Here is a 569,413-nt window from a genome sequence, read left to right as displayed (position 1 = left end):
TCAAAGTGTCCCAATTTGGCAGAGCTCTTCCCAGTTAATCATCTCTCATCCCACTTTCTCAACTGCTTTCAAAGGGTCCCAGTTGCAGGCTCTTCTCACTACAAAAGCAAGCAGCTCCCAACTATTCTTCCTTTGGGCATCTTGACCACACTCCAATGTTGTTCTGCAACATGTGCCCCAGTTTTTAATCTGTGAAATGTTGGAAGGCGTGTCTATGTGTGCGTACAAATAAGTATAGTTCTGTGCTCATAGTGGGTTGGCTAACTATAATGAAAAGCCTCCTTTTCATGCAGTCTTATTATCCTTACCGAATAATGGCGGTGGGACTACCCGCATTTGGTATTAGGGGGAGTCATCATCAGGGTGACAAGGAGTGGCTGCCTCTCAAACATCTCCCCAGCTGAGAGAAAGAAATCCAAAAGCAAAAATGGACTTGATCTGGGCAATGGCAAAGTCAAGATATTCCTGACAGGACTGTTATCTCCTGACTATACAAGTTTGCCATGCCACCTCTTTGACATATGTCAAGAAAAATGGGAAGGAAACCAGTACAAACCGCAGAAGTGGAAATGTGTCACCGAAGGAAAGATTGGGCTCCAAATATGAGACCAAATACGCGCAATAAAGGAATCCTGGGGGACTGGCACTTTCAAAAGTAGAACATAAGCATCCATGGACCAGAGGCCACTTCATAAGATGCATCAGACACCATCTCAAGTTGAGGCAGTCGTTATGTACATAAATCTAGGGAGCAGAGAGAGATTCGCTGCAAGATCAGAAAACAAAATGCAAGAAATGCCAACATTGGAAGTTGTATGACAGCTCCCTTGTCAAATAATTACAATAATCATTTACCAGGTAGTGATGAATGATTAACATCCTGGCACTGGTCAGCTAGACTTTGGTGAGGCTGGACACCCCAAATTGGCCTCCTCAACACACCTTCCAAAGAGCACCCATGCCACCATAGCATTCATGTATTTATGCGAACTCCTCCAACATTTTAGCCATTCTCCCAAGACACTCGCTCTGACTTAGAACACAGAATCAAATTCTAGTTAGAGAGGTGCATATCCTGGCCAATTTAGCATCCAGCAAGAGGAGGTCTTTGGTCCTCCAGATGTTTTGGCCTACAGCTTCTACCAGCCTGGCCGATGGAAGGGGGTGGGGACTTATAGTCCAAAACATCTGAGTTTCAGTCAATAAATGTAGTAGATCAAAAAATCAGAGCTGACCAGGGCAGCTTAGATCACCTGAAAGTTGAGAGTACCTCCAGTGAGCATGAGTACTCTTCCACTAGTTTGGAGATGGGAGGAACCTTTCTCCACTCCAAGCAGTTCACTTAAGGTGAGGAGACAATTAAGGAAGAAAGAAAAAAAGAAGGAAAGAAAGGACTAACATAATAATTAAAAAACAATGGTTGGGTGTCCTCCCCCAAATGTGAGATTTTTCTTGAAAACCTGGGAGAAGACATGTTCTGATGCCACTGTCAGTGAAGTCTAGCTAGTTTAGACTTTTGGACGCTTGGGTTGAAGATGGGCAGATGTGTAGACCTTCATTTGAGGATCAAAAAGGGACAGAACAGAGGAGGCTGAACTGAAGGCCTATGGGACATACTACTTTCTCCCTGCCCCCTGCTTTCAAGAGGACAAGTTCAATACACTTCCTAGTACTTCGAAATGGGCAGCTACTCATGTGGTATACACTGGGGCTCTTACCTTCCAATGGAAAATGCCTCTCTGACAATCTTCCATTTCTTAGCAAAGAGGGGAAGAAGCCATTAGCAGGCTCTTCAGCTTGAGAGTGCTTACAAGTGGTGTGGAGGGGGAAGGCAGGCTTCACCAAGCCAAGCTGCCCTGGTAAAGATGTCTGCATCATAGCCAGGTACTCAGCCCCTACGTGGTTAGACTGGATAGACTCCACACCACTCTAGAAGATGGACATTGGTTCTGTGTTGTCGCTTGTCAATCTTGGATCCCTGAATTGTTTTTTTGGTCCAAGGACAGGAAGCAAGTGTCAAGATGTTCAGGTGCCAAAAATCTTTTTCTCACCTGTTTGGAGTGCCTTTGTGAAGACCTAGAAACCTTTATTTCTCTTCAAAACTGGGGATTTAAAAATATCTATTACACTATCTCCATGTTTGAAAAAAAATGTTAAGAACAGAACACTAACAAGGGACTGTGAAAGGCAACAGTAGGCAGGGCAAGAAAAGGGTGGCCTAAGCCAAGAGAAAGAGATGTTATCCCGAGTCTTGAGGTTACAGAAATTAGCATGGAGGAGGATAAGTAGGAATGAAGGGTCAACCTGGTTGATGGACAAGTTACTTCACTGAAGATGAGTAGAAAGGTGTAGACTAGTGGCATCAAACTTGTAGCCCTCCATGTGTTTTGGACTTCAGCTCCCAGAATTCCTGGACATTGGACAATCTGGCTAGGGCTTCTGGTGGTTGGAGGGTCAAACATCTGGAGGGCCACTGTTTGACACCTCTGGTCTAGACAATGTATCTCCATGCTCACCTGTGTTTACTAAGACAGGCTCTCTATTAGGTGGAACGCTTATGATGAGGTGGCTGTTGGACCAAAATCATAGTTCTCAAAGTGGGCATAGCAAGTTACAAGACAAGCTGGTCCTTTCCGCCTCCCAAACCATGCTTTCGGTGCGGTGGCAAATGAAGGCCTCCTCCTTACACGTGACTATGAGCTCAGGTGGCCAGAGCTGACAGAAATGGAGCCCAAACTGAAAAGCAAAAAGAGATCATTCTCAAGAGAGCCAGGGTATGCGAAAACAGACAATATGGGAAACCCATCAGCACCCAGTGAGGCCTAAGCATGCTCAATGGCCTCCAGAAGCCAAGGAACGCTGGGGATGGTGTAGAGCAGTAGTTTTCAACCTGCGGGTCCCCACATGTTTTGGCCTTCAACTTCCAGAAATCCTAACAGATGGTGAACTGGCTGGGATTTCTGGGAGTTGGAAGCCAAAACGCCCGGGGACCCACAGGTTGAGAACCACTGGTGTAGAGATGCTTAGTGTGAACTCTGTGCAGCTCATAGTATCCTGGAAGTTAGAAAGGGTGGCCAAAATCCTAACCAGGAAGTGGACAGTCCACTTTGACATTTGGTAGTAGTATTTTATGTATATCATTGAAAACCATGAGGGAGAAGCTTAGGCAGAATATCTTTTTTCAATAGACCCGCCTATACTTCCAAGCATTAAATAGAGAGAGTTGCACATCCACATGGCACTCAGCAGCAAGATTACCTGTAATGTTAGCTGGAGATAATAGTTGCAGATATGGAAGGAGCCAGCGCTAGAGATAATACACCAGTGGGCAGCTGGCTATTTCATTCTCTGGCAGATAAGTATCTTGGGTCAGGGTAACCTCTTCAAGCATCATGATACTTCAAACTGCTGCCCAGTCAGTAATATGATATTTAATAGCAAATGTGCTCCAGCAGACATTACAAATTTGAAGATTGCTCCTGAATGCTGACAATTGGGTGTAAGTGAGTGTTCCAAATTGAGATATAAACACACATATACACACACATCCTACTTCTAGGATACACTCTGCCTGTGGATGAAACTGGGATGGTCAGTATCCATGTGTAAATGCTGGTGTTCATTAGAATTTGGATCAAGAAGAGGCTGACAAGGATGGTGCTATAGCACCAGGGTTAAAATCTGCACGCTGCCCCTTCCCCCTTTAGAGAGGCCTACGTTAGGGCTGACTGGCATTTTCAACCAAGAGCTCAATCATGGCTGGACAGCTCCACCAGCTCCCACTGAATTGGGCCCATTTGGAAGGCAGGAAAGGTCTCTCCGGGTGCCATGGGGTTCACTAGCAGAGGAGAGAAAACAGAGGCCTCTGCTCAAAGGCGGTGTGAGGCATGCTGCTTTGAAGGCTGTTCTTCCACGCCCATGCATCCAGGTCAACCTGCAAGTTCCAGAGGGAGCTCTTCCCGATGCCAGAGGAAACTATATCACACACAGACACACATACACACCCCTCCCAGGATCCATGCCAGCAAAGCATGAGACTCGATGAAGGGTGGGGGGACACATTCCCTCCTCTCCTCAGCCCACCTTTGTCTGGGGCTCAGGAGACCTTCTGCTGTGCTTCTGAAAATGGGAGTGGGGTTCAGGGAGAGCCATGGAAGGGGAAAATGGCAAAAGGAGAAAAATCATTCAGAGAGAAGGCAAGACAAAAAAAAGGGGGGGGGGGACGATCCATTGTAATTTCTGGGCTGGCTCAGGATGATGTCATAATGGCAGGCAGCAAATGCAATGGCCAAATGCTGGGCACCCTGTAAATCTCTCTGCCCATGTGACCTCTAATACTGATTTGGCCGAAATACCCAAAGATTTCGATGGTTTTCCTATGGAGGAGAGCCTTTCTGGGTTGCGAGGTGCCCCACAAACCCCCTCCTCCACCCACGGGTGGGATGCTGCTGCCAATTGCCAGCCCTGTGTGTGTGTGTGTGTGTGCGCGAGAGAGAGAGGGAGGCGAGTGTGTGGTGTGTGAAGAGGAAAGGCTGGGGGAGGCGGCACAGACCTCACTCTCTCCCAGCACACACCCCTTTCGCTACTACAAAGACATCACTAGCAATCACATTTGCAATAGTACAAATGCTGCCTGAACCGCCGCCGTGGCCGCCACCATCACTGCTGCCACCGCCGTCCCCTCCTCTGCTGGCTTTCCTCGGCGCCTCCCTTCAAAACAAACAACTCCCCTCCCCAAAATTAAAACATTAAAAATAAAATGGACCCCCTCCCTGCATGAAACCCAACGAAAAATTCCCTCCTCTGATGGTTTTCTGGTCCAGCTCGGTGTCAAAATGGGAACAATGCAGTCCGCCGTAAAATGAATGAATGAGAATGAATGAAAGCAAACAGCCTTTTCGCCATGGGAGGCAACCACTGTTCCTTCCGCTGGTCAAATCCATCAGCCCTCATTAAAATTACAATCATCAATAGCTCAGACTCAGTCAGCTCTGACCCCCGCTCTCCCCCTCCCTGACTCCCAGCCCAGACAGACAGAAATGATATTCCACCAAGAAAAAAACCAGAAAAAGAAAATGGATGCATTCGCCACAACCCCATCCAAAAAGGCTCGTAGAGACACATAGGCACACATGTGTGCATGGATGTGCATGCATGTCTCCCTCTTGGTGTTGTATATGTGTGTGTATGTGTGTGTGTGTGTGTGTGTGTGTATGTATGTGTGTGTGTGTATATATATATATATATATCCTCATCCAGCCTTCTCCCCCCTCCCCCCTCCCCAAAGCCATGTTGAAATTTCCAAAGGCTGCAAATAATTCTGACAGCTAAGCGATATTTCCACAATATCCCAGAAAGACAAAAACATCGCTTGTGCAATATCGAGTTGCTATGCCAACACAAAAAGGAGAAAAAAAATAAAGGGGGGGGGGGAGGAGAGGATTCCTGACCCCTTCCCCAGACTGACACAGTCACATCGGAACAAGGAAGGGAGGGAAGGAAGGAAGGAAGGAAGGAAGGAAGGAAGGAAGGAAAGGGGGGGGGGGGGGGACGACAGAAAGGGAGGCTAGTGGGGCAAGGGGTGTGGTGGCTGCTTACCAAAGATGCTGATTTGATTGTGGCAAAGCGTTCTCGGTTCCGGTAGTGGAGGGCCTGATTCTGGACTGAGTGGGTAGGCCGCAGCTCAGGCCTGCGCTCCCCGTGGCCCACCTCATCCCTTATGAATACATGATCCTGCAGAAATGGATAAAAACAAGGAGAAAGTCCGGTTGTGCTCTTTCTTCGCCGGCTGCCTCGCTCTCGCCCCTCTTTTTGCACAAGCCCCGCTGTTTGAAATGCATAGTTTGGCTCTCTCCTAGTCCCTGCAGCTCTCACAGTACAAAATGAATAAGCAACACATTGCAGCCTTCAGTTAGGAATGTCAGCTGATCGCTAGTGGGATGCCTTCTGAATCCCTGGCAGAAGAAAATCTCGCTTGCTTGCTTTCTTGCTGGCTTGCTGGCTGGCTGGCTGGCTTTTTTTTAACCTCCAAGAATTACATATGTGCAAAAAAGAGAATCAGAAACACAAAGCACCACCGCAGAGCAGGCAGAGTCCTCAGAAGAAGAGCTTGCTTAAAACACTGCACCCAAATAATCCCTTTAAAAACATGGTTTCCATGGCTAGCAAAGATGCTGCTGCTGCTGCTCCTGCTGCTGCTCCTTCTCCCTGTGAACACAGAAGCAAAGATCTGCCACATTCCCTTCTTTCCAGCCTGGATTTGTCCTCCTGCTCCTCCTCCTCCTCGGCGCTTGCTATCTTTCCCGGAGAAGAAGCATTTCTGCCTCCAAAAGCAGAGAGAGATGCGGCTTGGCGGAGAGCAGCCTTTCCCTCTCCCGCGCGGTGGGCTTGTGCTGAAAAGACTCTGTGACCACTCAGGGATCCTGCTTTCTAGTCATGATCGTGCACGGTTCTAGCATTTTCTCTCCATAGCCTTGGAAAGGAGGGTTTTTTTTTACATTTAAAGAGACAGAACACCCTTTTGTAGAAAGAGTTTGGGTCTCCTCTCTTATGGCCAGGGGTTCAGACAACACCAAAAAGGCACAGCCCAGTGCCCTGATGCTCTGCAGACCCACAAACATCTCCTTCAATGGCTACATGTGTCAATGAAGACCTGGGATGCTTCCAGGGCATCCTGAATCTCCAAAGCAGCACTTCCTTCTCCAGCTCCTCCATGGGCACGGCTGTGGGCGCCATAAGCCCCTCGGCCTCAGTTGCTCATCTGCACAATGGGACTATGGCAGTCATCTACACCAAGGTGGACCATTTCCAGCTCACATCACCCATTTTTATTTTTACAAAATGCACTAAGCAGAGTCAGCTTCACTAGGCATACACTGAGAATTAAAACCTCCAAAAATAAGAGAAGGAATTCATTTTCAAGATCAAGACTGAATTCAGCTCACGGTCCTTTCTCATAAAATTAGCTCTGGTTATCCCAAGTCTTCCTCATTTCAGTAGCCCAATTTTGAATGGTTACTATGGTTAATAACCAGATTTGGCCAAGATATTATAAATTACCTCCCAATCTTGCTTTATTATGTTGTCTATTTATACCCTGCTTTTTCTCTCCACAAAGAGAGAAACATGAACAAGAGAAACATGGCCCAACATGACCTAGAACCACTCAAGGGTTTCAGACCAATAATGGCATAGACATGATTGCTCCTGATCTATTATTATACATGCTCAGGTTACAACAGGCCACTCCAAAGACTTTTGTGTTCCACGCTTAGTGGCAAGTCTCTAACTCAAAAATGTATTCTTCATTTCCCAAAGCAATAGAGTATTCGTTGTGTGTATTTAAACAAAAGAGCACAACCTGACAGAGCTCCAAACGGTATTAGTGAACGTGGCAGAAGAAACCATCTAGTCCAATGGCCCATCACCAACTTAAATGATACCTTCAGGAGGTACCTAAAAAAAGCTACAGACTTTCAGAAGACCCAGGGTCAAGTGCTATCATATCAGTCACAAACAGAGAAGACAACATTTGGAAACAGTACAGACGGCTAGAACATAGGTAAGAAAATAATACATGATGGGCGCAACCAAACATAAGTTAGGAAACTGCCAAGAAACTGTTCTTGTCCTATGACATTGCACCTTCCAAGTGTTGTTTCACAGAGCTTTTCTGCTACTGTTGTGGCCCAAGATGTATTTTCAGACATTACTTCTTTAATGGAAAAATTGGTACCCAAAACAAAAATAACATGGCGACAACAGGCATAGGTTCCCATACCACCAGAAAAGAAGTTCAACCACATGTTTCCTTGATTTTTTAATTTAAAACAAGCAATACACACATCAGGTCAGCTAGCCTTGGCTAAAGAAACAAAAACACGTCAAACTTTCTAGAGACGACTTGATGACATCTTCCAAAATGCAATGACTTTTTGTTTCACCGGCTTCTGATTTTCTTACAATGTTCATGTTGGTGGCCAAAAGTATAGATGGATGCTTTTGCAACATGCTGAGGTTATCTGGTGAGGCAGGCGTATTTGTACACTTCTCTCTGTTTTGTTGTCCATGAATGTTCCTTCAGACATGCTGGAGATAGCTGTTGCTTATCTTGCTTGTTGTAGCCAAACATATTCAACTACAGAAGAATTGGCTAGAGTAGAATCCCAGTTTTTCCCTGCTTAAGCTTTTCTGCACTGGTCTGCATTTCTTCCGACGTCTTCCATTATCCTCCCCATGCAGATGCTGCTAAAAACTTCAAGACAGACTTTGTTCAAAAGAGTACTTTTGTCAGAGGCATGTCTGTAGAGAAGTAGTTGATCCAATGGTAGAACTCTGTAACATAGTTTCAATGCTCTTCAAGGGTAATGTTGTATCTGTCATGATCTGGACTCCATAGACAAAGTAGTTGGGAGAGATGCCTCCAGTGTACTATGTGTTATTCATTTTGTTGAATATATTCACCCACTGGAGCTTCAGAATGTGGACACATTGTTTGAACATAGAGAGGCATGGCTGAACTCCGTCAATCATTGCTCTTTGCAACCTAATGAATCTAGCAAGGATGGGATGTCCAACTGGCTCCATGAGTGTGTAAATGTTCTCTGAAAAACAGTGTTCCAAGTTTCTTTAGAAGACCGTGTACTTCTGCTCCTTCAGAGGTCCTATTCTGAGTGCCCTCACAAAGTGAAAATAAATGTGACGATCACATTTGGATAGTGGTATCCCAGTTATGGAACAACTTTCTCCAAGATTTTCATTCAAGAGGTTTCATTCCAGCAAAGGCCTTTCTGTTGACCCACTGTTCACAGTTCTACATGATAACGTAGTCTGGGACTTTTAATTTTTAATTGGTGAGATTAGTTCTGAGGGCTGATGACTCTCCATTTTATTGGCTGGTAAAATATTTTTGCTTTTGCCCATTGACACCAAATTAATGTTATGTTACAGGAGGGCACACGAACATATATATGAATGTATATGAAATATGTTCTGGTACACACAGGAGACAGTTGACACCCAATGAGGACTTTGAGTAGTGACTAACTTTGAACACTGTGTATAAAACCAATGGACAAGATATTAATCTGAACATTGATACATGATCTTGTTGACTATTATAGGTGGTCCATAGGTCACGGTGCTTCCCTATAGAGCAGTGAATGCTCCCCAAGCAAGATATATAATTCTCCTGTTGAATATATGAGATTGGAGACTCTCCAGTTAAGGCAAACAGACCACAGATGAATAACAGACCTGGTATAAAACCCTGAATCCCTTCTCTCCAGGACCTCCTGATCCTTTCGACTCATTGCAACTTCCATTATCCTGTTGGATGCGTAAATGGTTCAGGAGACAAAAGCCAGTCACTTTTCTTGAGACACATTACTGACATTCGACAAAACAAATCCATTAAATTGGAGGCTACTGTTGAGAAGGTGCTGTGGCAAGTTAGTGGGTTATATAAATCTAATGACAGAGTCTCTGGGTCACTGTGACCAGAACACCTTGCTCCTCTAAAAACTTATCTTAAAATGAGAAATGGCACAGGCACAGCTCATTCTTGTTACCTAGCAGTCCTAAAGACAGCAACTGCATTATTATCGCTAACTGCTAATGGGTTATCTTGTGTACTTTTTGATTCAAACAGGCTTTGGTAAAAAGCTCCAAAAGCTGCCCTCCCGCAATTCCTTTCATCTCTTACCAGTACATCTCTTTGCAGGTCCAGCTGGATCCCATTGCTAACGGTTATTTTAAATGCAATCTCTCCTCTATTAGCTGCAAGTTAAATGCAATCTAATATAACCAGATGTGTCCTTCCATGTCTAAGAACTTGAAAAGAACACTAAGCTCACATTGAAAGAATTCTATTGTAACATTGAGTTCCAGCTTAATAGGAAATTTGGGTACAAACATAATGTCAAGTTGCTTACAGGGAGGACCACGTGTTCAGTCCTCCTAAGCCCACACACACTTTGGTCAGCCAGCCACTATTTGTGTGGGACCTTTTCTGCTCATTCAGGTAAGTACTGTTAAGTGTAAGGAACAACAGATGAGGATGCCGATGAGTATAAAGAAGCATCATCACTAGGGATCATATATGGACAAGCCTCATAACCAAGACTATAGTCAGGATGGCTGTTCAAACACATCCAAGTGTGTTAGTTAGTGGAGATGACCAAGCCCAGTTCTAACCAAAAGAAGAAACTTAAGGCAGGATGGTCGTTTCTAGCAATGGACTAAACCTATCCCCTAGGATATCTAACACCAACATTTCAATTTTATTTTCCTAAGGCAGAAGAAGACACAGTTCTTTTTGGGAAACGTCAACAGAGATCCTACTTGACAATTAGAAGTGACAACGTGTATCTTTCAGACCAACAACACGAATCTACAAGGTAATTTAAATTCCAACTAGAAAAATATCTAAAGACCCCTGACTCCAACTAAATATGGCTGTGTTCCAAACAATATGATATATGTATGTGTGTGAGGTTATCTATGAACGTTCAGGATAAAAGGAGCTTGGAAAAACATCTCACCCTATTTGGAAGCTGGACAGGAGACCCAGTACGTGTTATGGATAGAGGAAAATCGTAATTTGGCCAGCATTTCAAAGAAGCCAAGTATTCAATGACACTTAAACTATGTGGTTATACATAGGAAGGGGTCTAGCTACCACATACATTTCAATGAAGCTAGCTTTTAATCAAGTATCAAGACTACATATTTAATTTCAAGAAAATATGGCTGGGATGCCAGTGGAGAGAATCTCTCAGGAATCTATATTTAGATGGACATAGGATCACTAATAGCATTGAAAGAACCATGTCAGGGGCTGGAGATTAAAGCTCCTTCTTTACTTTGAGACTCTAACCCTGATGCACTACTCCTGGGGCACATGAGCAGGACATCGTATTGCACATCTCCCAACGTAATGAAGATCCCTCTCCTTTTGCAGAGCTCCATGCCAGAGCCTTCTAGAATTTTGGATGAAGCTGATTAATTATGTATTTTATCAGCCTTCATTTTTGTCCCTCACCGCCCTTCCATTAATGTGAAAAGATAACTCAACACACTTTAGCATTTTGATCCTGCCTTTCCAATGAGGTGTAACTCCATACTGTCTATGTCCCAAGCTGGTTCTACCGAGAGCCCAGAGTATGCCAAAAAAAGGCCAACATGGAAGTGGAATAGAGATAGAGAGGTATTCTGCAGACAAGATTACAGGGAATGTTCTGGAGAACCTAGCAAAGAAGCTAGTGTTAAAGCCATCCTTGCAAGGCATGCCTGAATGGGTCAAAAAGGCATTATTCTCCTCAGTCATTTGTAATGTTGTGAGCATCCTTGAGTGTTTTTTTTCATGAACTAAGGCAATTGGTTGCCATCACGTGGATGAAGGAAAAGGAACATTCTTGGGGTCAAATCTGGGAAGAGTTTGGCTGAGGAACTATGATCAGTTACTGAACAGACTTCTTGATCAACTCTTGCCTTCCATTTCCTCGAGATCCTCATACTTTCCTTGAGAACCAGAATCCTTGAGGCTTCTTTCTCCTTGGTCCCCTTGGTGATCAGTTATTTCCAATTCCTTGTGGCCTTTAATATCCTTCAGTTCTTCCAGCTTCTTCTTTACATGTTCTCCACATGGGCTTTCTTTTTAGCCCAAAGGATTTTCTCAGCATTTTATCCTGTCTTTTAAGCTGCAGTATCCAGAATTCACAACTGCGTCAAAGGACGGGTTGAACAGTCATAACATAATGCTACTTGTTGATGTTTCTTTAAGGTTTCCCTTTACACCATTATCTTATCTAGGCATACATTTGTGATGTACACTTTTGAGTCGTTAGATTTCGAATGTTTCTCACCCAGGAATATAAATGCCAGGAGAGAGAAAAATGAGTACCTGGGTTACCAGGCAGAAGGGCCACTCAGGGTTTCATCCAGCCTGCCTTGATATCCTTCATGTGGGCTCCAGGAAATCAGCACAAGTCCGTGGATGCTGGAGCAATGACACAGAGACCATTGTTTTTTTGTTCCCAATAGAGAAAATCCGAACTGCGATAACCTTCTTCATTTGAGGCAGACTTACCTGTCTTCAGTGTGCGATTTGGGTATAGACACTGTAGGCCCAGGAAACCTTGGTACTACTACGATTTTCACAATGCATGTTCTTGGAAGGCAGATTAGAGTACTGGAGGACAAGAAGTGCATAACCTTCTGGCGCATGTGTACACCGTTTACTTTACATTTTGGCAGAAATCTAAAACTAGACATTTTCTGTGGTGTACCAGTATACAGGTATACAGAGGTGCTACTACAAAGCTGCCCTCCAATTAAGATGCAGCAAGAAACGGAACAAGGCTGAAGATGCTTGATTTTCTCTTAACTGAGCAGGAATTGGGTTTGATGTCAGGTCACAAATAATTAGGCCCACGACAAAATATATGTCTCATGTCTAGAACCTGGAAAGGTGTTTGTTTGACTCCAGTTGTCCCACACGTAAGTGTTCTGGATGATATGAAAATACACAACCATTTTGAACCATACTTGGAAGTCCCTCTGTTCGAGGAAAACAGACTATATATCTTAAAAACGAACCCCTGCACCCAATGTCTATGAAATTTTCAGCTTTTGGAGGAGAAATAACCAAGATGTATTGCGCTGTTCATGTCGAAGGTTATAATTTAAAAAAAAACCCCGAGCACCCCATGGGTTCCATGAATCTTGACATGCATGACATTATTCCAAAAAATCAAAGCCATGTCATCACATTCCTCCACCCAATCATGAGAGATCGATGAAGGCGACAAGCAACCATCCACTTTTTGTAGCCTGTTTGGAAACTTCACAGAGTGGCCACCTTCGAGTACGAATGGCTTCATTTTAGGAGGAGAAAAAAAGAGCCGAAGCATGGATACCTAATAAAGATTCTGCTGTTTGTGTGATCAGGGCTTTCGCTGCGATGGCTAACAATTTATGGCAGAACAAGAGATGAGTCAGCTTTTTAGAAGGCCCATCCTTCCGACAGTAGCATATTCTATCAACAGATGGCGAAATTGTTTTAAATCAAAGGATTCTCCAAATGATCTCCTCTGCTATAGTTCTCCCGGTTTTAGATTAGACTCCGAAGAGAGCACTGCTAAAGCAATTGGTGGGGGAATCTAGCCCAGCAATCCATTTCCAGACATGGCCTGGAATATGTCCCTCGAGGAAACATTAAGCCAACAGGTCTCCCCCTTTCTTGAAGTGGACTTACACTGAACCTGTACGATCCACTTAGCTGCAAGTGTGCTTGTTATTTTGGGCAACTAAACCAGTGGCTATCGTATAGCAGGACATCCCAAATTTTAATTTTGTACAGAATAAATTTTGTACAGTCCTGCACAATATGTGGAAAATATGTGAGTTCTAGGGCTGTGCGAAGTGACAGAAAATATCCGTGTCCATTATCCCTATGGTAAGCCCTAACTTTATCTTTCTATCCTACTGCAGGATCACGAAAATGTCACCAATGTTTTAACACAAGGGTTATGCAATATGGTGGAAGTACAACTTCCAATGGCCAGACAATGGCATCCCTAGCATCCAGGTTGCACCGGGTTGACTACTCCTGTTTTGGACTTCCACCATAAGGAAAATGCTCCACCACTTTATTTCTTCAGTTACCCCTTGGTAACCTCAGCCAGTTAGCATCACAAAAGAATGTGGTGTATCAGATTTTATAAAACCTGTCTCATGTTTGTAAAAGTCCTGCTCCTTATAATCTGTGCCATGCAAATAACCTCTTAACTCACCTTGCATGCTGAAATTGACATTTCCCAACAGCGGATATAAATATTAGGATTATTTCCCCAAAAGGGCATTGCTTTCTGCAGGCTTACTTATACTGAACTTCCTTTGCCACTGTGTAGCCCCAATGGCTCGCTTCTGATAGAAACATGCCGTTCTTCCCAATTCATGTCTTTTTCATGTTCCTCTCCAAGCGTGAGTATCTCAACGTTTGCATTTCACTCAAGGTCACCTGTAATTACTCCGCTCTAGCCACAATATCAAACCTTGGGCAGACTGTTAAACGCACCCCTCCAAACCTCTACTTCTGGTTATGTTACTGTCATCTACTCCTAAAAACCAACGTCCCTTTATTCCATGTCTATTGAGCTTTTGGTGGGAGAGTTTTTTCTTTAGCTGTCAGACTTTCATCTTAGCAACCCTTTCTCTCTGCTCAGTGAAATTATCAAGAGAACTGGGCTACTGTACCCAAGATCAGGATGAAAACCACCTCGAAACTCTCACCAGAGACGAAAATGTGGCACATTGCCTTACATTAGACCTCTCTCCTGCCACAAAGGACCTCGAGATAGTCTAAACCAGGCCTCTTCAACCTGGGGCACTTCAGGTGTTTGGGACTTGAACTCCCAGAAGCCCTAACCAGCTTGTTCAATGGTCAGAAATTTTGGGTCACCTGGAAGTTTGCAGGTTGACGAGGCTGGGTCTAAACGTATTCTTCCAATGGAAGCCCCAACACTAATATCGTGCTTTGCATCACTCCCAACGGACAAAGTAGAAAAAGAGAGAAACGCCAAACTGATATTGACCCATAAAAACATACCTTCAGGAGGGTGGTCCAGTACACTGTTAACTTGTCAAGAGGGAAAGCCAGGGGCATGTCAGGATTAGATGTTGGAAGCTGCTGAGATTATTGTATTAGCTTGATGGATATGACTGTTTCAACCAATGTGACAACCAGTTGGGGGGAAAGACAGATGTTCAGAAGACAAGGTGGTGTTACAGGCAAGGATAAAAGGTGGACATGCAGTGCCGGGGTGCAAAACAGGAGTAAAAACTGGAGAAGACTCTCTGAAAGGGCAATCTTTCCTTGTCTCCGTTGACCTGGCTCTTATACACATACACCTCACTGTCTCAACACCACTAAAGGTGTGCCTCTTGATCCTCTTCCTGGCACACCAGGAAACCCTAGATGCAGCGCTAAACCTGGCCCTACTTCCCTTCAACTCGCTTCCCCGGTGAACTGAGCGTGCCTCGAGAGACCAGAAGGAGAAAGCGCGACAAAGCAGAGATCGCCTGAGGCTGGGGAGAGAGCACCAGCAAACATACCTTCTTGTGCACAACAGAGGAAGTGGAATTAAGGGTGCTCTCGTCGTCATGCATCATGACCAGCTCAGAGCTGCTCTCATCCAGGACCTCCTGAATGCTGTTGACACTGCTGCTCTGGCTGCCTGTGCTGACAGACATGCTGGGGATAGAATGGTTGCTGCCCAGACTGTCCATCGTCCTACTCAGGTTTGTCCCATGCTCACTGTCCTACAAAACAAGGGGCAGGAGGGTTAAACAAGACACCACAGAAGGCACACGGCCAAACACAGACTTCTGCAGCGGCCAGCATCCGGTTAAAGGCAACCCTGCAGAAAGGAACGCACTGGTTTTGGTCAATTTCACATTGATGGAGGCAAGGTGGGTTGAAGCAAGGAGGCGCGCCTCCCAATGCATTGTCTAAACATTGTCCACTATGTATAGTGTAAAACTTTTAAAATAGTCAGCCGCATTTTTTCCTGCCTTGGAGGTACGGCAAAATTACAGTGAAATTCTCACAATTTCCATAAAGGCTGGACAGGGAAAATTAGGACAGAAATGTCCAAGCCTGAAGTAAGCTTTCCTTACTTAGGATAGTTACTCTTCATCTCCCAAAGATAAACCTGGGAAAATAAAATTTAAAAATGGAGGAGCTTCCTGGCTAACTCTGGCCCCCAGTGATATTCTTGTGGGTCTTTTCATTCTAACAGGGCAGTTGTCCCAATGTAAAGCTCTGGCCACACTGCCACTTGGTTCACATCAACCTTTTTCTTCCTTTGGCACACACGGCTACATTTCTGGGTAGGTTTTAAAAAGGGATCCTTCTTTAAGGAGACTATAGGAGTCAAAAAATAAAATAAAATAAATGGGAAGGAGGTCTTCTGGATATTAGTGGGAATGTTATTTTTTGAAAAACTCTCACAAAAAATGGAAAAGGAGGAGAGGGGGGTAAAGGATGGGAGTGGAATGAGATGGAAAACAATGGTCTAAACAATCACAGCTCATTAGTAAGGAGACCGGGGTAGCCTCTCTTTTGGAAAATGGGGACATTCCACAAAGGCACCAAATTCACTATAGGTTTGAAATACATACTGGTCCCCGTTTTTTCCATCGGCCATTTGAAAAATCCAGCAGTGCCGCCTGGTCTTCATTGACTTTGGATATAAGGGGTCCTGAGCAAAAAGGGAACCACTGGCAGAAACCTGCCCTTGATTCCCCACCTCGATAATCCTGACTTCTATGGGTCTATGAAAAAGACCCTGTCCTCCCAAAGGCAGCCTCCTTACTGGGACAACTGGTGGCTAGTTAGCTAGGATGTCTACTTTATCCTTTAAGATCCCAGTCAGGCTTCTCCAGACTGAAGAGGTCCAAACAGGGCTGCTACTTCTTCCAACTTTAAGCCCTTTGTGCAAAACTGCTTACTTATTCATCTAAGGATGGGCAACCCTATCCTACAAAATAGCATATGTATGTGGAAATAGCTTACCCCAATGTGGACTACACTTTGGGAGGATGTGATCAGTCATGTTTTCATTTGTGGAGTTCTGTTCGACTTTAAGACCTCTACAGGCTCTTTAAAAAAAAAACTACCCACAGAGGAGTAAAAAAATGAGGGAAAGCCTCACCCTGTATTACTATATTTATATGGGACACATGGAACCTTTAGGGGCACAAAAAGGCCACATGGTCTACAGCCTGTACTTTTAAATTTCCCCCACTTACCTTCATTTTCAATTAACTCCAGCAGCACTATAACAAAGACGTTAATGGATAGCTTTTATTTCCTAAGGACTTCCAATACCATTCCATAAAAAACTGGGATGCCACCCTAAATTCCTGGGACCAATCCAGAGTTTGAAAGGAGAAAATAGGACTCAGAAGGAGTCCATTCCACTGAAATTGCCCGCTCCAATCCCAGCACTGAAACTCACTTAATATTTAAGAGGTTAATATTTAAGGTTGAAATGAAAAGGAGGGTGTGGTTTTTAAGAGCGAGCATGTCAAAGCCTACAACAGACACAGGAGTGGCACACACACAAATGAAAAGGCGACATGTCATTCTTTGTGAGTTGTCTTGGTGGAAAGGTGGCATATCAATGTAATGGAGAAATTAAATTTTAAAGACAGAGCACATCACAAGTTGTTTTTCTCATGAGACATTGTACAGTGCTCTCTCTCAATTCTGCAAACTTTAGAAAGTTGAGTTTTGTCTCAATGCCCCCAAGATGATTTACATCGTGCCTCAGAGGGTCACAGGCAGCCTCATGTTTTGGTTATACTTTAATAGAGGCTTGGAGACCTTGATCCCATCACTGAAGACCATCAAGAATGTTGGTTTGCTACGCAGTCTTGGCAATGTCTCATGGGTGCCACTAAGAGCCAGACACATGCAACGATTCCAGGATGGATGCTTTGACATGCTTGCAAATGCTCAACGCCACATGCAAATAATATTTCAGGAACTAAGAGCAAGTTTGTCTGGACCACTCCAAAAGTATGTCTCAGAGAGGGCAACTGGTTTTTGAAGCCTCTCTATCATGCTTGATTTAAAACTTGGATAACTATCTAACCTGTCATAAAAGTCTGAACTTTTCTTCGGACTTTCCCAAAATAAAAAAACCCCCAAGTATATAAAAACTTAACATAACACACAGATCGCTTTCCAATGACCCCGAGTTCCATGCAGAAAAATACCTCTTTCCAATGGGAAACAAAAAATAAGGAAAATGCTGATTGAACAGAGATGGAAAACATTGACACACACATATCACCAGGAATCGGCCCATTAGCTGGTAGCATGGGGAACCATGGATCTGTGGGAACTGGAAAACTCAAGGCAAGAGTAGAGGGTCTTTGGCTTGTCCTATTGACCAGATTTCACCGGACTTTGGAATGGGGCACATTGATTCTATAGACGCAAGTCTCTTTGAGATTAGAAAGCAAAGCCCAAAAATTAGGACACAATTCCCTGCTGCTTTAGAAGATGATGGAACCCCATACTACTGGAAATTAGGCCATTACTCAGGTGTCTCTGCTGCTGCTCATCCATGATAGTATCAGAAGCAGGACATGGACCAATAGTTACGCAGCTATATTCTACCATTACTTAGGGGTTTTATGGAACCAATAGTTCCAATGACTGCTTTCTGGACCCAGTCAAGTTCACCTATTCACACCCAGCTGATATGCACCCAACATACTCTTGGAGCACTATATATAAACAGATGGGAAACCATCAACTGAAGAACGTCATTCTATCGGGTCCAATTAAATTATTTCCCAGGGGACCCCCCCAATGATTGACAGCAAGCTCCAATAATGTCAGATCCTTCAATCTGTTCTGTTCCAAGTAATGAAGGGAGATAGTTCATGGGTCTGGAATAAGACACAAGCATTCCCATTCATGACAAACTTTCACAAATCATGCTGGAACCCACTGGGAAAGAGAACGGGAAAGACCGCATGCAGAATGGGGCTCATTATTACCCATCACTGGTATAGATAAACTTGATACCTCCTCCTCTTCCTGAGATTCGTTCAGAGGGCCGTTGTGGGCCTCTTGGAAGAGGATCTTCTTCATTTTCCGGTACTGAAGGTTATCCAGTTCTCGCACCGCATCCTTCGTCCTTTGAATCAAATCTATTAGGACCCGGGGAGGCCGCTCACACCGCACAAACTCATGCTGGGTTCAGGAGAGACACAAAAGCATTGGGGTCAGAAAAGAAGGTATATGGGGATGAACATCACATTTCTGCACCTTTAAAAAGGCGCTGTTTTCAGTTTTGAAGATTGAAATGGTTGCAAAGTAACATCTTAACGAAAACTACTGAAGACATTCCGCTACTGTGCAGTGTACATTTACACTAAATAAAATCTACCACAAAATAAATAAATATAATATGTAAATACAAATATTATATACTAAATATAATAGCAGTGAGGTGGTAAGATAGAAACTGAGATTGAGAAGCATAATTGCGAGATGACAGTTATATTTCCGCTTCAGTGTCCTTGGGTTGGAAGGTGGAATGTAAGTGTGTGTGTGTGTGTGTGTGTGTGTGTGTGTGTGTGTGTGTGTGTATATATATATATATATATATATACTTATATTGCAATGGTAAAATGATATTTTTTCAAGACAATTACCCGCAATAGTTCTGCCGACGATGGCCTTTCCTGAGGTATTTTCTGCAAGCAGTAATCAACAAATCCCCGAAAAGAGTTGGTCCTGAGCAGAAGATCAGAGCAAACATGAAAATAACATTTACATAAATGGGACCAGCAAAACACAACAGGAAATTCTTCATTAGTCAGGAAGTTTCATAACTTAGACTAATTTGATCTGATAAGGGCACCCTGTTTTTTTTAGTACTTGGATAGTAACATAAAAATGCCAAAAAGATAGAAAAGCTAAATCTAATTTATTTTAAGAGAGTGGACTTCACTGTAAGGATCTGAAAAAAAAACATGATCATGTGGATGAGGGGCTAACCCAGGCATGGGCAAAGTTTGGCCTTCCCTCCAGGTGTTTTGGAGGTAGGCTGTTAGGAATTGTGGAAGTCCAAAATACCTGGAGGGCCGAAGTTTGCCCATGCTTGGGCTAACCACTCTTACAGCAGTCATGGAGAATGAGCACCATGAGAAAGTTGTCAAGATTGTGGTTTAGCTTTGGCTCTGAGATGCCATTATTTGACTTCCTTTATGCTGTAGGTAGACCGAGGCACTTACCATTCGTTCGACTGTAGCATTGGGGAGTCGTTCTGGGCTATGTGATATAAGGCACTCATCGCATTCATATTGAAGAGGGGAGGCTTCCGTTCCGCTGCAGGGAGAGGGAAAAGGAGGCGTCAAAAGATACAGAGGAACCGCTTGGCACAGCTCCATCCAAGAACACAAGGACCACTCTCTGACAGTCTGCTTTCACTTGTTTTTACACTGTTTCACATGACTGATTCTGTATCGTGTCTGTATTGATGTGTTTGGTTCTACCTCTGTAAACTGCCCCAACTTTTGTTTTGCATTAAGAAAAAAATAGAGTAGCCTTTAAAAAAATAAACACATTCATCTGAAGATGTACGTAAATAATGCTTTTGTGTTTGTTTTGAAGGAAAACAGGAACTCTGCAAAAACAACAAAGTATCTTGTAGCACCTTAGAAACCAGCACACACTGTTTGGCATAGGCTTTCACCCATAACAGAATATAAACATGGCCCTTGCCTGAATATAATAATAAATGCAACAGATGGTGGTTTGCAGAAAGTGGTCTTTTACTCACCTAACTCGATGCACGTGATCCCAAGAGACCAAACATCGACCTTTCCATCATACTGTCCTTCATCCATAGCCAGGATTACCTCGGGAGCCATCCTGCCAAGATACAAAGAGAGCAGGTTAGGCAATGCAAAAGTTTATGTTGTTATTATATTTATTTATCTCCCACAAAGGAGAGAAAAGGGGATACCGTTCCCCACCTCACTATCACAACCACCCCAGAAAAGACTGGAATCAAATTACGAAGGAAAAATAATATGTGTCCACTTAGCAAAGAATCCTCCTGGACATAATGGGAAAAGATAATCTAAAAAATGGAGTATGAGGGGAAAGAGACACCCCAGTCTCACTGGCATCATACCTGGAGTCAGCCAGCAGGGGGGAGAAAGAAAAAAATATATACTTTTGGCTACTGAAATCTGTGCATAGTCCAAGAGAGAAGGGAAAACCAAGCTGTAGAGGAAAAAATGCTCATCTCTCTTGGTGCTACATCATAATAAAAATGTAGAATGGTAGCCAAGACAGAAGTGGGCAACCTTTGAGTCCCTGCAACCCATTTTGCCCTCTCCCATTCCTCAGCACACACACTTGACACACTAAGAGAATAAGCTAGGAATAGGATCAGAGAGAAAAAGCTAATCATAAAGTTTGGCACTATATATACAGGCTGGATAAAGTCTTTGTGTTTTTAAAAGCATCTGATAAAGAATGAACATTTCACTTACCAGTAAGGGGTCCCCACGAAGGAGTTGGCAGGAGAGGCTATAGATGCAGACCCAAAATCAGCCAGCTTGACCTGGCCTGGCTCTGTCAGAAGAATATTTCCCGCTTTGATATCCCTTTGGGACAGAAAGAAGAAAACCACAAACATGGTTAGAAAAGGAATCCCTGCATAATCTCAACTAAGCACCCTATGGCTTTAAACTAGCCTCACTATTCATGCAAAAACTAGAAAACATTAGCAGGGCAAGGAGGAGAATACAATTTTGAGGGTCTTCAATATTGACCCCAGTCCCAAGTAGACCCTCCTTCTCACTGTGCAATGGAGACAAAGAACAGCATTCAGTATATGAAACAGTTAAACCTAGCAGGCTTGAAAATTCAGAAGGGGAAAACTCATGTTCAAACATTTCTACTAATCTAGAAGTTCAGTTTCCAGTTAGTATTCCGATGCCTTCAGGCAAGATTACATGCAAGCTGCAGGTCCTCCATAAATATCCACCAGAATGAAATCAGCAGCTCATCATGAATTTCCTGGCTGGGTTTTCTTCCTCTACACACCACATCATAGCTCTATGTTTTGCAGTGAATCGGGCTACACAGCATTTAAATGCACACAACTCTCAGCATATGAATAAGGCCACATCTTTTGTTTCGGCAAATGTCAGGATGGCAAATTGCTCTGTTAGGTCAAGCTTCCCCAACATGCTTCATTTATAACGCATTCAAATTTGGATGGCTTACATTCCTTTCTCAATCGGTTTCTGGTCATCTACTTTGACTATCATTATGGCACATTTTATTAAAGTCCTCTTATTGAAAATATGTCAGATCCCTTTTTTTTAAATAGAAGGATTGATCAAACAAGCTGCAAGAAGCCAGTCCCAACCAATGAATCCGGTACATTGGGGACCAATTCAAGATCGCAAGGCACAAATAACGCAGGTGGGAAGTTACCAGGGAATGGATCCCAGCAAACCCACCGTCATCTGTTAGACAACAAAGATCTGGAGACAGTTTAAATCCAAACTAGATCTAATTCAGTCCAAAGACTGAATCTAATCCTCGAGGAGGAGTCATTACAAATAGATGTAGTCAGAGGAATCAATGCATTCATGAAAGAAGTGAATGCTCTTACCTATGTATCTTACAATGAGAATGCAGGTAGGCCAGCCCCTGCAAGGCACCATCGGTAATGGCAGCTATCTCAACTTCCTGAAGCGGCTTCTTGTGAACTGAATTAGAAAAGGGAAGGAAGAGATAGAAAAAGGGGCATGGCTTGATGCAATGCTACCAACACATTGCCTCAAACCTCAATGATAAACATTTGCAAAGACAGGAACGCCTTCCTGTCCGTAAGGATAAAGACCATGTGGTTGCTTTAAAGTTACAGCTTTGAAGGTGAGTCAAGAACAGACTTCATGCATCTTTCTGATTTTTGATACTCTCATAAGGAAAGATATATCCACACTGCTCCTCTAACAAAAGGTTTGAGACAGGCAGGATAATAATAATAATAATAGTAATAATAATAATAATAATAATAATAATAATAATAATAATAATAATTTTATTTTTATACCCCGCCTCCATCTCCCCGGAAGGACTCGGGGCGGCTTACAAATACAACACGAACATACAATAACATCAACTACCGAATAATGCGCAAATGAAAATTAAAAAGGCATAAAATAAAGTCACAATCATTAATTGAACACAAGTTAAAACAGAGCAATGAAATCATAAAATGAACTGGGCAAAAGTGCGCTAAGTGAAACTTGTAAACATGGAGGAAGTTAAAAGTGCTAAAAGTGCTAAGGATGCAGCAATGAGAGTGTCAAGGCAACCTAAGTTTCTTCAGACATCATTGTTTAGGGCAGGGGTCCCCAAACTAAGGTCCGTGGGCCGGATGCGGCCCTCCAAGATCATTTACATGGCCCCTGTCCTAAACTTTAGACTAAGTCTTAAATGACTTGAAGGCACACAACAACAAAAATCCTAATTTTGGACTATTTTCTCATAGTCCATCCCCTAACAGTCTGAGGGACCGTGAAGCAACCCTCCACTTAAAAAGTTTGAGGACCCCTGGTTTAGTGTATCTGACAAGAAAAGCAAACAAGGAAAATACACAAGGAAATCTCATAAGACTGGAGTGAGGAAATGGAGGCCCCTGGATCAAATCTGGCCTTTTCAGCAATGTAGTGCCATTTGCCCGCCTCCACCCGAATGCTGCCAACCTCAGAAATGAAGCCTGTTCCATGCCTGTGCCAATAAAGGGGAAGATCTACGTTTTACTAAAACCATAGATCTAAATGAGGCAAGGCTACAGGCTGTCTGTTGAGATGAATGAGCTGAAGCCAACTGCTGCAGACACTTTGGAAATGCCGAAACTATATCGCCAGCCAGATGTGAATGCACATTGAAAGATAGAAATCACCCATATACTAATGAGAAAGAATCATATTGCATCCACACCAAATTACAAATCACCAACAAACATACTTAGCACCTTCCTCTAAACCACAAAGAGACATTTATTTATTATTTCTTTATTTATTTCAATTATTTATACCCCGCCCTTCTCACCCGAGGGGACTCAGGGCGGCTTACAAGTGGCAATTGATGCCGTTACACTGATATACAATAAACTAAAACGATTAAAACAGTTAAAACAGACATGAAAGTGTTTGAGGCTTACCTTCCAACAAATCCGAAGCGGACCCTAAACAGTACTCCATCACTAACTGCAAAGGATAGAAAGAAACACCGTCATTAAAGAGGTGGGGTGCAGGTGGCTAAAAGATGGAGCATATTTAAATAACATATCGATGCAAAATAATTCAATACAAAGACTTTAAAGCTCAAAACTACAATTCCCAAGACTGCTTGAAAAGACAGCCGTGATTTTAAGTAATTCACATCCAAGAAGGTTAGCAACTCAGTTCATCAAGAGCTTGCAGAGATACAAAAAATGGGAATTGTGGTTTCTGGTCAGTACCTCTCGCATCCACATGAGGGGAGGCATGTTTAGTAATATTTAGAGCTGTTCTGACTTTTCCATGGCAATTTCCATTTCAGATCTGTCCTTCACAAATAGCACCACGCAATTGAATGTGAATCATCGCTCAGAATCATTACTGCGGCTCGTTTTAGCCTTGACGCTGCTTAACTTGAATAGTTTTAACAAGAAGGAGCAGCACCTGATTTTGGTTCAGCTCTAACATCTCAAAAGACAAAAATGACAAGACATTGAATTCTGCTCAAAACTCACCCAGGCAGTATGTTCTTTTAAGTAACAACCCTTGTATTCTATGGTGTTGGGGTGCTTCAACTGTCGTAGAAACTTGACTTCCTTGATAATATCCTGCCATTTCTGTTTTTAAAAAAGGCAAAGGAATGCAGTTTACTATCCCACCATGCATTGTCTAGATTTCCACATAGGAACACAAGGAAAATACAGTGTTTCTAGAGCAGGATAAGATCAGAACCATTTTTCTTTCTGTCATCGCACACAGAGTATTCCATCTGGACAAACCTAGATTTGAGAACCCAGGAAGCCAGCGCACTACTAAATCACTCAGTAAATAGTAACACCCGTATCTCAAGGCAGTAGCAAGCTTTGGTGACAGTGCTATTATTCATTATTAACATTGCTATTCCACCTTTCTGCTAAAAAGAACACTCAAGTGGGCTAACTATCATTAAAACAGACTGGGGGCTAATTAAAAAGAGGCAAGACAAATTAAAACAGATTATTCTATAATCTGGAATGGATGGAGATGCTCTAAGAGCAAAAATGTGACTATATGGCCCGTTACATTCACGGAATTAGGAGCAGAAAATCAACTCTTATTTGAAAACATCAAGCTGGGGAAGAGTATAAATCAAAAGGAAAAATAATATAATACTGTCTAATCTCTGGGAGTATTAAAGAATGCTCACAAATCTTCCTGCTTCTGAAGAAGAGGGTTAAATAGCAGGATGCAGAAGATCATAGCAGTTTCCCATACAAGGCTGTGCAGAAAGCAGTCACACACAAACTAGGACTGGAGCAATAGGACTAAAAAGGGACAAGACCATTCTGGTTTAGTAACCAGAAAAATCCATACTGGATGAGCTTGTTCCCACTAGCATATCTCCAGCTAACCTATCCAAAGCATAGGAGCATAAGGATGAAGGCAAAAAGAGAACCCTGTTAATGCTCAGTGCGCATTAAAGGAATTGTTGGGTGAGGGTTTAGTAATAGCAATGGTGTGTTTGTATGTGTGGGAGGAAATATACAGGGCCTGAGGAAAGTGGGGGATTAACTGCTAGGATGTTTGGAAAGGTTAAAAAATGTGGATTTCGAATGTTGTTACCAGCGTCCACTTCTGGGTCTCATGGGGGTTTTTGTTGAGCACTTTGCAGCATATAAAAATCACTCATACACTCATGCAGCCAGTAATTCCGTGTCTATATTTTCATTTTGCTCCACAAACGAGCAAATGCTGCATCAGTTGTACATTGTTAAAAGCAGGGATTACAGAACTGAACGCCCTGCCTTGATGCTTCAACGCAAAGGAAACAATGGCTGGGCCAGTGGAGGTTCACAAGTGTGCCATGTTTGGTCCTCCTTACCTCATTTGTTTGCTTGCCGCTGTAGGACATCTTCTTGATTGCCACCACTTCATTGGTGCGGGCGTTGGTGGCCTGGGAAGTGGAGGAGAAAGGACATTTAACAGATTTTCTCAGCAAACAAGCCACACCATTTGGGAGAAATGGTTCCTTAGAAACAGTAATTAGGCCCCACGTTGAATTTCATACCATCGACACAAGTCCTGCCATTAATCTAGCCCAAATACTGCCTGTGTCTGCTAAACACTCTGGCCCCTTAATGCTAATCCCTCACAATGCGGGAGTTAAGCGTGAAGAGCAACAATACTTGTCCAAGCCTGAAATGTATGATTTTGGAGTCAAATATTAAGCTTGAAATCAACAGCCCCAAAATGAGGATGGGAAGATACGGCTCCTGAGAAGCTGCTGCATTACAACTCCAATCTCCCCAAATTATTGACTGCACCCGATCGGAAAAACAGTCTGATAATGTCTGGAGAGCCACGTGTCCTGCAATGGTAGTATCTCATAAATGGGGTAAATGTCCCCCCAAAGTCAACAGTTGGACCTCAGTGCCCATTCGGACACCACATCTTACACAATGCTCCAGTAATATCCTCACCATTCAGCCTGGAGCTCCAGGCTTTACAGGACCAAATGAAATCTTGCCAACCTACGAAAGGTGCAATCTCTTTCTGTCCTCATAACAACCTAGGCATGGATGCTAAACCACTGTCATCGCTTGGAAAGCTTTCGTTGTGCCACAGAGAGTAAAATGCCTGAATCTTATTGTCAACCTCCTAACAATATTCTGCCCCTGCTGTTTGGTCTCCCCTCCCCGCTAGCACTGGTTATGTTTAATATGATTTGGATGTGTTGTAACCTTTCCCCCCCTTGTTATGATTCCCGCTGACACCCAACCTAACACTTCGGGTGGGAATGTAATGAAATTTGTACCTCTTTCTTAAAAGTGCTATTTATAGGCTGCAGTGACTCACTGGTTTTGTATTATTCTATTAATAAAAACCAAGGCCTCCCAGTGCACTTTCGAAGGTGCCAGTAAAATCTGGTGATCTTTTTCCACCCCGTGGGCCGAACATGAGTGATGTACCCGAAAGCTGGCCCAAGGTGTGGCGAGAGCCCGCTCAGTGCGCTCTCCACCAAGAGCGCTGGGAGGAGAACCATTTCCCCGCAGAAAGCTTTTCCATGGGGCTGTCTGGTGGAGCTTTAAATGATTAAAGCAGCAGGGCTCTACTTTCCTTGAAGGACTAATCCACAGCCTGAGACACCGCACGGTTAAATAACATGCTCATCAAACAGACTGTAAGTAATGCTGTGCAGCAGGCTGCTTTCAGCGGCCCTGCCTCTTTTTCGAGGAGGACTACATCATTTCTGCAAAGCAGAGGAACTAATAAGTTCAATCTACTTCATTGCTAAAACTGGGTCACCTCCTTTAGTTAGCACACAAGCAGCCATCTTTGGCAGCCAATCGCATCCCAAACAGTGACATGAAATACTCTTTAAACTGTCAATGTTTATTAATTTAATGAGGAGTCACAGGGGGTCCCTGATCCAAGACTTGTCTTGGCCCCAGACTCACTCTGGAGCCTTGGGCAAGGTATACTTTCCCAGACAGAGCACCCCCATAACCAGCAGCCTCCATCCTCAGTTGTTACTCAGCTTTAAGGCGGAGGATATCGCTAAGACATGACACATGCAGAGTAGAAGAGTGGTGTGGATGCTAGTCAGAAGGAGATGGTTTCAGCCCTTTTTGGTGGGCATTTGGAATAAAAGATAGAATACAAATTTAGCAGTTAGTATGGGTCTGGGGACTTGCTTCTCTCTTGTCAAATTACAAAAGAAAAGTCATTTAAGGAGTAAGCATACCCAGGAAAAAGTGAAAGAGGGACATTTTTTAATCTATATCTGTCTATATACTTCCACCCACTATTTTCCCCAAAGAGATCAAATCTGTCACTTTGCAGCAGAGAAACCCTGGCTGGAAATCCCAGATTGCGTTTGATGCCAATTCTTTGCCCTCTAACCTTCTGGTGTTGTTTCCCAAATCAGCGACAACAATAATTCAGAAACGACATGCATTTTCTTTACGCATATAACGATGCCATATTGGAATGGTGGGAGGAAAGAGGGGGAAAGGGTCAAACTGCTTTCAGGAACAATGGCAAGTGTTTTTCTCAAGATTATTATGACAAAGATGTCTTCTGACTCCCTCCTTCAGAGTAGAATTTGAAAGCAGAAAGGACTTACAAAGTAAACGGCTCCAAAGCTCCCATGTCCAATTTCATGTAAACCCACAAACAGTTCCTGAGGATCATCTTTGTAGAACAGGTCGGCTATATCCGGGTCCTTTGGCACCCCTTTGCGCATGGTGAACAGTATTAGGACCTTGTTCCCACCTCAAATTCCCAAGCGGCTTCTTCCTTCATTGACAATGGGATTTGCAGGTAACAAATCAAAACCTTTACAGAGAAAGAAGGAAAGAAGTGGACAATTAACTAATTAAGTTTTTCTGTCACTGACAATCATTCTTATATAGAGAGATTCAAACAAATAACTTGAGGCTTTCCGTTTTCTTAAAGAGTGCTATTTAACAGCTACGTAAATAAAGTTGTTCCCAGGACTTTGGTTCAATTTAATTTGAAATATTTCTGTTCTGCCTTTCTCTTTGGCAAGAGGCACTGAGGATGAGTTGAAATAAAAAGATATTAAAGGCACAAAGGGTAAAAACAAATAAGCAGGAAGAATGATATGAAAAAGGTACTGTGCTGCAACTGCCATTCTTTTAAAATCCCGCATAGCGACCCCATGGGAAAAGAGCTCATCTCCCCATTTCATCCACTGGGTTGGAACATTTACTGGGCAGCTGGAGAGAGCTGTGGGGACTGAAGCTGTAGAGACAGCAATGATGTTACCTGCACACTCCCCAAGGGCTAACATGCCTCAGTTGTGGCTCCAACTGCTGCTCTTCCTATGGCCTCAATTAGTGAGGAGTAATACTGCGTAAAGGCCCTTCAAGAAGCAAAGGCTTCACAGCTACGAGGCACAGGTATACCCCAGTTAACAAAGCAGGTTGCTCCTTTAACAGAGGCAGAAACGTCAGGGAAAGAATGGGAAACAGAAATGGGGACAGCAGGCTTTGTAATGATGTATTTTTATGGTCCCTATCACTGTAAAGTTGGGAAAGTGGCATTTGAGCATACCTTGGTAACTGCGACATTAACCATATTCTATGGCTCAAACTCATTTCGACAGAAACAATGGGGATTCCTCTTCGTTGTGTCCCCAAGCTTCTAAAGACGGTTATCTTCTGACCTATGGAGATGGACAGAGTAGCAAGAATTAAACAAAGCAACAGATTATACAAATGAGTAGTTAGTTGACGCACTTTGTGGCCATGGATGACTTCTGACCCAACAACGGACACCACCACTAATCTAGCTGTCTTCACTTGCCCTCCACCCAATACAGCAGAGCTTGATATGTCTACAAGCAGAAGTCCTCCAGTTCAAAACCTTTCCAACAATGAGCTCTCTCTCAACTACTTCAGTCAAGCTGCCATCTTCTCAGCTCCATTTCCCATCTACTTGCTGTAAAGACAACTGAGCAAATGTTCACCCAGATTGGAACAGGTGAGTGTGTGAAGCATCATCAGCCTTATCCCTACATACACCTCTCGTTCACGGCTACTGACTCAAATCTTTCCCACAGCAAGGCCAATATTTAAAGATCCCGTTATGCATGAAGGCTTCTCTGGGTTGGTTTTGTAATGTCTAATTTGCTGGCCCACAATCAACCTGACCAAGCATCTGTTCCTATGTATAGGCTTCCCTCTGCCAAAGCGTGCCTCTGTTGCAAGTCTATTTACAAGGCAATTGTTTGGAGACTTCAAATCATCTGACAGGATGACTAAGGAGGCATCCAGATGGCATCTGCCCACACTGCTGGCTCAATGCTGAAGAGCATCCTAGGAAGCCGGAAGCCGTCCCTCCAGCCCTCTCCCTGCCCTCACTGAAGGACAGCCATCCACAACGTCCTCCTCTCATTGACACTTTTCAGAGGCAAGTTTCAACACCATTTCGAGACACGCTAAAGAACACAAATATGTCATGTAAATGGTGTGCGCGCATTAAAGACAGCATATCCAAACACTTTCAATAAGGCAAGACAGTGTTCTTGACTGGACAGCTTGTGACAACCAAGTTAGGAGAGAAAGCTTTCTCAGGTTGTGGAACATCTCACTCCATGAGATCTGTTCCTCACCCACTCACACTTTACTATTTTTTTTTTAAACAATGTGTCAAAACTGTCATGTTTTGGGATGCATTAGTCTTCCCAGGCAGATTTCCTGTTTCAATATACCATTGTTTTAAAATATTTTCACCTGCTGAGCCTACCTCCATCTGAGTCAGTTTTATGTTTTTGCATGGCACTGTGGGTTTTTTAAATTATTACAAGCCCTACTTAGCAATGTAGATCTATAGGCAGTCCCTGACTTACAAATGACTCATAGTTACAAATAGGGGTGAGACAACAGGAAGTGAGAGAAATCTACCTCCCAGAAAGGAAATTCACTCCTGAAAGGGTTGTCATGGGGTAATGATGTCTCAACTCAAGCTTCATTTTCGCAGCAAGCCACATTTTTCAAAATTCAATGATCACAGGGACGTAAAGTGAGATGAAATATTCTGAACAGGGGCACAGACACCAAAACAAACACCTCAGGGATGTTACCCCTTCCCTATGCCAGCCAAAGCCCCTCCTCAATGTTTAATCCTGGGTTTTCCTTAAGAAATCCCAGTGCGGTTTAATGGTTAGACTAGGACTGGCAAGGCCCAGAGTCAAAATCTCCAACCAAAGATGAAAACCTGAAGTCAGTCACCATCTTTGAAGTTAACCCACTTCACCAAATTGCTGCGGGAATAAAATGGATCATGCAAGTTGCATATTGCTCTCTGAAGGAAAGACAGGAATTATTATTTAACACAAGTGCTTCTCCTTCTATAACTGAAAGTGCATTTAGTATGTGTGTGTGTACTTTGTAAGAATCACATTGCTTATATATCCCACAGAACTCAGGGTGATTGTTTTCCTGTACAGACCTTAACACACTTATTTTCCCCACACAAAGAACAGCATACATTGCAAAATGAAAAGTGAGTGTATCATTAAACACATTGCAGTGAGCTATGTAAAAACAGGAATCAATGGCCAAAGGAGGAAACTGCAAAATTCACTCTCCCTAGTGGGCAACCACCTATTTGCTCAGGGACTAACAAGCATTCCTGTAAGACCATAAATAGGAGGAGAAGGAACAAGTGACGGGGCCTGTTACACAGTGGAATCCGAGAGGAGATCTAATGCCACTCACACACCAAAACATCACAGGAACAGCCATATTTGTAAGGACTTACTAGAAAGAAGCCTAAAACCTCCCCAAAAAAATCTACCAGAAAGTAAGGGGAGATGGCTAGCCACATCTGGAAGAGGTTTTCGCGTGCTGTTAAAAGCAGCTACACAAGAAACTACGTGATTAAAATTTCAACCTAATTTGAGCCTGAAATGAACAGGCCCTGTAAAAGCGCATAGTTCTGCCCATGACCCACTAGGCTCTTCCTACTTCTAATCAGAATCTACTGAGAGAATGGTTATGTCTGAAATGAAAATATGGAACTTGGCACAAACCCCAGTAGCATTAGGAACCCAATAATCAGCCATGATGGAAGAGTAACTCATCCACTTTCTTAAGAACCAGGCTGAAAGGTGATCTAAGCAGTCAAAGCTAACCGTGCCAATGTGAACAGTGTAGGCAACTGCAACTCATGTCCAGGTGGCATCACAATTCACTGCACTGACATGGCATGCCCTGAAACCCCCCAAATGGGTGGTGCCTACCACTCTGGTTGACCTGTGAAGTCTTACATGGTTCCCAGTGGGCAGAAGCACAGACTGCCAGTTCCTGCAGTGCAAGAGGGCTGTACTGGGGACTCCAGCAACTGATGGCAGTTCACTACAAGGACTGGTGACGTCAGCAGAAAGCCGTTCCAGGCTGCTCTCAGGAACTAGTGCATGCAGCTGGCCAGAAAGCAGCACTGCAGCTCGCTTCCTGACACACCCAGGTTGACTCAGGCGTCTGCCAAGGGATGCAAGGGGCCAAAGCAAGGTTTCACCTTGCCCTATCAAGCTGGGACAGTTCTTGAGGGACTGAGCTGCTACTCAACTATGTTCCTTACTTTGCCTTGGAAACATATTTAATCATATCCACTTGTCTTCCATTCTGCGCCCTGTCCAACCCTTTGACCTGCCAACACTGAGATTTCATAAACCTATCTTTTGAGTCTAAAATTCATCCCCCAAAGCAGGTCAGCCTATCCACAGTCAACGCAGTGGTGTACCTCAACTCTTATCCAAAAACCTCAAACCCATTTTTTTCCCTCCATGGAATGACCCTCACGTTATCCATGGATCATATAAAAATCCATAGTTTTTGCTCCAAAGCCTGTCCTCGACTTATAGGTGTTTGATTTATCCAGCAAATTCAATTCAACTCAGTTTTGTTACAATATAATGCTATGTTTTGGTAATTTTCATTAGTAATTTATATTGTTCTTCCGCTCCTAAGGAGGAACATTTTGAAAATGTATGTTAGTTGGAACAGGGACATTGTTAAACTGTCAAATATCGTCAAAAGAATCCTGACATCCATTTCCAAAGCCTCCTTGTCCTCCAAGATCCTTTACTTCCTGCTACTTACAATCCTTCTGCGCATGCTCCTGAGGGAGCATTTCTACAGCTGTTAAGTGACGTGGTGGTTAAAGCAACTGAACTGAAAATCAGAGTCAAAATGAATTAATGCACAGAAGGAGAGCCTTAGCAGTGAGTCAAGTGTGAAAAAGTTACGCCCTGCAGAAGAGAAGCAATCTCCCGAACAGCCCCATTTCGTTGGAATGTTTTAGCAATTTCCATTATTTTATATTAGCTGTTTTTTATATCCAACCTTTTGCTCCACAACTTAGATTTAAGGTAGCATACGAATTAAAATGAGTACAATGCAGCTAAAACACATACAAACGATTAATACCGAAGCAGAGTGACAATATTAAAAACAACCACAACAACAACAATAATAATTTTATTACCCGCCTCTCCCTATGACTAGAACACATTTAGAATAATCCAAAACCACTTCCTTTTCTAAATGTCTTAAGGCACTGACTCTTATACCGTCCACGCTGCCCACAATATTAAAGCAAAGAGATAGAAGGCATTTATACAGCCATGAAGACTTATGACAAAAGTTACCTGGCCATTATTTGCTCTCCAGGGGAATTTATCTACAGATTTTACACCTTCATATCTCAGCTAACGTTAAGCACTACCCCCATTCCATTGATTTCAGTAGATGAATATGTAAGTTTCCCATTAAATCCAAGTGGACAGAACTGCTTCACGTTAGCTGGACTGCACACATACAAATTATAATTCCACAATCCATATTAGCATAATGCCTTTATTAGGTCAAACAAACAGCAACAAAAATCTGGGCACATTTTAAAGATATTCAGATGTTTTCATCAGGGAGGCATGTTAGAAAACATCTTGAGACAGAAGAATGGTTGGAAGATAATATAGTTATTTTAATGACGTTCTAAGCATCAGCCCCATGGCAGCCCCCTGATTCCCCCAATTCCTATCCTTAAGACTGTGTGCTATGGACCATTTCAGAAAACTAAAGGCCTTTTTCAGGAGAGGGGGATTTAAGCTTTTAGGCCTAGGTGGCTCATTTCTTTCAGTCAGGGAGGGGGCATGATATTCCAGGTTGGAAAGTAGGGGCCGCAGGAAGCTGAAGCCAGCTGGCTTTTTGGTGGATCTACAGTTGAAAATGGCTGGAAACCACACAATTCAGACACAGAAATCTTCATATGGAGCCTTATCATGCTATTTCCCATCAGTCACCACTTCACATTGCCTTAATATTACTGAAAGAGGTCCTCCTTTTAGAAGTAGAGGATCTGCTTTTATGGGGGGAACCCTCCGCTACATTAACTACCACCCTTGCAGCTGCTCCTATCCTTGCACACAAAATATCAGGTAAGTGTTCGGCATTGTGTTCCTGCTTGTCGGCAGCTGGAAACAAAAGAGCCTGAGTCCCGGGTGAGGAGCTAACTCTTCACGCTCCACAGACCCAGTGCGGAAGAGTTTCCTTGTCGTTGCCCCATTCTGTGCCGACATATTTTACTCATAAATAAAAGGTTCATTAGATATTCAGCATAACAATTAGTACACGGAGGCATGCACACATCTCAAAAAGCAGGCAGCTAAGGTGGCCTTCCCAAACCTATGTCAAATGTCCTTGCAAATTAGTCAGACCTGTGAGATCCCTGGAGAAGATGACCAGCACACCAAGGGCCAAGCACTATAGTCTCCTTATCATCTCTTTTCTATCGTTATGCCTCACTTCTTCACACAAGCAACAAGAGAACGGAAAATAAGCCAAGAAAATCCCTTCCTGCTCCCTGGCTAACCAAAAGGAGCCGGGATGCCAAGCAAGCCCTACTTCTTTAATACGGAAAGTGTGTATTAGGACCGACAAGAACCTCACTGCTTTTGAAAGCTAATTCCAATCCCCACTGGGCTTGGAACAGAACGCGGAATGACACACGGCACAAGCAGAGAGGAATGTAAGCTGGAAAGCACATCGTCGTAACAGGCAATTTATTCCTGCGTCTTCTCCCAGAGCCTGCATTCCTTGGCTAAACCCAAAGGGTGTGGCTGCTAAACAGTATTATCAGTGCAGAGGAAAGTGTCGCATATTATGACCCCGTCCATTATAATTTTGGTAGGTTTATCCTGGGATTCCTGCAATTATCTGGACACAGAGGTCCCCTAGAAGAAGCCCAGGTGACCTTTGATCTTCACGAAGGGAACAGAAACCCAACAGGGAACACTCGGAAAGAAAGTCACACCTCCTAGCATTTCACACTACCCACTGTTACCATAACCATTACCTTTTTATGCTTATTCTTCTCCAAGAAGCTCAGAATGGCTTACACAAAACAAGATTTCAAGCCAAATACAATGCATGTACCTAGTTGTACCTGGACTCCAAACATGAGAATTCATAAAGTTACAGGTAACTTATACAACAAATGGACGTTGTGTAATGTGGGGCTGAGTCCAACTGTTAGTCCAAGCCAGTGCAGATCAATGAAATTAGATGCGGGGACCTTTGCTTAATCAGCCAATGTTGGAATGAACTCCCAACATTTTTCACCATTAACTGGCTTTTAATTCATGACTGCTTTAAATCAATGGGAGCATAAGTCAACAAAACCCATTAATAAAACGGGTCTATGCCAGTTGATGCCAAAATCTCATTTATAGGCGTTAGTGTTTTGTACAGTAGCAGCCAGGAAACCAGAAGCTTCAAGAGTATATTCAAAACATTGTAACATAAGTTTACATACATTTTAATAGCATATATGTAAGTATAATAACTGCAGACAGAATTAGGCATTTTTGATATAACTGCTGCTTGCACCATTTAGAAATGACAAGCCTAGCAGTTCTTTGCTTGACCAAGCCACGTCATTGTACAGAGGAGCCACACCTTCTAGTTTTTTTTCCAAATATTTTTAAGCAGGGACCTCTGAACTTTGCTTGAGGAAATATTTGCTATCAACCCAGTGAATTTCAAGGAATGCCAGCAATGGTTTCAGATATCAGCTTTCAGTCTTTCAGATTTTTTGTACCAAGCCAAGATCTTGATGATGCAGTAATAAGAACTATGTGCATTTAGGATTTTAACATCCCAAGGGAGAGAAAAACAAACAGCCAGGAGAGACAATAAATACAGATCTTTTAATAGGGTCATCCTATTCCATAGTCCATAATTCAGAAATTCTGTTTTGGAAACCATACATTGCAGATCAAACATGATACTTAAAAAGTCCATTAAATTATCAGCAACAAGTGAGAGTAATCAAATCATGAACCTTTAAAGATAATGTGCATATCATGTGAATAAAAACATTATATTGCATTTTACTCTATTCTGTAGGCTCATCACTGTATTCTAACATACTTAATAAAATATTTATCCCATGATTTAGTGTTTTATTTATCTTGGATGCTAAATTGTCAACTCATGTTATATTTACCCACCGAAAAGGCAGTATATATTGAAAAGCAATTACGTTTCTCCATACCCATTGTATCCTCCTGAATGAATATACACAAAACAAACAGAAAAATGCAAAGAGAAACATTTTATCATATATTGTGAGGTTTACAAACAGTTGTATTCAGCAAGCATTCTCTCTAAGCAAAAGGAATGGTCTATTTTGCTCTCCATATTGTGATAGGTCTTCAGTTTTCTATCAGCACCAGCCAGCATTACAAATACAGAAGGATGATACAGTCTAACACTATCTGGAGGGGTTTACATTCCCCAGCCTGACTCTCAAAGAATCTACTAATCTAGTTAAGCAATCACAAAATGAATTGATTTAAACCATAGTGGGAATCATGAGGTTCTCCAGATCTTGCTGGATTGCACTGTCTATCAGATCTTTTGGCATAGTCCATGCTAGATAGAATGCTATGAGTTGAGGTTCAACAACATCCAAAGGCCTGTATTATTTCCCTCCCTGATATAAACCATAGCCATGCTGAGTGTGTCATCTGAAGAGAAACGCACATAACATATGTGCCCTTTATGGGGCATAAAATGGTCCACTACCACAGTTACTGGCCACATTCATCCCACAGACTTTAGTTTAACAGCCATGCCCTCTCTGACAAAGAACTGCGAACTGTAGCTGCATAAAAGGATAGCAAAGGGTCTCTTTAAAGAATGTTTGCCAATGTTTGCAGCCCAGTAAGACATCAATACAGATGCATCGTACAGGTGCTCCCTTGACAGGTCAAGACAGCAGGGCTTTCCAACTTGATACTATCCACACCTCAGGGATAGATCCCATGTGCGTAACAAGAGCAAGATGTGACTGAAGGTAGCCCGTTTATGAAAACGCAGGGCAAACAAAAGAAAGCACCACAGACAGTGGGAAGAACTGGGAGCACAATACTGGAAATTCCTTCTTGACAACTGGAAGGCAGTGTATAACAGGAGAATTAATGTGAGTTACTCATGCACACAGTTGAACTTTACAATTCACTATAACTGCGGAAGAAAAAAGACCTGGGGTCAATGCAGTCAGCTCTCTGGAAGCATCTGGGCTCAGGAAAAAAATCACAGAGCGAATACAGTATTCAGCCTCTAGTCTAAGAGGAATATGCCATTCCATGATGCCCTTGACCAGAGCCAGTCCAGTAGTTTACCTTAGGCGAGGTAGAGGGCAAAACGAAGACCACGGACACCACAAATCCATTAACTTATAAGCTCATCATGAAGCCATGAAAGGAGCCACTATTTTCTTCTAAAAGCTATAAAACACCCAGAATTCAAGGAACTATAACAAGTTGTTCCCTCCCTTCTCAAGCTTGTTCTTTTCCTGTCCCTGCTCATTTACTATGTTCTGCTTACCACCCTATTTAAGCATTGGATTTAGAAAATAAACTCAGCTTGCCTTGCTGAAGTTCAGCACGAGCTCAGCCTCTCAGATCTCTCTCAACCCAAATGTGTGAAAGTCCAATCTAACCTTTCCCTCCCAATCTCAAAAAGCTTGCTGCATCTACTGTACCCCCACTGCAACAACCAAATCAAAAGCAAACCAATCACCCTATACACTCGTGTATAAATTGAGAAATTTTATTCAAAAAGCAACTTTAAAATCCTGGGTCAACTTATATATGGGTCAATGTGGGTATTGTACCTCAATTTTTATCAACTGTACCTCAAAAAAGGAACCATCCCCTTCTCTGAGTACAGTGGCAAAAGGCAAGAGCATATGGTGTATATGTGAGATGGAACCAAAGCATCCTGTTCCATGCATGTCTATGGCAATTGACTTCTTAGAGATGGCAACCACAAAAAATTCAGTGCTTTAGAGTATTGGCCACAATTAAGGATTTGGTGAAAACCAATTTGGACGTACTTTTGAAAACGGCTGCCATAGATGTGAACAGATGGCAATCCCTACAGCTATCATTGTCAGACTGAGCAAATGTGATCAAAATGAAAGCATCCTCTTTCCTGGTATATTTTTACAAAAACTCAATATTTTGCCCACAGACTCTTGAGGAGATTCCTACGCAGTCTAAAAACTGTATATAGTCTACCCCAATTTGACAACTGTATGTTCATGAAGAAGCTTCTGTTTTTCTCTTTATCATCTAGATTCTCTCCTTCCCTTAAACTCTATGTTGATCCCAAAGAAACAATTCCAGTTCAGGTTTATTTCAACTTTTATTGACAGATCTTCCTGGGGAAATTACTACTCTGACAGCCATGTGTTGTATGTACAACATGTTCAATCTGGGGGCAAACAGAATTGCCTTATCTGCTTTCATAATCCGAGACATAACTGTCTTATAGAGAGAAGTAAAATGCCAGAGAAGAAAAGCAACAACTCTAACATTTATAGATTCAGGTATTCGTTCAGTCTTAACCTTCCCTGCTCCCAGATGCATTAAGCTTTTGAAAGAACTAAAAATTAACTATTGTGTTACACAGAATCTTTCCAGAAAGATGTATGCGCCAAAACGAGATCGATGTCGAGGCTCTTGGAACAAACAGGAAAGCTATTAGTTGCCTAGAAGACTGCTTTTAAAGTAAATAAAAATCACCACAAGGCATCAGAATCAGATTTACTAAAGGAAAAGTTCACTCATATCCTCACTTTGGCCCTGTTTGACGATTACCCCATTCTGGAATATGATATTTCAAGACACCAAGTTAATGTAAGTTGCATTTACTGGTCCAGGGCAGTCCTTTTTGAGTAGCAAAGAGTAATGTCCTTCCCAAATTGCCTAACAATTGCCATTACACAAACAGTTGCTAAACATTTGCACGTGTAAAACTATGCTTCATATCACTAATATCTTCTGGAGACAAGAGGAAAACGCAAGACAAAATTATACTGTAAGTTTTAAGACTGAAACTTTCCATGATGACAACCCTAAAAACCATGACAAAAACAGTCTTTCTGGCCAATGGTTTCAACCCACAGAGAAAGATAGTAAATTACCTAGGCCAGTCAAAGTCTGAGAAAGCGGCATGCAGAGATACAGAGCATGTGCTGTTTGTGGTGGGATCAGCTCTAGACAGACATGAAGAAAAGAAAGTGAAACAGCTGGGCCTGTCTATGTGGTACACAGAAGCGCAATACAGCTTTGGAGGAAGGCAAACTAGTGAACCCATGGAGGAAGAGTCAGTACTGCAGCTAATGCAGTGTGACTCATATATGGATATAAACAGAAGAGCTCTTCTCAATCAAACCAAAGGCCTACCTAGTTCAGCATGCTGTTCTCACCAGAGCCAAACAAATGTGTGTGTGCATGCATTCCATTTATGAACTGCTTGATACTTAAAAAAAACATTCCCAATACAAACCTCAGAAATATCCATCTATTTATATTCTTAATTTTCCTAGCAAGGTAAAGCTAACAGGTTCAGAATTATCTGCACTCTTTCCCACCTGACCTTTTTCATATACAGTAGAGTCTCACTTATCCAACATAAACGGGCCGGCAGAACGTTGGATAAGCAAATATGTTGGATAATAAGGAGAGATTAAAGAGAAGCCTATTAAACATCAAATTAAGTTATGATTTTACAAATTAAGCATCAAAACATCATGTAATACAACAAATCTGGCAGAAAAAGTAGTTCAATAGGCAGTAATGCTACGTAGTAATTACCGTATTTACGAATTTCGCACCAAAATATCATGATATATTGAAAACATTGGCTACAAAAATGCGTTGGATAATCCAGAACGTTGGATAAGCAAGTGTTGGATAAGTGAGACTCTACTGTACTGGCATTACACCGAACATTCTTCAGTCTTCCCATACAGAGAAAATCGGAGGGACAACTGCATATTTTTGTTCCGCAACTGAGCAGCCACATAGTGTCCAACTATTCAAGTGAAAACTTCTACTAGAACCCACTAGCCAGCAACATACATACAGAGAGCTCATACATAGAGCAACGGCCCTTATCCACTGGTTGTGTGCACACTCTGGTCTTCACAGATACAACGCCTCAGAGACAAAAGGCCAAAACAAGGGTTCATCTGGGAAAATTCATACAATTTATAAAAACTTGGTTTCAAACTGGAGTAAACAACAAGCAACAACAAGCAAGATTACGATTTGGGAAAGAAATGGGACAAGCAGTACCACAAGATACAGAAGGGACATCCACCTTAAAGTTACAGAATTAAAAACTGTGATCAGAATCCCCAAGAAGCCTTAAAAATCATGGGGACTAGAAACTTGTCCGACCTCTTTAACAGGAGTAAAACAAACAAACTAATGTGTTGTCGAACAAACTAATCTTGTTAAAGTCAAGAAACCCTGATAGAGATCCTGTGTACAAAGAAAGCTCCCTCAGTGTGATCCTCCTAGGCAAGAAAACTGAACAGGTAGAAGGCCAGGTCATGTGTCAAAGCAGGAGCGGAAACACAGGAGTGGATGCAGAGACCTTGTCTTTCAGAGCCAGGAAGTAAGCAGTAGCTACACTCACATCACACTTCTCGGCCCATGGGCAAAGATCCAAAGGAAACCGACATCATAACCACAATCTCATTCTGTACAAGTCTTACCTGTTCTTAGAAGACAATTTCCTTTGATAAGCAAGAAAATGAAAGGAAACGAAAAGTGACATAGAAAGTCCATGGCATCAAACAGAGGAAGGTGAGCCCCTCACTCCTGCTCAGTCATCTTTGCGCGATCTCTCCGCTTTATAACATCTGGGTGGCTCAAAGTGAACCAGCAAGGGGGGGGGGGGAGAGAAACTAACAGCCACCCCCATGCACTCCCAGCATCTGCAACCACAAAGACTCATGCTTGCAGTGAGATAACTCCAGATGCTAAAAATAACCAGCTGACTGCAATTCCCACTGTATGTAGCTGGGCAGAAAGGCTTCATTTTCCCCAAGCATGCTTCTTTCTCCATTGCAATGTTGAAAGTCAAACTTCGGGCAAACATGTCCACAAAGGCCTGCATGGTAACCTCTCCTACAAAATACGAAGGAAAAACTTTTGCGAGAACACAGCCCCAATTGATTTTTCACATATGATTTCATCAGAGCCCTCAATACAAGAGAAACGGCTAGATGAGATGTGGGAGATTTGTGCCTGGCATTTGCCTCAATGTCAACCTCACTATTCCTGAATGCTCTTGCAGGCGATAATAAGCAGGGCTACTCAAACTACAAGAGGGATAGGAGAGAAAAACAATGCATAGGGTTACTAGTGAAGATCAAAATAAGCACAACATCAAATATGTCCTCTTACATGCAATGAAGGAACAACTGCAGAACCTGGACTAGTGAACAATGTTATCCATTTCTTTTTGAAAGCTATCTTTTTAAACAGCAGAGAAAGCAGCCAGATCAAGTGTTGCACAAGTGAAGAACTACCGATTACCTTACCAAACCCTGTGCCTACAAAACTGTCTGTTAAAATAACAGTAATGTCAGGATAAAGAGTTAGGGGCGAACTTGCAGCTGGACTGTGTGTACATAACTCTTGGTATGCCTGCCGTTTGCAACAGCATAATATTCCTTCACCTCACTGGGGGAAGTGGCTTGATGACTCCTCCTCCAAGAAGTTTTCAGAGAGATAGCTGTGCTAGTCTGAAGCAGCATGAAAAGGAAAAGGGAAGCTGACTGAAAGAAGGCATCTAGCAGCACGCTTAAACCTGTTTTATTTTAGCAGGAGCTTTTGTGGATTTTCATCCACTTCTTCAGATGAACTGATGGAACTAACTCCTCCAAGAAGTACCTGGCAGCACAGATAGTTCTTCCTTCTGCACCAATCTATGGTCCAATGTGGTCCATAGCTCACTTCAAGATGCTGATCTTGATGGGTTAAGGAAGGAACAGAAATAACTGCTTATACTGGATTCTTGACCTTGATCTTTCCAGCTCAATACAATGAACTCTGACCTGAAGGATCATTCCAGACCTGAGATGAGGAGATAGATTTTCCAGTCCTATTACCTTAGGAGGGAGAATTTTAACAGGAGATCACACTCGGGTCTTACTTCTTTCATATCTCCATGATCTCCCTAACACAACCATAGCAACAGCAAGAATTGCAAACCTCATATTCAGTATAAGCCCATCATGTCTTCAGCAAATGAGAACAATCACTCATCCCAGATAAAAAGGAGTTGTTACAAAATCTACAGGTATAAGGAATTGGGGAAGGGGTGATTCTTCACAGATTCTTCACTGGTTGAGTATCCCTTAGACAGAATTCACACATTTTAAATACTTCAAATCCAAAACTGTCCACATCTGTCAAAGGTACTTTGATTGTGCTTTTATTACATGGCAGGAGGTTGGACTAGATGGCCCACATGGTCCCTTCCAACTCTATTATTCTATGAATGGCTGACAAAGTGACATCTTTGTTTTCTGATGGTTCGGTGTACACCAACATGCAGAAAATTATTCTAAAATATTGTATACAATTCCCATCAGGCTATGTGTAATAAGGTGTCTACAAAACATACATGCTGTTTGTGCTTAGATTTGAGTCCTTGCTCCAAAATACCTCATCATGTACGTATATGAAAATGCAGGTATTCCAAAATCCAAACCCCCAAATACCTCTAGTAACAAGCAATTCAGATAAGGGATGCTCAACTTGGATTGCCGCTTTGCTTGATGAAAATCGGGAATTGCTACATGTTTTTCTTTAACCGCATTAAAAAGTATATACAAGCTACAACACAAATTCTTTGTCATGACATAAAATCAAAAAAGGATTGTGTGCTGATTTTTCCCCTTCTTCAGTACTATAGTCTACTCACTCACTGCCCTACATTTCTTTACAGAGAATTAATTTCCTCGGGGTGATTCAGCTCTGACTATACTACCATGAATCTGGCAGAGCACACTGAAAACCTCTATCAGCGACACCCCCTTCCTACTTTTGCTTATTGAGAGACAAAGAACACAACTTGAATTTGTAAAAGAATAGATTCAAATCAATAGGTGGTATGGTGTTTGCATCTCTTTTGAAAGCAGGACAACACTAGAACACAGGTATAAATGTTTCATCTGAAACACTCTGAGAGCCAAGGGCAGATGGTTGACCCACCAAAACAGACCAAGGATTCACTAACATCTTCCTTCCAACACAAGACACCAAGATGAAAAGAAGAAATGTAACTTCCTTTAGATGCAGAGTGGATTTAAATCAGAATTTTTTATGGTAAAGAAACAAACTGAATAAGCGTAGTGATGGAAATTCACAGCAGATATTTCCCACAGAAGGCAAAAAGATATTGTGTGATAACCTAGGAAAACCCAGATGATCCGAATAAAACACAAAGGTTTTGCAGGACATCTGTGCCTTTTTCATCTTGGGAGTCCCATATGAGGCAGCTGCTTTGACTGCAATAAAAGGACCTATCCTCATGAGTTAACGTGCCAAAGAATAACATTTAAGCGGTAGATCTGGGTGCTTCCACACTAACAGATCAACTGGCAAGACGAACCCACCTTGAACTAGAGTTCTCCTTAATCAAAAGAACTGCTCAAAGCTTTCATGAAAAGCACATCTAGGAGCTAGAATGGGCTTCTTTGAAAGCACTGTGCTAGAGCTGTGACAAAAAAGCTATTGCGGAGTTAACAACCCAGCCTGCTGATTCACATATGTGGCTGGGGCACTTTCACAAATAGTTTATCCTTTGTGTTGTCGAAGGCTTTCATGGCCAGAATCACAGGGTTGTTGTATGTCTTTCGGGCTGTGTGGCCATGTTCCAGAAGCATTCTCTCCTGACGTTTCGCCCACATCTATGGCAGGCATCCTCAGAGGTTGTGAGGTATGGATACCTCACAACCTCTGAGGATGCCTGCCATAGATGTGGGCGAAACGTCAGGAGAGAATGCTTCTGGAACATGGCCACACAGCCCGAAAGACATACAACAACCCAGTTTATCCTTTGCTCTTAATGCATGCAACAAAAGTTATTTCTGTGGAAGGTTTTCTAAGAAAATGAAGTATTCAGATCAGCGATTGCATCTAAACATTAGCTTCAAAGTACTATATGCAGTATTAAAAATTGGCCCACAAATGTTGTCTGTAATAAAATGGAATTTCATCGTACTTTATGGGTTATATAGAAATTATTTATAAATGCAAACTGCCCACCCAGAAAACCAATAACAGAATGTTCTGGGGAGAGGAGAAGGAAGCGGGCAGCTAAACACTGTGACTTTCCTTTTCCTGGAAAGATCCTGAGTGGTATGAACCTCTAAGGCAGAAGTCTCCCAAAAGATGTCCACCTTCTCCAAAATCCAAATGAGATGACTTGTTGAAAAAGCACTGGGATCCTGCCCCTATGAACACCGCACATGGCTGCAAGCCATCATAGTTTCCTGATGATCTTGCCAGGGAACACATTCTTAAAACTATCAGGTTAAAATGGGACATGTATTAAAACTGCGTTTTATTGGTTTGAAAGCATTCCATTATGACTCTGCCAAAAGTGTTCTGTAAGCTCTTTACATTAAATCTGACATTTTCCTACCACTACAAGTTGAGTAATGAATTCCTCATATACACAGCATGAACTCACCCTGCTACAGAGAGAAGCACACAAACACTGTACCCATGAGTAGAGGAAGCAAACCTAATCCCAAGCGTCGGTGGCAGTGCTCAGACTCTCTCATAAAACCTGTCACCATCACAAATCAATCCTCTGGGAGTACGCCATTTCAATAATGGGGGTGGGAATCTGGTTTTCTTTACAAAGCATCATTACAGCATCTTGAAAGTAGAATTGTTCTAAACACATAAATATGTTCAGGCATGGCACAAAAGAATGGCACATGTTACAAATGTTCCCTGGTGAGTCGGAACATGACTCTGGAGAAGGTGCTCACTTCTGGTTTGATGACTATTCTCTCCTTTGACCATAGCTGGGAGGATAAGAACTGTAAGGAAGCCAGCCAGATCTCCAAAGATGTTTCCTTTGAGATGGCTTAGGCATACCTACCTATCCCTATAAAAGCTACTGGCCTAATCTACAAGATTTCTGCAATAATCAGGCATCCTTTGCTTTTGCTATGCCTTTCATAACCAGGACTACGGCCTGACAGACCAAGTTGCAAAGTTTAGAGATGGGTCCCAAAACAAAGGTTGACAACTTACAAAAAACAAGGACAACAAGAAAACACCACCACATATATATGACAAAAATATGCCATAATAAGTTTTATTTTATACATCTGCAAGGGCCAGGAAGTAAACAAACATAGCCCTTGCCCACCACTCAACTTTCATTTTCAGTGGATACTTAAATGACAACAATGAAGAAGACAATTGCAGCTCCCCTAAGAAAAAAGCAAGAACCAAAGTGCAAAGAAAGTGGCTGCCCTACTAGCAGCATGTATTTGGGCACTATGCAGCCAAGTTTAAAACCAGAGATGAAAAAGGGTGAGCACATAAAATGAATCATTAATATGTTAAAAAATTTAATCCAATTATGTTTAGGCAGAAAAGAGCACATTTCACTATTAAGTTATTTTTAAACAAGCATTTATAATTTATGTTAACCGTACTGCAGTAAAAACCTTACCAGAAGCAGGACAAAAAATCCCAATCAAGACTGTATTCCTCTCCCATCCGCACTCTTTGCCCATGTTGAGAGCTTCACAAGTAATGAAACAGACAGCATTTTTGAAAACCCAATTTCTCATCCACTCCACCCAAAACCTAGCTATTGTTTCCCATTCCCCACTTCCTTCCCTACCTTCACTTTCTGATTCCCACCCAGGACTCAACAAAAGCCCCAGAATGAAAGAGTTTCAAAACTTAAAGGTAAAATAAATAATCAGACACACATGCAAATATGAACTCTTAACTGGATTTGTAATCTCCACTTGGATGGAGTCGGATATGTTTGCAATTACTGCACTGAAATCCTTCTATCCCACATATTTGTGGGAACATAATACATACAGGTTGAGTCTCTCTGCTCTGAAGCGCTGTGGACCAGAAGTGTTTGGGGCTTTTGTTTACACACAGAATTCACTAACACCTTATTACATATGTAGCTGGAATACCACTTTTATGCACAGCATTTACAGTAATGTTGTGCCTGAAACAAAGTTTGCATCATTGAAACATCAGAAAGCAAGGGGATCACTACCTCAGCTATCCCATATGGAGAATGTCAGATTTCTGTAGAAGGGATACTAGACCCGTATTTATAAATAAAGTCTCTCCTGAACTCTGCTCTACCACCACCACCCACTTCGTTTATTTATTTGCTACATTTATATCCCGCCCTTCTCACCTCGAAGGGGACTCATCATCCCCTCTTCTTCCCACTTAGGACCCCATAAGATCCCTAGAGATGCCCTCCCCTGACATTACTATCATTACCATCATCCCCTCTTCTTCCCACTTAGGACCCCATGAGATCCCTAGAGAGGCTCTCCCCTGACATAACTATCATTACCATCATCCCCTCTTCTTCCCACTTAGGACCCCATGAGATCCCTAGAGAGGCTCTCCCCTGACATAACTATCATTACCATCATCCCCTCTTCTTCCCACTTAGGACCCCATGAGATCCCTAGAGAGGCTCTCCCCTGACATAACTATCATTACCATCATCCCCTCTTCTTCCCACTTAGGACCCCATGAGATCCCTAGAGAGGCTCTCCCCTGACATAACTATCATTACCATCATCCCCTCTTCTTCCCACTTAGGACCCCATGAGATCCCTAGAGAGGCTCTCCCCTGACATGAGTATCACCATCATCATCATCAACCCTTTCTTCCCACTAAGGACCCCATCCCACTCACTCAGGTGGGTTTAAGACACATCCTTAGAGTGTCTTCACTGACATGAGTATCATCATCATCATCACCCCCTTCTTCCCACTCACTCAGGGGGGGTTCAAGACCCAAAGAAGCTCTCTCCCAAACTCTGCCTGCCCCCTTTCCCCCTTGACCTCACTTCCTCCCCAGTCTTGGAGGGGACACTCTCCTTCCCCCCCCCCCCCCCCCCAATCACAGGCATGCTGTACTCCTATTCCTTACTGAACTGTCCCGCAAAGAGTGCTCCCCTCTCTTGCCTTGGAGGGAGGTCACTTGAGGGGCTCCAGTGCCTCTCCCTGCAGGGAATTCAAGACATCTCCCATCTCCTTCCCTGAGAGGAGGCAATGCCGGCGCCTCCTGAAGCCACCAAAGCAACTCTCTTCCTTCCTGGCTGCCTTTGCCACCTGGCAGTTCCCTTCCCCGCCGCGAGGGGGGGCCCGCCTGCCTCTTTTCCCGCCTCCCCCTTTTCTTATTTGCCTTCCTCCTCCTCCTTCTCTCTTCACCTTCTTCCCATCCGCTCGACTGTTCTTCATATACCTGAGTTGTGAGGAGGGGGCGGCGAAGACCTCTCTCCGTCCCAGCCGGGCCGGACTTCTTCCCCCTCAGTTTCTTTTCCGCTGCTTTTCCTTCCCTTCAGGGCTCTTTGCTGTGGTGTTTTGGTCAGGACCCCCCTCCTCCCCTCGCCGCGCATGCGCACACCTCCCTCGCCTCTTCTTCCCTCAGCAAAAACACTCAAGGGGGAGGGGGGCAGAGAGGGAGAGGGAGAGAGACAGTTTCCTCACAGCGCCCAACTACCTCTCGGCTTCCTCCTCCTTCATCGGACGCGGGAAAAGTTCTCCTCCGCCGCCGTCCAGGCCCCGGCGACGGTCCGGGCAAAGCCAAGCGGCGACGAGGCGTCCGACCCGCACTAAGACCCACCCCGCTTCTCCTTCGCCCTGAGGTGCGGTTCCTGCTTCTTTCCCAGGCGCGGCCAGCGAAACCGCGCTCGACGGCCTCGGCGCTCGACTCGCCCGCCTTCGAGGTCGGCCTCAAGGAGTTTGACGGCACTTGGCCCCGCCCCCATCTAGCCGTATTAGGAGAAAAGGGGGCGGGGTTAATCTCGCGGGGGCGGGCCAATGAAGCAACAAGCTCGACTCCCGCCTTCAAGACCAAGCTGAGGAGATCGACGCTTCCTGGCCACGCCCCTGCCGAACCTAATAAGGAGAAAAGGGGCGGGGGCGGGCCTAGGTGGGCGGGCCAATGACTCCCGCTTTCCAATGGGAGGCGGGGAAGCTTCGGCCCCGCCCCCGCGAAGGCGGAAGTGATCGAGGTCAAGGGACTGATTGCACAATCTCGGCTGAGTTTCTCATTGATGCTGGGACCTTTGGGTTGCTGTGAGGGCCCTTCCCCACAGCCCTAGATCCCAGAAGATCAAGGCAGAAAATCCCACAAGATTTGCTTGGAACTGGGTTATCTGAGTCCACACTGCCATATATCCCAGTTCAAATCAGATAATGTGGGGTTTTCTGCCTTGATGTTCTGGGTTATATGACTGTGTGGAAGGCCCTTAGTCTTTCGGGCTGTCTGGCCTTGTTCCAGAAGCATTCTCTCCTGACGTTTCACTTACATCTATGGCAGGCATCCTCAGAGGCTGTGAGGTCTGTTGGAAACGAGGTCAGTGGAGTTAATATATCTGTGGAATAATGTCCAAGGTGGGAGAAAGAAATAACTTTCCTCTGTTGGAAGCAAGTGTGAATGTTGCAATTAATCACCTTGATTAGCATTGAATGGCCTTGCAGCCTGAAAGTCTGGCTGTTTTCCTAATTGCCTAATGATGTCCTAATTGCTGTATGATTTTAACTTGTATGTTTCTGTTGTATTGGAAACCGCCCCGAGTCCATTGAGAAGATAGGGCGGTATATAAATAAAGTTTTATTATTATATTATTATTATATTTCCAACAGACCTCACAATCTCTGAGGATGCCTGCCACAGATGTGGGCGAGACATCAGGAGAGAAAGCTTCTAGAACATGGCCATACAACCCGAAAGACTCACAGCAACCCAGGGCCCTTCCACACAGCCCTGTATCCCAGAATATCAAGGCAGAAAATCCCACAATTTTAACTGCTTTTAACTGGGTTATCTGAGTCCACATTCAGATAATGTGGAATTTTGGTTAAGATCGCCCATCCCCATCATAATCATAATTATATTCCTTGACCTTTTATATTGGTCGCACTTCTCCTGGTTACTTGACATTGGCTCAGGGCTCCTCTCATCCCAGATTGACTTCAAACGAACTTGTAGCACTTTATCTATGTTTTGAATTCGCAACTTATAGTGTGCATTTTGCTGATCTACTATTACAGCCTCACTGCTTTTAATTCTATGTTTTTAATAAGTGTTTTTTTAAATGTTCTGGTTAATGTGTAAATGCTACTACTGGTGCATGTTATTGTTTGTTGATGTATTGTATATTGTTATTGTTTTGTATCTGATATTTCTGTGAGCCGCCCCGAGTCCCCTTTCGGGGGAGATGGAGGCGGGATACAAATAAACTTATTATTATTGTATGACAGCAAACAAGATAGATATGCTGGATTTCGTATCACAAAATCACAAGTTGAACACTTCCCAAGTGTCTAGGACACTTATTATTATTATTATTTTCTGCCATGATATTCTGAGATATAGGGCTGTGTGGGTTATCTGAGTCCACATTGCCATTTATTCCAGTTCAAAGTAGAAAATGTGGGATTTTATTCAGCTGTGTGGAAAGGGCCCAAAACTGAACGCGGAAACACTTTACGAAGCGTGTGGGTCTAATATTGAAGAGTCTATGTTCAAGGCGCTAGGAGAGGGGCGGCACTTGTGCTTTCCGCCTACGGGAGGCGCTGCTGTCCAAAACTAGTGGTGAAAACGAGCGCGGGTAAAGGAGCGCGAAGGCTTCCCGGAGCGCATGCGCATGACGAGGAGGGGGGGGGAGAGAGATCCGGAAGCGCCTCGTGCGCCTGCGCGAGGGAGCTGAGGCGCTTCTGGGCTCGCTGTGAGGCGAAGGAGAAAAAGAGCGGGTCGAGGAGGAGGCGGAGGAGGAGGAGGGCTCGGCTCTTGTTTTCCCTCGCTGCGGCCATGAGCGTCGCGGCCTTGGTTTCCCCCGCCTTGCCCTCGCCTGGGCCGCCGCCTCCTCCGACCGCAACCGTTGCTACGACCACGGCGCTTCCCGCCGGGACAGGCCCGGCCGCCGCCGAGAGCTATGAGGAGGAAGACCTGGACAGCCCCCTCGACGAAGAGGATGGCGAACGGAGCGGACGGGCGCGGGACTCCGACGAGGGTGAGTCTGGAGCGGCTTCTCAGCCGGCTTGCTCAGGGCGCATCCACACTCGAGACCTAACGCGGTTTCGTGCCGCTCCAAGTCCACGCTGCCATATATCCCAGCGTCGATCATGTGGGATTTTATTCAACTGTCTGGAAAGGGCCTAAAACAGACCCCCCCTTCTACACTGCCATATAATCCAGATGCTCAAAGCAAATACAATAGAGTCTCACTTATCCAACGTTCTGGATTATCCAACGCATTTTTGTTGTCGATGTTTTCAATACATCGTGATATTTTGTTGCTAAATTCGTAAATACAGTAATTACTACATAGCATTACTGTGTATTGAACTACTTTTTCTGTCAAATTTGTTGTATAACATGATGTTTTGGTGCTTAACTTGTAAAATCATAACCTAATAGGCTTTTCCTTAATCTCTCCTTATTATCCAACATATTCGCTTATCCAACATTCTGCCGGCCAGTTTATGCTGGCTAAGTGAGACTCTACTGTAATTCCCATTATCTGCTTTGAACTGGGTTATATGAGGCCCCTTCTATACTGCCCTATATGCCAGGATCTGATCCCAGACTTGCTGTTTTTCCCAAATTTTCTGGCATTGCGGACTCATATAATCGAGTTAAAAAACAGAAAAGCTGGGATCACATCCCACGATATAGGGCGGTGTGGAAGGGCCCTAAGTCTACACTGCCATATAATCCAGTTCAAAGCAGAGAATCTGGATTTTCTACGGCAGTGTAGATGGGGCCTCAAAGTGCCTCTCAGTTAAACCAATACAGTTGAAAACCTAAAAATATATACAGTAGGGTCTCACTTATCCAAGCTAAACGGACCGGCAGAACCTTGGATAAGCGATAGCTTGGATATCTTGGAAAATAAGGAGGGATTAAGGAAAAGCCTATTAAACATCAAATTAGGTTATAATTTTACAAATTAAGCACCAAAACATCATGTTATACAACAAATTTGACAGAAAAGTAGTTCAATACGCAGTCATGTTATCTTGTAATTACTGTATTTACGAATTTAGCACCAAAATATCACAATATATTGAAAATATTGACTACAAAAATGCATTGGATAATCCAGAACCTTGGATAAGCGAGACTCTACTGTACTAACATTAAAATGGAATTGAATGTGAACAAGATTAAAAATAAACAGTTCAAACTATGTTGTTGTTGTAGTAGTAGATGTCGCATAACTGCCACCTCTGGTTGCTTGAGAGTTTTTTTTTCCGCTCTTAGTTGACGGTTGCTCGAGGGTTCTGGTTGCTTGAGTTCCGTTAACTGAAAAGCTATTACTATTTTTTGTAAAATCTTAACCGAAGCAACGAGGGATAGGTTCGTGGGAGTAATCCTGGGATTTGTGGTTTGAGAAGGCACCAGCAGTCGCAAGGCCTTGCCAAACTACATCTCCCATTCTTCCCTGGCAGTGAGCTTTAAAACAGTATTTATTTGACAGTGTGAGGGAGAGTATCCCTCCTGCCGCCCACACTGCCATTCCCTTTTTCCTTTGTGCCATGTCTTCCTTGGATTGGAAGCCTCAGGGCAAGAAACTGTCGGGTTCTTGTTTTTGCAAAGCCTGGCACCATGGAAACAGATGGAGGAGATCAGGATGCTACAGGCTGAGCTTCTCTTCACCCCAAAAATGCTCCAAAATTGTCTGCTTGAGTGGCTGAGATAGCAATCCTTTTGCTTTTGGGTGGCTTGATATACACAACCTGTGCTTCATGTCCAGTGTTATTTTTTTTAAAAAAAACATTGTGCATGTGAAACATAAATGGATATTAGACTCAAAATATCTCACAAAATATGTGCAAATATTCCCAAACACCTCTGTTCCCAAACATTTCAAATAAAGGATTCTTGAGCGATTACTATAATAAATGTGACATTTCTATTGATCTGTCTCTAGGGTTTGAGTATGGAAAGAAATAGAAATCAGGACCTGGTGGTGGGTTTCAGACCAGCCTTCCCTTTATAACACTATGTAACACAATTTTTGTTCCTGGGTTATAAAGGTCATTCCTAATCGGTTCTGTCATAAAAACTTGGGAAAAGTTTATTGGGAAAAGTTTACTTTGTTTATTGGGAAAAGTTTACTTTGTTTTCACTGTACATCTTGCAGCACATTTTGCTATAGTCTTTCAATGAATATCTCATAGAGTCTCAATCAATTCAACATAATTTGTGGCAGCCACAAACACGAAGTTTCTGGAGTATAGCAGCTCCTTTCAAAATAAGTACCGCACAATTAAACAGGAATAACACTTTCAGACCAGGAACAGAACATTTTTCAAAATTTGCTGCAAATAGATTTAGTTTCTTTACAATGGTAAAACAGGTTCCCAGATCTGTTGTCATTCAAGTAGGTGTATGGACAAAAGTCTACTGGTTGCTTGTACTCTGATACAATTGTGATGCTCCTGTTGTTCAGATACAGAAGATGCGAGTGAAACAGATCTGGCAAAGCACGATGAGGAGGATTATGTCGAAATGAAGGAACAGTAAGTATTATTTCCCCTTTTGTGCATTTACTGTATTTCTTAGTAATTGAGCATATTAATTGGAACTGAATGTAAATTGAATATTTTTGAGTCTCTTCCTTTAATACCTGTTCTTTTTGTAGGATGTATCAGGATAAATTGGCATCTCTCAAGAGGCAGCTACAGCAACTACAAGAAGGTATTGTTATGGTTATTTAGTAATGCGCTCATATTCTGCCTTATTTCTAGTACTGAGAGTCAAGGTGGCTCACAAGATATTAAATCAAATGCAAATTAAACTAGAAGACATAAGTAGAAACACATTGATGTTATTTTAAGATATACGTTTATAGAATTAAAATAATTGCGGGTCTCTTAATTAGGGTTTAACACCCGTAGTATGATTGTGCAGACATTGTGGGCGAACGAGGAAAGGATATGAAGTTTTGTCATTTGTCTTTACTAGGTACTTTGCAGGAATATCAGAAAAGATTGAAGAAGCTGGACCAGCAGTACAAAGAGAGGATACGCAATGCAGGTTAGTGAGGTGCATTTCTGATGGCTTGGTTGAGAGGGATTTTTTTAAACGTAGTTCAATAAGGGAAGTCATACATGTGTGAGCCTTTTTCAGCCCCAGGTTGTTTTGGTTTTTTGTGTGACATTCTTGTCCTAATCAGGTTTAAACAGTTCTCCAGTTGTTGAACTACAAATCCCAGCAGCCCTAGCTAGTTGTGAAGGATGCCACAAGTTGGCCCTCCAACATCTCGAAAGCTGCAGCATTCTTTTCTAGTTGAGAGAGTACCACAGGGCCCTACGGCATCTTAATACTAATTCTATATAGTGCCATGGTCTATTTATTGTGATCCTAATTACATTGCCTATGCAAGTAAAAGTCTGCAGCTATCAATACATTCCTTCTAAGGTAGTTACTCTGGGGTTTTAGTGAACTGTTTACATATTCCTTTGAATGAATGTTACTTGGTCTCTTTTCTTTCAGAGCTTTTTCTCCAGTTGGAAGTAAGTGTGTGTCTTTTTTCCTTTTCTATTTCTGTTTTATTTTTGTTCTTATTGGCAAAGTCTGTGCATTGGGTTGGATCCACACTTAGTGCTCCTTAAGATTAGACTAATGGATTTCTGCAGAATCAATCTTAGATGTGACTAAGTCTGGATTCATCCCTCTGTTGCAGAAATTTTGAATGGGTTTGCTGTTCTTAAGATCGCTGTCATTGCCTTTGTGGATCACTCCATATTTTCTTTTGGGCCCGTATCAGACAGAGCAGGTGGAACGGAACTACATCAAGGAAAAGAAGGCAGCCGTGAAAGAGTTTGAAGATAAAAAAATTGAGCTGAAGGAAAACCTGATTGCCGAATTGGAAGAGAAGAAAAAAATGATCGAAAGTGAGAAGTTAACCATGGAGCTCACAGGAGGTGAGTAAAAAGGCAAGCCCGTTTTGTCTACATCAGTGGTAGAGTGCAACCTTTTGCATCTCGAAGATCCTGTGTCCCTAATTATGTTTATTAAGATGTGAATCATGGATTTTGATAGACCAACGCCCCCCAATGTGATAAGGTGGTGATTGTGACTGTCCTTGATCCTGTTCTCATTCTGAACCTTTAGTTATAGTCCATAGAGTCTATTTGAGACTATTTATTAAACTTTAGCACATACCTGACTCTCAGGGTGCATCTAATGCTCTTTGACAGCCTTTCTCTCCTGTCTGCCTTCACTCAGATTCCATGGAAGTGAAGCCTATTATGACAAGGAAATTGAGACGGCGGCCCAACGATCCTGTTCCCATCCCCGACAAAAGGAGAAAGCCTGCCCCTGATATCCTTTGAGCAGCAACTTGTTGTGCTGGAGTTTTGGGGATGCTTAAGCGGCTGAAGGGGAAAAGGAAGGGGCCTGAGGCCAGGAATGGTGGGAGTTGAAGTCCAAAACACCTGGAGGGAAGGACCAGGTTTGTCCATGCCTGAGCTTAAAGCTCTTTAGCACTTGTCCTGCTTACTGTAAGGCAGCAGTGCTTTGAAGGGCTTCACCTCTGGATCTTTATTATATTATTATTATTATTATTATTATTATTATTATTATTATTATTATTATTATTAGGGCTGCTCGCAGTGCTTAGTAAAACAGTCGTAGCAAGATTGCACAGAACAATGTTAAAGCCTTAAAATGTACCAAATACAAGCATTGAAGTAAGCCTGGCGGAGAAGAGGTTGTGGAGTCACGTATTTTATTTCAAAGCTATGGGCCCTTAATTTGTATTACCTCAGCTGAATTATTTATTAACAGATGAGCAGATAATGGAGGATTTGAGGACCCTTAATAAGGTAAGTGTATTAAGCATAAATGCTTTAGGGTAGGGGCTCCCAGGTGTTGGACTGCAGCTCCCATTAGCCTAACTAGTATTGAGGGATCATTGGAGCTGCAGTTTAATAACACCTGCGGAACTACAACTTGCCAGCCTCTGATTTACTATGGCAGGAAAAAAGACAGATGAACTCCCTTCTCTGACCACATGGTGGTACTAACCAACCAACCAACTTTTGTCTTGCTGGGTGGATGGAGAAAAGCTTCCAGAGGACAGCCTGACTAGCTTGAGAACATTCAGGGGCCCCACTGCTTTTTCATTCCCATCCCAAGAATAGTGCAAAAGAGCCACATTTGGAGAGAACCTCTTGCATACTTCTCTTTTCCTGTTCCCCAAGGAAAGCATCTATTAAAAACTGTAGGAACACATGTCTGGTGGTGGTGATGAAAAATCCTGAAAGCTGTTGCTTAAGCTAGTAGACTGACTAACTTAGTATAACTATGAAATTAATATATCTAAATACTTGTAGCTACAAGTGAATTTTCTCTTAGTTTGCCACAGTATATTTTATTATATACATGGTCACTCAAGTCAGTTTTCTGGTTCTTTTTTTTGTAGCTCAAATCACCTAAAAGACCAGGTAAGTGTCTGTTGACACAGTTTTTTTTTTTACATCTGTAGCATTCAGAAGAACTTAGGGCCCTTCCAGATAAGGCCCTATATCCCAGGGTCTGATCCTAGGTTTTCTGTTTATCCCAGATTATCTGGCAGTGTGGACTCATATAATCAAGTTTAAAGCAGAAAACCTGGGATCAGTTCCTGGGACATAGGGTCTGTCTGGAAGGATCCATAGATAAAACCATAGCTGATTTGATAGGTTACCAGCATTGCTTGCCAGTGGTCCCAGGTTATCCCTGGCTGCTCTAGTTTTTGTTTTTAATTTGTATCTCATCCTCATTTTATTTTAGCTGTGAGGAACCTAGAGGCATGCCATTGTGTGGGAAGGACTTTCTCTCTGAATTCTAGAGAGGCGCTACTAGTTGAAGCAACGTGCGTGTGAGTGTGTTGAAGGCAGCTCACACCATAAATTCCAACATTAAGACAAACCTATCATATTAAACCATCAACCAGATTATGAATTCAGTTTGTAAAAATAGGCACTTTGGGCTAGATAAGACAAATAGCCTTAAGCTGGTGCGATGCAGCTTCTCTGTTTCTAAATCCACAGGTTGTATTAGACAAGGATTTATAGTCTTTAAGAGGTAATAGCAACTGAAAGCGCTGTTGAAGAAAGAATTAAACTGTTCAGATCATAACTATCGGATCGCCATTTCAGAGTAGATTGCTTCAAATGCTTGCAAAACGACTCCCATGTATATAAACCATGGAAGGCAATAGTTTAGAACCCATGCTTTGCATTGGAGGGGTCCTGCTTTCAATCCCGGCGAGCTTCCGTCAGTTGGTAGGCAATATAGGACTAAAGGGCCTAATGTCCTGACTGCACAGGTCTGTGCCACTTGGACCAAAGTTTAGCAGAGGTTCTCTGCTTACAAAGCTGCCTGCTCTGTCCTCGGCTGGAGAAGAAGCCACAGTCCCTGGGTTTAGCCCACGTTGAAGGTGGCTGTGTAGGTGTTAAGCTGTGTATAGAGATCACTCTTCTATTCCAGCATCTCCTTCGTCACCAGAACACCTGCCGGCAACCCCTGCGGAGTCCCCGGCCCAGCGCTTTGAGGCAAGGATAGAAGATGGCAAACTGTACTATGACAAAAGATGGTAAGGCCAGAGGGAATAATATTCTGAGATGATCTGTGTGCCTGTCCAAAGGCTGTTAATGCCTTAAAAGAACCACAGTCCAAATTGGAGACAAGAGATGGTGGGTTTTCACTCAGATGCAGTCTATAAATCATCTATAGGTCCACGGCAAAGTGCTTATTTTGCACACCACAACATATTTCCACTTCTTGAGGCGCTAGAGAGCCACTGCCACAGTTTCTCCCCCTTTAGACGTCTGTTTGTGTTGTACTTCAACTCCCAGAAGCCTCTGCCAGTTTGGAATGAGGCATTCTGGGAGCTGAAGTCCAAAGCATCTGAAAGACTTAAGGACTGAGAACCATTGCTGGCATGTCATTTTTAGTTTTCTGCCACAAGATGGCAGAATGCAATCATATGTTATTTTTCTAGCAAGAAAAAGCTGCTTCTCTAGCCTGTGAAACCCACCCTGGCAGTGGAAGGGGCTTCAAAGCCTTGTGATGTCCTGCCACCCCCCACTGGAGAACGAAACTCTTAATGGGATACCTCCCATTGCAACTGTTGGGTGGATTTAATGCAGTGTCTCTGCCTTGGTCCTTTCGCTTCATCTTTCCTCCCTCTCCCATCCTTTTCGGTCAACGCTTCCCTCGAGATTCCTATTTTTCTTATCACTCCTGAAAATGCCTCCGCAAAGTAGTTAATATTTTAAAATAACTCAGGAGCGTGGGAGGACAACGTTTAAGTGCCTAATAAGATCTCTGCACTATGAGGTACCAAAAATGAAACCTTGCTGAGGGTTGAACACTTTTCTTCCCCTCAGCTCCTCCTGAAGGGAAGCACATCAAGGGCTATTATTCTCAAAGTACAAATGTAAAGTTTCATAACAGGAACCCTCTGTCTCTTTAATCGCATTTGACAGAGCTTGTCCTGGCAGGAAGACATAACGTCAGTTGTTATTATTATTATTATTATTATTATTATTATTAAACTTTATTTGTACCCTGCTAGCATCTCCCGAAGGACTCGATGCGGCTTACAAAGGCCAAGGCCTCAGCACACAATATAACAATACAAAACAAAGGCAAATTAAAAGGAAATAAAACAGTATAAACCACAAGCAATAACAATACGCTAAAACACAATAGAACTGGGCCGGGCCAGAGTAATGGGTACAAGATTAAAAGTGCTGATGGTGACAGGTGATATATAAGGCTTATAGGGCAAGTGCAGATGATGATCCGATGATCAGTTGAGGTGGCTTCTCTGTCAGTCCATTTATAAAATAACACCTTGTTTGATACCCAACAATTTTGCTTACAACATTTGGGCAAGGAGAGAATGAGTAATAGATAGAAGATGTAGTACATGTACAGTCCTTCTGCATGTGCCATTTTTACATCTGTGGGTATGATTATTCAAGGATTTGGTTAAATTGTTCTCTCTAGCAATCTCTAGATCTAGGCACAATTAATAATAATAACAATAATAATAACAATAATATCTTTATTTTTGTACCCCGTCTCCATCTCCCCGAAGGGATGCGGGGCGGCTTACATGGGGACAAGATCAATTGAACACATCACAGCCATAAAATCAAGAATGTTTCAGTTTAAACAACTTTGATAGCTAGCTTCACCAAAAATTTGAAAAATCTTGGCATACTGGTAGAAGAAGAGAGCTGAGGACGACCAGAGTCTGCTAAAGTTACTTATTTTGGACTTTCAGATCCAGTACATTTTGGCTAATTGGTTGGGGATTCTGGGAGCGGCAATCCAAATAAGTCTATTTCCTAAGTTCTGGGCACAATTTTGCATCGTACACAAAAGATAATACAAAGCAGAGCCATGGCAGGAATTCTGTTCTCTGGAGGCTAGCCTACGTTCCACCTGTCTCCCTTTGTTCGCTTCCAGGTATCACAAGAGCCAGGCGATTTATCTGGAGTCCAAGGAGAACACCAAAATCAGCTGTGTCATCAGCTCTGTGGGAGCCAATGAGGTAAAGACACTCCTCCCTTTTTCTCAAAGGGTTAGAATTAGCCAAATTGGTTGTTTGTGGGCTTCGTTGGCAGATCTGAACCCCTCCAGAGCGTGGCATTGACACAGTCATGAGAAATGACCGTGGTAACACAATACCTGGGTAGAAATAACCAGAAATGATGGCAGGAGAAACACCTGCCTTCCGTCTGCACCGCAACAAGTAAAGACATTGCAAAGTTGCGCGTGGGAAAAGCAACATCGCTACTGGCAAAAATAGCAGAGAACAAGAGGGCAATTGAAAGGAAAATATTTTGCGTTGCTTGCTCAGCCTCTGAATTATGGCTGCGATACAACGTGTCTTTTCCCATTAATAACGCGACTAGTCACAGCAATGTCATTATGTGCAGTGGGGCGATTATTCAAATGAGCATGCCGGCATGTACTGAGAGATGCGTTAGAACATAACCTTAAATCAAATTTAGCAATTTCACTCTGATTAACATTAACAATAAGGGAGATAATGCGGTTAGGTGGCCGCATAATTGAAATTAAGTCCCGGCTCGTCCTTCTTGCCAGGAAGGCGCCTGAACTTGGGGCGGAGGCTTCCTTTGGAGTCAATTAGTTGACGCAGCCTGGCTTCGGAAGTTGGCTTGCCAGGAATAAGGTGCTGTGTCGTCTTCAAGATTCTTGGTTCAACCTCGGATGGTGGTGTGGAAGGAGACATTCCAATCTGCCAAAGACTGTGCCCCACATTGCATTTACACCCACATAAAACAGATCCCATATGCACAATATTATTTGTCCCTAGATGCCCATGGGTCATTCTTTATCCACCCAGAGTCTTTAAGTCCAAAGAAGAGGCAAGGACTATTTGTTCTTTCCCTTTCTGCTCCCAAAGTCTTTCCTTTTGTCTCTTTGTATTTGTTTTTTTGTGCAGATCTGGGTGCGGAAGACCAGCGACAGCACCAAGATGAGGATCTACCTTGGCCAGCTCCAGCGGGGCGCGTTTGTGATCCGCAGGCGATCGGCCGCATGACTTTTTGCCCAGGCCTCCCTCTTTTGTCAAAGACAATCAGCTCTCCTGAGGACTCCCCCGGCCCCTTCGGAGGCAGCCGTTCTGCTGCCAGCGTTATTCCAACCTGCCAGGAAGCCCACACTATGTCCTAGGACTTGGCCTGAGGCTTTAGCTGAGCCTTTCTTGCTTCCAAAGACTATTTAATAAGAGTGTATGCCTGAGTTCTCCTTCGTTTACATGGTGAAACAGGTATCCTTTTGTATCCCCAAGCCCCGTTGCTTTATGGAGATAAGACCCAATAGGCTGTTGAATAAGTGGTGGATGACTGAATGCATCACTTGTCCAATAGCCAGTGTTTTGGCATATTGAGGCCTTTGGGGACGTTGTTGGGAGGGTTTGTAAGCTCCTGCGTCATCCTGGACTCCCTCTTGATTCTGTACATGGTGAACTCAAAGAATGCCGTTTGACTGCTCTGAAGCAGGGAGCACTCCTGAGTTTTCTTGGTAGCCCTTTTTATCAGTAATGAACATGGCAGGAGTGTTTTTTCCCCTTTGACTGAGGCTTCCTGTGAAGGGCAAATCAAGGGCATATCCAGATTCTGGGCAAAGGCTTCCTTTGTTGGCATTGCACAAATGGTGGGTGTCTGTCACTTTTCCTGGGTGACAGCAGACCTCCTTGGAAAGGGCTTTTCTGTTGCCAAACAACGCATGCCTCGAGAGGCCTCCTTTTTGTGTGCCGGCCCTTAAAAACTCACCGCGTGCTAGCGAGTGAGACTCGTTCTTGATCCCAGGATTGTGCAGTGCCCAACTTTGAAGTCTTGTGCTGTTCCTGTAACCAGACGGCAGCAGTGAAGTTGCTTCCGAAATATTCTGCATCTCCCAAACTTAGCTTGTGGTGTTTTCTTGATCCCCAGCTTCAGAACAGGCCATCTTCCTGGTGGCTTCCGTTCTCCTCCCAGCCTAGTCTTCACACCGTCTCTCCTAGAACCAGATTGCTGAAGGGCTTCTGTCTGCTTGTAGGGATTATGAGGAGCCTGCCTTCCTGCTCCTTCCTTATTCAGCCTCCACCGAATGTTTCCGCCATCCTTTCATTTCCTGTTTCTTGCAGCCAGGTGGCAGCCAAGTTTCAGCATTTTGGGGTCCAGCTTCCAACCACCAAGCCAGGCTTTGGGTCTAGATGTGGCCGTTCAAACAGCCAACCTGTTTGACTCCTTTGCTTCTTCCCCACCTGTCTGTTCAAGATTCAGAAGTCAGTGACAGCTGTCCTGAAAAGGCCACTTTCGGCCCCTCCCATCAAAGTTTTGCTTGCAGGATGGGGAACCTTTGGTGCCCCAAACAATTTGGCCTACTATCATACTACTACCTATGATAATCATAATATAATGTACTATCTCCATGATTCCTTGATGTTGACCATGCTAGCGGAGACTTTTGGTAACTGAGGTTCAACATTCCCTCACAGCACCATTTCCAAGGGTTATCTGTGTGCACTTGATGTGCGGCAAAGTTATGGAGATAATTTGAAGGAAACTGGAACATGGGATGGGGAGCATTGATCTGTGTAGCTCAGTGAAGCCAAGGGCCTCATAGACATTCAGAAGCAACCCACAATAACTCATTTTCCGTGGTTTTGCTGGCACTGGAGGCAGGTGCTGAGAAAATGACAAGCTTTTGTACCGTCAAATTCCAATATGCTAGGAGGACGCAAAAAAAAAAAAGTATTGGGAGATGTGCAGCACAAACACCTTTCCCGCCATTTACTTTGTTCCAATCAGGATTGTGGAAACAGTTGCAGAGTTGGCAGGGTTTTGTGCCGTGTGGAGTAGCGGGGTTGTGTGTGCAGCATATCGACAATAGCAGCATTCGAAGCTCTCATTTGGCGGTGAGGGCCCAAACCTAACAACCTGTAAATCTGCTTCTGTTTCCGTTTTCTAGCGTGCCTGGTTTGTCTTGTTCTCCCCCCCCCCCCTTTTCAAGAAGCCTGAAATTGCATATGCTGTTATTTTTCATTTGTTTGGTTTTGTTAGCGACCTTGCGAGGTAGGTCAGGTTAAGAGAGGGCAGGCAGCTCAAAGCTACTTGTTGGGCCCTCAGGGTTGAGGGAAGATATTTAATCGTTACACTGTTTTTTTTTATGTCAGGGCTCTGTGTTTTACAGTTGGGAGAGGGGCACTGAATGTGCAATTGCCTTGTAAAATCCAGCTTCCAACAACACTTTGGTCTTTGTTTAAAAATAAAACTCGAATTTGTAGCATTCCCTGGTTGCACACTTAATGCTTGAAAGTTTATATGACTGCTGCAGAAATCTTGAATCACACAACTTTCAATGGAAAATTTTCAATACCCTTTAAAACTCTCACCTCTATATGTGGACGTGGATTATTTTATGGATTTCTGTGCCTGTGCTAATGCATTAAACTACACAGAAATATGCATTGCCTCTCTGATTGCACAGTAGACTCAGCCATGCAATTTGTACATTGCGCTGAAGCGATATTTGGTTATATTCGGTAATATAACTCAATGGATATTTACACCACGGCAAAGCAGTGTGCAATCCCGTCCCCCGTGTGTATGTTTACTCTTGTAACCCATACATAACCCATACATGAATTGTGCCTTTGCCTGTAACCCACGAGGTTTTGGGGCCGGGATTAAAAGGGCCCCTGTCCCAAGAAGCTTACAAAACAAAGGGGTAGTTAATCTGTTCATTACAGGGGATGAGCCGACGTGTGCGATGGGCCTATCTGGCATCTAACCTTGCCCAAATGGATTGATCCTGTGTCTCAAAAGAACCAGTGGGGACCTGACTTAACACTTGCTTTGGTTATTTATTAGATTTTAAACGCTTGATTCCAAAGTGAGGGAGGGAAATCGGCACAAAATAGAGTGAAAAGAAGGGAAAAGTGTAGGATGTGGACAAGAGCTCGGCACGTACATTGATAAAAGCTGACTGTTATTTCCAAAAATACATGGATGTCTACAAAATACGCAGTCATGCATAGCTGTTGCTCTCACGGTTCTGACTATTAGTGCTGCCGTCTCCCACCTTGGACTTCCTACCCTTCGCTTTGCATTATTCAGAGGACGTGGTAGCCCCCACTAGTACCACATCTAGAGGTGCAGAAGGAGCTCCACGGACAAAATGGTTGAGACGCCAGGAATGGTTAGGATGGTGAGCTTTGGCATAATGGGGGATGAGATGGCATGGATGTAAGGTTTCTAGCTGTCCCTTCTTATAAGGGATGTCTCTCATTTAAGGGCTGGAAAGTACTCATTATGTGAGATGCTCACTGTCTGCGAGTTGGAAAGTTAAGAGAGGTGTCCCTTCAAAGGAATGTCCTCGATTGGAGGGTTGGATGGAACAAGATGCTAAAAGTGCCGTATTTGTTGATGTGGATCTTTCACAAAGAAATGAGAGCATCTTGAAATTGATGGATGTGGACAATGTGTTGATTTTACAGAGGAATACACCGCTCGGCAGCCTGCCATCCATATTTTCATTTGGCAGTTCCGTCAAATGCAACTTTGTCATCAGTGGTTGCAAATCTCCAAGTGTTCCTGACTCCTCTTTGGTAAACCTGATCATGTTACATGGATGGGAAGCTGCTGTGGCACCATGTCACTTTGGGGAGCTCTGAACCTGTATCTATTGCAGGATTTCCTCACTCTCTGCTTGAGGTTTGAACCAGAAGGGCTATAATGTGAGACCTCACTGCGGATGGGGAACAGGATCAGAAAAAGAATGAAGAAGGGGATGTTAAGTTGTGGAAAGGACCCTTCCCTTACCCCAACTGGCATAGCCAATGTTCATGGACTTTGGAAGTTGGAAGGCCCAGGTTATCTCCAAGCTAAAAGTTCTCCAAAATAAGGCTGAGATGGAGAGAAGCAGCCATTGGAAAGGCTGGAAACGGTTGCTTTCAAGGCCATCATCCCAAACTGAATTTGGATGCCAGGCATCACAAAGTGGAGAGAACCGTGGCTCCAAAATGGGCACAAGCAAAACAGGCGAGACTTCTTTTGGCCCAAACTGCTGAACTTTGGAAATCCCAGTCTGGAGAACTATGGCTAAACCCTGCCTTGCGCGTGTGTACACTGAGATCAAGTCTCTTTCTAAATCCATGATTTCCTGCGGTCCTTGGTTCAGAATTGGGAGCCGAACACAGGACTGTCTAGGTTTGGTTTCTCCCCTCCTTCTCCTAATAGGATAATCCTTGGCAGCTTATCGCCGCAAAGCCCCAAACAACCTTGCCAAATTGACATGGAACTTTCCCAGCCCCGGCGCAATCTATTCCGTTCCTGCTCACCGCAAGGACAGGGAGGGAGGGAGATGGAGAAAGCTAATTTAATCATCCAGCCATTACGAGAACTTTATCACAGGGCCCAGGGTTTACGTGTCGGGAACGAAACACAAAAGGGAACATCACCTCCAAAGATGGTTACTTTGCCCTAACCTGCTGCCCTCTGGATATGTCGGAGTGCAGCTCCCATCATCCCCAGCCAGCAAGGCCATTGGGAAAGATTTGGAGGCTGCTGTGTTAGCTCTTCTGCACTGAATGAGTGGATTCATTCCCCTTCCTGGGAACAGATTTGCATATATATCTTTTTTCACCCTGTTTTCATATTCTGTTTTTTTTATCTGCCAGCAAAGCAGTGCCTGCCAAGTAAAGCAAGAGCACTCTTGAGGACGCCTTTTTATTTGGATCTCAAGTTTTGTGGAAGGAACGGGGTTAATGGGGTCAGAATGGCAGCAGATTTTATGTATTTCTTCCCTACGTTTCTGCCTTACCTTTCTCCTCCGGAATGGAACTCGAGGCAATGCATTGAAAGAAGGAAAGGAAACAACGACAACCAAGTTAGAAGACAAAGTCGCTGAAATGCAAGGGTTCAGATTCCGGGGGTGTCTCCTGCACGCTCCCCAACAGAAGTGAACATCTGTGGGAGCATCGACACTCACATTAACGCAATTTGACCCCACTTGGACTGCCGTGGCTCAATGTGACGGAATCTATGGGGTTGTAGTTTGACAAGGTCTTTGGCTTATTTTGCCCAAGAGGGTCAGTGCCTCGCCAAACCTTTGCATCTCTTCTTTCCACTTATTTGTCCTTTGAAGCAATTGAAGGCAGCTGTAGACAAAGGTGGGAGAGTGAGAGAAACTGGGACCTTTTCAAAGCAGCTGAAAAAGTGGGAAGGAGGAGGATTTCTTGGGACTCTTCCTGCCAGTTCACGACGGTTGGAGACTATGGATTAAAAAGCATGGAATGGTAGTTCACTGAAGCCAGGCCCTAGTGTGGACCCCAAATGGAGAGTTTGAGATTTTGTTTATTAATCAAAGTGTAGAGGTCAGGAGGACAATTACCGACCTAGATGCCAGCAAAAGCAATTTTCTTGTCTTGAGCTTTGATGGGCTGCTTATTATGCCAGTGTCGTTCTGCTCTTGATCTCAGCTGCCTCCTTAAGCACTTCATATTTTATCCCGTTATTGTTTTAATCCGTTGTAAGGCCGCCTTGGAAATCACTCCATCAAAAGATGGGGGTACAAATCTTCCCAAGAGACAGAGCAATTGAAATTGGCAGTCCTGCACTCACACCCCGGCTTTGGCTTCTGTGTCATTTCCATCATCGACAGCAAGGGAAGTCACTGGTACGAAGCAAAAGCCGACTCATCTTGACAGCAGAAATAGTCCTGATTAATCCTCTATCTTCCCACTTTAGAAATGTCCTGGTTCCTCTCCTTTCCTCCCACTTTCTCCCTTAGTCCTCTGCTTATTTTGGTTGCTGCAAATGGACTTCAGAGTGCAAAAGGAGTTGGTACTCAAGTGAGTAGGAGGGAGAGAGGAAAAATGAGGAAAGTTTGGGGCAACTTTTCTTACATGATCTTACTCAAGAATGCTGGTGCCTCATTAAATATAACACCCAGGATTCCATAGCATTGAGCCATGACAGTTCAAATGGGGTCCAACCATGCATTCTACAGTCTCGTCCAGACCACACTCACACCTCGGCTGGTCTAGGGTTTCCTTACCAATGTTTGAGGGAGAGTGACTGCTCAAGGTCGACAGCAGGTTTCCAGGATCGACTATGAATTTGAATCCTGGTTTCTCAACATCCAAGGCCAAACTTAAGCCACTGGCTCCGAAGACTCCGGTGCCTCAACACAAGATTTCTTCTCTTTAAAGGAGAAGTGGGCCCATGCCATGGCGGGCGAGAAGCCAGATACTCAAGGCAAGCCACAGATCTTGGCACAGAACTAGGAGCGGACGGTAGGAGAGGAGCAGACGGGCAAAGCACACCCCTTTGGCTGGAGTGCCTTTCCTTGCTTTAAACAGGATCGGCGTGAAAATGATGTTTGTGCTGGAACTGAAACCATGTCAGTGTGAAATTGGAAACACGGCACCCGAGCAGATGCCTTCCCTTTGCAATTGGGAACGAAAGGGGAATGGAACGGAAACGGCCGCACGATACGCATGAAGGCAATCTGGCCTGTCGCCAAACACCTCTTAGCAAGGTGTGTTGGGACTCGAAAAGTCCCAAAAGGTTTACATCAGGAGGTGAGGAATGGCACATCAATGCATGTCGAAGAAAAGACCATTGGGAGGCCATAGCCGTATGGAAAGCTCCATCCAAAGACGTCGTTGCCTTCCTCTGAGGCTGAGAGAGAGTAACTTGTCCAAGGTCACCCAGAGGGTTGCATGGCTGAGTGTGGATTTGGACCCAGTGTCCAGTGTGCCCCCCAAATTCTAATATTGACTTGTTTACATTCCTCTCTGTGCTGAGGTTTGAATCCAATCGACGCCGTCAGCGCTCCGTGAAATTCTGGGTCTGCAAATTCCAGATATGCAAATTGCTGAAACGCCGTCTTCGCAAGATCATTTAGAGGGCAAGCGGGATTGGCAGAAAATTGAATTAGTCATTGCAATTTCTGGAGCCCTGATGGCAAGGCCAAGGCGTTTCGGAACAAAGCAAGGCGAGGGAAAATGTCAGAGCATGGCACTTGTCTTGTAAGCGCCAGAAGGATGAGGAAGGGCACCAGAAATGGCCAGCCAGCTTGAGAAGAAACCCAAATGCCAAACAAGGGGCATGGCACCAAGATTTCATGGACAACTGAGTCTGGCATCCTCTCCCTGGCACGAACAGCACAGAGGCAGTGAGGATGTAAATAAGAATTCAGAGCCTTGTCGAAAGCTATTTCACCATCTGCCCAGTGGCTGGCACCCCATGAAACTCTGCATGAGATTTACCTACAGTGGCCTCTTGGCACCCCTGAAGCTGGCTTCTTATGGATACCCAAATCCTTGCTAAAAGGTTTGGAAAATCACCATTAGATCTGAAGCCTTGAATGGATCAGATCTTCAGGTGAACAACGTGAAATGTGGGGTCAAGATACAGGCTGCAATGCTCATTTCGAGACTAGAGCTGAGATGGCAACATGGAGCCCTGGATAGTAAGCCCATGATGCCAAACCAGGGATGGGTCTTCCCATACTAAGACACTAGAGTTCCCAGTATTCCTCACCCTTGGTTGTGTTGACTTGGTCAACTAGGAGCTGAAGTCCAATACCATCTGGAGAGCTACAGGACTCTCACCTCTGACACAGGATGATGAGATTTGTTGTCCATCAACAAATGGATGGTCACACATCCTAAACCAGAGATGGGTCTTCCCATACTATAGAACTAGAGTTCCCAGTATTCCCGACCCTTGGTTGTGTTGACCTGGTCAACTAGGAGATGAAGTCCAATACCATCTGGAGAGCTACAAGACTCTCAGCTCTGACACAGAAGGATGGGATTTGTAGTCCACTAACAAGTGGGTGGTCGCACATCCTAGACCAGAGATGGGTCTTCCCGTGCTATGAGACGAGAGTTCCCAGGCCAACTCCATTTGTAGAGCTGCAGGACTCTCACTCCTGACGCAGGCTGATGGGATCTGTCATCTAGCAACCAGTGGAAGGCCATATTTGATCCTGTTTTTCCCTCCGTAACATGGGAAGGTGCTGACACACGGTGTGCTTGGTTTCTTGCCGGTGCCGCCGGTGCCTTTGGGACACGACTTTCCTCTCACCCTGCTGGGGCTTAGTAGCCGATATCTATATTTCCATATCCCTCTTGGAGCCTTGTTGGGACGGATTAGCGCGCTTGATGATTTAATCGGCGTAATCTTCAGACAAATCCAGCCTCATTGGGAAATGTTAATGTATTCTCCAATGGCAAAAAAATAGCAACAATTTGCAGGGGGGGGACCGGGGTGTGTGTGTTTGCATAACCAGTCGTGCCTTCAAAGCAGGAGATGGCAAACAATCTCGTCTGGCAGCAATATTTTGGTGGTAGGAACACACGGAGCTGTGGAACATCTCAACATTACTATCCAGTCCTCTCTCAGCCTTTAGTCTTCTCTGCCCAAGAATCTTGGTACCTCACCTCACCAAACTACACAATCCATAGTATTGAGCCAGGGAAATTAAAGCAGGGCCAAACTGTGTTAACTCTACCGTATGGATCCCTCCCCCCCAGAGAGTGAGGCCACATCTGTCCTTTTCAATGGCACAGCATCTTTCCTAACCGTCTCCATTTCCTTCCCCTTTCCTGATGAAGCGGCGTTGAAATGACCTTTGAATTAGGGATTAACTTGAACACATTAACCTCTGATTAATGCTAATGTGTGAAGTTGGCTCATTATTCTGACTCAGGAGAGGAGACGGGTTTCGGGAAGATTGCCGATGGGAAATAAAATTAATATGAGGGCCACTTTGGTGGGAAAGGTTTCTTTCCTTGGAGCCAGTGCAGGGGCAGAAATGTGCCAAATAACTTATTATTACTATTATTATTACTATAATTATTATTATTATTATTATTATTATTATTATTATTTGTAAGCTAGGGACCTCCGGTGGCGCAGTGTGTTAAAGTGCTGAGCTGCCAAACTTGCAGACTGAAAAGTCACATCTTCGAATCTGGGGAGCAGAGGGAGCGCCTGCTGTTAGCTCCAGCTCCTGCCAGCCTAGCAGTTCAAAAACATGCAAATGTGAGTAGATCAATAGGTACCGCTCCGGCGGGAAGGTAACAGTGCTCCATGCAGTCATGCCAGTGGCCACATGACCTTGGAGGTGTCTACGGACAACGCCGGCTCTTTGGCCTAGAAATGGAGATGAGCTCCAACCCCCAGAGTCAGACATGACTGGACCTAACGTCAGAGGAAACCTATACCTTTACCTTATTATTATTATTATTATTATTATTATTATTATTATTATTATTATTATTATTGTCGACACAAAGACACAGCATGGCACAGCAAACGAGATCTACTTGCTGGATTTTGGATCACAAAATCACATTATTATTATTATTATTATTGTTGTTGTTGTCGACACAAAGACACAGCATGGCACAGCAAACGAGATCTACTTGCTGGATTTTGGATCACAAAATCACATTATTATTATTATTATTATTATTATTATTATTATTATTATTATTATTATTATTATTATCTATTTGTAACCCGCCTCTCCCCAAGGCAGGACACAGCACAGTTAAAATACATAGACCATTAAAGCACAGACATAAGATTAAAATGGACTTTCCGCCCACCAGTCGAAGGCGTCTATAAAGCCCTGCCATCAACTTCTCATTCCTACTTAACTAAGATTTAAACTTCTGCCAAACCCCCCCCCCCCCAAAACAGTGCAACTCTGTCTCCGAATCCCCCGAGTGTTGTTCTTCTGTCTTTCTTTCTTTCTTGATGTCGGATAAAAACGCTTCCCGGTCTTTTCAGGGAAATTGTCCAAAGATTTTTCTCTTTGATCAAAGGAGACCATTTGTCCCTCTCCGCTGTTTCAAACCCCTTTTAAAAAACCCATTCTTCTTTTGTTGGGAGGTCGGTAGCCTCCCGTGCATATGAAGAGATCCTCAAATGTCAGGAAATTGTTTGGCGACGGACAATTGGCATTTTCTCCCAATCTGTGCCACTTAAATGCAATAGGAAATGCTGTCCCCGGCAGGGAGGAAAACCATTTGGAGATGCTTGCTATGTACAGGAGGGTGTCCACCACGTTCCCTTGGGTTGGGGAGCCCATCCAAGGGCAACTGATCTTACTTCTTGGAAGGGAAGCCCTCGGTCCTCCATCCTGCCCCACCTAGGACTTCTCCTTCTCAACCCTTAACCCCAAGAAAAGAATTCTTTACTAGAATTTCCCTGGTTTCACCTTATAAGCAGAATGGGTAATAATTACCTTCCAACACTCTTAGATTGAACCAAAAACTCCAGTGGTGAAGTGTCCATTGATTTTCACCAAAACAGAAGGAAAACGACAATGTGGGGTCTGTTGGGGAGATTTCCGAAAAGCACCTCTAAGGCTCAAGTTTTCCGTTCCCCGAGCGAAACGGTGCCCTTTTTCATTGGGATCGGTTCGTTCTCTACACAGAACTCATTTCCAAAGATGAAAGCTCCCTTGTGCGCAGGTAACGAGATTCTTGTCGCTGAAGGGGTCCGTGCTTGTCACGGTGTCGGGGTGCTCGGCTGCCTCGGAGGCAGTTGAAAGGCCTTTTGAAGCTGGAATACAAAGCAGCTGAAAAGGAACACTTAGAGGAGGGAAAAGGAGATCTCAGCGGGAGTTGGAGTTGGCTTTGAATCCGTTCCTGTTCACCAGAACTGGTCCTGTTCCTTCCCATTGCTGGGAAGACGTTGGGACAGAAGGAAGGGTGAGTGCCAACAAGTTTGCCGGAGTCTCTATTGGCTGCTCCTTGGAATCCCCAGGTCCTTTTTGGCCCATTCCCACACCATCCCATCTTGGGCGATCGCCTTGTTAAGAGACTCATTTCAACCCTGAATGAAAAGTAATGCTCCACCTTCGTAACTCCTCAAGAGATGGAAGTCCTGGTCTGCAACAGGTCCTGGCTTGTTCAGTAGACTCTCCTCTACAGTTCCATTTGGAGGGAAGCCTTAGCATTGAACAGTTGTGTTGTTAAAGTGCAAAGTATGGAGCCCTGCACAGACGGGGAAGCCTTAGCATTGAACGGTTGTGTTGTTAAAGTGCAAAGTATGGAACCCTGCGCAGACGGAGAAGCCTTAGCATTGAATGGTTGTGTTGTTAAAGTGCGAAGTATAGAACCCTGCGCAGACGGAGAAGCCTTAGCATTGAATGGTTGTGTTGTTAAAGTGCAAAGTATGGAACCCTGCGCAGACGGGGAAGCCTTAGCATTGAACGGTTGTGTTGTTAAAGTGCAAAGTATGGAACCCTGCGCAGACGGAGAAGCCTTAGCATTGAATGGTTGTGTTGTTAAAGTGCGAAGTATAGAACCCTGCGCAGACGGAGAAGCCTTAGCATTGAATGGTTGTGTTGTTAAAGTGCAAAGTATGGAACCCTGCGCAGACGGGGAAGCCTTAGCATTGAACGGTTGTGTTGTTAAAGTGCGAAGTATGGAACCCTGCGCAGACGGGGAAGCCTTAGCATTGAACGGTTGTGTTGTTAAAGTGCAAAGTATGGAACCCTGTGCAGACGGTCGGTCAATATGACTTAAGCAACATGCAGCCACTGAATTCTTGACAGCAGAAGGTGTTACCCCAAAGGAGATTCCTCAGAGAATGCAACTGTTTATGGTGATTGTGTTGATGTGAGTCCTGTGCATTATTGGGCAAGAAGGTTTAAAGATGTTGAGGTGGGAACATCCGACTTGCATGACAAACAAAGAGTTGGACGTCCTGTGACAACAACCACCAAGTTACACAAGCAAAAGGTGGACAGATTGATTCAGGACGATTGTCGTATCCCTCAAAGAGAAATTTCAAGCATCATCGGCATTTCACAAGAACATGTGGGTCACATTATTGCTTTGTTTGGCTATCGGAAGATCTGCGCACGCTGGGTACGGTGAGACACCGGTTGCAGAAACAGAGTGTCAACTTCTTCCGGGACGGCTTCAGAAAACTTGTTCATCTTTGGCAGAAATGTATCCAGTTGTCTGGTGATGATGTGGAAAAGTGAATAGTGGTAATTAAAGAGCACATTCTAAGGATTATTTCTGCATTTGATTTATTAAAATATTCCCGTCCAAACCCAAGTAACGAAGGTGGAGGCATTACTTTTCATTCAACTTTAGTACATTATGATAATCAATCTGTTGGCACACGCAAGCCCCCTTTCCAAAGGCAGTGGAGTTCTCCAAGGTCCTGAAGCTTCAAATTCTCTCTATTCTGAATGGTGTCGGCTTGTAGATGCTGTTAGTAGCTGCAGATGAGAAAAATGATGGACATAGGAACCCAATGCCAGGAGAGTGTGGCAACTGTGTTAATGGTCTAGGATTTGGAAGATCCAGCTTCAAATCTTCACTTAGCCTTAATACTTAGGCCTTTTTTTCTCATCACGTGCCTCCCGCTCCTACCGCAAAGAGTTGTGAGGAAGGAGAGGCACATGTTGAGCTCGCTGAGCCAAAACAGGAACCGACAGATCAGTATCCAACGTCTCTTTCTCTTTTGTCACCATTGGGGCAAAACGATCCAACGCCATGCCACCCGTTTGCAGGGCTCTGCTCCGAAGGGCGTTCTCCCATCCTGAACGGCTTAGGCTGCCTCCAAACCCCTCCATTTTGGAAAAAATCCCGTCTTTCCGACCAGTCTTCCGTCGACTCGGTTGGCGGAGGGCCTGATTATCTTGCTCCCCACTTAATTGGCTTCAATTCAAGTTGCAGTCAAGGATAAACTGGTTGATATCTCGCCAGTGCGATAGCATCTCTCCGCCAGCCCGGCTTTAATAAGAGGCCTGCTGGAGGAGCTTGATTCCCTTATCTCCTCTCCACACCCCACTCTGATCTGTTTGCTAGCTTTCCCCCCCCCCCTCCTTTTTCAAAAAGAAGTCGACAGGAATACGGTTTCCGGATCCCCTCTGCTCGTCGGGAAAAAGGGCAAGCCGATGCCAAGCTTGACACTTGGGCACGAAATATAGTGCATTACTGCCCAAAAAGACTCCTTTTTATTGCACACTCGCATGTGTGTAGGTGGCAAGGTAGTTCAGGTGATGTGAAACAGAAGCGAGCATTTTGACCCGTGTTTCAAAACATCTTGACATTCTCTGCTGAGAAGAGAACAGCGATTGTGCTGGAAGAAGAGACAAAGGACGTGTGAGGCTTAAATGCAATCTTACATGGTTCGGTGTCACGCAGTAGTTGGGCATGTGGAAGTAGACTGTGTTGAGCCATTTGCTCCTTCCTGCCCATGGTGAAACTGTGGATTATTGCAAATCTGACTGAAATGAAGGGCTCTCATCCTGCAGATGCTATGGACGTGTGCTGGAGGACCTAGAAAATGCCTAGAGGGGATCTCTTTGTCCGATGTGGATAAACAAAACTGTCTTGGTGGATACATCCATAGTATTGTTTTCTTGGGTTGAGTATGAAATGCTTCTTATACTTGTGTCCCACACAGTGTAATAATAATAATAATAATAATAATAATAATAATAATAATAATAATAATAATAATAATAAAGAAACCAGTGCAGGTGGTCCCGGTGGTGATGGGCACACTGGGTTCCGTGCCAAAAGATCTCAGCCGGCATTTGGAAACAATAGACATTGACAAAATCACGATCTGCCAACTGCAAAAGGCCACCCTGCTGGGATCTGAACGCATCATCCGAAAATACATCACACAGTCCTAGACACTTGGGAAGTGTTCGACTTGTGATTTTGTGATACGAAATCCAGCATATCTATCTTGTTTGCTGTGGCATACAATAATAATAATAATAATAATAATAATAATAATAATAATAATAATAATAATAAATCACACAGTCCTAGACACTTGGGAAGTGTTCGACTTGTGATTTTGTGAAATGAAATCCAGCATATCTATCTTGTTTGCTGTGTCATACAACGTTGTTGTGTCAATAATAATAATAATAATAATAATAATAATAATAATACATCACACAGTCCTAGACATTTGGGAAGTGTTCGACTTGTGGTTTTGTGATACGAAATCCAGCATATCTATCTTGTTTGCTGTGTCATACAACGTCGTTGTGTCAATAATAATAATAATAATAATAATAATAATAATAATAATCACACAGTCCTAGACACTTGGGAAGTGTTCGACTTGTGGTTTTGTGATACGAAATCCAGCATATCTATTTTGTTTGCTGTGTCATACAACGTCGTTGTGTCAATAATAATAATTATTAAATCATTAAACTATTAAAGTTTGATTTATTTATTAAATAATAATAATAATAATAATTAATATTATTTAATAAATAAATCAAACTTTATTTCTAGATCGCCCTGTCTCCCCAGAGAGACTCAGGGCGGTTAACATACATATAAACGGCAAACATTCAATGCCACAATTTCTATTGTTTTATCTATTTCCTTGCAACCTGTAAGACACATATTGGGAGAAAGCTGAAATATAAATCCAGTAAATAGACACAACTCTTCCTCCCTCCTCGTCACTTTTTCCTTTGGTGTCATGCCTTTCTAGAGGGCCTGCCTTTCTATATTGATCGCAGTTATGCTTCACTTTTTCCACTAAAGAATGAGCAACAAAACATATATATGTAAATAAACGATAAGCCACTTGTCTACCAGATGAGCTCATGTCGGAGCTGGGTTTGTTTGTTCCCAACGCATGGGAGATGCTTTGGAAGTATGACGCCCTCGAAAGCCCACCTCGCTTGCATCTCGTTCCGGTGAAGAGGCGGAAAGGCTTCCCCCCCCCTCACCGCAATCTGTGGAGCGGAATCTGTTGCGTTCCCCTTTCATCCGTGAGAGGTTTTTCATCTCCTCCAGAGCGGTCCAGACTTTGGGAAGGGCCATCTGCCTGTGTGATTAATGACCGCTCTCCCCCAAAACAGCAGAGACAAATCTCCTCGGGAGTCCCGCGCAGAGAACGGAAGAAACAGGCCGCCTCATTTTCTGCCATTATTGCAAAGCCCCCGTCTGCCTTTTTTCCCCCTCCCTGGCATCCATTTAGCTATTATTTTGAAAACTAATTAATCTTCAGTCAGGCAGCTCCGAGGGACCCGTGTTTAGATAATTAACAGCCCGTGGATCATGAAAAGGCAAAACTTTCCGCCGGCTGTGGTTCTTGGCTTTGAAAAACTTGGTGCGGTATTGCGCCGATCCCTTTCATCCATCCGCCTCTTTTCCGTCGACCAGTAAAAGCAAATGATTCATTTGGAGGGATCCTAGTTGCTTTTGGGATGATTCTGGGACCTAGTTTGTGATGTGCTTCCCAAGATAATGGTCACCATCGGGCAAATTTTTCATGCCGTTGCAACAAAATCGCGAATTTTCAGTGCCCAGTACAGTCATTTGAGAAAGTGATACTGGACTTCAGGTTCCTTGTGGTTGATGTAGCTCCAAATATGCCAATTAGTTTATTTATTTATTTATTTACATCATTTTTACCCCTCCCGTCTCACCCGGAGGGACTCAGGGCGGCTTACAAAAGTCGGCAAATTACATTGCCCAAAATATATTCAATAAAACAACAACATATTAATAAACAATAAAACAGTGCCACATCAATTAAAACTTTAATTAGACTCTATTAAACCATGAATTATAAAATTTAAAATGCATGTATAGTTAAATTCATCCCTTAGTTCACCAAAGATGTCTCAAGTGAAGCAAGGGAAAGTGGGGCCCACCGAGGACTTTATCGCACGATAGTTTTGATCCACGATTATGCTGGATTATGCTGTTTCTCGTGGTTCGTGAATTCCAACGTGCCTTTTGGGCCAGCTAGTTTGCCAAAGATGTCTCAAGCGGAGTGGGGGAAAGTGTGCCCCACTGAGGACTTTATTACACAACTGTTGCAATCCACAATAGCATTGGATTCATGCCTTGCTTGATCATTGCTTCTGACATGACATTGTGTGACAACATTGCCCTGCATTTCCATCCCCATTGAATAGCCTCTTTTGTTTCCGGTGTGACCATTTCATTGGTAGGCGATTCCAATATTCTCTTTGGAGGGCTAGAACATTGCCTGCCTCAACAGACTTTCCTGACTGTGCAATACATTGGAAGGCACACCGAAGGAGTCTTGTGCTATATATAAACACTTCTGCCTTTCTACCAGCTGGGAAGATATCTGTAGGCCCGCTTACCCCAATCCCCAACGCCTCTGACTTTTCCGGTTTATCGCTTTCCAATTAAATCTGTACCGATAGGGCCTGTTTGAGAGAGAGAGAGAAATGAGAGGAAGAAAGAGAGGGGGCTGTATATGAAATGATTGCATTTCCAATATGTCAAGAATTATGAACTAGCCCGAGGAGCGGGGGGCCATTTCGAGGCCGACGGAGGCTCTAATTAGCACCTCTTGTGTTGGCATCGTGGTTGCCCACCTCCGCGTGTCCCTCCGCTAATTGGGCCCTCTGCCCAACGTGGCGCTGTCTGGTTGTCTTTGTTAATTTGCAGATCTCGCTTGGCACGGAGGGTTGCCACCCCTACGGTTTATTAAATGAAAACCTTATCTGTCTGCGCCGATTATCCCAGAAATAATTAGCACGTGTTGAGGTTTGTCCGCATCCCTGAGCTCCCTTCTCCTGTTTGTCTCCTCCGCCTGACTGTGCTCCGCCCCATGCCACCCAGCTGACCTCATGACACCCACCTGCTCCCATAGTTGGAGAGGCAGTGGGATATAGATCATCTACACTGTGGTTGCGTGGATGGGAGACCACCAATGGACACCAGGTCCTGCAGGTGTCATTCCAGAGGCAGGACCTGTCTGAACCATCTCTGAGTGTTCCTTGTCGAAGAAAACCCTATGAAAATTAATGGGGTCATCATAAATCAACAGGTGGCTTAAAGGCACACACATATAACACCTGGCCTTCAACCTTTTCTGAAACGCTGTAGGTTAGAACTTCCAAAACATAGAGAAAGGTATTTTTTTGCACTGTGATAGATTGAGGATTAAAAAAGAAAAGCCATCCTCAAGTCCAGAAAGACTTGATGTGTTTTCAGCTCAATTTCAGAGGTCGCTGAGGACTCTTTGACAAAGAAGTTCCTCTGAAATTCATGGGGTCACCCTAAGTCCATAGGAGACCTGAAGGCAAATTCAGGGAGATGAATAGGAATTGCCTCAATACCCTAAAGGCACCAGATCCTGTCTCTTCTTGGAATCTAAGCCCAGTCAGCCCGGCTTAGTACAGGGCTGGAAGACCACCAACTAATACCAAATGCTGGAAGGAATGGATAAAGCTACCTTTGAGGATTGCTTGCCTAAGAAAACCCTGTGAAGTCCATGGGGTCACCATAAGTTAAGTGGTGGCTTGGAGGCACATATACACACTGAAGTTCTGCAAGAACGGAAAGACCTCAAAAGCAGAATCATGGCAAGGAAGCCCTCTTGGTGATATTTTAATAATCTTTGTGTTCAAATCTGTGCCGCCTCGCCTTTCAGCACTTTTCCTTTCCCCGAGACAGCGCCTGCCACCCTTGTTCTGCAACTCCGCAAACTTTCCGCTCCTGACTCTGCCGACAATGTCGGAGGGAATGCCGTCGAAGGGGGCGGCGGGAAGGAGGACGGGGAAATGCCGGGATAATTGAAAATAAATGGTGCATTATATGAAATCAACATCCCTGGTGCAGCTTGCGTGCCGGGTGTGATCTATTTATTTGTTTTGATGGTTAACATCTTGTGGAGATAAGATGGGGCTGCCCACGAGAGACGAGACTGGGAATCGTGGTGTGCCAAAACAGACGGCGCGCTGAAGATGACGCCGTCTTGCTTGAGGGCTTTCCTCGCACGTCCGTTCCTCCCCTCGAGCAGACGGCGACGCAAGGAAGACTTTGCGTGGGCTGTGTGAGCCGCAGAGGCAGCTTGGGCAAAATGGAGAAAAAATACATATTTTTCCAATCCCTTAATAACGGCAGGGTGATAGTGTCACACTGAAAAGTAGGCTTTTCCTACAAGCTTGAATTCAGAAAGTGTTTGGGAATCCTAGGAGATTATTGCACGACACTGTTAAAGCATTGCTATTCCACTTGAAATCTTACAGCCGCCACCTGTGGTTTGTAGTTTAGTGAGGCCCAAGACCTCTCTGGCTGAGAATTTTGTAAATCCCAAGATTTCACAGGAGGCAGCCACAGGTAGCAGTGCTTTAACAGCATTGTGAGATAATCTCCCCAAAGTGTTGTTCCACGTTGCACCATTTTGTGATGGGTCTCCTTCATTCTTACGTAAATCTTGCCTCACTCACGGAACAGCCACCCTTTCGGCCCCATTCTCCCAATCCCGGCCACCTCAACCCGCCCTGGAAAGACCCTGTCTCGAGAGATTTCCCGGGGCTTAATTGGCCCGAAAAACGCAGCTCAGCGTGACTTATGAAAATGGCACCTCATCTGTCCAGATTAGTTCTGCTTACTGGAGCAACTGACACATCAAACTCCATCGCTGGCAGAAAAAAAGTGGTACATTTTACAGCGCTGTTCAAAAAGGAGAGAGGGAGAGAGATCTGTAGTACATTGCAATGGGGCAAAGGAGGAGAAACCAATACTCCTGAACATCTTGTGGAATGGATGGAACCCCAAATGCACTCCTGAGAGAGAGAGAGAGAGAGAGAGAGAGAGAGAGAGAGAGAGAGAGAGAGAGAGAGAACATCTATCAGTCACATATTTCTTTAGACCGAAGATCTAACCAGGAATGGAAACTCCCCACTGCATTAAGTTAAGCATTTGATCCATGTGACGCCCACAGTTAGGGAACATAAGTGTATCTTGATGCCAAGCTGAGAATGACGTGCCTATGGATGCAAGTATAATGTTGTTCAGTGTTATCTTCGAATGATAGAAAAGTGCTCAATGTATCAGTAAATGTATAGGACTCGGGCCCATTCTTCGTCCAAACAAGCAATCCCATGGAATCAATTGAATTTCTAGAAACGGCCATTGCATTTGATACTGAAAGAAAGAGGCCAGGCGGGCCTTTTTGGGAAGGGCATTTCCTAAGGCTTTACATTTGGTACCAAAGGCATCTCGAGTTATGAAGACATTGCATTGCTGAATGTGGTTGAACTGGACGGCCCTTGAGGTCTCTTCCAACTCTATGATTGACACCTTCAGAAACAGTTGGCCAGTTGGAGCATCTTCATTCCGCCCAAGGTGTGGAAGCAGAGTAGTTGGTCCCAGAAGTCCATCAAGTCGCTCTGGTCTGGGTCTTCTCAATGTTGCATCTCAGCCCATGCTTTCCAGTGAAAATTGTTGAGCGTCATCCCCATGAAGCTTGTTTTCTTTCCGGAGATCTGCCTACCCATGTTTGAGAGCAAGTGAGGGAGTCGACCACGCACCCTTGTTTCAGAACAGTGACAGTTCGGGTCCTCTTCTATATGATGAACGTTGGAAATTGTACTGCTTTTGCACCAAGTTGCAGAGCCTCCCTTGTGTCTTTGGGGCGCGAATCGGAGTCCTAAGCAGCGCCGTTCCCCCCGACTTCCCAAAGACGAAATGGGATCAATCATCTCCAACCAGCACCGATGGGGATCTCGAAGGCCGGAGGAAACCTTGTATTTTTCATTCTGACAGCATCCTCCGCCAGCCGGCATCTGTTGCTTTTGGAAAGAGGAAAAGCTATCGATTTAAACTCAGGGCTTTTTAAAATAAATACATTTCAAAGTTTTCCACGGAACGCAGCCAGCAACTATGCAAAGCATTGACGGAATCCTGGACTGGTGAGGCACTCACTATGTATCCCATACCTGGACTACAAATCCCAGGAGGGAACCATCACGATGGAAGTGGAAGCTGGTGCCATGACTATATAGTCCTATGCATTTGAATGTATGTAATTAGATGGTATTGTGTTTTATCCAGCTGTTTAACTGCATCGTATTCCTGCCTTGAGCCGCACGGTGAGAAGGGTACCAAATAAAATTAGTGTTAGTACAGTGTTCCCTCACTATTTTGCGGTTCACTTTTCACAGATTCGCTGTTTCATTGTTTTTCAATAAACACTAAAATAATATCATAAACCATACAAAACTATGATTTTTCCTTCCTTCCTCTCTCTTTCTCCTTTCCTAAGGAGAAGCCCAAGGAAGGAAGGAATTAGAAGCCGAAGGGAGAGAAAAGGAGGCTGAAGCAGCTTCGTGAGATTGTAAATGACACAGTCGGACAGCATCAGTGAGATTGTAAACAACACAAAATATAGTGTCCCTACTTTGCGGATTTTCACTTTTCACAGGTGGTCCTGGAACGTAACCCTCGCAATAAGTGAGGGAACTCTGTATTATGACGACTATTATTATATGAGTGTGAACGGGCCAGTGTATCATTCCAAAGACCAGCCAGATGTGGTCTCCGTTTGGATGATTTGTGGGGGCGTCTTCATATCGGGTATCTCATACGTGTTTCCCTATGTCAAAAGACACATTCAGGGTGGGGGCGTTCCCAAAAGCCCCTGCCAATCTGCCAAGGACTCTGTTCCCCCGCTGAGAACGCCTGGCACCGAAAGAGCCCTGGCATTAATTGCCAATCAGGCACGGCAATCAGCATGGCACCTCGGCTTGCCTCCCCTCCCCTCCCCTCGCGGAGCGTTGACTTTGGAGAGCTCAAGGTGACTCCCCCAGGAATTGTCAGCCTTTTGAAACCAACATGATAATCAGACGGAATTCATTAGGCAAGCGGCGAGGACTGATTTGCAAATTGGCGAGCAGCGGAGGGTGGCTTTCTTGACGGAAGTCCCTTTTAGTGTCATTGCCGGGAAAAGTTTCTTCAACAGTTTGGTGGGGGGGGGGGGGGTACGTGCCTTGAATGGCCATGGTTCTGTTCTACAGCCTGGGATTTGTAGTTCGGGATGGGACGTTGGAGTCGAAGAGTGCATCGGCATTGTCAAATAATAATAATAATAATAATAATAATAATAATAATAATAATAATAATAATAATAATAATTTATTATGAAATCCAGCATATCTATCTTGTTTGCTGTGTCATAATATAATAATAATAATAATAATAATAATAATAATAATAATAATAATAATAATAATAATACAACAGGAAAAACTCAGCTGCTATCAGGACCTCAAGATTGAACTTCAAAGACTCTGGCAGAAACCAGTGCAGGTGGTCCCGGTGGTGATGGGCACATTGGGTGCTGTGCCAAAAGATCTCAGCCAGCATTTGGAAACAATAGACATTGACAAAATCACGATCTGCCAGCTGCAAAAGGCCACCCTGCTGGTATCTGCGTGCATCATCCAAAAATACATCACACAGTCCTAGACACTTGGGAAGTGTTCGACTTGTGATTTTGTGATATGAAATCCAGCATATCTATTTTGTTTGCTATGTCATACAATAATAATAATAATAATAATAATAATAATAATAATAGTAATAAACCAAAATCAAGTATTAATAAAATATGGATCTGTGATGTTGCAATCCCAAGTGACAGCAGAAATGACAAGAAGCAACTGCAAAAGCTGATGCGATATGAGGATCTGAAGATCAAACTGCAAAGACTCTGGCACAAGCCAGTAAAGGTGGTCCCCGTGGTGATCGGCACACTCTGGGTGCCATGCCTCAAGATCTTGGCCAGCACTTGAAAACAATCAGCGCTGACAAAATTAACACCTGTCAGCAGCAAAAGGCCACCCAACCCAGATCTGCATGCATTATTCACCGATGCATCACATAGCCCTAGACACTTGGGAAGGATCCGACGTGTGATGCAATACAGAAGCCAGCAGAGTGATCTTGTTTGCTGTGTACTCATCATGTTGTGTATCTGATAATAATAATAATAATAATAATAATAATAATAATAACAACAACAACAACAACAACAACAACAACTTTATTTATAGGCCACCCTATCTCTCTGATGGGATGAATACAGTTGGGACTGCTGTGGCTCAATGCAATGGAATCCTGAGATTTGTAATTTGAGAAGGCACCTGCCCTCTTTGAGAGGTCTCATGTAGATTTTCTCCATCATGGCTCAGTTGCGAACCGAAATGGACACTACAGTCAAGAAATCAGACAACGCTAAAGGCTTTTAAGGGCAGCCACGAAGAAACTAGATAAGTGTAAAGATACATTCTTCAATAAAGTCTGGATCATTAAGGTCACGACATTTCTGGTCGAGAAAGAGGGACGGCAAAGAAAAGCGACAGGGAGGAAGAAAGGTGGGTTCATTCGGAACATGACACTGGCCAAGGGTTTTATGAATCCTGTGACCTGGTAAAAGGACCAAGAAATGGGATTTAGAGAAAACCAGGACTGAGTTTTCACTCGGAGCCAAAATGACGAAGTTAAGATTCTTGTGCTGCGGACGCATCACGAGAAAATGTGACCCACTGGGAAAGCCAATAATGCCGGGGAAAGTGGAAGGCAGCCGGAAAGACGAAAGATGGATGGGTTCAATAAAGGAAGCGGAGTTTCCAAGACCTCGGAAGGAGGGCAGGCAAGGAGAGATGTTAGAGAGTGCTGATTCCAGCAGCACAATGAAATGCATGGGCAGCTCAGTCCTCAAGGCCAACGATACCCGAAGAACGTCTCGGACACGTCCCGCTGCGGCTCCCTAATGCTCTTGGTTTCGAACACAAGGCTGAAGTCTTGAACTCCATTGGCAGAGACTGATGCAGCTTGAAAGGCATGGTTGATCTTTGAAATCGAACGATGCTGTGTTCCCTTGCTGGGCCAACCGGCAGCAAAATCAAGAAGTAAGGCAGCCTCAGGATACCTGAAGATCTGTCTCTATTGCCTGGCATGAGCAAAGGTCTTGGTGAGTTCTTCCTCTCCTTCTTTAAATAGGTTTCGTCTGACTTGGGGAACCTGAAAGAAGCACCAAACCCCTCTAGTGTCTGCTACGGTGCCATAATGATGGCCCCCAAACCTGCCCTTGACTTATACATTAGGTAGACTTATACACAAGTATACACCTGCAAATGGCAGAAATGAGCCACATTGATTTCCGTTAACATTGTCAAAATGGCTTTTCTTTGCTCAGCTTAGCATGTTAACCATCCACACAGGTGAGGCATCGTGGGGGCCCCTCCAAATGATTCAAAGACTGTGCATGCTTTGCGTGGTTGGCAAAAAGACCCCTGGATGGGCCAGGGAAGGTGCTCCAGAGACTCCTTTGGTCCACAATTTATGCCGTCCTCCCCCCCAATCTGTGCTGAGAATCGCGAGCGAGAAGGCCGTGAATTACGAAAAAGATGCAGGCCTTTAAATCACTGTCTCACTTGGTTACGGCGCTGCCGGGAACAATGTTCCGTTTTGCATTTTGTAATTAACGGGGAGAGGCAGATGGTGGCTGCCATAACCCAAAGTGATGAGTCTATTAAAATAATACTTTGCCCCTCTCCCGTGGTTTTGGGATGCCAGGAGCGCTTTGTCACTCGCGAGGGGGGATCCGCTGCCGACAACAACAACTGGGTTGCGATCGCGCGGCTTTTATTTACGAGGCGGAGCTGCGGAGGGACGGGAGAAATGGCAGGACGATAAAGGAACAGATCTCAGAGTCTGGCCTTTTGTTTCCAGACCGGAGGAAGGAATCTCGGGTTGAGAGTGCTGCCTTGAAAATGCTATTGATGATTGTCCACAGTTCCAGGAGCTCCTCAACAACACACATCTTTGAGGCCCAGTCTCCCCTTCAACTATTTCCTATAGGAATCCTTCCAGACATCAGGAACCGTTTCTGGAAGGTACAAGCTGTTCGGCAGCAGAACGTACTGTTTCCGAAGGTGGTGGGCTTTCGAGCAATCCATCCAGATGGAGAGACGGTTGCAAAACCCAGACATCTGGTAGTAGGAGTCGTTTTTTGGACGAGAGGAACCTCTTTCAAGAGCAGCATCCTCTGTTGCGTGGGACAGCGAGATCCATGAAAAAGCACTAAGTAGGAAACAAGACAGTGGATCAGAACCTGACCAAAAAACAAGGGAATACCATGAAAGATGGAAGAGAGGTTTGGGACAGCTTCCCTCTTTTAGGAAGGCAGAGAGATTTACCGGGAAATTTGGCACTTGCCTTCCCTGAAGAAGGAGTTTCCCAGGGAGCCAGAAGATCCCATTCTTCCCATTTTCCTCCTTTTTCCAGAAGACAACATCCGCTCGTCTCTGTTGACATTTCCAGCAATTGAGCAGTATTACACAGCCCCGGGCAATCTCCCCAGACCTCCGTGAGGCTTACTAAATAATAGATATCCTGAGACCCAGCAATATTTCTCAAGTGTCCAGAGATTAGATTTTTGCCAAATGATCTGTGGAGTCCAGCCGAGCCGAGGCGATAATGCAAAACAGCCTTTGCTCGGCTGTCGAATAAAACCGCAGGAACTTGTAAGCAGGCTCGGCGGGCGCGGGTGGCACCGTTCAGCCCAACGGAGCGTGCTTCGAAGAATGGGGAAAGAAATGCAGCGTGTCCCCTGATTGTTAAATATTGGCAAGGATTCGCAAGCAGGGAACGATGGGCAGGATGGATGGCTTCTCTCCAAGAGACTTTGAAAGATTGGGAGATGTCTCAACCAGCAGAAAAGCTGATCCTGGGAGAAGGCAGGGCAAGGTCACGACTGAGTGATGGAGAGCGGAGGGGGAAGTCCATAGAATCTTAGAGCTGGAAGAGACCCTCAAGAGCCATCCAATCCAGCCTTTTTCTTCCATAAAAGCGTTCCTGACAGATAGCCGTCCAGCCTCTACCTCCAGAAAAGGAGACTCCACCAGACTCCAAGGCCCAACATCTCTTAATATCAGGAAGTTCTTCCTAATGTTTAGGTGTAATCTCTTTTCCTCCCATTTTCATCCTAGTCTCCAGCAGAAAACAAGTTTACTCTTTTCTCCTCAATGTGACGTCCTTTCAAATACTTAAAACACGGTCCTTCTCCACCTTCTCTTCTCTGAAGACGCCCAGCTCTCTAAGCTGCTTCGCAGAAAGTTGAGCTTCCAGACCTTTGACCATTTTGGTGGCCCTTCTCTGGACACCTTCCATCTTGACCATCTCCTCCTTGAATTGGCCAGAAATGGGCATAATATTATTCCTGCCGAGGTCTGACCAAAGCAGAAGAGAATGGGACTGTGACTTCCCTTCATCTGGACCCTAGACTCCTCTTGATGCAGCCTAGAATCACATTGGCTTTTTAAGCCAGTGCATCGCAGTGTTGACTCGTGTTGACTCGTGTTGACTCACAGGAGTGAGGTTCTTGATAGGAGAGCATCATCTAGGTTGAGTATGCCAAGAGATCTTGGGGCACTTTAGAGACTAACCAAAAGAGCAAGGACTGAGGACACATCTACATACTGAGTGATGGCACCATGGAGTTGTAGTCCATAACATATACTTTTGAAGTATAGCCAAAATGCATTTCCCAAGCAACGTGCTCCAGAACCAAAGAGCAATGGGCATTTCTATTGATGAAACTGTTGGAAGGCAAACCCCATTGTCCACCTCACTACTCTTTGGTTCTTGGGGCACGACAGCACATAGGGGTGAACAACGGCATGCCAAAACCCACACCGGTCCATCCCAGGAAGGTTAAAAATAGCCAAGACTGTATAAAAGAGAGTGTCAGGATACAAGAAGTCTCAGCCCAGGATTGCCCTCTTGGGTGATTTATTTCTTGCCGTTAAAAAAAGGAGGAGAAGACTCTTTGTTTTAATCCCAGACACAATTACGAGTCAGGTCTTTCAACGCTTCGGCATTTCACAGTCCGAGAGCCGGAGAAGCAATGATTTCTGCATTTAAACTTTACGACCGACACCACATGTTATGGCATTTATATTGGCCACCAAGGGGGAAGGGGGATTTAAGTCTTTTCTGTGTCATATTTCTTCTGGCAAAATACTACTTGGTGGGGGGGGGACACTAAAGTCATATCCTATAGATCCTTGTACCAGAGGCAATAGGAATTCTGAGCTGGATAGCCTACACTGTTTGGAAAATAGGGTCGTTTTGGTGACTTTATGGGCTCCCGCTTTGGAGACAATCTGCATTTTGGGAGAGAAAGTCACAAACTGATCCATGGCCTGAGTTGCATCCTCGGCCCCAATCTGCTTTGGTGCAACTCATCTCAAGGATCAATTGGTGTTTTCTTGTCCGTACTTGAGTCTGTCTCAGACATGGGCAAACTTTGTTGCCTTGGGGTTGCACATTTGGTGGGTGTGGGCCTATGAAAAATAGGGCCCGGGAGAGGGCAGGGCCAGGAGAGGGCAGGGCAGGGCTTGGCTCACCCTCGGGTTGTCCTCACAGCATGTCGGGAGGAAGGTGGGACACGTGGAGACTGCCCCGACCCTCAGGCTATCATCTAGGCATTATGGCAGGAGGAAGGCAGGACAGGTGTGGCTGAGAGTGCTCCTGAGGAACCATGTGCCTTCCTTGAGCAGTCCTCCCGGCATAAGGATGGGGCCACTCGGACCGTCCTTATGTCGGGAGGAGGGCGAGGCACGCTGTGGCTGAGAGCACTCCAGATAGCTCTCAGCTGCTGTGGGCCTCCGTGTCCTTATGCCAAGAAGACAGGGTAAATGAGGAGGGCCTGAGGTGAGCACCCCAGGGACTGCATCCGGGATTGTACAAGGAATTGCACAAGGAGGTACTGGATGCCTGTTTTCGCAATGCCGCCAAAAAAAATATTCATTCTGGTAGAACCAGGGTGTGTGCCGCCATAAACCACATATAACATTCTGGTTAGAAATCACTAAGTTCTTTAGGGAGGTCCCATCTTTCTGCAGGACTGGTGAGCCCCCTGCGTTTGGCTCCTTTGCTCCATCCGCCGCACCTCTCCAAGTTGCTTGGTTACTTCCTCCATTGACAGACAAGCCGCAAGTACCGAAGAAGTGGTGGCAAGCAGCTCTGTTATTCACCGTCCTTTTGTCCCAACTTATTTACTTGCCGCCGCTCCGGCAGCTTCCCACATAGATTCTCCTATTATTAGAATTTCCTTTTGCTGCTACAACCCTGATGCTTTCACAGCCCATTTCTCTGCCTTGCAGCACAATAGCCTTTTGTGCAATCTTTTCTTCATAATGGAAGCAGCTCAAGGACAGGCAGAATTCTCATCAGCTTCCCTCCCTCTTCCTTGGTGCAGAGGATCTAAGAGAAACATATGGGTTAGCTGCCGAGAACATCACACTAGGCATTCTTCTGGGTTCTTTGAGCAAAATCCTTGGACTCGCCTAAGTTTCAGGAGCCCTTTGTTGCAGAAACAACACCATTTGGGGGTCAACTTGGGACCCTCATTTATGAAGTTGCTCTTTGACATTGTGACCCTCCTCTTCTTCTTCCATGCAGAAGCATCCAAAAGTCATGGCAGATGAGAGATGGGCAAGTTAGTAGAAAAACATCCATGCATTTAGTTAATCGCGAATAAGCTTTTCAAAATCTAATTCAATTACATTAGAAGGGGGGAAATGTTAACGGCGACATTAACTTTTAATGGTTCCTTAAAGCTTGAAGTGATGCAGAAAGGCTCATCAGAAGGAAGCTGAAAAATGTCATCGGTGGCTACTCAAATCAGGCTTAAGCAAATCTTGAGCTTGAGAGAGGATGGAGCAAGATGTGTGGCTTTTTGAAAAACCCATTTCTCATCCACCCAACCCTTTCGTTCGCTTTCCCTTCTGCGCCTCTTATAACCTCATACCCTTAATCTCTCCTTTTCTTTAGATCACTGATACCAACCTATGTCACGGAGATCAACGCATGGGCATTCAGCTCCCTCTCCCAAGTCGTGAGGAATGTCTGAACCCCAGAATGGCACTTTCTGGAGACAATGAAGACCAGCTCTTTTCCAAGTCACCTCATGGCTGATTGATCTTGGACTTGGTCAAAATATAATACTCTGACCATAGATTTTAATTAATTGGTTCCTCCAACTGCACCACCTCCGACCTGTCAATTGGGTCCTCCAAACATTAATAAAGCAGAAGAGAGCTGGTAATATTTCTTGACACTTATAGGGGCACCAAGCACCAGCATTCTCAACAAGGGGGGATTGGTGCTATTGTCATTCCATATTGCCAGTGTAGAAGAACCTAGAACCCCACTTCTCAGCAAGTGGAGATGAGTGGTATCATTCCTGGCCAATGTAGAAGAACCAAGAATCCATCTTCTCAACAAGTTGAGATGTGCAGTATTGCTCCTGGCCAGTGTAGAGGAACCTAGAAGCCCACTTGGATATGGTGCTATCATCATTCTTAGCCAACGTAGTAGAACCTAGAACCCCGCTTCTCAGAAAGTGGAGATGAGTAGTATCATTCCTGGCCAATGTAGAAGAACCAAGAATCCATCTTCTCAACAAGTTGAGATGTGCAGTATTGCTCCTGGCCAGTGTAGAGGAACCTAGAAGCCCACTTGGATATGGTGCTATCATCATTCTTAGCCAACGTAGTAGAACCTAGAACCCCGCTTCTCAGAAAGTGGAGATGAGTAGTATCATTCCTGGCCAATGTAGAAGAACAAAGAACCCATCTTCTCAACAAGTTGAGATGTGCAGTATTGCTCCTGGCCAATGCAGAGGAACCTAGAACCTCACTTGGAGATGGTGCTATTATCATTACTGGCCAATGCAGAAGAACCTAGAACCCCACTTCTCAACAAGTTCCAATGGGTGCTATTATCAGTTCTAAGCAATAAAGACAGAAGCACCTTAACTTCCTTCTTGTTTACAAGTTCCACTCAGTGCACTTTGCCCAGCTCATTTTATGTTTTTATTGCTGTGTTTCTCAAGTGTTTTATAATGATTGTGATTTTTAATGCCTTTTACATTTATTTGTGTGTTTTTGTATTTGATATTATTGTATGTTGGTTTTATATCTGTAAGCCGCCCCGAGTCCCTCTGGGGAGATGGTGGCGGGGTACAAAAATAAAATAATAATAATAATAATAATAATTATTATTATTATTATTATTATTATTATTAAGGAGCTGGAACCCCACTTTGCGTCCCTGACATACATGCCTGGGAAAGTGGTGGGACGAAGAGAACGCCACTCTTCTGAGGATTTGAAGTTCCAGGTAGATACATTGCTCTGACTCGACCTGCAGCCATGCCAATCTTCCTGACAAAGAGTAAACACCGTGGTGCTCAGATGAATAGATGCAAGACTGAGGAGGGTGGGAGTGAAAGGAGATGAGTTTGATGGCCCCCTTTTTGAATCAAGAATCAGAATGCCGATTATGGGGACCATTCACTGTTCCGACTGCCAAGGCCAACGCCAAGTGTAGGGCATAAACAGATGCGTGTCGTCCCTCAATACTCATTAAGGCAGAGAAAGGATTCCTGCCCTCTGCCTGATTAACTCCTGCCAGCCAATGTTTCGCAAAGCAGATGATCAGAAGGGAATTAATTATTCCACAAATAGGACTTCTGAGATCTTGCCAGTTGGTGTTCCCTCGGGAACGCTCTCCCTGCCTGGCTCTGCTCTCCCTCTCTCAATGGGCTAATTTGGGATTTCTAGATCTTGGAGTCGACAAGGTCCTTCTGGAGGGACGGGACTGATACATTAACAAGTTAAATAAAGTTGTTGTTGTTTTTTTTAACTGCCGATCTGACTTCCGTGACGCAGCTTGCGGCTTTTAAAAAAAAGACAAAATGTGCATAGAAAGTGTTTATTTGAGTCTACAATGTGTATCCAAATGAATATTTTTAAGGTACAATGAGTATAAAAATCTCTATCTTCAGACACAATGAGACTAAATGCCGAGAGGAGAATGACAGAACTGAAACGGAGGCAAACTTTGTATTTAAATGTGCATTTAAATGCAAATTGTCACGAGGATTATTTTTTAAAGTGCACCTTGATGTGGGAATGGAATGGGTTGGCGAACGATTGCCGGCAAAAGTGACATGGAGCCGAAACAAATGGATCGACCCACTCCTTCTGAAGGTGGGATTGCCAACTCCATTAGGCAAAGTGGATGATGGTGGTCCGGATCCTACGCGTTCTCAGGGCAAGACTCTGTGTTCTGGAGGGCTTCCATCCAATTGTTATCTTCCATGCATTTGAAATGTCACCAGAAAAGGCTAAAGCACAAGGCCTTTTAGTTTGGGGGGGGGATTGGGATGAGGGTGGGAAGAGGAACGGAGGATGGGGGCTTATGAAACGAAGGATGCATGGCGGACGGAGAAAACAGGTGGAAATAAGAACGAAATGTCATGGGGCTTGACGCCGCTACTAGGCTGGTCATGGAAACAGGTCTCCCACAATAATGTAGAGCAGTAGGGTCATAGAACTCAAAGTATACACAGCCTGACCCCTTGACCAAGGACAGATTCCAGTTAAGCAGTCCTGAGATCTTCCTCATGCTTCATCAAAGTCTCCTTACTTGTTATCCGAACCCCTTGGTTTGGGTCTTCCAACAAATGAGACTCCTGCACCTTCTTGAGATGTTGCTTCTTGGGTCAATTGAGACCCTAGATCCCTTTGACGTAGACCACTGTCAAGCCATGGGTCCCCGTTCTTATATTTGCACAGTTTTACTCAATGACGGTTTCGGACACAGTAGACCCACTTCAACGTCAAGGTCCCACAAGACTCTGCTTGATTTTCATTCAAGTCAATGAAAACACTATTGGTCCTCCACATCTGTTGGTTCTGCATATACAGGTTCGACCAACCACTACAACCAGAGCTAGAAAAATGTTTAGAAAAAAATGGTGAAAAGCAGAACTTTTGCCCAACGCTGAGCTGTTGTGTTGCCATGCTGTCTTCGCCTCTCGACATTTCCCAGACTGGCTGTCTTCGGTTGTTTGCCATTTTATATAGGGATGTCCAAGGGCTCACTGTATCTCTTTTGGGAAGGGAATTGAGCACCTAACGGTGATATAGTTCTCTCTCTCTCTTTCTTTCTCCCTCCGTCTCTCCCTGCATCCCTCAGATTTCCAAAATGGTCACAGCGAGGATGCCGCTGGAAAGCCGCCAGCGTGTCCAATCCCACCCCCGCACCTTGTCAAGTGTTAAAACAGAGACGTAGCATTGAGCTGACATTTTGAACAGAACAAACTGATGGAGTTAACTGGGACTCAAAACCAAAGCGACAGGAAGATGGATGCTCGGGTTGCGTGGGAGGGAGCGCCGGAGTCCGACCCAGCCGCAAGGAAGCGCCAGGCTCGGACTTGGCCTTGGATCCCTCCTCGAACAAGGGCCAAGGAGGTCCATACCCTGCCCCAAGTTAGGCCTTTGTAAGTCACCATGGTAAAATATTGTTGGGAAGGAACGAGAGAAAAATGGGAGAGGAACCATCCGTCTTCCATGCACAATGTAGGTAGAAGATGCCCTTCAGATATTGTGACGAGATGGAGGCATATTCCCAAAGCTGACAGCCCTTCACTTGTAGTTCTGCTTAAAGGCTGAGATCCTTCACTGGGACTGGGAACATTTCCGTGCATGGAGTGACCCGCTGGTTGTGCGTCTTGTCTTGAATGACTATGCAACCGAATGCCCCATCAAATGCAATGTGAAAGGCCCATCGGGTACCACGTAAGACTTCGTATCCACAAGATTAACCAATGCAGGCTTCTTCTCATCAAGGTTTCCCAAGATTCGAGAAGTACCTTTCCTGATGGCCCTCCAAGTATTTTCAAGCAGGCTTTCCGTTCCTCCAGCAGCAAAAGCTGAAAGCCTACATACATTCAAGGGAAAGTGCCCCCCCCCCCCCCCCGTCAAGAGCATTGCCACACTCCGAAAAACAATGACAAACCCAACTTCTTCTTGGAGGGGTTGGGGAGAGGGCGTCCATTGGCTTCCGATTGCAAAGGCACCTTGCATCCTCCATGTGAATGTATGCTTTCCGTCAACTGCTGCGGATGGATTGAATCTGAAAGATAAACTCGCCCAGAGCTCTCTTGGTAAGAAAGGGAGGGAAGAGGCAGCCGGCAGATTCCATGTTAATTGAGACATTTGCTTTAAACCAGCCAAGGGCCGGGAGTGTTTGCTTGCATTATGATTAGCGCTTGTTATCTGCCCGGCTTAGTCCGTGTTCTCCTTGTTCTTCTATTAGCAGAGCTCCGGCACTCCATCAAGGAGGAAACATGGGCCCTGAGGCCAGAAATCACCACAGGCTTGGTTTGCTAACATCTTGCATGAGTTGGAATGAGGCATACAAGGAAGCTTCACCCCGTCAGGTTTTTTTTCATGGCCAAAGCAGTTTGGGAAATGCCCTGAGAGGCTTCTTCTGGCCTCCTCCGGCTCTATAGTTACTCCTAGATTTCAACGCAAAACCATTGACCTCCTACCCATCGCTTATGTCCCCTTTGTCCCCAATGGGTGCTTGGTATCTGCTGGGGTTCGGTTCCAGAGCCACCAAAGCTGTGGTTGCTCGTGACCCAACAGCTGTATCCCTTATATAAAAGGTTGGCTTTGGGCGATGTATTTTGAATATTTGCAAGCCACAGATGGTTGAATCCGTGAGTGCAGAATTCATGGATGCGGAGGGCCGGTTGCACTTCATAAGTTGACTGGGATCAGCCAACGTCCATCAAGCGGGATCGTCTCATGAATGGAACGACCTCCGCCTCTTCATTTTGTCCTCAAAACAATCCAGAGAAAGAAAGAGAGACGGAGAGAAGACTAGCTTACGTTTGCCAATACATTTCATGGCTTGGGAGAGTTAGATTTCTGAAGTCTAACCCTTCCCGTTGCACCATGTGAGTTCTTGAATGGACATGTCGTAACCCTAATAGTACAAGCTGTCTCGTTCCTCCTACCTCTGCACTGTTTCTCAAGCATCCTGCCTTCCCAGGAGTCGTCTAGTGAGTCAAGAGAGCTGTCCAACAAGCTGGCTTGACTGTCGCTTCAGCACCCTTCCGGCTATCTCTGGACAGCGTGGTGGTGGGTGTTTTTTGGAAAGAGATGGAGCTTCCTTCTACTAAATCAGACTACTGGCTACTACCCACCATTGCCAGTTCGGACTCACATAATTCCTTCAAGGATCCTTCCTTGTCCTACTTGGAGAGCCCTGGTTTTCCTTGCCGGTGGCTTTCCATCCAAGTCGCTACCAGCTTTCGTCCCACATTAGGCATGTTTACTCCTCCAGAACTATACAATAAGCTAATTGTATTTCTTCGGGGAGCCTCAACGACGGACTTGTGGCCATCCATAATTTCTGGGCCACTTCCCGACATGTTTGCTTGTATGTGTCGGCATTTCTGTTTCTGACTGCTAGCCATCTCCCATTCCCTTGCCATCTTTTTCTTCCTACCCATAGCTTTTCTCCCAGAATGCACTCAGGTTTCTTCAAACAGTCTCTTTCATTGTGATGTTGCCCCGCGGTAGGGTGCGTGCCTGTATCACAAAGGAAGCATTTCAGAGATAATTGCGTGGAGGGCCTTCGGAGCAGTTGGCATTTCGAGCAGTGCCATTTGCAAGGGGTTGGAGAAGCACTCTTTCTCCGACGGTGCCGAAATCGCGCCCAATGCCGAGAGACGGCCTGCGCAGGCGAAGATTCTCCCTCTTTGGAGAAATGCTTCCTTCCCGCTTCCCTGCACGCTCTAAGTGGGGAGAAAGGGGCCACGGATCTAAGAGCATCTCAAGCAAATTGTCTTCCGTGGCATTGTTCTAAGCCATCGAACGAAGTAATAATAAAGCACTGAACACGGCAAAGCGGCCACCTCTATTTTTGGCAGCAACCCAATCTTCAGCAGGGATAGGGAAAGCAACTCTCTTCCAAACAAATGGTTCTGTTAGGAAAGAAATTGGCAACGGTGCAAATAGAGCTGAGATTGGGTGTGATCATTTACAAATTTGATCAAAATGTCCTCTCTAGATTTTCCAATGCAACCCTACGTCTACTTCCACCAGAAGCTGACCATAGGGTCATGCTGGAGAGGTGTTCTGTTGGGCTAAAAGAATAGTGTTTTTATTTGTCTTTTTCCCCACTTTCGGAGGGTTCTCCACCCCAAACTTCAGCAAATATAGAGTTCTGGCTGTATATTTCAACAGACAATGGCCAACAGCATCTCTCATTCTTCTGAAGGCCTCGCATCCAAATCCGAGTAGGTTTTTCAGGACTGTTTTGAAACGGTTTCTCAAAGGGCTTTTGCACAAAATGTATTATCACAAGACAGGTTATGACATAGTTTAATAGATAGAGATAGATAGATAGTTGTCACATCAGACAATGGCCCAAGGAGTCCCCTTCTCTCTTTTGAAGACCTCAACATCTCCAACCTGTTTTAACATTTTATCTTGTAAGATTGTCCTTTTCGATTGTTTTACCGATATTGTTGATTTATTGTTGTAAATTTGTGTTTTTGTTTTGATTTTATATTGTGATGTTGGGCAAGGCCCCATGTGAACCGCCCCGAGTCCCTTCGGGGAGATGGGGCGGGGTACAAGAATAAATTATTATTATTATTATTATTATTATTATTAACAGCCAAGTCCAACTTGGACTCATCTCCAGAACAGGACAATTTAGTGAAGCTTCCAATGCTGTTTTTTCCAGTCATCCAATCTTTCTGCTGTTCCTTATTCAGAGGATCAAAATAGGAAGGCCGGCTTCGACTCCTGTCCTGTTCCCAATCTATTCCTGACCCCTCTGCAACCTCGTATTCATTGCTAATGCTGCCTGATGGGAACATGTCTCTGTGTTTGCCTTTCCAGCAATTGCTTTCTGATGTAGAGATCACCGGAACAGAATCCATTCTTCAAGGTGGGAAGACCAGAAAGGTCTATTTCTGACTCGCCCGAAGCCTCGCCTTCGCAGCACAGGACAGGAAATGCCTTTGCAAATCCACCATGACACCTGCAGATGTTTGCATGAAGCTTTTGGCCCAGGGATGGTTGCATCTCTTCAGGCGTGCGCGAAACGCCTGTCACTGTGATGGATAGGATGCATATGCGCAACGGGACTTGGGGAGAGGCTCCGAGGTTGGCAGAATTGTCTTGCTTATCGTTTTATTTGGGGTAGATGGAGACTCGATGGATATGTGGTCGGTAGAAGTCTTGGGTTGGGACTGTGTACTATAAATCCCAGAATGCTCCGCTTTACAGCAAGTCTTACACCAAGTGGGCTGTAGCTTCTTTGCTTCTTTTCCATCCATCATTTATTCCATTGAATGAAAAACATTTCCCTGCACTGGGTGATATTATGAGAGTTTAAATTTATTGTTTTTTTAATGCGGAATTTTTATTATAATGTGTATGTTATTGTAATTTTATACTTTTGATACTAGTGATGAAATTGTGGCATCGAATGTTTGCCGTTTATATGTATGTTAACCGGCCTGAGTCCCTCTGGGGAGAGAGGGCGGTATAAAAATAAAGTTTTTATTATTATTATTATTATTATTATTATTATTATTATTATTATTATTATTATTTCCGTTTAAGGACCATTTTGAAAATGTTTCTCAAAGGCTTTTTACACAAAATGCACTTACAACGTTTGTGGATTGAGCTGCTGAACTTGCTGATTGTAAGATTGGCAGTTTAAATTCACGGGACAGGGTGAGCTCCCACTGTTAGCCCCAGCTCCTGCCAACCTGGCAGGTCAAAAACATGCTAATGTGAGTAGATCAATAGGTACCACCTCGGCCCATGGCCACATAACGTTGTGGGTGTATAAAAACAACAACAACAACAACAACAACAACAACAACAAGTAGCTAGCTGTGCTTTTTCAAGGAAACTGGGACATACTTACCCCCTCGCCCCCCATCACTGGTTTCTTTCTCCAGGGCAACAGCATCATTACAGTTTGGTTGGGTTTAATGGGTGTTTCAATGAGCCACCAATAGCAACGCATGGTGGCTATGAAAGCATGCAAACAGACATACAATTATGGCCTAGTAAAACATTTTCACATTTCATTAGTGCTTCTTAATGGGAAGTGAAACCCTCTATTTGTTCTGCGGAGCCAAAAAAGTTTCGCCATTAGCGCTGGTGCTGACGATTAATAAGGCCAAGCGGTTCTCGGACGCCTCACTTCTTTCTTCGGTCCGTCCACGCAAAGAAAACGAACACAAACAGATGCCAGCAACGCAAGCACCTAATGAGTCCAGACAATCCTTCGGCCCCTTTGTCTTGGAACCTGGGAGAGAAGCAGGATCGGCATCCTTTTCAGTCTGCTTTCCATCATCTTTGTAACCTAGGACCACATCTGAGCCCCAATGGAATTTGGAAATGCAAGTGTTGCAGTTAGATTCGTGCACCAAAATGTATCTTTTCAGTGCAAAAACATGGATCTCAATGCACAGTTGGCCCCTGGATTCTGCATCTATGGATTCAAACATCCACTGAAAAATATTCCATAATGCAACCCTTGAATTTGCCATTTCACTCCCGCATTGTATACAACGGGACTTGAGTATCCGTGGGTTTTGGATGATGACGGTGACGGCAATGCCTGGTCCATCCCTGAATGATAAAAGATGCCAGCTGAATAAGTGAGCCAAACTATAAGGAAAGCAGAGGCTTGGATCTCACGGATTAATCGCAATGTTTGAGGACCTAAACTCTTACTTTGAAAGGTTCAAGGGATGCTCGAAATTTGGGGACTGAAGGGAAATTGCATCGCAAAGGGAAATCCGGATTGGAGCAGCAGCCATCTCAATGGGCACCCCAGCACGACAAACTTATCCAAACTTAAAGGCTTTGGATAAATCGATTCTTCTTTCAGATGCCGCAGGACATCTTCTTCTTAAACATTTCCTCCTTTTTACCCTCTTGATGGATCCAGAGCCTTGGAACACACACGAGAGTCCTTTGACCTGATCGCCAAACAGCAAAGGGGTCTCGCGGGCGAGGGCGGGCATCCGCCACCTCCTCGGTATTTATTTGCTCAATTTCGCAAAGCCGGCAAAGCCCCGGGTCCTGCTTCTCTCCCTCTTCCCAGCATCCGTCCGCTCTGGAGCCTCGTGGCTATGTTTGACCTTTAATAAAGCAGTACTTTGGTTTTTGAAAAAATGGGAGAGAGGAAAGGAAGAGAAGAAAGAAAGGGCTACATGTTTATTGCTGGGGACCCCTTGGGGGAACTCTACCTCCCACGCTGAGTAGAAGGGGAAATTGTAGTTTGATTTACATTCCTCCTACATTGCTTGCATCAGGGCCGGCGAACATTAAGGCAGGTGGAAACCATTCTTTCTCTTCCTTGCTGTCCGATCTTACTTATACTTACTTATTTATTTACTCATTTATTTATTTACAGTATTTATATTTTGCCCTTCTCAGCTTGAAGGGGACTCAGGGCAGATCACAGAACACACATACAGCAAATATTCAATGCCATTATACACAGGCAAGACAGACAACTATGCAGACAGAGATATATAGGCATTTTTCATCTTCGGCGTCCTAGAGGTTGTGTTCGATTCCAGCCACTGGGCGGTGCTGTCATTCCATCCTCCATGTCAAAGGGCCCTGTTCACAGACTTCCTCCTTTTTTGATTGCCGGCATTTTTCTGGTATTATTATTATTATTATTATTAATAATAATAATAATAATAATAATAATAATAATAATCTTTATTCTTATACCCCACCTCCATCTTCCTGAAGGGACGGGGTGGCTTACATGGGGCGAAAGCCCAAACAAATACGATAAAGATCATAAAATACATCAAACAGCAAAAACCGTGCGCAAAAGGAATAAACATTAACATAGAAATAGCAAAAACATTGGTAAAAACGTATTAAAATACAGCGATAAAATCATAAAAACGAACTGGGCGAAAGTGCACTAGCTGTGTTTTGTAAACATGAGGTAGTTAATAAATTGCTACAAAGTTGTGGAAGATTTGGGGTGGGGTGGACCCTGTGATTATATCAGAAAATTGGCAAAGCAAGGTGCAAGGTATTTCCTTATGGTGCCGTTAAAATACCTCTCCGCTTAAGCGGTACCTATTTATCTACACACAACTGTTTTCGATCTGCTAGCTGGGCAGTGAGCTGGGCTGAAGGTCGGGTGCTCACCCCGACCCGGGTTTTGAACTTCTGCAGGAGGAGTTACGAATGTGCAGGATCCCGGCCTTTCTGGTGGGCTTCTCTGGGGAAGGGAACATCTGCCCTTCCTTCTCTCCATCCCAGCATTTATCCGCTTCCCTGCCAAGATGGGCTGATGAAGGCAAATCTGGCCACATTCCTCCCTGGGTTTTGACAGATTGGGGCACTTCTTGCCCGGTGATGTATGCGCTGAGGCCGACGATGTCCATGAAAGGCCGCTCTTCCGAACAGGACGCTTGTCAGTGTCACTTATTGATCGACAGGCTGGTGGAGAAGACTCAGCACCTTCTCTCTCTTCCGGGCATTTGTCCTTGAGGCCACTCACTAAAGATGGGGAAGAGAGAGAAAGACTTGCACGAGACTGAACTAATCCTTCACTGGCATCCCGGAACAGCCACCAGACCTGCAATATATATATATATATATATATATAGAGAGAGAGAGAGAGAGAGAGAGAGAGAGAGAGAGAGAGAGCTTCTTGCTGCTGTCAGCTTTACATTCCCCGCTCGTTGGCACATCACTTTCCTCGCTGTCACTTGCTGCTCGGTGTGAAAAAGAAGCAACAAACTTCTGGGTTGGCAGGTCTTCTGCATTAAGAAGAAATATTTCATTCATTTCTGCATTTAAAATAATTTCAGGATGCAAGCCTATCGCTGCCCAGTGATGGATGCCTTCAACATCCTGTCGCAATTCTGTTTTGAACACGTGTAGTTTGGTGAGGCATCAACGCTCTTTGGCAGGGAAGCTTAAAGATCTTGCAAAACTACAACTCCCAGAATTCTATAGCATTGAGCTCGGGCAGTTAAAGTGGTGTCAAACTACACTAATTCTACCATGTAGATGCACCCTGAGAAGGTTCTGTTTACCAGCCTTTCCTAGAAATGAAGGCAGTTTGTTTAACCAATCGAATCTTGACCTGTTGCCAATTGAAGCAAGCTTCTGCCTTCCGCAGAGTTGGCTCCCTGACAAGAGGCATCCGGAAACACCAATGGCTCTCCTTTTCCTGAACTGCAGAGCAAGTCCATCTTTCCACCTGGAGTCTCCATGGGAGGTCCATCCCAATCCTCCCAACTAGTTGATGGCTACAGCTCCAGGCTGACAAAGTGACAGACGCTCAAGTGCCCAGGTGGCATTCATGGAGTCAACGTTGTTGTTTGTTTCCTCCCTCGATCAGGATCTCATTGCTGGGCAGGTGAAATGCCAGGCTTAATGAAGTCTTCTGTGTTGTGTAATCGTCTGGCAGAAGGCATCGCCGCTGGTGAAAAGAACAATTCCCACCCTCCTTCCAAACCCAGGAACGCCAGTGCAGAGGAATGCCTAATCTCATCAATGTCTTTCATCCATCCCAATATAATTCTGTTGCCTTCCGAGACACATTATTGGCAGGAAAACCCAGGCAGTGGAAAGAGTGAGAGGGGTTTTTGGCGGCAACCTGAGGCACATTTTAAGCCTTTTTGGGCATTGGAAGGGCATACTCTGGCTGACATCTCATCTTTTTTTTGGTGGATATAGAGGTTCCTTTTCTTCTCCTGGAAAGCCTGTAGAGTTACTGTGGACTCTCCCCAACCAATCTGTGGCTGGTGGAAAGCAATGGAGAATTGGAGACGGGTTTGACAATGTCCCAGAAGCCTGGCATAAAATGCCAATATCATTTGCTAAGACTTCCAGAGGATATCAATAGAGGATGTAACCATTTTGCACCTGGCTACGGTGACATAGCCAGACATGTCTCTGATAGCCATCCACTCTCCAGGGAACCCCAGCAGAAAGCAATGGAGGATATAGCCATTTTGCACCTGGTTACGGTGACATAACAAGACATGTCTCTGATACCCATTCACTTTTCAGAGGGCCTCCAGCAGAACTCACTAAAGGGTTTAACCATTTTGCACCTGGCTACAGTGACATAGCCAGTTTCCCTTACATATCTAGGAGAGGAGAAGACATGGATCACAAGTAGAACAGGACTATCCTAAGGGAGATGTACCTTCCATCACTCTTGACTGTGGCCTACAGACCATAGAAACCCTCTAAGACATGTTCAGAAGTGCCCAGCCCAAACGAAGCCACTCCACCGAAATAAAAGTGGGTTGGAACCTGCCAATCCTTCAAAATCTCAAGAATTGCTCTGAAGCAATTATTCTCGCTGGCTGCTCTGCTGGAGCGAGCTGATTAGCTCCCCAACATTGCCGGCGCCTCGCTGAGATTTCTTGCTCTCCAGGTCAACACTTAGCGGTCAAATCAAACAAGCCTCCAAGATCCCCCTTGGACCCGGAATCGGAGATGGTTGGAAACTGTTTTGAATGTCAGTGGGGCTGTTGGTGGTCCAACGTTATTTTGCTGCTTGCAACCCATCCTGAAACATTTGCATGGGGGAGAGAGACAAAGGAGGATCCTGTTCATGAGTTACAGTGATGCTTAACCCATTGCAACTCATTTTTTCTGGTCATTATGGAGGTTGGAGTGCTGTTTTCATGGTGCAAAAATCAAAATACTCCCAAAGCACCTTTCCATTGTGGCAGCCCCTCCAGATGGACAATTCTATAGGGCCACATGGAGTGCTTGAACCCCATCAATGTTCCAGCGCCTCCACTTTCCCCCCTACCATTTGAGGGGCTATTTTCTACCCAACGAGAGCCCAGTGGGAGGAGAGTGCACGTTGTCCAGCTGGTGCTGTGGAACCGAGCAGGGATGGGTGGGTGTTTATAGACTCAATCTGAAAAGAAGTTAAATAAATAAGTGGTTCTCTGGAGAAATCGGCACGCTGGAGAAGAAATACCCCCAGGCTTGTGTTTGTGCAGCGCATGTCGATTTGTAAATAAAGCACAGATTACAAAAAAGATCCCCGCTGGGGGTCCAGCGTGCCAAGGAAAAGGCGCCCCCAGAAACGATGTGCAACCGAGGGAGAGAATCTGATTCATCCTTTGGCCTTAAGCACAACCATGTGCTTCTTGCCCAGCCTTACTGCTCATATAGGATTATTCACAACCAGGAGAGCGAAAACAACTACACCAGAGTGAGATGGAGCTAGAGCGATCCGTATTTTATGTATCTGCTATGTGAAGGTGCATCTACGCTGTTGAATTAATGCAGTTTGACACCACTTGACCTGCCATGGCTCAATGCAATGGAATCATGGGAACTGTCGTTTGACGAGGCCAAAGAGAGCAGGAGCCTCCCCAAACTACCAATCCTTTTACTCCATAGCATTAAGCCATAAAGTTTTGAACGGCATTGATTTTTGTGGTGCAGATGCATCCTGAAAGGGAACAGCCAATAGGAGAAAAAAACCCCATGGAAGGCGTAAGTGGTACAAAAACATGAGCATAAAACCTGGCATGGATTCACTGCCCCACGAGAGGCACTTCACAAGACAGCCCCCGTTTTGGTGGAACAACACCTTTCAAGCTGACGTCTGCTTGGAGAGGGATTTGGCCGGCATCCTGATTCTATTAGTCAGAGATTTCATATGCCAAGCCGTCACTGACAACTCTGGGCACTCTCTGCACACCGCATCGATATTAGTATGGCAGCCAGGTCTCATGATCGCAATTGATGAGCACTTTGCGGCTGTCGCAATGCCTTTCTGGCGGCTGGCAGGATAGTGGTTACCAGTATTGCTCATTCCACGCAAGGCCCTTTCTGCATAAAAGCCTCCTGTCCCGCTTGATGCCTCCATCAAGGCCAATCTTGGGCTCTGGGGGTGATTTACAATTGCACTGCTGAGAAACAGCTGTAGCTTTTGTCAGCTTTGTCAAAACTCATTGGGGCTCTTTGGACAACTCTGTTTTCAGTCCAAAGCAGATGAGATTGGGACAGAAGAGCTTTCCTCTCCCATGCAATGCTGGTGTTGATGCCCAACCATTTAAGACCCACAAATAACACTATATTACCCCCCAAAGACATGGAAGTGAGACCAAAGGAAGTCAAAGATGAAAGTGTCAAAGCATGGTTGCAGTCGAATGTTAAGAAGACAATGCAGGTTGAACATTAGAGTTGTGCACAAAATTCTTGTCTCCCGTTTCATTCATTTTTTCGTTACTTTCGTTACCTTTCGGAGCACATAATGTCTTCGGCTCCCTCTCCGCTTTTGTGAGCACATGGCACTCCGCGCCTCCTTGCCTTGTAGTTTTCAAGACCTTGATAACAGGGGTTCTTCCAGATCTTTATGCATAGGGCTTCCATCCAGAGAAGCCGATATAATGGCAACGAATAGCAAAATCCTTGTGTTGAATTGGACGTGACAATACACCGAAGATAGCAAAAGCAAGCATTTAATTCAGAGCCATTCTTATTGTGTGCATTTGTTTGTTCCTGCATCTTTTGTCCCGATGCCAACACATCTCTTTAAAAAAAAAAACCAACTCAATAGCTCACCCATCTTCCAAGAGGCTATGAAAGCCTCCCAACAAATAGAAATACACCAGAATGCCAGGGAACTGGGGACGGCTATCACACTTTTGGGCTGGGGTTGGTAGAAGGCCTCATGACTTCCGTGTAGAAGAACGGCACTCATCGAAGGGAGCCGCTGGATCCTTGCTGCCTCTGGTTCTCCTTTGGCAGCAGTAAGATAAGGCTTTGCCCGTCCTCTTCCTCCAAGCTTTGGAGCAGTTCTTTGCGAGGAAAAGAGGAAACACAGCGCTCGGGGCCCTCAGTGCTGCTGGGAGGGGAAGGGCCATGAAGAATAAAATCAAGCAAAATGACTTGGCATCTGTTTTGCATAATTTATTCTGAAATGTTTACTGTTTTGCATATTGCTTGTGCTTGTTGAGAAGAAGGGAGCAGGGAGTCCTCAGCAAAATCCTCTTGAATGATTCAGAGAGTTCAGACAACGTTGGCAGCAGACCTTGGAGCCATGGTTAGATCCTGTCATGGGTACAATTCAAAGGGCTGGTTATGACCAAGAAAACCCCTTATGGTTGAAGTCCAGGCAATCTGATGGGCTGCTTCTTCCCAAATCAACCAGCTTGGACTTTGAGATCTTCAGGAGAGGCTCTTCTCTCAGTCCCATCACCTTCAAAGGTACGGTTGGTGGAAACATGAGAAGGGACCTTCTTGGCGGATGTCCCAAGTGATGGAAATCACTTCCTAGGGGACAAAAAGAACACCCTCCTTGCTTACCACATCTAGGCATCCATTGTAAACACTAACAGAATCACATTTTGAATGGACTCATTGCTCCAAGCCCACCAGCCTATGTTTAAATATGTGGTCAATGGAATCAGGCAGTCTCCATCTAAACCCAGAAAAATACTGGCCAATTTGAAAGTCCCAAGCCATGGAGATCTCACCACTGAAATGAGACTTTCAACATTGACAGTATCCATTGGTTTGGACCTTGGGAACCTCCCTGGCTCTTGAAGCTCTCAAATGTTACTTCTTAAAAATAGCAATGCGCAGACGCATGGCACACGCTGGACGGTGCTATTAATCATTGGTGTGCGCTTGGTGCATGAAGAACTTCAGGTGGGATTCCTTGCTTGAGTGATGATGCAGCAATGCCTCCAATAACATTTTGCTCCCTTGCAAAGATTGCTCTCCCAGAGTTGCACCTGCTCACGGATTATCTTCTGGCTGGAGGCAGATAAGATGGGCCAAAAAGGACATTCTTGGCTGGGTTTTTTTTCCTTCTAAATTCCCCCGTTGGAGACAGAAATGGATTTGTGCCAGTGACAAGAAACTGAGCTGTAGAGATCCATGACATGTTCAGGAAGGTGTGCCTGCCCTTCACTAGGGTGGTGGCAAGGATTTGTAAGATTCATATTTTGTGGTGGATGAAGCTGAAGTGAATAGAATGGATCTGATTTCAGAAGGTGGACAAGCTGCAGAAATGTGTATAAATCTTATGAAAATGCGCAAGTCTTAGGAATGTGTCCTAAGCCTCAGAAAGGTGTTCACGTTGTAGAGATGTGTCCGAGTCTTACAATGGTGTCCAAGTCTCCCGATGCCATGGCTAGTGATGGATTGTATCCCAAAGCCCATGTCCTCTTGGCTGATCTACAACTGGAGCAGACCCATGGGATCAATTGTATGGTGAGAATGCATGAGTACTATCCATTGATTTCATGGATTGACTTTAGGCTAACTATTGAATCCAGACCAAGACATCTGGGCAAAACAGGCCTCTCCAAGACACAAGTCCAATTGCTAGCCCCAACTATAGTAGCCCTATAGAATCAATCAATTAACTAGAATCTAGTTAAGAGTAACCAACAGAATCCAAACCCAAATGTGGTTGGACTGTGGGTCCCGTCAGCCCTGGCTTACACCACCAATGGTGAGGAATGCTAAGGGTTGGAGTCCAAGAATTGCCACACATCCACTTTATCTAGGAAAATTGGTCCTGATTCTGTCTTGACGCATGGATCTCCTCCTCCAGTTCTTACCTATAGGCTGGCCTGGCCTTTGTGCTGCCCATAAATGATGAAGATTTGGAATCAATCCATGGATGCTGAGCTAACTTTCCCAAGGGAAGTGCCAGGGCATGCCCAAGACCAGACGAAACAAGCCTGGCTCCTCTGCTTGCTATGCCAACGTCTCCAACAGCAAATGGGTATCATTTGATTTTGTATCAGCCCATTAATTCTCATTGCACTCCTGTCTCAACATTTCTCTGCACAAAGATAAGATTCCGGAGTTGCTGGTGATTTCTGCATTTGAGATCAGATCCAATTTAGCTAGTGAAATATGAACCGCAGGGTTTTTTTTTTATTTTTCCTCTTCTTTTTGAATCTTTTGTTATTTCTCTCTCCCCTTTTCTCTGCTTGCCTCCCAGGATCATCTCCTCTTTATTTCTCCTGCTTTACATGGTTCCAAATATCGAGATAATGCAGTTCTAATGGTACTGAGCAGGCGATGTCTTTTGACAGCTGTTTAATTCCGTTTTAACTGCCCATTAAACCAGGCATGGCAGGCTCTGTAGTTAACATTTGGTGATGCAAACAAGAAAGGGGGGGCTCATTTGTTGACTTGAAGTGCCAACATCCCCCCAAAATGGGGGTCTGCTTTGGATCCCCATTCATGAAGGGATGTGTGTTTATAGGCCTTCAAATTATGGTGACCCCCATGAGTGGCCTTGGGGTTTCTTAGGCAAGGAACCATCCAAAGTGGTTTTGGCAGTCTCTTCCTCTGAAGTATGGCCTCCACAACCTCCACAGCCCACTACGAACCATAGCAGACCCCACTTAGCTTCCAAGATCAGATAGGTTCTGATCTTGGAAGCTAAGTAGGGTCTGCTATGGTTAGAGATACGTGTGTAGATGTGTCTTCAAGTAGGGTCTGCTATGGTTACAGATACGTATGTAGATGTGCCTTCAAGTAGGGTCTGCTAGGGTTACAGATACGTGTGTAGATGTGCCTTCAGGTAGGGTCTGCTATGGTTAGAGATATGTGTGTAGATGTGTCTTCAAGTAGGGTCTGCTATGGTTACAGATATGTGTGTAGATGTGTCTTCAAGTAGGGTCTGCTATGGTTACAGATACGTGTGTAGATGTGTCTTCAAGTAGGGTCTGCTATGGTTAGAGATATGTGTGTAGATGTGTCTTCAAGTAGGGTCTGCTATGGTTACAGATACGTGTGTAGATGTGTCTTCAAGTAGGGTCTGCTATGGTTAGAGATACATGTATAGATGTGTCTTCAAGTAGGATCTGCTATGGTTAGAGATACGTGTGTAGATGTGTCTTCAAGTAGGGTCTGCTATGGTTAGAGATACATGTGTAGATGTGTCTTCAAGTAGGATCTGCTATGGTTAGAGATACGTGTGTAGATGTGTCTTCAAGTAGGGTCTGCTATGGTTACAGATACGTGTGTAGATGTGCCTTCAAGTAGAGTCTGCTATGGTTAGAGATATGTGTATAGATGTGCCTTCAAGTTGCTTCCCAACTTATGAGGACCCCATGATCTTCATCCGATGTTCTTCAGCAAGGGAGACCCAGAGGCCCTTCCTCTAAAATAGACCTACAACACTTGGGATTCATTCATCTCCCAACCCTCAGTGATCAGGGCTAACTCTACTTCGCTTCCAAGATCCAGCTCTGTGCCTTTAGTTTGCTCCGTCATGTGTGTAGATGGGCCTTCAAATTGCTTCCAGAGAGGCAGAGAAGGCTAAAGGCCTTGTGAAATTAGAACTCTTCTAGAATCCGAGTCCAGCATTCCAACCAATGGGATTGACCCAATCTCCACTTTCCTTTTTTATTCCAATTGGTTCAGGGCATGTTGTTGAGGTGCCACCACATCAGGGATGAGCAAAGTGTGGCCCCATGTGTGGACAATGTTCAATTGTAAACCCAGCCTCTGATTGGTTGAATATCTGCTTTGTTTTGATTCAGTAAGCTGGCTTCGACCCCATCCTTGATTCCTCTGAATCCAGATTCACTCCCCTTTCCATGTTGCCAGGAATCAATGAAGAAAGTGCATCAACGGAAGAGACGACCTTGGTTCTTGGGAGTCACTCGGGGTAGTTCTAGATGGCATCCGTTGTCCCTCTTGTTGTGGCCCATCCTTTCCGGAGATGCATCCCTCTCTTTCCTCCCTCTTTCTTCCCTGCTCTCTCTCCCCCTCTCTTTCTCTTTGGAGCGTGTTTGTTTTCCATTTGCAAGGCTGATACAAGAAAAGCCTCCGTCACAACACAGCACGCTCCACTGACTTTGCAGAAAGGAGAACACAATGAGCGCACTCACACCGATCTGGGCCGAGAGTAGGCCACAGGGAGGGGAAAAGCAAGCGCCTTTTGTCTGACGATTTGTCTTAAATGGGATTTGAAAAGAGAGGAGGGGGCGGGGAATCCACTAAACCTCACCCAAACAAAACCTTGATTCCTGTCTTTGTTCTCTCCAGAAAAGAGTTCCTGCTGGAACGCAGTCCATTAGCTAGAACGGTATTTATTTTGCTCAAAGGGAATCCAGGGCCAAGCAAGGCAAGGGGGCGGCCGAGAGAGGCTGACCCATTGCTTTCAATAGCAGAGCGGTTGAGCTGTGCTCCATCAGTCAGAGAAGACGGAGCGGCATCCATTGGAACATGCAGCGGGTATGGGGGCAAATTGGCAAGGGAGCTGTCCAATGTGGCCAAGAGAGATGGGGCAAACAGAGACAACCTTCAACCCTCTACACTTGCTGGTTTACCTTGGCGGCTTTGAACATGCCTGGCTTGCTTCCATATGAGCTCTCAGGGGATCAATCTCGAGGTGCTCAATGCAAAATCACACCAAACATGGACATTTTTGCCCAATGTGGAACAGTCATCTTGAGCTGTGGAGCCCCCAGTGGCGCAGTGGATTAAACCTTTATGCCGGCAGGACTGATGACTTGAAGGTTGGGTTGCTGACCTGAAGGTTGCCGGTTCAAATCCAGCCAAGGGAGAGTGCGGATGAGCTCCCTCTATGAGCTCCAGCTCCATACAGGGACATGAGAGAAACCTCCCACAAGGATGGTGAAAAAACATCAAAACATCTGGGTGTCCCCTGGTCAATGTCCTTGCAGATGGCCAATTCTCTCACACCAGAAGTGAACTGCAGTTTCTCAAGTTGCTCCTGATTATGTTGTTGAACACGAAACCCGACCCCCGCAGTGATTTATAGTTTCTCTAAGGGCACAAGAATAAAATATATAGATTTTTAATTTATTTTTAAATTCTTCTCTGGACGTCCGCAATTGTGGAGAAGGATATCGAAGTTGAGCCAAGTACTCCACAGAGACTTCAAGATATGTACATTTGTGGGCTATTGTACCTACAGAAGTATAGACCCATCCCTCCTGCTCCCAGCTCCTACAAGGACTACATCTTGGCTAAGACTCTACATGGATTAGAAGGAGTGGCCCGTTCACCAATATAGGCCTCATCATTGGAGGAAACAATGGAAATGGGAAGAGGGCTAGTGGATGATCTCACCATCCTTGCTAAGCAAACAGTCCCAGCGCTTCTGCCCTATGAGCCCTAGTCCCTCTACTCTGCTGAGAAGCTGATCCAAAGCCCAGTCTGTCAGCAGGAAGAAGCACCGGGTCCCGTGGTGTCCTTCTGATTTCCCTCCCTTCTGTTGTATGTACAAGCAACGCCAACCGCTCACCTGTGCTGCTCTGCGTGGATCTAATTAAAAAGAAACCCCAGATGGAGAAGCTCCGCAGAGCTCCGGAAAGAGTGTCAGTTGGGAGAATTCCGCTCCGGATCCTGATTTTGTCTATTTCTTTCTTCTGTTGGCTTTTTATTGTGGTCTTTTCTTGATCTGAAATGCTAGACAAGAAAGTCAAGAGATTAGAGGTCCTCCCAATAAGGCTAAGACCACAACAAGCATTCATTTCTGCCATCTTCCAAGAAAGCTAGGAAAGAAGCCTGCCTGAAATCTGCAAGTCGGTGGTGATGACGCCAAGCTAGATGGACCATGAGTTCAACTCAATAGAGATTGGCCACAGCGCAGCAGTAAAACATTCTGAAGATCCCAATGGAGGATTAGAGACGGATTTGACTATGTCCCAGAAGGCCAGTGTAAAATGCCAGTATCATCTGCTGAAACTTCCAGAGGAAATCTATGGAGAATATCACCATTTTGCACCTGGCTACAGTCACATAGCCAGGCATATTCTGAAGATCCCAATGGAGGATTAGAGATGGATTTGACTATGTCCCAGAAGGCCAGTGTAAAATGCCAGTATCATCTGCTGAAACTTCCAGAGGAAATCTATGGAGAATATCACCATTTTGCACCTGGCTACAGTCACATAGCCAGGCACATTCTGAAGATCCCAATGGAGGATTAGAGATGGATTTGACTATGTCCCAGAAGCCCAATGTAAAATGCCAGTATCCTCTGCTGAAACTCCCAGAGGATATCAATGGAGGATATCACCATTTTGCACCTGACTACGGTGACATAGCCAGGCACATTCTGAAGATCCCAATGGAGGATTAGAGATGGATTTGACTATGTCCCAGAAGCCCAATGTAAAATGCCAGCATCCTCTGCTGAAACTCCCAGAGGAAATCAATGGAGGATATCACCATTTTGCACCTGGCTATGGTGACATAGCCAGGCACATTCTGAAGATGCCAAGCCCAGTTCTTGTCATCTGATTCAAGATAACAGCAGAAGGTTTGATTTGGGAGCTGGGATTGAGATGCCGTAAAGGTCACTAAAATGGGTGAGTTTCTAAAGGCAGTCCATGAGTTACAAACATCTCATAGTTAAGAATGGGGGTGAGACAACAGAAACGTTGTTTATACGGAGAAGATTGTATAAAACTTATATATATTATCCATTTTGTGTGTTGTATGAAACTCTTATAATGGGTTGGCTCAACCCCGGTTTGCCTGTAAAACCGAATTACTGTGTTGTGAAAAGATGCGTATTGAAAAAGTATGTCACCAACATGAAACGTTTGGAAAGCTCTGGTCTAGGGTATGAAATGCAGCAGGACTGAAATGTCTCAAACATAGGGGGCAACCCAGTGGCCACACTGGCTGAAGGATTCTGGGTGTTGTAATCCCACAAAGGGATGCCTCCAGGTTCATGGAGACCCACTGGACACGGCGTCTGTCTGTGAAACCTTTTGGGTCCAGGCCTGAATCCCGGGCCTCCCGCCGCCCGCACGGCTGGCAGCTCTTCAATAGCCATTGATCCACGGCAAGGAAATAACAGCTTTTAGCTGCAGCCATTAGACTTGAAGACGGTAATCAAACCCCGAGCCATTTCCAGAGGTGCCCCTCAAAAATCCTGGAGAGTGACGTGCTTCCCATCCCAATGCATTGCTGTCGTCAGGAGGCTCCCAAAGAGCAGAAAAGGGAGGAGAGAGAGGAGAGAAGGAGAGAGGTGACCTCCATCTCTTCCACCCAGATGGCATCACAGAGGCCATGATGGGCCCATTGAACGGAAAGGGAGCTGGTCAAGGCAAAGCAGGTTCTACTTGGAAGGTGTAAGGAAAGTAGTCCTCCCTCCCTCCCTCATGTCTCCGAGCCCTGGTCCCAAATGGGTCCGGGTTCTTTAAAATCTCGACTAAAACGGAAAGCCGATCAATAGCACTCTAAAGATAGACGCCACCGGAGCATCACTCTCTTCCGGAACATCTTCCGGATCCCAGGGATTCTCTCTTTCCCTCTCGGACTGCGGACTTAATGCTGATCCATGCCACTTGAACTGGCCTGGCTCAAGGCTATGGAATCCCGGGAGTTGTCGTTTGACCTGTTCTTGAGCCTTCTCTGCCAAAAAGGGCTACTGAACTACACATCCCAGGATCCCATTGCATTGAGGAGATGGTGGGGGTCAAATAATGCAAGCCAAGTTATCGGGGAGGGCGCGTGTGAGCACTGATGACGATGTGTTTTGGTTTTATTTTATTTGTCAGCTCTTTTATTGCCTTTCAAATCGCAGCCCCCAACCCAAACGCCTGTAATCGTACAAATAAACACGTAACAGACAAGCTGTGAAGCAAAGCCAGAGAATGGCAATATAAACAGAAACAGCGAGCCTACCCAAGTAGCAATTTGGAGATAAAATTAATCTGCATTGTCGAGCCTGAAAAGAAGCTTAACACATCTTGTTCACCCTCCCAATTCCCTTCTTAATAACTCCGAATGTCGGGTTTGCCTTCCGTGGGCCCAGTACATTCATCATCTCGGAGAGGAGGAGAGGTCGCGTCCGTTATCGGAGGAAAACCTAGACCTCCACAAAGGAAATGTCGGACAGACCGGGTACTGAAATAGTATTATTATTATTATTATTGAATTTTTATTAGACCTCCCCAAAGTAAATATGATATCGATGAGGTCCTGAAATAATATTTATTATTATTTAATTATTATTATTATTATTATTATTATTATTATTATTATTATTATTGAAGAATTATTATTAGACCTCCCCAAAATGAATATGATATAGATGAGGTCCTGAAATAATATTGATTATTATTGAATTATTATTATTACTATTATTATTGAAAAATTATTATTAGACCTCCCCAAAGTAAATATGATATAGACGAGGTCCTGAAATAATAATAATAATAATAATAATAATTATTATTATTATTATTATTATTATTATTATTGAAGAATTATTATTAGACCTCCCCAAAATAAATATGATATAGACGAGGCCCTGAAATAATAATATTTATTATTATTATTATTATTATTATTATTATTATTATTATTGAAGAATTATTATTAGACCTTCCCAAAATAAATATGATATAGACGAGGCCCTGAAATAATAATATTTATTATTATTATTATTATTATTATTATTATTATTATTATTATTATTGAAAAATTATTATTAGACTTCCCCAAAGTAAATATGATATAGACGAGGCCCTGAAATAATAATATCTATTATTCTTATTCTTATTATTATTATTGAAGAATTATTATTAGACCTCCCCAAAGTAAATATGATATAGACGAGGCCCTGAAACACTATTATTATTGTTGTTGTTGTTGTTGAAGAACTATTATTATTGAAATAGTAGTAGTAGTGTTCAAGTTTTGTTGTTACTGTATTATTATCAGCATTAGCATTATTAGTATTAGCATTGCCATGATTACTATCATTGATTTTGGGCTACGGCATCCTGCTTGGAAGATGATGGGGCTTATTGTCCAAATACATCTCTTTTTCAGACCCTATAGAATATGAGGCCTGGCATAGCAAATAGCAGCGCACGATGGGATATAGAGTCCAGAGTAAGGAAGACTGTGAGGTCCAAAAGCAGAACTGCAATGGGAAAACAAAGTGGAGACAAACATCCAATTGAAGATTGCCCAAGAATTCAAGTCACTCTTGGGAAAAGCCCCCTCTGCCACTCCTCCACAGCCCCACCAGAGGGCAGTCTTATCCACTCATCTCTCAAGGTCTCTCTATCGCTTCAACACAGCCTAGTCTTTGTTTCCTTTCTTGCTAGGGCAAAAGCAATGGGTGCTAAGATGCGGAAACAAAGGAGGGCTTTGTGATCCTTGAGCAGGATCATCATGATGGAATAAGACGGGCCTTGGAAACTAGTTCATTCATTTCTCCGCATCCCACCGTTCTTCCAATGTCACCTAGGACTTAGACCTCAACTGGACCAAAGTCAACTAGCCCTTTGAGAGAGGAATGGGGTCCATTGTAAGGCTGGAATGAGCAAATGTGGGGAATCTTGAGCTACCTGGAGGGGGGTTGGACTAGATGGTCTTTGGGCTCCCCTCCAAACCCACCCTTCCCTGAGGCCTTCATCTCTTGCCGTTTTGTGAACCGGCCTTAAAGAATTATTGTTGTCATTACGGATGTTATTACCAAAGCCGTTTTACAAGGGGCGCTCCTCTTTTACAGCCGGTTTTTTTCACAGCGCTGATTTTTTTTTTTTGCCTGTCTTTTATTCTTAGCAGGCTTTGGAAACTTATATTAAAAATGGGATATAAATAACTTAAAGACAGTCTGCAGAGGAGTTTGCCAGCCTGAATAATGTGGTGTCACACACATTGAAGATCTTCTGGGGGGGGGGGGAGAGAGAATGTTGCCTACCGGGCTTCATGAGCCCCCATGAGCAGCAAAAAATACTGGAGGTATAGATTTGATTTAAGGGAGTTGTAGTTCACCTCCATCCAGAGAGCACTGTGAACCCAAACACCGATTCATCTGGACCAAACTTGGCACACAGACCTGATTTGCTGAAATTTGATGGAGTTTCTTGGGGTCAACCTGGCATGGTGTCTGTGACTTTTTCAAATAACCCAGGCAATGCTGGGTACACAAGCTAGTAAATAACAACAACAACAACAAGAACAACAAGAACAACAAGAACAACAACAACAACAACGATGATGTCATAGGTGCTATCTTGCTGTGTCTGTTGAGATTGCGTTTTGTACAACCTTGCAGTGTTGCAGACCCAATTTCTTCGGTTCCGGTTTTATTGGTTTGGGTTATATATGGTTTTAAGAACCCTATATTTCATTCCATTTTAATGTATGTATGCTTTAGGTTTCAATTGGCATGTGTTTTTGCATCGAGTCTTCTTTGGGAGAGAAATAGCAGAATAGAAATACATATACAGTAGAGTCTCACTTATCCAAGACTCACTTATCCAACATTCTGGATTATCCAACACATTTTTGTAGTCAATGTTTTCAATTTATCGTGATATTTTGGTGCTAAATTCGTAAATACAGTAATTACTACATGCATTGCTGTGAATTGAACTACTTTTCTGTCAAATTTGTTGTATAACATGATGTTTTGGTGCTTAATTTGTAAAATCATAACTTGATTTGATGTTTAATAGGCTTTTCCTTAATCCCTCCTTATTATCCAACATATTCGCTTATCCAATGTTCTGCCGGCCCGTTTACGTTGGATAAGCGAGACTCTACTGTAATAGTAATTTTTAAAAGTGGGGTGCATCTTAGAATCACAGGTGCATATACATATATGTGTGTGCATGTGTGTGTGTGTGTGTGTGTGTGTGTGTGTGTGTTATTTCTTACCCGCTTCTCATCGTAGCTCAAGGCAAGTTACAACATACAGTAGAGTCTCACTTATCCAAGACTCGCTTATCCAATGTTCTGGATTATCCAATGTATTTTTGTAGTCAATGTTTTCAATACATCGTGATATTTTGGTGCTAAATTCGTAAATACAGTAATTACAACATAACATGACTGCGTATTGAACTACTTTTTCTGTCAAATTTGTTGTCTAACATGATGTTTTGGTGCTTCATTTGTAAAATCATAACCTAATGTTATGATTTTACAATGTTTAAATATTATTACTGGTGCATGTTATTGTTTGTAGATGTATTCTACATGGTTATTGTTTTGTATTTGATATTTCTGTGAGCCGCCTCGAGTCCCCTTTGGGGGAGATGGTGGCGGGATACAAATAAACTTATTATTATTATTATTATTATTATTATTATTATTATTATTATTATTATTATTAGTATTAATTTGATGTTTAATAGACTTTTCCTTAATCCCTCCTTATTATCCAAGATATTTGCTTATCCAAGGTTCTGCCGGCCTGTTTAGCTTGGATAAGTAAGACTCTACTGTATATGTATATGTTGATATGTATTTTTCTGTTGGTGTCACCAAAATAAGCGTATGTCTTACAATTGATGCCGCCTTAGAATCAAAGAAGTTCTGTATTACAAAACCTGCTTTCTTTGTCTAGCCTTTGTTCTTCTTTTTTGGATGAATGGCGATGAAAAGACTCCCCTGGCCAAGCAGCCCCTTGACCTTGAGGGTCTCGACTTGGCCTTGGCCTTGCTTTGCCTGACTTTGCGACCCAACGGGGAGTCTCGATAGCGAGAGCCCCAACTCTGAGAAGCTTGGCTTCCATGGAGTCCCCTTTCTATGAGTCCCTGACTGTGGAGCATCTCAACCGGGTGTTGGGATGCTGGGCCAAGTGCAAGCAGCTGGGCTGCTGTCCTGGGTTGTGGGGGCCTCCTTTCTGCCCCATTGAATCCCTTCTCGGCACCCCCTCTCTGACCTTTGCCCGCCTCCGGGGCATCTTCATTGCCTGGCACACGCTGCCCTTTGTGATGCTAAGCGAGGCCTTTTGTGCCTGGTTTGGGGAGGCAGACGGAGAGAGAAAAGAGGGGGGGGATCTCCTGGAATCGACCAGCCCCTTGTACAACGTCACTGTGGAGCTGAGACAAAACCGAGTCTGCCTTGGCACAGAGAGACAGAGAGAGAGAGGCAGAGCCAGCACCCGGCATCGTCCTCGCTTGCCTCTGGGCCCCATCTCCGTCGCCCCCCACCCTGGCCGGTGCCTTCCCCTCCCAGAGGAAGCCTGTCCCGGACTGAACCCCAGAGACAAGGGGGTGCTGAAGGGACTGCGGCTGCCTGGCCTTGGAGAGCGCCGTTCAGCACCGCGGAGAGCTCCCGAGGCAGCCGCATCCAGCAGCACCGCCACGCATGGCGAGCGTCCAAGGGGGCGAGAAGCAGCTCTTTGAGAAGTTCTGGCAAGGGACCTTCAAAGCCGTGGCCACCCCGAGGCCCGGCAGCGTCATCGTGGCCAGCATCACCGCCCGCAAGCCCCTGGCCAGGTAAGCTTGGAAGCGCTGGCATTGGGTACCTGGCATTGGGAGGGATGGAGCCAGCAAAGGCTCTTGGGGCACCAACTCCGCTCCGGGTTCCAATCCGAACCTGGAAAGGAAGACTTCCAAGCCGAGCATCGTCCAATCCTAGAATCAGAAGAGAGCCAAAGGCCACCCAGTCCAACCCCATTGTTCCAGGCAGGGAAATACGAACCAAGCCCTCCCAACAGATGGCCATCCAGCCTCTTCTTAAGGAGACTCCAAGGCAGTATATTCCAATGTTGAGCAGCTCTTACTCCCAGGAAGTTATTATTATTGTTGTTATTATGATTATCATAGAATCCTAGAGTTGGAAGAGACTCCAAGGGCCATCCAGTCCAACCCCCTTCTGCCAGGCAGGAAAATACAATCAAAGCACTCCTGACAGATGGCCATCCAGCCTCTGCTTCAGAGGCTTCCATTGGACATATCCCACTGTCATGTCGTTATTATTACAGTAGAGTCTCACTTATCCAAGCTAAACGGGCCGGCAGAAGCTTGGATAAGCGAATATCTTGGATAATAAGGAGGGATTAAGGAAAAGCCTATTAAACATCAAATTAGGTTATGATTTTACAAATTAAGCACCAAAACTTCATGTTATACAACAAATTTGACAGAAAAAGTAGTTCAATACGCAGTAATGTTATGTTGTGATTACTGTATTTACGAATTTAGCACCAAAATATCATGATATATTGAAAACACTGACGACAAAAATGCATTGGATTATCCAGAGGCTTGGATAAGCGAGGCTTGGATAAGTCAGACTCTACTGTATTTCTATTATTGTTGTCATAGATTTGAATGAGACCCCAAGTGCCATCCAGTCCAACCCCATTCTATCTTGCATGGAGACACAATCGAAGCTCTCCTGACAGATAGCCATTTGGCCTTGCTTAAGGAGTCTCCACTGGATTCCAAAGCAGCATATTCTACTGTTGAACAAGTCAAGGAGTTATGTTTAATGTTGGGATGGAACCTCTTTCCCGGACATTTGAGGAGGAAGGCAATCGGGAACCTTGAAGGGGGCTTTCAAGTTCAGACTAGATGCCTGGAGTGGATACAACATGGGACGGAGGGAAGGAGTCCCTTTGGACATGACCAGGAGCATGGGGAAACTCCAATTGTGGGCCGAGGGATGGTTCCCAAAGGAGTCTGGAATCTTGGAAACTTCTAAACCTGCTGAGCATTTGGGAGACAACCCTAAAGAGTAGATTTTCTGGGAATGGATTAAAAAAAATCAAAGTATGTGCTGTTGTGACTATGTTGGGAAGGGGCAGAGGTTGGCTGTTGTGTCTTGGAGGCCTGGGCTCTTGGCTATGATGTGATGTGAATTTCCTTGCCATCCCTGACGGGACCGGAGGTTTGGAGACTTGGCCCAAAGTTTGGAGCCCAAGGAGACTCTGTCCTCGTGTCACTTTGGGAAACGCTCGGTGTGTGTTTGAAAAGCGTGAAAGCATTCTTGGCGTGACCTTTACAAGGGGCAAGACCCGGACTTGGCAGCGATGGGGCGCCATATGGAGCATCGATACTGGCAACGCTGAGCCTGAAAGTTGGATCGAAATGGGGTCTCTCTTGGAACGGAATGGCCTTTCCCCCTCTTTCCTTCCAAGCGTCGAAGCTTGTCTTGCTCTGGAGCGCCAAGGTGCCAAGGGCAAACAAGCCACACGACTTGTCCAATGGAACAGGGAGAATAAGTGTGCCAACGTGCACGCCGGGCAGCTCACTTCTTTGATTTCTTCCCCGCTTGGGATAAATAAATACCATTCCAAATCGGATCTCTTGCTCTCGGTTGTGTCCCTTGGGGAGAATTGTTGTGCCGGAGGCTCGGTATAATCCAAGGTGCCACCTGTGCGCATGAAATAGAAGAGGCGCACATGGCACCTGGGTATGGCAGGCAGCTTCCAAGTCAAAAGTGTTGGTTTCATGTCACGGAAACACTCTCAAGGGCTCCACAGGGCATCCACACTGTCGATTGGAATGCAGTTTGAAACAACTTTGAACTGCCATGGTATGCAATCCTCGGAGTTGCAGTTTGGGGAGGTGCCAGCACGCTTTGGCAGAATGCCCTTATGAAACTACAACTCCCAGGTCTCCATGTTCCATAGCGAGGAAGCAATATCAACAGTCTCGTGCATTTATGGGCATCATGGGCTTGGCTCCAGGTCTGGGTTCGAGAACTTGTGGTTGCACCTGAGAATACGAACATTAATAATCTCTTTCCATTCCAACGAGACCGTCCCGCAATGCCTATAACAGTGCAAGAAAGTAATACCAACTTTCTTGCACTGTTATAGGTATTGTGGGACATTAATAATGGGGCATTAATAATAACAATAATCAATATTTATTATTATTAATAATAAATAATATTACAGTAGAGTCTCACTTATCCAAGCTAAACGGGCCGGCAGAAGCTTGGATAAGCGAATTTCTTGGATAATAAAGAGAGATTAAGGAAAAGCCTATTAAACATCAAATTAGGTTATGATTTTACAAATTAAGCACCAAAACATCATGTTTAACAACAAATTGGACAGCAAAAGTAGTTAAATACGCAGTCATATTATGTTGTAATTACTGTATTTATGAATTTAGCACCAAAATATCACAATATATTGAAAACATTGACTGCAAAAATGGCTTGGATAATCCAGAGGCTTGGATAAGCGAGGCTTGGATTTGTGAGACTCTACTGTATTGATAATAATGATATCAACTTTCTTGCACTTATAGGAGTTGTGGGACATCAATAATAAGGCATGAATAATATTAAATATTATTAATTGTTATTATCATTAATGGTAATATTAATAATATCATCTTTTTGCACTGGTGGGACATTAATAATAAGGCAATAATAATAATAATAATAATAATAATAATAATAATAATAATTATTATTATTATTATTATTATTATTATTATTATTATTATTTTATTCTTGTACCCTGCCTCCATCTCCCCGCAGGGACCTCAGGGCAGCTTACAAATTCAAAACAAGCATACATACAATAACATCAAATACAGAAACGCACGAATGAAAATTAAAACATACGATAAAATCATAACCATTAATATTAAATATCAATTATTGATATTATTATTTATTATTAATATGGACTTTCTTATACTTATAAGCATTGTGGGACATTAATAATAAGGCATTAACAATACATATTATTAATAATAATAATGAATAATATTATAAATAATAACATCAATAACTTTGAGGGTGGGTGCTCGCAATTGCTTCTTTCTTCTTTCCCTATTCTTGCATGATGTGTCTATAATTATTATTATTAGTAGTAGTAGTTGTTGTTGTTTAGCCATCTTTAGACAGGGATCTAAAGATGGCTAAACTATCATGTCGCAAGTTGGTTCAAGCCTCTTTGGATGCATCCAGACTCAAGACACGTTGACACCACTTGCATTGCGATGGCTTCTGGGGAGTTATAGTTTGACAGGGTCTTCCAGGATCCCATAGTACTGAGCCATGGCAGTTCAAGCAGGAGACGCACCTACATGTGCCTTGCAACACTGGGCTTATAGAGCGCAATCGCTGCCGAATCCGCACATAAAGAATTATGCTATGCATCCCACAGGTAGGATGCCAGTCAACATTTCCGTCTTCCGTGCAGAACATAAAAGTTGAGTGGGTACATCTTGGCACCCTTTGTTTCCTAGACTGTGTTGCGTAGAGTTCTCACAGGGGTGTCCTTCCAAACAGCGAAAGACTTCTCTCTGTCACCGCTTGTGTATTTCCTCACCGACTCGCTTGGCGTTTTCAAGTGCTTTGTTTGTGATTTGTAAACCCGGGCTTAATTTACCAGTCTGGTTCCTGCGGCACGCGTCTCTAAGCCAGGAGGGGAAATAGATTGATTATAAGGAGTATGGATTCTCCTTCAAGTCTAGTTGAGAACCTATGAGACCTGAGTGGATGACGGAGGAGGAGCATCACATGGTTCCGATGCCGGCGCATGCCCTATAGTGGCATTAATCCAGATTGACGCCACTTGAACTGCTATGGAATCCTGAGAGTTGGTAGTTTCACTAGGTCGTTCTCCTTCTTTGCCTCAATAAACTACAACTCCCAGATTTGTGAATGTTATGAATGGCAACATATCTGGTGGCAAAAGTTGCTCCATTTGCAGTATGCCCACCAGACCCTGGCAGGCATTGACCTCTTGGTCCATAGCCTTACCTGGGTACCAAAAGCAGTTTCACATTGTCCGTATTTGCCTATGATCATCCTTTGTATACTGGTAGATCGGGTGCCATGGATCACTGGGCACCGATGTGCATTGGGATGTTCCCCGATGCACATTTGGATATTGGCTAAGAGTTGCCAGAGCACAACAGGGGTGTTGGGTGTCTATCAGAAATGCCCAATGTCTATCGGAAGAGCCCGATGTCTATCGGAAATGTGCAATGTCTATCGGAAGTGTTTAAGGTCTATTGGAAGTGTCCAATGTCTATCAGAAATTAGCAATGTCTATCGGAAGTGTCCAATGTCTATCAGGTGCCCAATGCCTTTTGGAAGTGCTTAATGTCTATCAGAAATGTCCAGTGTCTATCACAGCTGTCCAATGTCTATCGGAAGTGTCCAAGGTCTATTGGAAGTGTCCGATGTCTATTGAAAATGCTCAATGTCTATCGGAAGTGCCCAATGTCTATTGGAGGTACCCAATATCTATCAGAAGTGCCCAATGTCTATCAGAGGTGTCCAATGTCTATCAGAAGTGTTCAGTGTCTATCGGAAGTGTCCAATGTCTATCATAAATGCCACCCACCCTAGTTCTTCCCATGGGCAAAACTTAGCAATGACTCTACTCTGGTTGTCCATTCCAACCTTGATGCCACAATTTGGCCTGATGGTGCAAGTGCCCATCCACGAAACCAACCCTGGGCCTATTGTTGGGCAGAGTGAGGCAGCCAGGGCTGTGGGAAAAGAGTATGACTAGAATCCTAGAGTTGGAAGAGACCCCAAGGTCCATCCAGTCTAAGCTAGTATATGTACGTATTTGGCTGGAGTTACACTTAACATCTAACTTCTGTTTCCGGCTACACCGCTGGAGTTGTCTTCAGTTCCAACTATCTGTCAAGTTGACTTTTATGCATAGTTGGGAATTCCTAATCAATCTACACATGCAAGCATTTGTGGTGCCTCACAATCCTGGTGTTGAATGACAATGGTTGGCAACAAAATGGGCGACAGAATAGCAGAACCAAGAACCCAATGTGTAGTTCTGCCATGACCTTGAACTGAATGCGTTGGACCCATAAGTCCTAATGCATGAGCACAAGGAAGCGGGTTTCGGCCTGCAACGTACACCTCGGGCCACAATATCATATGGTCGGCCTGTGTTTTGTTGAGCGCTTTTCCGACACCCCTCGTCCCTCCATTCCCCGCCTGCTGAGACAAAACATAAAAGCCTTCTGAACAACAGCACTCTTGAGGAAATTGCACCGATTCCAGTAAAATGACTCCAACAAGCCTTCCCGCTCTTATTTCTCCTGATTTCAGTCGGACAAGGAGGGCTGGGGTGCGCTTTAGAGGCAACTGCGAATACCATCATCTCAGGGAAAACAGCCGAGTGATTGTCATATTGACAGAATGGTGCCTTCTCTCATTTATTTCCTCCTCTGCCCATTTGGCTCCATCAGAAACGTGCCACTGAACGCCCCAAAGAACCATTCACAATCCCGAGCTCCATTTGTGCGGAATGTATTCCACCGGCCCCCTTCAACTTTCGTCTGTGTTGACAGCCTATGGTTACAATGTGTTCTCGGCCGTCTTGAGAGCGCCGTAATGGATGGCCTGATCACCAGGAACCGAGGGATGTGGTGCTCTTAGCCGTAATGGTTGTCATTGTTGGCTCTCCTGGGAAGGGCCCGCGCGGGCTGCCCTCCTCCGCTCCCCTTCCCCCAGCTTGAAAGCACAACCTTTCAGTCATAAATATGGGCGATCAAAGCGCAGAAATAAATAATGGCTATTTCTGCACATCTACCAAAGTGGGTTTGCGGCTGAGGACGTGGTACAATGTCGCGACCAATCTAGCTGGAACAATCTTGCCCTGCGGAGCTTCGAAAAGTTCCTTTCGTGGACTGAAACAACCATAATCCCCCAGCCTACGTGGGAATTCTGGGAATGGCAATCCCCTTAGATAGGAGCGGATGATTGCTTGCTGCTCATTGCTTCATCCTCTGGATTTCTAAGCTTGGAAGTGAAATACTACTCATCAGAAATGCTTAGGGGATTATCACGCAACGCTGTTAAAGCGCCATTACTCCACTTTAAATCCTATGGCTGCCTCATGTAGAATTCTAGGGTTTGTTGTTTTGAAAGGAGAGAACTTCTCTGGTTGAGATATTTCAAGGCCATTCCCTAAACTGCAAAGCTCAGGATGCCACAGGAGGCATTTAAAGTGGGATCGCAGCGTTTTAACAGCATCGTGTGATAATCTCCAAAGTATTTCTGATGCTCATCAGGTACATCTAATGCATAGTAGGTACTTTTGATGGATACTAAGCCATTCTGGTGTGCTTTGGCAAGCCTTTCTGCAAATCCTATGAAGGTAGCCATAGATTTCAAGTGACCTTGCTTTGGCTCTTGGAGCCTTGGTGGCAAAGCCGGGCTCTAAGGCTCCCAGGGAAGCTGTTGTGATAGATTCTGTCGAGAAAGGAGAGGCCATGCGAGCGTTCCAGTGGTGGAGGGGAGGAGACCATTTGTGCATTGGTGTGAAAGGCCTGGAATGGGGAACTGTCAGATGCAAAGCCACCTTTGAAGGATGTGCGGGAGCCTTCCTTTGACAGGGAGGGAGCAAGCAAAGAGGTGTGCGCCTTCTGCATGAGGTGCATTAGAGATTTCATATATTTGTGTGCCTCTCAGACACACGATTTTCCATAGAAGCATCTAGCCAAACGTCACCAAATGGTTCCTCATAGCTGCGTGGGGATTCGAACCCTTGTCCCTGGAGCCTTAGTCCAACACTCAAACCACACCATTACTATGGGGCAAACCGGCCATAAACTGGATCCAATCCAAGTAACTTTCTGACCAGGAGGCTTTGACCAAATGGTTCATGAAGCCATGCCAGCTGACCTTCCTTGAACGGGAGGAGATATTATCTCATATCTCGTCCACAATGGTGAGGTTCAACACCTTAACAATTTGATCCAGCTCATCCATAGTTGTGAATGAATGCTTTAAATGTTTTGATGGTTTCGTGCATCATTCTACTTTACATTTTCTCCCATTTGATAAGAAGTTGCCCAATGCTCTCATGATTGGAAGCAAGGCGTTATTTTGGGTGAAAAACAAAATGTATCATCCCAAATCCTGTGATGGACTTGCATCTTTGTAAGAGAGCTTACGCAAGCAGGGATTAACATTGAGCCCTCCCATAAGCTTGGTCTCCAGCCCAGGGCGGTCGTGATGCTACTACGTGGAGACAAAGCGACCGAGGGACTCCGTATCCAGAGATGTTGGTATCTGTGTGGGATCCGGGAACCAACCCGCAGTGGATACCGAGGGCTCACGTGTTCCTCGATGGGGGAAACGTGCCAAAATTGGGAAATTAAGGGGGGAAATATGCACAAAGCATGTACCTTGGGGGAAGGGCATACCAAAATATTCACAAATTTATGCGCGGAACTCAGATGGCATGAGATTGCCCGGGTCGGAGAGACGTAACGCAAATGAAAGAGACAGCTTTTCACATCCGTAAGGCTGGGATGTGTGATTGCCCGATCAATGTCGCCCAAGCCACCGCAGGGGACAGGGAAGGAGGAGGTGACCCAATTGGAGCAGCGAGGGCTCCAAAGAGTTTGGTGGCTGGGTGAAATATAGATCTCGCATCCCAGTGGGCACTATTCATGGGGGGAAGTTGGTGCATGCGAGACCAAAGTCAATTGAAAAGGAGATGCTGTCCTTGGCATCAGCACCCATCTTGCTGCCATGGACTTTGCACCCAGGGCCGGTCCTGTCATGAGGCAGAGAGCTGACACTGGTTCTAATGCTGGGCGACGGCCTTCAGGTTTGGAATAAGTTGTGTTAGAAGCCTTCAAGTTCTCCTTGGAAGGTTGTATCCTCCATCCCTCCCTTCCTTCCTTCCTTCCTTCCTTCCTTCCTTCCTTCCTTCCTTCCTTCCATTTTTCTGCTCTTCCAATCTTTGTCCCCCTTTCCGTTTCCTTCCTCCAAGCCACGTTGCTCCACCAATCCCCGCCGCTCCTTTCTTATTTATCTCTCCAGACATTATATCTGGCATGTGATAATCTATCGCTCGGCGACTATTGACTGGTGTGTCCACGCACTTGCCAGCATCACATTTTCTCAGTCCGGGCCGTGCACGTATTTGGGACTGAGAGGAAACACGGCACGGTTGACGCGTCCTTTGCGAGCGGCGCGGAGGGCAGGCAAGGCCTCGTTTCCGAATCGCGCCGAGAAACTGGGTCATGAGCTCGAAAACCCCTCGGGGATAAAACCCTCTTTAACCTAGTTATAAACCAGGGAGTACCGATAGAGAGGAAATTCCCAATCGATACACTTTTCTTTTCATATATATATATATATATATATATATATATATATATATATATATGCACTGCCAACACAGCCTGCATTCGACGAGTCCATGTTGGCAAGGCAACGCTCTTGGCATGCTCTTGGGAGCTTTTCAGAGGTGGTTTGTTCTTACAGGGCAGGCCAAGCTGGGGAAAACTTTGAGGTTGAATGCATAGTTTGCAGGCTCAGGATGGTAAGAAAGGTTGTTGGCTTCAGAACTTTAAAGGAGCTATCCAGTGTGCTGAAACCATGAGTCTGGAACCTTGGACAGCTCCTCTAAAGCAGCCACGGGCCACAGTTTGCCCAGGTGTCAAAGGGATGACTTCATGAGTTCTTGATCGGGCCCAAGGGGGGAAAGCAAAGGGCCTGAGGCTGTTAGGAATGGTAAGAGTTGAAGTTCAAAACACCTGGCAGGAGGCCCACAGTTTGCCCAGGTGTCAAAGAGTTCTTGATCGGGCCCAAGGGGGGAAAGGAAAGGGCCTGAGGCTAGGAATGGTGGGGGGTGAAATCCAAAATACCTGTAGAAAGGGCCCGAGGATTTTATTTTTTGTCCTGACTGCTTTTTTTTGCAAAGTCAGTCTCTCACACCGTCCAAGAAAATTGGTGCCGAAACCTTCCCGAGGCCAAAGAGGCTTTTTGTTGGGAATGATCCCAAAGTGATATCGAAGGGGTCCAGCTGAAGGGGAGGCCTCCATACAGGCCTCCCTTCCCCCTCCGGATGGAGGCCAAGAGAGGCAGATGGCAGATGGCCTGTTCGGGGAGTCACTTGAGGCTAGATCTCCGGAGAGATTTGTACGTTAACCCTTCCTCGCCCGATCAATATGATCCCGGGACAGAGAGGATGGGTGATAGAGGGAGGAGAGAGAGATTGGATGGCTTGTTTGGATGGAAGCGAGCCAGATTTCTTTTCAAAGGGATGATTTTGTGCTGTCGGTGGTTAATCCATGGGATGAGCGTTCCAGCTGGTTGGGCGGCATTGCAAGACCGGGACTGTCCCTTGCTCGGTGTTAGTTCGCTGCTCAAGCGAGTCAATGACGAGAAAGGCTCTTGGGGCGCATATTAAACAGAGGCCCATTTGCACTATTATCTATCTTCCAGGATGGGAGTTCGGTCTCCGTAAAACTGACTAAAATGTCTGGAGTTCTTGGTAATGTGCTAGGAAGGCTTTCTGACCCTCGAAGCACCGATTTTTTCCAAAGATTCTTTTTCTGACATATGGCACCAGGACATTGTGGCATCAAACCCAGCAATACATGTGTAGCATAGACAGATGGCATCCTTTTTCTAGGTCTTGGGTGAGCATCTCTCTTCCCAACGGCAGCAGAGGGCGGGGATCTCCAGAGTGAATCCTCTCTGAGTTTCAGCCCAAACTTTAGAGGAACTTTCCTATCCCAACCTGCCCAGAACAGGTTGGAATAGCACCTGGGCTATTGGTGCGTGCCTATACTGTCAAGTCACCTGCGGACTTACAGCAACTCTGTGAATTTCGGCTTTTCTTAGTCAAGGAATCCTCATGAGGTGCTTTGGCCAGTTCCTTTTCCGAAAGGTAACCTCCAGCACCTGGGATTCCTTGTGAGTCTTTCAGGGCTTCGTTTTGGACTGCCGTTCCCAAAATTCCCCAGACCTATGCCCGAAAGGTCCTTTTCCTTATGCTCTGGAAGATCTCACCTGTAGTGTTTGGAGAAAAGAGACCAAGGCCAAGTCTTGTGTGAGCCCCTGCCTTCGAAGTTGCCCTTGGAGGACCCCATGAATTTTGCAGGATTTTCTTTGGCCTGGAAGTCTCAGCGTTGGCTTTGGCATTGTCCTTCCTTTGAAATATCACTGACCGTCACTGACCACACCTGGGATTCATTGGATCCCATTTCAATTGCAACCAGATGGGCTTTCACGGTGCCACATTCTCTCGTCTTCTAACGTTCGGACTCCAAGCCGAAGTGGCTCCACTGCTTGATGCCGTAGGAGCCCATGTTGTCCGTGCCACGGGGTCTCCGCTCCCCCCTCCCTGACCTTTGATGCTAATTGATACGGAGCCGGCTTTAATCCTCTCCCTGGGCTCTCTTGTTCGGTGGGCATCTGCTCCTGAAGAGAGGAGGGGGCAGTGGGGCTCCTCCAAGCCTCCGCCTGCCCGCCATCTGCTTTGCCCGGGAGGCCCCCTCCACTCCCTCCCCATCATCCCCGGCAGTGGGCTCCATAATGAGAGAGAGGGAGGCAGGAAGAACAAGTGCGGAGGGGCAAAGCCGGGCGACGTGTCTTGATGCAATTAGGAGCCCAGCTTTTGTGTGCTCCTTGACCCCGGGGCTCTGGTGGTACAGCTGCCCTCCGAGGAGGAGCTGCTGCCGGGGATTTACACATTCTAATTACCAGGCCGCAAGGCAACGGCTGGCAGCCTCTGAAGGGGATTTGGAGATGGGGAGGAAAGGGGCTCCCGGTTAGGGAGGCAGAAGAGGGAGAGCTTTGGCTCTCTCTCCAGACAAGAGAAATCTTGGGAAGCCCTCTGGTCGCGGCCTCATTACCGCCATCTGCCTCGCTCATTAGCCCACTTGGGTGTTCTGGGAGGGAAACCAAGCCAGAGACGGCGTCGGCAAAGCTTATGCTTCCTGCAAAGGAGAAAGGAGCCAATATGGCACCATGGATGGCATGACCCAGGTCTCTGCCGGTATGCAGGCCGAGCTGAACCAAGAACAACACTCCGCTTGTGTCCCAAACTATTTTGTAGGGACCATAAGCCAGAAAATAGTAAACCTTTGCCAACATAGCTTTGCCTCTGCATGTATCATATATCATTGAGCCCCGGTGGCAAAGTGCGTTAAAGTTCTGAGCTGCTAAACTTGCAGACCGAAAGGTCCCAGGTTCAAACCCCGGGAGCGGCAGGAGCGGCTGCTGTTAGCTCCAGCTCCTGCCAACCTAGCAGTTCGAAAACATGCCAATGTGAGTAGATCAATAGGTACCGCTCCGGCAGGAAGGTAACACTGGCACTCCATGCAGTCATGTCAATGGCCACATGACCTTGGAGGTGTCTACGGACAATGCCGGCTCTTCGGCTTAGAAATGGAGATGAGCACCAACCCCCAGAGTCAGACATGACTGGACCTAACGTCAGGGGAAACCTTTACCTTTACCTATATCATGTAGCCTTTATATAGACAATATAAGCACTTTGTATGAACCAAAGTAGTATGTGCAACACAGGGCCTGTGTCCCTCCCTTCCTGTGAGCTGGTGCCTTTCTCCAGGAAGTTCCAGAGAGAGAAGAAAGCTCAGAGTAAACAAGTTAGGTCATTGGTATCACTTGTGCCAAAGTAGGTGTGGAAGGTGGGGAAGATCCTCAGCCATTGGTCAATTCTAGATAAGCCAAGAGGTATAAAATTCTTTGTTTGCTACGCACATGTGGCGACGGCCATTTGCATAGTATGGACCCACAAAAATGGGTACTTACGGCTCTTTTGCCTTATCATCAGCTGTGATAATAATAAAAGGCTTGTTTCATTGCTCTCCTGGAATTCTCTCCTTTACTTCCCCTCCGGGCTAGTCTCCAACAATTTCACTTTAAAACACATACATACATTACCTGACTGTTTTCAAGGTTCAAGTTCAAACATAAAGAGAGCTGACGCCACTCTTTGTGTGCGAGAGAAGCAGAGAGAAAGAAAGATTCATCCTGGGCCTCCCTGAAGTCAAAGATGAACATCCTACCTGTGCCAGGAGGAGACTGTTTCTATGGCAACCCTCTTAGACTGAGCCCAAGGTGCGGTATCAACCTACCTGAGATCATATCAGATCATCCTCGGAGGGATAATCCCGGCACATTGTGCCTGATAACATTTCGGCCCCGGCAACGTGTTTCCGGAATGACAATAAGGTTGTGTCTGGCTGGGTCTGGTCAGGACACCTGAGGTGGAACAAACCCATGGCCCGTCTGCATGGATATGAGTCTCTCTTTGGCAATGTGTTCTCCTAATCTGCATTGGCCCGGCGGTGACCCTGTGAACACGTCACGTGTGTTGCGCTGAGATCACACATTTCCTCTTAATGACCTCACCTAGCCTTTGTGGGGTGCCACGTTTCCAGTCTTTGCATTATTTCCAGACAGCCTCTCCGTTGCCAAACTACAACTCCCAGGGTTCCACAGCCTTGAGCCATGGCAGCTCAAGTGGGGTCAAAGTGCATTAATTCCACAGTGTAGATGCACCCTTGCTTGTGAGATGAGTTTAGGCTTTGTTTATTTTGTTTAATTATGCTGTTTGGGCCTCTGCCCCATGTAAGCCGCTCCAAGTCCCCATGGAGAAATGGTGGCAGGGTATAAATAAAGTTTTATTATTATTATTATTATTATTATTATTATTATTATTATTATCAACACAACGACGTTGTATGGCACAGCAAACAAGATAGATATGCTGGATTTCATTTCACAAAATCACAAGTCGAACACTTCCCAAGTGTCTAGGACTGTGTGATGTATTTTCGGATGATGTGCGCAGATCCCAGTAGGGTGGCCTTTTGCAGCTGGCAGATCGTAATTTTGTCAATGCCTATTGTTTCCAAATGCCGGCTGAGATCTTTTGGCACGGCACCCAGTGTGCCCATCACCACCGGGACCACCTGCACTGGTTTCTGCCAGAGTTTTTGAAGTTCAATCTTGAGGTCCTGATTATTATTATTATTATTATTATTATTATTATTATTATTATTATTTCCTGCTTTGTGTGCCAACCCAATATGGCTGCCTTTGTGTCCCTTCGATCTTGACTCTGATGAATGGAGAGTGCCGTGTGCTCCTTGGAGATGGAGTGGAACTAGGCTGATGTGTTTTGCCACTGTAATGGGGGATTCTGGGAGTTGTAGTGAAGGAACCATAAGCCAGAAAATAGTAAACTTTTGCCTATGTGGCTTTGCCTTTGCATATGCCCCTCCCTTCCTGTGAGCTGGTGCCTTTCTCCAGAAAGTTCCAAGACCAAAAGTTAGCTTGAAATCAACAAGTGAGGTCACAGGTATGACTTATGCCAAGTGGGTGTGGAAGGTGAGGAAGACCCTCAGCCACTGGTCAATTTTAGATAAGCCAAAGGTATATATTCTTTGTTTGCTACAACATGCTTTGGCGGTGGCCATTTGGGGTATGTACGACTGTTTGCGTTATCATTAGCTGTGATAACAATAAAAAGCTTGTTTTATTTCTCTCTTGGAATTCTCTCCTTTACTTCCCTTCTGGGCCAGTCCCCAACAGTAGTTTCATTCCTCAGTTCTGTCCGCTGCAGATCTCTGGCTGTGAGACCTGTGAGCCAAATCAACCTTGGCTGAGCTTTGGAGTCCCTTCCAGGCGTCGCTGTACCCGCTTGGAGCATCTTCATCTGTCGTCTAGTCCAGGGCATGTTTGTTTGTCTCTCTTGGGCATCGGAAATCGAAGCAGATGGCCAAAGGGGAGGACAGGCCCAAAGGAAGGACGACATGGCTTGAAAATAAACCTCTTCGCCTAGGAGAATCGCCTCCAAATAAACCAAGGGAGGAGGGTATTTTAGAACCCCCCAAACTCTCAGAGCCGTGCCCCCAAGTGACCTTCCTTGACGGAATTGGAAGAAGAACAACATCCATGTGCCGTAGACGCACCCAAAGTCAGCTGCAGGATTGGAAGAGAAGAGGCACAGAGATCTTTGCTTCTCTCTTGCATCCGTTGTTTTGTTTGCTTGGGGGTCGTAAGTGCAGTCGCAGCTTCGGGGCTCACCCCGTAATTTATTAACGTATGCATTAATCCACTAATTAAAGCCCTGGATTCCGCCGTGACAAAATGCTTCGCGGATGGCAACGCCGCCAATTAAATCAAGACCATAAAAGCGCGCATAAATAAACGGTGAAATATTTTTTGAAATATATACACTTATATCAGGCCCCGGTGGCGGAATGGGTTAAACCCTTGTGCCAGCAGAACTGCTGAGTGAAAGGTTGCCAGTTCGAATCTGGGAGCGGGATGAGCTCCCGTCTGTCAGCTCCAGCTTCCCATGTGGAGACATGAGAGAAAACACCCACAGAAACATCCTGCTGTCTCCTGGGCAACATCCTTGCAGATAGCCACACTTGCAGTTTCTCAAGTCTCTCCTGACATGGGAAAAAAGTGCACTGAAGGGGAATGATCGCACAGGACTAGGAACTTGACTCATTTGGTTTGGTTTCCCTTTGAATGGACAGCAATGGAGGCATGGATTCAAACTGCATAACACGCAATTCCCCCTAAACATTAGGAAGAACTTCTAGATGGAAAGAGCTGTTCAACGGTGGAATATGCTCCAATGGACTCATCCAGGCTCTGTTTTGAAGCAGGGGCTGGGTGGCCATCTGTCAGGAGGGCTTGGATGGTGTCTTCATGCCTGGCATAATGGATTCGGACTTGATGGCCTTTGGGGTTCTCTTCCAACTCTAGATTTGCCCCGCCGCCCCGAAACGTCCCCCCGCCTGAGCAAGAAGCCCCTTTCCCGGTTGACATTATCGCTCCGAGCAAGACCTCTGGGGAGACTGTTTCAGGCTAATTGCTTCATTTAAGAAATCACTTTAACATTTCGTCGAGGACGTGCGGCTCTTAATAAACAAAAGTTGGAGGGAATAATTACCGCCTCGCTCGTTGTTCCCCGCGGGTTGCGACGAGGGGGACCTGATCGGAATACTTGAAGTATGTACACAAATGATTAGCTCCAATAGAATCATGGAAGTGTTGGAAGAGACCCCCCGGGGCCATCCAGTCCAACCCCTTTCTGCCAGGCAGGAAGACACCATCCAAGACACTGGCTTGTGTTGGCTTTTTGAGCTCTTGCACCACAATATCACCAAGGAACTCCATTGCTGGATGTGAGTCCAGCTTTTCTTACTGCCCAGCTCACATGTTGCTGCCGATAGTATCTTTCCACGTGCCAGCTTCAGAACTGCCAGGCGCAAACGCACCCAGTTTACAGGGTTAAAGAGCTTCCTGAACCCAAGACCGGTTGCGAGAGGCTTTCAACCCTGCTCCTTTCCCGCCTAATCCCCAAATCCCGACAGGGAAGCCAGAGAGCGCGGGTCAAATGGGCCAGGAGGCCACCCGCCCGGCGCACCGACGTAAATTGCTGCCAAGTGCTCCGGAGACTCAGGGCCGTGCGCTTGAAAATTGATTTTTTGTGCATGCAAACACCAAGCGCGTCTGACAGTTCGGGGAGGGGAGGTAAGGAGCGTGCCAAGGTGCCAAGGCAGGGCCTTCGAGACACAATTGGATTTTTATTGGATTTTCAAAACATGCAGGGCTCCCCGTGACATTACAGTCTGGATAACAACGCTGCTCGAGAAAATAGATTTGTCTTTGGGGAGGTTTGGCGCTGAAGCAGAGAGTGGCTCGAAAAGGGCAGCAAACAGTACTTTATTTCATTTCACTGGTTGAACGCCGACATCCCAGGGTGTGTTTACATGGGAAAGGAAACCCAGATTCACCCTGACTCGATTCCTGGATGTCTCCAAAAGTTCCTGGGTTAACCCAGGGGGTGGGTGCTGTGAGGTTTGGTGCCAACGAGAGAATATCATATGGCTTTGGGACCGTCTGGATAGCTGGATGGGGTCATTTGGAAAAGTGGGATGGGATTCTTTCTTTCTTTCTTTATAGTATTTATATTCCGCCCTTCTTTATCACCCCGAAGGAGACTCAGGGCAGATCACAATGCACATATAGATAGCAGACATTCAATGCCATTAGACATATGACATATAGACGGACACAGAGGCAATTTTAACATTTTCCAGCTTCCGGCTTCATGAGGGTATGCTCGATTCGGGCCACAGTGGGAGCTGCCGCTTCACCGTCCACTGATGGAATGCTTCCTCATTCTTGGTATCGTATGGTATCGTAAATTAGTTAAATTAGCCTCCTCACATAAAGCGGTACCTAAATTTTCTACTCGACAGATGCAGCTGTCTTTTGAGTTGCTTAGGTCAACAACGAGCTAGGCTATTAATGGTCAGGAGCTCAATCCAACCCGGGCTGGCTTCGAACTCATGACCTCTCGGTCAGTAGTGATATATTGCAGCTGGCTACTAACCAGCTGTGCCACAGCCTGGCCCTTTGGGACTCTCCGTGTCAAATCAGGATGCATTGAGAGTACGACATCCCTACAATGGAACCCATGGGAGCCATGGTGCAATGGGACTCATATGGCAACGAGACCCATGGTTCTGTGGTGGCTCCACCAGTCGTGGAGATGACGTCTGAGTATATGAACATGGTGCAGTGATGTGATTCAACTGTATACCATTCTCAGTTGGTTTACGATGATGTAACCCGATGCCAACCTATGCCCTTTTTTGGGGAACGTGAACCTATTTGTCCTACCCTCTAGAGCAGCCTCAAACATGCTCACTCCATCATGCGTGTGACAGCCCTTCGGGGCAGGAGAGTCCAAGAAGGCTTGTCTCTGGATTTGCCTTGAGCAAAAACGTCTCTCGATGGCAGAGGACCGAAGGCAGGAGAGGTCAGGACAGAGGAAGGGTTGCCGGAATCAAGATACGGCAAGGTTCAAGAGGTGACCTGGCACTTTAGCATCATCGCTGGAAAGGGAACTGTCCTGTTCTAAGAAGAGACATCTGTATTTGTATGTTTTTTGCTGCAGCCAAATCCAATGGTGACAGCAAAAAAAACCTTCTGAAATTAAAAAAAAATGGTGAAAAAGAGAATTGTCTCTGTTTGCTTGCTCCCGGCCTGTGTGATGCCGCCAGAGGCTGAAGGCTGTGTGACTGATGCAAAGCGACAGGCGTAATGCTCGAACCCCGCGTGGTCTCTGGGTCTCCCTCCGGGGAAGCGGCGTCCTGTCCTCTCTTTCCCCCTGGAACTCGCTCTCTTTCTCTCACTCTTTCCCTTGCTTCTCCGACGAAGCCGAGAGAGGCGATGCTGGCTTTGCATTTTCGACAGTGAGCGCAGGACGGGCAGATCAGCGTTAATCTCTCGAAACGGACGACTTCACCAGAAGTGAAGGGATGCGGATGCGACTTGACAGTGGGCCAATTATCGAGGGCTCCCAGCCAATCCGTCTTCCCACACCCTTTCCAGTTGAATCGAGGTCGGCCCCGTCCTGAGCGCGTGATGGAAATTTCGAGAAAGCCCCTCCCAGGCCTGGCTCACGTCTCACAGTTGACCCAATGTGTTTGAATTAGTCACCATCCAAGATTGGCAGAGTCCGGCCTTACCGTTGTCTGATCAACGGTGCCATCACGATAATGGCTAAAAAAGGTATTGCCCCAAGAAGACACACCCAAAGCCCCAAGAAGACACACACAGAGTGAATTGTCTCTTCCAGAAGTTGCCAGGATTGAAAGCTTACCTTTCAAATAGGTTGCAGGGTCCCTCGGTGCTTGATCGGAAATAGAAATGGGTTCTCGTTTGTTTTGTTTTAGGCATTTGGAGGCATGTTGCGAAACCCATCCTAGGTGAGCCGAGCCTTACTGGGCCTCAACAAGGAGGACACGAAGCCACCTCTCCAGCACTAGGTCCACATGGAACAACGTTTCCTAGGAGAAACTGACACAGAGCAGACCAATTGCACAAAACAAGCATGTGCCCATCCCTCCCTACCGCTATCTCGGGACTCATCTAAGGATACAAGAGGTCCCAGAGTGTTGGACAGGAGTAAGCAAATGTCCAAAAATCCATTTGGCCCCAGGTGGTCAGTGCTATCTCTCTAGGAGGCATTGGGGCTGAGATTCGACATCACATATTGTTTTTCATAACTGTGGAGATTATCACACGATGCTGTGAAAGCATTGCTATCCCACTTTAAATCATATGGCTCTCTCCTTTGAAATTCTGGGAGTTGTAATCCAAGACCTCTCTGGATGAGGATTGTAAAGGCAAACTGCAAATGCCAGGATTCCACCAAGGATTACCATAGGGTTTTAAAGTGGGATAGCAGCACTTGAACACCCTCGTGTGATAATCTCCAAAGTACTTCCAATACACGTCAAGTACGTCTAATGCATTGTGGGTGCTTCTGATGGATACTAGGCACTTCTGATGTGCAATAGGCCCTTGTGTTGTGCTCCAGCCCTCCCTAGTTACTGTCTAGATGTGCTTTGGTGAGCATTTCTATGTGCGTCAGTGCCTACATCAGTCATTCCGCCATTGCGCACCAGACACCCATACTTTCCAGCATTACAGCTATCCTCTATTCAATCTCTATTCAACCTTTTTACGCACCTCAGGCCTGTTCTGAAGATGCAAGCCCCAAATGTATGCCAGCTGATGGAGAAAAACGGGGAGAAAAAATATCACCACCCTCCATGCCAAAGCCAAGCTAAGCCGCTCTTTCCTCTTGCGGCGTCATCAAAGGTCTTACGGATGCCCCCCATGATTTCTTCTGGACTTAGGCTGCAAAGCAGAGCCGAGACGTAATCCCTGGGCTTTGTCCCCTGTCGCAATTACCCATGCTAAACGGATGCAGATGACGGTAATAGGAAGCTAACACGGGCGGCACAGAAAGCTGATTCCAAGGGTCTAATTTTCATCAGCGCGGCTTGACTTTTTATAGCAACTGGAAAACGGGAGAGTGGCTAATGAGCTATAATTCTGAAGAGCTTCTGCCTTGATTGAGACTAATTATTTTTTATAAAGAAGAAATAATTAAAAATGGGAGCCGGGGAGGCAAGAAAACATGTGGCTTTCCATAATTCATGGGCATTTTATCTCTGCCTTTCCCCCCAAATTGCTGACAAATACGCAAGGGGGGAGGCTGTCGAAACAGAACGGCAAGGGCATTTGGATGTCCAAAAGTCACAGGAGAGGACCAGAGTTTGAGAAATGGTCCAGTTGGTATTCCTTAGCCGCCTCCCATCTAAGTCCAAGCCATGTCTGACCCTGCTTGGCTTCTGAGATCAGATGGGATCATTGCGAACGTTGAGTCTTGAACTGAGAAAAAGTTGGGATGCTCAAAGTTCACAACAAATCAAAACAATAGTTGAAAGCAAACTTTCGTCACCCAAATATGTGGGGTGTTGGTTCGCCTTCTGGGAGTTGAAGTTGTGAGATGAACCATATAAATTCATGTATACGCCGACCTCATGTATAAGTCGAGGCTAAAATGATGGCTTTTGATGGCAGAAAGAATAGAGGGCTTCGGTGCTTCTTTGAGGTCCTCCTGGGATGGACTAAGCGGTTGCGTTTTGCCATTCTACTCAGAGATGGGGATGGTTCATTTTTTCAAGAAGAATCAAGTTAGTGGATAAGTCGACTCTGGTTTTTCTAGACTTATACATGAGCACATAGGATCCTCCTTTGTAAGAATGCCAATTAATGCAGAGATGGGATGAAATGGGACCTGACCACCGCCGGGAATCCAAAGTAGACTGCTGCAACCATCTCCAAGCAGAGAGGCCTGTGCTTAGCCTCTGAGCATGCAGGGTCACAAAGGGCAAGAAAGGGGCCTTTCCGTCCCCTCTCCGCAGACATGGCCTTGCATGTCCCTTTCCTCCCTTGTCACTGACACCGCCGTCCTTTTGCCCCGAACGAAGGGCTTCCATCTCCCAGAGGTAGCGCATGGATTTAAAAGGCTGTGACACTTAGAGCCACAGGGATGCCTCGGATCGCGGCTCGGATTAAAGGGCTCTGACAGTCGTTGTGGTCCAGCAGGGAAGACGTCGCCTTCTCTCGCAAGGACAAAATGGAAACGCACAACATAAAGCAATGCGTCGTTCAGCCATTGTGACTTTCTTGTCTTGCTTTGGTACTACGGGAATTGGGGCACCTACCTGGAAGCGTTGGGTGCATCTACACTGTAGAATGAATGCAATTTGACATCTAGGGAACACTTCTCTGGGAATCTCTGGGCTGTGGCGCAGGCTGGAGAGCAAGCCAGCTGCAACCAGCTGCAATGAATCACTCTGACCAGGAGGTCATGAGTTCGAGGCCCGCTCGGAGCCTATGTTTGTCTTGTCTTTGTTCTATGTTAAAAGGCATTGAATGTTTGCCTATATGTGTAATGTGATCCACCCTGAGTCCCCTTCGGGGTGAGAAAGAAGGGCGGAATATAAATGCTGTAAATAAATAAATAAATTCTCTGACAAAATTTGACCATGGACAACCTCAGGATCCCTAGAGAATTAAAAAAAAAATTGGGACCATTGTGAATAAGAGCACTATCCCTCCTTTCTTCCCTCATCGCAATAAAAGATACTGTTATGGTCACCAACAGGATGTCAGCCCATGCAATTCCAATGTCATATATTTTTAAAGCCCACATCTGTGATCTCCTTTCCCCTCCACCTGCTCAATCTTTTTTCCCCTTTTTCGGTTTATCTCTTCTCCACCGCCAGTCTTCAGCACAATAATCCCCACCAGGCCCCCTTTTGAAGTCTCACAATTCCTTGATATCACCGCTCCACAAGAAGGGTCGCCATAGAGTTCTGCGGCAATGCACAGCCGCGCTCGGAAACAACCGATGCTTTTCAAATGCCCGGCGATAATAGGTGCCTGTTAAAAGTTAATTGATCCTAAAAGGAGAGGGACGCTTAGAAGTCAGATTGCCAAGCGGAATATAATGGCCGGATCAAAATCCCCCAACAGTGTCAGGGGCGCTGATATAAAAGACTTACAATGGTCATTTGACTTGATTTCTTTGAATGCGCCGGATGGGCGATGGATTTCCGTCATGGTTCCATGCGTTGGCTCTTGTTTTTCCCTTTGCTTGTCTTCAGACAATTACATTAATCCTTTTCAAGACTCTGACTAGAATCCTGTGGGTGACTCACGCATGTGTGAGCCCATGTGGACATTTTGACCATAAAGGAAAAGCCATATTCAGTGCAAAACTGGGCAAAACTAAAAATTGTGCATTTAGTTCTGGTGCATGTACGGATTGCATTGGGTTGCCCACGCAGGTATGCAGCAGTGCCATTCAGCTCAAAGGATGCATAGCACAACCAAGCTTTTATACATGTGAGTGTATGAGTCCACCTTATAGTTGCATCTTTTGTGGTGTTACAGATTGGTATTCCTTTCCAAATTGACCAAAGTCTCTTCTTCAAGATGAATGGGTTTGCTATGACAATCCCTTCCCTCATTCTGTTGTGTGGCGGATGGAGAGCTGAGAGGGAATTGGAAAACCGCCTGGCTATGATCCTGTAGCCAGATGCAAAATGATTCCTGTTTACGTCTAGAAATCTGAGTCAAAACGTCGAACCAACAAACGTAGCTTGACTTATCCATAGGTCACTGTGAATACTATCTCTTCATCTGAGGTTGAGACTGTCCAGGGAGAACCCAAAAGAAGCACCAACCCTTTTATTGCCCGTTTGAATGCCTGAGCAGGGAAATCTTGAAGGTGGCCAGTGGCCCCCCAAGTCACATTAGCACTTTCCCCTTCTCTATGGAATCACCTTCAAATCACACCAAAAATCCATAATTGTGGCCCCTAAACCTGCCCTTGGCTTATACACAAGGTCATCTTCTACGTAGGCTATTGGCCTTCATGCGCAGTGCCACTTGTGGAGTGCCACGTGCCAAAATGGATCTTAGCCATACCATAAATATGAGCAATAATACAAAGGCAAGGAGGCAACGTGAGACAACAGTCTCACACTCTCGGCCCCGTGATAGGGTCACCTCAAGGTCACCATAGTTCAGAAAAGACTCCAAGGTGTGCGGCAACAATAACCCATTCCATTTTTCAGAGTATTTGTTCTTCTTCCTCCCATCTTATTTTGGGTAGTTGTTACAGGATAGAAAGGACACGTGGAAAGAGCTTTCCCCTCCTTTTTTCCTTTCTTAAATTTACAACACCTCCGCTGTGCGGGATGAGAGCGAGGGAGGCAGACCCGGCGATTGCATGATTGATACGGTGCTGAGGGATCCATAGTCTCTGATGTAATTACACTTATGGGTTTCATGTGATAAGAAGATTAATCAGTCCATTACGCTGGAGCTGTTTACCCACCGACGAAAGTAATTGAAGAGAGTGCCCATGCCTTCCCGCCAGCACTTTGCGCAGCTACCTGGGAGCCAAACGGAGCCGCCTTTGCCAGCTCTGGTGTACTTCGAAGGAGAGGGAAAGGTGCCAAGCTTATATCTGGCAACCTTCCGAGCATCGAGGCATCGTGCCCAAGGCTGGGTCAAGTCTGACACTCTGTGCCCATTGAGCCCTTGTGAATCTCCCAAGAGTGCATGAGAATCTAAGCAGAGCCATGTTCCCTCTCAAGTCGGGCATTTCTTATCAGGACTGATTGTTGTAATCACGCTTATCATCGATGTCATTGGCGTCTGGCTTTTCTGCATGTGGTCTAGGGAAGGTGGTCTCAGGCCCCGAGTCCCCAGTTTTATGAGGGTGCAAATTTCCCTGTTTTGGGGGGTTCCGATCTTGGCAGGGAGCACTATCCTTGTGCATGTCTCCACATCAGTGGCATGCTGCAATCCACAACATTTTGTGGATTGGTTGCTGCAATTTGCGATGGGGAAGATCCCTTAGGGGAGATGATGGCAGGATAGAAATAAAGTATTATTATTGTAGGGACCATAAGCCAGAAAAATAGTAAAAAATAGAAAGGATGGGAGGAAGGTCATGCAGTAGCCGAGAGCACTCTAGAGTGCTCTCAGCCGCAGCATGTCTCACCCTCCTCCAGGCATAAGGACGGTGTGAGCAGCCCTATCCTTGAGAAGATGGCCTGAGGAAGGCACACAACGGATAAGAGCCTTCCGGAGCATTCTTGGCTGTCGCCTGTCTCGCCCTCCTCCCCGTAGAGGAATTTTACAGTCATGGCAATATCCCGTAGTCGCGCTACATCGCCTTACAACAGAATTGCACTGTTACACACAACGTTGCAATCCATGCACCAATGCACATGGGAACAATTTCCCCCAAAAAGCCTACACTGAATGTGTCTGACTCCACTTTCATCAAAAACAGATCTGAGGCAGTGGCCAAAAAGTACAACCACCTTCACAAGGGAAGATATGTCTGCCTAAGACGCCGATGGGATGCCAACCGATTGCCTTGTATTATGTCCTACAGATGGCATGGGAGGTAGTGAAGTATTAAATTCTGCCTCTGTTGAATGGGGAAAGGGAGGGAGGAGGAGAGAGAGGCAACGCAGCGCAGGAAAAGAGAACAATGACTGAGGAGGATCCCATTCCAAGTAATTTATATCTTGGGTAGGTTGACACTGATTGCAATTCGAGCTATTTTCTTTGGAGCTTTATGTTCTCGCAGTAACCTAATTCCAGCAGCCTGCAAAGGAGACTAGATTAGGCATTTCATCATGTTTTGTCCATAAACCTGAGGTGTTTTTTGGTGGGTTTTCTTCCTTTCTCTCTCTCTCTCATCTCCGCACAATAAACCCACCGTCCGGGGGAAAGCGATAAGTAAGAGACGCTTCCTTCTTTCTTGATGGTTTTGGGGAGCCGAGCCATCGCAAACACGGAGCGATTAGGCCTGGTTTCCAGATGCAAGAGACATCTCTTTCCAAGCCGCCAATCTTTATACAGAGGAAATGAGTTTGCCTACCCACCTTCAGTCATTAGGTGCTATATTTAACACAAGCGTTGTGCCTGCTTTCTAATACATTTTTGAACGTAATTGATTTCCCTTCTGAGGAATGAGTCTATAAAAGGTCCAGGATTTTCAGCTGCTAATAAAGTCCCCTCCCCAGAAGCGACACATTTGGGAAAGACCAGAAGTTTGCTTTTGCCTGAGTCTACTGGGAAGGGCAAGATTTTACCCTTTCCTCTCCCTCTGTTCATTGAGTTCAAAAGCACTCCAAAATACATTCCACCCCGGCTGTCTTGTTCAAGTGAATGCATGCGTGACCTTCTGTGATAGCTTCATTTTAAAGGAAAAACCCTTCCGAGACCTGGCCTTTGCGAATCAATTTCGGCAACGTTTTCCTGAACCGGCGATCTGTGCTAATGCCCAATTAGGATGCATTCATTAAATCTGAGGCACAGGCAAAATCGGGGTCACACTAAACCTGGCAAACCATGGGATTGCAAGGTTGGTCCAAGTCACAATGTTCTGCCGAGGTTTCCAAATTCCTCCCCCTTCCTCCAAGAAGGATAGATTTCAAAGATGCTGTGTGTATCTATCCACCAATCAATCCATCGATCCATCCATCCATCTTTATTGTGGCTTATGACCAGCTCTGTATGACAAGTTAATTAAAGTAAGTGGACAAAGCAAAGGATAAAGTTACATACAAGGATTCCCATCTATTTGGGACTGTCAGAAAGTGGAACTGGTTGAAATGTGGAACCCAGTTATTATGAGCACAAATACTGTGTCGCAAGCATGAATATCAATATGAATACAGTCCTATCAGCGCAATACAGTATTGTATAAGAGATGCATTGCACACAATTTCCAACAGCTCTTATATTGTAGGTAAAGGTAAAGGTTTTCGCCTGACATTAAGCCTAGTTGTGTCCGACTCTGCAGGTTGGTGCTCATCTCCATTTCTACGCCGAAGAACTGGCGTTGTTCATAGTTTGGCAGAAGCTGGGCCCAACAGCGGGAGGGGAAAATAGTTGACAAAGTGTCATCCAAACATGACAAAATAGTGACCCACACATCAAACATATGAGTTCTGGGTATAACTGAAAATGGTGGAAAATCAAAAATCAACCCATTGAAAAACAGGGGACTCTTGTGTGACTAATTTTAGCAGTTTCTTCCTGCTACAAAAAGTCTTTGAAAACCACACAGTTTATAAAGGCTGTTGGCAATTCGAGACTAATTCTGCGTAAAATTTCCCCAGAATTGTTTAGCTCAGAAAATAGTATTTTGATGCAGAAATAGACTTCCCTGTGCAGAATAGATCGGTCTCTCAGGCCCACCTTTTGGAGCAGCTGGTGACACATAGAGTCCAAAGGAAGTACAGCCAGACTGTAATAAATGAAAATTGATTAATCTGATTTTCTATCAGTTTTGAAGTGCAGACTCCCGGGCGAGGGGGAGGGGCTTCACATCTGCCTCCAGTTTCTAGCAAGCTCAGTTTCTCAGGCTTAGAGCTTGACACTCCCATACACACATTTGCTTTTATTGCCATAGATAGATGATGGTTATGGTTTGTTTGCTCTTTGTCTTGAAAGATAAGGTTAAAGGTATAACCGGCTTTGGAAGATGATGAAGCCTATCGCTTCCGATCTAATTAGTCGGCAAAGTGCTTCTCTCATTACTGTTTTAAGACCAGAGCAGATTGCAAAGTTGGCTTCCAATGTTTGCTAGAATAGCGGTCTCGTTCCTCCCTCGTTTGTTCTTTTTTCAGCTTCTGATGTGAAGTTAAATTATGGCATCCAATGTTGTGTAAAAGTTGGATGGTGCTCAAAGAGACTTTGGGTTTGGGGCTACCATTTTCCCTGCTTGTTTTTCATTGGGTTTTCGTTTCCAGGGTTAACTGGGACAACGCTGTGCAAAAGCTCAGGAACATGCTCTGAACTAGTCCTTCAGGGCCAAAAGCAATTATTGATGCCAATAATTGTCCTTCAATCCCATCAAAGCCTGCTTTGCCTTCAACCCAATATCCTTTTCCATTGATTTCTGAAGCTTCCCGGAGCTTAAGCCGGGGGTGGGGACCCGCGGTGATCCGTTCGGATTGAGTTCCTGGGACGTCACTGGCACGGGGGCTGGATGCGTTGCGTTTTTTTCCTCCCTTCCTTTGCGGACTTTCATGTTTGGGATGGAATTGCATGCGGGCAATTTCATAGAAACGATTATTCTAATCTGAAAGGAACGGATTATCCCAAAGCTCCCCGCAGGAAACATAATCAAGGAGAAATGCCCCCAAATGGTCCCGACGCTCAGGTGTCATAGAAGGCCCACAGGAGGCTTTTGATGGAAAATGGGGAAATGGAAACCAGGGGCAAGATTTTGGTGCAGTGCGGAAGGTACCGGGACTCCGCTCAAGGTTGCGGAAGCAAAGCTGTACGTGTTATGCCCTTGCACATGAAGATGAACATGCAGTTGTGCATCCGGTTGCAAATCCCCGGTCTTGGTTCATATGATGGGTGTAGTGCAATGACGGCATACCCATATATGTGGGAAGGCCTATGCTACACAACACAAAAGTAAGTGGTAGACCTGGAATGGTATTGATCCATTTGTGGCCCTTTCAGACTTGGGTGGTGAATAACTAAGCTAGCCTTTCAGTCATTTGTACCTTGACTTGCAAAATGCCTCGGGTTGACCCAACAGATGGGCACCTTTTCATTTTCCGTATCTTTCTCTGCCTTTGTGTTACAGTGTCGAAGCGCCCAGCTGCCTGTCGCTTTCTGCTGGGGAGAAATCCTCCAAGGAACCTCATCTGGTTCAAGAGACTTCAAGCACCAACGGCTGTGTGAGGCACAGATCACGTAGGTAAGACTTGGGGCCTACAGCCAGGCCCGGGTTGGTGGCAGAATTTGGGCATGTTACTCTATGGGCCCAAACCCTTGCATAGGGACTGCTATGGTATATCATTTACGGCCAGGATAAGTAGGCCTACCAAGTATCTTTTGTATGGGGACTCAAATGCAGGTGTCTTGGAGGTGTGTTTACCTGGATGATAACCCCAGAACAGTACAGGATCTGCACCACACAATGAGTGCAGTTTGATGCCACTTTAACCATCACCGTTCCATCCTGGGACCTGTCATTCATTGAGAGATCTCGATATTTCTACCAGAGAGCAATAGCGCCACAGTTCTGCACGACCCAAAGACCAGACTTTGGAGCTGGCATGTCTCACTTGATAGTAACACCTGACAAAACAACATTTGCTCAAGAGATCCTTTATTTGGCACTTCCCCTCTGGGACATTTTCAGCTTGATAGTCTTATTTCAAAAATATACCTGGACCATTCTGCTGAGGCTCATATTGGCCCCAAGTAAACCTGAGCCCCTTACCTCCCTGCGGTGCATCTTTGCTTTTCACATCCCCCCCACCCCCCCCCCCCCCAAAAAACACAGCGTGCTTTTTGAAAGATTCTGCCTTTGAGCGGAATTGCCTGCCTCGCTGTTAGAAAAAGGCTAGGGAAGCGCAATTATGAAATAGTCTGTGACAGCGTGTTAAGGCACTGCGTAGGCTTGGACTGAGGATTTTTTTTTACACCCAGGCAAGCATTATTGAAAAGCAAAGGAGGGGCGCCTTTGCGGGTTTAGCATGGATTATTCACGGGTTTGATTAATCCAAATGTTGCCGTTTTATATAAGGCATGCTGTTTTATGATGGAGATTATCGCACTGTTAAAGCGCTGTTATTCCGCATTACCTGCTCTGGAATTCTGAGTTTGTTATTTAGCGAGGCTCAGGATCTCTCTGACTGATGATTTGAACGGCCCCTCCCTGAACTACAAATCCCAGGATTCCACAATGTAACCGCGCTTTAACAACGTCGTGTGATAATCTCCTTAATCATACACAGATTTGGGCATCTATATGATAAAGTGAATACACTTTGACACCACTTGAACTGCCATGGCAACAATGCTCTGGAATCCTGGGAGTGGTTGTTATACATGGTGCTGGTGCCTCGCTAGACCACAACTCCCAGGATTCCAGAGCATGGAGCCACAGCAGTTGACAAGCAGTCAAACTGCCTTCCTCCTACAGTGTAGCTCAGGCACGGGCAAATTTCGGCCTCCAGGTGTTTCGGACACAATTCCTACTGGCTGTTAGGAATTGTGGGAGTTGAAGTCCAAAACACTTGGAGGGACTCAAGCCTAGTGTAGATGCACCCAATAACCAAGGAAACTCATGTGGTCTCAAGCCAGTGAGATCTCCCGAATGACCTTACAACATTCTCAGAAACTGAGTTTACACCGTTCAGAAGAAAAGGCATGCGCATCGCTGTGACCGACCTCTAAAAATAGAGGGGAGGGAGTGATTTCGAGAAAGACATCTGGGTCCTTTGTAACCCGTGTCCTTGAGTCTCGATGCAGATAAAGGCAGAGAAGGCGCTTTGCGGCCCTTTCTGAAGAAGCCCGCAGCAGGTGCTGTTTGGATCACCGAAAAGGCCTCCCTCAGCATCTTTGAAAACCTCTTTGGAAGAGAAAAGAAATAAGCACGGCGTCAAACAAAGGGACAATACGACCCTGATGAAGAAGACTGTGCCCACTGAACAAAGGGACAAAAATGTGGCTCTCGGTAGCCGCTCCGAATTTACGCTCTTTCATGGGGAGCATGGCTCCCACCTCTTCGCCCTTCCGGGTTTATTTTTCTTAACTATGTGACCCTTGTGGCACCTCGAATTGGCATAATGCCCATATAGGAATGGTCCACATCAGTTTGCGTGGTGCCAAACTGCATTCATTCCACAGTCTAGATTAGGCATGGGCAACTTTTTCTTGCCTTGGGGCTGCACTGGCCAGGAGGACTGGGTCTAGATCAACTCCTAAATCCAGTTGCCCGTTCCCAAGGTCTTTAATGCTGCTGACTCACCAAACTACAAATCCCATTTTGAAATTGCAGGTCACTCGAAACCTTCAAATAGGATGCGATGAACTTTTCAAATTGCCAACCAACAAACTTTTATTTGGCTTTTTCTTTCTTCTCCACTTGGCCCAATTACATCCCTTTGCTTTAAATTGTCACGGGCCTCTTGCTGGTCAATTGCGATTTAATACACCATTTAAATAATCAATGGCAATGTCAGATACATGCTAATTCATAGATATTTTAAAGACATCAGTGGGGTGCTTGCACTTGCCCTGCGAATTAAACTCTGATTAATTTATTTTAATATATATTTACGCAAGGAAGCCAAATGTATAAATCTATTATGGAAGCAGTTAACCTCGATAAATATGTCTTAAATAACTCGGCGCCAAGTGAGTTAACATACAGTAACTCTCTCATTAGATCGGCAATAAATCCTTCGAGGAGACAGTTAATTTCAAGCATGACTAAATTAGCCGGAACGTGACAATTAAACATTCACCCTGCGTTGCGCGTTTGCCACAAAACACCATCCGTCACAGACAACCGTACTTTGGGGATCCGACCTGTCAAGACGTTGATTGACACGGGCAAATGTAATGTATTTGATTGTATTTTCTCCCTTCTTCTTTCATCTCCCGAAGCCCATCTTGCAACGAGGAATTTTCACCGCCGCCTCCAAAGGGGAAGAAGAAGAAGAAGAAATCTACACGGAAGAAGAGACGGAGGTGAGCAGAAGATGGTTGACTTTGGGGCCCATTGACACTGTTGAATTCATGCAGTTTGGCCCTACTAGAATTTGCTATGGAATCCTGGGATTTGTAGTTTGGTGAGGCACTAGCACTCTTTGACAGAGAAGGTGAAAGGCCTTGACTCATTGTGACACAGCACAATTCAAGAAGGCAATCGACAGGATGGAAAGGAACTGGAGAAGAGAGTGGCTATCGGTGCATCTACGCTGTATGATTAATGCAGTTTGGTACCACTTTAACTGCCATTGCTGAATGCTATGGAGTCCTGGGAGTCCTTAGTCTCCTCTACCAAAGTGTACCTGTGCCTCATCAAACTAGAAATCCCACATGGAGACCTTGTCCTGTGAATATAGCACTGTATTCCACTTTGGCATGGCAACCTCTCATGGAACCCCACGATTTGCAGTTTGGAAAGGTAGACCAGTGGTTCCCAAACACATGGACTTCACCTCCCAGAACCCTCAGCTGCCTTGGCTTATGATCAGGGATTCTGGGAGCTGGGGTCCAGAACTCTTGGGAGAGCAGAGTTTGGTAAACACTGAACTAAAGCATTCTAGAGGTGCATCTAGACTCCGGAATTAGTGCAGTTTGACTCCATAACTCAATGCTATGGAATCCTGAGAGTTATAGTTGCAGTTTTCATTCAGCCATAGCAGTTAAAGTGACGCCAAACTTCATTAATCTTACAGTGTAGATGCATCCATAACCACCCTCTTTGGTTCCATTCCATCCTGTCAATAGCCTTCTTGAATTGCTTGACTTGTTAGTCTTTTCTGCCAAAGAGGGCTGGTGCCTAAACAAACTTCAACTCCCAGGATCCCATAGTATTCAGCCATGGCATTTAAAGTGGGGTTAAACTACACTACAGTGTGGATGCACCTTCCCTAAACTGCCAATCAGGGTGTTGCCATGCCAGCTAAAGTGGAGTCATAGCAGGATCACTCAAGTTCTCCATGCCTTCTCTCTAGGTCTCCATCCTGCAGCCTCTCTCCTCTGAAGAAGAAGAAGAAAAAGAAGAATTCCAAGAAGAGGAAAAGAAGCAGGTATGCCATTCTATGCTTTTTCTCTGCACAGCTTTCCAAAAATGAGAATTTTTGCAATTTGGGAGTCATTGCGTACAAAACCCGCACTTGGTTATTCTGCAACGGAAACAGTATTTTCTGCACAGGAAGCAAATCAACTGTGTGTGAATTTTGCACAGAATAATATCCCAATGTCAACATTTTCCATGTAGGAAATACTATTTTGGCATAGAAATGTTCTTTCCTGTACAGCGAGAGCTGGGTTTTATACCAAACAATGACATGCACATTTTTCACAGAACCTGCCCCAAATTGCAAAAATTCACATTTGTCCTGTATTCTCAAAAAATGTATTTTTTTAACCATTTTTCAAATGCTGAATTTTTTTCCACACCTCAAACATGGATTTAAAACAATTCTGTATATTATTTTGTAGGTTGTCGTCAAAGAAGAGAAGGCACAGGTAAGGATAATATGGGCTCTGGAACTTGAGTAGGGCTAGAATAGTCAATAGGAGAAACTGGCCCAGGTCCCTTGCAAAGTGGCCACATGTGTTGGACTACAAATCCCATCAGCCCCACCCAACTTGGCGGGGGCTGGATGTTGATGGACATCATTATTTATAGTGACGTTGTAACCCGCCTCAAGCCATAAGGAGAGGCGGGTAAGAAATAAAATTATTATTATTATTATTATTATTATTATTATTATTATTATTATCCAAACCCCGGCAAGACGTGAAGGCTCTCCCTTAGATCTGCTTGCAGTGTTTGCCTTCAACAAACAGAACAGCTATTAACAGATTGATTGCTTCTCTCTTGTTTAGTTCCTCGAGCCCCAAAAGCAAACGGAAAGAAGAGAAAAAACACAAAAAACAGTAAGTAGAGCTGGTTGCTTTCGATGTGTATCATTGCCCTTATGTTTCTGGATGGACAACTGAGATTCATCGTCCCACATCTTGATACAACCCCTCTATGAATTTAACATAACTATCGACCACATGTGGCAAAGGTCTGATTGCCCTTCACCATTCATCAGCCTGATTTCTAAATCCCTCGTCCCATCATCCACGGGCCTTTAGGACATCTGCATATTATTGACAGATGCATGTATCTCTGTGCTTTCCTTTTTTTCTTCCCTTCTCTCCCAAAGCTCCCACGGCCGCTCTCAAAAATCCCACCGCCCCCACCATCGGCACCGCAGCTCGGGCTCGGAAAGCACTAATTCCCTCTCGGAAAGTTGCGGAAGCAGGTAAGCATGTCCTTGTCTGAAACGTAGGAAATATAGTACAACACCAAGCTTGGAGCTGGCATGGCCTCAATGGGAAAAATATAAGATGCAGGCAGGGGAAGAGCTGAAAGCAAATATGGGGTTGCATTCCTCTGTCCTGCAGGCCTCGCACCCGACCTCACGAAGAAGGCCACAAAACGCGATGGAAGCACGCCGGGCGCTCTTCGAAGAGTGCCCGAAAGTCATCCGGCTCTGCAGAGGTGACCGTGGCCACCCCGTCCCCGGGCAGCCCCCTCCCGAACAACCGCCCCCTCCCTGCCGCCAAAGTGGTAAGTATTCTCCCATCCGCTCCCTTGGCAATGCAATTTTTATGAAGCCATTTACCGCTCGTATTAGAGGAGCGTCCTTTTTTTGAAAGCTCACATTCATTATTGATGGGGGTCTCTATATATATCCCTCTCTCGGTGCGATGTTGGAAAATGTGCCCTTTCGTGGGCAGGAAAGGGTGGGGAAAGTGGGCCAGAAAGATGGCTTGAACTTGAACCCATGAATAATCAAGAAAAGGCGGGCAGGAACACAGCGGCCTCCAGTTGTGACATTTTCCCGGGGTGGGTTTTTAAGATCCTTTTTCTGCTCAGCGGATGAGTTCTCTCGCCAAGGCCTCCTGCGCCCCTTTTTCTTATTTCGTTTTGTTTTTCCCCTTTCGAAAGATTAAGCCTATCTCAGAAAAAACGTTTGTGCCTCACAGGGTGTGAGTGTCCTTGCAAAAGGAAGGTGGCATGAAGGGAAGGGTTCTTTTTTTTTTAACTGTCTCCAAACCAACAAGCCTAGTTGGGGGTAATGCCGACTGGCTGTTGCCGACGGATGCTAATCGATGCATCCAAGGAGAAAATGCACAAGCGCATCCCCGAGGGCATTTTTCTCTTTCAAGGGAAGATAACAGCTCTGGCGAGGCTCACTAGTTCCCGTCAGCTGGGCTAAAGTTAGGGGTCATTGGCATTCAAGGCGGGCCTGACCATGATGCATGCCAAACCATTGCTTGTGCCAATGGAAAGAGAGATGCCCAATGTTTGCCTATCGAGTGAGGCAGAGACATTCTCCTTTCTGCAAAAGGCCCGCTTACGCACATGCATGTTCCACAGTGAGCTTGGGAAACATGTTCTTAGAGAGTCCTTGTATGCACTTGGACTTGAGCTTTCGCAGATTTGACTATCCATAGAGAGTCCTGGAACCAGAACCAGCAGATACCAAGGGGCTCTTGTATACCTTACGTGGAGTAACACAACTTCCTTTTTACTTGTTGTCTTTGCCAGCATTGTTTCATGGCGATAAAGCCCAGCTTTCTGTTTGATGAGATGGGGCTCATTGCTCTTTACGATGCTACGGTAAACTTCCGCCTGCCACCATCTTCTTTGTGGCAGGGGTGGGGGTTACTTGATTAACCTCCGCAACACCCTGATTTATTGGTGAGACAGGTCCTCTCACCTTCTCCTCTCCAGTCAGACCGCTTAAGCATCCAGCAAAAGCAGCACCGACAAACCGACACCACAGTCGTAATTCTGCTGATCCCAGCGGCTCTAAGGCTTTATTATATACAACTATATACAGTTACAAAGTCCATCGCTCATAGGACTCATGCTTTCCCCAGAAAGGGGAAAGCATGCCCTCTCTCTTTGCCACAACAACCCTACCCAACACTGAGAGTCTCTCCTGACCTTTGGTTCAAAACTAGTTTCTTCTTTCAGACGGTTCCCTGTTTCACCATTTTTCACCATCGCCGTTTTGAGCCTTAAAGATCGACAGAGTTTATAGAATCAAGTCCAAACTTTCACAAGTCACCTTATTTCAATGTTCATGTCGGGGTGAAGATTTGGCCATGGTTTGGAGGACCTTGGGAAGGAAATCCGACCGACCAACCTCTTGGTTTGCCCTAAAAAGGTCCAAGAGGAATTCTGTCACCCAGGAATGCTACTGCATTGGCCTCACGGCAAGCGTTTTCCAAGCTTGGCCTCACCAAGGGAAGTCAAGCAGAAGGGTTTTTGGGTGGGGGGTGGGGAGGTGGCCTTTTCAATGGGGGCCCAGCAGTTGAGCGAGGTCGCTTGCGGAGAGGCCTGCCGATCACTTACTTTCGCAGCGTCTTGCCGCCTTTTAAAAAATTCTGCCAGCCTCCTGAAATTCAGCAACGAGGAAGTTTTGAACTGCAACCTACCGTTTGCAAATGGTGTATTTTTAGCCATGCTGAGAAGCTGGCTTTTATCTCTGCATCGACTGGCTTTTTTTCTTTCTCTCGGTTGCAATTTCTGCTTCTGTAAGCCAGTATTTTCCAATTTTGCGTTTCCTAGTCCCTCCGCGGACAGTGGTGTCAGGTGGCCTAGAATAACAGAGGCAGGTCAGGTGGGACAAGGTCTGAGAGTCACCCCAAGGTGGTGACACTGCAGCTCCCATCATCCCTCACCAGCTGAGCTGGGAGCTACAGTCCAGCAACGTCTGAAGGGCCACAAGTCCTCCACTCTAATTTAAATGAGTACGTTGGCTATGAAATATCTGACGGAGGGGATAAATGTGGCGGTGGGCAAGAACATATATTCCATACTACGCAACATCCCATCATACCCACTTGTGCAACTGCCCAACCGAGTTTAGGTTCCCTGTACAGGCCATGGGGGTCGTCTCACGATGCCCTTTGTGGGTATTACTAGACATTTATGGTCCTCGAGGTCAAAACAATGGGGGAAATGGTCCAAGCAGAGCCTTCAAATGTGGTGGAAGTGCCATCCTTATTCCCAAATGGTTCCTGGAAGTAAGCCCACCATAGTGTTGTTGAACATCTTGTGTGATGAGGCCTTCATTTGTCATGCGCCCAGCTTCTATGTCCTGTATCAACATACCTACAAGGCTAAAACCCAATGTGAATATAATTTTTGATCCTTCTAAATGTTTGTGCGCTACAGTCAGAGGTGGCTGTATTACCCAGTTAGAAGCATGCCTCAAATCTTGTGATTTCACCTGCACGCACAAGCTGGGTTTTTCTAGTTGCGGATCCTGTCCGTTTGTCTGGTATTTTAGCTCCAATATTAGGGCCTGGTCTGGTCTGGGAAGAAGTCCATAGGGATGACATCATAGACTTCCTGCACCAACAGTAGTGACTATAGCACAATGCTATGGAGTCCTGAGAGTTGGTCATTGAGGAGGCACCAACACTCCTTAACAGTGAAAATGAAAGTCGTTGTACATCAATACCTCTCAAGATCCCGTAGCATTGAGCCTGTCTAGAAAGGACATTCCAGATCCTGGGAGCAGCCACCAAGAAGGTCCTATCTCCCATGTTCCTATCAGATAGATCCATGGTGGGGTGGAGAAGGCCTCCTCAGAAGATCGGAGAAGATAGGCAGGCTCATCGGAGGAGACGTAGTCTCTCAGATACCCAGGATCTTAGTTGTATGGAGCATTAGACATCATAACCAGCATGTTGAATTGGCTTTGAAGGAGCCTTGCGTTCCTGCCAACCGGGTCCCTCCCGACAGGTTGGATTGCATTTCCTATCATGGGACCTATCGAGTTGAGAGAAGTCAGCCATCCATGGGGCTGTGATAAAAGCCACAAAGCAAGGAAGCCAAAAGGGAAGCATCCGTATCCGAAATCCACTGCTTTGGGTCGATCTCCCCTTGTCATGCTGCCCGGCACCTCCCTCCAAGGAGAGGAAATCTTAACTTTGAAGCTGGAGCTTAAGATGCACAAAAGACACACACACACCCTCCCCTTCTCCCGACAGAGAGCAAAATTGCTGGTTCCATACGTTTTGGAAAATTGATAGCCAGCCACTTCTCTCCGAGGGGCCGTTGGAAACACCGTGAAACTTGTTCAGTTTAATTGGAAAACTTGCTGCGATTAGACTTTGGTAACCTATGCGGGTGCGCTGCCTCTCGAGCGGAGGAGCGCTCCGTGGAAATTGAAGCCCGGGGTGTAAGTAAAAGACCTTTCATTCCCCCTTCGTCTTTCTCGTCGTTGTTTCATTTCCCCCTTTTCCTCCTCTTCAGTGGCCCAACCGGGATTTCGTAAACCCACTTGCTGTCCTCACATTTTAAATCAGATTGCGGGTCCCGCTGAGTTTGTCGGGGACCCCTTTTTGGGGAAGCACAAATATAGGGATAGAGAAATGGCCCCATCAAAGCACTCCAGCAGATAGCCATCCAAGTCCTTCTTTAAGAACCTCCAGAGAAGGACTTCAGGGCAGCATGTTCTATGGTCGAACCTAGCAGTTCGAAAACGTGCAAATGTGAGTAGATCAATAGGTACTGCTGTAACAACGCTCCGTGCAGTCATGACCTTGGTGGTGTCTATGGACAACGCCAGCTCTTGGGCTTAGAAATGCAGATGAGCACCAACCCCCAGAGTCATTGGACACGACTGGACTTAACGTCAAGGGGAAAACCTTTACCTTGATTTGTGTTTGTTGTTTCTTGGCACTGAATGTTTGCCTTGCGTTTGTGTTTGCTGGAATCCGCCCTGAGTCCCCTTGGGGAGATAGGGCAGAATACAAATAAATTATTATTATTATTATTATTATTATTATTATTATTATTATTATTATTATTCAAGTTAAAGGGAGACACCCCAGCTCCCTAAGATGCTCCTCATCAAGCTTGGTTTCCAGGCATATGACTGTTTTAGTGGACCCGTTCTAGCTTATCCATATCCTTGAATAGCTTTGCCTGGAAAGAGACACAGGGTTATTTCAGGTGAGGCCCAACAGAAAAGAGTGGGATTCTAGCTTTCTTTCTACTGCTACTGATGCAGACTAGCATCACATTGGCCTTTGAGCTGCCGCATCACAATGTTGACTCAGGTTCAGCTTGTGCTCCACGGAGACGCCAAGATCCCTTTCAAATGGACTGCTTCCAAGTCACGTGTCACCCGTTTTATTTCTTCTCTTGGAGTAAAGGTAGATGAGTGGGATTCAGCTCAGCGAAGTGGACCGAGACGTCTTGAGTCCATCTGTGCCAACACTGGCACCACTGGACTTCAACCGCCAATAGAACCCAGGATTGCTTTTTTTTTTTCCATGATGATATTGGGAAACATAACCGTTGGAGGCCCAAATATCTGATGACCATGTCCTTCCTCATGATAATTTTTTTTTCTGTGTTGTCGAAGGCTTTCATGGCCGGAATCACTGGGTTGCTGTGAGTTTTCCGTGCTGTCTGGCCATGCTCCGGAAGCATTCTCTCCTGACGTTTCGCCCACATCTATGGCAGGCCTCCTCAGAGGTTGTGAGGTCTGCTGGAAATTAAGCCATATACCTATGGAATAATGTCCAGGGTGGGAGAAATAATAATAATAATAATAATAATAATAATAATAATAATAATAATAATAATAACAACAACAACAACATTTTATGTACAGTAGAGTTACACTTATCCAAGCCTCGCTTATCCAAGCCTCTGGATAATCCAAGCCATTTTTGTAGTCCATGTTTTCAATATATCATGATATTTTGGTGCTAAATTTGTAAATACAGTAATTACAACATAACATTACTGCGTATTGAACTACTTTTTCTGTCAAATTTGTTGTATAACATGATGTTTTGGTGCTTAATTTGTAAAATCATAACCTAATTGGATGTTTAATAGGCTTTTCCTTAATCCCTCCTTATTTTCCAAGATATTTGCTTATCCAAGCTTCTGCCAGCCCGTTTAGCTTGGATAAGTGAGACTCTACTGTACCTATGGAACAATGTCCAGGGTGGGAGAAATAATAATAATAATAATAATAATAATAATAATAATAATAATAACAACAACAACAACAACAACAACAACAACATTTTATGTATATACCACCCTATTTCTTCCTGAGGACTCAGAATGAACTCTTGTCTGAGGCAAGCCTGAATGTTGCAATTGGCCACCTTGATTCGCACTGAATGGCCTTGCAATTTCAAAGCCTGGCTGCTTTCCAACAGACCTCAACAACCTCTGAGGATGCCTGCCATAGATGTGGGAGAAACGTCGGGAGAGGATGCTCCTGGAACATGGCCAGACAGAAAGGAAAACTCTCAGCAACCCCAATTTTTTTTTCTATTTCTTTCTCGCTTCCATGTCGTCTGTGCTGAAAGGTGATGATGGTTTGAGCCGCTTGCTTTGCAAAAAACCAACCGGCCCAAAGGCATTGACCAATGTGACTTGAAGGCGATGGATGTTGGAAAACGGTTTGCCAAGCCTTTAAGGTCGGGCGTCAACCCACGCTTTGGTTGTCCCCGTGGATGGCAGAGAGGGGTGATGGCTTTTGGTTTCTTTTTCTTTTTCTTCTCTTGTCGTTTGAGACTCTAAATGTTGGACTTACGTTGCCCGCTCTTCCCTTTTTCTTACACCTTACCCTACTAAAGGAGGAAATCTTGATTGGTAAGTGGATGCTAACCGCAAGGCGAGAGGGGCTTTCTTACTAGCGGTCACTCGAAAAAATGAAATATTTTTAAAAACCTATTAGCTATACCTTCTCCGAGGGGAAAACACACACAAAGCAATACGTCTGCCTTTTTTCTCCAGAGAGCCTTTTGCTTTTTCATTAGGTTTTTGTTTCGGTTTTTTTTTCTCTTTTATTTCTTGTTGTCGTTTTCCTTGATTTTCTCCTTTTTTCCCCTCTCTCCCCTTTGGTTATTTTGTTTACCAAGGTTCGTTGGCTTGTTTCTTTGGTTTTTAATTTACGTCATTCCTAAATATTGGTTTGGAATGGATGTGGTCGTCTTCCTATCTCCTCCTTCACAAGGACACCTTTTGATACAGAGATAAACATCTATAATGGAGATAACGGTACCTCGAGCACCATCCAGCCAATGTGAACCCCAGACGTGGTTGGATTCGCCATGTGCCCCGTCGTCAGGAATGATGGGCGCTGTCGTCCGACCTCATCTCGCTCTGTATGTTTACTCAAAAGTCAATCAGATTGACTCAGTTCAATGGAACAAAAGCCGACATCCAATCCAGTCGGATGCAAACTGGAAGTATGTCCCATGGTCTTCACTGGGATTTAATTCCCGTATTAATGTAAGATGATAAATGCTTAAATAAGAATATTGGATTGCAGCTTTCGGATCACATAGCCTTAAATGCTGTGTGGATTCGCATGGAGAGGAATGTCAACGTCTGATCAGCCACTTCATCACATTGAACATTGAGAAGGATGTGGACCTTGGGAAACTGTAGGTCCTAGGACTGCATTGTATGGAGCTACGGTATTTAAAGTAAGGTCCAGCTGCACTCATTCCGCAGTGTAGATGTACCCAGAGAAGGGTATGGAACTTGGGAAACTATAACTCCCAGGAAGAGTTATAGTTTGGGAAACTATAACTCCCAGGAGGAGCTATAACTCCCATGGAGCCATGGCATTCAAATGTACCAAGAGAAGACTATGACTCCCAGGACTGCACAGCATGGACACATAGCATCATAATAATAATAATAATAATAATAATAATAATAATAATAATAATGGCATTAAAGGGGGTCCTGGCTGCATTTATCCTCCAGTGCAGCTGCACCCAGAGAAGGGTGTGGTCCTTGGAAAACTATAACTTCCAAGACCACATAGTATGGAGCTATGGTATTGAAAGTGGGGTTGAAGAGCATTCATTCCATAGTGTAAATGCACCCAGAGAAGGATATGGATCTTGGGAAACTATAACTCCCAGGACTGCATAGCATGGAAACATGGTATACTACTACTACTACTAATAATAATAATAATAATAATAATAATAATGGCATTTAAAGTGGGTCCCGGCTGCATTTATTCTCCAGTGCAGATGTACCCAGAGAAGGGTATGGACTTCGGGAAACTATAAATCCCAGGAACGCATAGTATGGAGCGATGATATTTAAAGTGGGGTTCCCAGATTTGAAATGTGGGACTCGATGGAACGTAAATGTGATGAAGTGGTGAAACTCTCCCACTGAAACCAATGGGATGCAGAAGCGCTTCACTTTAGCTGGATTGTGCTCGTAGGATTTTTTGTTCTGGTTTCTTTTGATTTCCAAAACATGTGTCTTTTTCCCCTTATTTTTGAAATAAAAATTATCTTTCTTTTCCTTTTTTTTCCTCTTTCTCTCTCTCTCTCTCTATATTTTTTGTTCTAATGAAGAAAAGGTTTTGGCTTTGGTTGACGACCTTTAATTCAAGACAGAGAGCATGCTTATCACTTCTTTGCATGATGCCTTTTTGAACACACACAAAAAGAAAGAAACTTCCAATTCTATCCAACGGGGAAAAGAAAAAGGCATTTTCTTCTTTCTTTTCAGGGAGATGTGGGTCTTCTTTTTTTTTTTCCTTTTGTCGTTCTGGCCTTTCTTTCTTGGTTTCCTTTCTTCCTTCCTCTGTTCTTCTTTCCTTCCTTTCTTTCTGCCTTTCTTTCTTTCCTTTGATTACAGACTGTGCATCGTGATGGTTTTAAACAAATAATAAGACTAAAAACTGGTTTGTTTGTCAAATGAAGTAGACATAAATAGCTAAGGACAGGCAATGCTAACACGCACTCCCTTAATGCTGACTAGATATAGACGTAGATATAGATGTGTGTCTGTGTGTGTGTGTGTGTGTGTGGCATACATCTTCCTCTATTTTAAATGCCGGCCAAATGGCTCTTTTGCTTGCAGATTTCAAAGGCTGGGGTTTCTCTTGACCTTTCTCAAAAAGCAGAGGGTCAACATGGCCAGTTAGCCAAAGGCAACCGAGAGCCCCGTGAATACGACTCGGGGAATGACACCGCCTCCCCTCCATCCGCTCGGACGAGTACTTCCAGGTCAAAGGCCGGCGAAGAAGCCAACTGCCCGGTCCCCGATGGCTTTGACCGGACCTTCTCTCCTGGGAAGGCCAACGGTGGGAGCAGCTCCGATTCGGGCAATTCCTTCACCAGCTGCCTCTCCCAAACCAAGGCAGCAGCCTTGGGCGACCCAGACCCATCTCCACAGATCCAAGAGACAACTCAAAGGTGAGCCCAGAACCAGTCCAAGGTAATTCTAAGTAGTAGGCAAACCTAATTCTGGCACCCCCTCCCCCGAATTTTGGCGCCCACCCCCCACAAACCAGAGGCCACTGCTGCAGCGGCGACTGCGGAGGCTGCAGCTGTGGCGGAGGAGGAGCGGAGGTGGCAGCGGCAGCACACGGCAGCACACAGGGCGGGCGGGTGCATGCTGGCACACAGAGCAAGCGGGTGAACGCCGACGTGAGCCTGCCTTCCGAGCGGCATGCGCACTCTCCAGCCGCTTCAGCTGGCACGCAGGGAGGGCAGGCGGACACCGGCACGCAGGGCGAGCAGGCGCATGTGGGCGTGGGCCTGCCCGCCCTGCATTCCAGCATGCGCCACAGCCTCACCCACAGCTGCAGCCGCCACCACAGGGTTGATGTACAGACAGTGCAAGGTTGATGGGTTGAGAAGGCCTGCGCGGACAGGTGGCTGGCGGGCCTTCAACCCATCAACCTTGCACATCAACCCCACAGCAGTGCCGGAACCCTGGAACGATTGCACCACAGGTGACCGCCTAATTGGTCTTGCCTGTGGACCGCCTCTGGGTGAGCCCGTGCTGTTTGCGTGGATCTTCATTGCAGAATTCTGTTGCACTCTAGCCTTGAGACACCTTTTCACCCAGCACCACCCCAGAGTCCAGTAGTACTAACTACAGCGGTACAAAAGCATGTACAAAGGGGGGGAAAGGGAAATTTCCAAAGGAGCAATAGAAACAGAGCTAGAAAATAGCAGTAGTCCATACACAAAAGAACAATAGTCCATAAATGGCATGAAATCAAGGAAGTCAAGATCACAGGCATAAATCCTTAAGCATGAAAGCAGGAACTTTTCCCAAGGAAAACTCTTCCAGGAACAAAGGCAAGCACAGGAAACTTGCATCATGAACCTGATTGCTAAAATAGGAACCTGAAGCTTTAGGCAACATTGTCTGCTCTGAGAGACACCAGTAAACAGCACTTAATTTAAGCCCAAGCCCGGCCAAGAAGCCATGAGATCATGCCTCACACACCTGGGTTTCAATCATTTATCATGGAGTCTCTCTGAAAGCTTAATTAATCTATCCTTCACTCCCTCCATCCGGAGACCTAATCTGATATCACGGGAAAACTCCCCATCAGCTGAAGGCCGATTCTCAAGAGAAATGGACCTTCTACAAGTTTCTCTTTCCCGTGTTGCTAAGGAACGAACATTGGAATCCAAAACATCATCTCATCCTCAACTGCCTGCACTGTTTTTTGATCTAAAGCCTGCAATTCAACCTGATCACACACAGACTCCTCAGTTTGAAACCCATCATCCCCCTCATCTTCTGAGAAATCCCCAGCACCTTACTGAGCGCCAACAAATTAATGCAATTTGACACCCCACAAACTGCCATGGCTACATGCATTGGAATCCTGGGAGTTGTAGTTTGACAAGGCCGCTCACCTTCTCTGTTCAAGAGTGCAAGTAATGCCACCTTAGGGGATATGGGATTCAGACCATAAACATCCAAGCTTTATCTTTAAGGTGGTTTTGGTGACAATGAGGGAGGAAAGGAGTTAGAAAAAATTATTGACCACCAACCAGGGTCGTGAATAACATTCCTGGACATGCCTTGTACCTTTCCAGAGAAACACCATTGCAATCGCTCGGCCATTCCAAGAGGAAGAAAGCCAGCCTCGTCTCGGCCCCTTTCAGTCGCTCTCCGCTTAGTCCGTGTGTCCGGAACACGTCCTCTTCAAGCCGGTCATCTCCAGAGTCCAGCCGCTCCCATTCGCCATACCACAAGGCCAGTCCGAGGTCATCCCATAGCAGATCCTGTTCATCGGATACAAGGTGAGTTCATGACCCAGTGAAAACAGGAAGGACATCCCTTTCCAAAGTAAACACCCCATAGAACAGGCAGTCCGAAAAACAGACATAAACGATGAGGTGGAACAGAGTTCAGAATGTGGCGTGCTGTACTTTTATGGGTTTTTTTCATTGGCTTTTGAATGTGTCATGAACTAGGAAACTCTATCCTTCTTCTCCTGTTTCCAGGTCTTATTCTCGTTCTCCCAGCTACTCCCCGAAGTCATACAAGCGGGGTGCCGAAAACAGGGGTTCGAGGCAACGGCGTAGCCCCAGCTATTCCCGATACAGCAGGTATGGATACGGCACACCCCTCGAAGGTTTGGGGTCGGAATGAAGAAAGAGTGATCCAGGGAGCTGGACCCAACCTTGCTTTTTTCTGTAGATCGAGATCAGTGTGAGGTCAAGCGATATGCAGTGTGCCATCAGGCTTGCAAAGGCAACTTTTGGCCTACAGGGGGCAGTGTGGTACAGCTAGGTAGCTAAGATTCCCTGCTATGTTCTGCCATTGTTTGGTACCTTGACCAGGTACATCCCATAGCTGGTACTTGGGATCTTTCAAGGGCAAATATATTTTAATATTTTTGGACACGGCGACTACAAATAGGCCCTTGGAAGCTGATGTAGGTCATTAGCCATCAGTTCCCCACTGTACAGAACAGAGGCTTAGATACCCTACACAGGAACCAGATTCCCATCTGATCTGTAAGCTAAGCAGGGTCAGCCCTGGTTGGGATTTGGATGGGAGACCAATGGGCTAAAACCGTGCCGTGTTGACCCGCCATGGGATTCTCTTTTTCGCAGAGATCGCGAACCAGATCACAAGTATGGTTCCACCGGGAAGGACCCCCACAGGCACCGTGGACACCGGCATCGCAAATCATCTTACTCCCCTCTGAGGAAGCGCCGGAGAGATTCGCCCAGCCACCTGGAGGCCCGTCGCATCACAAGGTGTGCTCTCTGGCATGATTCATCGGCCGTCTGGGCTGCATTGAGAGAAGCCCAGGATGCATCTACTCTGTGAAATGAATACAACTCGACATCACTTTCATCGCCATGGCTCAATGCGATGGAATCTTGGGAGTTGTAGCTTTGCAAGTTCAAAGAAGTTGGGTGCCTTACCAAACTACAATGCCCATGATCCCATACCATGGAACAGTTGCCATTCCAGTAGAGTCAGATGGCATCAATTCTACAGTGTAGTACAGTGGTCCCCAAACTACGGCCCACGGGCCACATGCGGCCCCTTGAAACCATTTATCCGGGCCTGTGGTGGCGGCACCCAGTATGCGTCTTCCAATGCTTTGCTTGTGGTTTTTATCATGGTATTTTAATTATTATTTATTTATTTGTTTATTTAATTATTAAGGGGTGCTTTGCTTGCGCTTTGGGTGCACAAAGGCAGAAGGGAGTTGGGCTAAATGTCCCAAGGGGTCTCTTCCAGCCCAATTTATTATGATTAATATGATTATTATGATTATTAACATTGAGCCTGAGTGGCCATCTGTCAGGGGTGCTTTGCTTGTACTTCTGGTGCACAGAGGCAGATGGCCATTGGACTAAATGGCCCAAGGGGTCTCTTCTAAACCTCCTTTTTATTATTATTGTTGTTGCTGTTGTTGTTGTTGTTGTTGCTCAGTGGCCAACTATAGTCCGGCCCTCCAAAGGTCTGAGGGACAGTGAACTGGCCCCCTGTTTAAAAAGTTTGGGGACCATTTACCAAAGAAAGAAACCAACTGGGACCTGGTAGAGGATTATTTAAAACAAATGAAATTGGACCCTATCTGTTGAATTAGACACAATCTTTGAGACTTTGGAGGGCGAAGGGGGTATGGTGATTTATTTTTACGAACATTTAGTTATATATATATATATATACTAGCTGTGCCCGGCCACGCGTTGCTGTGGCAAAGTGGTGGTGGTATTGGTTAAAAATTGTTGTGGAATTTTTATTTGACGTTATTTGTATTTTTAAATTATTTTTACTGTAAGATATCTTTTTATTTATTATATTTTACTATTTTCTTGTATTATTTTTAGTTATTTTCTGTTATTATAGTATTTCATTGTATTAATTTTTTAGTGTTTTTAATTATTTTTAGTGTTTTTATTATTTTTATTGGGTTGCTAGGAGACCAAGTGGGCGGAGCTTAGCCTTCTAACTGGCAGCAATTGGATAAAAGCAATTATTCCTCTCCCTCTAATTAGGACTTTATTTTTCTTTTCTTTTTGTTGTATCAACCTAGAGGCGTGGATGATGGGTTGTGTTGTCAAATTTCGAGGTTGGGGGGCCTGTAGTTTTGTTGTTTTGTGGGTCGCCGTGATGCCATCACTCATATATATATATATATATATATATATATATATATATATATATATATATATATATATTCTTTTTCTTTATGATGAACCAGTTAAAGTTAGATAGAAGTCAGTTTTTTATTTTTTTTATTTTTTTCCTTTTATTTTTTTTCTGTTTTTCTCTTCTTTATATGATTCTATGATTTATATCTCATTTCCTACTTTCCTATAAACAATCAGTGTTCCCCCACTTTCGATGTGAAAATTTTATTACTTGCTAATCTATACTCTCATTCTAACCCTAAATACAAAATTTTCAATAAAAATGTTTTTTTTTTTAAGTAGTTTGGGGACCCCTAGTGTAGTAGATGCACTTTTAGACTGATGTCAGGCTATTTAAAGCTATGAGACCATTGGCGCTCTTAACGTTCTCTCTTGTCCTCTCTTTCGCAGTGCCCGGAAGCGCCCGATCCCGTACTACAGGCCCAGCCCGTCTTCGTCGTCCTCTCCCAGCAGCTTCAGCAGCTATTCCTCTTGGTACAGCGGCTTGAGTCCCTCTCCCGGCCGGAGCAGCCGGAGCTACTCCAACAGCAGGACCAGCCGGAGCCGGAGCTGGAGCAGCGACAGTAGCTCGGGGGCACGGCACAGTCGCCGGAGCTGCAGCCGGAGCTCTGGCTCCACCGGCAGCTATGCCAGCATGCGGCGCTAAGGGATCCCCCGGCAGCTGTGGTGGCACGGGCTCCTTTCCGTTTGGTGTTTGAAGACTATGAGTGGCTCGGGAATTATGAGAGCTGTTGTCCAAACAATGGAATTTTCCCCCAAGCGCTGGTTCCTGCGTTGTTTTTAGAACTACACCACATCCCAGGGCATTTCGAAGGAATTACATGAAAATACTGACAAAAAAATCCCGACGTGAAAGGCTGATTCCGAATTGTGCAACGATCTCGGGTCAAGAGGACGATGATGTGTATTACGCCCCTTGAGCTGTAAACTATTAGATTTACTCTCTGGTTTTGACAAAGGGAAACTCTTCTCGATCCACAGGCTTTCCCCCCACTTTTGAGCCATTGTAAAACCTGTATCCATAGAAGCCAAAGGCCTAATGTTGTCTCTTTCTTGGAAAGGATCTCGGAACAATGTCCCCTCCATATATTCGTCCCCGAAACCCAACCCGACCATGTGGATCTATGGACTCCAATGGGGCCGACCTTCTCCGCAGCCACATGAATCCACGGCAGCGAAAACTCCATGAGCGTCTCCGCATCCCTACATGCCTCTTGGGTTATTTATTAATTGCAGTATTTATTATCCTTGGAATTCTGCGTCAAAAGGAAGCTCTTTGCTTTCACAATCAATATTTAATTTATGGCCATTTGGGGTGGGTTAAGTTATTGTTATATTTGGGGTTGTTTTGTGTCTTCTGCAAAAGTGGCTCAAGAATGGCCTGCTGCTATTTTATTTTTATTTGGGGGGGCGAGGCTCCCTTCAGTCTCGCCACGCCATGCCGTTTTCCTCACCTTTATGCCAAACTTGGCCGGGACCAAAAGATGAACACGGGATTGTTTGTGTTTCTTTGTTTCCAGACTACCAAAGGGATTCTGGGAGTTGTAATCCAAATATTTAAGTTTTGCTTCTAGGATAGTTGGGTCACTTTAGCGTCACAGGTGAATGCCGACATCACGGAACGGTGCCGTTCCGTTTGCTTCAGACCTAAGTCCCCGACAAGATGCCGACAAGATTATTATTATTATTATTATTATTATTATTATTATTATTATTATTATTATTTCGTGTCTGAAGTGAGAGAATTGGCCGTCTGCAAGGACGTTGCCCAAGGGACGGACGGATTTTTTTTGTTTTGTTTTGTTTTTTATGTTTTTATCATCCATGTCCCCGCATGGAGCTGGAGCTGATAGAGGGAGCTCATCCGTGCTCTCCCCAGGTGAGATTTGAACCTGGCAGCCTTCAGGTCAGCAACCCAACCTTCAAGTAGCAAGGCTTTAATCCACTGTGCCACTGGAGGCTCCGACAAGATTATTATTATTGCTATTATTATTATTATCATCGCTATACATTGTTTGTCTGACGAGAGGCGGAGAACATGTCCGCCGTCGTTTCGTATTTATTTCTGCTCTTGATCAGGGATCGCTTTGAGAACCACGCTGCCATGAATGAGGTGGATTTGTAGCAAAGAGAGGCCATATTACTAAGCGTCGTGAAACACATCTGTTTGATTTCTCTAATAAACAGTTGAGCAAGATAAAGGGAAGCCCAAAATGACATGAGACAAGTAGAACGGGACACCGCGTCCAAATCTAGCACTCCTTCGACAAATGCCAAAGCTGCCCAGATGATTACAAAGGACAACTTGGTTCTACAGTATATGAAGCAGCCATGGCAAGTTCCTATTTCGAGATGAATGCCAAAATCGGGGTGGAACATTGGGTGGCGGTGGGAGGAAAAGGCACCGTGTATAGGAAGCCACGGAGCCAAAAGAGTGGCGTGCCCCATTTCGGACGGTGACACTGCTCTTTGATCTGACTGTATTCTTTAGTCTTCCTGAAGAATCGTCGCATCCACACTCGCCCGACACAAAGGCCAATAAAACTGACAATCCGGCTGTGTTTCATTCTCAAAAAGTGCGTGTTTGGGTTGGTTTCTTTTTTGCCAAAAGCATTTTAGAAACAATGAGGATGAGCTTCCCACTTGACTATTAGGACAAACCTCCTAATAGTCAGTGTTTCTAATAATTATTAATTATTAATTTATTAATAATAATTACTGTATATACTCGAGTATAAGCCTAGTTTTCCAGCCCTCTTTTAGGGCTGAAAAAGCTCCCCTTTGTTGTTGCTTTTATTGTTGTTTTTATTGTTTTTATTGTTATTTTAAAGCCAAGTGTATTGTTTTAATCTATTTTTGTAAACCGCTCCGAGCCAAACCGGGAGTAGCGGTATATAAGTTTAATAATAATAATAATAATAATAATAATAATAATAATAATAATACTCGAGTGAGGGTCCTGGCCGGCTTCTATTCAGGTCGGCTTATACTTGAGTATAAAGGTATTCAAAGTTGGATAGTCCTATCTTATTAAAGTCTTATTATTATCTTAAATTACAGTTTTATATAAATACTAGCTGTGCCCGGCCACGCGTTGCTGTGGCGAAGTCTGGTGGTCTGGGAAATAAACGTATTGAGGAATTGGTGGTAGTTAAGGTAAAGGGTAGTTTTACCTTACATTAAGTCCATTATAAATGGGTAATATAGCTGTGTGGAAGGGCCTTGAGTCTACACTGTCATATAATCCAATTAAAATCAGATAATCTGTATTTTATAGGCAGTGTGGAAGAGGCCTAAGTGAGGCCTAACTCTGCCTGTCCCCTGGGTGAGTGGGTTGCTAGGAGACCAAGTGGGCAGAGCTTAGTCTTCTAACTGACAGCAATTGGATAAAAACAATTCTTCCTCTCCCTCTAATTAGGACTTTATTTTTCTTTTCTTTTTGTTGTATGAATGTAGAGGCATGGATGAGGGGTTGTGCTGCCAAGTTTAGCGTTTCTGGGATGTGTAGTTTTATTGTTTTGTCCTAGGCCGAAATTTCATTACTCTTTTATATATATAGATTCAAAAACATTTAACCTACTGATGCCTCAAATGATGCAATTTTATTAATATCTATTTTTATTTTTGAATGTGACCCATAGCTGCTGCATTTCCCACCCTCATCTTATACTCGAGTCAATCAGTTTTCCCAGTTTTTGTGGTAAAATTAGCTGCTTCGGCTTATATTCGGGTCGGCTTATACTTGAGTATATACAGTATATCCCACTCTGGTGGCCTTTTGACTTATAGTAACCCCATAAGTGTCATACCGACAGGGAGCTCTGGCGTGGGCTCATCCATGAGGTCACGAAGAGTCGGAAGCGTCTGAATGGATCAACAACAAGTGTTCTCAGGTTTTCTTAGGCAAGGAATAGTCACGGGGGTTTGTGCCATTGCCTTCCTCTGAAATAATTCTTACGGCGCTTGGGATTTCTTGGTGGTCCCTCGTCCAAGTACTCTGCTCAGCTTCTGAGATCTGATGGGATTTGGTGGACAAGGTGCTGGGGATGAAAATCTAGGTGTCTCTAGGTGCTGGGGGGAAAATCACATAGCTAACTGTTCCCACTAAAGAGCAGCCCAGGACACTGCTCAGCATCTGGCAACCTTCCCTCCTTTGAGATGGAGACTCTTTTTCCCATCCAACAAACATCTGGATCTGTCGGATGGGGGGTTCTGGAACGTGCCGTGACCAAACAGCAGCCAGGTAGGTAAGCACTGGCACCCATGGGCCCAAGGGAGGGTTCTTCTGTGTCTGTCTCTTTCTCCCACATCAAGAGAGGGCAAGGGACGGCTTGAGGCTGGGATGGAGTTAACGGCAGCGCCAGGGTCATTGGCGCCGGAAGATGAGAACTGGCCGAGAGCCAGCCCATCATGGCTCCGGGGCCCCAAGTGAGCTGCAGGCTGGCACCGTGCCCGGCTCCACCTCTGCCCAGAACTGGCCGTGGCTGCCTGCCCAGGAGAAAGCTGAGGACACTCTGCAAACTCGGTGCTTCTCTCCCCCTTCTCTGCATTGCCGAGCGGACAGAGAAGCGGGAGCTTTGTGCCCGTCCGAAGCTGGCCCAAGCCCATGCCCCTCGCGACAACCTCGGCGACCCAGCACTGAGTGGGCACCACCCGGGCATCTCCTCTCGATCCCATAACGCTGTGGGTAAGCAACTCCTAACTCGTTTCGTTCCGAGTTGAAAGAGAGGACTTGCTAGACCTGGTTTTGGAGGGCAATGTTCAATGTAGCAATGTTGACAGATTGTTGTGGTGTCAAAGGAGTGCGGAGGGGTTTTTTGGAAATTCAGTAGGGTCTTGGGAATGCAAGTCACTGACTAATATGCTCGGGGAAAGTCTCTCTCTCTCTTTGGATGCATCTACACTGCATTATTAGATGCATTGCACTGCACGATGTGAGTCAGCAGTGTAGATCTGGCCTTTGTTAGATCCACCTCACAGGGTTGTTGTTCAGATCAAATGGAGAAGCAGAGTCTATACATCACCTCAAATTCATGGGAGGAAGGATGGCTTATCAATCATAGTATGAGAGAAAAAGAATGTGAGCTATTTGGTTGTGGGCCTGTGAGTAAGGGATTGCAAAACAACTCTGCTCCAGAAAGAACCGAAACACTGCAAAGAGCAAACAGGAAAAGCCGGCTTCGTACTGCATTCCTGCCAAGGCGTGAGTTGGATTTTTCTAGGCTGAGAAATTCCAAAAAGGTGCCTTTTAACCCAGCTTAAGGGACAGACAACCAGTGGAGGAGCCTTGCGAAGCAAAGAGCGAGCCCTGACTCAGCACGGTCTGCGTCGGCAAGCTATCAAATCGTTCCTTAGAGAACATCCTAGGATTCTTCTTCTTCTTAGAATTATTATATTACTAGCTTGGGTCTCTGGTGTTGCCCAGGTTATTTGAAAAAGTCATTTTTAAAATTGTACAACATGCATAAGTTTGTGGGTGAACTACAACTGACATCCTGCCCGGATAATAATAATAATAATAATAATAATAATAATAATAATAATAATAATAATAATAATAAACTTTATTTATACCCCGCCACCATCTCCCCAACGGGGACTCAGGTTAACCCCCAGTACTTGACGAAAAACAACAGGAAAAACTCGGCCGCTCTCAGGACCTCAAGATTGAACTGCAAAGACTCTGGCAGAAACCAATGCAGGTGGTCCCGGTGGTGATCGGCACACTGGATGCCGTGCCAAAAGATCTCAGCCGGCATTTGGAAACAATAGGCATTGACAAAATTACGATCTGTCAACTGCAAAAGGCCACCCTACTAGGATCTGCACGCATCATCCAAAAAAATATCACACAGTCCTAGACACTTGGAAAGTGTTCGACTTGTGATACTGTGAAACGAAAACCAGCATGTCTATCCTGTTTGCTGTGTCATACAATAATAATAATAATAATAATAATAATAATAATAATAATAATAATTACATCACACAGTCCTAGACACTTGGGAAGGGTTCGACTTGTGATTCTGTGAAACAAAATCCAGCACGTCTATCTTGTTTGCTGTGTCATACAATAATAATAATAATAATAATAATAATAATAATAATAATTACATCACACAGTCCTAGACACTTGGGAAGGGTTCGACTTGTGATTTTGTGAAAGGAAATCCAGCATATCTATCTTGTTTGCTGTGTCATAATATAATAATAATAATAATAATAATAATAATAATAATAATAATAATAATAATAATAATAATAAATACATCACACAGTCCTAGACACTTGGGAAGGGTTCGACTTGTGATTCTGTGAAACAAAAACCAGCATGTCTATCTTGTTTGCTGTGTCATAATAAAATAATTAATAATAATAATAATAGGAATGGGAGGTATTGAAAAGTCAGGGACTGGAGTGGGATATGCCTCCTGGTTGCTGTAAAGGAAAGAAAACTTTGGGAAGCTCTAATTACAGACTTCCCACATCACATTCGTTCCAACCCTCAGCTCTTCCCAGTTGTTTTGTTGATCCGGACAACACTGGCCGTTGCCTAGCAAAGCCCATGAGAAGTTCCTCCCAGCCTCCTGATGGCCTAGGGCTGCCTCTACACTGTGGAATTAATGCGGTTTGACCCCACTTGAACTGCCCTGGCTCCATGCTATGTTACCTTGGGTGGAGTTGTTAGCTTCCCAAGGCCTTCCCTGCCCAAGCGTGCTGGTGCCTCCCCAAACTACAGCTTCTAGGATCCCATAACATGGAGCCATGGCCGTTCCAGTGGGGTCAAATCGCATTCATATTGCAGTGTAGATGCACCCAAAGCGATGTCAATGGAGCTCAGGGCTCTCCGGGACTGGGTGCTGCTCTTGTTTGGCAGCGGTGTCTTCCAGTTTGGGAGTGCCTCATTCTTGACTACAAACAGCAATTATCTCATCGGAATGATGTAAGTCCAACTGAATGTTGGACTGGAAAGACGGGGCGTGACACAGCCTTCAGGGTATCCTAGTCAGCAAAGGCAGTTGGACTCAAAGGATTGAGTCAAGAATGGTATTTTTTTTGTGCTTCAAATGCCTCTTATCTTCTGAGACCTCTCCATCTCCGATGGCAATTGAATAGCCTTGCAGCTTCAAAGCCTGGCTGCTCGATACTCATCAAGCTGGCCAATTGCAACATTCACACTTGCTTCAAGCAGATAAGAGTGTATGTGTATGTATGTGTATGTATATATATATATATATATATATATATATATATATATATATATACACACTAGCTGTGCCCGGCTACGCGTTGCTGTGGCCAAGTGGTGGTGGTATTGGTTAAAAATTGTTGTGTAATTTTTATTTGACGTTATTTGCATTTTTTTATTAATTTTATTGTAAGTTATATTTTTATTTATTATATTTTATTATTTTCTTGTATTATTTTTAGTTATTTTCTGTTATTATAGTATTTTATTGTATTAATTTTTAGTGTTTTTTATTATTTTTTATTGGGTTGCTAGGAGACCAAGTTGGAGGAGCTTAGCCTTCTAACTGGCAACAATTGGATAAAAGCAATTATTCCTCTCTCTCAAATTAGGACTTTATTTTTCTTTTCTTTTTGTTGTATCAACCTAGAGGCGTGGATGATGGGTTGTGTTGTCAAATTTCGAGGTTGGGGGGCCTGTCGTTTTGTTGTTTTGTGGGTCGCCGTGATGCCATCACTCTTTTATATATATAGATATACACACCCCACTTTCCAACAGACCTCACAACCTCTGAGGATGCCTACCATAGATGTGGGCGAAACGTCAGGAGAGAATGCTTCTGGAACATGGCCAGACATCCCGGAAAATTCACAACAGCCCAGTGAGTCTGGCCATGAAAGCCTGTAACAACATATTATTCTTATGTTTATTATTTTTATTTACACCCCACTTTTTCTCTCCACTTTGGATCAAGTCTATGGAGTCCTGGGATTTGTAGTTTGGCGAGGCGCCAGCACTCTTGGGCAGAGAAGACTGAAGACCTTGTGGAACTACAACTCTCAGGATTCCGCAGGACGGAGCCATGGCCATTCAGGGGAACGGCATTTGTTCGACAGGGTCAAACCAAACAGGAACACGGCTCATCACTACGGCTGCCTATTAAACTATGGTTAGCTCAGAAAATCCCGCCATCAGTCCAAGTGAGATGAAGGCACCTGACAACATCATGACCTGGTCCACTTCGCAGGGCTGTTGTGAGGCTTTAAAAAGGGACCAGCAAGCTGCGGATGTCAGCAGTTCAGGTTTCTTAGCCAAAAGGCAGGGTATAAATATAAATGATGATGGCTGCCGACGTCATCATCTGCTGCTGCCACAACCGTTTTAGAGCAATGTCTAAGATGCCGTGATACGATGAGAGAGGGTTGACACCTTTTTTTTTTTAGCACTCCCTACCTGCTGTGCTTCGAAAGCTGGCTGTCGCTCTGCGCCATAAATAGACCCTTCAATGGGATCGACGTTTGTTCCTCCGTCAGCTCTTTCCCAGACCCCGTGATGGCATAGGGCATCTTAGAAACCCATCATGGACTATTCCCAGAAACGGGTGACGACACCACAAGCTCAGATAGACTGCACCTACGTAGCCATGGTCAACACTATCCCTGTTTGGTCTTCTGAATTTTATTCCACCATTAAAAGGAGTGTATTGTGCAGAGTGAAGCTCGCAGTGCCGGTGATAAAGTGGACCAATGGCCCACTAAAGCAGACAAGTCTGCAAGAAACAGGGCCTTTTCAGTGGCTGCTGTCCATAGAATGCAAAAGAGCTAGTAAAACTACATGGTAACACATATTTTCAATTAACCATGGTTTACCGTTATGGTCAGACGCTAAACCATAGTTCGTATGAATGCTGGTTTGTTAAAACAAACCACTATTGTAAGTCTGGTTTCAAATGGACTATAAGGATTCTCTGCAGCTTAATCCCAATATCAGCAAGGGGTGCATCGCCATCTACACTGTTGAATGAATGCTGTTTGATATCCCTTGAACTGCCCTGGCTCAAGGCTTTCAAATCCTGGGAGTTGTCGTTTGGTGAGGCTCCAGCTCAAGACCTTTGAAAACTGCCATGGCTCAATGCTGTAAAATGATTGGAGTTGACAAGGTCTTTAGTTGGATGAGTTGGGACCATTGTAGGGTATAGGGACGCTTGATCTGGAAGAGGTCCCCCACTCCCCAAATTATCCCTAGCGGCAGGGGATTCTGGAGGCTGCAGTCATTTTGGAAAATCCCAGAAGGCGGTCGTAAGCAAAGCCATGAGCTCAAGAACCCAAAGTTCAAGATAACCCACCTGCCGCATGTCCCTTTGGTGCCAAGAAGAGAGGCGGGCGCAAGGCCTGCATGAGCCAGGCAGTCTAAACTTGGCTCTCGATGGCGCACGCCTATCCCACTGGGATGAAGTCAGCTGTCACGGCCCAGATTCTCCGGGGCTGTTTCATCGCCTCCAAAAATACTCCCGCTCCTGCCCTGGAGCGCTTGAGGCGCATGTATAAATAGAAGCCAGGCAGGAACTTGCAAGAAGTTTCTCGGCTCGTCGGGGAGAGGTTTATTTAAGCTCCTGTATGAGGAGAGGCGGAGCAGACCTTTCCACCAGGAGACAGGAGCTATAAAGTCTATTGATTTCCTCAATCCGGCTAGCACAGGGATTTCTCTCTGGCACCGAAGCCAAGGCTTTGGCTCTCTCAAGCTGTGCACCTTGGGAACAAGGCATTCCTTCTTCTTTTTTCAGAGGACTTTACAGAAACAAGGATCTTAAACATAAGACACGATTTTCTGGCAAAGTAGGCACATTGGAGCATCCTTTGTGCCACCGTTGGGTGTCCGGCACCGCATTGGTTGGATCTTTCTGTCTTTTGTCCCTTCTTTTGTAGCTCGCCGATCCCTGGTTCAAAGCAGAGCATGGCGGACAGCCAGCTGCCCTTCTCGTGCCACTACCCCGGGCGGCATCGCAGCCTTCGCGACCCTTTCCGGGAGCCCAGCCTCTCCTCTCGCCTTTTGGATGAAGACTTTGGCATGTCCCCCTTTTCGGGGGATCTGACCGCGGACTGGCCGGACTGGGCCCGCTCACGCCTGACCTCGCCGTGGTCGGGCCCCATTCGATCCGGGATGGTCCGAACCGCCGGCCTTTCCCCGCCGGGCTACACCCGGTTCGGCGGGTACGCCGAAGGAGCGCCCTTTGGAGGCCCACCCATGCCCTTCACCGGGGAGCCCTGGAAAGTCTGCGTCAACGTGCAAAGCTTCAAGCCCGAGGAGCTGACGGTGAAGACCAAGGACGGTTACGTGGAAGTTTCAGGTGAGCGGTGCGGGTGGCGTTTCGGTTTCCACAGTGGCCTTTCTTGCCCGCTTTATCAAATGAACATTTAAGCAGTTCTAAACTAGGGGTCTCCAAATGACAGACCATGGTCCAGATGCAGCCCTTTGAGATCATTTCCCTCCCCTCTGCCCTAAACTTTAAACTTAGGGTTGCCTTAAGTCTGAGACACCTTGAAGGCAAACAACAACAACCAGAGGCGGTCCAACAATGAGGTGAATTAGGCAGTCACCTGTGGCGCAAAACATACAGGGGCACAGTCGAGTCTGCTTTTTCTGTTGATTTGTTGTAAAACATGATGTTTTGGTGCTTAGTTTGTAAAATCTTAATGTAATTTGATGTTTAATAGGCTTTCCCTTAATCCCTCCTTATTATCCAACATTTTCGCTTATCCAATGCTTTTATTTTTCAGTGATTGCTTTGGGGGGGGGGGGGGGCGAAATTTTGTTCGCCTACACTTGAAAAATACCTAGGGCCGGCTCTGACAACAACAACAACAATCCTGATTTACCTTTTATGTGTTTCTAATGTAATTTTTTATCCTGTATTGCTTTAATTGATATATTGCATTCCTGCTTTATCTGTTTTATATTGTGATTGTATTATGCTGCCTATTTTTTGTCCTTATGTTGTTTGGGCCTCTGACCCATATAAGCCGCCCCGAGTCCCCACGGGGAGATGGTGGCGGGGTATAAATAAAGTTTCATTATTATTTATTATTATTATTATTAAGTCTCTCATCAGCCAAAAATGTACCCATACTTTCCATTGAAAGACTGGTACGTTTGTGTTATTTATGTTGGCCTCCCAACACCTGTATATCTGTATTTTATTTTAAGTGAACTAGATGTATGTTGTATGTTGTGTTTGTACTGTCTGTTCTGGCTAATCAACAAATGGTTGTTGTTGCTGTTGACCTCCCGACAGTCTGAACCAGCCCTCTGTTTAAAAACTTGGAGGACCCTTAGTCTAAACCAGGCATGGGCAAACTTGCGCCGTCCGGATGTTTTGGATTTCAACTCCCACAATTCCTAACAGACTACCGGTTGTTAGGAATTCTAGGAGTTGACGTTCAAAACATCCAGACGAGCCAAGTTTGATCATGCCTGGTCTAAGCCGTTCACGATATTGCAGTCGATCTGGAGAGCCCGTCAACCTTTTTCCCTTGGGTGCCTTTACAGGGCTCTCCTCCCAGTTTCTTATGAGGCTGAAGTCCTTCTCTGCGGTTCTTTGTATAGCTCTCCTCCTGGTTTGATCTGTCCATCCAGCCAGCAGCCCGGTTTGGGAAGGAGAGGAATAAGCACTCCAGGCCTCTGCCGCCCAAGCGTTCTGTCTTTGACGGACCTGGCATTATTGCTCAAAGGCCAAGCAAGTCCGGGCTCTGGGCCAGAGAAAGAAAACAGAGGCAGAAGGAAGGGAGGGGAATGGCTTTCCAAACCGAAAGGCACAAGCAGAACTTTCAATACGGAACGCGGGCCAAACATTTGCTCTTCTAGATGGAAGGCAGATGGGTGGACCCGATACACTGAAGGACAAGAGGCACACATTTGGCACAGGGAAGGTTTTGTCCATTGGAGGGAGGATTGGGAAAAGATTGCACCAATAATAATAATAATAACTTTATTTTTATACCCCGCCCCATCTCCCTGAAGGGACTCGGAGCGGCTTACATGGGGCCATGCCCGACACAACAATACAATAACAGTAGTAAGACAATAAAACAAAATCGCATCAATAAAACTTCAACATCAGTAAAACAGTCACAAAAGTCAGCAAACAATTTAAAATGTTAAAAACGGGAGGCTAAAACATGGATCGGGGCCAAAATGCAGAAAACTTCACATGGGAGAGGTAGTTTACCTATAATAATAATATAGGTAAAGGTTTTCTCCCGACAATAAGTCTAGTTCTGTTCGACTCTGGGGGTTGGTGCTCATCTCCCTTTCTAAGCTCAAGAGCCAGCTTGGCCCCATGTGAGCCGCCTCGGGTCCCTTCGCAGAGATGGAGGCAGGATACAAAAATAAAGTTATTATTATTATTATTATTATTATTATTATTATTATTATTATTATTATTATTGTCTGTAGTCGCCTCCAAGGCCATGTGGCCATAGGCATGACTGCATGGAGCGCCGTTACCTTCCCACCAGAGTGGTATCTGTTGATCTACTCACATTGGCATGTTTTCGAACTGCTAGATTGGCAGAAGCTGGGGCTAACAGCAGGAGCTCACCCTGCTCCCCGGATTCTGCTCTATCTGCTCTCGCAGGTACATATGTATGGCAAACATTCAATGCCATTAAACAATTGACAGAGACAGACAATACATAAACAGAGGCAAGGCTTTCCTCTTTCATTTCCGGCATCTGGAGGCCGTGCTCGACTTGGCCATGGGGAGGTGCTGTTGTTCCATTCTTCCACCCCAAGGAGCTTGGCATGTTTTTCAGAGGCACCTTTTTCCTCCCTGCTAATGCAGTACCTATTTATCTACTCACGTCGCTGTTTTCGAACTGCTAGGTAGGCAGAAGCTAGGCTGACGGCGGGAGCTCGCTCTCCCCGCAGCTTGAACTGTCAACCTTCCGGTTGGCAAGATCTTCTGTAGCTGGCGGTTAACCCGCTGTGCTAGCCACGGCCCCTTGGACAACTGTCGCGGATGAGTTTAGACCACGTCACAGAATCTATGCCGGAGTAAACCTTGTCCCACATAGCTGTGGATTTTTCAATGAATATCTCGTAGAGTCTCAACCAACTCATTGTGTTCCCGGCAGGTAAACATGAAGAGCAACAAGTGGAAGGCGGGATCGTATCGAAGAACTTCACCAAGAAAATCCAGTAAGTATTTCAACCAGTCAAGAAAAGGCCAACGATTCACTCGAGGGGAGCATTTTGCTACAACCGTATCTCCCGATAAGATCCTCGACTGTAGACAGACACAGGTTTTAATGTTGCTGTCCCCGAAGAACAGTCAGTGCAGAAGCAGCTGCTTGACGTTTTCTCGGCAGAGCTGGGCTTCAAGGAAACGGGATTCCTACCTGGAACCCAAACCTGTGACCCGGATGCCAAGCATAGTCTCAAGCGGGGATGCATTACAGAGGCAGTCTTCCAGGAAAGCAAATGGAAAGAAATGCCCGCAGGATTCCCAGATTGCCCTTGCTGCCCTGGGACGGTGCCGTGCGGGGCTGTTTAATGGGTCCTGAGCCAGAATTGGTGCCGATCTTTCACACTTAGGAAGCTTTCTGGTTAAGTAGCAATGTTGCTGGTGTCTTTCATACCCTCCGAAAAGCAAGGATAGTCCTGATGAATCCTCCGCCTTCCCAATATGTCGCTACTTTTCAAACGTCCCGGCTTTTCTCTTCCTTCACTTCCCCCTTTGTCCTCAGCTTACTTCAGTTGCTGCAAACTGAATTGAAAATACAAATGTAATAGCCTGGTTGGCCTTTTTGGTTGTGTTTGGCTCCCAGTTGTCTGAAACCACCCATGGGAGAAGATTACATTTCCCATCAGCCCCAGCCAGCTTATTATTATTATTATTATTATTATTATTATTATTATTATTATTATTTTATTATTATGACACAGCAAACAAGATAGATATGCTGGATTTCATTTCACAAAATCACAAGTCGAACACTTCCCAAGTGTCTGGGACTGTGTGATGTATTTTCGAATGATGCATGCAGATCCCAGTAGGGTGGCCTTTTGCAGTTGGCAGATCGTGATTTTGTCAATGTCTATTGTTTCCAAATGCTGGCTGAGATCTTTTGGAACGGCACCCAATTATTATTATTATTATTATACAATTAGTATAATACAATATTATACTAATAATAATACAATATACAGTAGAGTCTCGCTTATCCAACATAAACGGGCTGGCAGAATGTTGGATAAGCGAGTGTTGGATGAGACTCTACTGTAATAATATTAATTATATATTATATATTAAATGTAATATTACTAATAATATTACCATATAAGGATATAGTACAATATAGTAATTTAATACTTATATTGCGCTATGCTAATAATATTTTGTATGTACATTCGATTTGTAAGCCGCTCTGTGTCCCCTTTGGGGTGAGAAAGAAGAGCAGGATATAAATGTAGTAAATAAATAAATAAATACATATTATTGTATTTAATAATAATAATAATTTTATTATTGTACCCCGCCTCTATCTCCCCGCAGGGACTCAGGGCGGCTTACAAATACAAAACAAGTATACATACATAAAACTTCAAATATCGAAAACGCACGAATGAAAAATTAAAACATACAATTAAAATCAACCATTAATAAGACAAAGTTAAAACATAGCAATAAAACATAAGGATTTATTATTATTATTATTATTATTATTATTATTATTATTATTATTATTATCACTATTATATTTTATATGATATTATTATATTTATATTTACTATTAGTATATTTATTATTATATTTACATCCCACTTCACTCTCTGAAATGAGACTCAAAGCAACTAATTAAGAAAATCCATTGTTATTTTAGGAATTAACTGATGACTTGGCCACTTTTTGTGACTGGAAGCGCTCCTGACGTGCTTCAAGTTTCACTAAGGAAGGAGAAATGGAATGGCGTGGGAAGGGCAGATTTAGGGTGGATATTATGCATGCTGATTGTTTGTTTTTTTTCTCAACGCACTCCCTATATTGTAATGCAGGCTTTGTGTGAAATCTGCGTAATTGCTTTGGCAAGCGGGTTGAGCCGGATGCCTTTCTGTCCTTCAAGGCGAAGACATCCAAGGAAGTGTTTGCCTTTCCAACATGCCCAAAGAAGGAGTTCTTTGGAGACGGCAGAGACAGGCCAAAACAGGCATTCGCTCTCTGCACACAGGCCTAGAAACAGTGGTTCAAATGGTGGCAAACGTGGGAAAGGAAGGAGAGCGAAACCAGGGAGACGCCGCTGCCGCGGTTTGCTTTGGCCTGATCCGCTTGGGAAGAGCAATGTTCGGTTCCCTCTCGGCCTCTCCTTTGCGCCAAAGAGACCCAGTGCCAACTGCTTTTACAAAAGAGACGGAAAGAGAAAGTTTGGGAGGAGGACCCGTCACCTGTCCAAAGCGATCAGGATGACACATGGGCTCCGAAATAGATTTTTTAATTGCCGGAGGATGAGTCAGCCTCTCGAAGGGTAATTTGAGGGCTGAGGATGAAGTTGGCAACGTCTCTTATTCGCTTGTTTTCCTTCCTTCGTGGGCAAAGTCTCCACTGCCTTGTGCAAGCTGTGAGTCCTCTGGATGGTTTGGACTCCAACCCCCCTAATCCCCAGTATGGGTCGAGGGTAAGGGATTCTGGGAGTCTGAAATATCTGGCAAACCAAAACCTGGGAGCCATACCTCCGTTTCAGTCTTCTGCTTATAACGCAGAGGTTTATTGCCCACTGACGTGTCAACTGCAACTCCCATAATCCCCTACCGTAAGCCTGTGGCATTCTCTCCCTGCTAAAATCCACAAAAGTCAACCTCACAAAGTTGGAGGGCTGATTGAAATAGTAAACAGGCATGAAAACCAACCCAAAAAGCTTTCCCAGAAAAGGGTCCCTGTTTGGCTACTGCACTGGGCTCTCGATGGGGCAGCCCTTGGAGATTGTTCAGAAGAGCCCACTATTGTTCAATGCAATGACCAAGCTAGAAGAGACATATCTCATTCAAATGCCCGCTTTGTTGTTGTCTGCCCTAGGCTTCCCGGAGAGGTGGATCCCACCACGGTGTTTGCCTCCTTGTCCCCGGAGGGTCTGCTGATCATCGAGGCGCCGCAGATCCCGCCCTACTGCCAATACGGAGACCTGAGCTACGGCGACGACATCCCCGTCGACAACCAAGAAGCCACCTGTGCCTAAAGCAAGCCCCCCAGGGCCGTCCCGTTCCCCTCCGACCGCCACCGCCGCCTCTGCCCCGCTGCCCAGGATCGCCTTCCCCGGCCGCCAAATTGACGTTGTACATTTCCTTATCAAAGCCCATTCCTGACCCGTCCTCTGCTGGCTTCCTGCAATGGCTTGACTGGATCCGCGTGGCAAGAGTACACAACTGCCCGACTGCTAGTCCCAACCAGAGTTGACCCATTGAATCTGTGGAAGAGGCCTATGTGTGGACTTTATTGAAAGTCGTCCAATGTTTTGCAGCAGATTGCTTTGGTCGGAGCCAACTGGGAAGGGCAACATCACCCCACTTCCTCTCTCCTCTACCCAATAGACTCCCTTTGAACTCCAGAGGACAAATTGGGGTCGCTGTCCACGAATCACACGTCTCCAATAAGGACTAAGAATCGGATGTTGGCTTGATCTTTGAGGCTTCCATATCTCATCATCTGGCCTACAAGGTCACCGTCGCACTGGGAGCAATCTTCAGCTGGAAAGCACCCACCAAACGCATACTTCTGGAAAGGAATTTCTGGAGGAATTTGAGGAGAAGAGGCGGAGGTTGAGATCTTCTGAACCCCTGCCACGTCCTTGAGGCATCTCAAAGTCGAAATCCAACTCTGGCTCACAGCAAGCCCAGAATGAGTCCATATGGTGGTCCCTTCCTGAAGATCTGACCGTGGCCGAAGGAGAGTTGTGTGCCTTCAAGTCATTCAGTTTGAAGGATCGTGGGTTTTTCTGAAGCGGAGAGTATATGACTTGCTTAAGGTCACGCAAAGGGCTTGCATGGCTGAGTGGAGAAGCAAACCCTGGTCTCCAGAGACACAATCCAACACTCAAACCAGGAGGCTGGCTCTCTGATGGATATTGCAAACTTTATGTCAAAGCCTGGCTCCAATGTGTCCATAGCTGTCCAAGGTGAGGAGGCCCAACCATTCTTCAGTCCACATCCCAGCGCTCTGCCATTGTTCCTCCTATAAGGGCTCACTAAGCCTTCAGTGAAGCAACATTCAGATCCTGGTCCTGCAGCCTTTGGTTCTAGCTGAAGCTCCCTGGGACTCAAATAGTTTTGTCACTTGGTTATGTGTTGCCTTCTTCCTCCGACGCAACAGAGAAGTGCTCTAAGAACACAAGAAAAGTTTAAGGTTTTCGCAAAGGCGTCGATGGCGTATGTCATTTCTCCGCGTTCATGCTGGAGAGCCTCTCTCGATCCTCTTGGAGCATCTAACCCACTATTCTTGATCATTTGGGGTCACTGAACATCCAGAGCTCACCAAAGCGACTATTCTATTTTTATTTTGCACCGACGTCTTTTTTCCCCCCCCACAAGTTGGGACGATCCATCCGCGTTTACATGTGCTCCCAGAGTGTGGAAGCCACGCTGGCAGTGAAACTGTGAGATGTCTTTGGGGCCCTTTTCTGGACCGCTTCTCCTCTGCGTGGGATTTCGACCGCATGTGTGCTTCTATCAAACACACCCTTGGCCAACGGATTCCCTGGGAGGGCCCGTGCTTTTCTCAAGGTCTTACCTGCTTTATTGTCTCCGTCTTTCGCCGACTTCGGGTGTGTGCGTGTTTATATTTATGACAATAGGAAGATGTAGGTGAAATGTGGAGTTTTCCCAACCTGACCAAGCTTTGCTTCTCTTTCTTTCTTTAAGCTCATGTGCATAACAAGCCTAGATCTGTATTGGAGGGGTTGACATTGCAGCGTGAAAACCACAACATGAATGACATAGTTGAGTCTGGAATATTTTCTTCTTTCTCCCCAAGAGCCCTGTCCTCTCCTGTGACAAATAAACCCGTGCTGACGTTTTTAACTCTGTGTGTTTAACTCTTTGCATCTAAGAGTGTATTTTTAAAAAACTCTACAATCAGGATAGTAAATAAAGAACTATTATTATTGTTGTTGTTGTTGTTGTTGTTGTTGTTCTTTATTTACTGTCCTGATTATTATTATTATTATTTTATTGTATGACACAGCAAACAAGATAGACATGCTGGATTTCGTTTCACAAAATCACAAGTCGAACACTTCCCAAGTGTCTGTGTGATGTATTTTCAGATGATGCACGCAGATCCCAGCAGGGTGGCCTTTTGCAGCTGGCAGATCGTGATTTTGTCAATGTCTATTGTTTCCAAATGCCGGCTGAGATCTTGTGGCACGGCACCCAATGTGCCCATCACCACCGGGACCACCTGCACTGGTTTCTGCCTGAGTCTTTGAAGTTCAATCTTGAGGCTCAATGCAATATTTTTAGTATTATTATTATTATTATTATTATTATTATTATTATTATTATTTTATTATGACACAGCAAACAAGATAGATATGCTGGATTTCATATCATAAAATCACAAGCTGAACACTTCCCAAGTGTCTAGGACTGTGTGATGTATTTTCGGATGATGCATGCAGATCCCAGCAGGGTGGCCTTTTGCAGCTGGCATTATTATTATTATTATTATTATTATTATTATTATTATTATTATTATTTCCAATATTTCTATCCCGCCCTTCTCACCCGAAGGGACTCAGGGCGGCGTACAATTGGCAACAATTCGATGCCGACACATCATTAAAAACAAACAGCATATAAAATCTATTACAAACAGTTAAATACAGTATAAAATATAAAACATATGCTTAAAATCCGTTCATCCAATATCCTCATACTTTATCCATACATCAGTCTGGGTCGTCTTTATTTACTTTATTTACCTTATTTATATCCTGCCACCATCTCCCCATGGGGATCCGGGGCAGCTCACATGGGGCAAGGCCCGACCAGCATAATTTACAAAAACAACAGCATAAATACATTGCACAATATACAAAAAATAAAGCACAGTAAGACAATAAAACAGGAGTTAATACAGCAGTAATAATGTCAATCAACCACCAAGTACAATTCAGTCAACTTCATTGGTGGTGGGGGGGGGGAACTGCAGCAGCAGTTTCAAAAATAAAAATAGATATTAATAAAATTGCATTATTTGAGGCATCAGTAGGTTAAATGTTTTTTAATATTTATATAAACCTGTAATTTAAGATAATAATAAGACTTCAATAAGGTAAGACTGTCCAACTCTGAATACCTATATACTCAAGTATAAGCCGGCCTGAATAGAAGCCAGCCAGGACCCTCACTTGAGTATAAACCGAGGGGAGCTTTTTCAGCCCTAAAAAAGGGCTGGAAAACTAGGCTTATACTCAAGTATATACAGTATATAGAACTAATAATAATAATAATAATAATAATAATAATAATAATAATACAGTAGAGTCTCACTTACCGGAAACATTAAGGAAAAGCTTATTAAACATCCAATTAGGTTATGATTTTACAAATTAAGCACCAAAACATCATGTTAGACAACAAATTTGACAGAAAAAGTAGCTCAATACGCAGTAATGCTATGTAGTAATTACTGTATTTATGAATTTAGCACCAAAATATCACAATATATTGAAAACATTGACTACAAAAATGCGTTGGATAATCCAGAATGTTGGATAAACGAGTGTTGGATAAGTGAGACTCTACTGTAATAATAATAATAATAATAATAATAATAATAATAATAATAATAATATAGTATCCTAGAGGTGGAAGAGACCCACAAAGACTATCCAATCCAACCCCTTCCTGCCATGGAAGAAGACACAATCTAAGCCCACCAGATAGATAGCCATCCAGCCCCTCCAGTTTTGGATCCTGAGTGATGGAGTTGTCCAAGGTGCTGAACCCTCTCTTTGGGGATCTTGGCAGTCATTGTCATTTATATATTGACAAACATACTTGCACTTTGGCTGCCTGTCCCAAAGAAAGAGCCTGGAACTTCTCCAGGAGTCTGGAGACTAGGAGAGGGCACCTGAGGTCATTTCTCCTTGCCTCCCCGTCTGCGGCACCCAAAAGAGCTTTTCCCGCAACATTCCCGCTTGCCCTCGCTGTTCGATATCGCTTCCGAGCCATTAGAGGAGAGAAGATAATGGCCACCGAGCCAACTGCATTACATTTTATGGTTTGGTGGCAATTACGCGGCATTTTATGGCGCCATAACGTATTACGTTTTACGGCTTAATATCTGCTTGAATATGGAGATGGCAACGTGGCGCAGAATTCCAACAAAGGGAGACACTCCGGTTCGCATCAATGGCACCGGAGATGGCAACCGAAGCAGGCGTTTATGCTTTTAGAACAGAATCATAGAGCTGGAAGAGACCACATGGGCCATCTAGTCCAACTCAAAAGCACAATCATAAAATCATAAAATTGGAAGCGACCTCACGGGCCATCCGGCCCAACCCCCAATCCAAGCCAATCCAATCAAAGCACCCCCAACATTTTATTTTATTATTATTTATTATTTATTATTTAATTTATTTATTTATTTATTTATTTGCAGGTGTTTTTTTTACCCCGCCTTCCTCACCCGAAGGGACTCGAGGTGGCTTACAAAGGTCGGCAAAAATTTAATGCCCAAAACACAAGCAATAAAATCAGAACAATAAATACAAATCTATTTATTTATTTATTGACTACATTTCTATCCCGCTCTTCTCACCCCAGAGGGGACTCAGAGCGGCTTACAAATCAAATGTACATACAATAGATTATTAGCATAGCACAATATAAGCATTAAATTACTATATTGTACTATATCATTATATGGTAACATTATTAGTCATATTACATTTAATATATAACATATAATTAATATTATTATATTATATTATTAGTATAATATTGTATAACATTTTAATATTATTATCAATTATTATAATCAGTTAATAATACTATTAAAACACATTCTAAAATTTAAAAACATATATATATGGCCATTCAGTCTATATTTAAAAGTTTCCAAGGAAGGCGTTTCCACCAGACTCCACAGCAGAGAGTTCCACTGCTGAACAGCTCTCTCTCCCAGTCAGGAAGGTCAAGAGTTACAAAATGAATTATTGTACAGTTCAGGGAGGAAATGACAAGGGGTGATAACTGGCTTGGAAACACTCAATGGGAAAGGGATCTAGACCACACACCAAACATGAGTCAACAGTGTGATGCAGCAGCTCAAAAAGCCAATGTGATTCTAGGCTGCATCAATAGGAGTGTAGTGTCGTGATCGAAAGAAGTAATATCAAATATGAACGAGTGATACCTGCCTCGAAAACAGTCCATGGGAAATGGATCCAGGTTTCTTAGGAGACCACAAGCTGAGCATGAGCCAAGAGTGTGATGCGGTAGCGAAAAAGGCCAACACCATTCTAGACTAAGAGGACTATAGCGTCGAGATGGAGGGAAGTCATAGTCCTGCCATAATCGGCTTTGGTTGGGCCTTGTTTGGAATAATAACCTGGTGTCCACTTTCTGGGCAAAACAATTCAAGAAGGAGACGGACAAGATGGAAAGTGACCAACATGGCCCAAGGCTTGGAAGCCATGAATGCGTATAAGAAGCAGCTTTGAGAGAGACTCTCTCCTGAGTCTCTCCTTGCTCCCTGCTTCCTTCCCTTCCTTTCTTCTCTACCTTTTCACCTCCTTTCCTTCCTTTTCCTGCCTGCCATTTGATTAATCCACGAGGATTAACCTCTCTTTAACTCCTTGATTAGCTGGGTTTTGAAAACTCCATTTGTTTTCCTTGTTCATCAAGACAAGGCTCATTTGCATCCGTATCGGCGGGCGGGAGGGCGGGCGGCAATCGTTCCAAAATCAGCACCAGGCATGACTGGAATCTCGATGCCCTTTCATCACAACGGCAACAACGATCCCAATAAGAATCGTCAGGAAAAATGCCTGTCCTTGGTTAGATTGATTGGGTGCGTCTAGACCAGGGGTCCCCAAACTAAGGCCCGGGGGCCGGATGTGGCCCATCGAAGCCATTTATCCGGCCCCCACGGCACAAGGGCAGAAGGGGGTTGGGCTAAATGACCCAAGGGGTCTCTTCTCTTAAAACCCTTTATTATTATTATTATTATTATTATTATTATTATTATTATTATTATTATTATTGGAAACACAACAAGATGAGTCCACAGCAGACACTCTGCTGGCTGTTGTATTGGATCATACATAGGACTGTGTGATGTATCGGCGAATAATGTGTGCAGATCTGCAGCTGGCAGATGGTAATTTTGTTAGCGCCGATTGTGTTTAAGTACAGGCCAAGGTCTTTAGGCACTGCACCCAGTGTGCCAATCACCACTGGGACCACCTTGACTGGCTTGTGCCAGAGTCTTTGTAATTCGATCTTTGAATCCTCATATCGTGTCAGCTTTTCCAGTTGTTTCTCCTCAATCCTTCTGTCACCTGGGATTGCAACATCAGCAATCCATACTTGGTTTTTAACACAATTGTGAGGTCAGGAGTATTGTGTTCCAAAACCCTGTATTATTATTATTATTATTATTATTATTATTATTATTATTATTATTATTATTAACAACATTGAGGCTGGGTGGCCATCTGTCAGGGCTGCTGTGCTTGTGCTTTCGGTGCACAAAGGCAAAAGGGGATTGGACTAAATGGCCCAAAGGGTCTCTGCCAACCCTCTTTTTATTATTGTTATTATTATTATTAATTATTATTGCTCAGTGGCCAACTATAGTCTGGCCCTCCAATAGTCCGAAGGATTGTGAACTGGCCCCCTGTTTAAAATGTTTGGGGACCCCTGGTCTACACTGTAGATTGGATGCAGTTTGACCTCATTTGAACTGCCACAGCTCATTGATATGACATCATGGGATTTGTTGTTTGGGCAGAGAAGGAGAAAGACCTTGGTAAACTACAGCTCCCAGGATCCCATCGCACTGAGCCATGGCAGGTCAAATGGTGTCCAATGGATTGGATTCAACCATGGAAATACACCCTAAGGGCAGTTAGGAGATAATCCCAAATCAATCCAGAAAGTATACAACCCAATCCAACCCATCGAAAAGAAATACATCGAGTCTGTGATGATGATGAGGATGATGATGAGGATTTATTTATCGTGTCAGTCTTCTAAGTCAATGAGTCCTCTGTGTGCCCAGGAGGGAGTCTCTCACCTGGTCTCAGCCACTAATTGAGTTTCCGGGTTTTAGCCTGCCACTTTTGGACTCTTGCTTGCTGAGGTGTTCCTCTGTATCTCTGTAGATAACACATCCAGGCATCTCTTGGGCAACATCTTTGTAGATGGCTGACCCTCTCACACCAGAAGCGACTTGCAGTGTGCATGCAAATCTTTTCGGGACCAACTATGACAATAATCTCAATCTGTGCCCTGCCTCAAGCACAAAAGAACTGCTTAAAACTGCAGACTATGCAGTCGCTGTTGCCCGTTTTTGGTCTAAAATTATTCAGCTGCCTGTGACTCCTTCATTTTATCAGTTTTATACTTACAGTAGAGTCTCACGTATCCAAGTCTGGCTTATCCAAGGTTCTGGATTATCCAAGGCATTTTTGTAGTCAATGTTTTCAATGCATTGTGATATTTTGGTGCTAAATTCATAAATACGGTAATTACAACATAACATTACTGCGCATTGAACAACTATTTCTGTCAAATTTGTTGTATAACATGATGTTTGGGTGCTTAATTTGCTTGGATAAGGGAGACTTGACTGTATTTGTTTAGGCAATGCTTTTGGCAGGAAATAAATAAAATAAATCTCAATCAACATCATTCAGATGCTGAGATGATGAGGATGATGGAAAAGGAGGAAAAGATATCCAGTCTAGGATGATGATGAGGATGATGGAGGCGGAGGAGACATCTAGTCTAGGATGATGCGGATGATTATGGAGGAGGAGGAGGAGACATTCAGTCTTGGATGATGATGATGAGGATGATGGAGGAGAAGGAAGAAGAGACATCTAGTCTATGATGATGAGGATGATGAGGATGATTATGGAGGAGGAGACATTCAGTCTTGGATGATGATGAGGATGATGAGGATGGAGAAGGAGAAGATGGGATGATGATGGTGAGGATGATGGAAGAGGAGAAGACATCCAGTCTGTCTAAAGCAAGAAATGAATGTCCCTGAGTTAAGCTGCATCACGCATGCGCTTTTGAAAGGAGAGGGCGCCAAGGGCGGGCGGAAGCGGCTTCGCGTGCGTCGCCGGAAGTGCTCCGCCGCCTGCCAGCCGCGCGCGTTTTGAAAGCGGTCGCTAAGGCGACGCCAGGCTCGGTCTTTGGCGCTGGGCAGCTGGGAGCCGGGCCCTGAGGCGCCTGAGGGGCGGAACCGGAAGGAAGGTAGGGGCAGCCTGGATGAAGGCCCGAGGCCCAGGCGGGAGGCCGGCATGCCGCTCAACCCCAGGGACTTCGTGGAGATCCGGCCCCTGCCTTCCCCGGGGGGCCTGGAGCCTCGGGGCCTGCCCGAAGGGGCCACCCGGCGGCAGGTGGTCTTGGAAGGCTACCGGCGGAGGGTCAGGCAGCTCACCGGGCAGGGCTACTTCAGCCCCAGCGGGAAGCCCTACCAGGAGTTCGCCGGGCCCCTCTGCCTCGACCCGAAGAGGCTCACCCTCCAAGGCCTTGGACAGCTCCCTGCGGTAGGCCTCCGGAGGCTCCCTCCCGCGCCCGGCCTCGCACCGCCTTAGCAAGGGCTCTTCCTCAGGGCCTCTCTCTCACCAACAACACACCGGGAAGGCTGGAAGAATAATTAATAATAATAATAATAATAATAATAATAACAACAACAGAAGGGACTCGGGGCGGCTTACAACAAAATAAATGAAAACAATACATAATTATTATCCATAAAAACAAAAGAGCACAGGAGTGTCAACATAAATCTACAAACAGCTTAAAAGACTATGAAGCCCTCCTAAAACAGTACAGTAGAGTCTCGTTTATCCAAGCTAATGGGCCGGCAGAACCTTGGATAAACGAGTATCATGGATAATAAGGAGGGATTAAGGAAAAGCCTATTAAACATCAAATTAATAATAATAATAATAATAACAACAGAAGGGACTCGGGGTGGCTTACAACAAAATAAATGAAAACAATACATAATATCAATAAAAACAAAAGAGCACAGGAGTGTCAACATAAACAAACAAACAGCTTAAAAGACTATGAAGCCCTCCTAAAACAGTACAGTAGAGTCTCACTTATCCAAGCTAATGGGCCAGCAGAACCTTGGATAAGAGAATATCATGGATAATAAGGACGGATTAAGGAAAAGCCTATTAAACATCCAATTAGGTGATGATTTTACAAATTAAGCACCAAAACATCATGTTAGACAACAGATTTGACAGAAAAAGTAATTCAGTACTCAGTAATGTTATGTTGTAATTACTGTATTTACGAATTTAGCACCAAAATATCACAATATATTGAAAACATTGACTACAAAAATGCCTTGGATAATCCAGAACCTTGGATAAGCAAGTCTTGGATAAGTGAGACTCTACTGTACTTATATAAACACGAAAACCAGCCAATTCCTATGATCAGGGTATCCAGCATTATAAATTATAGTTCTAATAATCAACCATTTAAAGTCCTGTCTGACTGGGTGCTATTGTCAAAAGCCTACTTAAACAGCCAGGTTTTCAAGTCCTCCCTAAAAGTATGAGGGTAGGTGCCTGTCTGGCCATGTTCCAGAAGCAATCTCTCCTGACATTTTGCCCACATCTATGGAAGACATCCTCAGAGGTTGTGAGGTCTATTGAAAACTAGGCAAGTTGGGTTTATATGCCTGTGGGATAATGTCCAGGGTGGGAGAAAGAACTCTTGCCTGTTGGAGGCAAGTGTGAATGTTGCCATTGGTATTCAAATTTGGGCATGTTGAGAATGTGTGCCAAGTTTGGTTCATATCCGCCATTGGTGGGGTACACAGTTTTCTCTGGATATTGCTGTCCCGCTTCCCATAAAACAAACTTCAACAAAAATTGTAATGCAAAATACTGAGGTTTGGTCTCAAATGGACAATTGAGACCCATTAGTTTTACAAAAGATCTGCTTCTGGTGTACCTGAAAGTTGTCAGGAGTGGTTTGGTGATATGGATCAGGACAGTTGTCTGTATGGACACTCCTTGGAGGTATGGGAGTGGGGATTGCACTGCTCGCACCTCAACATTTGCCACTACGTTGTTGAATATATGCTCCTTAGATGTGACGTTGGTCCAGTTCTAAACAGCTCTCTTGTTCACAGCTGTGTTGTATAGTAGGTCCTCTGTATCCACTGATTGTGCATCCACGGATTCAACCAACTGCGGCTCAAAAATATTTGTTGTTCACCATTTTATATAAGGGATGCCATTTAACTGTGACAGTGTTTATAATGGGACATCAGCATCCATGGAGTTTGGTCTTCATGGGGGATTCTGAAAGCAAACAGCAATGGATATCAAGGGCCTACTCTAGTGTATTAAAATAAATTTGTTACCCCTAATGTGTTGACATTTTTGCCAACAGCTTTACCTTGTGAGGGCTTTGCCATTAAATGCCAACATTTTCCTTCCTTGAACACAGTATTGGTCATTTTAGAAAGCATTGATCACACAATGAATTTTCTGGCTTTTCCCAAATGTTTAAATGTCAATGAATTAATTTTCCTTTGGTGATTTGATACGATTGCCTTGACACTCGTGTATATCAGCTGTTCTCCTGCCGTTTCAAATCGGAAAAGCGAGGACAGTCTTGAAAGCATAGCGTTTCTCTTGAAGTCATCTCTGGGGTGGTAACTTTTGCCAGTGGCCCAAATGACCCCTTTCAGCATCACATAAGGACTGTCAAATGATCTGGTTTTATCTCAAAATCCGAACTTCATCCCTCTGGAGATGGGCCTGCTTTGAGCAGGCAGCTCTGATTCATTGACAACCGAGGGACGTTGCTCTCCCGACAGCCTTTTTGATTACCTGAGTGTTCCAAGCTTCATGTTAAAAGGTCTGGTCTGTTTCCTTCGCTGGCCCTGGAGGAATGCGAGCCCTCCTTTTATCTGTTCAGAGAGTGGATTGCTGTGGCAAACTCATCCGGTGATCCCCGTGGGGCGGCTTGTTGACTCGGTAAAGTAAAGAAAGGTGACTGCATTGTCGTCTTTTCTTTTTCTTTTTGGACGCCCTCCGAACACTTCTGTTCTTTTCAATTTGCGGCGACGCTGATGCCCCGGCCCTTTCCTGTCCTTGTAATAAGATTCCGTTGGGTAATTGTGTGCTCGCACGCAAAGAAGATTTGTAATGAGATGGGGAAAGCGGCGTCTCTCTGCAAACACACAGGCAAATGGAGCCCTTTGTGTTGACAAAAACTGCATTAGTGTTGTTCCTGTTCCTGTAATGGAAGATACACTAATCTTGCTATTAGTGGTTGCATGAAACCCTACCCTATAGTGGTTTTTATCCTGTTACACTGGATTTTACTTCTGAGAGACATGCTTAGAATTGAGCTATGCTTCTCTGGAAAATATCCATATTGGGAAGTGCTGGAGCATTGTTGGGGAAGTCCTGTAGGAACGTAGCACCCTGCTGGGTTAGGCCTTCAACCACTGATCCACCTAACTCAATATCATCTACACTGATGAAGAATCAGTCTTATTTGGAAATACTGAAGATTCAACCTTGGCCTTCTGCGTGCAGAACATATGCTCTGTCTCTCGGATGAGTGTTCTCTCTGGAAATGAATAGATAGGAGGAATTTGTGGTGGGGTTTTGCTTTGTCTTTCCTTATCTCTTCCCCTCCTGGTGCCTCAAGAGGAATGGACAGACATCGCTTTTTATACCCAGCCAGAATCCTAGGGTTAGGCTAAATTACAAGACACTGTTATTCCAATCACAGATAGTGGAGTCTTCCCAAGGGTTTAAATTCCCCAGTTGTGCCCAAAGCTGTGGGGTATGAAAAAGTGTGTCGCCGAGCTCAGTTCATCAGCATTTGGCTGAATCTTGAGATCAAGCCATTATATCAGTGGTGGAAAAATACTCCAGTGTTACATTGCCGTTGTCAGTGTCCTGGGAATTGCGATTACTCCACATCCAAAGTGCTATATTCGTGCCGATGCGTACGACAGCTCCCAAACTCCCTGATAGATGACACTGATGATTAAACCAATGTAAACCTGCAGTGTCAAAATCCCCAAAGGGCTGTTCTTGGCACTTGTAGGATTGTTATAAGCTGGTATATTTCTCTATTCATCACGCCGACAGCTTTGCGTTCTGTCTCCTGAACTGGAAGGCATGCCACGAGGAGAATAATGTTTGGAGCGGATGACAACTGAACTCTCGACTGGATCAGGGCTGTTTCAGTTGCTCATTGCAACGGAGCCTGGGCAACCTCCCTGACACTTTTGATCACTTGCGCCCTATAATTAAAGGCTGCCGACGGACGTCTGTTGCCGGAGCTTCGAACCGGACGGGAAGAATGAGCTCATTTTTAAACCATCTCCAGAGCTATTTCTAGTGCATGGCTTTGTCCTCCAATATGATCAAACAACAAGCCACAGCTGTTGGCAGTGGCAGTTATGTATGAAAAATGAGAAATTGGGGCATCTTTGTTGGAGTGTATGAAATCCATGCCTGGGTTTGGCTGCTTGCCCAACCATGTTCAACTGCTCCCCTCAAACGTTCAACCAAAGAACCTGCAGTCACAGTTGGCACACATTTTGTCCTTTTAAAATAGACTTCTGACCACGAAAGGTCATGGCTGGAACCATCTCTCCAACAGCGGCCCCAAACCTGGCACACTTCAGATGTGTTGGAATATAACTGCCACAATGCCCAGCCAGGACGGCCCTGGTGCACCTGTTCGCTTGCAACGAGACGGAGAGGCTCCAGGCCTGGAATAGGATGCGTGACAGGCCAAATGGGTGCCATTTTACTCCAGCAAAGGCAGGATTGTGGTATTTCTTGTGTGGATGCCAAGCAGAGAGTTGTAATTCCCATAAAATGACATGTTGGCAGCAGCGGCAAGTAACCATCATGCCACAACCGGTCCTGCCTCCCAGTGGCATGCAGTGGCTATGAATAGTTGCTTCAGCATAAATCCTCTACAGACTTGGCATGTTTAAGACTGTGAGAGGGACAGTGGGAGCCCTGAAGAGCAGCTGCCTCTCTTATTTCTCTCCTTTGGCATCTTCTCCCAGTGTGCCCTGAGAGTCGCACATAGTGCAACCAGCTTTGCAGGCAGACGATCCCAGGCCTACTCTTAGACGTGTATGAAATCATTGAGCTCTGGACAGACCAATGATCTGGCATGATGTCTGGAGGCAGGTTGGACAGTTCCTTGTCTTATGACTTGCTCAAAGCCATCCATTGAAATTCAGGTCTGAGCAGGGATTCAGCTCCATCCAACGTCTGGCATCCTCTCTCTTTGTGTTGTCTGCTCCATCACCTCCATTTCCCTGTTGCGATACCTGTGCCTCTCGTTTCCTTGGCAACCCATCAGGGAGCTTGGCATGTTGTGTCTTTGGGGGGCCTTCAAGCAACCCTCTCGCTGCAGGGGTTTGGCCCGTCACTCTCATCCTGCAATGAACCCAGGCTGCTGATGTATGCCCAGCGTTCGGATGATGCGGTGGGCCCCGGCTGCTTTGAGTGGCCAATTGCCCTTGCTGTGAATGTTCAGAAACAATCTAATCCACCCCCACCTCCCAACGATGGCACTGTCAAGTGAAAACAATGATTTAATGGCTGTATAACACGCCAACCCGGGGACTAATGGAACACAACCTCGAAATCGAAGCTGAGTGAATGTTTAAGGCTTCCCGACATTGCAATTATGAGACAGCCTCTGCCTGCAGCTGTCATTACAATCGCCAAATGTCAGGAGCGATTAGTTCTCTCTCGGAAGGTCAAATAACAATGGCGAGGACGCCGGTGCGCTGACAGCGAGCCACACCAGTGGGCAAAGCATGGGCCGCATGCCGCGTTCCCCTGACACCCTGCAATTTCACCGCCGCAATGTCTTCCATTGCGACTGTCAGCAGAACTTCTCCAGGGCTCCCTTTTGAGACAGTGCTGATGTTCCCATGTAATATATAATTTCGGGGAAAGAACACGCTGTCGTGCTCTCTGCCAAGCGATGAGAAGTTCCGGGGGCAGCCTTTCCCTGGCTTTTTTTCTTCTTCAGAAAGCCAGATGACTTGAGACGTGTCTGTAATGCCTGATGTGGTTGACAAGGCGAGCAAAGGTAAAGCCAGATCCCACTCCCTTGGGCTTTGAGCTACAATTTCTCCACCCCACAATATGCTCCTGTCCTTTCATCCCTTTTTTGCTTGTACAAATGGAAATGCAATGGAAGTGTTGTAGGTAGTGTTGGATTCCACCTTTGGAGACCAGGGTTCAAATTTCCACTTGGGCACGAAACCCATTGGGCAAGTCACACTCTCTCAGCCTCAGAAGAACAAATGTGGTCAAGAAGCGCCTGTGGTAGGTTTGCCGTGGGGTCACCATAAGCCATAAAAGAGGGCACACAAGAACTACAATTTATTAAAATGTTTTTATCCTAGGATCTCAGCACAGCCTGCACTGAAATCGGTTTCAGGCACTGAATTGCAAGAGCTTCAAAAGACTAAAAATATACTAAAAGACTTCCCAAGTTTGCAGTTTCCTTCACGAAAGGTTTTGCTGGCAATTTGGCGGCTGATCACTAAAGGGAAGGCATTTTCGAGCCAACCTTTTCCAGCCTGGAGGGCTCCAGATATATTTGACTGTGACCCCCATCCCCAGCCAGCTGGTTGGGGACAGTGGGAGTTGTACTGCAGCACGAACCATCTGGAGCACGTCAGGTGGGGAAAGCGGAGCTACGCAGCCGTTCTGGTCCCTTTCACCTTTTCCTGTCCAAGGCCCAGGCTGCTTTGCGCCAATCCAATCGCAAACGGGATGTGGTCCTTTCTTTATAAGCATCCCAGAAAGTGAAAATCTCAAGGGGGGATTTAGCACGCACAGCATTGGCTGCTCCCAAGCTATAACGGATGCAAAAGCAGTGGGAAGCAGAGGGCATCTGATGTGGCTCATAGTTTTTGACTTGCAGAATGGGGCACATCTCTAATCCTGCCTATTCTTACTCTGCTGTTCCATATGTTTGTCGCATCTTGCTTTAAAAAGGCATCCAAGATATTGGGAGCTTCCACATCTCAGGGCCAGCTCTTTCTCAGTTGTGTTTCATGCTAACCAGTTCACATCTCCAGGTGATCGCTCTCTTTTTCGCTTCCCATTCAGTCTTCCTGACATTCCTGGGCTTCCTACTCAACGCGCTATCAAGCTCAATTGGAATTTGTCATGTGCCATGTCTCATATTAAGGGTTTGAGGGTCTTGTCCCCATGAAAGGCTTGTTGGAAACATTGCATTAATTGCCTCCTGGAGTGTGTCCTAAATATCGGTTCCCCCCCCTTGGGGCTGCCTCCTGCGAAGTCTTGCCAACATTGGCTTTTTGTGTGTTTGTGTGTGTGTGTGGGGGGGGGGGGGTGTTATTTTCCAGATATTCCCTGCCGTTGTTGTGCCCATCTTTGTGCCCGCTTGTATGGCGGCATAAAGTGACTTGCGTGGTCGGCCTGATTATGTGTGACATTAAAACAAAAACAAAAAGGAGCACAGGCAACGCAGCCAATGTTTTCATTCTTCCGAAGCTAGACCAGCTGCTGTGTGAGGAAGTGGTGCCAGGAGCCCTGTCATGCCGCATTCTTCATCTTGTCAAGATTTGCGGCGTGTTTATTTCCTGCGCTGGGCACTGGTCTGACAGTTGGGCATCTAGGTTCCGAAAGCACCGTGTCCGGCCACTTTGTGGTGAAGTGCGACAAGGGCTGGGCGCATGTGTTTATGACCAATGCTTTGCCAGGGCTTCATGTGATCAAGGGCTCACCTGAGGAAGGCTTTTTTTCAAATCCCGTAATGCCAGAGGCTCTCGCTGAGTGGAAATAACATCTGTGTTATGTGCAGAAGGTCCCCGCGTTTCTAGGTGGCATAGGGGAAATTGCAGGAGTCACTCCCTTTTAACGTAGACAGTCCGGAGCTAGATCAAAGATAATTTCCCAATAGGTTATGGTGGGTTCTAAGAATTTGTTGGGAAACAGTTCACTTAAACTTGAGCAACCACTCCAAACATGGTATCCAATGTTGAGACATCTAGTACAGTTTCCTGATGAGTTATGGCTACTGCATACATTCAGAAAATTTTGCGAAGAAGTCTGATCCACATCCATGCAACACCAGGCACACTTAGACGTCACACACACATCCCAAGGCTTCCATTATTATCTGTATATCGGGGAGCCCTGTCCGAAAGCAGCCCAAACTCCAGCAAAATCTGTCACGGTTCCAAAGAGGACTTCACGAATGTGCTTCTGACAAAACAAGGTTTTTATGAGAGCGGCACTTCTATACCTTTCCTCTGGAGTGCCGAGCGGATAGATAGCCAGACCCTGAACAGGACCGATAAGGCGGAAACCTCGGCCAAGGAACGGAAGCGTTTCGTCTGGAACATGGAACAAATGGAAGATTGAGCAAGGGTTATCTTTGACACTCCTCCTAATGGCTATGGAAATGAGACAAACAAAGCCAAACCATCATCTTAGAAGCAGAAAGAAAAGCTCAGTCTGTACAATAGGGTGGCTTTTTTTCTCTTTTTGGCAGGTGGGAAAATGGAGAGAAAAGAAAGCCCTGGCTCATAGGAATACACAGGAGGAAAAATCCTGTTCTTTTCAGATACTTTGGCTGGGCAAGGAACCAAGGCTGGCTGCAATAATTCACGGAGTCTAAGCCGAAATGTAAGAATGGCACTAATTGGATTTATGCCAGGAACGGCACTTGCATTTTAATTCGGAAAGGCAACAGTCCAGAACTAATTTACTGCAAAGCGGTCCTGTTGAATTCATTGGAACTGCGCAAGAAGTAGGGGCTTTGCAGGTGAGAGGGATTTACAGACAGTGGCAGGTAATTGGAGGCAGTGGGAGAGGCCTGGGTGTTTGTTTTCGTGTCAGGAGCGACTTGAGAAACTGCAAGTTGCTTCTGGTGTGAGATAATTGGCTATCTGCAAGGACGTTGCCCAGGAGACATTGCCCGGATGTTTTGATGTTTTTACCATCCTTGTGGGAGGCTTTTCTCATGTCCCCGCATGGTCATTAAAGCAAGGTAGAAACCCAATTCAGATGTAATAAACCATGGTTTATAGATCTGTGTGTGGAATAAGGACTGTGCTGTGGAATTAAGGCTTGCAACGCAGTTCACAGTTTCCTTTTTATTTTCTTCATGTATTTATTGCAAAGCATGCGTCTTGCTTTCATGTTTGCAGAGATTGGATGGGCCAAAACTCACCATTTGGTTGCACCAATATAGCATAACTAGGGGTGAGATACTATCTCGAATTGACGCCCCAAAACCTGCATAATATCTTTTTTAATGAAGCTAGCTATTCAAGGAGGAATATCCAAAGAAGGGAATCGTTTTAGGGAGAGGAGCCTTCTGTGTCTTTGGGTCGAAGCCGACTCGAAGGCAGCGAGCAACAAACAGCGACCGCATTAAAACGAGAAAACAAGAACCACCTGCATTCTGTTTAATTTTTATTTGCAATCTCAACAGAGCAATTTCAGTCCGATCATTCAAATGAAAAACCCAGATTTTTCTTGCTCTGGGCAAAATGAGAAGTATTGTATGGAAGCAATTGGTGCTGTTAGTGAAGGAAGCGGGGAGAAGCGTGAAAGGCAATGACCGCCCTGGGAGTCCATCTGAACGGTGCCTGTAAAAAGCAGTTTTTTCCAAGGAAGACGAGCATCAACCTGCCAAATTCCAAGGCAGTTTCAAGACGACGGATTGCCTTTATTTACAAGTGGACGCCTTCATTTCTACAGAGCTGATGGTTCTTTTGCTGCTGACCCAGGAGGTCCTGTCCTGTGGCTGCCTGACAAAGGCACAGGGCCCAGATTTGTTGTGATCCCCGCCTTTGTGTCTGAGGCCTTTAAAACAGCTTCTCAAGGAGGAAGACCAATGCTGTATTAGGCAGCACCAGGCTCCATCTAGTGGTGCTCCTCTCAGGGCTTGGAGAAGTTACTTTTTGGGGTCTGCAGGTCTCCCAACCACCCTGAGCAAAAGCCATGTAAGCTGGGAGTTTGGCGGACCCTCGTCTAAAACATACCTTCTCTAGAGACTAGTGTTTGGAGTCAACCCTCTTTGTTTTTGACACCTGGTTGGCTGATCAGAACAGCTGTGGCTATTTTTGACCTGGTCTTTAGAAGTTGGTGAAGCATGGCTCCCCTGGGGAACATCATGTGACCATAGTCCATGCTGCCGCACCTTCTGATATCCATCGTTGCTCCAGAGTCAGAAAGTGGCCCACAACTGACAATACTGGAATCCTAGATGTATTTCATTTCTCCCTTAGAATGTCATTTGGTCATGGACATCCCAAGGTATCGCGTCATCATATCCAGTGGATGCCATCAATACTGACAATACAATCCCTCTGTCTGTGGTTGACCCATGACACCCATCTTCCCTCCGTGTTTGCCGTGCAGGTTGGGGTTGCTGGGCATTGTCTGGGAGGTCGATATGTTCTCCACCCTACCTTGACGTATTACAATACGGAGACTAGTATGTTAGCACCGCCACATCTGTATGGGTGTCCCACCACCACCAGAAGGCCATTGGTTCTTAACTAATGACTCCTCTTGCCTTATCTTCTAGGAATTTCTGAGAGAGGAAGCCTCCTACACAGACAGCATCAAGGCAGATGATTCTATTAGACTGAAGAAGCCAAAACCAACAGAAAAGGTAACAGGTTCACCAAGTGCTTGACTTAAGCCAGTGGTTTCCCAGTTGGGGGGCAGCTTCGTTTTGGGAAACTAGATAGCAGGAAATGGATACACTCATCTGCATTGAATTTTTCATAGGGGGTGGAAAGATAAGAAGTGGCCATCCCAGGGAAGGGCTTCTTGCATTTCTGCATCTTTCTGTCATCCTCTGCAGGCACCGAAAAAGAGTATCTCGAACTTTAGAAACTTAGAAAAGGATCTGAAGAACCTCCACAAGGAACTTTTGCACACAAGGTAAGAAAGATGATGTTTCAACTTATATCAATGTCCAGACAAGACCCGTTCTTTACCATTAGACCTCAGAAGGAGGAGAGCCACCCCTTGTTTTGTTTCCATTTGTTTGTACAGGAAAGAATTAAGAGTATAGTATTCAAATGTATGTAAAGACAACGGAGCTTGTGTTTTCACTAGACTGGCATATGCAGAGGGATGCCATACATCCACTGATGCCCCAGAGGAGACACTAGAAAGATGAACAGAGCTGGCTTCAATTGACACCGAGCTCCATTTGTATGCCCCTTGTATGCCACAGCTCCTTTGGTCTTCATTCCCTCATTAACTTGAGCGTTAGATTAACGCTTTTGCAGCACAAACATCAAACGTGGGCCCAAATGTCATGATTTACAGCTGGCAGGCCTTTAGTAATGGCCTCCTGCAAAAATAAACACTAACAAATGATCAGTGCTACCTGTGGAATGGCACACAAGCATTCAGGCCCATCGCTCTTGCTCTTAGCGTAAAGTCTTTAAAAGGCGTTTCTGCAAAGGGTTATCGAAGTAAACAACAAAGAAGGCATGTGGTGTATTGATAGGAGCAGAACAGGGCCTTGGTCTGCCCAAATATTAAGAACTGAGATCTTTTAGGGTTTCCATTGTTCACAAAGTAAGTGAGGCAATTGTGACAGAGGCCTAGAAGGCGAGGTGTGGTGTAGTGTTGAGGTCAAGAGCACATTGGGAGGATCGGAGTCCAGTGGTGGAATGATGAGAGCAAAGTCTCATCTAGGAGCTATGGGGACATCTAGAAAGTCTCCACATATGGCACCATAGCTGCAAGAACAAATGGAGGTCCCCATGTTTTGTGGGACTGGGGAAGCTTCCCAAAGTCAGATCAGTGGAGTATTGCTATTATGCTCTCTGCGTATCACACTGCCTCCATGTTTCCGATTGCCCTGCCAAGTCAGGCCCGGGAACTTGCACTGAGAGTCCGCCAGGCCTAAATCCCTCTGCTTTGCATCTTTCGGCCTTGAAAGCAAGGAAAAGGAGAGGGGGTTGGCCTTTGAAAGTCCATATCTCTCCTCTGCCACCCCGTGGCTTCCATCCTTTGCTCCGCACATCTGGCTTTCTTCATAGCCAGAGGAGGGATGATCGGAGGGTATGGAACAGCAAGAAAGAGTGCTTCCGCTTGGGACGCTGGCATTCTCTGCCAACTCTCGTTGCCACTGTCGCAAATGCTTCATTGGGCCAGTTGCTTGGTTACAGGTGCTCTCTTGCCATCTTTCCCCCCCTGCTTTGGCAGCAGTTGCTCTAATTGGCAAGCTTCTTGTGCCGCCATGACTGGAGGTTTGCAGAAGTCTTCTCAAGGCAGAAGAGGAGAAAACTTTCTTCTTCCCCAATGACAGCTCCCATTAATTAGACAGCAGACAGGAGCAGACAGCCAACGGGGCCTGTGGATGGGAAGAATATTGCCCGTGCCATCCGTCTTGGAAGGAAGCTGCTATTTTCAGGGCTTGTCAACAGCCCTGCCTTTCCAGGTTGTTCACCCGAGACACACCGCATCCTGTGGCAGAACTCCATTCTTTTTCATACCTGCCGATCGGAGTTTGTCGTTTATGTAAACATGATTGCGGACATCTTGCAGTCTCCGATAGGTGTCCACATTGTATCGACATTGACTCAGGGAACACTACACAACCTACATACAGAATAGTAGCTATGCAACCGTAATGCAAAGTGTAGGACGCACAGCCATAACATAGCGTGTGCAATGTGCGAAGGTGATTTTCCTGCCCTACTTGACTTATCCATGTGTCAGAACACCAAGCATAGAGAGAGCAAAGGCTTTGCTTAATTATTATAATATATTTTATTCACACGCAGACTGTCCAAGGGTTTCTGTGCTAAGACCAGTTGTCCCCAAGTCAAAATAAAGGAACTGGAGCTTGAGGCAAAATCTGGCTACGTATTTGTTTGCTTGATAGCCCACCTTTCTCCTGGCACAGACAGACCCACGCTTCAGACGAGAGAAAGGGTTAAAAGACCCACATCATTTGATGTCCTGCTCAAAAATAAGTCTCATGACATTGACTGAACTTGTTCCCAAGGATGGGAGACATTGCAGCCTTTGATATGTGCCTCTTCCCCCACCAAAGACATGGATCAGGCCTCATTAATTTTGGAGCTAAAAGCCCGACTTAATACCTCTCTCATCCTGCTTTACAATTAAACAATCACAAAAGGGTTTGAAATAAGTGAACACGTGCACTCTTACAGTCAGCCTGAAAAAGCATGTTTGCAGTCAACTGGCTTGCTTTCTGGTGGGCGCTTTCCTCTGTATTTTGGTATGGCGCGCGGCTGACCTTTATCTCTATTAATTTAATCTTATAAAGCCGCCCGAGTATTCCGCCGCAGAAATGATTAGCACTCCAAAGGCACTCTTAATTTTCCCACTGACAAAGATATTGGTTTACAAGAAAGACATGCCCTTTTGTCGGGAAGGTGGCGGCAAAGCCGTGTTGTGACTCACAGTCGGATGGAGCTCAATTACCGTAATAAATGCATTCCAAAGTTCACCACAAAACGCATTTGCATTTTAATGAACGCCTCGTACCTCCTCGCCGCATTGGCGGTAACGGCTAATTTTATTAAGTTGCAACGGGAAGGCAAACCTTTGAAACGCGGGTTTGCAAATGAGAAAACATTTGCTTTTGTTGCTTGTGGAAAACATGGAAAGGCCTCTTGTTGGTGCTGTAGGCCCAGGATCAGAGCTTTGGAGACAGGGATGCAATCGTTAATTAAGTTTTTCATTCTGATGAAGATGAAGCATCGCTGCAGTCTACGGTTGCAAATAGATTAAGGCAAAGTCTTCCAAATGTTGGTCTTCTGGGACTTCTGGAAGATGAAGTTCCAAAGGGCCAAGGTTTGGAAACCATTGGGCAATGATGTAGTGTTTCCAATGGGCTCCTGACTTGAGGTAAGAATGAGGGACTTTGTTGGTCCTGTGACTGTACAAAATACCTGAACTCCAGCAGGATCCAAATAAGTGGTTGTCTTCATTCCACCCTTGGTTGGGGTCTACAGCCACTCCCCAAATTCTCCTGATTTGCGAAGGTTGCCTTCAGAAGGACATGGATGATCAAGAAGCTCTCCGTAGATGCTCCCACTTTGAGGTGGTCTTTAGCATTCCCTTTTCCAATGCTTGGTAGCCCCCAAAGGATGAGACTTGGTATACGTGTGCTCCTTTACCCCTCTTGGATGCCTTCGGGGTCGTCACCCTTGCGCTTGTTTTTTAAACAGTCATTTGATCAACACCGTGAAGCGGGGCCGTGGGTATTTCTATACACTCCGCAAGGAAGACGAGGAGAGGAAGAACACACTCCTGATGGAACAGCAGAAAGAAGAGGAGAGGTTGCGGACCGAGCTTCAGCCTCCGAAACCGGTCTCATCCTCATCCTCCGATGAAGACGAGATCGACAGGGATTTAAACGAGTACGTCTGGGGCAATTTGGTTTCCAAATGCAACCTCCGTCTTATCTGATCCCATTTGGGGAGCCTTGGCCCGGTTGTCTCCCTTTGGCTGCGGTCAGAACAAAATTGGGGCAGATGGGTCCAGGGAAAGCTGGGGAGAAGAGAGCAAAATTGGATTGGCAATGCCGAGCAAAAACAGAATGCCCTTTTGTTTTCTGACAGCTGTCTTTCTCTTCCTTCAGAATTTTTCTAACAGAGTTTCCCTTTCGGAGAGATACGGAGAAGAAGAAGAAGAAGCGGTTCATCCAACCTTTCACCCCGCTCCACAATGGCCTGCTGGCAAAAAGGCATCCCAATGCACGCTAGTACGTTCCAAGGCCCGGGAGCTGCTCACCCGGGGTCTCCTCAGTTATGGTGTCTTGACATTGTCGAAAGAAAGAGCATCCCAACCTTCTCCGTCCTTCTTTTGTTTCCGACAGCGAGTCCATGTTCCGCCAGCTCTGCGTCCTCAACTGGCTGCTGGAAGCGTTGACGCTTGAGCCCACCTATAGCATGAGGCCTCTGATCACCTGCTGGGATGCAAAGTAAGCGGCAAATGGGCCAGGAGAGAGACGCGGGGAGCTGGGCTGGCAGGAAACTGTGAATATCATGCAGTTGGGGAAAAGGGACCTTCAAACCCCACACAGTTTAGCTGGGAAGTTTGCGTGTGGTGATAGGTTTCATGAGTGGGTGGCCACCTCCAAGGCAGTCATCTCTGTTCCGAAATGGAAACCTGAGAAGCTGGCCTGAAAGCCATACCATCCAACTACCCCAGATCCCAGGATATATGCAAAGAGGCAGTGGCAATGGTTGGAAAGGTCCCTGGCACATGCTTCGAGTCAGGGGCCCTTACTCAGGCGCTTGGCTTCTCACCCTCCAGCCTTGCTCTTCAACGCATAAAAACCCAGTGGAAAACTCATTTGCTCATCTCTCTGTAGGGACTACGGAGGTGGGAAGAGCACCATGAAAGAGATCAACCGAGAAAAGATCCTGCAGTCTCGATGGGAGCACTTCCTCACCCACAACACAGTAAGTGGATGTATTTGGAATGCCTTCTTCAAATGTTTTATAGCAGGCCTGGGCAAACTTGGGCCCTCCCTCCAACTGTGGACTTCAACTCCCACCATTCCTAACAGCCTCAGGCCCCTTCCTTTCCCCCCTCAGCCGCTTAAGTGTTCCTCCCAGGCTGCCTCCTCCTAGGCTTCCTTGTGCCTTTCTCTCAGGCCAAAAGGTTTGGCCAGCGGCCGCTTTTCCACAGCCAGGGCAAGAAGGTGGCCCGGAAGCCCGTGGCCCGGAGCGGCTCCAAGATGAGCGGCCTCTCCTCCCCGCACAGCAAGACCACGCTGACCAGCTCCCCGACGCCCGGCTCGGAAGAGGTGGCCCACCTGGCTTCCGACAGCGCCCGGGACGTGGAGGACATCGAGTCCTGCTACAGCAAGCAAACCAAGGAGGAGGAGGAGCCCATGAGCTACTGTGAGTCCACAGCGGAGAAGCCACGACTTCCCCCAAAACAAAGGACGCCGTTTGGGTAACGAAGCCCCAACATTCTCTCTCTCTTCTGTTTTGTTTCTCCGTAGACCTGCAGACCCTGATCCAGATTGTGCACGAAGATGTGGCCAAGAATTTTAGCAAAGCAAATTTGCTTTTCAACATCAAGCGGCCCTAGTAAGTTCCTCCCATGGGTTTAGAAACTGCGAGGGGGGGGGGGGCGTTATGTCAGCTGTGGACTGGCTCTGTCTACTCACAGCAATCTGGTGGTGCTTCTTCTTCTTCCCTTGCAGTTCGCACACTGTGTCGACCCGGTCAGAGCCAGGGAGCGAGGTGTTTGTCGGGACGCGGGTCAAAAGGTAGGGATGCCATGTGCCTGGGGGGCATGCGACATCATCCACCCATGCACTTCGGGGTCACCATTGCAGTCTTCCATTTGGGGACTCCAGATTTATTCTGTTTACTTTATACTCTCAAGGGATTCCAAGCTCAGCCACACTCTGTTTCCCATGAAGTAAAATTGTCCATTGCCCTAGGGATATGCACAGGAGCTGGTCTTTCCTTGTCAAGCCTTGGCACAGCAAGCGTCATGCCATACTGAGTGAAAAAAGTAAAGCAGGGATGGGAACATCGTGGTAGCCAGTGCAGATAGAAACTAATATTTCAGGACTTCTGGTAAACCTTAGTGTCTTGGTTGCGGTACCAGCAGTTCCTTTGACTGACTGGATTGCTATAGAAGATAGGTGTCTCTCTGCCATTGGGTTTTTCTCAGCAGTTCCCCTCTGTCTTGGAGATTGCTTCATTTGAGGATGGCAGACGTGTCTTTGCCAGCTCCTTTCAAGCCAAGATCCCTCCTGGGTTGGAGGAGCCATGGCTCAGGCGGCATGTTTTGCTTTCCAGCTCCGCTTCGTCTTCAAGGGACGACAGGGGCAGCCCAGGAGCCATGAGAGAAGGGACCCCGGCGGAGCAGAGGCTGAAGGGGTAGGTTGGCTTCCGGCATCTGCATTGAGGTTCTGCTCTCAATCTGGTCTCCTGAGCACCATCTCAGTCCCGTCATGGTCTCACTGGGTGTGTAGAACGTTTTGATGACTTTGGCTTGCCTCCTTGTTCTTGAAGTTCTCTGTTTAAAAGCCTCCTGGTCATGGCATCTTTTAAGAGGGCCGAGTTGGAAATATGCAGAGATGGACACAAACGATGGCCCACGTTCTGGATGTTGTTTGTTCAGAGACTCCTGGGGAGAGGAAATGGCTCCTTTGTTGGTGTCTCAGTCAGGGCCGTCAGCCCACTATTATGTGCATTTCCTCCTTGAAGGCTATAATTCTGCAATCACACTAAAAGCTGCAAAAAGGTTCCACAATTGCTGTTAAAATACAGGATGCAATCCAGCCCAGCGCTTAAAATGGTTGTCATGGGCCTTCACGTCCATTTCCAATGTATGGCAGCCCAAAGGCAAACCTGTCTGGGGGGGGGGGGGGGCGTGTCAGAGCATGAGTTGTGAATTGGTCACATGTGTGGCCTTCTAATGGCATTGCCCTTGACAGCTAAGACCTCCGAGAGCCCTTCCCTTGGAGTTTGAATCCAAATCTCCACACGGTTATTATTGGGAGGACCACTTGGAAATTGGCCATGATCTGGGTTCCACTCCAGGCATCTAACTCCACCCTCTGCCTCGCTTCCATTCTGCTTCTAGCTCCTTCATTCGGAAGAAGGAAGAACTGTGCAACGAGATGAAGAAGCACTTTTTTGAGGTGGCTCAGGAGTGCGCCTTCCGGCTTCACGATCAGTTGGACATCCTAGAAAGGTACATCAGACCTTGGTCGTAGGAGAAATGACATCCTATGTATCCCATGTCGGTGGGCCACGTTGGTTGCCGTGGGTCCTGTCTTAAATGTTTGGGCCAAGACTCTGTTTTGTTTCATTTGGGTAAAACGCACACCTTCCCTTGGCAGGAGGAGGGAGGAGAGGAGCATCCAGAAATATATGTGCCTGGGCCGCCTCAAGAAGTTCCGGAAAGACGTGGAACGAATGAGGCAGGCCACCGTGGGGAAGGAGCCGGTTCAGGACGCTGAGGCCGAGAACTGGTAAGGAGTAAGGAGAGGGGCAAAGGGCCCCATGGAGAAAGGAAGGCAATGGCCCAGGAAGGCAGGAAGGAGAGGGGCACTGTCTACGGGGCCAAAGGAAACCTTTGCCTAAAGCGTGACAGTTCTACAGGCATCGGAAGGGCCACGGCCTGTGATCCTGAGCTTGGAAATCATCCCTTGTGAATGTCAGCTGGGAAATATAAACAGAAAGTGGGTGTTTTTGTCTGTTATGTTTTCTGCACATTGATATGTCTGTAAGTCATTCACTTATGTTATATGTTTGATTATCTGTTTGCTTTTTCTGTGTTCTTTCTCTTTAATAATAAACTTCAATAAAAATAATAAAAAGAAAGAAAGTGGGGTCCTTCCTACCCTATGTCGTGATTCATTTCTTTTGACTTTTAATGTAACTTTTAAAATGTTAGCCGTAGGGTTTTGAACCCTTTGTTTCTCGTCGCGCTTCCCAGGTTTTCCACTCTGCTGGCCAAGATCCCAGCGGACGCCAGGGAAGATCATCGCACCCAGAAGATCCTGAGGAAGCTCCAGCGCTTCGCCAGGAACCCCGACCTGCGCATCCGGCCGATCACTTTCCTGAAAGTGTTGGGAGGCCTTCGGATCTGGGAGATTTGCTCTCCGGACGTCTCTTCGGCTGTGCAGGTAAGAGGCGTCCCGCGGAAACCCCTCAAGGCCCAAGCTCACCCTCAGCCAAGGTGGCGTGCATGCACTTAAGCAAACCCGCCTTATCGTCTTTTCAGATTTGAAGGGTCCTAAATCATCTTAGCTGTGAGTTCGGTCTCCCATCTTATTTGATCTGTATCTGTTGACAGATCACTGGGTAATTTAGATCAGTGTGGATTTCTGGTGCCAAAGTTTGTTGATAACCAGAAAGATGAATCTCAGGGTTGTAGGAAAGACACCCACAATCCATGCCAGAGCCAGCTTCCTACCAAGACAGCTGCCCCTCTGGAAACAATTGCTCTGCTCCACCAGTGCCGTCCCATTTGTTTTCTCTTGTCTGACTCTCCTTCACAGTTTCTGCGCGAATATGTCATCCAGATGCCTGCAGAAGATTTCAAAAAGTGGCTGAGGTCTCGGGTCTCGATCCCGAAGCCACACAGCGCCCCGCCGGCAGTCTGAGAAGACAACACAGCAAGAGCCAAAGAGTCTTTGGAGCGAGACAGTTGGCACCGACTCAAAGAGGCAGGACCGGAAGGCAAGGCCCAAGCGCTCCCTTACGGGGCACCCACTGCTCATTCTCACCAGAGAATTGAACAGCCCAAGTTCTCCCAAGTTGTTTTAACGTTACAGTGTTGAGTTTCTAGGTGTTTGGTTTGGTGTGTGTGATGGGGGCAGTGTTGTGCCTCTTTCCAATTGAGTGACCTGGTCGATCCTTGGAGTGATCAGCACCAGAAAAGGTCATTGTTAGATTTCTCTCCGTTTCCTGTGTTTACATATTACGGTCTTTCTCTCAATTTCCTGTGTTATGTTCATTAACGGTTTTGAAAGTTGCTGACTTCTGATTTATTAAAAACTGCAACTACATGGTTATGTACTTTGCAGTCTTCTTTAGAACAGAAATAGACTTCATATCATCATCATATTATTATTATGAGGATTATCTATACCCCCCTTTTTCTCTCCACAAAGGCGACTCAAAGTGGCCGTTGATCATATGATGCCCTGTTGATGCACTCCCGATTATGTTTTGAAGAATGGAGGATTTTTATTGAGTACCTGGGCACAGATTGGGCCTCCTTCACTATGTGCCAGCCTATGTCTTAAGTTGGCAAGAAGGACCTAAGTACGAAATAATGTTTCAGAGTTGGACTGGTGGGAGATGGGATCCTAGGGAAGCAGGTACACAGGACCATAATATGGTCACAAATCTCGGTATCTCTCTACTCCACAAACGGCAAAAGGGGAGTCTTGCAGAAGCCCAGGCTGAAAATAGCTCCACTTCCAAGAGCTTGGAGTCACATCACTGAATTCTGCAAGCAAAGAATGGTGGATTTTTTTGTGAGTGGCAGCCAATCCATATCAACCGACATCAGAGCAAGTGGGTTGGAGGGCTGAAATAATACTCTAGCACCAGAGTAACGTTCAAAGTATTTTTTATTATTAAACTGCCAATCAAACAGCTTGCTTTTCATCCCCCTTTTGCCTCTAAATTTCCAAGGCTCTTGAAATAGTTTGATTTGCAGAAGCGTCCGCCTTCAGAGCCACAACAAACCGCTTGACTTTCCCAGGATTACAACCCCCACTTGATGCAGAGTAGAAACAGCGCTTTGAGCCCAGAGAGGAGAAACGCCCACCGAACCAACCACCAAATTTCCAAAAAGGGGAGGGGGAAATCCATTCTTTTTTCCCCACCTCTTTTAAGCAGAACTCTAATTAAGGCTATTCTGGTATATTTCTTTATTAAAATACTTGGAAGCCCTTTTCCCTTAAAGTCGGCTCCCATCAGTATTAGCATTTTCAAAAATAAAAACGTCTCCGTCAGGTTTGTAACTCTGAGGCCAGTTGCGGCGGGTCCCAGGGCGGGCTTGGCTCACGTCAGGATGGTGTCGTCAATCTGTTCAAAGGAGTCGGCTTGGCTGGCCAGCTTCTTCAGGGAGCGGCGGCAGCTCTCATTCAGCAGCTCCAGGCTGGCGGCATCCAGGATCCTGGAGACAGCCTGCAAAAAAGGGCAAAGGATTCACAGCGAAATTCAGGCCTGGGTCGGCTTTGGCCCATCGCTGTGTCCTGAGCTCAGAAACAGCCCTGTGGAAAGCGGGGGAAGGGGTCCCTACCTGCAGGAGCTCGTCTCCCTCTCGCATCTTCAGGAGGTTGACAATGGCCTGGTCACTGTAGGCCCGGACGCTGGTGTTCTTGTCCTTCGTGTTGTCCAAGAGGGCCTTGAGGATGGGCTTTGCCGCCTGGGCCTCCAAGGGCGGGAGCGGGCTTTTGTTGGCCCACCAAATCATCTTTTCCGCAACTAGTTTGATGTCGCTGGAAGGGTTCTGGAGACACTGCAGGGAACCAAGAGACAAGCATCAGTCCTGACAGTCTCGACATCTATATATATAAAAGAGTGATGGCATCACGGCGACCCACAAAACAACAAAACTACAGGCCCCCCAACCTCGAAATTTGACAACACAACCCATCATCCACGCCTCTAGGTTGATACAACAAAAAGAAAAGAAAAATAAAGTCCTAATTAGAGAGAGAGGAATAATTGCTTTTATCCAATTGCTGCCAGTTAGAAGGCTAAGCTCCTCCAACTTGGTCTCCTAGCAACCCAATAAAAAATAATAAAAAACACTAAAAAATAATTAAAAACACTAAAAAAATTAATACAATAAAATACCATAATAACAGAAAATAACTAAAAATAATACAAGAAAATAATAAAATATAATAAAAATATAACTTACAATAAAATTAATAAAAAAATACAAATAACGTCAAATAAAAATTACACAACAATTTTTAACCAATACCACCACCACTTTGCCACAGCAACGCGTGGCCGGGCACAGCTAGTGTGAATATAGTTTGCAAAACAACTATTGTTATTAGAAAGATTATTTGGAGACTCACCTTAATGAAAAGAGTGGAGAGTTTGGGAGGCAAGTTCCCCTCGTTTGACTCTATGTGATACTTCATAAGAAAACCCATCCCTCTGAGGCCACTAATGGCAATTGGGATCTGGAACACAGAAATCAATAGCAACGTTACCACTGGAGTATTTCCAAGTGGCTGCAGCAAACCTTGGGAAAATGATCAGAGCTAAGTGGAAGATCTCTCAGACGGGGGCCGACCGAGTCTTTTGTGGATTTTAAGCACGACTTAGCGTTGTTCACAAGGCATCAATTCTCTTCCCAAGATCATCAGGAGAAGCCCTAAAGAAATCTTCCAGAATTAGATGTTCCTACTTACCCGGTCAGCAAGGGTATTGCTAAAAATCATCTCGTGGACGCTGTTGCTGAATTTGGGGGCACAGACTCGGCTCGGAGCCACGTTGACCGCCACCGAAAGCGCCATGCTGCGTCCGTGCCTCACCATCCAGTCGACGCCAGAGACATCCGCTGTGGAAGGAGAAGAAGGGAGTCACCGAGTGTGGCACCGAGGTGAGAGCAGGATCCCCTCCTGCTTGCATTGAGCCTCCCCTCCTTCCTGATACGTCTCCTCTTATTGTTGACGTGGGCCTTGCCCCTCCAGGACAGGGTTTCTCAGACTTCCTAGCTGGCCTTTCCCACCATGATTTCAAGATCCAACAGACTTCAACAACATCGTGGACATCACAGATAGCAAGACGGCATCTTACCTCTACTCAATTGCACCATGGGGTTCAGAGGAAGTAAGGACATTGAACTGCCTTCCAAATCCAGTGTCCCTAGCATGGAGACCCCCCTTTTCTACAAGTGATGGTGGACTCCATTGCCCCAGGAAAGCCTCATGGCACTTTTGCCAGGCTTAGACCTGGAAGCCCTGCCAAGTTTCCGAGGGATCTGATTTTATTATCGGTGGTTTCAGTGGCAGCTGGCGCAACAGTTGGTACATTAGGAGTAGCAACTTTCTGGAAAAGCAAACATCTGCCACCTATTACTGGTTGGCTTGATAACACTATTTATTTTGTATTCTTGGAACACGCCAGGAAAGGAGGGAAATCATCATCTGGGCTTGTTATTTTGACAAACCTTGGGATTCTTTGGTACTGTTTGTAACTTACAAAAAAAAAAAAGGACCGCATGCCAAAAACGTTCATTATTGGCTGTTGGCAATTTCCCCTTTGAAATGAAAATAAAAACCCACGTTACACTAGACTGCTCCAATGGAAATCCATCCCTGGCATGCTGTCGCTGTGGATACGGCGACCATCTGAAACAGCATCGTGTTCACTTCCTCCAACAGAAGGGAGGAAGGATGTTGTTTTCCTCCTGCTGCCAAAACGTACCTAGCAGATGATTCTGGAGAACGTTGCCGAGTTCGTCGTCGGTCAGAACCGCACACAGCTCCGCCAGGCAGCCGGCCGAGGCCATGCGGGTGGCATCCTGTGCATCGGGAAGGGAGAGGGGGGAGCATGAGACGGAGACGGACAAAGCCCAAGAAGAAAGAGGCTCCCACCTGATGCCACCTGAGACCTGCTGCTTGCAAACCCCAGGATTTTAGCCCTGAGCTCTGCACCATTCCAGTGAAGTGCAGGCCACCTTTTCTGGCCAAGCCGTACCTCATCGTGTCCCAGCATGCCGAGGAGCACGGTGGTGATGTTCTTCCGGACGGCGGCATCCACTTTGGCGCCGGCCCCTTGGGTCACAAAGCGTAATGCCTGCAGCATGGTGTCCCTGAGAAACCACAAGGAATAGTCAGGAAGATTTCCAAAAGACTTCTCGTGATGACTGAACTAGTGAATCCAAAAGATTGAATGTGCACACCAACCATCTTTGCTAAATACTGTACAACTGCGTGTGTGTTTTGCAGCAGAAATAGGACACGGCCTCTTCCCGCACCCCACCAACCATGAGGCTCCCCTCCCCAAGACCCCACTTGCCTGATGCCAGAGTCCTCGCTGGTTCGAATGCCGTTCAGCAATTCCGTGAAGAGCGGGTCCACCTTGGCGTGGATGCTGATCAGCTTCCCCAGGGCATCGGCCGCCTTCAGGCGTACCACGCGGTTGGGGTCCTGCAGGGCCTTCGTGAAGGTGGTTTGCAGCTGAGGCAAGAACGGCTTCAAGGCAATGCCCACCTGCAAATGGGGGGGGGGGGGGGGGGAGAGAGAAGCACACCGCATCTTTGGCATTTGACCTGTTAATGAAACCTGGATTATGCCACTGATTTCACCAATTGCTTCCTAGTGGGTGTTTGGTTGTTCTTCTACACAGAACTTGCAGGTACAATTGATTTCATAAAAGCTCGGAAAAAATCCATTAATAAAACGATGCCATGCTTTGCATCCGGAGAGGCGTTGCTCGCTCACCTTGGCCAGCAAAAGGCTCAACGTTTCCAGCAGGGCCACCTTGACGTTCCAGCTGAAGCGGTCGCCCAAGATGCGGATGAGGGGCCCTGTGATGCTCACGACAGAAGGCTTCAGGGCGTCAGCCGAGGTCAGCTTGATCACTAGGCCCAGCGCCTTGGCGGCCTCCTCCTTCTGCTCCGAGCTGCCTGTCAGGACTCCTTCCCGCAGCACAGGAAGGATGGAGGTCACGCCCTGCGGGACAGGAGAAGCGGGACTTGCCACCAGGTTCTTCTTGGTCCCACCAATGGGAAAGAGGAAGCAGCAAGGAGGAATAAGGCCACCCTTGACCTCAATGCTCCAAGGGCCCAGTTTTCTCTCAGCTCTTACCTTCTTAGGAATGCAGAATCCAGGGAGGTGCCCTCCACCGACGTCATTCCCCACCATGCGAATATCCCGGTGGAGATCCTCAATAAGAGCCAGTTGGTTGGCAGTATCCAATTTCTGCAAAGGCAGCCCGAAATCCAGAATATGAAGGCCCAGGAAACAAGTTGGCCTTAAAGAGTTGCAAGCCCTAATCTGCTAACCGGGGGGCCCACACCAAGCAAGTCCAGCTGCCTTGTTCTTTCCGAAACAAGTCCTACCTTAGTGATGGCATTCAGCGCATCCCAACTTTCGTTCAAGACCACGGTGTTGGAGTCATTGAAGAGCCGGATCAAGCCTGAAACCAGGTTGCGCAGGTGGGCCGTGTAGTCGGCTCTGGTCTTGGAGCAGTAGATGTTGAGGATGACGGCCGCCGCCTGACGCATCCCCACCTCGGGGCTCCGGGTGGCATCCAGGAGATCCTCAATGATGATCCTCTGCCCAGCCTCATCTTCCACAGAGAGGATGACAGTCTGACAGTTGGACATCTCCTAGAAAAGTCCAGAGGCATTTCCCAGTGTAAGCGTTGCAAGCCCAACATGCTGGGGAGTCATTCGTTTCGGACCTTCCACTCTGGCCTAAACCTTTCCTCTCCCAACTGTTCCAAGTCCTCTTAAGGGTGAGATTTATCCTTAACACTCAACAGACATGTATGAAGCAACTGGCAACAGTTTAAAGGTCACAGTAATGATCTAAAGCGTCCAACAACTACACATGGCCCACTAGACATGGCACAAAACATTTGCGAGATGCAAAGATGGCCACATTGCCCTTCTTCTCCTATGGTCCTTGCTCCATTCCTGTGTCCAAACCACCTCACCTGCTGTTCCTCGGCTGTCCCAAGCTTCTCCTTCAGCGCCGACATCATGGCGGGTAAAATGACAGCCAGGTGCCGGGTGAGAGCATCGCCAGCCACCGAAGAGAGGAAAGCCAGGACCCGCGTGTTGACGGGAGGGGAGATCAGCTAAAGGAAACGAGAGAGAAAGAAACAAAGGGGCCTGCATTCTTTGGAAAGACACTAGGACCACCGCCTAGGCACATCAGACTTTGGGATACAGCTTTCTAATGAATACATACATACAGGAGGGGAAATGAGTTCTCAGGTGGATGCTTTAGGTCACCAAATAGGAGGCTAATTCCTCACCAAGCACAAAGAAAAAAGTGCCCTTATGGGGATACAAAAGGTCAAACCAAGATTAACTGCATCGGGAAGCCTTCTTGTTCTCTTCTGAGGTCAAAACAATTGGCAAAAGTCTGTGTGGGTGTTTTCCAGCAGCAAAATACTTCTAGCCAGGTTTGGGTGGCTCCAAATATAAATAGGAAAAGCTCCGCAGAGCACCCTCTTCTGGAGAGCACGCCCGCAAACAGCCAGCCTCCCGAAAAAGAAGGGGTTGCATTCTGTTTGCTGATCATGTGAAATTTTATTTTTGTACGACTCTACCAATGCAGTATGTTATTGCTTTCCTGACCTTTCCTGTTTTGTTGAGTGTGGGCATCCAGCTGGGGAGGGAGTCACATTCAAATCCCTGCTCAGCCATGATGCTCATTGGCTGATGACAGGCCAGCTGCCGTTTCCAAAATGAACCTCATAAGAGGATCATCGTGAGGACAAAACGGAAGGGGTCGGACACTGGGACGGGAAAAACAACCGGTGCCTCTGCAAGGACATCTTGGAATCCACTGAAACATGTCACTTGCTAAAAAGAGGCTGCATGCCTGCCACCAAGGAGAAAAAGCGACGTTTGAAAGATGGAGAAAAGGCGTTTCCGCATTGTACCTTTGGCACCAGGTAAGGCAGCACCACCCGGCTCTTCACAGCCATCACCTGCTTCAGGCCATCCAGAGCAAACTCAGATGTCTCATCGCACTCCTGGGGGGGAGAGAAGGGACAGGCACAAACAACAGCCATGTTTCCTTGAAATCTTAGTAGCCAACGGTAGAGAGCCAGCATCCAACAGGCCGTTCACAAAGAGATGGGAACTGTAGTCCACCAACATCTGGAGGACCATAGGATCTCCAGCTCTGATCTAAGCCCCGTGAGAGATGCACAAAGGCAACGGTCTTCCCATGTTCCCTGCACTCAACATTTGGCACTTACCAGCTGCTTCAGTAAGTAAGGCAGGATGTCTTCCAGAGCTTGGTACCCGATTGTGGAGTGAAGCTGCTCAAAGGTCTTGGCCGCTGCTTCCCGGACTTCTTCCAGAGGATCGCAGAGGGCTTTGCGCATGGTGGGAACCAGGGACTCGGAGAAGCACAAGACCTGAAAGGATGAGGCGGAGATCACAGCAAGATGTCCCTCTCTGGTGGAGCTTGAAGGAAACCAGGCTCTCGAGCAGGGGTTCTCAACCTGTGGGTCCCTCCCCAGATGTTTTGGCCTTCAAGGATTCATGACACACCCCATCAGCCTTCCAGTTCCTGCAGCTGTGGGGAGAAACTTACCGCATCCCGGCTGGTGGACTTCATGATCTCGCTCAGGCCAATGCAAACGCCTTGCCTCTTGTCGCTCTTTTCGGACCTCAGCCCTTCCTCCAAAATGGGGATGATTTCTGGAAGAATCTTCTCACCCAACTTTCGGACAAGGTCGCCCAGCGTGCGTGCGGCAATCTGCCGACAAAAACTGGAGGTGAGTCAATCTGAAACTGTTTGAGGTGCTCTGGAAAGCCATGTTTGAACGTCAACTTCGGGATGCAAGGCACAATAAGGCCAGCACAAGACATATACTTTTCACCAAAGGTAATGAACAAGAAGAAAGAGTTCTTATGCGAACAGACCATGGAGATCATGATACATGTAGATGAATACATATTGTACGATACCAGATGTAGCAAGAACGAAGATAGTTAGCTAAAAATCTTAACTGTTCTCTTGTCCGCGCAGGTGCTGGCTAAGAATCCCAAGAGCAGGCCAAAGAGGGTGGGCAAAATCTCGCGCAGCGTGCGAGGCGTATTGGAGACGACAATCTTCCAGACGTGCAAGGAGGCCTGCCGCACCGCCAGCTGGTTATCCGAGCGGCCCATGTACAAGCCGGCCAGCACCCGGTTCCTCCGCTCCACTCCAAGCGCACTGATGATCGCCTGCGGAGAACATTCGGAAGAGAACTTCAGCAGGAAAGGCTTGTCATTTTCCCCCAAAGCCTTCCCTGGAGATCTAACGCCAGCGATGCTCTTCTTGTTCAGTTCTTCCCCGACAGGGCAAACAATAGGAAGCAACTGCACTTTCCACAGGACACCGGAGTTTTTAAAAAATACAGGCAGTCCCCAAGTTACCAACATCCAACTTGCAAACAACTCATTGAATTAATTTCCAGTTTATATCACTATCCAGGCCCCTCCCAGCACTCAAGCTGGAGCCAGAACACCAGAAGGCTCACTTTGTTGGACTTGGCTGTCCCAAAGTTGTCATCCTCAGAGGCCGTTTCTGTTGTCATTTTCCCAGTGACTCCAGAGATATGGAAGAGGAGGTCTCCGAGCAGTTGAACGGAGCTATACCTGGAGAAAAGAGGAGGACGGTTGGCCATTGTGTAGGCCTTCTTCTTCTCATTTACACAGAAGCCATGTACACAGGGTGACATAGCTCACCTAATTCTCCAAAGGTCATCAAAGAGGCCTTGTTCCAGCTGAGGCAGGAGGAGGGCAATGGCGGTCTCCGCATACATACTGATGATCCGCTGTCCAGCACGCAGGGCTGTGTCTCGCACAAACTCGTTCTCATCTGCTAGTGCCTAAGAGAATTAACAATAATAAGAATAATTACGATTAATTATGATGATGACTTATTTATTTATAAGTCATCTATCCTTACGGCTCAACGCAGTTAAAATACATCCATAAAATCACAAATCATCATTGCAAAATGGCGTTACTCAAGCAGAACAGAGGCCAAGGGAATGATGGACTAGAAGTCCATGTTTTGAACCCCTCTGCTCCCTTTCATCCCCCCTGGAAATGCTCCCACATCTGCCCCCCAAATGACGCACCTTAAGGATGCAAGGTATGATAGGGCCAACGTAAGGTGTAAACTTCTCGCCAAAGGTAATAGGCAAGTAGTTGAACATCATAATATAGCCATCCCGAACGTGAGGGGCGATATCCACTTTGCTTGCAGTGGCCACGATTTCCGGCATAAGCTTCTCCAGTTTTTCCACCCCTAAGCCAGCCATGACTTCAGCCAGACCTGGAAAAAAGCCAAGGCAACCCTGTCACGTGGAGTCCTCCTCTCGCCAACTCTACAGAACAGCAAGCCCACTGGTGTTTAGAATGGCGTCCTTGCCTTGCGCGGCTCCTGACCGATCCACCGAACTCTGCTCGTACGTCAGGGTTTCCATCAGCCAAGGCAGCAAGTCCTCGAAGCAAGACTCGCCCATCCCTTTCACCATGGCTCCCAGGGCCTTGGCCGAGACGGTGCGCACCTGGGAGTCAGAGGATCAAAGGGTCAGAGGGATCCCAACAGGAACAACCAGGGCAGAAACTGAAGGAAGGCGGCTTACCTCAGGCACGGGGTCCAGCAGGGAGGTTTTCAACCCAGGGGTCACGCTGGGCAGGTAAGGAGCCAGATCCTGGAACAAACAGGGATGGAAGAAAGTGACACAAAATACAATGTGGAGTTTGTACAACTGGACTTTGAGGATGTTCCAGCACGGCGGGCACACTTGCACTGCTTGCAAAGAGCAGTTACATTTCCAACATTGCTGGACCTGGAACTGTCATCTTATGAGGGACGGGGGCTCCTTAATAGCCCTCCATCTGGACTACAACTCCCATCAACTCCAGCCACAGATTCCATGGTAAGAAAATCAACCATTCAGAGCTCTGGCTTACCTTCTGATCCGTCAGAGAATACATGTTCCCAATGATCTGGGCAGCCATTTTCCGGGTGTCCGTGGAACGATCCTGGAACGCCCTCTGGACAATGGGCATGATGAGGGCCAGGGAAGGCGCATCTATGAAGTGGACAAACTTGGTGTCCAGCAAGGTCTGGAGGCACTTCTGGGTCTTTCGAGAAGGGTCTGTCAAGGCGTCCAGCAGAACCGGTGCAATGGCTGGAAGGAGAAAGGGACAGACTCATGATGAGACCTGGCTGAGCTTAGATCTCCCACATCCTGGTCGAACACTCTAACCCTACTTGACATTGTTGGGATTGATCCATTCCTGAGCCAAAGGACAACACTACTCTATGCCACACACCCAACAGAGAGTCTTACCCAAGATCTCAGGGTTCCTGATAACCGATCCAATCTGCCGAAGCGCCTGCTGCCCGGCCTTCTGGACCTTCACATGGGAGTCGGTGAGCACCTCTGTGAGCTTTGGCACGATGTTTGGCAAGCAGGAGGAGAGCTGCTTGGGAGCGCAGTAGGCCATGGCCCCCAGCAGTTCCACCGACCCTGGCCAACGAGCGAAGGAGCAGAACATCAGCAGGAGACGCAGCAAGGCAAGAGGGAGTTGGTTCCTCACATATATCTGCTCAGAGCAGACCGGGGAAGTTACGGTTGGCCTGCCAAAGTTACCCAGCCCTGCTTCTTACCAGCTTTAGTTCTCCAAGACTCTTCCTCCAGGGCCGCCAACAAGGACGGCAGCACCAACTTCACTCCATGGGCACTCAGGTTGCTCATCACGGCTTTGGCACAGTCGTCTGCGGCCTCAAGGAAAGCAAAAGAAACAACATTCTCAATATGTTAAGACCAATTCTGAGACTCTGGGAGGCAGCTAGTGTACTTGTTTGTGTAAACAATAAACCCAAGATGATCTGGAAGACTGACTGGTTTCTCTGTGCAAACACTTCTGTCATCTTGTGAACACCTGAGAGCCTCTTACCTCTCGGACGTACTGATTCCCGTCTCCGAAACAGAGCAGTAAGTGGGGTAAGACGTGGACCACGTAGGGCTCAAACAACTTCCCCAGCATGGTGCAGAGCATCTCAAAGGCAAACAATGCCCCTAAAATGTGAATAAGAAAATTTTCATCATAGCAGAATTAGGTTTGGTGAAAAGGCTAGCCAGTAACATATTTTGGGCAGAGGGCGCATAGGTGACTGAGACTGCAGGTGTGTCTATATTGTCAAATTAATGCATTTTGACGCCACCTGAACTGTCATTGCTTAATGTTATGGCATCATGGGAGCTGTAGTTTTACAAGCGCTTTCGCCTACAAAGGACAAAGTAGCCTTGTTTGGTGGTCAGAATGAAGTGGGCAGCCATCCATTTACCTTCTCGCCGCCGGAAGTTCCTCTTGTCTTGGATGGCGTCCGTCAGCTTAGCCATCATTTCCTGCTGCTTGAGGGAGAGGATGCCCAACCCTTTTACCAGGCCGGCCAGTCCATAGGCAGCTCCCTTCCGCTCAGCGTATTTGTCCGACTCCAGAAGCAGCTGCAGCAGCTTCTGGATCATTCCTCCCGCGTCGTCCTTGATGGCCGGGACCAGAGGAGGAAGGCAGCTAGCCACCGACTCCTGGACCTACAGGAAAACACCACAAGACGTTGGCCACTGACTAAGACTTTCCTACAAGCCTGATACGCAAAGTGCACTTTCACATCCATGGCCTTATAGAATGGACTTTACGAAGCAGGATCAAGAAGGTTACCTGCTGGGACGGAGTAGAAAGTGCCGCTATCAGTTTGGCCACAATCGGTTTCACTTTGGGATCGTTCTTGTCCAAATGTTTGGCCAGAGAGCCCATCAGGATGACCACGCTCTGCCGGACGGCATCGTAGCTGGCATCGTTGGGGGCATTCTTGAGGAACTCCTCAAACACAGGCAGGAGGGAATTGACACTGTCCTGAAAATCAGAACGCACACCATGTTGCGGGCCAGGATCAACAGAACGCCACATTCCCCAAGAGAGAAGCATATACAGAAATTACGCCGAAGATGGGAAAGATTTGCTGAGCTCCACCAACTCTCTTGACTAGGAAGACATCCACATTCTTCCCTTGGGTTTGAGCCTACCTTGCCATGGGTATTCAGGGCGGAGAGGGCCGCATCCAGCATACACTTCCGGACCTCAGGGTGACGATCGTTCAGGGCGTCCGGCACAAAAAACTGGAATAGAGGCTTCACCTGGGAACCGTCCAAGTGCTGAGAGAGCTTGTTCAGGGCCAAGGCAATGCCACACCTGTAAGAATACAGTGCTGTTCACCCATTACATCTTATACTTTCCCCCTGGGATGATAAAAGTGTTTCAAACCAGAGTAAGTAAGGCCCGCACAATTAAACCAGAAATAACACTTTCAAACCAGGAACTGGTTTTCAAATTTTGTTACATAGTGTTACTATCATTATTATCATGATCCTTATTATTACTACCTGGCTTCCCATTGGTCAGGCGGAGAGTCTGAGATGACACGTCCCAAAGCATCCAAAACAGGTGGAGGCCTCTGAGGAAGTGAAGGAAACATGACATATTTATATTAAATCACCATGAAAGGAGGAAACCACTCACACCTCTGAAATATTTTTTCCTGGACCGTGCTTTCCCCTCTGGGTTGGGAGCTTCGAAAGACAACTTTTACACAACTTTTTGGGGAATCCCTAGACTCTCCAGGTACCTCCGAGATGCTCCAGCACTGCCCATAGCTTACATAGAGTTTCTCCTGATAAATCTCCATAAGTTTGGTCATCACGTCCCTGGTTTGGCTTTGATACAGCTCAACGCTCTTGGAAAGCGCCTCCGCACCGGCCTGACGCACCGCCTCCTCATAGTGGATGACGTCTTTGATGAGGATGGAGCAGAGATCGGGCTGCAGCTCCAAGCCCATCGACTCCCACAACCTGCACAGGGAAGGAAGCCGGGTGGTCATCCTCCAGAGAAAGAACCCGGCCTCTTGGGAGGAGCGGGAGTGTCAACTTCTGAATTGGACAAGATCAGATCCCTTTGAAGGCACAGGGAATGCCAGAAATGGTTGACTCGCCTCTCTGCCAATCGTCGAATCTCTTCGTCTCTGTCAAACTTCACCACCCAGAGACGGCGCAGGAGGGTCAGCCCATTCTTCTCGTCGCTGTCTGGGGTGGGCAACACCATCTGCAGTTCCATCAAGCCCTGAAGACCAAAAAGAGACCAAATCAGGAAAGGCAACAACAGGAATCGTCGGATCAGAGGGACTTCCTTGTTGTAAAATAATGGGCTATTCGCAGAACTTGGAACCAAGAGGTACGCTCCCCATAATTGCTCCCGAAATGGATTACAAAGTTCTCCAAAGAGACCTATTTAAAAAATCCCTACATCTCTCTAATCCTGGCTGTTTCCAAAACTAAAATGAGATGGATGTAAAGATCCATGCCCAGGTCCCATCCTGTGTCCAACTGAGAAAGGAGGACCGACTGACCTGGAGCGCTGCATCCCGGACATTCATGCAGGGAGACTGAAGGGCCTGGAGCAGCACATCAATTTCCTCCTGCTCCGCGTAGGCGCACCCGTCTTCTCCGCTGCTGCTCGCACACAGGGCTGTGAGCGCATTAGAAGCCAACACCTGAGGAAGAAGAAGACTTTTATACAGATGGGGAAGGGGCAACAGCACCCACTTGGCCAACTCACCAATGATAAGGATAGTCAACGCAATGCCTTCCAAATATTTTGTAACCACAAAACCCTATGCCTATGGTTGGTATAGCTGGTGGTTAGAGATTATGGGAAGTGTAGCCTTACTGCTTACAGCCCTTGGACCTCCCTCTCGACAAGAACAACTGGCCGACCCACCTGCAAACGGGGAGTGCCCGATCCAATCACTTTTGCCAAAAGCCGAAGCATGTCTGTGCGAGGAAGTAACTCAGGACCATTCTGGCAAGGGAACAGAGGAAAAGAGGAGGAAGGGGAAAAAGTAAATCTATTATTATTATTAGTAGTAGTAGTAGTAGTAGTATTTTTATTATTAGCTACCTGCCTTTAATAACAGCTCAAGGTGGGGCACAATAAAGTCAAAACGTATCAACATAAAGCACATACAATAAAATACACATATCAAAACACACCGTTACAAAAAAAAACCATACACCAAACACAGGGAACCAAGATCAACAACCATTGGTTGTAATTGGCAATCATAATCATATCATTCATTTATATCCCACTTTTCCCATGGCAGCTTCGAGAATGTTAAAAACCAGAGCATGCAAAAAGCATTAAAATATAGGAAGGGTTATTTTTTTTAAAATCAAACAACTAACAAAATTAAAACTTTTTAAAAAATGGTGAAGGATATTTTTTAAAAACCACATCCACCGTCACACCAAGAGCAAACATCTTTTCCGTATGGGAAGCAGAAACTTCAAAAACACTGACCTCGTCCACGAGCAAGTTCTGGTTATTGTTGGAAGACCTCAGCTGAGCGTGAACAGTGATGGTCTGAAGGACCTTGACCATGAGTTCCTCCTTCTCTTCACTGTCATTGGGAATCTCAAGTAGCACCATTTTCAAGAGTGGGAAGACCAAGGAAAATCCTGGAGCTGGCAATGGATGGGGAGCTGAAAAAGGGGAGAAAAAAGGATAATAATATACCAAGGAGAGACGCAGCCTTCCAGACAGTATGGATATGCTTTGGCATGATGCATTCAGAGGCTAATCGACCCACCTCTGCAAAGAAGAAAAAATGCAATGTCTGGACTCCCCGATGGGGAGGGTTATGGGCCCCAACTTAGATTCAGAAACCTAACGGAATCCTTCATTATATGGAACACAAGCCATAAGAGAAGCCAATAACTGAACGGCCGAGAAGACAGCAACACTATGACAAATTGGAGCAAATCCTTACCTGTTTCTCCTCTGCTCATCCGTCCCGGCACTGTGTGCGCATGCAGCAAGTTCACCACTCTGTTCACGGCTGTAGGCAGATCCTCCTGGCACCAGGATTCGTCCAAATCGCATTTGGGTTTTATCATCCGCAAAGTCACATGGCATGTGACGGTACCTGGGAAGGGAAAAAGAAGCATCTTAGGAATACTTCATTTCCTGAAGTATAAAATGATCAATGAAAAATTGACCCACAGAAAAGCTCAAAGTCCACCTTCCAAAATATTTTGTAAATCTACAATGTGACGTCTACAATCTACATTGTGCAATCTACATGTGGCGTGACATGAGGATGGCAAAAAAAAAGGCCATAATAGCCAAGACGTTTGAACCCTGGTCTCCCAAGCCACAACATCACACTGGCCTTTTTTCTATAATACAGCTAAATGAGCTGTTGGAATTTAAAACTCATCTAAGGACCTATCTCTTCCGGCAGGCCTGCCCAGCCAGTTTTAATCGTGAAATTTAAACTTGAGTCCTGTTGTTTTTTAATATGTATTTTACAGAAATATGTTTTAATGTGTAACTTTTATAGTTACACATTTTAATATATGTCTTTATAGAATCTTTACAATGATGAAGGTAACGGCGCTCCATGCAGTCATGCCGGCCACGTGATCTTGGAGGTGTCTACGGACAATGCCGGCTCTTCGGCTTAGAAATGGAGATGAGCACCAACCCCCAGAGTCAGACATGACTGGACTTAACATCAGGGGAAACCTTTACCTTTGCCTTAGAGTCTCACTTATCCAACATAAAAGGGCCGGCAGAACGTTGGATAAGCGAATATGTTGGATAATAAGGAGGGATTAAGGAAAAGCCTATTAAATGTCAAATTATGTTATGATTTTACAAATTAAGCACCAAAACATCATGTTATACAACAAATTTGACAGAAAAAGTAGTTCAATACGCAGTAATGCTATGTAGTAATTACAGTATTTACAGATTTAGCACCAAAATATCACAATGTATTGAAAAAATTGACTACAAAAATGAATTGGATAATCCAGAACATTGGATAAGCAAGTGTTGGATAAGTGAGACTCTACTGTATGTTGTAACCCGCCTTGAGCCACGAGGTGAGGAAGGTAAGAAATATAATAATAATAATAATAATAATAATAATAATAATAATAGCCTTTTAAATTCAAATCCCACCCCAACATACTAACCAAAAGTCTTCAGGCGCGGAGGCATCACGCAGGAAGCCAAAGACAGGAAAGGGCCCTTAACCCTTGGAGCAGCCAGCGGGGATTTGAGCAGTGGCAGGAAGGACCCAATGAGAGCGGGGATGTACTGGGAGAGACCCGGGGGATTCCTTTCTACAACGGCCTCCAGAAGACCCAGCATTGACGCCAACTCATTGTCGAGCTGCAAGAAAACACCACAGGTGTTAACACTGAAATCTATATATATAAAAGGGTAATGAAATTTCGGCCTAGGACAAAACAACAAAACTACACATCCCAGAAACACTAAACTTGGCAGCACAACCCCTCATCCATGCCTCTACGTTCATACAACAAAAAGAAAAGAAAAATAAAGTCCTAATTACAGGGAAATGAATAATTGTTTTTATACAATTGCTGCCAGTTAGAAGGCTAAGCTCCGACCACTTGGTCTCCTAGCAACCCACTCAGCCCAGGGGACAGGCAGAGTTAGGCCTCACTTAGGCCTCTTCCACACTGCCTATAAGATACACATTATCTGATTTTAACTGGATTATATGGCAGTGTAGACTCAAGGCCCTTCCACACAGCTATATCACCCAATTATAATCTTATATTATCTGCTTTGAACTAGATCATCTTGACTCCACGCTGTCATATAATCCACTTCAGTGTGCATTTTATACAGCTGTGTAGAAAGGGCCTCATTACTACCACCAATTCCTCAATACTTTATTTCCCATACCACCATACTTTGCCACAGCAACGCGTGGCTGGGCACAGCTAGTACAATCTATAAAGAAACCACAAGGTTGTCAACAGAGACATGGAAAGGTCTTCACAAGACGCAAACTCCCCTTCTCTAAAGATCCAGCTCTTGCTTATCATGGCTCTGCCCACTTGCCTCCTTCAACTGCTTCCTGGTCTGAGACTCCTTCTCCAGCTGCGCATTCAGCATTTCCTTTTGTTTGCTGGTCAGCTGGATCTCTTCCTTGATGCCCTTCTTCTTCTTAATCTCCTGCAAGTGAGAGTCATTTGTTACATCCTCGAACTGAGGCAACCGGGGAAATTAATAGTAATAATAATAATAATAATAATAATAATAATAATAATAATAATAATAATAAAACTTTATTTATACCCTGCCACCATCTCCCTGCGGGGACTCGGGGCGGCTTACATGGGGCAACGGCCCAAACAACATAGGGACAAAATATAAACAATGTAGTACAAATCACAATATAAAAAAGATAAAACAGTAATATACTATATCAATTAAAACAACAATACAGGATAAAAAATTACATTTAAAACACAAAAATTGTACTTTTTATTTTTATTTTATACTTTTTATTTTTATTTTATACTTTTTATTTTTATTTTATACTTTTTATTTTTATTTTATACTTTTTATTTTTATTTTTACTTTTTTTTAAAAAATTCTTCTTTCTTGCTTTCCTATATCCTATATTGTTCCCCCACTTATTATGTATTCAAAATCTTTTTTCTCTTAATAAAAATTATTCATAAAAAAACACACACACACACACACACAAATGGTAAGATCGTGATAAATACAGGATAGATGATTAAAAACCCTCAACTCAAAATTCAACTGATGAAGGAGGAGCTGACCGGAAACTGGGTTTAGAGACCAGCAAACGTAAGGCAGAAGCGCCAGCAAAACTCCACAAAATCTGAGGTGCCCCATCCGCCATTACTCACGCCGTCTTCTTTTTTTATATTAAACTAGCTGTGCCCGGCCACGCGTTGCTGTGGCCAAGTGGTGGTGGTATTGGTTAAAAATTGTTGTGTAATTTTTATTTGATGTTATTTGCATTTTTTAATTAATTTTATTGTAAGTTATATTTTTATTTATTATATTTTATTATTTTCTTGTATTATTTTTAGTTATTTTCTGTTATTATAGTATTTTATTGTATCAATTTTTTAGTGTTTTTTTATTATGTTTTATTGGGTTGCTAGGAGACCAAGTTGGAGGAGCTTAGCCTTCTAACTGGCAGCAATTGGATAAAAGCAATTATTCCTCTCTCTCTAATTAGGACTTTATTTTTCTTTTCTTTTTGTTGTATCAACCTAGAGGCATGGATGATGGGTTGTGTTGTCAAATTTCGAGGTTGGGGGGCCTGTAGTTTTGTTGTTTTGTGGATCGCCGTGATGCCATCACTCTTTTATATATATAGATGTTGCATATCCCTTACTGATTTAATACTGAGTTGAGAGTTTAGTGGTACTTTTATTTCTGAACTTTGCTTTGTTTGATTTATATTTTTATGCACTCTTAGAGAGCAACCTCAAAGCAGAAAGGCAGGATATAAATCCGAGTCTGATCCTCCTTGATTCACTGCCTCACTGGCTCTCCATCATCCAAAACGCAAGGCCTCACCTCCTTCAGCTCCAGCTCAATGATCTGCTCCTTGAAAGAGTAGGCCTTGTTTTCCCTCTTCATGTTGGCCTTCTTCAGGCTATCCTGCTGGGCACTGAAAGATATTATGGGAGAGGCGTCAGCATCATCCCATCAGTCATTTCCAGGCAGTAGTTTCAACTACATCCTCCTAAAAATCGAACATGAAGCAGCCAACGGAACCCTCTACGGGGACAGACACAGTCCAGATGTATTGGATGGCGTGTCATCAGTGTTGATCTGCTCTTCTCATTTTAAGTGACGTTGGGGAGGGTTTCCTTGGGGATGGAAATGCGCAACCCCTCACCTGTGCAGGATGGATTTGTCATACAGCTCCCCTTCCGGCGTCTTCATGATGGCAAACTCCTCCTGGGTCACCAGGCACAGGGCTGGGTTTTCCAAAGAGACCGAGATGGTGCTGATCACCTGGGGGAGGACTCTGCCTGGCGAGAGGACCGAAAGCATGCCCACCGCATTCAAGGCCGACTGCAGGAGGAGCAAGAGAGACCAAAAGGGTGAGGAGAGACAGCCGCTTGGGACCACTTACGGAGAAAGGCAGAGATCAAAATATCTTAAATAATAAATAAATCTATATATATAAAAGAGTGATGGAATCCTGGCGACCGCCAAAACAACAAAACTAAACACCCCACAACCTCAAAAATTGACAACACAACCCATCATCCATGCCTCTAGGTTGATACAACAAAAAGAAAAGAAAAATAAAGTCCTAATTAGAGGGAGAGGAAGAATTGTTTTTATCCAATTGCTGCCAGTTAGAAGGCTACGCTCCGCCCACTTGGTCTCCTAGCAACTCACTCACCCAGGGGACAGGCAGAGTTAGGCCTCACTTAGGCCTCTTCCACACTGCTTATAAAATACAGATTATAAGATTTTAACTGGATTAGATGGCAGTGTAGACTCAAGGCCCTTCCACACAGCTATATAACCCATATAATCTTATATATTATCTGCTTTAACTGGATTATCTGGACTCTACACCTTTACCCTTTACCTTAACTACCACCAGTTCCTCAATACTTTATTTCCCATACCACCATACTTCGCCACAGCAACGCGTGGCCGGGCACAGCTAGTAAATAATAAAACCAAAGAACCACGGCCTTAAGGCATCTCTAGTCACCTCAGTCATGGGGCTCTGATTGGTAATTCGGCTAAAGATTTTGTCCAGGTGTTTGGTGATGAAGTCCACCGGTTCAAGCTTCATCTTGATCAGGAGGGCTGTCCAAAGGCCCGAGTGGACTGCAACTGAGAGAGAGAAGCAACAACAGTGACTTAGAGAAGGCCCTCTTTTTGCCATTCATACTCTACACCCCCCCCCCCCCCAAATCCCCATGGCAATCTTTCCCATGACTCACCTAAAGACGGGTGGTTGCTTACTAGCAACATTTCCAAAGCTAAGTTTTCCTTCTCCTCCCGATCCCCTTCCAGGCATGGCATGCATGCGATCACGCACAACGTTTCCTGAATGATCCGAGGAGGGATGTACATTTTGCCTTGTTCTGACAACTCTCCTGTCTCAGTGAGCAAGGTCTCAGGGGGAAGCACCTAGTGAACAGTCCAAAGGCACAATTAGTTGTCAGAAATGCCCTGGGCAGAATGTCATGCCGGTTAAAACAGTTTGGAGGCTATAAACACCATTCACTTCACTTCTGCTGCCTTCCCTTCCCTGGCTCAGTGCTTCGTGATTCCCTCTTCCCAAATAATGGGAGAATCCAATTAAAGGTCCAGATTTCCAGAATTCCACTTTCGTTAGACTCTGTAATTGCAAGCTAGCACTGTGCCCCTCTGCCTCGGAATTGCTTTCTAATTCTTGCTGCTGTCAATCCATCAGTCTTCTCGCCAACTGTCATCTACGTCTCATTGTATGATGGAGCAATTATCTCTGTTGGCGACAACACCAATCTTGCATTAAAGCAATTCGTGAAAGGTCAAATCAAAAAGCAATTGCGTGAAGCATAACATTTGGAAAAGAAGCTTGGTTACCCAATTAGCCTTGTCACCAATGAGAAGACGTTTGAATTGACTCAATGTCCCAAGCTGGGCCCAATGGCTGTGCTTACTGGGGATGGTGGGAGCCATCGTCCAAAAGGGCTTGGATAGGATCCCAGGTTGCACATGTTTGACGGTGTAAGCCATGTCCCATGGAGGGAACTGGCCTATGCTGCATCCTGACGCCAGAAAGGTTTAGCCTCGCTCCAGAGTGAAGAGAGAACACTCACCTTATGACAACTGAGGACCGCTGTCAGTTCTTCTAAAAGGCCATAGGCCAAGTTGAACCCTCTGGGCAAAGCCAGGAGCTTTCTAACAGTCTGCTGGGCCAGCCTTCGGACACACCAGGCCCGGCTGAGAAGAACGGCGGCCAGGGCTTTGTAGTATTGCCTGGAAAAGTGGGAAGAGGGAACAAGATTGGCTGGCGGGGAATAAATAAACGGGAATCTCAGCCTCTGGAACACAGCGTTAGTTATCCATCGGATACTCCAAAGGGAAAGAGCCAGCCTGGCCTTATTTAGAAGGAAACCACACAAGTGGAGTGTGGTTACAAAAAAGGGATTGACATATATATCCTTCAATGTAATTTCATAGATCAGTGAGACAGAGAACAGGGCCTGCGTTGAAGATCTCCCATTTCAGGCCGGCTCATGAGAGAGGAGGGGGTCTTTCAGATCTCCTCGCCTTAAAAGGGCCATGGATGTTGCCCTGAGTTTACTAGCAAACAAAGCACAATATTTCAGGAAAGCCCTGAAAATAAAGCTCCTTGCTGATAACAAAGTCAAACAGACCAAGAGATACATACTGGATTTTAGCACCAGGCAGTCGATGCTCATGGTCCAAAAGAAGACGCTCGGTCAACTGTAAAACCGTGCACATGGCTGCAGAAAGGAAAGGAAAACCAGATGGAAATGGCTCCTTTTGTGCATTGCAACTCTCTCTGTAAATTCTCTGCAGTTACACTGGGAGCTAGAAATATTTCCCATGCCAACTGCAGCCTTTCTCAAATTAAAGCCGCTGGGGAACTGCGAAGTGCCTTCGAGAGTTTGGCTCACGACACAGCATGAAAAGCAATGCACACCCAGACAGGAGAGGGAGGCTTTTCAAGGCTCGGAATTGAAAGCCTTGTCCGGGCAAACCACGCTCGCATTCGATCAATGCACAAAGCAAACTGTAGCATCATAAAAGCCAATTCACTCACAGAGCACATGGGGGCACTCCCTCCCCACTGAATGAGCCTCACTTGCCATTGGAAAAATGGGAAGACGCTTCCCCCAAAGATCTCTTTCCTTGTTGAAAAGCAGTCAAAGCACTGGCATGAAAACAGTGCAGACAAGGCAGGCCGAATGAGATGTGCAACTCACCTTCCTCTGACGCACACTGCAGGAACTTTTCGGAAGTGAACACTTGCTTTTTCTCATCCAGAATGAGCTGCCAGAAGTTGGTCAGCTTGTTTTCTGAGAAGAGAGATGGTACCATTATGGAATAAAAAGAAACCACAGCTTGCCACACAAGCCGCTTTTGGACTGCGCTTCTCAACAGCCAGGCACAGCCCTGCCACGAGGCAGAACGAGGCAGCAGCCGTTACAAACAGCAAAAGTTGGGTCCCATGAAAAGGCAGAATGCTGAAGAGATTCCAGAGATACCCTCTGCCTCTTAGAGTAATGTATTTATCCCTTGCATTCACACAGTGATGTTTATAACCCGATGTTCCACCAATGAACGCAAGGTGGTGCCCATGGCCCACCATTGGCTCCCTTTTTCCTCGCAGTGGGAGTTCAATAGGAGACAAAGCAACTGCCCAGTGTCAACTAGTGCTTTTGATGGATCTAGAAGTCTTGCTAAAGCTAAGTTGTGAAGCTGCCTTGAGGCCCCCTCCAGGGTTTAGAAAGGCAGGGTAAAAGTATTGTAAATAAATAAAAACATAAATAGGTTCAGTCCAAAGAGTCATTCCTGAAAATCCATCCATAATCTAAGAGAAAGTGCTCTATGGGTGCACAGACCCCGCCAGGGACCTTACCGATCTGTGAGTCAGCAACAGAGAGCCGGCAAATCAGCAAAGCTGCCGCAACACCTTCTGTTACCAGGGGGACCTGGGTGTTCTGCGCCACCGCCTTTTCAACCGTCTGGAGCATCACTGGAAGCAACTCAACGCCCTGCATCAGTACATTGCCTGCAGAAGTAGAGGAAGAGCAATGTCCCCAGAAGAGAGTCTTTCCCAAGTGCTTTATGGCAGAAAGTCCCAGGTAACATGAAGGGCTAACTTCTGGAGCGCACTCAGAGCCCAGTTGCTTCCTTCCAGTGGCTGAAGGAAAGCCTTACCTTTGAACGAAGCCAGCATGCACTGCAAATAGGCGTGCCTCACTGCCGAAGTGCAGGTCTTCAGGCCAAAGGCTTTCTTGAACCACTCAACCAGCTTCTTTGGCACTTCGGTGGTGAACCGATGACACCAGAGCGCAAGGACAGAGATGGCGTGCACCAGAGTGCCTTCGTGGACTGAGAAGAGGCAAAAAAGATGGAGGAGGCTGATCAATCTGTACCATCCGTTGCTAAAGCCACCCACAAACTTACGTTTTAACCCTGGAGAGGTGGGTAATAAATGTTGTTGTTGTTATTATTATTCTCACCTTCCTGCTGCAGAAAAGGGATGAAAAGCTCCACCATGGCCTCGCTTACAGTTTGGTTGGAGAGCCCAGAGACTGCATGATGGCTGCAACTGCCAATTCCTAAAGACAGAGAGAAACACTCGAGTTAGTTATAGTTCCCTTTACATTTAAAAAGAATGAGGAGATGCATCTGTCAGGCATGACTGCCCTACTAAAACATTCCTTCTTTCCCATGGAGTTCATGGCAATTTCTTAAACCAGGACCAGGGATCCAAGTATGGATACATGTTTTCTTCAAGACATTCTTTGCACGCCTCCACACTGACATTCTCATTCTCTCTCTCTCTCTGGACTCAGTAAAATCAAAACCGGGGTTTCAGAGTTCACCTGACAAGACATCAATGCTGAACTTTAAAGATGGCTCTCCTTACCTGAGAGAACGCTGATTTTCTGTGCCACAACCGTCAGTTTCCCTTCGGCACCTGGGGACAAGAAATATGAACTTATCACAGAGATGAAAAGCATCGCCAAAGAGTTAAAAGCAACAGAAGAAGAGCCATGAAAACAGCAGCGTCCTACAAAAGCCCAGTGAATCCAACCAGACTTGGATCTCCCACAAAACATCTTGAGGGGAAGCAGGTGGAACCCTCCAAGGTTGTCCCCGCCATAGAGGTCAGGTGCGTCGCAAAAGAGGGTCCCCAAAGAGCAAAGTCACTGCAAGGGATGCCACGGCCAAGCCCTTGCCCCAAAGGGCCACCTACTTACCACCCAAAATGGCAAAGAGATGTTTCCCAAGGGACTCCACCGTGGAAGGATCGCTGCACTGCCGAGCCAAATTCTTTAATGCTACTATGGCTTCGTCCATCAGCTGAAGACTATTGGATTTCAATTGGCCTAAAAATCAGGCACAAAGAGATTTCATTACTGCAAGAGAGCAATGAATTTCTCTCCCGATAACTATTTGGACCCATTGGCGACAATTATTTCTTTGAGTTGCACTGTTTTGCAAGCTACAGTAGAGTCTCACTTATCCAACATAAACGGGCCGGCAGAACATTGGAGAAGCAAATATGTTGGATAATAAGGAGAGATTAAGAAAAAGCCTATTAAACATCAAAATAGGTTATGATTTTACAAATTTAGCACCAAAATATCCCAATGCATTGAAAACATTGACTACAAAAATGCGTTGGATAATCCAGAACGTTGGATAAGTGAGTGTTGGATAAGTGAGACTCTACTGTATATGGTGGAAGAACCACATCCGTGTCACAGTCCACAATACGTCTAGGGCCACATGGAACCCTCTCTTGTCAATAAACAAGGGAACTTACTGGCCAGTCCTTTTGCTATGTCCAGAGCATACTGGCTGAGGTCAAGGGTTACAGAGGCCAACAAACAGGAAATTGCTAGAGAGGAGGGAGAGAGAAAGAACAAGAGGTGAGTCCGACTGCGCGTTCACTAGAAGCAGCAAATCCAATTCCCAGCCAGGCCAACGCCAGGAGCCACTCACTTTCAATGGCATTCTCAGGGCTCCGCAAGAGGGACTTCTGCAAAGCCGGCAAGACGAGGTCCTTGAATTCAGAGTGAGACACATACCGGAGCAGAGGAGCACAGTTGTCCTGCAAGGAAGGGCCACCGCTTCACACAAAGCAAGAGCACAAAGCATCCCTTCCACCAAGTGGGTGGCTCATAGGCGTCATGAAAAAAAAAACTCTACAAGTTTGCAAATCCCCTCTCCCACCCCCCCAAAAAGTGACTTGTGGGGCTGTTGTTCCCAGAATCCTTCACCAGCAGCACATTTTTTTTCAGCTTAGTGGAAAGGTTAGGCATTTTGCTCACCAGGAGGTGTTTCTGCGGTTTGGTCTTGCTCATCAGGATGGTCTTCATGTAGAAATCCAGGAGAGAGCTCTGAACAGGCAGAGACATAGTGATTACCCTCAAGGGACATTGCACAAGAGAAACAGATAACAAAGCTTGGTTGCTTCACCAGTGTTAGGTAGCAAAAGAGCAACACATGGGCAAGCTCCCATCTAGCCTAGTCAACACAGCCAGTTGGTTGGTAAGGGGTGACGAGAAGTCTAGATCAACAAGACATGGATAGCTGCAAGTTGAACATCCCTGCTACTGTCTGTTTAGAGCCCACTGAAATCCACAACTGCATGAACCCCATCCACTTCTGCTGCATCATCATCATCTATTTATGCATTTATTTATTTATCTATTTATTATCCGCCTCTCCTTGCTTAAACTCCCCACTCCAGCCTTCCTGGTAGTTAATTCAACCACCAGATTTATTTTGTGGAAAAGACACATACCATTGAATGTTTGCCATGTTGCTATTTCTTTAAACCACCCTGAGTGGTGAAAGATGGAGGGTTATAAATAAATTATTATTATTATTATTATTATTATTATTATTATTATTATTATTATTATGACACATGGTAGTAAATGCAACAACATGACAGCCGCAATATATCATGAGATTTGATTTTGGATAAGAGAAGGCCGCTCACAAATCTGCACCTACCCAAGAGCCTCCCAAATTTGGAAGTCAGCTCAGTATGTTTAAGTCCCACATATTGAAACTAATTTCCAGGTACAATTTAAGCCTCATATCCTGCTAAGTAGCCAATTCTTTTTCCACCTTCCGTACTCACCTTGTACCTGTTAATGGCATCAACGTCTTTCTGTTTGGTACAGAAAAGCACCAGCAGGCCCAGCATAGCCGCATACCCTTGGTTGGCTTCAAGGCCAAGGATGACAGAGAGGTACTGATCCACCAGACCAGGATTCTGAGCGGAAGAAAGCAACAGGTCAGGAAAGCAAAAGCAACAGCACTGAAATCAGCCAATCCCACTCCCCAAAGGGATCTCCTCCAAATGGGGTAGCCTCCATGAAAGCCTCCATAGCCCAACACACCTGGAGGCACCTGTGGAGGAAACCCTATAATGTACGATACAGTACCTCTTTCCAGAGTCTATTCAGCTTCTTCACAGCTCCATCCACCATCGGCTTGCGGGAAGCACCCAGAACTTCCACCAGAAGCAAGCACTGAACTTCCACCTATTTAAAAAATGGAGAAACCCCCCAAAGGGCTTGAATAAATGGTCACTGATCCCCAGTAGTGACCTACCAAGGGGAAGATTACAGTGAAATGAGACACAACAAGATCCGTACCAGTTTTTCCCATGTTTCTCCTTGCCTCTTGTCACGTGCGGGGAAGACAATGCGAACAAGCAAACAGGTCCATGAGAGAGCCAGCAAAGCTGCAGAACCGCTGCTCTTGCTGTCACAGAAAGGGCAAGAAGGGAATGAGCACCACTCGTGACTGCAGCATTAATGCTCACTGCTATTGGTCATTTACTTATTAGTCTGGCTATGCTAAGCAAAGCGTTACATCCCTGGCCTACACTACGACATTGTGCTTCTCTGTTTGACCAAACCAAGCCAAGGGAGAGCAAAGAGCTTTCTTCCAAAGCTTGTAGTCAAAGCCTAAGATGGGGATGAGGAAACCACAGCACTGAACACAGCCCTCACCTGGGCCCAGAAGACTTGCTGCTGATTCCTGAAGATTGTAGGGAGTGCAAAAGGTTCTTTGCCGTGGCTTCTGGCTGGCATTCGGCGAGCTGCTGCAGTGCGACTTGAAGGGCTCGGTGGGACGCTGCATCTCTAAAGAGAACATGGAAGAAATTGCAGAAACTTTCAGGAGCACTGGCTAACATCCACTTACTAACCAGCATGTCTTTGTAAGATAGCAAACAAACCAGCATGGTCATTTCAACCAAGGCAAGGACACATTTTTATAGTAAAAAGCTATTTCACATATTTCCACTGACTATTGAAGGAACAACTTAGCACCAAAGTAGCCTCAAAAGAGGCTCGTTACCTGTATCGATGCAAAGTGAGGCAGAACAGTTTACAGAGACCTTTAACTGCGCCTTCTGGCAGGTCTGAAACAGAGTGAGCCAAGGATTAGTAGTGAACCAAGACCAAAGTACATATGCTGTTAACTGACTAGTTTAACCCCATGTGCATCTCACGACTGGGCCTGCGAATGCAGGAGGGGGATTAATCCTCTGAACCTGCACCAATGCACATAGTCACTTCCCCAAGAGGTTATTTTGGTTGGTACATTTTTTTAAAAAATAACTTTATTCTTATGTAATAAAAGTACAAGTCAAGCATTACACTATGCCGTGAATAGCAACTGGCAACACCATGCGTTTACAACACTAAAAATAAAAAAACAAACAAAGCAAAGCAAAAAAATCAAAGGAGAAATGGATGCTGTTGGGCACACGAAGGAAGCTTCCCTCAGCACCACAGACAGGGCTCGCTTTGGTCCAGCGGCCTCCCGTTGCTGACCTTACTCCCTACCCAGGGTTTTGGCTGCTAAACGTGAATACCTTTTCCAGTGATGCATCTTCCGAGTTCATGGAGGATCTCTCTCCGCTCTTTCACACTAGATGTGGTCACTTTCACAGCAAAGCGCTTCAGTGTTTCAGAAACCTAAGCAAGCCAAGGCAGTTGGGGTGGAGAGAGAAATTCTCAATCAGTCCCCCTCCAAGTGGAAGAAATAACCAATAGCACAACGGTTCTATACTTGCACATTTCTCCTCCTGAACCTGTGGCAAGTTTGCTTTCCTCCCAGCCCAGATCCTGCATCTGCTTGTCATGAACTGATGGGAACTTTGAGTTTCTTCCGCATGTGTCCCAGGCTATTCCTCACCCACTGACAGAACAAGGTGGTAAAGGAAGACTCATACTGCTGTTATGCCTGGAAAGAGCATCCCAGAGAGCAACACAATGTACAATACGGCTGGGAAAGAACCAAAAGGCAGAGCAGTGAAGGCTAGACGCAAGACTGTGCAGCAGTATACAAACAACACGCACAAACAACGCACACAAAAGACAACGGGATGGCCCTACAGCACAAATTCAAGCACAGAGATGTTGAAGGCAGCAGACTGATTCAAAAGAAGTTCAACGCCAGCCACAACAAGCATTTCAAATGGATTCCCCACAAATTTCATCAGCCATCCCTAGACTGCAGAATGACCTGCCAGGTGAGCTCTGAGACATCAAAATGTAAGAACCAATCTCTATTTTAAATGAATTTTAAACTGACATTCCATTAGCATTGTGTTTTCATTTTTGTACCATGCATCTTCATATATGCATGTGGTGGTATTGTGTTTTAACTGTGTTGTACCCCGCCATGAGACAAAACATATAATAAAATTATCATTGAGTGCCCCCCTTAATGTTTTTCACTGCCTTTCATCATGACTATTTTTCCTGCACACACAAAGGCAGAAGCTAAGGATTCCCTTCACCTCCAGTCAGCTACAAACAATTGTTTTTCTGAGCTACATTAAGCCGAGAGTGACTTGCTTGGCCTCCTGCGCATGAAACAAGGGATTTCAACTCACACGACACACGCTAAGCACACTTCAATCGCCTCCGCTACAATTTGCTGCCTCCAACCCTTCCACCTTTGTAGTATTCCCTGACAAAAGAGAGCACGCAAAGCATTCCTACTTCAGGGACGGGTTAAGTGATGCTACAGATTGTAACTCTCCGAGATGACCTGGATCCACCACTTCAGCCAACTACACAGGATTTGTATTGTGTCCATTAGCTTCTATATTTACTATTTCTTGAGATATTTAAGGGCAAGGAGCCCCAGTACTCCAGTTGAAATGCTAACAAAGGTAAAGCACACGTAATTGAAACAAAACCTTCACACATTCAGTCGTCCCCCTCCCCCCCCCCCCCCCCCAGTATGTCTGTAGCTTCTTTGTTTCTGTTTCTCTTAGACTGTAAACCTGCGGGAAAGAAAGACCTGTCAGATCCGTTCTTCCCAAGACAACACAAACAGGGTCCCACAGAAGAGAATAAATAGCCTTCACCAAAAAATACAAGGTTCTCTTTCACCTCCCTGCTTTGTCTTGTGGAGCGTTAAGATGACTATTTGTGAGCCCGGCACAACAATGTGGATTAAAGACAAAACAGGTCAAGATTTTTCCCTGCCATCAGGCATTTGGAGAAGGAGCACACTGCTGGGGAGGTTGTGGGTGGGATTGGGGGGGGGGGGGGGCGGACTGTGTGTTTTAAAATGCATTTTTGGTGTATTTATGATATTTTAACTGTATTTTAATCTAACACACATAGTACTATCTGTTTTTAAAAAAATGTTAGAGTGCCTTTGTTTTAAATTGATCAAAGTGTGCGGTTGTTAGCTGCCGTGAAGTCCCCTCGAGGAGAAAGGTGGGGTAAAAATAAAGTAAATCAATAGTAAGAAAAATAGTTAGTCTCCCCACATGCTTCTATTGTGGCATACTACACAAAAAGGAAGAAATCGCTTGAATGTTTACTGTTTTATTTTGGAAACCACGCTGAGTCCCCTTGTAGAGAGAGGGAAGGTTAAAAATAAATATTATTATTATTATTATTATTATTATTATTATTATTATTATTATTAACACAGGTTGCCACCCTATACCCTGATCTGTCTTACGACTGACCAGGAGGACCTCTGTCTTGTCTAGAGCCAATCCACGACAGCTGACAGGCACCGGTTCAGGGTCTGGGCTGCTTCCTTGGCTTTTGGAATCAATAGTCCAAAATATCCCTGGGGCTTCTCGGTGGTGGCCTCCCGGCTTTGAAATGCCCTCCCCAGGGAAACCAGGTAAGCCCCCACTATTCAATCCTTTTGGAGGGAGCTGAAGACATGGACAATGGCTAAGGCATCACCTAAACTGGATGACCTAAATAGAATGAAGTTCTACCCTGTCAATTAATGCCGATTTTAACCTGTTTGTGGCTGGGTTTGTATAGTTTGCTTTTAACTACAATTTATTATTGTGCTTCATTGGGGACTTTGATTTCAAATTGCAATGTTTTCTGTTAATTCTTTGTAAGTTGTTATTTTCTGTTCCTTGGTGCTGCTTATTGTTTGGGGCAAATTCTTGTGGTATTTTATATGTTCTGTGTCACACTTTTGTCGCCTTGTAAGCTGCCCAGAGTCCGGAGATGGTAACGGGGTATAAATAAAGTTATTATTATTCTTGGGTTGCTGTGCTTTTTCTGGACTGTGTGGCCACGTTCCAGAAGCATTCTCTCCTGACGTTTCGCCCCTCTGTGGCAGGCATCCTCAGAGGTTGTGAGGTATATTGGAAAGTAGGCAAGGGAGGTTAATATACAGTAGAGTCTCACTTATCCAACATCCGCTTATGCAACATTCTGGATTATCCAACGCAGTTGGCCTTTTAGTAGTCAATGTTTCTGTAGTCAATGTTGTGATATTTTGGTGCTAAATTCGTAAATTCTGTAATTACTACATAGCATTACTGCGTATTGAACTACTTTTTCTGTCAAATTTGTTGTCTAACATGATGTTTTGGTGCTTCATTTGTAAAATCATAACCTAATTTGATGTTTAATAGGCTTTTCCTGACTCCCTCCTTATTCTCCAACATATTCATCTATCCAATGTTCTGCCAGCCCATTTATGTTGGATAAGGGAGACTCTGCTGTATCTGTGGAAGGTCCAGGGTGGGAGAAAGGACTATAATATAAACCCCACTTGCCTAGTTCCCAACGGATCTCCCAATTGTCCTAATGTTTTGGAGGAATCTCTTTTCCTGCCATTTGAATCCATCGCTTTCTTGTGTCCTGGCCTTAGGAGCAGCAGACGAGCCTCCGATGGCACAGTGGATTAAAGCCTTGCGACTTGAAGGTTGGGTTGCTGACCTGAAGGCTGCCAGGTTCGAATCCCACCTGGGGAGAGCGTGGATGAGCTCCCTCTATCAGCTCCAGCTCCATGCGGGGATATAAGAGAAGCCTCCCACAAGGATGGTAAAACATCAAAACATCTGGGCATCCCCTGGGCAACGTCCTTGCAGACGGCCAATTCTCTCACTCCAGAAGCAACTCCGGTTGCTCCTGACATGGGGGAGAAAAAAAAAGGAGCAGCAGAAAACAAGCTGGCCCCTTCCTCAGTGGGACCTCCTTTCAAATATTTAAACATGGCTCTCATGTCCCCTTCCCTCAGCCTTCTTTTCTCCATAGATGGGGGTGAAACGTCAGGAGGGAATGCTTCTCCTGACAGCAGTGAAAACTTACAGCAACCCAGTGATTCCGGCCATGAAAGCCTTCGACAATACATCATTATTATTATTATTCTTGTTGTTGTTGTTGTTCCTCCGAAATGACTCTTTCTTTCCCAGGGAGCTGCTTCTGGATCTTGATGTGATCTGTCTGGAAGGACAGCTGGAGCCTCCCTGCCCCCAAAGGCTTGGGACTCGATCCCTGCGGGGGATCCGGGCCTTCCATAAGGAGATCTCAGGAGATCCCCCCCCCCTTGGAGACAGGAGGACATGAGAGGGGGGTTTTGAATCCTTTCCTGCCCAGAATGGTTCCTGGCCCGCGATGGGAGCCTTGTTTTCTGAAGGGTTTGAAGGAAGGGCGCCTTTGGGGAGGGGCAGAAAGGGCGGGAAAGGGGACTGCAGTTCCCATCCTCCCCGGCCAAGCAATGCCTGAGAGGAAGGAGGGCAGGCGCGGAGGGGGGGGTGGGGGAGGAGCGCGCCCGCAGCCCGGGAAGAGAGCCCTTCGTCCCCGAAGCCAGGCCCCGGCTCCTCGCCTCAGACCCACCTGCGTGTCAGCCGCCATCGCGCCGGCTCCGACCCGGAAGCAGTTCCCAGCCTCCTGCCTTGGCGCAGTGCTTACAAAAGCCGAGCGAAGGGGGCGGGGACAGGGAAAGCTCCGCCCACTCGGGCCAGGGGAAGCTCCGCCCACTCGTGGGCGGGGCAACCCTTGGCCTCCACAGCCCTACAAGGCAAGCTCCCGAGGGCCCCAGCAGAAGAGGGAGTTGGGGGCCCCCATACATTAACCATTTAGGCCTCCATTATTATTATTAGTAGGGATTATTGAATCCCAACAAAGGATTTTACCCCCCCACCCCACCCGGCAGGAAGCAGCCAGGCCTTGAAACGGCAAGGCTATTCAGTGCTAATCAAGGTGACCCATGGCAACATTCACACTTCTCTCCAACCAACAGACAAAAGAGTTCTTTCTCCCATCCTAAATGTTGTATGTTGCAAGTCACTTCCCGTTGTGAATCAGTCTACGGAAGTTGTGGAAGTAGCAGCCAGCAATGAAAGGGCCAAGGCATTGACATCTCCGGCCCAGCCAGCACACACCAATGCCTTAAATCGAGAAATAGTTTTCTAAGATCTACAGAGATACTCGCAGGAAGATCTCAGCAAGCAAGAGTCCAAAAGTGGCAGGCTAAAACCCGGAACCTAAATCAGTGGCTGATGCCAGAGGGACTCCCTCCTGGAAGACTGGGCGACTTGGAAGGTGCTGAACAGACTATACTCTGGCACCACAATATGCAGAACCAACTTTAATCAATGGGGCCACAATTCCATGTCTTCAACTACAACACAAATATGTTGTACCCAGAGTCTACACATAAAAGTGTCAAGGTTTGTCACTGGATTCTCTATCCCCAAAGCCCACCCAAACAAACGGCAAAGTGACCGACAACCACACAGCAAGGACAGGTAAAAGTAGTACTTTATTTTGTTCCTTTTCCTTTCTTAATTCCAACTGGAAGATGACAAAAAACAACCACCAGCAGCCGTTAGTCAAAGAGACCAAATCCCATATCTTCGTCCGACTCTTCCGACTCTTCCTTGGCTTCCACTTTGGCCGGGGCAGCCGCAACCGGGGCCACTGTCTCCACTGCGACCGGGGCAGCAGCCACAAAAGCGGATGGGTCAGCCAGGAAGGCCTTCACCTGGAAACAGAACCAGAGAGGGATGGCAAACAGGCAAAACACAAAGTTTTGTGGCCTCAAGTGAAGCAGAGGGGCCGGCCTGTGGCGCAGGCTGGTTAAGTAGCCAGCTGCAATAAATCTGTAATAAATACTGTAAATAAATAATAGTTCTCTAAACCCACTTGCGCAGAGCCACCAAACCATTCCAGAAGGTTGGAGAGCTTTACCAATTTGAACCATTCCTTCCCAGCTGAAACCCACTCCCCTCCCGCTTACCTTTTCAGCCAATGGGAAAGAGTAGTCTGTTTCCACAGCCACAGCCAGGACCCGTTTGTACCCATTGATGATGGAGTGGGGCACAGAGGCAACGGTTGGATAGCCGATTTGCAAGCAGACGCTGGCAACGTTGCGGACACCCTGCAGAAAACAGAACAGGCAGGCTCGAGACAAGAAGAATCACAAAATGCTCGCTCCAGCTCCTCCATAGCTCCTTCCACTGCGTTGTTCTGCTAAAGTAGCCTTCAGTACAAAAGCCAAATGTGTTTACCTCCAGGAAACGTCCTCGCAGGGTCTCCTCGGTGATGTCCAGAACTTCAGGGTTATAAATGCTGCCGTTATCGAACACCTGCTGGATGATGAGCCCAAAGGAGAAGGGGGAGATGTTCAGCATGTTCAGCAAGGTGGCCTCGCTGGCACCCACTTTGTCTCCGGTCTTGATCAACTGCACATCGCTCTGGGGAAAAAACAACCAGGGAGACAGGAATTAAATCACAATCGGATAAAAGGAGAACAAAGCAAGTTATAGGCATCTTCAACTTCAACATCTCGACAATAAATATTCTTTCTTTAGCTATGTCCTAAACGGTTCAAATATTGTTAATACTGCGTTTCTATTTTAATTTAGGTCTTTAGACAAGAGAAAGATCCAAGCAATGCTCAGCCAATGAGCACCGTACACTTGGCACCAAAGTGGCAAAAGGTTTCCCAGGTCTGTCTGAACCATTCACTCACCAGGATTTCAATGGTGCCTCTGGAGATCTTTGTGGTAATGCCCAAAGCCTGGAAAAAGGAGGTCTTCTCAGGGCCCAGGCCGGTGTTTTGGGCTGGCACGGTCACATCGCAGGGGGCAATGGCGCCGGCACGAGCGGCAGCTGGCACCTGAAAAGGTAAAAAGCATAATAATAAAGAACTAGCAACAGACACCTCTGATTATTGACAAACCATTAAACTAAGGCCTCATGGAAGAACAATATATTTTCTGTCCTAAGCAGGAAAATGGACCATGCTTGGAAGTTATGAAGTGGGTCTTATCATGAGAAATTATCACTACAAGCCAGCCTCCTACCAAGACAAGTCCAGAATCCAAACAGCTTCAGTACACATACAAGATGTTTGTACATACTCAGATAACCTTTGGCTGGTACCTGTTCCAGGGATCAATTCACAGCTGGCCACTGAAGTGCACTCTATGTCAGGTTTAAAATGCCATAGCTAAGCAATGCCCTTGTAATTGGGGCTGCTACTTACTTTGTTGGCCAACAGCATGTCTCGAATTTCAGTCAGATCCTCCTTGGTGAACACAAAGCCCACGTTGCCACGGATATGAGGCAAAAGCCTAGAAAGAGAATAAATTGCATTCTTCATCATCTTGAAAAACTCCAAAGTAAATTACAATGCAAAATTCTAGCTGTCAAACACATGCTTCGCATAACTTCTCTCAATTACAAGACAGTTAAAATAGGCTTGGGAGTACAAAACATGACCATCCCTGGCAATAATAACTTCCCTGTGAATCTCACCATTGTTCTTTGCTAAGATTTCTGTGAAATTCTTATGGATTAAAGGAGTCTAACTGCAAGTAGCATACACTATATAACAAAATTTGAAAAAAATATATATTTCTGGTTGAAAAGTGTTATTTCCTTAATTGTGCGGCATTTACTTTGAAAGTAGTTGTTCTATTCCAGAAACTTCATTGAATTGAGACTCGATGATGTGAAAACTAGAGTAAAATATGCTGCAGGATGTCCCTTCCGCAAAAATAAAGTTTTGGCAGTTTAATATTATTTATTTATTTACTACATTTATATCCTGCTCTTCTCACCCCGGAGGGGACTCAAGAGCGGCTTACAAATCAAATGTACATACAATATTAAATTACTATATTGTACTATATCATTCTATGGTAACATTATTAGTATTACATTTAATATAATAATATATAATTAATATTATTATATTATATTATTATTAGTATAATATTGTATTACATTATAATACTATTAATATTGTAAGTTATAAATATTTATTTATAATACTCTTTCCCCCATGATAGCCAATTAGGAAATGACATTTCTAACCCAGGAAATGTCACACAGTGTTATCTTCATACAATATATTGTATATATATTAAATATGTTGGGAACTGGTTGGAATCAGTATCTGCTGTGGTCCCTTCCAACTGCTAGGATTCAGTGAATCCAAATTCCCAGCCAATCTAGAGATGGGTGGGGATGCTGGGAGTTGTAGTCCAAAACCACCAGAAGATGCGAAGTATGGGGAGCTTGATATAAAATGTATTTGGCTTCTGTAGGCTGGTGAAGATCTCCTTCCCTCTCCCTCCAACCAGGACAAATGACTGCTCAGTTCTGGTCCTGAAAAGGATGAGATGGGAGGGCCCTTGAAGCCAAGCTAGCCCCACTTGAGGGCTCCAGACTCACTTCTCCAGAGCAGGGTTGTTCTCCAGATGCCCGCGGATGGCCTTGCGCATCATGGTGTTCTTCCCCATGAGGACCACGGCCTTCCCGCGCAGGGACATGCGGATCTGCTGCATCTGCTTGGACCCCACGTTGTCTGCTCCCACAATGAAGCATTTTGGATAATCATCCAAGAGTTGCTGCGGAAGGCAGAGAGAGGGAGCGTGAGATTAAGATGACACCACAAGAATCCGGCTTTTTCCGGACTGCTTTGGGCTCTTTTCTTATGTTTTCCTTCTTCCAATATTAAGAATTGGCATATTATCCAATTATATAGATATCCTATATATAAATAATAATAATAATAATAATTATTTTATTTTTATACCCCGCCTCCATCTCCCCCAGGGGGGACTCGGGGCGGCTTACATGGGGCCAAGCCCAGATAAAAACAATAACAATACAAAATGCATCAATAGAGAAAAATATGCACAATTATAAAATGTAAACATTAGCCTATGAAGATAAACTAATAAAACATGAATTAAAAACGTTGCGGTTGTAAAAAGAGACTGGGTAAAGTGCATCATATAAAAGATATAAACACGAGGTAACTGATAAAGTGGGAGAGCAATTAGGGATGGGAGAAATAGATCCATACACAAATACAATATGCAACTTTAAAAGGGTCTAATAACAACACTCTGCCAGACACGACTGTGGGAAAATGATCCAAGGCCTCCGTGGGCAGGTCTTGATCTTGATAGGAAGCTGGGCAGCCCAAAGCACTCTGCGCATGCGCAGAGGAGCCCTCGTTGTGGGAAACCCCAGCCCAGGCCCGGACTCACGATGATCTTGAGGAAATAGTTGGATTTCCACGTGGCTCGGTCTTCCCTGGGCATCGCGGTGACCCAAGGATCGCACAACGGCGGCGGTTTAAAGACTGCGGTGTCTCCTGAGAAAGGAAAGCGGAGGGCAAATCAGCTCAGGCTCCAATGCGGCCTGCCCGGAAAGGCCCGACCGAGGCCCACGGCCTGGAGGCCTCCGCCGCCACTCACCTCACGAAGCCTCCGTGGAACAAAAGGGGGAATGGCGCCCCCGCCCTCGCCTTTTATACCTCGCGTCGCGCCGGCCAATCAGCGCCGGGCCGCGCCGACCAATCAGCGGCAGCGACGAAAAAAAGACAGGCCTTGCAGAGCTCATTGGCTCAGCCAGCCGTCCGTCCAACACACACGTTCAGTGCTCAAGGATTCTGGGAGCTTTTCGTCCAAAAGGGAGGCGGGATCCTGGAAAAAAATTCTAAAATCACGACAGTAAAGAAAGAGCAACACTCAAAAACAGGGGAATCCCAGGCAGGAAACAATCAGGGTCAGCTAACACCTCCCAACAATTGACCCCCCAGGCAGGAAGCAGCCAGGCTTTGAAGCAGCAAGGCCATTCTATGCTAATCAAGCTGGCCAATTGCAACATCAAACAGACAAGAGTTCTTTCTCCCACCCTGGACATTATTTCACAGGTACATGCATATATATAATGAGTCAATATAACAATATCATAATATATAATACTCATATTATGATATACTAATAATATATTGTATAGATAAAGGTTTTCCCTGATGTTTTCCCAGTCATGTCTGACTCTGGGGGGTTGGTGCTCATCTCCATTTCTAAGCTGAAGAGCCGGCGTTGTCCGTAGACACCTCCAAGGTCACATGGCCACTGGCATGATTGCACGGAGCACAGTTACCTTCCCATCGAAGCGGTACCTATTGATCTACTCACATTTGCATGTTTTCGAACTGCTAGGTTGGCAGAAGCTGGGGATAACAGCGGGAGCTCACTCCGCTCCCCGGATTCAAACCTGTGACCTTTCGGTCTGCAAGTACAGCAGCTCAGCGCTTTAACACACTGTGCCACCGGGGGCTCCAATATATTGTATATACATATAATATTGATATTATAATGTAATACAATATAATACACTATTATAATTGTATATTTATATTACATATAATATTACTAATATTAGCACAATATAATGGTATAGTACAATATAGTAATATATAATGCTTATATTGTGCTATGTTAATAATGTAATATATTGTATGTACCTATAACTTGTAAGCCGCCCTGAGTCCCCTTCGGGGTGAGAAGGGCGGGATATAAATGGTGCAAATAAATAAATAATAAATATATCAACCCCACTTGAACAAGACTGTTTGTGATGACCAAGTGGAAGCTCAGTTAGTGCAAAATGCAGACCCCATTGCCAGGATATGTATTTTCTGTGGCTAAGAAGAAGCATCTAAGATTTCAGCCCAAACGGTTCAGCGGATTTCCCTGCTTGGCCTACTCCTTGCACGTATAAGGTGCACTCTGGAAGTATGGTGTGGTGTTTGGAGGAGAAGGTGGGGGTCAAGGTGCTCACCAGAAGCCTGGTGCATTGGTGGCTTCACCACTGGTGTGAAAAAGCAAGAGAAGTCTTCAATAGACACTAAAAAACAGAGTCCCATCAGGACAACTTGTGCTTTGCCAAAAACTTCCTGCTAATTCAGTGGAAAACATTTTTATGTAACCTGTCATCATGAGAAAGGAAATAAGAAGGAAGGAGACGAAAACAGAGAGAAACTTCTGCCAATTGTGGAAACTATTGTCCTTTGTGGCTTCGCTGGTGAAGACCAGGGGAACGTCGGTGATTGCCAAAGATATGCATGCACTCCGAAAGAAATCAAATGCCGCTGAAAATTATCATAATTTTTTATTAGCTTCAATCTCAGGGATTTCCAAAGGGAGAGGAAACAGCAGAATGAAACGTATACAGAAGGGAAACCAGGGAGAGAAAGGTTATTCCACAGGAGAGTCTCCCCTTTTCCTCCTTCCCGGGGGAAGAGAAGAAGCTTTGACCGAGACCCACTTCACTCAGATGCATTTAAAGAATTAAAAGGAGAAAAGAAACACAGGGTACAAAGGTTCAAAATGTCACAGCTAGGGCAGGAGGGGAAGGGGGCTAGGAAAATAAATGGCCCGTCCCTTCTGAGACCCACTGTGAATTCATAATACCAGGGGCTACGATTTTTGTCTCCTTCGCCAACCCTTGTTGCTCCTAATACTGTCGCCTGTCTCCTCGCTTAGGATCTACACATCACAGACTTCCAAGAAGCCCAACTTGTAAAAAAACACGTCGACAGCCTGACCGGCACAACAGGGCAGGCGTTGTTTCTTCACTCCAAACTTCACCACACAATTGCTCTCCGCATCACTTTCAACAGCTGGCAGGCTCTCTGTACAATATTTATTTGGCATCATTCCTCCTGCCACACAAGACGAAGGAGACAACCCCCAGCGTACAGCAAAACGGGACAAACGCTCCAAAGTCCACCCTGCAGGAAACGGTAGCAGTTTGCCTCTTTCTTTTCTGCAAACTCAACGCTCCGTACTTTGGTCTCCCTAGCACTGCCTCCGAGCCAAGACCAGAGTTAGGTAGTGGCCAAGGAAATACCCATTTTTGCATGTGTTTCACAACACAGGTGAGCAACCATGACCTTCTGGAGGCCGTTGGGACTACAGCCACCATCATCCTTCAACATTAACTGTACTGCACAAGGCCTGAGATTATGAACGGCCGCTCAGTAAGAAGTCACCTTTTGAGTAATGCTATCAGCCTTCTTAAATGTCACATACCGTATTTCACTGAATCTAAGGTGCCATCAAATGTGTAAGGCGCACCCTGTTTTTGAAGCTTTGATTTTAGGAAAAAACTATTTCCTTAGATTTTTTTAGAATTTAAAAATATTTTTTAGAATGTAAAAGGCTTTCTTTTAACATTTCCTAGAATTTACAGTTTCAGTGTAGCTTTGTAGAGCAATCTTTCTTGTGGGGTGAGGAGGAAAGTCTGGAAGTCATCTTGTCTGCATGAGTCTGTCTTATGAAGTTATGGGCCCATTGGAGAGGCAGCGGAAACACACAGTGGCGTTTAGTTAAAATGTCAATAAATAGCCATCTGGCTGAGGCCGAGGCCCAAATGGTGGGGTTCTGGCAGAGCGGTTGGGACTCAGGCCCTTACTCCTCCTCTCTCGGAGGTAAGACAATTTCAAAGGGAAACTCCCAAACTGGAATTGTTTGGGGCTGGAGCCCTTTCTCCTCCTCTTCCTCTCTTGGAGGTAAGACAGTTAAAAAAAAAACCCTAAAACCAGTGAATCTAAGTCACCATTGGATCTAAGGCACACCTCGTTTTTGAAGCTTCTTAAACAGGAAAAATGTGTGCCTTAAAATCAGTGAAATGCGGTATGTTTGAATTCAACACTAGCTACAATCCCAAAAAAATCTGGAAGGCCGCGGTTCCCCAGTTCTTTTCAAGAGGGATACGATTTCCAGACAACCTACAAATGTCAACACATGATTGCTCAATGTGTGGCAAGAGAAGACACAAGCAGTTGAAGCACAGTGTGTATGGCACTCCTAGATTGGGGTCTATGGGCCAGACCAACCTAAATCCGGCACTGTATTCCTGCCTACGCTACTATTGTGACTGTCTTACTGCCCGATCCCTAGCTCAGCGGACTAGAGAGCAATGGACCCCAAAGTACACCTAGGTACCGGGGTGTTTGATTGTGCACATGCAGCTGTAGACTCACAGCACACCACAGAGTTATGGCACACCTGGAAAAAAAATCTCAGCGTTAAATGGCAAATCAACACCCAGGAGCAAATATCAGTTTCTCCAACAAATTATGAAGCTCAACTCCAAGTAAGCTACATATTTGAGCTCTTTCGCCTGGCAGAAGTAAATTAAGACTCGCTTGAAATCCTTCAACACTAGACCTTGAGAGGAAAGCAAATTAATTCAAAATACAGCAGTTTACATGTTATTTTCTTTTCTTTAAAAATCTGTTCCAGTTGAGCTCGGATCAATAGAAAAGCTAATAAAAGCCAAAAATAAGAATAAACACGCACACTCCTTGCACATCCCCCCTCTCCCGACCCACCCACCCCCAGCTTGAAAAAGACAACACTTATCATGTTAATCGCTGTGTTTAACAAAGCATCAAGATTATAGATGCAGGAACCAACACAACCAGGGCCCTGCCCAGAACAATCAAGATATGAAAGTCATCCAATGAAAATTATTTCAAAAAACTAAACATTTCCATACAAGAGATTAAAAGTTGTTTTGTTATGAATTCAAGACTCAGTGTATAAATCCATTATCCCCACCCAAACACACAGTATTCGGTTTGATAGCAAAAGACAGTCTCTCACACACAAATCAACAGAAAAGAGAGAAAAGACACACTGAGGCATGTATTAAAACTATTTAGTTGATAGGAAAAAAAGGATTATTGCTCAGAAGGCTGTCTCTTTAGGACATGTTTCATAATAGGAAGAAATTGATTTGTGAATGAAGAACAGAGACAGACAGAAAGAAAAAAAAGGCAACGCTGACACCTCTACTCTTCTCTTGCCTTTCAAGTGAAATCACTACACAGGTTATTATCATGCCTACCTAAAAACTCAGGTCTGGGAGGCCTGGGAGGCCTTGCTTATTCAGATTTTTTTTTTCATACTGTAATACATTTCCCCAACCTCACCAAGAGCACCTCGGGTTAGAGGAGTTTTGATGGCAGCAACAGTGGAGAACGTAGTATCTCAAAAAGTGGGAGATGTTCCATTTGGAGAAGGGATAGGAGTATAAACAGAGCCGACATCAACCTCTGGGGATGGGAGTCATGCTGGACATTCCTCTAACGCTGTAGCCTCATCTCTCTGTAGCGTTAAGAGGAAGAGAAACATGGGCAGGGAGTAGGCCATCAGGGCTGCTCCCAAGGATAATTTTTATTGACGTATCCTCACAATGAAACCAAATTTATCGGGCTACTTGAAGCCTGGCTATCAAGAAGGCATGAAGCAGCCATCAGAGGTTGTGTGTCAGCCCTTTCCCCTCAAAGGGAGCCTCCTTCCCTATTTCTCCTCTTAGTTTGGCTCAGATGTCAATCCAGTATCATAATCGCAGTTTCTCAGCATCTCTTGGCTAAATTGCTTTCTGATTGAATGGTCCATGGTGAATTGCTCTCTGGATTCACCACCTTTCCAGAGCAGCTCTAAGCATCTCATCCTCTCCTGTCTCAACTCACTGTTCATTCACCCATTCATTTATTCATTCGTTCACTCATTCAGTCACTCGCTCCTCTTCTCAGCCCACCATGGCCACAGTTTCTCAAACATGACAATGTCCAAAGAGGCAAGCCAACCAAAGGCTGCTGAATTTGGCCTTAACAGAAGAGTTTCAAGAAGCAGTTCTGACAGTAGGGCTTGTCATTCTGCTCCTTGAAGGTTCCTTTGTTGAGCTGCTTCAGACAGAAGGCACAAACGAAGTGTTCAGGATGAAATTTCTTGGCCATTGCAGTGATGCAGCGCCCTGTGATGGGCTTCTGGCAGCCGGAGCACAGCGAGCCCCGGCGCTCGTGATAATGCACCTCACAGTAGGGCTGCCCATCGTGTTCAAAGAAGCTGCCATTGATGAATGGAGTGAAGCATTCCTGTGGGGAGAAGAAACAACACAGTTGGTGCTGGGCCTGGAAAAGCACACCCCTAGTAGCAGAATGTGGCTCCAAATGAGAGAATCCCTGCCACAGCAAGCAATTGAAGAGTTCTGTTGCTGTTTAAGAAATACTGGGAGGGAAAAAGCAGCGCTTGTCTTCTGCCAGCAGGGACCCAGTAAGCATTGCCCATCTGCCAAGGTAAGTCAGGACTTTAAAAAGCCTAGAATAGTAAATTGATTGCATTTGCTGACATTGTCTCCCTTAACCCTGGTCATAAGTGGAAAGAAAAGCAAACCCCAAAGTGTGCTCACCCGGCAGACAAAACACTCAGGGTGCCAGAGGGTATTCAAGGCAGAGATGTAGTTTTCCAAAATGGCACGAGCACAACCTCCACACTTGGGAGCAAACATGTCAAAGTAATCCTTGCGACAGTAGGCCTTGCCATCCTTCTCATGGAAGCCTGCCAAAGGAGCAAGAGGCATACAAGGGTTTTAAGAACTGTTATCCAACTAACAAGACATTGCAGGTGTGTTTGAAATGGCAGCTAGGGATCTACCAATGTAGGAATGGGTCCATCTTACTGAACATTGCCCCACCTGAAAAGCCTAATTCACATTCCTTTTCTGCTTCGCTAAGCAACCTAGTTTCCAGAAAAAAATTATTTGGGGACAAGCCCCACATCTTGAATGCATTTGGATTACAAAGTGAATGACCTCCTGGGTCAGATGGGCTAGGGATCCTAACATTTTTGTAATTATGTGCCATTTTCAGCTGAATTAGATACTCTGGTATGTTCCTGACCTCATAATATTTTGTACACTTCAATTGCTAGAAGACGCCTTAAATTTTTTTTCAAGGGAAAAGATCTTTAATAAGTTTTTAATGGTAGCAATAGTGCATGCTATAACGTGGTTAAGAGTAACTGCTGTGTAGAAAGTACGACCTTAAGGATGACCAGACTGCCCTAATATTTCTCACTGTATCACATCCAATCTGATTGGTCATCTCCAATTAATTCCTATGGGGCAGTTGACACCTCCAACAAGCCACACTGAATTCCCTGCATGCAAATCTATGCAAGAACCCCTGAAAACCATACCTTCAGGGCCAAAGAATGCTCCACACTGCGCACAGAAAAAGTGTTCCGGGTGCCATGTCCTGTCCAAGGCCGTCACCACTTTCTGAGAAGGAGAAACCAATGCAAAGTAATCCTGATATATGAACACTGGATTTCTATATGCTGCCACTCTTTCCCAAAATGAGCTCTCAAAGACCTGTTTCCTTGTTATCAGAAGGGAACTGAGAGACAAATTCAAAGGCACATGTATTACCACTACATTTATCGCTATCATTTCTAAGCCACTTTTTGAGACCAGAGTGTTCCAAAAGTGGCCTCCCCAGAAACTGCCAAGTGCCCTGATGCGTAGCCAAGGGGAAGCAGCACTTAAAGCAAAATGTCCAAGGACACTGTGACGCCTAGATTAAAAGCAAAGGCAAAGACAATCAGATGTTCTCCATGCATAGCCCATAGGGAGAATCCAGTGAAATAGTAAATACTAGAGGAGCATCACTCAAACTACCACACAGGCCAAGGTTTCACTACTCTCGTACTTCCACTTGTCCAGCTGCAATACATTGCAAGAATCAGCCACTCCGTGCATTACTGGCAACTACTGACTGAAAGATGTAGTAACTCAATGCTGAGAGCATGAACTATAAGGTTACTAGTTCAAAGCTCACCTTAGCCATGAGAGCTTAGCAAGTGACTTAAATAAAGTCTCTGATCTGTATGATGGGGTCAACACAAGCTTCCTTGACAGATTGGTCATACAAATAATATGGAGAGTGTACCCTGAACCCCTGGGAAAGGTGCTATTATAAATCAGAGGTGGGCAAACTTCCAGGAGTCAGGGGCAATGCCCCATCTCAGGATCCTGCAAGGACTACTCCAAACACCAAAAAGGATTCACAAAAAACAAAACAAAAGCAGTGCAGAGTTAAGAACTAGAAGTGGCTGGAAATTCACTCTGGGGTTTTTTAAAATGTTATTTTAAAAATTTCTAAATGTGATGCAGAAATGACATTGCAGACTGCATATGGCATGCAGTTGATTCAAATAACTGAGATACATGCAAGATATTGTGTATGGCTTTGCTTTGTATTTAAAGACGCAGAGTGAAAATCACATGTAAATGATGGACCTATGCGTGCATCATCATTTATGTAAAAAAAAACAACCAGCAAATAGAATTGGGATTACTTGCATCTACTGGTCAAGCGCAAAGTGAAGTGTATGAAAAAGAACAGAATGCAACATAGAGGGAAGGTGAGTAAACAGTTCTGGTGTAACCCAGGAACCAATAAAAATGAAACAAGGTGATAGATATATCAGACTTACATCCAGGATAGGGCCATTGCAGTAGTAGCAGCGAGGGGAGAAGAGGTTGTGATAGTCCTTCTCGCAGTAGGGCTGGCTATCGCGCTCAAAGAAGTTCCGGGACCCAATCTCCTCCTGGCAATGAGTGCAGACAAAGTGTTCCGGATGCCAAGTCTTGCCCATCGCTGTAACAACCTGGTGGGGAAAGAAGAAAGCCTGGGCTCCAGCAGATGCTCCACATCTCAAGCGTGGGCATCTCACACAGTACAACACATCAGACAGAGCTCTATGCACATGAAAGAGCAAGACCTAAGAACTTGGGTGGATCCCTGGACTGGTAGCATGAAAACTGAATTACCTATCATCTCAGAAGAGGGCAGTCCCTCATGGGCAGGGTAGAGGTCACTGGAGGAGCTTACAGCGTACCTGGCCAGTGGATAAATAGAGTACTTCAGTTTCTCCAGCATTGCCAGTCCATTCATCCCTATGATTCAAAAGCCCTCCCGGTTGAAGCTCAAGACTCTCAAAGAAGGGGCCTGTCCCTCAACTCACCTGTCCAGCAATTGGTTTCTTGCAGGCTCCGCATACGCCTTTGGCTACGGTTGCTACTCCCAGTTTGTTCAAGTCAGACTGGAGGCTTCCAAGCATGCTATCCAACTGGCTACCAGGCTTTGGAGGAGTAGAGGATGGGTAGTTATTCCCACCTTTCCCTTGGGACATGAACTACAAGAGAAAGAGAAAACAAAGACCATCAGGCACAGAAACCACACTAGAGCAGATGAAAGCCCAACAAAACCTTTGTTGTCCTATTCATGGACAATGACGATATAAGAACAGAGGGTGCCAACGGATCACACGTAAGGCTAAAATGTTTTCAGAACAAAGCTCCCCAAGTCAAGGGATCAACTACAAAGCCAAGGCACAGCTCTTAACAGAAAAGACAAGGTAGCTTTTTCAACTTCCCAAGCAGCACAGGTAAGCACAACAAATTCCTAAAATGCCAGACAAAGAAAAAATATTTGACAACACAAAGAAAAAATATTCACATAAATCCACTCTGTGCTCACATGAGCCAAATGTAACTTCATTTATAATTATGAGCTTCTCACAGTGATTGTATTTTTACTATACCGACGTCCTTTAGAGGAACTGCCTTGTGCTCCAATTAACATGGGAGGGAAGAGGAATCTGGGGTTGGGGAGAAGAGCCGTACATACACTCCTCTGCAAAGGAAAACTGTGTTCAGTGTGAAGAAATAAGCCAATGCTTCATCTATATGGAATAAAGGAGCATGGCGGTACTCCTTATTTATTTCATATCCCACCTTTCTCTCAGCACAGAACCCCAGGTGGCCTCTGAAAAAAGGGTGCCCCATCACAATATTTCTGCTCTGAATCTTTGTAATACCAATCAAACACCTCTGCACAACCATATGGTCAGATTTAAAAACTGATTTGCTCACTGTGAGTCTATGGGAAAAAGTTCCCTAGAAATCATGTTAAGACCCAATTCATGTTAAGTGCCTCACTAAAATAGAGCACAGCCTTATAGAAAAAAGGATAGTTTCCATTGCAATAAGATTTTCTCAGGGCATCATCCTGGAGGGTTCTTGCCTACCTTTAATGGCACCTAAACTGTCACACAGGACAGCCACCACACTTTGTCCTACCAAAGGGTTGCCTATGCCTCCTGCCCATTAGCAGAGGTAAATCATTTTCTGTCTGAACGATCATCTCAAACACCGTAAGACAGACACAAGCTGTTTACAATGTCACAAGCTGCATTCAGACAACGAACTCTCAATCTAACAAGCCAATGCATCAATGAGCCTCATGCAGTCATTCCACTCATCCCTTTGCACAAGGGGGAAGGTAACGGTGCTCTATGCAGTCATGCCAATGGCCACATGACCTTGGAGGTGTCTACGGACAACGCCGGCTCTTCGACTTAGAAACGGAGATGAGCACCAACCCTCAGAGTCAGACACGACTGGACTTAATGTCAGGGGAAAACCTTTACCTGTTCTGTTTTGCAGCGTCCATTTGTTGTAGCTATATAGATCTCCATCATGATATAAAAATAGACACTTTCACAGGTGGGAGCATTCTTCATCAGCATCCCTCCTATCTGCTGAAGATCATCAACAATCCCCATGGAAAATTTGCTCTTCTGTATGGTGCCTGAGACCCCACATTTTCTGATTTAAGTATTCATACAGGATTATATTTGTTTTTTCCTCAATGGCTGTAGAATTAGCAGAAGGTTTTCCATTCAAATAAGTTTGCTCTATCATATACTTCCAAAATATGCCCCAGGGTGGTTTTACTGAATTTTTCACAGTATGGCACTACTGCCATACCGAAAATGTTAGTAGTCGCTTTTTTTTAACCAACTCACCAACTACAATGCCTGTGTTAATCATTTGTGACCTGAAATAAATTCAAGTTTTATACAACATTCCCACTTTTCAATTTTCCCTCTCCAATGCGGACAGCCATTTTCAAGCCTGTGACATGCAGTTCTCCCAGTACGAGCCAAGCGAGTGATCCCAGCCTATTTCAATGATACACAAAAATTCAAGAAATGCAACAAAAGTAAAGGACACATCTTAACAGGTTTTAAACATATATACTCTTCAATGGAAACACTGGACAGATTTTATTATCTGATCCATATCTCCCAGTTCAGCATTTCTATCATACTGTAAAAGTATCCATAAATACTGGAAACATTTGTGAAGAAAAGGAAAAAAGAAGCAAACGTGTGAATGTACAAAGAGGTTACAAGTTGGATTTGATGTCCTCTGGGCACTGAAAATTCCACGAATGAGGCGGAAGGACTGCATGATTTAAATCTCGGTCTGAAAGCAGCCTTGTTTAAAGAATCATTCCACGACTCCTCCAACCTCAGGCTAGTTGAAGAAGCCTGCTGTTGTGCCTAAGCTTAGAACTACCAATAAGAAACAGACAAGCTTGGCTGAAGGAAAAGCACAATGACTACATTTTGGTAAACAACTCGCAACTCTGCCATGCAAGAACACCAAGGGAAGCACTGTCCACATGCCATGCTGAAATAGGAAAGAAAGAGGGTGTCCTGCCTTCTCAGGGGTGGGCGGCCGAGCAGCCAGAACATGAGAGCCCCGTTCCAGAGGTGGAGCATAAGGAACCTGAAAAGCACACAATTCACAAAGATTGAAGAGCGTCTGGAAGTTGCTGTGATTTGAAAAATAAAAACAATACCCTGGACGTAGATTCAGGGAAGGACTGGTTTCCAATCCAAGGTTAGTTACAGAATTACTGGGGGCTTTGAGCCCAAGCCATTTTTAATTCTTAGCTTCGAAACTACTCATAATGGCAACACTCTGGGCATTCAGAGTATTACAGCCATATGTGAAACAGGAAAAGGCCGCTGCAACATGACCCTCAAGTAACACACAAAGTAACCTGTGCACAGCTTTTTCAATATCAAAATGGACTGCTCTTGCAATAGAATATCTTCTCCCAACTATTTCCACAGGCAGAGAGGAGGGATGTTAAACAGTCTGCCATGTGGCATATGGATGCTTTCAAAGCATTTTTTTAAAAAAAAAACACACAGCATGGAAGGCAGTGTGTATTCCGTTAAACTATGTAGAATGAAAACCGGCAGGGACACCTGATTCTTCCAATACAGGGTGACTGATAAGGAAGAGGAAATGCATTTACATAATGCATTTACAAAGCTTAAGGGCCCCAATTCATAGAACATGGCATCTGTATGCCAGCAAATATTACGCCCCATCTAAGTAGGATTCAACACATCGAGGCTGCAGATATATCCTTTGCCATACCAGGGGAGGGGGGTGTCACCCATTTTTCTTCTGTAAAAGAAAGCACTATTTAGTCACAATAGGTGACTCTCTCAATCCAATTAAATGGATGTCACACACTCTGAAACTCAGCATTCATCGCAATTAGTTATCCTACCGATTTGTTCTTAGGGTTGCCATAAATACTGACAAATCTTTGGGAAGGCAGTTTCCAAAAAGCTGCTGGACTCCAAACGTGTCTCTTGCAATAAGTCATCCCACCCCACCCCGCAGAAGGATGCCATGCCTGCTCTGGTGGGAAGAACGAGTCCTCTTCTGTTTGGCAGCCAACTGACACCACTGTCTTGGGAGCAGAGACCACGGCAATGCTTTCTTTGGGAACCTGTGCTCGGGGAGAGGAGCCCTCCTCCAAAAGCATTTCCCACTGGAGGAGGGGCTGAGGAGGAGGGGCGGAGGGCACGTAGCGCAGCTGAGGGACATGTGGCGATGGCGGCGGAGGCGGCGGAGGCGGCAAGGGAGGAGGAGGCGGCGGAGGGTGAGGGAGAGGTGAGGTTTTGACAGAAACAGCCCTGGAGACATCTTTAGGAATCTGTGGTGGGGGAGAAGGTGGGACAGAAACGGTTCTTCTTAGAGGGAGGGGTGATTCTGCAGGAATGATAACCTAAGGAAGAAAGCAGGAAGAAACATGAGAGAGTCCAAAGGCACTCAGTCCAGAAGAATGTCATGTACTAAGCATAATATAGGACAGAAGACGCCTACGATCTTGCCTTGTGGAGCACAGAATCTCCATTTCGGCAAGCAGAAATGAAAAGAATAGTCACAGAGAATAGGGGGGCAAGGGGGGCATGATATTATCTCTATGAGATTTGATCATGTAACACCTCAACTACCTATTAGGTGGAGTGGCTATTAGTAAATGTGTAACGGTAGTAATCACCACCACCACCACCACCATCACATCAAAAACCTTAAGTGTCAATGGTAGACGTCAAGAGATTCAGGCTACTTGTTCTACATCTGAGTGTGCCATACCTAAAAAACGGTTGTGGCTTCATTAATGTAGCAACTATTTTAGGTAAAATACAAATACTGCACAGCAGCATGAAATCTACCTCTCTTAAACTCAATAAACACTTTACTGCAAACCATCTGGTAAACAGGCCAGGCTCCATTGCTTTCTTCTCTGTCCAGAGGACCACTGATGGCCAGCATTCTTAATGTTTGGCTCCTGATTCACATAGGCATCTTAGATTTTCCTATTTTAACAAACAGCATGTGTTTCTCAGGTTTCAGCTGCTTCTTTCAGTCCCTGGGTTTGTAAGAACTATTATAGAAGCAGCAAGATCTGTGTTATTTACATGACAAGTTTCTTCTCTTCAATGGAGGGATGTCCAGAGTGTGCATGAAACAGTTTTCCTGTGCTTCAAGGTATGGGCATTAACTTTTCAGACATGCTCTCCGTCATGTTCAGGAGGGGAAATGCAAGGTGGTGTTCTCTACCTTTTCTACCTGCTGGCCACCATCTTGTTCCTTCTTCTGTGGCCTGGAAATGATGATTACTCCCTCAGTCAGCCAGTTGTCTGGGCTTCTCCATTCATCTTGTTCTGGTTTGCTAATGCCCAACCTGTCTTGCAACTCCTCAATCAAGCGGTCTTGAGAGACCGTCTTGTGGAAGATGGCTGGGCCCAGCTTGCGTCTCGGTGAAAGATCACGGCACATTGGGTGCACATTTGAGGTCTCTTTTGTTTGCTTGATTACAGATTTGATCTTAATGGGAAGAAAATAACAGTTTCAATGAACTACAGCCAACAAAACACCACAGTGCCCAGACTTTCAGCTTCCTTCAACAGAAGGGAGAAAAACACACGCACACAATCGTGTTGGCATATCTACAGGCAATGCAGTGATGTTCAGGAAAGCCCCCCACGGCCAGCCGCATCAACTAAGCACACAACAATGACAGCAGAAAGTAAGCACATGTGTTTCAATAAGCCAAATGCAAAAGCAGCCATCTAGCTAGGTTTCAGAAGAACCTTGAGGCAATCATGACCAGTAGCAGCATTTTCATGCACCATGTAAAAGAAGCAGGGGAGGGAAGGAAAAAATCTGAAGCCAATTCCTCCATGTCCGCATGGAGATATTAGTGTACAGGTTGCAGGGAAGTAGCTCTAGCAGCCCCTAGTATTAAAACCAACAAATGTCCTTAGAGACCAATATTTCTTACAGAACAATCTTTCAAGGATAATATTCTACTACATCAGTTCTGCAGATTGGTTATTTAGAGCTCAGGTGACTAAGGACCAAGTCATAAGCCAGACAAAACAACTAAGGAGGTAAGGATAGTGACTTGGAAGAGATCCAGGCCACATTCCTGGTTCATCTTCCTTTACTAAAAGCAGTCAAGCAGTGCTACATGCTCAGAACCCGAAGGAAAGCAAACACAGACAAATGTCCAAAAGATTGCCCCAACACATATGAAGGGCAGTGGTTTCTCAAACGTCTTTCCATGCAGCTGCCGTCTCATCTACTTCACAGATGCATGCAGACTAGCTTAATTCAAAAGGGCCTGAAGCATGTTACATGCACAGACAAACTGGATGCATCATCAAAAGAAATCCCCACTAGATGCTCATTTATTTGATGCCTGCCTGGCCTGATGTAGAAATCCTCTCCACAGGCGATCTGCAAGCAGGGATCAGATCCAGGTCTTCTCTCCAGGCATTTCCTGTAGACTCTGGAGAGCTGGAGAGAGGCTCTTTCCACTGGCACGTTGGAGAGTTCTGGAGACTATTTTTCCTGAAAACTCCCTCTGGACCATACTTCTTCTCAGTTACATCAGGGTAGCTGCTGGCTCTTGCTGGATCTCTGACTTCAACCCCTTGCTGCAGGGTATGGTCCAGCTGGCCTTTGGGGCCTGGAAAGTTCTCCCATTGATCCAGACTTGAAAGATCCAGGGTGTGTGTAGCTGGTGCAACAGCATCTCTCTCCAGAGGTGTTCTTGATGCAAACTGAGGTACAGCTGAATTACTCAGTTCGTTGAAAGCTACTTTACTGGCCTCATTTGCCTTGTGGGCAGCAGCACTTGGTTCAAAGGCGGTGGATGCTGCTTCCACCTCCTTTGGCAATGACACTTTCACTTTGGTATTCATGCAAGGGCTCCTAACAGAAACCCCTGCAAATTTGGCTTCATATCTCTCCTTCTCCCTCCAAGGTGCTTTTGAGTCTGCTAACCTCTGATTTTGGGCTCCGGCATCAGACTGAAGGGATAACAACTCCACCTCAGAAAACGAGAGGAAGGCCCCGTTGGCCTCTCTGCTCAGCAGACTGGCTGAGGTCTCTATAAATTGTGGTTCAGACCAGGATTGAGAAGGATGATGTAGGGTGGCAAGAGAATGCTCTGGAATCACAGCACTGACCGGACTATTACCTTCTTCTTCAATGTGAAGTACTTCCAATGGGAGAGCTGTTAGTGGGCCCCGCACATCCCCATAATCGCCTATGGTTTGCTGCTTTGAGGTAGTCAGGAGAGCCATAGGAGGAAGGACACTACCTGGATCTGGGCTAACCAGGCCAGGGAGGAGCTCCAGGGAGGGCTCAGAGGTCAGTGAGATGGTAGAACTGGTCTGCAAAAAAGGAGACAGAAACAGGGAGGGGAAAGAGAAAGACAGAAGAAAAGATGGAAACAGGCTTGAAGGAAGAGAAAGAGGCCAAAAAGGGGAGGGGGGATGACAGAAAAACAAAGTAAAGCTATCCAGACTAGTTAGAAATGAAGAACCATAAGAAAGGAGGAGTCTAGGACAAAGAGCCTACCATATCCAAATGGCCAGATGCAAGTACAGAGTGCAGAAGAGTTCCACGACGGTGCACACTCCACATTAGTAATACCTTTTGCTACCTATCTAAATAATTGTTCAGAGTGCAACAAGAAGGATTATTTTCAAATACATCACACACACGCGTACAAACCGTCTCACTGCAAAAAGAGAAGAGGCTAGATGAAACACTGTCTTAGCATAAACTGCTTATCTAAGACAAACTGCAAGAAAACCAACAATGACTGATTTGCAATGGACTGTTCTATGCGAACACTATAAGAACCAACCATAAAAAGCTCCATTAACTGTAAACTTGAAGTCAGAAGCAATACAATGCAGATGTAATTTAGCTTTCTTAACTGCACCATTCCAACGGAGCTCACATACACAGCTACAAATTCCAAGACAGATGCTACCTTGCATGGCAGGCAAAATCTCCACATTTTATTTGACAGCATTAAACATTGTTCTAATTACCTCTAAACTCCCATCATTTTTCCCAAAGTGACACATGTCTATCTTCTATCATGTTTTAAAACAAGTCAATTTAACCATCACCAGAGTTTTCCACACTTTATCAATTATGTGACTAAAATGTAAGCAAATTTAGAACATGTCCCTCCCCACTAGCTTACAACCATCCATTGTAAAATAAGGTAAACTGGAGTGAGGTTCTTATCCAGCGAACACTCTGCCCTTTTCTCTTAATATTGGCAATAGCACGCAATTTAAAACCTGCAATGGCTTTCCAGCAAAATTAACTCTGGTCTACAGCATGCAAAGGTTCTGCATGGAACAGAAGCACAAGTTTCCAGACTATAAAGTCTTTTCATGGCTGAATGTGGTGTATTTACGACTTACACCCACTCTGAACCGGCCCCATTCTGTACCCTTAACTCCCGCCTATCATTGGATCCAAAAGAGATCATTCCCAAATTGGAACTCAGCTCCAAAGCTGAAAAGCTGAGCACTACTGCAGAATGAAGGAGGTTAATGGCCATTGTAGTTATGGAGGAGGGAATCGGTTGTCTGTTCTTAATTGTATATCTGCTATTCTGCATTGTGTATCATTATTAATGATCAAAGGTGGATTTATTGCCCACTGGGGGAATAGAGGTGTTTTAAAGGGGGAGATGGAGGGAAACAACAAGCGGTTATCAAAGAGAGATGCAGCGGAGGGAAGGAGCAGCTGCAACATTGTGGGAGAGGGGAATTCAATGGAGTATTGATTGCTTTCAAACTGTCTCCCAATTCAGAGACAGAGCAGCTTTGGGAAAGGGAAAGCAGTCATCTAGCACCTGTACAACTGCTCTTTCATATGCAAGACACTGTTGTATTACATTGCCATAATACAGGCATATCAAAAGCTATTTTTACGCCTCGCTCTTATGAACAAGATGGATTATAAATGCCACTACCAGTGATATCCTTTCAACATTTTTTTTCTGGTTTTTAACATCGCTCCTTGTTCAGAAATGTCTTACATAAATCTTTCCACCTCTTCCTCAACCTGCTTTTCATCTGAGAGGAAAGAACACATCCTTTAGTTATAAATGAGAAGTGAACAATAGCACCCATATGGAATTTGAAAGTATGTGAGCGCTGAGAAAAGAGTCCAATTGTTGTATCAGGAGAAAACTAGGCTCGTGTTATAAAATGGGATTGGAAGCCTCCCCCGTGAGGACAACAATGCCACAACAAATCAAGCACCAAAACACCTCAGTTTGGTAGACTCCAACATATAATAACTAAAAGGTGTGGGGAAAAATGGTACTTTACAGGGTGGTAGAGGATGCAAAAAAGCAGAAGACACACACTACAACCAACTAAGAAAGGATGGATTGGGCACCTTGAAGTCCGAGAGTGAAGCCATCAGCTCATCCAGTTCTCTTGTTGCTGACGAGGCAGATATGCGAGTCTGTTGCTGGCTTGCAGTGACCCGCTGTGGGCTGCTCATTTCACCTTGATTCACAGTGATAGCAGGACTAATGGAAAAATACAGCAGAAACTCAGTTGCCAGCAGGAAGGGGAGACCACAATCTTAACACAGAGAATAAGCCTTCAGTCCTGTATCAAGCGGGCCTTGCCGCCTGACTCTACTCCCGTGCATAGATTGCCATTCAAAATTCCCCAAAAGAACAGCCTGGGAATCTGAGAAATGGGTGCATGACAATCCAGTAATACACCTATTTGGATGGACATCATGATCCAGTCCACACACATTTGACACTGTGGATCCAGATCTCATGGCTCCGGCAGGCCCACTGTATAAACCAACAAACAATATAGGAGGCAGCGCTCCAGCAATCATAAATGAAGCAGCAAGGTAACCAAAATAAAGTTATAAAGCTACCATTTCCGTAGCTGCCACTAGAACATTGTGGCATCTGGAAAAGTCTAGGGACTTTATATCTCTCCTAGCAAGACTTTGGAAAGCTGGACTCAAGGCCATACCACATTTTGAAAAAGTTAGTGTGTTTTAAAGGGCTATCAGGGAATTGGGGGGAGGGGGGGAAACACTGTGAAATTTCCACCCACAGTCACCAGGTGGCACAAGAGGCTTTTCTGTCATTTTTATAAATGCTAATGTGGGGGTGGCATTCTGCCCATAGTGGAACTAGACAAATGTGGCTGATGTGCTAATCCAAAAACGTATGTTTTCTCAAAGGGAAATGGCTCACTAAGGGTAATATGAAGGCAAAGGCTACTACTTCCTCTTCCTCTAGCTGTTCCTCACCCTATGCTAACTTGGAGTTAAATTCTTGTTTCCGCTGCTCTCAAACTCATTCTCTACACTGATTTCTTTTTCCATGAGTCTCACATAGTTGCAAGACTTCGCTGTTTGCTTTGTAACATTGATAAAAATCCAGATTTTTCTTTCTTCTTAATCATCTAATCTGCTTATTCACTTTTACTTCTTACTCCAACATCCTCTGGTCTTCTAGTTGTCTTACTGAACTCATTCCACTCACTATTACAACCACAATACTCTTATCTCAAGAACTGATTTCCTCTTTCTTCTCAACACCTACGTAAACTTCCGTTGTTGACTCCTAAACGTTCTCTGTCGCTCCGTTTCCCCTACTCAGTCCCTTTTTTGTCAGTAAACCCTAGATTACATCATCTGTTCCTCAGCTGCATCCTTTTCCCCCCGTTACGCTTTTTCATTATAACTCTTTAGCTCCTGACACGTTTTGTGTATTTTTGGCACTATCCATGGCCTCAGCTTTCAATTTCTTCATTGGCAAGAAGCCTGCACATTGGAAAAAGCAGAAGCCAGGCAATACAGCATTTTCTGTTGTGGATCATAACTGCTTCCTCTCTTGAAAACATTATTTTTGGACCACAATACCCAGAGCACACGAGCTAGCAGGGGCAATGCCCACGCTGGATGGAAGATTCTAGAAAACACGTCTCTCTGCAAAAAAGCCCACAAAAACAAACCCAACCACTTATTCAACTTTTGTTTCCTCCTGTTGTCTGGGGTTCACACACTAAAAAAAATTGTTACTACTTACACTGGACTGGGCACAGAGCTCTCCAGTTCGTCCAAAAGGCTCTCCACACTGGGACACACTTCCTCAATGCCATGCCCTCCATTCCGCTTGGGCTTCTCTTTTGCAGGCGCTGTTGGTTGTGTGTTCAAAGAGGTAGCGTTCTCCAAGGCGCTGTAGTGAGAGCCAGCCCCACTGGGCAGCGAGGGGGTCCTAGCAGCTTCATCTTATGAGCAAAGGGAAACAGAGAAGCAATTACACATGAGAAAGTGTAGCAGATGCATGGGCAAAAGCTAACAAACCAGGTATAGAATCTCTCCTGCCTGACCTCCCAGTCCATTTCTCTAATTCTGCCAGTCCTGTACAGTCACGGCCACTGCTTCTTACCTGCTGGATAGCTGCTAGGAGGGTTGTGCTGAACAGCATTGAGTTCTAGTAGGAGTCGGTCCAGTTCTGAGAGGTTATTGCCTAATGAAGAGCTCATCAGTGTGGGAGATGGTTCTGCTGACTTCTGCTTGTTGGGAAAACTAGAAGACAAAAGCATGATGATTTGATTATGCTGTTTATAATTGATACTCTTGTTTAAAAGTAACTTGCATTATCTTTTCCCCCCTTACAGTTAGACAGTCATAGCCATTGAAGAGCATAAACCATAACAGTTCACTGACACCACAGATGCTGTTTCTTGAGATGGCAAAAATGAGGCTGATGTCTATGTCTTCCCTTTCTCACATTAAAGAGAAGTCTATTCACAAAGAATAGCATCCTCTTTCAAGTAACTTTCTTTCACATTCAGCATTTTTAAAGTCTCAATTTCTTGCCAATGTAAACTGAAGAACAATGGAAAAAGCAGGCTACCTGTAGACGTGTTCTTCTTCGCTTGCACGCGGAGGAGAAATTACACACTCCCTGGATCCAGACGCACTAGAGCTGTATACTGGAGACTGGGACTGTGGCTGCAGAAAAAGTGGTATGCATGTCTTATTGAAATGAATTTGAATATACAGATAACATGAGCAGAAACCTCCATCCAAGAACTAAGGCAATATGCCAGAGTCTCTTTGTCTGAGGGCATTAGGTGAGTAAGATCTACCTCACTCTATAGTGGTTTCAAGCAGTAGATTAACAAAGGGGCTCTAAGCAATATTTCCAGGGTGAGAAGCTTTCATTTTAGCTTCGCAAAGCAGAAGAAAATGTAAGTTTTAGTGACAGCGAAGTTTGAGTACCGTTGTGCCTAATTAGAAGACCTTCATAGATCATAGGGAGGGAGGAGAGTTAGTTTCCATGGAAGCACCCACACCTCAAACTCAACTGGTAACAAACACAATGTGAAACTCGCTGGCTGACACAGTTGGATTTTTTTAAAAAAATAATCAGCCCATGGAGACTTCTTTCCATTAAACATGGAAACGTCCAATCCCACTCAGTAGCATGTGACAACCGCTAGCCACCAGTTTTCTGTTGCCAGGCAACAGGATGTGTTAAGAACTCATGTTGTATTATTAAATTAATCAGACGTGCAGGTTCTCTGGTAGGTATATAAAATATATCTTAGTGGTGCAGCAACATATACCAGATCAAGGGCAGAAAGGCACAGCCTTCAAACCCTTTCTGCAGCCCTTAATACCATAGTGCTCCCTAGGATTTTTTTTTTTACACTTTAGTTTGTCACCAGCACTTGATGACAAACCGCTATATGGATTATAGTCAGTGGAAATTACATGCACTACAATCAATGGGATAATCAATATCATAGTTAGGAATGAAACATACTAGAGTTAACCAGGCAGTCAGTATATTAAAGAAATTTAGTTACATACATTTTAAAATTGTGTGGGTGTGGGCGTATAAATATATATATATATATATCTCATAATAATCAAATATGATGACTGTTCAACACAGGAATAGCCTGCCTGAGGGAGTGGTGGGCCCTCCTTCTTTAGAAGTTACAATTGGTTTCCTCAATTCCCATTAGCAGGAGTTGAGATAAATGAATGTGTTTTTTAAATTACCTGCTGGTGAATATTTTTGGGGATGCTGGGCTGCCACTGGTCTAAAGGATCATTTACTGTCCCATTCAAGGCCTCATTGGAAGGAGGGGGTGGCACTGGAGGAGGTATAGTGATTTCCTGGTATGTATGATTTCCAGTTGGATAGGAGTAAGATGTTTCTTCTGACAGGAAGACAGGTCGCTTGGAAATGTGGGAGGTAGTGGATTCCAGATCAGCTAGTAATGCATCTGAAGAAGACACAGAAGAGAAGAATTATTTTTCTCTACTTCCTGCCAGTTACTTCCTTCCCCTCCCACCCAGCCAAAACCCACCACCATCCATAATGAAGCATCTGAAAAGACTGTACCTAAATACAGCTGTAGTAAATGCTTATTCTCTGAATCATAGGGTAAGCACAATTTTTAAAAATCCCCTTCCTATCTATACAGAAACTAAACAGTCCAACGGGGGAAATACGTTGACTATCCAAACGGAAACTGAGAGCAAAACTTCTCAGCTGAAACTAAAAAAGACCTGGAACCAGCCAATCTCAGAGACAAAGCTACCAAAGTCTGTAGCAGACTAATTGTTACTTGTGTGTGATGATGAACTCATTCAAAATGTAGCCGCAATCACTACCTTGTGCAAAACAGAGATTTCTGAGAGGGATTTCCTTCCACTTCTTCTGGCAAAACCCTGGAGAAGCGTCTGTCAATTTCCAGACACAGCATCCATACATTAGCTTCCTAGGTGCAAAGAGTTAATATGGGCTCCAGTTCCTACTAGGTAAATGCAATTTCATCACCTAGAAACACCGCTCAACATGCTGGGTCAGATCACAAATTCCTAAAGAGGGAGAACAGGACTCTTCCACGGACCTTCAAAAGGAGAAAAAAGGGGAGTATGGACAGAAATCTGGACAAGTTTGGAACGGTCTGCTCTTGTGCAGTAAGGAAAATAGAAAAAAGGGAAATCCATTTGGGAAATCTGTAGCATGGGGAGTCTTCAAGTGTTTAGAGTGGGGGTGGGGAAATGGAAGGAAAATATTAATCTTGCTCCTTAGGTTAATGTTTAACAAGTTATGAAGCTATATGGAAGTTACTCAACGGGCACAACACAGCAGAAACCGGTCTTATCACTGCTTACTTTTTTGACAGTTCCTCTTTTTACTGCACGTACCAGTGAACACTCACACAGGGAAATTTTGCACACAGCATTTCCATTAGTTCTCCAAGTAATTCTTCAAAGTAAATCCATGAAACCACTACCTAACCAGCTGAAGGATCTCCATCGTGAAGAAACACCACCCATTTTACTACGCCCAGTGTCTCCACAACCTGCATATCTGGTTGGACTTCAAGAGAAAGGTGCCCTAGGCATTTTGTTAACTAGATTACTAATATATCTGGCTACTAAAGAGGCAAAAAGAGTGCCTCCAGGGACAATGTAGTAAAATTTCTCCCTTTGGAAGTAAGGAGGGGTGTATGTATTCCATGGATGAAGAGAAAACTAGACAGACAATATACATGTTTCCATGTAGATTCCTGTGTGTTCATCTACAAGTTAGAAAACCTTAAAGGGTCATACCAATATAGAAGAGAAGTTCCACACAACCAGGATAACACAACTCGAGACAAAAAACAGGGATGTCTAAATGTATCCTAAGTGTAAACAGGTTCCTGTTTATTTAGGACTCCCAAATGATCTATGAGCCCCCACCCCACTCTAGTATATAACTGGAGCAAAGCCTAGAAAGAGAGCTTGTTTTCAAGGAACAAAATACCCAACAAGGGTTCCCAAGGCAGATACATACCGAGAGAAGAGGGCAAAAAGTTGCTGTTCTTCCAAGCTCTGCGGCTCTTTGACTGTAGCAATGTGTACACAGTTTATGATTCAAGCTTTATCAGAGAAGGTGTGGTTTTGTATGACATAAACTTTCCCACCATGAAACATCTATCGAACCATGCACTCCCTTCTCGGTCTTTCTGAAACACACACACTTCTACCTCTCACCCCTCAGCACATTACAAAACCAGGAATTCTTCACTGTAAAGGTCAATACTGCAGGACTACACAGGAATTGAACTGTCTGTCCTATGTTAAGACTGGTTAATAATAGGCACACCACCTTTCCACTCTACTCTTCTCCTTCCTTATTAAGGAATAAAACTTTATGGAAGGATAGGAATCATGCAACCCTTCAGAAGCTGCTGGAGCACCATTCTTCACCACTGGTTATGCAGGCTAGGGGTGATGGGACTTGCAGTCCCATAACATCTGGAAGACTGTATGGTTCACAGTCTTGCCTTAAAGCATCTTCATATATAATTTTTGTTTTTGAACAGGAATGTGCTTACTTCCCTTGAGTACACTGGCAGTTTGTAGCTGCAACCACTTCTAAATATGCCCTTATAGCAGTGGTTCTCAACCTGGGGTCCCCAGATGTTTTTGGCCTTCAACTCCCCGAAATCCTAACAGCTGGTAAACTGCCTGGGATTTCTGGGAGTTGTAGGCCAAAAACATATGTGGACCCTGGTTGAGAACCACTGCCTTATAGAGTTTACCCTCTTCTCCCCTTAGGTGTTTGAAAGGTACAGCGGTTCTGGAATGGATCATATATCTTGGTCAGAGTGCCCTCTTAAAAGGCAGTATCTCCCACACACATAATGCACAGCATTCACACACTGCTGAAGTGCTGTTTAGGACATGTCACACTAGACATATTCCAAACACCTGCTTCTCTACATGTTCATTAAGTTTATATATAAAATGTGCTTCTTTCATCTGCTCACAAGTCCTTGGGTGGGAAACTGCCAGGCAATTTGTACGTACGTGTGTGTGCACATATACACAGAGAACAAACACAAAATAATGTCTTTGCCCAGAAACAAAGCCAGGGCCACATGGTGCTGATCTGCAAACCCAGACAGCCGAAAAGTCTGGTGAGCATGCCAAAAGACAGATTCCTGACTCAAATGGTCTGTTTATTACTGAGTGGAAATGTTACCAGGCACACACTAACTACTTGCTCACTACCCCAGGCAGGTACTGGCGAGAATGAAACTGCATCTAATTATTTGTCAAGCCTCTGGAATTTTCTTCCTTTCACATGGGCACTTTGGGACACTGGCAATGAAAGCACTCCAATATGGAGTGCCAGATACGGGAGCCAGCCTCTGAGAAACCTGCACATAAAAGAGTTAAACTGCAGACTTCGCAAGTTTATTCATTAACTTCCTTCATCCTGCTTCTTCCTGAGTTTAGCAACCAGCTTCACAACTGAGGAAGAGGAGGAGTACTGGCTACATGGTAATAGCCAGTTTATTCAGAAGTGTTGATGACAAGTTATACTTCATGATAAGGACAGATGATACTTGGAGGTCTCAAAGATGACATCTAATAAGATATGTGTACATTACTTGTGCACAACATCCAGGCAGCTACAGAACTCTCACCCCTGCTTTAGAATGACACACCTGGTCGACCATTCAATAGGACAGTTGTGAAAAAAATATTGACCGTAACAGAAATCTGCATGCAGGGAACTGGGTCTGTGTTACAAAGAACTTGGAAACAATCTTCAATTGAAGTAATAGTTGCCTGTTCAAGTATTGGCTGAGTAATCACACCACACAAGCCTGAGTTATACATTACACATTCCTCTATCTTTCCTGTTGTACACACCCTGTATCAGGCAGGGGAAGAGTTCGCTCATTCCAAAAGCTTTGTTGCAAGGCCCTGCAGCAATCTGTACATGTTGGAGCTGGCTCACGAAGAATGCAGCCACCTTAGACAGAATGAGGGAGGAAAATGCCTTTTCCCTAGATTTCCCAGATCTCCCTGATAAAAGCAATCAAGCCAGAGAGAAAAAATGTCAGTGCTAGCTAGTGAAGACTATCCTCACTAACACCATCACATCCAATTTAAAACTCAGCACTCCCTAATAAATTCCCATCAACAATGACAGAACAGTGATTAGAGTGACCACAGTGTGACTGCAATGGGCATATGAGTGAATGTCCTGTCCTCTAACTCTGCAGACATTCAAATAGTTTGCTCTCCTGTTACCTTACCAATCCGCTTCTGTGGCCTTAGTTTTACATGTATGAAGGTAAAACTTAAAGTATCAAACTTGAGTCTGCCGTGGTTCTGCCTGGTATTTTATATTACCATCCTTTCCTTTCAAGCAGAAGCCTCCCATGAATCCTTGGAATGTCCTTGCTGGAAGGACAACATGACTGTATCAAGGGTGTAGAATGGAGCCATAACAATGTGAACAGCCTGAGCTAGCAAGAACAAGAAACCGTTTTCCTCCTGCCCACTTAATTGACTCATAACATAAAGACATTTGTCCACCCTGACAAAAGCTCCTACAATTCCTGCCATCCCATCATCAAAAGTTAATAATATTCCTCCCCCATTCCTTCCCACATGTTGCAGACATAGAAAAACACGAATGATTTCACATTGTGTCCATGTCTGTCAACGTAATCCTTAATATACTTTTGATTGATGTTCCAGAAAGATGCTCACCTATTATCAAAGAATGATACACACAGAAGGAAAGAATGGGCGAAGCCCACCTAGGAGACCACCAGAAACTACATTTGGAGGCCAAATTCTCCACATGTATAACTTACTACTATGATTTGAGAACAGACTGCGATGTCCATTGGGGTTTGATTGCTTTATTATTATTTTACTTACAAATAGTTATCTATTGCTGACATCAAAAAAAAAAATCCAATGCTGTATATATTAGCAAAACAACAAAATACATACATGTTAGTGTACACGATATTCTTCATGGAATAGATTTTAGTTTGAACTAAACAGGGAATGCTTTTATAAATATGTATGTTCTTAGCATGTGTCTAAAACCCAGAATAGTTTGAGCATATCAAATTCCTAAAAGAAGAACATTCCACATAGCAGGTGCCACCACTCTAAATGTCCTGCTCCAAATAGCTACAGAGTGGAGCTAACACATGTCACAGGAGAGGTTCCCCTGATGACCTCAAAGGCCAAATGGCACTGTATGAGAGAAAAAATTAAATGGAATAATTAGATAAAGTCATGAAGAATATCTGGCTAGGAAGTAAAAGGGTTGGAAACGAATCCCTAAAAGGAAGATGTGAAAGAGCTTGGTATGTTTCACCTAGAGGAAAGAAGATCAAAAGGAGATATAATTAATTGTCTTCAAGTATTTGGAGTCCTGTCATGCAGAAAGCAGAACAGACATGCTATTCATTGCTCTAGAGGGCAGGACCCAAATCACTGCATGGAAAGTGCAGGGAAGCACATTTTGGCTGAACGTGAGTCTAATCTTACTAATGGTAAGAGCTGTTTGACAGTCTGACTGAAGGCCTCACTGAGTAGTGAATTTTCCTTACTCAAAGGATTTAAGCACATGATGAACAACTAGTTGTAAATGATGCTAGAGCTATGTTCTGTGTGATCTCCGTGTCCTCTTCCATGTTCTAAATCTTGATTCTGTAAGTCAAAGGTAGGAATCATGTGGCCTCACAAATGTTGTTGAACCAAAACTTTGGGTTCCTTGTAAGGATGCCAAAATAAATGCACATTTTCCAGAGGACAATTCTGGAAAGTTTAGTTCAAAGAAGTAACTTTTCCAAACTCTGCATTTTTCTCCATTATGTTCATATAATTTAACACGCCACTGCAGAAGTGCAAATCTTTTCAACAAAAGGGGTGTTTTATCATGGCAACTGACACATGGATTACTTTTTAAATCACCTCATGATTTTAAAAGCACAGACCTTCAGACAGGAATAGATGCTTGCATTACAGAAAAGGCTGTGTCCACGAAATACTCCCCACCCCATTAACCCAAAGAGAATTGGCCCTTTCCAGCTATGACGACAGGCTCTCATTTAAGGAGGACACAATCCCAAGCAGTAACCCAATCCTTGGCAGGACAGTTTTACAGAGTGAGCAACTGCCAAGGAATGGGAAGCGTAGGTATATTTATCTCTTTAAGCACACATTCAGAAAGGACACTGCCTGCTTCTGCTGAAATAATCATCCCAATGAAAATATTGATTCTTATACCTGAAAGGAATTAGATTTGCTGATGCAAGGTTACTCAAATCAGAATGCAAATTCTGTTTGAAGTCTTTGGACTATATTTGCGCTATAAAAAGGCCAACTCTGGACAGAACTGTCATCGGAAGCTCTCTGGTACATTTCTAAACACAAGGAACTGCATTGTGGGATACCGTTAAGAGGACTGGTTGTATCAATGCAGCTGCAGTAAATATGGCTCTTTGCCCAAACTGGCGCTGGTTCAGCCAAATTTACTGAAGAAATGTCCTCCAACCCTTGCAAAATGAGTCAAGAAATACAGAAAAGGTAAACCAATGGCTGCAATCCACCCCTCCTGCCATATTATGCATGAGATATACACTGTGTTCAATGTACATACATGGCTATTGCCATGAACATATGGGACCCGAAACAAAGTGTTCATGTTTATACCCATTTCTGAGCCCCTAGTGAACATTCTGACAGCTAGTAGCCATTAATATCATTCCCAGTATTAGGCATTACAGTTTATGTATGGAGTACAGACACAGAACTATGTCTGTCATTGTCTTCTCAAAGTAAATATAATACATGAATCAGCCCATAGCCTTTTTGACAAGACTGATCACTTAATCACATCGAACATTATACTAACAGCCATACGAAGAATAAAAAATATGGCTATATTAGTAGGCTTCACACTAATAAACCATGACAGACAAAAAAGGCATCAAGAGGGACAACATACTAGTGTCAATCAAGAAAGGGAAGAAATGTTAGAAAAAGCAAGCCTAAAGGGATTTGTTTTTAAAACTGCTTACATACAGAAAGGAATGAAGCGAGGTCAACTGATAGCGAAACTGCACTCCAAGGACACAAACTAGTAAAATTCTGAAGGAGAAATGCATATACTGCCAAACAAATGGAAATTTCAACAAGAATATATGGGAATCCATATGCCAGAAAGATATGGAGAAATATAGTGCAATCCCATACCTTACTTAGAAGGAAAGCTCATGAAGGTTTACTGCCAGGTAAGTGTGTTTAAATTAAATCACAAGCCATTTATAAAGCTGAACTAAAGCCTGTTTACAAGATGACTTGGTGCAAAACAATGACATTTTAATTCATTAAAACCAACATATTGTTTTCTCTTATATAAGTAAATTTTGTACAAAAATATTTAAACAAGTGAATGCTTACTTTGAGAAGTCCAGCTAACTGCAGACATACTTGCAGATAAGATAATTTATTAATCATAGACAGCATTAGCCAATGAAACAAATTTCAAGAGACATACAGGAAGCTTTAACTATATGTTAAGATGTAGATCTGAATGGAATCATCTGCTAATAGCTGGTATGGTTTAAGAGAGACGAATGTGGTTTTTGAAAGTGCTAAGACCCTGCGATTCTGTAACCCATTTAAAATGATCCTACTGAAGAGCTATGAATTGAAGCCACTTAAATCAGAGCCAGCAATTGTCAGCAGAAAGTAGCCTGGATGAACCAAGATAATGAAAGTCCCAACAACAAGCAGGATATGGAGGAAATAAGATAGGTTCTTATGACCTCAGTTCCAAATCTCACTAAATTCCAAGCATTACCCCTGTGACCCTGCATGTGCTGCATGCCATACAGCAAAGGACAAAAATCAAATATGAATGTCAAGACTTGTTAGGAATACAAGTTAGTTCTCTTTTTTGCTTCATATACTGCATGTTAGTATACATTTGACCAAGCATGAGCCATTATTATTCAAGTCTGTTTGTACTTTAAATAATGGATTATGTGGCTGATTTGTTTCAAACAAGTTATTGTTAAGATTAGCCTCCAATTGTTAAATTCAGACAATGGTGTTTTTTAAAAAAATAAAAAAGCAAAACCTTTCAATGTTCTCTTAATGGGTTAGAAGGAGTATATGATTCCAAAATGTGCTACGGCTCATTACAATCATGACATACAAATCTTTATTGTGACATCTACAATAAGGCAGTATATTTTCCCTTGAACATGAAACTTCTTCCACATGAACAATTTTCTCCACAACCATAAATACTTCTCTTCATCAATATGTTATATTTTATCCCAGTCTTAATTCAGAGAGCTCAGTGTAGAGAGATCTCCAACCATCTGACAAATACACCAGAGTCTACAACTGGCTCAAGATCAAGCCTGAACGGGGATGTAAGCTCAAATCTCCCCAGCCCTAAGCAACACTTGAAATGCACTCTCTCCCTTTAACAAATCTGTGTCTTTAGTATGAAATAAGTTTCCTTTTTTCATTACTTATTAATTCTTTTTCATATCTAATCCCTGATAAACACATCAAGTTTCACAACTTGGGAGAGCAACTGAAAACTCAACCAGATCCAAACTAAAGGGGGAGGGGGATTACTCTTTCTGCCAAGCAAGCACTAGACTATGCTGCATTCCATTTGATTAAAACAATTACCAGAAAGGCAGCCAAGAATTACATAAAACTTCCTCTCTGCACCACCCGAGCTCCTTTCCTCCACCTCCACCCACATACTTCATGCAGATTTCCAGTGCTATTTGTACTAAGCACAAGTAATGCATGCCACTCCATGGAAGCTATGATGAAGGAAGCAATATAAATATCTTTAAGTGTAGCTTTCGAGGGAGATGCAAAGGTATGGGTGTTTAAAATGCATTACTGCCCCAAGCATCCTGTACTACAATGTAACTGAAGATGGCATTTCTCTAAAGACCTCTTCCAAAACATCCATGAGTTCTGTACCTCCCATATGGTGTCACTTGTACTCCATTGCAAGTGACATGGATTGTAAGCCAACATGAGTATGACAGCAAGACTCACTCTGTGAGACAAAGCTTTCCAGGCTACCTTAGCTCTTTTCCAGCTTTTTATAATGTAGACTTGAACACGTGTAGAGGGGGACTTGCTAGTCTTGTTGTTTTTGCAGTAATTGCCATTGCTCCCTTCGTGTAGTGAACAATGGTCGGAAGATGAGAGATCAATCTATGCTTGGAGACTCTCAATACTGTTGGAAGGCTGATTTCTGAGGTTTCACGGAGAACCTTCACACACAGGAGCTCCTCCTTCAGACTCCCACTTTTCACAAAATGAAAATTGTTATCCTCTCCGCCTCATTTGTTTACTTTTGCTACTTTATAGAATGCCTATAGGGGCCTCTTCCCTGTCTGACATCTAAGTAAGTAATGGAATCTAGGAATTTTGGGGATGTTACCACAGGACTAAAGAAAGACCTCTTGGTCTTATATATGCCTCTGCGAGAGGTTGATAAGAGATGGGATGATGTCAGGGATATGATATTTCATTCCCTCCCTCCCTTCTGCACAGCTCCTTTTGAACTGCCAGAACTGCTCACAGGTTTTTGGAACTCCTCCAGTTGTATCGACTGATAGAGCCAGTTATCCCAAGCAGCAAGGAACAGCATGTAGAACCCACTGGGGCCAAATCTACGCATCAACAAACATCAGCTAAGCTCACAGTTAATCCAGACAACAGTATGGGCAATGCAATTTCCTTGCAAGCCACTTTGATGGCCCTGACTCCACCCCTTCCTTTTATAAGCTCATTGAAGTATTTCTCGTAAAAAAATCACTTCACAACCAGAGCCACGACTGGCTGCACAAAGTCCTTTCTTTTATTTGTGATGTAACTGTTATTTTAATCTGTCTTAATGTTGTAATTCTGTTTGTTTCATTTGATGTCATTAGTTAGCTGCCTTGAGTGCCATTATTTGGTAGGCAAGATATAAATCCAACAAATAAAATAATACCAGGAACAATATTTTAAGAGATGCTTCTTAAAGGGCCACCAGAGATTTGAGTTTGGGCTTTCTGTCGAAGGAGTATCCATTTGACACTCCCACTGGTGCTATTTGTTTATTCCAGATCAACTGCAGTTCCCTCAACCCCTTGAGGATTGGGAACAGCACACGATTTGTCTATTAAAATCCTTCCTTTAAAAAAAAACCCTTACATTCTACAGCAGGAACAGCTGACTCAGAGACTTGTTTACACACTCCATTATTATGCTGCAATAGCCACCCGCAAAGCCATTTTATTCAGATTTGTTTACATGTTCAAAGGACACAGTAGTATATGAGCAGAAAGTCTATCAGCTTTTATAAAAACAGGGACTGCTAATTTGCTCCTCCTTCGGCCTGGAATCCTAGGTAAACAAGAATATGAGTTAGCATCTCCAGCGGGTGGAATTCATACTCCCCGAGGGAAAGGCAGTGACCTGAAAAAGACACAACAGCACAAGCAAAGGCTGGTGGTTGAGGGATTCAGTAGTCATGACGGGACAACTGTATTTATACCAGTCTCTGCCCTGCTTACATTTAAAGCAGATGTCTATTTTTATATTTTTAACACAGGGGTGGGCAGTTAAAAAAAGCTCATGAAAAACCTCTTCTTAGTGTCATATCTTGAAGTACTTTTCTCCCAGCCCTTTTTTCCATAATGAGCCAGCCTATGGGGAAAAAGTGCATAATGGTACAAAATGAGGAGGATTTAATTCCCCTCAAATACTGTACAACCACTTTTTAAGGGAAGGGGGAGACCCACACACTATGTTATATGCAAGTGGGTAGACATCTATAAATGCACATCTGCTCCCTTCCCCCACATCAGGGTCAGTCCTGAAATTCTTTGGAATCCACCATTCATATAAACTGTGGCTATTATCTCAGGACAATAGTGGAGAGACAACTACTCTGAATCCTCTCTATGTAAACACATCTGTATTTCACCCCCTGGTTATGCTCCCAGCTTTCAAGTCTGGAGAAATTCATGTCCAGAGGGATTTAGGGTATTATTGGCTCCAATTGGCAGCAAACTGAATCATCCAGTTATCAAAAGGGTGAGCTGCATAGTCTTCATATTTCCTTGATGGCTGTACTGCCATCGGGCACCCTGCCTACCTCCTCCAATGCAATGGCTAAAAAGACTTAACCATAATGTTTGCCTTCAGGTCTTCCAAGCAGGGTGAGTAAAAATCTGGTTCTCTAAAAATGTTTTTACTTTAAATTGAGGGGGTTTTTTTAATAACCAGTATTTATTTCAAAAATGAAGTTTTAAACTTTTCACTTGATTCTAATTTTAAAATGACTAAAAATGATCTCATTATAAGGATGCTATACCTACAAGTCTAATAAAAATTAAATAATGGTTTTATTACACTTTCACACCTTGAATTACCTCCAATCAAACTTTAGCATTCAATTATATTTATCATCTCATAAAATCCTCTCAATCATCCAGAATTGAACAGTTATTTTAAGCTTTTGCTTCAGTTTCTAGTCCTGTACTTTCTGTTGCTCAGTAGACTAAGGTTACATGATATACAAAGGCACAGGCTGAGTGAAAGTATGTTCATATGATTGGAGCTAGGACAAAAAAGGCAGAGGAAATTGTAAAGCAGAGATACAATACAGGAAAAGAGAACAAAACCTCCACATTTCACTACAGAAGACTAACCATACCCTTAGGTGATGTAAACTGTTCTTACACTAAGAAACAGAATGCTAGATGAGAAAAAGTATGCAAAGGAATGTCTTTAAAATATCAGTTCCTTTTGCATTTAATTTATGGTACCAGGGAGCAGACACAGCTATTCCTTGACCTCCCTTAGTGAGAAACAAAAGAGTTAAAGCATCTGCAGAGTCCAGACTTTCCATGGGAATGCAACAGCAAAGGAGAGAAAGGCCTTTGCATCACACAGTGCTTGAGGCACAGGATTCTGTCCAAGTCCTGCAAGACAATGGCACCTCTGTTTTATAAGGGAACTGAAACACTTAAGGAGGCAAGGGGAGGGGAAGTACTGCCCACTGTGGTGGTTATAGCCCCAATTACAATCTTCACACATATCCAAGTGAGGGTAACAGCCTCAGGGACCTCCGCAAGCAAACAAGACCAACACTCCCAACTACAGTCATTTCCTGGTGGTAAGTCACAGGAAGGCTTTGACAACCCTCTTATAAGTCCAGGACTGGAACAATACTCAAATACTGCAATAATCTTCTATGAAGCCTACAGACAAAGTTCTCTCTCATATATATAAAGACAAATGGAATACCAGACACACAACAAGCTAATGTGTGATCAACAGGTACATTAAACAATTTACAGACCAATTTCCAAAGACTGAATATGTGTCCTCACATCGATTCACATTGTTGTATAGTCCTTGCACATGAATACATATTTTGAATACATAAAATCAAAGGGTAATTTTAAAGCTCAGGGTCTTTGCTGGAAGACTGCAGGATCTGAAGACAAAAAATAGAACCACTGGATTACAATTTACTCATACTAAATATTGTTATTAGTAAGCAATATACTAATAAACATCGACCATCTATACAGTAACACTTCAAACTCAAACAGATGTGAAAAGAAAACTGAGAGGCTTATTTCGAGTCATTTGGCAAGAACAATTTGGGATGGACCTGATTCTCCCCTCATGAAAAAAATACTGGTAGATTAGACACAAACAACCCATGGATTTTAGATAATGTTTAATCACAGACATTCATAGTGTTTATGAATAAATACCTAATATCAGGAAAAGAGAATGTTATAACTGTTTTGATTCTGAAAGAAAGAAATTTAACTCACCGCAACAATGAAATCTTCTAACAGAACCAGGAAAGAACTGGAAATCAATTCAAATACTGCCAAATTAACAATGCACATGACAAAGCTGAACAAAATAAAGGAAAGATGAGATTAAGCATCCCTCCATGAAGAAACGCCACTGGTGGAGTAGAACACCATCTGACCAGATGGCAGAGTCACAAATACCTCAGTGAATTTATGGAATGCAACAGCTGTAGCTTGTAGATTTCAATACCCATGGTCTTCAAGCATACCAGAAAGTTACCCTGCTTATTTCGCAAACATTAAATGTGTATGCTTAGGGAGAGACCCCTCAGTCAAATCAGAAATCTGTTCATTAAAGATCAATTCAAACATGTGAAGGTATTGAAATTATTTCAACGCTTATCAAGATCTCCAGCCATTTTCTCTCCCATGTGGGAAACCATGAATGAATCCCAGGAGCTGTAGGCTATATTTCAAAAGAAGGAATGGGAAAAACCACCTCTGACTATTCTTTGCCCATAAAATTCATAGGGGTTACCATAAATCGACAATTGACTTGATGGCACAGAAAAAAAAGACACATGAAGGGTACAAAATTATCAGAAAGACAGAACACAGATAGCCAACTAGCTGATGAACATGATAATGCTTTGAGGGAATTATCAGAGGCCCATTTTAGACTTCCTGTTCTGTAGGTGGTGCTGCCGACTTTAAATTAGCACAGCAATTTAATACTGTGAGTCTAGTAATAAAACCGAGATTTTCCTGGAGCACATCTGAACAGAACACTTGGTTGCTATTAAAGGAATAACGGGGATGCCACATATGGATCTCTGGTACAGGTTATTTCAGTGATAATGTTGCAAGGATCAGGTACTTTCAATCACATGTCCTTCCCACACTTCTACAAATGTAAAGAGCTACTAAAAATCCTTATGTACCAAAAAAAAAACTACAGGAAGAGCTTTGAACACTAAGAGGTTGTATTTTATTAACAGCAGTGATATAATCAAATGCATGGTTTCACTTCCAAGACTATTGAAAAATGATTAGCCAAAACTAAAAATAGAAGTTAAGATCATTGCCAAGAGAAGAAAGGGTATATATGCCTAGAAACATTATAGTACAAATGGATCTACAGGGTTGAAGCAACAACAACAAAGTTCCAACCAGCATATCAATGAATAATACAGGACAGGACTCAATGACCTGACTCAATATATGACACTTTCCTTTGTACCTACAGGTACAGGAGAATCTCTATTGAGGGTTTTCTTACATGAGAGGGAACCTCCAGTAATCGAGATCAAGTGGGAGCAAATAAATTACATATTTTTAATTATTAAACATATAGTTGCTTTGCATTGCCTAGAAGTCTTCAGAGAATGGTTGAAATATAACATATTAAATAAATATGCAAATGTTACAAGGGAACAGAGGCTGCCAGAAACTCCGCATTTAGCATTTTTGGTAACTTCCACTGGCTGCTGCAATACAATTAGAATTATGGAAAATATCTGAAAATGGCTGCATTTGCAAGACACTGATGGCAAAAGGAAGGTGAAAAAGGTGAAAGTATATCATGACACTCAACTTGCTATTTGGATTGTGAACCATTTTTGCAACTACCCCAACCAAGGCTAAGTTTTGCAGATGGGGGGATGCCCATACTAAGTACACTCTTATGTTTACTTGCAAGTAGGTCCCATTAAGTTCTGTGGAACATACTATTTGGTATCGTGTGCAGGCTTGGGGTGTGAGGTACACCTGGCAAAGGGCAATAATCACAAAAGGAGTCCAATGTGGAAGGAAGAGTAAACTGAGACCACAATACATATACACTGGCAAATATCCAGGCAATTTGTGAGTCTAGACTGGGGAAGTGGCAAAGTGAAAAAGCTTTCAGAGCCTGAGGGCTAGATTAAGTTTTACATACAGCTTCATTGCATCTATTGAAATGAATGGTACTTGCAGAAAAGGTGATGAACCAAGTGCTATTCACTGCAATGACTCTACTACAATTGGGACCAAATTGGGTTTAGCCTGAAGGAAAGGAAGAGATAGAAAACTTTTGCCTTCTTTATTACAGGTTTTTGCACAGAAAGAAGCATATCCCTAAAGCCGTATTACAAGATAGATAAAAAAATAAGGGGAGATCAACCTGTTTGTTCTTGTAAGATTCAGAAAATGTACAAAATAAATGACTTTTCCATTTTAAAAGACTCTTTGCTAACAAGGAATTATACCCAAAGGTTTGCAAAACACCATCTACATAACTTGAACTGAACCAAGTTGTCATCCCCAATTTTAATCATGTTTACACAGAATCCAATCCCACTGAGTTCAACAGCAGTTATTCAATAATAAAGCCAACAGAGGCTAGTTCAACTCATTTTTTACCAAAAGATTCTTCCAACTCAGAACACAGCAGCCTGAAAGCACCAAGACAAACACCTTTATTAGGGCTAAATAAAGATATTACACAGAGCGGTATGCAAACTGTCAACTTCCTCCAAGCAATTCTGCAGGCTGGTTTTTAAGCAAAACCAGAACGCTGAACTCCTGGGGGGATTCAAAAGTTTGCTCACTACTTTGCATCACATTTTGGTTGGCAGAATGAGAACTGTAGTCTGTTATTTTTAGGTTATCGTTACTGCCTAGCAGATCAACCTGACATTTTTGTACATCGAGAAAAAGATTTTGTTTTACTCGATCAGTCGATTTCCCTTCCTTCCCCAAACCATATTGAGGAGGACATGTGTCAGAATACTTTTCTCCCAATGTGGGTATTTAAAAAGAAGAGACCTGAGGAGAAAAGCTGCGGTTATGAGCAAAAGGGAAGGATTGGGGATGGAGGCGAGGAAAATCAAAATACAAGTTGAGTATCCCCTTCTTCCAAAATCCCCAAAGTGCTCTAAAATCCCAAAATGTTGCCGATAGTGACCGCTTTGCTTTCTGACGGTTCAAGGTACGTAAACTTTTGTTTCGTGCGCAAGCATATTTTTTAAATGGTGTGTAAATTGACCTTCCAGCTGTGTTTTGGAAGATCTATGAAACAGCAACAAATGTAGAGTGTGGAGTTTGGACGTGGGTTCCCATCTCTGGCATACTTTGTTTTGTGCCTCACAATATGAAAAACATACCCCCCGGCTGTGTTTCTAAGGTGTCTATGAAACAGAAAGGAATGTGGAGCTCGGACTTGGATCCCATCTGCTATGTCTATGCAAACACTTCCCAAATCAGAAGAGAAAACAGGCAAAATCCCAAAAGACGTTTGGTCCCAAGCATTTGGGAGAAGGGACCCTCAACCTGGATGAGCACAAGGCCAAGGCAAAGGAAGGGGGTGTGAGTTTAGATGAGGGGAAGACTTCCTAACACAAGACAAGAGGGCGGAAAGGAAGGCTGGGGAAACTGAGGCAAAAGGGAAAGAAAGGAACCGAAAACTTGGGACAGGGATTCTGGGGAGGATTGTAATGCAAGGCACCAACCAGATTGCTCTTCCCCCCCCCCTCTCCAAAAAACAAAACAAACAACACCAGTAAAGGGAGAAGGAAATAAAAATGGAAAAGGAGGGAGGGGGCTGAGGAAAGGCATAGAGCTGAGACAAAATGAGAGGGGCATTATTGTGATAGTTCAGAGAGGAAAGATGGGAATTGTGATAGTTCTGAGAGGAAAGATGGGAATTGTGATAGTTCTGAGAGGAAAGATGGGAATTGTGATAGTTCAGAGAAGAAAGATGGGAATTGTGATAGTTCAGAGAAGAAAGATGGGAATTGTGATAGTTCAGAGAAGAAAGATGGGAATTGTGATAGTTCAGAGAAGAAAGATGGGAATTGTGATAGTTCAGAGAAGAAAGATGGGAACTGTGATAGTTCTGAGAGGAAAGATGGGAACTGATAGGTTAGAGGGGAAATATGGGATATGTCAGGGAAATTGTGATAGTTCTGGGGGGGGGGGGGAGATGGGAATTTTGTGGTAGTTCTCTGGGGAAAGTTGAGAATTGTCAGGGAAACCGATAGTTCTAAGGGGAAAGATGGGAATTGTGATAGTTCTGAGGGGGAATATGGGATATGTCTGGGAAATTATGATAGTTCAGAGGAGAAATATGGCAATTCTAAGGGAACTCGTCATAGTTCTGAGGGGAAATATGGGAATTGTGATAGTTCAGAGGGGAAATCTAGGCATCCTGGGAGTTGAGTGGGGAATCCTGGGAGTCCTGAAGAGAAATATGGGGATTGTGCGAGTTTGGTTGAGAATGGTGGGAGTTCTGAGGCGAAAGGCGGGCATTGTGGGAGTTCCGCGGAGAGTTTGGTGGGGAAGGGCGTGGGCTCCCGCCCCGCAAGCAGCTGCGTTGGCCTCGCGGGTTCTTTGCTCACCCAGGTCGTCCATGTTTCCGCCGCCGCTCCCCGATCCGGCCGCCGCTTGACTGGAGGCGCCGCAACTTTGGCCTCGACTTGGCCGCCCCGCGCCTGCGCACGACGCCCCCTTCCCCCCTCCCTCCCCCTGGCCCAGCCGGGACCGCCCCTCGGGGCGCGAGCATCGACGCACGCGCAGAAGGCACCTTCGAAAACCAAGACGGCTCGACAGCGCCACCCACTCCCCTAGTGGCGGCGCCTGGGAGTCGCAAGGAAAGAGCAACCTGAAAGAATTGGGGGGGGGGGGGGCAGAGAAGCTGTATGGCCATCTGTTGAGAGGGCTTTGATTGTGTTTTCATGCCTGACTGAAGGGAGTTGGACTAAATGCCCTTTGGAGGCCTCTTCTATTACTGTGCTAGGCAAGCTCTGCTGTAAAAGATTTGCATTCTGTCTTTTGATACTGTGAGATTCAGTCTCCGCAGAGACTGTCAAAAATTGCCAGTGCCGACTATATTTCAAGTCGTCATGGCGGGGTATTGGGAAAAGTTTTCAATTAGCAATAATCGCGCCTCGGATTAACCTCATTGGCTACGATACTGCCACTGCGCAAAGCTGGCGAGCAATGGCGAGGGCCTGGCATCCCCAGCTGCACAACCATGAAACAGCCTACTGCGAGCAGGACCAAAGCGAGGAACAGCATGGCCTCTCTTCATGTAGCAAAGAGCCCTTCACAGAATCCATGCTTTCCCTTGCATTCCCCAAGAAAGTAGAAAGGCTGGCAGGGAAAAATCTGCACTTGCCAAGATGATGTGCTGCTGAAAAGCCTTCTGGGCCGTTGCATGTAAATCAAGTGACGTCAAAAGAAGGAAGTCCTTGGCACTGCAGAGAGAAGGCAGCCAGGGGTGGTTCCTTGCCGTTTGACTCCTTGTCTTGCCAGGCTGTCCACAACCTCTGGGGTGGAGAAACACCTTGCTTGGGGAGGCACAATGATTGTGGCATCGGGATCAAGGATGAAGGCATGGGCCTGCCGCTCCCATCATCCCCAGCTTGCATGGCCCAGGAGGAGAAGCATAATGGGAGCTGAAATCCCACCTTCTCTGGAGGACTGTAGGGAAGCATAGTGTGAGGCAACCGTGCTTTGATCAGAGTGGCTGCAAGCACAGCAAAAAGAGAAAAGCCCGATCCCCCCACTAATCCCAGCAATTCTTTCGTTGACAATCCCGGCTAATCTATCTGTCAAACGGGTGTCCATTTATTCTTTGGCAGAGTTGACACAGATTTTTGTCTTAGGTTGGGTACTCCTATGTGGAGAGAAAAAGCAGGGTATAAATAAACATAATAACAATGTATTGGTAATTACCGTAATTATTAATACATTATTATTGTTAATAATAATATCATACCAGAAGAAGATAAGGTGAGTGAACAAAAAGTCTGTGTTTGGTGCAAGATTTTATATATACTTTTGTATTTTTATCTGTGTAATTTATTGCCTCTATTTTATGTTCATTTTTTTTTTTTACTTTCTTGCACCCTGCTCCAAGCCATCAGAAGAGGCGGGGAATAATAATTATTGTTATTGTAAAACATAGTCAATATTTGGCACCTCACGGCTTCATTTCAATTAAAACAACACACTTTTTGGGAATAATAAAAACCTCTTCACCAGATGCTCTAAATGTTATCCATTACGTACACACAGACAGGAAGAATAAACCTGGGTTAGCAATGGGATTTTAGACTGGAAAGTCAAGGCACAAATATATACATCAATCAGTGGCAAGTATATAATTTTTACAGATATCAATGGATCATTGGCCTTGACATTCTGGGTTATACGGCTGTTCGGAAGGGTCCTCAGATAACCCAGTTCAAAGCAGATATTGTGGATTGTCTGCCTTGATATTCTGGGGGCCCTTCGAGACAGGCCCTATATTCCAGGATCTGATCCCAGGTTTTCTGTTTATCCCAGATGATCTGGCAGTGCACACTCATATAATCCAATCTAGTATCAGATCCTAGGATAGGAGGCCTTTCCACACAGCCATATAACCAAGAATATCAAGGCAGAATAATAATAATAATAATAATAATAATAATAATAATAATAATACTTTCTATACCGCCCTATCTCCTCAATAACCCACAGTATCTGCTTTGAACTGGGATATCTTGAGTCCACACTACCATATATCCCAGTGCAAAGCAGATAATGTGGGATTTTCTTCAGTTGTGTGGAAGGGCCCTCAGATCACCCAGTCCAAAGCAGACCTTGTGGATTATGGGCCTTGATAGTCTGGGTGTGTGGAAGAGACTCGCCCACTGTCTCGCCGCCTCCTCCTCTTCCTCCTTCTAGGCCATTGCGCCTGCGCAGCAGGAGGAACCAGAAGTGGGCGTGACCCAACCAGCGCCATATTGAGCCAGGGAAGAGGAAGGAAGAAGATGGCAAAGGGGGCGGGGTGAGGCGGCAGGGCTGGGCCGCGCCTGCGCAGTGGAGCCCCTCTCGGCCGCTGGAGGGTGTTTTTTTTAATTTTCTTTCCAGCGGCTCGAGCAGCGCGCATGCGCTGTTGGGGCAGGAGGGAGTCTGGCCGCTGTTGTGAGCGCCGCCGCTGTTGCCGCTCCTCCTCCTCCTCCTCCTGTCAGTTCCGGCTGTTGGGCCTCGGAGCCGCCGCCTGAGGAGGTCTCTCGCTCTCCTTTCCCGCCCGTTCCCCCCCGTGGTCCTCCCCGTCGACGCCGCCGGCCATGGCCCGGGACTACGACCACCTCTTCAAGCTCCTCATTATCGGCGACAGCGGTGAGGCGAAGGGGGCGGGGCTTCCTGCAGGGGGGAGGGGGAGGGGAGGAGGAGACCCTCCGCTCTGAGGCGAGTTTAGGCGGGCCTCTTTCCCCGCCAAGCCCTGAGGGAAACGGGTTTGGCCCCTGAATAAGGAGCCCCTCCAAGCTGGGGCCCCTTCCACACCGCTGAATAAAACCCCAAATTATCGGCTTTGAACTGGGATATATGTCAGTGTGGACACAGATATCCAAGTTCAAAACAGATCTTGAGGGATTTTCTGCTTTGGGTTATATGACTGTGTGGACAGGGCCTTGAGGGGCCTTTGGGGAATCTCTTTCAAGCCAGGAAAGCGAGGGAGAAAGAAATCTAACCATAACAGATCTGTTTTTCCCTCTTCTGAAAGGAACTTCTTTCCTCAACCTAAGCCCCCCCCCCCTTTTCTTTTTTAATGGTTACTTGAACCTCCCTTTTTTGGAAGGGAAAATTGTGTATTATTATTATCATCATTTTGGAATATTTTGGATACTTGGGTAATAATATAATATATAATCATATATGGTAATAATAAGCTTTATTTATATCCCGCCCCCTCTCCTCAGAGGGACTCCGGGCGGCCGACAACAAAACAAACCAATACAATAAATAATACAACACAGGCAATAATTCCATATCAATTAATAAAACAAAATAGCACAGTAATGTAAACATAAATAAATAAACAATTCATAAGACTATAAGGCCCTCTAAAAGCAGCATATAATGCCATTTAAAACTATGATCAGAATATCCAGAATTATAAATTATAGTTCTGATAACCATTTAAAATCCTGTCTGATAGGATGGTTGATATTTTAGCCATTATTAAAAGCCTGCTTAAACAACTAGCTTAACCATTTCAGCTTTTCAGAATTTTAAATAAGGGAGGCTCAAAGCTGTAATCGGAATAGGTATTGTAGACCCCCCCCCCCCCTTTCAAACCAGGGAGGCAAACCAAATGATGTTGGACTTAACAAATCTCTTGCTGTTGGGCTGTAGGCTTGTAGGAGTTCCAGTCCTAGGGCTTCCAGAACCACTCCTGGTTGAAAACCATGGGTTCATGTTGTTTCATCCCTTCCCATTGGTTTTGTTTGCTAGGACTGAGAGGGTTACATCTCCCACAACTTCCCCAGTAGATATTGTACATTTATCGTGGGTATTTGTGAAATGTTGATACAAGTTGAGAGAGCCTTATCTGGAAATACAAAATGCTCCCAAATCTGAAATTGTCCCCTGAGGTAAGGGACCCTTTTGCTTTCTGATGTACACAAATGTGATGTTGCACACAAAATTATTTGAAATATTGTGTATAAAAATGGCCTTCAGGCTAGGTGTATCAGGTGTCTATGAAATGTCAATGAATTTCATGGTTTGACTTGGCCCCCATCTCCAAGAGATCTCATTCCAAAATCCAAGACATTTCAGATAAGCATGTCAGATAAGGTATACTGTAATAAGAATGGATAATGCGGGTTGTTTTCCAACCAGGGAGGGCCGACTGGATGGGGTGGGATTTCAGCTCCCAGAATTTATCATTCTTTCTGGTTTGGGGGAGTTCTGGTCCAAAAGCATCCAGGACTCACTCTTGTTTAAGAACCATGACTTGATGTTGTTGACCTGCAACTCTTCACAGCCATTCCCACTAGCTCTGCTGGCTAGGACCAGTGAGAGTTACCGTTTGATGATATTGGGAGCCCCACAACTTCAATTATATTTATAATATTTATTTATTTATTATTTTTATTTTCATTTTTTGCTTAAGTGTTCAACTTGGTTTATACATTTCTATCTCCTTTCTTCCACATCTTCTTATACTAAAAAGAAAGAGAGACCCTAACTCAGGGTGAGCATTATGTGGCCTTCCAGATGTTGCTGGACAGCAGCTCCTAACACTGACTGTTCTGGCTAGGACTAATGGGCAATGCAGTTCAACAACATCTGGATAGATCCCACTTTTGCACCTATCCAAAATATACTCCATGGTCTCATGCAAATATTTTCAGCATTCTTCAGGTAGCTTATTTTTTTGTATATTGTGTTTGTTTGGGTTTTTTTTTTGATCCCACCTTTCCTCCAAGGGCTCAAAATTCTCTCTCCATTTTTCCTCCCAAGGAGTCCTAGAAGTAGGTTAAAAAAAGCATAACTGGTCTGCCAGGCTTCATGGGTCAATGAAGTCTTTGAAGATCACAGTAGCTTTAATATTCTGAGTCCCACTGTTATAAGACATTGGCTTCCTTATCACATACTGTACATTATCTTGTAATCCTTGCAACATTGTAAGGTAGGCCAGTAGTATTATCCTCATCCTCAGAGAGAGACTTGTCTAATTCCTTGTGGCAACTTTGTTTTACAGGAGTCATTTCAACTGAGAGCTTTCTAAAGCATAATATGAGTGTTAAGCTGTTGCCACATAATGTTGACTTTATAAACAACGCTGAACACCGAGTATACATATATAGAATTAGGTCATTAGACACTATCCTATGCCAGATCCCCACATGTTCTTTATGTATGGCATTGTGAGTCTTTATGTCATACATATCTGCTTCTAGCCCCTCCGTACCATACCAAAGATTTCTGTTCTAGAACCCTGGCACGTGAGGACTGAAATCTGAAAAACTCTTAACAAATGTTTATAACCAACATTTTTAAGAAGCTTCCTAAACATGTTTCTAACATGCAGAATAGCAGCTGTATTTTGTCTGCTATGGTTAGGTATCAGAAAAACGTTGGACCTAAGATTGATGAGGCCTGAGAGAGACCTAAATCCATTTGTTAGTTGCAACTAGAGCAGAGCCACCAAATCAGTGGAAGTTACATAAGGGCTGACTTCCCAGTTTTCCATCCATTCAATGGGTCTACTGTAGTTGGAAGTAAGAATTGGATTTTGGCCAGACCCTTTCTGCTGCAGTGCCCACTGTGTGCCCTTTTAGCCAATTGGCATACTCCTCAAGCTTGTTGTGGGAATAAAATGGGTTAGGACTTCTGTGTATGTCACCACAAACTATCTGGTGGAAGGGGTGGGACACCCTTGTGACTGATGGTTAATAAACAGACTATGCAATATATCAGTAAGTATATATACTAAGATGCTGTGGCAGATTACTCTGAAATGCCATATAAATAAGAGACAACAGAATAGCTGAAAATGAAACAGTTAACATGTAAATATATTTTATTTCATCTCCATGGCCACTAAACACACACTTAAAGGCTAGAGTCTTGTTTGTATTGTCACTAACATTTTTGCAACAGTTTTAATATATACGTATGGTACTTTGAAGAATGCTATAACAGAAGAGGATCGCTTTCTGTCCAAGTCAACTTATAATTTAAATGTTGTCTTAGAAAAGGAGGAGGATGAGCAACAAAGGATGAGTACACAGTACAGTTAAACACTATTTCCTGCTTTTCATCCTAAGGAGCTTAGACCAGTGCCTTGTGTTCACAACAGTCTTGCATTGTAGGATAAGCTAAGAGGCAGTCAATAGACTAAAAGGGTTCCAAATCACTCGTAATTTAAGGAAGAGTCTCTAAGAGCCCTTCCACATACAGTAGTTGATTTAAAAGAACTAGCCTTGGACATGAGGAAAGAGGCAATCACAAATAGAGGTGTGAAGGTTTGTTGATCATCCTATAAGAATGTAGAGTAGTTTAAAATCTGTTAATTAAAACCAATTCTTTGTTCCCAGAGCGAATACTTGGAAGAGCTTCCCTTTGGTGTCTAGTCTTATTAAGTTGCGTAAACCCAAGGGCAGAACCTGGATCATTTCTTTTTTATATGCAGTTCATAAAGGTCGTTAGAAAGCATAAGGAGTTTCATTTTAGCATAATAGCCAAGTGTGAACCAGGAAGTCCTTGCTTTAAATGTCACTTTGATCACAAACTCACTAAAAAGTCTAAATCAAGTTGTTACTCTCTCCGCCCCACTTCTCTGCAGTACAGGTCCAATTTACATTATTGTGGTAAATATTACGATAATATCTATACAATAGTTAGAGTGCATCCTACCAATGGAAGCCTGTTGCTCTTGGCATACAATGCCTTCCTTCTCAGTCTAGTGTTTTTCAGCTTAAAAATGGGCAGTTTTTGATGATGCAAGGAAGCAGCTGATGTAATGATTTCTCAGTCCCACCATGTATTCTATGGAAAGCAAATTGGAACATGTTTTAGAAGAGCAATATATATATATGCATCAGAAGAACTACCATCTCCATACTGTGTGGAAAGTCCCTTGGTCTGTAGGTCTCAGTCATTCATTGTGAGTCACAATGGAGGGGCAGAAGGGTTGCAGTTTGCTTGTAAATGCAGATTTGGGTGACCTGGTTCAGGCCTAGTAAAGGGCTTGGGTTTCATTCTTTTGTTCATAAAGGGGCCTGTTGTAGTGAACAATGTGTGTGTGTTTCTGTTATTCAATGGAAATCACCGCTGTGTGCTATTGTAACAAGGTCTGGACATGGAAAAGTAATGTGAGTTTTCATTCCTGTCCATAAAATTAGAATACTCTAAATACTTGCCAGACAGCAGTCTGTGAAAGACTGGGAAGCCTTAAGAATTCTATCTCTTGGGATCAGGGAATAGTTTCTTTGTTACATATGGCAGGCATAAGCAAACCAGTGCTGTCCACAACACCCATAGTCTCTGATGTTTGGGCATCCTGCTAGGGTACCAGATCTGTAGCCATTTTAGGGATGCATGAAGAGATTTTCGTACAACTTTTCATAGTGTGGTCTTCTTCAGATGGAGTAGTTGGGCTACAACTCATTTCTCTTATCACAACCAAACAGTATGGCCACTTTTGGCTGGAAGCGATGGAGGTTATAGAATATATAGTCCCTATATCTGAGACAGGTAAAACTATCATAATAGGGTTTTTGGAAAGTCTGTTGGGAGGATTGATTATTAAGTATTAACCATTTTTGTTCTGTTTCGGGGAACCCTGTGGCTAAGATGAGTTGGCCAAACTGCACCAATCCCCCCCACTACCACCAAAGAAGAGGCTGATCTTTTTGCTAGCTATTCATCCACACAATCTTATTACATCTGCCAGTACCTTTTCTTGTTCAGGAAAGGCCCCTAACCATTTGTTTCTCTGGTGTGGAGCTTCCCACATAACACACTGCATGTCCTTCTGTAAAGAAGGGCTGTGGCTAGTATGCAAGAGGCAGTGCTCAGTGGGTGTAGCTAAAGGGAGGGCAGGGAGGCAGACCATGAGTGGCATTTTTTTACATCACTGCTTGGTTGCATTTCTTAAAAACCCAGAAGATCCTCTGCCACCCTTCCAGGCCCTTTGGCATGTGGGCTTGCCTCTGTGCCTCTCAGACATTCCCAGTGCCAGTTGCGACACGCTGCTGACACTCCTTTCCAGCTTAATGCAGGGGAGGGAGGCAGATGTGCTGGATTGTATCCCGTACCTGAACAACCTTCTGGGTTTTTGAGCACCTGCTGTGCCTAGAGATGGAATAAGCCCCCTTGCCCATTTCAGTTAGGAGGTGGAAATGTGTGGCTTGTTGGGGGGGGGGGGGGGGGGCAGGGTGGATGTCTGCTAGGTGCCAAAGCAGAACAGGTCCCTGTGTTTCTCTTAGGAGGTTGAAGCTGCTTTTCTGGATGCTGAAGCAACACCATGCATCTGCTGGATTTTTATTGGATAGCATTTTGTGCTTGTTTTACTTGTGGGTGTTTGTTTCTGCTTCTAGGAGTGCAGGGAAACATTGGTCCGTTATTGTTAACTCAGACAGGCAGCAGGCATTCAAAAACACAGGCTGGCATCATTGAAATTACTTGCTTCCTGGGTCTTTTTAAACAAATGATGCCAGGACTGGAACATGGAAGCTTTTGCATACAAATGCATGGGCTCATCACTGAATATAATCACAGGATAGCGATATGAAACGAAGCTGTGAAAAAATACAGTGTTAATCTATATTTGCAGCTCAGTCTCCCTTTAAAATATATTGGTCCCTTTGTGGTGACTGGACCCATTTGGAATTTTGTGAGAGTGTCATAGATACAGTCACAAAGCAGCTGCTATGTAAGAGTGGCCTTACCCATCTGCTAGAGGGCTATTATGATATAAATCGTCAGTTGGAAAAATTAAAAAAACTAAATAGTAAAGTGTTGAATTAAAAGGAAAGTAACATACCCCAAAACATAAAACTGCAGCTAGGCTTGAGTTTCAAAACATAAACTCTGTCTTTTGATCCCACTGAAAGCAAAGTAATGTGGCTCAGAGACATGTGACTGAGTCTGAGATGCCAAATTACATAGATGCCCATTTCACAGAAAGCAAGCTGGCGTTGTGCAAAGAAACATGTACAATATGGTGCTGGATATCGAGCTTGCTGGAAAATTGGGACTGGGGGGCAAATCTGCAGAAACCTACCTGTTTTGCACATATTCCCAAATGGGCACTTACGGAGCTATTTCATAAACTGTAAAAGGAGCAGGGGAAAGAGTGCATACCGAATATGCACCCCAGAATAGCCATGGCATTTTATTTTTCAATCCTATCTGCTTCTGATTTGGTATCTTACTGGATTATTTTTTCCTTTATCTTTCAGGTGTTGGCAAGAGCAGTTTGCTGTTACGTTTTGCCGACAACACTTTCTCAGGTGAGGTGGCCAAGTGTTTTCACTTGGGGAGTTAATACTCCTCAACCAATTCCCTAAGGGAAGAGAAGGGGCTGAGAATGTCACTCCTCCCTGTGGACAGTGAATGGTGCAAGGCAAGAGTGCCTTCCTGTCCCCACAGCATTCCTCTTTTTATTTATATCTTGCCTTTCCCTAAAAGAGCCTAGAATGGTTATCAACCTACAAAGAAGCAACCCACTTAATATCATGATTCTAAATCACATCTTCTGGAAAAAAAGAGTAGTAAGTAAGAATATCCATTTTACATTCATATTTGTATAGGTTGTTAACCACCCACATTGAACTAAAATAGGAATAAAGAAGCTTTACTGAGGTCCATGAGAGAATAGACAGGGTCTTCCTGATTGCAGACTTTTTTTCCTCTCAAAACCCAGGCATGGTGTGGTGCTTGGAGGAGGGGGGTAGCTGGAATGAGAGAAGATGGGACAGATAGCTACTTTCATGTACACATCATTTTACAGTTCTCTGTTAGTTCCCAAAACTCTGAATGGCCCAGGACATTTGGAACATGATGAATTGTACATCTGAAATGAATTAAGCAACACATGGTGAACCATTCCATTCTTCTCAATTCTTGGATGTTATGGTTTGAGGCCTTTTACAGAGTGTTTATACAATGGGCTTACATTCAGATTTGCATACTTACCATCTCCCTATTATATGCGTATGGTACGCCCTCCCAAATGATGTCAGGCAGGCTCCCCGCCTCCTATCTTTCCGTAGAAAAGTTGTGGGACCAGGCCTTCGAACAATAATAGCAGCATCAATTACTACTAGGGGCAGGCAGGCAGGCTAGTAGGCTAGTAGGGTGTATCTAGACGCTGTTTTATGTTTTAATATGTTAATGGTTTTAAATTGTATTTATATGTTTATTGTTTTTATTTTATGTTTTTATTTGCTTTGTATAATGAGACATTGAATTTTTGCCTAAATGTATGTTGTATGCCGCTCTGAGTCCCCTATGGGGTGAGAAGAGCAGGATAGAAATGAAGTTAATAATAATAATAATAATAATAATAATAATACACACTTTAGAACTCAATGCCAGACCCAGTTTTTTAGACTTGAAATGCACCAATTGTATATTTATGTGTATATTTTTATGAATGCTTATTGTATTTAATTTTAATTGATTGAATGTTCTGTATTATTTTTATATATGTTTTTCTATTGTAAGCCACCCTGAGTCCCCTATTGGGTGAGAAGGGCGAGATACAAGTACTGTAATAAATAAATAATAAATAATTATGTGTCTTCAGTCCCTGTTCCTGAAAAATCCAAAGTTTGTGTTCATTGTTAGGAGTCCTAGGGTTAAAGTTTTGAGAGGTTTACTGATGATGAAACATTGATAGGTGAACAGCAAATGTTCTTACATTGCTGGCAGAGCGCTCTTCTTAGTCAGTACCGCAAACACAGTGGTATTTAGAAAGTAGTACTCTTTCTTAGGTGGAATGACTTGTCACTTTGACCATGACTGTTGTGTGCTGTTTCTTTCGGCAGGCAGCTATATTACCACAATTGGAGTAGACTTCAAAATCCGGACAGTTGAGATCAATGGAGAAAAGGTCAAGCTACAGATCTGGGACACTGCAGGGCAGGAACGTTTCCGAACCATCACATCAACGTGAGTCTTTTCTAATAGGACTGTCTTCTGATTAAAAAGATTTGATTGCATTAAGTGCTTTTACTGAATAATTGCTTGAAAAGGTTTACATGTAAAGATAAATACCTTTCTAGGGTTGTAACAGAATCTCAGAATTTGAAACTTAAAAATAGTTGTTACACAATACTCCTGCTGAGATTGGCTCCTAGAGCATTTTGCAATAATAATGTATATAAATGCAGAAAATATTGGTATTACCGATACACGGAGGGGTTTATGTCTGTCTTTTCTGGGTTTTGATGCAGTGGCCAAGCTTACAGGCTATTCCTTTTGTAGGGTAAGTGGACTCATGCTGATGGTAAAGATGATAACAACAGAAACATCCCTTTTTGTAATTTATTAGAAGGAAAGCACAACTTATTAAACCAGGATAGCCTCCAAAATTGGTATCTACCATTAGCAGTCAAGATCTGTTACAACTGATGCATAAGTTACTCACTTGTAGTTTTACTTGGTCTATCAGCTCAATCCTACTTCATTTCAAAAAACAGACAAAGGTATGTTCAGGATGGTATGGTGGACTTATATGATTAATGAGTGTAGTGGTGATATTACTGTTGTTGCAGTGATTAATGACTTTGACATACATGAGGTTAGAACAGTGGTTCTCAACCACTGACCCTCCAGATATTATGGAAATGCTGGTCTATAACCATAATAAATATTGTTATTGTTGATGATGATGTTTTGGACTCCTGAAATTGAAGAGCTTTGTCTATACTTGCTTTGGACCTCTGGGAATTGAACCCCAAAACACCTGGAGGACTGATGGTTTAGAACCATTGCATTGGAAGATCTTTGCTTCCTTTGTAGCTCCTTGATTCCACATGATCCGGCGTTGAAGTAGAAGTTGGGCTGACGCCCAGTAGGAGGGTCAGGTCTTTGTTGGTCTCAGCTCTGCTTTCACACAGAGAGGCACATGAATAACTCTCTAACGCAAGCATACTTCCTTTTTGAGGATGTCGTCATAGTGTGCTGATCAAGCTTCTTCAGAGGGAAGAAATGCAAATAGATTGTTGCTGGAAACAAGGAGGAACCTCACAAATAGAACTTGGGCAGCTTGACTCGTTAATCTTTCATTCATGGGAATTTGCCTGCCTCTTTTTGAGTCTTTCAGGATTTTTTTAAGGAAACCATGACAGTTAGTGGTATAAAACCATTATTTTGTTAGTGCAACCTGTACATAAGATAGAGCAGCCTGAATTATTGCCCTTTCACACCATACAGTTATAGTGCTCTGATTTGTGATTTAGGAAAGCATGTTTAGAATTCTCAGCCAGATGGCTCTAAGGTCTCCGTAGGATGGAACTAAGGCAATCAGAGTGAAATACTTGCTGTAATAATACACTACCAAAAAGGAAAAATCCAGGTTTCTATTGTTAGGTTGATCCCATACCTGTTGCTTTTCAAGGTAAACAAGGGAAAGGGTACTATTAGCACATTAATTAGTTTACAAGCAAAGTTTTCAGATACAATTCAGGCTATCTGCTTCCTCTCAAGAACAGATGCATACCTGTTTTTCATAACTAAATATTCTGAATACAGGACTAAGATTTGTATCTGGAGGGAGGACTACTCCCCAGAAGGGAAGCTGCTCTGTTTGGTTTGGGTTTACAAAATGAGCAAGTTTCTGAGAAGAGCTAAAGATGTGCTCCAGGGCTCCTTTCTGCAATTCTGTTCTGCTGCAGGAAATGCATGAAGGGCTAGCAGTGAGCTCACAGCTTGAACCAGCCCCCTGACTTCCTATTCCAAGGCATATCCTCTGCAGGTTGTATGGGGGGGTGGGGGGGGGGAGAGAGAGCAGCGTCAGGCAGGAAGCGATATGAGGACACAACAGCCTGCCGAATCTCTGGCCTCGAGGGGGTTTGGGTCAGTGGCTGCCTGCCTCCTTGTGCTGTGTCAGCAGGGCTTTTCCTTTGTCGCTTTGTGTGTGTCAGTGTCACACGCACCAGTTAGGGCTGACTCCAGGTCCTGTTGGTTTTAACATCGTTTCTGCTGGGGAATACCCGGAAAAGAGATTTCTGCTGTAAACAAGAAAAGCTAACACAACACCTTTACCACTAATCCATGCTGTAAATGAAGAGCTACACCCAGGACTGGGGCGTGCACTGAAGTTCCTTCTCTTCACTGTTTGTATGTAGCTTGCAAGTTCTTTCAAGCACGTTGTGTCTACACCTGCTTATGGAACTTGGTAAAGCACCAGGGCACAGTAGGAGCTGTTCATAGAGACTTGATTTCAACCTTCAGTATGTCTTGATCCAGTGTGTGCTGTACTTGTATATTTTTGTAAAAGTACACCTCCACACAGAAGTATTATGATAAGTTGCAGAACTCTTTTTAAGTGCTCTGTCCACATAGTTTGTTTTACCAGCATCTGCAGTACCTTTCTGCTCCCTGCTGGTGCTATCCAGGTAATTCATCCTTTGGACCTGGCTGTCTCCGTACTGTTAGGTTTCTCCTATGTCTTCCAGTAAGATTGCCTGCCTCAGTATAGTTGGTGCCAAGTAATGCTTGCTATCCTGCCGGCATTGTTACCTTGATAATATCTTCCCTCTTTCTCGCTTGCATGTCTGACTGTCTCAAGCTAACAATGACAGCAGTTGCCCATGGCTCACAAAGTCTTCTCCATGGTAATGTGGTATTTTGAACCTGCCAGTGCTGCATCCCACAGATCCGTTTCCATTTCCTGCATCATGTCCTTCCCCCACAGTGTTCATGCGCAGAAGGAAGAGCAGGCAGCTTTTCTCTGCCACCTGATTTTGTCACATTCCCTAGTCCCAGTTCTTGCCCTTCTGCCGTTTTTGTTCACTCTTTCCAAGCAGGTGCAGGCTACTCCAAGCCTTCTCCGGTCTTGGAACTCTATTCCACATGCCCAGGACAGAAGCTAAATTCTCAGTTGTTCTGTCCTTGCCAGATTGCTTTTGAAATCAAGTTCTTCTCTAATGCCTTGTAATCCATTTGAGCTGTTTTGAGAACATCTTGTAGGAAAGCAGGCTATGGATTTGAATAAAAAAATATGCATCGACATGGAACTGAATTTTGAAATATGCATGGATATCTCTCCTTTTGACCCTCAGGTACTACAGAGGAACACATGGGGTCATTGTGGTTTATGATGTCACAAGCGCCGAGTCCTTTGTGAACGTCAAGCGGTGGTTGCATGAAATCAACCAGAACTGTGATGATGTTTGCCGGATATTAGGTAAGTTGCTTGACTCAAGTAGCCTTTCACAGCAGCAAGACCCAAGAGTGTTACATGTGTAGAGGGAAAAATCCACCATCTACTCTCTGTTTAATGCTGAATTTTCTGCATTTGCACCTTACGAAGCAGGGGTGGATGCTCTGACATTTGTCAACCTCATGTAAATAGTGTTTAATCCTAATTTTGTCCAGAAACTAACTTCTTGTTTCTTCTCGCACACATACACATCTTTGGAAATCTTTTGGGTCATGTCAGTGCGTCTGACCAATAGCCAGTTCATAGCTCTGCATTTATCCCATGAGAGTTGATGGGAGAAAAGTAGTGAAGACTGAGTTGTGAATCACATTCAATTTCTGCATTTCATACTAGGCATGACAAATGTGTCATGTGGTGATTTTGTGGATTGGGCTTCCAAAGAGTGCAGTGGTGTCTTTTTATTTTATTTTATTTTTTCCATTTCTTGTAGTTGGTAATAAGAATGATGATCCTGAACGGAAAGTGGTGGAGACAGAAGACGCGTATAAATTTGCTGGGCAGATGGGGATCCAACTGTTTGAGACCAGCGCTAAAGAGAACATTAATGTGGAAGAGGTAATTAGCATGGGGGGTGGAGGAGGCAGGAGCTACATATCTTCCTTGAAGGACAGCTCACTGGTGGCCTCTTGCATCTGTCTTGTCCATGTTCTTGAGCACAGGGGCTCTGCAAGAGGCCCCTCACTCTGCCTGCAAGCAAAAAGAAACAGCGCGGGTTTAGGAGGCTGGGTGAGGGAATCCTTTGTGGGTGTGGAAATGCCCCACAATAAAGGCTAGTTCCAAAGCACCTCTGGATCAGAGTTATTGAAGGTGATTTCCTTATGACCAAGAGTTTGTTTTTGTTGCTTGCCTTCCAGTTGTTTCTGACTAAGGGCAACCTTATTCCAGGGTTTTCGCAGCAATATTAGTCCAGAGAGGGTTTCCTTTGCCTTCACCTGAGAGATTGTGACTTGACCATGGTCACCCAGTAGACTGGCTAAGCAGGGATTCAAACATTTGTCTCATCGAGTCTTCATTCAGCATTATAACCATGACACGCTAGATTAGGGTAAAATGTTGGCAAAGTTCATATGAGGGAGGAGGAATTGTGATGGGAGGCAACATAGTATACACACACAGGGCTCATGCTAGTGGCACTGAACCGTATCTGGGGACTGAGTCTTTGTGGTGTGGTGCAAGGAACCTTTGCTGGCCTCGGGCCTGATGCCTCTCTGCTATTTTATCTCACAGATGTTCAACTGCATCACAGAGTTGGTTCTGCGAGCCAAGAAAGACAACTTAGCAAAGCAGCAGCAGCAGCAACAGAATGACGTGGTGAAGCTAACAAAGAACAGTAAACGGAAGAAGCGATGCTGCTAATGCTCTTTCACCTGCGGCAGAGACTGGGCGTGCGGACAGCTCGGCCCTTCCAACCAGGTGCAAGCGATTCCACTGAGCTCTGCCCTGGGAGAACTGATGGGGTTTTTCTCCTCACTCTGTGCCGTTATTTAAATGAGTTCTCCCCCACATTTTCGGTCAGGAGGCACCCTTACCACAATAGTGCCAAGAAGGTCTTGGATGGAGGGAGTTCTGCCCTTCTCTCCTCCCGACTCTTTTTTCAAGAGCATCTTGGAGACAAAATGTGACTTTGCCTACCAAGGGGACTTTTGAGCCTAAGAGTTTGTACATAATGTATATTTGCTTTAACCAGCTGCGCCTCCCCCATGTCACTTCAGCTTTTGCCTTCTTAACGTCAACCGATCATGAGTTGTTCAGAATTCATCTTTTACTTCTTTTTCCCTCCAAAGATATAAAATACCCCAGTGCCCTCAAATTGGGTTCTTTGCCGGCATCGACTGGTCTTCAGCTTTTCTTTTAGCCTTGAAGTTTGGAGCGGGGTCTTAGATGTTTTCAAGCTTTCAGTTGCATTGAAGTCCTCCCCCCCCCCCAGCCAATTCTGGAATTGCCCATGTTGTTGAGACTTTTGTCAGTTGCTGTGCTCTCCTCTCCCATCTTACTGGAAGTGACAAAATCAATGCGTAGTGTCATGGAAACAAAACTTTCTGAGGTATATTGAGACTCAAGCTGGAAAGGGCTTTTTCCTTTGGTGATATTACTCTGCTAGCAAGAGCTGCAGAAGTATAGGACTGTCAAAAACTCTTTCTCTTCTGCCCCCACCCCTCCAACGATAATTCTGTACCCAGGTGTAACATGGATTTAGAACTGTGGTTCTAATGGGGAAAGTCTATGGTGGTTTTTGCCATAGCTGTTTTCCTTAAGAGCTGAAAGCTCTCAGCTTATATCAAATAACTTGAGAGGCTCTGAGTTAGTAACTGGAAATCCTTAGGTGTGCCACTCTGTCCTAGCTTGGCCAGAAGTGAGTGGGGATTTCTGTGGATGACCCAAGAGTTTTGTAGGGAAAATAACTCAGCCCCTCAGCCATTGACTCACCTAGTGTTTGAAGATTGAGAGCACACGCTCTCCAGGCCAAAACAATTCCCCCCCCCCCTCCAATCTAAAAATGACCCTGCTTGTGTTAACAGGATACTCTTCACAGTCAGTGACCCTTTGGACTTGGAGTCGTACAAGAAGGGGTAAGCTGAAAACCCGTATTTATTGTTTTGCTTGCCTTTAAGAACAAACCTTAAGTAGTGCAAGCTGTTCTCATACAATCACATGGCAGGTGTTCTGCCTGCCAGCTTGTTCTCTCAGACAGTGGCTGGCATCCTGTTAGTGGCATATGCAGACGTTGGTCAAAGTTATTCCTGCGTATGTCCTTTTTTGGGGGTGTTGCAGAGGTTTGTATTCCCTTCCTCCCTGCACAACAACCAAAGCCCCCCTCCAAACTTACTGTACAGCCATTGTATCTCTGCTCCCACGGCTGTTCCATGCCCAATGGAGAGTAGGATGGTCAGGGAAGTGTCTGGCTATGTCCTGGTAGCCAGATGTGAAATGATTCCTTCATGGATTGAGTCTTCTGGGAAATCCAAGCTGATCACAGCAGGCAATGTGATTATTCTGCACCTGGTTCTCAGGACATAGCCAACTCCTTCTTTACCAGATGCAGGATGGCTGTGGGACACCACAGTGTCTCTATGGTAAGCCTGGGGGTTCTTGAATGGCCCACTGGAGTGTAGTTCTGCATCTGCAGCTACTGCACTACATGGAGCTTTACAGGCTTCTGGCCCATGAATGTGTTGAATTTCAGTGGACAGTGTTTTCCAAAACCTCCATCGCAGCGACTCCTCTTCCACAGCCAACCTCTGTGTGCATCTCTTGTCAAGTGGCTTCTCATTCAAGAATAGGAAGGTGAATGGAGCGATCCCTTCAGGAGAAGGAGTCTGTAGAAACGATGGATGGATATTAATGATTTGAAGCAATGTTAGAGCCCCACGGGTGAGGGAATTCTCATAGTCTCTTAGAGCAGGGAGCAAGGGTGTGATTGTTGCCAGTTCAGCAGTTCGGTGTCCGATTTCCAAAGCGTGGGGAGGTTTTCCCCCCAAGGCCTCCATTCGCAGCACCTCCCTTGCTCTCGTCCTGGCTCCGTGCCGCTGCTGGACCGTTTCTTGTCAATGGAGGCTCTGCCCCGGGGGTTCCTTGGTGGGCCGTGTCAGTGGAAGGTGCCTGTGGAGTATTTGCGGAAGGGGTGGGGTGGGGTGGGGGTGGCGTGGGCGAGCGGGGCGGTGTGGCGTCTTTAGCGGTGCTGATGTCAAGCGGTGGAATGTCTAACTGGTTTGCTAGGATGATTTCTGTATATTGAAACTTTCTAATTATGCTTTTTAAATAACTTTAAAAAACTAAAAATAAAGGTGCCAAGCTGCCAAATCTTCCTCCATGGCTCTGGCGGTTGCTTTTGCTCGGGTTTGGGTGCAAGTGACATGCCACTGCTTTAGGCCAGCATCCTGTTCATGATATATGGAGGCCTAAATCCAAAATAACTCCCACTTCTGTCTTTTTTGTTTTTGGTCATTGCGGAGGTTGGTATACTCTTCCTCCCTTTTGCAATATCATTTCTTGAGACGTCAAGAGGAGCCCAGCAGATTTGAACTAATTGTATATGGGGACATAGCCAGATACTTCTCTGATCCTCCTCTGATCTACATCAGACAGATTGTACATAAGGCAGGGAGCTGCAGCTGCTAAATGGTGAGTCTGGGTTGGGATTGAGCAATGTCGTGAGTTTTAATACTATTATATAAGAGCCAGCATGTGGTTTAATAGTGTTTTAAATGCTGGCCTAGGACTCTGGAGACTGAGGTTTAAATTCCCCTTCTTCAATGGAAAACCCACTGGGTGACCTTGGTCCAGTCACCCTTTTTTCGCCTCAGAGGAAGGCAACGTTCCTCTGAATAAATTTGCTGTGATGGAATTGCTGCAAGTCAGAAAGAATTTGAAGGCACACACCGGCATCATATAGGATCTCGTCTTTAATGTTTCACTCAGAGCTCTAAATGCCCTTGTGTTTTAGGAAACCAAGCCTCTGTCTTTGCCTGGTTGCCTTGCCATTTCCCCCCATCCAAAAGAGCTGGGAGCTGCTACTAGAAGTAATATTCAGTGCCTCCTCATTTTACAATTTCTTGGATTTTACTGTTTTGGGGAGGTGTCCTTTGGGTATAGGCTATTAGAGCCTTTCTTTGCAAGGTGTGGTGGGTTCATATTGTACTTTATATTTTTGAAATGCACTCGCTTTTCTACAGTGTAAAGAAGATGCATTTGTATCCCTGGGCATCTGGGGGAGGCAGTTTGGTCACATGTACTCTGTAACACTCCCTGCAGTGTCTGTCAGACTCAGAACACTGCGGCAGCTGCCGCCTGGGTCCACCCAGCCCAGGTAGGCTTCCCCTGGCATGTCATTCTGCATTTGGTTTGCTGCTGTGGCTGACCCTACCTGAGTCAGTCCAGGCACAGAGGACTTTGAAGGACAAATTGAGAAAGCGATAAAAAACCCTCTTAAAATACACCAGACCCAAGAATCTGTGCTGTTCTAAAATTGGTGCATACACAAACTGAAGAGAGATGCCAGACGAATCCTTTGCTATAGTCTCTTGCTACAGCAGCAGCTAAGGGGTCTTTTTGTCAGAATTAGAAATGGAATACCTTGAAAATGTCTGCTTAACCATGTCTGCCTAACCTCAGTGCTGTCTTCCAACTGGTCTACTTGGATCTTGCAAATGTAGAAGTTAAGTGGTATTATTATTATGTTTATTTATGTCCCACTTTTTATCTCCACAAAGGAGACTCCAAGTGGCTATGCAAAGCAGTACAAAATAATATGTTGTTAGTTCATCTTCTGGTGACCCGTTGGCTTCACTTGTCATGACTTAATCTCCCACTCTGCCAAGCCCATTGGGCACCAGTCATCACTGTTTACCAGTTTGGTAGAATGATAAACCTCTTCTGAACAAACCGGAATCAGCCTGGTGTGGTCTGAATGTTGGATTAGAACTTGGATTAGACACAGGTTGGAATCCTTGCTCATCTCTGGAAACCCACTGGGTGACTTTGGGTATGCTATGCTCTCTCAGCTTCAGAGGACAACATCTTCCCAAGGAAACCCTACAGTGAGGTCTCCATGAGTTGGAGTCCACTTAAAGGTACATCACAATCAGTGTTGTCCCCATTGAACACACACTGAGTGGGTAGTTGTTGGTGTTCACCAGTGAGCAATTCACAAAGACAATACCCGTAGAAAGGACCCATTTTATTCAGATGAGAACTATTTACAAAAGAAGCAGTAGAGCAGCGTTTTCTACTAAAATATGCCTTTATAGAATATCTTATTATAAAAATGGTACACTTATTTACAGTACTGCTACATACAAAAATTACTGCACTGTGTAGTATGTACATATACCTATATAGATACATTCTGTCTGCCCATCCCTGCTGTGTGCACCCCCCCTCCGCTTGGTGAACTCTTTGACTGCAGCTACCAGGCACATCGTCCTTTATTTTGAGGAGAAAAAGGAGTTGAAGTGGCTGAAACACGCATTATAACAGATTGAAGGTCTTCGCAGGTGAAAGCTATCCCATCCCATCCCTCCCTCCCACACATACATACATACATACGCACACACACGGAGAAAAGCTGTGGTTCTTTGTGATAAGTCTATATTGCCAATCAACAACCTGCTCTCCCCCTTTCCTCATTCTGTTTTGATTTATGGCCCAGACCAGCCTGGTATCTTCCAGACAAGTTGGAATACAATCCCTCTGATTCCAGTCTGCAGGCTGGGGACGATGGGGTTGTCATCTAATACATCTGGGAGGCATCAGGTGGGGAAAGCCTGCTCTGGTTCAAACAGAAAGGGTTGATGCATTCAGGATGTATATCAAGAAAATGCTCCTTCCCTATAGGTTCAGAATTAGAACCTGCAGCGGGTTAAAACCACACAAAGAAGAAGGGAAGCCTAAAAGGTCTAAGCTAGCCTGGCCTTGAGAAGATCCGTTTTAGAACAGCCTAGATGTGTTTATTTCCTGGAGAGATGTTGAACCAGGCAGGCTCTGACTTGCTGTTCTAAATGGCATAGACTAGGAACAGTTTTGCCACATTTATGTATGTGAATGAGGTTACTTTGGGTCCAGATGTGCCCACCTGTACTGATGGAAAACAGGTCAACAGCAGTCACGGGCACACAAAAATCCTACTTTCTTGTTCCCCAGGCTCTTAGCTTGCATACATTGATTGCTTTCGTTTTGAGGGCTGAAGTCTATCCAGCCTCAGTAAGAGTTGGTAACATACACAGATGTGTACTTTTTAAAGCGGAGCGGGAGGGGAAGGGGGTCTTCATGCAGTGTTTATGGAAGTTTTTGGCAGGGTCTGGTGTCTTCTCCTCAAACCACTCGGGCCTTGGGGAAGGGGCTGGAATTTAGCTCAAGCTATGGCTCAGATTTGTCCCAACGCAGTTCTGGGTCACCTTTTGTACCCAAGCCACCTTCCTCCACTTGGCTCTGGTCCAGTAATATCACAGTGTGGTGTGTGGGTGGGGAGGCACCAAAATCCCGCGCCTGGGGCTGTGCTGATATATGGCAGGCAGAGGACAGTGCTTCTGGACCCAGGGAAGAAAGCTAACGCCTGGAAGTGTCTCCTGAAGCACTTAAGATTCTCCCAGGGAGGACCATTTCTCCATATTATCTCTTTATTGCTTTCATTTTGCTATTCCCCTGCCCCAAAAGCCATCATTGATCTTGCAGAACATGGGCAACTCATGGTGAAGAGTCAAAAAAAGTTCTTCAAGATCATGTAATCCAGTTGCAACTGGGATGGCAGCACATCATGCGTCAGCATTGACCCTCCTCCCTCTGGATGTGTCAACATTGCCATCTAATTCTGCATAGTGTTGTCTCAAGAAGGAATCTCAGGAGGTGTGAACACCCAAATCAGTTGGTCTAAGGGTTGACACTTCTACTCTGCTCTCTCAGCCACACTGGCTAGCATCCTGCTAGTGACACACACGATATGCTGTCGTATTCTCTCTAGTGTGGTCATCACAGAGGTTGGTATTTGCTTCCACCACAGCATGAAACGCCCTCTAAGGCTTATCAAGGTCTGAACATCCAAACCATGCCATGTTCCACTGCAATAATCCTTGAGAGACGTTTAACTTTTTAAAAAGCCCTTATTCTCATTTCATTCAATGCTAAGAAGCCATCAGAGATCAGTGGCAGGGATTGGAGGGTTCAAAAATATGCTTTTGAGGGACTGCAAGCAAGGTATGCTGTCACCAATAATGGGCCCGTAATGCTGGCTGAGGGTTTCTAAGAGTAGCCATCTGACAAAGTTTCCTTTCCAAATGCTTCCTTGACTAAGGGACTTATGCAAGGATTTCAAGACCACTTCAGGGCTAGTGTAAACGCTACCCCTCGACATCATTTTCTTCTTTCCATCCCTCAGTTTTATCCCTTCAAATACACAAGTTCTTACATCAGTTTAAGGCAATCCAAAACGGCAATAGTCTCCAAGCCAGCCACCTTCAGACAAATTGATTACAAGTCCTATTATACACCAGTATTTTCTGATGCCATTTTCCCTCCTAGTTCTTTACTCTCCCCCCCCCCCCCAAATTAAAAGAAAGATTCTTGACTGTACCAATAGATTGTCGATTCAAATTATTCACCTTAAGTTTGTTGAAGAACTCAACTCGAATTTCACACAGGCCAGCTTCAGTGCAATGTTACTCTCTTACCCCATATTCACAACGTTCACCATGGGACTGGTGTGTCTTCACATCTAGCAAGGGATACAGACCACATTGTTTTCCCTGCCTGCACAGGGTGCAAACAGTGGGATGGCTTGACAGGTGGGCATCTCATGGCCTTCCAAGTTCAGTGCTGGCCAGCTGAGCCAATGGGAAGCGCAGGCGGGAGCTACAAATCCCCCTCTGGAAGCCCATGTGTTCCTGCCTTAGTGGAAGAGAAAGTCACTCGCATCACCAGCTGAGCGTAAGGGCCAAACAAAGCCCTTGCTTTGAGGAAGCCCTAGAACAGTTCACTCAAGAAGTTGGCAAGTTTCCCCAATGTAGAATTGCCCCACATCTGGAGGCAAGGCACAGGATGCTTGACCCTAAAGGAACTCAAAGTGCAGGCCACACCCCACCCCAGATCCAGACCCAACGAGTTTGAACATAAAGAGAGGGTCGACTATGGCCTGGAGGTCTACCACGTTCAACTAAGGTCATGTTATCCTAAGCCCCAACTTGAGTAAACCAACTGGTTCATTCAGTTGCCCACAGGTTTACCCATCATTTATCAATGGATCCAATGAGTCTACTCCAACTGGGACTAAGTCATAGGGTCGAGGCTGCCCTGACTTAAATGGCCCACGTTCCTGGGATTGACTTCCAGCCAGAAGTAACTGCCACTATAGGATGAGGATGGGATGTGGCCTGGCCTTCTATGTGGAAGGAGAGGGAAGGTTCACTCCTCGACAGGGAGAACCACAGCAACCCTTTCCACTTCCCCTACAAAATGTCATTCCTGGTATGCCTGCCCGGAGGATGCCTCCCCTTGTTCTTTCATGTTCCTCAGTCCCATCCTAATTGTATTGCTGCCCAGCACTGTGCACAAACTTTTAGCAGTCCCTCATAAACACAGGCAGAAATATTTTGCTCAAACAGTTGTGCTCATGGGATGCAGTGCTTGCCTTGGAAGTACATTTTCAGAGCTTGGAAGATAACATTTTTTTCACACAATGATTACTAGAAATCTAGCCTCAATGGACTACTGCTCACACTGGTTGGAAGACGTCTGGGAGTCATATCTTAAAAAGCAACCTTTCCCAAATGCCTGCTGTTGCCACAGACAGTTGGCGTTCAGCTTTCCTGAACATCACACAGTATTGAAAGCTCTAATAAGGTGCCTGGCCTTCCAAGACTCACCCATGAACTTTAGTTCTACTTGGGGGGCACCTTGTAAACCCCATTGCACATATTCCATTGCTCATCCTGACCATTCAAACTTTCACAGCTTCAATATGGGGGCTGGGAGTTGCAGTCCAACAAGATCGAGAGGGTCACAGGATTCTCCACCTCAGCTTTAAATAAACCGGTGGCTCCTGTTCTCTGAACTCCGAGGCACAAATTTAGCAGCTACTACGACAGGGATGAAGGGTGTGAGGCTTTCCAGAAGTCACCCAACTGCTACTTCCATCAGTCCGTGGGCAACAGTGAAGCCTGATGGGAACCACAGTCCAACGACACCAGGAGAGCCACGTTTCCCATCCCTCCATTAAGCTTTTCGCCTCTGTGTCAGGGCCAGCTCAAATATTTCTCCCCCTCCTTCCGTTACCTGCTCCTTCCCGACCAACTCCTTCCATGTTTTGTCTTACGCAGGAAAAAAAAAAACTATTTTAAGACACCCCCACCCCACCCCACAGCAAAAACAGAGCAGACCTAACAAGGGAACCCCTGAAGGTTTTTCTGTTTTATCACGTCGCTTTCAAGGTAGAAAAAAAGTCCTTTCAAACCGCTTTCCACGCCGGAGAACGGCAATTTGACTTCGACGTATGTAAACAGTGAGTTCGGACCACGCGGGTTGCCAAATAGTGCAGAGTTCTGAAGGGTGTGCTCCCCTTGGCCCTCCTGGGCGGCTTCTCGCGCGATCCGAACGGAGAACCATCTACCACCACCTCGCCTTCATTTCCAGCTTCCTTCGTCTCGAAGAAAAATAATAATAATAATAATAATAATAATAATAATAAATCACATATTTTTAAAATCAAATAATAATAATAAAAAGAAAAGAAAACAGAGAGAGTAACGGAAGAGTGGTGGCTCCGCCCCCGTTAATTTTTCTTGAAGAAAGCAAAGAGGCGATTCCCTTCTGCCCCAATGGGCTCGGACCCCTGCTGCTCAGGCCTCAGCATGGGAGAGGGTCTGGCGCGCCGCTTGCCCCCGTGACCGCCGGAGAAGGAATAAGTGGGCTGGCTCCATTCCTTGGGATGTTTGTCCATCAACTGCTGGTCAATGACCCTCTGCATGTCGTCCTGCGGCAGGAAGAAGGGAGGCTGTTAGAAGGCAGGAAAAGGAGAGCAAAAGGGAGAGCGGACCGCCAGACTCTGCCGTACGACACAGAGAAACTAACCTGGCTGCGGGGAAGTTTCCCCCAAAGGTTGTGGAGGGCCCTTCCTCTCCCATGTTCATACCTCCCAACCGCTCTACTCTGCTCTGAATCCTCAGCCATCTGACTTTCTCGGCCCCTTCTACAAAATCTCACTTTCTCCTCCTCCCATTTTCTTCCGTCATCCTTGGCTGGCTTCAACTACTGCACACTTGATTCAAAAGGCAAAATTGATCTGCATTCCCTTAATCTGAAGGGAAAGGTGAGGAGATATGTACCCTCTCCTAACTTTGGAACAAAATATACTGTGCTAGGCGACTTCAAAAGGAAAAAACACCGCTTGTAACAAGCAAGGAATGGGGCAAGCCGTGCCAATTCAGACTGAGACAGAGCAAAAACCCTACACGAGTCCTGATGCCCTCCTTTTCCTTCCCCCAGGAGCCCAGAGCAGTTGTGTTTCCAAGGTCTACATTACCTCCTGCCCTTCTTTTCTCCTCCTAGGATCTGATATCTGCCCAGTTTGGTATAAGAAAACAGCTCCATGCACCCCAACCAAAAATGTGCACACTTACACACATACGCATTACGAACTAGCCACTCTGGGTCTTATCAAAAGATAAAAGTGAGCTAGAATAATAATAATAATAATAGGATGCTGCCCACTGTGTCCATCTCACCAATGGGCATTTGACAAGCATGATTTCAAATGTGAAGCTTTACAGATTCCTAACTTGCAAACAGAGGGGAGTCTACAGAAATTGCCCCAAAGCTCTTGGTGCGCAGGGACTCATTTGCCTTCAGGACTTCTTGTTGGCATCAGCAAGGACGGTGGCGAAATACATTTGGTTCCTGTTTTCACATGAATGAATCTGCACTTCCTGGGTGAATATATGAACTGGGCTAAATTATACTCCTCTTTCTTCACTTCTCAGATTTTTAAGGGTGGGGAGGAGAAGGCAAATGCCATTCTATATTCCAGTAAGTGCTGCACCACTACCTTAAGCTATCACAAAGGGGCAGATTGGACAGCTGTAGAGGTGGACTGCATGGGACCCATTCGGAGGAAGTGGTGCAGGACCATTTTAATCTGCTGCTATTGTTCTGAGCTATCACCAACATCATCAGTTACGGATGTGATTTTATCTTGAGATCCTTCAGTTGTATGTAACAAACCTCCCCAGGCTGGGAAACAGGAAGGTGAGGTATAAATGGAAATCATACACAAGAAATAAATGTTTGTGAATATTCCAAGAAACCCAGGAGAAACGATTCCTCCATCCCTAAATACGAGAAGCCGGTTTTAAGACAAAACAGGTTCCTGCATGTATGCTTGACTGGAAAACCATATTAGCAGAAATTGATGAAGCCAACGGTGAGGAAGCAAGCATTTCAAGCCCACAAATGAATTATCACAGCGAGGGTCTGGTTGCTAGGAACAACCATTGCATGCAAAGGGACACATACACATATAGACCCTCCCAGCTCAACACTGGCACCGTTGTCAACCTCAGAGCCTCACCTTGCATTTGAAATATGCCTAGCAACTTGCTGTCACCTGCCTGCAAGGAGTCATTGGCTGTCAGGAATCTCTCTCAGGCTCAGTTCCAGAACACTGAATACATTACAATTTGCTCTCCTTTCATGACGCTCAACATTGGCTGCCAGAGAAAGACTGACCCAACTCACTCTCCCGAATGGTAGGGACAGCTTCTGCAAAGAATTTGCTTGGATGGAATGCCTGGTCAGCTTCCAGGTCTAAACACCTGTTCTGCATTTCTAAAAAAGCCACCCCACACGTGTATACAAGAAGACCACAGATTGTTTTCGGTGTTTTTGTTCGCAAACACTACAATACTACAAGTGCATGCATGGGAGATGAAATCATGTGTCAAAAAAGAAGGACAGGAGACAAACAGGCAGGCAGGCAGGCAGGCAGAGTCTGAAAGCTGAAAAGAACAAGTGAGGCGAGAGAGGCAGATGACCGGAGAGGAGTGTATAAACAGGCCGAAGAGACAAAGATATATGAGGCATCACTGGGATGTGTTCATTCCTTTCCCCAGAAGATGACATGAGGCTGACTTGGGATGGCATGGGATGGGACAGAGTGAGACAGGGAAAATGCAAAAGAGGGTCGGGCGCTCACCTTAAAGGCAGGAGGGGTGTACGACTAAAGCTGTTGTTACAGGAACTGAGAAAGGCCACTAGATCAGAAACCAAAGGAGCCATATAGTAAAAAGCCCTGAGGAAGCAAACTGGAAGCATCGGAAAGAAGAAAGAGGAGAGAGAGAGAGAGAAAGAAAGGAGAACAGGGAGAAGTTGAGAATAGGAGGAAAGGCCGACAGGGGAGAGGTTTCTGCGGACAATCGGGGAGGCAGAGGAGGAAGAAAAACGACCTGGTCCCATCACACGTCCATGCTTATCACTCAGCGAGTGCACCGTCGTCCCACAACATGTACAGGTTCAGACTAGGTTTAGGGCCACCCGTTATCATCTACTTCACAACATAGAGCCCCTTCCATAGTGCCGTATTTGAGTGAATGTTGAAGGGTAGGGGCTCATTATGACAATCCTGCACTCCAAGGGAATGTTTCTACTAAGTTTCATCAGAAGCCATTGCTATCAGCATCTATTTATAAAAGCAAGAAAGACTTAGCTGTTGTCACGTTGCCTGACTTTGCTTTGAAACAGGCTTTAGTTGTAGTGAAAGGTTTGCAGCCTTTGGCTACCTTTGAAGACTAAACCTCATGGCCCAGGATCCTTGCCAAATGGCCCATCCTGGCTGAGGCTCCTGGAAGTCCAAAAATGCCAGAAAGACCAAAGCGGATGCCCAAAATGTTTCCCCCAAGGAGCTTTCTGGGACCTGCCATGCTTTGTTAGGCGCATAAACACAGCGAAGGGGACATTTCCGGCTCGCACGTCGACCAAAGAAGGAAGAGGGTCCTGCGTGGCCTTTCTTCCGCTCCCGCTTACCTGCCACGCCTCTAGCTGCTGCGAAAGGTTAAGCTTCTGCTGGATAGCGTCCAAGAGCTGGCTATTGAGGGACATCATATCAATCTTGCATTTGGCCAATTCCATTTCGACAGCATTCTTCCTGGAAAGGAAAAGAAGCAAAAGCGAGTCTTGCAGACAGCCATTTTGGTTTCTGGATGGATGCCTCCTTTACCACTGCGCTGGCTGGACCCGTAAGCAGCCTCACGATGAGGCAACCTTTTCTAAATAAGATGCCTGCGCTGACATTTCAGTTCCAAAATGTCAAGGGACTTGAACACAAACAATGGCAAACAACCCATTGCAGTGGATGCCCCAAAAAAACCCTGTTCCTATTTGAGATGCCACTAACAATCTTTGCCCATGCTTTGAATGTAAATGCATCCCATCCAGGGAAGGAAGAGAAACCTTGGAGTTTGTGGCTTTCTGTGTCTGGATAGGAATTCGAACCCAGGTCTCCCAATAGCCTTGCCTTCCACTCAAACCACTAGCCATATTGGCTCTCTCTAATACGACAGGTAGAGGTCATCAAAACCAGGGAAGCATATGGTGGCCTTCAGGTCTCATGGGGCTCCTTCTGCTGCAGTTCAGTTGGGGATGATGGAAACTCCTGGATGGTGTAAAAGACCAATTCCGGTCTCAATCCGAGTAGGCCCATTGGAATAATTTGGACTTGCCCCTTTCTAAACTGGCTCAAGCTGCCTCCCCACAGCAGCACAGCCAAATATTCCTGCATTAAAAAAAACCCAGACTGCTGAATGAATACTGAACATTTGGGATTCATACAGCCCCAGAAAGGTAGCCAGTTTCCATGGAAACAGGAGAGCTAAGAACCCACACAGAGACAAAAATACCCAGCCTTGTTTGTGCCTCAAAAAACGCTGCAGCCGCTGGGCTTCCCCGCTTCTGCCGACAGATGGCAATGCAAGGCCGGCAATGGGAAATGCTTGCCGGAGACAGTCCAAGAACACACATCCAGCTGTGGTCACAGTTTCACCGGTGTAAATTCAATTGCTTCCCCGTTTTGTACAAGCATTCGGTGCAATTGGCACAGAGGCAATGGTCTGGCTCCAGAGGAAACATATTATTTGTGGACGCCATTGGATAGATTGGCCCAAGGTCACCCTGTGAGGTTCACGACCAAGTGGGGATTGAAACCTGCTCTCCTGCCCTTGTCTGGCATTCAGTTCCAGTCACTGGTTATGCACGTGTTTATAAAAGCCACCAGGAAACATAGGATCCTGAAAGGGCAGGGAGGAATATAGACCACTTGCACATGTGCTGCTGGGGGGGAGGAAGGGAGGCATGGAAGCCTCCCTGCATCCCTGAACTCACGTTTCAGCTTCCATGTTAAAAAGAAAAAATCTCCAGAGTTTTCCAGGATTCTTACATGCTACATAATTAAAGCACTATATTCAACTTTACATGCCATGGCAACATCTGATGGAATTGTGAAATTTGGTGTTTCATGGAGTATCCCACATTTCCAGCCCTCACCAAACTACAGACCCCTGGATTCCACAGGATGCTGCTATAGCAGTTCATAGCACGATGATGCCCCAGCTTACAAGTGACCCAGCTTACTTGGCAATCGCTTCATCCCGATCCCTGATGGCCTTCAAGAGCTGTTCGTTCATCTCCTTCTCCTCCCCTGATCCTCGTAGCCGATCTCGTTCCTCCTTCAGCGAAGTCATTTCGACACTCAGCAGCGTAACCTGGGGTGAAAGTAATGGGTAAAGTTGATCAGAGATCCGAAGAGAGGAACCGGACTGGTTCCTTGGAGGACGACCTGGATAAGGAATCTATGGGTTCACATGAGTGGAGGGCAGAAAGGATTGGCATCGGGAGAGAACGTATTTTGGTTCTTCAAGTTACTTATCCTCATGACTATTGCATACATATAGTCCCTCCAAAACACAAAATACCCCTAACTTCCCTAGCTAGAGTTCCAGTGTTTTCTGCCACAGTCCTGCTCAACATGGCGCTCAGGAAGTGGTTCCTTTCCTAAGCTCAGTGGGTGACCAAGAAAGGGAACTGGGACCATCGGAAAGCCAAAAGATCTCTTTCACGACATGTATCTCCATTTAGTAACTGCTAGGGAAATTGACAAGGAGCCACCTCAAACTGCTGAAGACAACATTTTTTCACTGCTTCTTTTTTTTCTTTTCTTGCAGCAAGGCTTGTTCATTTATTTAGGATTTATCTCATACTGTAAGGCTCAGCGAGTCTTGCAAGCAGCTTAAATTAACAGGAATTTAATTTGCATACATGGAGGTCCCTGCTCCTCAAGGACTCGCAATACTAATCAACTCCGTAAATAGATCCGTGAAGAGAGGAGATAACCGGGAGGGGAAAAGAGCGGGGGAATGGGCCACCTTTCTTGGGTTCTAAACCTGAAGACTTAGGGGGTACACACCAATCGGTCTCAAGGTGCTGCTGCCGTCTGCCAGAATCTGCCACTGGAGGCAACTGCTCCCTCTGCTAATGCTAAGGCTGGCTGCAAGGTGTTGAAAATGGGGAACTCAACAAAAATATCTTCCCCACAGAGAGAGAGAGATGAGCTCCTCTGAGCAGAAAAAGAGATCTCTTTGTCAGGATTTGGGAACAGAGACATAAACATCCCCTTGCCTGGCTTCCTCTATCAACTCTTCCAGCTTTGTGAATCTCGAGCCCTAGACCTCCCAAATAGCTCTTGATCTCTGAAATGTGGGCATTGTATTCAGGTTGGTGTGTGACAACAATCCGATTCCATTAAAGATACAGTAAAATCTAAATGGTTGATTTAAGTCGGAGAGGAAAGAAAGAAAAGCACAGATCCAGATCCATTCGACTGGAAACAGGGAACTCACTGAGGTGAATAATATTCAGAGCCTTTGTGCCGTTGTAAATGCCTGCAAATGTTCAAAGGTGCCTTTTCGTGAAAAGATATGACAGGAGGCGGAGTGGAGCCGACACCAAGGGCTTGGAAATGGCAAAGGAAGCCCTGGCATCTTTAAACAGGTCCAGTATTGTTATTTATGACTCTCCTTTGACCTGCCTGTTGTTATATTCCTGGATTCGAAAGAAAGCGAAGGAGCAGAAAGAGTGCTAGCTTCTGCTCACCTTCTTCTCTCCCTCTTGGACTTGGGTTTGGGTGGGGCTCAGAGGCAGGCAAATGGTTAGGTATTCTTAAAGGAGCGAGTAGTAAAAGGATCTTGCTACCCTTTGCTTGCTCCAAACCCAGACCCCACCCGCTATGCAGGTGACTGACCTGGCTGTGGAGTTGCTGCAGCTCTTCCAAGCTCTGCCTCAGTTTCCCCCTTTCGCCTTCCATCAGCTCCCTCAGGGCTCTTGAATCTTCGCTCGTCTGCTTGATCTGTTCTTCCAAGGCATCGTCGTCACTTCTCCGCGAACTCTGCCCAGCCGTAAAGAAATAAAACCACCTTGTTCAACTTTCGGCTGCAGGCCAGGGCAGCCGAGGTGAGGCCGGGAGGTTCCTTTGGTACTTTAACCAAACAAAGTACAGCAAAAGACCCGAGCAGTGTTAGGAATATACATTACTGTATAGCAGGGACGATGCAGGAATGCATATTCCTAACATTGCATGACTCCTTTAGTTATGGTCAAAATACACTCCAGGCACCAAACCCTGGAAGCCAAGCAAGTTCAGCCTTGGCCAGTCACTGAATGGGAGACGGCCACCAAGTCCCAGGTGCTGTTGGCTCTATTTCAGAGGAACGGACCGGCAAAACCACCTCTGGGGATTCCTAGCCTAAGATAATATCTACCAGTTGGGATGTCCAATTGTCAAGGGCAAAAGGAGTTGCAGTCCAACAACCAGAGAGCCAAATTTCCCCAGTTCTCCTCTATTTTAGTTCAATTTTGATTGCGGGAAGATAAGTTGCCTAGAAAAGTCTGAAAGGAAAGGAGGAACTCGCCATGACTAAAAGGCACTTAAAAGGAAGATAAGCACACAGGCAAGTTAAACCCTGAGGCAAAGAGAAGACCGACCCTGCCCATTTAATTATTTATTGACATGGGTCATCATCCAGCTCAAAAATCAAAATCCCAGGATGGTGTTCTTTTAGAACCTTGAGTTAGACCCTTGTGTTGAGAGCCTTGTGCTGTGAGTTGAAAGATTCTTGTGCTGGGAGCTTTTGGCAGTGAGTTAAAAGGTACCTGTGCTAAGAGTTTTTGCTTGTAAGGGAAAGAGGATCCTATCGTATCACCCTGAGACAAAGGAAGATCTTGACTACAGGTTTGCTGTACTGAATATATTAAAGTGAATATCCACCAAGCATCCTACTGAACGTAACTTACCGGGGAGTCTGTGCCATCGATGACACTTTGTATCAGCCTCTTAAGCTCGCTAAGCGCTGCACGCAGGCTACCGGCTGGCACATCTTTGGCCGATGAGGTTTCTGAAGATTCGTCCATGGAAGAGTCTGTGGAGACGGCCGAATCTGCACTGTCGTTCCCTCTGAGGTGGGTGCATAAGTACCGGACTTGGCAATAGGCCTCCCAGAGCTGGAGTCTCAGCTGGAGCAAAACAAAGGGGAAAGACTGTTCCGTGGATATATTGCAAAAGGAGAAATGTGAAGCACAAAAGCACACTCAAGACAAACTGGACTTGACATAACTCATGTAGCCTGGGCTTGGACCAGTCACACTCTCTCAGCCTCAGAGGAAGGCAAAGGCCTTCTGAACAAATCTTGCCAAGAAAAACCTGCAAAAGGGTCACCTGATGGTCGCTATAATGCTTGGATGCACTCGACAACAAGTCACAAGGAGCAACAATTTTGCATTAGAAGGAGGCAGCATTTCTTCTCCCCTCCCCCCACAACCAGAAGTGGACATCTGTCTGCTGCAAGGCCTTTGGTCCCTCTACCTTGCTTCCAGGTGTGCCCCAGGGTGGAAAGGATGCTGCTACCTGTTCTCTTTCTTGCTCGAGCTCCTCGGCTTCCATGCTCTGCTCGATCTCTGACAACAAGGAGGTGCTGGTGGAGTTGAAGTGTTGGAGGCTCCGTTCCTCACTGAGCTCTTCCACCTTGAGCTGCAGCTGACGATAAGACATCCTCACCTCTTGCAGTTCCAGCTGGCTCTGGTGCAACTGCCAGGGGAAATGATGCCAGGAAGAAAAAAAAGAAAGAGAAAAAGAAAGTTAGCAAAGGGAGCCAACAGCTCAGGCTCAGATCTGCCTTGAAGTTGCATCCAGTAGCCAGAGCCATAACTCAACAGAGCGGGCAGAAGAGATCCCAATGCAGGAGATCTCTTGAACCACGACCCATTACTGTCTACAGAAGAGGACAAACTAGAATAACATCTACGCAGTTAAGATAGACAGACAGGACTGCCCAGTCCTCGAATGGCACAATTATACTGACGCATTGATAAGCTGCAAACTGCTGTTGGAGGATTCCATACTTTTTGGGATCATTTGGAAGAGATCTATCCGGCTGATAGCAGTGGGAGTGGAGTTCTGGGCGTGGTGCTGCCTAGGGCAGCCAGTGCTGTGACTCGTGCACAGTCCTCTTTTCTCGCCAGTTGCACGACAGTAAGATCAAGAGATATCGAATGGAGGCACCTTTGGTGACTTTGGAATGGACTGAGCTAAGGTTTCATGTGTAACACAGGAGCAAACTCAGGCTTGCTCCCAAATATTCAATGAAACCCCAGGCAAACCAAGATCACTTCTTGCAAAAGTGTACTCCCAGGATACATGTAATGATTCAGTTCCATCAGATAGTGTCCACTCCATTCATAGTGTGTTGATTTTCTCATTGGTATCTCAAAATGCAATGAGGCTTTTATGCTGTAATCCTTGACTAACCAGTTGGGGTGCATCTCCATTGTAGAATTAGTGCTTGAACTGCCATGGCTCAAGACTGTAGAATCCTGGAAGCTGTAGTTTTACAGGGTCTATAGCCTCTTCTGCCAATGAGTGCTGGCACCCTACCAAACTACGACTCCCAGAAGCCCATAGTATTGAGCCATGGCAGTTAAAGTGTTGCTAAACTGCATTATTTCCACAGTGGAGATGAATCCTCAAAGAGGAGTCCACTGAGCTCCCAGGTAAGTGGGTTACCTGGTACAGGGCTGCAGCCTCCAACATTATGACCAGTTTTCACAGAATCCCAATACAAGGGTGGATGGAGTCCTATGATGCTCCTTGCTTTCTGGTTTCCAAAAGGATGATTTGGCAGCCTTGCTCCAAACTCTTCTTTTAATCGGGTTCCTTTTCCTTCCTCCATATCTCCCCCCACACACGCACACTTTTGAATTCCCGACCGTCTTCCTTACCTGCACATCCTTCTCATGGCTTTGTCGCTCCAGAATTAAGACTCGGTCTTGAAGCTCCTCCACGGTTCCCTGGAGGAGATTATTTTCCTCCATCACGGCACTCAGGCGGCGTTCCAACTCATGCTTCCGATCGGTAAGCATCTTAATCTGAGAAAAAGGGAAGACAGGGAAGAAAAGCCAAATAAGCCCAAGTTGTGGTGTGGAGGATGGGGCAAGAGGGCAAGCAGGAGAGAGATGGAGCGGAGGCGTAAGGAAGCGCTTCCACCTGTAGCCGAGGCTGGCACCGAGAGGGAAGCGCAGGCACGCCGGCCCAAGGCCTCCTTCCCCCACACTTCAGGAACTGGCCTGGAGTGTGGAAGGAATTTAAACTCTGGGGAGTTGGAATGCGTGTTGCCAGGCGAAGGAGCGGGAGGGCAGGAGCCAAGCCAGACCACTGTGTTCTCTGGAATTCCCAAGAGATAAACCCACACATCCACGCCCCAGGGGAGGACAGCCTGCCCCGGTCCCAGACGGCCCAAGGGTCGCACCGCCCAAGGCTTTTGCACAACGTCTCTTTGCGCCTGCTTCCGGCAAATGAGGGGCGAGCCCAGCGGGTCTCCTGCACAGCTGGGAAATGTCCCTGCTTTGCACTACAACTCCCAGAACCTCCAGGGGATGGCTGGAAGATACTAGGAGTTGGAGCTTTTCTCAAATGAAACATGGAAAGTTCCTCTCAGACAGCAATATGGCATGTTACTGTTCACTCCAAAATAATAGAAGCTGACTGGTTAGGTTTCTGTGATTTTTGGAAGGGGAATCTATCTAAAAGAAGAAGAAAGTGGCCTTTAAAAACCTCCAAGAAACCATGTCTAGCCACCCCAAAGCAACCATGACGAACTGCACTATCCCATGTGATGCTGTTTCAAAAGCAACGTGTGTTACCCCCAACAGTAAAGGATTACAGGCCCCTTTGTGTCAGCTTCCATGCTACACCACACTATGATTCCACTGTAACGGCTGTGTCAACATCCTGTGGAATGATGGGATGTGTAGTGTGGCTGGACACTAGCGCTCTATGGCAGAGAAAGCTACAAACGTCATGACACTGCAAATTCCAGGATTCCACTGGATAGAGTGATGAGCATCAAAGGGGAATGGTACTACCATAGAAAGAAGAATATGGGAGGATGCTGCCAAAGGGAAGATGGAGGCAGTTGTCCATCATCTTTCAGAGGGCCACGTGTTTCTCCATCCCTGTTCTTCAGCCCCATAACTATTTCCCACACATCAATAGAACTTCCTCCAACATCAATGCATATGGGTTTTTGTGCCGCAATGGCTTTTATCGACAGAATACAACATCTCCCTCTTGCACCTGCCTCCCCGTGACTCATATTCTGTTTTGTACCGAGAAGGACAAAAAGGAAGAGACTACTGGTGCAAAGAAGCATCACAGAGCCTATGCTGAAGCCGATAATATCACCTTCAGTGATCAAATCAATATGGGACCAACTGTCTGGTGGTAAGAAACCAGCGTCTCTCTTGAACACTAAGGTGCTACCAGCCAACCTGATAGGATTTTCCATGCCCTGTCAATAGCTATGATTTTGCCCAAGCATGTTAAAGTGGCTTGTTTGTGTCTTTTATATATTTCCTGACTGGTTAAAAGCTGTATTTCATGTTGTTCCATTGATTTTTATTTCTGTATAGCACTCTTTTTGTTCTATTTTTGGACACTGCCCCCTTGGTACTACAGAAGGGATGGTGATTTACGAATATTCTTTTAAGAAAAAATAAGCCAACAAATACACCTACCGGCCTAGGTGAAGGTGGGGCGCAAATTCAAAATGGGTGACAAGCCTAGGATGGTCAGACTGAAAACTAGAGAGGGCTCGTGTACCTTGAATGGTTGTGCAAAAGAGGGAACTCCTACTTGTTGAACAAACTGGGGAGTAAGCAACACCTGTTGAAATTCCCTCTTTTGCACAGCTATTAAAGGTACAGGAGCCCCCTCCAGTTTTCAGTCTGGCAGTTCAAGGTACAGGAGCCCTCTCCAGAGCAAAACTCTGGCAACTCTGGAACAGTCACATGGAGGGACCATAAAGGTCCATGGCCCTCAACTGCTTGGAATATCTCCCAATAGCATCGCTATATGAATAAATGGAGCCTCCTCACTTTACTTCATGGTAGGGCTGGCTCTGAATGCAGCAAAAGGGGAAATAGTAGGGCTGGCACTGACAATATTCTTTCGACATATCACTCCCCCCATGTCTTCTTTTTTAAAAAATTATTTCCAGGGGGGGAAACCCACCAGGAATTTCCCAGGAATCAGCTCAGATTATGACATTCTCATGTGACCTCCTGTGCAAGAAAGGATTGTCGGCCCATTCTTGCAACACCTTTCGAACCCCGGCCCTCCCTTTCTCCGTTCGTCTTGTAGCCAAACACAAATCTCTGTCCACTAGAGTCTTACAGATAAAGCTCACTTCCCGGATTTTGCTTCGAAGACAAGTCTGTTAAAAAGCCCCATGGAAAGCCCATGCCATTCCCGTTGCACATTTTTACAAAACAGGTGAGCCAGGATGAAATAAAATGTACAGAGGGGGGATTTCCCAAATAACTTAAAAGATGTTTTGAGCAGCTGAAAGCTCTTCTTCACAGCCAAACCCCTGTTCAAAGAACGTTCTTAAGCCAAGCAGCATGCAATGTTCAGCACATAGCAAAGAATAGTGTTGTTTGGGGCCTTTGAGAAGGAACAGACGTTGCGTTGGCCACCATGGGACAGCATGATGACTGGAGGAGCCTTGGAAAACGCCCATCATTCCCAACCAACATGGTGGCTGTGGAAAGGTGTAGCCTTTGGTCTGATCCACTGTAGCTCTTCCTATGTTTTTAGGAATCCCTTTTACCATAGGTTGTTATTAGGGGACTTATCCAAGTGGGATCGCTATATGAAGGAAATGAGCATCAACACCTTTTGCTGTATGTTTCACAAAAATGGCCTTTGAGGAATTTGGGGGCCACATCCCAGGATGTGCAAAATAGCTACTAGTTTGGTGGCCAGAAACATAGGAGAAGCGTGCCTTTACGGATCAGAGATTTCTGAGACAGCAGCTCCAATTCAATCATCCATCCCCACTAGAGTAGACCCATGGGATCTATGGGATTTATACAGTATAGTCAAATAAATAAATCCAATGGGATTGAGGCCCATCCTAGAAAGCCATGGCTCCGTGATGGGTTTGTCCTGTTCTGTCTCTCCTGAGTCGACCATGATGGGAATCACTATTGGTGGAGGAGAGAATGCGGAGCTCCATGGACCATTGGCCAGACTCAGGATGGTAATTGAAGGAGACAAGGGATTGCCAGAGAAAATCCAGCACTGAACACAGACGCTGAAGTTTGAAAACATGTCTGGAGTGAAAACCGAGTGCAGCCCAAACAGTCCTCCTAAACAACGGCCCCTTGGAGAGCAGCAGAGACCCTCTGCCGCCCCCAAACCTCCCCTTCCGCCCCAGCAAAACACACCAAAGCCAGTGACCCAGACGCGGAGAGACACGGAGAGCACAGCCAACAGGTCATGCAATGTGGAGGGTGATGGAAATGCATTCAAAACCCCGTGAAAGCTTCTGTACTTACTTCAAGGACTTGCTGCTCCGCAGCCGAAGATGGAGGGGACAGGGGAGAGGGCGGAAAACGGGAAAAAGTCAGGGTTGACGAGGAGGAAAAAACAAGAAATCGACAAACTTCCAAGGGGGGGAAAGAAAGCTCCCTTCTGAAATGGAAAAGTCTCTCCCCCTCCAGCCCTGTCTCTAAGAGCAATTTTTGTTTCTCTCACCAGAACTTAAAAAAAAAATCAATTGCAGACTCTCTAAGTATGACTTTGCCAGCCAGGCTTGGATATAAGTGCATAAGATATGAAGGTGACCTTTAAGGAAATTTGCAGGGCTTTTAAAAGGTGCCTGGAAATGGTTTTCTCAAAACCTTTGGTCATTTGTTCTTAAGTGTCGGAAAATTGTTGCCTTGGCATTTGTAATTGGCATATATTTTGGTGCGCTTTCTTCTTTGCTTGCTCTCATTTGTTTTCGGTAAATGTCTTGTAGTCTAATTTTAAAGAAAGTACATGCCTAGCTATGTAATATTGGTCTCACTAATTGAGTATTTTCTGTTTCTGACTAGCTGTAGAGATGGATTTGAGATTTGTGCTTGGAATGGATGTCGAGTCTTCCCTAAACAGACTTTGTTGCTGTTATACACCATCAAGCCGGTTTTCATTTCTTCTTGCAAATCCAGCACTGTGACTACAACTCTCTGAATGAGATTCTGGGAATTGTAGTCCAACCTTTTGAGAAAGCAGCTGTTTTTGAGGGTGTAAATATAAATACAGTAGAGTCTCACTTATCCAACACTCACTTATCCAACGATCTGGATTATCCAACGCATTTTTGTAGTCAATGTTTTCAATATATCGTGATATTTTGGTGCTAAATTCGTAAATACAGTAATTACTACATAGCATTACTGCATATTGAACAACTTTTTCTGTTAAATTTGTTGTTTAACATGATGTTTTGGTGTTTAATTTGTAAAATCGTAACCTAATTTGATTTTTAATAGGCTTTTCCTTAGTGCCTCCTTATTATCCAACATATTTGCTTATCCAACGTTCTGCCGGCCCGTTTACGTTGGATAAGCGAGACTCTACTGTATATAAGATGTGGGCAAAACGTCAGAAGAGAAAGCTTCTGGAATATGGTCATACAGCCCGAAAGACTCACAGTAATGTCAAACAGGACAGGCATACTCAGCAGTTGTGTAGGACAAGGCCAGGGCTGATGCTCTTATTAATTTTGGGTCTACACCCCATGTGCTATCAGTACATTTCCGCAAGATGTTATTGGGTGTAGCTACTTTGTGCTTGGTGTTCGCACAGTGTTTCCTAAATGTTAGCGTTCGGTCTAAGGTGACGACAAGATATTTAGGGTGGGAACAGTGTTCAAGCTCTTGGCCTTCCCAGGTAACCTTCATTTATTCATTTATATCCCTGCCTTTCTCCCAATAATGGGGCAACATCTTGAAAATAATCCAGGTTTTGAGAAAAGTATAAATCAGGCATGGGTGTTTACCTCAGGCCCGCCACATCCTTATGCAGGAAGGATGGGAGGAAGGCATGCAGCAGCCGAGAGCACTCTGGAGCGCTCTCAGCTGCAGCATGCCTCACCCTCCTCCTGGCATAAGGACGGCCCCATCCTTATGCTGAGAGGGTGGCCTGAGAGGAAGGAACGCAGTGGATAAGAGCCTTCCGGAGCGCTCTTGGCTGTCACCTGTCTCGCTCTCCTCCCGGCATAATGCCGAGAGGACAGCCCGAAGATCAGGGGAGGAGGATCAGGGAGGAGGATCGGGGCAGTTGTTGCATGTCTCGTTTTCCTCCCGGCATAAGGATGGGGCAAGTAGCTCCATCCTTATGCCCGTCCTTTCACAGGTCCTCTCCCTTCCGGCCCGGCTGTCTCAGTCGGGCCCACAATGCGGCCCCAAGGCAAAAAAGTTTGCCCATGCCTGGTATAAATACACAAGTCAATTAAGCAATTTCCCAAGTCAAAACGGAACAAGGAAATGCCTTCAAAGATTATACAAACCACACCACTGCACAGCAAAATCCCGCTCCATTTAATTTCCTAAAGCCTAGTGGGACGCAATTTTCTTTTTTTCAGACCGGCGTCATGTATTCTCGGTGCAAAATGGGGAGGAATTTGCAACTCTTCTTCAGCAAGAGAGAAAGGGGAAGGAGGAACGGGGACACAGAGGGACGTGTGGATTAGCGGAAGGACGAGAGTTGCAGGTTGGTTTCTGGGACTCAACAGAGAGCTGGGTGAAGTACAGAAGCTTCCCTTCCCTTGTTAGTATCATCCCCATCCTGTTGCTGGTGCCTTTGGTTACTGGAAATACTCCAAAATGGTCTACATGGGTGGCCGAGATAGAGACACATTTACTTTCAATGCACAAAACTTTGGTTTCATGCACAAAAGTATGATATAGATACAAACCAGGCATGGGCCAACTTGGGTCTTCCCTCGAGGTGTTTTGGACTTCAACTCCCAGAATTCCTCACAGCCTCAGGCCCTTTCCTTTTCCCCCTCAGCCGCTTAAGCGGCTGAGGGGGAAAAGGAAAGGGCCTGAGGCTGTGAGGAATTCTGGGAGTTGAAGTCCAAAACACCTGGAGGAAAGACCCAAGTTGGCCCATGCCTGATATAGATAGATAATAATTGTGCAGTGTAGACATTAGCCGAAATGTGTAGAGTCATTGCCCCTCTGTTGCAGTAACAGCCGTCTCATTCTGGATCTTTTCCAAAGCAGACTCACCTCGGCCTGGAGACTCTCCAGTCGGACTATATGCTGGCTGGTCGATGACTTCTTCTCCCTGAAGTCCTCTTGGAGGACGTGAACCTGCATAGAGAGCTGTTTTTCCACCTCCGAGGCCTACAAAACAGGAAAACACCACTGAATTCATGGAGCGAAGAAGAAACGGAGGTCAAGGTAAGGTTCACAGATCTCAAGGGAGTCTTGGGGAAAGGGGAGGAATCTCTGGGAAAGAGCGCTGCCTTGGAAGGTGTATTAACAATATTTTATACTTAATTTTATATTGTACTAGCTGTGCCCGGCCACGCGTTGCTGTGGCGAAGTATGGTGGTAGGGGAGACAAATGTATTGAGGAATTGGTGGTAGTTAAGGTAAAGGGTAAAGGTTTTACCTTACATTAAGTCCATTATAAATGGGTAATATAGCTGTGTGGAAGGGCCTTGAGTCTACATTGCCATATAATCCAGTTAAAATCAGATAATCTGTATTTTATAGGCAGTGTGGAAGAGGCCTAAGTGAGGCCTAACTCTGCCTGTCCCCTGGGCTGAGTGGGTTGCTAGGAGACGAAGTGGATGGAGCTTAGCCTTCTAACTGGCAGCAATTGGATAAAAACAATTATTCCTCTCCCTCTAATTAGGACTTTATTTTTGTTTTCTTTTTGTTGTATGAACGTAGAGGCATGGATGAGGGGTTGTGCTGCCAAGTTTAGTGTTTGTGGGATGTGTAGTTTTGTTGTTTTGTCCTAGGCCGAAATTTCATTACCCTTTTATATATATAGATTGCTTTTGGTGTTGCTAGCCACTTTGAGTATCTTTTTAGAGAGATAAAGCAGAGTATAAATATAATAATAATGATGATGATGATGATGATGATGCCTTCTTTCAAAATTGCTCATGCCATTATTACGAGGGCTATCCAGAAAGTAGATTACATTTTGGAATTAAAAATGAACAGAGTATAGGAGAAAACATTTACCATATGCAGTTGAAAGCCACACCCAAATACCACATCTCACGTAGTCGCCATTCAAATCTAGGCACTTACCATAGCGATGAATGAGCTTGGCAACTCCTTTCCCACTAAATTCTGCCACTTGCATCCTCAACCAGCCGGTCACCCCTTCCCACAGCTGTACAGTGTCACCAAAACACTGTGTTGCCAGCCACGCCCCCATTGTTGGAAACAAGTGCTTGAGGACGCAAGCGGCAGAGTTTAGTGGGGAAGGAGTTGCAAAGCTCATTCATTGCTATGGTAAGTGCCTAGATTTGAATGGCGACTACGTGAGATGTGGTGTTTGGGTGTGGCTTTTAACTGCATACGGTAAATGTTTTCTCCTATGCTTTGTTCATTTTTAATTCCAAAACGTAATCTACTTTCTGGATAACCCTCATATTTCCAGGTACCTAATATCTTCCTGGGTTGAATAATATTAATTTATGTCCCTCCTTTTTTCCAATAATGGGGCTCAAAGCAACTCATAAACAACAAAAAACTATATTGATTCAAAGCCATACAAAAATACAAAGAGTGTCTGTGTGTCGTTTAAAGAAAACCACACACTTAATTTCGACAGTTCAAACAGTTTGAAAACGATATGCACAAAATAAACCAAAGCACTGTTAAGGTCTAGCTTTTTCTGCACCCCACATTGTAATACACACACAGCCCATCAACAACAGAACAGCCAATATACACATAGGAAAAATATATTTTTCCCATGGGTCTCCACCTAATAGATACCCCCACTCCCCCAAAATGGCAGTTCTAGGAATTAGATTTCAGGGATATCTAACTGGGATGCTTGAACAAGAATGATGGGTGTCCCCTTTACACCAGATCTGTTTCTTTGTCGGAAGCAAAAACCTTAGAAACTGGTTCCAGCAATTTGCCAAACGCTTTAGGATATTCCCATAGGAAATCATTATCGTTCAGCTTTGCAACGGGCAAAAATAGGTCTTGGTTATTGCGCCAACGGCGTCATCTGAAAACAAGCGACGGCAAACCGAGAAAGGAGGCCTCAGCAAACGAAACCTTTAAAAGGGTGCCCTGCTGCTTACAGGGGGGAATGATCAAAAGCCATATTCAGAGCAATAACGGTTGGTTTGAATCCACTGCCCACTATAGAGTGGTGCTCTCTAGATGGGTTGGATTACAAAACACAATTGCAGACAGGGACTGCTGATGACTGCATACCAGGGATGCCAGCTAAGGGATGGCTCTCTTTTGTGATGCCAGCTGGAAGTGAGAATACCAGGGAAACTCACTGTGCATAACAAACACCCTCCTCCAACAACCTAAAAGACAGCTTTATACATGAACGTCACCAGATGATCAACACCGGAATCAGATTGACTACATCAGTGGTTCTCAACCTGGGGTCCCCAGATGTTTTGGCCTACAACTCCCAGAAACCCCAGCCAGTTTACCAGTTGTTGGGATTTCTGGGAGTTGAAGGCCAAAACATCTGGGGATCCCAGGTTGAGAACCACTGGACAACGTCCTTTGCAGCTAACATTGGCAGACATCCATCCAGTTAGTGAAAACAAGACCTGGAGCTGACTGTAGTTCACATCAGAATCAGACTAAAGAGGTTAGGAAAAGCACACAGACCAGTTAGATATGCTCTCAAAAACATTTGTAGTGAATATGCAGTGGAGGTGAAGAATAGATTTAAGGAACTCGATTTAATAAATAGAGTCCCAAAAGAACTATGGACAGAAGTTTGCAGCATTGTTAAGGAGGTGGCAACAAAGTACGTAACAAATAAACAACAACAATAGATGCTGACGGATTCCTCCCATCCCAAAGAGATGGTTCCTCCACCCATGACTCGAGAAATGGAACCTCAATCTAGGACAGTGGTTCTCAACCTGGGGTCCCCCAATGTTTTTGGCCTACAACTCCCAGAAATCCCAGCCAGTTGACCCCAAGTTGAGAACCACGGATCTAGGAGGCTGTTTTCTGTTGAGCAAGAGTGCTTCACTACCAGGGGAATCTTTCTGGAAAGAGGGGGCTGACAGAGATGGTGTGCAAAGGGGTCCCAAGCCAGCTGAGACTATGTCGGGAGGACTCAAAGGGGAGCAGGAGCCCTGGTCCGCAGGTGGTGCTCCCTCTGCTGGCAGCACAGGCCGAAACAGACCGAGAGACGGACGACAGTCCGGGAGGGTCAAGCACTGCGCAGCTTAGCACAAGGGGCTCTGGAAGAGCGCTTCTGACCGCTGGAAAGTGGCTTATGCCCATGTGACCTCTCTAGCTTGCTCACTGTATTGTAGTTGTGGGGGGAGCAGAGCGAGAGTGCTCTGTGGCATCATGAGATGGGTGGCCATCTGTTACTTCCTTGCGTGGAACAGGAGCAAAAAAAATTGCCGGCGGGCATGTGGGCCTGCGCATATACCCAGAGTTAATAGGATTACGGTCCTCATACAGGCCTGCTCCTAAGCCACCCACCATCTGTTCCCCGACACCTTTAAGGAGGATCTTGGTCTCCATTTCCCTGCAGTTTGGATACAGATGTACGTCTCCCTGAGGAGGGGGCAATGCTAGACTTATTTATCCTGCCCCTGCATCCGCCTTTCCTTGCGAGACCCATCTGCGCTCGGGAATGTCATAACCAGGGAGATGCGTTTTCCTCCCCGCCCAATGGCCCTCTCCTCTGCCATCCAAGGCAGGAAAGGGCCTGAGGCTGTTAGGAATGGTGGGAGTTGAAGTCCAAAAAACATTGAGGGCACAAGTTTGCCCTTGCCTGCACTAGACCTTTCTGCCATGAAAAGAAATATGTTTGCGTTTTGTGAAACTCTCACCCAACTGATCATTTTTAACTCTCTGGGCATTTGGCTACATGGTTTTAAGCTATTTTTAGTTTCCTTTCCAAACCGTTGGTGCTTATTGATTTGGCTTTTGTTGCATTTGAACACCACAACACGCTGCCTTCGACATTTTTATTAGGCGGAGACAGGCGTTGAAAGAAATATTTCCCCACACGTTTGAAGCATCTAGGGCGATAGGTGCATGCATCAAAACACACAAAGAGGGTGTCTTAAACCCTCCGGAGAAAAAGACACAGAGGGGGGTTCCAACGCTGTCCTTTCCCTGTCTCCGGCCAGTGCTTGGCTCAAAGACATTTCCTTCTCCCTTTTGGACCTCTAGTATACGTCTGTTGGCAGGTCCGCACGCTCCGCTCACATCCATTAGGACCTTGGCCAATGTCTTCTTCGAATTCATTTGAAAATGCTTCCCAAGGAAAGAGAAATTAATTCCAGTGAATATGAGAAGAGGCCGCCTTGAAACTCCCATCCTTATTTAACTATAGAGCAGCGTTTCTCAACCTGGGGGTCGGGACCCCTGGGAGGGTCGTGAGGGGGTTCAGGGGGGTCACCAAAGACCACTATTTTCTGTTGGTCATAGGGGTTCTGTGTGGGAAGTTTGGCCCAATTCTATCAGTGGTGGGGTTCAAGGGGCTCTTTGATTGTAGGTGAACTATAAATCCCAGCAACAACAACTCCCAAATGTCAAGCTCTATTTTCCCCAAACTCCACCAGTGTTCACATTTGAGCATACTGAGTATTTGTGCCAGGTTTGGTCCAGATCCATCATTGTTTGAGTCTGAATGTAGGTGAACTACAACTCCCAAACTCAAGGTCAATGCCCACCAAACCCTTCCAGTATTTCCTGTTGTGCGCGGGAATTCTGTGTGCCAAGTTTGGTTCCATTCCATCATTGGCGGAGTTCAGAATGCTCTTGGATTGCAGGTGAACTATAAATTTCTGCAACTATAACTCCCAAATAACAAAATCATTCCTTCCCAACCCCACCAGTATTCAAATGTGGGTGCATCACGTATTTGTGCCAAATTTGGTTGAGTGAATGAAAATACATCCTGCATGTCAGATCTTTACATTATGATTCATAACAGGAGCAAAAAGACAGTTAGGAAGTAGCAACGAAAATAATGTTATAGTTGGTGGCATTAGGAAGGTTGAGGACCACTCCTGTAGAGGCATAAAGGTTTATATGGTTGTGAATGGATGTCGATACCTACAAGGACTTGGAGTGGCTATTGAGGAGAGTCAGGAAAGAAAATGCACCCAGAGAGGACTTACATAATATTCAAGTGTGCAATGAAGACATCAAAATAGAGAAAAGGTTCCATCTCTTGGCTCAGTCCTGAATCAAAATGGAGACTGCAGCCAAGAAAAAAGGACTCGGACTCGGAAGGGCAGCCATGAAGGAACGAGACAAGAGCTTCGAGTGGAAAGATGCCCCGCTGAATATTAAAGGCCGAATCACCCACAGTATTTCCTCTTTCGGGGTGTGAAAGCCGGACGGCGAAGGCGGCTGACAGGAAGCAAATCAATTCATTTGAAATTCCAGAGGGAATATATGTAAAGTGCCGGAGGAGAGTTCTGCCAAGGACTGCCAAAAAGGAACAAGCCCGAGAGGAAATCAAGCTTGAATTCCCTCAGAAAGCAGAGATGACTCAACAGAGGCTATCTTACATTTGACAAACTGAGAGACAGCATGACTCAGTGGAAAAGGTGATAATGCTCAGTAAATGGGATGGCGGTAGGAAAAAAAAAGGAGACCAGTGGGATGGAAAGACTCTCTCAAGGAAGCCACGATCTGAAGGAACAGGACACTGTCGTGGAGGTCTCTCATTAACTGGATTCCCGAAAATTGCAACAACAACGTATATAGACAAGACACTTGGTTGAAATAGAAATATAGCCCATGGCAAAAGAACAAGGCATTCCAGCTTTGTCTTCCCAACTTGATACCCTTCACATATTTTGGACTGCCACACCTATTATTCTCAATTGTCATTCAGGATGGGGAGGAGGATGGGAGTTATCTGGAAGGCACTCGATTGGAATCAGGGAGCTGTAATAGAACCAAGTGCCACATCACACCGCACAGCTGTAACCGTATTCAGCCTGTTTCATACAAAATCACCCCCAGCGGACTGGAGTCTTCATGTGGGGAGCCTCCAAATCGGGGTCCAAATCACCTCCCCATGTCACTCCCCTACCTTTGGCATCAGGGGCACGGGCTGGGCAACCGTGTTCCAGTTGCTTGCCAAGCAAAAGCATAGCACTTCAACCAACTCCTCACTAGGCGCAGGGAAGCCTCATTGCTCTCTAATAACCTTCGACGGTGCATTAAAGCTATTTTTAAACAGGATTACTCCTAATATAAGCCGTTCACTGAACGGCCCATTATACTGTAAGGGCCTCTTGCGATTGTGGAGAACCTGGAAGATAATGGAATAGTCCAATCAAACCAAATCACCAGGTAAAGGCTCTCGGAATAGCCCTGATGTTTCAGCTTTGTCAAAGCTTTTCGCTTTATTGTCTTTCAGTCAGAAAGGCCGCGCAGCGATGATTCACAGCCAGTCACTGCTTGTTTAGAAGACATTCTCTGCTCTTCAAAAGCGACAGGCACTAAGAGCATTGGTTGACGTCGCAACAAACCAAAGTTTATCATGACAAACCAAGGAAAATTTTGGCCTCGGACACTCCTTCCTTCCCTCTCAATTAGGAGAAGTTTGGAAGTGTTCACTTCCATTTCCAGTTACCTGCATCCTCCCATTGTGATTGGAGATCACACTTTCGAGGTGGTATCCAAAGTGCTGAACCTATTTGGAAGCTAGGCTTCAGCACCTTGGAGAGCTCTTCTGAAATACAGGCAAAAGACTGGAGGTGATTCGCAGCCCCTGCCTGCCACTAGTACCAGGTTGAAAGAAGCCGCATTAGGTGACTTATCTTTTGCAAGATGCTTGAACGGTTGCATTTTATTTCTTCAACATTATTGTTGTTTCTCAAGGACTGGGCTCTCTATCTTCCCTACCACCTGGCAGCAATTCTGCTTTGGAAAAAAGGACATCAAGGTAACCCCCAAATGACCACTTTGGACGTCACCGCCGCGTCTCCCCAGTTTCCGCAGCTTCACCGTAATGGGATTGCGGGGAGACAACAACAACAAGTCAGGAACTACCATCTTGTTACCATGGCAACACCCGAGGACTGGGAGCGGGTGATGTACAGTCGCCTAGCAACTAGCAATGGCGCTCCTGAAGCTGCGGTGGAAATTGCACATCGGCAGCATCAGAGGAGATTGATCGTCCCGAGGCCGGGGAGCACACCACCCAGACTGTTCTGGTACAAGAATAATGAGGGGAACCACGCACGTCATGCCTCACCTCTGGAGAAGGCGCAGGGAGGACACGGAGCAGAGCAGCAAGGACCCAGGCAATACCCTTGGGCCAACCGAGGCAGCTGCCTCAGGGAGCACATTTTCAGGGTTCACACACAAGCAAACTGGAAGTCACTGCATTTCCAAACAGCTGCCGTTTTCCTGCCAAGAAGGCAGAGAGATGTCTGTGCGGTTTTCTGCCTGGGATGTCCAAATAACAGGAGAGGAACCTTTCCAGGCCAGCATTGTGCTAAATAAAGCTGCCATTTTCAGCTGTTATATCACCCAGTGGCAAGAGCACCCATAAAAGAGACCCAACACTCAATCTCTGGATACACCAACCATCCTGCTTCTGATGGCTTCCTACCCCAAATAGGCAACTTGTGGCCTTCAGGATCTCTTGACTGCAGCACCTGCCAACATAGCTGATGGGGAAGGGTAATGGGAGTCAGAGTCCAACAACACATTATCAATTCCCGAGTTTAAAAAGCAAGAATATCTGGTATTTGCACTAGTTGTTTGCAAAGGCCTACGGCTGTGCTTCAGGATATAAAACAAGAGTAACTTGTCACAGGTCTGCTCAGGCAGCCACTTTGGAGAGAAAGAGGCCGGAAGTGAGCTCAGCGAGAGAAGAAAGTCAAGCCAAAGGGTCGCCGTCTAAAGCTAGAACTAGTCCACAGAAGCAAGGAAAACACCCAAAGCTTTAAGCAGAGATACCCTGGAATTTGGGGACTGGATGTAGGGAAATCTGGGGGGAAACAAGATCAAAATGAGCCAACTAAGAAGGATAAGATTCTGAATACAAATTACTTTTGGAACTCAAGATTACAGCCATGGAAGCCAACTGAGGAAAGAGCAGGAAAGCGGAAGGAGGAGACCGAAACCGGGACATTTGAAAAGCAGCTGAGAAATGAGATGAAGGAGGGTTATCTGTTATAATAATAAATAATAATAAATATCTGTTGGGGCCAAACTGGCAGGAATGTATGACAGGTATGCACCAGGAAGCCTTCTTGTTACCAAATCAATGCAGCATGCTCCAACTATTTGCAGATTGGGCAGCAGGCCTTCTACACACTTCTTTTCTGGTTTTAGAAATGAAACCACAGCTAAAGTTGGATTATCACAGGCCAAGGAGATAAATTATTCCCTTAGTATCCAATAGGTACACATATGCACCCTTTTGTGTCTTCCTCTTCCTATTTCCCGCTCCTCACCTTCTGCCTCCGACTAAGAATTTGCAGGAATTTACCCAGAAGCAACACAACAAGCTTGCCCCTATACAATAACTATTCTCAAATTCTTTTGTCAATACTTTTTTCAAGCTTTATACCCTACTGTTATCAGTCCTGCATTTAGGTCAGGGAAGTTCACGACAAATATGAAAAAAACAAAGCTGTGAGTCACAGAGCATAACATTGGTTGTGACGCCGTGTTCCGAGTCATTGCAACAAATCCCTTTTCAAGACATGACAATCTAAAAGTAACTTTCCAAGCTCTGTCCCGGGCTGTGATCCCAGAAACGAACAAGATACAAGAGCGATACATCTTTGCTGAGAACCTTGAAAAGAGATGCCTCTCAGGGCAGACAATGCCAGGTGGAATTTAGTCCAATCCTCGGATGTGGTCTAAAGGGCCCGATTCTGATTGTCTTCACAAGAGGAGACCTTTGAATCAGTTGCTCACAAATCAATCAACATAGAAGCAAATCCAAACTGATATACTTCTTGAATGAGGAAAGTGTAGCCCCCAAATCCCTCCAATCCCCTATTTGAAAAGTTGATTGCCCCCAAAACCATGGAGACCCACAGAGAAAGCCCACACAGTCCCTATTTTTAACAGTCCTTCTCAAAATGGCAACTGGAAGTGATGAGACAACACTTCTGGTCACCATATTGGGAAGGGCTCAAGATGATAAACAGAGGTATCAGGGAGGGCTGGTGTGGAGGCCGAGGGGAAAATAGGCCTCTTGCCGACCCTTGAGCTCCTCAAGTTGGGAGTCACAATAGGATTCGAGTCCAGGCTTCTACCATCCCAACATGAGGGCCTGACAGAGGTTGACGCAAGTGAAATTCCCACAACAGTAGCTCAGCCAAAGAAGCAGTTTCATCAGATAAAGGGACACAGCTGTCATGGGGGGGAAAAACCGCCTAGCCACTCACCCTGTTGAGCTGATCCAAGAGTCTTTGGTTCTGTTCCGATAGTTCCTGGACTGCCCGGGTCTTCTCACGGTCGGCTTCTCGGAGGTGGACCTGCTGCTTCTCCAGTTCGCCCTGGAGCTGCTTCACATCACTCTCCAGCTCCGAGACCCTTCCTTCCCATTCCCCTTCTTTGTTCTCAAACCGCCGCCGCAGTTCATGCTTCTCTTGTTCCAGGTGCTGTGGGGCAGAGGGGCGGGGAGGGAGACAAGGAACACGTCATTGGTCGCATCTTTCATGCACATGTTTAACATCCTACTAGGAAGTTCCACTTCCCAGCCAAACACACACGTCAACCCTTTGGGTCTGGGTGCAATCAATACGTGACACGGGGAAAGCAGGAGAAATTCCCTTTTTCTGCCCTGGGAGAATGTCCCCTAACCCCATCCTCTTGCTCTTCAGACTTCCAAACCAGTTCAGCAAGACTTCAGGCATCTCTTTGGAGATCTTTATCATGTCAAGTGGGTGGCTTCTTTGGTCATATTCCAAACAAGCATGCAGCATATATTTATTAGTAACTTTTCTACCCCACTTTTGGTAGCTTAAGTGGCTGAGGGGGAAAAGGAAGGGGCCTGAGGCTGTTAGGAATGGGGGGAGTTGGAGTCCAAAACACCTTGAGGACCAAAATTTGCCCATGCCTGCTCTAGGAAGACATTCCGAATTCAACCTAGATCCCAGAGGAGGCAAAAGCAACCCCCCTCTGAAGAAACTGAGGGTCAACCTAAGTCAGAAACACCCAACAAGTCTCACCTAGAACCAGCAAAGGAAGCCTTGTAAGACCTGAGCTGGGCAGGGATGGCCAGGGGCCTTGGGGTGGGCTCTCCTTTGTCGAGCCACCGGAAGTCAGAGCTGACTTGACAACAAATGACAATCAAACATTAAAATGGATCTAATGAGCAAGTCGCTGAAGCACACAAATTAGTCCACACAGATCAATAGTGTGGCTTCATGGTTTGCTGTCAACTCAACGTCGAAAAAAGGCAACCCTGCCTAGGAACAGGGGAAAAGGAGAAAGGAGAAAGGCCGGCGGAAAAGGAGAAAGGCCACCCTTGGAGGCAGACTCCCTCACGGAACCAACGGCCCCGAGTTCGCATAGGTTTACCTGACAGCATCTAATAACAAAACGATAATGCTAAGGCTGCCATTAAAAAATGACATGATTACAGGCCATGACCTTACTTTTTCACATATAACGTTATGATGTATTATTCCCAAGAGTGGAGGGGTCATTTGGGAGGATTTGCAGTCACTTTCATATTGCAAGTGTTTTTAAATACCGTGTTAGTAACACAATATGTTCTTAAAAATGAGTCACTTCAATGCACGCCTATGAAAAGGTAGAGAATCCCTTCACGTTAAAAAATAATGCCTTTGATTCCAATTAACTTTCCTAGCAACGTGGACTAATCTTGGATGGTGTCTACACGGGCAGTGTGAACTTCCCTTTCCTCTCTGACATTTTAATGGCTTTGAAATGCCCCGGCTCTGCTCCTTTTTATTTTTAAACAGAGCTGGGGAGCTTTTGACCCGACAGATGTTTGGACTTCCATTCCCAGAAACCCCAACCAATGAGAAGGGATTATGGAAGTTTTAGTTAGATCTATACGGAGAGCCAAAGCTTGCCCAGCTGTGCTTCGAAGGCTTGATTTGAATGTTTGTTAATGGATAGTGTTTTGCTTCCTAAACTGCCTGGTGAGCCCTCCTTCCGCCTGGCAAGTGGCATCAAAATGCATGAATAAAGCAGTTTTAAAAACGGCAACACATTTTGGAGAAACTTTAAATACAGTGACGTGGAACCGAAATAGAAAACGCCTTCCGTGTCTTTCAGGAGACGATGTATGCTAAATATAATAACACAGATCAGAAAAGCAGGTCGGGTTAGGGGTGCGGGGGACCACCATTTCTGCAGTCAAGAAAGGAAGAATCTTTTAGAACGGTTCTCTCAGCGGCTTCCTTCTGTTTCCGAAAGCATGATCACCGGAGGTCAGCAAAAGCACGTCTGGAGGATTTAGTGCAGTGAAGTCATTTTCCGTCAGGAAAGAATTAAGGTCATTTTATAGAGAAAGGAGGGGGAAAACCAACGCGGCATCACACCAGGGCTGACAGATGGAATTTCAGCAATAAAGGACACGTTGAGCTTTCATGAGGAGAGGTACAGGCTGCGGAGACAGGGAAACATCTCCCCAAGCACCACGTGTCAAAGGCAGTTGGCCAAAGGGACCGCTGCTTGGCCTTGGGTCCAGCGGGAGAACCGCTGCTTAGCCGGCAGAAGAAACAGGTCCCGTTCTGGACTTGGCTGAGCCAAAGAAAGGTTCTGGTCAAGCCCCATGGAGATCCTCTGCCACACAATAGAGGGAAATGCCATACACATTCACCCGTCCACTCTGTTCTCGTCTGCAGCAGTGCATCCAGTCTCAAGAGCAGCCCTTGAGAAAACAATAGAGACAAGCTGGAAGGGAATCAGAGGAGGGCAGGGAACCCTGGCAACTACTACCTTCAGCGGGGTGGTAAAGCCTCTGGTTTTGTTTTTGTTTTTTTGTCTGGACTTTCAAGGACCCAGCCAACGTAGTGCAACCTTGTCGAGAGGGGCCATCAAGCTAACTGTGATTTCTTGGTAAGATTGTTCAGAGAAGGGCTGCCTGTGCTTTCCTGAGAGAGGATGGCTTGTCCAAGGACACCAAATAAGCTTCCATGGCTGAATGGGAGGCTCTCAGGGCCCTAGGCCAACACTCTGCAACCACTACAACGCATTAGCTCAAATCATACTTCTTGGCAAATGTTCTTCAGAGACCGCTTGCCCTCACCTTCCCCTGTGGGATCCAGTGGGTTTCCATGGCCAAGCAATGGGCATTCAAAGCCTGCTCTCCTGGAGTTCTAGTCCAATGCCCAAACCACCAGCCACGCTGGCCAATAAGATTTATTCAGAGGAGGTTTGTCATTGCCTTCTACTAAGGCTGAGACAGTGTGATGTGCTCATGGTCACCCAGTGGATTTCTATGACTGAATCCTCTTCAGACTTTGTCCTCCTGAACTCCTATTCCTAAATTCAAAACTCCATGCTCTCCTCTAAATTTGAATCTTATTGTCCCCAACCAAAAAGGTTCAGAGCCTCAGATGGCTCCTCTGAGGGAGAAGCAAGAGCATCATCACCTTCACCATCATTGCCTAATATTTAGGCTAAGACCTAAGAATCATGGGGATACCACCACCCATTTCGGACAACGCAACGTTCAAACATAGAGGCTTATAAAGCTGTTAGCTTGCCCAAAATTGAGTAGTCCATATGAATCAACATTGGTAGATCCCAATGATTCACTAGGTGTACTCTTCTTGGAAATGGTAACAGAAATCAAGCCAAAGAGGACTAGATTGGAGATGCTACTTGGAAAATCTGCTTTTGGCAACTAAACGATAACTGGCTAAGACATTTGGGGCATTACAGTTGTTATTTTTTGTAAAGGAACTTGTTCATGCTCAGAGAGCAGGCCATTCCCTTCTCCCCCCCCCCCCCCAAACACACACACACACACTCACCCCTCTTTCTTGCTTTTGTCTTCTTGCCTTCCTACTACTTTAAGAGACTGCCAGGAGAGAAACACTTAGCTCCTGCCAAAGGTCTGCACTGATCATTTGCAGAAGGCTTTTGAAAGGAGGCCAAGGGCTGCAGGTTGCTCACCCCTATTTTTAGGGAATTGGAAAGTGTGAAGGAGAGGCGGAGGGAAGGAAGCAAAGGCCTGAACATTTGAAACAAAGCGCAGCACCGAGTGGGCGGAAATGAGATGTGTCCTCCTGGAGTCAGTGGTTGAGGTTAAGGGGGCATATGTTCTAGCTAGTGTTGGAATTCTGACTGCGCCGGCTGGGGAATCCTGGGAGCTGTAGTTCAAGAAGCCCTTTCCTTCTCCCTCGCCTTCCAAATGCTCTCCCACTCTCTTCAACAGCCCATGCATTTTGCTTTGGCTTCCCCGTGGGCCTGGAATGGTCTTCCCGGGAGCCCTGTATGGCGCTAAGCATCTCAGGCTCTTAAAGTATTGGAGTCCCATCACTCCCAGCCAGCACACTGATCAAGGGTGATGGACCAAAGCATCAGGAAAGTTCCCACTTGATGGCGGAGGGAACTGCTTTGGTTGGAGCGCTTAGTCCTCAAACACCGACCTCCCTGCAATGTGCAGAACCAATTTTGAGGACGTTTGGATGATAAACCTGTACCGAGACCCTACACTGAACAAGTAGAGCCTAACACTCGACTTGTATAGTTCTAAGTCTTTCAGAAAATGTGGTTGGTCTTGGCTCAGAGGGGAAAAGAAACGAGGGCGCACTCCCAGATGCTTTTTTCTATTCCCTTCCAAACTCAGACCAGTTGCGTCTCCATTGTCCTCCCTCTTCCCTCCTCTCCCACATTGGCTAAAGAATATCCCAGTCCAAAGAGGGATACAGGTGTGTGTAAGCCACACTTAGACACAAGTCTGTCACTAACGGGATGCCACGGAGTGTGTTTTTACATGGTCATGGCAGCCAGGGACAAAGCTGCGGTCCCTTCTGCTCATGCCCTGTTTGGTCATCCCTTCATCCCATTTCCACCCCATTGGTCCTCACAGTCAACATCGGGATTAGGAACGGGCGTTCTGGAACTCTGCATCCCTCTTTCTTCCTTTTGCCTATGTTTCTCCTTCACCACAATGAATGTCGGTGGTATGATATAAAAACTTTATGCACATTCTTTAGAAAAGGGCTAGCAAACGCTCCTTAACCCCACAGAAGTAATTTAGGGACGTTGGGGCTAGAAAGGCCCCCAATCTGGACATTTTTGTCCAATGTGCTGATTAGGTTCAGGGTTATGGAAGGGGACCCGCACATACTGTTGTGCTTAGGAGTGCGCTGTGCATGCAGGGGCACTTGCGCATGTTTTGTTGCATAACACCCCAGTCCCTTAACAAGGCAGCGTAGGGCAACAGGAATGTTACGCTCTTGCGCTGTCTTCTTTCATCCAAAGTCTGGGGGTGTCTATTCATTCCTACGGGTGGTTGTGGGGCACAGGCGGATCCAAGGGGCAGAGCCTGGGACCTGCAGTACAAGAAAGGAACTTTGGAAGTGCAGTACAGAAGCCATTTGTCTCCCGCCTGGAAGCGGCAGTTTTGCTTGAGTAATGACCACCAAATGCATGCTTTGTGCCAGAACCTTGAGTTCTCCTTGCTCATCTCTTCACACCTCCAGCAGCCCTCTCACCCCCTGTAGAATAAATGGCACCCACCCTTCCTTCGGTGCAGAATAATCCAAAGGGGCCATGTTAGTCGTACCTCTCCCCCAGCGCCTTCTCCCTTTCCTCCTTGATAATAACACCACCATCACAACAAAGTCAACAGCAGGTTGTTTGGCACTTTATACGACACCCAAAATCCAATGCTGCAAGCAATAGCTTTGTAACACCTTAACCATAGGGCTGGCCTTGTGCAAAGCACACTGGCTGGGATGTGCAGAGGCAAACATACAGTCTCCTGGTCCAATCCCAGTGGAGTTTGGGCACTCTACTGGTGGGTTTCCCCGCCAACTGCCTTTGCCCGACCAAGCAGATGTCTTGCTGCAAAGGGCCAGAACTGGGTAACTAGCTAGGAGTTGCATGAGATAAACCACAGCGGTGTATGATGGTGGGACAATACATCCACTTCAGGCTTCACCCTCACTTGAAAGGACCTAAGGTGCTATTGGGGAGATAGGATCCAGGCCTTTGGATACTTCCTTCAAAGTGCAGGTTGAAACCTGAACCAGATTTACCATCTTGCAGAAGCAGCTGGTAAAACCAACGAGCTTGCAAACCTAAATAGCAGATGAGCTCCATATCTGTGGGACCAATATCTGCAGTTTTGTTTACCCACTTCTGACAAAACATGGCCCCTCTAGACATTTTCTAGGCCTTTGAGTATGACTCTGGGGCATTCTTAGGCGGGAAGTCCTTCATTTCCATAGGGTTCTCTATTATCCACAGTTCATTTTGCTCTTGAACAGGAAACCCAATTGATTGGGACCTGGATGGGGGACCACCAAAAAAGACCAGGTGTGATAGGCTGTATTTCAGAGGAAATCCATTTCAGTATTCCTTGCCTAAGAAAGCCCTGTGAAACCTCTGTCATTACATCCCAAACTGGGCCTCACCCCCAGCAGTTTAAATGAACATTATTTGGGATGTTGGCCTCGCACTTGGGGCCAGGCAGGGCCAAATGAAGGCATTGCTCCCAAATAAGGATTCTGTCCCTCCCAAAATGAAAATCCCCACCTTGCAACCCTTCCTGCCTATTGCTTTTGGATTGGCAGCATTCACACAGGTTTCTTTCCTGCCGGGGAGGGCAGGTTTGGGGGGGGGGGGGCTTTTAAAGTGGGCTTGAGAGCTTTGAATGACAACGCCAAGTCTAATCCAAAATAACTGGACTGCTTCATAAGGTTACTCTTACCAGCACTGCATCATCATCATCATCATCATCATCATCATTATTATTATTATTATTAGATACACAACAAGATGAGTACACAGCAAACAAGAACACTATGCTGGTTGTTGTATTGGATCACACGTCGGACACCTCCCAAGTATCTAGGACTATGTGATGTATCTGCAAATATTACTTATATACTCGAGTATACGTTTTTCAGCCCTTTTTTAGGACTGAAAAAAAACCTCCGCGGCTTATACTCGGGTGAGGGTCCTGGTGGGCTTATATTCAGGTCGGCTTATACTCAACTATATATGGTATATTTATTATTTTTCTCTATTATTATTGGTACTGTTACATTTATTATTTTACTTTATTATTGTTGTTACTTTTACATGTATTTTACTCTATTTTTATTATTATTAATACATGTATTATTTCACTCTATTTATTATTACATTTATTATTTTACTGCATTTATTATTATTATTATTATTACATTTATTATTTCACTCTTATTATTAAAAGGATACATAAGTACATTTACATTGAAGAAGATGAAAATAATGATTTAATCAGAGTTGAACAGTCCTATCTTAAATGACAGTTTGATGTAAAGATTCAAAAACATTTAAACTACTGATGCCTCAATTAATGTAATTTTATTGGTATCTCGGCTTATACTGGAGTCAATGTTTTCCCAGTTTTTTTGTGGTAAAATTAGGTGCCTCGGCTTATATTCGGGTTGGCTTATACTCGAGTACTGTATATACGGTATTATTATTATTACAGTAGAGTCTCACTTATCCAACATAAATGGGCCGGCAGAACCTTGGATAAGCGAAAATCTTGGATAATAAGGCGGGATTAAGAAAAACGCCTATTAAACATAAAACTACATTATGATTTTACAAATTAAGCACCAAAACATCATGTTTGACAAGAAATTGACAGAAAAAGCAGTTCAATACACAGTAATGTTACATAGTAATTACTGTATTTACGAATTTAGCACCAAAATATTGCAACATTGACTACAAAAATAATGACTCCTAAAAGGCAGACTGTGTTGGATAATACAGAACATTGGATAAGTGAAGCTTGGATAAGTGAGACTCTACTGTATTATTATTATTATTATTATTATTATTATTATTATTATTATTACATAAAACTTTATTTCTAGACTGCCCTCTCACCCCAGAGGGACTCAGGGTGGTTAACATACATAATAATACATTATTATTATTATTATTATTATTATTATTATTATTATTATTATTATTATTATTATTATGATGTCACAGCAAACAAGATAGATATGCTGGATTTTGTATCACAAAATCCCAAGTCGAACACTTCCCAAGTGTCTAGGACTGTGTGATGTATTTTCGGATGATGCGTGCAGATCCCAGTCGGGTGGCCTTTTGCAGTTGGCAGATCGTGATTTTGTCAATGTCTATTGTTTCCAAATGCCGGCTAAGATATTATTATTATTATTATTATTATTATTATTATTATTATTGAGAGTGCAGGGAGAGAGCAACACTGGCAGGCTGTGATTCCATTCATCTCCTTGGAGATTCTTGCAGCCAGGAAGGCCAATCCCTTTCATCAAAATAGCCTCAAAGATGAGGTTTGTCTGCCGGGGGTGCTTTGATGGTGCTTTTCCTGCATGGCAGGGGTCTGGACTAGAATGTGGTCTATGTGGTCTCTTCTAACGCTATGAGGTCTCCTCCACCTTCTCTTCTTCAAGCTAAACATACCCAGCTCCCAAAGCCCATCCTCAGAGCGGTTCATGGTTTCCAGACCTTTGACCCTTTTGGTGGCCATTCTCTATGCCCCTTCCATCTTCTCCATCTCTTTCTTGAATTGCTTTACCCGGAACTAGACCCAGGGTCATTCCAGGTGAGGTCTGACCAAAGCACAAGAGATTGGGACCAGGACTTCCCTTATGTCATTGATGCAGCCTAGAATAGTCTTGGCTTTTTCGCTGCTGCAGCACACTCTCGACTTGTGGTCTCCTAAGACCCCTAGGTCCCTTTCCCATGGACTGTTTCCTTTTGTGCATTTCCTTTTTAGCGCCAAAGTCTAGTACCATACATTTCTCCCCACTGAAATTCATTTTGTTAGTTTTGGCCAATCAGAATTATTCCAGGTGAGGCCTGTTGGGCTCCAGCTCCCATTGCCCCCAGATATTCAAAAGGGGTGAGAGTGTTTTTTTAGGAGCATCAGCTAAAAACTAAGGAGCACTGACTGCTATGTATGTATGTATGATATACACTCTATTGTCTCAAATCTAATGCTCACCTTATTTTGTCTAAATTCCCTCGCCCAAATTCGGGTGTGCATTCGATTTGTGTCATACGGTAACCAAAGCAGTTAAAGTGGATCCATTCTACAGCATAGATGCGCCTCAGGGTTATTATTATTTGATAGTGCATTACTTGAGTCAATATGGTATTTTATTATTGTTGTTGTTGTTAGTTTGTTATTATTTGATGGGTTGTGAGACTTGAGTCAATACAGTACTTTATACAATCATAGAGTTGGAAGAGACCACATGGACCACCTAGTCCAACCCATTGCCATGCAGGAAAAGCACAATCAAAGCACCCCCAACAGATGGCCATCCAGCCTGTTTGAAAGCCTCCAAGGAAGGAGCTTCCACTGGACTCTGAGGCAGAGAGTTCCACTGCTGAACAGCTCTTCTTACAGTCAGGAAGTTCTTCCTCATGTTCAAGTGGGATCTCCTTTCCTGTCATTGGAACCCATGGCTCCATTGAGTCCTAGTCTCCTATTATGTTGCGTTTTTTATTTATTTATTTGAGACCCCAGTGGCACAGTGGGTTAAACACTTGTGCCAGCAGGACTGCTGACTTGAAGGTTGGGTTTGAATCCAACCCGGGGAGAGCGTGGATGAGCTCCTGTCTGTCAGCTCCAGCTCTATGCGGGGACATGAGAGAAGCCTCCCAAAAGGATGGTAAAAACATCAAAACATCCGGGCAACGTCCCCTGGGCAACGTCCTTGCAGACGGCCAATTCTCTCACACCAGGAGCGACTTACATGTACAGAAGAACACAGCACACATCAGGTCCAAGTGTCTGGGATTGGCCTCTGAATATTGGGCTTTTCCGAAGGGCCTTGGATATTAGAGATAAGTTGTTATTAATATTATTATTAGGTGGCACATGGGATCGGATCCTGGGGGCCCTTCTGGACAGGATCTGGTGCCAGGTGTGCTGTTTATCCCAGATTTTCTGGCCCTGCGGGCTCATATAATCCTTTATCATTCTATTTTACCTTCCTGGGCATTTGAATAATTTTTTTTATCATTTTAGGTCCAACAAGGACTGACTTGGGATTCTTTTAGGGGGTTATGTATACTGTGATGTTCTTATCGATGGGCGTAAACTGTCTTGGAGAAAGGTGACATAGAGATGCTCAAGTAAAAAAATCAATCCAGTACAAAGCTGATACTGGGCCTTTGCAGGCAGGCCCCAAACCCCAGGAAGGGATCCAAGAGCCTTTCCAAACAGGGCCTATATCCCAGGCAGGAAGAAAATCACATGAGATCTGCTTTGAACTGGGTTATCTGAGTCCACACTGCCATAGATGCCAGGGCCCTTCCACACAGAACCTCAGGGCAGAAAACCCCACATTATCCGCTTTGAACTGGCTTATGAGTCCACACTGCCTTATATAATAATTAAAACATATTGTATATACATATAATATTCATAATATTATATTGTGATACAATACTAATAATACAATATAAGAATATTAATTATATATTTTACATGTAATATTACTAATAATATTACAATATATGGATACAGTACAATATAGTAATTTATTACCAGTATTGTGCTATGCTAATAATATCATATTGTACGTACATTTAATTTGTAAGCCGCTCTGAGTCCCCTTCGGGTTGAGAAGGGCGGCATATAAATGTAGCAAATAAATAAATAAATAAATATTCCCAGTTCCAAGCAGAGAATGTGGGATTTTCTTCAGCTGTGTGGAAGGGGCCCCGGGTGTTGTGTTTATCCCAGATTATCTGCCAGTGAGGACTCATATAATCCGGTTCCAAGCGGAAAGCCTAGGCTGGGCTGCAAGGAAGGGCGGCAGAGCGTGAGCGTGGCGGCGTTGGGCATCCCTGAAGTGTGTGCGGGCACCCGGGAGGCCGGGCCTCTTGGGGCCTTTGGGGCGCCCCTGAGGGGAGGCCCCTGCCTGCTTCCGGTGCGGAGGGGAACTACATCTCCCAGGATGCCCCCCGCGGGCGGGCGGGCGGGCGGGCGGGCAGGCGGGCTTCCGTCCGGGGCGGCTCACCTCCAGCTTGTCGCTGAGCTCCTTGTGCATGCGCTCGTACTGTCGGCTGAGGTCCTGGTTGCGCTCGAGGAGCGCCTTGCCGAGCCGGGCGGCGAGGAGCAGGTCCTTCTCCTTCTGCCTCATGAGGGAGCGCAGCTCGGGCTCGGCGGCGGCGGGCTCGCTGCTCTCGGCGGGGCGGCTCTCGTCGTGGCCGGCGGCGGCCAGGAGGGCCAGCTCCTCCTCCAGGACCAGCTCCAGGTCCGCGGCGGCGGAGGAGGAGGAGGCGGCGGCGGCAGGGGCCGTCTCCGGCGGGGCGGGCGCGGCGTCGCGGCCTTCGGGCAGCTCCATGCGGCGCCCGGCGCTGTCCAGATCCGCGGGTGCTGAAAGGCGCAGGCAGGAGGCGGCCATGGCAGGGAGGCGAGGCGAGGCAAGGACGCGGCTCGGCCAAGGGCTCCCTCCCTCCCTCCCTCCTCCTCCTCAGGCCTCCTTCCGACGCCGCTTCCTTCTCCGACGCCGCCGCCGCCGCCCGCAGTCACGGCCACCTCGCGCGGCTCGGGCGGTCGGGCCGGCTCCGCGGCGCCCCTCCCGCCCCATCTCCGCCCGGGCGGCGCCGGCAGGACATCGCGCGGGACCCGCTGCCCAAGCCCGGCGCCTCCCCGCACTGGCCCGCACGCCCCGCCCCTCGCGCCGCCCACCGCCGGCCCCCGCGCCCTGACGTCGCCGCCCCGGACACGCCCACACGCGCCACCCCTGCCTGCCCGGCCCGCACCAGAACATTCCTGCGCCTCTCGCCAGGCCCAAGGCCCCCGTCCCCGCAGCAGAACGCACCGTCCGGGCCAGAGCCCTTCCACCAGGCAGGCGCCATTCTTCCCCTTCTTACTAGATACCAAGGGACATCCAGTCCAAACCCCCTCTCTTATTATGCAGGAGACACCATCAAAGCCCTCCCAACAGACGGCCATCCAGCCCCTGCTTAAACACCTCCACAGAAGGAAGCTCCATCATCATCATGATGGTGATTATTAGTATTATTATACTGATACAACCCAAGGGTCATCCAGTCAGTCCAGCCCCCTTCAATGCAGGGAGACACCATCCAAGCATTATTATTATTATTATTATTATTATTTACTTAATTTCTATCCCACTCTTCTCACCCCACAGGGGACTCAGAGCGGCGTACAACATACATTTAGGCAAAAATTCAATGCCTCTTTATATAAGGAAAATATAACATAAAATCAATAAAAACAATCAACATATAAATACAATTTAAAACCATTAACATTAAGATATTAAAACATAAAAACAGCATCCAGATATACCCTACTAGCCCTCCCCCTCCCGTCATGATCTTAAGGTCTTCTTTGGCTCCCTTGGATGGTGCATTCCCAACAGATGGCCATCCAGCCTCTGTTTAAAACACTCCAGAGGTGAAGGCTCCTTTATTTATTTATTTATTTATTAGTGACATTTATATCCCGCCTTACTTTTTCACCCCGAAGGGGACTCAGGGCGGCTTACAAGTCATATGTGCATACAATATATTATATTATTCGTATAGCACAATATAAGCATTATATTACTATATTGTATTATAACACTATATTGTAATATTATTAGTAATATTACATGTAATATACCGTCATAATAGTGTATTATTATATTGTATTACATTATAGGCGCTCCAGTGGCACAGTGTGTTAAAGCGCTGAGCTGCTGAACTTGCAGACCGAAAGGTCCCAGGTTCAAATCCCTGGGTTCAAAAACATGCAAACGTGAGTAGATCAATAGGTACCGCTCCAGCGGGAAGGTAATGGCGCTCCATGCAGTCTTGCCAATGGCCACATGACCTTGGAGGTGTCTACGGACAACGCCGGCTCTTCAGCTTAGAAATGGAGATGAGCACCAACTCCCAGAGTCAGACATGACTGGACTTAACGTCAGGGGAAAACCTTTACCTTTACCTATTACATTATAATATTATTAATATTATATGCATATACAATATAGTATTATTATTATATATAGTATAATATGAATACTATATACTATTAGTATTATACCATCCTAGAGTTGGAAGGGACCCCAAGGGCCATCCAGCACAGCCCACTTCCACTATGCAGGGAGACACAATCAGAGCCCTCCCAACAGAGGGCCATCCATCCTAGTTGGGAGACACCATCCAGTCCAGCCCCCTTCCACCAGGCAGGGAGGCACCATCTGAGCCCTCCCAACAGAGGGCCATCCATCCTAGAGCAGGAAGGGCCTCCAAGGGCCATCCAGTCCAGCTCCCTTCCACTATGTAGGAGGACACTCCCCGAGCTCTCCCAGCAGAGGGCCAACCACACCTGTTTGTGGCCTATGTGCCAGAGCTCTGTTGCTCTTTCGCAGGCGGCCTAACCGGACCAACTTTCTCCGCAGAAATGAGCCAAGGCGCGGAGGACGCCTTCTGCTGGTTGCGCCTGCGATAATCCCACCGGCCTGATTAGCGAAATCCACTGTGCTGCCAGCATTAAGCCCAAATGCCTCTTCCCAGCGCACAGCACACAACGGGATTAGAAGGGGGCGAGAGTTAATCCGCCCCAAACAAAGCCGTACCCCCAGACTTTGGGGCCACGGGCGCATGGAGCCTGGAAGAGGTGGGCCTCCCTTGGGCTCCAGCCCACCACCTGCTCCCTCTGGGCATATGAACGCTTTGTTTACCCAAAGGTCGCCCATTAATCTCCGGTTCAGAAAAACCTGTCACCGTCCTCAGAATCGCCGTTTCATTGAACTCCTCCATGCATCATCCTGCCCTTTCATTTTGCGTGGATCCCAATTGGGGAAAGGAGAGATGCTCACGGAGGGCAAATAAGAACGACCTGTTGGCTGCCCTTCAGCCTCTTCCGGCCAATCTGGATTGTTCCAAAGTGCCAAACCCTTCCATTTGCCCAGTCCCAGGGTCAGAAGGGTCCTAGGCTGAAGCACAGAGATGTTTTGCTAATCATAATACAGTAGAGTCTCACTTATCCAAGCCTCACTTATCCAAGCCTCTGGATAATCCAAGCCATTTTTATCATCAATGTTTTCAATAAATCATCATATTTTGGTGCTAAATTCGTAAATACAGTAATTACAACATAACATTACTGCATATTGAACTACTTTTTCTGTCAAATTTGTTGTATAACATGATGTTTTGGTGCTTAATTTGTAAAATCATAACCTAATTTGATATTTTTTTTTTCGTGTCAGGAGCAACCGGAGTTGCTTCTGGAGTGAGAGAATTGGCCATCTGCAAGGACGTTGCCCAGGGGACGCCCGGATGTTTTTGATGTTTTTACCATCCTTGTGGGAGGCTTCTGTCATGTCCCCGCATGGAGCTGGAGCTGATAGAGGGAGCTCATCCACACTCTCCCCAGGTGGGATTCGAATTTGATGTTTAATAGGCTTTTTCTTAATCCCTCCTTATTATCCAAGTTATTCGCTTATCCAAGCTTCTGCCGGCCCGTTTAGCTTGGATAAGTGAGACTCTACTGTAATAATGACAATGATAATAATAATAAAAATAATAATAACAGATTTTATTTCTCACCCTCCTCTCAAGACTCAAGGTGGGGTATACTATAGACAGGGCCGGCCGGAGATATTTTTAAATGTTAAGCGGGGGGCTAAAAAGCGCCCCCGCCACCGGCCCCGCCTCCCACGCCCTGGCCCCGCCCAGCGTGCCCTGGCCCCGCCTCCCACGCTGTGTGGGAGGCGGGGCCAGGGCGAATAGTGCGGGGGGCGGGGCCAGAGTTGGCCCCGCCCCCCGTGCCCTGGCCGCGACCAGCACACCTAGGCCATTTTGCCCTTAGTAACAAACTAAGGGCAAAAATGGCTTATCTGGCTGTGCGCATGCGCACAGCACAGATAGGCCATTTTTGCCCTTAGTTTGTTACTAAGGGCAAAATGGCCTAGGTGCTTGTCGCGGTTTGGCGTGGGCGCGGGGATTGAAGCCCCGCGGGCCCGCGCCAACACCGGAGGCGTCGGTGGCGCTACGGGTCGCTGTCGACGCCTCGACAGCGCCCCTAGCAGCCAGCGCCCGAGGCGGCCGCGTCAGCGGCCGCCTAGTAACAACCGGCCCTGACTATAGATAAAAACAGAAGACCACAAAAACATACGGCACACAACACCATCAATGGTAACAGCATCAGAGTCCACTGATCAGATTTAATGAAAACCGTGCTGCCTTTGTTACGTAATGAGCCCTTTGGCATGGGAATAGCGGCCTGTTGGTTTTGGAAGGTGCCGCTCTGTCTGCGTGAAGCGGCCACCTCGCGCGTCCCCAGCCGGCCGTCTCTTTGGACTGTGCCAGCGCACACCCCCAGAGTTTCCTTGCAGCTCCCTTCTCCCTCATTGCAGGACACTTTGTTTATTTCAGGACAGCTTCACCCAGTATGTATACCGGTATATATCTCTCGTGAAACAACAACCTCGTGCTTTATCCATAAGTCAGTCTGTGTCGTCTTTATCGTTTATTCGGTAAAAGCCATGTTTTTAGGGCTCTTCTAAAGCCCAAAAGAGTTGGAACTTGTCTATTATCTCTGGGAAGGGTGTTCCACAATTGGGGAAACTATCGTCCTTTGCGGCTGACAAGAGGGAGCAAGGATTCAGGATCTGTTACCTGTGAAGAACCTTTGCATAATGATGGTAATTTCAGGGCCTTGTCGAGATCTGGTGCCAGATTAGGAGACACTGGCCTGAATAGTCATCTTGGGGGGGGGAAAGTTTCAATCCTTCCCGAAAAAGGGCCTGGTGTGGATGCCCCTGTTGCAGTAAATGCTTTCTTTCCAGTGCCTGTGAGTGTGGCAAATGGCCAGCAGAGGGCACTGCAGGGCTGGAGAGGACCAAAATAGCCCGCAGCAGAGAAGTTGTCCTTCAGCCGCTGAATGCTCTTGAATGGCTCCCTCCCATCAGGGCCACGGGCCTCAGCTGGAGAAGGACATCGCATCTCAGAAGCCAAATTGAAAATTTCCGGCCACAATGCAGAGTCTTCAGCCACTGAGGGTGAAGGCAAGGGCAACCTTTTCATAACCGGAGGAGGAGAACATTGCCGCTGTCCTCTGACGTGCGGCCCTGGCTCAGAGGAAGGCCAAAGGCAACGTGTCCCCAACCAAGGACAACTTGAGGAGCTTCGGAAGGGTTGCGCTCTTGGGTATCTCAAGGAAGAGGAGATCAAGCCTTTCCAGAGCCTTCTGGGCCTAGGAGCATGTATACTATGGTTCTAACACCGAAGAACATCTAACACCGATGTCATGATCTCCGATCTTTGACATCTCTGGACACAGAGCAAGCGCTGACAAAGAACAGATGCCAGCCATAAAACGGGCCAGCCATAAAACCTCAATTACCCTCTGGTATGTGAGAGCCCCTATATAAATGGGCTACGGAGAAGATTCTGGTATTCTGTACAATAAAACCTGTTGGAATCTACCAGCGTGTTGGTGCTTTCTTGGTGCTTTCTTCTGGTGGAAAACTTACCCACAGCACAACTGGAAGAAGAGAACCTAACACAGAGGAGGTGAAGGACCTTGGAAACCGACAACTCCCAGAGCAGCGAAAGTGTGGTCACGCTGCATTCATTCCACACTGTAGATCAGGCATGGACAAACCTGGGCCCTCCAGGCTGTGAGGAATGGTGGGAGTCCAAAACAACTGGAGGGAGGCCCTTTGTCTATGTTACATGGTGCTCAAAAAGAGAATAATAAGACTTACCTGTATGGTCCTAACCCCTGGGCAAAGTAAACATTGGATTGTAGTGGACTTCGTATGTTTCAGGATAGTGGCACGCTGCTTTGGAATCCTCACGCCTTGACGGTTTATAAATATTCATCGGCAGATAAAGAAGAGTTTGGAAACTGTGTTTTGCATAATGCCAGTAATCTGGGGTGAAGAATGGGATGCAGACTCAACACAAATCTTCTTAACAGTTGTCGGCTGCTTGGGAAACGCACCAAACATCAGAGACGGCAACCGGGTGTTTGGCTGATGGGTTGGTGTTGCACATTACTATTATTATTATTAATATTATTATAATTTATATCTCACTTTTTACCTCTAAAAAGAGACTGAAAGTGTTGGAGACTAGCCCGGAAGGGAAGTAAAGGAGAGAATTCCAGGAGAGCAATAAAACAAGCCTTTTATTGTTATCACAGCTGATGATAAGGCAAAACAGCCGTAGGTACCCATTTTTGTGGGTCCATAACATGCAAATGGCCGTCGCCACATGTGTGTAGCAAACAAAGAATTTTATACCTCTTGGCTTATCTAGAATTGACCAGTGGCTGAGGATCTTCCCCACCTTCCACATCTACTTGGCACAAGTGATACCAATGACCTAACTTGTTTACTCTGAGCTTTCTTCTCTCTCTGGATCTTCCTGGAGAAAGGCACCAGCTCACAGGAAGGGAGGGGCATAGGCCCTGTGTTGCACATACTACTTTGGTTCATACAAAGTGCTTATATTGTCTATATAAGACTATATAATATATGCAGAGGCAAAGCTATATTAGGCAAAAGTTTACTATTTTCTGGCTTATGGTGCCTACAAAAGTGGCTCATGACACTAGCAATATACAATTTTAAACCCGAAAGGGATACAAGCATTAAAACTACCCATGAACTTTTTGCCGCCATGCATTACATTCAGCGGCAAATACTTTTTTTGGTTGCAGGGTTTTGAAAATGGAGATTAGATCCAATGCATTAGATCCGATGGCACATGAGACTGGAGTCAAAGGGGGCATTTATTATTGCAGGTTGGATGGGTTTTTCAGGGCCAAGCTCAACAATGCCAATAGTCCATAATTACTAATTTATGGAGGAAAATAAAGTAACACACAAGAACACTGCCAAATTTTCCGGAGACAGGAATAAGGGCAACCATTTGGTGGTGGCCTCTTCACGGAACAGTCAACCTGTGATTCAGAATCCCAAAACAGGCAATCATATTGCGTTCGCTGCACAGTTTTCTTGGGCAGGTCTTCTGCTGCATAATACAGTTGTCATTGTTTATCTTGCCCACGCTGAAAATGAAACACCTGCATTAGTCATCTGCGTGCACCTTGTGCCTCCCATCACACGGAAAGGGAGCGAAAGAGGGAGGGAGATGCCTTGACTAACATGCCTGAGGAATGAATGGTGCGGAGTCCGTCCACTCAGGAATAGAGTTGTGCAATCTGGGTAAACCTTGATCCATTTCGTGTCCTGAAGTTGAAATCCATGTACATTTCCCTCATCTCCCCTTGTCATGATTTGGGTTTGTGTACGAATGTAACTAATGTCTAGTTGCTTGATAGGATTAGTGTCTAGCAGAACTAACATGAAGGCAGACCTGCATATTGGAGCCACTCAGAGACATCACCAACACATTTGAAAGCCCATCCTAAGGATCCCAAACAAGACCTATAATACAATCCTATGCATGTGTGCTTCAGAGTTTAGAAAGGTTACTTTTTTGAACTTAAACTCTGAGGAGACCCCCAACCAGCATGACCAATCGAGGAAACATTTCAAAGTTCTCTTCTATTTGGGCAAAAATGCCATTGGGAATGTGTATATGGGACAGAAACATTTGTTTGGGTTTTCTCAGCCCTCCCATGCCAATTTCTTGGCCGTCAAGGCCTTGTCCCCATTTAGACACAAATCATGAAGCCACCATTCCTGTTTTTGTTTGTTAAAAATTTATTGATGATCACCCTGGTTCCCTTTGGCTTGTCTTGTGGAAGACTAAAGATGACGACAGCTGTGTGGCAGAACGGGAACGATCACCCGTCACGGTCTCTCTTCTTTATGCGCCGGAACGGTTGAAACCTCTTGCGGTGTTCTGGAAAGGGAGCCCTGCTGCGGCCTCAGAAGGAAGGGGCCCTGGAGCGTTGTTGGGGGCAGTCAGGGCGTGCTGGAAGCCAACGGCGTATTTCTGGAGGTCACTGCTCAGCCAGCCCATCACGTCGCCCCGATCGCACTGGCCCTGGCGGAAGAAGCAAACGGTGCCCTCGGTGTTGACCGTGTTCCGGTTCTCATCCCGGATCACCACCACCTCCTTCTCCTCTAGGTCGAACGCTTCAGGGGGCTCCGCAAAATCGGACTCGCTCAGGAGGGAGTGCTGATCCCGCTCCCGCTCGCTGAGGCTGGTGACGTCCACAAAGCAGACCAGCTTGCGTTTCCGCTCGCAATTTGTCTTGCCACTGCTGAAGAGCGTGACCCGGGAGAGGCTCGCTTGGCTGTGCAGCCAGTCGATGTCTGGAGCCATGAGGGTGGCCGGCAGAGCAAAGTTGGGTGCAGAGGGCTCTCTTGGAGTATGAGCTGTCATGGTGCCAGAGAGTCGCGATGTGCCTGCCTCCTCTGTCAATGTCCCATCCCCTTCTGCTGCCAGAGGGCACTGTCCCTGGTGTGTATAGCCACAGTTTCTGGGGCAACGGCGACATCACAAAGCACCAGAATAGGCTGCCAAGACCAATCAGGGGCCAGCAAAGGGTTTAAAAGAGACCTGGGACAATGGGCCGGTCAAATGACTGGGCCAAGGAAGTCTTGGTGGTGCTAAAGTTGTGTGCTATCGCCTCTAGAAAACATGTATTTCATCACATAATAGTCACCCCTGCATAATAGTCGCACCTCCATTTTTGGGGTGATAAAAACTGTATTTTTGTTTTCCTCCCATAGTAGTTGCACCCTCGTTTGGGGATGATTTCCCATTCCTTCCTTCCATCCGTGAAGGCAAGGCAGTTGAAAAACTACACAATGTATGTCTCTGGATCTCCCCTCTTCTCCTTCCTTCCTCTGAGGCCTTTCGGCAGTTCACAAAAACCTGGAATGGAGGTCTTTGGAGAAAGGAAGAAGGAAGCACAATCCAAGTTCCAGAGACCCCCATTCAAGGTTTTGTGAACTGCCGTCCCATCCTTGGGTCGCTGACCTGAAGGTTGCTGGTTCGAATCCAACCCAGGGAGAGTGCGGATGAGCTCCCTTTATCAGCTCCAGCTCCATGCAGGGACATTAGAGAAGCCTCCCACAAGGATGGTAAACCAACCATACATCTGGGCAACGTCCCCTGGGCAACGTCCTTGCAAACAGCCAATTCTCTCACAGTTTCTCAAGTCGCTCCTGGCATGGGGAAAAAAATCCTTGGGATAGCCATGCCAGGTGATGAGTGTCTTTTTGTGTCCAAGTAGCTGCACAAAGGACGGGTGGCCTGAGCCTCTGATTCCTGTTGTCCTCTGCACAGCTGGAGTTATGGGCCCAGTAGAGATGGAGACGATGGGTGATGGAGTCTGTTATGATTGAGATGATACTCAGGAAAACGGCTGGGGGGAGTTTCCTGAATCGTGAGGTGCTGATGAAAGGTCTTGATTGGTGGCAGATTTCTCCAAAAAGACATTTTATATGAAGACATGCAATATATCCATTAAAAGGGATACACAAATAGGGGTCCACGGATACCGGGGGCTCCCACCGAGGGAACTGGGGCACCCAGGGAGTGGTGGGAGATAGCGAAGGGGTGCCCGGAGACAAAGGGGTGGTTAGTGGGGGCGAGAGGGAGAGAATAGGCCCTGCTCTGAGGGCCACGGGGGCCGGCGGTGGGAGGCAAAAGCAGGAGAAACAGATTCAGGGAATACAAATGACACAAAGAAGCTGCCATTGGACTCTTCCGAACCTCCGGACCTTCGCAAAAGGGAAAACCAAAAAATAAAAGGTCCTCGCCAGCTGCATCTTGTCCCTGCCGCAGTCCTTGTGAGGCGATTTAATATAATTTGACCCTGGGGGGGGGGGGGGGGGAGGACAAAATAGCAAATATATATATTTTGGTGGGAGTGGGAGGAAAAAAGGGATCCTAGGATTACATATTTGCAAGGGTGTCCATGTTTTTAGAGAGGAAATGTGAAATAAAGAAGAAAAGTCCAGGATCATAAGCTGTTAAGAGTAGTATGTATGATGTGTTGTCGAAGGCTTTCATGGCCGGGATCACAGGGTGGTTGTATGTCTTTCGGGCTGTGTGGCCATGTTCCAGAAGCATTCTCTCCTGACGTTTCGCCCACATCTATGGCAGGCATCCTCAGAGGTTGTGAGGTTGTGAGGTACCTGAGGATGCCTGCCATAGATGTGGGCGAAACGTCAGGAGAGAATGCTTCTGGAACATGGCCACACAGCCCGAAAGACACACAACAACCCTGTAGTATGTATGGTTTGCTGAGGGAGACATTGAGGTAAATAAAGGCCAAACCAGAGCAGAGCCCGGCCAGGCTGTTGAGGTGGAGAAGCCCCGCCCACTCCCCTCCAGCCCCTCCCCTTGGCACCAAGAGAAAGGAGCATGCGCAGGGCTCTTTGCTCGAGGGTGACATCATCCGGGCGAGGGGATTGGCGGAGAGGTCCAATCTCGTGCAAGGGGGCGGGGCCGCCGCGACGAAACACCGCCTTCACTGTGTTCAAACCCGGAAGGCGGGAAAACGGAGGCGGTTTCTTCTCTGAGGCGGAGGGTAAGGCTGTTCGAATGCCTTGAATGTAGAAGTCTTTCTGATTTGGGTGTGGAATAGTCTTGCTATGACAGGCATGGGCCAACTTGGGCCCTCCTTGTGTTTTGGACTTCAACTCCCAGAATTCCTAACAGCCTCAGAAAGGGCCTGAAGCTGTTAGGAATGGTGGGAGTTGATGTCCAAAACACAAGGAGGGCCCAAGTTGGCCCATGCCTGTGCTATGACAATGTAGTATAATTAAGTGTAGTTGGTATTTTGTTATTAAGTAAGTCTGTGGTTAATTGATACATTTGTATGTTTAGTGTACTTATGCTCATTATTGTATTATGTTTTGTTGTTGTCTGGTTTCCTTGCTATGTTGGAAACTGCCCTGAGTCCCTTGAGGAGATAGGGCGGTATATAAATAAACATTATTATTATTATTATGCTTATGGCACCTTGGGAGCTGTCATTTGGCGAGGCACAAGCATCAGAAGGCAACAAACCTTGGCAAACTAAGTCTTCCAGGACTCCGTAGCATGGAGCCATGGCAATCAAAGTGGTGTCAAACAGAATTAATTCCACAGTGTCCATGCACATCTTGTTCTGGATTTGGAATAATAATAATAATAATAATAATAATAACTCTGCCTGGCAGGAGGTTGGACTACATGGCCCATGTGGTCTCTTCCAACTCTGTTATTCTATGATTCCAATGCATTTTATTTTTTTGTGAAGATTATCTATTAATGCATGCTATCTGACTTTTAAAAGCATGGTTGAATTTCCCATAATCATAGGGGTGAAAAGCAAAACCAGTAAAATCTCTTTGTAGCATTTGAAACAACACCTCCCATCACAGGAGATGCCCATTCCTGTTGACGTCTGAAAATGTTGAAGTTTAAGTATGGCGTACCCAATCCATCAGAGCCAGCCATCATGGAGTCCATCGCCAGCCGTGCATCTAGACTTAATCTGCTTTTTCAGGTATTTTCCCCCTCTTCAGATGATATTTACTCTGCTTTTGCTTCTGCAAATCATGAATATTACATTTTCTAATATGTGGAAGGAGTGTCACATGATTTCTGACTGTTACCTCTGTAAGCTGCAAAAGGCCCAGTCCCAGCTGGAGAGTGTCTGTGGCCCATTGGCATAATCAGTGTTCACAGTCCAATGTTTCACAGCTTCCTTGTTGCTTTAAAAGCTGAAAAAAAAATCCCAGAAATATCCACACAATGAACTGGTTAAAATATTCTCTGCAATGGGTGTGGGCAGTTTGTAGACCTCGTGATATAGATAGCCAAATGGGAGGGATGATGGGTGCTGTAACACAAAAATCTCTTGATGACACAAGTTGGTCACCTCTGTGAATCGCACACAAGGAATTGTTCTCCAATTTTTATTTAACTGGTATTTGCTTTTGTTTACCAGGGAAAGTTACCCTCTGCGACTCAACAGCAGATGTCCCCACTTTCCAGGGAAGGCCTCCTGGACACTCTTATGGCACTTTTTGAAGAATGTAGTAATCCTGTTTTAATGAAAATCAAACATGTGGGCAACTTTATTAAAAAGTGTACGTCTCCTGGTTTCCTTTTACGTCTTAAGTTAACAAGCACATTTATTCTTTAAGGGCAGAGAAAATCCTTGTAATAACAGTAGATTATGTATTTCTGACATGCTTGTATCCCGCTGAGACAAAGGGATGTTTCATGTAGTAAATGAGTGGGGAAACCATGTGTGGTGAATGTAGGGGTTTAGTTGATTTTGCATAGCAAATAGCAAGGTGCAGTTGAGGTTGAATTTTATTTCAGTGACTTACCTGCATTTCAGTGAGCGATGAGTTGGAGAGGCAGGATGTGCACGTGTGTGCATCTGAACTATTACAATATTTGTTTCTTCTAAAAATAATAATATTGTACACCATTAAAAATTATGTAAGTAAGAAGTAGAGACAGGATTAAAGTAACAGGTACTTTTAAAAATGCTTTTAATTCCTACTGAAATAAGTGTAAGCAACATGTTACACTTCAGAAATTTGCCTCCTTATGCCACAGAACGTAAGGATCACCCTGTGGCTATATGATCAGTCCTGCTTATGTTACCACTGTCTTTATTTCATATATTTCTCAATTTCAGCTAGAGGTAGAGCAGGAGGACCAGTGGCTGTAATTTTCCACAACAATTTACTCTTTCATCCTAAAGGCTTTCTATGACATTACACGTTTTGAAGCCTTGACGTATTTGGTTGTCTTTAAGATGATGTTGTCATTTATATAGCAGCATATTTGGTTCCTTATAGAATAACATAAGCAAAAGACAGGGCACTGTTACAAGGAGCTATGTGTGAAAAGAGTGCATTTGAGCAAGGAAAACGGGAAATATGTATCAGTGCTGTTAAATTTTTATAAGCTTTAATTGGGAAACCGAGAAAAAGAATTTAAATCAAAGATTTTGAAGAAGAGGTGGGTTTCAATATGGAATATGAAGGAGGTGGGAGAGTTCACCCTATGTAACTGTTTTAGAGGCAATGCCCCTAACGGCAGTGAGTGTGGAGGACTGACTATTCTGAACCAATAAGCATCACAAAAAATGAGATTGGTGCAGGGCAGGGTGTAGGAGCGGGTGGTCATGTTTTTTTTATATAATATCGTAACGGTGCCCTGTTTCATTTAGCATAAGATGCCTAACTAATCTTGTGCAGATTCAAGTTCAATAGCCGTGTTCCAAGAGCTTCAGCCCAGCATGAAGGACTTTGACGTCAGGAGTCTGGTGGGATGTGGTCACTTTGCAGAAGTGCAAGTAGTAAGAGAGAAGGCGACCGGTGATGTCTATGCCATGAAGGTGATGAGCAAGGAGAGTCTGCTGGCACAGGATCAAGTATGTTCTTTGGATCTCATAATTTTCAAACTGCTCATAAGCATTTCTTAGCAATGAGAAACCTTGGTCAGCATGTTTTAATCATGGAGGCTGCGGATGAGTCTGGATTGTAAGGCAACTACACTTCTAGGTCACAGAATGGGCATCATTGTTGTACTCTGTCCCAGAAGCCTTGGCCAGCATCATCAATGGTGAGGAATGATAGTAACAGTGTTCCAGCAATATGTGGATGACTGTATGGGGTCGTGCTCTTGGCCACAATTTTAAAGGCTGCCTGAAAAATCATGTTTCCCACCGAACTGCAACCCCACTCCATGCTCTAGGCAGGTTGCTATGAAATGAGAAAGCTAGGCTAGGTATATTGACTACGTGAATATGAACTCAAGGGTTTGAAGGGTTTGGCGTTATATGTGCATGGCACTTCCTCCTTAAACGGACCTCAGTCCACTTCCATTCTTCTGTCTTCCCCTGACTTTCAGGTATCATCCTTTGAGGACGAGAGGAATATATTATCCCAGAATAACAGCCCTTGGATTCCACAACTCTATTGTGCATTCCAGGACCAAAAGAATCTCTATTTGGTGAGTTCTGTGTTTTTAGGTTCTGAGTGAGTTGATAGCTTTCACCTTCACAATCTGGGCAAGTTGCTGACTGCTGAGGACTGTTGGATCGAGTTTGATTATGCTGCATCCACTTCAAAGCAATTACAGAGGGAAATTAGATTAGATGTTAAACCTGGCTGCTAAGGAAAGGTGAAAGCTGCTTGAAACCAAGAAGGAGGACCACTTGGCAGTTAATTTACATTTTCCATTATAAGCCCTTATCTACATATTTTAAAATGCTAGCTTTATAAAAGAGCATGATTTGAAATGAAGTTCATGGAATTTCTGACCGGTGTGAGGGATATCATTTCCCTGTCCCCCTTCTGTGCTGTGTAACACGGTGAGTGAAGCTAGAGTCCTATTGGTGTCCTGCACCAGTTGTTATACCAATGGCCTAATGGCTAGCCATGTGTTTGTGGGGTGCTGCTAGTCTTTGGGGGGGGGGGGGATTCTGTGAGCCACAGAGGCTGCCTGTGGCGAACTTTGCCAAGTGCTTTAATTTTGCAAGCAGTAATCCTTTCCAGCAGGAGGAATAAGCTTTCATTAAAAATAATATTTTGTGATGCATCCAGGGTCCCAAAACTCAACATTAATTATTAGCTTGTAGAGCTATTACATTCCTCTGGATGAAAGCTGTATTTCAGTCCTGATTTTCATGTTGTCTGCAAGATTAGCTAAGATATCTTCTTATACCTTTTCTTTGTATAATGTGGGAAAAACAGAACTTTGCCAAATTAGATTATTTCCTTTTCAAAGGTCTAGATGTTTTTCTTCTTTATCAGTACATAATTTACCTTCTTTTGACCATATGGCTACGATGGTTTGCTATTGCTTTTTTCTATTTTTAATTGTACTTTTTGAGAGTCAGGATGGTATAGTGATCTGAATATTGGACTAAAACTCAAGGAGGTCTGTGTTCAAATCGTCACTCAGCCAATGAATCCAATCAGGTGACCTTGGGAAAGTCACACTCTTCAATGAAGAAGGCAGTGCAAGCTCCCTCACAAGACAGAGGTGCTTAAAAGCCCATAGAAGCAGCAACTTTTGCAGTTTGTAAATAAAAGAATGATTTATTACGTCTACATATGAACTACCCTTGTAGTTGGCGACCCTTGTAGTTGCTATGTAGTATAATGTGGTTGATACGTTATACAATTCTACTGATAGGTTGCTATGTAACAACAATATAATAAGATTTCTACTTTGGTTCAGTTTGCACAAATGTTAGATGTTTTTTAGAACATTCCTCTTCAGTGCTGACTTTTAACTGGGATAATCATTGGTATGTTACCTATAGATAGGTAGGTAAATGGCTTTTACTGGGCACAAACATGCTGTATATATGGTACACATTTTTAACATTTAAATTGTTGGCAATAGTTGGCAATTTTGAAGCACAAGAGCTTCATAGGACTTACTTCTCTATGTGTGTGATCTAATTACTTTCAAACGTTTATGAAGGTTATGGACTATGAGCCTGGAGGCAATCTGCTGTCATTCTTGAACAGATATGAGGATCAACTTGATGAAAACGCTGTTCAGTTTTATCTAGCGGAGTTAATTCTGGCCATTCATAGTGTCCACCAAATGGGCTACGTCCATCGGTGAGTGAGTTCCTACATTTCATACTCATTTGCTTAACTAGACATTAGGAAACTCTTCATAGAAACTGTTCTGGAAATTTGATGTTCATTAGCACTTTTGTAAATAAAGGCAAAGAAGACAAGGATTGCTATCAATTTTATCTGGGCTCACACATCTACTATATACATTCCCAAGAGTTTGCATATGCCCAGTAGGTGTTCGGACTTTGAAACGCACACTCTGTTTGCTATATCATAACCATTCCCATGTTTGAAGCTCTTTGAGTGGAGAAAAACTATTATGAATAATGTCATATAATTTGACATATGGAAGCTCACTGTAATTATTAAGCTTCAGACACAATATGCTTGATCTATACTTATGCTGAAAAGGAATTGGTGCCGAGGTAAAAACACCTACTTCTTTAGTTGTGGTTCATTTTGTTTACACTTCTTGTTTTCTGTTTCTTTACAGAGATATAAAGCCGGAGAATATCCTCATTGATCGAACAGGGCATATCAAGCTGGTGGACTTTGGATCAGCTGCCAAAATGACAGTGGAGAAAATGGTAATAAAGCAGTATGGAATGAAAACAGAAAAAAACTATTTGGTGGTCCTAATGTGAATTGTCATGGTTTTCAGGGAAACCAGGGATGTTTTAAAATAAAAAAAAATCCAGAAGTTTGCAAATTCCAGGAAATGTTTGGATGTTACCAGGTTTAGTGACTCTATGATCAAGCATTAACAGACCAGTTTCATAACTGGTTCTGTGCACAATTGATCACAACCATTCCCATAAGGTGAAGTACTGAGTATGGTATCTTCATAGGGGTGTATGTTGATTTATATTGCATAATCAATTTAATTTAATTATAGTATAGATTGATTTTCCATGTTATATAGATTGTTCTTGCTTTTGAAAAATGCACTAAAGATTTACTCTATGCATTCCAGACAGGAGGATTTTCAGTCCTCTGTTGGGTACAATATTTTTTGTCTGTTCCAAAGGCCTATTTAACCGGCTCGCTGACAGAAATCTCTAAGAAGTTGTCCTCATTCTGGGTTTTATTTTTAAGGTTAAAAACTAGGGCTTACATCAAAGAACCTTGGAAAATTATAAATTGTCATCGCGTCAGTTCTGTTCCCCAAAGCACAGTGGGTACGATCCCTTGCATAAACCCCCCAAATCCACTAGAGGGGATTGTGAAGCTCTCGAACTGGTTTCCCAGCAGCCCCAAGAATGCAGGGGAAAGGAAGTGTTGTTACAGTGAGCCCGCCGCATTCATTGCAGTTAGGTGCCCAGAACCCCAATGAAAAGGAAAGGAAAGAAGAGGTGTGAGAACACCTCTTTAGGATTGCCAGCAGGACATTGGGTTCAGACCAGTATTTCTCCCAAGAATGGAAACTGGGCAGGAGGGAGAGTCTTGCGTTTTCAGGAAAATGAAGGCTGAGACCCTTCACTCTTGGCAAATATGGATTCAAGCTGAATGGCACCATAGTAAAAAAAAAAAAGAAGAAAAAGAAAAAGGAAAGCTTGTGCAATCGTGATGATTTCATCGGGTATAACTGAAGATTTAATTAAAGTTAGCGACATAAGCACCCGCCTACATTCATGTTTTCTTGAAATGTTGCACAGCTCTGCTAATTAATGCTTCAAATGTGGGGTGTGTATTTTCAGGCACTTCTTGTGGATCTAGTAGCTCCAGCACTTAATTTGATAAACGCCTATTAGTTCATTCACATCGAGGAGAAGGTGATAATGTTTTCCAAATCTCAAACTCTGCAGGGATGGCAGAGAACGCGGCTGTGGGGATGTGTTTGGAAGCAGAGCCGGATTCTTAACTTTGCTCATTGCACGAAATGCTGCGCTAAGTTTGGGTTGGGATGACAACGATAATTTCATATTCATATTACTCAACAAGACAATTACCTCCACCTATTATACTTCTGTTCGTGCCTCTGCATTAGTGCTCGAGGTGGCTGGTATCTCATTAAAAGCACTCTGAGCAATGAAACAATTTAAATGATCACAACACATCCATTTAAACAAAATAGCATTAGCATCATTAATCAATAAACATTGACACAATTTAAAAACCCAGTTTGAAGGGATGTCTTCACTACCTTGCTAGAAGCAACAAGAGTGAGAACCAGGAAATTCATTCCACAAAGTTGAAGCAGCAGAGGAGAAAGCCTTCCTACATGCCTTTTATATGGGTCTCTGCAGACCCTGGTGGAAGTGAGACTGTGCGTGAGGGAGCCGTTCTGTTCTCGAAAGCCATGGCTCCGTTCAAATATGTTAAACTAGTGGGTCCTTGAAGTGATGGAGTCCAATTTCTATCAAACCCAGTGAGTGAGCCATTAGTTGTGGACCCAACCCCGGTGCTAAATTTGAGCATGTTTTGGTCTGGGGTGGACAAAATGTTGGAATGCAAGTCCCAGTATTTCATAACATCAGCTAACTGGGAATTGCTGTCCAGTAATTTCTACTGGGGACAAGTTACTCGACTTTGTTTCACTGCAATGTGAATAGGTCTCATTCTCCTGGCTGCTGTCGTTCACTTTTTTCCTTGTTGGCAGGAATTTGGAAGCGATGATAATAACGATGTCTGTGCCCCGCTTTTTACCTCCACAAAGGAAACTCAAAGCTTTTGCTTTGCCTTTTATTTAACCATAGCTTTCTGTGATGTCTGCACCTGAAACTGTGGTTAGTTTAAAACCAACAATCCTGGCTTGTTTTGAACTAACCATAATTCATGTTCACAGTTCATTGGCTCAAAAGCAAGAATGGGGATAATACAGCCGCCCAGGTGATGAGTTGTTGTTTTAGAACACTTCACCCTCCTACTCAAAAGCATTTATTTGGCCACACATGAAGAAGAGAGGCTTCTTATAGCCCAGCTCCATCATGTCAAATTATGGTCTAAGGCACGGATGGGGAAAGAACCTATTCAAAAGCTAGGAAACCACTGAGGGCCAGAATCGGCCCTTGGGTGTAAGCTTTTCCCGCTCCTCACTTAAATAACATGTCACCTATATACCTAAGAATGTTAAAATCTATCCTGACTGCGCTCTGACTGACAACAAATATAATTAGCAGTGGCTTTGCAGCGGAGATTATCACTGATATATATTTAGAAAGTGCCGGCTTTTCAAATTGTTTACATAATTAATTTTGTGTAAGGCTTTCTACTGAAGCGAGTTGGTTTCTTTTTTATTAAAAAAAGTTGTGTTCCTTCCTCAGGAGACACAAGTATCTTTTAGTTAAAAGACATTGAAGTAGCAGATAGCACTGATATGCGGGGTTTGCCCTGGTCCTCGGCTTTCATAGCACGCTTGCTAATTTGAGAAGGATCTCAATTAAATTGCGGAGATCTTCTGGCAGATCAACAATGGTGTTCTTCATTACAGTTTGAAATGTTTTGTCCTGTGATCGGAACAAATGTATCTTGATTAAACTGGTGCAATAGCATTTCATAGAGAGATGAGGTTTTGGCTAATTACTCTGATTTGTCTGCTCTGGATGCAGGTTTTTTAAAATAATGCAAATAATGATAATTAAACTATTACCACATTATTTGGCTGGCTTTGAATTAATTGGTTGGATTTTTTCCCAGGTTAAACTAGCAACATCATCTTAATATATATTTTTTATTTGAGAGATGAATGACTTTCCAGTTGAGTTTACCTGGATTCTTAACAAAGGCTGGCTTTTGAAAAAGTGAAAAAGAAAAGAAATGCCACACTTTTGGGCCACTAGTCCTAGAATCCCTTCAGTCCAATAGTGCCACATTTCCAAGCACTGCTTCTGGTTTACAATTGGAGTTTAAGATGTCCAATGATAAGCTCATCTTCCTGAGTTTGTCCCCCTTTATATTGGTTTGTTTAACCACAATTTCATATACATTCTAGAATCTTTTGCAAATATTGTAGAAAGGTTTATGGGTTGTGTGGCCAACAAGGAATAAAGTCTGGAAGTAATCACAGCCCAATTTTTAAAAATGTGTTTCCAAGCTCCTGAGAGAAGTGCCCTTGTTTATCACGTAGGGAGGTTGGAAGAGGGCCCTTGTTGTGCTGTTGAGGCTTGCTTTGTGGCTGCTTTGCAGGTAATGAGAGCCTGCATATGGGAAATGGGCCCTCCTTCCCTAATTTTCTGTTCTTAATGAGGCTTTAGCAGATCAGATCCAACGCTGCCCTCCATTTCCCTTCTTCCATTCCCTGGATGAGTGTGTGACCCTTTCATGTTTCATCTGCTAGACTTTCATCCCTAGGCGTAATTGAAACACTCTCTGAGTAACAAGCTTCTGGTTTGTTTACACCACTTTGTTAGGCTCAACCGCTGTCAACATGCACTGCTTCCTGCTCGCCAGGACTCATTGTCTTTTTATTCACAAATTGATGTACTTCTTTCCACTGAAGAGGTCCATCCTCCACACACGTAGGAGCTGCCGTGTTGTTTTGGATGGGCCAGGCAATGGGAGAAATAGCCGGAATATGTTAAACCGCAGTAGTGTACTTCTTCCATGTATGTTTCTGTTCCAGGTAAATACCAAACTGCCAGTGGGCACTCCGGATTATATGGCTCCAGAGGTGTTAACAGTCTCGAACGGTGATGGCAAGGGTTCCTATGGCGCTGAATGCGATTGGTGGTCCCTAGGCGTAGTCGCCTATGAAATGGCCTATGGAAGATCTCCGTTTAGTGAAGGGACCTCAACAAAAACTTTTAATAACATCATGAATTTTCAGGTACAAGTCCTCCTTTGAAGTAGGAGCGCTATGCTTTGCACTAGGTTATTTTTTTGTTCTAACAGTGCTTCAACCATTATTGACTGAAACATTATTAGCAGCAGGAACTTTTGAACTTGATGAAATTATTGCTTCTTAGCTAATAGCAAAAGCTCATTTAATCATATCTTGAACTTTACATAGATCTCTGTATACTTTGCCTTATTAAAGGCAAATACTTTATGTGTCATAAACCCACATTATATGAGATTTTATGACCGGTATTAATGAGGCATATATGCATGATCTGTCTTACTTTACATAATTTAGCTTACTTTTACTAGTCTTTGGGAGGAAGCACTAATGCCCCCTCCTCAAGCATTGGAAATCTTTATTGGCATGTACTTGAGGATCTCAGACTTTTTAAAGTATTGTTCCTGTACTTCTAAGCTTTTTCTGTATAGCCGCTAGAAAATGAAGATACTTGGGAAGCTGCAGTTTATTGCTATTATTTTGTCATTTTTCTGCTGTTTTGTGGTTAGCTATCTCTAATTCTGTAGGTGTACTGGAGGATATTCAAAGCCTAGGCTAGGATCCAAAGACTAGGACCATGCATTATGTGAATTTTTGACTTGTATTTCTCAAACAGTCGTCTCCATGCTCTTGAAACTAAGGAAAGTTTCCAAAGTGGCTTGCAATACCATGCAAAAGTATGCTGTTTAAACAAATTCAAGACGCTAGTTTGGAGCCTAATATTTCATCTTTGGTTGCTATTCTACTGAGTGAGATTTATTTTTTGTTTCAACTGCAGAGGTTTCTGAAGTTCCCTCAGGATGTGAAAATCAGCGATGAGTTTCTTGATCTGATGCAGAGTCTATTGTGTGGGCAGAAAGAGAGGCTAGATTACGAAAGTCTCTGCTGTCATCCATTTTTTTCTACAGTTGTGTGGAATAATATCCGTAACTGTGAGTACTTCCTTACATGTGTGCAACATGGGTGTTCCCGTTAGATTAGAGCATAGGCTAAAGTAGGGGTGGGCAACGTGTGCTTCCCATACAAATGGGAAATGAGCAATGACAATTGAAATATGCTGTTGCTGAGGGTCATTTTTGTTTCTAGGGGGATGCCTTTTGTTGGAAATGAATTGCATAATCTATATCTATATATATATTGTTCCTGTCTGAGTTCAGCTTCTTTGCAACTGAGCTACAGGTTGCAGCTGCAATTACTGAGCTGAGTTATAGGCTCCAGTCCTGTCACCTCTCGGAGGAAGGCGCCTCCAGCTCTGTGTTTGTCCCAGGGCAGCACTACAGCCCAACTAAGTGGGCTGTAGTTCCCTGGGTTTCCACAGCAACCCAGCAGCTCTGCTTCTTCTCTTGCGGTTGCTTTCAGGTGTGTCAAAGGGAAAGGGAGACCCTGAGGAGCCTGGGCTTCGGGTGCATTTCCCAAGGCAGCGATCAGCACAACTGGGAGTGGAGTGGACTTGTTTGATTTGCAGTTGCTAAAATTAAAAGTGTGGCATGTTAATTTTACACGCTTATGTAAATATCTCAAGATGATGCGTTTTTCCTCCTCCCTGTAGCTAAAAACATTTGAAATGAAATGCTTGATGGGGGAGTTTGAATAAAGCATGCACACAGAAAGCAGGCAAAAGATGGAAGGCCATGTCCGTAGTGGGAGTAATGCTCTTTCCTCAGCATTGCAGGCTGCAAAGGTATTGGCATGTCTGCCTCCCTTTTTGGATGCCTCTGGGTTGTCTTGGTAAAAGGATTGCCATAGGAGAAGTGATGGTCTGAGTCTCTTGGGTCCAAAGAACCCTCCTGCAGCCAGGCCTTTGCAAAGAGGCAGGTCAGAGCTAGCAGCTTCCTCCTTCAATGGCTTACAGTGTGCATTTGTGTTTATCGTATTTGCTTCTTTGGGCTTTGAAGATGCAGCATAGTGGACGCCTTCAATACAAAGACATATTTCACTGATTAAATTCTTTTGTGGGCCTTGTTTCACTCCTATAGCAAAAACCTATTGTGTGGAGCCTTTGTGTTCTTAGCAATGAATCCATTTGGTGGCTTAATGTTAGTTTTGTAAACGTTGTCTTGTGAGCAGAAGCCATACATGATTCTGTACTGCCAGAAAAAATGCCTCTTTGGCATATTAATTACGAGCAAATGTGTTGCTTCATTATTCTCAAATGAATGTGCTGGTTGTGGTTTGCTTCATCACCTTCTGCCCTAAAATTTGCATTCTTGATTTCTCTCTTCCCTTTTCTCTTTTACTTTGGATACATTTTTAGGAGTCTTGGTTCTTTTGGTGTTTGGAGTTTTAGTTGTTATCTTTTTATTGTTTTCAAAACGAGTGAAAATCTTTGAAATGAATTGACAGATGAAATGCCTGAGTGCCCAGAAGGATGGTCTTAACATCTTCATTCTTCCTAACAGCATCTCAGGTGAACGTGTCTGTTGAGGGTGAAGGCTACGTGCATTTATCTTCCAAGAAGAGAACGTGATCATGCTAAGAACTGGGAATTCTCATTCCTGGAGCTTGCAGTTGTTTGCTAGCCTTCTATCAAGATGACAGGCTCATGAAGCCACAGAAAATCCTCTCTAAGCTACTCCACCAGATGTTGGTAGCATCTAAAATGATTGTCACACATCCTTCACGTGCTCTCAAGAGAATGTACCTGGTTCTCTGAGAGAGACCAAATAGCCACCTTTACAGTAGCATCAGATCTTAATATAACTTTCCTCTGCCAAGTTTCTATTCCTGGCTGATCAGGTTTTCTTGCCTCCAAAAGTGGATGAAGCTGACATGGAAAGACTTCTGTCCTTCCAGAAGGCAGCCACACCAAAAGCTTGATTCCTGCCTTGATAGCATCCACTGTGATTTGCTGTAGTAACGGTCAAGTCTGACTGCTATTTCCATAGACTAAAAAGAGAGCCACAAACACAAAGACTTCTCCTGTCATGTCCTTGTTATAAGAATGGCATTTGGAATAAGACTCATAAAAGAAATTGCCAGAACCCTTACTGAGTCCCAAGAAGTATGTCTTGCTGTAGGATTTGTCTCCTTCTCCTTTTTTGTGGGAACGGAAAATATGAGGGCAGACTTGTTTGTAGTCAGGTAAAGCAAGATTGTGTGGAGGGCTCAAGGTGAAGGATAATTGTGACCACCTTGGATGAAGAAAAGCTGGGAGAGGGCTACTAGCCTGACAACATAGAGGATCCCAACTACGATCTCCCACTGCGAAAGAAATTACCCTCCTTTGAGTAGCCCACTGGATATTGCAGTGAACCAATGTGACTTTCCAGGGGCTTTTGTTCAGGTTCCGTGACACTGACACAGCAAGGAAGTAAAGACAACTGTTGCTTTGAGACGGCAGATGTGATCAAATACTGGCAAATAGATAAAGGCCTGCTGTGATCAATTTGTTTTCAAGGGAACCCAGGGAAGAAGCTTGATAAATGAAACGTGTACAGAAAGGTTGTTCTTGGGGAGCTTGGAGTGTGTGGTCATGTCCAAGCATCTTATTCATTGCTTCTCTAACCTAGGGCTCACAGTGCGTGAATGTTAGGCTTCTTCAGGACAGAAACTACGTGAGTTTGGCAAGTCCAGTGATGCTGCTGATGTGATGTTTCCCAAATTTTTAACAGTGGCTAAGAGGTTTGGATATTCTCCATTCAGCATGGGTTCAGTCCTCTTTTTCCTTGTTAGCCTGCATCTGTACTGGCCTGAAGGACAGTTGGAGGTGGTTTTAAGGCAGTGTTTGAACTCTGTCTTTCATTCAATTGCAGATATGGTGTTTTTTGGGACCAACAATAGGATTCATGATATATTACTTATACTGAAATGTTGTTGCTATTGTTTTTTTGGAGGGCGGGCTCTTGATATTTTATGCTGTACGCTGCCTTGAAATCTGAAATGATGCATGGTCGGGGTAGAAATATACACTAGATATACATATAGCCCAGTTTTGAAAATAAAACTCTCACGTAAATGTTGAGAAACATTGAAATGTTCAATTTCCAGCATTTTGTTTTACGGAAGGAACTTTTACCCAGCCTGCTACACTCCTTCTTCGTTCTCATTAACCTTTGGGAACAGCCACTTGCTCCTCCATTTCCTTTGCCTGAAAGCAGCATCAGCATTTTTTCCTGGGAAATGCTGCCAATGAATTAGGAAGACACTTTTTTTTTTTGGCTTATTAATTCTAGTCACTCGCGAGGGCTTCAAAAGCAGCCAAGTTGAGAACTTGAAGAGTTAAAAAAGAGAGGGAAAAAAACCCGCTCTGGGCTGCAAGAGCCGTTGGCAGCCTAGAGGGAGCTCACACGCTCCAGCCGTGACTCATTCTGCTTGTGTCAGTCCGATAACTATCAGCATCTGTCAGGCATCGAGGCCGGCAGAGTGAAACTTGGGAGCATGCACAGAGTGAGGCGCCCGGTGCCTGCACTGCAGGGACCATCGTGCTGGCTCGCTCTGTTGCGCCTCCCATCCGCCCTTCAGCTCTGAGCAATCTATATGGGATCCATGGTAACAGCCCTGGCACACTGTACATCCATCAGCTTGTGACAGTGAGCCGGCTGGCTGGAAGGGGCCTCTCTCCCAGCACAAAAAAAGAGAGCCGTGCTCGATTCCAAGCTGGGCAAGGAGAACATCCAGGGATTTAAACGCGTATTGAACACTGGCCGAGGTGTGAAATACGAATGAGGGGGCTCCTCCTGGGCATGCAGAGCAGCAAGCCCCTCTGCCTCGGAACCTGGTTAGGGATCACTTCCTTTTGCAGGGTTTTATTCTGGCTGGGGCTTTACCTCAATTGCAGCAAATGTTAATGGGAAGTTTGCAATGAAATGCTGGTCAGCAGGTGGAGCACCAAGGGGGGAATTTGCTCTCTATTCTTGCTCAGAGTCAGTGGCACTGACGCTGAACTGCAGTGGTGTCCCATCCCGGGTGTGGAGGGAGCCAGGAGCCTTGGGCTGGTGGGCTTGCTCTCATAAAGCTATAGCGCTTTGGCAGCTGCAGCATGTCCCCTGGCAAGGCTCACTGGGCAAGGGGAGTCCTTTCTGGATACTACCCCCATTTCTCACCCAGCAACTGGTTTGTTGCATGAGATAGCTCAGGAGCCCCTGGCCCGTTCCAGAAAGATCTGGAGGAAATGTCCTGCAAAGAGACAAGCTCTGAAACCCGAGAGTCCTTTTTATGTTGTCGTGGGCTGGCTTGTTTGTGACAGGATCCAAGCAGCAGCAAGAGATGCTCTGCCTGCAGGATGGCAGCCATGTTGGGAGCTGAAGGGTTAATCATCTCTTGTTGCTGTAATAGGTTGGAGAGCAGCAGCTCAGCCTGCTGGTGCTAGCAAGATTAAAAGGCAGGAGCTGCAGTGCCATTGAAAATGCTGAACGAGAGGGACTTTGACAGCCAACTGCAGCTAATTTCTTTGCTTCCTTCCACTTTATCTTTCTGAAAAAAACCCAACCACCAGCTCCTCCCCCCTTCGTGCCTACCATCAAGTCTGAGGATGACACCTCAAATTTCGATGAACCAGAGAAGAATTCACGAATTGTACCCTCTCTGTGCCAGCTGAATCCCGCCGGCTTCTCGGGAGCAGAGTTGCCATTTGTGGGCTTCTCCTTCATCAAGGCTTTGGGGATCTTCCGATCCGAGTAAGTAGGAATTCTTGCCTGTGAGGGATGAATAAGAAGGGAAAAATTGTGCTTGGTGCACTTGCCAGGGGAGCAGTGGGTGGGGGAGGCAGCGTTTGACTGGTCTTCCTTCAGCTCAAGGAAGATGATTCAGGCTTCTCTTCAGCTCTGATTCATGGCACTGGTTTTTTTCTCCCCTCTCTGCTAGTTCATGATAGGACGACTCGGGTTACTAGAAGAACATCTTGATGAAAATATAGGGGCTGCATCCTGCCAGAGAGTGTGGGGCTCTGTGTGTACGTGTGCACGTGTGCCTGCATGTGTGTTGCTTTGCAGGAATTTGGGGAGGGGGGAATTGGGGGATTTCGGACACTGGGGATGGAGATGCTTGCTCTGTTGATGGGCAAAGGCTTAGCCCTGCAGGTCTGCAAGATTGGTCAAGGGAAGCTAGCAGCAAGCCAATGGTTCCGGCTGACCACTCGGATATGGAGCTGGGTTTTGACTGAAGTCACGAAGAGAAGAGGCACAGGAACTGCAGAAACGGTGGTGCAGAGGTCCATCGCGATCATCTGTCTTATGGGAGCACCCAAGGTCCTGGGATGAAAGAGTGGAGAGTTCTCAGTTGTATAATGATGCCTCTTCTGGTCTGCTGGGCCCTTGATTCTGGACTGCTGTCTCTAAGCAGGAAAGCATGACACATCCACTTCAGTCATCCACAAGGGCTCTTCAGATGCAGGGTTTTACCTGTGTACTTCTGGCTATCACTCTTTTCTTTTTCCTTCTCTGTTGCAATATATAGCTAGCCTGTTTTGGGGAGGGAGAATCCCACCGGGTTGTGTTTCTGGAATTGGTAATTTGGACTGTTGGCAGTATGGAAGGGATGATGCTTTGCTTGAAAGTGAAGCCTGGAAACGGAATTTGGCTCCTCTCCTGGCACCAGTGATGCTCCCAGAGTTATGAGTCAGAGGAGGAACCTTAAATAGGCCAGCAATTAGAAGGGCGCCTCTTGACTGCCTGTGGTGTCCTCCTACTTGCAGGTGTCGCTTCTCTACTGGGGGGCAGAAAGCAAGGGGGGGACGGAGCAGGCGGGCGGAGGAGGGGGCACTGGCTCGGGCCTGAGCAGCAGCATCTCCTGAGGAACTCTGGGGCGAGTATCAACACTGGCACTCCAAAAAGAAAAGCAGGAGCCAGAACTGTTCTTCTAGTAGGAGCAAAAACAATGGAGGGGAGGGCAGATCTTCCTCCAGTTGTTGCAGAACTGCAGCTCCCATCATCCCTTGCCATTTGCCATGCTTGTTTAGGGGCTGAAAGGAGCTGCAGTCCAATAGCATTTACCATTTGCCACCTCTGAGCTTAGAGGAAAGGTAGCAAGGCTGGAAACCTTGGTCACTGGCAAGCATCTCGAAATATTTGGTCTATTTTGCAGTGAGTTCCCACCTGTGTTGATTTGAAAAGATTTGATTAATTTGTGGAAGCTAAATCTTCCAGGGTCTGGTTTTGGAAATATTGACATTCAGATGTTCTTCCATGAATATTAGATGCTAATGACAGAGAAGAAGAAACTGCTGTTGTGGTTATGTGTAACTTGTAAGCTTTCTTGAGGTTTCTGGACATTTGACTTGGCCGATATGGGGTTTGAAAGGGTTTTACTCCGTCTTAGAAAGGATCCTTGAATCAAGAGAAGGAAAGGTATGTAAAGCAGAAGGGTAGACTAGCAACAGGGATCAATTTAACAATTAGCCATTGAAATGAAAGGTAGGAGTATGATCACCCCAAGGATATTTTGAAGTGTGCACAAAATATTGCCTGAATTTAAGCAGAAATGGAGTGGCTCAGTGGAGTGTGCAGGGTTTTGCTTCAAATGTTACATCTCTTTAGTTGGTGATCAACTAGGCACTCTCTTACAGCCTTTCAGCCATTGCAGTATGCATCTCATGGTACTGGCCTACCTTGCAGGGCTGCTTTAATGATCCTAATGAGATAAAGATTTGGGAAATGCTTTTGATGTTTGAAATGTCTTTTGGTCACTATTTCTATGCTGCTACTACTGTGATTAATTCATAAACCAATAGATGAAAATCATCCCTTACATTATTATGTTGGGTAGAAAAATGGACTAAAACCAAGCACCGTACTCACAATTCTAGGCTGTGCAGGCCAACCTTGCAGGACACTTGAGGCATTCTGGTTGCAATGGAAGTTCAGAGGCACCGTGCCACCTTAAGAGAGTGCCAGTTGCATTTGGGGACTGAAGACTGTGACTGGCGGATTATGAAGTCATGGTAGGAGCTGATGGATGGGATAGTTTGGGTGTCAGGTGGTGCTCTTCACCTCTGACGTGGCTCTGCAACTTGAAGGATACCATCTTGAGTTGTTGTGTTTTTTTCCGAAAGGGAAGGGCGACCTTCTTTTCTATGATTGCTAAGCAAATCCTTCTGGGCATCTCATTTCTAGGATGTCTAAGAAATTATTCAGTTGGAGAGGACTTCAAATGGAGGAATGATTCTAGTTTTCATTCATATGCTGAATGTACCTCAGGAGTATAGACAGTGGGAGGCCTTTATGCTCGCACCTGTGGATGACTTGCCTGCCCCACCATCCCAAGGTGGTCCCCTCAAAACCAAGAGAAACTAGCAGAACGATCTGTCAGGTGGAATGCTTTTGGGGACCCTGTCAATGGTCCATGTCGGAGTGAGTCTCTATGTTCCCCACACAGAAATGCTGTGAGCACAAATGAGTTTTACCCCACTTGTAGTGAAATGGCCCCCTCCCAACCCTCTGGAATTGTGCTATAGAAAGATTCTGTGCAAGATCCCTCTAACTGCATATTCTGTTAGCGATTCCTAGCCTTCATCACGAAATGACAGTTCTCATGGTTCCCTGGGGAAAGGGAATTGTTTGTGTGTAGGCTCCACTGTATCTGGAATGTTGATCCAGCCTGTGTCTTAATCAGGTAACAGCTTTTTGGTGTGTTGGCTCTGGCTCCGTCGCCTGGGTCTTCCAACTGCTGAGATGAAATGAGAGGCCTGGTACTGTGCACAGGAATGGCTTACAAGTTTGCCCTTCAAAATAATGAGAGGCCATTATCAGCTGGCCAGGCGTCTGGATCACTGCCCTTCTCATTTCTCGGGCCTGAACGTGCTTGTTGCACCACAGTGAGGATGGCTCTGTGTTTTACAGGGGAAAGCAGACTGAATCCCACAAGCATTTTGAGGAGTTCTGATAATACGGGGGATTTTGGCTTGTTCACAGACAGGGCTCAACACCCGGCCTTTCTAGTGAAGCTATTTTATTATAGCTTTGCAGTAGGATAGATAAAGAGTGAACACAACAGTAAGATCCACTCGAGTTGCTTGGATTTGCACTGGTTTGGGACTCAAAATCAAATTGCATGCAGCACTAAATGCATCATCAGGGACAATGCCATCTTCTTCTTAATAGTTCTCTACAGTGCAGTTCTTTTCATCAGGGCTGCAGCCTGTGGGAAGTAGAGATGTAACTTTCTTTTGTAGCCACAATCTTGAGGGGAAAAACCCTTTAGCATGGCCATAGATTACAGCTGGAGGTGGCTGGGTAGAATCAAACTTAACCTGCATGTGCTATGTATCCTGAGTGAAGCCTGGAGGTCCTCTAAGGTCCTTTTAAAAAATTCTGACACAGTTCCAAACCCATTTAGGGCAAAACTCTGAATCTAGGAAAGGCCGTAGTATGCAAGTGCCCTGTATAAGTCTGGCAGGTTTTAAAATCCATGCCTTTGTCTTGGTTCATTTTGATCAAAGCCAAGTGCCACTTGCTTGGTAGACCCCGGGCAAGACTAGATCGAACACAGTGTTGCCCATGCTGGAGTGCAAAAGAAGCTCTGTCCTAAGACATCAGTTCAGCACCAGAGGAGAGGGCAGTTCTTTGAGGCTGCTGTTGGCATAAAGTCTGGAAAGGGAAGGCAGAATGAGACAGGTTTCTAAAATTTGTTCCTGGCACTAAAAGTTCTCTGTGGAGCTCTAATCTCAGGCCTATTGCTCAGTGAATTGGTGGCCTATGCTAGAGTTGCACCAGGCAAGAGGGAGTTGTCCTGTGATACCCTGTTTCCCGAAAATAAGACATCCCCTGTAAATAAGACCTAGTAGAGGTTTTGCTGAATTCCTATATATAAAACCTACTCTAAAGTAAGACCTAGCAAAGTTTTTGTTTGGAAGCATGCCCGCTAAAAAGAACACCAGAGCATGCAGGATTGGTAAATGTACGTACCATAGATTGTTGTACATGGAAATAATGGTAGTAACAAGAAATTCTTGATAGGATTCACAGTTTGTCTGGTTATGCTGGTTTGTGATGACAACTACTGTACAGTATGTAATAAATGTTCATTTCTTTTGTTCAACAATAAATGAGAATTCTTCTTAATGGAAAAATAAGACATCCCCTGAAAATAAGACCTAGCGCATCTTTGGGAGCAAAAATTAATATGTAAGAGGTGTAAGATGAGGGTCGAGGGGAAATGAGTATGAGCTCCAATTTTGCCAGAGAAGCTTGGGAGTGCAGAAGCTTTGGTGGATTCCTATCAGAATTATATGCCTCCAGAAGCAGTTGGACAATTTTGTCCAATGATGAATGGACCTGATTGTGCATTGATTGTGGTATGCAACTTTTATGCAGTTGAATGTTCTGTAGGCACATCATTCCAACGGGATCCTGGCCATGGAGACCTGGGATTGTGCCCAAGGTAAAAAACCGGAGGTAGGAAGGCTTATAGAAGGGAGCAACAGTTGTGAAAGAGAATGAGATCATCCAGAGATCCCACTTGGAGGCTACTAGTTGAGTCTATGGGCCCTTTATTGGGACTGGGAGAGATGAGTCAACAAAGGATGCAGAAGACAAAGGAGCAGAGTCTCTGAATACGTTATCAGTAGTAGAGAGATGATGGTGATTACGAATCTAGTAGGGTCTACTGCGGAAGGTGTCGGAAATAATGTTTCCCCCCTTGGATATTGGTGTCTGTTAATTTGCTTTCCTCATTTTTAATTTTACATTTTTATTGGGAAAGCATGCTCACTAATTGGTTCCTATTTTGATGAAAGCCTATAGCTTTGCAACTTGAGTCTTTTGACAATTTTGAAGCATAGATGCTTGGTCATGCAGGCGACATGCATAGCAGAAATATATTGCTGAGAAGCTGGAGACAGCTTTATGGTGCACGCTGACAGTCAAGGATACTAAGATGTATGTGCCATAAAGATGCCTGTCAATTTATGATGTCCCCATGAATCTCATAGGGGTTTCTTAGGTGAGGAATGCTCAGTACCACTAAGATTGCAATCCTAGCCATGTTAATTTGGAACTGTCCTGTCAACTTCCAAAGTTGAGACTATCCTCTCTGCAAACCTGCATAGAATCAGGCTGAAAATGTCTGAAACATCCGAAAAGGCGAAGGTTGTAATGGTTACCTGGCAATGAGAATGACAGGAGAATGAAATGCCTTTATAGTTTATTACTTGAGTCACACATATTCACATTTTTTGACAAATGAACATATTGCAGAGCCTAGTTTATTGCAAGGCAGTAAAACAGGCTAAAAAATTACTTTTTGGACTGTCCTGTCAGGGTGGCCTCCAGTAGCATAGCAGAGTTGAATGTGTGCCTTCAAGTCGGCTGTCAATTTATGGCAGCCCCATGAATCTTATAGGTTTTCTTAAGCAAGGGATCCTCAGAGATGGTTTTGCCAGGTCCTTCCTCTGAAATATGGCCTACAGCACCTGGGATTTCTTGGTGGTCTCCCATCCAAGTACTGACCTGGCTTAACCTCCAAGGTCTGCTGGGAATGTGGTGACTTTCAGTTATTTATAGCTCACAGCACTGTCCCATCATGGGAAACCCCTTGTCCATCTGGGATCATTAACCTTTGTTTAAATACTTTACCAGAAACAAATGGGGGCCCAGCACCAAGTGGATCCAGCTTCTATCTTGAGAAAAATGGTCATTACCTTACAAAATATGAAGCCTACCCTGTGCATTGGAAGAGCAGCGATCACTTTCACCCCCATAACCCAGAAGGATTTGATTCAGGGGTTTAACTACTCCAGCTCTGGGGGCAAATCAGGATGGGGTCCCAAGTATCAAATTATTGGAGTTTTTCTCCCAGAACCCAGGACACTTGGCCCTTCTAGTTTGATTTTAATACCCGCTGGAATGGCTGGCCTGGCTTGCAAGTGTCTTGATGTTGTAGGCGCTCCAGCCTCCTAATGGGGTGCGTGACTTTCTCTTAATACTGAAGATTTGGAGTTGTCTCTGTTTTCCCATTTCTGTTTTTACACATGAAAGCAGCCTTTAATGCAGGCTATTTGATCACAATTCAGTCACTTGAGATGAGATTGATAAGCTTTAACGTGTTTGTTTCTAGGGCTTTCTTCTAAATGGGGCATTTTTAAATTTCAGAGGATGTGGTCATTTTTAAAGGTATCTTTAAACAAAATGTGAATTGGGCAGAATCAAGGCCCAGCCAAAGAAACCTTGGAAACGCTTTTGCAGAGAATGATGTTAAACTCTTATTTATGGCAAGTTATAAGAACATTAAACATGGAGTTGAGAGTCAATGGAAACAAAGAAAAATAGGAAGAGTGAAATGAGCACAACAAAGTGTTTCACAAGACTATTGAGAGTAGATTTCACTGCTATGGTACCTCTACAGCAGTAAGTGTGAACGTAGTAGTATTTGTGTTGTTCTGACTATAAAACACTTCTCTCGTACCCAGAATACTTGAGTGTCCTTGTGGGAAATGTACCTCTGCTTAAGAAACGCTCTTTTAGGAATCATTCCCCCAATTTGGGCATAGGCATTTGCACAAGTTACCAATTTGATAGTAAAGCTATGTATAGATTTTCCTGCTTGGTGTGGCATCCTTGAATAGTCCTCCAAATTAGTCTTTCCTGAATGCGAAAATTAATCTTCGAGGAAATGGTTGAAGGAGTGTAACCTTTACAAAAAGAAAGAGGCGCCCAGAGTGGCTTAGAAATGTCAGAAACAGACTTCAAATCTAAAGCATAGCATTGCAAAAGGAGGAGGGGTTGCGGAGGAGGGAGAAAACCAACCCAGCCACTCTGTCCATGGTTCCAGAGAGCAGCTGGTAGCAAATTCAGTTAAATCACAGCAATGAAGTTAAACAGAATTAATTTAAGCCTAACATTGAGCCTTTTCCCCATCTGCTTGCTATAGCCATGGCAGGTAGTATCAGGATGGAGGCAGGAACTTCCACCTAAAACTCCAAGCAGGTATGAGGAGAAAGACCCCTGTTCTGAATGCATCTTTTCCCTGATCAGTTTCCTTTTCTCCTGTGTGGAGATTCTCCCAGAGAAACACTGAACAGCAGTGCAGTCTTGGTCACCAGTCTGAAATGGTTCAACCCAATAAAAGTCCCACAGAGCAAAACATAGGTGCTGTGATCTGTTAATTTTAACTTTCGGTTCCAGTTGAGAAGGGCTGTCAAGCGTGTGCAGCGGGTGTTGCGAAGGAGTTGAATGCACCAAATTAAGTCTGTTTGGTGGAACACAATGGGGACTTCAATCTCCAGTGCTTTATCGTGACCTGTTGCATACTTTTTCCTGATGAGCCTTTTCTTGGTGCTTTGGTTAGACTAGAATTGCATTTTCTCTCTGCCAGTTATTTTTGGGGGATTTGTCAGTATGAACAGCTTCCCCGCCTCCCCCTTCCTGGCTGGTGCATAGACCTGATCTAGTTATTTCTAACACTTCAGGTGTCGCCCTTCGCTAAGGAGAGGGATCAGGCTTCAGTCTGGAACGTCTGCTGCTGCTCCTATGTGCTTTTAGAAATGAGAGACAGCATTTCTTCTCCCACTTCCTTCTTTTATACCCCACTTTCCAAACTGAAATGCTCCCAGGGCAGCTTCCAACACAAGCAATGAGACACATAGAAGCACGTAAGGAGGTATGAATACAGTTCAAACACAATGTGAGAGCCTCCATCAAGAACAAAGAGCTTTTCCCAGTTTGTCTAGCAATGGCGAGAGAGTCTACTTATCAGGTTTTCTTTAGGCAGTTCCCCAGTCTGGTGCCAGTGCTGAAAAGCCCTGTCGAATATCTCCAGAGCAGGCTGTTTAGCTGATCTCCGGACTCTCATCTCAGCAGCTTCTCTGCTGGCCTTTGAGCAAAGGGGTGCTGGGTTTGGAGATCAACTGGTGCCGCACGGACCGCCTCAAATGCCCCAAACAATGAGGAGCAGACCTGCAAGTGGTCAGAAGCCAGGGAACAAAGATAGATACACGGGCTTAGAAAGGCAGGAGCTTGGAGTATGGCGACACTTATCAAGAGATGAATGATTGGGTCTTGGCAGAAATAGGTTTCTGAAAGATTGACAGAAAGACTTCTGAGCAGATAAACAAAGCTGGAAGGTACGAGGGGTGGGGGCGAAATCCCATTCACTGGAAGCTACAGACGTGAATGAGGTGGCCTATTGTCTGGATTCAGAGGGTTCTGGCCTCAAGAGTCCAAATCCTCACTTTTGCCATGGAAACCCACTGGGCGACTTGGGCAAATTGCATTGTCTCAGGCAAAGGCAAACCCCCTCAAAACAAACCTTGCCAAGAAAATCTCGTGATGGGCTTACCTTCAAAGCCACTTGAAGGCACACCACAAAAGCCACAATAGCCCAAATGACTGGCAGGCTGCAAATTGGTTTTTCCTTTCAAGTGGGAAAGTTTGCAGCGCAGGGCTTGTTTTTGATGAAGTACATAAAGCAACAAATAGGAATGAGACCGCTTGCCTCCTCATTAAGGTGTTCAAAGGACCAAAGCCTACCTTTGTCTCTTGGAATGTGGTTAATCTGAGCTTTTTTTCCTTTGGCTACTACATAGTTTGCTTGGGGTTTTTTGTCTAAAAAGGTTTACTTTGCTTTTCAAAGATGTTAACACTGTGACTTTCAGCTTTAGCTGGTGTTGTGTGTGTGGTGTATGTTTTTAAGCTAGACTTATGGAACCCAAGCCTTAGGTGGGGGGAGGCAACTCCATTAAGTTTCCTTTGGTGTTCAGAAGTTGAAAAAGACATTTTGTTCCTTTCCAAGTTCCTTGAGCCTGGAGAGTATTTCAGGCTTTCTGATGAGGCATAAAGCCTTGTCGGATCTACAGGATCAGTTAAATTCTGGGAGATCCATTTACCCTTTTAGGGGGCCCTTGACAGAATGCAATGTGTTCCTCTGCAATCTCTAGTAGTAAATGTTTGCTATTAACAGTACCACCGGGTATTTATTTGCGTAGCTGGCTTCCCCTCTTGCTCCAGGGATCTGCAACCACTTTATTAATTGCCTATTCAAATAAGGCTGTGCAGCTGTGAATCGCTCTGTGTGTGTGAGAGTGTGTGTGTGTGTGTGTGTTCTGTTTTTATCAGGTGGGTATTTTGATAGGGAAGATGCAAACATGATGAATATCTCAATATACCAGGTGTCTTTCAGCAGAGAGCTCTAGTTTGGGAAGATATTTTCAGAGTTACATGCCAGTTAGTTGCAAAGATACAATCGGTAGTGGGGGAAGAAGACTTGCAACACTGCCCTGAGGTCCTTGGAGGAAGGGCAAGGCATAGATATCAATAATAATTAAAATAATTGTATCTTTCATCCCCACCATTCTTTTGACCAGATCTGAGGGGCTAGATTAAATTGACATTGCCTTTAAAGTCATTCTAAATATGTTTTAGGACTTGTGACGTAGCTTTTAGTAGCACGGTATTGATTCAGAAGCACTAGGATGTCCTGTTCCTCCTGCCCTGCAACTGTTGTTTCTTCCTATAAAGGATTGTTCTTTTGCTTTCATAGAATGAGTTCCTGCTCTTGAGTCACTCTCTTGGTCCTCTGAGCCATCACTTATTGTAACAAGAACAAACTGGCTGGTGTAGCCTTTCCCTTCCCTTCCCCTCCTATTGCTCTCCTTGTGCTTTCAGCTTTGTCAAGAATACCCTGGTTTTGTAAACAGTTTTTTGTAACATCTGGACCAAGACACACTAGTGTAAGAAACCAACATTGAATTAACCTAATTTACTGAAACTAGGTGGACAAATGGAAGAGGAAAGGTGAGGTGTGATAGAAATGTGTGCATAATTATTTATCTCTAACAAACTATGATAGATGATCAATGAAGGCTGAACCTGGCCCAGGATCTTTCCAAAGCCATCAAGCAAATCTGCCAGATGCTTGTCTCTCCCCTTCCCTTTCTAGAGTTTTATTATTGTGCTCTTCAAACACTTTACCAGACTCTGCAAGTTTGAAGAAATGCCTCTAGGTTCAATAGCTATAATGTGCTCTGACTGAGGGCTGTACTTAATGCTTGAAAACTCCATGTGGTCCTTTTCTTATCAACACTTTGATATTTCTTCCTTTTGTCTGACTTTTAGGCTGCAATTATTTAAAAAACGTAATGTGTTGCGATGGCCATTTTGCACATAATAATATAGCAACTGGTCTCCAAGAGATCCTGTTATGAGGCTTTAATGGCATCACAAAGTGACTTCCCTGTTGTTGGAACCGTGGCATTCTTTTACCCACCCTGCTTAGGTGCTGAAGGGTGCTCCCTTGTGTGTTTCGAAAGCGCAGATGTGTGAGTAACGTGAGTCTTTTCTTTTTCAAGGGCTGCTTTGGGCTTTGATTCTCCATCCAAGATCAACTCCATGGAAAAGAAACTTCTCCTTAAGAGCCGAGAGCTGCAAGGCGCACAGGATAAGTGCCACCAGGTATTTATTTCCATGGCCGGCCTCTCTCCTTGCTCCGGAGACCAACGACCGGTGTGTGCCAAAGGACCTGCCAGGTGCTGCTGATGCGCTCGCGGCTTCGGCGGAGCACTTTCCTCACCAGAGAGAGGGAATGGGTGCAGGCCATGTCTTCCTCTAGGCCTGTGACTAAGCGGAAGCTCTGGATCCTGCCTAGACCTGTCCTTGGCCTGGTGCTGACACTGGCTTCCAGCAGGTGGCATTCCTTTGCCAGCAAACGCTCCGCTGCTCTGGTCCTGCGCTGAATGCCACCAAGGCTCCTCTCCTCCTCCTTGGTCCTTCCATCTCTACTTCTATAACTCTTGCTTGCTTTTTACCCTGAATACCTTCTAACTCTTCCTGACAGAAAACATTGCTGGAATACACTCTAAAACTTTAACAAAAACAGTGTGCTGTTCTTTCTTTCTTTCTCTTCCTGTCCTGCCCTGGACTTGACCTCTCTGCTCCCTCGGAAGGACATGAGGGGGAGCCCTCCTCCGGTCCAAGATGGATTTGGGATAAAGCTCAAGTGACCTGTCTCGGGGGAAAAAATAATAGGAATTCAGGTGAAAAATGATTGTGGCTGCTCTGCTGACTGGGGTTCGAAGCATGACTGAATGTGAACAAACGGCGTGAATGAATGGGGTGACTTAGACTTACTGCTTTTCCTTGAGAAGGAACCGAATTCCCCAGGAGCAGAAACAATGGTATTTCAATTTAATCTGAATTCTGGCCCGGTTCTCCCAGAGACGGGCTCCTGTTTTCAAGTTGTGCGTTGACACTGTTGGGCTCTTGGGAAAGTGCTTTTAAACCTTTTGATGTTTGTTGCAGATGGAGCAGGAAATGACGCGCTTGCACCGCAGAGTATCGGAGGTGGAGGCTGTGCTCAGCCAAAAGGAGGTGGAACTGAAAGCCTCCGAGACCCAGCGATCCCTTCTTGAACAGGACCTGGCTACCTACATCACAGAATGCAGTGTGAGCCTTTCCCTGCCCCCCTGAAGCCACATACTCCTCTTGCTCTGCCAAAGCCTTGGGTTCTGTGGCTGTGTCGGTAGGGTGCATAGCGGAGGGAGTATCAGAAGGATACCCTCATTGAATAGGAAGGGTTAATTTGCCAAGTCCTGTCAGTCCGTTGACAGTATGACAGAGCAGGCAAAAAGAAACTCCACTTGGGTCTCGGTGGCTAGTGTGCAAGGTAATTTGTACTCTGAGGTAATTCTTTGGCAGTGCTGTTGTTCCCAAGTTTGTGTACAAGAAGTTTCTATGTTTCACTTTTTCCTAGAGTAGCATTGCTCATATGGAGCTCCTTTATTCTTTGCTAATTAGTTCAGCTTGCTCAAGGTTGCCTACCGTGGTTTGACCACAGATTTCTATACCGTTCCTTCCTTTAACCGGAGATGGCAGTATTGAATTAATTGCTTTCATAAATCCATGTGCTCCCCTACAGAGCTCCAGATCATGTCCTTTCAGTGCTTTAGTATAGAAAGTTCGACAGTTCAAGGACTCTCTTCAGTCTGTATTCCACAATTCATTTTCAAACCGCAGGATAGTTAATGAACATTGAAGTATCCACCAGATGATGCCCGTTGCTGCTGAAGCAGAAGACGTAAGCGGAAGGGGAACAAATATAAAGACCGCCAGTTTGCATCCTTCATTCATACTTGCTTACCTCCCTGGTGTAGCTTGATTCCCTGTTGTCCGTGTATTAAACATTTTACTTTTTCAGAGCTTAAAGCGAAGTCTGGAGCAGGCTCGAATGGAAGTATCTCAGGAGGATGACAAAGCCCTGCAGCTCCTTCATGATATCCGAGAGCAGAGTCGGAAGCTGCAGGAAATCAAAGAGCAGGTATGTGTCACTGTTGCGCCGAGGACCTGAATGGGTTACTGAATGGGTTTGCTTTGCTAGGGGGCTTCAGTATATACGCCGCTCTGTGTGTGTGCCCCGCCTCTTTCCTTAATGACAGGGGACACGGATATATTGTGCCGCGGGAGACAGGGTGCTTCATTTGGGACAATGTTTTCCTTCATGTGCCGTTCTTTGCGCTGCTTTGGTTGTCATGTTTTCTTGGGGTTCTCTAAAGGGTGCCGCCCCGGCTTCCTTCCGCAGGAGTACCAAGCCCAGGTGGAAGAGATGAGGCTGATGATGAACCAGTTAGAAGAAGATCTCATTTCTGCTCGTAGACGGAGCGATCTTTATGAATCGGAGCTGAGAGAGTCCCGGCTGGCTGCAGAAGAGTTCAAGCGTAAAGCCACCGAGTGTCACAACAGGCTGCAGAAGGTAGCAAAGGTCAGGTTTCCAAACTTTTCTCTTTCAGCATTTTCACCATTGAGCACCCTTTGCATCCAAAAGATAGAAACTTGGATTTCTTTGTAGGAGTTCTGATAGTTGCTTTACTTTTTGATCATGAATAGTATAATAAGTGGAAAGAAGCAGGAAGTACTTTGATGTTGCTTTAAACACCCAAACACAGAGACTTCTGATAGTCATTAGTTTCTATCTTTAAAAATCATTTACTTTTCACTTTGTCACGTGATATATATTTTTTAGCTTGGGTGTATCCATCCTCTGGTGGGGGTAAAGGGCATTTTTCTTAATATCGTGTAAATGAATTGGAATTGATATATCTACTCCAAATATATTCGTTCTTTGTGGAGGGAATTATTCTGTTCCGACCACTTCTCTCACAAGCACTTCTTGTTCCAACACATTCAGCTGAATAATGGAACTGGCCAGAAGAATAATTGAACAATTTTGAGCAACAGAACAGTCGTTTTAGTTTGACTGTATTCTTTGTTCTAAATATCAGTAATTTTTAAAGAAACTTTTTATGATCTGTTGAAAGCTGTACTTGTTAATGTTCATGTAGAGTGTTTGGAAATGAGAAATTGTGTAGATATCATTTGCGATGTGTACATTTTCTTCTATCTGTGGTGTTATAGGTTAAAGACCAAGGGAAAACAGAAGTCGGAGAACTGTATTCCAAACTAGAGAGGGTATGTTTTCTATATGCCATCCTACTGATCAAAAAATTAAAAATTGAGCTTTTTAGTAGATGTGATTTTATTTTGATTTTCATTGTAGTGGTGTTTGTGATTTCACCCATCCTCATGAGATCTGGACCTTGTGAGACTGTCGAATTAAAATGTAGACTGTGACAAAGTTTTCAATGATCCCTCAGTGCCTTCATGGCAAAGCTGAGAACGTGTGGTGGAATTGTCACGAAATTGGCTTTGGAAGAGTAGCTGCTTGGGCCATTTGTGTCATTTCAAGCAGTATGAATTGAAGTAGATATCCATGTGCTGATGAAGAAAATGTAGAATTAGGAAGAGTAGCATCTTATTAAAAATGAGAGGAAAACCATGAAAATAGGGACACTCAGAGGCAGAGAAACAATTAAGAATGAAGGTGAGAGAACAGGAAGTGGGAGAAATCTCCCCCTCGGGAGGGAAATCTCACTCCTGGAAGAGTTATTGTCATGGGGAAAAGGTATCTCCACCGAAGCTTTATCACCAACCCTTGTTTCCACAACAAGCCACATTTTTCAAAATCCAATGATCACAGGGACATAAAATTAGGTGAAATCTTTTAAACAGGGACACAGACAGCAAAACAAACACCACAGGGGTGTTAACCCTTCCCTATGCTGTCCAAAGCTATAAAAAAGATATACTTTTGGCTGGAGTTGCACTTAAAAATGCACCAATTCCAACTTACAAACAAATTCAATTTAAGAACAAACCTATAGAAGCAATCTTGTCCGTAACTTGAGAACTGCCTGTATACTGTATAGCTTCTTGGATTATTTTTGGATAACCTCTGAACCACCATGGTTTTCCATCCCTATTCTAGGTGTTAGACTAATAGGATAATTCTATACAAAGTTGGCATATTGTCTGAGTGGTAGAGGCTCTGTCTAGTTCTAGAGTAAATCCATGGAAATGGAATGGAATTTATTAGGCATCTCTTGGATAATCCCATTGATATCAGTGAGTCTGTTCCAGTTTATAATGGGTCTTACAATGGGCTTTAACCCAGTTAATCCTTTCTATTATCAGATGTTTTTCCGCAGACTTCCTTGCAAAGATTCAGAGCTTATCCCTCATTTTTAACCTGAAAATTGCAACCTAGTCATTCTCGGTAACAAACTGTTGCCTCACCTTGCATTGACTTGAGTCCCCCTTTCACTCCCTTGGAAGGTTAGAGGCGCTTCTTCAAGGCTGATGCAAAAGAGGGAGATGCGTGTGGGGGTGGAGGGTTAAATAGTCATTACGCTGAAAGGGAAATAAAAGGGAAACGAATATTGGAAAAGGAAATGAAACATAGCATTAGAGCTGCCTCCTGAGGTATTCTCCCACCTCTTCTTTGCCTCCCTTTGTTCCGGCAGATCAATGCAGAACAGCAAGTCAAAATCCAGGAGCTGCAGGAGAAGCTGACCAAGGTAAGAGCTGAGGACTTGTCTTAAAGATCCTGTTCTTTGGTTTTGTTTTAAAGTTTGGGGGGTGGGCGGGGGAGGTGTTCTATTTTTCTATGCATTTCAGTCTTCTCCCCTTTAAGATTTTCCCTTCAAGTCATCTTGAGCAGAGGAAGGGATGGTCTCTTGTATTCCAAAACACCTTTAGTCACTCTAAAGATCGAGAAGGGAAAAGGGTGGCTGGAGGACAGGGAATGGGGCTGGGGCCTGCCATTGTGATGATCTCAGTATCTCTCAGTTTCACAACGTGTCATCTGATGTTTATTTTTATATCAATGTTGTAACAGAATTGAAATATTAAAAGGAAGATGCCTGAGGCTGTTAGGAATGCTGGGAGCTGAAGTCCAAAATGCCCAGGGGGCCTAAGTTTGCCACACCTGATTTAAACTGTGAAGTTGCACTTTGCTCATTTGTATATTTTGTTGGATCAACAGGACTATTTTGTTCTAACCATGTAGTTGGTTGTAATAGAAGCAGAAAGTTTTACACATGTACAAGATGGCGAGCTTTGATAGCCATCATTTCTCTCTCTCTTATTTCAGGCTATGAAGGCCAGCTCAGAGGCCACCGAACTCCTCCAGAACATCCGCCAAGCAAAAGAGAGAGCCGAGAAGGAGCTGGAGAAATTGCAAAACCGGGAAGACTCAACTGAAGGCATGAAGAAGAAACTGCTTGAGGCGGAGGTGAGCAACATCATAATAGATAGGCCTCTGAACACCTCAAACTTGGCTTGTTGGCTAACTGTAGTTAGTGTGAATGAACCATGAAACTGAGATTTAAACTTAGCCCGCAACAATAGCTTTCAATCTCTTCTTGCTTGCATCTGAAGTGGGAAGCCCTGTGCTTGCGTTCTACTGGCAGCGATGGTTGTTTGTTCCATGTAGCTTCAATTCTGTCTTTCTGAACGTTGGGCAGGAAAGGCGCCATTCTCTGGAGAACCAAGTGAAGCGCCTGGAGACTGTGGAACGCAGAGAGAACCGGCTGAAAGAAGACATCCAGACAAAATCTCAGCAGATTCAGCAGATGGCAGATAAAATTCTGGTGCGTTGTATTTTAAGAAATGGTTGAGGTTGGGGGTGAGATTGCAAGAGCAGGCAATGACTCCAAAAGACACGTGTGTGAAGATGTGGGATGACTAAGGCTGGCAGTGGCACGAAAATGTGGTAATTTGTGACTATTCCAATTGCTAAGGGACTATCGTGGCAGAGGTTTATTATTGCAGCATGAATGGGCAGATTTTGGCAATGTAGGATCAACTGCCATTTTTGAAATATTTTTTTCACTTGAATGTCTTCATCTTGAGACAGGTGTAAAATAGTTGCCAAGGGTTTTGGTAAAAAAGAAGGAGGAAGAACCAATTGCCCGATGCACTCCATAAACTGGAGCATTAGACATTTACAAGGACAAAAATGACAGGCTCATTTGGAGGGGGAAAGATTGATCTGGTGATTACTTTGGGAAGCTCCCTGGTCTGCTGCAAATCACCCAGTAAGCTCCATGCCCCTCCTTTGACCATTTCAAGATTATAGTAGTAGTGCTGCAGTGCAACTAAGTCCATTGTACATACATCCCTCTTGTCATAACTCTACCAACCTTTGATGTGAGAACAAGAAAGAGGGAACTACTCAGAACCCACTGGTGTGATGTAGGTCCCAGTCAAACCTCTCCTGAATCCCAGTCCCCCTGCTCCCATTCCCAAGTTCTCTGTGGCTTTGGTGGAACCCATTCTGCAGTGCCATCATGCCATGCTTGCCATCGAAGCGGTTAAAATCCCAGTTGCTCCAACAGAAGCTTTGCGAATCAAAGCATGTTTCCTAAACTCCTCACCAATCCTGTGTTGTGAGTTGTTTGACAATAAAATCTGTAGAGCCCAGCTTGGGAAGGCTTGGCAGGCTCCTCTGCTTCCCGATGTCTGCTCTGTTTTCTGTGCTGGAGAAGAACAACATGAGTCATTGTAACTTCTCCTGAGAAAATTGTTTTGCAATCCAGCTTCTGCCATGCATTTTCTCTTCTAAGCAGAATGTCAAGCTTGCCGGGATCCTCATTTTTTCACATTATTTGCTTGTTTGAGAGGGATTTGGGTGCAGAAGAACCTGGATTTGTTTTTTTGTACTGTATGATCAATTTGTGTAACTTGGAGTTGTTTTGCATCCCTTAAGAACGTGCACCATGCTGGAACAGAACAAAACCTCTTCCGAGGCCACATTTACTTCCCATAGTGGTCAATTAGATGCCTCTGGGAGAGCCACTAGCAGGACAATGAGGACAAAAGGACAATAGGGTCCTTCCACTCATGTTTCCCAGCAACTAGCCTTGAGAGTCGGGCTGCCTCTGTTACTAGAAAGAATACGCAGCCATGATGTACGTGCCATTAATAGAGTTCTTGTCCATGTGTTTGTCTAATCCCCGTTTGAAGTACCACACTGCATCACGTCGCAGGACTTTCCATCGTTGTAGTGTATACTGTGCGAAAAAATACTTCCCATGTTTGATATCTGGCATATCCCCAAACTGTTAGTATTGAGTGCATACGTGCAAAATGCAGGGATCCTGGAAGGCTGAGCTAATGTTTCCAGAAATAAAATGTAGAAGCCAAAACCTCTGCAGTGCTTCAAAGTGTAAATATGCAGGATGATTTTCCAGAGGAAATAAGTAGACAATTCAAGTGATGGTGCATTGAAATGTATGTCATTCCAACTGCTGGCTGAAATGGTCTTAATTCTTTTCTCTAGAAGTTGATAGTCACGAAGCTGCCTTTGTGGGGGCTTTTGCCCATCTTCTGTGGCTTGGTGAGGATCCAGGTTAGAACAGAATTCAGTTGAAAGCCAAAAAAGAGAAAGGGAAGGGGGCTGGCTGAAAGGAGAAATCGTTTTCCTGTTTACTTATACCAGGCAAAATGATGAAGCTTCTCATCTCATATACGGAGGAAGTAGAGCTGATGGATGCTGCCAAATTGATGAGATAATAGGCTTGGTTTCCATGCCTCCCCGCCCCCCCGACAAAGAAATGCTTTTCACATACAGTCTCTAAGATCTGAAGTGGCCCTCAGCGGACAGGGCATTAGCGACATTACAAAGGGCAAAGTAGACAAATGCAGACCTGATCTTGCTTAATGGAGTCTCTGGATGAGTCAGACAAGCCAGCCTCCAGATACAGCATTATGCTTCCTCTGTTGTGTTGGTGCTGAGAGTGGTCCTGGAGATGGGCTCCAGCGTTGGCTGGTGACAAGAGTCAAGCAAGCTGCGATTCCGCTTTTCTGGAGGGATCTGTCCCTTTTGTGAGCTATCCGAGCTGATATAGACATGTTCCAAATTCAGGGAGGCTGCTGGCAATATTAAAAGAATGTCTTCCAAATCCTTTCAGTTCTGCTGGATGAGGAACACTTCTGTCCAGGGTATCTTCTCTGGAGTCTTTGGGACTCCAAAGCTGGGAGCTGTCTTTCTTTCTGGTGTGGCCAGCCACTGCCACAGCCTCAGAGAAGTTGTCTCCGCCTTAAAGAAATGAAGCTGAAGCTTGGAAGCCCTCAACATCAGCCCCAGGTCCACTGCTGTTTGCTTGGGTGGAGAAACTGGTTGTTATAGTGGTATAGTCTCATTTTGCTGTCTTCAAGATGAGCCGGCTGTCGAAGGTCCAAATCTTGGACCTCACAGTTTCAAACTAAACGATTTTTACCCGAGAGACCAAAAAAACCTACTGCTGGTCATAGGAATCACCACAGAATGAAGTAGTCTGATGTGGCAGAAGGCCACTTCCTATGCTTCTACATTGCTGGAGAAATAAGATCACTTTTCTGAGCAGGAGAGATTCTGCTAGAAGTGGGGTCTGCTTTTGAAAGCGATGGGAATGAGACAAAAGCATTCCCAAGTATACGTTTTGTCTGGGCTTTGGAGGAGTGTAGGTGGATGCTGTCAGTGGCTATGGTAACAGAAGCAGGGGCAGCTGAGTAGGAGTCGCTGGAGGAGAACAAGCTTTCAAGTGAATTCTCTCTGTCCCAAGTCTATTTTGCCTCTAAGCAGGCAGGCTTTGACTTTGCGGAAGGGTCCTCTGTGTGTACATACTCCTTGCCAAAGCAGGGTGTGAACCTTTTAATAAGTAATGCAATGTCGGGAGATAGTGTGTTATATGTATTGCTTCTCTATACTACCCGCCTTCTTTGCAGGGCTCTTTGTAGGTGACTCTCAGGATGGTGGAGATGCTTCCATTTTACCAACTGTGTCTAAACAGATGATTGCTTTATGTTAACCGGATGCCAATTTGCCCAAAGCGTGCTTGGCGCCATGTCTGTCCTTTAGCTGAGTGCGATCTTCACAGCAGGACCAATGGTTAGTTGGCTAAAGAAATGCCTGCTGGAATTAGGAAGGAAATCTGTTTCAACAGTTTTTAAATATGTTGCTATCTGGTCAGTGGCCAGGGATGCAGCTTCCAAGAGTCGGTCACTAGCCAATTCCTGTCCCCTTCATGCTCAGTGCAAGAAAAACAAATTTTGAAGGGACAATAAATTCATGAAATGAAGAAAATAGTGTGTGTGTGTGGATTTCATGAGTGTGCACTTCTCTAGTCTTTCCTTATGCTTTGGTTGTGCTTAATATGTTGCTTCTAGGAACTAGAGGAGAAGCATCGAGAGGCACAGCTTGCTGCCCAGCACCTGGAGTTGCATCTGAAACAGAAGGAACAGATGTATGAAGAGAGGCTCAAAGTAAGGATACCTTCTATTCTCATTGGGCACAGATTAGCTAAGGCACAGTTCTCTGTGATGATTTTTGGATCCCCTGCTTGTCTTGCTCCTCCATTGCTGCAGTGGGTGTTTGGAGCAAGTACCCATAGACTCCATGACCCGTGTCTTACGAAGGAGACCCTTGGCTTTGCAGGAGGGACTGGATGGTGCCAGCTCTTTACTATTTTAATTCCATGTGCTCTTTAAAGGATATCAGAAGCTCTCCAGCATGGATGAGCAAAGTACAACCTTCCTCCTGTTCTGAAAAGGCAGTTCTCCTCAGTCAGTAGCAAGGCTGTTCAGCAACTTCTGTGGGCTCCCAAATTGCCCATCTGGATATAATGGATACTTTTGGGGGAGGTTTGAAATGCCCTGGGTGCCAGAAGTGGTTTTGTTAATGCTGTTTCAGAAGGGTTTGTTTCTCCACTGTTTTCCCGATGTCAATTGCCTGCTTGGCTCCAACGGAGACAGGCTCTTGCCTGCTGTTTCTTCTGGGAAAAAAGCAGAGGCTCTGAGTAGTTGGGAGGGGAAATGGAAGAAGAAGCCCTGTGCTCAGGTCACATTGCCAGCCAAATGTCACAGAGCCATGCCAACCGCAAATGAATCCAAAGCACATCTCCTTCTTTTTGTCACTGTTATTCAGCAGCACCTTGATGAAATTACGCCATGTCTCTCTCTGAAATGGTAGGCACCACTTAAATTACGGGAGCCCAATTAGGCCCTTTCAGTCCTTTATTCTCTTCCTCCTCCTTTCATTAGGTGTTCTGGACAGGGCCACTGTGTATTTGCACAATAATGAGGAGAAACTTGGGGACTGCTTGAAAGCACTTTGCTTAAAATGTGAGGCGAGTCTCCTAGAGATGATGTTTAATGAAAGGAAAATGTCATGTGGGATGGAATGGACTTATGGATGTCAACCTGACACAGACTTGCCAATCAAGGACCGGCATTGCATAGAGCTCTGAAGTGCTTGATTTCAGCTCTGGCAGAATACAGGACCATTAAACATTCAACTGCATAATATTTCTGCAGGAAATACTCGCTTTAATTATTTCTCAAAAATGAAGTTCTTTTTTATGTTATGAAAGAGTCACATTAACTGGATGGTGGTAGGAAAAAGGTGGCTATCACAACACATCAGCAAAGGTTACCAATCTGTGGCTAAGGGATGCCACAGTGCAGGGGACACCTGCAGGCTGTTTAATTGTGGGTCTTTGCTCTCAAAGATATCCAAGAGAACTATGAATCCCTTTCTATTAAGAGAGGAAGGGTGAGTGAAGGGACTATGCATGTTGCAGGCTGCAAAACCAACAGCCAAAGAGCCTTGGAGGACACTTTGCCCAGCCTTCTGTTCGGCTGTGGATTCCTTTATAGAGAAGCGCTCTCTCACTCGGCAAGCTGCGATGGCTTGCTTTGTGCAATGGATTTTGGGAGCTCTTAGAGGTGGCAGAGCGTGAGACAGTTCTGCCCAGTGGGGTGCACTCTGCCAGATGTGTTTTTGATGGTTTGAGTGAGACTTCTGGGTCAGGCCTTCTGCTCCAAAAGGTGAACTCTGCCGCTAACTCTGCCACATGCATATCCCCCAGTAATTCTTCATGTGACTTGAGGGAAGAGTCTCCCACTGATATGCAAACACAAGAATCTGTCTTTTCTATTGCATTAAACTACTGGCCTCTCCACTGACGTATTGCCTGCCATGTAGGTGGTGGCATTCAAAGCTCGAGGCAGCCGTTTATCAGTCTTGCAATGTGAATTCATGTAGCAGAAGATGGCAAGGACTCCATTCACAAAGGATATGCTCTGCCACAGTCTGTGATGCTTCTTCTATGGAAGCGGGAAGGAGATAGTTCTGTGGCAGAGCACCTGAAGGAGTCCCATGTTCAATCCCGGACACTGAAAGTCTGCAGATTCTGTATCTTTTGGGCACAAGGCATCTGCTTACATTTCTAGCTATTTTCTTTGAATTGGCCCTAGTGTTACTTGGGAATCATCCTGTGGATGAGTTTGGCCAAAATGTTTGTTTCTGTTAATTTAGGTGCTTGACAATCAGATGAAAAAAGATCTAGCAGACAAAGACGCGCTTGAGAATATATTGAGGAAACATGAGGAAGAAGCCCGTGAGAAATGCAAAGTACTTACTGAACAAAAAGCGGTACGTGAAGACGTCATCACGTTGGGTTATGGATCCTGCTCATACGCAATATTCACAGTTTTCCTTGCAAGGCAATGTAGACACATAATACACTTTTTAATTGTGTTCCATATATTAATTGCATTGCATTTGATATTTCATCTAACATAAGGGGTGCCACTCTAAATCAGACCAAAGCCCTTTCTATTGCGCATTTTGCTTCCACAATGGCCAACCAGATATAATGTAATAATAATAATAATAATAATAATAATAATAATATAATAACAACAACAACAACAATAATATATTTATTACTCACCTCTTGCTGCAGCAAAAGGCGGGGTACAACATTGTTAGAAATTTTTATGGCCTCATACCAGAAGTTCAAAACAGGGGAAGGAGGGTATTGTGAGACCTATATTTAAAAAATTGACTTTTTCAGGCTGTGCCCAGAACATAGTTCAGAAGCCACATTAATAGGAGATGTCTGTCTTTCAGATGATCAATGCGATGGATTCAAAGATTAGATCTCTGGAACAGAGGATAGTAGAATTGTCTGAAGCTAATAAGATTGCAGCAAACAGCAGCCTGTTTACGCAAAGAAACATGTAAGCATCACCACTGCTCTTGAGTTGTCTTTTTTGTTCAAGTTCCCTGGAGAAACCTAGCAATGCCTTTTGCTGTCAGCAAAGAAACTCTTGTTTTCTTTTCACAAAGAGTCATTGACTTGAGAGTGTTTTTCTCCTCTGGCTGAAAGGAAATGCGCTCCCGTTCCGTGGGCAATTTGTGTGCTTTGCTGCTGTGGCCAGCTTAAGTTGCCCTATTAACTTGGGATGCTGTCTCAAGCTGTGATGGGTCTGATTCCCTCCATTTTTTGTGAGGTGCCAGGTAATGTTATTTTTAGTTCACTTTGAGAGGCTAAGTTCTGAAAGAGGGAAGTGGAGAGAGCAAAGATTGCATGAGCTGAAATCTGATTGTTAGTCCTAATTAGAGTCAATCAGTCGAATCACTGGAAATGTACTGCATCTCTTCTAATTGGGGCTAACAATAGCACCGAGCTTTCTACACAGAATTCTAGCTTCAGCTGAAAAAATAATAACAATTTCTTCATACTGTATGACATGATCTTGAACGTTTTTAGTCAAGTGGGAGGGGAAAAGTCAATCACTTTGCACTGGGCTCCACGGCCTGAATTTCATGGCAAGAGTAAAGTTATCATATCCTTTCTAACCCTTAGCCCTGTATATGGGGTTCACCCCAGGCTTCTGTTTCTACATTGTGATGCAGACTGAATTTGCCTTTTGAGAAGATGTTTTCTATTACAGATTTTTGTCTGTACATTGTAGTCGAAAGATGTCTTCCTGGTCAGCTTTCAGGATGGTTAAGATCTGTTATGTTCTGGAGTCGATCTGTGTTTAACACTAACCATGGTTCCTTTTCAACTGTGATTTGTGAAGGGGCTTTTGGCAAACCTTGATCAAACACCATGTGGGTCTTAATCGTGATGACAAGAATGAGGCTAGGAAGCGATAATACAGGATGCCACAGCTGCCCTGAATCTCCTCTGAAGTCTGTACTCTAAACTAAGGATCCCAGCTATCCCATTTTCTCAAGAACCTTCTAGGGAAACTTGGGATTTTGCCAAGGATTGGCAAGGAGGAATATTGCCAACCAGAAGGGAAGCAAGAGGAAGTAAATGGTGTTCCTTTAGCTCAGAGTGAGAGGAGGGGCAGCATGTTTGGTTAGGATCCTTTTGCACTTTGTCCTAGTTGTAGAAATAGCTAATTTTTATTACACAAACACCCAAAGTTTTCTGAAAGTATAGACTGCCGAGCGACATGATTGCCTCTGCCAGCAGCCTGGTGACAAGTGTGCTTCTCATGAAATGTTTCCAAGGAACTCTTTCCCATGAGCATTTAAGGAGGTAGGATCCACTCCGCTGCTGCACCAGCCTAGGTTCATCCTCTTTCCCTTGCTCCTCAATGACGGGACAGGCTGTTGAACTAGATTTGCATCTCCCCCTACCCCCGACTTTTCAGGAAAGCCCAAGAAGAAATGATTTCTGAGCTCCGACAGCAGAAGTTTTATCTGGAAACTCAAGCCGGAAAGTTAGAGGCCCAAAACAATAAACTGGAGGAACAATTGGAGAAGATCACGCATCAGGACCACACCGATAAGACGCGCCTGTTGGAGCTGGAAACTCGGTTGCGAGAGGTAAACACTGGCTTTAACGATTCCTGCTGTTTGTTTTGCTGTTTATTAGTATTTCACTTTAGTTTTCTAGGGGTTTCTGGTAATTTTAGACCAAAAAAGAACTGCAATTTAATGGCGACTTAATTTGTGCCATAAGCGTGGCAGCTTTAGATGTTGCCTTCTGTAAGTGAATGAAGATCAAAATTGTGAAACTCCTTAATGCATCTACAACTTTAGCATAAGAGAAATGGGCGAACGGCTTGAATCAATGTGGTTAGCAGTCCTTAAAATGGCTTTCTTTGCCACTGTGTTTTTTGCTAAAATTTGGCATCGCTGTCCACGAGAGCAGCTTGTAAGTAGGATTTGGACAGTAGCTAACCATGTAGTGCTTTTGGACATCAAGTATTTATACGCTCATTTCCCTTCAGAGCGAGATGTACAACTCTGTTTGGGGTGACTATCTTCAATCTTTATTTATCCCAGCCAATTATCATAAATATTTGGAAGCTTTTAATTATTGAGAAATGACAAATGCTGAACATTTCTTGCCAGATATAATTGGCTTTGGGTTCTGACAATGATTTATTCCTAATGCTTGTTGAACTACTGCTCAAGGAAAAAAAATATAAGAGTAGGAGAGGGACTGATAGTTTAGCAAGGCTTGTATGGATCATGGTAAGAGGATCCTCAAGGGAGAGTGGCCATATTAGTACATCACGTTAAGCCATGGTTTATATAAACCATGGTTTGTTGCTCTAGAAATAAATGTTCCACCAGAGGAACAATGTGTTTTTCCTGCTTCTAGTTTGTCTCAGCTCACATTTGAGAAAAGGCATTCAAATTATTGCATAAATTCTATGGGATGCCAAACTGAATTCAAGATCAGGCCGATTTCAACAGACTTGAAGTTCCAGGGACACCCACCAGCATATGTGATAGGATGATGATGATGATGATGACCATTATTTTTTGTATCCCGCTTTTTCTCTCTACTAAAGACTCAAAGTGGCTCACAGTAAAATGAATATTATACAATTTAAACCCTAAAAATATACAGACATTAACATGGAATGAAATAATAACTGCATTAAAATAATCAGTTAAAACTCTCAAAACTGTTTAAAAACCTATTCATAGCTAAAACCACAGCACCCCCTGACTTGATCTGAAAAATCTCCTTCTTTAAAAGAATTATCAGTGCCTTCTGGGACTTAATTCAGTAGCTTTTTTCCACTGTGAATACAACAAAATCCAAAACCCACAAACACTGATAAGCTTTTCGGGCCAACTCTAATGCGCAAAAGACTCCATCGTTGCTCAATTTCATTGGCCCATAAATGTATCACTGATGGTGAGGTCTGGATTTTGTTGCATTCATACTAGAAGACATCTATTTCAGTCTTAACTCCCAGAAGGCACAGAAAGAAGTGCAGTTTTCCCCTGGGCTTTGCTGGAAGCTCTGAAGTAGACTTGCATTTGGGTGTTTGCGGGTATCAATGCTGTATTTGAACTCTTCAGGTAAGCCTTGAGCATGAAGAGCAAAAACTGGAACTGAAGCGGCAGCTCACCGAATTGCAGCTCACCCTGCAAGAGCGGGAGTCTCAGATCTCCGGCTTGCAGGCGACCCGGGCAGCCCTGGAAAGCCAGCTGCGGGAGGCAAAAACTGAGCTGGAGGAGACCACCGCCGAGGCAGAAGAGGAAATCCAAGCTCTGACGGTAAGCTGGAGGATTCTGGGCCAAGAGTGAGGTGCCCTTCCCTCAAAATGTGCTCTTTCAGTGTGCGTTTGAAATGGCTGTATTCAGAAGTGTGCCATGGGTTGCTGCCACTGATTCCTAGATGGCTTAGCTTGATAATATTCTGCTGTGGGTTGTTCAAAACGTGCCTTTGAGAGACAAACACTTGTGATATGGGTAAGTCCCCAAAAGTGATCGCTTTCTCTGGAAATGGAAATAGGTCTGACCAAGTGGGAGAGGGACATCCTTGCGAGAGCTAGAAGGTACCCTCTGTTCTTGAAATTGATCATGTTTCAGAAACCTGAAGCAGATTCATGTACCAAAGTACCTTCAAGACACATTTTCACCTGGAGAAAGGGACTTCCAGGCTGTCACTAGTCTGATGGCCATTTCGGTTCCATGAAGGTACCCAGCGACGGTGCTTTTAGAGCCCTCCTTTGGGTCACCAGCCTCCTGCCTTTGCCACACACTTTGAGAAGAGATGCAACTCTGTGTCAGTTGACATGTTGGTACATAATCTGGCCAAAAAGGCATTTAAAGCTAAGCTGTTAAAGAGAGGGAAGAGCAGAAATGTTCCATTGGTGAACCGTCCTCTTTGAAAGAGGCTTCCTGGTGAGACAAAGTACACTCTTCTGAAAGATACAGCCAAAACCATTTCTGTCTGATCTGAAACAGAGGTTAAGCAGACCGGGCCTTTTCAATATAGAGTTCTCAGTGCCTTAAAAGGGATGAGCCACTTTAGCCCTGAATATTCAGGAGCATTCTTGCCTGTATCTTGAGTTGTTCTTTGATTTCAGAATCTCAGCTGGTAATGGCTTCCAGCTGTGACCTGTTCTTCCCAGACTTTCCAACAGATTCTGGAACAACATATGCCCTAGTTCCTTTTTTGACCACTTCTCGATGGTTACACAACCAAATTCACTACCTCGGGCATTGAAATACTCTTTTGAGAGGCAGAGCTTTGAGGATCAGATCTAGCAACTATTCACTAACTGGAAGCCATGCTGAATCCCCTTCGGGGTGAGATGGAGCAGGGTAGAAATACAGTAAATAATAATCAAATAGTAAAGGCCAGCTCTCTGTGGATTTCCCAGTATAGTATTGTCCAATACAGGGCCTAGGTTGGCACTCCAAATTTCACACATTGAGGGAGAATGCTTTTATTATGGAGGAAATATGCTTGCACTCTGCCCACATGTAACAGTTATATTTGGCTGTGAAAGTGGTGGGTTCCAGGTAAGTCACTTCAGATTGTGATTCTGGCAAAGGTGGCTTCTTGTTTTACAGATGTATGGGAATAATGGCATACTTTTATGCTACCGTGCTTATCAGCTTTAAACAATTAACCAGACAAATGTTGCCTTAAACATGTTCTCTGACAATGATCCTGGTTTTCTCTCTCGCTGTTGGTGGGGTGCTTTGAAGGTTTTTTGTTCTGATCCTCAATATATACAATGGGGCCTGATTTATATATTGTTAAAGTCCTTGCAAAACCAAAGTTGGATCTTCACTTTGGGTTTTCACAAAGTCTGTGGGTGGTGGAGATTATTAGCCTCTGCTTTGGCTGCCAGCTGTCCCTCACTGACATGGCTGTCTTTGGTGGCATTTGCATCCAGCTGCATTGGAAAGTGGGTGTTGTGTCTCATTGGAAGCTAATGAAAGGAAGAGTGTGCTTGCCTTTCATTAGGGGCCCCCGTCCTGCCTTTGCGGCTGTTCCTTTGGGCTTGCGGGTTCGGCAGAGGACATCTGCATGCATTGCTTGGAGTCTTGACATCCTGGGGGAAGAAAAGTGGTCATTCTCTTTAGCCTTTTGAAGACGCACACAAGCTGGGCACTCCACATTCGAAAATGCAACCCCTGTGCGAGGGATTTCTCCTGCTCTGTCCCATGGATGGCCAACCTGAGGCATGGGTGCCATGAGTGACGCGAGGAGGAGGAGTTTGGGGCAATTTTGCACTCAATATCCATGAGCATAGGATGGTTTTCACAGGGGCAACTCAGCCGTTGCTTCCTCTAATGTAATTGTCAAAAAGATTAGCCAGAGCACATTGTCTTCTCCGGTATTTACAAAGGCCCTGGAGAGCCACTGCCAGTCGGAATAGACCATTACAGCGAATCAATAGGACAAATTGTCTGACCTGACATAAAGCAGCTTCCTCTGAAACCCAAGCTGCTCCCAGCTCAGGAGACATGGGATCAAACTGCCCCGAGACAAAGGAGCGGGAGGAGAGAGGGGGCTAGGGATGAAGAGACTAGCTTGGTGCTTCTGTTGCGCTTCTGCCACACTTGCCAAAAAGGTTGGCCACTGCTTCTCTATGCGTCTGGACCAATTCTCTCTTGCTCATAGCTCTAGCTTTCCTTCAGATACACAAGCGGTTTGTAACATTTGGCTTTTGTGCTGAGAGGACAGGGGGGCATGCTTCATGGGCTCACTTTCTTCCGTGCTGACATGGACACGTCTCTCAGACTCCTGGGCTCCCGTGAGCACGCTGCTGTACATTCTGTCGCTCTCTCGACTTGAGTATGGAAGATTGGGAGGGGTGGGTTCTTCTTTGGAACTCTTTCCCTTGATTGGTGGAAGACAAAGTTCATTTTCTTGCCAAACCCCTTTGACTCTGGCACTGGGCGCCTCATGTCCACAAAACAGATGGTTGAATCCAGACAAAATCTCCGACAAGCAATGAATGACCCACAAGTGCCTCTGCCACGGTCTGAGCCTGGTGGGAGAGGACCTTATTGGCTGGAAGATGAGCTTTGTCTTGTTCCCTTGCAGCTCCTAAACCCCAACAGTGCATGCCTTACTGCAGCTTCCTCCAAATGAGACGCTTTGTGCCTTTGAAACATGCTGGACTTCCTTTACCCTGTAATGACATTGTGAGTTGGCTTTGTTGCTTTTTGAAGAAGGTCAGGCTGCTCGGTAGGCTTGTGGTGGAAGGGTTTGAGAAAGCTTGCCTAACTGCCATTTGTAGGCTTCGCTATTTTTTGTGTTTAGAAGAGTATATACATGCAGGGCTATCTGCTTTGAAAGAAGTCCTAGTTCAGATGTGAAAATAAACATGTAAGGCAAACAAAAGGCAAAAGTACCACTTGGATATGAAATGACAGCTACCTTAACAGGGAATATAGCCAAGAAACAGTGTATACCACTCTATAGAGGAGACCATGGATGCCTGAAGATGCCCTAAATCAGTGCAACATCTGGGTTGTTGTTTTTTGTCCTAGCAGTGCTCCTCGTCTGCAGCATCTGCCTCCTAAACCTGGCTTGCTGGTAGATTGTTCTGCAGTTCATTAAGAAACAGCTGTTGGCTTCTAAATCTAATGTATGAAAAAATTGATGATCAACTTCTTACCTCCTTTAGGCACATAGAGATGAAATCCAGCGTAAATTTGAAGCCCTTCGTAATAGCTGCACAGTGAGTATCAAATACAGATCATTGAATTCTTTTGAAACCAAGGGCGAGGAAGGAAACAATCCCATTCTGCTCCTTGGAGACAAAGGTTCGTGACACTGACCTTTGCCTTCAAGGAGTTAGCAAGACCCAAGACTGATTGGATTGTCTTGATAGGTCTCAGGTAAATCTCAGCTTAGAGGTTTCCACCTGATGTGAAAATTGACAGGGTTCCAACTTTTTTTGGAAGACGTCAAATCAACAAATTTCATGGCAGTGCAGCTAATAAGAATGGTGTCGCAGCTGCAACAAATGGCCTGCGCACACACACAAACAGATACAAATCCATGCAAAGTGTAGCGTTGAAAGGCAATGGATGGCATCCAGCTACATTAAAAACCCTTCTGATAGGAAGTCTGGTTGTCCAAGTGGCTGTAGGTAGTATTACTGTACTGCTTTTAATCTTAATTGTAGGAAAAGGGACAGATAGGGTCTCATTTGAAGTATGGCAGGAGTGTGCACTTGCTCCAAATGTACAGTGTTGGCCGTTATGGGTACCCAGCGGTCACCTCCAGTTTTCCTTGGGCATGAAATCCTGAGAGGGCTGGGTTCTCGTTGGGACCCCTTTCCATGGATTGGTGGAGAGAGAGTTACAGAGGATCTCTGAAGAATGTTGAGGGAAGCACCCCAAAGAAACCCTTTAGTGTCTAACCTCCCCCCCCCCTTATGCCACCATCACTGGAGTGAGACTCCTGAATTTCTTTTAAAGTTGTTGAAGGCTTCACCTTGGACACTCACAAACACACACGATTCCACTTAGTAGCGAGGGTGGAAGACACCTGATGTTGGACAAAGTATTTTCCATTTGGATGTTTCTCTTGTTGACCGCCTTGGTGATGAAAAGCATTCAAGTACAGAAAAGGGTTTAGGGCTTTTCAAAGGCCCTCTTTTATTTCCAGAAGTGGTGGAAATGCTTTTCTTCCTTTTCCACCTTGTCTATTTTAGGTTTCCTAGTGATGGGCACCTGTGCAAGGTTGAAAGATTTCTTCTGAGACATTATTTAGTATGGCAGAAAGAGTGTTGGGCTCTAAAATCATTACCAACCTTCATACAAACAGACTTCATTTCAACAGTGCCCACCTTTTTAGTGGAGGCAATTTGTGGCGTTCCATGGAGGGGAGGGACAAACTTCCCCAGTTTTTAAAATCTGAATACAGGACCAAGTCTGTAATTGTGATATGTGCCTTAATTTTTTGTCAACCAAAAATCTGCCAGCATAGTATGAATGTATATTTCGGTCAGAAATCAGACTTTGCTTTTCTCAAGTCAGACCTTGCTTATGATGTGCACACTTCTACTATAGGATACACTGAATTGTCTGTCTGATTTGCTCCAGCTCATAGTGTGCTTGCCTGGGTAGTTTAAGCACAAAGTACACCCTACCTGTTGTATTTACTGTTCCAATACCTTTTGGTGTGTCGATAAAGGAGACTCTGCTCCCAGGGCCCTTAATGGTGTTTCTTGTTTGAGGAGATAACACGTTGTAGTTGCATTCCCAGCAGAAACGCTACAATTAAAGGCCAAGAGTGTTTGGGTTTGCTAAGATTCTTGCAACCATATTGTATGATGTGTGTGTGATAACCAGAGTATTACGACTCCTAAACCCTGCTGGTGCCCATTCTCAAGCAATACATCTGTTGTGTTGTGCTGGTCCTCCAGAAACTGGGAATGATCCATCCTCACTCCAAAGAAGTGATCAATTTTGCTCAAAGGCTGAAGTCCCCTTCTCTTGGTCTGCTTCTGCGTTAGTCAGTAGCGGTTGAAAGCTTCCGTCTCTACATTGTGATGAATCTACTTCAAGTTTTGGAAAGCTTTCAAGGAGCTATCCAATGCGCCGAACCTATTTTAGGAGAGAGTAACTCCTTAAAAGCTTGGTTAAACCCAGACTAGATACACTGCTCTGCCAACACAGGTGCTAGCAGCAGTCACCGGTTTATGTCTTGTGGTTTACTTTGTGGGAGGTTGAGTATTCAAGGCCAAGCGGTGCTTTGCTGTTTCCATTCTTCAGATCAATGAGTTTGAAAAGTATTATGACCTCTTAAAGCTTTCACATCTTTCTCCTCCAGGCAGGACCTATAAATAAGGCCGCCTCTTGAGCAGCGAATTGAGAGTTTTGTCCTTCAGACTCTCAGACTCATGGTTCAAATGTTTTGAGTGATGGTTGTAAAGTAGAGCTGAAGCCTCACTTAACCAGAGAGTGTGCTCATGTACATTACAACTTCTAAGGAAAACCTGCATTGGATTGTGAACAGAGCAGACAATGGCACACTTTTATTGTAGAGCTGTTTGAATTCTTTCCTCTATGAACATAATCTGTAACGGTTAAGCAACCTGGTCTTGTTGGTCTTTGTTTTCTGTGTTTAATTGTGAGAAAAGTATTCTTTGGAATATTTCTGAATGGGTTTCAGTATCAGAGAAGGCTCCACTTAAGCCCTCTAGGGAGATGGGGTGGGATATAAATAAAGTTTATTATTATTTATTATTTATTACATCCCATAAAATGGCAGGACAACACCCCCCTCCCCAAGTGATATAAGGATATAAGTCACGGAGATTCATATTTTCAGCAAGCCCATGGAGATCAGGTTCTCACTATTGAGAACTCATGCCAATCCCAAACTGCTTTATGAATTGATCACAATTGATTTGCCATGCTTCATTATCAGAGATGCAGAGGATGTGTTCCCTTGGTTGTGCAGAGCAAGGTTTGTGTCTGTACGGTGCTTGGAGTGTTGCATTAAATCAACTGTTACTCAGTTCATTTTCTCAGTTGAATCTTGGAAAGAAGCAGGATCACATTAAGGTTGTTTACTACGAGTATTTTCTGAACGAACTATTGTGATAAGATGTTCTGGAAATACCTTCTCTCTTGTTCCTTGGGCTAATAAAAAGTGTTCAGGGGCCAAAGGACAGAATGGATTAATAAATTTGTATGAGCCATTTAATATTTATGTCAAAATGAACTGTGGTTATATCTGAGGGAGTTGGAATTCCTTATTAATAACTGTGTATTATGTTCTTTGGTAGCTCAGTGTTGCATAACGCTGCCTGGTCTTTCTTCATTAGGTAGTTCTGAAAGTTCAGTTCAGACCTTCCCCGCACAACTTTTTGCTCATCTTGAAATGATAAAGATGATGTTCAAACCCTCACATTTCTTCCTCCAAGACCATTTGATACAACCTAGGACTCGCTGTCCTTGGTTCGGTGTGGGACCTCGCTGTTCTCTCGGCCATTTCTCTGGTTCGCCACAACCTGGGCTTCCCTCCACGCATCTGCTCAGCCCGCATTGTGATGGCCTCATTGTGGAGAGCTTCCCACTGTGAATTTTAAGAGACATGGAAAATTGCATTTAATTGCCATGCACACTCTGTCTCTTTGTGAGTCCGGAGATATAGGGCCTTGTTTGCCAAAGCTTTCTTCTGGTCCAACAGTGGTCTCCAGGCGTGCCGGCCAAAGAGAAGCTCCGGAACAGGTCAGAACTAGGATAACGTGTTGCTTTTTCTGAATCTCTTTGAGAGGCAGAGCGAACAGAAACCCACCATCTGAGTGATAGCAAGAGTCACACTTTAATTCTTCAGTTTACTATGGAAGCTGATTCTCACCCAGAGCTTTTCTGGTCTCCTTGTTTTACTGTTGCTTGCTTTCTTTAACTGGCACAAAGAAAACACGTCTGATACTTCTGATTGTGTTTATCACCATCAGTACAAGACCAGTGTGTTAGGACGTGTATGAAATGGTCGTCCGGCAGTTGAAGCGGGTGTTGCTTTGGTATCTGATGAAAATTGTGCACCTAGATGTTAAAAATAAGCTCTTTTTCCTGTTTTTAAATGTTGTAGTCATGTTCTCTCTCAATTTTTATCCAAATGTCCAAGAAGGGTAGCATTGCATTGGGATACTAAGTTTTAGCCTAGCTCTAATACTGCTTTAAATAATGGACATGGTTTGTTTTCATAAAGCCGTTGTTACATAGGTCTTTTTTGTTTCTTAATGCTTACATTGATGCGCTCCTTGCATTCTCCTTATCTCTGCTGACGACATACTTAGGTCTTTCCTAAATCAGAATGTTGTGTGGCAACTTACTGGCTTTCCTTGTGTTTTCATTTACCGTCTGAAGCATTCTGAGTGACATTCCAGATAATGGTCCTCTCTTTACAATACTCTCAGATTGATATCTTGAAAGTTAGTTGTCCTTTTCCTCAGATAGGGTGAAATACGCCTCGGAGAGAGAAATCATTTGCTTGTGCTGTTTATCGGGGCCTGACAGATCAAGGAAGGGGACCATCAGCTGCTGGCTTCAGTCCCTTGCTCTTGCCAGAAAGGTGTTCCTCTTAAACCTGTGTCATAAAGTGTCACATTGCAGTGGTTCCAGGGCTTCACGCTAGGCACTGCATTCGATGTATGAGTTTGGCTTGTGCCAGCCTAAGAGATGGGTTTTACAAGAGCCCCTGTGTTAGGTAGGGGAGTGGGGCTGCCTTTTCGGAAGACCTGGCTAGTCTCCGCTGATCTTAGGTTCTCTGATTTATTGTTCTTTTTCTTTAGGTGATTACTGACTTGGAGGAGCAATTGAACCAGCTGACCGAGGACAATGCCGAGCTGAACAACCAGAACTTCTTCCTCTCGAAACAGTTAGACGAGGCGTCTGGAGCCAGTGAGGAGGTGGTCCAACTGCGGAGTGAGGTTGACCATCTCCGTCGCGAGATCACCGAGCGGGAAATGCAGCTCACCAGTCAGAAACAAGTGAGTCTGCAGACCTTATTTCTTTCCTAGACAAGAACATTCTGGTTATGCCCATGCTTGCCAAGCGAGCGGAAACAAACACGGTACTTCCAGCAAAAGTTACTGGACTTCCATATGTTATCTGGTAATGATCCTATCTGGTCCTATTTCCTGGGGCTGATGAGAGTTGTGTCTAGCAATATGAGCAGGACTGTAGGCTCCCCACTCTTCACATATGTCAATGTTTGAATTGTGTGCAAAAGTAATTTCTCTCGCTCCTTGAATCTACACCATTTTCATTGTTACAGAGAAGAGAAGGAGGCCAATTTCTCTATGTATTCCACCCATCCCATTTAGAATTGTGCACACTGCTACCCAGTTCTCTCCCTCCACCCCCAACCCTTGTGTGTTTCCGGCCCATCTATAACAAACAAAACAAAATCATGGCAATTTCACCCTTCCAAGTAAGAAAAATCTCCCAACCCCTTGATTACTTTAATTGCTCCTTTTCAGCATGTTGTTTTTTCAGGAAGAAGCCCGTGACACAAAAGTGATTGCATTTCAAGCTTTTAAAACACACACACATTTAAGTAAGCTTTGTTTAAGAATAACCGGAGCCTTTGTGATTGGGAAAGCTTGTTTGAACATCTTCCAATGTCATTTTCCCATCCTGTTTTTCACCCTTTTCAAAGCTGCTGTCAAGCTTGTTTATTTTTTTTAAACACCACAAGAAATCAGTTATGCGTATCATGTCTGTCCCTTTTCTGCTACATGCAATAGCTGTTTCTAGATGGTGAGAGTGGTCCGACAGAAAAACATCTTCCCCAAGATTCAAAAATCTGGACTTCCAACAGCGACGTGAGAGGCTGCTGGGAATTTTGATTGGTGACCTAATGCTTTAGACCTGACCTTGCCATAGGACATTATTTGAGATGCATTGTCCAGCTATAGTTGGTCTTGACTTAGGGAGGCTTAGCGTTTTAGGAAACCCATCCTAAAGGACTTGAAGGAAATTCCTTGATATAGAGTAGGACCATGGTTTTGAAGTGGAGATAGGAACATTGATCAAAGTGTTTGTTTTTAGACAATGGAGGCCTTAAAGACAACCTGCACAATGCTGGAAGAGCAAGTGATGGATCTGGAGGCCCTCAATGATGAACTCCTGGAGAAGGAACGCCAGTGGGAGGCCTGGAGAAACGTTCTGGGGGATGAGAAGAGCCAATTCGAATGCCGGGTTCGAGAGCTACAGAGAATGCTGGATACCGAGAAACAAAGCAGGTATAAACTCTGCTCCTGCATGTATGTTGCCTAAGGAAATTAATGTTCCAAGGCAGAGTGTCAATCATAGGGAAAGAACATAAGAAAGCGTACTTGATGTTTTTCATACAGAGTCCGGGCAGATCAGCGCATCACTGAATCCCGTCAGGTGGTGGAGCTTGCTGTTAAAGAACACAAAGCCGAGATCTTGGCTCTCCAGCAAGCACTGAAAGAACAAAAACTCAAAGCCGAGAGTCTCTCGGACAAGGTGGGTGACAAAACCTTTCCGAGCATTTACAGTAATTGGGCTGAGTTGCAATGAATGGAAAAGTTTCTTTCCCCACTTGTCTCCCTCCTCCTTCGTGGTCTTTGTCACTCAAAAAAATGGGTCCTTTGCTTGAACAGAGCCGTGCTTTCAGGCACAAACTCCACCTGCCTCTTTTAGTGCACATGTCTTTGATGTCAGAAAGAAAGTGGGGGAAACCTATGTTTTGTGAGGCCCCAGAAGAGGGAAGAAGATTGGCCTTGCACCCTGAAGAGTCCCAAAGATACAGGGCCAAATCCTTCCTTTTGCACCCCTTTTTGCAGTGCTGTTTGGGTGCATTGCAAAAAGATGCTCCAGCTATCTGTGTCCCGTCATTTCCCAGAGGCACTTTGGGCAAAGGAAATGGCTTCCTGGCGCTTTGGGCCTGTTGCACACATTTCCACTGTAGATAGTTTTTTTTAAAAATGAAGCAGAGGAGTCCCTGCCTCTTCCTTTTCCCCAGATGTTTTCCAGATGGAGGTGGTGGGCATGCTGGGTAGCGAGGGGGGCAAACTGTGTCAAGTATGTCGGATAAAGGCGGGAAAAGGGCCCTTGGTTCCCTAGCCGATGCCTGATGAGTGGGAACACAGGATGCCCAAGGGACCTCTTGCCCAAATTCCCTTCAAAGCCAGTGGTTCTTATGAGAAAGGGAGAGAGTGAGGCCATGGAAACCTTCAGGAAGAAGGAGAAGTTGAGGAAGAAAGATCAACACAGGGCTCTTCCTTCACAGCATTTCATGTCTCTCCTTTTGAAATGTGTCCTAAATCTCTAGCTCAATGATTTGGAGAAAAAGCATGCCATGCTCGAAATGAATGCGCGGAGTTTGCAGCAGAAACTCGAGACGGAACGTGAGCTCAAGCAGAGGCTTCTGGAAGAGGTAAGGCTTCAGTGGTTGCCAGCCATTGTGCATCTTCATTGATGTGCCTTGGACACATTTTCACCATTAAACCATTCAAAATACCAGCGAGTGGCTTAACGAATCTCTGGATCTGACCTTCTTGACAGCAAGCAAAGCTGCAGCAGCAGATGGACTTGCAGAAAAACCACATCTTTCGCCTGACCCAAGGTCTGCAGGAAGCCTTAGACAGGGCAGATCTTTTGAAGACTGAGAGAAGTGACCTGGAGTACCAGTTGGAAAATATTCAGGTGCACCCCTGGTTTAGTTTGGGGTTTTTTTTTGGGGGGGGGGGTGTTGTACTGGATTCCATGCTGTATCCATTTGTGCTCGGTTCGTTCAGTATGTGCCTGTTATGACACCTACTTTTTTTGCCTCCTCAAAGGTTCTCTATTCTCATGAAAAGGTGAAAATGGAGGGCACGATTTCACAGCAAACCAAGCTTATTGATTTCCTTCAAGCAAAGATGGACCAGCCAGCCAAAAAGAAAAAGGTGAGCTCAATAAAGAGTGGGTATGAGGCATGCACATATGGTTTTTAACATCCAGATCCGGGGTGCAAAGAATATCGGTAAACAAAATGCGACTCCTGCAGGGTGTCCTTCTGTACACTGGAAGTAGCTTGTTCAGTCCTTTTGTTAAACTGTGTGTTCAGGGCTCAGCCCTGCTGATCGACAAACACGTCCTAACCTAAGGGAATGTTGGAACAACTCTTAGTTGGGCCTGTTGCTACACCTGAGCTCACTCGGTTTGGGACGTGTGGGGAAAGTGCATATGGCCCTGCTTTTTTGTTGAACTATGCAAGCAAGCAACCCGAGGTGCTTTTGCTTGGGATTGTTGGGTCCCTGTTGGTGATGGCCCTGAGACAGCTGGATCACTGAGAGGGCTCTAGAGGTGGCAGAATGGACTCTGTCCAGACGGATGAGGCCTGTCACAAGGAAGACACTGAGCGCCAGTTGGGCCGGGGGAGCTTCAGGTGTCTCCCACCCCACCGTCTCTATTGAGATGAAGAGTGCCATGAGACCCTCTGGTCTGTAGTTAGCTGGGATTCCCTTCCCCTAGTTTAAAGCACCACTTACTAGGAGTTAGGAGCTGTCTGTGTGTTTCTGTTGCTAGGGCCTGTTTAGTCGACGGAAAGAGGACCCTTCTTTACCCACACAGGTTCCTCTGCAATACAATGAGCTGAAGGTGGCACTGGAGAAGGAGAAGGCCCGCTCGGCCGAGCTGGAAGAGGCCCTGCAGAAAACCCGCATTGAGCTCAGATCGGCTCGAGAGGAAGGTAGGGGGCTGCTGTAGAGTTGCATCTGAAGAGGAGGCTCGCTTTTAGCTCAAACGCCTGTCTCATCTCTTTGTCTTCTGTAGCAGTGAAATGTGTGTTTTCTTTTCTCTCCCCCCACCCCCTCCTTGTTTGCTGTTGAGGATCCAAATAGAACGCCACCCTTGCCTTACCGCAGGCCGTAACTCTTAAGGTTGCGTAGAACCACGGCTGCTCCTTGGGCTGGGAGGAGTTCACTAACTCTTTATGTGTATCTGTAGCTGCCCATAGGAAAATTACAGACCACCCTCACCCATCCACTCCTGCCACGGCCCGGCAGCAGATCATCATGTCTGCCATAGTCCGCTCACCAGAACACCAGCCCACGCCCATCAGCCTGCTTGCTCCTCCCTCGAGCCGCAGAAAGGAGTCCTCCACACCAGAGGGTAAGGCTTCCGCCGGAGGGGCGGGCCGGGCAAAGAGCACCGCACTCAGGACCACAGCCCTCCCCCAGGCTGGCCCCACGGCCTCCTTCCCTGAGCTCGAGTAGGCTGAGGAAGACCAGTGGTCTCACTCAAAGTCCACCGGAAACGGCAAGCCCAGATTCACCTTGGATGCTGGGCGGGAGAAAGGTCTCGGCACTAGTGCCTCAAGCCAAGCATGGCTCCTATGAAGGAGGCTCCACTGGATACAATAGAACTTTGTTTTGGTAAACGCCCGTAAGATATTTTCACCTCAAGTTCTTTGGTGTCCATTGATGCAAAAAAAGCCTTTCAGGAATTCTGCTCAGACAGCGAGAAGGTACCTTGCGTCGTCTCTCTTGACGGTCCATATTGGGAACCACTGAGGGAGACTAGAATGGTGAAAGCTCTCCTTTGAATGTAAGAAGAAGCCAACATCCTTTTTGGTGGCCCTGGCCAACCAGACATGCAGAGGGGACCCTCCTTAAGATACAGAGGCAGCGATCCCTCCCGCGGGTGCCTCCCAGGAATTGATCTCCAAGAGGCCTTTGCTTCCCTGAAGCTACTTGCGTTCATCCCTGGGCCCCAGCCCCAAAGTGACATCCAAAGGTGTTCCTTCTGAGCTTTCTTCCCTAGTGTTTGCTACTGGTGGTTGTTGTCACTTTATGAGTGTTTGAAGTGCAGCTCATGTGCTTTTAGTGTAGTTCCTGTACTCGTCCATGTGGTTTAGTTGTGTGGCCTAGAACAGCTGTATCGTTCCCAAATGGGAAAGCCTACAGTTTTAAACCTCTCTGTGACTATGAATGTATTTTGTGGCTTTTGACAAGTCTCTGCTTGTGGCCTTTGCCATTCTGCAATATGGGGCTAATGCTGACTATTTTACAGGATTGTTAACCATTGCTGAGAAAATTAGGTGAACTCTCCAAGCTTAGTACAAATGGTAATCATTGTGTCTTCTGCAAACATCAGATTCCTGACTGGCTTGCTGTGACATTTGCCACAACATCGCCTTCTGTGTACTCACACTCCCATCGAGGCCACTTTAGATCAAGGGCTAAATAGCAATGCCTTTTGAGCCCTAGCATTGTAATGTCGCCACTCCTTTTGAACTTGACATGGACTTTTACTGTATACTTAACAGTGATTTCTGTGGTTTCTTATTTCTGTGCAGCTGACACAATCCCTCTTCCAAAGTATGTCAGAAATTGCTTCTAATATATATTTAGGCTATTCTTTTTTTTAAAGAAAAAGCTGCCAATATATCCAAATTGAGTTAATTCTATTTAGGGGTAAGCTCAAGTCCAGGGAATGATTTCAGAAGGCCCAGTGCCTTTAACTGGAGCATGCAAAAGTGAGAAGGAAATGGGGAAGAACCTAAGCTCAGTGTTACTTCATCAGTTGCTTAAGAAGCTGATACTGGCAATGTTGTGTTGGAGCCTTCTTTCTTCGGTTGCGTAGGGCAGTGGACTTCTGCTTCCAAGTCCTGACCTAACTTTAGCCCTAATGGTGACATATACATGGCTTCAGGAGCCTTTAAAAGTTAGCTCTTTGTGTAAAGACGTTTTGGTCGAAACAAACTAGGCCAGTGCAGGAAGAGTGAAGGGCTGACGGTTGACTTGTCCTTTGTAAACGTTGCTCTGCCGTTCATTCCTTTCCCCCAGAGTTTAATCGGCGTCTGAAAGAACGGATGCATCATAATATTCCTCACCGGTTCAATGTGGGATTGAACATGAGAGCAACAAAATGCGCAGTGTGCTTGGATACTGTGCACTTTGGACGTCAAGCATCGAAATGTCTTGGTAAGTATGTCATGCCAGAGAATCGAAGAAGGAAAGAGGCTGAGGGATCACGGATGATGTCCTCCATCCAACATTGTGTCCCCTTCTCCTTGTGTCGATCCCTGGCCTCTTGAAGTCCCATAAGAACTGGAAGCAGACAGGAATAAATACATAATCAATCTTGATTTCTGTCCCACCCCATCTCCCCAAAAAGACTCGGGGCAGCTCATAGCATGAGCAAATACAATACATATAATATAAAAATAAATAACAAATTAATAACAAGGAAACAAATAACATAAAACAAAATGGACAAATTGAACTATAATATAAACAGTAGTTAAAACACATTTAAAACACAGTGTTTCCACTAAATTAAATAAACTAGATCAAACCTAAGATATCCGAGTTTCCATAGCCAGTTACCAGTAGATATTTTTTTTTCAGGGGGGGAGACAGATTTGTCTGCTCTTCAGTCTGGTACTTGGCTTTGAAAGAGCCCTGCTGCTCTGTTTACTCAGACTGCAGCCTACGTTTATTTTGGAGGAGTTTCCCCCTTTTGTCCAATGACTTGCAGGCAGGGGGTGAATGGGACTGAATTCAGTAGAGGTTGAATAGACATCGCTGTGCTGTTGTTTCAGTTGTTAGGCTTTCTGCAGCTGACAAATTAGACTGGTTCTTTTCATGACGATATTTATACTGAGCTTCCTCAAGGCAGGGCTTTTCCACGTCTAGGGCCAGAGCGCAGTGGAGTCGTACAGAGATTCAAAACACAGCCCCTTTATTTGCCTTGTTAGGGAAAGGTGCAAGCAAATTCCTCTCGCTGACAGCCCTAAATATTTGTCAATAAAGACCCCCCGCAGAGCACCAGACTGAATGTACCTGTTGCATTTAAAGCACGGTGATCCTAGTTCAGAGCACTGTCTTGGTGGAGAATGGAAACAGAATATTATCTGCCTCTGATCAATGACAGCATCCCCTCATTATCACAGGATCCATCACACCAGCTTTATGATGCCACCTGCTACTTGGTTTTGTTTTGAACGTTTTACAGACATGCCTTGCTGTTGTTGTTAACTGCAGTTGGCATCAGCTTTTTCACCATCCCTTCTTCCTTCCTCGCTTTCTTGTTTAATAGAATGCCAGATGATGTGTCACCCCAAGTGCTCGGCCTGCCTGCCAGCTACCTGTGGCTTGCCCACGGAATATGCCACCCATTTCACGGAGGCCTTCTGCCGGGACAAATTGAACTCTCCGGGCCTGCAGCTGAAAGAGCCCAGCGCCAGTCTGCGGCTGGAAGGATGGATGAAGGTGCCAAGGTATAAACGTGAGTCTCCGCGCTGAAAGGCCGGCCCAGAGCTGCTGCTGGTGCTGCTGCTGCCGCCGCCGGAGGAGCCTCCCCACAGACCTTGCTTGCATTCGCCTGGTGGCTGATGAAATGCCCTCTCTGGAGCCATCTTTGTCCTCTTTCTGTCTTTCAGAAACAATAAGCGTGGGCAGCAGGGCTGGGACAGGAAATATATAGTCCTGGAAGGAACTAAAGTGCTAGTTTTTGACACAGAAGCAAGAGAAGGTAAGCAAGAGAAGCTTTCACATCTTCTCTGATTTGGCCTGTCCTCTGTCCATCTATTGCTTTGTCTGAACTGTACCTTGGTCTTTGAGGAAGTGGGTTGGCAGCTTAGTAAGCAGTTCTTCTCATGTTTCCTGTTCAAATAACTTTTTCTTCACCTTGGAGTGAAGGAGCCCCCATGCCCGTCTCCCCTGTGACCCTTTCTGTGGTTGCTGGGTGCCTTCAAGGTCTTTCTGGCCTTGAGGTAAAATTATCATGGGCTTTTCTTGGAAAGATTGAGTCAGAGGTTTACTACCGTCTTCCCCTGAGGCTGAGATATTGTGACCTGCTCAAGGTCACCGGGGGGGGGGGGCATGGCGGAGTGTTTACTAGTGTTATGACTCCGACATTTGTTCCAGTCTTCTGAATGATGCTGAGATGATCTTTTTAACATGTCAGGTGTCTCCCCGCACAGCCTCCTTTCTCAGCCACGTTTTCATTTCCTCTTCATGTTTGTCTCCATTTTTCTTTTTGCCAAAGCTGGACAGAGGCCTGTGGAGGAGTTTGAGCTGTGCCTTCCAGATGGGGATGTCACTGTCCATGGGGCTGTGGGAGCCACCGAACTTTTAAATACAGCTAAGACAGGTGAGGCAAACCTTATGTCATTAGATCCTTTGCTTAAAATTGCCAGTAGTAGAACCCATGTTTTGTTCTGCTACCGCTGCTGTTGGCAACAAGGAAAAAACCAATGGTCCCTCCCCATTATTCAGTCTGTTCTTATTTTGCCAAGGGACACGCCTGCTTCCGTTTACCTTTTGTGTTTTCTTTGGGAACAACGTAGATGTGCCATATATATTAAAGCTGGAATCTCATCCTCATACCACCTGCTGGCCTGGGCGGACCCTCTATTTACTGGCCCCCACTTTTCCTGACAAGCAACGCTGGGTCAATGCCCTGGAGTCCATTGTGGCTGGAGGAAGAGTTTCCCGGGAAAAAGCCGAGGCCGATGCTGTAAGTTGAACGGTGCTGGAAGGGAATGTCAATGCTGGAGCCCTTTCAGAGTGTTCTAAAATAAAAGTAGAGTTCCCATAAGCAAACACACTGACATAAACTCACTCCTGTGTACCATGTTCCATCTTTTTTCCCCCTTTTCCTGCACAGAAGCTCCTTGGAAATTCTCTCTTGAAGCTCGAGGGGGAAGACCGCTTGGACATCAACTGCACATTGCCCTTCAGTGACCAGGTAGGGATGGGTTGCCCTGCCAAAGTGGAGGATCAAGAATTGGGTTTCCCAGAAGGACTTGTTTAGCTTTGGGATAGCGATTGATGTTTTTATATTGGGCATCTCTGTGTGCTTTGTGACTCCAGGTGGTCCTAGTGGGTGCCGAGGAAGGCCTTTATGCCTTGAATGTCCTGAAGAACTCTTTAACCCACGTCCCTGGCATCGGGGCTGTTTTCCAAGTGCACCTCATCAAGGACCTGGAGAAACTTCTCATGATAGCAGGTAGAGTGGAACAAGGCCCATCATGCGCCTGAACAGAGAACGCATCCTTCCTTGTCTCTTCAGCATAACTCTTGCTGCTGGGGATCTCATTCAGCAACTCTGGGCGTATATGTCACCCATGTATTTTGAAGTGTATCCTGGCAACTGAAAGGAAGAGAAAATCACTTCTTTTTTAAAAAAAATGAAGAGAAATTATGTTGTGAGCTGCACTTAGCCACAAGCCAGAGTTCCAAATGATATCACTTGCGTTGTTTACAAGCATTGTGTATATGCACACCACCTCATTGTTCCTGCGGCAAGTGAGCTAAACAAACCACCATCATTCTAACAGTAGTTTGTTTATTGTGACATAGGAACTCTGGCTAGCCTCTCCCTTTGCAAGCTAGAGTGATAAGACAAGAGAAACCATGGCTTCTGCTGGAGGTATTCAGTATAGAGGTAGCTCAGCTGGCAGATAGTTACATTATGCCAAAGTATAGGATCTCAGTCACTCTTAAGATGTAGAATTCAGTGGTCCATGCCAGTACTGTGTGGCCTTTTAGCTCCGCCATGAAATCAGTGCTCCTACACCTCTTACTGTTACTGACCTATCTGAATATTTTGCTAGTCACCATTCTTCTGTATAGAATGATACAGAACTGACTACATTGCTTTGGAACAATCCTGTTTTGCTATACCTTTCTAGAAGGAATGCTAATACCTTGAGTTATGTTTCATGGCATCTTAAAACTAGATCCCTTTGCCTTCTTTTCAATACAACCGGAACACATTCTACCACTGTCTAGACATAAAGTGCCTTGTGGAGTCAAATCTGGACCAAGCCGTGCTCCTCTGAGAGGCTTGTCCTTTGGTTGTCTTCTCCTCAGGAGACGAGAGGGCCCTGTGTCTGGTGGATGTGAAGAAAGTGAAGCAGTCCCTAGCACAATCCCACTTGCCGGCTCAGCCTGACGTCTCACCCAATGTTTTTGAAGCTGTGAAAGGATGCCATCTTTTTTCTGTGGGCAAGGTAAGACCAGCAGGCTTCATGTTAGTAAAATTAGCCTCAAACCTTTGGTGCAAAGAGCATCCCATCAACCATTTATTTAAAACACTTGTTCACTGCCCTTAACAGATATTTCAGAGCAGTATACAACAGTGACACAATAAAATCAAACCAACAAAAAGCCTCCCCAAGAATGCTCACCTTTACTGGGAATGTTCAGGTGCTTGTCTGTTAGAGTACACAGAGAGTAGGATACTGACTGGGAAGTTTGGGTTCTCTGCTCCAGAATAGCCTATGGTTGATGACCAGTGGATTTGATGTGGAAGGATTTGTTCACAACTCTTCTCCCTCTGTGCTTGCTATCTATCTGTCTGTCTGTCTATCTATCTATCTATCTATCTATCTATCTATCTATCTATCTATCTATCTATCTATCATTTTGATCAGTGACCAGCATTAAAACCAATCTAGCTCTGAGTCAAATGTTACCTTCACAAGGCATTAGCGGACCTTCTCCCGCGTACATGAATGGCTGCCACTGGTGCCAATGCCCTTGTTGTGCTGTGCACCTTGGACTGCCTTCCAGAATGTCTGCCTTTGGCTCCCTCCCCATTCCTCCATCTCACAGGGCCCTTGAGCTAACCCTGGTCCACAAGAATCTCCCGTGGTTTATAAAAGAGCTTCTCTTTTGTGTGCAGATTGAGAACGGACTCTGCATCTGTGCCGCCATGCCCAGCAAAGTAGTGATTCTGCGCTACAACGAAAGCCTCAGCAAGTTCTGCATCAGGAAGGTACGGTTTGCCCTTCTGTTTCCTCCATGAGATTCAGAGGAGTGCTTCTTCAGAATCGATTCCAACAATGGGTCGTTTGGCCTCGCTTCCATTAGCTTCCAGCTATGCGGTTTCTCAAGCCTAGAAAAGCCAGGTCTGGGAAGCCTTAGGTGATGGCAGCCATGGTTTCCATTAAAACTCTGAGCAGAGTATTGTATAATGAAGCAACGCGGCTAATTGTGGGGTATGTGCCTGTGCTTTTGTGTTTCCCACTGACAGGAGATTGAAACCTCCGAGCCCTGCAGCTGTATTCATTTCACCAATTACAGCATCATCGTCGGAACAAACAAGTTTTATGAAATTGAGATGAAGCAGTATACGCTGGATGGTAAGGCTGCCTTCCTTTGCACGTCCTTAATGCTAACAACTGTCGTGAGACATTCTAGGCTGGTGGTGTGTTTGTTCTAATGCTTGTCGTGAAATGTGCTGATCTCCTGTTCCTTCTCTTGATCTTAGAATTCCTGGACAAGACCGACCACACCTTAGCGTCTGCCGTGTTTGCTTCATCTAGCAACAGTTTCCCAATCAATATCATCCAGGTGAATCCTGCGGGTCAGAGGGAGGAGTATCTGCTCTGCTTTCATGGTAAGTAGCTTTGTGACCTTGAGGGCTCTGTTGAACTCCTGAGGTCAAACAGATACTTGGATTGTGAAATCTTTGGTACCTTCCTCCTCCCTGTTTGCTGCCACTCTTAACCCACCCTTCCTTCCTTCCTTCCTGCTGTTCATCCAGATGTAAGAGGGGCCCATCTGCTGGGTATGAGTGAGGGCACCCACTTACTTGTCCCCTGTTGGGTCTTGGTTAGGCCTCCATTCCTTCTGCTCCCCAGTGTTAGTGGGAGCGGCGGAAGGGGCGGCTGCTTCAAAGCAGTGCTATTGCGAGGAGAATGCAGGGTCTGGCCCACTTCTCACCCTCCGGGGAGGATTCCAGAGTGAGTGCTGTGCCCTGCTTGCTTCCTTTCCAGTAGGTGAGGTGTCTTTTGGCCAAGTAGGTTCAAACAGTGGATGAACACTTGGGTTTTCCAACAGACTCCTGTTTCTATTCTGTTTCTCTTCAACATTTGAAATTTGCCGACTGATGTTTGCTTTTTGCCCTGCAGAGTTCGGCGTCTTTGTCGACTCTTACGGGAGACGCAGTCGCTCAGATGACCTGAAATGGAGCCGCCTGCCTTTGGCATTTGGTAAGCGCAAAGTGCTTTCTTTTCCATTCCATGACTGAGCATGTATCCTGGTCCAGTGCTTTTGCATCCTGGAGATCATAGACATCACAAAACCCATCCTCTTTCCCAGCAAAGATGGGTGCTTATCGCTGTCTAATGAGTGACTTGCCTTGCCCAGATTCTCTCTTTGCAGCAGGCTAATAAGTAGAGCAGCCTTCAGGCTCAGGGCTCAGGTGACAGGTCCCCACTCCTCCAGAAAGGCTCTCAGTCTGACTTGAGGGAATGCCACTCTTGTTGGGCTTTCTTACATTTAAACTAAGCCCCCTGGAAACTGGGGAGAAAAGGTAATTTCTTGCTGAAGATTCCTGTTCTTTGTGAGTTGGGACGACTTTGTCTCCTGTCTTTGGGCCAAGAGGCTAGAGTCCTGGTCATGTACTCCACTCCTGTCCTGTCCCTCCCTTTTTTGGAGAGTTTCATGTTTTTCTGGTTCTGTTCCCTCACCGTACCTGGCATTTGTCCTGTGCTTGTTTTCTGTTCTTTTCCTTGATGATGGGCAGGGGCTGCCTTTTCAGTTTGGGATGGCAGAGATTCCCATCCCTTGGAAGAGGCATTATTGGGTTTTGTCCTCTCTTTCTGCTGCAAGGGGCGGGAGGGCTGCCCCAGAGGGTTCTCCGAAGCAGCAGAAGGACGGTTTCCCTTTTTCTAACTGGAACCTGGAACTAAACTTCCCATGCTCTTCTCTTCCCTTTGCATTCCCGTTAACCTTTCATCTTTGTTCCTGGTGCTCTTGTAGCCTACAGGGAGCCGTATCTGTTTGTGACCCACTTCAACTCCCTTGAAGTCATTGAGATTCAAGCTCGGGCCTCCCTTGGGTAAGCAAATCCATGTCCTCCGTGGCAGTGGGGTCCTGGGTGTTCTGAAACGTTCATGTATCCGCTGGGATGCAAACTCAGAACCTTTTCTTCTCTCCTCCCGGCCCTCAGCACTCCAGCTCGAGCTCACTTGGATATTCCCAGCCCTCGCTATCTGGGCCCGGCAATTTCATCTGGCGCAATTTACCTGGCTTCTTCTTATCAAGACAAACTCCGTGTTATTTGCTGTAAGGGGAATCTGGTGAAGGAGTCAAACAATGAACACCACCGGGCGTCCTCTACCACACGCAGGTAGGAAACGATTGGATTGTTGCTACTGGATATGTCTGCTGCCTCACAAGGTCCAGAATAGGTCCATGAGTCTCTGAGGCAGGAGCAGGCAAAGCATGTCAACCCAAGGCAAAGATATTTTTGATCCCAAAAGGAGTAATATGGCAAAGGGTGGGAGTGACAGCAACTAGAATAAAGCTCCTCCTTTCTAGACCCAGAGTCATAAGGGAATGAGAAGAGGGGAAAGGAGCAGTTCAAGCTCCAAAGAGCACTGTGAGAAAGTCTTTAGGAGCCGGGGGGGGGGGGGGGGGCAGATGGCAATGTCATCATTAAAATAACACTTGGACATTCTGAGAGTTGGTAGAGCCATTGGAAGGCAGCCATCAGAGGCAGAAAGTGGCCTCCATGGAAAACTGGAAGAAGTGGCATTCCCTAGCAGAATGCAAGAACAGTTGCAGCAATCCTAGGTGTTGCAGGGTGTCAGAAGAAGAATGCAGTTGCAGTCAACAGCATCAGAAGTAGCTGAGAGGACAAGGACAGAATTGGTGCCTTTCCAGCTGGCAGCAACAAAGTGGCTTTAAGGGAGAGCTGTCAGTGGGATACAGACGGTGGGAGGCAGATCATATGGATCTGAGAGTGGCTGAACAAGCAAAAGGGGAGGCAGGAGGAGGGTCAAATGCAAATCCTAGCGAGTGAAGAGAAATGAAGTAAAGGGGGGAGCAAAGGGGGGAGGGAGGGAGTAGTAATGCTGTATCCATATACTGTATTCATATACGAAAGGACCAAAGTGGGACCCGTGTCAAGTCAGGCAAGAGCAATAGTTTTTCTTGTCTTCCTTCCACAGTCCAAAGGCCTCCAGAAGGACTAAACCTTCCCCACTTGGCCTTCCTGGCTGGGGGATCATGGGAGTTGCAGGCCACTCCATCTGAAAGGGACCAGGCTAGTGAAAGCTGTCCTTCGGAAGCTTCTCGGGGGAACCGGTAGCTTCTCAAACAGAGTGGGGCTGTTTTCTGCTCAGCAGACGTGTAGGGCCAGAGAAGGCGTGGGGGGAGGGGGGTTGCATTGTTGCAGATAACCGTGTAACTTTGAGGTTTTTGTCACTCAGCTGTCCGCGTCCATTGTTTTTGAATGACAGCAGCCCAAATAAGAGGGGTCCCCCCACCTACAACGAGCACATAACCAAGCGGGTAGCCTCCAGCCCCGGCCCCCCGGAAGGTCCGGCCCACTCCCGGGAGCCAAGCACACCCCACCGCTATCGAGAGGGACGGACGGAGCTGCGTAGGGACAAGTCACCCGGGCGTCCGCTAGAGCGGGAGAAATCTCCTGGCCGGGTCCTGAGCACCCGCAGGGAAAGGTCCCCTGGGAGGCTGTTTGAGGAGAGCAGCCGGGGAAGGATGCAGGGGGGGGGCGCAAGGACTCCCCTCTCCCAAGTCAACAAGGTAAGCTGCGCATGTGTCTGGGGCTGCCGGTAATCCTCCCAGGCCCGCCCACCCACCTGCCCGTCTGCCCACCCGCCCGCCCGCATGCTCTCTCTTTCACGCAGACGGCTCGGGATTGGACCCAGGACGCGAGTGCCGAGTCTCTCTCTGGAAAGATTCCCTTGTTTGCTGCACTCGGGCCGAAGCCGCCTGTCCCGTGGAGCTCTGAGTGTCCAAACGGCAGGCTCTTTCTCTTGGTGGGATGCTGTGCTTGAGAGAGCATGTCCGGAGAGCTCTGTCCCAGGGTCCCTTCCCCTCAATTTACATCCCGCCCCCCTCTGCTTTCCTTGACAGGTCTGGGACCAATCTTCAGTATAAGCTACACAAGCCTTCCCCCGACCTTGAACTGCAGGAAGACCCCAGGAAATGTACTGAGTGGGCAGCCATGCTTCTTCCTTTGCGGCCCAGCCACCCCGGCCAGCCCAACCCCTCTGGGCCCCAAAAGGGTTCTGGCAACCGGATCCAATCCGCCAGGACTCTAGTTGCTTGCAAGGGAAATGCTCGCATCTCAGTTTCTTTTCCTACCGCTTCCTGCAGTTGGGTTTTTCTCTCCACCTCCTCTCTTCCCCCCTCTTTTTGGGCACTTTGTACTCCCGTTGCTCTTTCAAAAGCAGTTCATACACTTTTTATACTTCGCGTTGAGCCTTCAACCATCCCCGTCCATGAAGCCAGACGGGGTGGGGATCTCACCCGAGCCGGAAAGGTATAGGCTATCGGCATTTGGGGAAAGGATGCTGGAGGTCTGGGAAAGGCCTCGCCACCAGCCGAGGCCTCGGCGATTGTGTCTCAGTACCCAGCATCATTCTAGCTTCTTCTGCAGAGCTTTCGAGAAATCTCAATCAGTTTAGTCCATCTGCTGCTTCTAAAACCCTTGGAATGTCACATTCCAAACAAAAGGAATACAAAAACCCAGCCGACCCCAAACAAATGAGAGAATACTCTAGCCGTTTGGTGCAGCTCTGTGGCTAGCCGGGTTACGAGGAAGGGAACGTCCTGTTGAAACTCTCCCCCAACAGCCCCTGATCACACCGAGTCCCGTGGTCACCGCCCGCTGCCCTCACCTGCCCTCGCGGCAGTCAAGAGGGGTGAAACCCCTGCCCCTTACCCAGGTTTTCTGCATGGCAGCTCCCTGCATGCTTAACTGCAACACCATCGTCCTGGCTGCGGTCTCCTTTTCAGTTGCTTTGCTCGATATTGTATCTTGTACCTCCCGTGTTAAACTGAACTAAAGCCTTTATAGATTAATGCTGCAACGATAACCATCCTTGTTTACTGGGGAAACAGGCACTGAAGGGAGAACGAGCTCTGGTTCTTTGAGTCCGCGACAAACAGAACTTCCACGAGGCACGATGACATTCCCATCCCCGGCCAGCATTAGGCAGGATCCTGTTTGCCAAATGCGCCACTCTCCTCCTGGGTCAGGGCCACGCCAAGGAGATGCCTCCTTGCCCCCAAAGTGGATGGAAGCAGCACTCTGCCGCTCCAAATAAGAAACTGTAGGAAGAGAATAAGAGCCATGCCCACAAGAGAGACTAAGAAAATCCGCGTGGTAGAAACCACTGCTCCTGGCAGCAAAGAGAACGGGCAGCCTTGACAAATCCCAAGCCTTTTGCCATCACTTTTTGCCACAAGCGCAAGCCCTCTCGTGCTGAGCAGGGAGGCTCCTTTCTTTCCGACTCAGGCTTTGCCCGTTCAATTTGCTGGAGCTGCCTTCCTCTCCCTCGTTCTCTCTCTCTCTCTCTCTCTCTGGCCTGATCCTTTTCCCAGCCGGTGCTGCCCCACTGGGGAGGCCTCTCCATCTCCCATTGCGCCAGGGCCCTTGGGGGGTGGGGGTGGGTCGTGGCGAACAGGGTCTGGTCTCTTGCGTAGCGGGCTATTTTATACCAGATGGTCTGTCAGGAAACATGCGGAGATTTCTGCCTCTGGGTCTTGGGTGTCTCGAAAGGTGTTTACGGTGTTTTCGCTTCTCATGGAAACAAAAAAAGTTCCTCATGACCTGAAAACTCGGCTTGTCGAGTCCTAAGAGTGTAAATCTTGTGTCTTGTTTGTGAAACGCTTCCTGCTATAGAATAGCTCAAAGGACTGTACATATTTACAAGAAACTTTATATTCGTAAAAAAAAAAAAAGGGGTGGGGGGGAAGAAATCCGTTTCTACTTTTTTATTGTAAAGTGTGCATTTGTTTTTTCCGAACCACGAGCCCTTTGTCGGATGGGGGGGTCGCAGGAAGGTGCCTTTGGCCGCCGCTGCCCAAGGGACCTGGCCCCCGCCCCCCGGGATCCCATGAACAAATACTGTAATGTGAAACGTGCAAGCCAACGCTTGTCGGCGGGAATGAGGTCGTAGGCTTTATTACGAAATAGAAGTTGCCTGCATTGAAACAAAAACAAAAATCAATTTGCCTTCATCACCTTTTTATTGCCGCAGACAAGAGCAAGGGATAATTTACGCTCCACCTGGAAAGTATTGAACTTGTGAACCGATAACCAAATAAAAACACGAGAACTCTCTGTCTGGCATGGTACAGTGACCGTTTCCTTCCCACAAGAGCAGCAACAGATAAGGCCTGGGGAGCCTCTCCCTTCCCTGTCCCCTCTCTCTGCCCCCCCCCCCACCAACCCGCCCCCTCCCCAAGCCTTCAGAAGTCACCACTGCCTTTAAGAAGGGACCTTGTGAGTCAGGATGTCCTGATCTCCACTTACTGTCAGCCATACAGAAGGCCTGTGGGGCGCAAAGCTAGGCTAGAACTCTCTTAGTCAGAAGGAACATTGGGAGCGGAGTGGCAGGAAGGCAGGCGCAGGAGGGCCAAGCTGCCTGGCCTGCTCACTCAGAGAAGGGCTCCAGTTCCCATTGCCATCATCCGTGTGTTAGTCCCTCTCTCTTCGTGAAGCCATCTGCCCAGGTTAGCTGTTGAGGAAAGCCCTGCTCAGGCCTTCTGCCCCCCATGCCACCCCAAAGGGCAGGCAGCAGGGAGGAAGGGGGCAGAATGGCCATTCCAGCTGCGTTTGCGGGGAAACAGTCCGCGCAATGGGGAGCTTTCCTTTCCTCGCCCGTTTCCTGACTGCGCAGACCGCTTCCCCCCAACACAAGGCAACCCCTTCTTCATCCGCTGCCCCCCGACCCACATCAAGGCCTGAGCAGGGCTGGCCATCCTCAGTCCCGGTAGGCTGACAATAACTGTTCGACGACCTTTCCCTCTTCTCTGGTGCTGTAACAACATATATATACACACACATACACACACACATGCACGCAAACACCCTGCGGTGCGTTTTTAAAAAAACCTACCAACAACGTAATTCAGGCCATACATCACCAAACGAAGCAACACTTGGCAAGCGAATGCAAGTTTCGACTACACTGTAAATATTTCTATTTTTAAACCGAAGCCAGTTTCTACAGGGTCTGACGTCTTCTTCTACAGGGATCGTGTGTGTGTATGCCAAACTGTGAGCTGGCGGGAGCCGAGGTGCGGCCCCCGCCGAGTGATGCACCTCCCCTTCCCCCTTGGCCTGCTCTAAACAGGTCGCCAGGAAGCCAGCCCCCCCCCAGACCCCCCCAAACCCACCCCTTTGGTTGACCTATTGCGCATAGTGATGCTCTGCATTGAAAACCAAACTGCTTTGACTTCTGTTGTGCCTAATCTTGAATGTATAAATGAACTGCAAGCTTGTTTACAAATGTTCCTTTATTTTTCTTTTCATGTGCACAAAATATACTTATTTAAGACTCATTGTTTCGGTGCTGTCCATGATGAGATGTGTAATCCAACCAATGCTTGGGGAACTGGTTAAGTGACAGAAAGAGCCTCTCCTTTACCCCTGGGCCTTGCAGAGACAGGAGCATCCTTACACCAGTGTGAGTAATAGCCTCCGACAGCCATATCCTCTCTGACCATATTGAACACTGGTCCTGACTCCCATTCGTTTTAAAAGACAAACCAAGAAAGGCACCCTTTCTCCATAGTTTTCCACCCCCAACTCCAAAAGCCTTCTTTGTGGGGACCTTTTCCGGCCTCTTTCTCGGCTCTGCCATATTTCTAAGATACAGGCATTAAAATGAGCAACATGTGGCCAGAAAAATCTGAATAAGGCTTGGATGAGGGACTGTTGGTTGTGGGTTCTTCCTCTCAACCCAATGGGCCAAAAGGCCTTTCACAAAAGTTCCTAGTGGGTTGAGTTTTATTGTGGCAATGACAACAGGGGAGGAAAACGTCACCCTTGAATGTTGCTGTGCTAATCATGCCGCACATGCAGGGAAATGAGGCAGAGAGAAAAGCCATCGCAATGTGGGAATGAATGCCTTCTAAAGTATGGAAAAGTGATTGTGGACTGAGGCATAATGGCAATGGTAACAGGCTGAACCAAATGAAAACAGTTTTTTTACCCTAACCCTGTGCAAGGGTGCATATCATCCAACGCATGAGTTTGTGATGAGTAACGCACACATTTTAGCTCCCCTCACACCTGAGATATAGTTGCTTTTGTCTGAACCTAGTACAGTAGAGTCTCACTTATCCAAGCTTCTGGATTATCCAAGCCATTTTTGCAGTCAATGTTTTCAATACATCGTGATATTTTGGTGCTAAATCTGTAAATACAGTAATTACAACATAACATTACTGCATATTGAACTACTTTTTCTGTCAAATTTGTTTTATAACATGATGTTTTGGTGCTTAATTTGTAAAATCATAACCTAATTTGATGGTTAATAGGCTTTTCCTTAATCCCTCTTTATTACCCAAGATATTTGCTTATCCAAGCTTCTGCCGGCCTGTTTAGCTTGGATAAGTGAGACTCTACTGTACCTCACCCCTGAGAATCAAGGTACAGTCACATGGAGGCTGGTTGTGTTCATTGCAAATGGGTTGGTGTAGTGCTTTGAGCATGGGACCAGGGATCTAACCCCGCCCGGCCATGCAAACCCAATGGGCATGCTCTTGGCCTTGGCAAATCTGAGCAAATATTTCCAAGACAACTCTGTAATGGGCTTGTCGGAGATGACACAAGGGCACACAAGAGAGTCCAATATTCTCTATGTGCAGAAGGTGCCCTTTTCTAAGAACAGCCACACCGTGGGTCAGTATAATATTGTAATATTCTTTGCCTCCGGATTGTTGACCCCATGTGCAGAGTCAGAATACATAAGCCCCTTGGGAAAGAGTACTTTTTGACACTAGCAGACCCAAAGAACACACACTTCATTCACTCTATATATTCATTTATTTATTTTTAAAAAAACTTGTGGCTGGAGAGGACCAATAATAAAAGATCAAATAAAGGTTCACACGCAATATTGTTCCCAACCGCACTCTGGAGGCTGTCTAGCTACTCAAAGCAACAGAGATACCTGAAGGCTTTGGAAAGAGGCTCAACTGGCAAAAGCAGAGTTCCGAAATGGTGCTTCTGAGGCCCACCAAGTCCCTGAATTCCTTGACTGGCCTGGCAAAAAGGCACAAGCTGGTTCCAAAGGAGGCGGGGGAGTGTATTTACTTGGGGCACCAACACGGCCACTGCCATTCAAGGAGGACAGGGAACAGCTTGCCTTCCCTTGTATGTGTTATTGCTGGACCGCATCCCTTGGCTGGCCTCAGAAAGGATGGCTACAGCCATTTCAGACAAGTAGCAAAATGATTTGGGGTTCTAGACTCTGGGAAAGGGAAAACCATCCTCCCTCAAGTTCCTACAATTTATGGAGCATAGTTTAAAAGTGGAAGAAGATGGCCCCTGTAAGATCAAAATTCAGAAAGCCCTGATTCTCCCAACCCCTTGAATGATTTGCTACTAACCGGCAACTCAAAACGCTAGGCTGAATATACTCCGCAACCCTGATGTGCTCAGGCTTTGGTTTTTTTATAGACAGGCAAGGTTTGCAGGGCAATCCTCGGACGGTCGCATTTCATTGGTAACACAGAAGTAGACCTGCTTGTTGGGCTGAAGAATATCCGCAGCAGGAGACAGATGAAGAGAAAGAGAGAACGCAATGTGCACACAAGGCAACAAATTCAACAAATCTGGTCTCTAAAAAAAGGCTGTATGTTTGGACAGCAAGTCTTCCCCATGACAAGGGCACACTTTGGGGTTCTTGCCCATGCTGCTCCATCAGGCAGGGGCCCCCTGTGCACAGTTCATATGGGCTTATACAGCAAGGTGGTCACATACTTTTTCTTGTAACGGTGGGTGGCACTGAGCACCATCACCCCGTCCTAGGGAAGAGAGGGAGAAGAGACAGATCAATATGTGGAATCACCAAGGCAGGCTGGCAGCAGTGAGCTTCAGCCCTCCAGCAATTTAAAGTCCTTTCTTCCATACTGGCTGGGACTCCTGGGAGCTGAAGTCCAAAACATGCAGAGGATCACAGACTTGCTACCTGTGATGAAGGATAAGCAAGAGGTCTCTTACCTTGATGGAGAGCGCGTAGAGGTGATTCAGCATGACATGGTTAGGCTCGGGAAGCAGAGCTGGATCACACTAAGGACATGGAGAATGGCAAAGAAAAAACAGTTAAAGCCAACCACTTAGGAGTTCTGCATTCAAGATTCAAAGCCGTGGGCCACAAGAGGTTCCCTCTCTCACATAGCTACCAGAGAAGCACAAAACTGCACACTTTCAGAGAGGTAAAAACATTTGGCAGAGAGTACGACCCAAACCAAGCCTGGACTTGTCGATTCTTAAGGAACCGAGTCCTCTACTCACCGAAATCCCAGTGTCTTTGTTGAGAATAACCTGCAGCAGGTGTGGAGGAAGAATAGGGGGAGATTTGAACCGATCCTCGGGCTTACAGATGTAGGGTTCCTGGTGGTAGGGCCCAGGAGGTGAACTTGAGAGCTCTGCCAGGCGGGAATTGAGTAGTAGGCAAGAAGAGAGTTAAGATGGTTGAAGGAGCCTGACCGATGCCATCTTTCTCCCCCTTTGGCTGCCCTGTTCTCAGTCCCTGGTTCCTTTGACAATTTCCAATACTCACCAGACACATCAGAGCACTTCTGGGAGTCCACCATTAAAGCATCAAAGACTTCAAAGTCTGTTTTCTTCACCTGAATAACGTTGTTGAGGGTCCCCATCTGGCTGGTTACTACAGGCTGGGAGGAAACACACAGGCGGCTCTGCTCTGGCCCTGCTTGCTGTGCACCTTCCCATCCTCAGCAATGGGGCAACAATGTAACTTTTTGGAATAATAAGGTTGGACCATTTAAGGTCGCTGGGAATTCCAGAGCCTGGGAGTGGCCACCAAGAAGGCCCTCTCCCATGTTGTCACCCAACAGGCCTGAGATTGTGGAAGGTGCCTCCAAGGAGCAGGAGACAGATCTTTCATATAGTGTGGACCTAAGCCATGCCAATTGTGTCCTGAAATGAACTGATAGCCAGGAAAGCTGCTTCAACAGGAGAGGTGTAGTTCCCTGGAAACAGCCTCAGGACATTACATTAACCTATGGATTCGCCATGCATTGTGGTGAATCTGTGGGGGCCCGGCAGGGGACGTGGGGAACCCATCGCACCACGCCCCGCATCGCCCGACTTACCCTAGGCCCCATCCCGCAGCGGGTAGTGTCTGCCGCTTGGCTTCCCCCATTCTTGCCAATGCAACATGGGGAGTCTCCCGTGTTGTTGCCGTGACTGCATACACCAGTACTTCTCCCCTTTTAACATGGAGCCTCGCTGGAAGAAGATGCATGTTGTGGGATGGGCTCCGTGGCAAAAGGGGAGAGGAACCGGCATATGATGAGCAAATTAGCCCATACAATGAGGCCGCACGTCAGTATTCTGATCCCTCGGATTTACCTCTGAAGGATCGTGTGTCCAATGCCCATCCACATAAAACTTGTATTGGTGTTCACCTTCTGGAAGATCAAGGATTGCTACAAAATTATTGTGGCTGTGAAAAAAGAGAGAGAGAAACTCATCCCATTTATCAATGATCTTAAGAGGCTCGATGGCCAACTTGGCACACCTGCAAGGCCTACCAATCTGCTTCTGATCCTACAGCCATCCCTCTTCATCTCAAAAAATGCACCAATTTCCACAAGCAAGTCCCAAAGAACAGCAGGCTGTGATATACCTAGCCCTGGCAAGTCACAAACACCTTACCTCCTTGTCAGTGGAAGTTTGCTCCAGTTGTTAAAAGAGCCAGATAAATAAACTTCTTTCCCTCCTCCAGTCCAGCGAAAGACGGTCGGACGTGCTTGGGTCGGGGCCTTGTCCTTCACCTCCACGTCGTGCTGCCAAGCCAGGAATTCTTCTTTCTCCAATGAAGCCTAGAAGGAAGAGCAGCGGGGATGCTGGCTTTTGGAGTTTGCTGGCTGACCCAAGCATTACATGACAATTTGGCTCTTGAATGCAACCATTAGCCCAACAGTCAAAGCTAAATCACATTTCCCCAAAAATGGCATCAGCAGGGGAATCACTGAGTAAGATTGCTAAAGAACCCATGTGGTGTAGTGGTTCTAGTGTTAAATAAGGACTCGGAGAACATGCCACTTCAATGACTCAATTTTCAACAATAAATGCTGCTGCTTGATTTTAGCAGGTTCTCTTCTTTTACTGTCATATCTACATTTTATCTGCTGGGTTTTAGCCTTTTACGATCCCTGCATGTTAGTATTTTATGGCTCTGCTATAAGTCACCTTGAGCACTCAGGAGTGGAGGAGCAATTCAAAAATACATCCAATAATAAACCTCTCCTCTTGCTAAGGGAAGCATGCCAGCCGGCTTTTGTTTTACTCTCAAGAGCCAGATTTTCTCTTGCCAAAGGAGACAAAGCTGCTCATGAAATCCATTTGTGCTTTCGGTTGTAAATATCAGCAGCTTAGAACACATTACGAGGAGAAATAAATCCAAGCTGTCTCCTTAAAAGAAAGCTCAAGCGTCATCTTTCCATGCACTCTTAAAATTGGAAACCAGAGCAGTCATTTTGTTCACCCTTCAGAAGAAAAAACTGAACCCATTTTGCTGGGTTTTGCCGGCTAACAAAGGCCGACCTCATACCTTCATTTCTTCCGAATGGAATAAGTCGGCATCTTCAGGGCTGTCCATCAAGATCTTAGGCCGGTCTCCATCCTTAGCTCCCGAGCGAGGAGTTTTGTGGCCTCCCTGGCGCTCCACTCCTGAACGTTCGCTGCTAGTGTTCCCCATTGTTCTTCAGATCCTGAATCGTAGAATCAGAGTTGAAAGAGACCGTATGGGCCATCTAGTCCAACCCCCTGCCATGCAGGAAAAGCACAATCAAAGCACCCCCGACAGATGGCCATCCAGCCCCTTTTTAAAAGCTTCCAAAGAAGGAGCCCCCAATGCACTCTGAGGCAGAGAGTTCCACTGTTGAATATCTCTTCTTATGGTCAAGAAGTTCTTCCTAATGTTCCGGTGGGATCTCTTTTCCTATCATTTGAACCCATAGCTCCATTGAGTCCTAGGCTCCTCTTCCTTATGACAGTCTTTCACATATTTAAACATGTTGATCATGTCTCCTCTCAAGAGGAAAAAGGCAGGAGGAAATGTGCCTTCCCAGATTAATAGGAAATCTCCAATACCAAGTCCCATAAGCACTTTATTAGAATTAAGATCGCATATCGCACTCTGCACTTGCCCTATAAGCCTTATATATCACCTGTCACTTCAGCACTTTTAATCTTGTACCCATTACTCTGGCCCGGCCCAGTTCTATTGTGTTTTAGCGTATTGTTATTGCTTGTGGTTTATACTGTTTTAATTCCTTTTAATTTGCCTTTGTTTTGTATTGTTATATTGTGTGTTGAGGCCTTGGCCTTTGTAAGCCGCATCGAGTCCTTCGGAAGATGCTAGCAGGGTACAAATAAAGTTTAATAATAATAATAATAATAATAAAAGCCACAAATCCTTCCCATGTATTGAAGATCACAACAATGGTACCGTAACACCAAAATAGAGGGACAGCAACACAATTGAATACGCACTGGAAAGAGAAAAGGCCGAAAGAGGGGTGCTAGCTTAACATTGAGCCCAGAGAAATCAATAAGCCAAAGGATAACATCCAAAATTATTTAACAACGAGGTAAAATAAATTAAATGCCAACTGCTTTTGAAATCTACAACAGATACACTGAAAGCTTTTCGGCACTACAGCAAATAATATTCCAAATTGCTAATCAAAGCAGCAAGCAATTTCCTGGCATCTCGAGCAAATAACAACTCTTACCCTTTCGTCATTGCCTCTCAAGTAAATAATGGTGATTATCCTTTAGTCACTGCACTGCTCTTTCCTGGAAAAAAGACAAAACCCTATGTGCCTCTCTAGCGAATGCGTGATATCCGGAGAAGGACCTCTTGAGGGCTTAAGAGGGACAGAACAGAAAGTAATGGACGGGCTTCTCAAAGCAATTGCGGCCGGAGATACGCATCTCTGTTCTGCCAAATGGGAATCGAATGATGACAACCACTGGATGACAGGAGTTAGCAGAGAGAGCTTAAGGAAGGCGAAAGGGGCTTGCGACGCAGACAAAGAGCTTCATGAAGGGGCCATCAAAACAACACTGGCCTCGTTTTTTTAAAAATATCATATGAGGAGGCAGTTCAGCCAAGGTTGATCCCTAGCGATGAGGGTGAGATGCTTGTGGGTCTCCAAGCATGGTGGGACTCCAGTTCCCATGAGCCACAGCCAGTTTGGGGGGATAGGATGGGAGCTGCAGTTCCTCCCAATCTAGAAGGCTGAAGTTACAAATAATGCTTTGATTCTGAGACCCTAGAGCAGGCATGGGCCCTCCAGGTGTTTTGGACTCCAACTCCCAGCATTCCTCGCAGCCTCAGGCCCCTTCCTTTCCCCCCTCAGCCGCTTAAGCGGCTGAGGGGGGAAAGGAAGGGGCCTGAGGCTGCGAGGAATGCTGGGAGTTGGAGTCCAAAACACCTGGAGGGCCCAAGATGGCCCAGGCCTCCCCCTAAGCGCATTATTTTTGGACTACAACTCCCACAATCCCACAGGCAGCAAGTCTACCCGAGCTCCGGAACTGAGCAAAGCCTATGGATGTGAATGCTGGTGAAGGAAATGGGCTCCTTGCGTCCTCAAAAACGACTCTCTGCACATGCTCCAGAGCCCCGGGACCCTTCTCACCTTCGCCGGCTGAGGTCCCGCCTCCCGAGTTCCCTCCACAACAACCCGTCCTCTCGCCGGACGCTCCTTGGAGACACTTCCGTTTCCGGCGGCGTGAGCCCGCGCGCTTCCGGGGGTTCCCTGGAGGCGGGACGGGAGCATCGCAGGAGCGTGCCGGTCTTAAAGGGGCCGCGTCGGCTTTGCACCCTTGCCTTGCATGGCCATCGCTGGAGCTTTCCTCGCCTTGGCTGGGCAACCTCCCTTCCTCCGTCCTGAAAGAATACACTATGTACTTTTTAGGGAGTGAAGGGGAGGCTGGAAGGGAACTCTGTACATGCCCAGAGAGAATCTCGGCCTTTGTTGCCACTTCTCTATTGGCCTTCAGATCCTGCCTCTGCTTATTCAGTAATGAACACAGCAAAGGGGACCAAGCAGGATCACAACCTAAACCAGTGGTCCTAACAGCTAGTAAACTGTCTGGGATTTCTGGGAGTTGTAGGCCAAAACACTAATTTTATATATATATTAGCTATGCCCGGCCACGCGTTGCTGTGGCAAAGTATGGTGGTATGGGAAATAAAGTATTGAGGAATTGGTGGTAGTTAAGGTAAAGGGTCCCCTGGGCTGAGTGGGTTGCTAGGAGACCAAGTGAACAGAGCTTAGCCTTCTAACTGGCAGCAATTGGATAAAAACAAAACAATTATTCCTCTCCCTCTAATTAGGACTTTATTTTTCTTTTCTTTTTGTTGTATCAACCTAGAGGCATGGATGAGGGGTTGTGCTGGCAAGTTTCGAGGTTGTGGGATGTTTACTTTTGTTGTTTTGTCCGCTGCCGTGATGCCATCACTCTTTTATATATATATATAAATTTATAATAACTTATAAATATAGAATATATTGTATATACATACAATATTGATAATCTTATAATGGAATACAATATTATACTAATAATGCAATATAATAATATTAATTATATATTATAAATTAAATGTGATATTACTAATAATAAAAAAGGGAAAGGTTTTCCCCTGACGTTAAGTCCAGTCATGTCTGACTCTGGGGGTTGGTGCTCATCTCCATTTCTAAGCCGAAGAGCCGGCGTTGTCTGTAGACACCTCCAAGGTCATGTGGCCATTGGCATGACTGCATGGAGCGCCGTTACCTTCCCGCCGGAGCAGTACCTATTGATCTACTCACACTGGCATGTTTTCGAACTGCTAGGTTGGCAAGAGCTGGAGCTAACAGTGGCCGCTCACGGGGATTGAACCTGGGACCTTTCGGTCTCCAGCTCAGTGCTTTAACGCACTTTACATGTATATATGTATATACATATAATATTGATAATAATAGAATACAATATTATACTAATAATACAATATAATAATATTAATTATATATTATAAATTAAATGTGATATTACTAATAATATTACCATATAATGATATAGTACAATATAGTAATTTGATGCTTATATATTGTGCTATGCTAATAATATATTGTATGTTCATTTGATTCGTAAGCCACTCTGAGTCCCCTTCGGGGTGAGAAGAGCGGGATATAAATGTCGCTAATAAATAAATAAATAAAAACACCTGGGGATCCACAGGTTGAGAACCACTGGCCTAGAGGGACTGGTAGATGATAGACTTGGTGGAGGGACATTTCAAGGGAAGGGAAGGGTCAGCTTCTTTGGAATCAATCTGACCCTTTTGTTGGCTCACCAACCCAGAATGTCTTGAAGGCACCTGGCCAATTTGTTTTGATTCCCCTTTGTGCTGAAATGGTTTGAGCCGTGATTTGTTTTCCAGCCCTCTGGAGCCACATATGAGAGAAAGGCGGGAGAAAGTAATCCAATAAATCACGGCTTCGGAGATGTGTTTTCGAATGTCACAGCCCACCCGCACCTGTGCTGCAACCGGAGCCCTCTGTAAACCCGGGAAGTCTCCAGGAACTTTTTGACACCAGAGAGGTTTCTTTTCTTCGGTGGCTTGGGTTTAATGACTTCCCCAGCATCCGGATGAGATTGCACACCTAACCAACACACAGGCATCCCTCCTACCAACAGCACGGCAGAGCCCATCCAGAGCAGGAAGGGAAGGGAAGGTGGCCATGGCCTTCTCAGCAGCGCTTGGCACTGAGCCACCTGGAGATATAACTAGAGACTTCCGCAGCTGGATCCATGTGGCAACCTGGCTAATCGGGACCCCTCTGGGCTAGAAACACGGGCTGGTATCAGCTATGTAGTTAAGTAGTGGTAATGCATACAGAACAGTGCCCTAGATTTATCCATAACTGTGGCATATTCACAACCACAACCAGATTTCAGCTGCCTGGGGAGTATTTTAGTCACTTATACCAGGATGCAGAATTCCTCTGTGTTTGCTCACAAGGACACAGCCAGATGCTTGCCTGATTCCCACAACTCTCAACCAACCATTGAAGATTAATGCAGGTGGCTGTTGCAGCTAAACCATGAGTTAGGAGGGTTGAGGTGTAGTTTCACATTTGATCCTACGCTTTGCCACATAAGATGTTGCCTCTTCCCTGCCTCCCTGCAGCGTGATTCTGGGGAAAGTGCCGGCACCGGTGTCAACAGGATTCCAGGGACAGAGTTGTCGTGATCCTGATCCGGCGTGGGCCCCCGTCCAAGGGAGAAAGATCCAGTCCTTTGTCTGGCGAAGGAGCCTTTGCAGCATGGTCAATGGAGGTGAGTGCATGTCGCCTCCTGCCAACATTTCCACCGGACCTCTGATCCCGTATATTTAGCAGCCCCGCTCTAGGGTTACATATCAGGATTACACATGCATTGCTCTTTTGCAGCACCCAGCTGTCCGAAAGACCTGAAGGAGGCTAATTTGATCCAAGAGCTGAGGGCAGCACTTTTGGTGTCCATCTGCCTCTGCCAGTAAACCGGCCGCTGAGCAGCTCTCTTGGGATGGGGCAAAGGCGGCCTGTCTTTTGGGGCGGGGGCGGAGGTAAAGAAGCGGGCGCTTGGCAGCTGGAGCCACATTTTATGGACCTCCCTTCCCCCTCAGAGGGAAAACAGGAAGCTATAATAGCGTCCTTTAACCCACATTGGAGAGTATTTCACTTTATTCAGCTTTATATCCCATGTTTCCGCCAATAAATGGTCTTGTATATGTTCCCATCAGCCCTAGAAGGCCTTCATAGGAATGACAGAAGCTGCAGTTCAGCAACATCCCCTACTTCAGTAATCAGTCTTGCTTTATAATTCAGAAAGTGGCTCTTTTTAAAACATTAGACAAAAGCAGTCTCCTGCAACTTGCACGCCTTCTCCTATCATCCTCCAGCCAGCATATCCAACAGCTGGTCAATACAAATTGGCACAACTGCCTATGAGAGGCTAGTTTACATTATACAGAGTCTTCCTTGTAGCCATTCTCTTCTCCTTTTCTGTCCCCTCCTCCTCTGCCTCACAAGGGTGTCTTTCATTTGGATTGGAAAAATGTGACCATCAAAGGGACTTTTGATCAGAGCTCAGAACTTGGCTTTCTTGAGTGACAGCAAAGAGTATTAAAGGGAATTACAGAACATGAAAGAGAAACATGACTCACACTCTTCAAATCACTGGAAGATAACAGTCAAAAATTGAGTTTTCAGTACAGACTTTCTCTAGTTATGGTTCAAGAGCCCTATTAATTGTGACTTTGTTGTCACCATTATCAGTCCTATGGGATTGGCTTTTAGCATGTGTCTTCTGTTTTCATGTTGACCTTTTCTGTAATGTCTCAATTTCAATTAGTCTAGGTTGTGATGTTTCACATCTATATCGAGGAGGAAGCCCCATTGAAATGAATGAGACTTCTGAGTAAAGAGATGTAAAACTGCAGGCAGCTGTGTCTGACTTTTCCCATGAGGCTCTTGGTTCAGTTGACTGGGTATGGTTCCAACTTTTGAGTCTCCCCCACCATTTTAAAAAATTATAATGTAAAAGAAGGAAGAAAATATCACAGAAAACAAATGCATAAGTAGAATCCATATTTTACCACTGTCATACTGCAAAGACTAGCCAAATGTTTCAAAAAAGCCCTCGGAAACAGCAAGGTTACTTGAACAATGAAAGATACAAAGTTTATTGTGTGTGTCGTTTTTCCTTTTCAAACATGATTTCATTGTTTTAAAAACCACAAGCAGACACAGGTGGCTGTTGTTACTACCTCCCAGGTTCCTTCATGATTTTATTGTGACCATGGGATCATGGCTAAAAGTGTAGCTCAAGGGGTGAATCTTTTCCAGTTTCCACACAAGTTCCATCCAGGATGACACAAGGAAAGGGGAAGATTTAAATATGTCCTTCATCACGTCAGCAACATCAAGTCTAATTAACTTCAGATTCTCAATTTTCAGCTGTCCCTAAGCTTGTCAGTTTTCTATATGGACACTGAATCGTGTCCTTAAAAACACTTTGGAGAGAGCTATAGGCACAGAGGTAGGGGCTTTGCATATTGTTTGATTATAACTCTCAGTCAGGACAACCAATGGTGAGGGATGCTGGGAGCTGCAGTCCAATAATATCTGCAGGGCTACAGGTTCCAGCACAGTATTTGACTGTGAACATGTTTTATTTCCAAGCTGTAAAAAGCTCCCCCTTTGGCTGACGTCTACCAACCAAAGTCTCCTTAAAGGCACAAAAGCAGACCAGAGTGCATGTCATCTCCCTGGTCGGTTGGCCACCCTGCCCACGGTTGCCACCTTCACCACTCTTAACCCAGTCCTGGTTCTCTACACGAGCCACCATCCACTGGATAACAGAGTCACTGAAACAATGCACAACAGGAGGAGCACAAATACATAAGCAGAGGCACGGTCTAAAAAACAGAGGCAGAAAGTGAAAGATGTCCACATGTATGTTCCATGGTGGCACTCTTTAGGTGCATCCAGAGAGGAGCCTGGGGTGCAAAGAAGATGGTGCTCTCTCCCAGTCCATGTACCTTGACGAGAAGACACCATCCTTCCCCACCCCTCAAATGGGCAGGCTAGCTAAGAGAAGGCACAGCAGGTCTCGTGGTACATGTCGCTCTCTTCCAACACTTTGCTGCCGCCTCCTAGCCTTTGTCACCCGAGGCCACTGCCCCATTGCAGCCAACGGCAGGCTGGCCACCCAAAGGGTCCCACAGGTTCTGGCTCAGCATCCATTGCCGATCAGGAAAGTCCAGCCAGGCCAATAGCTCCAGCCTGGGAGACACCAGAATGCGTGCGCATGCCAACAAGACAGGGTAGTGCTTCAGACAGAGGTGACACCTCTAATTTACATTAAAATGCAGTCATGGTATTGGAGGGTGGGGAGGAGAGGATGCATTGCTCTATAGTGGCATTTTCAGAGACATAACGGGGTGGGGGAAGTGCTCACCTTGCAGCAGAGCACTGCAACCAGCGCTAGCTAACAGTTTGTTCACCAGCAAGGTGCTTTGAGCAAAACTCATTGGATTCCAATCAAACCACCTGGATCCGTATTTCTAGATCTTTGCAGGAGAGGTTCCTCATGTCTTTCCCACAGGTTTGAAGACGGTAACTCTTTAGGGTCCAAATCTTGGCTTTCAGATGGCGTACTGCATTAGTGGAGAAATAACGATTTTTCAAAGAGAGGTGAGGGAAGCAGGGCAAGAGAGCAAGAAAGAGAAGAAATGCGATTGCCGGTTTTAATTATTCATTGTCAAATCCCTAATAGACACATTATTTAATGATTCTTGTTCCCATTAAACAAACAACCCACTGCATTAGTGGCTCAATGCACTTTTGAGTCAAAAGCATTAAGTTCCCCTGGGCAGTTGTCCTATCCCTGCCAATTAACTCTAAATTATGCATCAAGGCAATCTAAACAAATAAATGGATAGCTGATTGTCAGGAAATGGTTTGATGTTAGCTAATTTTAATGTTATCATAAACTGTTCCTTCTGCACATCCCTGGGCCATTACCAGAGCTGCTAGTCCGTGACCTTGGCCACCAAAGAGTGGACTGCCTGCCAACACCTATTCCTCTGACATGCCGAAGGTGGCCTGGTGGGGAACAAAGCAAGCCCCACTGAGCTTGCCAAATGGTGACTGTTGGGCCAGTGCCCCACTTAGCTTCTTGTCCCTACAGGTGTGTCGAAGAAGCACATCTATGGATTTTGTTTCCTGTGAATTTGGCCCCAGCAACTTGGACATCAAGCATTGCGAATGCAGTTCTGATGTGTTATGACCCAGAGAAGAAGAGCATTCCTTCCTAGTCGGTATGTATGTCAAATCTGCCTGTATGTATTAAGCAGCACCATCATTAGCTAACCTCCAAACTTTGTCTACATATTTCTTCCCATCGAGTTGCTGTCAGGGCAAAAGGGCAAGCATGGGGTTCAGTTGGCAACTCTAGATCCATCGTGGTCTATGGGTAAAGTCACCAGAAACACGTTATCTTGCCCGGAGTTTATTCTTGATCTTCTAGTAATTTACTCCTGGTCTGACCTACCCCTCAGGGTTGTCATGAGGATAAAATGGAGAATACAACCATGTACTTAGCATATCCAGACAGTCTTTCTTTCACATATGACTCACTGGAGAAAAGTTAGGGTGTAGGTGTAACTAATACATAATAAATACATATTTTATAGAATGATTTTATATGACTCATGAGAAGTCAGATCTGTTTCCCCAAGCTGAAAGGGCTTTCAGAACCAGAGGAGGGGCTAAGGAAAATGCTGCTGTTGTCAGACAGATGATACTGCTGTAATACATGCTGACCTGGAGAGGAGGCTAGCCTTCACTTCAGGTTTGGCACATCACAGCTTAGTTTTGGACAGAGGGCAAAGGGCACGCTATATCTCTATGGCCGCCTTTTCTACAACACTTTGCCTAGAGAACCCATTTGAGTTTAGCGGTTGGGATCTGGAAGGCTCTGGAAAGCCTCAGGTGAGCTCTGTCTGTGCTGCAGCAGGAGAGCCAGAAATATCTTAATATTCATTTTTTAGATGCTGTAAAAACAAACCATGAAAATGTAATACACAAAAGCTGCCACTCATTATTAGAAGGGGAAAATAATCTAATCTTCTGTTCTGGTTCACAAAAAAAACCTTCACCTAATTTACAGTCTTTCCTAAATTATAAGTGACCTCCCTCAGCAATTAGTTAACTAAACCTTCATTAATTTAATTAAGCATGTTAAAGTGTAGAGACCTAATTATTTATCTGAGCATGTTTCTTTCCTGGGAGGTCTGGTTATGATAAAAATGAAAAGAAATCCTCTCCTCCAAAGACATCAGCAGGAAAAAAAGAGGTCGAAAGTTCATTTCTGTGTTGAAAGGGCTTGTGGAAGTCTCCTGCCCACAACACTGCTGCTTGTGGGGGGCGACTGGTAATTCAATCTGGCCGGAGGAGAAGCTGCTGATGTCAATGGCCCAGCTAAGGATATCCAGGAGGGGAAGAGACTGCACAGGAATGGGCCACCTTGTCCAGCATCCAGGACCAGGGTCTTCTTGGACAGAAGCTATTTAGGAGTGAGTTTACTCACTGCATTGAGACGTCAGGGGTCTGTGAGTGTTTGCTTCCTCAAGAGCAGGACATAACCCACATTCTCTTGGATGCTGCACTAGGGGAATCCACAAATTTTACAACACAATAGATGTTGCATGATTTATTCTGCTGGTCGTGACAATGAGAAAAGCACTGCTCATGCATCTCATGCACAAACCATTAACTTGTGGTCACTCTGGAAAGGTCGTCTGCCAAGATTCAGCCTGGAGATTTCATGAGGGATGGCGCTTTCAGAATGATCTTTGTAGCCTCAAGGACCCCGAATTAGGTCAGGCTTGTTGTAGCTATAGAGCGTTACTTCATGCTTGTCTCTGATTAGGCTGAAAGCATGGCCATTTCCCATCTTCATTCTAAATATATGAGCATGGTCTCTAGTTCCCCCATAATCTTCTTTGAACTAAATATATCCACTTCCTTCCACCTTTCAAGATGTTGACTTGACTTTCAGACTCTACATCCTAAAAATGACCACGAGCTGCAGTTGCCAGCTCTCCTGGTATGACCTAAACCTTTGGAGGCTTTCTTGCCTGTTGAGGGTCTCCAGTGTCTCCAGGTAAAGCATGGAAAGAATCCACTGCTGCCAGCCAGAAGGACTGAGTCTGTCTCAGGATAAAGTAGGCTCTTACACTGTGAAATAAAAATACAAACTGGAAATGATCAAAGCTTACTTACTGTAGTGAAATGGACTATGCAAATGATTCCAATCATCACAAGGCCAATTAAAATTGATGCAATGGCAACCAACAGTGCAATGTGACCCAGTCGTTTTGACCCTTCTATGTCTCCTTGGGTATAACTGTTTAAGGCCTATGGAAAGGAAACAAAATTATTACAGTCAACATTATTTAAAACGTACGTGCCCTACATGGCATCTGAATGTCAAAAAAGTTCTACCTAACTATACATTGTTCGAAATGCTTGTGACAAAATACTGACATAGTTGGACTTCAGTTCTCATTATCCTCAATCATACCAGCAATGCCGATGGGGGCCAATGGGCATTAGAAAGCGATGGATTCTCCCCTGGATGTGCCAGTCTAGCTTTGGGAAACATCCCCATTCAGGGCCAGAAAATAGTCTCTGCTGTGCCAGTTTCAGATATCAGTTTGGGAAGTTTGTACATTCAACTATCCACAGAGTAAATCCAGGAATGTCTTTAAGAGCTCCCTGGATCTTTAAACAACCTGTGCCATTGAGAGCTTTTGTTTCCCTGCACAGGGTGTGGTGGGATGGAGAAAGGAGAGCCACTCTTTAGCAAATACCTTTCCTTTCCATCCCATCACCGCATCACAGACTGCACATGCCCCAGTGTTCCTTGGCAGACACCAAACCTCTCTGGATCTCCTGGGATTTGGAAAGATCTATCCATTTAGCCCATCGCCTAAGTAATGCACCGCAGTCCATTAGCTTGGCTAAATGGACTCTCTTGGAACCGTGGCCGGTGTCTCTGCTTCTGCAGGCACGCTGTGCGTGTGCACACCCTTCTCAGCCGTCTCCTTTGGCAATCGATAATGAGAGAGCATGACAGTTACTGCAGAGGGGATTCATCAGTGCATTGACAGCATGGCAGCATTCTTAATGCCAAAGTGATAACCAGAAGCATTTCCGAAGCTTCTGAATCCCGGCAGCTCAGGAGCTTGGGGAAGTTAGTTACTCTTTCAGACCGTCCCTCTCCAACTCCCCCAGCCAGCAAAGCCTTTGCCAAGAGCTCTCATCCCCAAAAAGTAACTTTTCCAAACTCTACTATCAGAGAAGTACAGAGAACAAATCACTTTTGTGTGGGAGGGGAGGGTATAATTAATAAGAATAAGAAGAATTAATTAATAACTTTATTTATATCCCACCCCATCTCCCCGAAGGGACTTGGGGCAGCTTACAAGGCAACAACAATACAACCCAAAACAACATAAAATATACAGCAATTAACCTACATCAATACAAATGTGCACCAAAAGAAATAAAAATAAAACGTAACAAATGACATTTAGCATAAAACACATCAAAGCAAGATAAAACAAACAGTAAACACAGCAAAAGTGAATAATTGATCATGCTTTCTAATTCCTGCCAAATTTTCAATTTCAAGAGCATTTCAAAGGCATTTTCAACATTTCCATTTCTCTCTCTTTTGCTCCTCATTTCTTTCAAGTAATGAGAAACTTTTTAAAAGTTAGACTCGTGGCAAGAAATCACACCGAGAAGGGTTTGCTCCGACTGTAATGAGTTGCATTCACTAATAACTTTCCCAAATCTGCCAGCATATGTCTGTCAGACAAACTTCTGAAGACCTTCCTAGCAATCTACCCAGGCTGCCACTCAGGTCCACAACCACATGCACTGATTGACAATTATTCTATACAACGGGCAAAAATTGCCTGGGGATGAGGGGAAGCAGGCATTTTCAGGGGCATTTTGTTCATTCTTTCGTGAGAGTTGTGTCTTCCTGCATGGCAGGGGGGTGGACTAGGTGGCCCTTGCCATCCCTTCTAATGATCAGGTGTGTTTGGGGCTTCCTTCAGTGGACATTTCCTTCTGTTGATGTTCCTATCTCACTTGCAGTGGACAGCTGCCTGGTATAAGGGGAGCAGCACCAACAGAGAACATGGAATGAGAGAGAGAGGGAGAGAGAGTGCAAACAAGCACTGGACTGATGTCCCTTGGAATCCCTGCAAGCCACTCAGGTGAGTCACATTCTCTCAGCCTCAGAAGGAAGCAAAGACCCAATGTGGCCCAGAAAAAGCTGCCTTGGGCCCCATGCTGGGAGAAAGCCCACATACAAACTCAATCCATAAAAGAACAAAACAAGAGAAGCCCTTGATAGGGTTGCTGCGGGTTGGAAGTGGAGGCATGCAACCAATCAGGTTCGTTCTTTTTCTCCCTCTTGCCTTTCTCTTTCCTAAGGAATCATCGCATCCTAAAGTTGGGAGAGACCCTAACTAGCCACCCAGTTCAACCCCTTTCTTTCTCTCCGGAAAAGCACCACCAAAGCAGCCCCAAAGGAGCAGGTGGCCATCCCGCTTCCACTTAAAAGCCTCCCGAGAAGGGGAATCCAACAAACGCCTAGGCAGAGAGTTCCACTGCTGAACAGCTCTTCTTCCAGTCAGGAAGGTATATATGTAGCTATATATGTGTGTATGGGTGTGTTTATGTATGTGAGCATATATGTGTGTATTTATATGTATGTGTGTATATACAGTAGAGTCTCACTTATCCAAGCTAAACGGGCCGGCAGAAGCTTGGATAAGCGAATATCTTGGATAATAAGGAGGGATTAAGGAAAAGCCTATTAAACATCCAATTAGGTTATGATTTTACAAATTAAGCACCAAAACATCATGTTATACAGCAAATTTGACAGAAAAAGTAGTTCAATACGCAGTAATGCTATGCAGTAATTACTGTATTTACAAATTTAGCACCAAAATATCATGATGTATTGAAAACATTGACTACAAAAATAGTTGCATAATCCAGAATGTTGAATAAGCCGATGTTGGATAAGAGAGAGACATATATGTATATGCATACTGTATATGTGTTCATGTGTGTGTGTGTATTAGATAGATCGATAGATAGATAAGTGGGCTGTTGGAATCCTTTTTTATTCCAAAAGTACCTATTTCCCTCCCATGGCCTTGAGCCAGGGCGGTTTAAAAGCGCATCAGTCCGAGAGTGTGGACGCTGCCCTGCGATCTTGGGGGCGTGGGGTGCGCTTACCATGACGGAGAAGACGAAGGCCACGATGTTGATGGGGTAAGCGGGGCAGAAGCAGGAGAAGATGCTGAGCCACAGGTAGCTCTTGGGGGCCCGGGCCGCGGCCGCTGCTTCGTCGTCCTCCTCTTCCTCGGGGCCCGGCCCGCCGCCCCCTCCGCCCCCTCCAGCGCCGTCGAGTTGGAGCTCGGTCCCGGGGCCCCGCTTCAGCTCCGAATAGGCCGGCGGCGGCGAGGAGGAGCCCTCCATGAGGCCCAAAAACGGAGGGGAAACCCGAGGTGGCTTCGACTGACTCTCTGTGCCTCGGTCTCTCTCAAGCGGCGGGCAGCATCGCTCCGTCCTTCGGGCTTCTCCGGAGGGACTGGAGGCGCCTCGAACGTCGCCTCAGGCAGCCCGCCCGGGAGGCCAGAGCCGCGCCTCCCCATTGGACGAGCGCGAGCCCCCTTCGACGGCTCCAACCAATCAGAGCCGCGCGCGAGGAGGAGACCTCCCCCCCTCCCTCGGGGCCTGAGGGAGGAAAAAAAAGCGCGGGCCCGTAATTGCTTCTTTGCCTCGACGACGGCTTCTTCGGGCCCTTCCACACTGCTGAATAAAATCCCACATTATGCTTGAACTGGAATATATGGCAGTGTGGACTCAGATAACCCAGTTCAAAGCACGCTGGGCGTTCCTGCCTGGATATTCTGGGTTCCAGGGCTCCCTCTCTCTTTGTTTTGGGCGCCTCTCCTGAGGGGAAGGAAGGCGGCCTCAGGGTCCTGTCCCCACTGCCATATAATCCAGTTCAGTGTGGCTTGGCTACAGCTGTGTGGGAGGGCCCTTTGGCATGGCTTTTTGCATGGCTTGAAGTGCATTCCGGGGCCAATGGGAGGCCCAATTTGGGCGGGCCAAAGAGGAGCTGTTTCTCTCCAAGGTGCTGAACCTCAGCCTCAAGGGAGGCTCGGCTCTTTGGACAGCAATGTTGCCCTTCGCCTGGTGGCCATCGAGCCTGAGGGAGACGCAGGCAGCCAGTCAACAACATCATCACTTTCATAGTAATATTCTCACTATTAATATATTTGATTATTTCATTTTCAACCTATTTATTATATTATATTATTTATAATTTTATTAGTAATATGTTTATTCTCTTATTAGATTATTTTTATTTTCATTATACAGTAGAGTCTCACTTATTATATATATATTATAATACATTGTATATACATGTAAAATTAATAATATTATGATGTAATACAATGTAATAATAATTATAATTCACTATTATAATTGTATATTTACATTACATGCAATATTACTAATAATATTGCGATATAGTTGTATAATATAATATATTGTATGTATATATACTTGTAAACCACCCTGAGTCCCCTTCGGGGTGAGAAGGGCGGGGTATAAATGTCGCTAATAAATAAATAAACGGGCCGGCAGAATGTTGGATAAGCGAATATGTTGGATAATAAGGAGAGATTAAGAAAAAGCCTATTAAACATCAAAATAGGTTATGATTTTACAAATTAAGCACCAAAACATCATGTTAGACAACAAATTTGGCAGAAAAAGTAGTTCAATATGCAGTAATGCTACGTAGTAATTATTGTATTTATTAATTTAGCACCAAAATATCACAATGCATTGAAAACATTGACTACAAAAATGTGTTGGATAATCCAGAATGTTGGATAAGTGAGACTCTACTGTATTATTTTTATTGCATTATGATATGTTTTATTATTTACTATGTTGTTATAGTTATGCTTATTTTCTTTATTATTCTATTTTATTATAATTGCTATTGTTATATTTAATAATTTTATTTTTATTACATTTTATTGTTGTTTTATTTGTTATTGTTGTTATTATCAGGGGTCCACCAAGCAGTCGCTAAATGCCAGCTGCCAAGCAATCCACCCAGAAGGATGGCCTTGCCATTGGACATCAGGGCAGAGCCTGTGGACATCATCAAGACAAAGGCTGAGCAGAAGACCACAACTCATTCCCCAAATCCCTGTCCGGCCCTGGAAACCCTCTTTTGGTGAGTCACATTCTCTCAGCCTCAGGGAAAGGATGGTTCTGGGTAGGGTTAAAGACATGCATCTCCATTCATCTAGGGATTTCAGAGAAGGGAAGCGGGCAAGAACGTTCTCATCCTGCCTCTCTGCCTGACAGAGCACTTTTGAAAGCCTGTGGCTCAGCCGAGAGCAGGAAACTGATCAATTTTTAAAGAGCATCAATTTGTCTCCACTTACTGTGGAGAGAATGAATGGCTCCACTTCATTGGGGAAAGCAATTTACCCACTAGGTTCTGGGGAAGGGTTTGTTTCTCTAATATTGCCAAGGGATAGGGATGGAGGAGAGATGTGTGCAGGTGACATTTTAATGACAGTCTGCCTACTTTCATGTTGTGCACTGCTTTGCATCTCATTCAAGAGATAACAATGACATATAATTATTATTATATACTTCCTTTACCCCCAACTGTCCCAACAGGCAAAGACGATACAGGCAGTCCCCAAGTTACCAATAAGGTTCTGTAGGTTTGTTCTAAGTTGAATTCATATGTAAGTCAGAACTGGTATGTTTTAAAAGTGTGACTATAGTTGGAGTTACACTCTATCTATCTATCTATCTATCTTTGGATAGCATAGGGAAGAGTGACAAAGCGTCAGCGGAGACCCCTTTCCCTCCTGATAATAACACTTCCAGAAGTGAATTTCCCTTCCGAGAAGTAGATTTCCCTCACTTCCTGTTGTTTCACCCCATTATTAACTGTGAGTCCTTTATAAGACAAATGTTTGTAACCTGGGGACTGCTTGTACTGCTTTTTCAGCCGCTTTCAAAAATGTCCCAGTTTCTCTCTCCTCCTCCCCCCACCTTTTTGCCCTCCGCTTTCATCTAGTGCTGCAAATGGAATTCAGAGGGCAAAAGAGATTTGTACACAGTACTCAGCACAAGAGAGATAAAGATGAAAAGAGAGTCAAAATTAATTAAGCCCAATGGTTTGTAGAAAACAGGACAACGCATGGAGGAATGCCACATTTTCTTTTGCGTCAACACCTCGCAATTGGGGGATTTGGGAGGTGTTCTAAATGCCTAAATCCTACGCATTTCGGTATCCACAGAGGGTCCTGTGAACAGGGAAAAAAGAGACTTTGGAAAGGGAAAATGGAAGAAGGGCAAGAACTTGAAATGAAGATCGGAGTCAATTCCGTAGAATTCAGTCAAAGCACTTTCAACTTGTTATCTGCTGGGTTTTTGTTCCCAGGGCCCTCTGTGGATACCGAAATGCAAGGTTATGGTGTCCCATTATAATTCAATAGCATCCCTGTTATAAAATGGCAAGAGGTTGGATCTGTGGACATTGGACTTAATATTTTGAAGTCATGGATTGTGGAATCTGTGGATACAGAGAACTGATGGTACAGTGATGTGAAAGAGCTGTGAGGCATAGTTTGTGGAAGTCAAGGCCAGTTAGGGGATTCTGGGGATTGTCATCCCCCCCCCCCCAAAAAAAAATCACATTTCCAATTTCAGATGATGGGGTAATGGATCTGGCTGGGAATGGGAGGGCTGAGTGGTTTGGCTCTGCTATTTATTCAGTCCCTTTCAATATTGCCGAGGTCTTCCCAGTGTGTGACACACAAAGCTGTTGAATTTCTATTTCTACAGCATTAGAAATTGCATTTGGTCAATAGATGGCAGCAACCGACAAAATTTCATTTTAACCAGCAACAAACCCCAGTGCTGCAGGCTATATTCCATAAGAAGGGATTTTGTACATATCTTGCCTAAGAAAAACCTATGAAATTCATGAAATCCATAAACCCACAGGCAACTTGAAGGCACAGGCACACATAATAATAATAATAATAATAATAATAATAATAATAATAATAATAATAATAATAATAGCAACAATAACAAATATTATTATTATTAATAATACATTTATTACCTGCCTCTCCTTGTGGCTTGAGGCAGGGTACAACGTGGTCAAAACAGAGAGTTAAAACACAACATTGTTCAAATACATATAACAAAATCTGGCCCAAATAAAAGAGGGGTGTAAGTGGGTTGCTGTGAGTTTTCCGGGCTGTATGGCCATGTTCCAGAAGCATTCTCTCCTGACGTTTCGTCCACATCTATGGCAGGCATCCTCGGAGGTTGTGAGGTCTGTTGGAAAACTATTAGTTCCACAGCCGAGGGGCCACCCCTGAGACGGCCCCGTCCTTCGTCCCCACCAACCGTATCCGTGAAGGGACCCAAAGCTTGAACTGAATGAGTCCAGAAGCGGAATTGGGACGAGAGGGCGGGACTAGCCCCTGTAGCCCAGGGGATTGGCGGAGGAGTCGACGAAGAGGCGGGGAGAGGCACTGACAGGCAGGCGCATGGAGCAACTCGTTGGCGAGCGCGGGGGCTCTTAAAGCTCGTGGGCCAATGCCTGGGGCGCAGGGGCGGGCTTTGTGCGAATGGCTCAGCCAATGGGCGCGGCCGGCCGGTCTGAGGGCAGAGTGGAGCGTCCGCGGGACGCCTCGGGTTCGGCCATGGCCAAGCGCCGCGGCGGCGGGGGAGGAGGAGGAAGAGGCGGCGGCGCGGAGGAGGGTCCGGGCGCCGGGGGGGCCGCCGCTTCCCGCCCCAACGGCATGGGCTCCGAGCCGCGCGCCCCGCTGGCCCAGGAGGACGACGAGGAGGAGGAGGCCGCCGCCGAGGCCGCGGAGATGGGCTCCTTGGGGGGCGGCAGCGAGGCCGAGCGGCGCGTCAACAAGTTCGGCTTCCTGGTGGCCGAGGGCGGCGACGGAGCCGGGCGGGAGGCGCCGTGAGTACAGCCAGGGCCCGGAGCCCTCGCTTCTTGTCCGGCAGGGGCTGGAGGGAGACGCTTCCCACCGCTCGGCGCTTCCAGGTGGTTGGGACTCCAGCTCCCAGAATCCCTCGCCCTTGCTGAAGGCAGCCGAGGCTTCTGGGAGTTGAAGTCCCCATCCCACTGCCGTAGAATCCCGTTTCTCTATTTTGGACTGGATTCTAGGGCAGTGGAGATCCAGCCTGAGCGTTTGTTTGACTGGGCTTTGAGATCTGGAATTCCTGAACGTCTCAGCTGGTTTAAAAAAGGTTTTTGTAAACACTCTGGGCATTTGTTTTGATTTTAGGGCTTACTTTTAAAGTAATAATAATAATAAATATTTGCATCCCAAAGCGACTCACAACATTAAAAAAAACCCCTTGTTAAAAAGTCATTTAACCTCGAGATCCTTTATCGGGAGAAAGGCAAGACAGAAAGAAATATAATACTGTTACTAATAATAATAGTTTCGGTAAACTCAGGTGAGTGGCTCTAGTGTATTATTTATACTACAACTTATGATATAGCACAACATGTTATATAATACTAATAATATAATATACTGTTAGTGTATTAGAACTATTGTGGTATAATAATTTAGTACAATATAATAATAGATAATATAATAATTGTACAATATATGTTACATTTAATATTGCTAATAATGCAGTACAGTGGTATAGGACAATATAGTAATATAAAATGCTAATATTGTTCTATGCTCATAATATAATGTATTGTATAGACATATATTGATAATAATATAGTGTCATGCAATATAATACTAATAATACAATATAGTAATATTGTAATATAATACTAATATATTAAATATGTTACTACAGATATGATGTAGTGTTTTATTATTGTATATTTGTATATTTTAAGTTGTAATGTTTTTGATTGTGAGCCGCTTTGAGTCTTCGTATGGAGAGATAAATAAATAGTGCAGGCATGGGCAAAACATCTGGAGGGCCAAAGTTTGCCCATGCCTGCTTTAGTGCTTCTCAGGGCAATTCTCTCAAAATGTAGATAGCTGGGAAGTGTTACCTGGTGCTGCTCAGCCCATTAGTGACCATAATAATAACAACAACAATAAAAACAACATCATCATCATACTGGTAATAATAGTGTTTATTTCTTGCCAGCTGCTCCTTGAGGCAGGTTACAACACAGTCAAAATGCATAGAGAAATACACAGATGATAAAAACCCATATATTAAGACACAGGCACGATTAAAAACACATTGAAATCCTGCATACCAATCAAACAGGAGAGTGCTGTGCTGTCTTCCAATGGGCAAGAGCACTCTCTTTTTGGTTTGGAGCCTTTAGGGAGCAGTAGCCAAACTCAGAGCTGAGTGACCTCATTGAGTGGGTACCTTTCGGAGGTCAAAGGGCAAAGGTATGACCTCTCGGCTCTGTTGGGTGAAGGGCCTTCCTTTCTTCCTTCCCTTGCTTTTGCAGTCTGGATCTCCAGACGTCCAGAAAGCGGAGGTTGGTTAATAGTTGCTTTGAAAGCTGCGTGTGCAGTAATAAAAAGCTATATCTAGAGACCTTTCCTTCCACAAGATGCTGAAGTTTTGTTGGTACCTGGAAATACCTGAGAAGTGGAAAAAATAAGCTGCAAGCTCAGTTTAGGGAGCTCTCTCTGTCGAAACGTTTGAGAAACTCTGATTCCATTCTTCCATAACAGGGAACAGAGATGTCAATTTTCTGGACAGCTCAAAAAACAAACAGAAGTGCCACATGAGCACTCATTATGGGTTGAAAGTAACTTTCATAGTTTTGGTACATAAAGTAGGTTCTGTATCACTTGGTTTGGTATAGCATTGTATTGTTTGGGATATTAAAAGTATCTCAAAAGTAATTCAGAAAGTAATTGCAAAATGGAACTCACTTTTTAACATTTTATCTTTTCTTGCCAATAAAGCAACAAGGTTCTGAACGGTAAGGAGTGCCTGAACGGAGGAATAAGGCAGAAATCAATATGAGTAGAAGAAACTTTTCATAAAACAAAATTATTTGGGTCCCATGTAGTACTCCGGGTTGAAAACGTATCCTTCCTGTGCAAAACTGGGAAAGATTCCTTGGTAGAGGCATTTCCTGGAGAGAGGTCTCAGCAATTAAAATGTAACCCAATCCTCCAAAAGAAAACATTGAAATCAAGGACAGATAGATAACTTTTAAATGCAGGTCTGAAAACACTTGTTCTTGAGTTGGTGGGCTGTGGCTTAGAAATGGGTTGCAAATGGGCCTCAGGTGGATTGCATCACTGAGGCTGTCACCGGCTGCTTTTTCAGTTTTTTGAAAAATGCCAGCTTTCAGGCTAGAAGCAGACATCAGAAGGAAAAACCACTATGCTCCAGTGTAGAGTGAAGGGTTTTTACCGGAGACCACTTATGAGTTCTTTTGCATCGAACTATACCACAGAAAGGGTGGCAGAAGAGCAGGGAAAGGGATAAAAGATACAAAATCATGTGCGAATCCCACTGTGAAGCTTTAAAAACATCTTTGTGATTTTCCTCAGAGGAGAGTCCCCACACTCCTCATGGCCTCAGGAAACCTGGCTTTGTCAAGTTTGCTTTTTGCTGTCGAAAAGGGGGAAGTGAAATTGATGGGGCTTATTCACAGCTTTGAAAAGGAAGGAGTGGATGGCCTCGAAATAAACAGTGTACTAGTGGGCGGATAATAAAATAACCAGCACTGCTTCGCAGAGTGGGTGAGGCTCTACATAGGGAGAAAACAGGGTAGTCTTTCCCTTAAAGGAAGAGTTCTTGTTTGTTGTTTTAATAAGTGTAGATTCCTCGGTCTGCATATTATGTGAGGGAGCATAAAGGCTGCAGAATAGTGGAGCAGGTCACTACATCCCAAATCAGATTGATGTGTTCATAAAAGATGAGACGTTTTGTTGCCATTATGTTGTAGATTAAAGGTTGCTTCCATCATCCCTGCTGGGTCGGCCACTAATCACTAAAAGATCTCAGCTCCCATCAGCCCCATCCAGATTGAGGTGAAGGAGCTTGTAGTTCACATGGACTGCTACAAGGTTCAAGGTCCAGTGAAAGCTCCCAATCTCTTTCACTCTCAACTTGACTAAAATGTACTACTGAGGCTAGTGCTGTCCTTTGCTTGTAATTCCACAAGTGTTAACGGCCTGCAGCTGTTACCTGTGCTCAAATATGCCGTAGCTTTCCTTTTGGCACCCAAGTATCAATATAAATGGCTTGCGTTGTATCAACATCCTGAAAGGAAGCTCAAGCATGTCCAGCAACCAGGTGTCTTTCAGCTTTGCCTAATGGCCATTTCTTCCATGCTGCTGCTGAAGAGATAACTGGTGATGGACCAATGTGAGCTTCTTGATCCAGCTGCTTTTGACCCCAAGGCATATTTATTTGATTATAAACTGCATCCAAACAGAAATGGTAGCTCCAGTTAAGTGCTTGCCTGACCAGTTTGACACTCTTTTCCTGGCCAAATCCATAGTCACAGTGCTGCGTGGCATGATTGTGCAAGAGTTTCCTTAAACACGGCTTCCCCCAAATCTCCACTTCTGTCGAGTAACAAGGCAAGTTTCTAACCCTTACAGTTGCAAAAGTGTATCTTAAAAGTGTGGGGAAAATGCTAGGTGAAATTGGAAAAGGTCAGATCTTCAGTTGTTGAATGCTTCTTTTTTAAATGAAATACTTTTTTTAAAGGGACAGAGGAATTCTTAAAATAGCATTGGCGGCTGGTGGGTGTTGGCTAAGCACACAGTCAACCTTTTCAGTGGTGTCCCATCCATTTGACTAAATACGTGTCCCTTATTAATGTCAGCATTTAGCCACAGCTTTGGCTACCTTGGGCCAAAATGTCCTCTTTTGACAAAACATAAAATCCATAATCTGTCACATCCTGTCTGTGTGCCGGAAGGGGTTCAGTGTGCATTCCATCCGACCCTCGTTCTGCTGCACTTTAGATATTGTTTTGGCCCCAAATATCTTGTTTCCAGGAAAGATAGCGACAAAGGGGCTGGAGAGCAAGAAAAACAAAGTTTAAGGACAAGCAGATGTAGCTCTGGTAGAGACTATACACATCCTGCTTGGATAGGTGCCTGGGGCAAGTGGTGGGAGACCTTAGCAGCTGGGAGTTTTTGAAAAAGAGACTTAAACTGACAGTTTTTAAAAATGATATGCTGAGTATATCTTTGAAGTATGTTTCTTTGGCCTTGCCTTGAGAAACACAAGCAAGACAGGGAATTAAGTTTATATATCTATAGCCAGGGCATATGATGCTTTGCATTAACAGCAGTTGGATTCTGTAGAGGTGTACTTCAGAAAGCATAAATGTGTTCTACAGTGGTAGCCATTTGGGGTTGAAACTTAATGAGAAGAATAGGGATAGGTTCCTCTCTTTTTGTGCCGTGAAGAGTTCTGCACAAAAGTTACAGGCTCCAGAGACGGACAGGGTGGAATAGATCTCGGCTTCTTCCCTGCTGTCTCAGACAGAATGAGAATGTCAGATTTGGGGCATCTGTCATTTAAAGTCATTGTCTGCTGGGGATCTGTTTGTTGGCAATCCTTGTATAGCTTGTGTAAATAATATGTCTTTAAATGGGATTTGGTAGCATCCCACCCTTGGCTCCCCACTGGCAAATCATAGCAAGAGGCTAATGTATCTGCTTGGATCAGGAGATGGGGTGTGGGGCATGGATTGTGGCTTGGAAATTAGGTCAAAAGAAGGCCTCTCGCCTTTGACAGTCGGATGCCATCTGGCTCTTCAAACCAGGGCGGAGCAGGGATTGTGGTGGAACTTGCTGTTGTAAAAGGGATTATCCTGGGGGCACACTTGCGCGCGCACACACACCGTTGATAGGAAGACTGGGAACAGAGTTCTGCTTTCCAACCCTTCCTTTTATTGACAGTAAAGTAAATTGTGAGCTTGATCTCTTTTATTTAAACCAAGTAGGATCCATCCCCTCCAGTACTGTCAATCCAGCAGCCACTATCTCCCAGGCATTATTTTAGTTCTATGTCCTTCCTGGCCTTTAGGCAAACATTTTGAGGCCTGTTTGTTTTCCCAGTCTTTCAATAAGGAAGGCTGGGTGGAATGACACACTGAGTGTAGTTGTATATATCTTGCTGCAGCTGTGTGGGGATGTTGTGGAACAGTTTGGCTGTATTTCTCTTGAGAGCAGCCTCAAGCCCATAGAGAGTAAGGTATAAGTTACGTAGATCTCTACCCATTGGTTGCCACTTTCCAGGCTAATTGTAAGGCTCCTCCATTTGAACTTGATTGTGATAGTGACTGGTTTGAGGAGGCAATGTGAATTTTCTCATTCACTATCAGATGAGACTGGGGAGGGCATGCAGGGGATTCTGAAGGCCAGCAAGTCTGTGGATGTCCAACAGGTCTAACAGAAATATAAGTCTATACATTTCAAGATTGCTTTCAGGAGGGCAAGCTTTTGACTAGTGAAAGTTGTTTTGTTTCCAGCTGTAGCGTGAGTTTCTGCTAGGGCTACTGAGTTCCAGGAAATTCAGTGCCTCTCCTGGCTCTTTGGCCCCGAATTGCTGATGGAAACTTGCGCTCTGGTGTTTTTCAGCCAGGCCACACCTCTGTGCAAAGGCCTGGCTGGATGACTTCTAGCTATCTGTGGAATGCATCATTTGGTTGCCCCGTTCTTATTTCAGTCTGGTTTGGCAGCATTGCTCTTTTCCAGGCTTACATCTCCTTTTTTGGGAACTCCCGGAAAAATTGAGCTGTGCAGGTTCTGCTGCAAGAGAGTGACCGATGCTATGGCTTTCTGCATGCAACTCAGCTTCATGCTCAACTTCTAGACCCTCTGCCACATCCACAGATTTCTGACTCTCGAATGTTGGGTGTCTCCCCAGCCTGGTAACAGTAATCCGCCATGGAATGGGGTCTAGCTGTTTATCTGCAGTTGTTTATAGCCTGAGTAGAAGTGTATTATTAAACTATCATGTCCCACACTGGAAGTTCTTGGGAAGGCCAGGACTGTGCAGTCGAGTGCCTGGCTCAAAGACCAAGCCATAGAATTACTGGTTTATGTCTGTGCACAGGTACAGATCTGTAACAGTTAAATGTGGATTTTAAAACTAGGCTCAGGTGAGAGCCCTGGTTGATGTTTAACAATAAACAGTAAATATATCATTGAAAACGCTTGCATCACAAGGCTGTAATCAGAATCAGTTTTCTGAAAGATGACTGGCTACATCTGGCCCCTAACTCTTTTGTATTCATAGACGTTAGAAAACATATACATTAGTAGCACTCACTTGGTGCTGAAATGCATTTGAGTGTTGTATATGTCAATAATATATTTAGGCACTGTTGTTCTTTAATTCTATAGACTGTTTTAGATATAAATCTTAATACAGCACAATTCCTGGCATTCCAAGTCAGTTAAATCTTCTTAAAGCCTTTTATTCATTCCTACATTTCTCCTTGTTTTTTCAGTTTTTCTGTGTTCTTTCAAATGTTCATTTTTTCCCTACTGGACAAATGGGAAAATGTGTTTTTGTTGATTAAGAGATTGCAAAGATAGCAATAGCCCAGTCCCTGGAGCCTGGGATCAGCCACATTTCAATGCCTCTGGAAGGATGAATGGCCAGAAGCCTATTGAAAAGATGGACGGGTAAACCCAATGTGTTTAGGCTGCCTTCCTCTCAGGCAGCTGGATGACGTTCTGCGTCACAGCTTGTTTCCATCCGATCCCACTATGAAAACAAAGGGGAACTTGTCCCACAGCCCCTGAACCCCTGATAGTTTCTCCAGCCTGTTCATGGAAGTATTCTACACAAAGGCCCCTTCATTGGGAAATGGGCTCAAACCCTTGATTCCATTCCAAACATACAGCCAGGGCCTTGGGTGGAAGATTCCCAGTCTCCCCCCTCCCCCGCCCCAACCTCTTTACATCCATCACAACCAAGATATTCAGAGAGCAATGCCCTGAAAAGATTCCCAGCTGTGTTGGGATATCTGGTGTGCTGGGTGCTGTATGGGTGCCCAAGAGTCGCTTTGCCTTGCTTCAAGGCATTCGGTGAGTTACTGGCCATGCTGCTCTGGGCTAGTTGGTTTTCATATTGTGGGTTGTTTCAAAACTCAGGGATTCTCTTGGAGTGCCGACCTCTCCCTTCTGCTTCGGTTGTGTTCTGCATTAAGAGGCTGGGAGGGGAGGAAGTGGACTGTGGCTTTTTAGTAATTCCATAAATACACCCTTCTGGCAGAGAAAATGGGAACAGCCAGCTCAGCTTTGAGCCAGGCATGCTTCTTTGGTCTGCTTCCCTTTTTTCCCTATCTCCTCTTGATCCCCTGGCCCAGCTTCTGAAACTTAGCCTGAAGCTGATTTGCAGGTGGGAGATCAGCGAGTGGTACTTGCTTAGCTGGCACTTGCTCTGTGCCAACTGGGGCTTTGCTCCGTTGTGGAGAGCACTACCCACACTCTGCTTTTGGGGTTGGGACTCATCCATGGCACAGTGGGAGCATTAGCTTATCTGCATGCATGGGATGTTGTGTCCTAACTGGAGTGTATTCTATTGAGGAAAAGTGGAGCAGGCAGAAGCCCTGAGCTAAACAACTTAGACTCTGCTCTAAGACTCAGGATAGATGCCAATTATGGCTCCCCTGGTCACAGAACCCTGTTGAGAATTTCAGATTGTGCCTTCCCACAGCACTGACTTCTCAGGATTCCTCAGAAATTATTCTTGAAACATGTACTTGATTAGCTGGTTATGCCTTACATGTTCAACAGAATGGTGCAGATTCACTTGCAGCGTGCAAATTCCTAGTCTGCAAATTGGCCGGTCGTGTTACTCAATTAGCGGAGTTGTTGAGTCACAGCTACAGCCTAGTTGTGTAGCTGTATGGGAGTGTGACCTGAAGTGTGCTTCATGCATAAATCATCTGGATTGGTTTAGTTGATGCTTGGATGGGAGGCATCAGAGAATCCCAATGAACATAACTATAAGCCATAGCCAGACTGTCAGCAGTTCTATGGGTGGGGCACAACATTGCATATGGACTCTATTTCTGCACGAACATACTTCTTTATTTGTTGTGTATTTGCACCAAGAATAAAACCAGTCATTTTAAGGAACCTGTGATTATTGTTATGCCATGTGGGAACCTGTTGCTTGACAAGCCTAGTCTAAAGCTAAGCAGGGACAAGTTGAACATCTCCCACCTTGATTGTTCCAAATAGTGGATGGCTTCTGACTCTTCCATCGAGGTAACTGTCCTGTTTGCTTCTGTTTCCCAGGGCGGAGGATGTGCCACTGGAGGTGCTGAGGCAGAGGGAATCCAAGTGGCTGGACATGCTCAACAACTGGGACAAGTGGATGGCCAAGAAGCACAAAAAGGTGAGCTGCCAGTCAAAGGCCTGATCGAGCAAGCAGGAGCAACCAAGCTTGTATTGTCTATCTCAAACTTGCTTTGTCTACCTCCTGCTGCTCCTCAGGCTGTGGGCACAGCATTTGCCCTCTATCCAGAAAGCCCCTCCTGCTTTGACCCAGCTCAGATTGCCGTGCCTGTAGTGGAAAGTAGGAAAAGAATTCAGTTGGCCTCTTTGTTGTTTTTATTCTCCTGAATCAGCAGCCCTTGTGTACCCAGGATAGGAATCCCAGGAAGTCCTGTTCTTTGTTCTGGGGCCTTTCACTATCGCTTTATCCCAAGATAACAACCCTTGGGTGCATGCCAATCTTGACTTTTGTGTAGACATGCAGCAGTCTGCCCTTCCTGCCAAGATCAGTGACTCATCCTTCTGTCTGTGAAGGATCTGCACCAATAATACTTATGTTTTACATAGGACTGCATGATTGTTTCTGTTATTAAAACAACCCTCAAGTAGGACCCACCGGCGAAAGGAGGAGAGGTTTCCAAAGACTGATAAGACTGAGTCTAGAAAAATCTATGCTACAAACTTCTTTCTTTTGGTTACTTTCAAAGGTGCTACGGGAGCTCTTTCTATACCAACAGACTAACCCAACTATGCCTTTGAAAAGGATGGTTCTGGCATAACTTTATTTCTCCTCCAAACTGTGTTTGGTAGGCTAGAGACACAGTGGGGTTTACTTCCTCTTATTTTTGGGTCAAGGTTGGGGAACTAACATCAAAAGCATTGGGTGAATTCCCTGTGGAGTAAATTTCCTAAAGGGGGTAACTGCCCCTGATGCTTTTGGTTCCCCAGTTGAAGTGTCGGGTGGATCAAGCATTGCCAGAGAGCGCTCTTTGTTCCTGATCTCCAAAATAGTGGGGTCACTTAAACAGTCAGGCTTTGTGACTCCAGATAGCTCCAATGTCCTTGCATTGTTTCTGATTTTCGCCCCCCCCCCCGTCCCTTTTGCAAAGCTGGAATCTTTCTGAAATTCAGAAGAGCTTGTATTAGCTCTGTTGCGACTAAGCTATCAATAAGCTGAATCCAGCTGAGCGCCTCCTGTCTATTTCCTTCCTGCCGATGAAGTCACCAGGCAGGATAACATTGCACCGTTGGCATTTCAAGCCATTCTCGTTCCCTGAACATGCGGTTCTGTGCTGCTGATTTTCTGTTGTAAAACTGAATTGGCGAGGAGCTCCCCACTGTGGAAACCCGGTTTGAAGCGTCTGGTGGCATTTTAAACAGTTTTATACAGGATCTTGATATGAAAGCTGCTCCTAGAAACCAGACCACAGCAGTAGGGGGTAGCCAAGTTCTATTTTGGTTTTTTAGCATCCACATAGACTAATGCAAAAGTTAGAAAAGCAGTAAGCAGGTGGAGGGAACAGAGAGGAAGACTCTGTTATGATAGCCTGGGCGTAGAAGGATGCAGCCTAGTCTTGTCCTCTTTCCGTTCCAGATGATCAAAGGTGTGGAAGTATCTGTACTTTCAATATATATACTCAGCAACAGGACAGGCAAAATAGATCTGCTAGCACAAATGCATCTAAAGTGTATTAACAAAATGTGTAGGCTACAGAGAAGCCTCTTGTACAACAGAGATAGAGAATGTTGTTGGCTCTCAATACTATTAAATTCCCATTATCCTTGACCACTGACTATGCTGGCTGGGGCTGATATGAGCTAAAATTTTAATAGTGTCTGGAAAGCCACCATTCTTTTTCCCAGTTGTTTACAGGCTGCAGAAAACCTGTTCCCAAACTTTACTGGCTTGAGGAGTAGCAACTATTTAAGTTTCTATTTAAGTTAAACTTTGAAACAGAGCCCAAGGTCCAGCACTCCCAGTTCCGCCACATCACACAGGCAATCTGACTAGTGTTCTCTAAAGTGTCGTGCTTCAAACTGGAGAGGCGAGAAGTCTGGGCAAGTGGCATAGATCTGTTCCCTAGGAAAGCTGCCTCACTTTAGAGAATTGCTATATAAAAGGGCCTTGTGTATCCCTTTCCAAAATGCCCCCTCCTTGCAGTCTTTCTGCTTGGGTGACTTCCATTCAGAATTGGGAAACACCAAAGTCTGCATCCTGAGCTGGTTGTGTCTCATTCAGCTTAAGTGGGCTTCTGGGGGTGAGGGAAGAGTTTGTGTGATGGACCGAAGCTTATCTACGTTCTGCGTTGCTTCCTGGGGATGCCCCAGGCGCTTCAGAAGCAGGCTGTCAAATTTGAGGGCAAATCTGCAGGCAGTACACTTCAGTGAGCCTTTTCTGCCAGTCCACCAGTCCCGTGGGAAGCCAGTCCCTGCATTCTGGGAGTGGGCTGAACCTAGAGTCTGTGGTGCTCACTCCAAATTTGAGCTGCAGAGCAGGTCTGTGTTTCCCTATTTGAAGGCTGAGGAGGGCGGGCTCCTTGCATAGACATGCCTCTGACACCGGGTGGAAGGCATCAGCGGCGGAAGCATGAGCTCCGTCATTAGCAGGAAAAGTGGCTTTTTCCCACAGATGGGAGGGGAGGGGAGAGAAATTTGTCTGCCCCTGGCTTTCCCGATATGCTCTGTAGCAACAAGGCCTGTCCCGGACTGCTGACTCTACAGTCTGCCCTGGACCTTCAAAGCGCCTTTATGCTGTCCCAGCAAACACTGGTGCCTTCCCATGAAGCCTGGATTTGTTCCCCAGCATATTTGCCTTCCCTTGAATTTTGTGAGGGGATCCTATTTGATCTGCTGAGACAAAAAGTATCCTGTGGACAACATTGAACACATCCATCTGCTAGTGGCCAAATTAATACTGTCCAAGGTGTTTTAGATGTAAAACAGAAGTTACTAAACATTGTTTGGCCTCCCTTCATCTGTTGTAATGGGAATATGGGATACATCTGCTTATAGGCATCATTAAAATCCTTAAAAGTTCTAGCTGAAAGTTCTAGGGCACCCTATAACCAGTATTTTGAATATCAGACTCTCAAAACATAGCATAACACACTGTTAAGAACTCAGAGTCTGAAAACGTAACAGTTTAAGTTAATCAAAAGTGGAAACAGATTTCTGAACTCCTTGTGTTTGTTTCAGAGGGCGGAACATGCACATTTTGGGAAAAGGTCACAGCCTGCTAAACCATGATTTAGTGTGATTTCCAGATGTAGGTTTTGTTGAATGTTTTGAAGTCTATTCCACTAGTAAAACATCTCGATCCTCTCCCTTGAGCAGCTGCTTAGATAGTCTTTGCTAAGTAGGGAAAAACTGAATCGAGTTCAGGCTAAAATGAGCAACTACTCTAAATAAAATGTGGGATCTCATTCAATTGCTTATTAGAGAACTCTTGCCATCCCACCGAACCACTTATGTTACATAGAGACAAGTGATGCCTCAAATGTGCTCTGTGACTCACTAAGCACTGCAGCTGATGCTTTCATGTTTTGATAAATTCCTATTGGGTCGATTGCAGTGAAGTGTGTTTTGTTTTGCATTTTACATGTTTTGGGTATGTTTATACCACCATGCTTTCATATACCTCCTTAATATAATGTGAAAACAAAGAGGTTAAGCCACAGATATAATGGTTAGCCCAAGGCATTCAATGGGGTGATTAACATGAAAAATAAAATGGTACTCTCTCTTCTTTTGCATAAAAAGCCACAGACTTGGAGCTGATGATGTCTTTCATTCTGGCAGGGGGGCTTTATCTTTCCTTGCAAGTAAAGGCAACAGACCTACTTTGTGTCTCAATTTTGAATTTCAACAGCAGCTTTCCTGCCTTTTTCAGATCCGGCTGAGATGCCAGAAGGGGATCCCGCCATCTCTGCGTGGTCGGGCCTGGCAATACCTCTCAGGGGGCAAAGTCAAGCTGGAGCAGAATGCTGGCAAGTTTGATGTAAGAACATTTTTGTAAGAAGGAATGAGGACATGCACCTCAAAGTAGTCCAAGAAAAGTGTGTTAAACTTTTGCAACTTGTGTAGCAGCTTGTCCTTGTCTGCTTCATAGGAGCTGGACTTAGCACCAGGGGACCCCAAATGGCTGGATGTGATTGAACGGGATCTCCACCGGCAGTTTCCATTCCATGAAATGTTTGTGGCTCGCGGAGGTCATGGGTAAGCTGGAGATTGCTGCTCTGCTCTTTTTCTTGCTCTTGTGCATCACTGTAAAACCTCTTTTTTTGGATTCAGATATTAGCTGGCTCTCAGTGGCTACAAGTTACGATGCTTTTATTTTATCTCCAGTATATAATATGCTATTATATAATAGTTGCAAAATTCAAAAAAGTTACTTTGGCAGTCTGTAACTCTCTTAATCTCCTGCCAGTGTGGTCACTGCAGGCCAGGAATGACATTTCTAAGCACTGACCAGAGAACAATGAGTAGGAGGGTGCCATTATACCCTTGTCTTGTTTGTGGGCTTCCCGCAATGAACCTCTTGGCCACTGTGGGAACAGGAGGCTGAACCTTTGGTTAGACCAGCAGGGCTCCTGTTCTGTTCTTCTGACAGCTGTCTCTGGAAGCAGTCAGTTCAGCCCATGCCTACCCTCCCTAGGTGCTTCAAAGCTTTCCTGGAGGTGTTTGCAGCAGGTTGCCTGGCACTGCGGTGTTTCCATTTCACACCTCTCTGCAAATGCTATTCAGATGTCTTTGCAGCTGTGATTTAGTGGCAGGGGCTAGGTGAAGCTAACTTGCGAAAGGGGAGTGACACGAGGGAAACGCTCTGCCTCCTTCATCGTAAAAGAAAGAGAATGTCTCTGGCCATGTATACAGCCTTTTCTTCCCTGCATCCCCCCATTTTTGTGTCTATTCTCCAACCTTTGAATCTTTTTGCAGGCAGCAAGATTTGTTCCGGGTGCTGAAGGCCTACACGCTCTTTCGGCCGGAGGAAGGCTACTGCCAGGCCCAGGCCCCCATTGCAGCCGTGCTGCTGATGCATATGCCTGCGGAGGTAGGCTTGGTCCCTTCTTATCCTGTTTCTCAGCCCAGTTATGCAGGTGAGAGAAGAAGAATGTGAGCCTGTCCTTAGAGATGGCAGGTGACCACAAGCTTGAGCTGTCTCCACTATTGGGAGGGTTTTCAGCAGACTTCTTCCTCCTTGTGATGAGATTAAAAGAAAAAGAAAAAAGAATAAGGATAGAGCAGAAGGAATTATCCCCTTTCTATGTTGACACCTACCTGACAGTGGATGGGTGAAGTGCTTCAGGAAAATTTCACGGAGAGAAGAATTCACAATATTTGGCAGAGCTAGAAAGGAAGAGGCCGGTGTGCATGGCAGTCACCTAAGATGCATGCTATAACTACAACTCTGTACTTAGAGTGACACCTGTTTCGTTTGTTCAACTTTCTGTTTTCAGCAAGCATTTTGGTGCCTCGTGCAGATTTGTGAGAAGTACCTTCCTGGCTACTACAGTGAGAAGCTGGTGAGTGATGCGGACTCATAGCTTGTTGGCCTGGGCCTTTCTCTTTCCTTTAGGCAGGCTGCAAAGAGCTGCTGGTGCAAACCAGTGGCAGGACATTGGACTGAAAAAGTAACCTGGTTTAGGTGTTCCAAATACAGAAGTAACCTGCTTGCCCCTGACCTTGAATAATCTCTTTCAATGCTGAGAGAAAGAAAGGCAGAAAAGTTTGATCCCTTATTTTTTGGGGGAAAAAGAAAATCCAGTTGTAAATTCAAAACTCTCCATCCTGGCAAAGTGTCCTGAAGGAGGCAGGTGGCCGTGACGTCCCTGGCTGCTTTTTGTCCCACCTGATGCCCTTTCCTCCTCCTCTCCTTGCAGGAGGCCATCCAGTTGGATGGGGAAATCCTCTTCTCCCTTCTGCACAAGGTCTCCCCTGTGGCCTACAAGCATCTGAGCAAGCAGAAGATCGACCCCATCCTGTACATGACGGAGTGGTTCATGTGTGCCTTTTCCAGGACCTTGCCCTGGAGTTCTGTGCTGCGCGTCTGGGATATGTTTTTTTGTGAAGGTAACTGGCTCATTCTCAGCTACTTCCGGACACCTCGTCCTTGTGCCTGCCTTGCCTCAACAGAGGGGTACCCTTTTTGACCTGATAGGAAAATGCTTCTCCCCACAAAGGTCCTGGAAAAGGAGGGTGACGAATACCCTACCTCCTGAGAGTTCTTCAGCCTTCTGTTTTTCCAGGAGTCAAGATCATCTTCCGGGTGGCTCTGATCCTGCTGAAATACACACTGGGTTCTTCTGAGAAGCTCAAGTCTTGCCAAGGCCAGTATGAGACGATGGAGCGACTGCGGGCGCTGAACCCCAAGATTATGCAGGAGACCTTTCTTGTCCAAGAGGTAAAACGGGGGAAGTTTTCAGTGCAGCTCTAATGCATAAAATGACTGCTTTCATCTGCGTGGCTCTTAACTCGGATGGCAGCCTCACTTTTTTCTGAGTTGGCAGGCATTATCTCAGAATTTCCAAACAATATCTAATTCTTGCTTCTGAAGAATAAACTCAGAAATGTTTTTTTTTCTGGGAGAAAGTGTGGGTCAGGGTAATAAGTTCATGGGGAGGGAATTCAGCAGTGCTTTTCAGCTAGGTGTTTTAGAATAATCTAGGGTAGGCTGTCAGTCATACCTAGAGGTGTAACATTTCAGGAAAGTTTGAAGCCATGGGGGAAAGCGAGTGAGTAAAAACTTAGGAAAAATTGAAATATATATGCAATACTTCCTTTCATATCAAAACCCAAACTTACTTTTCTATTTTAGCAACATAGTCGTGCTTTTTTGAAAGCTTAGCTAGCATATATATTGTAATGTTTGGTACATTGTAATTCGTGTCTCACACAAAAGGAAACAGGGCAGTTCTTCAATTTAGTGTGAGATGAAAGGCTGTCATCATGTCCATGGCATTAGGCTTCATTCAGCAGTGCCTCCTTTCTGTGCACTGCTTTCATATGGGCAAGATATTTCGAGACCTAGTTTGGCTCCGCTTCCGAGACAGGAAGTATTCCCTTTTATCTGTGCACAGAGTCGCTCTGGGAAGAAGCCCAACTCCTTCGAAACTTTGCACAAACAGGCAGTTCAAGAATAGCAGCATATGCTCCTCTTGGGACGCATTGCTTTGAATAAGTCTGTACTTGTTTTGCTGCTCTTTTCGACTGGCTTCTTAATGAGAGTAGAACCCTATTCAGCTGTTATTCCAAACCTGCCTCCCAACATCCTGCGAATGGCCAATCCCCAGCCACTCCTCTCCCAACCTTTGCATGATCAGCAGAAAGATCGACAAAGATGTTATTAATTCCTCCAACTGAATGTCCTTAGAGTTTACCTGTGAACGTTCATGCTGATCATATAAAAGTCAGGATGAAAATGTTTGGGAGGAGGATTCATGTGCAGCCCTGTGGCCCCTGCGTGTGGTATTTCCAGCCTGCGAATGTTCAGAGAAGACATTTAGAGAAAAAAAAGATGCCTCTGTTCCTCTTAACTCAGTCCTAATATCAGTCTTATTCTCACCTGCATATTTTGTCGGTCTTCTTTTCCCTTCTTTAGATCATCGAGTTGCCGGTGACAGAGCGCCACATTGAGCGAGAGCACCTGATCCAGCTGAAGAAATGGAAGGAGACCCGCGGGGAGCTGCAGTGCAAGTCCCCTCCCCGCTTCCACGGCGCCAAGGCCATCAGTGACGCTGAGCCCTATTCCCGCAAGGCCTTGGAGCCCTCTCCCTCGATTATCCTACCCCCCGGTACCATGCTCTCGCCCAAGGGTCACAAGGCCAAGGCCCCAAAGGGGAACAAGAAGGAGGGCCCAGAGAAAGGGAGCCTGGCCAATGGCCCCATTCCGGAAGAGAACGGATCTCAGACTTTGCTGGAACCCAGCCCCTCTCTCCTCCACCAGTCTAAGGAGAGTCTCAGCTCCCGGGAGAGTGAGGACACTTACCTGTAAGATGGGTGGCCACCTATTCCAAAACCTCCCCATCTCTAACCTGGCCTCTTCCTGAAGCTGAATTTTTTGGCTGCTGCAGCCAGCGGACACCAACAACCCAAGGTTAGGGATGGGTAACTAGGAACCAGAGCGTATTAGCCAAGGGAGGGGAGCCAAGGATATCATTGGCATTGCAGGGAGGAAAAGCTAATGCAACAGAAATATGAAACAATCCCCTCCCCCAAACAGCATTCTTTATGGGTGTGCAGAAGCAGTGTTATGCCCTCTGCTCACAGGCAGTGTTTAATGACTGTGAGACATGCAAGGATAGAAATCTGGGGCATCGTGCACACCATCCCCACCATTAGTTCCTTTGCCCAGGCTAGTGGGAATAAGCCGGAGTTAAGATTCTGTCAGTATCCCTTGCCATGGACGCTTTCTCTTGCAGCAGCCAATTCCCCTTTCTTGACCACTTGACATGTTTGCCAGTGGCCATTTTTCTGTTGATGCAATCAGACTTGCCCAGTGATGAGCATTGCATTCCTTTCCCAGTCCTGGGAGTTGCTGTGCCGCTCGCTGGTTGAGTTCTCCCTTCCCTTAGCCCTCTTGGCCTTTGGTCCTGGCACCTAGCTTTTCCAGGTGGCAGACATAGGCTATGCTGTTCTCCAGCTGGATGGGTGCCTAATGATGACCATTCCTGTCCTGAGCTGGGTTTGACATTCTTCAGGTTGGAAGTGTTCAACTTTCCCTCTCATTGTTTGGGGGGTTCCTGTCCCCTGCATAGGAACAATCAGGCTGCCTCCGGGTTTGGTTCTTCCTGTTGCGCCTGTGACCAATTAAAGCAGAGCTTGCAAAGCGTGGAGAACATTGTCTCTGCTTTAAACCCTGCTGTCTTGACCAAATGTTCAGGTTTATGATGTTGTTTTGGGACCAGTGTTCATAGGAAAGAATTGTTGCAGAGAGCCAGCACTTGCACTGTGTGTCATGCAGTTCAGGTTCCCCGGGAGAGCAGCCCATTTGTAGGACACTAAAAGTGGCTCTTGTTGCCCAGTCTCTGTCTTCAGAAGATGGAAGCCATATTGAATTGACTCCTTGTTTGTCTCCCATTTGATGGAATGAAAGCTTTGAACCGACATGTAGGATTGGGGGTGGGAAGGGGTGCCATAGCACTTGTTGCCATCGTTTTGATGGCCAGGAGTCTCAACACAGGGGTGTCTCTCTGGGTTGTAGGAGTCGGGAGACCCTTCTCCCTCTTCCCCCAGCACCCGATCAGGACCGAGCGGGTGGGTTTTCTGTGTGTGGGGGGCTTTTGTAAAAAAAAAAAAAAAATCAGTACAGAAATTGTTTTGTACAAAAGCACAATAAACCAGAATTATGTAAATGGTATTTGCTGTCTGTGAATGGCAGAATGTCAAAAAGGAAAGGGTGGGAGTGGAGCGAGGAGGAGGAGGCGGCGGCGGCAGTGGCCAGCGTTCTCTGGCTAGCCTCCCCCAATGCTATTCAGCTGTCAGAGGAATTGCAGCAACCTCTTGATTTGGCTTTATTCCTCCACTCTCCTTGGTTGCAAAAGAACCTACCTTTATATAATAATAATAATCTAGATAACGCACAACCCTTTCTATGGGAAAGCTGTGTTGTAGGCTATTACTTTTCCCTTCGTACACACACAGGGCTGAGAGTTGTTCTTCTGTACTGTGAGTCTGCAAGCCAGAGATGGGATGTTTCCAAAATGAATTCCTGCTCAGCTCAGAGGTGGCTGGTCAGGGGAGACACCTGATGCCGTTATGTTGGACTTCCTTGCCACATTTTAATTCCCTTTTTCTAAAACAACAAGGTGCATGCTTCCTTTGAGTTCAATGCAGAAGAATATTTATACGCGTGGAGACTGAGATCTGCTTATGAGCAAGGTATGTGCCCACATGGGGTCCCCTCCCTCTGGACAGATTTACCACATTGTCCTCCGTGGTCTGCATTAAGCCGGGGTTCCACCTACAGTCTTTTCCTTGCAATTCACTTGTGACATGACTGCTCTATCTTCTATCTTCTATCAAAAGGCCACTGCAGTGGTCAGAAGTGGTCAATGGTTGTCTGTTGCCTTCTCCGGATAGCAATGCCATCAGCATTACATCATAATACAAGCTGAAATGTTTTCAGACCTGGCCTAGTTGAGCGAGACAAAACCTTAAGCCCCGCATCGCTCACCCTTGATCTGTTTTGAAGCCTGTGTGCTGAAGTCCCACCCTTTTGCCTCCTGAATATATTCCCATGTTAATCCTTAATCCAGAGCAGGGAGGCCTCACCGGGGAGATTCTGCTGACCAGGCAAAGGGGGAGTGATCCTGTTGCGTTCTGCTTCTGTGAGAGTTGGATTAAATCCTGGCAGAAACGATGCCCTGGCCTCTGTTATTTCATCCCTGTAAATCATTCCTCCCCGCCGCCCTTCCCTGCCTCAGGGAACAATCACGTGAGCGGCCTGGGCTAGATTTTTAAAAGTCTGGATCTCATTGAAGGTTTGCAGAGCTGACGGGTCCCTTGTACTTGCGATAGTGCTGTTTACCCACTTGCACGCACAGCTCTTTGTAAAAACTGCTTTTGGACGCTGACTCCATTCTCTCGTTATTGCACTCTTAGATTTGTCCAGTGTTTCAAAGTGTGTCTTTGTTACCATAAGAGCCCTGGAAGTGGAAAACTGGGAGCCAGGTATTGGTGAAGCCCTATTCCTACCATCCCTTGCTTGTGGTTCTATATGGGAACCAGAGTCCCAGCATCATCAAGCAAAGGTTTCCCAGTTCTGTACCTCTAAATCATTGTCATCTTGTGACAATTGAAGGCGACCCTATTGCAGGGTTTTCTTGGCAAGATTTGTTACTCCTGAGGCTGAGAGAGTGAGGCTTGCGTAAGGGAATCCTGTGAGGCTCCAGGGCCTCAGAAACCCTTGGGTTGAGCCTGGCTGAAAAGGCAGGGCTTTAGGGAGATGTTGGTCATGCTGCAAATGGGAATTTTCAGCTATTGTTAGGTCTGTCTGAGGATATTGCAACTGCCGAGCAGGATGCCAGGAGTAGTGGCATAGAAACAAAATATAGAGAGGAATATGTTCGAAATATATAAAAGAAATATACCAGTATTTTAATTATGGAGGACAGCAGAAGGAAGAACACAAACATTCCTGTTTGAGACTTAACAGCCCATGCATTTTTATTCCACTGCTCCTGTGGCTCTCAAAATGTTCCAGTGACAGAATCATAGTGAGTGTTTTGCAGCACTCACGCCCTGCAAGAGGTTGGAATGGAGTTGCCAGATTAGATCCAGGACAGGGCTCCTGTCCATCCAAACATAGCTATACAGGTCAGTGCCCATCTCTGTTTCTGTCGCTGGAGGCATAGGCTCATGTTGCACCCAGTGGTGGTCAATGGGGCGGCAAATCCAATCCAGGTTTCAAGCCAGGCTTTCAAAGAGCTCTCCAGGATGCAGAACCTCCGTGAAAGCTTTCCAAAATCCAGAGTGGACTCAGTGCCCTGCTGACATGGGAGCGATGAGCCCATACCACTGAGTGTGGCCAAGAGAGTGCCCAAGTCCCAAGGCAGCCCCAGGGCAGTGACTTTGCCCACCAGAGGGCAGATTTCCAGCTCAGTGTTGCTTGCTGCCAGAGCGCATGTCAACAAGAAAAGCCTTTGCTTTCAAGCGGTGCAACCTTCCTCTTGGGCCACAGGGTGGCACTGCTTTCTCATTAGATCTGCCTTCCTCTTTTTCCCTTTTCCTTTACATCACTTTTAATTTCAGGGAAAAGGGTCTCTGTACAATGCAGGGCATGTATATCTGACCATATTAAGCATAGGGATGCAGAATGGGAATAGAAGAGGCTGGAGGGGGAGATACCCTACCTTCACTTAATCCCAGTTGTGTCTCCATTTGGGGGCAGGAGCTAACAGCTCAAGTTAGAGCTTCATGAATTGTCCTTTTAATGACAAGCCACCTTGGGGTCTTCAGAGTGGGCTGCCTATTTTGTTCTTCACTCTCTTTTGCTCTATGCAGTTACCAAGGGCTGAGCCCACTTTCTCTGCCTTGGCAACATCTGACCAAGTCTTGGGATTTCTAGTGGAGAGCCACACTGCCTAATTGAGACCCATTGATTCCTCTTTAGTTGCTACGGTCCTCTCCTATGGGATCTGTATTTTGGGGGAGCATAGACGTCTGCCTGCTGGCTGGCTTCCCTTCCCTTGCAGGAAACCCAAGGGGCTCTCATCAGACTACTCCAGAGCAAGTGGCTTCCAAAGCACACCTCCTGGCCACTTGTACGCTTCCGGTGCATATCCGGGCCACCAAACATCTTGGCTCTCTTGGGAAGGTTAATGCTGTAATTACCGTGATTATCATCCTCATAAGGAGCGGAATGCCTCAGTAGACTTTCAACACTACAGAGCTGGGTGCTCTCCGCAAGGGGAAGGCACCGCGGTGGCAAAGGGATGCGCCTCGCCAACAGTGCGGGTTGTAGGCAGCAGTCCAAGGTTCGAAACGTATCTATACAATTGCAAAAAGTTGATAAAACAGTACTTGAGATAAAGAGGATAATAAAAAGCACTACTGGCAAATAAAAGAAATGTTTAGGCATTTCACTGGAAGCGAGGGGTAGCTTTTGCATATTGTTCTATACTGTCTTCACTGTTCTATACTGACTTATAGAATAATAGTCATAAAACGTCTTTTTAAGAAGTAAACTCAACCTGGAAAGCTAGGGCTGTGATCCTATATCTTCTTGCTGTACTATAGCCAGGGAACATACTTTTGAATAGGCATCTACCATAAAAGCAAAAAGATACCTGAAGGCTAATAGACTTCTCACCAAAAGCTGGAAAGGTCTGGAATAAACAGTTACAGAAAGCAATGAAAGCAGTGTTTATTAGCACAGGATCTTCAAAAAGTCCTGAATCACTTAAGAGTGTTTTGGATGTAAGAGATTCGTGGTATCATGCTATCAATGTCCACTGAGTGTTAAACTCCATGGGATCCATTCCATGGGAAGCATATACGGAACAGTAGCATTAGGCTCAAACAACGCCAACTCAGCTTGACCCGAGACTTCTAGGGTCACATTAAACATTAAAAGAGATGTGGATTCCTTGTGATAAACCTGTTTTTCTTCCTACAGGGGCTTGTTCCCATACAGGCCAACAACAATTGGATTTGCAAGTCGACCCAGGGTTTTACATTCAGCAACTAATCACAATGCAAAACACGGTAAATACAAAATACGTTGTCGAGGGCAAGTACGTGCCCTGACAAACAAAGAGTGTGATTACGTACTATGATAAAGGTCTCCTTTGTGAAAAAATACACAAACAGGTTTAAAAAAATTGTACCCTTCTTGTGCTGTTCCAGAGAAGTTGTTTTCGTTCTACGGATACCGGCTGAAGTCCAAATGGTTTCAGTGGAGTGGTGGTGATGATGATGATGCTTTAAGGAGAAGCATATAAAATCTATTATTATTATTATTATTATATTATTATTATTATTATATGACACAGCAAACAAGATAGACATGCTGGATTTCATATCACAAAATCACAAGTCAAACACTTCCCAAGTGTCTAGGACTGTGTGATGTATTTTCGGATGATGCTGCAGATCCCAGTAGGGTGGCCTTTTATTATTATTATTATTATTATTATGCTTTAGGGAGAAGCAGACAAGATTTCTTTTTCTTAATAACTATGGAAACGATCCAAATGTAAGTAGTAGAACTGCCACCTTACAATCACATCCTATGTTCACATCCTATTACTCAGAAGTCGTTGGCGCTGAGTTTACTAGGAATGTTCCCTGTTTTGTAAATTGATCTTTTTCACAGGATGCAATTGTAGTACTTTGATCCCACTTGAACTGCTGTGATGCCAGCCTATGAAATTCTGGGATTTGTAGTCTGGGGAGGCACTAAGGCCGGTCATTCTGAAGACTTACATTACTACAAATCCTGGGATGTCACCCTTCTCTCAGTTAAGGATCCCTCACAACCTAAGTCTAAACAAAGCACAGCTTAAAAAATCAGTAAATTAGAAAATGGGGAGATAGGGCGGAATACAATGAAGGTTTTATTATTATAATTGCACACACAATCATTCCAAAGTGATCCTATTCCAGTGGGGAGGGGGGATGTCAGGAGAGCCAGCACCACCAGTATCCCAAGGGCAGGCCCATCCGGTGCCCTTGGGGGCCCCTGTGTAGACTTCTTGTCCACAGCTACATGGTCAACGGTAGACTGCTGCCGAGGGGAGAGGATCCCTCTTGGCCTTCACTGAACGGAGTCTGTTTTGATTTGTACTGTGTATGTTCGATTGTATTGCTATCCGCTTTGGGTGGGTGCGGGAGAAAAGCGGGGTAACAATCGCCTCCGAGGAAGAAATGCAAGAAGAACTCGAGGCGCCCTGAGCAGCACGGAGACTCACCCCCCCCCCTCTTCTTTGACTGGCGCCTCTGGAGAAAAGCGCATGCGCGCCCTGGGCGGCCCCGCCCCTCGCCCCCTTTGGGCTGAGGAGGTGGAAGCTGCCAAGCTCCGCCCCAAAGCCCAGCCGCACACAAAGGGGAGCCCCGCCCCGTCCGCGCCGGCCCTGTTGTGAGCACGTGACCCTTCCTAGAGTGGCGCCTGCGCTGTGGGGCCTGCGTGACGCCAGGAAGCCCCGCCCCCTCCTCCCCCTCCCCCCTCTCCTCAGAGCCGAGGAAGGGAGTGAGGGAGAGTAGAGCGGGCGGCCTCGCCTCGCCTTCCCAGTCGGCGCGCTCCGAACCGTCCCGAACCGCCGGCCATGAGGCTCGCTCGACGGCGCGGGACTGCGGCTTTGCTGCCCCGGCGGAGCGGCCGTTGAGGCCTCGTGGCCTCGCCTTTGCGCGGCCCAAGCGGGAGCCCCTTCCTCACACAGCCGACGCCGCCGACGCCATGTTGGGCCGGGATCCGCAGCGGGGCCGCTCCTGAGTCCAGTCCAGTCGGAGGAAGAAGAAGACGAGGACGAGGAGGACGAAGAAGCAGCAGCGAGGCGTCCGGCGCCATGGCGGAGCAGACCTACTCCTGGTGAGGGAGGCGCCCAAGGGCAGGCGGGCGGGCGGGGAGTTGTCGCGCATTAGGAGCGCCCGTGCGGACGGGCGCCCCCCTCCCTCAAAGGGGGACCTGTTGAAAAGCCGCCCCATCGCCGCGTGAACGCGCTTCCAGAGCCCTAGAGCCGCCCCACTCAGTCCTGAGGGGGCCCTGGTGATAACACTGGGAGTTGTAGTTCGAGCAGGGCCCAAGGACCCATCCCTGCTGGTAATCGCCACCTCTGGGTCTTATATTGGACCGGGCAATGTTCTGACACGGCCACAGGAAAATGGAGCCTTTTTGGATCATAATATAATAATCACCTCAGTGGCCCGAGATTTAGGAATGTTTTAATGGCATTTGTTATAATTTATTAATTGGTTGTATGTTGTATGTGGTTTAGGTAATAGGTTATCTGCTTTAGTTCTCTTATGGTGTTTTGCTGAATATGTATTTCATGTCATTTCTGTTTTTTTTCGCCACTGTACTCACACCTATGGGAGAAAAGCGGGATAAAAATGAATAAATAATAACATCGTAGTAGTAATAATAATGCCAGGAGTTCCCTTTGCACCCACCACCCAGGCTTGGCTCTCTGGAGAAGGGGCAGCCTCTTGGCATCTCCCTGAGAGACAAACACAGGCAGAACAATACCAGAATAACAACCACCACCACCCATCAGCATCATCATTATTATTATTGTAATAAAAAAAATTGCAGGTAAAGCCACCCCGGCAAGTAGTTTCACTGGATGCATGACGTTATTGGTTTTGTGTGTGTTTTTATGTTTCGGCACATTCATATTATTATTTATGTATTTATCAGGGGTTGGAGGAAAAGGTGCTGTTTCTCAAGGCCTGGCAGGCTCTTGTGGGGCCTTTCTGCAGCCCTTCTTGATCTCTAAAGGGAACTTCCCCGCAGAGAAGTGGGCAAAGCAGTCTTCGCCATGGTCTGCCCAGCTAAAGGGGTGTCTGCTGCCCAGACCTGTTGAAAAGCCTGCCGGTTTCCTGGATGACTTCCTTGCCCTTTTCTGCCCTGCCACCTATATCTGCATTGTGAGGATGGGGCGTTGTTTGTCTCCCCCGAAAAGGGTGCCTCTGGGAAGGGGGCAAGCTCAGTGTCCTCTGCCACTTTTGTGTCTCCTTGGAGCACCAGGCTGCCTTCCCCATTGAGAGAGCCGCCTTGCCACCCCCCCCCCCCAAAGATTGACATCACAGCTTGAAACCCTGGGCTTATGAGGCGGCATCCAATCCTCCAGAGAGCAATGTGTGTCTCGGATGTGGGGCGGCCTGTCTTGGCCCCCTTCACCTCTTCTTTCCAAGCCTTTTTTTAACCTAATTATTTGGGAATAAGTGGCATTTCAAGGAAAGGGTTTGTGTGTGTGGGGGGGGGGGGAGGTTTCTAAAGACATGTGCGCAGGATTGCAGACATTGGAAGTGGCTGAGCAGGTTTGAGGGTGGCTTCTCACCATGCATGCAAAGGGTTTCAGGTAAAGGCACCCCAGCCAGGGGCTTCACTGGATGTATGAGATTATTGATGTTGTGTGTTTATTTTTTATTTTTGGTATATTCATCTTTATGATGCTCCCAACAACCTGGTACCTTTAGAGGCCGATATCCTGGTGTGTAAGTACGCAACGGAGGAACTTCTCCACCTGAATAAAATGCCATCCCTTCTTGTTCTCATCCCGAGTGTTGCAACCGAGGCAAATGGGTTGGGTGAGACTGGATTGTGAAGAAGGTTTGGACTGTGGGAGCTCTTGTTCTTAGTAAACCTCTCTTCCAGCGTTTGGCCATCTATAAAGGGATATTACAGTGAAATGGAGAGGTTTATAATAAAGTCATCACCTGCACCAGGATTGAAGTGTATTGTTCTCATCAAAACAGGTCAGCGTTATGGGAGTTTGGTAATCAGAAACCCCAAAACTGTTCAGAATTCAATGGGGACTACAGGTCCTTATGTATAGGCTTGCAGTTTAATTTTTAGGACAATATAAATGTCCCAAAGGATGGGGGAATTGTTTTGGGTATAACACAAACTTGGGTGGACAAAATGCTTGTTCACATTAGTTGAACTTCAGTTGATAGATTTGGGATACCTTCTAATGTTCTGGCTCAACTCTTGTTGTCCTGTTTGTTCCTTTAGGGTTCAGCCTTGGGTCCCTTGCACTTCTCCATGGGCCCTCAGATTTGCAGGGACCAGATTGACCTGATTTAGACAAACTCTGGTCATCAGAAAGCAAAGTTTGTTCCCAGGCCAGACCCAAAAGTCACATCAAGCTGTGGTTAGACATATAGCCCTTTTCATATGGCAGACTGAGGAGAATTAACAGGTGGTAGAAATGAGAGCTCAGTGGCAAGCTCTTGTCTTTCATCTAGAGATGTTCAGTCCAGATTCTATGTGTATTTTCAGATCCAATGGTATGTATACTAGCGCCTGTGTACCTGCTTTTCTGTGTCATTGGGACCTTGAGCAAGAAGCTTCCTGTAGGTATGGAGGTGGCTGTACCAGGTAGATAGGCTTTTCTGGAATATGTTCTGCATGGGAATATTTTCTGGAAAGTTTAACAAATGTTTTTGCAGTCCAGAATGTATAGCAATATGATGTAGCATATTTATTTGATTTATATTCCGTAAGCAGAACTGAAAGCTAGACGGCTAATTTTACATGCAGAACAAATATCTGGATTATTTCGAGTACCAAAATTAGTTGATCTAGAAGTTGGATTTCAGCTAAAATGTGAGTGAGTACCATACAACTTTCCTTTTGCTTTTAAGAACTTTTTAAAGAAGCGAAGGCACTCAGAAATGAATACTATTTTCAGTTTGTCTTAAGGTTGGAGTATGTAAATATAAATGTTTCCAAGGGATAATCTTCTGGAAAATATTAACTAAGTTTTAATTTTAAACATGAATAGCCTGCGTTCCAGGAGTTCAGTTTGATTTGTTTTATGTGTTGTGAACCAGCTTTTGCTGTTGTTGAAGTGAGAAAACATAACAGTGGACCCTCACCACTGGTTCTCATTCATTTCTATATATGTGGGATCACAAACAGTTACTGTGATTTGAATATGTTCCCTTCCCAGATGTGTTATTCTTAGTTGCTATTTGAACAGGATTTATAGCTTGCAATAACCAAACTGTTTGTTCACAAGGTTAACAGTCATAATCTATAAAGCAGCAATACCGTTATTGGACCAACCAAAAATGTAAAAAGAAAATACATCGTGCAAGCTTTCAGAACTCTGCTGGCTTCTTCATCAGACAGACAAAATGAGGAAATGAAGGCGCTAGAGTCACAGTCCTACATTTTTTCCGGATGTTCTTTTTGCTGTTGCTAGTGAAGATGGTCTGGAGGGATCCCTGTCGGCAGAGGACACTCACCTCTTTGGCCAAGTGGGCTCTAGGGGACAAAGAGTCATAGCATTCAGGCAGTAACTTTTAAAGTCCATTAGCAACATTAAATGTAACTTCTCTTGAGATCCAGGCTGTAACTTCTCCCATAGGATGAGGGCTGGCCCTTGCAACTAGTTGTGTCTAGAAAATGCAGGTGAAGCACTTGAAGGTAAATATTATGTATAAAGTCAACATAGCAGCTTGTGAAGCAAAGGCTGGTTTTGGTAGCATTCATTGCTTGTGAGTATTCGGCTTATCTAAGGAACAGCACTGTTAGGTTTATGTGGCCAAGATGGAGGATAAGAAATATAATGAAATTGAAATTACATTTTAAAAAACTGTATAACTGGGCTGGAGTCCGAGTGGTGTATTGGCTTGAGTATTGGATTCGAACTTTGGGAGACCAGGCTTTGAAATCTGCTCAGCCACAGAAGCCCACTGGACGATATTGAGTAAGCCACTTTCTCAGTGTGAGAAGGCAAGGGCAAACCTACTCTGGACACATTCTGCCCAGAAAATCCCATAAGAGGTTGGCTTTAGGGTGGTCATACATGATAACTGACTTGGAAGCACATAACAACAGCAGATCCTAAAGTGTTCCCTTGGACATCTCTTCTGTGAGCAAGTAGTCAAGGTGTGTAGCCCACTTTGGCTTAGAGGCATGGTTGATTTCACCATTGGCATTGAAGCCAAGCTCCTTGCTTAGACTGTGTGCAAAAGATAATAAAAGAAACATTCCCAGCTCTGAAGGTTGTTTTTCAAATCGTGACTTCTGCTATGCTTAGTCAATTTGTAAAGTGCCATACATCAGGAGAATTCAGAAGGACTTCTGCAGTTAATATTGAAAAGTTAGCCATAAAACCATTCATTCTTAATTTAGCCTTGGCAAGATGTACATGACCAGAGATAGGGTGAAGGTTTCTGGAGTGTATGCTACAGAAAGCTAACAAATAATGAAAGCAAAGGTGTGAAATATTGAATACTGTGAGGATTCATGGAGAGAGATTGAATGATGGTGATGATTGGTAGAAAACAAAAATATTAAGGTAGAAACCGCACAATTTTTCCTGCTTTGTTATCCTTGGCTTTATTTTTCCAGAAAAATATATGTAAAAATGGATTATGGAATAAGTTATTTTACAATGGTGAATAAAATGTTTAAGATGAGATATTAAAATATTTACTGCCCCAACATTATTTCTAACAACTGTGTAAGAGGAAGACTTTTACAGAAGACTGTGTACCATTATCATTCATTACCCTTCCTGGGCTCAGTTTCCTTGTATCAGTTCTCTTTATGGGAATGAGAGTGGGTAACTCTGCTGGCAGCATGGACGAGTATTTGAGAAAAACATTTAATAGATTTTTTTTAAAAAAAATTGAGCTTCTCAATGTGGCTAAGCCAGAGAGGCTCCTTATAGCTCAGAACTTTCCTACAGGTTGGGATCTTGTAATTCCAGTTGTAACAAAAAATAAAAATTAAACACATGGGCTCAGTCTAAAATTTTACTTGGAATATACTGTATTCTTTATCTATTAAACATGCAATTTTAATTGTATATAAACCACACTACATCGTGTATTTTATGTATCTCAAGAATCAAAGTGACTTTCAATCTGCAAACGATGGCTAATACTACATTTTCCCATTCTTCTTGACATTTGGGTGGGTGTGTTTATCAAACACTGTCTTTAAAACTATGGTTTCAGAATTTCATACCTTTGTTTAATGTTGCGGCATCTGAGTGATACTGCTTTTTATGAGAACATGGTATGGTTTGAATTTTTCCTTTTTTAAAATTTGTTTATGGTAATAAACAAAGGACTGATTTGATAACACTTTCCATCTCTGGCAGTGGTGGTGAACAGATGTATGGAGGGAAGTCAAGTCAATGTTCTTCCCCAGACTTTAGAGAGTCGGTGTCCTTACTCTTGCAACCGAAATAGGTGTCACTGCTGCCATCTTGGAATCACCTGGGAGTTTTTTTGTGTCATTTGGAATGCTGGTCTTCTGTCTTTTCAGAACCGCAAGGTAAATTAAGAAGGCACATTCTTGGGTGCAGATATAGTACTCTATGTTGACATCCTATGCATAACTTGTTATGGCTTGATTTAGATGTAATGCAATAAGATGGTTCCCTGACCAAGAATCTTTTGTGATTCAGCCTCTTCATCCTTCACCTTTATGTGCCAAATGGTAGTTTGCTACTAAAATATCTACTGTTCCTCCTGATGCTGCCTGAAACTTGGTTTATTTAGGTGGGGATTTTATTTTTTAATTTACTATATTTATATCCCGCTTTTTCTCACCCTGAAGAGGACTCAGGGTGATGGCTTGGGGGGGGGGGGGGGAGAGAGACTTGTTTTTAGCTCAAATCTGGACTTGGCTTGCTCCCAGTTGACATTGGGAGATGAGATGGGAAGTTCTAAGCGGGTGGGCAGGATTTGTTGCACTGCAAGAGCCTACTAATTGGTTGTTTCCCCCTCTGTGTCTCAACCACTTTGTATTCCACCCTAAATGAAATTAGATTAGAATAGAGTTTTACGAACGGTGTGTTGTGATAGGTTAGTGTGTCGTGCGAAGGTAAAGAGAAGTGACAAAACTCTTGGAAATGTATTTTATTATCTTACAGATCATGTATTTTTAAAAATATAAATAAATGAAAGCTTTCCATACATTTGGTTATTATAAATCTTGTTTGCTAGTAGAACTGAATTACTGTGTCGCAAAATGATAAATGTCTACAAAGTCTCCCAAAATGAACTGTTTGGAAAGCTTTGGATTAGAGGCTGTGTCCTCCACACCCTGACTTTAAGCATACCACAGTTTCACAACTTTTGATGTCAGAGGAACTTTAATTATTTTGGAGAAAGTGGCAGGCCCAAGGTTATTTAGTGAATGTCATAACTCAGTAATAACTAGAATTTGGATTTCCCAGGTCGCACCATGACCCTCTAGCCTAGCGTTTCTCAAACTCTGCTCCTCCGTGTATTTTGGACTTCAGCTCTCAGAAATCTCAGCCAGTTTACCAGCTGTTAGGAATTGTGGGAGCTGAAATCCAAAACATCTGGAAGAGCAGAGTTCGAGAAACACTTCCCTAGCCATTGTCCCAAACTGGCTCTCCTTTTTATACATTTTAGCTAATGTTTTGAGTACTATGTCCTTCTATTTTTAGCATATTATTGTAGGTTTGGAATTGGAACTTCACTGTTTTCTATCTTCATTGCTCTTTGATGCCTAGAATAGTAGTTTTCTTACAAAGAAATGAAGACACATCCATACTTCCATAGTCACTCTTTTACATTATTGACCATTTTACCCTGATGAAGACTTCTAAAGAAATTGAACACTGGTTTTTGAGTTCATTTAATAAAAGTATTATAAAAATGTGAATTTTAGCATTTTCCTTTGGAGTTATTCCATGGGTAGACATGGCAGCCTTTGCTTTCGGAAAGACTATGATGATTTCCCATTATGTCTGAACAAAGCCTTAGACTGAGGGGTGTAGGATATAATAACTTGTAGTTAGCTTCATAACTGGTTTCAGTGTAATATCTTTATCAGTCTACGCATGTGTCTTCTGATTCATTGCAGTTTAACTCATTTGCTTAGTTTTAGGCTCTTAATTGTTTGTAAGCCTCCATGAGAGTCTGTTTCCAGGTTGGCTTCATGGATTCATTTTTCAGATAAGTAAATAATGAATCAGTCCTGAATTTTTTTATTGAATTAATTGCTCTTCATAGGCTTCAGTGTTCTTCGTTTTCCTCTTCAGAGGCATTTTCTTCTTCTTCTAAACACATAAAGGTGCTCCAGGTTCTGTTTTTTATTGTAATAAACTAAAAGCTAGTCCTGATTTTTTAATCTCAGGAGGATTAACTCTTCAGTAGTCTATGTACATTGAGAGAAGATCAAGGGAAGTGTTCACGGGGATTTGCATTGCTTTTAAATATTCAGTAGATGAATAGGGATTAAATTCTTCTGGTATCAGTCCAAATAGGCCTTGAAGAATTGGTGATTCACTTTCACCTGGACTTGTCCAGGTCTCCTTTGTGATGTACAAAAATGAAGAAGAAATTCAAAGACCACGTTTCTGATTTCAGCACTTGGTTTACTTGGTTTATTTTTCCTTTTAAATTTCAGAACACATATGTCAATTAAGGGAAGATGGACCCCACAGTTGTACAACTGATGGTACAGTGGACACAATGTCTAATATATGTGGAATGTAACAAAATAGAAAGTTCTATAATAGAAGGGAACCATGGAAAGGCATATATATAGTCTTCCCTGGCCTTCAGCTCAAGAATTCCATGGAGCCAGGCTTCCCCAGGGAAACAGACCAAGGGAATCCTGAGCATAAAGCCCTGATGTTCCATCTTGGCATGGACTGTTGATGCTCACTGACATGTAAATAAGGAACTGTCAGGAGTTGAAGCTGCAGTGACTCACAGCACCGTCAGAGTGAGACACTCCAGAGTGGCTGGGCCTACAGTGTGGTCAGAAACAGCCAATCGAGGGGAGATTAAACTGATGCATTGTGTGTAATGCCTTCAGAGGAAACTCTAAAATGTTAAATGACCCCCTCTCCATATGGATGGGCTGTAGATCCCATCATCCCGCACCGTAGGCTGTGTTTGTAGTTGTGGTCCAGCCTCACATGGGTATATGTCTTCAAGATGGGCTCCATCTATGCATTGCAAGCCTACTTGTGGTCTGTTTTGATATCCAATTTCCTCTTCTAATTGGCTACATGCTTTAAACAATACCAAGAAGGTGAGGAAATACACGAGTTTAGCTTACAAAGAGTAAACCTATTGTGTACATTGGTGAAAATGAACATGAATCACCAGGCTTGTGTACAAGTTAGGTAAGATTCCATTGTGTGAGTAGTGATGATATCTCTGGAGTGGGTGAATTGTTAGTTTTCTTAGTATTGCAGGCCTTTTGGCATGTTCTCCTAGGAACCTTTCTGTTCTTTTGAAGCTTATCAGGGTGTCATTGCTCTGACTTGGTTTTCCGATGACGGAAATGATTTAGTAACAAACATGAAGGAGAGAGTGAGTTTCAGGATGCAAAAAGGAATATTTTTCCCCAATTAGAAATAGGTCCAGTGAATTTTCTCCAAGAAATATTTCTATGTCAAAGAGATGATCAAGAAACTGACACATCAGGTGTTTCCTTTCAGTCCATGATGGTTTCCAAAATACTGCTGTTTGCACAGTGGTTACACATCTGGAACTTGGCTTGTGCAAGTATGATCTGGATGTATCCATTGTGCAGTGACTGAAAAAATCACAACTGCTTACTTAAAATGTATTTAAAATCATCCTGCAAGGAGTACAAAGACATGTCTCCAGATCTTCAGGGGAGAACCAGTTTCTTCCTGTTGTTGTTTTTTGCCCAATAGTTGGGAACTACTTTCCTCACGGCCTTGAAGTGACTTGCAGTCCCAATGACCTTTGAATACAAGAGAGCTTTTATCCATCATGCAGCCTCTTGGAGTGGAGGGTTTCCTGAAATTGGTACAATGGATAAATCAAATTATTGTCTTGAGATCATCACAATAAAATCAAGTTCACCTACTCATATTAGTCCCTTTTTGAAAAGGAGTATTAAGAGCCTATCAAGAAACCCAGACTCTTTCACTTCTCCATCAAAATTATGAAAACCCAGCTGCCTTTTGTCAGAACAGAACACACTTTCACCTTGTCCTTTGCATTTTTCGGCTACCTATTTATGATATTGTATGGCTTCTTTTGTGATTAGATCAACTGTCTTCCATCATATTTCCTGGAAATGGGAGCCTGCCAGTATCCAGCTTATGTTCCAAAGAGCTCCAGGTTCTGAAGACTGTGGCCTGGACTCAACGCAGCCATACAATCTTTGGCCACATTTGATTATGCTGTTGAACAAACTGATTCCCAAAAATTTGAAGGGAAGATATGGCTTGGCTGGAATAACTTTCCAGTCACATCTAACACCTTTTCTTTAGAAAACCAAGGCCCTCAACCCGTGATGTTCTGTATTGAAAAAGGCAAATTGCCAGGTTGGTTACAATTCAGTTCTTTCTTGTCAGCAGGATATGAGTTCCTTCTCATGTTAGCAAGCGCTGCCAGTCAGGAAAAACCTTATTTGCTGTCACCTGCATTATGCCTAGCGCCTGGTTGCTTATTGTAAGCAAGGTACTAGAGCCTCAAGCTACTCTCCCATAATTGAGAATGCGGTCTGTCTCATGAAAACTATCTTCAGTATATAATGGTTTGCATTCAGAGCAGCTGAATGCTGTTTTTCTTGGCCAATCAGATGTACCTAAAGCCGAAAGGTTGGACTTGGGTGGTGGAGACATCAAAGCTGAAGTTTGGCCGCTTCCTTCCAAGGTCCTGACATGAGGGCAATCATTTCTACAGCAATGGTCCCCCATATGAAGCCAACAGGTGGCCAAACAAAGGCGGTCTGGACCATCATGCAATGGAAACTGTTTCTACCCTGTGCAGGCAGTTTGCAAATGTATTTTGATCAAAGGAATAACATCAGAAGCATGAGTCAGAGGAGGGAAAAGACTTCAATATGGTACAAAACATTCTCCGGAGGAGCTATGGGGGATCGGTAAGGAACGGCTGATTTATCATGCCAAGCCAAGGAATTCATGCTGGACCTGATCGTGAAATTGAATGCCATGATCGGAGCCTAAAATTTTTAGAACAGCCTTGAACAGTGGCCAGCCCTGCCAAAACAGCAGATGAATTTTGGTAAACATCAAGCTGCAAGAGAGAGGGGGGGAGGGGAGGGAGATAAAATGCTGAAAAAATGTATTTTTTTTCCAAAAATCTAAGATTGTGACTACTGTTCTGCTGACTTCATTGGCAAAATTCTTTCTAGACTTAGAGACAGAGACTCAAACTATACCTAAGAAGCATATTATAGAGCTACAAGTTCCAGACAGGAGAAAGACACCACAGAGCTGTAAGAAACAACTGTATATAGAGACAGCTAGCCCAGTGTTGCCAATTTGGTGGTCAGTAGTTGTCTTATTTTGTCCTGGCTTGCTGGAGTCCCGGTCTGGCCATTTAAGGCTCTTTTCTTATATTTACTGGTATTGCCTGGCCCTGCTTTCTCTCATCAGACAAGATCAGATGAGTTCCACCAAGATCATGTTTGTTGTATCAAGAGATAGAATGATTCGATTTCTCAAAAGTAAAGCGGGGCAAATCTGCATCCAGCTAGACATAACAGTGAATATGAGAACGCAGGTGTCATGCTTTTCTTGGGAAACAAAGATAAAAATGCCAGTAATAAGGGACATTGTTTGGCTATCTTGCAGAACAACTAAGAGAAGCAGATAAGTCAGTATTTCTGGGGATTCTCATTTCAAAGCAACATTATGCAAGAGGAGAGAACAGCTTGACCATCCACAGTAAAGAAAATTTGATTTTAACCAGAAACGAACACCTACAGCTATCCTTTACCCACCCTATCTAGTTTGTTCTCTTAAACTGAACTCTTGGTGAGTGACAGAAAAATATATAGTAATGACAGTAAACATTTTGCAACACAACATTTGCTTGATTATGTCCCTAGTGTTAGTCAAACCAAAATGTGTCTCTAGAAATCAGTGCTTTCGTTGAAATGTTTCCCTTCAGAAAAAAACTAGAGAGAATAATGAAACCTGCCTTATGTTAATAAAACTATTAACTATTAGTTTTACCTTTGGTACACTTTGTTGGCATAGTATCCCTGTCCAAGTGGGGAGGTCCTGCCAAATCGCAGATAAATAGGTCCAGAATTTCTTGTGCAGGTAGCCTTTAATGTAATTTGATTTATAGACATAGAAAATGGAACGGAGACAAGCCAAAAACCAATTCTGGTCACTCGGTGGTGGAAGTTCAGGTGTCCGCCGTACATTATGTGGCAATTGGGCTACTTTTGTGTTGTCCTCGAGTCATCAGGTTTGTGGGATATCATTGGTTTAAAACAAACTGCTCAAAATAAAACAGACAACAAAGGCCCTAGACAAAGTCTAAGAATAGAAGGCACGAAGGAGTGGTTGTGGTGCAAAGAGCCTTCAGCTTTGCCATGACAAGATGTCATTGTTTGTGTGGCTTACAAGGAATGTTTCAGGCCACCCCACCCTTCTCTTTTCAGTTCCCAAAGTTGTATATACTGACTGGTAGCCTTTCCACTGAACGCTGGAGCCAGTGTTAAAAATCCAAAAGACTTGCTGACCAAGCATTTTTGATACCATCAGCTGTGGAATTATCTTGGATTGACTGAGAAATGGGACACTGTTAAGGGGGTGCTGGTCCTGCACTGTTTCTAGAAGATATGCTGGGGAATTTATCTAAAAGCAATATGGCAGTCTTAATGGTTCCTTTTTTTTGTAATTGTGCCCAACAACAACAAAAGTTTTGTTTTGAGCAGATGCACATTGGGCAAAATTTTCATTGAGCGATCTATGGCGAAACCACAAGATCAATGTTACGGCCAACTGTATCAGTATATATGAATTTTGCAGCTATTCAGTTTGTTTTTGCTCCAGGCAAGTGGAATGGTTTGATGTCACCAACGAACATGGCTAACTCTGTCCCTACCTCAAACCCAGGTTTATAAATGAATGGACGAGAAAGCACTTCTTTCTTAGAGGCTTCACAGAGCAAAAGGTCTTTTGTTAGACTGGGAGCTTATCCCTGTCTTCTGTTCATTACTCAAACAGTTGCGTTCCAATATGTTTGATAATCTTATCTTTAATAGCGTTTTCCACTCGTTTTCCAGCGAGTTTACCCTGAACTCGCTGGCTGATCTGGCCTCCATGTTCCTACTACATTGGCTCTTTTCCCGTCCACTGGCAGAGAGGTCAGTCAGAAGAATATGTTACACGTTTTTGTTTGAAGATGCCATTCTGCATTTTTGTTAGGAGCGCTCAGATGGTTACCATCTGGATTGGGTGATTCATTTGTTTTTAGTTTGTCAGGAGGGCCTACAACTTCTACTCTTGTCACAGTGCCTCCGACTCCTTGCCTGAAAATATCAGCTCAGGCACAAAATATCTCCACTGTCTCTTCTGCAGTGAAGACAGATGAAAATAATTTATTTTGCTGTTGTTTTTTTTTTTTTTGCACTCCTCCTCTCCGTTGTGCTCTAGTTGCCTCCCCAAGCTGTTTCTGCGCCTCATGTATTTCAACAAATAGAATTGATCTCAATGTTTTGAGAACTACTGCTAGGTATCCTTTTTTGCATCCTTACATGTTGACTTGTATTTCCTTGGTGCAGGTAGGCTTTGTTAGGTTTTTAGTGACCCTATTGTATTTTGGGGAGACTCTATCCTCTTTCAAGCCATCTTCTTTTTTTTTTAACCAGGACCTGCTTTTTTGAAACCATTCCTTTTCTGTAGTTAAATATGACTCTGTTAGGATTCCTGGGCACTATCCCATTTACATATATATTGAATTTGATAGTATTAGGATGACCTTTCCGTTGCTTCAACTGATGTTGACAGCTCTCCCTAGGCTCTTGATAATATCAGTTAGGATTGAGTCAAAGTTGCTTCCTTTCTTGTTGGTTTCATGACCAGCGGTAGGACATACAGTAGAGTCTCACTTATCCAACACTCGCTTATCCAACATTCTGGATTATCCAACGCATTTTTGTAGTCAATGTTTTCAATACATCGTGATATTTTGGTGCTAAATTCGTAAATACAGTAATTACAACATAACATTACTGCGTATTGAACTACTTTTTCTGTCAAATTTGTTGTATAACATGATGTTTTGGTGCTTAATTTGTAAAATCATAACCTAATTTGATGTTTAATAGGCTTTTCCTTAATCCCTCCTTATTATCCAACATATTTGCTTATCCAACATTCTGCCGGCCCGTTTATGTTGGATAAGTGAGACTCTACTGTAGTTATCATAGGGTATAGGTAGAAATTGTACTTCATTGACATGAATATGTGTTTGAAATCTGTCTCCTGGATGACGTCCGATGTTTCTTCTCCATTTCCTGGTGGCCCTGGACATCCTGGTCAGTGGAATGGTAGCTGCAGTAGTTGAATAGAAGTGTCTACCCCTTTTAAGATTCTTGTTTTTTTCCACCTGTTTTGGCCCCATTGCCCTTTTAGGTGGGCAGCAATCCTACCCCTTGTGTGCCCATTCCTCTATTTCCTGGGGCCTTGGGGCAACATGCAACCTGGAGAGTGATTTCTATGGCCCCAAACTCTCCCAAATCAGTCTTTTCCTGGCAAATAAAGAGGTAAAATCCTTTATTGTGTGAACATACACCTTGAAAAGAAAAATGCATCTCCGGCCAGCTTCAAACTGCCATACTCCTCCATTCCCGAACCTAGAAAAATTGTACATCTCCTTACTATTTCCTTGAGAAAATGTGCAGCACAACAGTGACCCTGAAGGGTGAGGAAGAATTCAGCCTTCTCGCGTCTGTTTGTTTTAATGCCTTGAAAATAACATGTGATCCTATTAAGGTGTGTATTAGAAATGTACGATTTGCTGAACACAACTGTTGAAGGTCCTAATAGTCCAATAAATATTGGAACTGAAATACTTGATTAGAAAAAAAAGAATGTGATTTAGAAATTCTAAAAGGTTAGATCTTGATCTGGAAATTATCATCACAGTGCTTGCCTCCAAGTAGCTACAAGAACCAATGTTTTCTTTCCACCATTTGAATGCAATTGAAAATGAAAATGGTTGAGGCACTAATTGGTACACACCCAGCAGATTGAGCGATGGTGACACCTCGGTTGTCTTCTGCCCTACTTCCAGCAGGATTGAACTTTCCCACTGAGATCATGGGGCGATCTCCAGTTTCACTCTTGCCACCTGTAGCATTGCTCCACTTGGTTCAGTTTCAGATCCAGACGTTCGGAACCACTTCCATTACTTTCTTTTTGTGGGCAGGCAAAGCAGGCCGCACTTGAAGAATTGCACTTATGAGTGGGGTTTTTTTAACGGTACATTTTTCTTTCAGAAGTAGAAACGTTTTTGCAGGAGAAATCAGGACTGGAAAATGGAAGGAGGCAAGTGCGTGCAAGCAGGTGGCTTGTATCAACACGTGGCTGTTTGAGGGGAAGAGATTATAAAGAGCCCCTTTCCCTTTCTGCACAAACAGGCACAGTGTCCGCTGGTCTTCGTTGGTTTCCAAATCCCAGTGAAATGTACTTCTTGAGGAGAGTCCTTGCCTTGCAAATCCACGACAGGCATTTACCTGAGACTGGCATGGCAACATGCTCTTTATTTTCTCGTGATGTCTTATTTGTTTGTTAGCATTGTGTTGGAACAGGCCTCCCGAAATCCGTCAGACTCCCAGCTAATATGTCTCATTGCTTTCAGCGCATCTGCTCTAAGTATGACTCAAGTTTGGAGTCAGCCTCTTCGCAAGTTGTTTATGAAAGTGGAAAAAAATATTAAACCAATCCAAATTCAAAGGTGCATGCTTTGAAACAAAATGCTGATTTTATTACTATAATTTATACCAATGATTCCTATCGTGTTTTGTGGGAGGGAGGTGGGGTAGGGTGCTGGTTTTGAAAATAACACCTCCTTTGTATGGATAAAGGGGTAAGTGCAGTCGGTTGCAATTTGTCACTCGCTCATTTGTCAGAATGTTATGGAAAGGAAAAGATTCCAAAGTTCTGTTCAGCTCCTCCTCCTCCAGGTTTAAGCCTTTGGCCTTTTCTCCTTGCATGACTTGGGAAGATGACAAGTCCTTACCCATCTTTCCTTGACACTACGTGCAACGGAAAAGAGCAATCTTAGTAGTGATTTGTGGTGAATCAATGTTCACTTTCAATCCTAAGGTCTCCAAATGTTAATGCATTGGGGGAGGTGCCTGCTCATATGCGTGAATCTCCCACCCAAGCGAGCCCATCCTTTGAGATTGTAACGGTGTGCAGGGCTAGGAGTATGGCATCAGTATTTATTTACGATCTTTCTCTTTGCTATTCATTAGTCCAGTTTTCCAGTTTGGAGGGATTCTCAGGTTGGCACTGCTTGCAAGTCCCTGGAGGTCCCGTGTCCCATACACTTGAAGAGAAATAGGATGCCAAGTGCCTGCCACCTGGTGGTAGGATCCAGCCCTGCAGGCCAATGCCTTCCTGGGCCCCAAGGCAGTGGGATGCCAAGTTCTGTGCTGTGGATCCAGAGTGTGGGAGAGGCGGGCGGTTTAGGAATGGTAGTTTCCAAGCAGCAGCCCCAGTTGCTCCATGCGTAGCCAGCATATCTTCTACAGAGGAAAGCTTTAAGACTGTTTGTGACGTGGTGCTGGAAGCCACAGCGACGACATTGCATGCAGAGGCATTTGTACGGTGCTTGGCCAAGTGGTGGGAGCCACAACCGAGTTGTCGGAAGCAGCACTGAAATGCTACGGCAGGCCTGTAAATAGCCCTTTGCTCAATTGCTTGTGGCAGTTTGGATTTGCCTCTAGGCAAGGAGGGAGGAAAGCATCTTTAAATAGGAAGCGCACTGGGTTGCCTTTGTGTTTTGTCTCGCTATTCTGGGCCATTCACGGGCACCAATGACCTACATCTTGGCCTCTGGGCTAAAAACACGTGTGGGCTAGAACATGTAGTAAAGTTATTTGCAGGGTTGTAATGCAGTTGGCTTGAATACGGAAGCTTTTTCTCTGAGCAAATTAGCAGCTGCTGCCCTGTTAGTGATGCGGAGACGGTCTGGCTTCCTTGGGAGCTGCCAGGAAAACGAGGCTGGAGTGCCTGGAAGGACATGTTTCCTGCAGAGCGTTTGGAGGTCTGTCATTGTTGTACGGTGTCTGCGGAGCAGGGCCTGTGGAATGGTCCTGTAGGTGAGGATTGATGGCGCTGGCAGTGACAGGCTTGTTGTGTATGTAGGCAAGAATGCCGCCATTGTAAAGGACGGGCGGCTGACCCCCGGAGCAGGGCCGAACAGGGCTCGTTGTGTGTCCCTGGCGCTGCCCTTTGCGGGGGCTGCTCCATTCTCCCCCGGAGCTGCCTCTGGCCATTGGCAGGCCACCCCTGGCCCAGAGCTTCCCTGGAAGAGAGTACATCATTGAGAGCGTGGCTTTGCATTGCGGAGCTATTCTCTGCCCCAGCAGCTGTCCGTGACACCTTTTATGGGCAAGTAATGATGGCTCAGGGTGGGAAGAGAGGAATACATTATATTTTGTATAAGGTCGCAGAAGTAACTTGCGTGCGCAGGCTGTAGAGGCAGAGGTGGGCAGCCCTCAGCCTTGTTGAATCTCTTCTATTCCTACTTTTTTAAAAATAGATTTCTTATCGTTTGCCAGTTTGTGTCTCCATTTTCAAAGTATGCATATACACTGGCTGTGTATTTTCTGTGCTTGAAATTTGATAGAAGATCCTGAGTTTGAATGTATGCTTCTTGTTGGTTTGGACCAAGACCTGTCTACATTTGTGTTAGAACCTCATCACATGAAAGCAGGAAAAGCGGAGGGAACCGTCTTCTTCCGTTCCCTACCGCTTCTTTCCGTCTTCAGGAATGGCAGCCATCCCATGTCCTTTCCCCACTTCCATCCGACTTCTCTCTGACTTCCATCAGTTGGAGTTGGGTAGCACTTGACTCCTGGAAACACAGCCTTCCCTCTGTTTCCTTGTGTTGCCGCAATGGAGTCCCACCAGAAATAGCCCTGCCTCATGTGATGGCATTGTGCCTGTTTTGTGTTGAATTGTGAACTCAATTGGGTGTATTTTGTCATTCCTAAATCATTGACTCTTTGGAGCGCAGGTGGCTTCTCCTAAACTGCGATTCCAAATCCATCTTCAAGTGTTTTTAGAGTGGAAGGAAATGTGGGGCAGGGGCCACCTACATCCCCTGTTGTCTGTCTTTCAGTGCTGAGGTGAAGCCTTGAACCTGAAATAGCTGCCTTTCAACTTGTCATCCAGTGTGGTGATTTTATATCTCCACTGGTGGGCACATGATTGTTCTATGAAAATATAGGAAGGCTGCTTCTTCCAGCATATTGTTCAAAATTCTGCATGTTTCTCTCCCATCTTCCCTTTGGAAAAAAAAGCCACGGCTTTAGTCCTCAGGATGATGAATAGTGTCCAGGAGAATGAGGCCAAGAAGATGGCCTTTGGTGGCGGGCCCTTGCCCAGAAGGAGACAGCAAAAGAAACCAAGAGGATGGCATTCTCATTGAGCTTTAGGCTATACAAATGATATAAAATGTAGGCAAGAGTATGCAAAGTTGCTTATCACTGAGAATTTGTCCAAATCCTTGGGGCAGAATGGTGTTCCCTTTCGAGGAGGGCAGCTCTTCCCGGGCTGGCCCATTCCCTCTGGGGAGGAAGCTGGCTTTGTTGTTTCTTTAATGGGCCAGATCCTGCCTACATTGGGCCAGGTCTTCAGTGCTTCCACCACCAATCCTTTTCCTAGGTCACTGAAGGTGGCGGTGGGATGCCAAAAGGCCGACTCCTTCCCGATGCCTCCCTCCTTCTCCCGGGGAAAACCAAAACTGCCTTCCTTCCTGTCCAGTTTCTGAGAAAGGGAAGGCGGCTTGCCCAGCCTTGCAGAGAACTCATCATGTAGTTGCACCACTGTGCTTTCCAAGTGGAGCATCTTTGCAGAGAACATATGACACAGTGACCGACTCTTGTCAGAGAAGCCACAGTAGACAGTCAAGATGAAACATTTGTGCGATTGATGCGTGGGAGGAGTACGGGGCTTGTTATTATTATTGCTGTTCACTTGTTAGGAATTAACCTGCCACTGAGTGTGAGTCACCTTGATGGGCCGAATGCCAGAGAACTGAAAATCGAATGCGTACTTGGCCCCTGAGGTTGTGTTGCGCCAAAGAGGCTTAGCCCTATCATGGAGGCCATAGTTATCTTCCTGTTTTATACATTTGGGATGCTGATTCCCGATTCCCGGCCATATGGCCTGTGTTGCAGTCTTGTACCTGGTTGCACAGAGACACGGTCTTGGGGGTTGTTGGGCAGTTTTCATCCCAGTGCGGAGAAGCAGTTCCAACATGTTTTGTGCTTTTGGGAAAGGCAGGCTCAGATTCCTAGCTATTAATAATTGCTTAGCACAACGAGCATGTCTGGTCCCTTACGTAATATAAGCTGAGGAAAATCATCTCACACTAACCTCCCACTCGGTGTTACTCAAAGGTAGAATGGGAACATGTTCAAGCTGCACCCCACGTTGGCTGAACCATTGGGGAAAACTTTTAACGCATTCAAAGGCGTATGCTTTATTGAAAAGCATTTCCTTTTGGGATGGGCCTGTGACACGGAATGTGAAAAAAAAGTATCCTTTTGTTTCTGTTAACACGTTTTTCATTACCTCAATACTACAATTTTTCAGGTGCTGGTGATTTGCGCATTCACTCCCATTTAAGCCAAGGTCTCCAACCTGTTGAGTTCTGTGGGCACAGGGTGGCTTTTGCGAAAGGGGTGTGCGCACTGTTCCAAGAATGGTGCCTTGCTGAAAAAGATGCTTCGATTTTAAATAGATTTCTGTTTGAAATAGATAGATATACGCGGTCCCAAGAGCTTACAGAATAGGGCAGGGAAGAATACCCCCTCTGCACACAGTGCCTCCGTGTTGACTATGTGATGGCAATTGAGTCTATAAATGGGGGGAACATTAGGAGAAGAAATGAGTAGAGCAGACTGTGATACTTTAACCACTGTATTTCCATACGTGTTTCATCTTCTATTTAATGTTTTGTAAACTTTGATCAGCATTAGAATCATTTTGTAGATTGGATGGGAATTCTTCTCTGTTGTAATGCGTTCTCCCTCTCTGTCTCCCATTCCAGGGCTTACTCCCTTGTGGATTCTAGTCAAGTGTCTACGTTCCTCATTTCCATTCTCCTCATAGTATATGGCAGCTTCAGGTAAGCTTCTTTTCTCTGGTATATAGCGCCGGTTATGGAGAGCTCCCTGTATGTTGATGCCATTTGCCTTGAAAGTGTGCTTTAGGGAAAAGGAAGTGGTGTCTTCCAAGGCTCTTTTGCCATCCTGCCAATTCCAGTGCTGCTAAAAAGTTTCTTACTAGGCAGAGGACAAGAAAGAAAAGTGGGGCAGGCCAGACTTTGTAAAAAGGAGCTTCATGCTCAGAGGCTTCGTTCCTCTCATTGATGTTCTGCTGGCTCTCAAGTTCTGCCTCTATTTTTCAAGCAAACCACATACAGTTTTTGCTCCCTATCAGGTTGTCTTTAATGGTGCTCTCAGAAGCTGCTTGTATTTGCCATTGATTTAATGGAGCATTTCTTCATTGATGGTTTTCGCTTTGTATTCTGCGCATTTGCCTGGCCGGGGGGGGGGGGGGGGGGAGAGTATTTTGAAAACCAGGATACTAATCTTATGAAATAAATAAACGAGGACGCTGTCTCATCTTGTTTTAGACAGCCATTGAAGACGGAGTCTTTTTATTCCAATGGACTTTCAATGTTTCGATACTGGGTTGTCTTTAAGGCTTTTTATGTGACTGATGCCATTTGGTTGGTTCTGATGCTGGCCGCTTTTAAGTCCGGCTGCTACTCTTCCATTATCGCATGCAGTTTTTTTTTTAAATGGAGCGTGCTGTTTCATTTTGGGAAGCCACTTGGTTTTAAATGTTTTGCCGAAAAGTAAATAATGATGATAAATCTTTGTCCCGGCCTCTGAGGAACGCTTGGCACAGGCTGCATTCAAGGGTATCAAAACTGAATTGACAGTGAAGTGGAAAACTTTCCGCACTTGTCTCCGACAGGTCCCTCAATATGGACTTTGAGAACCAAGACAAAGAAAAGGACAGCAGCAACTCAGCTGGGCCCTTCAATGGCAACAGCACCAACAATAGTAAGAATGCCTCCCTTCAAGGGTTGGCTTTGGGTCGTTCTTGGGCTACGCAGCTTTGTCTTGTGGGTTTGTTCTCCGCACAGTAGTTGGTAGTGTTGGGCAACCACGTTTCTGATCTTGATACGATTGGAATGATGGGAGGTGTGGAGTTTAGAAATCCTTTCTGTGAGCACAATTAAATAATTTCTCCAAGCTTGCTGTTTGCATTGTGAGGAAAGCTCTCTTAGGTCAGAGGGAGGGCGAGTCCCAATAGCAGGTTTGATGGAGCGATTCATGCTGGACTTTATGGGGGAAGTGACTTACATTCATAGGAAAAATGATTGATTCTCTTTCTGACTATGGTTCTCATACCCACCAGCTGCCATTTGTGCTTTTTAAACTATGCACATTTAGTTAGGCCCCCAGCTTCAGTTGTAAGAGTTAGGAGCAACTGGAATGATTTGGATCAAAAAGCTAAGATTTATGTCACCATGCGTAATCACTGTGCTTCCTTTTCTAACCAATCATCCTGCAGGTATCCAGACAATTGACTCCACACAGGCGCTGTTCCTTCCCATTGGGGCCTCGGTGTCTCTCTTAGTCATGTTCTTCTTCTTCGACTCGGTTCAGGTTGTCTTCACAATATGCACAGCAGGTGACTCTCTTTACCTCATGCTTTACGTTTTCTTAGGTGGCAACCCAGATGGTCACTAGCAATGAAGTTTCATTTGTGAGTGAGCTGTTTAAAGGCCCAATTAGCCTCAGGTATGCGTTTCCAGGCTGGTAGAATAAATGCCTTCAAAACTACCGTGGACTGAAGCAAAGCAGTGCAGTGCCCACATCTTAGGGATACAGAGGCAGTGCTTTCAAAATGATGATTGCTTCCGCATCTAGTTTTCTCTTTCTGAGCAGATGAATGTGAACGTTAGCACTTGTATTTGGATTGGTGCTTTTGGGGTGGGACAGAGGCAGGTTGGGAGGCACACAATATGGCTTCCTCACCTGCGCTACTTTAGGGCAGGACTTCTTTGGCTCAAGAATTATTATCATGACCCCAGGCATATATGTATATAAAAAGGTATAAAATCAAGCATTTACTTGATAGCAGACCAGCATTTGCAAGGCTTGCTAAACAGGCTGATTTCTCCTTTTAATGGAGTATAGCGCAAGCATCTTCTGCAGAGCCCGCTATAAAAACAAAATCGTATCAATGCCTACAACAGCCACTAGGTGGCACTGAGAAACTTTTTCCTGTGGCCAAATTTGTTGCGACCCCAACATTGAATGGAAGGGGAGCCCATTTGGGGCTGGCACTGTGCCCTAGAGCTTCTCTAGGAAAATTCTCTTTATTCCGGACAATGCATGTTAAATTTCTTTGACTGGTGTTATTACAACCCTGAAAATGTGCTAAAAATTGCCTTCTCTCTCTCCCTCTGTTTGTCTAGTCCTTGCAACAATTGCCTTTGCATTCCTGCTGCTCCCAATGTGCCAGTATTTAACACGCCCCTGTTCACCTCAAAACAAGTAAGGAGCCTTGCCGTTGTGTTTGCCTTCTCCACAATGCAAAGAGCCTGTTGATCCAATAACAGAGAGTTCGGATGTTGGTTGGGAAACAGATTGGGTTCAACATTGTTATCCAGTGTTTTATGACTTGAAAGATGCCTGCCTGCGCCCCGCCACTGTTGGGCTTTTTGGAAGTACGGATTGAGCGCAGGTAAAAGGTGGCCAGCAACAAGCCAAAGCTGGCTTTGGGAATTGTTCTCAATGGACCTTAGGCTCAAGCCAGCTATGGCTCCTACTTTCGAGAAGCAGATATGATAGCAGGTTGAATCCCATTCTTATTTCCCTTTCTTTTGTGTGTGTGTGGCATCCAGAGGACTTCTCTGCCAGAATGGTGTGCCTTTGCTGATGTTGTGCATGGCTTCTGTGCAGAACACCAGGAAATCAACTTGTAGCGGATATACCTTTCTAAACATAGCATCTTTCTATTAAACTTCCTTTTTGGGAATAAAGACCTTGTGCAGCTGGAAGCACATTGCTAGATTGGCTCTTAGATGTTGTAGGTAGCACAGGGAGCATGACTCATCTTGTTCCCGTGAGTTGGGGTTTTTGTAATAAATTACGTCTATCCAGTCTATTCTGTGAATCTATTCCCTACGTTGGCCTGGGTTCAAAACATCTGAAAGTAGTTTTCCAGCCTATTTTAGTAGCTTGGCAGATCAACAAGATCTGGAGAGAGCCTTGAGTGGTTGTTTTCGGTAACTTCCTGTGTCAAAGGCTTTGTCTGTTTGCACTTGAATGCCATCTATGTATGTTCCTCTTCTCATTTTAAGAGTGACTTAAAAGTGCAATGCTGTTTTCCAGGATCTCTTTTGGCTGCTGCGGACGTTTCACTGCTGCTGAGCTGCTCTCCTTCTCTCTGTCCGTCATGCTGGTCCTGATCTGGGTCTTAACTGGGCATTGGCTCCTCATGGATGGTAAGTCTTGGTTAAACTCTCAAGCCAGCTAAAAATACATAGGGCTGGGGTCAGGGAAGTGCCTTTTTACTGGCTTCGACTTTAGGTTTCCTTCCTCAGTTGTGCTTCTGCCTCTTGGTAGCAGTAACTTTCCAGGGTTTCTGAGAAAGTGTCTCTCCCCATTTTACTCGCAGCCAATTCAATTTGGGACATAATTTCTCTAAACTGCTTTTCCAAGAAGTCTAGCCATTCCTCGGGTAGAGTTCGTGCGGCTCTGCAATCATAGCTTGGTTTCCAAATTCAGATTTTCCTAGTAATCCAACGGCGTTGTGTCTTTTCTCTTTTGCAGCTCTGGCCATGGGCCTCTGCGTCGCCATGATCGCTTTTGTCCGGCTTCCGAGCCTCAAGGTTTCGTGCCTGCTGCTCTCGGGCCTCTTAATTTATGACGTCTTCTGGGTGAGAGGCTCATTTTTATCCATGTTCTGATGATCAGGCGCAAAGGGTTCTAACAGTCTTGGGGATAGCTTTGTGGCAGGATCCACCCCTTTCCAGCAGAGGGTTTTTCAAAGTGGTAACATCAGGCTGCCTTTCAGTGATTTGCCCCGTTCTGTTTGGAGTGTGGCACGGAACAGATGGCGTGGGCCCAAGGCTCGACGCTCTTTTTTCACAATTACTTTTTCATTTGGGTTAAAATTAAATGACACAATGATTCATGGTTGGAACAGAGTTGTGTCTAGACTTGATGTAAACATGCTAAGTGAAAGATGTGCAATACTGTGATGCTTAATTATATTAGGCAAACTAATTTGAGGGGGGGGAGGTGTATTTACCAATGTAAATATAGATGTTTGTCTGAAGAGAGCGTGGGCTACTTGTTGCTTGGGCAGATGGGATCAGTAGCTTTCTGCTAGTGCCATCTTCTGCCTTTTTCTCCCCTTCAGGTGTTCTTTTCTGCCTACATCTTCAACAGCAACGTTATGGTGAAAGTGGCCACGCAACCCGCTGACAACCCCTTAGACGTTTTATCCCGGAAGCTTCACCTTGGACCAAACGTTGGCCGAGATGTTCCCCGCTTGTCGCTGCCAGGCAAACTTGTATTTCCAAGGTAGGCATGAGTCCCTTTGTCCCCTCAGCCTTTGCGTGTGGTTCCCTGGACATTTTGAGAGTGATGGGCTGTGCAAAAGACACATCCTAAAATGCGGAGCCCTTGCCAAATTTGCGCCTTTGCCTTCCAGTTCCACAGGCAGCCATTTCTCCATGCTGGGCATTGGCGACATTGTGATGCCCGGCCTCTTGCTCTGCTTTGTCCTACGTTACGACAATTACAAGAAGCAAGCCAACAGCGAGGCCTGTGGTGCACAAGGGCCGGGGAACATCTCTGGCCGCATGCAGAAAGTCTCCTATTTCCACTGCACTCTCATTGGATACTTTGTAGGTAAGGGGGAGAGATGTGGGCAGGATGGAAGGAAGGAAAGGTATGCAGTGCTGAAGCGTCATCTGAGGTGAAAGGCGCTACTGAGATGCACGACCTCAGCAATGCTCACCCTGTCTGGTGTCCCCTTCTTTTTGTAGGGCTTTTAACAGCGACCGTTGCGTCTCGCATTCACCGGGCGGCTCAGCCGGCACTGCTCTACTTGGTACCCTTCACCTTATTGCCACTCCTCACTATGGCCTATTTAAAGGTAAGTTTTGAGGTGGGATAAGATTCAGATCGTTGGGTTCCAGGGTGAACTTTGTAGCCAAGGGTTTTTGATCGCTGCTTTGAGACAGGTTGGAATTATGCCTTTCTGCAGAGAGGCATTTTCTGGTCATCATCCTCATCATGATCATTTGTATCCTATATGTATTTTTCCGACCACCACCTAGTGGCTGTTTGAGACCTTTACACAAATCTGTTGTGTGGCCTTTTTAGTGGACTCTACAAAAGATGCTTCAGCTGTACTTTATTGAAAGGGAAATCAGCTTGTTTTGCTGATTGGCTATCTGTAAATGTTTGGCTTTTATACCTATTTTATATACCTACATTTTGGAGGGTTGCATACAATATTTATCAGGCCAAAAGGGGTTGCAAGTGGGAAAGTGTAGGAAGCGCTGGGTTAGAGCATTGTTTCCCAAAGACATGGTTTGTGAGGCAGAGAAAGACTGCGTGTTGGTGGGTTGGGTGAGCCTCTTCTGGGGGAATGGGGTGATGGAGGGCGCTTGAGTGAGGAGACAGGCCTTGGCTTGGCCTCCTGTCTCCATCCGCTCCCTCCCTTCCGCAGGGCGATCTGCGTCGCATGTGGTCTGAACCATTCCACTCCAAGTCCAGCAGCTCCCGCTTCTTAGAGGTATGATGGCACAGACGGAAAGCGACCGGAACTTCGGCCTGGTCCCTTTTTAAAAAAACAAAAACAAATGGCTCACAGCTTGGTTGTCCGTCCCTGAAGCTGGGCTGGTACTGGGGAGAATAACCCAATGGTGGAAAAATGTACAAATGGATTTTTTCTGCATCCAAAGGAGGCGAGCGCAAAGGTTTGTGGGGTGGGGTGGCCCTCCCTCCCCGCTGGCCCTCCCTCCCTCCCTCCTTGTGTACTTAGAGACAGTGGGCCGGGCTGGCCGCTCTTCTTCCCTTTGTCCTTCCTCTCCTCCTGTTTACGGAGGTGTTTCTGGGGAGAGGAGGGGACAGACTCGCCGCGGAGGACCTTGTGGACACTACAAGAAGACATCATGGCCGCCGCGCTGGGAAATTCTCAGAAAAAGCCCTGCAAGTACTTTGGAACTGTTCTGTTTCTTTTTGTTTTTTCTCCTCTTGGACTCTGGGTTCAGAGCACCGAGACAGAAGCTCTTCTGTCGCTATAATCTTTCTTTTTTGTTTTTGACTTTATTAACTCTTTTTTTCCCTGTGGTGTGAGGTGACTTATTAAATCCACAGACATGGAGTAACTTCTGGCAGTATACCGTATTGAGGCTCCGTTGTAACCAGTGCCCTCACCACACCCGGCGTTGTGTTGCAGCGGACGAGGGCACGACTTTTGTACACACACACGGACACGGACGACACGCACCCACGCACACGCACACCCATACACACATGCACATACAGAGATGTGAGATATATATCTATATATATCTGTGTGTGTATATATATAAATATATATATAGATAGATATCTGTGAACGGATAACTGCAAAGGAAAACCCTGCTAGGATCATGCTTTGTAGCTCACAGGGGCTTGCTGTAATTTTTAGCATGTAGAGCAGTTTACTCTGGCTTTTCTTGTATATGGATCGGCAACTCTCCTGCTGTCTCTTTCCCCGACCCACCAGTGACGCTTCAGTTCTTTTTTAAAAACAAGTGTAGTCTTTTGTACTGAGTGTACTCCTGGATTTTAGGGGATTCTTTGCTTTCCAATCAATGTAGCAGAAACCTTGGGGAGGGACACAGCTGACGCCCTTCGCCCCTTTTTCGCTCTTGACGGTTTTCTTTTCACAGCCCCTCCATGACCGGATTTTAGTAGCGCCCTCCTCGACCCCGGTGCATGTATTATAGCAGCCGTTGTCTTTGTGTGTTCGGATCATAGTAATGTATGACTTGTAAATACATTTTTTCTATTTTCTATTTTTTTGTAATTTTTTTGGCATTGTTTCATTAGTGTGCTGTATTTTTCTCCCCCCTCCCCGCCCCCCATTCACCGACGTTAAAAAGAGAGCAAGACGAGTGAGCAAGCGAGAACACTGTCCTCCGCTGTTGTGATTGGTCAAAGTTTATGATGACTGCTTTGTACCTCTTAAAAAACGTGGACTTTTCTAAACCCATTGTCCTGGTGATCTTATTTGGAGGGCAAAAGACCCGAATGGTGTGTAAGGTACCTGGGGGGAACAGCATCGGTCAAACGCTGAAAGTTTTCTTTTTCACAGACTGGGAGATTACACATTTGGAAAGGAAAGCATGTCCTTTGCACTTAGTCCTCCTCTTGGGATCAAGAACAATCCTGTTGAGGTTCTCGTAACCAAGTCTCTACTAGATAATCTAGCTGTGATTTCTCTGAAGGTTGTCTATACCCTCAAAACTAGAACTTTGTATTTAAAATGGAAGGCTCTTCTCATTTTTAACTCCTGTCTAGTCCATGTTAGTCATTTAGATGGTATGATTTAACTGCTGGTGTCTCAAGATGTATACCACCTCCTCCTCCTAGAATCATAAGAGCTGGAAGAGACCTCGTAAGCCATCCAGTACAACCCCCTGCCAAGAAGCAGGAAAATTACATTCAAAGTACCTCATTATTATTATTATTATTATTATTATTATTATTATTATTATTATTATTGATATTACATGTTTTCCAATGGCTCTAGGACTAGTCTAAGAGGCTAGTGTTTTGAACAATTGTGAGCAGAGCAGAACCCTTGACGTCCTAATAGGAATTTGTTGCAGTCCTTGTTCCTTTAGACTCAAGTCTGGGGGCAGGCAAAAAGGTAGGCATAGCCAACCATTTGGGGAAATAACAATACAAGGCATTGAAAGCGCCCTGCTGTCAATGGATGCTGGATCATGGAAATGTATTTAATTCCCTTTAATTTGTGGTATTTATACCCCACCTTTCTGTAGAATATGTTACTTAGACTCTCACTTAAAGCCAGCGGTGCCAAGTGGGTTATGTAACGGCAACCCCCGGCCTGGTTATTGTGCAGTAATTAGTGCCCCGGCCTCTGCGAAGTATCTATTAATTTGCTGCCTGTCGTTCTATTTTCCCCCTTTTAACAAGCCACGTGGAAATTGTATGTAATTAAGGTATTGGCTCACAGTTCCTGATTTCCTCCGTCCTTTTAAGGTACTTAGTAGCACTTGATCTCTTGGCAGATCTCAAAGTGAAAACAAGGGAGGGGCAAAACATTGTCGAGCACATTCTCGCTGGCTGGGCTTGATGGGGGAAATTACGGCCCTCGCTCCCGTCCTGAAAGGATTGGCCCTTTGAGGTGTAATTTTGCCCTTGGGCACAGCCCTGGACGCCTGAAGCAGCTCTTGCAAAGGGAATGAAACTGCAGCCTGCCTCTGGACTCAGGGAAGTCTGGAGGGAGTTAGCGGATTTTAGCACGGTTCTGATTCATTGATTCTGCTGCTCGTTATTGTTTGAAGCCTGGCATCTGGTCATGTATGTGTGTACCTTTTGGATATTGTGCTGGAGGCAAGAGGTACTTCCATTTGGAATAATCATGTTCTGCCATGTTCCTGTGGGTTGAGGAATAGGGAGCAGAGCGCTGTTTCCAGAGGGCCAAAATGACTTGTGGACAATGGGTTTTCAGCCTAAAAATGTCTTCCTTCAACTCGAGAATGGAATGTGTCCTTTTGGCACTTTGGGAACAGCTCTCTCTTGCTTTTTGCCTGCTGTATGAAACGCTTTGCTGCTTCTAACCAAAGTCTAGCATTATGTTTCCACAGCAACTAGCCATGTAACTTGGGAAAATGTCTTAAGCCAGGCAGAAAAGAGAGACTGGGACTGATGGTGGCCGGCAGCTGCCATTAAAGGGAAAGCGCCAAGCTTCCAAACTAGAAAGAAGCTGCTGTGAGAGCCACTGCACCAAAGGAAGAGCCCAGGGCTTAGAACAGGCAGGCAATGGTGCCAACGTGAGGTGTGAGGCTGTCAGGACTCTCCAGAGAAAAGGAGGGAGGGAGGCAGGAAGAAAAAAAGAGGGGAGGAGAGTTGTGCTTTGAACCTGGGACCCTGGCTCTGAACTACTGGGTGACTTTTGGCAAGGTCCACTCTCTCAGCTTCAGAGGAGGAGAAAGGCAAGTCCCCTTTGAGTAAATCTTGACCAGAAAACTCTGTGAGAGGGTTGCCTTAAGTCTGAAACAACTAGATGGCACACAACGGCAACACTAACAAATTAATCACTGAACCTATTTCCTGCCCCAAGAGGCTTAGCCTTTTAAATTCTGGCCCATTCCTCCTGCCACACTGCACAAGCCTGGCTTAGAAACGCCTGAAGTCCTAGAGCAATGACAGGAGACGGGGTAGAATCAAACATGGGGTAGTGTATTCTGCATTGGATGGGCTAAGGCACTTGTACAAAGGCAGCCCAGGAGGAACATGGCTGTGACTGACCAGGCAATGGTGCCCGCCCTGCAGGGCCAGTCTCCCCTCTCTCTGGCTGTTGGGCGTGTGTCGTCGTGCCAGTTTACCTGAGATCACCTGCTGGGGGCTCCCGCTGGTGGACTGGTAACTTTCTTCTTGAGTGAGCACAAGGTATGTCTGCTCTGCCACAGCTTTGGCCACTGGACTTGGTCAGGCGCCCAAGGGTCTCTGAGCCAGAGTCCCTCTTGCTTCTTGCACAAACCGGCAGAGAAGAGGAGTCTCCGGTTCAACCTCGATACGCCTTCAGCAGCTGCCCTGCAATGACCAACCTCTGGATCTCGCTGGTTCCTTCGTAGATCTCGGTGATCCGGGCGTCCCGGTAGTGGCGCTCTGCGGGCATCTCGGTCACGTAGCCCATCCCACCCAGGATCTGGATCGCCTGCAAGACAAACACCAAACGGTCACTGGGGAAGGGTGGCTTGGGTGCTTTACTGCCTGGGCTGGATACAGAAGCTGGGATCCAATGCTTTGCCTGGAAATTCTCCCCCAGCATCACGAAAGGGGTGGTCCGAGGATGGTGCGGGATAAGTTTCCCCTCCTCTGATGCAGATGTGCAGGGTCCAGGCACATTTCCAGTTTCTCTTTGGACCTTGTGGAGTTGCCCCGGGGAGAGGAAAAGAAACAGTTGGGATGCCCTGGCAAGGGTGGAAAATTCTCCTCCTTTTTTGGGGGGATACATGTGTCTGGGCTGCCCTTCTGTACTCAGTGCGATGACATGGGGAACAGGACACCTGCAATGTCTAGAAATACATCTATATCATTATTATTACTATTATATTTATACCCTGCTTTGTCTCCACAAAGGAGACTAAAAAGCAGTTAATGGGTTATATCTGTAAGGGACCTTATAGGGTTCTTGCAACAATAATAATAACAACAGCAACAACTGGAAAAGCTGATACAATATGAGGATTTAAAGATCGAATTGCAAAGACTCTGGCACAAGCCAGTCAAAGTGGTCCTAGTGGTGATGGGCACACGGTGCAGTGCCTAAAAACCTTGGCCTGCACTTAAACACAATCGGTGCTGACAAAATGGCCAGCTGCAAAAGGCCACCTTACTGGGATCTGCACACATTATTCGCCGATACATCACACAGTCCTAGACACTTGGGAACGGTCCGACGTGTGATACAACAGCCAGCAGAGTGTCTGCTGTGGACTCATCTTGTGTTTCAAATTATTATTATTATTCCACTTTTTCTCTAAAAAAGACTCAAAGTGGCTCACAATAAAACCAATAGAATAAAATTAGAATCTAGAAATATACAAACATTAAAATGCAATTGAACATGAACAGTATTAAAAAAAATAAACTTCTAACTGTAGAAGGGATGTGGCTACTGCTTCCAAACCCATTTAATCCCCATTGATCATGTCAGGCCCCAAGCCTGAAGAAGCTCACCTGGTGAGAAATGGAAGTGGCCGCTTCGGAGGCAGACAGCTTGGCCATGGCCGCTTCCTGGGGGAAAGGAAACACATGTCCAGATGGAGCCTACCTGTGTTTGTTCATACACTCACCCCCAAGAGCTATGCCCCACTGGACCAATGAGTATTTGCCTTTTCTGCAGGGTGGGCTGAAAGTCACAAAGGGGTTTCAATATTTAAGAACCCCTTATTTTTCTTTCATTTGTAATTCGCAATACCTTAGCAGCATATATATATAGAGAGAGAAGGTACATGGGTAATAAATATACATTTTACATAAGAACAATCCCATCTTGTTCATGTAAGGCCTCTTTGTGATTCCTGCCCCACCCTGCATGAGGTTTTGTAGCTGTGCAAAGAAGGGCTACCTTGGTGTAGGACTTCCCGTTGTCCTTCAACATGGCCGCCCTCCAGGTCAGCAGGCGGGCACTCTCCAGGGCCAGGGCCATATCGGCCAGCTTAAACTGCAGGCAAAAACAACGCTTCCGTGGGTGTTGTGCACACATAAATCAAAGCAACAAGTCCTCCTGGGAAACATCCAACCCCAGAGGTTCCAATACCACCTTCCAAGGAAAGCAGTTGCCTGACCCTGGGTGCTACGGAGGAGAGCCGAGTGGAAGACGGAGGAGCCTTGCCCAAGCGGCACTGAAACCTCCAGACCTTCCTGCCATTCCCTTTAGTTCACTCCTGCAAAGGAGTGTGTCTTGTGTTCATTGGTGAGTACGGTGGAAGTATGGAGATGTTTTCCCTGTGTGTGGCATAGGCCCATAGATGCTTCTCTGACCCCCCCCCCCCCAACCTTTCACCACCTACAAGACAGCCTTTGGGTTAATATGAGGGTGTTCCCCCTTAAAAAAACCTGGAGTTTGTCCCCCTTGTAAGGCTTGGCAGAACCATAGAATCATAGTAGAGTTGGAAGAGACCTCACAGGCCAGCCAGTCCAACCCCCTACAAGAAGCAGGAAAATCTCATTCAAAGCACCCCTGACAGATAGCCATCCAGCCTCTGCTTCAAAGCCTCCAAAGAAGGAGCCTCCCTCGGCACCTGAATTGCCTGGAACTTGGTGATGGGCGCTCCAAAGGCCATCCTCTTCTCGGCGTAATCCACCGCACAGTCCAGCGCTGCCTGGGCTATTCCTAAGGCCTGGGAGGCAATGCCAATCCGACCAGAGTCCAGGGTTTGCTGAAAGGTGGGAAGGACACAAAGGAAAGGGTCGGCATGAACCCATGCACAACACTGAAGTACATTCAAAACCTACCAACTTTTGCAAAACTTTGGGGGGGGGGGGGGGATCAGGTTTTGTAGGCATCAAGGAACAGCTTCCTGCTCAAAGTACCATCCCAATCGCGCTTTGTTCTACCCCAAGGAGATGCCCTAGGCTCTAGGCAGCAGAGACAATGAGGAATGCTAGGAGTTGCAGTTCAGCTAGATCTGGTTCCCAGCCCTGCAGACACAACATTCAAACTCAAGAGGCATTGCTGCACCCAGGAAAAGCATCCCAAGGGGCCTTCGTTGCCCATGGTCATCCGTCAGCATTTTAGAAGTTTCTGTCCAAACAATACACTTTTTTGCTTACTACTGTACCTATGGTTTCCATTGTGGTTTTTTTTCCTGTGTCTCCGATGTCAAAAGCATGCATTTACAGGTGAGCATTGCATGCAAATGTCTAAAAACATGCAGCTCTCTCTTCAGCCCACATCAGACCTGCCCAAACTGCCCTCCAGGTATTTTGGACTCCAGCTCCCAGCATGCCTGACCATTAACGAAGCTGGGCTTCTGAGAGTTAGAGGTCCAAACACCTGGAAGGTAACAGGTAGAAGAAGCCTGGCATAGGGCATAGTCATAATTTTTCTTCCAACAAAATTAAAGCTTTTAGCTTTTTAAGTGTCATACATAAACCTAATAGTACACTAAATAAGTTATGAACACAGGATTTCATGTTGCGTGCATGGGACAGCGCACTAGCAGCAGCCCATGGCTGGATGGCATAGTGGATAACATATCTCTGGAAAGAGTGCGTAAGACACAGAGGGGTGGGGAGGCTGACATCTCATACATTTTTGCTTCACTCTGTCCTATTCAACCACCGCCTCCTTCCCTTTGTGTATAATAGCCACTCACCATAGCAATCTTGAAGCCCATGCCTTCCTCTCCCAGGAGGTTGTCCTTGGGGATGCGGCAGTCTTCAAAGATCAGGTTAGCCGTGGAGGAGGCTCTGATGCCCATCTTGTCTTCCTTCTTTCCCAGAGACAAGCCGGGGGTTGGCATGGGCACAAGGAAGGCACTGATGCCCTACAAGAGACAAATGAGAATTTTCAGAACTGCCCACACCAAAAAGGCAATTCAAACCTCCGAGACATTTCTCAATCTATTCCCTTTCCATTTCCTCCCACTGGTTCTAGACCTGCCCTCTGGGTAACAGAACAAATAACAGTCTCTTGATATTTAAGGAAGGTCTCTTTTTCTCCCTGATGCTCTCTAGGGCAGAGGTGGGAATCACATTACTCTACATGTTGGACTGCAATTTCCAACTGACCAAGGGTTAGGAAAGCTGAAAAATAGTCCATCGTGAGGTGTGCTCTAGGATAAACACAACCCGGTTCTCCCAATTATTCCTTGGCTTCCCAAGCTCTCATTGTCTAGGCAGCAGCCCCCTAGAAACAACACCACAGATGTCCCACTGAAAGCGAAGAGAGTGATTACTTTGAACAATCTGAGCTTTGAAGCGCTTATTATCTGGGAGGCATGAACCCACCTTGTGTTTCAGGCCCTTGTCCGTAGTGGCAAACACAACCGTCGCAGCAGCATCCCAGGCGTTGGTGATCCAGGCTTTGGTCCCGTTCAAGACCCATTCGTCGCCAACAAGCCGTGCCACCGTGGAAGCCGCTCCTGCGTCGCTGCCATTGCCTTAGCAAGACAACACCAGGACAGCCTTGAAGGCAAGGGTGTCTCTAGCTCCTCCACACACAAACACACACACACACAAGCTTGTCAGGCCACACAGTATACATTTCTGTTCACCCTGCACTTAACTGTCCTTTAAGATGAAGGCAAACTATAGTCAAATCGCTCACCAACGAGAGCAAAGGCCAAGGAATGTATGGAGTGCCCCAATTACCTGGTTCACTGAGGGCAAAGCATCCAATTTTGTCCCCATTAGTGAAGGGAGTGATCCACTTGTGCTTCTGTTCTTCAGACCCATACTTCAACACCGGTCCTAAATAGAGGGTCTGAAAAAACAAAAGGTCCCTCCATCAATCGCCGGCATGAGCACACAAAGAGAGTGGCACTCTTCCAAACGGAGAACAGCCCTAGTGGCCTTACATTGTTGACACTCATGATGACACCGGTGGAGGCACAGCCTCGGCTGATCTCTTCCACAGCGATGGAATAGGCCAAGTAATCAAGCCCAGCTCCTCCATATGTCTCCGGGACATCCATCGCCAGGAGCCCCAAACTCCCCATCTTCTTCACCTGGAGAGGGAGGAAAAGATGCGTGCTTTCTTAGATGTCTGACTATTTCGGCCTTGAACCAAAGGAGAGGTGGATAATAAATTATATTATTATTACCCACCTCACCTCACAGCTAAAGGGTGCAGTGAGTGCATTGTTTTAATAATAATAATAATAATAATCATCATCATCATCGAAAGTGAGGGCATAAATATGCCTAATGGCCAAACAATAACGTGTCACCAGCCAGAGGCCTATAAATACCTGCGCATATTGCAGCTGTACAACATCAAGCATGAACATGTGAAAACTGTGGTCAGTAAAGAATACACAGAAAGGGCCAGAAAAATTCTCAAAAGTAAGCTCAATGGAGGCAACACCATCAAGGCCATAAACACCTGGGCCATACCTGTCATAAGATATACTGTTGGCATCATAAACTGGACACAGGTGGAACTGGACAATTTGGACAGAAAAACAAGAAAACTCATGACCATTCATCCTTCACTGCACCCCCGCAGTGATGTTGACCGGCTATATCTGCCTAGAAGATCAGGGGGCAGAGGACTCCTACAAGTAAAACAAGCAGTCAAAGAAAGAAGAACATGCCCTGGCAGAATATGTAAAGCAAAGTGAAGAACCTGCTTTGATTGAAGTCAAAAATCAGAAACTCCTCAAAGCACAGCAGACAAAACACCAGTACAAGAAAACTGCACTACAAACTAGAGCTGACAGCTGGCACAACAAAACATTGCATGGAAAGTTCCTTGACAAAATTGAAGGAAAAGCTGACGAGAAGACCTGGCTCTGGCTCACGAATGGGACCCTGAAGAAGGAGGCAGAAGGCCTGATCCTTGCAGCCCAGGAGCAAGACATCAGGACAAAGGCAATTCAGGCCAAGATCGAAAAATCAGCTGATGACCCAAAATGCAGACTGTGCAAGGAAACCGACGAAACCATGGATCATATCCTCAGCTGTTGTAAGAAAATTGCACAGACAGACTACAAACAGAGGCACAACTATGTGGCCCAAATGATTCATTGGAACTTATGCCTCAAGTCCCACCTTCCAGCAGCAAATAACTGGTGGGATCACAAACCTGCAAAAGTATTGGAAAATGAACATGCAAAGATACTGTGAGACTTCCGAATCCAGACTGACAAAGTTCTGGAACACAACACACCAGACATCACAGTTGTGGAAAAGAAAAAGGTTTGGATCATTGATGTCGCCATCCCAGGTGACAGACGCATTGAGGAAAAACAACAGGAAAAACTCAGCCGCTATCAGGACCTCAAGACTGAACTTCAAAGACTCTGGCAGAAACCAGTGCAGGTGGTCCCGGTGGTGATGGGCACACTGGGTGCCGTGCCAAAAGATCTCAGCCGGCATTTGGAAACAATAGACATTGACAAAATTATGATCTGCCAACTGCAAAAGGCCACCCTGCTGGGATCTGCACGCATCATCCGAAAATACATCACACAGTCCTAGACACTTGGGAAGTGTTCGACTTGTGATTTTGTGAAACGAAATCCAGCATACCTATCTTGTTTGCTGTGTCATGCAACGTCGTTGTGTCAATAATAATAACAATAATTCTTACCCACCTCTCCTCACAGCTAGAGGGTGCAGTGAGTTTTAATATGTAACACACAATTTAACGTGCTTTTCACTGTTCTTAAATTGTTGTACCAGTAACTGAGTTAACACTTCTAGAATTTTTGTCGGGGGAGGCAAGATGGCCCTGGCATGATAGGACGTGATTTAATGGGCTCCGGTATTTTTGTTTTTCCTACTCCCTCTCCTGGAAATGGGAAACAGAAAACGCAATCGGACTAGCCCTGAGTCAACAACACACCACAAGGCTTCTAAACAACTGAAAATTGATAACTCTTTGGGGAAGGAACTGTGAGTATATCTGACTTAAACACCCTGTTTGAAACTATAATCGACAACAAAGCTACTCACTTACATCTTCATAATAAAGCTAATGAGCCTCTATCAGTAGCCTTTGACAACAACTTGGCTGCATATCATGAAGGAGTGTCCACACCGCCCTCTATCCCAGGATCCGATCCTAGTCTGTTTATCTGTTTGCTGGACCCTAGTGAGAGTTGGAGCTACCTGTTCGGCTGGGAAGCGGTGCTCCCGATCCAGCTGGGCCGCAATGGGAGCCAGCTCCTTTTCGGCAAAGTCTCGGCAGGTCTGGCGCAGCATCAGGTGGGTCTCTGGCAGGTCTACCGCTTGATACACTGTGTGCAGCCGCCGCACGCCTTTGTGGAGCATCCAGGCTGCAAAGGGGAAGCGTCAAGCATGACTGTGGGCCAAGAGTCCCAATCTGGAGCACAGGTAGAGGCGGATTCTCTCGAGGACAGTGAGTACGACCCAAAACCTCAGAACACACAGAATCTCTGTTGTCGTTGGGCTGGAACTCCCACTGGCCAGCATGACAGACCGTTTGATGTTATAATTTAATATTTTTATGGCTGCTTTTGTTTTTGCATTATGATTTCTTAATGTTTCGGTTGCTATTATTACTATGTACATGGTATTTTTGTTGCATGCCGCCCGAGTCCCTTTTGGGAGAGGGGGCAGGATACAAATAAAGTTTATTGTCATGATTATTATTCTGCACAGTCCTTGCCGACAATGAGAGGTCCAGCCCAAATGTATGTGAAAGGCCAAACGCAGCCTCATGGCCACCAGCTGCCTTCAACTCCATCCCACCCCTGGGCTTGGTTTTTATAGCAGCCCTTGAAGAAGATGGCAGGATATATAGCCTCTGTTTATGGCAGGGGCTTTGGTGGAGTCCTTTAGAGTAAAGGTAAACACTGAGTTCAGCAGCTTGTAAAATAAGGGATCGATTGCCGCTCGTCTCTTTGCTGCAAAATGGAGGCAAAGGCGCCCAGAGGCTCCAAGCGAGCGGAGAACGGCAAAGAGAGCTGGAAGAGGGCCATCTAGTCTGACCCCTTTTGGAAAAGCAGGAAGACACAATCCAAGCCCTCCCAACAGATGGCCAGCCTGCCTCTGCTTCAAAGCCTCCCGAGAAGGGGGCTCCACCATGCTCCAATAGGCCTTCCCTATAGCGAAGCCCCCTCCCCCCGTCTTAAGCAGCTGAGGGGGGAAAGGAAAGGGCCCGAGGCTGTGAGGAATTCTGGGAGTTGAAGTCCAAAACACATGGAGGGCCCAAGTTGGCCCAGGCCTGTTCCAAAAGCTTCAACTTGGGCCTCTTTTCCCCTTAAGCCAGAGACCTCCATCTTGGGCCATTGGGGTTTTCCTTCCTCTGGAGCCCTTCCAGGTGGTCAAGGTTGCCCTTGCTGCGGGGCTTCAGGTGAAGGGGACCTTGGTCTACACCGTCGAGTTCATGCGGTTTGGCGCCCCTTGGCTGGGTGCTCTGGGAGTTGCAGTCCTCTGAGGAACGAACAGTCCTGGGTCGAGAGGGCGTGAGGCCTTGTCAAACCCTCTCACAGTAGGAAGGCCTCACAGAGAGGAGAAGGGGGGGGGGGTCCCCGAAAATGGGGCCGTCCCGTTTGGAAAAGTTACTTTCGGAATAAGGAAAATGGCGAGTTTCCCAAAGCTGGGGCCACTATATGACGTTTCCTTCCTCTTATTTGGTCCCTCCCTCACAGTTCATCAACAACCCCCCCCCTCGTCCTCTCAACTTGGTACGCTCCATCCCGCCGGCCGCTTCCTCCAATGGCGCTTGGTGCTTGGGGCGTACCAAGTGGCAACGCTCAGAGGGGGGGACGTCATTTCGCCACTTACCGCAGCGTCGCGCAGAGAGTGCCATGGCTGCTGCCATCCCGGGCCAAAGCACAAGGGCTCTGGCGACCAAAGCCTTTTTTTTTTTCTCTGCCTCCTCATGAATATTCACGAGCCTTCTTTCATCGCCCACTCCTGAATATTCATGACCCGCTTCTTTCTCCGCCCCCCTTTCGAAAAACACCTCAGCCAGTTTAGTTCCCTCAGAAAAGCACGAGACACGTCCGCCGCCATCTTGCCTGCTCTGGGACAGCGCCCGGGGAGGTCTCGCTAGACTACAATTCCCAGCATGCCACTGCACGTTGTAATAGCAGTTAAAGCGGCGTAACAGCGCTGTTAAAACAGTGTAATTAAAAAACAAACTGTCGCTCGAGTTGGGAGCAAAACCGAGTTTAGGCCCAAGACTTTGAAGGAGTTTAATTTCTAAAACTCTTTGCCTCCCCAGCAGAAAGGCATCCTGGGTCTTGTAGTTTTTTCCTCCACGCCAAGACAGTGTCTCCCTGCTGAAGGAGAAAGGATATAAAGCATTCAAGGAAGTCCATTTAACAGCATTAAGGCACACAGAAATGAATCTCTCAAGTCAATATTGTGTTCCTAGTATGAGTGAGGCCTAGTGTTAAGTCTAGTAAATAACATTACTTATCCTCACTAAAACATTTATGTTCCCTTACAAACACTTTTTTGTCAAAAAAGGACAACTTACCCATGGGAAGAAAGCAGTGCTCCGTCTTGTTAGAGTTGCCAAGGTTTCCCAAAATGTCTCTTAAATCTGGGCAAAATTGTACATGGTTTGACTCCCAACCACATCGAATATTGGAATATGCTTGAATCACCAAAGGAGCCCAGCGGATTCCAGGATTGCAATTTTAAACATTTGAAATATTTAAAAAACAGACAATGCCCGGCCTTCTATCGCTAAGCACCCAAGACTCACAGGACACAAATCACAACGGGATTGAACCATTTTGAGAATTTTTTTTATTATGATTACTATCGCTTGTGACAAAATAACATTTCATACAAATCAGTCAGGAAGTTGGTCGGAGAGCGAGGCAACAGCATGACAACAGGTTCGACAGAAGGGAAGAAAATCACACAGGCCTCTTTGGCGCTCGCTGTTGTCCTTTATGGAAAAATACCTTCGTGGGGAAAAATAGAAAACGGCCGGGATCTGTTCTGGAATGGGCATGGTTTGGCAGAGACAACAAAGACCACCACAAAGGGGGAAACAAGCAGGAAGGGATTGATGGCCAATGCTATTGATGAGGAAATGAAAAATATGGATTTTTAGACATATATTGTATGCACATTAGAAGCAGTGAAATGTAGAAAAACCAGACTCTCTCTGTGCTAAATTTTAGGGATGCACAAGCTGATAGGACAAGCTGGGAGAAGGGGGACCAGTTTTCTATACATTCCAGTGTGAATTGGTTCCTAGTACAGCTTGACAGGTCAAGACTGGCCTCTTGATGGATCTCTCTTTTGGTGTCTGTGACTTGCTACATGCTTTTAAGAGTGCTTAGATAGGAAAATGCTGATTGTGCATATTTATATCCATGTATGTAAGCATGTGAAGTGACGTACTAATGACGAGATGTATGTAGAAGCATGTTCTTTGTCTGAAAATGTATAAAAGGCAAGTCCACGCCTTGATCGGAGCTCTGGTTTGCTTTTTGGAAGAGATTCCACTTCCAGAGACTCAGCTGAATATAATAAACCGGACTTTTTGGCCTCTCAAAAGGATCTCTCTTGTATTATCTCTCCCTTCATCTACAACACTATGACTGATCCTGTCACTGCTGTTGAAGGAAATTGGCCGTGGAAATTGCTGCCTGTCTAGAAAAGATACATAGTACAATTAAACATTTAAAGGAGCCATCATGTCTGGACATGGTAAGAAGCTATCAAAGCCTTTAGCTGCCACCCAGAAAACCAAGAGTACACTTGCTGACTTGCAATTCTCTGTGGGTCGTGTTGCCCAGTACCTGAAACAAGGCAACTATGCTAAACGGATAGGTGTAGGTGCCTCCGTGTACCTGACGGCTGTTCTAGAATATCTGACCACAGAGATACTGGAGTTGGCAGGCAATGCTGCTCATGAAAACAAGTAGCAGAGCATTGCACCACGACACATCCAGTTGGGGGTGAGGAATGATAACGAACTGAACAAGTTATTTGCCCATGTGACCATTGCAGAAGGAGGAGTGCTACCTAACATCCGAGCTGAGCTTGTCCCAAAGATGACAGCACTCTCAGCTGCTCCCCAAAGCCAGCCCAGACTCTAATCTATGTGACTTACATGGTTTTTGTGACTATTTAATAAGCATGCACTTAATTTTTGAAAGGGGCACATTTTAATGTGTTTTGTAGTAATAAATTTCCACAAATTAAAAAAAGGGGGATGCCTGGCTAGACAGCAGTACATTTGAAAAAGATCTTGGAGTCCTTGTGGACAACAAGTTAAACATGAGCCAGCAATGTGATGCGGCTGCTAAGAAAGCCAACGAGATTTTGGCCTGCATCAATAGGGGTATCACCTGGAGTCATTGGCAAGACAACTAAAATTTGCTAAACAACAGCATTTTGAGAATGCAAATAAGCCAGGGAAATGGCTGGCTAGAAAAATAAGAAAAACTCAGAATCAATCCATCCTAAGAATAAACACAGGAGAGAAACTATTAAACACAGATAAAGAAATTTTGGGGGAATTTAGTAAATTTTATAGTCACCTGTACTCAAAAGATGAGATAAACAAAGAAGAGATAACCAAATACTTAGGGCACCAAAAACTACAAAAAATCACAGACACAAAGAGAGAGACTGAACAGGGAGATCACTGAAGATGAAATAAAAAGGGCCATTAAAAGCATGGACTCAAGCAAAGCCCCGGGGCCAGATGGCTACTCAGCAGGTTACTATAAAACATTTATGGACAAATTTATCCCCTTTTTAAAAAAACTAATGAACCAAGTGCTAGAGACCAAAGAAATGCCGGAATTGTGGAAAGAAGCCGAAATTATCCTAATTCACAAAGAAAATACAGATTCTGAAAATGTTAGAAATTACCGACCAATATCCTTACTCAACACGGATTATAAAATCTTTGCCAATATACTTGCAACCAGACTAAAAGAATATCTAAGTGAATGGATTGGAGAAGATCAAACTGGCTTTTTACCAAATAGAAAATTAAATGATAATCTGAGAGTAATACTGGATACAATTGAGTACTATGAAATTAATATTCAAAAGGAACTTGCCTTGTTGTCATTAGATGCTGAAAAAGCATTCGACAATCTGAATTGGGACTTTGTAAAATTGTTACTGGAAGAAATAGATATTGGCTTTCAATTAAAAAACGCAATAGAGGCAATATATGACAAACAAAAAGCAACAATTAAGGTGAATGGAATCAGATAAGCAAATCTGGACATAAATAAAGGAACATGTCAAGGATGTCCTCTTTCCCCTTTGATATTCATATTGGCATTAGAAATCCTCCTTAGAAGTATAAGAGAAGATACGTCAATTAAAGGTCGGAAAATTGCCTCTCAAGAATATAAATTAAGGGCTTTTGCCGATGATGTAATATGCATAGTGGAAGACCCCATAAAAAATATAGAAAACTGGATTGAAAAAATTGAAGAATTTGGGAAACTTGCGGGCTTAAAATTAAATAAAAATAAAACTACAATTTTGACAAAAAATATGACCAAAGAGAAACAGGAGGAATTACAAAAGATAACGGGAATACAAATTGTACCCAAGTTTAAATACTTGGGCATATGGCTCACAGCAAGAAATGTACACCTGCTGAAAAATAATTATGAAAACAAATGGAGAGATATAAAAAAAGATCTAGAAAAGTGGAGACACCTCAAACTCTCCTTATTGGGGAGAATAGCAGCTATAAAAATGTCTATTTTACCAAAAATATTGTATATATTTCAAAATCTCCCTATCGTAAGAAATGTCAAAATTTTTAAGGCGTGGAATAAATACCTACTTAGATTTATTTGGAATGGGAAAAAAACCAGAATAAAATATACAGTACTGACGGATTTGAGAACTAGAGGAGGATTCGGTCTTCCAAATTTAAAGAATTATTTTGAGGCATGTACATTAACATGGGTTAAATTGGATAACCTTAAAGAAAGAAAAAATACTCATATTGGAAGGTCACGACTTACGGGTGGGATGGCACTCCTACCTATGGCAGAGTAGATTTAAAACAGAAAAAAAAAATTCGGAAACCATTTTGTCAGATTGGCATTATTAAGAGTATGGGAAAGATACAAATCATACTTTTACACTAAAACTCCCTTATGGGTGTCCCGCTTCCCCCTTTTGCAAAGTCTTTGGTCCAGAGGGCAGAAACAGGGCCTACCTTGCGTCAACCAGCAAGCTAGGGCCCTTCCACACTCCCAGAATATCAAGTCAGATAATACACAATATCTGCTTTGAACTGGGTTATCGGAGTCCACACTGCCATAAAATCCAGTTCAATGTGGATTTTATGCAGCTGTGTGGAAGGGGCCCTAGAGGAGTTGCCAGGTTGTTAAGGGAATCAGATTTCTATCCCAGCCCTAATAGCACCACAGTTCCATTGAGGGGCAGTCAATGGGCTTTCCAGTATCCTCTTTGTACACGGCTGTTCCACAGTGGCAAAGCTGCACCCAGAGCTATGTTATTGGGCACATCAGGACCCTCCCTGCCTCCTCCTCCTGAACTTCCTTTTAAACTTTTGGTCCAAAGCCAGTAGCAAGGCCTTGTCATATTTACATCTCCAGTTGGTTGCTTTATTATTATTATTGCTAAGAGATAGGCGGCTCCAAAGGACACGGAGAGCTCCCGCGGGGCTGAGGACCCCAAGGCCGGAGGAAGGAGCAAGTGGCTAGAGGTTTATTGCAAAGAATGGGGCCTGCCCCCAATTGAGGCTGCTACATTTCCCTTCCCACTGTGTCGGAAAGAAAGCTGGGAAAAGCCTGAGTGTCACCAGAGGACACTGAACAAGGCACTTGGGGTTTAACCGTGGAAGACTTTCCGTGTTCCTTTTTTGCGGCACCTCCAGACACAAGGTTAAAAAGGCACCTTTTTTTGTAGGGAGCAGCAGGGAGGCTGCAACCAAAGTGGGTTTGTCATAATTCAGATGACTGTATCACAGTGAAGGAGGCGGGGGATCCACCCAAGGCACCCTCACTTCAGATCGCAAGTACATTTTTGAAAAAAAATACCCAACTATCCAGTTCTTAAAAGCAACAACTGCACACTGATTTGAGCAACTCTGACCCTTTCTGTTTCACCCCCAATACTTTGCGGTGCTTAGGATGCCCTACCTTGTAAACATAACAAAGAAGTTTGCGCTTTCTTTTGGTAGTTGCTCTCCCTCTCTCTGCTGCTCCAGATTTCTTTGGAAACGACACACTTCCCCCTGAAGGGCTGGTCTGAAACATAGCAATGGTCCCATTTTTTACTGAAGCCACCTCTGGTAAAGATCACCAGATGGGGGAAGAAGCAGCAGCTTTGCTTGGGATCAGGGCAAGGTCTCAGACTGGAAAGGTGGAGCTTGCAAAGGCTATGAGGGCAAGGCTCCTCTCCCTGACTCAAGAATGCCTCTGTTTGCTCACAGAACTAGCCAACAGGAATAGCTACATCTCAATGACAACCACTAGCTGGCTTCTTGACTCATCTATTTAAACAACGCCAATGAAACAGGGAAAGCAGAACCAAAAATCCCAGTAGCAACAGGTCCCCTTTCTTCTCAGAGCTGAGTAGGAGAAAACTGAAAGAGAGCAGTTTGGCAGTTGCTTGAGCTGAAGTGCCAGCCTCAGTCACACTAGCTGGCTACAACCACCATTTCGTCCAGTATGGGCTTTGGGTTTCCAGCACGTGCCAGAAGAAAACTCTGTCAGGTGGCTTGGTCCTTTCCTCAGGCAACTCGAACAATCATTACTCACAATATTTATAGAACGTCCATGACTCTACAAGCAGAAGGAACAGTCCAGTTCTATGGCAAGCTGGAGCATCCCCTAATTTTAAGGTCCTCCAGTACTGCATTTCTAAAAGGTTTATTGTCAGACAAGGACAGTCAGCCATGGGAAGTTGCCAAAAACAACAGGCCAGGCCTACTTTGTCCCTCTTGTTGGGGAACTGCTATATACATTTCCCTGGCACCTCTGAAGAGGCAACCACCTTCTGCTGTGGATCTGTGCTCCTGGTCTTAAGGGGAAAGGGGGGGGGCACGAGCAGGAGGCAGAGCACACAAGAAAGTCTGGCTAAGACGGCTAAGCTACAAGAATTGCTACACCAGTTAGCATTTCACAGAGAACCCGACTTGTCACCTTACCAGAAGACCAACAAAAACCAAGCAGAGGCCAAGGAAAGAACAAGGCCGGAAAGGACAGAATTTGCAAGATCTCCTTTACTCTTGCGTACGTTGCCCCCTCAGCCCCTTCAGCGTTGTTCCGTGAGCTTGGCGGAATGTTCCAGAAGTAGACTGGGAGGAGGGAATGGCTTTTCGGCTCTTCTCCTGCACGCTCAGGATAACTAACAAAGGATGCTACTGGCCCCCATTGTAGGCGTAGTCGGCCTTATTGTGCATGATCAGCTTGTTGTCCACAAAGTAGAAGCTGTCTGAGCGGGTCTCATAGGGGTTGTCTACCATCAGACGGACTGCGTGGAAACAGAGATAGAAGGTTTCAGTTAACCCTGGAATACAACGTGACCCGCCAGAGGGAGACCCAAGTCCAGCCAATAGTTTGTTCAAGTACAATGACAAAAACCCATTCTATTCACTCTGGTAATCCTCCCCTTCAAGCTCATAAAGGCGGATACAGAATCCCTCTGGTCCAGCATTCTGTCTCCAATGAAAGCCACCAAACCTCTTTGTGGTGCTTCAAAGCATCCAAGCACTAACTTTCCTTCCCAATAGCACTTTTCTGTCTCAGCCTCAGAAAACTCTGATATAAAATTATACTTACTGAGGTCCTCTGAAAGCTGGGGAAACTCATAAATGTGCTCACAGGTATTTCGGCTGCTGGGGATACAGAAGCCAAAATCAAAGTCAAAGTTCTTGAGAAGGCGATCTCGGAAATAATGCCTTTCAATCATGCGGAAGTTTGACACAGGCTTGTCTCCCACAGTGAACTCCACTCTGCGGAAAAAGGGGAGGGAGGAAACAAATATTCCGTTTTAGCTAAGCAAATCTCTTAAGCTCACATTGGTGTCTATCTGGGACAATGCTTAAATAACAGAAGATGGAGAGTATTTCTAGTGATAAAGCTTGGGACTTAGGAGAATACCACCCTACTCCAACTACTTAAGCAGAATACATCTTTTGCAAAAGAATATTTATCATTAATGTATTTATTCTGATCCCACCACATATGGGACCCACAGTGACTTAGGACAAGGCTAAAACTAAAGTCTGAACAATTGAAACACAACTCAACAGGCTATTATATTCAAACATTGCTCATTTTAGAAGAATAAGTTAGCAAACAAGTTAGCAAACACTTTTAACAACATGCTCTTGTCCAAAGGCTCAATCGGCTTGCTGGGAATCGTCTGAGAGGCCAGCTATGAGTGACATACTCACGTTGCACCGACGGTTCGGAGGCGCAGGAAAGCCGGTGTGAACTGATAGCGAACAAAACGGCCTGCGCTGGTGTCTATTACCCCAGGATCATTGTCATCATCCTCTTGCTCTGCAAGAATGGATCATTAAAGGGGTTAAGGTGTAAAATATACAAGCGCTTGTCCAAATTACTGACTTTCCTAACAAACCCACTAAGACGACACCTGAGTGAGACAGTGGGGAAAGAGGGATAAAGGAACTTTTCCAGCCCACTCAAAGCTTCTTGAGCTAGCAGCTGAGCTACAATCCAGCAAGATTTAGATCTTGGGGGAATGCAGGATAGTTCTACCCAGCGCCCCTTTCTTTATGACTAACTTACCTGAAGATGAAGGTTTGGCAATTTCAAAAAGCACAGTCCCTGTTTCTAGGTCCCGGATCTTGAACTTGGTGAAGTCGATGTTATAGATATTGTCTTCAGGTCGGCACAGATAGTCTAAGGGAGAGGGGACAAAATTGGGACAGGTTTTGAGAAGCCTGTAGGATAGCCTCATTGGCAAATATGCCACAATCCAGGAAAGACAGCACTGATTCAGAGGGATTGCCTGGCCAAAGAGATAAGCTGCATGGTCCAGAAGTCTACAGGAGCAGCAATCCTCTTTCTAAATAAGCGGCAGGCTATTAAGCGTCATCAAATTCCCATTTTTAAAAAAGCAGAAGAGAGTTGTTTTTTCTGGTTGTAGCCGTCTGGGTAGTTTCTGCCAAAATTGCAAAATTGTTCATAGTTTCCCATCAAGAGATCCGTAGTCAAGGGTGTGTTCGCAAAAAAGGAGAACATGACGAATTTCATGTTCATCGATGCAAAGAAAGAGGGCTGCCAATCGCTGCCTGGCAAAACACAGGCACCATGCAAGGAACAAAGGCTCCAGGTCGACTGCAGATTTGAACACCCCTTCTCTGCAAATCCAAAGAAGTCCAAATATTGCCTCCTTTGTGTGGCTGAGCTAGCGACCCTGCTAATTTGGGATGGTTCGATGTACACACACTGTTTATGGTGTATAAAATGACCTTCTGTCTATGTATATATGGTTTCTATGGCAGACCCCATCAATTTTGTGCTTAAATTTCTCCAAGATATCCCTTTTTTTTAAAAAAAAATAGAGTATTATACCCTGCTCTTCAGACACAAAGCGGCTTGCGAATCTTGGGAAAGAAGCGGTAAGGAACCCGAAATCTAAAACACTCCTCCTCTCAAATATTTTAGGGAAGAGGCACTTGAAAAAAAGAAGCAATACATTCTATAATTCATACATAAATTCATCTTCTCTCCTAATGTGAGGAACCAAACCAAAAGTAGGAATAAGGCTGAGTCTCTCTTCTCTGGAAATGCTCCAAAAATCCCCCAAATTGTCTGCAGGGATGGATGGGACACTGGCACACACACACCCTTCTCTCTCTCAATATGTGTGTGTGCGCGCACACATACATGCAAATACAAATATTACCAAGACAGATAAAGTCCAACAATACAAAGGATTTGGGTACCCAGCATTTTGAAAGAGGGATTCTCAAGTTGATTTTCAACCTCTACAGCATTTTGGGGTGCAGAATAATAGGGTTTTTAGGCTCTTTAACATTCTGAGGTACAGAATAATAAGAATTCCAACCTCTACAGCAGTTTGGGATGCACAATAATAGAATTTCTAACCTCTTTTAATATTCTGGGGTGCAGAATAATAGGAATTTCAACCTCTTTGACATTCTGAGGTGCAGAATAATAAGAATTCCAACCTCTACAGCAGGTTGGGATACACAATAACAGGATTTCCAAGCTCTGCTGCATTTTGGGGTGCAAAATCATTGCGTTTTCAGGCTCTACGACATTCGGGGGTGGCAAATAATACCCCCCCCCCCCCCGACAGGCTCAGTCTGAACTTCTTTCGCTTGGAGGCCCCCCCGCTTGGACTCACTTTCGGTGACGCGGCTGAGGCCGAGGACGTGTTCGGGCCGGACGGGCTCCAGTGCCAGCAGCTCGGCTTCGGTGCGGGGCAGGGCGGCGGCGGGGGCGTCCCCGGAGCCCCTGGGCCCTCGGAGGCGGCTGAGGGCCCCCCTCCCCGCCGGAGCCGGCGCCACCCTGGGCTTCGAGCCGCTCATCGCCGCCGGGCCGGCTGCCGCCGCCGCCAAGATGGCCGCCGCCTGCTCCCGTCGCTATGGGAGCCAAGGCGTGGGCGGGGCTAAAGGACGCCGACGACGTGACGTCAGAAGGCAGAGGCGCGGGTTGCCGGGCAGTGAGAGAAGCCTCGTGAGGGCGCATGCGCAATCCCGCCAAATACCTCCGGGCCCCATTGTCCTCTCTGAGTGCCATGGCAACGCCCCGCGGATTCCTGGGCATGGCGGCTTTGTCATGGCTTTGGCTACTTTCCTGTCTTGCTCTATGAATGGTTTCTGTAGGATGATGCTTTCAGGATGTTGTAAGCCGCCTTGGGCCCAACTGGAGAAAGGCGGGGTCAACATGCCTGAAAGAATACACAATAAAATGGCTTTTGAGCAGTTTTCACACATTTGTTGTTTTTGAAATTTCATTGTGTCACATTACTATTGGAAGACTGGCCTTGAGTGCTTCCCAGCCATCGGTCCTTCAAGTTTTGGACTTCAACTCCCAGAATTCCTGACACTTGGCCCAGCTGGCTGGGGCTTCTGGGAGTTGGAGTCCCAGAGGACCAAAGGTTGAGAAGGATGCTCAGCCACAAAGCAGGAAGCCAGAGCCCCACAGCAGGAAGGGGTCGCCTCCTGACAACTGGGCCAAGGACCTTAGAAGGCAAACCCAGGGTCATGGCTTCCTTCACAGTCTTCTTCGTGCTTTCAACCTGTGCCAATTTGATTATTCACAGATGCGATGATCAAATGTCCTCTCTAGGCATCTCTCGGTCCTCCAAGTCCTCTTTGTTCCTACTGGAGGGGCTAGAGATACCTAGAGAGCCCCTCTCTAAGTCTTCAAATGCAATCCTGTGGCCAGCTTCTGGCAGGAAGTCACCACAAAGTCTAGAAAACCCAAGAAGGGTATTCTCAGGTTTACAAAAACAATTCACAGCAAATATGGAGGACTGACTGTGTAGGATGGATCTATGGTAGGAGAGACTGTGGGCAACCCATATTTTGGGAAACGCCCTTCTCCTCAGTCCAATCTCTCCTCCAACTCGTCACTCCTGCACTCAATGGGAAATACAAAAGAATTCAAACCTTAGAAATAAATTGTAATAATAATGATGAAAAGGGTGTTCGAGAAGCTCAAATGTGGCCCTTGATCCCGCCACAATGACCCAACTTCCTCAGATGGGTCATTTCAGCAGAATATGCCATCTTTAAAAAAGACACCATATATATATATATATATATATATATAAACAAGAAGGCACCAGTTCCTTTGAGTGACAATATAATTTCATTTTTATTTATTTTTAACACACTGCTGGTTCAAACTGCCAGGCAGCATATTTCAGAATTATTTCCCTCAACCAGACATCCTGAGAGGAAAAAAAGAAAATAAAGAAGACACCAACAAAATTTATAAAATAAAAACCAGCTAAATGTACCAAAAAATAGGGCCAAGGGTGGGGTGGGGAGGAGAAAGCAACCCAAAGCAACGCACCCACACCCCTCCAACTTCCCCAAGAAAACAAAAGAAGAGATCCGTTTGCCAAGGCAACGCAGCCAGACATCAGACATCTGTGCTTTTCACCCTTTGCCCAAAAGCTTGATATGAAACATACACACTGAGTAAGGAAAATCATAATAATGGAAAGAATCACTGCAAATGATTAAAGACAGAAAGCAAAGGGACGGTTAAAAACACCCTCCTCCTTCAAAGCCATGTGTTAAGGTCTATGTTACGGGGAAAGAGTTGCCAGCGAGGAAAGAGATCCCAGCCAACCAGGGTTCTCGGCTTCGCGGCCCTAAAAGCCTAGAGATGGGCGGCCTCAAAGCGTGCCCAGGCCTCCGGAGCAAGCGGTGCCCCAATCCAATCCAAATGATGAATGAGATCCAACCCCCCCCCCCCCCAGTTTGCCATCAATGATGCTACATCCTGCTTGCGTTTCGCCCAATTGCTTAGGAGGAGGGATTGAAAAAGATCGATCCTCTCCTCGGCCCAAATAGAAATCACTCAGAATGTACCACCAGGCTCACCCGAAGGCTGGGTCTGAGAGAACCCGCTTTCCAAATTCTTACTTTGAGCTCTTATGAGACCTTCCTCATGTTGGAGGGAACCCTGGCATGCCTTTTCTCCCCAAGGGATCTCAGCAAGGCACCACACCATATGCCTATCCTTGCAAGGGTGAAAGCACTTAAACGTGGAGTAAAAAGGCAGGAAAGAGTCTTGTCAACACAAGGGACCCGTGAAGACTAGGTCAAGCCCATCCTTCTCCCAAACCATCCCTGGTATCAGACCACCAGACCTGCAGAGAGAAAGAGTATCTTGCCACTGGCAGACCCGGCTGCCAAGCCAATGCCTCATTTGGAATGCTTAGGGATTCTACGGAGATCCCAGCACACCCTTCCTTTTGCCTTAAGCCAAGATATCGTAACACAATAGTCTATTTAAGCAGACTTCCTCTTCTCCCCTACTGGGAAACATAAACACAGCAGGTTCCAATATTATTTTGGTCCTGCAAGCATCTCTTGATGCTCACAGGACTCTTTGTTTCTTCCTTCAGGCGCCTTCAGCAGAGTTCCCCAGAAGCAGAGTTCAGAGAAAGGCGGTTTCTTTCAAATTAGGACTCCCTAAATCTCCCCACAATAAATCAGGGATTCTGGGAATTGTTTGAAAAGGCCATTTGCCCATGCTGAATTTTAGCCATTGGACCCTGGCAGCGTCACCTCTGTGGCTCTCTGATGGAACCTCTATCAAGGAGACAACGCTTTTGTTCCCTGGCTGGTCACAGAAGCAGACCTCCTTCAAGAAAAACCTGTCTTCCTTTTGGCTGCATAACACTTAAAGTGTGCCACCCATTCAATGATTTCCTCTCTAGGTTTCAAGAGGCCAAATCTTGACAGCCTTCTTAAAGCCAATTTGACAGATGTACTGTGACTGCCAACAGTTATACTGGTCCCGAAGAACAGGGAGACCAGAAGGGATGTAAGTAAACTGTGGGTGTCAAGAGCATGGAAACCCCCCGCAGAAGCCCAAAGCACTGGCACACTGATGCCCCACTGCCCCAGTATCTTTGCCGGGCCAAGGAAACCCAAGGTTAGAGACTGGGAACTGGGTTGGGGAAGTCAACGTCACAGCATGGCTTGTGTACCGGATGCTAGCCTTCAGTCACCTGGCAGAGAATTCCCATTATACGTCCCCCATTCTGTAAAAATGGAATGCAAAGATACAGAATGGGGGACAATGCCTGGCTAGACAGCAGTACATGTGAAAAAGATCTTGGAGTCCTCATGGACAACAAGTTAAACATGAGCCAGCAATGTGATGCGGCTGCTAAGAAAGCCAACGGGATTTTGGCCTGCATCAATAGAGGAATAGCATCTAGATCTAAGGAAGTCATGCTTCCCTCTATTCTGCCTTGGTCAGACCACACCTGGAATCACACTGTGTCCAATTCTGGGCACCACAGTTGAAGGGAGATGTTGACAAGCTGGAAAGCGTCCAGAGGAGGGAGACTAAAATGATCAAGGGTCTGGAGAACAAGCCCTATGAGGAGCGGCTTAAAGAGCTGGGCATGTTTAGCCTGCAGAAGAGAAGGCTGAGAGGAGACATGATAGCCATGTACAAATATGTGAGGATAGGGAGGAGGGAGCAAGCTTGTTTTCTGCTGCCCTGCAGACTAGGACACAGAACAATGGCTTCAAACTACAGGAAAGAAGATTCCGCCTGAACATCAGGAAGAACTTCCTCACTGTGAGAGAAAGCTGTTCAGCAGTGGAACTCTCTGCCCCGGACTGTGGTGGAGGCTCCTTCTTTGGAGGCTTTTAAACAGAGGCTGGATGGCCATCTGTCAGGGGTGCATTGAATGCGATTTCCTGCTTCTTGGCAGGGGTTTGGACTGGATGGCCCATGAGGTCTCTTCCAACTCTACGATTCTATGATTCTATACAATTGCAGATTATACGATTGCAGGAGTGCTGGATGACCTCGGTCTCCCTCTCCTACAACTCTGCAGTAATGCTAAGAGACGACTGGAGAGTTTGGTGAAGAGCATTTCCACTCCCCAGTTGAGGCTGCAATGTGCTTAGTGGAAGGCCACCGCGTAGTGCTCTCGCCGCAAAGCTGCTTTTCCCAACTAAATCAGAATCTTAAAAAACCCAGCTCCCCACGCATGGCACATCTCAGGACCGGAAAGGCAAACCCGAAGCCCAGCCGCCTCACTCCTGGCGGACAGGGAAACGGTTTGGCTCAAAGGGGATAAGGTTTCCCAACCATCCCACAAACTTTCATTTTTTAAAGAAGTGGAAATAGAAGTTCCTTAAAACAGAAGCTTCTTTGCAAGCAAAGCCTATTGCCGTCTCACTACCTGAAAAATTAAAAAAGGCACAAACACACATAGACACAGATTCGACTTTGGTGTTCCTCCAGTTTCCACCTGCCAGGCTCTCTTGGCACAGTTCAAAACGGGCAAACGGGATCCGTTCTCTCAGTGTACATGAAAGGAGGGGCTCAAAAGCTTCCAAGGCGGGAGAGTTTTGCACTCCAAACAGTTTTGTGTGGCGTGACTGGAGCCGAGAGTGAATCAAGGAAGCTATCTGAAAAGGAGAATCTCAGCCCTCATACCAATTTAGCCGGGGCGGGCGGTTGGTTTAGCCAATCGCATAAAGGCTCTGTGGCCTTTTCCTCAGATTTCAAGAATAAAGGGACAAAGTGGGGGGATGGGACCTTAAATTGCAGCATTTCTTCCCAGACCTAGACTGCTCTGGTGACACAGACCTGTTTCTGACTTCTCTTATTTTAGTAAGATACAGTGTTCAATCCACTCACAAGCAAAATGCCCCAAACAGCCGCAAGGCAAACACTTTCTCTTTTGGGGACCAGCAACTGACTGGAAATGGGTAGATGAGAACCAAAAACCATTCAGCATATTGTCGCCATCCCCCCTCAAGGAAATGCAGGATGGGAACAGGGGGAAGGCGGAAGCAGACAAGCAAAACACAACCGAGTTCCCCTGTTAAAACTTTGGTGGCCAGGGGCACACCAGGTGTCTCATACCTCTTCCAAGCTGCACAACCACAGAAGGAACAAGATGAGAGAAACTACTAGCTGCCATATATTTCAAACTCTCCAAAGTCTTTCAATAAGCAACTGAAAAAGGCGATCTTCTAAAGGCGAAGGGCTCAACCCCATTGACAGCATCAAAACAAAGTGAGCCTGCTGAAGCCCCAGCCACGTACCTAAGGGCATGGGCCACCAAAGAGGAGGCTAAGCAAGCCAGCCATACTAGGGTTAAATAAAAGCCCTTGGGAAAGTTGGGATTTAAGAAACAAAGGGCTTCCTTGCAATCCCATCACACAACATGAAAAGAAAAAGCAGACAGCAGAAGGGTGGCAAACCACCTGATGGTACTTCCAAGGGTGCATCCAGCCAAATCCCTGCTGCCGTCTGAAAGGTGCTACATGAGGTACACTAACCAAGGAAACTGCAAACCAAGCAGGCAGGCTGGAGGGAATATTATCATTTGTCATATTAATTTTTTTAAAAAAGCACAGGTTGATCTAGGTAGGCTTTCCTGAAGAGATGCAATTTGTGGCTGGGTTGAAGAAACAGGACAAGTGGAGGAGTTCAAATGCATTTATGAGCCATGCCTAAAACAGTGGCCCTGTTTGGACGTGATTTCCTTTCCAGGACGGTACCGAGGACAAGTGAGGAGTGCAGGCCAGAGTGCAGTGTGCCCACCTGCTCCACCGAGGGACAGGGACTGGGACCGGTCTCAAAGGATTTGAGCTTCTGAAGAGGAATGTGAAGCGTGCCCGTCAGGTCTCTGACATGCAAATAGCAGGGGACCGGCAAGCCAAACATTGCCCATCATATACCATGACATACAAGAGCACAGCAGAGGGATGGAGTAGGGAGAAGATCATGTCTGGATGGGGCGCCTGGAACAAGAAGGAAGTGATGCTTGCAGAGAAAGAATGCATGGGGCTCCAGCCACCAAGAGCTGGCATCAACGAGTGCCAACCTTGCAACAGGAACTCTTCAACTATCTTTATGATGCGCTTCCGAGTGACCAGTAAGAAACTTTACTCTATACCACCTTTCCTTCCAATGTAGGATAGCCATTTCTCCTTTTGCTACAGCAATGGCAAAAAAATAATAATAATAATCAGAAAGCCACAAGGAAACATGACAAGCCTCCTGGTTTTCACTGGGGAGACAAATCAAACAGGCCCATGAAACGTGACAACAGTGGACCAGGTCAAAGAGTCCGAGCTCTTCCATCACCACTGAGACAACTGCCAACATCCACCTTGATCACACAGCAAAGCCCTCACCAAAATCCCAGATACAACTCCTTCATTGACAGATTTGTCAATTTCAGAATGTGCCAACTCCGCGCACCAGGGAAAACAAACCAGAAAAGCCAGAAACAGATGGCTGTAGATCCATCCCATGAAACTGACCCACACCTAACCCTTTCCAAAGCAGCTCTAAAACTTAAAAAAACACACACACATACCCATAGCAAAGCTACGTCTGCTGCCCTGCCCTGGAGCCCTTTGGCAAAGGAAAAGAGGTGACATTCAGCTCCAAGAGAAGCCTTCTGACACAAATTAAAAGGCCATTAGGGGAAAGTGCGCCATGAGTCAACCTATGAGGTGCCCATTCCAGTGGCACTACACAAGGGAAGGAGATGGTTCCTTGGGGGTTTGGGAAAGAGAACCAAATGGAGGGAATGAGTGGTGGGTCAGGACAGGACAGGAGCTCCATCCCTGGGACAAGCAAAGGTTTCTGTCTCCAAGCTGGCATGACAAGAAACGGCCTGTTTCTTAGTATAGCATAGTATTTCTCCCCAGCAAAGGAGATAAGCCCAGACACCCACTTCGTCCTGTTCTAACAACCAGGGCATGTCACCCAGAGCCCAATCCACAACTTTGAACCTTTTCTCATTTGCAATGGAAAAGAAGTACCGTGTTTACTTAGAAACCTTCCAGCCGATGTCAAGAAACCAGTCCATCTCCCGCTTGTCCACCCACCCCGCCATTGGAGCACACCATTGCAAATTATTCCAGCCGAGAAGGGGGTTCAACACCAAGAAAAATCTGCTTCTTTAAGCCATCTCCCCTCCCAAATGGGCACAGAGTTCACCAGTCTCTTGCAGCCAGAAGGACGCCAAGTTTTACTCCGAGGCTCTCTGGGCAGGAAAGGTGGCTGCTCAGGACACAGTCGGAGGAGAGCCAAGGTTCTGCAGAGGCGACTGCGGAGGGGCAGGAAGTTTCCCCGGAAAGAAGGTGATGCAAACTCTCCTTTATTGTACCTGTGGCTCCTTAAGCAAACTTTTTATTTTCCTTAAATTATGAGGAACATGGAGAAACCCAAAGCCGCCTCTGTGTTTGGTCCAACTCCTCCTCTCTGGCCCGCATCTGGCCAGCCTGCATATCTTGCTTCTCACAACCTGCACAGGCAGAAGAGGGTAGGAATGAATACACCAAAGGCCACTAAGATGGGGAACATGAGGCTGCTGTTGTCCGAGGCATACGGGTTTGGTGTGCGGGGCCCCGATTGGACCCGGTTCTTATTGGTCTGCTTTTTAGTGCTGGAGCCCTCTTCGTACTCCTCTTCGTCTTCCTCCTCCTCCTTTTTCTCCAAGCCGGGATGGGGTTGCAGCTTTGGAACATCTGGAGAAGTAGAGAGGAGAAAGGTTAGTGTCTGAGTCATGCACAAGCAAGTCAGGAAGCCCCTGAAACCCCATCATCCCCTTTTAAATAAAAGTTCTGGGGCAATTTGCAAGTATGTTCTGCCCTGAAACCACACGAAAAGTCTCCAAAAGCACAGCCATTGAGAGACAAAGACCCCTTGCTAACTGCTGTACCATGCAACCCAACTAGCTAGAGAGAGTAAGAGGCGGCTGGGACGGAAGACTTTAGAAAAACACTTACCATCCACCGTTCCTGCAAGGACGTATAGTGCACACACTTTGGGGTTATCGTAGTACCCCTGCAGAGAAAAAAACACACAGTCAAGTCCTCATATACCACTGACTTAGCCAGAACAGCCCAGCTACCTAGGGAGTTTTAGAGCCGTGTTGCCACGTTGGAGTGTATTGCATTCACGCCAGGGAGCAGAGGTTTACTGATTTAGATCAAGGCAATTTCAAAAGCATCGATTGAATATCTTCAGAAATATTGATCGGAACACTCTTCTCAGCTCTCCCATGTCCGCCCTCCCTCAACAACGACAGGTTTTAATTGGTTGCCGCTATCATATATGCAGTGAGCCTGTCGCTTTATTGATTTTTATCCATCTGAGGGAGGGAGAAGAGAATTTTCTATCTCTGCGAAAATGATTCTGGAGGATTTGGGACTCGTCAAAACCCCGGGACATCTAGCTTCTTCACCAGAACTCTCCTGCAATGGGAGCTATTATTCTTTGGAAATAATCCCAGACGGAGGCGTCGAGCAAGATGATGGTAAGCCTGTGTGTATATATTAGCCACAACTGGGAGATATGTTTTGACATCCCTGCTACTAAAGTCCACAAGTTTTGCCTTTTAACCTTTTGCGACAGGGAACAGGGACAACTACTTGCCTGAGAAAAGAGCTATGCTCTGAAAGGGGGCTAACCCTTTCCACAGCCCTGGTTATTCAGACTTGAGCCTCTTCTGCAAAAATATCATCCTAAGTCTGTAATTGTACACGCATGTACCTATATATGTACTTTAAAATGAGTCAGTATGGTGTAGCATTAAACTATGAAGACCAGGGTTCAAAAGCCCTGTTCAGTCACAGAAAAACACCAATGACCCTGCTTGGGCAGGTTTGTGTGGGAGATAAAGGTCTTTCCGACAGGCTGGGAGTTATAGGTTCCTCGGCCTGCACTAAGGAATACAGTGGCCCACACAGCCAGCCATTGCTGCAGGAAGAGCTCAGGAAAGAAAAAAGCGAGCAAATCTATTATACCCACACCTCACATATCTTTGCAAGGGAGGAATGCTAGGCCAGGGTTTGTGGTTACCTTGACAAATTCAATGTTCAGCTTCCCAGTGAAAGTCGAAACCTCTCCCTGGACGCTCAGCTTCCCCTTCTTGATGCTGATGGGAATAATCTCGTCATGGGCTGTGCTGTGCCCGACTCTGTCAAAGATGTCCAGGTCTTTCACCACCACGTGGCCATTCACACGCACATCAAACACCTGCAAGATGGAAACAAGACACAATTGCATCTGGCCTTTTGCATCTGAAACTATATACCATCCCCACCATGATTCAAAGACAGCACAGTCCAGTGCCACGTGCTGCTTACCTTCTGTTGGGACTGTGCAAAATAGACTTCGGCAAACTTCAGCACCAGAACATAGTCCCCCTCCTCCTTGATGGGGACCTCATACCCAAAGGTTTCCTCATTATAGCGTTCCGTCTGGTAGAGAATCTGATCCTCAGGATTGGATCGCAGGATGGGCAGCTTCATGCCATAGTCAGAGGCTGCGTTTAAAAAAAATAAGAATGGTAAGACCTTTCAAGCCCCTCCCAAAGTTTAATTTGGTTTGTAATGAAGGCAGCCATGGCCTGGAATCCTGTGGCTTAGTCTCAAATTAGAGTAGGCCCATTCAGTTAATGGTCAGATAGGGAGTCAACACATAGTACTGAATCTCCTTGATTTACCTAACAATAGGGTTGAGGTGTTTCTTCCCCACACTTTTGTCTACCCACCTACCGCAACTGTTTTCTCCCATCTCCACAGGGCTTCCCACTCTTATTTTAAGCACAGGCTGAAGAAAATTGATCAAAGGCTCACAGAGGGCAAGATCTGGCAGCTGGAACGCGGCGCAGGAGCCCAGCTTGATTTCTCATTATGAGCTATATTGACTGAAACCGAGCTAAACACACAGGCTGACGCAGGCAAGAAGCAACACAAGAGCTCCGTCAGTGGCATCTGGCAACTCACACCCACCAGGTACGGCTCGATGCCGCGTTCTCAAGCAACAACTTCTTGGGAGGAACTCTCCAGCTCCCAGCGTGTGTGGGCAAGGGAGGCGAGAACTGCCTTCATGGCCTGGCCCCAGTTCCAAAAGAGCGACATTCAATAAGGAACAGGCAGCACATTTGGAAATCTGTTCAGCCGCCGCCTGGTCCACAGACCCTCTGGTTTCATTGGGCTACCGATTCCCACTCTGCATGCTGTAGGTAGCACTCTTCCCTCCCCCTCTGAATCAGAGACAGTGGTTTGGGGGCGGGAAAGGAGCCAGGAAACAAACGTTTTCAAGGATGTCATCAGAAGCATCAGACAGCTGCCTTCAAAGAGAATTTCCTTTGAAGCAATGACATCAGCCCATAGTGGAGAAGTTTCTAATTTAATGCCTGCGCCTGGCATTACTATTGTCGGGCAGAAGCTTGGAGTTAGTTATTCTTACGCACAAGGGCTAGTAGCTCCCATGGGGACAAATACAGAGGCTTTCCACACCTCAACAAAGGAAGCCACCTGCTGTGGAACCTCCAGATCTATGGCTCCGGCCTTGACTCTTCCCTGCCAACCTCTGCTAGGGAAAGAGGGCTCTGCCGTATCCCTGCCTTGAAAATAAAATACTCAAAGAACTCCCAATGCAGAGGCATAGCAACAACATCCACCTTCAAAGGAAGCTAGCCAATGCAACCGCTGCAAAAGTCATTTGGACTGGCATTGCACATAGTCACATTTTGAAAGCACTGTAAAAAGAGCGGAACTGGGAACCACAACCAATACACAACACATACGCCAATGAAATGGAACAGGAACAGAATCACAGATTTCCAAGAAAAACCTCACAAGACGCAATCAAGTAGAAAATTCCCAAAGAGAACTTGTACCAATGAGTAAGAGGAAATCCAGCCCCAGCTCCATTGGCTCCCAAATGCAGGCATGCCTCAGTTAGCAAAGCCTCTGACAAAGAGACTTTTACAAATTCCTTTAATGCCTGCCCAGACCCTCCCACTTCCGCTTTGTCTACCTGGCATTGGGAGGATTGGGAAGAAAGGCTGGCGGAACACATTTCGGTGTTGGGTTGCATCAGCATGTTGGCAGTAAATAATGCATTAACAGCCTGAGCTAGGAAAGAATGCAATGCTCCCGTGGCTGTGGGCACCTGCTTCCAACAGACAAGGTAAACAGTAGCTGGGAGTCATTGCCGCAAGACCTCACTTTTGAGCCTAGACCAATTCAGCGCTAAGGTGTTTCATGAGGAGGTGTACGAGAAGAAAAGAAATCCCTAATCTTACCCACGCCTTCTCTCCCTGCAATATCTTTCCATGCCCTAAAAGAGGGAGAAAGGTGTGCAGAAGCAGTGAGTTGGAAGTGTTCTGCAGCTACGCCCTGCCAGCTGCATCAAAACCAGAGGCCGGAAAGGAGGCCTGGATCTGGCAGGCTGAGGCCAACTTTGGGAACTCTATGACCAACGCCTACCAAGGACTTACACAACCAGCCAATGCCACTTCTCTAAGGCTCCTTGACAGGTGTGCCTCAAACAAACTATAACTGCCAGCAAAAACTTAACCTGTTTGCTAAAGCCCTATTATGGCAGGGAATAACTGAGATCAGGTTTGCTGTGGCAGACTAGATAAAACTGGGAGACGCATTGTAGGGACGAAAGGCATGAGGAGAGAAGGCTTGGTCTTCAAGTAATCATGATAGAAGCAGGCAGGAAGCTTTGATAACATGATAAGGACGCAATCTTCAGCATACAACAGAAATTGTTTCCTGCATCTTCAACAGCCACTGGAAGACTCCGGGCACAGTTGAAGCTTACGGTTTGTGTGACGCAACCACGGAGCCTGTGAAACTTGTGTGGATGGAATTGTGGCGAAGCACATGGTGTCCTGAGACTTTGCAGAACTCTGCTACGCAGTGTAGGAAAGCTTGCCTTCTCAACAATGATTGGACTGCCAAAGCCAAGAACAGGATGAGCAATGAGATCCGAAGGAGAAAGAAAGCAGTACAGACAAGCAGGCCCTTTGGCAAAAGGGGGCAAAAGGTGGTGAAAACAAGGCAGTCGCTTCAAGCAACTGAGCAAGAGCTCAAAATAGTTCCTCTTCCATCGGCCAGGCAGAGAACAAAGGAACAACACAGAAGGAAGAAGGACAGAAGGTCAAGGAGACAGAAAGAAAAATGCACACAGATTTGTATCAGGCCAGGAGAGAGAAACGGATAGAAACAAGTCACTTCCAGCTTACTGTAGGGCTGCCAATGAAAATGTCCGCCCCCCTTTCTGGTGTACATTTCACAAAAGCAACAGCACCCCAGCCGTGCCAAGGTGCAACCGGACTGGCACCCTAAAGCCTCCAACTGAAATGGGAAGAGACCGTGTGCTAAAGTCTACCCTTAACAGTTTCCTAATTGAGGCCTGTTCTAACTTCAAAGGCTCCAAGGGACAGTCCTGAAGGGGCCAAAGTCCAGCAATGAAAGCAAGATGCCAACCTTGTCGGGAGGGAGGGAAGAGCAAGCTACAAAGGCAGGTGCTTTGAAAAGCAAAGGGGTGGGGAAAGGCAGGGAGTGCAGGAGGGAAGAGCAGGAGGCCAAGCTCTGCAGGAAGGAAGAGGCGAGATGGGGAGGCCTTCAAGGTCGAGCACTGCTGCTCCCACCTGCCTCCAGCCCTTTTCCTTTTGTACCTACAGAGAGGGAGAAAGGGACGGGCTGGGCTGCTGGGATTTCTGCTGGCAGTCGTGGTGGATGCAGAGCCCAAATAGTGGCCAAGGGAGAGAGCATGAAAGAGCACAGCCTCCAGGAGAGGTAGAGCTTAGCTAAGATCGGAACGGGGCCTGGCCAGCTACACCACTCTTTCAAGCTCTGGAGTTTTCCCAGTCTCAGTGCCTCCACCACACAGGCAAAAAGTAGAATAGAATCACAGAATCATAGAGTTGGAAGAGACTGCCGCATGGGCCGTCCGGTCCAACCCCATTCTGCCATTTAAAAGCTTCCAAGGAAGGAGCTTTCACTGGACTCCGTAGCAGAGGGTTCCACTGTTGAACAGATTTCACAGTCAGGACGTTCTTCCTAATGTTCAGGTGGAATAGATTCATCCCCTCCTCATGCCCTGCTTCCTTTTGCAGAAGGAACGCTCACCTATGCAATTTGCCTAAAGGAAGGCCAGCTGACAACCTAGGGGCCCCTACCCCATAGAATCAATGCATGGCTCCATGCTGTGGGATCCTGGGAGCTGCAGTTGAGCAAGACACCAGCAGAGAAGGCACTGTTGGCAGGACTGGGATGGTGCTTTCCCTGCCTGGCAGAAAACGGTTAGACTGGATGACCCTTGGGGGTCCCTTGCCAACTCTAGGATTCTAGAACCCGCCCCCAGGATTCCACCGTATGGAGCCACGGCAGTCAAAGTGACACCACACGGCATGAATTCTGCAGCAGAAATGCACCCCCCCCCCAGAAAGATCAAAGGAAGAATGCCAAGTCTGGCTGCAGTGGAGCAGAGCAAAGGCCTCCTTAGTGCAAGAGATCAACCTAAAAGCCTTTTCATGCCTCTGGAGCTAAAAGCTTGGCTCCAGGAGAAGAAGTCTCCTGCAAGATCTGGAGCTCTGGCCTCATCTCCACCGCCATAGAATGCAGCGTAAACTGCACTGAACTCAATTCTAAGGCAGTGTAGATGGGGCCAAAGGCTGGATCTACACTGCCCTATATCCCGGGATCCGACCCCAGATTATCTGGCAGTGGAGATTTATATAGTCTAGTTCAAAGCAGATATTCTGAGGGCCCTTCCACACAGCTGTATGACATCCACACTGAACTGGATTATATGACAGTGTGGACTCAAGATGACCCAGTTAAAAGTAGATCTTGTGGATTATCAACCCTGGCGATCAATGGGGTGACAGATGTCGCAGCCAGATCGCCCTCACAATGTGGATTCTCTGTCTTGATATTCTGGCTTGTATAGTTGTGTGGAAGGGCCCTCAGATGACCCAGTTCCAAGCAGGCCTTGTGGATTCTCTGCCTGATATTCTGGGTGGTATGGCTGTGTGGAAGGGCCCTCAGATGACCCAGAACATCAAGGCCAACACTCCCACAAGGGGATCTCCGAGTCCCCACTGCCACATATGCCACTTCAGAGCAGAGAATGTGGGGCTGTATCCAGCTGTGTGGAAGGGGCCTCAGCGGTGGGTTTTTCCAGAGAGCGTCTCCGGCCCCCAAGCCCTTGGCCCGCCTCCTCTCTGGACGACAACACCCACAAGGCGCAGGCAGTCGGGCGGCGGTTGGAGGGCCACTTGGGGGCCCCGGGGAGTGCTGGCGGCTCTCTCACCTCGTCCCACCCGGCCTTCGAGGGGGTCCTTCCGGAAGTGGATGCCGTGGACGTCCACATGGGCTTCTCCGCCCGCGTTGACGGCCCACACCACGCTCTCGGTCAGGCTGGCGGCCCCTTCGGCGCCCGGAGGCGGCGGCTGGAGCCAGAGCAGGAGCAGGAGCGGCGGCCAGAGCAGGGCCAGGAGCGGCGGGCTCCCGGCCTCAACCGCGCCGGCCATCGGGGCTCTTTTCCCGGCGCCTCAGCCGCCGCACATGCCGCCGCCGCCTCCTCCGCCGCTCCTGCCGCCACAGCCTCCTTCGGCCCCTCAGCCGCGCGGGGGCAGCCCAACCCGCTAGCCCCGCCGGCGGCCCGCCCACCTCGGCCAATCCCCGCGCGGCGCGGCCCGCTCCCTCCTCCCCGTTGGCTGGCGGGGCGACGCGATTTGCATATCGGCGAGGCCACCGGCCCATGGGCGCGCGGGGAGGAGCAAGTTGCGTTGAGAGGACAAGGCGGGTGAAGGCCTTTGACTGACGGCTCTGGGGGCGGTTGGGACGGACCATTGCGCGTGTCTCGTGGGGGGAGCGCTCTTCGCGGACGCTTCCCGCCTTCCTCCCTCGAGGAAAGAGGCCCCCGCAGCGGGTCGCCCTCTCTCTAAACCGCCTCGGCTGACCGGCAGCGTCACTGGCTTTGCACTCGCGTCCGTTTACTTAGAAGGAGTCCTTGGGCTATCCCCCCTCCCTTTCCATTCAACGTGATGGTACGGCCCAAGACGGGTCAGCTAATCAGAAAGCTCCAGCGCGGCTAGTGGACGCGGTGGCTTCTGGGAATAGCGTTGGAAGGAAGCCGGAAGCTGGGGCTTGGGTCCTTGGAGGCCTAGTGGTTGCCGGGGCAACCGACTCCATCCCTCGAGTAGGGAAAGGACGCTTTGTCAGTTCAGCCCGACTCGTCTCCCTCTTGCCTTGCGCAGCAATGGGGAAGCCCTTGAGTTCTTATTTGAGCCCACTTGCCCTGGCTCACTGCTATTTTATTTATTTATGATTGATGATTGATTTATATCCCGCTTTATCTCTCCATACGGAGACTCAAAAGCAGCTTGCAATCGAAAACATGACAGTATATCATGATATATTATTATATATGATCAGGAGTAATTCTATTTAATATGTTAGTATTATATTACAATGTTATTATATATTATATTGTATTATTAGTATTATATTGTATTGCATTATAATACAATCAGTATTATATGTCTAGACAATATATTAGCATAGCAGAATGTTAGTATTATATATGGTACAATATCACTAGACTGCCATATTATTAGTAATATTATATGTAATATACAATTATAATTACCTAATATAATAAGTATTAAAGACTCAATAAATACATTCAGCCGAGTTTTTGCCTTGTAGGTATCTTGATTCAGTAATGCAAGCTGAGATTATTAAAAATGTTTTAGTGCTTATAACTACAGGTCTATTTTTTATTTAAAAGAAGACTTTTCAGCTGAAACCTGCAAAATAAAATTCAAGAGACGGTCATTTGGGGGTCAGGAGCCAATATGGTTTAAGCGTTGGACAACAACTCTGCAGAATAGGATTCGAAACCCATTGGGCGAATTTAGGTGAGCCACACTCTCTCAGCCTCAGAGGAAGTCAAGGGCAAATGCCCTCTGGACAAACCTTGCCAGAGAAAACCTGGGAGAGGTTTGCCACTGTAAAAAGATGTAGGTTTCCCCCACTTAACAAAGATGGAGTTATTTGTCCTCCACGTTTCCTTCTGCCATCTCTGGAGGGGTGGGAAATGAAGAGAGATGGGTCCTCTATGGAGATTCCCCTTCGATTTCAGATGTCAGGATGTCATTTTCATGCAGTATGTTCTTCCAGTTGGATCAAGGTCTCTGTCAGAAGCAAGTGGCTTCAGAGAACCAGAGCACCAGCACGCAAAACCAAGCCTGTGCCATTTGCACATTTCTCTAGCCCCGTCCGGCTTTTGATCTTGAGCTCCTTGCTTTCCTGTTGACGTCAATTTTTCAGATGCTGTTCCCCATCCCCCCCCCCCCCCCGCAGATTTCAAACGGGAAAAGCTGAGTCACTTTGAAGGCGGAAACCAGAGCTTTCCAAAAGGGCCATTCTCTTCTTCTCTTCGAATGGGGTGGGTTGGAGGGATCCAGGATGGAAGGAGTCCTTGATGCACCTTTTACATCCAGTGCATTTGAGCAGACACCGCCAGGGAGAGTGGGGCCCGGTAGGGGGCGCTGTGCAGTTGCAAATCCGGCTCAATTATATGCTTTCATCTTTTCCACTGCAGCATCCCAGGCTGTGTGGCGGTGTCTTCAAGTCCTCTGTTGACATCTCTTAAAGTTTTATATATTGTTGAAGACTTTCATGGCTGGAATTACTGGGGTGTTATGTAGTTTCCAAGCTGTATGGCAAATGTGTTCTAGCAGTTTCTCCTGACGTTTCACCCGCAACTGTGGCTGACATCTTCAGAAGATCCTCCGAAGATGCCAAGCACAAATGCAGGTGAAACATCAGGAGAAAATGCTGCTAGAAGACATTCGCCATACAGCCTGGAAACCACACAACACACCTCTTAAGGTTTTCTTAGCCAATGGCTTTGCCAGTTCCTTCCTCTGAAATACACCCTATAGCAGTTCAAGTGGTGTCCAGCTGCATTCAATCTACAGTGTACATGTACCCCTAGTCATCTCTTTCTCTCTGTGTGTGCCCATCCCATTGTGATTTGCCTTGTGAGCCCCCATAGATTGAAAATCAAGGAATAAATGACTTAAAATCAGTAAAAAGTGGCTGGACCTCAGCACAGATTCCATTTTCTTTGTTGGCAGGAAATAGAATTGAGCAATTTTGCAACGTCTGTATTTCCCGAGGAGGTGCTGTGATGCTGTTACATAGAAATATCCATGATGCAATGGTAGCCCATCAAGGGACTGATGCAACACTTCCTTATGTGCAAGGGGCACCTGATGCACATTGGAGCATCAAGACACTACCCAAGAAGTGCCAAAACACAACAGGGACATTTAATGTGCATTCAAAATGCCCAATGTGCATCACAATTCTCAAAGTGTCCAAGGGCATTGCATGTGCCTGAGACTCATTGGGCATGCCTGGTGTGCATGGGAAGCACTTGATGTGCATCTGAGCACTTTTACTGATGCCTGGAGGCCCATCCTTACAATTTGCTAAGAGTTTTGCTGCACTTCTGCAATGTAGCTCCAGATATGTGAAGTTATAAAACGTAGATTCCAGTGTAACTCGGCTCATATCTAGGGCTAGGAGTGTGATGGCAATTGGGATGCAGGTGTGTTTTTCTGTTCAAAGTTGAAACTAAAATCTCTAACAAACTCACCACATGCTTCCTCTTGTCTATCATGGTCCCTACACCTTGACTTTGATTTCGTGGTGTAAATTCCAGCCTGGCTTTGAACCAAGACAATGGACAGAGCTGCCCCCACTCCCCCCGTGGAGTTGGCAGACCAGAGGGAGGCCTTGTTAGGGCTCATTTGCACTGATTACCGCCAATCCCCATTAATCCCCAGTGATCTCTCAGCTTACGCTGTGACTAGTCTAGGTCAGTGGCGTGGCTTTGAAGCATTTAAAGGCAAACCCAAGTCACAGGTCAGGGGAGCAGGTTATTAGCTGAGAAAGAGAAATTGCACTGGCAGGCTCAACTTTGCCCTGAAGAAAGATCTTGCACTGACCTCTCAAGAGGGCCAAACCCTCTGTGGCTAGTCATTACACCAATCAAGTAACATCACTCTCAGTTGTTATGGCACCTTTCAAATGCGGCTTTTGTGCTCACCAGTCCATAGATGTAACTAGGTACATGTCAAAAGGCACGGCTTATATGGTGGTATAGTGGTGAATCCGCTTCAGGGTGTAGTCCAAACTGTAAAGGAGCACTCTCAGGTGGACAGCGGTTCTGGAGGATGTTTGGAGGAAATATTGATATGTGAGACACCAGCCACAACGACATGTAGCTCATTGAAAAGCTCTTCACTATCATTGCCCAGTGAAGTAGCTGGATGTGACACTTGGCTGAAGCTGGTAAGCAAAGTCCATTGCCTGTGTGCCAGGCCAGGCTGCGAGGCTGGTGAGGCGGTGCCCGGAGGCCGCTCCATAAAGATGCCCCTTTCGCTCCTCTTTCTGTCTGCAGGGTGCCTTGGATGCCTTCCCAGCCCTGGCTGGGAGATGTAAGCAGAGGAATTATCCCTGCAATGAGATTATTAGATTCCCGTTCTAATCCCCGAAGCTGCCTGCATGAGAAAACAGCCTCTCTCCATTTAATTTGGCTTTCTGAGATTGCATCGTAAGGAGAAAGCTGGTCTGTGGAGTTTGTGTGTACATGCGGCTCTCCCCTCCCAGGGTCTTCCCAGCCCTGCCAGACTGCCCTATGCTGTGCTGATGGCTTTGGCCAAGATTTGCTGAGCAGAGTCGGCAGGGCTGTACTTTCAGGAGAGAGGGGTAAGATCTTAGAACAGAGGACAGTGCAGGGGAGCCTCATCCAACAGGACTTATGGGGGACCAACTGCAGCGAGCAAAGCTTCTGCCACTAGGCAGATAGGTTCTAGAGTCCCTGTTAAGAGTCCAGGCTAAACAGTAGCTCAGGAGCATAGAAAAGGTTTGTTTCTATTTTGTTGGCCTTGCTAGATATCATTGTTTCTTGGCAATTACCACAGAATCAAAGAGTTGGAAGAAACCATAATGGTTCTTACATCCCCCTCTGAACCTTCTCTTCTCCAAGCTAAATATACCAAGCTTGAGAAACTGCTCCTCAGAGGGATTCATGGTTTCCAGACCTTTGATCATTTTATTCACTTTCCTCTGAACACCTTGCAGTGTATCCATATCCTCCCTGAAGTGTGGTGCCCAGAACTGGACACAACATTGTTCTGGATGAGGTCTGACCTGGAGCAGACTAGAGTGGTACTATTACTTCGCTCAATCTAGACACTATATTCCTTTTAGTGCAGCCTAGAATCGCATTGGCCTTTTTAGCTGTGGCATCACACTATTGACTCACATTCAGCTTATGGTATATTAAGACACCTAGATCCCTTTATGGCCCACTAAGACTCCTCGATCCCTTTTGCATGGATTGTTGTCAGGCCAGGTGTCAGCCAGCATATAAGTCAAAGCTGGGAACAAATTTCAGTGCTCGGGGTTTTCTCTGGGGGTTTTTTTCTTTTCAAACGTATATTTGCTCTTATGAACATAACCACAAGAAGGCAAAAGAACATTCCAGGGGAGAGGGGAGGCATGAATAACTCTTTACAGATCTGGAAACACAAGGCAGGGGGGCAGCAGCCAACAGTTCACCAAGGAACATGGGGCCAGGGGACAGTCCATGGCAGGCACCAATCTAGGCAGCTTTGCAGAAAGCCACCAAGTTCAAGAGAACACCCCTCCTTGCTTTCTTTTCATTTGCTGGAACAATAAAAGCTGGGGAGGAAGGAGAAGAGGCGGCGATGGCAGCTTCGGCTGCAAACACTCTGTGGCTGGTCCTGGAGCGCAGCGTCCTCACGCTGGGCTTTTCCCAGGAGCCCTTCCAGTTTCCAGAGAGGCAAGTCTTTCTTTCACAGTGTGGAGAGGTGAAGGAGCAGCAGGGCCACTTGGGTCAGACAGGCAGGTCGGCATCGGGACCCTGTCTCCAGCGCAGCCAGGGCGCCGAGCTGTTGCATAGGAACATCGGGGCGAGACACTCCGTTTCAGGCCCTCTTCTACTACCCACGGGGGCTGAGTGCATTTCAGCCCAAGTCCTTCCTTCAGCGGGACATCATCCTGACAAACTCTGGAGGTGAGACCGAAAACACACGGAAAGCAATCAAACCTGATTTGACCCAGACCCAGGCCCTTGGAAGGAGTCTAGCCAGGAAAAAGGTTGCTGTATTTCTAGAGCTAGGTTCAGAACCTTTACTATAGTTTTTAGTGAACGAATGTGAAACCCAACCCAGGGCTGTTGCTCACACGTGTCTTTGTCCCAGGGGACCAACCTTCTTCCTGCCTCACCTTCAAAATCCACCCGGCCATCTCCGTTCAGGTCCACGTCCCGTATTATGTCCTCGATGTCCCGGTGTCCCACTTGCTGCCCAAGCAGCTTCTTCATTGCTTCTCGTAGTTCATTGGTGCTGATTTCTCCATCGCCATTGGTGTCAAACTGCAAGAACGCACAGTATGCAAATGATGGACAATTGAAATGGATGAGATCTTTGAGAACAAAAGAAGAGGCAGGTTGTTCTGTCTAGTCCAGCTTTCTGTTTCTACAGCAGACAACCTATTTTTATTGGAAGTCCCCAGAGCAACATAATGGTGATGGATCATTAATAAGACCACTCTGGGCACTAAGTTCTAGGATGATCTGTGCCTGAATAGAAGAATGTAAGGAAGAGTTATCTTGGGTCAGATGGAAAGCCTGTCGAGTCCAGCGTTTTGTTTGCACAGTGGCTAACAACAGGGACCCCCACAAGTGGGGTTCTGGGTGTAGATTCATTTTTTTAAAAAATAGCCCTTTGTTGTGTACTGGTGGACTTGTGTATTTGTATTTGTATTACGGTACAACACCTGAAAAAGAGTAACATGACAGATGACGTATCAATAATGAAAAATCAAATACAGCTCATGAAGACCACAGCTTGGGCCCAGAGTCTCTGAATGCCTGCAGCTCCCTATAGCTTATGTCATTATGTTTAACTGTTTCAGCATCAGGTTCCTTAAGCTGCACCTAGTTGTATTCTGTGTTGTAAGCCACCTTAGATCCATCTTGGGAGACAGACAGGACATAAATCAAATGAAATCAGATGAAATTAAAACACTAGATTAGATCAGGAACCCAAATAATCCTGCATCCCATCTCCCATAGTTCAGCATGGGGAACTACTATGGTACATTAAGGATTTTGGCCATACACTCCCAGGAAATATGGATATCCCATTCCAAACCCATGCCAACAAGCCCTTTATAGACCCAGTAGCATACCTAATCCAGCCTTCCCTAACCTACTGCCCTTCAGAAGTCCAGTACTACTATTTCTTTCATCCCAGGCAAGACAGTCATTGAACATGTTGGGTAGGAACAATGGGATGTTGAATCTAACACATCCTGAGGGCATCCAGTTGGGAAGGTGGGAAAGCCTGGGGATCCCTGAGGCAAATGAACCCATTGAATGAGGTCACCCAATCTGGTTCTTACCTCCCGGAAGGCATCGCGGAGCTCCTTGACCCCAATCATGTCGGCTGTCTCTGCCAAGAGTTTTGGCCCCATCAGCTCCACAAAGTCATCAAAATCAACGTGGCCACCCACTAGAAAGACAGCGAGAGAAATAGGCATTAGGTGGTGAGGGCTGACAGCTGAGCCTCACATAGCAGCTGGCCACCTGACGTGGACGCTCTGGAAAAAGGAAGCTGAGAAAGCCAGGCCTGAGTGGAATCCATGCAGAGGTCAGCCTGGCAGAGGCCAAGGGCAAGAGGGCCAGGTCAGTGTGGGTGGCAAGTAGGACTCACAGTTCATGTTGATCTGCTGGGACAGCTCAATCAGCTCCATTTCGGTTGGCATGTAGCCCATGGTGCGCATGCAGTTGCCCAGGTCCCGGCAGTTGATGTAGCCATCTCTGTCCTTGTCAAATTCCTTGAAGGCTTCTCGTAGCTCTGCCGGGCCAAGCCAAGACAAGGTCAGACTTCCAGTCATGTTCTCGACTGCTCCACAATGAACATTGCCAGAAAGGAACTGCCCTCCCCAATCATTCTACATAGTTTGCCTTTGTCATCTCACTTTTTTCAGATATATTTAAAATGTCCCAGTTTCTCCATCCTCTTCCTCACAGATAATTTTTGCCATCACATTTTGGTGTTGCTTAGTTCCACTGTGTCCCAGTTTTCCTGTGTCCCCTCTTTACATGAATGTAACTTCCCCACTCCCACACACACACCTTAAAGTAATGGAGGGATGGCCTTACCTTCTATTTCTTCTGGACGCAGCTCCCTGTCCTGCAAGGAAAGAAGACCCATTGTTAAAGCCAGTTCCTTCACAGGGAAACAGGATGAGGGGGAAAAGCATGCCGTGAGTATTTGCAGAACCACAGGAACAGGGAGTGTTGAGTGAGGATCTACAATGGCTTTTTTCTTCAAAGAGGGATGTTCTACTAATACAAGAACCATGTTTTGAACATCCTGAGATGTGTCTCTGGTTTCTTCAGTAGGTTTCATTGGTTACTCCCCAGTTTTTGTTTCTTTGGCTGTCGCCTCAGGATGAGCCATCTTTCATGCTGCTCCAAAATTCGAGTTGCTGAGAAGATGGAGGAAGATAGAAGTCACTGGCTTCTCCCAGTTCCTTCTTTGAAAGGCAAAGGTGGGAGAATAGCTGGGACATCCCCAAGCCAGAAGAAGAAACTTTTAAATCCCACCTGGTTTGGATGTTTTGCAAGTACTCAAAGCTGAGTTTTATTGGCAAGGAGATATGAAAGAGGAGGAAGGGAGAAGGGAGAAGCAGAAGAAAACTCTGCAGAGTAAGAGGAAGGAAAGCCCCAGATGGAAATGCGCTGCTTCTTGCTTATGGGTCATTGCTTCCTATATCGCTGCCCCCTCTCCCGGCAATCCCAGAGAAGGGAGTCCCACACTGCATGGCCTCTCTGCCCTAGCTTCTCACCTTGGAACGCCGCTCTCGGCCCTCAGCGGGTTCTCCAAAAGGGCAGTCCGCCATTCGCAGGGGCTCATGCTTCTGAAACTAATTCGCCACGGGCTTCTGGACTATGCAAAATGGCTGTGGCCGCTCGGGGAGTGCGTTTCCCATCGAGGCCAGTCCCACTGGGTCACATCACTGCTGGAGGGATGGGCCAGAGCAGAGCTGAGCTAACCTTCCCAGAGGCATCTCTGGGCTGGATTCCACACCCAACCAGAGAGCCAGGCAGTTGGCACTCAGCACTCCCACCCTCGCAATTCCCAAGTGCCTTATCCCATTTCGGTTGCTGTTGCTCCCAAACTTTCACCAGGGAGGGGAGAAAAGCTGCTGCAGCAGCATTTGTGCTCATTGACAGAAGCCAGATCCATCACAGCAGATCTCTGGGCTCTCAACAAGAATCCCCAAGGATTTTAGGAGCATTAAGTGTCAGCCTAGGGACTCTCCTCATTGACAGGGCCAGAGTGCAATGCACTTGAACTGTCTCCACAGCAGAGTCCAAAAGAGAGGCCAGAATCCTACCTTTGCAGGGCATCAGCACCACTAGTGGGGAACTATACTGGCATAATTGGAGTTTTAAGATCTCAGCAGGAGGCTTTTTCTCAGTGTCACTGCCATCACAGGTACGTTTGGCAAGGACACCGGAGAGAGCTCGGAGGTTATGGAATTCCCTCCCATGGAATGTTCAGCTCGCCTTCTCTCTACTTTCTTTTCACCAACAGGCAAAGACAATTTTGTTCAGGCAGGCCTCTGGCATACTTAGAAGAGCTTTCAACAGGGCAGCGTTTTTATCTTTCACTGTCTTTTAATTGTATATTCTTTTAAACCAAACTGTCAAGTGTTTCTTAACATTTTCATGAGGAATATTTTAAATTGTATCCTGTTTTTAAAGAATGCTTGTGAACCACCTTGGAGACCATCTAAAAACAAAAGTGGAATAGAAATGAAATGCATAAAGCCATAGGTTGTCAGGAAGGTACTGGAATCACTGCTCCCCTTCTTGGTGCCTGACATCCACCTGCCAGAAGTTGCTTACAATTATTAACTGGAATTATTTCCTGGCATCTTTCATTTCTCTCTCAACAACGCAAGACCCAAGGCAGCTTACAAAATGTACTTGGTGGCGTCTTCAGTTCAATTACCCTCCTCTGGCCATCTGTAGCAGGCTTGGGCACCTCTAGCAGGCATGGGCAAACACCGGCCCTCCTCCAGGTGTTTTGGACTTCAACTCCCACAATTCCTAACAGCCTCAGGCCCCTTCCTTTTCCCCCTTAGCCGCTTAAGTGGAAAAGAAAGGAAAGGGCCTGAAGCTGTTAGGAATTGTGGAAGTTGAAGTCCAAAACACCTGGAGGAGGGCCCAAGTTTGCCTATGTCTGAACTATAGGAATGTTAGGCTATGCATATGGCTGAATACGGGGTACAATCCTGACCTGAGCTGGATAGGGAGAGGAACCCTGAGACCAGCAATGACATACATACACATTGCTGTTGTTATTGTGATTACTATGACCGTCATTACCCATCCGGCGCAGTTTTCCACACCCTCGGGCTTTTGCGCTGAGTCTTGCCCGCCAAGGTGCAACTTACGTACTGGCTGCCTGTTTTCTGCGAAGCCCTTCCGGAGGAAGATACAAGCTGGCCCCAGCAGGTTGTGCATCACGGCGCAGTTCTGGGCCAGCACCATGAGCGGGCCCTGGTACTCGCCGGCCGAAGGCCCCTCCTCGCTCATCTGGACGGCCTTATAACTTGTCTTCTCCTCATGGTGGATCTTCTCAGCCCAATCAGCAGCAAGCAAATGACACAACAGAGGAAGTTCAGCACAAGCGAGAGCGACTACAGGGGAAGACAGAGGTCAGCACCGTACCCTTGGCCCACAGCCTGGCTGTCTCACACACATCCATATTTGCTTTTCTAAAAAGTATTGTTGGTAGTTTAAAAAGGGGCACGTGCCTATTCCAATGCCCATCTTTCACTTTATCAATCTCAACACCATAACACACTCAGACAAGGTGCTTCAGGGATTTGGGGGAAATCTGTTGAAAACTTTAGGAGGGTGCTGGAAAGGCAAGGGCACGGTAGAACTTTTTCCCTTTGGAATTTGGTTTTATTCTAGACTTTAAAGGAATTCTCCAAGGTGCTAAACAAGTGAGCATGACACCCTGGAGAGCTCGTCGAAATTCTACAATAAATCCAAAAGTAGATGCACTGCATCACTGACAGGGAAGCCAACTTCCACCGCTGTGAATATGCATGTGTTTTTAAGACCCCAAGGACATGCTCAAACCCTTTCTGCTGCACTCAACTTGTTACATCTGTCTTCGCTATCGACAAGCCTGGAATCCTTTCCGTGTCTCACAACAACCCCCAGCCCTTGAGTCTGCTACAGCTCAAAGCAGCCAGTGCTGCAGCTCACCTTCAACTGGGGATGAAAGCTGACCCTTCCCTAAGGATTTCCCCTTTGAAAGGACATCAAAACCCCTCTTTGCACAACACACATCCCTCCAGCTAGAGACTACAGGGCCAGGACCAAAGAGAAGGTTTCTCTGATAATTTCCACTGTCAGCCCCTCAAATCTTGAAGAAAGAGATGGTTATTGGGCATAAACAGAAAGCGCTGCGTGGGAAAGAGGCTGGTGAGAGAAGCCTCTCACGGAGCTCTCGATGAACATGAACTGGGCAACAAGCTGCTGAATGTGAACAGTGGAAAGGCCATTCACATGTATTGATATGCTTACTATGTGTAGCCTTTTGGGGCCATGTTTTGGGGATTGCCCTACTATAAGTTGGCAGGCCAGGCATCCTCAAGAGGTTCAACTGTCCAGCACCAACTTGTTTTCAATTATTTTCCATTTGCCATGTCAAAAGGAAATGTTATCCAAGTTCCTATGACTAAGGGGAAAGCTGTGAAACCAAGCAGACCTGGCTTCTGAAGTCTCCAGCTGAAAGACAGGGTTATAGGCATGTTGCCGGTTCATGTCTTCCTTGCAAGATCTCGTAAAAGACACAGCGTGGCAGGCTGCCAGTCCGCTCAGCACTCTCTCTCGCTTCCCTGAAATTGCTTTCTCTCTCCTTTCCTCTGCACACTCAATGCCGACAGAGGCACTGGTGAGCCCATCCCCACTCCCAGGCATTCAGGAGATGCGGTTTTGAACACTGGATTAAGGTTTAGGTCCATCAACTTCCCAGTGCTGAAGATAATGGGACAGGCACAAGGTTGATAATGGGCACCAAATTCAACATCTGTCAAGACTCAGGGTTTTGTTTCTCTCCCCTGTCCTCACCATTCAGGCTGCACAGTGCAACCCTCCAGATGGTGTGGGGCAGCAACTCCCATGAGCCCAATAGGGATGGGGAAGGTCGTCTTGGTGGTTGCTCCCAGGCAAGGATGCCCCCTTCTTTGTTATCCTTCCATCGGCATGCGTCTTGTCCTTCTTTCCCCACCTCACCAGACACAAAGCTAGTCCTGGAGCCAGAAGAGAAAGTGAGGAGGAATGCTGGGCATTGCTGTCCAATGACATCTGGAAAAGTGCCCCTTGCCTGTTGGCAATGCAACAGCACTTAGCACAAAGGATGAAGAGTGCCTCAGTGGGCAGGAGTCATAGGGTTAGATCAAGCATGGACAAACTTAGGTCTTCCAGATGCTTTGGACTTCAACTCCCACAAATTCCCGAGCGGGAAAAGGAAGGGGCATGAGGCTGTGAGGAATTTATGGGAGTTGAAGTCCAAAACACCTAGAGGGCCAAAGTTTGCCCAATGCCTGGGTTAGATAGTCTGAGTGACCTGAAGTGTATGTCTGCCTACCCTTTGCAATGTAAACGAATACTCTTGGGTATGTTTTCCCACCTCTTCTTCTTCCCATAAGTCCTCCCCCAACTTTCCAAGACATAGCTAGGTTAGATCAGCACCCTGAGTAACTTTCCTGTCTTAGAATGAAGTTCCTACAATAAAACTTTGTTTCTTTCTCCAAGTATTTGGTGTATTCCCTCCTTAAGTCAAGATCGCTGCATGAACTCTAATACTGCCCACCCCCATTGTAAGGGCAGAACAGAGGGCAGCAAGGGCTGCAGAAGTTTTGGAAATGGGTGCTTCCTAGAATCCATAGAACAGGCCTTGCAAATCTCTCTCTCTATATATATCTTTTGGTCCAAGCAAAACACTAAATACTAAGCACCATGGGCCTTGACCAGCCTTCTGTAACCCCATTTGCTTTCCCTTCCCTTCCCCAACCCCATTCTACAGGATGCAGCTTCTGCATCAGGCCCCTCCAAACACAGGGAAGGGGGATCCAAAGAACAGTCCTGGATTGGGAGTCTCAGGCCCGTCTGGAGAGCCCGCAGCTGGCCATATATAGCCATGGGCTGCCTGGGCTCTGGCAGGGCCGGTTTTCATCCTGACATTCCCATGCGGCTATAAAAAACCCGACAGCGTTCACAGGGGCCTTTGGATTTTATGGAGTAAACATGAACGAGACCGTCGTTGTTTTCATGAGAGACTGAGAGTATTTTCCCTCAGCCATTTCCTTTTGGGGGGGGGGGCGGCAGTGCATTTGCAAGCGCCTTCCGGCAGGGCTGAGGACAGGGACACAGATGCTCACAGATTCTGCATGCGCGGCTGTGTTCATTGGCAAGAGCATGTTTGTTGAACGACACACATCCCGCTTGATGGTAGCTTTCGGCGTCGCGCAAGCGCAGCCCCCGACTCCCATCTGCTTGGGTCAGATGCTATCGGGGTAACGGGCGCATGAATAGCATCAAGGCCAGAGTCACCATCAATGACAACAAAGGCACACGTTAAAGAGGGGAGCAGGATACAGTGCAGGAGGGGAGTGTCCACATTGGGAAGAACTTCCATCCACACCACCTGGGTGCACATTGACTGGGAAAAGGAGGGGAGGACGACTCCAGAGAAGGTCAACAACACAATGTTTCCATATGTTCCTCTGTCACTTAAGACCTACCACAAAGGGGCTTTCTGAAGCAGTACACAGCTTACTGAATCACAGACAGCAGAGCAGATACAGGAAGACACTTTGTCTTTCAAACTCATCTCAAGAGGAGAATGATCATGTTGCCAACTTTTGAACTTATGTGACAAAGTTGTGCAACACTGCAAGACAGCACAGAATCCTGTTCTGTTACACTGGAGTTACACTGTCGAATTAAAACAGTTTGGCACCACTTTAACTGCTATGACTCAATGGCATTGAATCATGCGAGTTGTAGTTGTATAGGCCCTTAGCCTTCTCTGCCTCACCAAACTACAGCTCCCAGGACGACATAGTATGAAGCCATGGAAATTACAGTGGTATCAAACTGCCTTAATTCTACAGTCTGCCCTCTTTTCTTAATCCTAAACCCTCTGAATCGATTGGATCTACCTATGTGTTAATTCACCCTCCAACCCTTGGCTGTATTCTAGTTGGTACTACAAATAGGATTCAGATCTATATGCTACCATATATGCACCTCTTTGGGTAATGAAAACTAAAGATAGCTCACATTCTGCTAGAGGAAATGTTCTATTCCCTGCAACCCTTTCCTTGAAATTATTCCATTCTAAAAGCCTATCTGAATGAAAACAGTCCTTTTCCTGACAAAAGCAGGCCATCCTAAACCTCCCCAGGGAAGGAGTTCCAAAGCCTGCGGGCAGCCTCTCTTTCTTACCAACCATGCCTGAGAAGGTGGTTAACCTGAAATTCACACAATTTCTATCTCAATCCAGATTAAAAGACAGACATTTTAATGGAACAAAATTTGTCTGTTGCATAACAACTATGCAATGGATTAACATAATTTGTATATTAATAAGTGCTTGCATTTATCGTGTTTTCTCTTTCTCTTTAATTATATCGGAAGCCACCTTTTCTCCCAACCCCTGGAGATTTAGATTTTAAAATAATAAATTGAGTACATAGCATTCTCCAGCCGGTATGGTCATAATTGATGGGTTCAAGGGAGATGCAATAATAATAATAATAATAATAATAATAATAATAATAATAATAATAATAATAACAATAATAATAATGGAACTAGTTGTTGACTAAAGGCTAGTTGACTACTTAGCAAGGATAGAAAGACATTTTTGCAACTATGAGGACAACAGGTGTAAATGAAAGAGAATTCTGCTTCCAAAGAATCTTCACAATTCCGGACCTACTTTGTGTGGCAAAAAATTTGGATTTTCTGTACAGACTTTTTATTTTCTGCACAGAAAATGTGTTTTTTTCCTGCACATGACGCAAGTTTCCTGTCTGAAAATGACAGCATTCTGCACAGAAAATGCCACTGAGCAGAATAAGCCCTGAACTCCAAGTAGTCTCTTGAACACTGTGTGGTTCGGAAGAGCTTTTTCTCAGCAGGGAAAAAATTAAATCAATTGCTTCTTGCCTCCAAGATGGAAATTAATAAACATTCACATGCTTCCAAGCCCCTTTGCATCTCGTCAAAGCAGCCGAAAGGCAAGAATCCTCGCTTCTGGTCTCTCGCTGAGGCAGAGAGCAATGGGACCTCTGGCGACAGACCCTGCGCAAGGATGCAAGGCAGAGAGTGCTCCGTCATCTGCGATTAGCATCTTTCTCTTTTGCAAGGGCTGAAGTGGAGCCTGTCCTTTTGGACTGCTAATGCTGGCTTGCTCCCGAGAGGCTCCATCTCACCCGTCATCCCAAAGGCATGTTTTGTCCCAATTGCTTCCGTGAAGATGCTCTTGGGGAGCATCAACTCCAGCACCAGCTCAGCATTGAAGACAGAGAAAGACGTACACAAATCAACACACACACACACACACACACACACACACACACACACACACACACACAAACACACACAGACACTTCAGTTGACTGCCAACACATATGTCAAACATTTGCACAGACAACCTGAAACACGGACACAGAACGACATGGGATGTGAGCAGGCTCAAACACATGAAGGAGAAAGACGTGTCTGTCAGAGAGTGCGTGTTCATACAGGGGAATGCCTTCACACAGCCATGTATACAAGTCCAAATCTGTACCTCTCTCCACATGCATGCCAGTGCACCACAATGTATTCCTAGTTCAATACATATGTGTGTACTCCCCCTACCCAAACGCATCCTTCCCTATGGCATAAAGGTCAACAAAAAGGGCATGTTTACCACATTGCTCTCTTAGTCGTAGATTCATCGCCCCTTGCGTGGGTTTTCAATCTCCTCTGATCATCCCATAATGAACAGATGCTTGCCATTCATGCTCAAGCCACTGATTCAGCAGCATCACCAGATGGACATAAATCATTTCATGGACTTGGCTTGCACCTGCTGCAGGTGCTGAACTTTTTTCCCCAGCGCATGCTGCTTCGGAGGAAAACATCTAAATGAACTTTCCCACACAAGGACGCTTTTGCTCAAACATTCCAAGTGAATAATCCTGAGATGCTGTGTGGATTTTGTTGTTTTTGTTTATAAAAACCCCACTCTTGCATTTCCTGCCAAAAGGTAATTGCAGGGACTTGCGTCATCAGATTGCAGGGAGATTGACTTAGAATGGGGAAACAATGAAGACCAGCAAAACTGCTGAAGTCTAATAGGAATTCACCAGTGGCGAAAGCATCCACTCAAAACCAGGGGCCCAATTATAAACCCGCAGCGTAATAGCGGCTGGGTTAATATTAATTGTGGGTCTACAGATCGAAAAAGGTCAAAATGAAAAGCTTTCTTTTCTCTCACTTTACCGGAGTGATTCAAAAGAGTGGGAGCCACCTTCGAAAAGGCGCTGCGCCATTCCTCCTCCAAACTTCCTTGTGGCAAGAGACAGGGACAAAGAGCATGAATGGGAAACGGTGCAGCACTAAACTATGCAAGAGTCAGCTCATGTCAGGCTTGTTTAAGTCCAGAGAGGATTTTTTCAAGGGTAAATAAGGACTGGCACCAGACCTCCAGGGCGTCCATGTGCGCTGACCTACATCCCAAGAGAAGGTGGGACCGAAGGAGCAGAAGGGGCGGCTGTCCCCCAGCTTTCAAGAAAAGCTGGGAGGAGCAGGGGAAGGAGGGACCCAACTTATCCACCCTTGGGAATAGCTTAGGTTGCAAACCTCGAAAAAAGTGGGGGAATCATCTCCAAAAAAGACACGCTCATGGGACAAAGAGCATGAGCCAACACTTCTGGTCAGTTCTGCCAACGATGAGCAGATTGCCAGCGGCATCCACGAAACAATGTGGGGCCCAAGCCATGGGAGCAACTCAAGCATTACCCTCGCTGAAAGGAATGATTCTGCCCCACAAGACATACCTCTTCTCCTTTCCACAAGCAAGAGGATCCCCACAAAAGCTGGCGAGCCATGTTTCGCAAACACTTGCCTGGGACTGCACATACCTACACTGGGACACCACTGCACACACACGGACCCATGCCTTCACGCACACAACACCCCTCCCCCAAGTGATGGCTTCTGGCCTCTGCCCCCCAACTGTGGGGAACAGGGGATCCACAGGCAGCTCAAAACAGATCCCTTTCCCACCTTCCACCCCACAAATCCTCCCTGGCTTTCCGCAACACTGTGACCTGTTCCCAAAGAGGCCGTGCTGGAGGCAGAACGACCCCCAGCCTGGCTGAAAGGACCTACCTTTTTGGTGAGATTTCTCAGTGGAGACTTCACACAGTTGCCCATATTATGTTGAAGCTGTCTTCCCTGGAGACAGGTTTATAAAGGAAACCGGGCAATTGATTCCATTAAAGGGAGTCCTTAGGAGCAAAGTGAAAAAGGCAGGCACTAGTCAAATCCAAAGCTCCACTGGCTGCCACCAGCAGAACCCTTCTCTTCGGAAAAGCTCTCCTTCTCTTCCTTCCTTCCTTCCTTCTTTTCTTCTTTCTTTCCTTCCTTCCTTCCTTCCTTCCTTCCTTCCTTCCTTCCTTCCTTCCTTCCTTCCTCCCTCCCTCCCTCCCTCCCTCCCTCCCTCTCTCTTTTGAACTTAAAAGTTCACTTTCTTGAAGAGATGGATCAGGCAAGGGAAGAGAGCGAAACAGAGAGGGAGGGACACAGGGGAAGAGAAGGACAGAGCGGGAGAGTGGATGGATACAATCTACATCAGATTAAAGTTTCGGTCCCTCCCACCACTCTGTGCGCAAGTGAGGAGCCTGTTTCTTCCCTCGGAGGAGAAAGAAGGACCCCAGAGAAGGCAGGCCCAGGAGAAGCGACTTTCCCTGTTCTCAGGCCAGGAGCGTCCTGCCCCTTGGATCCCCAGCGCCTTCTCTCCATGCGCTGGCCTCTCTGTCCCCTCCCCAGATGATGCTGAGACCTTTGATTACCAGCCGGTCAGGCGGAAAGCAATCCACTTACGCACACGAAGAGGGCCAGAGCTCATGGTGGCAGCCAGGCAAGCCCACCACCTCATGCTGCCCAGGTCTTGTGAGGCCCGGGTCAACTCACTCTTTGGGGAAGGGCATTTCTGCACATGAGTTCAAGCGTATGGTAAACACTATTTGGGTGGAGGATAGCCCCCCCCTTCCCAGAGCACAAAGTCAGTGTGGGATGAGTTTAACAAGGAATTTAATCCATTTGAAACTTTTTCTTGATTTGTGGTTCTGAGGCCATTTGGGTGCTGGAGCACTCCTGGGGAAGTGAATTTCGGAGCGTAAGGAGGCTGTTCCGGCTAGCTATAGGGGCCAACTCTGGCTGGTAATTTTAATTAATTTTCAAATGTTGCAAATGCCAAAAGGAAACATGAGAATATTTCCTTGATAAAAGCTTTGGAAACAGGAACATTGACTGCTTGAATCAAAGTGAATCCTGAATCAGTTGAAAAGTTGTTTTACATAACTAGATGGCTGACTGAGCCCTCCGCCCCAAATTTGCTTGCTAAGAGCATGCTGTGTCTTTCAGTGAGCCACCATCACCTTGGCACGAAAAACACATCCAACGTGGCCCTGAAGCCAAAACAGGCAGCACCAGCATGGCTTTGCTTTTGTGGTCTTTCTATTGAGGAACCTCCTCTCTCTTTATCAGCTTCTGAGGGTCCAAAGGACCCCTTTGCCAGGTGGGACTCCTTCCTCTAATCCAGCACCAGGCATTCGGTGGCCTCCAGATGTGGTAGAACTACAACTGCAAGCAGAGCCAAGGATAAGCTGCAGTCCAACAATTTATGTCATATGTATGCCGCTTTTCTCTCAGAGTGGGGCTCAGGGTGCCTCATAGGAAAGATCACTTAAAATCCGACTAGGCAATTTAAAAAAACAATTACGATCACCAGATTTAGAGCTGTATGAAATTATATAAACATCTGGAGAACAGCGCAATGTTCAGCTCTGCTCTAGGGTAGAATTTCCCATAGGAATGGGCCTTCTTGGAGGACTCTGGCTGAATTTACGATTGGTTTTATGCCAATCTGTAGCCTGACATCTGGCGGCTGTAGTTGGGAGGGAAAGGATCTTCCCAATTATTTGTTTCCAGGTCAAAAAAAGGAAGGAATTAAACATCTGGAAGTGTTGCAGAGAAAGCCAAGGACAAGAGTGAAAAGGTGCAAAGTGCACCAGAAACTGGGACATTTTTAAAGTAGACAAAAAAGTGGGAGGAGAAAATTCTTCCTGCCAAACTGGGATAGTTGAAGGACATGTGATCTAGCAGAATGGACCACCAACACTCCTATATAGCTGAGTCCTCAGCAGTGATCACTCCAAAGCATACTAAATGGTTAAGAGCTAAGGAATATTACAGCAGGGCTTGGTGCGAAGCCTCGCCAGCAAGAATAAAGGCTGCATGCAATGAAGAGGCTTCATATTTAAGGATGCCGGGATACTAACGGACAGGGAAAGTGCCCCCCTCCCGCAAAACCTGCAAGGAGGCAAAAGGAATGCCAACTGGCATGTCAGTGTTGAGACCCCCTGTCCCAAAAACAGCTCCTTCTCTTCCATCAATAGCATGAGGGGGGTTGAGATGGAGCTTCCTCTCCTCCTTTATGTAAGTGGCTTCCTATCTTATCACAGCAGAGACAGGAAACTGGGCCTGGGAGATCTGAGAGAGAGAGAGAGAGAGAGAGAGAGAGAGAGAGAGAGAGAGAGGAAAGCCTAATACTCCCCCCCCCCTCCCATCCCTGCTGTAAGATCAAGTGCCAACCCACTGCTTGGGAATTGTTACCCGCAAAAGAGGATCCGGAGCAAATTGGAGAAGCAGATGTTTCAATCTAGACGGCAGCTTGGGTACAACCAATGGAAAATGCATGGCTGAGTTGAACAAGAGGGATTAGGCTCCTGGCCTGATGAATCATTCGAACTTGGCCTACTCAAACACCTGGGAGGCCAGTGTTGACAGCTGGCATGCTGTGTGTCCAGATTCAGGGTTGACAGTTGGGAATGCAAGAGGAACAGACTCCGAATCAGACCACAGGTCAATCCAGCCCAGGAATGTATCTTCTAATGAACATGCGGCTCATGTATGGAGGTGTTTCCCTCCTCTGCCAGTTGGTTTGAACCCAGGACCTTCCATCTGCAAAGGGCACCATCGCAGAGTGCCAGCCTCTCCCTCCCTGTGCTGTCTTTCCATGAGAGGCTCTCCCCACGTGATGGTTAGGGCCCACAGGGTATCATGGAAGTGTCATGGCTGAGAGAGCAATGGGAGTGACTCTGGCACATAGAAAGCACCAGGCAGATCCTGACCAAGAGATGAAAAAGGGGCAGCGGAGGATCTTCTCCCTGTTACAGCTTGCCCCATAACCCTCTTGTTTCAGCCAGCCAGCAGCCCAGACTGGCTTAATACTTCTTCGGAGTTTTTTCCTTAAGTGAAAATGTCTTGGGAACAGCAAACGGGACAGCAGTATGCCCCGGGAACTACAGTGGACACTCTGGAAACAACCGCGGGTGCCCTGGGGTGGCAGCAAGTGCCTCAGGAAGAACAGCTGGGACCCGTGGACTGGCAGCGGGTAGGACTGCTGTCTGGATCTATTTACAGGGCCCGCCTTCCCCAGCCTTTTAGATCGGCTAAACTATAACTCCCATAACCACCCAGCCAGCTATGCACTACTAACCCAACATATCTGGAGAGCAGCAGCAGGCGGGAAAGCTGCATCGGTCAGAGTTGGACCTATCACTGGGGTAACAAGGCAGCTACTGGAAGGCATCAGATCAACGGGGCATTGTGTAAGGACAACAAACAGTCAGTCCTTTTTTTATTTCTCATTGCATGGATTTCTTGCAGTCTGGGTGGGTCATCAGTACTTATTCTTACAATGGAAACCATGCAGTTCTCCAGATGTAGTTGGACTTGGCCAGCATCTGGAAGACCACTCATTTCCCACCTTGGTTATAATGCATACAATCATTTCCAGGTCAGTGGGAACAGTGAAGCCATTCCAGATTATCATTTGAATATTGAAGGCCCTATCCAGAGTGCTGGACTTATTTGAGGGCACAAAAATGGCATTTGGTGTCTTCCGTGTCAAGCATCCCAACAAACAGACCTGGGCTGTAGAAAGCAAGCCGTCTTTCCCCCTTGTGCATCTTGAAACGTTCCCCAACTTCAAAGCCAATTTGGGAGACCAAAATCAGGCCAACGTGTCCTCCGTGGATTTTCTCATTTGCAAAGGAATTAATTACCGAGGCCCTGGTCCTTCTCCCTTCCCAGAGGCACCCAGTGCTCTGCGCCTGGCACTGCGATGAAGCGCTACCAAGTCAAACCAGCCGCCAAGAGGTCGCTCGAAAATGTCACACGTACAGGCCTGGGGATAGTAAATTTGTTTCACATACAGATTTGCATGCCTTCATGGGCATCTCTTGAGGGAGAGAACCATTCCTTTGTGGAAATCATCACCACAAAAGCTGTCTTCCTATTCTGGGGTTGAGATCCAACAGTTATGTTGGCGAAGCATAGCCGTCTGCTGGCACTGCTATGTCGGAAGACTGAGAATCGTCCTGGATGTGGCCTCATGGCAAACAGGCCGGTGAAATAAGGATACCTCCTTCTGCAACATCTTGAAAGGAGTGATGCTGGAAAATTCATGGAATAAAAACATTTAAAGGCAGTGGAAGGCGATATCCATCCCACCTCTTCCTGTTGGCATGGAGTCATGGGAATAGGCATTCTTCTTGCTGGTTGGCAAGTGGGGACGGAAAGATGTGCAATTGGGTGTTCTGTTATGTGTTTAATGTCTTTTCATTGTTTTACCTCAATGTTTTAATTGGAATGTTTAAGACTCTTTTAACTTTGAAGCCTCGTGTTGTTTTAACTATCTTGTTTTTAACTTTTATAATAAACCACTTTGGGTCCCATATTGGTAGAAAGGAGCCTTCAAATCAGAGAGAGTTGGGAGGGGGAGGAAAGTAGATAGATAGATAGATAAATAGACTGTTTCAGGGGTTATGATAAGATAATAAATAATCCAGGAGTTATACCACCAATAAAATATCTACAGGAATCCAGTCCAAGACAACCAGCTGAAGACATGCTGAAATCGAAAGCCCTCCTGCCAAAGAGTACTGGGAATGATTGAAGCGTACCTCACCTTGGCCTAGAATTTTACTGACAACGCTGCAGCTAAAAGAGATTTGGATTGACCGTAATGTGACTTCTCTCTCGCTCCTCCCTTCCTCTTCCCTCTTTTTGGGGGGCTCCTTCCATGGGCATATTTTAGATTCTTATGTCAGCCATTTGCTCTGTTGTCGACAGGCCTCTGAAATCAACTGGTGAAAGAGGCTTCTGCCTAATAATCCCAGAACTGGGAAACCACTCGTTCAATTTAACTGGTCACATAGTCACTAGTTAACCCTTCCATTTAGTGAAATTTTGCATGCATGCTAATTTCAGGCTTCCCGAATTGGTTTGGTGTTTGCGAGAGACTCTCTCTCTGTGCTTGCAAATACATTTAACAAGTTGCATGCCAGCTCCTTTCTCCCTTCCCCCAGTGCGATTTAAAAAATAAATTTGCTGGTTAGCAGGACTCATTATTCATGTGAGGCAATGAATAAAAGATTTCGCTTCGTTACTCATTGTGCCGAGGGGGGTTCTCACAAGAAGGGAGGAAAGCACAGGCATTGTTAGAAACACTCAGTGTTAGGAAATAAATTTGGAATTCCTGGGCATTATGTGCAAAAGACTATGCCTCTTGGTTCTAAGGGATTCATAAAATCCTAGAATACTAGAGTTGGAAGAGACCGCATGGGACATCTAGCCCAACCTCCTTCTGCCATGAAGGTAAAGCACATTCAAACTAGCCCCAACAGATGGCCATCCAGCCTCTTAAAAGCCTCCAAGGAAGGAGCTTCCACCACACTCCCAGGCAGAGAGTTCATCTGTTAAACAGCTCTTCTTACAGTCAGGAAGTTCTTCCTAATCTTCAATTGGAATCTCCCCCTCTCTTGTGACACTCTTTCACATATTTAAACCTGGTGATCATATCTCCTCTGAACCTACTGTTCTGAAGGCAAAACAGACCCAGCTCTTTAAGCCACTCCGCATAGGGCATGGTCTCCAGACCTTTGATCAACCTTTGAAAGGAGCAGTCTTGCTTGATCCCAATTCATTTCACAGACAGCGCTAGGCAGGACAAATCTCTCGCTCCTTTCTCCATGAGCCTAAAACCTGGCCCCCGAGGTGGCTGCTTCACCTCAGTTCTTGGCAGGGATGCCTTTGCATCTCCCACACCGAGACCTCTCTCTGGGTCTGGGCCAGCGGTACAATTCCCTGACCGGCCCTTTACTCATATTAAGCAATTACTCCGCCACGCCTGACTCCTAACCTGTCATTAGTCTAATGCAAGGCTGCTGCTTATCCTTCAATGAAAGGACATCTGCTTCCCCGTGTAGTCCTCCAATGTGAAAACACAAAGAGCTGAGCCAGGGCCGTGCAGCGTGGCCAAAAAACACCGGAAACCCCATTACCAAAACAGCCGCTGCCATCCCAACCATGCCGTGCCTCCCTGTGGCTACTGGCTTTTTGCCTGGTAAGAACTTTTCTGCTCCAAACCCCTTCTGAACTCCAGCTCAGTGCTGGAGTCACATTTCTTCATTTTTTAAAGTTTAACCCCACCCCCACCCCCCCCCACCCCCACACACACTTTTTGCACTAAAAGCAATGCTCTGGGAAACTCTGTCACCTGCATTTGCTTTCTGTGGACATGGAAGCTCACCTGATTGATCAGTGATTCACAATAGTGGCCTCTTAACTACAAATGCCAAACTCCCAATAGCTCCTGGCCACCCTGTCTGGGGGTCCTGGGAGCTGCAGTCCGCCCCTCCCAGTAACTGTTCAAAGCCAGAACGGTGAGCTCCACTCATTTAAGGGATCCCTTGAAAAGATCATCAGGGTCTACAAGAGAAGCAGAACAAAGTGGCAGAAGGATGAAATGTATCGACAGACTGAAGGTTGCAGGAGGTTTTCCATCTCCAGCATTACACTCTCCCTGCAAACTGACAACAAATACAGATGGCGAGAGGCTGGGCGAGAACTTTCCCCCTGATGTGCTACTTTTCTGTTTCCCAGGAGATCTGAAACACCCCCCTGCCATCCAAATCGGCACACTCCATTCACTCTGCCATTTCAATCCAAGCTGGGAACCAAGACGTCCGCGCTTTCATGAGCTACATGACCATGGAAGTTTACTTTGGGACAACAGGCCCCCTGAGTCTGCCATCAGACATGGCGTTCCTGGGAATTGTAGTTTCTAAGTAGCTTAGATTAACAGAGACTCTAGAACAGCTGTTTGGCATGGAGATGACCCTTTAGCTTGCCTGCCTCTGCCTTTGTTCACAGCTACTCTCAGTTCAAACTCACCTGGAAAGGCCTGTGGCTCAGGAAGACGTTGAACCCAGGACTCCCAAACCCAAGGCTGGAACTCTGGCCATGGTCCTGTTGGCTGGCACAATGACGCAAGGAAAGTGTGGTGGCGGGGATAAAATGACTGCAGGTCATGTGGCAAAGTGAGGGGTGGGCGGGAATGGCACAGGAAGCCGTGACTCTCAAGAGAGGGACATGCCTCCCTGTTGCCCCTTCCTGTCGCTACACCCCCAAAGGGATGCCATTTCTGAGCTGGGTGGGACATTTTTACTGACACAGCCATATGAGAAGATGAGGAATCTTTCTCTCCTTCCAAAAGCAACACAAGGACGCACCCCCCATACACACAAACAATGTCACATGTGAAACACTCCCTGAACAAAAAAAGGCACAATGTCACAGTGAGCTTTCTGTCTCTTTTCATCCATTCTGCTTGCTGTGCCGATGCCCCCAAGGGCTCTCAGATCTACCCTGTCATTTCACCTCAATTGTCTGCCTGAAGAATGCAGGCTTTACCTACAAAAGAGTGGTTCAGCAGGAGCCCTAGCCTTCCTGATGTTCTCCAAAGCTTCACTCTGTTCTCAATGACTCCTTGCCATATAAGACAGCAACTTGGCCTCCGGTGGCTAGATGAAGACCTAAGCGGCATCAAGTTTAGATTCCCTTCCATTTTTTTCCCTTGACGACTTTACATGTAGAAGAGCTCACTCATTGCCTGAGGGCAGAGACATGGAACACACAACGTACAACTCCCCCCTCCTCTTTTGAAATGTGCTTCCCTTCTCATTTTTTGGACTGCGTTTTCTACTGGCAAAAGGATGGCAAACTCTCTTCTAAAAGAACACAACATATTTTTAAAAACTCCTGTCCAAGATCTGGAGATGTACCATGCATGCTTAACTACACAACATCTCTTGTCCAAACCCACCTTTCAACAACCAAAGCAAAATAAATATACACAGAAGCGGGAAAGAATTAGCTCAAGAAAAGAGGCCCAGCGAATCTTAAAATTAAATCCTTTGGTCCCCAGAGATCAAAATATGGATCTTGACTGCATCCCACTCTGATGGACTTCTATGTTCCTTTGTCCTTCTGCCTGGTTACATCCAAGTATTCTTTGCCTTTGTTTACAAGTTTCTTCTTTTCATCCCTTAAATGGCTTGCGAGTTTGATTTGATGTTACCAAAGCTAAGTTTCAAATTGGCACCGACAGGCTGAAGGCAGTGAACAAGTGTAACACGGATTTCAAATGCTGGGAATGTCTGCACGGTGCTATGATATATTGACATGTGTTTTTTTTAAAGATATAATTTTATGCAACACTTTAAGAAGGAATTTGAGATTATACGCAGGCTGAAATGCAGTGGGACTTTTACCAATGAATTATTCACCTCTTGAGCACCTTGAGACCTGTCTCTGGTTTCTTCTCCTTAAGTTGGATTTAGGACACTATCATAACCAAAAACCACACTGGGCTTGCAAATATGTTCATTTCTCCCCTCATTTAGGGGTATTTTTGGCAAACGGTCTGGTCCCTGAAAGCTGCCGAGGGCAGAAAGTTGGCATCCAAACCTGTCCAAATCGCCCTACGTGCCTTACTTTGTTTCCACACAAATAGAGTTCCTGGAGACTGAGGCTAGGCACCTGTTGTGGTTTTCTACTCGCCTCAAGGCCCTCATGCCAACAGAGGCCTTTGTCATGGGATTGATGGCACAACCTGGATGAATTGGCACCGCACAACCAGTGAACAGGGTTGCGGCCACAAACTTTGAGGGCTGTCTCTGTGCCCAAAGGGAGGCACGAGGGCATCCTCTTTCCCCTCTTCACATCCCTGTTGAAGACAAAACCCTTTGGAGATGGGATGTCACCTCCAGGAGGACTTTGCCACCAGCAGCCAAGTGCAGAGGAGGACAGGGACCATCTCTTGCCCAGCTCTGTGACTTGGGAAGGCCCGCCCGCCAAACTTTTCCTGCGGCTCCTCCGCAGGCGGGCCGGGGGCCGGGAAAGCGCGCGGGGAGGGCCCGGCCTGGCCTGGCCTGGCGGGAGGGAGGGAGGGAGGGAGGGAGCGGGATCCCCGCCCGGAGAGCTGGGCAGCTGCAGGGACGGACGGGCGGGCGGACGGGCGGGCGCGCTCTCCCCTCCCGAGCCAGGCGCGGCGCGAGGCAAAGTCGAGGAGAAGTTTCCCGTGTGGAGAAGCAGCGCATTTCCGCGGCGGAGGGGCGCGGGGATGGGGAGGGAGGGAGGGAGGGAGGGAGGGAGGGAGGGAGGGGCGGAGGGGCGCCTTACCTGCCCGAAGACGGGGCTGAGGAGCGGGTGGAGGCGCTGGAAGAGCGGGTCGCTCTCCTTGGCCTTGGCGGCGGGGCCCTTGCCCTTGGGGGAGGCGCCGTCGGCGGAGTGGAGCGACTCCCGGCTGGCGGCCCGCGTCCCGCCCGCCTCGGGAGCCTCCTTCTCGCTCTCCTGGCTCGGCGTCCGCGAGGAGCGCGGCCGGGACCCGCCGCCGCCGCTGCTGCTGCTCCCTCCGCTGCTGCTGCTGCTGCTCCCCGCGCCGCGCCGCGAGCCCGAGCCCGAGCCCGAGGCCGGCCCCCTCCGCTTCAGGCTGCCCTCGGAAGAAGAGGACGAGGCGGCGGGGGCGGGGGCGCCCGGGTGGCAGAGGGGCCTCCTGGCGCTGGGCTCCTCCACCGGCGTCCAAGGCGGCGGACAGTCGGGGCTCCCGATGCCGAGGCTTCCGCTGAGTCCGCCTCCTCCGCCTCCTCCTCCTCCTCCTCCGCCTGCGTCCCGCCCATGGCTCCGCGCCTGCCGCCCGCCGCCGCCCGCCGCCCGCAGCAAGGACGTCTTGGACTCGCTCTTGCGCACCGAGGAGGCGCTCATGGTCGGCGCCGAGCGAGGAGGTGCGCCAGGAGAGCCGCTCTTAAGGAGGGAGGGAGGGAGGGAGGGAGGAGGAGGAGGAGGAGGGAGGGGGAGGGAGGGAGAGGGGGGGCTCCCTCTCTCTCAATCGCGCCTCCAGCTTCAGCACCGCCGCCGCCGGACAGCGCCAGAGGGAGGCGGGCGGGCAGGCGGGTGGCCGAGGGGCTCCCTCCCTCCCTCCCTCCCTCCCTCTCCTCCTCCTCCTCCGCCGCCACCGCAGTGCTTTCCCCGCAGCTTCTGCGAGAGGCGCAGCGAGGCAGCCCCAAGGGCCCCCCCTCCTTCGCCGAGCACGCCTCCTGGGCCATTCCGGGTCAGTGGATGGAGCGGGCCGGAGAAGCAGCCCACCCCCCTCCCGGGCCACCAAAGCCAGCCCCAGGTCCCAGCACACGCCGAGGAAGAGAGTTCCACTCTTGAACGACTCTTCAGGAAGTTTCTCCGCAAGATTCCAGAGTGGGTCTCAACCTGTGGCTCCCCACATGCTGTTGGCCTCCAACTCCCAGAAATCCTAACAGATGCTAAACTGGCTGGTCGAGAACCACGATGTGTGTCCTTTTAAAGTTTGGAGCCAAACCCACGCTGGATGTACCACTATGTCACAATGTAAAAAATCAGGGAGTTGCTGTGAGTTATCCAGGAGTGTCTGGCCATGTTCCAGAAGCATTCTCTCCTGACATTTCGCCCACATCTATGGCAGAGGTTGTGAGGTCTGTTGGCAACTAGGCAAGTGGAGTTTATATATATCTGTGGAATAATGTCCATGGTGGGAGAAAGAACTCTTGTCTGTTGGAGACAAGTGGGGATGTTACAATTGGCCACCTTGATTAGTATTTAATGCCCTTGCAGCTTCAAAGCCTGGCTGATTCCTGCTTGGGGGAATCCTTTGTTAAGTGGTGTTAGCTGGCCCTGATTGTTTCCTGTTTTTCTGAGTGTTGTTCTTTATTACTGTCCTGATTTTAGACTTTTTTAAATACTGGGAGCCAGGCAGTAGGCAGGAAGCAGCCAGGCTTTGAAGCTGCCAGGCTATTCATTGCTAATCCAGCTGGCCAATGGCAACATTCGCACTTGCCTCCAACAGACAAGAAATAGAAAAGATTATGATTATTATAGGATTTAAAATCCAGGGACAAAAATCGTATTGCATAGCGTACGGCCCCCTGAAGTCAGCCCACCTCCCTCCCTCCTTTCTTCTCTGGAGAGAAGTATAACCCCCAGACCCTCTTGCACTGCAGGGAGTAATAGTCCAAAAAAAGTAACTTTACCCTGCTTCTGAGAATGTGCCAATGCCTGACCTCAAGAGACCCCTTGCAAAACGGTGAGCCGGTTATAATGGATTAGGCCTCACTTTAATTAATGGGATGAGGGCTGGTGATGGGTTACCTCCTGGGTGTCAACATTTCGTCAGCCTTCCTGGCCGGGAGCCGTTTGCAACCAGATCCGCTTGTCGTGCGCGGATCAGATCAGGGGCTTTGGCTCCGATCCAGGCTCATCCCTGGCATCTGTGGCGCAAGCAACCGGTGGCTTCCCTATCCCCAGGGCCTGGCAGGGAAAGGGTATCAGAGGCACTCTTGCAAGAGTAAGTAAGCAAAGCGATTGGCTGGGTGGACATCCAATATCAACAGCCAAAGGTCACCCGGTTTCCTGGGTCAGCTTTCTCAGGTGTCTCGCTGACACACTGAGAGACTGGCAGCACGGCCAGGTGAGCTTCACGGGGGCCTTATCTTTGTGGGTTATGGAAACAGAGAGGCCAAGGTCTACGAGAAAGGCTGGGTTGTGGAAAGTTATGCCGGCATAGATAATGTGCCGAGGCTGTGCTGCTTTGGTTGTGTTCGGACCATTTCCTGCGGACTGTGTGAAGGCTGTCAGTACAGCGCTGGAGTCAAAGTCCTAACAGTTCTAGTCTTCTGCCTGGAGAAGACAAATGGATCTTAGAGCAAATGAAGCCTGAAGCCAAGCTGAACAAACTGAGGCCGTCATACCTTGGACCTATCATGAGATGAAGTGACTCAATGGAAATGGAAAAGATGGTAATGCTTGGTAAAGTTCAAGTCAGTAGGAAAAGAGGAAGACAACAGCATGGCTAGGTTGACTCACGCAAGGAAGCCATGGCTGCCCTGAGTTAGCAAGACCTGAACAGGCCAGTGGGTGACTTGGTGGTCTCTCATTAATAAACCAAATGTAAGGATCACTGTAAGGAGTGCAGGCTCTGCGCCTTGGATCCTGGGGGTGGGGTGGATGTGTCACCCATTTCCCTGCTGTTCAGGGGCTTTTCTGGTGGTGGTCTCTCTTAGCCTGGGCACACGGCACACTGATGGCCTCGCAGTGTCTCTCTTCCTCCCTGCTACATAATTGCTTTCTTAAGAATGAACAGCCCATTTCCTCACTGAAAAGAACCAATTTTGTTCTAAACACTGCTGATGAACAAAAATACCAAAAGTATATTTCCACTGTAATGTAAATTCTGTGACAGAGAGCTCAAGGCAGGTCAGTGACATTATTATTATTATTATTATTATTATTATTATCATCATTATTATTATGTTTATGTTTATTTATACCCCACTTTTCCTCTCCACAGGAAGACTCATATCTGCTCTGGGATTTAGTCCCGACTTTAACCCATGCTAAAGCCTAGAGAGGATTCACCAACATGAAAGCCTCCAGTCACCCCTGAGGTGATAATTCACCTGAACCTGTGTAGGTTCACAGTGGAGAAAGAGACATAGCTAAGGATGCAGCCATACTCCTCTTACTTCCCATTTGTCTTCTGCTTTGAAGCTTCCCTTCAGTTCTGTAGTTACCTGAATTACCCCCACTCCTGCCTTCTCTCTTTTAGCTTCTTTATTAAAGAAACACTTATCAGCAAATATTTCATTAGCATATTTGTTCCATTTTCAAAGTTTCCTAATAGCAGTTTTGTGTGGGCAGATTAAAAAAACCCGCTCAACCAGGCTCCGTATAATTATGTTTTAGGGAGACATAGTAACAATCTCAGAGACCATGACTACAACTAAACTCATTAGGATTGACTTGGTTGTAGAGGAGCAAAAATGCTTTGATGTGCCATTGCTTAAATAGCTTCGCACACATTATCATTTGTGCAGTACCGTCCACCCTCAAATCCTCATTTCTACCATTTCTTAATCAAAAAGCTTGAACACAGAGATACTAATGCAAGAGTTGCAGTAGTCTGTCACCCATAAAACACCTTGCTCGACAAAGAGACCTAAAGGTTTGGGGTATCATTGCAATATGGATTTTGGAAAATGGTCTGCCCTGTTCTTCCAGGAGAAGCAAAACCTTTTAATGGGTTAAAGAATTAACACAGGTATATTCTATAACGTGTGACTAACTACATATACACATCAATAGGCTGGGGATGAGAGCCTACATTACTTCAGCATACAGTAACTATCCACAGGCCAAAGTATGTTACCCAGCCTCTGTATTAGGTACCAATGTAGCACAATGTATGGCTCAATAGTCACTGGGCACAGCTGACAATTCATCTGCAATTCACGATGTATAAAGGCAATGCAGAGAGGCAGTGGGCATTTGCACACTACTCTGAGGCCTCCAATGCCCTCATTTCTCAACCCTGCCTTCTGGCCTCTCGACAACATGCTGATGTTCCTTCACCCCACATGCCCTGGTCTTGACCTGTGAAATCTTGGAGGGTACATTTTGCCCATTTGCTTTAGACGTTCTTTGCCTCCTTCCTCTTGCAGGCACTGCTTAATCTTGGGATCAGGATGTAATGGGAGCGTCTGCCGTCTGCCTTTGGAATACTAAAGAGCCGGCACTCAGGCCAGAGCAGCTCAGCCACTGGTCCCAAGGAGGAAAAAGAATCTAATATTCCTAAACTGCTAGCTCAATGCACTGCCTCTCGAGAGAGTCTGGATTATTTGCCATCTGGCAGTGCAGAATTGTCAAGACACTTAATATCTTACATAATATGCTTATTCACTGCTTCCCAAGGTGGAGCAAATGGTTCGTGGAAGAATGTAATTCAAAGTCAGAGGCAAGATTGCCTTTTATACTCGGGGCAAGCAAGTCAGGAGGTTTTGCTGCTGCAGCAAAACCAACCAGAGCTTTGTATTTTGCCTCTAGCGTTCCACTTGCTAGCTTTGACATCCTGCCTTTAAGACACCAAGCGACTTCAAACAAATCTAAACAGAGTGTAGCCACGCTCTCACGATACTAAAAAAAAAATGTCAAGATTAAATCAGCAATTCTACAGAAGGCAGTTTAAAAGACATTTAAATGCAGTGAAAGAATAAAAGCACAGCACACCTCTTCACAAGTCCCCTTTACCACATAAACTAAGATGCAATGCCTACCTTCATCACCAAACATGCTCATGATGAAGGTAGGACTGACAGAAAGCCCTGCCCTGAGGCTATCAGAATCTGGGCAGTCTCTGCTTGGGAGATACATCCTATATAATATGGGCCCTCCCAATGTGCTTTTGGTGACAGGTTCCAATCCCAAAAGCACATCCCATCTCGAGCTAACTAGAATGGACCCACTATCAGTGTTGACCCTCTCCTGTTCCAGCCCCACTGAAGTGCATGGGACTGGAATGGAAGCATGGGAGGTGCCACGTGTCAATGAGCCTGAGACAGGAGGTGCCCTTTGGATTCCCCACTGTGGGGAGAGCATCTGTTATGTGCTGCTACTCCTCTTCTACTCACACAAAGACCTCCTTTACATAAGCACTCCATACAGGTCTGGGCTTGGCAAGAGGAAAGCACCAGAAACCTATCTGCAGTGGTTTTATGTTCCCTTTAAGCGACAAAGTGGTAATTCCATGAAAATGAATCCCAGTGAACCGAGGTAAATGTTAGAGCAAATCACCTTAATTACAGGATGCAAAAGAGCTCCAGCAAGACACAGCAAAGCCCTGGGGGTGGAGCTGGAATTCACATAGGTGTCTCTATAAGATAAGTGTGTTGTCGTGGTTTGAGTGTTGGGCTACGACTCTGGAGACCAGGGTTCAAAATACTATCCAGCCCTGGATACCCACCATGGGCAAGTCCCACTCTCTCAGCCTCAGAAAGAAGCAAGGGCAAAGCCTCTCGGAACCATTCCTGACATGAATACTCTGGGATAAGTTCACCTTAGAGCCATCCTAAGTTCAAAATGACTTGAAAGCAGGTACTATCAACAATGCTTCTATTAGTCTAGAATTCATTCCTCCATTTCTCTAGCAACACAGGCAGAATACATTCGCAGCACGAGCCCCCATTTTTTGGCACCGCTTCAAGCCTCAGCCACCCGTATCCAGCTTGGATGCTGTGGCTATAGTTTCCAAGGGAGTGCCATCCTGATTCTGATGGAGCCAAAAAACAAACAAACAAGCCCTCTCTGTCACTTTTGCCAAGATCCTCAGCTTTCTATATTTTAAAAATGTGTTTCCTTCTGGTTGCAGGCAAAAGGAGAGAAACAATGCACTGGCTCTGAAAGTCAAGAGTAAGATTTCTGTGGCGAAAAGTGGCGGGACTTTGGTGCTCATATTTCTAGCTCCGTTCCCATGACTACCCTAAACAAGAATTCTGCAAAATATCAGAAACATCATTGCTGAATATTCTATTTGCTCAAACATCCTTTCAAAAATAGTTTTGAAATATTTCTGGTGTAAAGACATGGAGCTGGTCCCATCTTCCAAATCACAGGCATGGATGTGATTATGGAAATTTTCAGCTCCAAACGTCCTGCTGTCATGATTTGCAAGAAACAGGTGGGTGTGAGTTGGATGACATTTCAGGTTGAGGCGAAAGAAACATTCTAGCACCCTAAAACACAGAAATGATGGAAGAAAGATGTGTCTTGGGACCAACAGGGATGCCATTCACAGGCTCTCAGCTCAGCACAGCCTTAGTCTCTTGGTTTAGACTATAGAGAGGAATTCAGCCACACAGACAGTTCCAAAGAACATGAATTAAATAAATAGATAAACTAGGGAACTGACCTGATGTTGATGATTTCACTTCTGAATTGAACAACAAACCTTCTGAATGATAGCATCTACAGGCCTTGGACATTGTTTCACACCAAGTTCCATAGGATCTGAAGCAGTCATTTTCTACGGAGGAAAAGAAACAAAATTTGCCTATCTGTCCCAAAGTTTAACATAAATATTCAGGATGTCAACCTAAGTCGAAATATCATGTTTGGTCTGATTTAGTTCATAAACGCACATTTTAGAGCAAACATAAAAATACAGAAACCCTGAGGAAGTAGCTGAAGTAGTCAACAGACTGGACATAAAACTTTGTTCAACTTTTTCTGACTCATTATAAAACACATCACGTTTATTGCTGTTGTGATATCAGGTCAGACAATTTGCCCAACAAGACTGACATGTTTTTCAGGATCAGAGTATTTCCCAGTTGTGTTACCTGAAGTACTTTTCTCTGGAGATGCCTGGGATGGAACCAGGGACCTTCTGTGTTGAAAACATTTCCTTTGCCATTAAGCCATGCTCCCAGAGGAGGCTGTTCCAACACAATAAGATTACAGCTGGAGGGCCTTTTGTGTGGCTCAGGTCACTGTGCTCCTCTTCAGGCTTTGCTTCACAGGAGAAGAATAATCCCCACAGCATCACAAAGCCATGGCTGTCATTCCGAATCTAATGCCTGTGCGCACCAAGTATAGCTTACACATGTACAGCATCTAGAAGCAGACGGCTCACTGTTGCTACACTAATAAGACAATTCTGGAAGAAATGAGAGTTGGGTTGTCATTCTGAAAATATCTGATCAGCAAGTAGAACTAAGGCTAGGATAAAGTCAACCAGAGCCTAACAAATCAGAGTGGAGATGATGTTATGGAGGAGATACACTTGCTCTTCATTACTGAAATTGGTTGGGCTCAAGTCCTGTAGAGAGGGATCTCTGAGTGTACATCTGTGCGGATGTGTGCACATGCAACATGCATCAGCCCCACAGGCTTCCTTCAAATAACCGAAGTGTAGTTCCATAGGCACACACACTCCTATTCATTGTACAGACAGGCATTTTACCAGTAAAAAAAATATCTGCATAAAGCCTGAAAAGGCCCTGAGGGTGCTGGAGTGCCAAAAAATGTCTTTTTCTTTGTCATGGAAAGAACTGGAGTGTTTCCCAGATTGGCCAAGCAAATGGCTTTGCGGTGGCAATTACAGCCTTTGCTTTCTCATGCCCTGAAGATCTATCATTCACTTTGCTCCTTAGGAACCGTTACATAAGGTTGTCACTGTTGGAGGGCCACATTGTCTTACATCAAGGATGGCAGCATTTCAACAATCGGTAAAAGTGTCGCCTGGTCTCAAAGAGGCCACTGAGAGTCCAGTGAATGGGGCTGGAGGATATTCTCGATGGGGGGAGAAGGCAATTTTCTTTCAGCACCGCCTTCTTAATGCACATGGTGAAGGGTTTCAGACAAGGCCTTTCTGAAGAAGAGAAGTGAAGCTTCTATGTCCTTCCAAAATAAGCTAACCCATTTCTCGTCCACTACCATGACCAGAAGATGATGGACAGATGGACCTTAACACCACTCTCCCTTTGGCTCTCTTGTGCTTAACTGAATTAATTCACTATCACTGGGTTAATGGGTTAGAACTGCCTATTACCCAACCGCTTAATGCTTTATTTGACTTTTGTAACAAATGAACTTTGTAAATGATGAAATACAAATAGTGGTAGTTGAAAAGAGCTATAGATGGAGACCATTCTGAAACCCATTCTCCTAGAATGTCCCTGCGGTCTTGGTGATTATATGGTTTGCCTATGTCAGGGAAGAATGTCATTCACTCTCTGAAAGTCACGTTGTGTGGCAGTAAACCATCTGCAGACACTGCTCACACAGAGTCTGAAATACCTATTGTGGCTTTTTAGCCAGGTCAACCTGACCACTACACTGATCTTCAGAGACAACTGGAAATCAAATAATGCAGAAGAAACTTGCTCCACTGTCTTCAAAACATCCTCAGAACTGGACTCAGATCCAAGGCCAAGCTGGTCTTTTGTGTCAAAATTAATGACATTTCTCTTCAGTCATCCACTTGGGAAAGATGGGGCTGCATGTCACAGTGTCCCGGGTGGCTTAATGCCTCTGCCAAGAGGAACAATGTGAACCACAGAGCCCATTCAGGTATTATAGAGATAGAGACAAATCAGTGGCTTTGCTGGAGGAAAGGGAATGAGAGACAGCACAACTCAAGGATCGGGGGATACTGCTCCCAAGGAACATCAGGGATAGAGCAACCTCAAACCTCTTCTTGTTAATAAAAGGAGATATGGAAGATGCAAAATAATGGGCGCTTGTCTCATTTAGCCTGTGGGGATGAGGGAAGGAAATGTCCTTGAAATAAATGTAGTTGCTTGTATCCAAGGCATCCTTTGATCTTTTGTTGTTTTTGTGCCACTGAAATTTTGTTCCTGTGAATGTAGATCTATGACTGCCTTTCATTGTCCTTCTCTCATCACTGCAAATGTATTTCTATTAGAACTCCAACACACACATCTTGCAAAAGCTACATCTACTTGTCGAGGACCCCCCCTCCCTATACACGAGTTGCTCTAATTATTTATCAAGGGAACTGGACAAAGACCATGCATCTCATACAACAGACCAATTAATGCAATTCTAGTTGCCCACATGGTAGGTTCCATGTCAGGTGCATGGTGAATCCACCTTGAGTTTGATTCCAGACTTCAAAGGAGCTATTCATGGTCTAAAACTACCCCCAAATAGGCCCAAGCATTTGACTCTCTTGACAACTGGAGTGGGGAAAGTGCAATCCATAGGCTGTATGCAATACCCCGAAGGCCATTTTTGAGACCGCCGGGGCCTCTCCCATCACCTCCTCCCTTTTTTCAAAAATAATGTTTATGAAAATATTAGGGCCCAAAAGGGCAATTCTGCTGGGAAAATTTCCTCACAGTGTCTCCTTCCTGCTTGCTCCCTCTCCAGAGCCCAGACTGCCACATAAATACAGTTTATGTTTCACAAGCTTCAAAACGACTCTTGAGCTCCCAGGAACTCTCCAAAGAACTGTGAGAGAATCTTGTAATAAATGTCTCTTATCATGCCTCTTTTTATCCTCAAACACTCTTCAGGGACAGGTAGTGAAATCACTTCAGCGCAGGAGAATGAAACCCCTGGAAATAATACACTGATTGCTTTGAGGTCTTGGAGGCCAAGCAAGTTCCCTCGTATGCTGCAAGATTGCAGATGACTATGCTGTAGGTCATTTCAACCTGTTTCTTTTTGATTTTGATTATAACAGTGAAAGAAAACTCAAAGACTTAACTCAAAAAGCCAGAGCTAATACAGTCACAAGGACTTGGAGGGATCTCTCATGTGCCTTCAAGTTGTCTGTCGAGGCATGGAGACCCCATGGACTCCTATTTGTTAATGATTTCATTTATGACTTACATTTATGTCTCAACAACAACAACCCTGTGAGATAAGTCAAGCTGAAAAAAGCCCAAGATCACTTTGTGAGAGTGATAATAGGAGTCTTACAAAATCTGTCCAAGATGCTGAATACAGTGTTCCCTCACTTATTGCTGGGATTACGTTCCAGGACCACCCGCAATAAGTGAAAATCTGTGAAGCAGGGGCACTATATTTATTTTAATATTTATACATTATTTTAGTAGTTATATGCTATTTTAAGTCTTTATCAACCAATTGTGTGTTGATAAATCGCCTCCTTCTCCTCCCATTTCCACTTGGGCTCATTTTCTCTCCCTTTGGCTTCTCCTTCCTCCCTTCCTTAGGCTGTAAATTGTAAATTTTTATGATTTATAATAGTATTTTAGAGTTTATTGAAAAACCGCAAAACAGCGAATCCGCAAAAAGTGAACCGCGAAGTAGTGAGGGAACACTGTACAGCTGGATAGCATCTTGGATAAGATCTTTCCAGTTTGCATCTCCAACTCGAGGTCACGGATGTTAAAACCTAAGAACAGCATTAAGAAGATCTCATTTAAGATCCATCCAGTGAACTTCCACTGCTTTCTAGGTTCTATCTCCATCCATTCTGGGAGTTCTTCCATAAAAACAGAAAGAAAGGCTCCCAAAACTCCATGTAACTTCCAGGTTGGCCTCATGGGTTGACAATCTGGTCACATGTAGCTACAGCCTTTACCATCCATGGAAACAGTGTACAAAAGGTTCTGCAGCACAGAAATGGAGGCATTTTTTATTACTCACTGAGCCGCTGTCACATTTGGAATGCAAACGTGACAGCCCAAATCAGAACAAGCGATTTGCCTTTAAGTATAACTTGAAATAGGCTTAAACACTTCACAGGCCTCATGCATTTTCAATGGCTTTATATGTGAGGAACTAATTGAAGGTCAGGATGCAGAGGCACGAAGTGAGAGCCCTTCCTCGGCACTCGAGATTTGATGAGGCAAGGGTGGATAAGGAGATTATGTAAGATGTGCTTTCAGCTATCACTGCAACTCATCACAATTAAGACAGAATATTAATAAAATGGTTCGAGCATGAAAAAAAACCCGCCAGCTATTACATGGATTACACCACAGAATCGGCGTACAGTTATGAGGCTGAGTGTCAGAATCATCTCCATGTTACTGAGCAAAAGTGAAAAGGAAGCCTGGGTTGCCTGGGAAAAAACCCCAATGTAACATTTGAGGCTCAGGAGAATAATCCTTCAGATGCCTCAAGTGTGGGAGAAATCCCAAATTATTCATGTAGGAATATGGATGTTCCTTGCCAACAGAGAACAGAGGGCTAGCATTGTGGCCATATGGCCCTCAGGTGGAAGTAACGACACTGGATGCTCACAGTAAGGTAAAAAGAAAACCAGTTTTCATCTGTGAAATGTCGGACGATTTTGTTCTTCCACAGCCAGACAGCCGGCAGTGTTCTGGAAGTCTCTGGACAATCTTTGGCCAGCGGTTTCACCCACAATCCATTTGAAGCCGAGATCCTGTGCTGGAGAATTTGCAAGGGAGCTGTCTAGGACCCTCTCCTTGGTTTCAGGCAAGAGCTCCAAGTGTCGCTGAGATCTCAAGGAAAAAGGACCTTCGGCAAGAAACGCTGAAGTGAACCCAGGAAGCGTAATTCCCTCCAAGAGTGGGGATTATCAGAGAATGTAATGCAAACATGTCCCCCCCCCCCCCGGCCTCTGCTGCCCACTGCATCCATGCACACACCCCAGAGGCTTTTGCAAAGCCACGGGAACGGAAATAATTTAGTTTGAATCCATCAAGCATTAAAATCCCTTTCACTAAGGGATTGAAGTGAAAAATGAGCCGTAGACTGGAATTAGAAACTCTCTGCCTCGGCTGTCAAAAGGGATTTTCCCTAGATAGAAAACAAGCACAACTGGAATTGCAAGGGAGCAAATCTTTCCTGAGTCTCTGAGGCAGTCTCTGAGTTCCTTCAGCCCCCTTACTTGGCCCCCAATTGTGCCAGGTTTTGACCTGGGACCAAACCTGCAAGGATTCACCAGGGTCCTGTGTGTTAAAGAAGTATTGCTTGGATGTATCCCAGGGCCTCCCTGAAGAAAGGAATACCTTCCAAGTTGTAATCATTTCCCACTTATGGTGACCCCAAGGCAACTTTATCATGGGAGTCTCTTAGCAAGATTTCTTCAGAGGATGTTTGCCTTTGCCTTCCTATGAGGCCAAGGAGGTTGGTCCATGGTCACCCAGTGGGTTTCCTTGGATGAATGGGGATTTGAATCTCGGTTAGTCTAACATCCTGAAAAAAAGAGAGAACCAGGCTTACTCAAATAGGCCAGATTGTTAGATTTGATGGGGACAAGCATCTAGGAACATCTTTCACTTGGAAGCCTTGCTTGTGAGTTCCATGTGCATCTGACAGGCTCCTCTCAGAAGCAGCAGGCTGTGCCTAGTTGGTTTTCACATCCTACAGTATTGTATTGCTTAATTTGTACCTCACCTTTAAACCAAATCTGGGACTCAGGAGAGAAGTGTGTGTTCTTATCAGAAGATAGGATTATTGGAAAATAAATGTAAAAACACATGCCAATAAAAGCCTGCTTGTAGCTCTGTTTAAAAGGGCTTTACATTGTCAATAGAATTAAAATCACTGAAAACATTACCATTTTGAAATGAAGGGAGAAAGTAGTACAGCACATTAAGAAAGGGCCCTTCTTTATAAAATGGTCAATTCCCAAGGGCCTGTCAGGATAAAAGGGTCTTCACTTGCTAACAAAGGTCCCCAAGACCGAAATCATCCTGGGCTCCCTAGGAAGTACCCTAAGCTTTCTAGAAGCCACATCCAATGGCATGAATCTGTTCTGGGTTTAGCCTAATCCAATAGTTCAACAGTTTGGATGGTTCCTTTAAAGCCCAGGCCAAACCTCAGAATGCATCTGTCCCCTCAGCGCCATAGAAGACACCAGGCAGCTTGGTTCAGAATTGCTCAGACTTACAAGAGAAGGTCAATATAATAAAAAAGCATTTTAAAGCAATATTTAGAGCAAGAGAAAGAGCAAGGTGCATAGACGAAGGCCAAATGCTAATGGATGACAGAGGAAAGGCAGAACTGATCAACTCCCACTTTGTCTCATTCTACTCCCACATGGAAAATAGTGTTCAGCCTGGAATAAAAAAGAATATATGCTGAATGCAGGAGGCTCAAGAATGAAGGAAAGCACTTAGCTACCTGAAATGAATTCCAGTCCTCAAGGCCAGACGAATTGCATCCAGGTCTGCTATGGGGGCTTGCAGGCGTCACCTGATTTAAATGAGAATAAAAATCATTTTAAAAGACTAGAAAGCAGGCAGAGCAATTGGACAAGGTAAAAAAACTGAGCCAGAGTGATTAAAATGATTTAAAATCTTGTTCTTGTAAGGGGGTAGTATAAAAGCAGTTTAGGACCCAAGGAGAGTTCATTGCAATTGGGAAGTTAGATTACCATGGACTATTCAGGGTCAGTTATCCCTGTCCAGGAAAGAATGTAGCTGGCTCCAGTCTGAACCATGGAGTCCACCCGGTCTCCAATGACAAAGATGGATCTAACCACGTTTTTAAGGCAGGCACCTGTTACCTCTGGAGGAGGGCAACTCCATCCACGGCAGATAGCTTTCCAAACTCCTGGACCTGATCACCACCAACCCACAGCTTCCATCTTATCTGGATTCAGCTCCAGTTTATTGGCCTTTGTCCAGCCCATTAGAGCATCTAGGCACTCAGCCAAGACTAGCACAGCCTGAGCCGACTCCAATGACAAGGAGAACACAAGCGGGGTGTCATCAGCATACTGATGCCCTGGGTCTCCTTATGACCTTCCCAAGTGGCTTCGTATAGTTATGGAACAGCATAAAAGACAAGATGGAGCCCTGTGGCACCTGACAGCTGAATTGTCATGGGGTGAAAAGGAATCCCCAAATGGAACTCTCTGCAATTGGCCCACTCCAGCACAGTCCCTCCGATTTCCATTTGGCAGAACCAGTCCAGAAAGAGACACAATCAATGGCATCAAAAGCCAATAAGGGACCCAGGGAGGAGATGAACCACACTGAAAGGGGTTCAGTTGTCTTTTTCTGAAATAACCCAACCACCACATGCTCAAGGGAGACTTTTATCTGCTGTATGTTGCCCCAGAAGCCTGGTGGGCTGAGAAGGGATACATACATAAGAAAACATAGCTGCAAATCAGCAGTACACAACATTTCTGCAAATGTATGCCCTCTTTTGATCTCCAATTGGGTGATGGTTTCCCCCTTTTGGGAGTATGCAGATGTTCCCCTCCCATTCCGTGGCAGTTTATGTTTTAAAAATATATAAGAGCCTGACTGCAATAACAGTAAGTTGTTTCTTTAGAGCTCTGCCTGAGTGTTGCCTGATCATACCTAAAGAGCCACTTCCACAGATCTTTCCAGGCAATCCTTTTATGTGCAAACAATGAAGCACAGATGCTCTAGCTGGTCACAGAACAGACCGTTTGTTTGTTTGTTTGTTACTTTACAGGGATCCTGATGGCTTTTCTTAAGACTGTGCTCCTGTTGTGGCAAAATTGCCCTGGATGAGCATTTAAACCCAGCCTGGAAATTGCAGTATCTTTTGTCACTAGAACATCCTTTGCAACAGAGGATGAAATACGGACACGCACTCCTTCCAAGTATCAGAAGGATAGGACTTGCAACAGTACCAGAAATTATCTCTCCAACGCACATTCAAACTAAAAAAAAAAAAACCTATTGTTTAAAAGGAGGAGACAAATTTAGAAGCCAGAATCTGTGTATTCACGTGCATATGCACACATATATGCATATATATCTCTCTTCTAGTCTTGAAGATGCTGCTTGAGTTTGCATTGAACCTGAAAGACTTGATTATAAATAGATTCTCCCTGCAGCTCCCGAATGAACCATTGAAATGGAATGAGTCAGTTTTGCCTGCTCAGTGCTGTTCCCAATTCTCAAAACCATTGGGCTGAAAACGTGGCTCCTTTCCCTCAAACTGCTCTCTTTCTGGGAGGGCAGCAGTCAAGGAAGTGCTAATGAAAAGGCACCATTCCAAAACAACCGCGTACTCGCTACACGTGGGATCGAACACCAAATCGATTCAAGAAATGTCAATGTCATCCTTTGGAAAAGGTTTGAGGAGTTGGATTGCATGCAGAAAATAGTTGTGAAGAGAGATAGGAACCACAAGGAGAGGCCACCCTGCCTGTCATTCAAACGTTGCCTCTGCTGCAAAAGGCTGGCACAGATCCGGAAGCCAAGCAAAACATAAAGACATGAGTAAGATTTGGAACGAACACGCTGCCATTGTAACCTCAGCAAACCATCTCCATCTCTCATTCAGTGAGGCGGCGAGCCTCAAAAACCTGTCATCTGTCCTCAGATTTGCTTGTATTTTACACTGAGATTTCATGGGTAGGGTTGGTGAACAATTGTGAAATGCCCATTGGGGATGATTCTGAGTCAACTCTTCTTACTCCATGTCTAAGCCCTGATGATGAGACACTGGGAAGTGAAGATTTTGTAGGCTGGGACAGGAATATAGCAGGGGAGAGGCTTTCCTCTACAAGCCTCTTTTTCTATAAGTTCTGCACAGATCCAATGTGGCTCCTATAATAAATACATAAAGGGGTTATATAGTGACCAACGCAACAGGGATATTGGTCTCTCGCTGCTTCATCAAGTCATATACATATCCTCCATCAGCAGCTGTGTTCTTCATGTAATAAATGAATTCTGTTGACATTTCATACCCTTCCTCTTCAATAACAGCCCTGCAATGGGTGACCTACAAGGTTCTTCACATAAGGAGTCAAGACCAAGGCTCACCAGGTATGAGGAAAGTTCCTTGTGTGTGGGGTGCAACAGGGAAGGCCAAATGCTCACAGCCCTCTTTTCCTGGGCTGACTGATGAAGCACAAAATCTTAAGAGACAGGACTGGGCACTTCAAAAGAAGAAAGAAAGCCTGGTTTTGTTTTATTTTTGGACTTTGGAGCTCTTCTGAAGGACTCCAAAGGGATTCATTAAACAAACAAACAAACCTCGAATAATTTGGAACTTGGACAAGGTTTCTCTGCCTCTTCTCCTTCCCTCCTCCTCCTGCTGCCAGCTTCAGTTGGCAGCAGCTGGTCATTTAGAATAGAATGGCAGAATTACAGAGTTTGAAAGGATTTTAAAGAGTCCAATCCACTGCACAATGCCCGATCAGCAGAACAGGTGACAACTGCAGCAGGCCTGACAGATAGCCATCTCGCCTCAGCTAACAGTTTTCTAGCCCACCAGCTCACAAATGGTTTGCTCATTTTTAACATACAATGTGGTCAGTTTGATTCAGTCTAGCGCTTTCTTTGTCACTGGTGTTTTCAGATCTGATTTGCATGTAAGAAAATACCATTGTGCTGCTTTCAGAGGCAGCTGGTGGTCTCCATGTCAATGGCGTGTGTCTTGTCTCTATGTGTATGTTGCAAATTTGCTCTGGGTTCCAGTCTGAACTTCAAAAGAGCTTCTTAAGGTGCTGAATGGTAGGGATAGGGTTCAGCACCTTAGGATAGCTCCTTTCAAGTTCATACTGAAATCCAGAGCAGATTTGCTTCTCTTCTGACAAAGATGCCACCACCTGTCATTGGCAATGGATGTTTCCCTCATTCTATGTGGACATTTACCCCCTTTCTCAAGGCTTTTCCACTTTTCAGAGTGAGCAGGGTGCATGAGTGCTAATTGTCAGTGGAAACTAGAGGAGGCAAGTTGCTACCAGTGCCAGTTTGGAGTAATTGAAACCTTTTGCTAAACCGTGATCTTATTTCTGTGATCTGCCTGGAGTATCAGCACCTTTGATGCATCTGCTCCTGACGCCTTGGTCTCTAGCACAGAAATGGAAACAAACAAGATCCTATTGCCCTGAGGGCAGGTGAGGCTGGTCAACAAACCTCTTGAATAGGGGCTCAGGTAATGTCAAGATCATGAGTGCAAAACATGAGGTGGGGTGAAGTGGGAATCCATAGAACCATTTGCCATCACCGGTATCGTCATCATTATTGTAACTTAAGAAAACACCAGCTCAAACGGAAAAAACTATGGCAGTTGGCAACTTCTACCTGTGTGGAGTGAGCAGTCTGCTTTGTCTTTTATTCAGGCTGTAAGGGAGCTCTCCAAGGTGCTGAAACCTATCCCCAAAACAGTTCCAGTAGTTTCAAGGGCTCCTTTACAAAATGGATAAATATCCAGAGAAAATTCCTCAAAGCCTGGATGTGGAATTCACTGGCCATCATTTAGGGAGCAGCCCAAGAAAGCTGACCTTTCAGGAGAGCTGAAGGAAGAGCCCTGCTTCCCCTCTCCCTCTGCTATAAAGAAATATGAATATATTCCAGCATATCAACAAGTCTTGTGGCACATTGAAGACTAAGCTCTTTTCTATCAAATAATCAAGTAAAATCAGTTCATCCTAAAGGTGTCCCAATAATATTTCTTGTTACACATAAGTAATGTATTCCTTTGATTCCTGACGGCAGCTTAGTCCCTTTTCTTTTGCAGCTTGTCCCTGGCCAAAGACGTACTTCACCTATAATTTCAAAGGGTTTGCAATGAGAATGCTTGAACAAGGAAAGCAAAAAAGGATGGAAAGCCAGTGCCACTGCTTATATAATGTCCTTATTGCTTATTAATGATTTGGGGAAACAAATCTGCATTGCATTGTGGGAATTATGCAAAGCAAGGCTGAACAGCACTTTCCCCAATTATGCAGGGAGCCTTAATGTGTGAGGATTACTAAGTCCTGACAGACATGGCAAATGTGGTCAAATGACAAGAGTACTTGACAGACAACACAACAGACCAGTGGC

General features: G+C 45.5%; 19 protein-coding genes, 1 long non-coding RNA gene, 1 other non-coding gene and 1 pseudogene across 50 annotated transcripts in view; 10 read left to right on the top strand and 12 right to left on the bottom strand.

Annotated features, from left to right (window-relative positions):
• Positions 1-47,694, bottom strand: part of taok3 (TAO kinase 3) — a 70,854-nt gene extending 23,160 nt beyond the window's left edge. Inside the window, exons 1-14 of one of the 4 annotated variants that reach the window (XM_062958605.1) lie at positions 47,463-47,694; positions 28,897-29,008; positions 27,944-28,155; positions 25,700-25,771; positions 24,354-24,455; positions 23,781-23,826; positions 22,221-22,317; positions 21,088-21,201; positions 20,367-20,458; positions 19,819-19,912; positions 19,237-19,318; positions 18,605-18,772; positions 15,115-15,321; positions 5,599-5,733 (exon numbers count right to left, since the gene is read on the bottom strand). In XM_062958605.1, the coding sequence (XP_062814675.1) occupies positions 5,599-5,733; positions 15,115-15,321; positions 18,605-18,772; positions 19,237-19,318; positions 19,819-19,912; positions 20,367-20,458; positions 21,088-21,201; positions 22,221-22,317; positions 23,781-23,826; positions 24,354-24,455; positions 25,700-25,771; positions 27,944-28,063 (1,329 nt within the window). In that variant the 5' untranslated portion in view covers positions 28,064-28,155; positions 28,897-29,008; positions 47,463-47,694. Of the gene's footprint in view, positions 1-5,598; positions 5,734-15,114; positions 15,322-18,604; positions 18,773-19,236; positions 19,319-19,818; positions 19,913-20,366; positions 20,459-21,087; positions 21,202-22,220; positions 22,318-23,780; positions 23,827-24,353; positions 24,456-25,699; positions 25,772-27,943; positions 28,156-28,896; positions 29,009-31,378; positions 31,510-47,204; positions 47,378-47,462 lie in introns of those variants that run through there. The other 3 variants (XM_062958606.1, XM_062958607.1, XM_062958609.1) reach the window with 3 other exon arrangements.
• Positions 47,695-48,742: 1,048 nt separating this feature from the next.
• On the top strand, positions 48,743-61,778 carry suds3 (SDS3 homolog, SIN3A corepressor complex component). Of its 2 annotated transcripts, none has more exons than XM_008118669.3 (12): positions 48,743-49,980; positions 52,426-52,495; positions 52,618-52,673; positions 52,941-53,012; positions 53,472-53,491; positions 53,746-53,902; positions 54,207-54,302; positions 54,744-54,805; positions 55,405-55,426; positions 56,472-56,559; positions 58,446-58,530; positions 59,449-61,778. In XM_008118669.3, exons 1-12 carry the CDS (start codon positions 49,779-49,781, stop codon positions 59,545-59,547), a joined length of 1,029 nt encoding a protein of 342 aa, XP_008116876.1. In that variant the 5' UTR covers positions 48,743-49,778; the 3' UTR covers positions 59,548-61,778. The 2 variants fall into 2 exon arrangements, with proteins under 2 accessions (XP_008116876.1, XP_008116875.1); XM_008118668.3 differs by having other exon boundaries at positions 48,747-49,980; positions 56,454-56,559.
• A 52,268-nt stretch (positions 61,779-114,046) lies between these two features.
• On the top strand, positions 114,047-162,205 carry srrm4 (serine/arginine repetitive matrix 4). Its single transcript, XM_008118667.2, has 13 exons — positions 114,047-114,430; positions 141,247-141,360; positions 144,063-144,146; positions 145,139-145,213; positions 145,629-145,655; positions 146,019-146,069; positions 146,345-146,443; positions 146,586-146,751; positions 155,077-155,411; positions 157,059-157,265; positions 157,470-157,574; positions 158,085-158,231; positions 160,035-162,205. Exons 1-13 carry the CDS (start codon positions 114,300-114,302, stop codon positions 160,288-160,290), a joined length of 1,797 nt encoding a protein of 598 aa, XP_008116874.1. The 5' UTR covers positions 114,047-114,299; the 3' UTR covers positions 160,291-162,205.
• Positions 162,206-162,936: 731 nt separating this feature from the next.
• hspb8 (heat shock protein family B (small) member 8) lies at positions 162,937-177,678 on the top strand. 2 transcript variants are annotated; one of them, XM_008118665.3, is made up of 4 exons: positions 162,937-164,331; positions 169,539-169,960; positions 172,746-172,809; positions 175,682-177,678. In XM_008118665.3, the coding sequence occupies exons 2-4, from the start codon at positions 169,567-169,569 to the stop codon at positions 175,839-175,841; spliced, it is 618 nt and encodes a 205-aa protein (XP_008116872.1). In that variant the 5' UTR covers positions 162,937-164,331; positions 169,539-169,566; the 3' UTR covers positions 175,842-177,678. The 2 variants fall into 2 exon arrangements, with proteins under 2 accessions (XP_008116872.1, XP_062814426.1); XM_062958356.1 differs by lacking the exon at positions 162,937-164,331 and having other exon boundaries at positions 167,224-169,960.
• A 6,426-nt stretch (positions 177,679-184,104) lies between these two features.
• ccdc60 (coiled-coil domain containing 60) lies at positions 184,105-203,418 on the top strand. The gene is made up of 15 exons (XM_008118666.3): positions 184,105-184,394; positions 194,458-194,544; positions 194,740-194,819; positions 198,098-198,289; positions 198,511-198,633; positions 198,748-198,852; positions 199,246-199,336; positions 199,531-199,780; positions 199,885-199,972; positions 200,089-200,154; positions 200,696-200,776; positions 201,486-201,596; positions 201,745-201,876; positions 202,344-202,533; positions 202,909-203,418. The coding sequence occupies exons 1-15, from the start codon at positions 184,146-184,148 to the stop codon at positions 203,011-203,013; spliced, it is 1,950 nt and encodes a 649-aa protein (XP_008116873.1). The 5' UTR covers positions 184,105-184,145; the 3' UTR covers positions 203,014-203,418.
• A 552-nt stretch (positions 203,419-203,970) lies between these two features.
• Positions 203,971-234,977, bottom strand: gcn1 (GCN1 activator of EIF2AK4). The gene is made up of 58 exons (XM_003225994.3): positions 234,887-234,977; positions 230,638-230,740; positions 230,118-230,181; positions 229,769-229,900; positions 229,409-229,517; positions 229,196-229,294; positions 228,889-229,023; positions 228,068-228,136; positions 227,739-227,847; positions 227,560-227,634; positions 226,991-227,119; positions 226,657-226,707; positions 226,247-226,345; positions 225,942-226,115; positions 225,640-225,792; positions 224,984-225,076; positions 224,425-224,500; positions 223,850-224,009; positions 222,986-223,175; positions 222,751-222,875; positions 221,914-222,092; positions 221,589-221,682; positions 220,086-220,199; positions 219,185-219,383; positions 217,972-218,127; positions 217,503-217,684; positions 216,921-217,001; positions 216,550-216,693; positions 216,136-216,263; positions 215,806-215,995; positions 215,531-215,601; positions 215,174-215,339; positions 214,809-215,003; positions 214,435-214,681; positions 214,044-214,165; positions 213,754-213,868; positions 213,434-213,613; positions 213,051-213,271; positions 212,720-212,788; positions 212,503-212,641; positions 212,210-212,406; positions 211,812-211,954; positions 211,604-211,721; positions 211,092-211,307; positions 210,673-210,837; positions 210,332-210,493; positions 210,011-210,103; positions 209,054-209,197; positions 208,455-208,724; positions 208,201-208,314; positions 207,835-208,065; positions 207,410-207,603; positions 207,089-207,203; positions 206,816-206,912; positions 205,798-205,946; positions 205,459-205,566; positions 204,666-204,884; positions 203,971-204,550 (listed from the first exon to the last, which is right to left on the bottom strand). The coding sequence occupies exons 1-58, from the start codon at positions 234,902-234,904 to the stop codon at positions 204,425-204,427; spliced, it is 8,016 nt and encodes a 2,671-aa protein (XP_003226042.2). The 5' UTR covers positions 234,905-234,977; the 3' UTR covers positions 203,971-204,424.
• Positions 234,978-235,795: 818 nt separating this feature from the next.
• On the bottom strand, positions 235,796-239,916 carry rplp0 (ribosomal protein lateral stalk subunit P0). Its single transcript, XM_003225993.4, has 8 exons — positions 239,770-239,916; positions 239,560-239,666; positions 238,736-238,911; positions 237,543-237,630; positions 237,027-237,173; positions 236,563-236,748; positions 236,292-236,432; positions 235,796-236,036 (listed from the first exon to the last, which is right to left on the bottom strand). The coding sequence occupies exons 2-8, from the start codon at positions 239,611-239,613 to the stop codon at positions 235,881-235,883; spliced, it is 948 nt and encodes a 315-aa protein (XP_003226041.1). The 5' UTR covers positions 239,614-239,666; positions 239,770-239,916; the 3' UTR covers positions 235,796-235,880.
• A 1,536-nt stretch (positions 239,917-241,452) lies between these two features.
• pxn (paxillin) lies at positions 241,453-277,908 on the bottom strand. Of its 3 annotated transcripts, XM_062958766.1 has the most exons (15): positions 277,776-277,908; positions 260,762-260,988; positions 259,605-259,702; positions 259,134-259,273; positions 258,771-258,972; positions 257,102-257,237; positions 254,086-255,060; positions 252,938-253,204; positions 251,724-252,098; positions 250,727-250,795; positions 248,182-248,352; positions 247,651-247,824; positions 246,352-246,433; positions 245,564-245,712; positions 241,453-245,249 (listed from the first exon to the last, which is right to left on the bottom strand). In XM_062958766.1, the coding sequence occupies exons 1-15, from the start codon at positions 277,786-277,788 to the stop codon at positions 244,983-244,985; spliced, it is 3,345 nt and encodes a 1,114-aa protein (XP_062814836.1). In that variant the 5' UTR covers positions 277,789-277,908; the 3' UTR covers positions 241,453-244,982. The 3 variants fall into 3 exon arrangements, with proteins under 3 accessions (XP_062814836.1, XP_062814838.1, XP_062814837.1); XM_062958767.1 differs by lacking the exons at positions 241,453-245,249; positions 245,564-245,712; positions 246,352-246,433 and adding an exon at positions 247,988-248,055 and having other exon boundaries at positions 247,687-247,824; XM_062958768.1 differs by lacking the exons at positions 250,727-250,795; positions 251,724-252,098; positions 252,938-253,204; positions 254,086-255,060 and having other exon boundaries at positions 277,776-277,907.
• Positions 277,909-278,227: 319 nt separating this feature from the next.
• On the bottom strand, positions 278,228-278,368 carry LOC134292928 (U4 spliceosomal RNA). Its single transcript, XR_010000037.1, has one exon. It is a non-coding gene; the product is annotated as a U4 spliceosomal RNA (small nuclear RNA).
• A 1,932-nt stretch (positions 278,369-280,300) lies between these two features.
• rab35 (RAB35, member RAS oncogene family) lies at positions 280,301-295,923 on the top strand. Its single transcript, XM_003225992.4, has 6 exons — positions 280,301-280,548; positions 287,127-287,177; positions 288,717-288,840; positions 291,957-292,081; positions 292,548-292,672; positions 293,345-295,923. The coding sequence occupies exons 1-6, from the start codon at positions 280,497-280,499 to the stop codon at positions 293,471-293,473; spliced, it is 606 nt and encodes a 201-aa protein (XP_003226040.1). The 5' UTR covers positions 280,301-280,496; the 3' UTR covers positions 293,474-295,923.
• Positions 295,924-297,779: 1,856 nt separating this feature from the next.
• Positions 297,780-339,043, bottom strand: bicdl1 (BICD family like cargo adaptor 1). 3 transcript variants are annotated; one of them, XR_009999990.1, is made up of 11 exons: positions 338,401-339,043; positions 327,604-327,819; positions 318,257-318,373; positions 311,918-312,064; positions 310,548-310,727; positions 309,938-310,156; positions 308,889-309,032; positions 307,223-307,353; positions 305,621-305,741; positions 304,794-304,902; positions 302,439-302,576 (listed from the first exon to the last, which is right to left on the bottom strand). XR_009999990.1 is itself a non-coding variant. In XM_062958421.1 (10 exons), the coding sequence occupies exons 1-10, from the start codon at positions 338,785-338,787 to the stop codon at positions 302,376-302,378; spliced, it is 1,863 nt and encodes a 620-aa protein (XP_062814491.1). In that variant the 5' UTR covers positions 338,788-339,043; the 3' UTR covers positions 297,780-302,375. The 3 variants fall into 3 exon arrangements, 2 of the variants coding, with proteins under 2 accessions (XP_062814491.1, XP_062814492.1); XM_062958421.1 differs by lacking the exon at positions 304,794-304,902 and having other exon boundaries at positions 297,780-302,576; XM_062958422.1 differs by lacking the exons at positions 304,794-304,902; positions 318,257-318,373; positions 327,604-327,819; positions 338,401-339,043 and adding an exon at positions 312,183-313,696 and having other exon boundaries at positions 297,780-302,576.
• Positions 339,044-348,757: 9,714 nt separating this feature from the next.
• On the top strand, positions 348,758-416,739 carry cit (citron rho-interacting serine/threonine kinase). 12 transcript variants are annotated; one of them, XM_062958413.1, is made up of 48 exons: positions 348,758-348,872; positions 349,684-349,835; positions 350,280-350,421; positions 351,550-351,725; positions 352,205-352,306; positions 353,789-353,931; positions 354,386-354,479; positions 358,454-358,657; positions 359,448-359,601; positions 364,104-364,284; positions 374,886-374,988; positions 375,835-375,978; positions 376,730-376,849; positions 377,111-377,290; positions 377,944-377,997; positions 379,389-379,442; positions 380,018-380,158; positions 380,391-380,516; positions 384,076-384,171; positions 386,225-386,341; positions 386,822-386,931; positions 388,363-388,537; positions 390,035-390,232; positions 393,610-393,663; positions 398,239-398,436; positions 399,500-399,693; positions 399,805-399,940; positions 400,749-400,853; positions 400,982-401,122; positions 401,257-401,364; positions 401,987-402,149; positions 402,407-402,571; positions 404,248-404,385; positions 405,503-405,683; positions 405,846-405,937; positions 406,454-406,558; positions 406,755-406,924; positions 407,075-407,155; positions 407,281-407,416; positions 408,283-408,422; positions 409,097-409,189; positions 409,448-409,556; positions 409,685-409,813; positions 410,328-410,408; positions 411,181-411,259; positions 411,371-411,550; positions 412,635-412,968; positions 413,302-416,739. In XM_062958413.1, the coding sequence occupies exons 2-48, from the start codon at positions 349,740-349,742 to the stop codon at positions 413,323-413,325; spliced, it is 6,246 nt and encodes a 2,081-aa protein (XP_062814483.1). In that variant the 5' UTR covers positions 348,758-348,872; positions 349,684-349,739; the 3' UTR covers positions 413,326-416,739. The 12 variants fall into 12 exon arrangements, with proteins under 12 accessions (XP_062814483.1, XP_062814478.1, XP_062814482.1 ...); XM_062958408.1 differs by lacking the exon at positions 413,302-416,739 and adding an exon at positions 413,073-413,295 and having other exon boundaries at positions 348,762-348,872; XM_062958411.1 differs by lacking the exon at positions 413,302-416,739 and adding an exon at positions 413,073-413,295 and having other exon boundaries at positions 348,763-348,872; positions 402,032-402,149.
• A 1,473-nt stretch (positions 416,740-418,212) lies between these two features.
• On the bottom strand, positions 418,213-424,217 carry prkab1 (protein kinase AMP-activated non-catalytic subunit beta 1). 2 transcript variants are annotated; one of them, XM_008118661.3, is made up of 9 exons: positions 424,087-424,179; positions 423,178-423,241; positions 421,992-422,151; positions 421,094-421,260; positions 420,788-420,881; positions 419,973-420,087; positions 419,705-419,838; positions 419,411-419,479; positions 418,213-419,214 (listed from the first exon to the last, which is right to left on the bottom strand). In XM_008118661.3, the coding sequence occupies exons 3-9, from the start codon at positions 422,136-422,138 to the stop codon at positions 419,137-419,139; spliced, it is 804 nt and encodes a 267-aa protein (XP_008116868.1). In that variant the 5' UTR covers positions 422,139-422,151; positions 423,178-423,241; positions 424,087-424,179; the 3' UTR covers positions 418,213-419,136. The 2 variants fall into 2 exon arrangements, with proteins under 2 accessions (XP_008116868.1, XP_003226038.1); XM_003225990.3 differs by lacking the exon at positions 423,178-423,241 and having other exon boundaries at positions 424,087-424,217.
• LOC134292881 (uncharacterized) lies at positions 424,212-434,399 on the top strand. The gene is made up of 3 exons (XR_009999991.1): positions 424,212-426,775; positions 430,172-430,301; positions 434,155-434,399. It is a non-coding gene; the product is annotated as an uncharacterized LOC134292881 (long non-coding RNA).
• Positions 428,135-435,704, bottom strand: tmem233 (transmembrane protein 233). The gene is made up of 3 exons (XM_016996591.2): positions 435,313-435,704; positions 432,268-432,402; positions 428,135-429,638 (listed from the first exon to the last, which is right to left on the bottom strand). Exons 1-3 carry the CDS (start codon positions 435,553-435,555, stop codon positions 429,627-429,629), a joined length of 390 nt encoding a protein of 129 aa, XP_016852080.1. The 5' UTR covers positions 435,556-435,704; the 3' UTR covers positions 428,135-429,626.
• tbc1d10a (TBC1 domain family member 10A) lies at positions 434,536-457,734 on the top strand. 3 transcript variants are annotated; one of them, XM_062958425.1, is made up of 10 exons: positions 434,536-434,703; positions 437,170-437,338; positions 448,401-448,500; positions 452,269-452,376; positions 452,488-452,594; positions 453,315-453,429; positions 453,836-453,901; positions 454,259-454,448; positions 454,625-454,779; positions 455,977-457,734. In XM_062958425.1, exons 2-10 carry the CDS (start codon positions 437,223-437,225, stop codon positions 456,367-456,369), a joined length of 1,350 nt encoding a protein of 449 aa, XP_062814495.1. In that variant the 5' UTR covers positions 434,536-434,703; positions 437,170-437,222; the 3' UTR covers positions 456,370-457,734. The 3 variants fall into 3 exon arrangements, with proteins under 3 accessions (XP_062814495.1, XP_062814494.1, XP_062814493.1); XM_062958424.1 differs by lacking the exon at positions 434,536-434,703 and adding an exon at positions 436,151-436,337; XM_062958423.1 differs by lacking the exons at positions 434,536-434,703; positions 437,170-437,338 and adding an exon at positions 439,758-440,119.
• Positions 457,735-463,030: 5,296 nt separating this feature from the next.
• Positions 463,031-489,828, top strand: sppl3 (signal peptide peptidase like 3). The gene is made up of 11 exons (XM_003226012.4): positions 463,031-463,404; positions 482,580-482,657; positions 483,515-483,603; positions 484,118-484,237; positions 485,028-485,106; positions 485,947-486,059; positions 486,388-486,494; positions 486,980-487,143; positions 487,274-487,473; positions 487,611-487,720; positions 488,300-489,828. The coding sequence occupies exons 1-11, from the start codon at positions 463,382-463,384 to the stop codon at positions 488,369-488,371; spliced, it is 1,155 nt and encodes a 384-aa protein (XP_003226060.2). The 5' UTR covers positions 463,031-463,381; the 3' UTR covers positions 488,372-489,828.
• A 2,202-nt stretch (positions 489,829-492,030) lies between these two features.
• On the bottom strand, positions 492,031-501,021 carry acads (acyl-CoA dehydrogenase short chain). Of its 2 annotated transcripts, none has more exons than XM_003226011.4 (10): positions 500,800-501,021; positions 499,159-499,325; positions 496,902-497,051; positions 496,696-496,807; positions 496,333-496,484; positions 495,699-495,869; positions 494,622-494,759; positions 493,946-494,041; positions 493,555-493,611; positions 492,031-492,529 (listed from the first exon to the last, which is right to left on the bottom strand). In XM_003226011.4, the coding sequence occupies exons 1-10, from the start codon at positions 500,834-500,836 to the stop codon at positions 492,377-492,379; spliced, it is 1,233 nt and encodes a 410-aa protein (XP_003226059.2). In that variant the 5' UTR covers positions 500,837-501,021; the 3' UTR covers positions 492,031-492,376. The 2 variants fall into 2 exon arrangements, with proteins under 2 accessions (XP_003226059.2, XP_062814829.1); XM_062958759.1 differs by lacking the exon at positions 500,800-501,021 and adding an exon at positions 500,286-500,316.
• A 645-nt stretch (positions 501,022-501,666) lies between these two features.
• Positions 501,667-503,186, top strand: LOC134292918 (histone H2A, sperm-like; annotated as a pseudogene).
• A 4,155-nt stretch (positions 503,187-507,341) lies between these two features.
• On the bottom strand, positions 507,342-510,584 carry unc119b (unc-119 lipid binding chaperone B). The gene is made up of 5 exons (XM_003226010.4): positions 510,340-510,584; positions 508,752-508,865; positions 508,394-508,502; positions 507,777-507,949; positions 507,342-507,468 (listed from the first exon to the last, which is right to left on the bottom strand). Exons 1-5 carry the CDS (start codon positions 510,521-510,523, stop codon positions 507,356-507,358), a joined length of 693 nt encoding a protein of 230 aa, XP_003226058.1. The 5' UTR covers positions 510,524-510,584; the 3' UTR covers positions 507,342-507,355.
• Positions 510,585-511,798: 1,214 nt separating this feature from the next.
• mlec (malectin) lies at positions 511,799-525,158 on the bottom strand. Its single transcript, XM_008118658.3, has 5 exons — positions 524,796-525,158; positions 519,821-519,999; positions 519,534-519,710; positions 518,459-518,516; positions 511,799-518,197 (listed from the first exon to the last, which is right to left on the bottom strand). Exons 1-5 carry the CDS (start codon positions 525,013-525,015, stop codon positions 517,968-517,970), a joined length of 864 nt encoding a protein of 287 aa, XP_008116865.1. The 5' UTR covers positions 525,016-525,158; the 3' UTR covers positions 511,799-517,967.
• A 4,812-nt stretch (positions 525,159-529,970) lies between these two features.
• On the bottom strand, positions 529,971-552,124 carry cabp1 (calcium binding protein 1). 6 transcript variants are annotated; one of them, XM_062958789.1, is made up of 8 exons: positions 551,502-551,639; positions 542,079-542,197; positions 535,068-535,244; positions 532,758-532,788; positions 532,306-532,449; positions 531,995-532,104; positions 530,816-530,963; positions 529,971-530,597 (listed from the first exon to the last, which is right to left on the bottom strand). In XM_062958789.1, the coding sequence occupies exons 2-8, from the start codon at positions 542,121-542,123 to the stop codon at positions 530,572-530,574; spliced, it is 681 nt and encodes a 226-aa protein (XP_062814859.1). In that variant the 5' UTR covers positions 542,124-542,197; positions 551,502-551,639; the 3' UTR covers positions 529,971-530,571. The 6 variants fall into 6 exon arrangements, with proteins under 6 accessions (XP_062814859.1, XP_062814860.1, XP_062814857.1 ...); XM_062958790.1 differs by lacking the exon at positions 551,502-551,639 and adding an exon at positions 549,213-549,314; XM_062958787.1 differs by lacking the exon at positions 542,079-542,197 and having other exon boundaries at positions 551,502-552,124.
• Positions 552,125-569,413: the final 17,289 nt, after the last annotated feature.

The sequence above is a fragment of the Anolis carolinensis genome, chromosome X (assembly GCF_035594765.1).
Source record: "Anolis carolinensis isolate JA03-04 chromosome X, rAnoCar3.1.pri, whole genome shotgun sequence".
Lineage (NCBI taxonomy): Eukaryota > Metazoa > Chordata > Lepidosauria > Squamata > Dactyloidae > Anolis > Anolis carolinensis.
This window is presented reverse-complemented; position numbering and strand designations above follow the sequence as displayed.

Bases quoted from the DNA above. Each gene is read 5' to 3' on its own strand.
- suds3 (XM_008118668.3), top strand. From the start codon at position 49,779: ATGAGCGTCGCGGCCTTGGTTTCCCCCGCCTTGCCCTCGCCTGGGCCG. The intron at 55,427-56,453 runs GTAAGTGTCTGT...CTTCTATTCCAG, and splicing joins CAAATCACCTAAAAGACCAG to CATCTCCTTCGTCACCAGAA. The intron at 58,531-59,448 runs GTAAAGACACTC...TTTTTTGTGCAG, and splicing joins GCTCTGTGGGAGCCAATGAG to ATCTGGGTGCGGAAGACCAG.
- srrm4 (XM_008118667.2), top strand. From the start codon at position 114,300: ATGGCGAGCGTCCAAGGGGGCGAGAAGCAGCTCTTTGAGAAGTTCTGG. The intron at 141,361-144,062 runs GTAAGACTTGGG...CATCTCCCGAAG, and splicing joins GTGAGGCACAGATCACGTAG to CCCATCTTGCAACGAGGAAT. The intron at 145,656-146,018 runs GTAAGGATAATA...TCTCTTGTTTAG, and splicing joins TCAAAGAAGAGAAGGCACAG to TTCCTCGAGCCCCAAAAGCA.
- hspb8 (XM_008118665.3), top strand. From the start codon at position 169,567: ATGGCGGACAGCCAGCTGCCCTTCTCGTGCCACTACCCCGGGCGGCAT. The intron at 169,961-172,745 runs GTGAGCGGTGCG...TGTTCCCGGCAG, and splicing joins CGGTTACGTGGAAGTTTCAG to GTAAACATGAAGAGCAACAA. The intron at 172,810-175,681 runs GTAAGTATTTCA...TGTCTGCCCTAG, and splicing joins AACTTCACCAAGAAAATCCA to GCTTCCCGGAGAGGTGGATC.
- ccdc60 (XM_008118666.3), top strand. From the start codon at position 184,146: ATGCCGCTCAACCCCAGGGACTTCGTGGAGATCCGGCCCCTGCCTTCC. The intron at 194,545-194,739 runs GTAACAGGTTCA...CATCCTCTGCAG, and splicing joins AGCCAAAACCAACAGAAAAG to GCACCGAAAAAGAGTATCTC. The intron at 200,777-201,485 runs GTAGGTTGGCTT...TTCTGCTTCTAG, and splicing joins GCGGAGCAGAGGCTGAAGGG to CTCCTTCATTCGGAAGAAGG.
- gcn1 (XM_003225994.3), bottom strand. The intron at 221,683-221,913 runs GTGAGGGGTTGC...AATATCTTTCAG, and splicing joins GACAAATCCATCCTGCACAG to TGCCCAGCAGGATAGCCTGA. The intron at 220,200-221,588 runs GTGAGGCCTTGC...TCTCACTTGCAG, and splicing joins TTGAGCTGGAGCTGAAGGAG to GAGATTAAGAAGAAGAAGGG.
- rplp0 (XM_003225993.4), bottom strand. From the start codon at position 239,613: ATGCCCAGGGAAGACCGAGCCACGTGGAAATCCAACTATTTCCTCAAG. The intron at 238,912-239,559 runs GTGAGTCCGGGC...TGCCTTCCGCAG, and splicing joins ACTATTTCCTCAAGATCATC to CAACTCTTGGATGATTATCC. The intron at 237,631-238,735 runs GTGAGTCTGGAG...TTCTCTTTCTAG, and splicing joins AACAACCCTGCTCTGGAGAA to GCTTTTGCCTCATATCCGTG.
- pxn (XM_062958766.1), bottom strand. The intron at 258,973-259,133 runs GTAAGAAGCAGT...TTTGCTCATAAG, and splicing joins TCCTAGCAGCTATCCAGCAG to ATGAAGCTGCTAGGACCCCC. The intron at 255,061-257,101 runs GTGCCCAATCCA...CCTTTTTTGCAG, and splicing joins CTTCACTCTCGGACTTCAAG to ACCAGTTCTACCATCTCACT.
- rab35 (XM_003225992.4), top strand. From the start codon at position 280,497: ATGGCCCGGGACTACGACCACCTCTTCAAGCTCCTCATTATCGGCGAC. The intron at 280,549-287,126 runs GTGAGGCGAAGG...TTTATCTTTCAG, and splicing joins CCTCATTATCGGCGACAGCG to GTGTTGGCAAGAGCAGTTTG. The intron at 287,178-288,716 runs GTGAGGTGGCCA...TTCTTTCGGCAG, and splicing joins TGCCGACAACACTTTCTCAG to GCAGCTATATTACCACAATT.
- bicdl1 (XM_062958421.1), bottom strand. From the start codon at position 338,787: ATGGCCGCCTCCTGCCTGCGCCTTTCAGCACCCGCGGATCTGGACAGC. The intron at 312,065-318,256 runs GTGAGTCTGCTT...CCTTTTTCTCAG, and splicing joins TGGAGAGTCTCCAGGCCGAG to ATTAAGATGCTTACCGATCG. The intron at 307,354-308,888 runs GTCAGTCACCTG...CTTTCACCCCAG, and splicing joins TGCAGCAACTCCACAGCCAG to GTTACGCTGCTGAGTGTCGA.
- cit (XM_062958408.1), top strand. From the start codon at position 349,740: ATGTTGAAGTTTAAGTATGGCGTACCCAATCCATCAGAGCCAGCCATC. The intron at 376,850-377,110 runs GTATGTGTCACT...TTCCTTCCGCAG, and splicing joins TGCAGGAAATCAAAGAGCAG to GAGTACCAAGCCCAGGTGGA. The intron at 380,159-380,390 runs GTGAGCAACATC...AACGTTGGGCAG, and splicing joins AGAAACTGCTTGAGGCGGAG to GAAAGGCGCCATTCTCTGGA.
- prkab1 (XM_003225990.3), bottom strand. From the start codon at position 422,138: ATGGGGAACACTAGCAGCGAACGTTCAGGAGTGGAGCGCCAGGGAGGC. The intron at 421,261-421,991 runs GTATGAGGTCGG...TCTTCCTTCTAG, and splicing joins TCCATTCGGAAGAAATGAAG to GCTTCATTGGAGAAAGAAGA. The intron at 419,215-419,410 runs GTAAGAGACCTC...TCTCTTCCCTAG, and splicing joins TCTACGCGCTCTCCATCAAG to GACGGGGTGATGGTGCTCAG.
- tmem233 (XM_016996591.2), bottom strand. From the start codon at position 435,555: ATGGAGGGCTCCTCCTCGCCGCCGCCGGCCTATTCGGAGCTGAAGCGG. The intron at 432,403-435,312 runs GTAAGCGCACCC...TCCTTTCCATAG, and splicing joins CCTTCGTCTTCTCCGTCATG to GCCTTAAACAGTTATACCCA.
- tbc1d10a (XM_062958423.1), top strand. From the start codon at position 439,773: ATGGCTCAGCCAATGGGCGCGGCCGGCCGGTCTGAGGGCAGAGTGGAG. The intron at 448,501-452,268 runs GTGAGCTGCCAG...TGCCTTTTTCAG, and splicing joins TGGCCAAGAAGCACAAAAAG to ATCCGGCTGAGATGCCAGAA. The intron at 453,430-453,835 runs GTAGGCTTGGTC...TTCTGTTTTCAG, and splicing joins TGATGCATATGCCTGCGGAG to CAAGCATTTTGGTGCCTCGT.
- sppl3 (XM_003226012.4), top strand. From the start codon at position 463,382: ATGGCGGAGCAGACCTACTCCTG. The intron at 486,495-486,979 runs GTGAGAGGCTCA...TCTCCCCTTCAG, and splicing joins TAATTTATGACGTCTTCTGG to GTGTTCTTTTCTGCCTACAT. The intron at 487,721-488,299 runs GTAAGTTTTGAG...TCCCTTCCGCAG, and splicing joins TCACTATGGCCTATTTAAAG to GGCGATCTGCGTCGCATGTG.
- acads (XM_003226011.4), bottom strand. From the start codon at position 500,836: ATGGCAGCAGCCATGGCACTCTCTGCGCGACGCTGCG. The intron at 496,808-496,901 runs GTAAGGCCACTA...TTGTTTTTTCAG, and splicing joins TCATCATGAGTGTCAACAAT to ACCCTCTATTTAGGACCGGT. The intron at 492,530-493,554 runs GTGAGCTTCTTC...TTTGTCTTGCAG, and splicing joins CCACTTCCATTTCTCACCAG to GCGATCCAGATCCTGGGTGG.
- unc119b (XM_003226010.4), bottom strand. From the start codon at position 510,523: ATGAGCGGCTCGAAGCCCAGGGTGGCGCCGGCTCCGGCGGGGAGGGGG. The intron at 508,866-510,339 runs GTGAGTCCAAGC...CCTCTCCCTTAG, and splicing joins CCTCAGCCGCGTCACCGAAA to ACTATCTGTGCCGACCTGAA. The intron at 507,950-508,393 runs GTGAGTATGTCA...CTTTTTCCGCAG, and splicing joins CTCCGAACCGTCGGTGCAAC to AGTGGAGTTCACTGTGGGAG.
- mlec (XM_008118658.3), bottom strand. From the start codon at position 525,015: ATGGCCGGCGCGGTTGAGGCCGGGAGCCCGCCGCTCCTGGCCCTGCTC. The intron at 520,000-524,795 runs GTGAGAGAGCCG...TTTTAAACGCAG, and splicing joins CGAAGGCCGGGTGGGACGAG to CCTCTGACTATGGCATGAAG. The intron at 519,711-519,820 runs GTAAGCAGCACG...TCCATCTTGCAG, and splicing joins TTGCACAGTCCCAACAGAAG to GTGTTTGATGTGCGTGTGAA.
- cabp1 (XM_062958787.1), bottom strand. From the start codon at position 552,083: ATGAGCGCCTCCTCGGTGCGCAAGAGCGAGTCCAAGACGTCCTTGCTG. The intron at 535,245-551,501 runs GTAAGGCGCCCC...TGGGCTGAGAAG, and splicing joins TCAGCCCCGTCTTCGGGCAG to ATCCACCATGAGGAGAAGAC. The intron at 530,598-530,815 runs GTGAGGCAGGAA...TCTCACCTCCAG, and splicing joins TGGCCGGGTGGATTTTGAAG to AGTTTGTCAGGATGATGTCC.